The sequence below is a fragment of the Bacillus rossius genome, chromosome 1, assembly GCF_032445375.1.
Source record: "Bacillus rossius redtenbacheri isolate Brsri chromosome 1, Brsri_v3, whole genome shotgun sequence".
Lineage (NCBI taxonomy): Eukaryota > Metazoa > Arthropoda > Insecta > Phasmatodea > Bacillidae > Bacillus > Bacillus rossius.
In genome coordinates, this window is record NC_086330.1 from 13,733,704 (window position 1) to 14,250,016 (window position 516,313).

Genomic DNA, 516,313 nt, shown 5'->3' on the forward strand with positions numbered 1-516,313 from the left:
AATTACCGCGTACTTATTTGAATAACGGAAATACGAAGCTGTCTGATGTGTAAATTTTCTTTTAAAGACTTTTTAAACGGTTCATCTGCGTCGCCACGGTGTATTTTGCTTTCCGTATAGAGCGCACACACGTAGTCGAATATCGATATCTTGCCAATTGCATGCAACGGGCTCTCTCTATCCGGTACCGAGTTAATTTCATTTGATAGCCTGCACTATTTCGTGGTGTTTACTATAGTAGTTACGCGTTCGTTCTGCTTGCATTTGGATCACAGATTTTGATTTTCTATTTAAAGTTGAAGAAAGGTTTTTGTTGCATGACTTATTAAATTAAATTTTTTGGCGTGCTGTTTTATACTTCACTTTGTAAATAAATGTACCTACTTTCCGTGAATTGGTTTTGTTTTTATGAATACTTTATCTAACAAAAAAAAAAAAATTTTCCCGCATGATTGTCGCACCCCTACTTTTCAAACTTGATTTTGGAATAAAATGTGCGACGATTATGCGAGAAAACACAGTAAACATAAACCAGTCAGAGAGAGTGAGAGTGTGGCTATGCAGCAGTGTTAATAGTTCTTCCTCCCTTATCAAACTATTCCACCGTTGTAAATGACCATAACTGGCACCATACACAAAATCTTTACATGTCTGTCACAACAGGTCTTAATGACACAGTTGTGCCCAAACATTATTGTTTTTGTGTGAGATTTACACGCTTTCAACTGTAACACATGACAAAATACTTTTGTGCCAGTTTTTATACAAGGAACTGAAGAAACAGTATTGTGTCACTTTTTTTTTTCTCTTGGGAAAATGGGACTGGTAAAAAAATAATACAATAAGTGAGTAGGGAAACATAAGTATCAATTATAAAACATAGTATTCTTTTTGGTAGGTACCAAGGGGAAAAAGTAAAGGCCACAAAAGATTGAGGGAGGGGGGGGAAAGAATGACCAAGGGTCAACAGCAATGCCACATTTCTTACGCAATAATCTGAAACGAACACACAGACTTACTTGAGACATATATGGTGCAAATTTCAGTTTTTATGCCCCAAATTATAGATGTGACTCTTCTGCAGGTAAATACAGTAAGTTGCACTGTATCATCAAACTTAAACAAAAACAAGGTGCACCTTAGAACAGTAAACTTGGTAAGTGTAGGTCATCTCTTGTTTGTAAAGTCAGGAATTTGATAAGTTTATCCCTCCCAAAAAAATTAAATCGCAGTGACGAAGTCATTAGTATGCCCAAAGTTAATTCTATTGAAAAGTTTGCCTGGGAAAGGGGTAATTGAATCCCATAATACCACTGAAATATTCATTGAGATTTATTTTAGTCACACCTTTCCTCTGTTAAGATCTTATATGAAAGTGTCCATTCCAAAACTTCCAATTATAATAATTGGTGTAACTAAGATAAGTGCAACAGTTACAATAAGGGATATCTACTTTTTGTTCTTTCGTTGGCAATTTACTGTTGGTAGGGTTCAAAACATCTAGCAAGTGAATTATTATTTTATCTTTTTTTGCTGAAAAGCAGTCTAATGCTAATTATTAATTATTTAAGTGGTGCAAACTGTGTAAAGGATGTTTTTGTTTCTTCATAGCAAATTTGTGCAGACATTCATTTATTCATGCAACCAGTAAGGTAAAGAATATAAACAGGTGCACCAGTTACTGTACATAACTTGTTCAGGACTAGCTTCGGTGTATGTGAATAGTAATTTATTACTTTTAGTGTTTTAGTACATAACTTCTGCAAGCTAGCCATTCTGTGTGTGTGTTTATAAATCTCTACTCCAATAACAATTAACCTTAGTTTATTGCTATTAGTTGCATTTAAAATAAATGTTAATTTCATTACTGTAGTAAACTGAAAAACATTTGAGGGAAATGGAATTTATGGACATATATAATTTAAAATTTACAAAACATAACCTTATTTTAAGCGTAATGAAGTTTGTACAACTTCTTGATTTCTTCCGTGTTATTTGTCCACATTTCTTTCCAGCTTTGAATTTTTTCTTCATAAGCAGGCAGCTGGTCTCCCAAGTGCTGAACTGTTTCTTGAAATAGGGTTTGGTATTCCTTGAAAATGAAAGTGAACCATGTTGGACAGGCAACACAAAATGTGGATGGTTAATGCTGTAAAACCTTTTAAAAATTTTAAGGGATTAGCTTGGTAATTTTTTTTTTATCTGAGAAATTAGAAAAGTTGACAAAAGTAATAAAATGCAGCATACTCAAAATTTAATACCTGAAATATGGCTCAATGAAGCTTTATGCCATTGTATCAATTGTTGATATTCATAACATCAAAACCTATCCAAACAATATTCATTTTATACAACTGAATTATACAAAACTTCTATTTTAAATGGTCAGAATCCATAATGGAATTATTTTCCACCATACATGCTGCATTAAAACACAACTTTATTAAAATTCACATAAAACTTTCAAACCGCATGCTGTATAAATGGAAGGAAAATGTTATTTACAACCTTCAAGTACTCACTGCAATGCTTCAAATACAAAAAAATCAAAAGATATTGGACAACAATTGTTGCTTAGTTAAAAATATCCTCGCACGTATAACGCTAATGGATAGTAGTCATTTTGTGTGGAATGTTCCACAATTATCATTCGTAGCTGTGTGTCTGATTCAAAAAATGTTCTGTAAACATTAAACTTCAATGAAAAGCATTTATTTTATCATAGTTTTGTGAATAATGACAGTGCACTTCAAATGTTTTACATGTGAAATGTTGCATTGTAAACTTTATGAGCGAGATGAATATAGGTACATGTGCTCGTATGGTGAAATTCAAGGGAGTGGGAAATAATGAATTTACGTATTTTGCGGGGAAAATTTATTATACTGGATTTGCTTGGGCAGGATTTTCTGTTTACGGTCAGCAAGAGGAAATGTCTTACGTGCATCTTTGCTGCAGAGACGTTCTCGACGGTCAAGTCATCAGCTGACGTTCCCTCGCGGCCAGCAAGTCGGTCGGAGAGTCGTGTGGACTCCTCGTTAATGTCCTCTGCCAGCCGTTTTATGTTGTCCTTATATGAACCTTCACAGTCCTTGGTGAACTCATCACTGGTGTCAAAACATGGTTCTCGTGAACTGGTGGTCTGCTCACCTTCTGTTTGTACAAATTGCACAATCTACTTAACATAGTAAATACCAATATACGTTATTGCAAAAACAAAGACAAGAATGGCATGTACAGTGAAATCTCATTACAGTGAAAATCCCACCTTTTTGGTGTTTAATAATGAAAGTACTTTATACTGAACTGTTACTAAATGTAAAACATTTTGTTGGAACCTAAATATATATCATTTAAAGTGAGAAATCCTTTATAGTAAGGTACTTTGTAATGAGGTTTCAGTGTATTACACTACACAATAACACATGTACACGTGCGCTCAAGACTGTGTGCAGACTGAGTGGTGCCTAGTAACGAGTACCCAAGGTTGGTAAAGAGAGGTTCCTTGATCCCATAAGGACATGTAGACAGCCCAACACTCCACTGCTACACAACACCTGCTAGCTGACTGCTTTCATTTATCAGCTTAGGACGGCTTTCATTTATCAGCTTAGCTCCTTAATTATTTCGGAACAACACAATGCTATCACTTAATCAATTTTAACTCAACCATAGCTAGATAATGATAGTTGTGAGGTGGACCTATTGCCTTGCGTGTTGAGCAGAATGGATACTGCTGTTTAGACAGAATGTGGACAGTTCGGTGCACAATGCACTGTATTTGTGGCACTGAGCTTTAAATTACGTACACACTATGCCTGCAAAAAGCTCTAATAGTAGTTCAGAAAATCCAAAGTCAGCTACATGGTGTAATCAATAGGGATAAGATTACATATATGGTGAATTGAGATTGCACCAAAATGTAACCTCTATCATAAAATCAATAAATATTTTTAATCAAAACTCAACTCAAATCACAAATATGTAACATTTAATACATTAAATTCAATGAATGTAATTTATTCAGCATTAAGTTTTTACAAAAATGTATGTACTATTTATATTTGAAAAATTTGGTTTCCTCTTTTTTGATTTAGAGCTGTTATTAGTAACTCATATTTATATTAACTTGTTGGTTCTTTTTTCCAACATGTACATGCAGATTTAATTTTATTGTTCCAAATACATCATCTATCAGTCAAAATGACACTGTTTTGGTGGTTTAAGTATCATAATAATATATATGTATCTTTAAGAATAAACAGATTCCATAAAAAGATAAAAACAATAACACCAAATCTCATGTTTTAAAAACGAAACAGGCCTGAAAATAAAACCATAAAATCTTGCGTTTGGTAATCAATAGCAAGAGAGTAGACCTTTGCAGCCTATTGCCTCTATTGGTTTTTTGTTTGCGAGACACCCAAACCACCAAGCCAAGGCCCTCACGACCCAGTTTTTTCAACTCTTTAGTTTTCTTGCACAAAGCAATCACTTGTCATTTACCTGTAAGCACGGTTGTGTTACTCGCACCATCAGTACCCTTGCTAGCAGCGTCACTCTCGTCATCATCACCACTCTTCCCTGGCACCAAGTCACTGGCCTGTAGCAGGCTGCACAACTTCTGAGCCTGCGTCGCCACTGACCGAGACAGGCCACTGTACAGCACTTGGTCGAGGACTGACCTCAATGCTTCACTAATTGTAGCCAAGCCATTTTCATATTCATTTAAGGCAAGATTTAATTGCTCCTGCAAATAATTTATGCATCAGTGCATTTCATGTCTCAATCATGTTACAATATACAGAAAATTGTCCAATACTGATAAATTTGTGTTGCATAATAATAATTGTTACCAGCAGTTTTACAAAATTGTCATGGTACATATTTGTGTTAATTTGTATGACTAAATGCTTATTGGGTGTTGTATATTTACACATTTAATAATTTGCACAACAGTCTGTTTTAAAGATATTAAAAAAATGTGTGTAGTTATATGCAATATTACCTAATCATAAAGTGTTCATATTTTAAAAGAACTTTATTAGTTTATATTGCTATTATATAATTCATAAATTTTACAATTTTTGCTTTTTACTTACAATCAGTGGTAGTAGTTGGTTAACTTGCTAAATGTTTCCACCATTGTTCTTACTTCTTATTTAGTATATCAGTATTCTGGGTGTGCTGATTGAACACACACTCAAATTTTCAAAGCTCTTTTTAATTGTGACCTCTAATACTCTACAATTCTTACAGTTGATACTATTATAATTTATAACTGGAGAATTCTTTAAATGGACATACTGTACGATGCTCCTTTATTGCTAACTTTGAAATTAATAAAGTAATAAGTATAAATAGCTAAAAATGTTCTTACCGTGCTCTCTGCAACACGTGTAGCCATCTCACTTAAATGGACAGAAGCCAGTTCCCTCACGTCTCGTGCGAGTGACTCCAGCATGTTACTGCTGCTGGGGGACCCGAGGCGAGCGTCCAGCCGTTCTCGCTGCAAGTCGTGACATCTCTGCACGTCTCCGAGTGCCGACTGGAACGCCCGTCGTTCGTCCAGCAGCTTGCGTGTTTCGTCCTCGAAGAACAGGCAGACGCTTCTCTCCGCGTGCTGGGCCACAACGGAGTCCAGTGTTGCCAGGGCGCGGAGCAATTCTGTCGGAAACATGTAGCTACTTTAAAGAATTAACGTCACGGAAACACCTCAACGGGGGAGATCTAGGAGGGTTCCCGCTCTCTATCGTCAGCCAATTCCCCTGACTTACCCCGTTTTCCTGCTTGAAACAAAAAAAAAACATTCCCCATCTTGTCAATCAATCTCGCAAGTTAACATAAAAATATCGAGTTACAAGTAATTACCGACATTCCAACTACTCATAACATGTCGATTTGACCATAACATTTTCCCGCACAAAAACAGTTTGCATAGGCCTGTGCGAAGCTTTGACAAAAATCAATCAATCAAAGCTCTTTTTAATATCCGATTTGACTTCGGCAGGAAATTCGCTGCATATTTTTTTTTTAATTTGAAGCTTCGTTTATGATGCAAAGCTTCGTATCTGATGTGAAGCTTCACATTTGTTGCAAAGCTTTAAAACATTGGTTGTCATGGAAGTATTAAGTTTTTTTTTGTATTGTGTATGTTTTGCTTGAATGAAGTTGGTTATTTAAAAAATAAAAAGAAGGCAATCTGTTTGGCTTTACGAATGCTCAATATTAATATTATGCATGGTTATTTTATAATTTTATTGAATGAAGTCATATGTATGGGCCCAAATTGGTTAATCACTTACATCAGTTAAAACATTACAAACGTTTAATGATTATTTTGCTACTTCAATCCTGTATGTTATCAAATAAGTGTAATACAGCTTCGTCAAGAACAATGTTTACAATTCAATTCGACTACGTGAATATTTTAAACATTCCAATTCCATTTGATATTCACTTCTCATCAACAAGCTAGCATTTGCCCAGGCCTAGTTTGCATCGTTACTGCCATCAATGCTATTCAAACACTGATGGTAATTTATGATTAAAATACAGATTTATTATAAAGTATTATAAAAACACATTACTAATTCAGCATGGTTACTAAAATTATGTCAATTTCCCTGTGTTTTCCAGATTTTGCCTGTATGTATGTGGGAACCCTATGTTAAATGCTTTACATCACTTGCCAGTTACTCATATTACATAACTACACAAAGTTTCGTAGGATCAGATCACATGCCAGCTTCCTACTGCCTCTGTGATTCAACTGAGAAATAGATTAACGCTCAGGTTTTGGCATGCATTGTAAGCAGAGAGGCGCAACGAAGCAGAAAAGAGACAAGTAAATGACCATAACTTACACTTTACCTAAAATTTGGTGGAGCCAAATTTGCACATACTGCGAATGGTAACATCGCAGAGTCTCCAACATAGCCATCATAAAGCTGTCGTAGTCTGGCTGTACAACATCCAACTTTAAGACAGGTCTTGCTTTTTTCATGGTGTAAAAATTCTGTAAATATTGCAAAAGTTTTATTAGTTTGTACACAAACTTACTCATACATTAAAAAAAAATGGCTTTTCCAAAACCCTGAAAAACACGTTTGCAGGATGTGGTAAAACCAATTTTTTATTGATTAATTAATGATGTACAAAAAATTAAGTAATATATGGCAAAGGCTACACACAAACATTACTAAATGCTCCTAGTTAGGGTTTGTTACGTTGTATGTTTTGGCCCGGCTAAGCACACAGAGAAACGTAACAAAACAAAACAAACAATGTTCCTGAGGAATTTTTCATTACGTTGGTTCTGCGTTATTTGGAAATAAAAGAGTTTATTAAATTATCTTTGTTTATTTCTTTTAAAAAAAATGTTTTTTCTCATTGTTACATGGCCTCAGTACACAATTTTACAAATGAATTTAGTTAGAAAAATTCGTTACTTGCACAGTTTTCTGTCTTTTCTTATAACAATTTTAACGATGTCTAAATACATACCACAGCACCATACATCTTGCCGTTGATGGTCGAGGAGTCTTGTCACTCGCCAAAGAAAAAAAAACTTGGTAATGTCCCTTGGTTAATTAATTACATAACTCAAGGTACCGTCGATCGCGGACCGTAATCCCACGAAGTCGGGCCGATGCCGACGCCTAGGGCCTAAATTTCTAATACATTTGTCCGAAAAAAATGAACTTAAGTTAAAAAAATACGGCCTCGCCCCAGCCCCTAGGCGTTAAATTATCTCTTAGTAATTTTACATTTGTCTTGCAACTTGCCGACGACGCGACCGAGTTCGGCGACGATCGAGCAACAAGTGACTTGGTCGACGAGATTACCTTCCCTTGTAAAGGTGAAAACAAGGGAGGCAACCCCGTGGGCCAACTGACCAATCAGCGCACATAATTCCAAAACATGACCATATAAGGAAATTCGTACGGGCACATCACTTGACGCCAGGGCTCGCCCTGATTGGCTGGCTAGTGGTAGCCTCCAGAGACCCTTCCAGACGGTCGCTACAGCTGTGCGTACAACGTGACGCGTAAATCCCAAACACGCATTTACAAAGTGAAAAATAGCTTTCTGGCGCCAGAGTGTCGCGCCTGTCCGCTCTTCCTTCTGTACCTTCCAGACTATTCTCAAGATATTACACTAGCAATATCCAATAGAATTTAAAATTACCCAACAAATTCAAATACAATGTTCAAAATTTAGTAAACAAAGTTGAAATTCATACCATATTAGAAACTTTTGTTTAAAAATGATGTCCTGTAAAATTATAATCTATACTGCTTTAAACAAAACAATTACTGACATTAATCATCAAATATCATAATTAATTATTATGAACTGGAGTTAACCCTCAAATTAATAATTAAGTATCTCAAGGAAATAAGTATTTTAAGGCTTTCCATGAAATTTAACCAAAGTAATTAATAACAATTCTTAACAGATCTGAACAATCCTTATCTCCATATTAAATAATTATTATCTTTCATATCAAAGTTATTCTTAATATTCTTATGACCCAAAAAAAATATATATATGTATATAACAAATCATCATTGTGCAATGCTACAGGTTGACATAGAAAAGGCCTTTAATAGGTATTAATTTAATTGTTTTTAGAAACTCAAACTACAAAAAACACTTTATAAATAAATAATGATAGTTATATTAATAATTTATGTAAAATAATGAGTAAGAAAACAAAATTATGGAAGCAAAATAGTTTAAGCCACTACCCCCTTAAGACAATGATGCCATCGTTCTTGTTTATGTACTTTCCTACTGTTGAGGGCCTGATCGGCAGATGGTTTCGTAACGAAAGTTAATAGTGGGCTCCACCGTACGTAAAGGGCACACGGACCCGGCTGAGACCCCTCTCAGAGTGTGACGTAGCCCATGTGGGAGCGAGGTTAGGACCCTCTTAGTTTTCCGAACATAACCTGCCAAGACCTGGCTCGCTTTCAGCATCGGGCACGCCTGCACCTGTGTGAGATTCCAGTGTGCTCTTAGGGCGTCCCACACACCCGCTAACGAGAGATGGTCGACACGTGGTCAGAAGAGAACTCAGTTTAACTCACACATTTTGATTTATTAAGAGTTTACACGCCCTCTAATAACAAGCAGAGAAAAGGCCCTGAGGCACGAATCGGTTTAAGGTGTAGCGTGGTCCACACACACGGCCACACAAAGAAGTTACGTAGTTTTGGTGATTAAAGACTCGTTAAAGAGTTAATAAAAATTATTTAAGCAGCCCGCCGGCCGAGGTAAGCCCCGAGGACAAACACAAATGGTGTGAAAGACCTAAATAAATGACCGGAAACTACTTTTCAGTACTGCAAGCGATGAGGTCCCCGGAGTGCTGGTGCGTCTACTCTCGACCGGTGATGACGATGGACTGGGGCGAGAGGCACTCTCTCTGCTTCTTTCGCACCAAACCAGAGTACCGTTATGTTACTGCGATGACGTGCCAAGGGTTAGTGAAGAAAAGACACTTAAAACACTGTTACAATTACTGCACGCCTTCTCGCTGCTTGGTTACTCAACAACATATAGTAATTAATCGGATGTGCTTGGTGCCAGTCTGCTGTAACACAAAAACCTTGGGACAAATTTAATAAAGGTTTACAATATAATTTAAGATTAATTAAGGGAGCAAAGTACTGATGCTAGGGTGCCCTCTTGAGCTCGTTCGTGGCGGCCTGTTTGAACCCAAACGACTACGTACATCGGCGGTGATAATGCCGGGAAGGAGTGGTTAGGTGGGAGATGGGAAGAAAAAGGGAACGGAGTGTGACCAGGCTTAAAGGGGGTGAAGCCCCGGTCGACATCACTGATAAGTTGGTTTCCAGCCACTGCCAGAGTCACCCCTTAGTTACAAACAATTGCTCCAGATTTTTTTTTTCTCAGCCTTCACCAGCAGTTATAATTTATATGCCTGGGTAGATGGCAAAATCCAAGCATTTGGGGATGCGAAGACTATATTTACGAGTTTTAGCTAATGCTTATAATGTTATAACTTATACATGTCAATTTTTTTTTATTTTTTATTATGAAACAAAAATCTTGATCCAAATACCATGTAAGGTGTCAGTACTTGCCTGGGCTGTCTCCTGCAGATTACAGAAATAATCCCACATAAGTCTGTTGGTTGTCACGAGGAATGATTCAATACCGGGCGGCGGTGGTTTAAGAAAAATTGTATAGTCTTTGTAGTAATTCTTGACGCCAGACTTCACTTTCTGTGGAACTTTTGATGGAACTTTTGACACTTCTTCTGTGTGGAAGATGACTAATCCATCTATGGCAGGCTCATCAGTGTCATTTCCTACATAAAATATATACAGATAAAAAAAAATTGGTTGTCTGTAAAGTCGGTATACGGACGATAGTTTAACGTGACAACGTCATAACAAAACATTGATGAAATGATTGCATACTTTTATGAATAAAATTGAATCATTTTTATTGAATTATCACTATTTTGTATGGATACAAAGAAGGAGTGAAATATCTACAATTTAATTGATAAATTTACTTTTATTTGCACTCATTAATTCAAATATGTTTATTACTTTAACGAAGAGATTATTTTAACTATAACTTTTATACATGTTTGCTATTTAACTTCTTCCAATCTGTGTTATTCTGTTAAGGATAGGACGATGATAGGAAAAGTAGGAAACGAATGGGAGTGTTTCAAGTTTAATGTGCCTCGAAAAAGTCAAATTGATGGTTGTTCCAATTGAGTGGGAGAGAGATAGATGCGGTGCAAGAGTACAATGAGCGTAATGGGACAATGTGCGTTACGGGACACTTTTTCGTGCGTGCAGCCGGAGTTCGATTTATTAGACGTTTTCACGTCAAAAAAACCTCTTGGATTAGCTGTTCAGGCACATGCACACCACATTAAACATTGATTATGTAACTTGCTTCAGCACATACTGTTCACGTGTAACTGACGTCAGTGTAACTACTGTTTGGAGTGAAACAAAATATAATAAATGTTAGAAGGCATGGTATTTGTGATCAGATATACATGTAAATAAATGTAAAAATATTTTAAAGGACACACCACTTTTATTACTGACTTTTAATAGCAGAGAAAACATGGTTCTGTAAGGATACAACCGACTACACCATAATAATAAAAAACTCTTCCTGTACCAATATGACAAACATTAACACAAACTAATATAAATGTTAGAACCATATATAGTAACAAGAATGATGCAAACGAAGTCATAATAAATTGTATTGTTTTTAACAATAAACTATTCCATAAAATATGTAAATACTATAAGTAACAAATTACTTTACTATGATAGGTGAGAGAGATAGGAACTGATAATGAACAGAGAATGCTGTGGCATATTGATAAACCAGTAGGAAAATCTTTGTTCTAACCAGCTGGGAGTTAGAAAAGATGGTCTCAGTTTCTGTAGAATTCCTCCATTCCTCTTTTCCCAGCAATGTACTTCGTGCTCTCCACAAGACTTTACCTAATCAGACAAATAAGAACAATGGTTTAAAAATTTTTTTATCCCCCCTCCTTTCCCCTTGTGTACTCAAACCTGTGCAACTTAACAATCAATATAAATAAAAATGTTGATGTTCATTCGTTCAGAATCTTAAATCTCTGAAAGTTCTTCACCAATTGCTATGAAATTTTGACACATCATTGTATTCGAATACACGCATGTTTTTATATACCTGTGTCACACCTGTGACAGGTGGATAGATAGTTAAAAAAACATAGATTTTTAATATTTCTATTGCCTATAGAGTGACATGTGTAGAGAGATATATAGATATATTCAGGATTTATATAGGTATATATAGGAGATATAGAGAGATATAGGTATATAGGGGGAGATATAGATATGTAGCAAGATAGAGAGAGGTAGATATAAATGATGTAGATAGAGGTATAGAGATATACATAGAGAGACAGATGGAGAGATGCTTTGTATATGTGTGTACGTACTTCAAACAAATTACAAAAAAAAAAAAAAAAAAAAAAAAAGAGACATTGCAACGCGTGCTGAGCATTAGCTAGTTTCACATAAAACACTTAATATTTTACAAAAGTGCTAAATAATATCAATTTTTTTTTTTTTTATGAAATAGCAATGTTTGATTTTGCGCACACAAGCACTCGGATGTTCCTTACCGCTGCTGGCAGACGAGAAGAGCAGCTGAGCTCTCGCCGAGACGTCCGCGAGCAGCCGCTGCCACCAGGCGTCGGCAGAGAGCTCGGGCCGCCCGATGGCAGCCGACGCGAAGGTCACGCTCTCGCCCAACTGTTCCCCCTGCAGCCTCGCGCCACGCACCGCCTCCTTCATTCCCGACCGGAGCTTGTCGAGAGCTTTCAGGACGTCTCGGTCGAACTGCAGGTCTTCCACGACGACATCCAGCCTTCGCAAATCGTCATTTTTTTGGCAAAACCATTAATAAAACCATTTTCAATATTTTGAGTAATACCACATTTTACTATCAAATAAAAATGTGAGGTCTGCAATCCGCCATCAGTTGAGCCGCACACATTCATAATTCATATTTTTTTTCAGAATGATTCCGACAGTTGACCTTTACCACGCATTGTCAGCGACTTTAGTTCGCTCAGAGTTTATCGTTATTGTTGTTTTCATTTGAGAACAGTGTTTCCGGTTTTATAGTCAGTTACGTTTCACATTTTATAATATTTGTTGTTCCTGTTGGAGTGTTTTAACTAATTTTTATGATGGGCCACATGCCAATTTTCTTGAATCCGAATCTCAGATTCGAATCCCTAATAGCACCTTGAATATAACCCTCAAATCCGAATCTGGGTCTCAAGGGTCAAAAATGAAATTGCACAAGAAATAAAAACGTTAACTATGGTGTTGAAACATTCAAACCTTTTAAGCATTTGTTTCACAAATTAAGTTTCCGGAACTAATACATATTGTAATTTATTTATGTATTTATTTTAAGTTTGTAACATGTCCACCAACAGCCGAGAGCTTTAGCGGTGAGCACGATACACAGACAGAACACAAAGCGGAAAATAAAACATTACAAAAATAAAATAGCAACAAAAACCAGAACAGAAATGGTCCCTGCAAGTACCTGGACTCTCCCCCCGGTAAACTAAACGTAAACATGGGAATACTGCAAAATCACGGTGAGGTCGAGGAGTAAGGGAACTGAATAAGTTATAGTTATGTGGGTGCAAGATAATGTGCGTAACTGCATAGGACATGTCTGTTCACTTAGGGAAACACAGAGACAGAGACAGAGACAGTACACTTAAAAGCAGTCTCATCGAGATCAAGGAATGAAAAAAACACTACTGTTGCTATTTATTTTAAAAGGTAAATTACTTTGTATCACCAATCTCAATCTGGCAAGACAATCTGAGTGTTTGGGGACCACTACAGCAGACAATTCAGTAGTCAGTATGTATCGACTCGGTTTAAAAAGCACTTCAGAAGAAACAAGACCTTTGAAAGTACACATTAATATTCCAACCTAAAAACCAGTCACTCCAAGGTCAAAAAATTATAAATTTATTTCAGCTAGCTTTCGACATGCACTCACCTGTATTTCAGCTTGTCTAATTTCCTTTGAGCTGTTTGGACTGCCAAGTTATTTCTGCTCGTGAATTTTTTTTTAATGTTAATGTACTCTTGGTCAATTTTTTGACTCAAATCATTTAGTGTCTTTAAGAAATAGTTAGCTTCATCCGAACTGAAGTTGCCATTTTCAGAAAACAACCTGAAACAGAAACGTTTAGAAGTATACAGTGACGTCAACCAGGGCTGCGCCCCTTACGAACTATAGCAAGGGGGTGCAGTCAAATTTTTCCTCTCACGTAAATTGCTAAATGGTTTTGAGGCTTGAATAATGTTGTAAATTTTAGAATGGTTTCATTTTTGAAATCAGTACGTTAATGGCATGATAGAGGACAGTATAACAGTTCATGCCACTTGGCGCCACTAACGCTGTTGAGCTACCTCGGCGGCCACGACTCCCGTCAGTCGCTTCGCATCGTCACTCGAGGTAAGCCGCACCCTGCTTTCCAAGGAATTCATCTTTCACAAAAGTGACACTTTCCACTCCGGCTTGTCTAACCAGTGCTTACCTCAGGGGCGCGACTGCAGAATTAACTACGCAGGAATCCGCTAGCAGAACAATGAAACTACCCGCAGCTAGTCTCCAGTCTGAACAAAACCTAATCAGATCGTGCCGCTAGTTGTTTCATCTGCATGATTGCGTGGTTATTAATGTACGAGATGCCCAGGACGCAGTGATGCATAATAAGTTGATTACCATCCTTCTTGCGTTTTGTCTTCACTCGTCCAGGTGGATACCTCGTACTGCACAACGGCCCAAGAGCCCACCGACGAACTGCCTCGGTGAGGTCAGAGCGTGCCCGCCGCTGAGAGCGGACTGACAGGATAGGCTTCAGTCACGTATGGGGGAATCACGCCTAGCCTCACACGGGCCCTGTCACAGCTCAGGGAGGGACTCTCACGCGGGTCTACGTGGTGGCGCCCAAATCCATGTTCGACCATCTATCTAACGAGAAAATGTAAATTCCCCCAAGGAGCAACATGGCACACGTTCAATTGTTTTTTTGGCTTTTAAAATAAAACTTACCTATGCAAGTATCTAAACTAACTTGTAACAGACATATCTTTTTTAAATTACTAACATTTCTGCTGCTGGATGTAAACAAAAATGTAATATTCCAATTCTAAAACAGAAAGCTGATAACATAACATCAAAAATTGTCTAAGTGTAATAATTTTTATTCTAATCAAAACCTAAAATAAACTTGTTAAAATGCCTCCTAAAAGTGGTCATGCTTGAAACATACAGCATGTATTCCAGGGGCAGATCCAGTGATTTCTTGACAGAGGGGCTGCATTATTAATTTTTAAAAAAATCAATGCTAGAATTTTTCAATGTGAACTACTGTCAACTGTTTGCATACTATGATTAAGTATGCATTGTGTTTGCCAAATAATATTCTACATTTTTCATTAAATTTTTTACCTCAAAATCAGTTTTATATTTACTTATAGAATTAAAATTTCTGTTTGTGAAGAAGTAAGGGTTGATGTTTTGAAGTTAAACACAATGTAATTAGAAACAGTTTAAACAGAAGTGCCCACCCCCCCCCAAACACTATGACTCACCCTCCCCCCCAAACCTAATGATGCCCCCCCCCCCCCCCCCCCGAAATTTTTTATGCCTTTTTCTCAATGATTTACTCAATTATTTTATAATATTATACTTTTTTAGTATTATATTTTATCACATTTTGCGTTAATTAAAACTAATTTTCTAATAATAATTTTGGTCATTTCGGGTAATATTTCCATCCTGAACCGACAGATGCCAAACTGCTTTTGTTGAGGAAAGTGCGGGGTTGCCAATTTGATTTACAAGATTCCTTTCAATTATCAAAGCACCAGAAACGTATTTTCACATTAGAAGCTATAATTATGTAAATAATATATACATTTTTCTCGTCTTTTAACCACCCCCCCCTGAAATTTTAATGGCGCAGTCTGCGTCGTTACCCCCCCCCCCCCCCTTGTGGGCACCCCTGGTTTAAACACCAATTACATAATTCAGTCTCAGTTAATATAAACTTTCTTATCGGCAAATAAACAATTAATTTTAATACACCTAGATACTAATACAAATCATTCATAAAAAAATTCATTGATTTTTTTTTATATAAGTGAAAATGTAATTATTAAGATTTTAAATGTAACATCAATTAATTCTTTACGAATGCTATAAAAGTGTAGGTACAGTAGTTGACAAATCATTTTTAAATGGACACACATTTACAGTACTAATCGACAGAAATAAAGTTCACTTAAAACCAACAAAATCAGCATAGATTAAAGGCTGCATAATCACAATTCCTAACACTAAAGTTCTTGCAAACATTCAATATTTCACTGACATTTCCAACTTATATTAAATTACACAGTTTATTTAAAAAAGTGAAGTAGACTCTTTGTTCACATCTCTGAAAAAACATTTTGCATTAAATATTTTTTTTTAAATTAGAATTATGAATTAAATTGAAGCCTGCTAATCGCACTCACTGCAAATCTATCAAATGCATTGTCAATTTCTTTAATAATGTCACAGTTTGCTTACACTATCACCCCCTACGTACTCAAGCTAGCCTATGAGCCATTATGTTTGTTTGAGGCACGCATAAAAAGTTACATCCATTGTGATGCATTCGTGATTGACACCATGTTTTCCTAAATAATTTCAAAGGAAGTCGAATGAGATATTAAAACTTTTATGTTATTGGTTATATCGACGTATGAAGTTTCCAAACTGGATGGTCTGAGGTGGGGGCCGTGGCCACTGATGTATTCCAACCAAACTGAATGGTTCTAGAATACGTTCTGAAGTTCACCCTCAGCTTGAACAAGTGTACTTGTTCACCTGATGGCTCTCACGAAGTCCAAGTTGCACTGCTGCAGCCAACACGCTCTTCTCTCACAAGACTCCAGGAACTCCACTCGCATGAGCTTCAAATCCCCCGAGAACTGGCTGAATAACTTCTCCGCCTGCACACAAACCACAATTGTAAAACTGCTGCGACTTAAAAAATCGTGTTAATTATTTCGTATCCATGTGCTGCATTCAGTGCATCCCAGCTACTGTAACACTCATAAATTATTGCTGTTTTGTTCAGTCAGGCATTAAGCAGTGAAACCACTTAAGTCAGTTGGGACAGGTGTCAGACAGTCTTTAGTTGAATCTTGTGTAGTTGACAGCAATGAACGACAGACGCTAGGATTAGCTGCAACATGCTATACATGTATAGTTGCAGAGAAACAAAATATTACCAAAGACCTTTTTTTTAAAAAAAAAAATAATAACATGCAAAAACAAGGATAACCAATATGCAAATTATATAGGGAAAACACCTGCATATGTCGAAGATGTTTTCTTGGCTATTCTAATGTTGATTCGCCCTTACTCATGTATTTTGTCTTTAGTTATATCACGTATTCAGGTTATGGTAATGGTGATAATGACTGAGAGGTTTCAGTGTATAAAATATTACCAAACGGAACTTGCATCCAGTGTTACAAAAATATAGGGCGTCAAGTTGCAAGAATAACTGAAAGAGAATTCCGAAGCCTTGAGTATCCGCTCGATGCTCATGAATTAGACCGTGCCGGAGTTTATGACCAGACTTGCCCCCCCTTGTCAAGGGAGTAGAACGTTTACACAAACACGGTGCCGTAATGTTAGTGTCTCAATATTCATAATGAGAAAATTGCATGCACGAACAAAGTATCACTTACTAAAGTATAATATACAGTACAATACAATATACAATGTGAACCTACAATTTAATCTGGAATATACAGAGGAAGAGTTCAAGAGTGCAAAATGATTAAATTAATGAGTATTACAGGAGCTGATATGTATTAAAGACACTTTGAAATATAATTAAATTTTAGCATTTAATTTTATATACCTTCATTTACCCCAGTATGCTAATCTGGGGTTTTAAAACTAAACATAATTGATTCATACCGTTAACAATGCAATACACACTCAAGCTTAACCTAAATTCCACTGCACCGAAGGCAGGTAGCACTTAACCGACTTTGCCATGAACACTGGCTGGCTTACGACTGTAGTAAACTAATGACCAGTGAATCAGTAGTTTAATAATGTTCACTAAAAACTGTTAAGATGTGTAAAGGAGAAGATGGCTACAGACGGGATGGGACAAGTGCAAATTTGGTACATACTTGCGTACCGTACCTCGTAACATAAACAAGCCCACGTTTATGAACTACAAATAACAAAATAGAGAAAGCAATTAGTGTATTACATTATGTACACATGACAGTTACCACAAGCTTTGACAGACTGGAGGTTGTTTCCTAAGTGGTACTGCCATGCTTACATATAAATATTTTAGATCAATATGAATTTTGGAAATTCATGCAATACCTACTTGGTTCTTCAACAGGTAACTAGCATCACTAATAATAGCAACAGCATCAACTTCGGAATCCATTGCACGCTGGGCGAATTCCATATTAGCTCCCAACTCGTCAGCTTTCTTTTCGTGTTCTCTATAGTACTGCTGCATCGTATCCAGATGTTCTTGAATGCCCTTCAGTAACAGAATTTGAGTTAGCAGTTACGTACTGCAATGAATATTTTTATAAATTAATTAAAAAAAAAAAAAAAATACAGAAAAACCTTTTTAAACATTTGATGACAAAACATTTTTAACCCTAACTGAAAAGATATTAAATAATCCCTTTCAGCACAGCCCATGCAGGTGTAGATAGATTTTAAAATACCTATTTCTTCTGGAATATTCGGGAAACTTCTAAAAAATTTTGAAAATTTAATGTACATAACATCCTATATGTTCTCCAATATTCCAAAATGATTGAACACTTTCTCATATTCCATGCAGCAAAAATATTTTGGTAGTTTTTAATTCAATGCATCCAGCACATCCAGGAACAGAAAAAAATTTGGTATTGTAGATATATTAACCTTGTTTTAATCCACAGCTTTATAAATAACGCTTTTAAAACAAACAAAAATTTGGTGTCATGTTTTTCTACCAGTGGCGGAAACAGGAATATTTTATTTTTGGAATGGGATTTCGAAAAAAAAAAATTATAAATTGTGTATTCAAAAAAAATGTACGTAAATAAGAGGTTTAATAGTTACGTTATCAACACTCACTGTGCAGTTTGTGGTTCCAGGAGTTGTAAGACACCTTGCATCGCGGAAAATAATGTAACGTCTTCACTGGGATATAGCCTATTTTTTCATAACTTCAGGAGGGTATACAACCCCACCACCTTCCTCCCCTGTCTGTTTGTCCGTCACTGGGTTCTGCTGTAGTCACCTCTTCACTCGTGAGTGAGCAGAGACGTGACGCTCGCCACACTGCACAGATACGTAACTACGCAACGCCGCGTGCGAGATGCGTCCGGGGGGCTCACCAGCTGATGGACCCGCAGCCTCCGCTGGTGCGTCTCGATCTCGACCAGCCTGACGTCGCGCACCGCCTCTCTGATCCCGTCGAGGCGGGCGCCGTGGACCGCCAGCGTCAGCTCGTGCATCCTGCCCAGCTCGTCCGTGCGGTCGCCGATCCACCCGCCTGCCTCCGCCCTCGCCGCCGCCTCGCAGCCGCCCAGGTACCTGGCCATGGCGTCCTCCAGCCTGCGGGGGTCGCGGGAACCACCTTTGTGGACCGACACTTCTGCACACCGAGCCCCGCTGCACACGGGCGGCGTGCGGCCAGAAGTACTCGCACCACCACGGACGTACACAGGAAGGAAAAAAAATTGTATATTTTGTTATTTATTTAACGCTTCAATTTTTGAAATTGAAAAACAAGATTTTGGGTTCATCGATTCATTATTTCAAATTTTGCTCAAAGGAACATTCTCATCTCTGTTAATTGACATCAAAAAATGATTAAAACAATTTTTTTTAAGATATTTCGGAATGAACAAACACTCATTTGATAAAGTTGATATTTTACGTTCCACACTTCCTTTAAACGTCTGTACTTTTTTCTATCGATTGCTCTGTACCAAAAACCCTCGCCTAATAACTGAACAGTGCCAATATCCGTGTGCATTGCCCCACTGCACACGGTGTACTGACACGCCGCAACGGCAGTCGTGGTGTGTCGGTACCAAAAGGAAATGAAACCCATCGCAGAACCGCACCGCTCGTCTGAACTGCTCGCGACAGTCTCGCGGACTAGCACGCTGGTGTCCGGTCCTACTGCAGCCTCACGGCTTGTGTGCAGCGAGACGAAATACAGACTGTTACTGACGCACGCATAATGTCACATGTACGTAACAACGAAATGCAGGTCAACACACCATTTAGCACCGAAATGTTAACTAAGAACATTAAATCAATCACCAATTTGACAAAACTTAACTAAAACCACAAAAATGTTATCTTTAACTATCGTAAATTTTGTTTAGCATGATTTTTGTAGCAAAACATATATGTACTAAATGGACTGGAAAAAATTCATATAATTTTGTTTGAGCTTGCATCTCTTAATAGTTAAATAACTTACATTAATTACGTTGGCACATTTTTCAAACACTCACAAATATGCCAATTTATTTTTAATTTGCTGAGTTCTTCTTTTTGAGACATGCTTCATGAAATTATTTTATTGTATAAGTGCATCACGTGTCGGTCAAATTGAGACTATTTTGGTGAAATAACTAATAAGAAATGTTTTAGTTTTATTTTTGTTAAATAATACACCATTTTTATGAATAAACAGAATTTATAAAACCAATAATACCGAAATCTGCTTTAAAAATGAAATTGACCTAAAAATACAACCATAAAATCTTGTCCCTATTAATTACTTAATGTTCAGAATTTAATCAAAAATACATGATTTATCTAAACGTGCAAAACTGTATACAAGGAAACTAGTCGCTGTAACTTATCCTATGTCTTGTTCTGACTTGTCTCTAAAAGCAAATGGCAGACCACAATATGTCGGTATCCTGCCTCTGCGGTCTCACGCACTCCGCACATAAAGTCACACAGGCTCCAAGACTCTTCACTGGCTACAGTTTGGACTACTTAGAAGGTTTTCCTCCTCCCTGATTACTGTACTAGTGGCTAGTTCTTTCAAATACAATTTTGAATAGATGAAAACTATCTAGACAAACTTATATGCTCAAGTTCATGACAATACAGCAACAGATTTAGACTGCAAACTTTTGTGGTCATTGTTTACACATACTGCTTGGTTTTCGGGCTCTGCTGCATTCAAGTCATTGAGAACAGTGTCCTACAGTCACACCTGCCAACTTCAGAGCAGTTATAACTTACCACTGCCACTCGGCAGCTACCGATGCAGCTTAATTCAAAATTACTTTCAAAAGATTATTACTATTAAAAATTTTAAGGTGATCTGTGTGACGAGTCATAATGATTCCATTTCTGTGTATAGCAAGATAAAGAACATTTCCAGTATTAAAACAAGGACCCCTAAATATGTACATAAATATTTATGCTCTAAATAGAGCAAGCTTAATTATTACAGAAGAGAAACAATATGGGATAAAACATATACATAAAACAGTATATACATATATATTTTTTTTTAAATAAAGGCAGTAACATTCCACCTGTACAATTTTCCAGTTCCTTCAATATTTTGTCTGTCAGAAGAGGTTGACAAAGCAAAGGAAATAGTACTGCATTTATGCATTTAACCAAACAATGCTGTAAACGCTGTAATCTGTAAGTACCACTTGGATATTGTTTTGATTCCTCGCTGACTTGAGTTAATTTTTGAAAGATGTACATACACCTTTTTGGCATTTAGTTTTAATCTGCAGAATTTGTACGGCAAATTATTCTAAATAAAATCTAGACGAATTGGCGTTTGTACAGCACTAACCTTTCTTTCCATGCTTGAACACCAACCAAACATACATTACACATCTCCATTTCTCGCTGCATTACGCTGGGAATTTCCAGAACGTATTGTTCATCAAACAGTTCTGTGGTGAAAGTTTTTCCATAGTTAGTTGCCAGAAACATCTTGATCTCAGCAATAAAAATCTGTTGTTCAGTATCGGCTACGTCCTGGTATTTGTTGACAATCTCGATTTGCTTCAAATGGTTGCTGGTGTGTCTGTTACAACCATCATGCACACACATACAATGATCTCACTGCTGCTCAAAGGTGTTAATACACAGCTGAAGTTCCATTTACAAACTCTACTTATTGTCTGGTAAAGTTACAAAGGAACAAGTGAAAACTAAAACATACCATATTTATGTACCTTTAGTGAAAGGTGAGTCTTATTTTACCCAGGAATCAAACCCACAACCCTCTTTTATCCATCCCCCATTATTTACCTACTGATAAAAGAAAAATCTATATAAATAAAAATGTAAAGGTTCGTTCTTTCAAAATCTTAAATCTAAGAAAGTTCTTCACAGATTGGCAGATTGCTTTGAAATTTCGACAAAACGTTGCATTCGAATAAGCACATGTTTTATAAACCTATGTCACACCTGTGACAGGTAAAAAGATAGATGAAAATATAGATAGGTAAAAATATATAAAATGAATGTTTGTATGTTAATCTTCTATTTTGTAAAGATAAATATTTAGATAGGAATATATATACATAGAGAGAAGGGGATATATAGAGAGGTATAGAGAGATATAGAGGTATACAGATATGTATATGGAGATATATAGTGAGATAGAGCGAGGGAGAATATATAGAGAGAACTGTAGGGAGACAGACAGGTATAGATAGAAACATAGAAACATAGGTACATAGAGAGATAGAGTAATATGTAGAGATATGTATAAAGATATAGGTACAAACATATAGAGATATAATAGAGAGAAATATTGTGAGATTTATAGAGAAACATATAGAGAGAGACAGAGGGTCTAGAGAGATAGAGAGATATGCTTTGTATATGTATGCCTACTACAAACTAATTACAAAAAATTTGTGTGCTTTCTCTTATCTTTCTTTTCTATTTAACCAGACTGAGCCACAGCAACGCATGACGGGAACATCTAGTAATTAATATAATTGTAAATCCTGCAAATTGAGATAATACATAATTATTATCACAGTAGGAAGAGCTGAACTGTGTCTCACATGAAGAGAGGAAATCAATGATGATAGTTGATAATATACACTGTGTCCTCACGACAAGTCATCACCACAAGAACTGGCAAGCAAAGAGGCATCATCTAAAAACACAGAATGTTGGAGGAGCTCTGGCAACTAAAATTTGTACACAGTTAGTTAAAATCGAACACAACATCAGCAAGTTCAATGAGCGCCACGGGACACAGCATAACGGAACAATGTGCGTAACGGGACACTTTTTTGTGCGTGCAGCCGGCGTTCATCGATTTATTAGACGTTGTCACGTCAAAAGTAGAAGTCAGACGGCTGTGAAATATAGGGACTCTTAGGCCAGTGTTATCTAACATGTATTTATGATTAATTTTGCAACTATAATTATTATTTTGTAAAAAGATTTTCTGTGCAGTCACGATACAGTAGAAGGTGAACCAGGTGTGCGCCAGCACTCACATGCTCTCTATGTCCTCCAGGATGCCAGGTATTTCCGCCAAGGCTTTGTCGAGCGCTTCCTGCTGCCACTCCTGCCTCAGGTCATCGACCGCGATGCTCAGCTCGACTTCTTTGTTCTCGACGGCCCGGACGCCCTCGTCTCGCTGCTGCTCGAGAAGCCTGCTGATGGCGGTCTTCGCCCGGCACACCCGCTGCAGGTGGTCGGCCCATAGCGACGCTCCCTCGGCCAGCAGCTTCTTGGGTTCTCCGAGCCTGCTCTCGATCCTGTCCACCGTGTCACTCCAGCGTGCCTGCAGAACGTGACATTACTTCACGTGCATGCACAATGTTCAGTACTTTGACGACACCTGTCGATGCTCCCTCTGGTCACTTAGGCCGTGGTGTCGACACGTGCAGTGCAGTGCGCCGACCGGCCTGGAACAGCAACGATATATCAATAGACGCAAGACGGCGCTATCGATGCAGGATGAGTGAAAGCTTCGCCGATTTATGGATACAAATTCGGTAACAATTTTACAGTAATACTTTTAAAAACCACGGAAGGCTTGTTTTGTCTGCTAAAAATTGTTCACTGTGCAATTAACGCCAAACTAGTTGGCCTGTCCGGTCTTTCGGTTTTGGCGCGTGGGATTCGCTAGGGGAATGGTCCGGGCAGCTGCGAGCAGCCCGCGGTCTCAGCAGCAGAACTCAGCCCTCCGGGAGGGACGCACGCGCCGGGACACGTGGAGCCTTCGCCAGCAACTCGACGCGCGCCAGACGAGCTTCTCTCATGCACCGGACAGGTCAGCTACTGGGGCAGCACCATGTACGAGGGTGGTTTGTAAAATAAACCCCGCTAGTATACTCCATCATTTATTTCCGTACTTTCCGAACATTTCCGTAGTGACTAATTACTGTGCGTGTGGCGCCTGAGACGGCCAGAAAGGGCTCAAGAAGTCGACTCTGCCGACGTACCGCTGCCTCCAGCCACGTGGCCAACATCCCCCCTGAGATAGTCTCGTGTATCAGTGCACGAAGTCACTGATTGGCGCCGGGCACAACCGCAACCATTCAATACCGATCCACGAGGCAGTGGGTTAGGCGTCAACTTATAAGTTAATACAAAAGAATCAAAACATATTTTCCTGCCATGTACCTTCCCAATTACCATATTTATTACTAGAGACAAGATTTTATGTTGTTTTTTTCAGGTCAAATTCGTTTTTAAAACAGGAGATTTCGGTGTTATTGTTTCAATTTTTTTAATGAAATCTGTTCATTAAAAAAGATAGCTGAATACTGAACAAATATGATACTTAAATATTCCATGATACTAATTTCTCCAAAACAGTATCATTTTGACCAATACGATGCACTTTTTTCAATATAATGATTTGCAATAAACTAATAAGCTGTCTAACTTATCATAACAAATAAAATAAATATGTTAAGTATTTCTGTGTTTTTAAAATGTTCTAAAGTTGTAATGTAAACTTGAAAATGAGTAACTAATAACAGTTGGAAGATTGAAAAAAAGGAAACATCTTCCATTTTAATTTTTTATTACATTGTACTACAAATGTCATGTTAATATTAAATTACTTTCACTGAATTTAATATATTTAAAAGATTAAGAATTTTTCATTAGGGTTACATTTTGGTTGAAAATGCTGATTAGCTTAATGATTTTACCTGCATTTCAGTATTAACTTGAATTTCGGTGTTATATGATGTATACATGCTTTATGGTGTTATTTCAGTTTTATCACAATTTACCATATAATTTTGTTCCTATTTTTACACTTACGTAAAACACTGTTCTGTCGTAAACATTTTTAGTGGCATTATTTTCAAGAAATGTTACTATTTCAGTCACGTATTTTTTGCATACATATTAAGTTATCAACGTTCCATTTGTAAACGTTTTGGGACCTATCCTGTAAGGGGATTAAATAGTACCTATCTCAGAACCCACAACCTCAAAGTAGATAGTCAGAAAGGCTGACCCCACCTCGCCAGCATACATTGAGCCAAACATTATTCTTCTAACATGATGTAAATCCTAATGAAATGTATAGTATAGTATATAATTACTCTTATTTTCTAGAAAACAGTGGAAGGGTTGATTTAAAAAGTGTTCCAATTAGCAGAGGTATTTAAAAAAATTTTAAGCATTTTTTTTTTAATTTGTGAAGTATTATAGTACATATTTATTTTGTCATCAAATGGTACGTGACTCATGAAATCCATTATATCGTGGGCTTACGAGGAAAAGGCACTAAGTCCAAAATGTATGTTTTGAGTAAAATGTATTTAAAAGTTTGAACTCTTCTCAAAAATCTAATTTTGGAAACCAACCAATAAACTTAAATTATTTTAAACATGCATTTATTCAACTCCTTTTAAAATGTTGTTGGAACTTACTAACTCAATCTTAAGTACACAGGAACTGACTTACTAACTGTAACTGTCTCTGTTTGGCTCACTTAAATGCTACTAAATAATAACTTAACACAATATTGCACACATTATTCTTCCTCGTAATACTCATTTTTAAGTTCAACAAAATCGGACCATTCTAATACAGTAAAAAGACACACAGAAAGTAAAAATGACAACTGTCACACTATTGAAAAATGTGTCACTTGATAGGTGTGTTCTTCTCAAATTTTGCACTCACTGCATTCTTAGCATTATTGTACATGTTAGCATAGTCTAGCTATTTTACTACACTTTAAAGACACAAACTAAAAGTGTAACAAAGTGTGGCTTTTTATTACAATTCATAAACACAGGAATAACAAAAATGTTACAAAGACTGGCTCTTTTATAACAATTTAAAGCCACAGGAACAATGAAAACTGTCGCACTGATTGAAAAATGTGTCACTTGACAGTTACTTCACAAAACGTTGCAAATTACTGTATTAATTGGTATTGTGGTAATACACATTTTTACGTTTAACAAAATCTGGCTATTTAACTTCTATTTAAAGACGTAGGATCTGAAAATGACAACTGTCACACTGATTGATAAATGTGTAACTTGATAGTCTCACAAAACATTGCACAAACTTCCCTTTTTAGCAGTTATTGTAATACAAATTTGGAATTTAACAAAGTCTGGCTAAATTACTAAAATTTAAAGACACTGGAACTAACAATTTCAACTGTCCTTTAATTAAAGTACGACAATCACGCTCGAGGCTAACTCGGCAAGTTTATGCACACACTCTGTCTTCCTAGTATAATCACTGTCATTTATAAAGATGAGTTTCTTCATCAGCTTCTTAGTGATCATCTTCTGAATCATCACTTCCACTATCTTCAACAGCAGGTCCTGGAAGTATGTCAGTTATAGTGTCAGATGTTGGTAAATTATTGTACCAACCATGTAGTTCTTCGGGAATAATACCAGATCGGCAGAGTTTTTGGAGATCGTTCTTCTTTGCAACACTGATTGGCAATGGGTTGGAGTATGCTTTTAACAACTGCTTTGGACATGCAGGCCGCCCTTTTCCAAGAACCCTGATTGCTTGATATTCACCAGAATGTTCGTACTTGTACTGTAAAACCCAAGGAGCTTCTTTAGAGTACTTGAAGCACTTTACTTGGAGCCATTTAACAGTAGCACCAGTAACATCTTTTGTTGTGTTTTTCATCAGCAACTGAGTCAGCTGTTGAATGTTGTATAAATCAGAATATTTTAATTCCTTTACGATGTATGGCTCATTTCTCTTATTCCGAAGTCGTTTTGATCGAGCGATTCTGAATATTACCAACCAGTCCTGCATACTGTACACTGGGACGTATTTCTTAGCCTTTTCAATGGCACTGTGCATTGAATCTACTTCCATGTACGTGTGTCCACTCTCCAAGAACTTGTGTTCAATTTCTTGAAGATGCGTAGTTTGTACAGCATACAAAAGGAGTGCTGCAACATGTTTGTTCCTATTTTGGCCTCCACAAGTGTCCGAAAACAATGAGACCTCAGTTACCTGTTCCGGAAGGCCTGTCAAATAATCGAACAAACAAGTACCAATTTCTGTACTGCCCCTTTTGCCATTGATTTCTGTCCATGCAAAACAGTATGCCGAATTTGTGTTCGTGCTACACTCATAAACTGTGAAATTATAGGCACAGAGTTTTCTACTATAGTACAGTTGGCTGACATCTGAAGATGGAATTTGGAGCACTGACTGCAAATCAAATATGGCTGACACAAAGCTTGGATCTGTTGTTGCTCTTTCTTTATCAATGGACTTGGCCGTATTGCATTCTTCTTTCCGTTTCTGATGTGCACAGTATTGTTCTTGAAGTCTTAACTTTTCTTCATGTGTGGCATTATCATATTTTGCACACAAACTGCACCGGTCCTTTTTCGGCTTATAAAATGACATGTTGTACTCGTTACCAAAAATTCTCCTGTATGTTATTTGAGAAGCAGGCATTTTCCCTTCGTTCTTGCATTTATCTGTGTATAAATGGTACATTTGTGCAATGCTAAGTTTGCTATCTAGGTATAAACGCTTTGTGGATTTCCTTGAATAATGTGATTCTACAACAGGAAAACTCTCAATATGGCATTTAACATCTTCTATTACTTCTGGTTTTGTCTTGTTTGCTGGTGGATGTTTTCCTCGCAAATCCTCACCTGAAAAACTGCCACACATGCTTTTGTGCTTAAATGCAGTCAGAATGACCTTGTTGCTAATGCATAGGGTTTTCAGGAAAAAAGCTTGGCAAACTCTAATTCTTTCTCCTTCTTGTTCAAAGAAATACTTTTTGGCATCTGTACGATGTGTGCCACTGTCCTGGCGGAGTCTCCTCCTCTCTGGTGTACTGCTCGTAACACAGTGAAGAATGAAGTCTTTTTGTCTTCGATAATCATCTAGCTTCCAGTAAGTCGAACAGATCTCCTTTCGTTTTTCTTCAGAAAACGTTTGAGCACATTTAAATCTACACATTAAACAGTTTACAGTTTTAGGAACTTTAGCAGCACGTTGCAAATGTTTTATTTTATGAGGCAAACCACCCTTACGTTTTTCCTTTTCTACATTGCGCTTCCATTTGCTAGGGTTCCTTTTTCTCCACCTGCTTCCACTGCTAACATCTGCTCGAGCTGCGCATCTCTTCGGTGTTTTGTCATCTAAAACAAAGCAGAAGGGATTGATGGAATCAAATTTACTTTTAATTTTAATGTATATTACAATAATTTTCATGCGTCTTATGTATTGACATTATAGAGTTACCTTCTGACATGTCAGAGTCAGGCTTGTAATCAGGATCCACATCTGAAAAATCACTTCCGAGAACATCATGACGTAAAGTGTTTGAAACAGCTTCTTGTTCGCTGGTAATTGATGAACTTTCTGGGGAATTTATTTGTGTGCTGCATCCTGGAACATAATTGTTGCAGTAAATTATATTCCAGTAGCCCGAAAACTATTCATTTGCAACACACATTGTCAATGTTGCAATTCAGTACGTAAGAATAGTTTTAATGAATTGATAATGGAAACTATCAATAAAATATTTTATCTACTTTTAATTCAGTGGTTTACTGGCTAAACAGGTAAACTCCAAAGCCATTGGTCTATTTACAAACATTTTTAATACATTGCGTGTTTACATGGGAATTCAATTGAGACTGTATCCAACACGATGCCAAATTTTGATGGATCAGTTAGATTTGATTTCCCATTTACATGAGCTAATTCAAAACAATAATCTCTTTCTAATTGTTTTGAAAATGGTAAAAATGGCAACTGTTTTACAGTTGCCAGTAAGCTTTTTACTACACTATAACCTGAAATCATTAAACTTAATGTTAATTTCACAAATTAATGTTATTAAAAGAATTGCTTACCTGCTACTTCATTAGCTTGCTGCAAAGCTAACTCCACAATAATTCTTCCTCTATTCATTCTAGTAACGCATTATTGTTCATCACCCATGTAAATTAACCTGACCTACATTAAACACTGTTGATCACTGCTTACTAGATCCCTATTGATCTATGTGATCGATTATTGACATAGTATCGATTATTGACTTAATGCATTCTGCTTATACAATTCATTGTAGATTTGAATTAAAGTATACAGACAAAAAGCATTAAGTGCACTTAGTGCTTTTTCTCTGACAATACGAGTCTACATCGGACTTAGTGATTTTATGTTTTTACATTGTTGAGGTGTTGTTATGAGATATGACTTAGTGCTTTTTCCCTGTACATAAAACACATACTTTTGGACTTATTACTATGAAAATATAATTTTCTGCATTTTTGGACTTAGTGCCTTTTCCTTGCAAGCCCACGATATATTTGTTCAACTTTACTGAAAAATAATTTCATTAATTGCCAACAAAAAAAATGATTATAAAATGATAGTGATTTTGTTACCAGTATTCTTAATCACAGAAAATACACTTATAAAATGACTACAGTGTATGATTACCTGAACGCCCTTAACTTCATTATCCAGCAAGGATTCTGTTTGTGTCAGTAATTTCTCATGATTACCCTCCATACACTCAACTTGCTCTGCGTCACAGATACCGTCTGCGAGGAGCTTACGACGTAAATCTTTCAACCAGCTGCGGAACTTGACAATCGATTGTTGAACAGCTAACTGATACGAACTCAAGAGATTTTTTGCTGCACTATCTGAAAAAAAAAATATATATACCAAATTAAAAACGGTCGAGTGAGATCGCATGTACAGTCGCAAAGGAAAGTAAAAAGTACAAATCCAGCATTTGCAAACCTAGAACACAACACAGAGCATATCCGTGAGAAAGCATACCGAGGTTTCCAAGCACCTTCTGGAGCTCTTCGGTGGGACACATGTCCTTGCTCGGAGGATAGTCTATGTGTTCAGGCCACTCTGACACCAGTCTCTCCAGCTGGAGCCGCCTGTCCTTAAACACTTCCAGGAGGTTCCTTCCTTCCCAACTGTTGAAGAATTGGGGCTCGCAGTCTTCCATCTGAGCAGCATAGTCCCTGCAGCAAGTCGGCCGGAAAATCTATCAAGTACGTACGTTTTGGTACAACCTTCACGCTGAATAAATTAATTCGTTGAATTAAATATATTGGACGGTCTCCGGGTAAAAGGTAACAAGTCAAGAATTCAATTTTTTGCAGGAGAAACAAAAAACTCTTAGATAAAAATTGAATTTAAAAACACTTAAATTTTTCTTGCATTATTCTCTTATTTACCAACATATTTATCAACATAGTTGCCAATGATTAAAAATACATTACATAAATTCTAAGTATACTTAAAGAGTTTATTGCTGGAAAAATCTAAAAATCACGAAAATGTGACTTGTTACCTTTTACCTGGAGACCGTCCGTTATTAAAATATTAGGTTTTTTTATTTTAAAAATATTGCCTAATTTTATTATATCAGTTGCATTTTGGTGTTATATACATGCTCTTAGGTGTTATATCGGTTTGATCGCAATTCACCATGTGATATTGTCCCCGCCTACAAGGTGTTTGAGATAGTAAAGGTCTCCATGAACGACAGATCGACGCCCCACTCCGGTCCGGCACCGGCGCCAGCAGTTCCGACGCAGAGTCGCGGCCACTCACGTGACGGCGATGTCGGCCAGCTCCCGCTGCCACTCCGCCCAGGTGCCCCGGAGCAGCTGCAGCTGGCCGCACGCGTCGAGCAGCTGCCCGTGGGCCAGCTGCGTCAGCTGCAGCTTCACGTCCTCGTAGCCTCGCAGGTTGTTCAGGGCGAGCTGGTTCACTTCCTGCCGTGCAAAAGGCCACCGCTGTAACCGCTGTCATAAGCACAAGCGTTGTGCTTACGTGGCGAGACTGGCAGGTTCGATCCCAACACGACATGGCTCAAACTCATGTGTCCACTTGGTTCGGAGCCTTCAGCCCCTATGCATGACTGAGAAACATAAAACCCTATGAAACACCAAGTACCGAGCACGGCTCCAGAGGAGTTTGGGGGGGGGGGAGCATGGGGGGCTATAGATCCTTTTAGCCCAAACTTTTCAGGAGGGTATATTTAAGTGCAGGTATTTAAATAATTGAATTCACGTGTTAAACTTCTGTCTCATAATATGTTGTATGAAACATTAGTGATTCAGTTTTTTTGAGGACATAAATTTGTAAATATTCCAAGGCCACTCTTGACATACTTAATAATATGTTTTGCAACAGCATCTTTTATTTCTACGATAGTCCCTCCAGAGCAGTCTTCCTGGAGCCGTTCCTGCCTAGTACATTCCCGGTTTAGAAGTTTTCTTGCCCAATAAGAATACAGTTAGAGTCTCAATTAACTGAGCTCCAACTACCCAAGGTTCCGTATCGTTCGAACCAACCTGAAGCGCCTTTACAGGTAAAGACTGTTGAATCATTTCTTCAGGACCTAGAAAATTATCTAACTGCTGTAAAAAAAAAAAACATAAAGAAAATTAATCTCAAAGATGACATTTACTCATTGGGCAAATCATAGAGTGAGGTGTAAGAATCTAAACTGAAGAAAAGCTGGAAAAACATTAGCCGAAATAAGGATACCGCCGGGCCAATTGAAAACCAAGACTATTTTCTTATTACATCCAGGTTCACATTAACTTCGTTAATTGAGTCTCTTCTGTAAATTAAAATAATTCGTAATGACTTGCCGTATTGTCAATATCAAGGTCATTTAGAGATGTGAGCGAAGCATTGACGAGATGAACCCAGCGGTTAACGGCAAAGACCGCCACGTTTATCACTTTCGATACACTTATCTGGGTCTGATTCCGCTGGTAATCAAACCCCAACTGTCTAGGCGGGAGCGAATGAGCTGATTTAACAAGTATAAATAATTTTCTACTTACAAAATTGCACACAAGTTGACTCTTTCAAGAAATTTCAGAAACTTTCCACGACAGTTACACTGTAGTTGTGGAATGAAAGATATTGCCCAGAGATGAAGTCAAATTATTTACATCAGCTAAAGTTTTACAATTTGTCACTGCCCATCTACACTCAGGCAGCACACACACCATTTGCGAAGATGAATTAAAATAAGCCAGCAACTTCACACCAGTGAATGGAACTAATAACTCTCACTGGAAGAACAGTTATGATTATATCACACAGTTATGTATATAGAGGCGAAGAGCGATCAAACCTCCAAGCTGAAAACCATGCTCAGAAACATCTGACTGCACCCTAAAGCTTGTAAATTTTTTTTAATCAATTGGAAATGTTTACTCGAACCAGCTTCCTCGTCTCGAGAAAGTCACGCTACAGCTCAAATGCTCACCATCGACTCTTACTCGTGATGGAAGCATTTAATAAAAAATAAACATCACACTGAAAACATAACAAAATGATCTAACCATCAGAACTACAATTTTCTTAATCGGTCGAGCCAACAGTAAATAAATTATACCATAGCTTTTCCCTGCCCCATTTAACTCCTGGTTAAGTACGCCTCGTCAGCGCTATGTGAGCTCTCAGCCATGTATTTATCTCTCACCCATGTATTTACTGTAAGTAGACATGAGACATGTTTAATGTCCTGGTGCCACTGAAGGCTATATTCAAGGAAGACTTGCTAACAGCTCTTTCCATCAGCAACCATGTCCGGTTATATTTATGCTTGTTCCTACTCAACATAAGAAAAAAAAATGAATGTATGAGTCAAGGCCATTTTAAAAAAGAATTTTGTGCATACTTTGACTTTCAGTTTTGGAACTTACGTGATCTGCTTCCCTGCATACTTGGAATGACCACTGCAGCCAACACGACATGCCGGCAGTCTCACAATAGATCACCCTCAGGACCCCACACAAGACACGTAGCAAGTACAGAGAGTGCGCTCATAGCAACAGAGCAGAAACCCACTCCCTGGGCACTTGCGAATGTCTGCGAAACTACCAAATATTTAGATGTTAATAAGATAAGAAACTGACGAATCATTACAAGTATAGCAGAAACGTATCATTAGATAACTCACCATAATTCTATGCTCGAAAAACTTCTGCACATCATACAGCGTTTCGTACTGTATCTCACACATTAGTTCATAGTATTTTTTTAGAATATTCTTCAACTCCTCCAGTCTAATTCTTTCAAACTCAACCACCTTCTCAGTGAACATTGCAACATGCTGCTTTTTGTCTAGAGTGATGTCTCTCGCTGTCTGAATGGTTTCTTCAAATTGATTTTTTCTTGCAGTTGGTACCTTGAGACAAAAAAGTGTAATGTAAACTTTCATGGCCAGTATTTAGACTGAGTACATGTCCTCTGCAGTTGGAATAAATTCAGAGTAACTTACACTTATATATATTGACAAATTTTTCAATACTCACATCAGTATTATTTTATCAAAGTTCCTGTAACAGTAACATATGTGGTTTCAATAAGTTCATCGATTTATAAGACGTTATCACGTCAAAAACTATTAGCTCATAAATGTGGTATTCAGACGTGGCGCTAACCTGTACACGTTCGCATAATCCTTTAATCTTGGCAGTTTGTTCGTCGATGTACCCGTTCAAGGCGTCCACCTGGAACTGCACTTGTTGCTCGGTGCTCGCGCTCACGGCCGCCATCTCTCGCTCCATGTCGCTCAGCGCCTGCGCGTGGCGTGCACGGCGCTTCTCCTTTATGCGCTCGAGCGTCTGCGAGGGCTTAGACACAGCCTCTGGACACACCGGTCCAGGTCTCACGCATACGAGGATGCTGATTGACATGAGTTAAGATTACCTGTGCCTGAATTTCACTTAAATGTCTTGACTGCAAGAAAACACTCAGCAAGAAGTCGGTAGTGTTCAGATTATCTGGAATCTCTAAAGACAAATTACAGGAAACTTGGAATTGCTTTACGCATTAGATATGAATTGATTTTCAAAATTACTTTTTTTTTGTTCAGCAATTGACTGTTACTGCTTTAGCGCGAGGTAGTATTTTTGTGAAAAAATTTCAATGAAATGTCTTTTATGTAATTACTCTATTTAAAATTTTTTTAACATGATAACGTCTTATAAATTGATGAACCCCGGCTGCACGCACGAAAAAACGAAAAAAAGTCTTTGATTTTTATTAAAAGGGGGTTGTCTGTAAAGTCGGTTTACGGACGATAGTTTTACGTGATAACGTCATAAGAAAGCATTGATGAAAAATGGCATATTTTTAATTTTCAAATATTATTTACAGTTTTTGCAAATTTTAATTTAAATAATTTGTTTAAATATAATCACGAACAATTAGTTAAAAAGCCCGCCTTAACCTGTTTGATATCATAGAAGATTTTCTCGCACGGTGGTTGGCCGGTTCCTTGCACGCTCGGCTCAGGCGGAACGTGACAACTTTTCGTGCGTGCAGCCGGCGTTCATCGATTTATAAGACGTTATCACGTCAAAAAAATTTTAAATAGAGTAATTACATAAAAGACATTTCATTGAAATTTTGCCACAAAAACACTACCTCGCGCTAAAGCAGTAACAGTCAATTGCTGAACAAAAAAAAAATTAATTTTGAAAATCAATTCATATCTAATGCATAATGCAATTCCAAGTTTCCTGTAATTTGTCTTTAGAGATTCCAGATAATCTGAACACTACCGACTTCTTGCTGAGTGTTTTCTTGCAGTCAAGAAGGTGTTCAAATACTATGTTGTAAGTTGGAACAAGTGTAAAGAGCAATTTAAATGATTAAATTTTCCTTAATATCACCTTAAATTTTATTGAATTCAATCCCTTAAATGGCAAATGACTTTACTAATAGCATAGGTTACAATTGAGGTCATCTTTGAATGTTCAGATTCCATCAAAAATTGTTTTTGACATGTTCTATTTTTTTTTAATATAATGTTTCAATGAACCATTGAGAGTGGCTTTAGTACTTGTTGTAACAAACTAATTGATATTCTGAAATGTTTTAAAGCTACAACATTAACACATGTAACATTAAAAAAATATTAATACATTTTAATGTAAAAAAAAGTTTTAAAGCATTTTCTTTCCTAAGAAAATTAACTGGATCAGAATCATAAAAGTTTCATTATTTAATATAAAATTTTTAGTAATACATAGTGTGATATAACTTTTGATATACAATTTGCATTGATAAAATCTTTGAAGTGCATTCACAGTTGAACTTCGTACTGCCTTTTGACTTAAAAAGTATCATTTTGTGATTTAAATTTTAGAAACACCTTTTTATAGCAATTTGAGCACCTGTCTTTTTGGGAATTGGAATTCATTAGCACTGTACTGTGTTTTTAAGTTTTTGCATCATTCCATCTTAATTTAGATCTTCTGCTAAAAGTGATAATTATCATTTTGACTAAATACACTACAACATAGTAAGTACATTACATGGTACAACCCACCAATATGTTGTGGTAAATTATTGATGAACGAGTTCATCTTAAAAGTATTGACGTCGTCCGGGCCTGCGGCCCCTTTGAGCCCGATATGCCACCGCCCAACCACCATCTCTGTTCAAACCTCCCGCTTGTGCGTGCGTGTGTGCGTGTGTTGCTAGCCCGGCAAGAGGGCGCTTAGCTGCAGTGCGCCGCACCCCTAATATGTATTAATAATTATTGTAATCCTTTTCTTTTCGCCCCAAAATAGTGTCACGACGGCTATGTATGTGAGTGTCTTTTGTTTAATTAAATTATGATGTTTTGTAATAAAATACGTGCAAGCACGGACAAGGACGCTCCCTAGTGGGCGGCGGAGGAACTAGCACATAACTTGATTTAAACTGTTTTCTATCATAGAAGTAATTATTACAGGCGGTCTGGGTATGGATGTGATGTGCTATTATTGTAAAGAGTTTATGTTATTTTCAATAATAATCCGGGGCACGCAATAGCTAAGTTGTTAACGGTAATTGTGTTCGGCACGAAGGGCGCCATGTTGCCTTCCGCAACCCTTGTCTCTCCCCAGTCTCCTTCTTCAGCCGGCCGAGAGCGGACGTCTCTGCAGACACCCCGAGGACATCACCGTTGTTTCACCGAGAAGTAGTTCTGTTAAGTAATTTATTCAGATCGTTTTCATTTTATCCTCGGGGCCTCTCTCGGTCGGAGAGACTGCTTCATTAATAATTATTTACTCTCCGGAGTTTTTCGGTCATCTGTGTGATAAGTAACGGCTTGAGGCGACCACGTGCGTGGTTCGCCTCCTCATCTAATTCGATTCGTGCCTCGGGCGTTTTCTAACAGTATCAAGGAAGGATTGTATAAGGGCGTGTAACGTGAGTAAATAAAACCACCTTGAGTCACGTGTCTTTGTGTTCGGGGGGGCCACTTGGGTCCTTAACCTGGTCAGTGGCGTGTGGGATGCCCTAAGAGCCCACTGCGGTTAATTAGAAGCGTGCCCGACGCTGAGAGCGGGCTTAGTTAGGGACAGGTGTTGCGTTGAAAATCAGGAGGGCTAATATCTCGCCACACACGGGCCACGTAACGCCCTGAGTTAGAGTTTCACGCCGGGTCCACGTGCCCACTCACGTGGTGGCACCCATTAATTTCCACCAGTATTCAAACCTTAACACCGGTACGCCCTCGGTATTATAAAAATAACTTTTGTTAGCGTTGAAGTGATTTTGAGCGCATTTAATTTTAACCCTTCCGTCCTTTTTGATCGTCTTAACTGCAGTTTGGTTTACAATGGAGAATGCAAAATTATCAACACAAAAATCGACATAAATATACATAGTTACATCTGTCATCCGTGCAACAAAAAATAATATTTGTCACTAATAAGTCATGAAATTTAAATGTAATTTATGTAAAATTAGAACAAAACTAAGCATCTGGGTGGAAAAGTTTACAGGAATTCTTTCTTTTCGTAAACTAACCTATACATTTTTTTTTAAATTTTGTATATGTGCAAATTAACATATTTCGAAGTTATAGCAATTTGCCACTTTAAAGTACCACTAGGTATAATAAAATAGTGAGAATATTATCAACCCAAAAATAATGCAGTGATTTTTTAGTAAAACTGCTGAAACTGAAAGTGGGAGTCGCATCATAATCACAAAATTACATCTTGCTGCTGGAAGAGCACGGATGAACAGAGCTACTAGCAGCACCTAACAATGGCAACAGCTTAGTTGGGAAACTACGCATTCTGCCGGTTACCTGCGACACTTATCCCACTAGTCCAGGGGTCGGCAACCTGCGGCTCGCGAGCCACATGCGGCTCTTTGGATGTGAAGCTGCGGCTCTTTAGTTCCGTACCAGAAATACTGCATCACCAGGTCATTTATACAGAAAATACTTTTTTATTACAAACCAGTAGTAAACCTGGTTTTTTCCCCACGCTTGTTATATTTTACTAAACAATATGTCATCAAGCAGTTAAATTATCAATTTGTCATCCGCCCGAGGTTTTCGTTTCACTAGTACTTACGGGCTGTGCTGTTAGTAAGTGTTTAATTGTTTTAATTTTTTACTAATATAATAAGTAATTATCTAATAAGACCATATATATGATCTAATTTGTTGTGAAAAAACACTACTTATATATGAATAAATTTTTCTTATGAATAAATAGATTAGTTTTTTTTATCAAAAAACTTTATTATGCAAGTACTATTTATTGTTGGCAAGAAAATTTTTTGTGGCTCTTTAAAAACTTTGAAATTTTGTAAATTGTAATTTTTGGCTCTTCCGACTCAAAAGGTTGCCGACCCCTGCACTAGTCTGATCTTATTCACTGCTTCTGGAGCCTTGGTGTGACGGTGCAGAGAGGTGGAAGGGAGGGGGAAGGAAGAGAGAGAGCAGTAATGGAGTCTGTCCTCTTCCGTACGGCTCCCATGTGCCACAACTATGCCTAATGCGGCGTTCTTTGCTTATTGAGGAACACTTTGGAACTGCAGCCATAAAACTCAAATTTATTTTCTACATGCCGCTTGCTGCCATAACAGAGGCGGTGAAAATCAATCCTTCTTTCAGTGAACACCTTATAAAGTTACAAGATTAAATAATTTTCAAAGCATTACGCATTTCCACTCAAAAACGTATTCATCCTCATTTCACAATCACCAAGTTTGAGGCAGCATTACATTCAGGGTCACATTATTTTCAAGTAAATGCAGTAGGTACTTACAAATAGGGAAAGGGTAGGGGGGGAACAAGATCCCAGGGCCGGAACACCTGGAGGGAAGACAGAGAGGCGGAGGGAGTTGTTAAGTTTAAAAATATTTTTTTAATGAGTGTTTTGCATCGAAAGGACAAAAATCAATTACGAATCTAATGCTAATAAAATCCATTGGAAACCTTGCGAGTTATGCGAAACCTCAGATGACCTTCACAGTTAGGGCCACAGTAAAGTTTAGTAATTTGGTTTTTATATTTTGGGGTTTCAAAATTTGTGAAGTAGTGATGGGGAGAGGCCCCAAAATATTTTACTTTCCTTCCGGCCCTTGGTTCCTCTTGATGGTGCTGCTTAGAAAAAAGGCAGTCACCAATATTTCCGTAGCGCCAACGTGCAGCACGCGTAACGAAGTCCACAGTGGTCGGTGCAGCTCACCCATGTACGAGTCCAGATTCCTGACGGCCATCTTGTCGAGCTGCTGCTGAGTGGGGGCGGCGACCGGGGCCGCAGCCCTGCTGCAGGTGTGGTCCTCCCGGGCGGACATGGCGGGACGCGACGACGGCAGGTCCTGAACAACACTACCCCGTCACCGCCGTTCCTCAGGGCCAACTACGTGCTTGCAGTGCCCACGTCATCCTTGCTTGACCGTCTGTCTCCAACCGTCTGTGGCCACGTTGCAAATATTCATAAATAAAGATCTCTAATCATATCACATTTGAGATGTGAATGCCAAATAAAAATAATAATAAATACAACAAAAGTTAGTGCCAAGATTTTATGGTTTTATGTTTTGACCAATTTTGTTACAAAAATTAATGATTTCATTGTTATGATTTTGATTTTTATGAATGTTTTATGTCAATAATGATGTGCATTAATATATAAAATTACACACATTGCGTCAGAACAATAAATGGCGGTAATGGAACTTTAAGCAGTGGGGAAAAATATATTTGGTTTTAATTTCTTTCCGATGCTGTCACAGATCCACATTTTGTGTTTTTCCTTTTGACACCATCTTGTCATTACAATGCTATAAATATTAATAAAAAATACATCAATATGCAACGTTGGAAGCCCAATTTCTTTATGTATTTCTTAATGATGTATCTCTAGCCATCACCTGCAGTTACTGGTGCTGAACTGCTGGAAATGTTCGGGAGGGCGCCAGGCTAGCTCGAAGTCTGACCGAATGCTGTTTGCGTGGGTTGACAGCCCCAGTGTGTCACCAGGCTTGAAGGCTAAGAATCTAATTACAAAAGTACAGTTCCTGGCCAGCATAATGCGCTGATTCCTGACTACTATTAATTAAAACTTGTAATTGACTATAGAGAGTTTTCAAAACACGTAGTTCTATCAATACGTAATTTGCACTACACAGATATGGCTCGTGGCAAAAAAGTTGCGTTGCTGTTCCTTAAAACAAATTACACATTAAGCTTATCACTGATCCGAGCAGCAGTCTTAATGGAGGGTTCGATTGGAGACGGCCAATCCCATAAGTTCAATGATAACTATGATCGGGCTCAGCTGTCAGAGCCGTGAAGCTATGTTTCAAGTTAATGCCGGTAGACATGTGCAGCTCGTTAATCAAAACACATCTCTCCGGAGGCGGCCAGTCCCGTAAGTTGCTAACCTCGCGGCGTGGTCACGTGGCGAAGTGAAATTGAAAAAGTCGAGTTAGGCCCTGCACTGCAAAAAGACCCAGGAATGCGTGGGGAGTGATTAATGGAAGGTTAAGGGGTTCGTTCAATGATACTTACCAGAGTGAAGTAGTCAGTGAGCAAAGTTAAAGACTGCCAAAGTAAAAAGCGCTAAGCACGAGATAGCATCACCTCAAGCCAAAACATACAAAAAAATTGGTAATTAGAAACACCTTTCATTTAAACAGGAGCGGCTCCAGGATTAATTTTTGAGTGGGCCCGGACTGTACCACCGGGGTGTATGAACAGTTCTGGGAGACGGTCTCTACCAGGAGTCTGGCCTCCATATCAGAAGGTGGCCCATAGGATTTTTAAAATTCTGATGAAAAATGGTAGGTTTTGTGGCTTTCTGAGGGTAATTTATTTCTCTCTGAAGTCCAATATGTACAATGTATTAATCATAAGAATTATTATAAACGTATGATTGCATGACAACAAAATACACTAAATACCTATAGAGGTCACCAAATTAACTGTTAGGATTAAACCTGTGTGGATATTACAACATTACTACTTAGTACGTTAATGTATAATGTTTCAAATCTGCAGGTGAATCTATAGTTTCATTTCATTGCCATCTGCCCCTTTCAAAATACTAAACCTAACGTTTGACATGAACTGTGTATTTTTTTATAAAAGGCCTTATTTCAATTTTTTCAATTTTGACAATGTTGAGTAGGCCTGGGGCTACCCTCTGGAGATGCCAATGCGTTTAAATTATATTACATGGCACACTCGCCTTAGTAAAAACAAAGTTAATTTAGTTATGGCCTAAGACACTTTAAAAGGTGTTTTAAATAATAATTAATGCAAATTTTGAAAAATATTGAGTCGGGCTAGTGACTGTTCTTGTCTTGACCCCTGTAGGCGGCCGGTGGGTTTAACCCGCAGGTTGGGACGACTACTGCCGTCCGGGGAGGGAGGGGGGGACTGAGCTTCAGGCCTCTATGGCTAGCCGTTAGTCATGTGTGTATATAATCAGATATTTGATTTCATTTACTAAACAATTGATTTTTCTAAAAACTAAAATGCTTTTATTTTTATATTTACTTTCCCACTATAATTATAAAAAAACAAATTTCTACTAAACCAAATAATTTTTATGCAAAGTTCATCGTTGTTTAACATTTAAGTTCAAACTGAAGATTTATGAAATTAATTTTTTTTAGATTTTTGATAGAAATAAATTAGTAAATTCCATTTTGGTGTTATTTCGATTACATCGCATTCACCACATAATCCTTCCTCCAACCAAAAGTAATCAAGTACAAACTTTATACATATTTTCTTACCTGAATCAATTTTTAAACAGTACCAAAATTACATATTTTTCAGTCAGCAATAAGTACATACTGCAATAGATGCAAACTTATTTTGAGCTCTGGTAATTTCACTGAAGAGCAAAAAGTTATTATACTGTAGTCAATATTTTTTATATTTTGTTTACTGACACTTTATCATAGAGAAAGAAGCAGATGCTGAAATGCCTGTAAAGTAAAAATAAAAATTAAACATGCCTTTATAGTATTATTACAGGTTAAAATTCCTTTTTTCATTTTATCAGATTTCTCTTTGTTGATTAAAACTTTTTAAAGAATTAATGCTAAGCTAATGCTACCATACTGTAATGTATCTTACACCCATTTTAACCCAATACACTGTATCTTGGTACTGTTTTTCCATTGTGCTCTTTTATCTCTTAATGTCAGAAGACTTAAATCACATATAATTAAGTAAATGACCATGTACCTATGTAAAGTATAGCTGATAAGTGTCCACGACAGAACCAAACACATAAAATTTTGAGATAAATATTAGTTATTATTATGGTACTAACTGATACAGTTGCACCTAATTTAAATCACTAAAATGTTTTTTGCTCAGCAATGAGAATATGAAAACACAATCAACTCATTAAAACAGAGAGCACATTCAGCTTCAATGAGAAGGGCCAGAAAATGTTAGCATCTTGCTACGGATGCTATAAAAGCTATTTTCAAAATAAATGCTTCTTTTTAATTAAATTAGTTAAGAAAGTTATTTTGTTTGTAAATCACCTATTTTATAAAGGTGATTTACTAGATGTCTAGAAAGAGACAATCCCATGTAGTTATTCAGTGATCTGATTCACCTCATTTTCGTGTTTTGCAATTTGTCTGGAACATTATGAGCATGTATATTTAAATTATTTTAATGTATGTTTCTCACTTTAAAGACTGATCTACACTTCAGTTAATACACAAACACAACACATCAACCATCTTTGCCACAGATTTTCTCATCTCGCAGACAAGAGGTGTATGTATTTACCAAGATGAAACTAAACAGGCTTCACTCTCTTGCATCTTGCTTTAGCAGGAGAAGGATGTAAACCACAGCGGTACTATGGCGTTCCCTTAAATGTTACTCTTGACCCATGCGATAACTTCCTGATTATTTTCTACACCAGTTTTGTGTGTCTGAGATAACTTCAAAATACTAAAAGCCTAACCCAATTAATCCAGTAGATTTGTGAATTGCTACAATTGAAACCTCAGGACTTAAAAAATTAATGTCTGCTAGCATATTATACAGGCAACTTCTTTTAAGTAAAATCAACATTTAAATTTTTTTTGGTGATATTAATCTAAAAAAGAAAAACTGAAATAAGACAGTTATTTGTAAGTATCTGTAGATATGAACCTTTAGTTTATGAAAATTTAGAATGTAAATATTAAGTTTTAAATGGGTACAAGTTGCATGAAAAAGCTACCTTCATAATAATTGAAGCTAATTTTGTAAAAAAAAAAAAAAAATTAAAAAGAGGTATAGAGGTAGGTAAATGCAAAGAAGTTTTCAAGGAAGCATTGTGAACAACCTCGCTTAAAACATAAAGCACTTGTATTAATAATACTATAATACTGTTACCAGACCAAACTGATATTCGCACAGATGATTGTGGTGTACAATTCACATGTGTAAATCTCTGATACCATTACATTAGGTATGCTGGTATGCAATTTTCATCCAAAATCTTCTACAGATATTATATTATTTATTCTGTAATTTAAATTATTTATACTAAATCCATCACAATTCTGAACATAAGCTAAATACCCATTATGAAAAAGTATTAAATATTACTTTTTGTTTCCAACTGAACAAAAGTAAATAACAGCCAAGAATCTACAGTAAATAATTTTATTAAGTAGAATTTAAAAAACTGTAGTATAATGTTTAGGTTTCATTTATTGCCAATAAGTCTACATACTACATATATATTATTACTACAAAAAATTATATTTTACACATTAAAAAATTCCTTCAGAGTTCATTACAAAAAAAGGCCAAATTTCACTATCCATGCTACATATCATAAATACTGTACTTCTTTTTACAAACAAATTTTGCATTATATTTTTAAAAAAGGCCATGTAAATAGTGTTTGATATATAGCTCAATTATTCTTATGAAAAAGTATTTTTTAAAGCCTAAACATATTTGTAATTAGGTTCAATATAAATTATACTTTACATATGCACTAACACTTACCACTAAACAATAAGTTCATAAATGAGTAAAAAAAAATTAAATACAAAATCATTTTACACAAAATTATATCCATAAGTAACGAAACATTTCGGATTGCAAACACATATAGGTGTTATTCCTTCAACGCTGCTGTTTTTGGCTGGCCACCATCAGCGGTGAAAACTCCCGAGACTTGCAGTACCTCAGTTGCAAACATTCACAGCCTGCAAAAACAGAGAAAACGTAGTTTCGCACAATTAGGAGAAAAACGGATCAGTTAGATGGTTAGGTTAGCAAACCTGTATGTGAATCTACCAACTATCAGTGCACACTATGCGCAATCTCCAAAACACATTTCGACATTTGTATTGTTTCACAGTATGCTGCCTGATATTGCTACACCTTGTTGGGAGTTCACCTTGTTTCAAAAATATCACATACAAAAGACTTTGCAAACCATGCAATGCAATGCAAAACATGACCTCTAACTTTTTTGGCTTACAAACTAGTAATGAATCCAACTTTTCTTTATACAATATACGAGGGGTGTTTTTATCGTAAGTACAGTTTTGAAATTCGGCCACTGCTGGCTGCGTAGCCACTTTGAAATAGTGCTGCGATTCGTTTTCTTAATGCTAAAGACGTGAAAGCGGTCGAAATTCATTGTCAGATCAGTGAAATGTGTAGTGAAAACATTAGGTCCAAGGCAATGGTACGGAAAATGGTTAAGAGCTTATAAAGATTGCCAAACGAATGTTCTTGATTAATTGTTCAGTTGTTAAATCAGGCGGCAGACTTCTTTTAAGATGGGATTCAAAAGCTTGTTGTACGATATGATAAGAGTCTTAACATTGGTGGAAATTATGTATAAAAGTAGATTAAGGTACATGCTTTCATCTAAAAATACAATTGTTAAGAAAGTCAACACATTTTTTTTTTATTTCAAAATGGTACTCGACTTAAAAAAATTGGTTGTCTGTAAAGTCGGTTTACGGACGATAGTTTAATGTGACGTCATAACAAAACATTGATGAAATGATTGCATACTTTTATGAATAAAATTGAATCATTTTTATTGAATTATCACTATTTTGTAAGGATACAAAGAAGGAGTGAAATGAAATCTACAATTTAATTGATAAATTTACTTTTATTTGCACTCATTAAATCAAATATGTTTATTACTTTAACAAAGAGATTATTTTAACTATAACTTTTATACATGTTTGCTATTTAACTTCTTCCAATCTGTGTTATTCTGTTAAGGATAGGATGACGTTGTCACGTCAAAACACACCTTGTACTACAGAAGTGTCTCAACTAACCCGGTTCATGAAAACCTCCAAACTTGCATGTGCAAAATCTAGGATAACACAGATATAATGTGAAAATTGTCTTGGTTTTCAGTTAGCCCAGTTGTATCATTTTTTTGGGGTGATGTTTTTACAGCTTTTCTTCGTTCAAGCCTTGATTTGCCCAATGAGTGAATGGCAGCATTGAGGTTAATTATCTTGAGGCTTTTGTCAGTGGTTAGATCACTTTCTAGATCCTTGAGCAAACGTTTCAACAGTATTTGCTGATAACTGTTGTTCAGGTCAGGTCGGCTCTCATAATACAGAAACTCGGTTATTCTAAGCTCAGTTAATCAAGACTATACTGTAGTTAAAACATATCACAATATAGGTACACACTATTTTTTGCCATGATAATCTAATATTGTGTGCACACATGCACGTGCGTGCACCCTCACCCCCACCCCACCTACTCACACTCCAACCCACTCACACCCATCCACACCCATCCACACCCCCACACACATAACTAAAGCAGTTAAATATGGTTCACAGTTTCAAGATGTTTATTTTAATGGCTTGTGGTACCAAACGAATAATGTTCCTTGCCGATATTTTGCATTACTATGGCCAAACCATTGGACATTAATGTTGTGTATGTATGTATATATAAGTCAAGTAGTGGCAATATAATATGTTGTTTTCAAAATTCACAAAGAAAAACACATTAAATTCACTAAGGTTCTAAATTGCTGTTACTGCTGTAGTAAGTAATAAAAGCAGTTTTCAAATGTATATCTACCAATTTCTTCCACTTAACAACTACAAATGCTTCGCTCAACCACCAACGACTTTATGCACAAAATCATTATTTACTCTAAACATCTAAACTATAAACAGTACTCACAACATCATTCAGTTTTGTCAGTGAGTCATGAATCTTCGACATCAGGCTATCAAATTCTTTAAAACCTACTTTCGGTCTTTCTGTAGGTAAAGAATTTTTCACCCTGTAAAGACATTCAGTGAAATCAACTTTCTCCAGACGAAGCATTTCCATCCCATCACTCTGTTCTTGCTTCACAATCGCCTTGGCTTTCTCCGCGACTACGGGAACAGCTTCCTATGAAAAAATTGAAGGTATCAACAACTTAAACACATAGCACACCGTGAACTCTTATTCTTTATCATGGACTTACAGCCAAACCATTCCACAAGGAAATACATACATTAACCATGATTTTAAAAAAATGAAATATTAAGCTTAATTTAAAATTAGTGATGGGGCAAATCCCTATTTTCTCTAAACCAAATCTCAGAGAGCCACAAATATACCCCTCGAATCTGAATCTACGTCTCACAGGTAAAAAATGAAATAATGCGCAATAAATTAAAAATATTAACTATGAATTGGAAACATTCTACCCTTTAAATAGTTGTTTTACATATTAAGTTTCAAAAATCTACATAGTGTAATTTAATTTACGTAATTACATGTTAAAAAGTACAATAACTTGGAGAACGGTAACAGAATAGGCATAGAAAAAAAAACCTAGAAAACTTCAGATGTTTTCAGAGTTGAATTTTTTAATCTACTTTTTTCGTTTAATATTTTTCTTCAAATCTCTTTCCTCGAATATTGAATGCTTCGAATACTACGGATTTGAAGGTATTTGAGGATTTGAGGATTTTATTGGCCCATCCCTAATTTAAATACAGAGACAAAAAAGAACTTTAAAATTGCAAATACATACTGTATGTATAGTCAACGATATGCATTTTCTTTCCTACTTCTGCCGAGATGCAAGAAAAAAAAGTATTTCAAAATAATGTGTACTCTTACCGTGAACCAATCTATGGGCTCAGTCTTCACCACTTCTGTCTTGGGTGTTTTTAACTCCTCCTTTCCCCCCAAAAGTTGCATTTCAGCCAGATTCACTTGCGTTGTTAACAATTCCTGAAACAACAGAATATAAAGCACTAACTCATATTTTAGTATATGTGCATACAAATGGCATTTTTGAACACCAGAAAAGCATTATGTATATCAAAAATCTAGGTGGAATGTGAGTTCATTTCTAGAATCTTTGTTGGAGAAGAGATACACATTGGGACACACAGACTAAGGAATAATTTTTTTTATTATTAACATACAAATTATAACAAATAAAAATTGGGAAAAATTTAACTTATTAAATAATTAGCAACTGGTAATATACTGCTTACTATTTCAAACTCATTACAGCTACTTATCTCATTACATGTATAAGTCATTAAGGATGCTGCCTGGTTGAAGTTAGTCCGCATGTTCAACATCTATCAGTGCTGTGGTGACAAAGATGAAATTACTGCTGGACTTAATATGCCTACAGCATAATATTAATTTTTTTTTTTAATTCTGCACAGCTTGTAAAACAATGTTCGTATCTCAACATTAGCAACCATGATGTTGCATCTACAAGGTTGCACTTACAAAACTTTTAATGCTCTATACAATCAAAAATATTAGCACTAGTCAACACCATGTGTATAATATTAACACAATGTGTAACTTTAATATTAAAATGTTGGAAATATATTGTATTGATTTTAAGAGCACTTACAAAATTATACAAGTAAGTACCTCAGACGTCATAAATCAGCCAGCCCGAAGCCTGGGGAAAACACTTGATGTCATTTTCAACAGAAGAATATTATAAGTTAAACTGTGGGTAGCAATACATAATTAGTCACCTGAAATTCTGCAGTGAATCTTCTATTAATTATTTTATTACACACAGCATCAATGTCATGCGATTCCATTTTTTCAAAAGTTACAAGTTTCTTGAAAAGGTTCCTCCAGAAAGCAATTTGCTTGTCTTGCGAGCTAGTGCCCTGAATGGGAGAAACAAAACACACATCAATGTGGGTTCATAAACGTACCGCCAGCACAATCCTACTCTCCGCTGGGAATTAACACAAAAACCAGGTACATATTAAAATTCAACTGTAGGTACCACAAATAGAATTCACACAGTAGGTAAGTAATTAAAATCCAGGACCTCCAATTTCTATATTGAGTAAAAGGAAAAACTATCAAAACCTAAACATAGTGCAACTGTGCATGAATACATTCAGTTGCAATTCAGACTGATTCTAATTAAGGGGGTGCCTCCCATTTCAGGTCATGATTTTATATTTATATTAATCACTGATCAACTTTTAGACTTTTTCAATTGTTTAACTTTCACGAAATGAAAATATATACAGCGCATACATTTTGAATAATTAGCTGCCAAAGTTACATTTTTAACATTTTTGGGTTGTACAAATAAGGAGAAATTAATTTATTGCACAACTGAAACTTTTTAGGTTTAACTGCAATGCCACTGGCTACTTCATGATATGGTTTGCATTTATATCACAAAAACTCATTTCATGTATCTCGGCTGTCAAAATCATAACAAATTTGAGAAATTTGAAATGCCAGGTAAAATTAATTAATATTTTCTGAAAGAAATTCAAACCATTTCTTGAAGTAGCCAGTGGCATTGCAGTTAAACCTAAAAGTTTCAGTTCTGCAATAAATTTAATTCTTCTTATTTTTACAACTCAAAAACATTAAAAATGTAATTTTAGCAGCTAACTATGCAAAAAGTATGCACTGTATATATTTTTCATTTTGTGAAAGCTAAACAATTGAAAAAGTCTACAAGTTTATCTGTAATTACTGTAAATATGAAATCTTGACCTAAAATGGGAGGCAACCCCTTAAGTGAAGAAATATTTAAGTTCATTTCTACCAAGTGTGAGCATTCAGAAAACAAACTCTCACACCCTCTTAAATTCACACTGCATAGCAGCAATGTACCAAACAAAAAGTCCCAGGATAGTTACATACTGTTATAAGGCACTAAAATGCATTCAGACAGGATAAGTACTACCACAAGTGAAGACACCAGTTTTGATTTTTTTTAATATTAAATTCTGCTTTGTGTACATAATTATGGCAAGAAATTTTACATTTTAACACCTTCTTATAAATAATGAACTGATAAATTTGTTTGTTGCGGTCAGGTCCGCTACCTTCATACATCGCGCGTCGGTGCACCTCCCCCCTCCTAGTGTGTGTTTGCTTGCTCCTCGCCTCCTGGGGTTGGCGCATGCGCGCTGTGCCGCGCAGATTAAATAAAAGCTGCTGTTAGGGTGTAATTCGTTCTTGTTAGCCTGATTTACTCGTCTCATCTGGTCTAGTCCAGTAGCTTGAGTGGCTACATTGTCTGTTTTGGCATGTAGTCTGTTAATCTTAATATTGTAACGACGTGCGAGAGCGACCTCAGAGGAAATAATGTGTTATTCTTGTTTGCGAGTGAGGCGGTGGCTCTTGCCCTAATGTAACGTAAAATAATAGGTTGTCTTGTTTAAATTCCCTTTCGGCCGCCACCTAGAAAATTATGTTTAGCTTAACTGAATTTACTTAATGAACTTAACTTTTTGTATTTGTTCTCCCCTGAGGCGTCGACGTACGTAAAACGTACGTAAAGTACGTAAAGTAATTTAAGTAATTTTGTAATAGCATGTAACTTCCTAGCACGCATTATGTTGTTGTTCGCGTATTTTTTGCCTTTGAAGTCTCATTTGATGTAACTTTTCTGTATTTGAGGCGTTTGTCTTGTGTGGATATAACGTCCCTTTTGATGGTCCGATTAGGGACCACGCACTGTTAAGCAGGTGTCGCTTGCATTTTTCTTGGCCTTGAGAGATGGCTTGTCCACCTAAATATTTATCATGTATTTTCTTTGTCAATTATTAATGTCACTATTAAAATTGTCTAACTATTTATGTCATTAATGAAGTGAAACTTGTAAACTTACTTGCAAACATAGTCTGTCATGCTGTCTTACTCTTTTACTCTTTAACACGTCAGTATTATTTTGGAAATATTAAATGCAAACGTTAATCGTAATGTATTTCCAGTAATTAAACCTGCTCCCAAACACCTTACCGCAGTCCTAGCCATGCTATGGCCCTCCCTCCTCGCCTTTAAGCCTTTAAGCTTTCATGTTCATTATTTCTTCTTTAGGCTATATCTTCTTCACCTACACCCCGTGAAAACTTCCAAGTACTAAAAACTTGCTACCGGTTTCTCCCATTTGCATCATTTGGCTGTTTGAATATTAATAATTTCTGTTCAAAACATATAATTTTATTGGAAAATGGAAAAAAAATTATGTTTCTTCTGATAATAAAAATATATAAAATGCAGAGCAGATAATTGCTTGCTTGAATTTTTGTAAATGTTTATTTTATTCAGAATCTCACCAGATTATGTAATGTAACTGTTTAAACACACATAATCTCGGTAATTAATAGTTTAATTTTGCAAGAAATATTAAAATAAAAATTTTTTAAAAATCTTAGCGGATATCGAACCTGAGCCCATGGATTATCAGCCCATGCAATCTACCACTGCACCACGCCGCTGACTTAACAATTGAAGAATAACTATTGGTTAAATAGTATCTTTGTTAGATTAAAATTTTACTGACGATTGTGGCAAAGTTACCAGTTAGGTATTGCTATGTATTCAAACCCCACAAAGCTTCCAAATAAATTAAAAACCCTAAACTTTACACAACATAAAACACAACAGGTTTTTTTATACCTACTTTAATATGAAACTCCCATTTAACACAATGTTAACGAATGGAACACCTACTACTAGAACTGTTATTTCGCAGGCCGTCGCGAGCTTCACTAAGTCAATGGAGAATAAAGGTAAGTTGCCAAACATTTTGTTTATGAGCGTGGTGAGAAAATTTTCCCAAATAAAGCCCGCCGCACACGGTACAATATTCCTTACAATATTGTAAGCTAGGAGTTGTACTGGCTCTACTACTAGTTTCTTCACTCGAATTCAAACTGGATACTAGCAGCTGTACGAGCTGGGCTACTGGTTTTGCGTAATAGACAGCGTCCTATTTTCGTTGCTTGGTATGTTCAATATTTAAGAAGTGGCCAATCAGAACTCACAAAAACAGCACGAGGGGTTGTTTACACTTTTAAGCGCGCATCTTGTGATAAAAATGGGCGGAAAGTAGTGAACTAGTTACCAACTCCTCGTTTTAATAAATGCATACAAAGAAGAGCCTTGTTTGTATGCAGTAAAAAATGTGAATTATCATAATAAAAATTTGTTGTGGAGAATATTCTCTTAACAAAACTAGTAAGGCAGCTAGAATCGTGTGCAGCAGAAACTTGTAGCGCACCTAGTGTTTCAGCTTGTAGCCTACACAGTACAGAAACCAGTATGTAAGCATTCTAGTAAGCAAACTAGTAGAAACTATTGTACCGTGTGCGGTGGGCTTAAGAGCTGCCAACAATCCATGATTTTCTCTAAGAGTTTTATATAGATCTTATTTGCTATCTACGTTGTGTTTATGTACGTACTGTATTTACATTACCTTGAAAAAATTCGAAGTAATGATTGAATTGTCTGGACGTGAGTTTTAAGACCAGCAATGTTAATACACAAAACATCGGAACGACCTGATACAAACACCACAGGCCTGTATTCTGGTAACAATTTACTGCAGCTGCCGAAACGATAGATAGAACCCGTCCGTCCGTCAAACATTAAGAGCTTGCCAAGCTTTTGACGGACTGACGGAAAGACGGACAGAATTTTAGAATTTTTTCGGCCATCCGATTGGCTGCACGTCACGTGGCGACGGGCTACTGTAATTCTGCTTTACAACATTCTTCAACAAAGCAAAGATTTTCATTTTCATCTCTTGATGCCTGAAAGAAAAGTGCAATAACTGCCAAGTGCTTGGATTAGTTGCAATGCACAATTACGTGAACCCAGCTGCAAAAAACCGTGCTCACCGTGATCACGTCCTTTTCGTTCTTCGTGCACAGGCCGTACTGCAGGGCAAATTTAAATAGTTCTGAAAAAAAAAAACTTTTAAATGAAATTTAAAAAAAAAATATACTTTCTTAATTCAAGGACATTTGAACAGACAACCAACATACAGAAAATATAAACATTAACATTTACCTACAACTGCAATACGCCATTATTATTAACTACTTCTATTAGAAAACAATACCTCCGTCGACTAAAGTTCTAAAAAATAAACATAGAAACCTGATCACATGCACAGGTATTGCAAGGCTAGTTGAAAGTGTAATTTCTCATTACTTAATACATATTAACACTGTTTTCATGATAAATGCAGGAACGAATCTAGTGTTGGAAAATGGTATTTTCGTAATTTTATTTTAGCTTTGCAGTGAAGTCGCAACGTAAGATGTTTACCTATATGACCACTTTTATTTTTCTTTAGGATATACTCCTCTGCTAGATAACTACCCTATGTCTTTTACAGATAGGCTACAGATTATTTAGATGTCAGTAAGTTAAGACCTTTTTTTCAAATTTCATCTTTTTTTTTTTAATTGGATGCACTCCTCTCCTAGATAATTATCCCTCATTTTAAATACTTTTTGCCTCACAATTAAATACCTGAACTTCAATGCCCTCCCTAGTACCTAGCATTTCTGTATCCAGAGAGAGAAGTACATAACATATGTACTTGCTAATTACGTTCTCATGTAATTTTAATATAATCCTTCCTTTCAAATTAGTTTTAATTATTTGTTTATGCTTAACCGGAACACATAAAAAACTACTACTGTATGTACTAAAATGTAGCATAAAGAAAAAATCAAAATATTTAATCCAATACTAATTCAAGGATGAACCTATAACAAAATTTCTTAAAAACAAACCATTTGACAATGTAATCTTGTCTACATCAAACGAAACAGCTTGTCCGCTCAATTTATTGAAACAAGCCATTATAATATCATTCCTAATTTGACTGGGTTCCAATAATAACTGCAACATATCACTTCCCTCAGTAATATTCAAACCCTGCACATTAAGATTTTGTATAATCAAACTGAAGGACTTCTCTTCACAGGACAACATAATGACCACTTTGTAACACCTCACTAGGCTACCCTTTAACTAATTCTTATATACAACTGTATAGCATTTGGCTATATGTCTCAAACATTATTTTAAAAATAAACATTATCTAATCCCGCCAAAACACCATGATTGCCAAAATAAATAAAATAACTTGACGCCGACCGCCAATGCTCCTCTATGTCGCATAGACCGCTATGCCTCATCAACGTCTCCTAGAAGCGTGTGCACCGAACGCGCCCGTGCGCGCAGCTAAGTGTAGTGCGTGCGTCGAGGCGATCGCCGTGCAACGAGTGCTGCGCCGGCGGAAGGATCCGGCCGGGTGTGGCATATCCTTCCGCCGCACTACAACAAATTATTTTAATTATGTTTTCCACAGGTTTTTATTAAACATTATTTTTCAGTAATTAATAATTCAGTCTTTGCTAAATCATGTTTCACTGTGCGATTTGTCCCGAACCTGGCCGGTTCAGTTTCCCGCGAAATTCACACGTTTCCGCGGGAGGGCTGGCGGGGGAGGGGGATCGCGCGCGGCGACACAGCCTGTGTCCTTCTGGGAGCTCGAGAGGCCGGCAGCCTGCGCGCAACGCAGAACCTTCAACCTTTGCATTCACCGACATGTAGTTTTTCAATAGTGTCGTTTCTCTTAAACCTTTTACGTACAGTTCCGCGGTCGGCCTACATTTACCATGAGGTACTTAACTTAATTCATCAGTGCTCCGAGATGAGTGTTCTACGTCATACGTAAGTACTGTGGGGAGATTATGTGGATTTACATCGGCGCTTCACGCCCAACCTAGCCTACCGGCTACCTAGTTTTGGCCCGCACGGGGCAGCCAGCAGGCGACGCGTGCCATCAAACTTTATAACGAGTCAGTCCCTGGGACACACCTAGTCACCACGTAGAGTCGCCGGAGACACGGGCCTACGTGTTGCTAGCCCAGTTTAATTAGAGTTAGGTCATAGTGTAGTGTATTGTGCGTCAGAAATCATGTGCCATATCAGAGTGTATTTTTTGTAACTATCGCATCACGTGTACAAGTCCGCCCCTCACGCGCATAACAATCGTGAGCCGCCACTGAGGAAGTGAGCTGCGCGTGTGACTAGTCGCGTCGGGCAAACAGTTACGGCCAGAACGGGCAGCACCATGTATTGGGCTGTGTTGTATTAAATTCACCAACTATCTGAAGAAGTATTGTGTTATTATTCAGGCGTCCCGAGTGGCCTCAACAGCTCGGGGGGGCCTACTGCGTTGACCCCTACCTCTAGCCACAAGGCCGAACCCTCCCTGAGAACATGAACCTAACCAAATCACATCTAAATAATCAGAGGTAGCGGGGACGGCGTCAAATTGGCGCCCGACTAGTGTGGCTTTCATTTTCTAAAAAATTAACTTTCAAATTTTTTTTTTCAAATTTTTTCTCAAATTTTTCAAATTTTTTGTGTTTCAAATTAGTGTACCAGTAAGGGCTCGCGTAGGAATAAAGGAATCGCGCGGAAACGGACGCGACGCGCAGACAGCCAAAGGAGCGGGCACCTGGCGATAAGCGCGCGTCGAGCTACGCGCCAGACGCACATCAAGTTACGCGCCAGGCGCGATAACGGCTGTGGGAGCGGAAGTCCGCGCGCCTCACACAGGGATCGGGTGGCGCAGCTGCGCAGCTGCTACGCGCCGAACATGAACATGAGTCGTGACGAAGCGGCGAGCATGCATAGTGGAGCAACGTCACAAGTCACCATTGGTCACTAGAAATGAACGACTTCCAGGAGGTCTACGAGGCATGGGCAAGCGAGGGCTACCCATGCCCAGGGGACAACTGGGAGTACGAAGAACAGGACGAATGGAAGGAGGACGACACCGCAGCGTACACCGAGGGGCCGGACGTAATCCGGACACCGCTACGACAGCACATAACGCAGCCCGCATCGCCGCTGCCACACGCGGCCAACCACCACGCCGCGGTAACAGCCATAACGCCGCCCGCGTCACTGACAACCCAGACGTCCGTCCTGAACAGGACGCCGCCTCCGACGCCGCCCCCGCCATATGGGGTGGTGACGACCTCACCGCAGATGGAAGACATCACACCCGTCCAACCACTGTGGTACGATTGGCACGCGGAGACCCGGTGGACACGTCAGGCCGACGCAGACACGTCGCCACCTCCGCCTCCGCCGCCGCCCGCGCCATATGGGGTGGTGACGACATCACCGCAGATGGAGGAGGCCACACCCATCCAGCCACTGTGGTACAATTGGCACGCGGAGACCGGGTGGACACGTCAGGCCGACCCAAACACACCACCTCCAGCACCACCGACGCCGCCCCCAGCCGCTGAGAAAGCGACAGGCGCGGCCGTGCACACCGACACAGCCACAGGGAGATGCAGCCTGGCAGGCAGCCAGGTCGCCGATCACACGCAGCGTCACTGCGGATCCACCACGCCACCTCCAGCACCACCGATGCCGCCCCCAGCCGCTGAGAAAGCGACAGGCGCGGCCGTGCACACCGACACAGCCACAGGGAGATGCAGCCTGGCAGGCAGCCAGGTCGCCGATCACACGCAGTGTCACTGCGAATCCACTACGCCACCTCCAGCACCACCGACGATGCCGCCTCCAGCCACTGGGAGAGTGACTGGCACGGCCGCACGTCTCAACGCGGCCACATCGCGACCCAGTCCGGGAGACAACCAGGTTGCCGACGACATACCACAATGCACTGGGGGCATGTCACCTCCGCCCGCCGCGCACGTCAAAGTGGTCGTGTAACCTCCGCCCACCACGCATGTCACAGAGGGCGTGTCACTTCCGCCCGCCGCGCACGTCACAGGGGGCGTGTCACCGCCGCCCGCCGTGCACGTCACAGGGGGCGTGTCACATCCGCCCGCCGCGCACGTCACCGGGGGCGCGCCACCGCTATGCGCGCCACTGTGGGTGCGTCACCTGCGCATGTCATGCGTGCCGCTGAAGGCGCCGCGCCGCCTCCGCACGTCAAGCGCGAAGCTGAAGGGGCAGCGCCGCCTCCGCACGTCATGCGCGCCGCTGAAGGCGCCGCGTCGCCGTCGCCTGCCACGTGCGCCGCCATGGGAGCGCCGCCGCCTGCCGCTGAAGGCGCCGCGTCGCCGTCGCCTGCCACGTGCGCCGCCATGGGAGCGCCGCCGCCTGCCGCTGAAGGCGCCGCGCCGCAGCCGCCTGCCACGTGCGCCGCCATGGGAGCGCCGCCGCCTGCCGCTGAAGGCGCCGCGACGCCGCCGCCGCCCACCTCGGCCGCCGATGACGCTGACCCACAGGTATCCGACGCCGCCCAATGGACAGCCGCCCCGGATGTACCAGGTCAGTGTGCCGGCGTATCTTTAAGTGTGTGTGTGTGTGTAGCGAGGCGTTGATGCACATAGCGGTCTCAGAGAAGGGGGGGCATTTGACGCCGACCGCCAATGCTCCTCTATGTCGCATAGACCGCTATGCCTCATCAACGTCTCCTAGAAGCGTGTGCACCGAACGCGCCCGTGCGCGCAGCTAAGTGTAGTGCGTGCGTCGAGGCGATCGCCGTGCAACGAGTGCTGCGCCGGCGGAAGGATCCGGCCGGGTGTGGCATATCCTTCCGCCGCACTACAACAAATTATTTTAATTATGTTTTCCACAGGTTTTTATTAAACATTATTTTTCAGTAATTAATAATTCAGTCTTTGCTAAATCATGTTTCACTGTGCGATTTGTCCCGAACCTGGCCGGTTCAGTTTCCCGCGAAATTCACACGTTTCCGCGGGAGGGCTGGCGGGGGAGGGGGATCGCGCGCGGCGACACAGCCTGTGTCCTTCCGGGAGCTCGAGAGGCCGGCAGCCTGCGCGCAACGCAGAACCTTCAACCTTTGCATTCACCGACATGTAGTTTTTCAATAGTGTCGTTTCTCTTAAACCTTTTACGTACAGTTCCGCGGTCGGCCTACATTTACCATGAGGTACTTAACTTAATTCATCAGTGCTCCGAGATGAGTGTTCTACGTCATACGTAAGTACTGTGGGGAGATTATGTGGATTTACATCGGCGCTTCACGCCCAACCTAGCCTACCGGCTACTTAGTTTTGGCCCGCACGGGGCAGCCAGCAGGCGACGCGTGCCATCAAACTTTATAACGAGTCAGTCCCTGGGACACACCTAGTCACCACGTAGAGTCGCCGGAGACACGGGCCTACGTGTTGCTAGCCCAGTTTAATTAGAGTTAGGTCATAGTGTAGTGTATTGTGCGTCAGAAATCATGTGCCATATCAGAGTGTATTTTTTGTAACTATCGCATCACGTGTACAAGTCCGCCCCTCACGCGCATAACAATCGTGAGCCGCCACTGAGGAAGTGAGCTGCGCGTGTGACTAGTCGCGTCGGGCAAACAGTTACGGCCAGAACGGGCAGCACCATGTATTGGGCTGTGTTGTATTAAATTCACCAACTATCTGAAGAAGTTTTGTGTTATTATTCAGGCGTCCCGAGTGGCCTCAACAGCTCGGGGGGCCCTACTGCGTTGACCCCTACCTCTAGCCACAAGGCCGAACCCTCCCTGAGAACACGAACCTAACCAAATCACGTCTAAATAATTTGAGGTAGCGGGGACGGCGTCAAACTGTTAACAAAAGTGAAAAACAAAATTACCTACTTATGTGAAGGTAGGACACCATAAAACAATACAAAACAAATTTACAATATTACAAAAATATCACTGTCTTTACATTTTAAAGTTACAGACAGATATTTTATTAATTTTTTTTTTACTCAGGCAGTATTGAGATTACAAGGGAAAAATAATTATACTAACTGTCATATAAAAGAATGGTAATCTGTAATTTATTGCTGAAAATAGAAAAATGAATGATGCATTCGATGCACAAAGATTGTTTCCATTATACTGACGGTGGTATTCATATTTATGTCTTCAGTAATTACTTCATCAAGAAATTCCTATCTGCCACAGACATTGCTTGAGATAGCCTCAAGAGAACGCAAACAAGACAGTCTTGATGAAGACCATCTTATAATAGACCCATATTTCTTATTTCCGAGAGGGTATTCTCTTGTATCATGGTCGTTTCTTGAGAACACCATCGCGTAAGCATGTTTCATAGTCGCTGAGACCTTGCTTAAGAACACGAATAAGAATGTCTTTGCCAACTTCACTGCAGACACGTATCAAGTAATTTATTGTTCAGATCGCAATGTATAAAATATCTAATTCTCGTGAACCTCGTATTTTTACACTTATATAAATCCTATATGAAGTACTGAAGTAATTTGATATGTGTTTTAAAAGAGTTTAGTGTTGGTTTGTGACGGGTGTTTACATTTTCAATTGCTAATCATACCCATTTATTTATATATTGGATACAGAACGAGTAAAATGGATGTGGAAGGCGATGAGTTCAATGATGGTTGGTATAGTTAATATCACCATTAGAAAATTAAATCTACATTCGTGAACCCCAGAATCCATTAAAAATATTAAAACAAACTGTGGCATTGGCTGTAATAGTACCTAATATTCCTTAAAGTTGACACCGGTCCAGCTGCCTCCCCGTCAAAGCTATCAAGTTTGCCGCAACCCGTCCCTATGGAATAGTTACGGGTAATGCCTAGCGGGCTAAGGGCGTAGCTTTAGATTCGTTGTCCGGTGGGCGCCAGACTAGCTTGGAAGAACTAGACAGTGAGGAGGTTCGTGGGATCGCTGCCCCAGCGTGCCCCGCTAGGTACGTCGGCTTACGGTGGTGATTGGCTTACTGAGTGGATACAGGATGCGCCCTAGGCAGTGTAGGAGACTGCATACCTATACATGTGACACTGAAATTACACACGAGTTGGACTGAATTATTTTAATAATGCGCCGTTTTGCACGATTGACACACAGCACTGGTACAGGTTTATGACATATCACTACATAGCACTACATGATTACGTTACTCAAACTACTCTAATCTCCGCGGCAGTCTCGCGGGTCGGTATGGTTACCGGAGGCGGCCAGTACCGTGAGTTAACCCGTGACGCGGTTGCGCGGGGTGTTTGTTAAGGCGGTCGGGATAGGCCCGGCTTTGCCGAAAATGTCCCTGGGACACGTGAGCAGCGGTAAAGCGAGGTTGTGATATATTTACTTACTGAACATAATGACTTATCGGTGCACTTAAAATGTAAGCTACTCACAGGACACACGTCCGCCCCGGCCGCGAGTGATCGGAGACTGCCGAAGATGGCCGCCACGCGGGGGTGAGAGGACTCGTCCCCCCCCCCCCTTGCCACCACCCCAGATCAGCATAGAGAACGCGGTAGCAGGACTAGGGCGAGCAACGGTGTTCAGTACCCTCGACCTTAAATCAGGGTACTGGCAGGTGCCCATAAGGACCGAGGACCGCGAGAAGACCGCGTTCACCATCCCCGACGGCCGCAAATTCCAATTTCGAGCGATGCCATTCGGGCTGAAGTGTGCCCCCGCGACGTTCCAGGGGATGATGACGCGCGTACTAGAGGGCTATGTCGATCGCTTCGCACTGGCTTACCTCGACGACGTAATAATATTCTCGGAGACCTGGGAGGAACACATCCGGCACCTTACGTTAGTTCTAGAACGCCACGCTACCCACCACTTGACCATCGCGCACCACAAGTGCCACAACGGGACACAGGAGGTCAAGTTCCTGGGGCATGTCGTGAGCGCCGCGGGTAACCGGCCACAAGCGGGCCACCTCACAAAGATCGCTGAAGCCGAGGTACCACGAACGCGGAAACAGCTACAACGCTTCATCGGCCTGATCAACTGGCTCCGGTGCTACGTCCCTAACTTCTCGAGGACAATAGCCACCCTGATGGACCTCCTGTCACCCCAGTCACGGTACAGATGGAACGACCACGCCCAGCGCACATTCGAAGAGGTTAAACTCGCCTTCACACAGTGTCACAGGCTCACGCGGGTAAACCCGGAACGTCACCTCTACCTACAGACGGACGCAAGTACCCTCGGAGTGGGCGCGGTACTATATCACGTAGGCCCGGACGGCGAGCGTGAGGTAACAGACTACGCTAGTGCAAAGCTCGGCTCGGCAGAGCGCAGATATCATAGTAAGGAGCAGGAGTGCCTAGCCATAGTCTGGGCCATGAAGAAGTACCGGCCACACCTCGAGGGAAAAAACTTCTAACTTAGGACGGATAACCGATGCCTGACGTGGCTGCACACAATGCAGGGCAGGAAGGGCAAGCTGATTCGGTGGGCCTATTTCTCCAATCATTTGATTTTCAGGTGGAGCATGTCCCCGGCACCGAAAATCAGCTGCCCGACCTGTTATCACGAGAACCCGACCAGAACACCGAACTGTGGGACGACGACGACTGTTACCCCATGTTACCACCAGTCACGCCGAACCCACTCGAACACGGCGACACAACCTGTAGCCGCCTCACGGCCGAAGCCAATGACGAGGAGGGACCGCCCAACACTGCTGCCGACTTGTACCGCCGCGTATGCCAAGCCCAGGAGACATCACCCGACGCCGACCGCCGGCATCGAAAGATCCCCGCGGCCGAGCACGGTACCTGGCGCGTGCAGGACGGCGTAGTAATGACATGGACCCCAGGCAACCACGGCGACTGGCGGACCTACGTCCCCACGGAGGCGCGAGAGGCCACGTTACGATTCCATCACGACCACGACCTAGCTGGGCATCCCGGGACAGACCAGACCCGCCGCGAAGTGGGCCGACACTACCACTGGCCAGGCCTAACCCATGACGTATGTGAATATGTACGCGAGTGCGAGGTCTGTCAGAGACGAAAGGCACGTCGACGGGACGGGGAGGAGCAACAACGGCCTAGGGAGCCCACCACTGCGTTCCAGACCATCGCGCTGGACATGATGGGCCCCTACCCCCGCACGCCCCGCGGGAAATGCTTCCTGCTAGTCGTGGCTGACTTGTTCACGCAGTGGACCGAAGCGTACCCGTGCAGCAACATCAGGGCCACCACTCTGCTTCACATCCTGACCAACAAGTTTCTGTCACTTTGGGGCTACCCCTAGTCCATCTTAACAGACAATACCAGTCAGTTCCTGGGCCGTCAGTGGAAGACCTGGTGCGCCGACCACGAGGTCGAACACCACACGACGCCGGCCTACCACCCGAAAGCAAACCCCACCAAACGACGGAACCAGGAACTGAAGGCGCAACTGCGCATACGACTGGGAGCGGACCACACCCAGTGGGACATCCACGTACCAGACGCCCTGTTCTGCGTCCGGAGACGCACCAATGCCGCCACGGGCCGCACACCGGCAGAGATGGTGCAGGGGCACAACCTGTTGCTGCCGGGGGAATGGACCACACACGGACCACCCCACCTGGCCGAAGACGCAGCCGACCGCGACCAGCAATGCACCGTCGAACACGGCGAGGCTCGAAAACGTCAGAGACGATACGCCCAGGAGATAACACCCACGAACGAGCACCCCCCGCCCGCGGTGCGGGTACGTGACCAGGTGTTTATCCGCATGCACCCCCTCTCCAACGCGTCCCGCAATTACTGCGCTGTACTTGCCCCAAGGTGGAGCGGTCTCCACCCCGCACGCCGACGGCTCGGGAGGACCACTTTCCTAGTACGAACCAGCGGAAGATGGGACAGGAAGGTGCACCGCGACGATCTGCGGCTGGCCCACCCCCCCGACGAGAAAGCCACACTCACGCCTGACAACGAGGGAGCACCTGAGAGGGACACGCCCCCCGAGACCACCCCGGTACGAAGATGAACTGGTCAGAGCCGACCACAGAAGACACGACAGGCACACCGGCACCGGAGGTAGTCGGCGAGCCCAGCGGGACACGTACCCTCGAGGACGAGCCCAAGGACCCCTCAACGAGTGGCCCCCCGACACTGACACGGACGAACCCGTGACTACACCGGGACCACCAGAGGATGGCGTCGGGGCACTCTCGATCACCGAGGTCTCCGACCTCCCCGACACCCCGACGGAAGACTGCGATGCTGAGACCATCCCCGTGATGACGGAACCAGACGACGAGGCCACCGACCCGGGGCTGCCTGGCATCCCAGAGCGGGAGAGACGCCCATACCAATCTATGCCGCGCCCGGCCCCGGACGATCTACGCCAGACGCCACCCCATCCCCTCACGGGGCCCCCGGGCCCAGGAGACGCCCCAGGGAACCTTCCCCAGAGGACCCGCCGACCACCCAGGTACCTGGACGACTACGTACGGGAGAAGGCGGTACGGGCCCCCACCAACGTCCCACCACCCGGATATCCGACGCGGGACGACCGAGGTCCAGAGCGCAGGCCCTACCAGCTGCCGGACCACCCCGGACATTCGTTTCGGGACGAACCAGGCCCAGAGCGCAGGCCCTACCAACTGCAGGACCACCCCGGACATTCGACGCGGGACGACCCAGGTCCAGAGCGCAGGCCCTACCAGCTGCCGTGCCACCCCGGACATTCGACGCGGGACGACCCAGGTCCAGAGCGCAGGCCCTACCAGCTGCCGGACCACCCCGGACATTCGATGCGGGACGAGCCAGGTCCAGAGCGCAGGCCCTACCAGCTGCAGGGCCACCCCGGACATTCGACGCGGGACGACCCAGGTCCAGAGCGCAGGCCCTACTAGCTGCCGGATCACCCCTACGAACCGACACCTGGCTGTTCGACGTGAGACGACCTGGGCCCAGTACGCAGGACCTACCAGCTGCGGCCACCACGAGCACCACCGGGACGGAGCTGCTGCCGAAGCTAAGGGCGCCCCCACGTAGCGGGTTCACTAGCGGCGCAAGGTCGGGCTTCTCGAGGCGGGGGCGTTTGACATCGTCCGACCGAAGGCCACCCTAAAGCCCGACCTGCAACCGCCAGCATTCAACCCCGCTAACGGAACGCGCCCCTAGCCATGGCTCACCCGAGTCAGGCGAGCCACCAGCAACCAAGGTAGAACCCGGCCCCCCTAATAAACAGACCGACAGTACAGTGCGACTCGTGGACCGGGGCGGACGCACGTCCCACGGAGAGACATCATCCATTGTCTGCATTGAACTCACTTCTGGTAATTATAGTCACTTCCTCGAAACCTCTTTTTACTTATCTCTCCATGCGTACCCGGTCCAATTTTCGGTCCAGGACTTGCCGTCACCCGACCTCTGTTAAAGGCCCAGGGGGTACCTGACGGGCGCTACGGGCGTCGCGATGCTCTTGTTGTCCGGAGGGGCGCCAGGCTAGCGGGCTGCTTGGCCGTTGGTGTTGGGTCCAGGATACTCTGCCCCCGCGTGCCCCGCCAGGTACATGGCTTGATTCTACCCTGAATGGCTCTCCCTTGACTGTGAAGGCCACTCGGTCGTGTGGAGGACGGGAGACTACGGAAAATTAGTGTACACTAGTTGGTGAGAATTACCTTTAATTTAGTCCCGCTACAAAAGACATTCACCAACACTTGGCGACGTCTAGCCGTTACACTATTAACACAAAAAGACATAACACTACGCGACACTAATGGTTACCGCGGCAGTCTTGCGGGGCGTGGGTCGATGCTCGCTGGAGACGGCCAGCGCCGAAAGTAGACGGGTGCAGGGGGGGCTCTATGAGCGGGCTCCTAAATTCAGTGAAACACTTACGTGTGTGCAGCCGGCAGGCGTATCCACAGCGTCCTACAGTAAAAACACTGACTTGTCCCAGGCAGAGAGGAGGAGCGGTAGCAGTCCCCAAGCAGGGGTCACTGCCCAAGAGCAGGGAGAGAGCGGGAGCGGTCCCCGAGATGGGGTCGCTGCCCAAGAGCAGGGGGAAGATCGGGCAGAGGGGAGGAGCGGGAGAGGTCCCCAAGCAGGGGTCGCTGCCCAAGAGCAGGGAGAGAGCGGGAGCGGTCCCTGAGGTGGGGTCGCTGCCCAAGAGCAGGGAGAGGTAGGAAGGAGGAGCGGTCCTCCTGAGAGGTTGCTGCCTAAATAATACTGCTCAAGTATTCTTGCCACTTATATTTACCCAGAATTACTGGGAAGAGCTTTCTGCCTGGCTTAGCTCAGCCAGAGTAAATATACAATGGATGTACATATAAATCAGGGAGGGCACATCTGTACCCTTCCTGTGCATACATATTCGAATTACAATACTATTTACATTCATTTGTATAATTAACAGGCCTCTTGTAACGACACTGGGTATTTACATATTTGTCCTGAATTAGGTTGGGCAGGTAGACAAAGTTACCTTAATTTACATTCCCCTTTGTCTGCCATCTAGGGGCGGGTGGCGAACTAACTTTCCTCCCCATAGATTGTGTAGGATGGGTGGCGCACTTGGGGCTTGTGATATCATACCAGCCAAGGCCAAAATGGTGGACATGACAACACTTTCGCTGGAGTTGGCCAGTACCGTACGTTCTGTGATACAATATGTAGCGTGGTATCACACTGAAGACGGTCGGGATTGGCCCGGCTCCGCAAAATACGCGCCGAGACGACTTGGGCAGCGGTGAATTAACAAAAGGTTTTAAATTTAAAGATTTAGTACAGAATTAAAATAATTAGTGAAAGAAACTTGGAGGCTGCCCACGGACACACGTCTGTTCCCGGCGCGGAGTGGTTGGAGACTGCCGAACATGGCCGCCTCGCAAGGAAGAGAAACTTTCTCTTCTTTGTGAGTTGGCGTCAAAAAACTTATATTAATTGAATTTACTCTATTACCAGTTAAAACATTTTCCAGGTGCCCAATTAAAATGTAGCACCTGGTAATTCGGTGCTTAAGGCTTAACAATGGTTTTAATGTATTTAATTATTTAAATTGTGACATCAAGTTGGCGACTGTAAATTTACTAACATATTGTCCCACTGCGAATTGTTTTAGAGGTATTTCTCCTATTCTGACTTGATCATAGTCACGGGCATTTTAATTAAGGCCAGTTGCCGCGGTGACTGTTAATGAGGTTTGTTGTCTGCTCCGTGCGTGGTGTACTCGCCCGGAGTGGCTACGACGCACTCATTACATGTCGGGTAGTTAGTAATTTCGTACTAATGGCTTTTCCCTTAATTGAATTATGGGTTCGAGCCTCCGGGGTTCCGTACCTTTAAATTTCATTATGTCTATTGGGGTCACGCCCGGGGCGCTCGCCTGACTCAATCCGGCTGGGCAAGGGGCACGCTCCGAAAACGGGATACGGTACCGGCGGTGTGGAGCATGGGCTTAACGGCCATGGTCGGTACGACGTCAGACTTAATCCGGCCGCATAACTTTTAAAACCCCCTGCATCACACTTGGTCTGCGGGGTTGTTTCAGTATACGGCACGGGCCGCCTCCCGAACCACAGAACTTGAACTAAAACCAGTCGCTCCGGCGCTGACACCACCCCGTAAGGGAACTTGGACGAATTTAGCTGCGGTCCGCGCTCCGCTACAGTGTACGCGAACACCGCCTCGAGACATTAATATATACGGGATTGGCCGCCTCTAATCGCCCTCACCCCTCTTTTGAGTAACCAAGTTCAGAACCGCCTAGTGCCACGCTAATACGTAATAATTCGTTATCTTGTGCGACGCCTTGAACCTGGAATATTTTTTAGTTAACTTGTGCGACGCGCCACCACGTAACATTCAGTAAATTTGTGCAATGCACCATCATGTAACATTTTTTGTAGACTTGTGCCACGCCTTTATTATGTAACTTTTTAAACTAACTTTATGTAATTGTGTAACTTCTGTAATGTGTGACGTCACCCTCTGTACGACGTGGTGTGTAATCAGCGGTATTACACCAAAACCACAGTCGCATGAATAAACGACGCATGTCATTTGTTGCACTACTTCAGCGCCTAATCAATTAACCATACGACTCCCAACCACCGCCAAGTAGGGAACTCCTCATATCCCATGCAACACCGCCGATGATCCTAGTGGGCCACGCAGGGCAATCGACCCCACGACCCACCTATCGACTAGAAACAGAGCTAGTCTGGCGCCCACCAGGAAACACTACATCGACAACAGCCATTCCCGCTAGGAGCCGCACCAGGTCTCGAGCCCGAGACCCCGGACGACGGCAATTAAGAGTGCCACTAGGCTGAGTGTATTAATGTAAAATATACTATGAGCATACACAGAATAGTTTTTATATGAGGGAGGATAGAACTAATTTCCCTCAGATTTCACCCCTTCACTTTATCCTTGACACTCTTTCCTTCATCCTTATTTAAGACTTTAACTCACAACTTTAATCACAACACAGACAAGCTGATTATTAACCACACTAGTCTGACACAGGGGTATGCTCCATTACAGTGGTGCACTATGGTCAGGTCTGGGTCTCGGGCTTCGACTACTGTTGTCCAAATTATTACGAAATCACATATAATGAATATAAATTAGTTGTACTTTTATAATTTTATAACTATAAATGTATGAGAATTCTTTATGTTTGTATCTATAATGTAAGTTTAATTCATGGCCAAAATTACTTTGAGACAGTTAATGAGTTTTTTTTTATTGGAAAAGGGAAGCTGATGTAGTGGAAAACCATAGGCCATAATGAATGATGAATGAGATGTTGTTTGGAAACACTAATAAATTGGAAAGTTTTAGGGATAGAAATGCTGGTGAGTCTGATTAATATGACCTATAAAGAGGGTGATTGGTGGAATCTAGGAGTTAATGTGCGCTGATGTGGGAATAGAGTAAATGACCATTAGTGAAAGATACAGTGGGGGTGATAGCGAACAGAAAGCTGGAAGTCCTCGTAGATAGTGTGGTAGGTGCGAGAGTGGAATGGAGTTGAGGCGATTGTATTAGAAGTGAGAGGTACGAAGTACCTACGGAGAAAGATGAAAGAAATGGGCAAGTGTAGTAATATGTGAACGCCTTGCTATTGGATGAAAGCCAGTTTGCTGGTGTATATTTGATTTGAATTATTTGAATACAAAAATAATATTCTCACATGTGTAAATTATATAGATGTATAGCTGCTTTTAATAGGGTAATATAATTTTTTTTAGCTTTGAAAAAATTCTGTAATTTATACTTTTACTGTATCTATTGGTTTGTGGCAACACTTGTTTTTGTTTATTTATAGTTATTTTGATAATAGTGATAACTAAAACATTTGTTATGTTTGTGAACTTGTCACTATCTTTAACCTCTTTTTTTTTTTTTTTTTTAATATGAGAGTTTGAAATAGTTTCTGTCTGTTTTGTTGTTATTCTATGGTTGTATTGCTGGAAGTTCTAATGTCGGTGTTTTGTTTGTGGCGTACTTGCTCTCTCGAAATAAAATATTTTTGCGTGTTTAATATTTGTGGAATACACTTGATCTGTTTCTGTTGTTAACTTTTATCTTTAATTTGAGTGTGTACGTTTACGCGTTTGACTGCTATAAGCAAGGTCACAATGTTGATTACCGAGAATCACGATGACTCTACGTCAGTTGATGTTTCTAACATAATGATGGCTTCAGTTGAAGATTCTTTAGGTTTTGGTAAGCTGAATTTACTCTTTTTTAAAATTTATCTATAAGTTGAGAGGGACAATGAAACGTCTAACATGAAAGTAAATAATTTTATTGTGTGTGAATCCTAGCAACGTGGCAGGCATGTTTTTTTATATTTGAGGTTAATAATTGAATGCCGGTATAAATTCTCTTCTTTTTTTAAAAAGAGCATAAATACTCTTGAAAGTCACTTTTTATAAAAATTGTACGGAGAGTGAATTAAGTGGAATATCAAAATCAATATACAAAACTACAAAAAATAATATTTATCAACTGCACAATAACACACAGCACAAAAAAAAAACCTTTGGATTTTGTGTTTATTCAGTTCATTATTGTGACTAATTACTTTAAAATCGGAAACGGAAATTCTTGCAACGTAAATACAACTTAAATTTTAATAAAATTGTCATATTGTTTACTAGACTTTCAGATTATAGAAATACCTATAAATAAATGTTCATGGTAAAGTCTATTTTTGCAACATTTATAGACAAAGGACTCATTAATTTTATTTACGGCGCAACAAACTTGAAAGTTGAAGCCCTTTTACTGGCTGTTTATTCTATTTATACCTGATTATATCTCCTTCCCGAATTAACTTATATTCTTCATTATTTAGTCTTTTCCCCATAGTTCTTCACCTGCCTTTTCTATCCTGTCCTACCTTGCAGCGTGCCTCACAAGTTCGAGCTAACAGAACGCAGAATGTTTGTTGTTTGAAGAGATTGCAATATAATGTTTAGGAGATAAGAATCAATATTTGATTTTTTTTTGTTGTGTGCATAATATATAACTTTTCGATTAACATGACTTGAGTAAAAGTTCCGTATCATGTATCCAAGTTGATCCCTTGACATTGAAGGCATGATCCTGTATACATTGATCCTGTGGTACACAATGCTTGCTGGTTTTTTATTGATTGATTGATTGATCGATCGATCGATCATCATGTACTACAGGAATAATGTGTGTATAATCATGCCAGCAGGAACATTGTATAAACTTGAATACTCGATAGATCAATTAGGAGTCTTTTTTTGAGGAAGAGGCTTCATAAATTGGTATTTATAAAAAAAAGGGGGGGGGGGGGAATCCCTGCCTTCAGGCGGAAACCCAAACGTAAGTGTATGTATGAATAAAATTAGAATTTTTTTTATATAATCTCTATTGCAACGGCTGTTGCATTTTTGATTATGCTTTATTCGTCTTCTGGCAACGGCTGTTGCATTATTAATGCTTTCTTCGTCTCTTGGCAACGGCTACTGCATTGTTGATGCCTTACTTTAGGTTCTTAGTCCAATATTTGCCCTTACTAACATGGTGTTCTTGGTTAAATGCAAATTTTAAGACCTTTGTAAACTGTTGAATCGAGGTGTCGTCTTTGTTTTATATTTCATCCCGGTTATATTACTTAACGATTTGTTTCAAAATTTGTAGGTTTTTTTTTTCATTCGAGACGCGGCAGTGGCGTACCCTGGATATACACACACATCCACACACACACACATCCACACACACACATCCACACACACATCCACACACACATCCACACACACATCCACACACACACATACATAAACATGCATATATAATGAGCAGTGCCAGAGAATAAATATTTCTAAATGCAAATATATCCTACAAAGTAACGTACGATTCTACAAGACGGTAACAACTTCCGCCAACAGCAGCTATGTCGTTGCTCGGAAATGTCGACAGGCATGATAACCCCACAGTGCAATGGACGCTGGGAGTGAGATTTTTTGCTTAGTTTCCTCACGCTGCCTGTAATATAGCCTACGCATCAGTATGAAATTATATATATATATATATATATATATATTTATATATATATATATATATATATATATATATATATATATATATATCACGGAACAGTTGTGTTCAATTGAAAGTCAAATAATTTTAACTTTTTCTTATGGAACACCGAAACAGTCATTTGACACTTCCTCTACGAGTACCTTCAGAATTATACTTTCGAAGTGACACTTCTTTTTTTTATTCTTTTTTTATAGACGGGAGGTTCGCAATAGGTGAAATAGCGGTACTAGTTTACTAGTACCATTGAATAAATGCTAGTACCCATCTTTGGGATTTTAAAAATATGGAACCACAACTTGCAGTACAATCAATTCTTGTATAATGCTGGAATAAAAATAACGCGATGGCGTTGACGCGAAGATGTCCAACTATTCACGTTGGACATATTTAGTACGTAAGCGCGATAAAAAATGACGGACGGACGTGACAGTCTTCCCGATTAGGAATATTTATTATTTCCATCGCGCCGCTCGCGTGGCGTTAGAGAAATGCGTTCGTTATCAGAATGTTGTTTTAAAAAGACGGTTAAACTGCGCTGGTAATAATATTATTCGCGTAGGTTTTTTTATTTTTAAGTTTTGTTGGCTAAATTCGTGAAATCTTAAGTGTGTAATTTTCCATCTGGATGTTAAATTAGTATCAAACTTTTTTTTTTTTTTTTGCCTATGTAATGACAAGAAACATTTTGTATTTAACCGTCTGTTTTATTTGTTCTTCACACAGGTAAGCACCGCATGTTTACAATCACATACGATCACACGATAGTTTGCTGTCGCGTCGCGCTACTTTGATTCCAGCATTATACAACGTACTTCACGTCAGCATTCACGTGGGCCGCCTGCTGCAACAGTTGGCTGCGTACGTGTGCAGTCGCCCGGATGTCGATATCAGTTGTTTCTTCCGGCGACTGTTAAGATTAGACCGTAACAATTTAACCGGAGATCTTAAATCGTTATTGAATAACTTTTACAATTAATAACAAAATATAAATTACCACGTGGAAAGTGATATCAATCTCCTCAAGTTGTTCCACCCCCTCTTGTGAAAGGTTGGTTGGATTTCTAACGCAAAGTGTGTTGCTCAAGGTTCAGTAATTTATCGAAACCTGACGTTTTCAACATGCGCCGAACATGAACTGGCACACACGGGAAGAAGACATGTAAATCAGACAAAAGGAGCAGTAGGTGGAATTCAGAGAAATTCAAAGCAAGCAGACGGGAATAATTGGCGTGGTCTGCTGTTTCGACGAGTAGAAATTGCTGCATGACGACCGCCCGCAAATCGTTAAATATATTATTATCCATTACATAATAAAGTTCTGTCTAAAACTTTAGTGCTGTATGGGTATATCTGGCAACAGGGAACACCGAAACAAAGACAGCGATAATGGCAGAAATCGTGCCTTGGAAAGAGACAGTAAATGCCTATTGAAATGGACACTGCAAATTAAGGAGATAAGCTGTAGTAGCTTATATGTATTGATTTAGTACGTCGGCAAAATTAAATTACATATTTAATCTTAGTAAATGCGAGTACGTATGTACAAATTTGTTGGAGTACCGTCTGTTAAACGCAGTGTCATTGAATCCCCTGCTTTCGAAAGTTCCATTAGCAAGTCGTGAGCCAGTGGTGACGTCATGCGCGGAAGCAAAATCTGTCATTCATTTTACATCTTGCGATCTTTAGATGATTCACGCAATGTGGAATTTTGATTTAATGCAGGTTTTTTTGGACATACGCTATTGCAGTTTTGCACTGTTAGTCTAGGAAGAATTATATAAAAAAATATGAAAATAAAACATTTACTGAAAACAAGACAGAATCAGCTGATGTTTGACAAACGGAACCAACGATGAAACAAAACAAGTATTACGGACAACACAACGACGACAGCACGGACAAAAAAATGTTCCAACATATAAATATCACACAGCACATGAATTCCTTAAACATCGAGGGATGATGGGGCGGCCTTATCTGGTGGACCCCCTTCAGCGTGACTGCAGTGAAACAGGGTTGATAAACGTAAACGTCAAAAACTATGTTTTATGGAAAACTTTCTGCATATATATATATACTTTTTTTTAAAAAGTTTTCTTCTGCTTATTGTATGCGTATAGGCCGAAATATATTGGCAGTGTACAGTAAACAAGCACAAGTCTGTGACTTGTCTCACCCCGTCACGTCTTGAAAACCCTTTCCCCGACCTTGGAATCTCCGTGTGCGCCCTCGCGACTCCTACAGACGTGCGCTCCTGACACAGAACAAGGAGGGAAATATAGAAGTGCGACTCTTACATGGAAACTGAAACCATGTTTCACTAGACATGTGTCGCTATCTGTTGGGCGGGCCCATAACTACCAGCAAATAAAAAAATCGGAATAGAGGTTCTCATACAAAGTTTTTTTGGTTATATTAAGTTATCTCCTTGGCGGCGCAAAACTAATCAATGCGAAAATACTTAAATGCTGTTTTGTAATAAACCGCCATGTAATAAATAAAGGAGTAGGAGGTGCAAAAACTCATTGTATTACACACCACAAAATTAGTGGCCACCTAAATAAGAGTGAATTTTCACTGGTTTGTTTGCCTGATAATAGCTTGTACATTACTTCTCCTAATAAATAAATGTAGTTATGTAAGCGATATATTTATTATTATGAAAACTGCTATCTAGCGGACGGGCCCATAACTACTTCAAAAAAAACTAGGTCTCGGTAATTCAGGAGTTTTCTCCCCCGTGGCTCCTGAAGAGGACACTCATGGTAAGCGCGGTGACGTGTGAGGAGTGTGAGGAGTGTGGGGAGTGTGTGGAGGGGGCAGGGGGAGAGGAGGAGAGGGGACCAGGTGACGGCCCAGAGTATCGCCGGCGTGTCGACGCCGGCCGGCGCCACAGTCGCGAGCACGACGCGGCGCGCGCCGGCCATGGCGGACTGCGTGCTGGACCTCGGCTGGCCCGGTCTGGCCCCCGGTGAGTCGCCTGTCGGCCGTGGCCCGGCGACACGCCAGCGATTTTCTTTTTTTTCATAACCTAACTAAAGCCTTTGAATATATATATATATATACTGTATAGAAGTCGCGAGTGGATAGGATTTACTCTACGTTTTTCAGGAGCGTATGATATGATGAGCAGCTTGGGAACTTCACCGCTGCAGTGCGCTGCCGTAACGCCCTGTATCGTCTTAGTTGTTATTTACACGTTAGAGCGCAGCACTGTCGCCCGCTGTCATTCCCCGCACCCCCAATCCAACATTCACTGCAGCTCAAGGTCGTTCAACGGGAGTTTGTGCGTCACACTGCAGGGATGAGAGGTGGAGTAGAGGGTGGGTGGAGGACAACGCATGTTTGTGTGTGAGGGTGGGGAAGAGGGGGTGTTTGAAGTGTTCGACACTTGTCCGCTAGGGACCACCACAAGTCGATGCCCTAGAGATGGTGGCGATTGCGGCGGTGAATTAACCAACTACCTCAAACAGTATTAGAAATTTTAACCTGGGCTGGTGACTTCTATACAGTATATATATTCAAAGCTAAAGCTAAGTGTATTTTGGAGGGGTCCGGGTTAGGGAGGGACCTAGGTGCGTCTCAGGCCGAAGCCTATACGCCTAGTCATGCTGGGATTAGCCGTGCAGGGAGAGGGTCGCATGCATCATGTGCTAGGAGGGGATTGGCCAGCCATGGCAGCGATTGGCGCCATGACTAACTCCTCCCACTCTTAAATCTAGACTATAACTAGAGATAGGTTGGGCCCAGGTAAAACCTGCACAGACACAGGGGAAAACCCTGGGCACATTGATGCGGGATGCAAATTGGCATGCATTACGTGTAGGAATTTACAGGAGACAGAGGATGGTCTGGATGAAGTGTTGGACAGAGAAGAAAAGAGTCTACCATGCGGGGGTTGGACTCGTGGTCCGCTTTGCTTTTTATCCAGGACTGGATTCCTTCATTTCACAGGCGAGAGAGCCACACCCGAAGTTCCCCGAAGTTCATGCTTTTTTTTGAAGTTATACTTCTAATGCGACTTCCAACATGGTTGCTTTAAACGTTTAACGCTACCATGAAGGGGGTATGAAAGCACCGTTGCGTTAAACGTTCGACGCTCCTGGGGAGGGTGAATAGAAAGAGACAGAGCGAGAGTGAATGCGTGGCACTCGAACGCATGCGCGTAGCATATACCTGTTACTGGCCGGCGCGAGCGTTAGCAACGAGTAGCGTCCAATATTCCAAGCACATGCGCGTGGTATTCTTGCTATGCAGCGAAGTAAACAGTGTGAGCGTCGTGAAATTAGCTGAAATACGTACTTGTTGTTCTATTGAAGTTATACTTCTAATGCGACTTCCAACAAGGTTGCGTTAAACGTTTAAAGCTACCATGGAGAATTATTTGCATGCAATTAAAAACTATTTTTTAATGATGCCAAATAAGTATAACTTTTCACGCGCGTACCTAAGTACACGCACCCATTTTTTTTTTCCGTATCTTTGATGTAGCTATCCTAACCAAATCAACCGTCCACAATGTTTTTTAAAGTATTTATAATGTAGGCAATCTAACCTAATTGACCATTAGTATCCTTTTATCAACACCGCCATATTTATTTACAATGAACAAAACCCCCCCCCCCCCTCCCCCCCGAAGATCCACTATCGGGCGTTTGGCTCTCTCGTCTGTGAAAAGAAGGCTTCCCCAATGCGCCATGGTGCAAGCAGGAGTGGATCTAGATTTTTTTTTTGTATTAGGAGCCGGAGGGTCTCGTCACCTTCCATAGTGGATGCTACCACAAACTTTCGCTGGCGTGAATAGATATAACGGATAAATAAGCTACTTCTTATAATTCTTATATACTTTGATCATTAAATTAAAAAAAAATGGGTGCTTTTACTTATGTACGCGCGTTAGAAGTTATACTTAATTGGAGTAATAAAAAAAAAACTTCAATTTTGCATGAAAATAATTAATAGAAGTAAAATAATAAAAGGACTGTAATGATATTATAAATACGGTTGGTAAAGTATAAATGCAAATCTAATTTAAACAAATTACTCTGTATTCATTATTAATATAAGCGTGTATATAAAATTAATTATTTAATTGAGTAATAATTGAGATAAAATTAAATTAATTTTAAAATTAATATTTATTTTGTTGTTTAAATTTATTGATTTTAATTATTCATTAAATAATAATGTTGTAATTTATTATTTATTATTAAAAATAAATTATACATACGGGAACATAACCTCACTTATATAAATAAACTTGAAAAAGTTTATAAACACAATTTATATCACTAATATTCACAATAAATAAATGTTTTTAATTATATAGACCAGTATTCATCGCAATCAAATAAGTATAAGATTTAAAAGCACATATATTAATTTTATTTTTAAGTAGTTTTTTTTATCCTGTGAAAATTTCGTTGCATGGTGCGCGCGAATCGTAAAAATCCACTCGTCAATTTTTTTCATAACGCGCCTAAAGAAGTGCAACTTCAAAAATAAAATTGGCAACGGAGTCAGTTTGGGGATGAAGACGGGCTGGAACTCGACTGATTCGAGTGTGGTTCCCGCTGCTCATCCCCGTTCATACGCATTTTTATGTAGCTCGGCGAGTGTCGACTACATGCGGAAAGTGAAACGTATACCTATCGTTTAATTCCTTCAAGGGTTTTTCAAATATTTTTTCCCTTCTTGTTTAACGGCTTGTTTTAAAAAATTTGTATTAACCATGCAGAATATAACCTTTTTAAAAATAAATCAATCTACGAAATGCGATTGATATAATCTTTGAAAGATTTGTGCAATGGGAGTGCGTGACTTGTTGTAAAGCTTTTGGACATACGCCATTGCTAAGCACTTTTTCTGTTGAAGAAAACTAAAAAAAAAAAAAAAAATACCCAAAAGACAAAAAACACAAATTAAGCAAAAAAATTGCTGTTGTCAACAGGATATAAACATCACATAATATTCCATAACAAGAATATGGTCAACAAACAAAGAAAAATGGACTAAGAGAACGAAAAAAAACCCACAAATGATGACAGAAAAAAATATTGACCCCCCCCCCCACCCCAATTTTTTTTGGGCTAGTTTTCAAGTAGTTTTCATTTACTGTTGACAGAGACTTCAGCGGCCAGTCTGAACACGACGAGCAAGTAGCGAGCGAGGAAACGGTCTCTCAACTCGCCGGACCAAAGTGATCGCACCGTGCGAGTTTTGCAACGAGTGATATCTCTTGCGAGTAGCTAACTCAGTGTAATTGAACTTAAAGAGATATGCAATATAGACCTTAGTGAGTCCCCACAATTCGTTTGGATTGCATGTAGACCATCAGGAGAATAAGTTCCTGGCGACCCTTGCTTTCTAATTAAGTATATGGTATGGATTATACGTGAGTTCATTATATACTTTTGGGATTTAAATTTTAAAAGTCTAGATTCAGAGCATGTAATAGCAAAGATAAGAGTTATATAATGGTCAAAACCGTACATACATAAGTGTGTTTTTGAGTGGTTTGGTTGCCGAAACTTATAAACCCACGCTATTGTTCCTTGACCCAGTTTTAAGACATTACACATAGATATGTTTTGAGCTAGCGCCATAACGTTATGGATTAATGGAGACGTAGTCCTTAGTAAACCTAAGATAAGATTACGTGTAATGTGCACTGGTATGATATATTATACAAATAGTGAACTCTAGCATAATAGATTATCACTATGGCAGTTTGTTTGGTTGGATCATATGCATGTGTTGGTGGCTCCTGAGGAAATTGTATCATCGGTTGCATATTTTATTGTGTGTTAGTTGTGAAGATTAAAGTATAAGGCCTCATTTTGAACTTCCATATTAAGTCCATTGTGTTTGTTAATGTTGACAATTATTGTTGCAGAAGGTTACAAATGCAGATGGTTTCATAATGAAAATAATTTAATTTAACTATCACAATCCTTAAAATGATGCTATCAGGATTTCTGTGTAATAATTTATACTACAAAACACTCGGAAAAAATTATAAACGTCTGCCACTACTACAAAACTAGATATTACATGTCTTAAAACTGTACTAACATAGTTTTAGGATTCAAAACACCTCCTCCACTTCTCAACACTCCGCCACTCACGCATGATCTCACCAATCCTGCACCGCCGAATCTACCTTCGCCTTTTCTCTGTCGTTCTCCAAACACCTAATTTACGTTGTGAGAGAACACAGTACTCAGAGCAGGGTTGGCTGATAGAAACAACAGTTTTAAAACACAGTTCAAACCATGGTTTAAACCAAGTGTTTTTTTTTTTAAAAAAGCACATTTTCTTTTTAAATAGTGGTATTCTTAAATAAAATATCTTTTTTTTTTTAATGAAAAGGTCTAATTCTACTCTAATAAAAGTTTGGTTATTAATGATTCTTGTGATTTGCAGGAATAAATAAATTACATACTATTATGATCATATTATTTAAATTATCAGAATAAGTTGTAAATCATACCCAGCTAAATACTCCCCCAAAATTAAAATTTTTAATTAGTTAATTCCTATTCTGTGGGATACACCCATCTTTATATCTTACTTTTGGCATGCTATGAAAGCCTTAGTTCAAGAGTAGTTCAATCTTACGAATGTAAGGGTCATTTTATCACGTCACAAATTTAGAATACCTAATCTGCCTTTACAATATTTAACTTCCCTTATATAGCTTATAATCGTCGGTGTTTAAAGTAAAATTAACATTGTTTCGACGTCCTTTTGCTGGTGGTTTTTGTTCCTCGCTCTAATGATGTAGTTCAGGAAGAATATTTGTTTAAAAAGTGGCATATCTTGTGGTACAGATATGGACATACAAATAACGGACGATTAGGTGATAAGATAACTGCCAAGCCTAATAGTCCTTGAGTGTTTAAGAAACGAAGGCCTATCACAAACATGTTGAAGATATAATTAAAGAGCGTTATACTAAATCGGGCTGGCTTACCTACACGTTCGTTGCATAATGTATGGTTATGATGTACGAGTTATGGGATGAGCATGGAGAACAAACATGTGGCGTAGGTTCCTTTCCTATTCTCACGGCCGCACAAATTTAATTTACGTTATAATTCAGCGCGCATTATGTGTGTGTGTGTGTACATACAGGTTGTCCTTGATTAGCTGATAGAAAATTGTTAAATGAAAAATGATGCATAAGGCAGGGGTGCCCACAAGGGGGGGGTAACGACGCAGACTGCGTCATTAAAAAAGACGAGAAAATATATATATCATTTACATACTTATAGCTTCTAATGTGAAAATACGTTTCTGGTGCTTTGATAATTGAAAGGGATCTTGTATATCAAATTGGCAACCCCGCACTTTCCTCAACAAAAGCAGTTTGGCATCTGTCGGTTCAGGATGGTCCCTATCCCCGCTTCGACAATAAGTGCACACACGCATATGACCAAAATTATTATTATTAGAAAATTAGTTTTAATTAATGCAAAATTTGACAAAAGATAATACTAAAAAAGTATAATATTATAAAATCATTGAGAAAATGGCACAAAAAATTTCGGGGGGGGGGGGGGGGCATAGTGTTTAGGGAGGGTGGGCACCTCTGCATAAGGCATGAAAGCCTAACACATGAATATGAACACTAGCCTATAGTACTATTCAAGTAAGAGGTTTAATTTTTTTTTTTTTTTAATATATCAGAAAGAATGAAAGACTTGTGCTAGTCCAACGTCTTACCGCTGCGCCGCCTCGCTCGCTAGGATTGTCTCGCTTGTCTTGTGGCCGCGACCCGATTGCAATGGCACTAATGAGATAGCCTCACCAAAAACTTCGTAAGTGTTAAAAGCGGGTTTTCAGAAAACAACAAAAAAAAAGTTTTTTTTTTTCAAAGAAAACCCTGTTTTTTTTGTTTGAACCATATTTAGACAATTTGTTTTATTACGTTAGTTATTTTGGTTCTAACCATGTTCAAATGAAAGCCACGCAACATCCAACTTTCTGCCACTCATGTTGAAACCAGGAAAGTTACAACATCGAAGAGCTGAAGTCCAGCAAATCTGCACATCTGACTGGGACTTAACCACAGAAAGAGTATTTCACCCTACTGGAGGATGATTCTCCACAGAATGGATGTTTCTCACAGAATGGGGATTTACAGTGCAGCCTAGAATTTCCCACGGATTAGGAATCAACTATTTCATAATTTTTAATTTTAGAGGAGTATTTAGCTGGGTATGATTTACAACTTGTTCAGATAATTTAAATAAGATCTTGATTACTATATAATTTTTTTTCTGTAAATCACAAGATTCGTTAATGACCAAACTTTCGTTGTAATTAGAGTGGAGTTAGATCTTCTATTTATTCTATTTAAAAATACTGTATTTGAAAAAAAAACATTTATTTTTTACATAAAAACCTCTTGGTTTAAACCATTCTGCCAACCCTGGTTAAAAGTCACAATAGAAACAATTCTCTGCACAGTGCCATTGAGCAAAACAAAACCAAGTGGCCAAGATTTTGATAATTGGAGGATCCAGTATAAACATTATTTCATTTTTTATTATTAAGTTTTCTTTATAACAGAATTTTTAAGAAAAAAATATTGTAACACTAATATTTCCACTGTTTACACTTAGAAATGTAAGTATGTAATGGTTTGGATTAAGAAAATTAAACTGAAAATTTAATATTTTTGTTTTTATTTATCTGTTTTTAATTCTTTGTTCTTAAGTAAATTGTTTAGTGATTTCGTTCAAACAAATCTTAAATTTAGAATGTCAGTAAATACATGAAACACACATGTCAAGTTTGTATGGATACTTACTTAGAAAATCACGTGTGCAAATTTGCATTGAATATAGACTACTTAGGCATGTTGGGCTATAGTGAGGAGGAAATACGTTATTGTAGCCGACTAATGAATACATCAATACTTCCAAAATAATTTGTTGTAACCTTTATAGCAATTTTCCTAATATGTATTGACTTTTTACATTTTTTTTTTCAATCCTGGAAAAGGGGGGGGGGGGGGGTTATGGAACCCCACGGACATCTCGTGGCTACTTCTCTGCCCTGGGGGAAATAATTTAATCGGGCCCCCTTTATATTAATTAATTTACAACTTTTAAAATCCCTCAATTAAAAAAAATCCCCTAAGCGTGGCCATTGTAAATGTGGTATGTACTTTTCGCATTACTTAATAAGGTTTCGTATGAATTATATTAACTATATACTTGTTATTTTAGTCAAATAATGGTAAACCCAATAATTAAAAAAAATATCGAAACTCAACTGTAAACACAAACAACCCCCCTTCCCCCCCACACACATTTTTCCTCCCTGATTTTCTTTCTTTGTGGTCCTCAAACACTACAGTGTAATTTTTAAGCCACAGTAAAAATGATGAGTGTAAATTACCCCATTCTATACACACCGCAGATATAGTTTTGAGTGGCCATGATGAAACGTTTTTATATTTCCCCAACTTCACCCATAGCTTGATTGAGTTAACAGTATCTTGGCGCCAAATCTCGGAGCAGTTAGTGATAACAGAAGGTGGCTCGTTATCGAACACTCGTGCGGAGAGTTGATGAAGGCAAGGGGGGGGGGGGTCGTCATGGATGGGAGGAGGTCTTTAGGGCGAGGGTCGCGAGTTCGACCCCAACACTTCTCCAGGTCAGGGTGTCTGCATTGAGGAAGTTCAGGCAGATCACTTGAAATATAGGGAAAGTCATGGTAAATTCTATGATAAAATTCTTTAAAAACTATCATTTCTACCAGCGAAAGGAAAAAAAAAAAAGTTTAAAACCAAACAGCGGACAAACTGCCCCCAACCTTTTTTTTCCCTTCCAGAAATGAAATCTTCGTGATTTTAATTTTAGGGGGAAATGTCATGCTTCAGTATGCATTTTCTCAGACTGTTAAAAACTCTTTTTTTTTCCGGATGGTATTTTAGTGCATGGTCATGAATACTATAAAATGGCGTATGCAAAGGTTCTGTTCGAAATATGTCAGGCAAGGGGATGGCGGTGATTGGATTATCTTTATTTCTATCAGAAAATTATTGCGAAATAGGTGAATTAATAAAAAAAAAGGGGGGGGGGAGGAGTTTGTCTGTAAAGTCGGTTTACGGACGATAATTTTACGTGATAAAGTCATAAGAAAACATTGTTGTGTGCTGCCGCTGTCTCTCTTCTACTCGGACGCATCGGCCGATGGAGTGGAAGAGAGAAAGATGCGTCACAAGCCGACCGTGGTTCTCTATCGCTTGTTCCGCGCTCTCGTTTGCACGCTCGGCTCGGGCGGAACGTGACAATGAGTCATGCTTTTTTCGTGCGTGCAGTCGGCGTTCATCGATTTATAAGACGTCATCACGTCAAAAATCAAGAGAATGTTTGTAATTTCGGTGAGGGAAATGTTATTTCTTGTTCGTGTGGACTCCCTACTAGTGGCGTTCCCGTCGGTTCGATCCTTTGCGCCTCGGGGTCAGGGCATCGATCCCCCTGCGGTCCTGGCTGCATGCGACCCACTGCCAGCACGCCTGCTGCTCAGGGGCCGTCCAGTAATTACGTAAGGACGATTTTTGGCAACTTCTTTTTTACCCTCCTCCTCCTAACTGTGTAAGATCACGATAAGATTTCTAGGACCACCCTCGTAGAGTTAAATAGTTCAAGCCGTTAAAAATTGTTCAGTTACATTTAAAAAAAAAATACTTTTTGATATAAATGAAAGAATTAATTTTAAAAAAAATTATTTATTTTGGAAAATGCGTTTTATAATCAAAGGTGAGATTTGAAGCAATCTCAAAGTAAGGAAACTAATCGGTCAAAAACTACAAATGAAGAATGCTTAGCGTAACGTAATGAACGTGCAGGAAAATTTCGACTAGTAGTAAAATAGTACGTTAGAATAGCTTTTACCATCTCCTCCTCCAGCGAGTTAGGGTCATGTAGAGATTTTTTTTAATCCCCTACCTGCTTCTGAGGACCCTTAGGCCCTCCTCACACGGGGATACTGAAGTTGCCTACAAAACGATCGCTGGTAGCCTGGAGACTAGGCAACTGTGTGACTGGGTGACTCTAGTCGCCCGTTATCTTCACACGACGCTACTAAAATATCAGAGACTGGGAGGAAAAAATGCATCGTGAGTACAGCCCGAGTATCTTGTGGAACCGTGAAGTGCCTATATATTGTATGTAATGTCCAGTGATAACAGCAGTGACGATAGTGATATTGTTATCCAATATTATCAACATTATAGAAAACGAAGTAGGAAAAGATTGTGGGTTCATCCATATATAGAAAGGAACATTAATTGTAGATTATTTGTCGCGGCCAAAGAATTGCAAGAGACAGACTCAAAATTCATCGCTTTCTACAGAATGACGAAGGAGACTTACCAAATGTTAACGGAAATTGTTACACCTGCGATGTATTATAGGGATACCACTATGAGGGAATGCGTGAGCCCCGGTGAACGATTGCTGATAACTTTGAGGTAAGTAAGTTAAGAAATACAAATTATTACGAATTTTTGTTAAGGCACTTCTAAATGTTTCCCTTCAACACAAATCTATTTCTTTCCAAGTATTTTAACGTATATACTGATGCTTGGCGAATAAAAACAATGTATGCATTTTAACTTGAGGCCGCAATTACTTATTTTATCTGTGGAAAATGGCTGTTGTATGGATCTTAAGAATGTGCACTTTAACGTTAACAGGTTAAATAATCTAAAGTTATTTATACCCAAGTATTCCAGTCAACTGAAAGGTGAAAGTATAAACATATCTTATGCATAAATTCATTCCAATGTTTAATTCAAATATACCTAAGAAATACACATTCAAATAATGTACTGCAAAAGAAAAAATGTATATATATAAACTATTTAAAGAATACCCATTACACAAACATTCAAATCATGACTGTAAACACAAAAATAAACAACATAATAGAGATAAAAACACGTACACCAAAGTTATATGTTTACACACCCAACAAAACATCACATCACATTATGTTCCTGCTCATATTGTAAAGTCTCTTGGATGACTTCAAAATACTGTTGCGTTTCAGTATCTTGTACTTTCTGTGGAATAGTTTGATTTCCAGGCGACGAACAAATTGAAGCATTATCTGTAGCCAACGATGAATGCGTGGAAACACTGTAGGAGTAAGTTGGGGTCTGTTGGTAAGCTGGTACGTGTTGGTGCATGTCTTTTGGATTCGTGATGTCATCAATAAGCTGCAGAACCCTACGTCGGAATGATTTCATTTGTGCATCTGTCAAAGGTTCGATTTCTGGTAAAAGGCTTAGAAGAAACGACTTTTTTACTTGCCTATCATCGTTTGAATTCGATTCAAGTTTCCTTTTCTTTGCATTCATGTATTCCATAAAGGACTTGTCCACTTCCGTCACTGTTTGCTTTTTACGCTTTGATAAATTATCTTTTGGGTTGGAAAAGGGATCATGAGTCATTTGTTGGGAATGATGAGCATGTTCTTGCGAGAAGTCAGTATTTGGCAGCATAGGTGAAGGAAGGGAAAGTTGTGGTGTTGTAGTTAGTATTGCGTTATCTGAGATATATTCCTCCTCTTCAGCCGCAACGTCTTCCGTATTTTGTGTTGGGTCAGATGAACTGTGTTCCAGGTTTTGTTCATTGATGACTTCTGGCAAATTCCCCGATGGTGTACCAAGCGTTTTTATGAATGGTAGGGTAAATTTCATTGCCTCCGATAGATAATATGGTTTCTTATTTTTGGAACTTGAACCACTTGGAGGTGGCTTTATGTGACGGACAAAAACTGAACGGAGATTTTTCCATTTTTCTTTGCATTCGTTAACTGAAAACAAACAACATTGTTCACATAAATATAAATCGTTGCAATGGATGAATTCCTAACTAATTTACAGTAAACAAAAAACAAATACAAAAGTGAAGTAGTATTAAGTATAATCCAGATATATACAACATATGTTTATTATTTGAAGAAAAAATATATAAATGGTACATGGGGAATGTATTATGAAGTAAAATTTAATTTAACTTTGTTGCAGGTATTTGGCAACAGGAGGTACATTTGTATCGCTGTCGATGTACTTTGCTAGAGGAGAAAGCACAGTTATCAACATCATACGAGAAACTACCAAATTAATTTGGGAATCGTTGAAAGAGTCCTACATGCCTGTCCCAGGAGAAGAAAAGTGGAGAATGATAGCACAGCGTTTCTATTCACTGTGGAATTTACCCAATTGCTTGGGTTCATTGGACGGTAAGCATATTCGAATAGAAAAATTACCTGGAACTGGCTCAAGTAACTTTAATTACAAAATGTATCACTCAATAGTGCTGCTGGCTAGCAGTGATGCAGATGGTTTCTTCACTCTTATTGAAACTGGCTATGCAGGTAGAAACAGCGATGGAGGAGTGTTTCGCGCATCAGCTGTCAAACACTGGATTGCAAATGGAGGACTAGACATACCACCGCCTTCACGATTACCAGATGACGACAATGAGATTGACTTTCCTTTTTACTTTGTTGGAGATGAGGCCTTTCCATTGTCACAATATTTGCTGCGTCCTTACCCTCAGAGAACACTTGATGATGTTAAAAGAATATTCAATTACAGATTGAGCAGAGGACGGAAAACAGTGGAGTGCGCTTTCGGAATGATGGCAGAAAAGTTCCAAGTGTTGAACACTGCTATTCGCTGCCGAACTACGGAAAGAGTGGTTGATGTAATAAAATCTGTCTGCATTCTTCACAACTTCATTCGGAAAAGTGAAGGTATTAAATATTTTGCTGGTGAACCATTTGGCAACTCAGAAACGCCCAACATCAATCCACAGCCACTAGAAGACCTAACGTTACATGATCGGTCTACTGCTCATGAAGTGCGGAATTACTTGGCAAACTATTTTCTAACACCCCGGGCTTCTGTTCCATGGCAGTGGAAATACTGTTACAATAACTAATTAGGTATTAAAGTATTTCATGTGTTTTTGTAGGTTACTGTGAGTATGACAACAACTTTGAACATGTGGTAAGTTTTATCGAAGTTCGTAAAAACCATGCGTAATTCCCTTGGGAACCAAGAAAAGATATCAATAGAAAGTAATTTTTATACGTTACAAACGTTTTAGAATAAGGTATTTCTTCGAAGGACGAATAACCATTGTATAAAAACTATATTTCTTTTACTAATAATGTATTTGTGAGATACTAAATATAAAACATGCTGTTTACATATACATTTTGGTTTTTCACAAGTTAGTTTATTATGATAGATATTTTATATCTAATTATTGTTGTTTAAGATATTGTCAACTTACCTGTGAGTTGCACTTCTTTTGCGACATCATTCCATGCTTTGTCAGTCACATCCTTTTTTGAATACCCTTTCAACTTGTAGTTATAGAGTTCTGGGTGTTTCTCAACTTCGTTTACAAATTTGATATTAAACGCCTGCTCGCCCATTGTTCGCTACAATACAGTATCGCGCCGCGTAGGCTACTGGAGTAGCGTGGAGACCAGCATGCTGAGTCGCCGGGATTTACGTTGCTTACGACTTCCAGTCTCCGCCACTCCAGTATCGCCGTCTGAGTGACGCCATGCCTATCTACATGACGAGTCGCTCGGTCGCCGAGTCTCGCGGTATCTAAGCAACTTCAGTATCCCCGTGTGAGGAGGGCCTTACGTGATTAATAAACGGCCCCTCTGAAGGGGAGGGGGGGGGGGGGGCGAGGACTATTCCCGGCGGGGTTCAGCCTGGATTCTTTGCAAAGTTTGGGGGGGGGGGGGGGGGGGGTTGACGTGCTCCCATGTCCAACCTGGATGTCGCGGGACGGCAAGCTCATTCATGCATTTCCGACGACAGGCATTTCCAAGAACACTAAACACGATTAGGTATTTTTGTGGGTGCTAGTTCTTTGATTTAAAACTCTTTTTTTATGGTTTGCACTGTATGTCATATGCCTCCGTGATATAAACAGTGCTATCCAGCAAGGCGCGTGTCGTCAAAAACGTAGAGTTGTAGGTAAACTCTACCTATTACGATCACTGCGTAAAACAATTAAACTTTAAATTGCTCGTATAAATACATACAAACAAATACTTTTATTTTTATGAATAAAAAAAAGGTACAACTTTCATAACTCGGAAACGGCTTCAACGATTTAAATTAAAATTTATATTAACTTTTTTTCTTTTCAAGATGTCTTCCCTGAAAAAAACCAAAGATTTTACAAAAATAAATAAGACGCCGAGAACAGGTACTGGTTACTTATACGAGTTATGAACAAGTATAGGAGCTGATGAAGTCTAGGAATACCGCTGCGGATCGCGGAGTTGTTATTCTCTCTCCCCCCCCCCCCCCCCCCCCCCCCCCCCCGGAACTGTGACCCGGCTCCGCCGACTCTGACCCTGTGCCTCGGGCTGCCTGGAGCAACGCCGTCATCCCAGACCGCGCTTCGAGCGGCGGGAAAGCGGCGTCTTTTGTTTTTTTTTTGTCAGTTGCGCTTTCGCGAAGCAGGTCGCGCGCGGTACCGTCGCCTACCGCCGCTGCTGTGGATGCGGCGGCTGCTATCCCCGCCCCCGGCGGGGACGCACCACAACGCCGAAATGCCAAATTGACCACAACGCCGACAGCTAGAAAACTGCTGTGTACCACAACGCCGAATTACCACAACGCCGAAATACACTAACGCCGAAAAGTGTCATTGCAGGACTGCCACAAAGGTTAGGTTAGACGAGGTTAGGTTAGACTAGGTTAGGTTAGACTAGGTTAGGTTAGACTAGGTTAGGCTAGACTAGGTTAGGCTAGACTAGGTTAGGCTATATTAGGCTAGGTTAGGTAAGGTTATGTTTGATTGTGGTATTTGGGCGTTAAGGTACATTTAAGAAACACACACAAATTTATTCAGTTGTTATTTCGGCGTTGTGGTACACAGCAGTTTTCTAGCTGTCGGTGTTGTGGTCAATTTGGCATTTCGGCGTTATGGTATTTCGGCGTTGTGGTAACGACCCCTATCCGGTGGGTGAACGAGGCAGTCAATAGGCAGAGCCAGACTGTGTGTGAGACGCAGAGGGGATTAATATTGTGCCCCCCCCCCCTTTTTTTCCCCTCTATCATTCCCACCAACAAATGGAAAGAATATAAACGCAAACAGCGGTAAAAGTAGTTATTTCCCTCCCTTTTTTCCAATTCCGAAATGAAATTCTGTGTACGCTCGTGAAGTGTCCAATGAAACTAACCCTTTTTTTGCGGACGAGGCACACTATATTGGATAAATCTAAGATAGAGTAGGGATGACTTGATGTAAGCTTTTGGACATACACCATTGCTAAGCACATGTATGTGTAGAAGAAAACTACAAAAAACCCAAAAGACAAAAACACAAATTAAGCAAAAAATTGCTGTTGTCAACAGGATATAAATACCACATAATATTCCATAACAGGTATATAGTCAACAAACAAAGAAAAATGGACTAACAGAACGGAAAAAAAAACACAAAATCTGTCCATTTTTCTTTGTTTTTCTTTGTTTGTTGACCATATTCCTGTTATGGAATATTATGTGGTATTTATATCCTGTTGACAACAGCAATTTTTTGCTTAATTTGTGTTATTTGTCTTTTGGGTTTTTTTGTAGTTTTCTTCTACAGACATACATGTGATTAGCAATGCGTATGTCCAAAAAAGCTTACATCAAGTCATGCACTCCCATTGCACAAATCTTTCAAAGATAATAGAGTAGGGATGCATTATATATATATATATATATATATATGTAATAACAGCTATGTTCTTATTCGTCGTGTAATTCCGCGCCTCTGTCGGTATCGGCACCCACGCGTACGTCCACCGCAGCCGAGTGTCGCTGGAGAGGTTCTGTGGTTGAAGTTCCCATCCTCGGACACATTGCATCCAGGAGTTGTGGCATGCTGGGAGGTCTTTTCCCCAATAATGCGCCGTAGAGGGAGGGAGTAGGCCTACTATATGCACTGTGAAGCTATGATAAAATGTCCTTATCTCTGGTGACACCGACTTGATTTTGTCCACTACACGAATGATAAACTCTATTTAAATTTATTTATTTAAAAATATTTAGAGGGAAAAGGACCAATAGTAGTACAATTTTAGAATTCAAACTATATTGCATGACGAAAAAAGAAGTACCTCAAATAAACTGAGGATTATTTTTAAGTAGCTGGGCTTCTGGGTTGTAGCCGCGTCCTTGGCGAATAATAATAATGGTGAATTATTCGCCAAGGACGCGGCTACAACCCAGAAGCCAAGCTACTTCAGACAATGGCCGTGAAAGCCTACGAACATTATTAAGGATTTTTTTTTTTTTTTTTTTTTTAGTTCCAGATAACTATATCTTCATGGAAACTATGCTGTATTCCAATTTCCTAGTTCTGTGTTCTATTGTGAACAGGGTGAACATCTCACGTGGTAGGAAGAAGTGTGTTTTTGTTGTAGACTTTAAGAAGTTGGGATATTTTGTCAAAGCCTCGTGAGTTCATGTTCAGTTTTAAGTCAGAAGCCGTAAATTGACGAAGATACCTGGATAGTGTGTAATCAGTTGAGGCAGTGATTTTTCGCGAAACACCATTGATTACTAACTAGAATGTCTGCGCCAGCGATAAAAAAAAGTTTTACGAAAGCTTACAGTAACGAGTTTCCATCAATACTCGAGCAATTTCGCATTTTGTAGCGTGTGCCGTGCTGATTTTTCTATCTCGCATAGTGGAAGAGGAGACATTGTGAAACATGTCGCTACAAAAAAAAAACACAACGGACATGTGAAGTGTATTGCTTCCAATAAAAAACTAAATTTTGCTGTAAACCGTGATAATAGTGTTACACGATCAGAATGTTATTTTTAATATTTTTTAGTTGAACATAATTTAGCGCTGTCGTGTAGTGATCATGCAGGGCAGCATTTTAGAAAATTGTTTCCCGATAGTGACATTGCCAAAAAATACGGCTGTGCAAGGACCAAATCTGCAGAAATATTGGGACAAATGGATCAAAGCTCGCATGAGAAACTTGTAGCTGTGTTACGTAATACACCATTTTCCATCGCAACCGATGGTAGTAATGAAAGTGATTGCAAACTTTACCCCATTGTGGTTACTTTTCACAGTAAAGACAAGCTCGAAATTCATAATAGGCTCTAGGCAGTAGCAGTTCTCAAAGGCGACTCAACAGGAATAAATATTGGTAATATTTTACTTGATACCTTAAAAGAAAACAATATCCCGTTTTCAAACTGTGTGGCGCTAAAAGCTGACAATGCGCCAGTGATGATGGGTCATAAAAGTGGTGTGGCTGCTGTTATGAAAAGTAAAATCGAAAATTTGATTGCTGTTGGTTGTCCATGCCATTTGATAAACTTATGTGCTGAAAAAGCTGCTGCTTGTCTTCCATCTAAAGTGGATGACATTTTGATTGATATATTTTACTACTTGGAAAAGAGTGTAAATAGGAAAGAAAAGCTAAAAGAATTTCAGGTGCTGCATGACGTAGACACTAGAAAGTCCTCAAACATGTGTGTACACGATGGCTTTCGTTAGGAAAATGCTTGAAAATGTTGGTAGAACAATGGCAGCCATTAACTGGTTCTTTTTGTTAGAATATCGCCCTGAATTTGCAGATGAAAGCAGGAGCACACTTCAGAGCTACAAAATCCCCAAACTAGTTTCAAAAATAGGTGAATGTTCAATTCCATCTCAACCATGCAGTCAAAGTAACCTCACAGTTTTGTCCAGTGCCACAAACACAGAAAGTAGTAGTAGTACAAACAGTAGCCATGCAGTGTCTTCAAATGTTAAAAAAAAATTTCCAAGTTCACTTTTCCCAGTAAAATAGCTTCTAAACCTGACAGTTCAAAGAAGCGCAGTTCTAAAATAAATGTGACCAGCTCAAAGAAAATCAAGTTAACACACAGACCTAAAATGAAAACATCAGTTTCTCAGGTAAGGGCAGAAAAAGGTAGACCTATGTCATCCCAACGCTATTCATGTTTTTATCTAGTGATTTAAACAAGGCATTTTGCATGTTTCTCTTAAATGTAATGCCAATGTTCGACAAGACCAATGTACCACTACAGTCGCAAGAACCTCAGATTCAGAAACTGAAATACACACTTTACGACCTGTTGGTTGCGAAACTTGATGTCAAAATTTGGGTGTGCTGATGTAGTAAAATCATCTACTTCTCTTTTGGAGATTGATTATCACACTCATGATAATCAAAAATAGGATAAAGATTTGGTTATTGGTAGTGCGGCATTCAAAATTGTGGGTGGCTTGAGTGTTGAACAGGGCAAATTGTTTTACAGTTAAATTAGGCAGTATTATGTGGCTGCATGTGACTACATAGTACACAAATTTCCTTTAAAAAGTACATTTCTAGCTCATGCAGAAATAGCGTGCATTGAAACCATAAGCCATGCATCATTCTCTAGTGCAAGATAGTTTGTTTATAAATTTCCAAATTTTATTATAATGGAAGGACATGATATAGATGCTGCAATTGATGATTTGGAGTCACAATTTTCTTCATTTCAAATAGAAAATATTCCTGAGGAAATATTGAAGCAGGAAAGAATTGACTCTAAGTGGTCATTGATTGGACAGATGAAGACTACAGATGGGAGTTTGAAGTATGACAAGTTAGCTGAACTTATGCTAGGTATTTTATCCATTCCTCATAGTAACGCCGAGTGTGAGAGGATCTTCAGCCAGGTAAAGAAGACAGAAACCCAATTCAGATCGTCATTGTCGGAAAAATCGCTTGAAACATTGCCAAAAGTAAAATCTGCACAAGAGGGCGTGTGTTACGAACAACACTTCGATGAAAAATGTTTGAATGCTGCAAAATCTGCAACCTATAATTTGTTGAAATAAATTTTGAAGCTGAGACCATGTAACATGTATGCCTATATTACGTTATACTTAGGTAGCTCATGTGTATAGTATATGCTATTTTTTATTATTTTCATATTTGTATTTATATGTTAATTCAGTTTTTATTTAAATGTATTTGTGACATTTTTTTGGTTTGTGTACCTAGTTAGTAAAGATGTATGTGGTTAAGTGTAAGAAGGCGGTACGCCTTAACTTCGCCACTTAAAATAAGGCAATAAATAAATAAATAAAGATAGGTTCTTGTGGAGGATCGATTACTCGAAAGCTGGACACGATTCGGGAGAATATAAAACGCAGAGAAGACGAGAACTTCCTGGTGTGATTCGTTCGTGAAATGACTCGTGACATCGGGAGTCAAGAGTAACCGGTAATCCGCAGTGTCTTGCGTGTTCACTGGATAACTAATCAAAGAAAAAGGTAGTTGAGTGGGGGTTAGCGACTCAACAAGTATCGCGTTACAATTATTCATGGATATTATATGTTTTTTAATACTAAATTTATCGGTGGGAGCTTTGAAATGTGTTTACGCACTTTTTTTTTAATATATAGCAGTCGTTATACAGCTGGACATCTGGGATTTCAGCAGTCCTAGCCGACCAGATTGTGATAACCAGCCATGTGACAAGACTAGCTGCCTGGGATGCGTGAACGAGTTGGGAATCTAGAGGTGTTAGCGGATCCGGTTGTTGGTGGTCAGAACTAAAAGAACGAAATGAACGAATCATTAGAGACCGGAAAAATTCGCTGGTTCAATGACCTCCAGGATAGACTCCACTATCCTCTACACACACGGGCAAATGCCAACTGTTCATTGGCTGTTGACTTGTGAGTCGTCTCGACTGGGTGGCCTGTGATTCGACACTTCTATGAGTGAGAGGGTCTCTAATTGGCCCTCATTACTCCAGATTAACAGTGAACTAATGACAGGAGCAGCACTAAGGTATACTTATTTTGAACTGTAGCATTTCACGAAATCATATCCGCGAATTTTTCAGGTCTCTACGAATCATTGCTAGAGACCCGGAATTTCGCGGATTCATTTAGTCGCAAGCAAGAATGCAAACCTTCACACTCTCGCACTGTGTTCATGATAGGCTAGCTGTTGTTTGGACACGCCCCTCTACGACCGTGAGCCAATAATGCCCAGCTAGGAGAGAAGTAAGCGAATCAGGTAGTGTCAAATAACAAGGATAAAAATGTTCTCGCTAAGAAATCAACCAATGGGAATGTAAACATGGGTCGAGCACACCTATAACTTTGAATTCTATCCTGAGGCCAGAATAATCCGCGAAATTTCCGGGTCTCTAATCATTGCATGTAACTGGTTCAAATGAAATGGAATCGGCCAATTGAATAGTCCTGCTGTTAGGTGCCGTCTCGAGCATCTGTGGGCAGTTATACGCGACCTTCACTTGCGCAGGAGGAAGTGTACTCGCCGGACACTTCATTCCGGCGTGCTTGCGCGCGGCGCTAACCATCGCCCCCTCCTCTCCCTTGTTCGCACCTGCCGCTCAGGTGAACGACTCCTCGGTCGACAGCCCCGCGTCGTAGCGCGACTTTCGCACCACGTACCGCAACTATCGTACAGCGGATTCCTGCGCGGAGGACATGGACGGCCCCTTGACTAGATTCCTCACAGATGAGCTGACCGGGAGATTTTTTCGAAAAATATTTTCATTTTATTAAAACCACGTGAATTCATTAATGTTTATCTGTTCCCTTGAGGTGTCACAAATTAGCTAGTAATATGGATTGCTTTATAACCTCTTCATTAGACAATGATAATATTTCCAAGATAATAGTTTAAATATTTTTTCGTTGTCTTTTGATGTAAAAATTGTTTTGAGTGCTCTAATACCAATTCTAGAGAGAGAAAATGTACTTTATGAACATGATGCCAACTATTTTTCATTAAAAAAAATGAACATAGTTTTCTTTACCTCCGGAGTATGTTAAAAGGTTCCGAAATTAATACTTCGATTGTCACTGATGTTTGTGAAGTTAAAAATGGTGTATTGAATTGGAGGTTGGATATAAACGATTGGTGGGATGCGGACTGCGCCTCGGCACGTCCTGCCTGTGGACTCGGACAACAGCGGATCTAGACGAGGATGGTGTGTGGTGAGACGAGAACTCGGCTCTAACGGAGTGAATGAATGGGTGGGGAACGCGGGAGTGCCCAGAGAAAGCCCGGGGACGCACCACAACGCCGAAATACCACAACGCCGAACGTACAATAACGCCGAAAACCATAACGCCGAAAACCATAACGCCGAATGCCAAATTGACTACAACGCCGACAGCTAGAAAACTGCTGTGTACCACAACGCCGAATTACCACAACGCCGCAATACATTAACGCCGAAAAATGACATTGCAGGACTGCCACAAAGGTTGGGTTAGGTAAGGTTAGCACACAAATTCATTCAGTTGTTTTTAATTTTGCTCCTGTGCCCCCCCCCCTCCCCGCAGCAACATTTTTCGGCGTTGTGGTACACAGCAGTTTTCTAGCTGTCGGCGTTGCGGTCAATTTGGCATTCGGCGTTATTGTACGTTCGGCGTTGTGGTATTTCGTCGTTGTGGTGACGACCCAGAAAGCCCTGGTGCTCGTCAGCCCGCCGTGTCGCCGGGGAAGCAGGAAGCGCGGCTAACCTGCGCATCCTGTCTCCCGCGCGCTTATCGCCCCAGCGGCAGTGTTGTGTCGAGCCCGGGGACGACGATAGTTCAGGAGGCCGAGCAGACAACTGGAGTGTGATGGAGATCACGGATAGGTAGAGAATACCCGTGAGACACATGGCGAAAAATTAAGAAAGATTTAGAAATAGGATGAGAGAGAAAAAATGAGGGGAGAAAATATGTAAAACAGAGAGAGAGAGCTAGAGCTAGAGCTAGAGAGAGCTAGAGCGAGAGAGCTAGAGCGAGAGAGCTAGAGAGAGAGAGCTAGAGAGAAAGAGAGAGAGATATCGAGAGAGAGAGAGCTAGAGAGAGAGAGCTAGAGAGAGAGAGAGCTAGAGAGAGAGAGGGAGAGCTAGAGAGAGAGAGCTAGAGAGAGAGAGGGAGAGCTAGAGAGAGAGAGCTAGAGAGAGAGAGAGCTAGAGAGAGAGAGCTAGAGAGAGAGAGGGAGAGCTAGAGAGAGAGAGCTAGAGAGAGAGAGGGAGAGCTAGAGAGAGGGAGAGCTAGAGAGAGGGAGAGCTAGAGAGAGAGAGAGCTAGAGAGAGAGAGAGCTAGAGCGAGAGAGCTAGAGCGAGAGAGCTAGAGAGAGAGAGCTAGAGAGAAAGAGAGAGAGATATCGAGAGAGAGAGAGCTAGAGAGAGAGAGCTAGAGAGAGAGAGGGAGAGCTAGAGAGAGAGAGCTAGAGAGAGAGAGCTAGAGAGAGAGAGAGCTAGAGAGAGAGAGCTAGAGAGAGAGAGGGAGAGCTAGAGAGAGAGAGCTAGAGAGAGGGAGAGCTAGAGAGAGGGAGAGCTAGAGAGAGGGAGAGCTAGAGAGAGAGAGAGCTAGAGCGAGAGAGCTAGAGAGAGAGAGCTAGAGAGAGAGAGAGCTAGAGAGAGAGAGGGAGAGCTAGAGAGAGAGAGCTAGAGAGAGAGAGAGCTAGAGAGAGAGAGGGAGAGCTAGAGAGAGAGAGCTAGAGAGAGAGAGGGAGAGCTAGAGAGAGAGAGCTAGAGAGAGAGAGAGCTAGAGAGAGAGAGCTAGAGAGAGAGAGGGAGAGCTAGAGAGAGAGAGCTAGAGAGAGAGAGGGAGAGCTAGAGAGAGGGAGAGCTAGAGAGAGGGAGAGCTAGAGAGAGAGAGAGCTAGAGCGAGAGAGCTAGAGCGAGAGAGCTAGAGAGAGAGAGCTAGAGAGAAAGAGAGAGAGATATCGAGAGAGAGAGAGCTAGAGAGAGAGAGCTAGAGAGAGAGAGGGAGAGCTAGAGAGAGAGAGCTAGAGAGAGAGAGCTAGAGAGAGAGAGAGCTAGAGAGAGAGAGAGCTAGAGAGAGAGAGAGCTAGAGAGAGCTAGAGAGAGAGAGAGCTAGAGAGAGAGAGCTAGAGAGAGAGAGCTAGAGCTAGAGAGAGAGCTAGAGAGAGAGAGGGAGAGCTAGAGAGAGAGAGGGAGAGCTAGAGAGAGGGAGAGCTAGAGAGAGAGAGAGCTAGAGAGAGAGAGAGCTAGAGAGAGAGAGCTAGAGAGAGAGAGGGAGAGCTAGAGAAAGAGAGATAGAGAAAGAGAGATAGAGAGAGAGAGAGCTAGAGAGAGAGAGAGCTAGAGAGAGAGAGAGCTAGAGAGAGAGAGAGCTAGAGAGAGAGAGAGCTAGAGAGAGAGAGAGAGAGAGAGCTAGAGAGAGAGAGAGCTAGAGAGAGAGAGGGAGAGCTAGAGTGAGAGCTAGAGAGAGAGAGCTAGAGAGAGAGCGTGCGTTAGAGAGAGAGAGAGATCTAGAGAGAGGGAGAGCTAGAGAGAGGGAGAGCTAGAGAGAGAGAGAGCGCGTTAGAGAGAGAGCGCGCGCTAGAGAGAGAGCGCTCGCGTTAGAGAGGAGATCGCGCTAGAGAGCGAGCCCGCTAGAGAGCGAGCTAGAGCGCTAGAGAGCTAGAGCGAGAGAGAGCTAGAGAGAAATAAACATAAATGCGTTAATCTGATTAACTCGGTGTAATTCCAAGGGGGCAAAGGTTGGAATGTCTGCTGGATCCTATAGCAACGGTACTTGCAGAGAAAGGAAAATAGGTGACGGTAAACAACGCGGTAATGAATAAATATAATAATAATAAAAACACCATAATTCTTCCTGGGAATACACCAGAACAGTGTAACTTGTACTTTTCCTATAAAAAATTGTCTTTCATTTAATTAATTGCACAGTGTTTTAAAAGTCAGTACAAACAATAATTATTGAGTTTTCGCTAATCCTACTGCCTGCGGATCGTGTGAGCTAGCCTCTCTTAGTAACACTTTGCGCAGTTTTGAAGTAACGTTTCCAATAAATTACGCCATTATTTGAAGTAGCGCTCTTTTTAATTTACGTGAATTGTTATTTTTGTGTAGCATTAAAGCCAAATGCAATGAATTAATAATGCAGTGAATCAACAAACGATAGTTTACTCTTTTTTTAAATAGCTATTTGCTTCTTTCATTGCGTATTTACTTTAGCCCAATTAACATAGATCAATGGTTTATATTACGCAGTAATATCTACGATGCTTGAGTGTTGAACCTATGTTTATATTACGCCATCCCGCAAATCAGCAGCATCTCCGGTGAAAAAACAAGTCAGGAGGCTAGTTATTTCACTCCATCCAGGATGCGCTGGTGCAAGTAATGTAGGTAGCGAAACTTGGTTCGAAAACTAATAATTTTTTAATTTTATTCATAGTTGTAATATGCCTGTCTACCTACGGCAAAAATGTCTTAGATGGTATGCGTAAATAAAATATATAAATACAATCACAATAAAAAAAATAAACAGATCTACTTACGAACAAAAACACAGAACTACAAAAAAAAAACATGAAATACAAACAAAAAACCAAAACAGGACAATAGATAAAGTAAACACACATTGATTTAATCATAGATTGTAAATAATGAACCAATGTAAAGACTTACGGTAATTTATTTCCTTTATATTTAATTTATTATTAAATAAGGAAATTATGCGATTGAAGTTTTTAAAAATACTATTAAAAATGTAATTTTTGTTTAAAGCACATACTCTCTTATGGAAAAAGAAGTATTTGTTTATCGCTCACTTTCCCAGGAACGTTTGTTCCTCTGAGGTAGTGATCGCTAACGAGCCACACCATTTGGTGAGGGTCGTAGCTCTGTCCCAACACCCATCACTGTAGTTTACGAGGGGTCGTTACCACAACGCCGAAATACCACAACGCCGAACGTACAATAACGCCGAATACCATAACGCCGAATGCCAAATTGACCGCAACGCCGACAGCTAGAAAACTGCTGTGTACCACAACGCCGAAATACAGTAACGCCGAAAAATGTTGCTGCGGGGAGGGGGGGGGGGCACAGGAGCAAAATGAAAAACAACTGAATGATTTTGTGTGCTAACCTTACCTAACCTAACCTTTGTGGCAGTCCTGCAATGACATTTTTCGGCGTTGTGGTAATTCGGCGTTGTGGTACCAAACAGTTTTCTAGCTGTGGGCGTTGTGGTCAATTTGGCATTTCGGCGTTATGGTTTTCGGCGTTATTGTACGTTCGGCGTTGTGGTATTTCGGCGTTGTGGTGCGTCCCCGTTTACGAGCACCAGAGCCCTCAGAATTGGAGGCGTCGTCAAAGTGATGACCGTCTAGGGCCGGCTTTAGACGGTCAATCATTTTGATCAAAAGGTTGCGTCAATCGATTGAGTCAAGCGCGACAAAAATGGCGGATGTGACAGGCTTCACGATTATAAATATTTTCTATTTCCATCTCGTCGCTGACGCGGCGTGACTGGAATGCGTGTCAGAATTTTGGTTTTCGTAAGATGTTTAAACTGGTGCGTTGGTAATGTAGTAATTCTTAAATTTTTAAGGTTTTGTTTACAAAATTTATCAGTGACATCTCTGAAATGATTTACGCACTGTGCATTTTACATTATTTAATGTTAAATTAAATTTAAAAAAATTCTCTCAAACATATCGATTTAAGAAACATCCCTTTCGGCACAGCCTACAGGCGTAGGTAGATTTCGAAGTACCTGTTTCGTCTGGAATAATTTTGGAAACTTCTATAAACTCCTGGAACATTTTAAAAACTAAATGTAGCCTACATAATATTTTATATGTTAGCCATTATTTAAAAAAAAAAGAATTTCGAATTAGCATTTTCTCATATTACATGCAGCGAAAATATTTTGAATGTTTTTAACTTGATGCATTCAGCATTAAAAGTCTTAATAAATGTCATATTATACATACTAAGATAGATATGCAATTATTTTTGATCTTCAAACACTATTTTTCATTCTTTGCACTAATACGTGATGGTATAAATGTTTTTGGACAAAGTTTTAAGGTAACATTTAAGATGGTTATTAATAAATTTAATACTAAGAATTTATCAATTTTTTTAATTTTAAACACCTGTTTTTACGGTAATATTCTATTCATCAAAACTTGTTTTTGCCAGAGGTTTTAGGCGTTTTTACAATAAATTATTAATGGATTTGATAGAATATCTATAAAAAAAAGAAATGACATTTTGTCTTTCTACCCTTGTTATTTCCACCCCTTGCAGTAATGCTTTGTATTATCAAAAATTGTTTCAGACAAATGTTTTAGGTATAAATCACAATATTTACAAACAATTTGAACGGATTTGATAGTGTACCTACAAAGGGAGTTACTATTTTTTTTTTAATTCTACCCTTAATTTTTTCAACCCTTAAAAATAATACAAAATTTGTACAAATTTGATGTTGTGCCTATATTTTTTTTTTCTGTCCTCCAGCCTTTGTTTATTCTACAACTTGAAGTAATAGTTGGTCGTATTAAAAAAAATTTGGGCAAAATATGTTTTTATTACTCCTACGAGTTATAATACGTTCATATTGATGTGATATTTCCCATATTATGGGAGTTACAGCAATTTTTCTGTTTTTCAAAAAACCTTCCCCATTTCTACCCCTTTGGTCGAATATGGTCTGTTAACGAACTAAACCGAGATTTTGTACTACTTATTTTATTTATCAGTTTAGATGTGATTTGTGAAAAATTTATTTGTGAAAAATTTGCGACAATTATTGTGTGGGTTAGTGGTCTATTAACCATGAAACGAAAAACTATATAAATTTTTTTCCGCTAGTCGTATCATGGTAAATGCTACAATAGGTAGTATTTCTTGAAATATACTTCTTGAAATCTACCTCAAACCTGCAGGCATTGATTACTATCGTATGTCTAGTGCGTATGTAACAGCAAGATACATTATATTTATAGAATCGTTTATATTTGGCTGTCGCGCGGGTAAAGACCGCTTGTTTACAACAAAGGCGATTATTTGCTGTCGCATCGCGCCGTCTCGCAATTGTGGTTCCAGAATTAAGTTGGTGTCCACAACCAGGGCCGAATTTAGGGGAGGGCAACCGGGGCGAAAGCCCCGGGGCCTCCACAAACGGAGGGCCCCCAAAAACGGACTTATACAAAAAGGACTATGGAAAAGACCAATCTCCGGAACTATTTTACTACCAAATTCTCGCAGATCAAAATTTCAGATCTACATTTCCAAAGCTTGAAATTGCATTGAGAATGTATTTGGTTTTGATGGTTTCAAATTGCACTGGAGAGCCTTCATATTCAAAAATGAAAATTATAAAAAAATAGGCTCCGAACCACGATGGGACAAAACCGTTTATCGAAGCTTTCTCTCCTGAGCATTGAAAGCGATTTACTCCGGGAATTGAATTTCAGCGAAATCATCAACGATTTTTCGGCGAAAAAAGCTCGGAAGGTTCCGTTCATTAACATTAAAATTTAATTTCATATAATTCTTGTCTCCGATTATATTTATGAATGTTTTTTTTAAATACTAAGAGAATCAACTTGATTTCACAATAAATTATTTATTGGAAAACTCGACTGAAAAAAATTGTTCATTTTATTTGTAAAATAATTTGGGGCCCCGAGGTCTCCAGACCTCTAAATCCGGCCCTGTCCACAACTGTGCGACGTAAAATAATGAAAATCGCGTAGTGCGTAGCGCATAGAGGCTATGAGTCACGTGACGCGGAGACCTCGCGCTGCGAGTTGTGACGCCGTTGGGTGCTCGCCAGGCAGCCTGGCCGCGACACTACCACCACGCTGTCTCGCAACGATGGGGGTTTCCGCGGGGCGGACCCGTATAGCATTGCCACTGTGATCACCTGACCTCGATACGTCTGTCCGACGTCACATCGTGTTCACCATACACTTACACACGGGCGACTTTCTGTCTTATCGACCCATGCACACGAGCGACTTTTTTTGTTTCTATCGCCGCGACCAGAGACGCAACTGTTTCCATTCCTGTCGCCGAGTCGCCGCGCCCAAACAGTCGCCGAGCGATCGCCAAGGACAATGAGACACGCGTGTTTATACCCGTCCCTTCACACGGGCGACTTAAATGTAGCAACGACTGCCGCGTCAGTACAACCGACACGCCAGAGCAGGGCGCTCGGGCCTCGTAGTGCATCGACACGGCATACAACGGTGAATGTAGAATCGGAACTGTTTGCGTAGCTGAATGTCCAGCTGTTTAACAAGACTGTACCGAAGCAGCAAATCCCATGGATCAGATGCTAACTTCAAGGTCTTTAAGGGGCCCGCCTCGTCAGGGGTGTATATGCGTTAGTGAGGCGGGATGATAAGTTCGACGCTCGCTGGTATTTCCAGCGCGTTATAGCCTCTAAGCGCAAGGCTCTGAACTGGCGCGCTGTCTTCTCGTCGTCAGAGGATAACTGTGAAATTTGAGCGGTGACCGTAGCATTATATGGCCGAGAAATGAAGATAAAGGTGTAATGCAAGTCCCTTAAGTGCTTTCAAGAATCTGTACTGGTTGTTATACGCCTAAAAATTACTCTGAAAACATGCGTTTTAGCAATTTTAACTCTGCTAAAAATACCGTTTAAAAACTTAATTCGAAATCAAAAGTACTTTTCGGCCCTCAGCGAACTCTTAAATGCTTTTCGTAAGCAGACCCCACTCGGATATCTTGAGTAGTTTTAAAATCGCGTTGTTTTTTCTTAAAGCTCTGCACGCCGTATGTGTGCCCGGGTAGGCGGGGGGCCTTAATGTCAACACATGTTCATTGAGACCAGGTCACTTAAAAGTTCTCTTGATTAATGGAAAAGACTGAACCACTGATAGGTCTGCCTGTGATAGAGCTGAATTCATGTAGTTGAGACGTTCACATCAGACAAACTCTTGTGGTTTATGACCAGAGCTGTGAAAAGGTTGGAGAAGTCCAACCAGGCATTTGGATCTTCTTTAAAGGTAGGCAGCTTTATCTCTGGCAAAACTACTTTCGAGTCCCTTGTTCCAGACATCTGAGAAGAACCTGAAATTGAGTGACTTTCAGAAGTGAGGTTAATGTTAAAATCTTTCTCTCTTAACCCGTTACACATCTGCCATTATACAGTAATACATTTCTTCGGTGTAAACCAGCCACTGGTAATGTATTTCTTGATTGAATGCAGTGTTATTTTTACACGTCACTTCATACCCGAAGTGGTCCGAATCCTAGGCCTGCCATACCAGCGGAAGATCGCGACAGGTAGCCAGGAATAACACATGTTGTGAGGGATCGCTGTCACATTTAAACTTGAGTCTGTGCCTCCTTAATTCTTTGCTCTGCCCTCTCCAGACGCATAATCAAAACTTCGCATTCTACCGTCGACATGATGATAAAATGACAAGCGCCGTATTTTAAACACTTGGAGAAGAGAAATGGAATGGACCATTATTCCGCGGCAGGCTGGGATACGAAAAAGACGGAACGGTACGAACTGTAAGTTATACAAGGTACCAATATGGCTGCCTTGTGATGATGCACATATTTTTAACGGAAAGCCTAAGATGTCCATCAAGTTCAGTCCCTGCCCGAACACGCCCGAATATTCACCTTCGGCCAGCCTCGGGATTTGTTTTATTTTTGCGCAGAAAAAATGAATTCAAATATTAAAAGTGGTCGGTTAGGTTAGCTACATTAAAACACTCTAAAACACTATGGACGATTAGTATAGTTACATTGAAATAAACAGAGAAATATAAATATATATAAATAAACCCGAGGTTGGCCGAAAGTGAATATTCGGGCGTGTTCGGGCAGGGACAGAACTTGATGTACATCTTAGGCTTCCCATTTTTAACAAAGGGCCATTCAGTCGACCGCGGAAAAGCCACAATGCTTATTTTTCTACGAAATGAAGTAATCATCACCGTTTTAGTGCATGTTCTAGACGATTTCTTTGTCCGTAGGGTCGAAATTACGCAACTCCACACGAAATGCCAGATCCGGTCCGGAGGACAAATTGTTTTCGTTTGCAACTTACGATGAGCACGCGCGCGCCTGTGTGTTCCGCTCAACCGCGTTATCCGCTCGACAGTTGTGTCATTTTTTTCCTCTCGAGATAAAACTATTATCTAGCCTTTCGAAAGCCCGCGGCCTGTACCGCAGAACACTACAGCTTCACAGCGGGGACGCACCACAACGCCGAAATACCACAACGCCGAAATACCACAACGCCGAACGTACAATAACGCCGAAAACCATAACGCCGAATGCCAAATTGACTACAACGCCGACAGCTAGAAAACTGCTGTGTACCACAACGCCGAAATACATTAACGCCGAAAAATGTTGTTGCGGGACTGCCACAAAGGTTAGGCTAGGTTAGGCTAGGCTAGGTTAGGCTAGTCTAGGTTAGGTTAGGTTGTGGTATTTCGGCGTTAAGATACATTTAAGAAACACACACAAATTCATTCAGTTGTTTTTCATTTTGCTCCTGTGACCCCCCTCCCCGCAGCAGCATTTTTCGGCGTTACTGTATTTCGGCTTTGTGGTACACAGCAGTTTTCTAGCTGTCGGCGTTGCGGTCAATTTGGCATTCGGCGTTATGGTATTCGGCGCTATTGTACGTTCGGCGTTGTGGTGACGACCCCTTCACGGCACCTCGCGACTGAGCGCCGGAAGGGGATATACAGCGCGGTGGTGTGGAGGCGTCCGGGCCCTACTGGGCGCGCAGATCTTCAGAAAACACAACACACGCGATGTGACAGCTGCTCGAGATACCCGAGTGGGGTCTGTTCACGGAAGAGCATTTAAGAATACCGCTGAGGACGGATGAGTGGTTCTGTTTCCGTGTTTCGTTTCCAGACTGTTCAGAATAATCTTTAGGCACGAAACACCCAGTACAGATTCTTGGAAGCACTCAAGGGGCTTGCATTACACCATCTTAATTTCTCCGCCATATTAAGGGCTCCGCCTACCCGGGCACACATACGGTGTGTAGAGCTACAGGAAAAACCACGCGATTTCAAAACTACTCAAGATATCCGAGTGGGGTCTGCTTACGAAAAGTATTTAAGAGTTCGCTGAGGGCCGAAAAGTACTTTTGATTTCAGATTAAGTTTTTAAACTATAGTTTTAGAAGAGTTTAAATGGCTAAAATGCATGTTTTCAGAGTAATTTTTTTGGCTGAAACAACCAGTACAGGTTCTTGAAAGCACTTAAGGGACTTGCATTACACCTTTATCTTAATTTCCGCACAATATAATGTTACGGTCACCACTCAAATTTAACAGTTATCATGTGACGGCTAGAAGACTGCGCGCCAGTTCAGAGCCTTGCGCTTAGAGGCTATACCGCGCTAGAAATACCAGCGAGCGTCGCGCTTATCTTCCCGCTTAACTAACACACATACACCCCTGACGAGGCGGGTCCCTTAATGTAAGCTGAAGTATTATAGTTGCCCCATGCACGACGAGAAGACTGCGCGCTAGAAGCACCACTTACCATTCATTAACACAAATGCACCTTTGCCTAGGCAGGCCTCTTTTAACCGTAAGACTACCCCTGTATTTATTCAGTGATTGCGGATTCTGTGGCAGTCGTTGCTTGGTCAGCAGTTGCGTAGTATCTATCGTGCGTAAAATTAATTTAAACATAATATAGTCTGCAACGCAACGTGTCTCAAATTTGACAGTTCTGCAGCTCATCGAAAGTGGTGCCAATGGTGGTACGTATTCTTCCGTCGATGTTGTTCTACCAACGGTGTCTGTAGGTTGTCGGGTGTTCGTAAAAAAAACGTCAAGTGTTGCTGGGCAAGTGACGGGAAATGAATATCAATGGCTATATATGAGAACTGTTTGGTCTTGAGAAAAAGTTACTTGATACCAAGGTTCAAAACAGGAAAATCCGTGTCTCGAAAATACCGCGAATTCCCGGTACTGTTGATACAGTAAAATAACCGGTTCTTTCGGGACTCGACAGCGACAAATCTCTTTCTTATTGCGTGCTAAGGTTACTGTATCTGATACTCTCCTCTGGTGAGCGATCATGTTTGACCCGGGGGGGGGGGGGGGGGGGGGGGGGCAGTCGCCAGTCGGTGTGCGGACTGCTGTGTGGAACATTCTTTAAATAAATATATATTTTCTTTTAAGTTTGTTATGAAAATAAATGTTATTTTATGTTATTAATTCTGTGATTTTGCACGTGTTAAAACTATGATTCCCCCCCCCCCCCTAAGTTAAATATTGATAGTAAGGCTGAGAATAAAGTGATTATGTTCACTTTAGTAGATACATTTTTGTAATAAACAAAAAAACAAAACAAACAAATGCCCATATTTTTGTTTTGTTCTGGTCATTAAAACTTAATTTTATCGTTCAAAAATAACTATTACTTCTTCAATCACTGACTGCTGCACAATAAATAAATTTAAAAAAAATCTACCTAGTACCGAAAGTATCGGGATTTATCGGTCCCTTTGAAGACTAGTACCTAAATTCCCGTGTCTGAAAATCGACTACGGTTTCGAATACCCTACTTGATTACAGACTTTATTAGTTCCACGTGAAGTGTATTTGGGGTTATTGCCCGAGTTGTACAGACGTTATCCTGGACTCTACGGCGGGTCGTTACCACAACCTTTACTTACTCTATGACCACAACGCCGAACGTACAATAACGCCGAATACCATAACGCCAAAATTGACCAAAACTGCTGTGTACCACAACGCCGAATTAACTACTGAATGAATTTGTGTGTGTTTCTTAAATGTACGTTAACGCCGAAATACCACAATCAAACCTAACCTTACCTAACCTATCGTACCTAACCTAACCTAACCTAACTTAATCTAGCCTAGCCTAGCCTAGCCATACCTAACCTAGCCTAACCTAACCTAGTCTAACCTAACCTAGTCTAACCTAACCTAGTCTAACCTAAACTAGTCTAACCTAAACTAGTCTAACCTAACCTAGTCTAACCTAACCTAACCTTTGTGGCAGTCCTGCAATAACATTTTTCGGCGTTAGTGTATTTCGGCGTTCAGGTACACAGCAGTTTTCTAGCTGTCGGCGTTGTGGTCAATTTTGACATTCGGCGTTATGGTATTCGGCGTTATTGTACGTTCGGCGTTGTGGTGCGTCCCCTCTACGGCCACTGTGGCTGAGCGGCCAGCCCACTCTCCTCCCACCGAGACCAGAATCGTGGCGGACGTTGCCGTGATCCGATGTGCTATCTCTTACCCATTCCGTCGACGCTCCGTCCTCAGTCATGTCCAGTGACCTTGGACGAGGCGTTCAGTGGCTATTCCGATAAGAACACTGGCCTTTCAAACATTTGCCGCTTGGCCGGCTATCAGCGACGCCAAACGGACACCCGGAAAATAACGCAAGCAATTTGATTATGTAACGATAGTAGATTTTCTGTATGTACAAGTTTTTATCAGTTCGGTTAGTGTTATATTTAAATTCTTTTTTATTATTTGCTTTTACCAAAATTCTGGAAAACTTAAATTTACAGGGTTTTTTTTCTTTCGGAAAACTTAATTTTTAGAGGTTTTCGAATGAGTTTCTAAAACAAAATAAACTTTTGACAAAGGCAGCTGTACAAGTGTTTAAAAACTGCGTATCACATGAAAACATTCTCTTTAATTCAAGAGCTATAGTTTGAAGTGTAACCTTTTTTTAGTTTTTAAAAACTATTATAAACAATCAACCATAGTTATGTTTTTGAATGAAATTGAAAAATTTAGGGAAAATTCACCAAAATATGGAACTCAAATAAATTAAGCAGCTACCCTTAAAATATTCTTATAATTTTCTGAGAGGCTTATGTCTCACGCAAGAACGGTTCAAAAAATTTTTAAGAGTGCCTCACTTATTTACTCAAGTATTTTCTGCCAAAAATATGTGAATTTCTGACATCGTAAATCTGAGTGTTGTATGTCATTATAAAAAGAACGTCACACGGCAGTTAAAAGTTTGCAGTTAAAAGTGCATTTTGTCCAAAAGTGGACGTAGTATGCCTCCGAGGACAGGCAAACACAGGAACCCAACTATGATTCAAAACAGATAATACAGCGACGCACATGCGAACCCAACAATGAAATTAAACAAACATTCTGACAACACAACGAAAACAACACAGATGAACAAAGTATGCTTCTTTAAGTCACAACAGCTGTGACATACGGTGTAACCAGCAACGTTTGTATGTCCACAAAAACATCTTTAATTAATATGTTCGTAGGCTTTCACGGCCATTGTCTGAAGTAGCTTGGCTTCTGGGTTGTAGCCGCGTCCTTGGCGAATGTCGACCGAAACGTCGGTGAATTATTCGCCAAGGACGCGGCAACAACCCAGAAGCCAAAGCTACTTCAAAAACATCTTCAAACAAAAATTTTGTCCTGAAGTTGGATATGCACTTTCGTGTCCTTCAGTTGTTAGTGGGTAGCATGGGTCCTACCTAACTCTCAAATGTTAAAGCAAATACACTAGAGACTAATACCGGACAGCTCTATACTAACAACACAGGCGAGAGTGTGAAAAATAACCTAGCGGCAAGAGGTGTAACTACAAACACACACACACACATTATATATATATGTAGTGTCAAATTATATGTAATATTATCTGGTGTTCAAACATTATTAATTTAATTTATAAAATTTAAGAACTGGAGGTTTATATCTCTCATAAATCTGTACTATGATTTAAAAAAAGGTGTTTTCCAAGAGAAAAGTGTTGCCATAATGTTGGTACCATATGTATTAACAGATACATTGTTCATACTGGGCATACCGTTTGCCATCTATCGGACTGACGTGACAACAACGCAAGGTTTTCACACAAATTTCTTGGAGCTGTCCGGTATTAGTCTCTAGTGTATTGGGTTAAAGTGAGCCATTAGGTGGTAAAGGAAGACAGTGTAAGTTTTGTTGAGTTATGTAATCGGTTGGAAAAATTCCCCGAAAATAGTTTTCCGGAAGATTGCCATCCGCAGCTATAGCCCGTCCCACTCTTAGATTGCAGTACACGGCTTATGGCGCGCGCTGTTGCCAAATCTCTAACACATTACGAATTTCAGGAGATGTGTGTCTTTGTAATTCGGATCGAACAAGAAGCATTTTAAGAAATCATATTGTAATTTATAATATTTTATACTATTACACATATAAATTTGTAATAATGCCACTTTTATGTAAATTTCAAATAAAAACTACCTATTGCAGACGAAAATTTCTTATAGTTTTCTTTTATGTTCTAAAAATCCCATGTATATATATATAATCACATTTTCATGGGCCCGATAAATGCCGTATTTTTGGACAAGTCATGTCCAAAATGATAAATAAAATACGGTAATGGAAATTCTCGGTCGAGTAGTTATGGGAAAAATCCGAACAATTGGGTCTAAATGGGGAAGATTTTTTGAAAAAACAGGAAAATCGCAACAACTCCCATAATATGAATAATATCGCATCCGTTTTAACGTATGATAACTGGGAGTACCTAATGCCAAAAAATGTTTTCTAAATAAATTTTTGATACGACCAGCCATAACTGCATGGGTTCGAAAAATATTTTCACCGGACAAAAAAAAAACGTAATTGCCTTAGTAGACACCTTATCAAATCTGTTTAAATTGTTTGTAAATATCATAATTATTTTCCAAAACTTTGTCAAAAACAATGTTTGATAAGATGCTTGGTGTTGAGAAGGATAGAAAAATAATTCAAAATTTTGTACCATCATCGCTATTAAATTCCTTCGTATTTATTTGATACATTTTACATATTATGTTCAAGATTCGATTAAAATATATTTTGTAACAACCATTACTGCAAGGAGAAGAAAAAAAATGTTTTAAGGATATAAAAATCCCTTTTTGTTCTAATGTAAAGAAATATAATCATCAAAATATTCCTGCGCCTTTAGGCTGTGTAGATAAGGAATTTTTTTTAACTTTAACTTACAACAATAATCTGTTCACACACATTTCATTCATAGGAATTTATACGATAAATGTAACGTTAACTTGATTAAGAAATTAATAACACCACATACTTTTTAAATCACTATCACTATCGCTACCGCTGACCAATGTTGATACCCCTTCCATAAGAGTAGCACAGAGCTGACCAGAAGAATGGTAAGCTTCATATTTTTTGAAAAATACTCAAATACATTCAACACAATCTTGCGCTCCCTCCCGCGTAGCCTACCGATATAATTTCTTTTCGGTGTTCTAACTTCCATATTTTATATGTACGTAATAAAAATAAATGTAGAAAATAAAATCACGTATGTTAATATATAATTTGTTTGTCAAAATTATAACTGTAACGAGTCACCGGACACAACGCGTTGCTTCGTCGCGAGACGCGAAACTAACTGGCAGGCTGGTTTTCAGAAATGCGTGTCTAAGGAAATACATGGTTGACTAAGGAAGCCATGTATTTGAAATTTCTTGCAGGACAGAACCCCACTTATCTAAACACACGACCCTGTTTCCTCTTACGACGGCAGCTTGTGAGAGAAACCTCTTCTATTGCAGCGCGCTCTTGTACTGATAAGACACATCTTTAACAGCTATTTCCACGGAAACTGTAGAAGCAATTGAGATGGAGCTGCTTTAAAAAACTAATTCAATTCATTGTGAACATTTTTCACGCTTTCGTCCCCCATCTATCTTTAATAGAAAAAAAGTTTTCCGCAGGTCAACTTTTTGATGTGTCAGTTTGTGAGAAAATGCATTTCAATATTTTAAAAAATATATTTAAGTGAAACCTGTATAGTTTTTGTCTTAACATTTGTTCTGTGGCGTCCTAAGGCATTAATTTATTAATAAAAAAAAATCTGCATGAAATACACATGTAGGTTATTTTTATTTGATGTGAAACATCTCGGAATACTTCAAAACAGTTCGCAGTGAATAAGTTATGTTTTTTAATTTTTTCGGACACTCAAAATATTGTTAAGAATTAAAAATAAGCATTGACTGATGCGTATTTAGATGCTATACAATATGAAAAACATCTTGGTCCAAAAATTAAAATTTTAATTTCGTTTGATATTTGGCAACAACGCACGAAGAAACAAGGACAGCGCTAACGGCAATCGGCCTGTGTTAGAGAGAGAGAGAATGCGCCCATTTACTTCCACACTGCAATCTAAGAGTGGGATGCTCTATAGACGAGCTGCGCCGACGCGTCATCCTCTCGTATAGCCGCTGCGAGACGCCGTGACTCCGGGATCGACTGTCGACGGCTTCGTGGCCGAGTGCGCAGCGACTGGCTTTCTCCCGCCGCGTGACTCGTGGGAAGCAAGCACAGCGCTCCTTTCCGCGGGCTCCGCCCCCCTCCGGCCAGAGGACAAAGGCGAGCCATCTCCGCGTGGTTCCGCCGGATAGCGCGCGAGCCAGCCTGTTTAGCGCCTCCACTTCCGCCGCCGCCGTCGTCGGTTCGCGTGATAATGCCACCGTTTTACACGCCGCCACCCCCCCCCCCCCCCCCCCGGGACCCCGCCACGTGACTGTGGTGACGCCCGGATGAAACGCGGAACAACTGAATACGTGCTCACGTACGGTTACAATGTTTTTTTTTTTTTTTTTGCTACGTATTCTGTTGAGAAAATAAAGTTTTATCATAGCGTTGAGCTTGTAAATTTCCTTCTTCGTGTTCTCATATCTTTATACAGAACCAAATTTGCCCCCCCCCCCCCCCCTCACCCCCTCATATTTTCTTTCCCGCACTCTTCCTTATTTATACTCCTCCTAATATATAATAATAATAATAATAATAATGGATGAATGTATGGTAATATCAGCGTTTTCACGGAGATTTGTTTTCAATTCGGAAATGTATAATTAATTGTGTGTGTAGTTCATTGGTTTAGTTATCGCGGGCATGGAGCCAGTTAGCATTCCAGAAGGTCCGGCTTCGAGTCCCGTAGCGATCATCCTGATTCTGGTTTAGCATTGGTTTCCCTAAATAACTCCAGGCAAATTCTGGGATGGTGCCTTCATATAGGCCATTCCCGTCCCCTATGTCCCCAATGAAACTATACAATACTTACATAGTTCCATATTTTTGTAATTTTTTTAAAGTTATACTTCTTTAGGCGCGTTATGAAAAAAATGATGAGAGTGAAATTTTAAGATGCGCGTGCATCACTGTAACACAAAATTAACAGGTTGAAGCTGCCCGCTAAACCGGTCATTATGTCTAGAAAAAAAGCTACCAACAAAATAGAAATAGAACCTCTATTAGTCGCGCATGTTGGCACGCTCGTCGCCTCTGATCACTGTTTTCATATTTATTATATTTATACACATGTTTATAGTTTCTACATTCACAACACGTGTTTTAGTTTCATACATGTGCAAATTATATATGTGCTGGAAAATTATATTCAGTGGTGATTTAAATTGAATATTTTGATTAATATTATTTACTATTCGTAAATATTAGTGAAAAAAATTTGTGCTTATATACTTTTTCAAGTGCCCCAATACAATTTAAGTTAACTATCCGTATGTATTATTTATTGATATAAATTAAAATATTATTTAATATAATTAATATTAACTATTAAATTATTAATGTTAAATATTTATTATTGGTTATTTAATATTTACAAAATAGAAGAAATAAATTGAATTAAACATTTAATAAAAAAATTGTGATAAAAATTTAAATCGAACATCAAATTAAAATATTAATTTTAAATATTTTTTATTAAATTGAATAAATAATAAATATTTATAAAAATAAATGAACAAATTTAATGAAAATGTTTAATAGAATTGAAAAGTGAATATTAAATTAAAAAATAATAAATATTTAAAAAATGAATAAACTTAAATTAAATTTTTGAATTTATTGTTAAATTTATTGATTTTCTTTTAACATATTAAATAATCAATAATATATATTTTAATTAATAATCTTATAATATTTAGTACAAATTGTCACGTTTATTATTCTCTAAATTTTATTTATTTAATTTTTCAAATTTAAACTGAACTTTATTGAATGTATTGACTATCTTTTTCCAGCCCTTTTATTATTTTATTGTAATTAATTATTTGCATGCGATTAAAAACTATTTTTTAATGATGCCAAAGAAGTATAACTTCTCACGCGCGTACATAAGTACACGCACCCATTTTTTTTGTTATGTGTTTTTGGTGATTTCCCGCCGAGATCCTACTGTTGGCGTCATTGGACTGTCGTGGTACGAAACATTCTCAGGAATGGTAGTAGTCTGCATGACTTAAATAATGGCGCATTTATAAATAAAAAGTGCATCTAAATTGACACTTTGCTAATTCCTTATTCCTGTACGGGTGTTTCTTGCAACACTGGCTAACCCAGAACGCCAAACAGACCAGCTCGAGCAGGTGAAATATAGTTAATTACATATTATTGTTCATTCCTTGAGCGAGGTCCAAGTAACTCGCCTTTGTGAAATCAATAAATTGATCGCAGATGTCACCGACTGTTTCCCACAGTCACAGTATTTTTTTTTTTTTTTTTTTTCCAGTTGTCATGTTTTCTTTCTCGTTGAAGTCATATTGCCTACCGTGGTGGCTTGAGCGATGCCCCAAATTGGCGGAAAGTGTACCGTGATGAGGGTCCGCCTACCATCCGCGCTGGCGTGACTGTGTGTTGCAAAAGGAAGTCGCCTGTAATAGCGCGCCATGCCGGACGAGTGTCAGATGTGGACGATTTGCGACCTCCTGTGGTGACAAAGCAACATGGCTGCCGTGTAGCCTGTCAGGGCAGCGTCCGAAACAACACATCGTTTCTCCCGGGTTAGTTGCATTGAGCTGGTGTGTTTCCTCGCAGTAAGTACTCCCGATTGTCCACGCCGATGCGTTTCTCCCTCTGCTCCACTCACGTCGCTTCAACCCGCATGTCTCCTCTGGCACTGAATCATGAATTCAGCATTTCGCTTATTACGCTAGAAAGAAATTCTTCAGAAACGTCTTCCTTACCCATACAAGGCTGCGCTGGACCTCAAACAACTGTTCAGGGTATGCACCTTTTTTTTTTTCCTTGGAACGCTGATGGAGATTCCTCGTGAGGAAAATATCCTTTACGTAGTCGTCTGGGCATTGCACGGAAGACTTCTGAAATGCGAGTTAGGTGGGCTACGGGTGCGCCAAATTTTGGTTGTGCTTACGAAACTTTTACTGTCCGACCTGGGACACATTTCACAAAAGTAAAAGTTTGTAACTGACAAGTACAACGTACAAGTTTTTCACAATATAACTCTTGTAAACTTGTAATGACAAGTGAATTTCCAAAAGTTTACAAGTTTTTTACTTAATAGATTATATGCTGCCTAAAAAAATTTTTAGGTGATGAACTTGTAGTTGACACTTATTTCTGATACTAATGTCCTACCGGTTACAATAACAAGTTTACTAATAATTCTCCTGGAAAGATATTCTGGTCTAGTTAAAATAAAAATACAGCAGACTAAAATCATGACAAAATGTATGCTGCAACCAAAATATAACTTGTCATCATATTAATTAAATGAGATTATGTTGCCAAATCGTGGTAGTTACAAGTATATGCCTACAAAGCTACTATCCTTATCACACACAACCAAAACTTTTACTTGTTGGTGACAAGTCTGCCTTGTTAGTGACAACTTTAGACAATCTACATAATGTGAAATGCTTGTTCGTAACAACTTGTGATTGCGATTCGAGTGTTTGTTTTTTCACAGTTGTACGATCAGGCAACATGTGAAACCAACTGCTCCTGCTTGTATGCTACACTGTTTGAAACTACAGTAAATGTACGGACATTTCAACGAAGAATCAAATTCAAATAAACGAAGTAGTTCTTTGTGATTTCAAATAACTTGTGAGTCTTCGTACAGACAACGCCGTATTTTGATCTCCTAGTTGTATGTTGCGTTCTTAACAAAGATAAACAAACACTTGGCAAGAGATAAGTGTCCTTAACAAGGTTTTTGAAAGGTTTGTTAATATGCCAATAATATTGTTTTGGATTAATGTTCAAAGAAAGTGAAGTTAGTGTCCGTAAATTTACGAAGCTCCCTGGATAATGTGAAACCAGCGTTCTTCGTAGATTGAAGGTGAAAATATTTTTAACAGTGTACTGAGAATAACGGATGTATTTGCGCACAGATTTTACACGGTCCACTCTACACCAAAAAAAGAAAGAGTATTATTCATTATTCACAGTTTGTAGGACTTGCAGAGGTCACGGCTTATGTAAACGTGCACGCAATTTATTTTGAAAAGCACTCCACGGCTGGAAATAGAACCCGCGACCTCGTCAGCTAATGGTCGCTTTGTTGCGTCGACACGGCGCCTGCTGCTATTTGCTTTTTAAATTTCGAATATTCCGACACTGCACTCGGTGTGGCCATGTGCGTGTGTGTGGTATCTACGAACATAGTTCAATATTTTATTATATAAATATTGTCAACATCTTTATTAAATTTTCCTTCATTCAATTTTATTACATTCACACAAAAACCAAACGAGTCTTTAAAATTTGTCATATTGAGTTAGTTTAAGATATTTTCGATCGAAATTAAATATTTTGGTAGGGTTTACACAAACTCTTTATTTTGAAAACTTTTGAGGATATTTGTAAATTTTCGCTCGGAGAAATATGGTGTTAAACCAAGCTTTCTTAGATATTTGTTTTGCAATGTTTTATATCTTGATTACCTAATCCATGCAAGTAGGTGTGGAGAAGGCAGGATACAGTGACACACTAAAACACTCCATCTTGGATTCCACGGTTTAAAGCCATAACAGTTTTCTATAGTCTAAACATAGTATATAATTTGGCGGAATGTCTGGAGTTGATAGTGGCTGGCTGATAGATATGGTCTATTCTGTGAAGGCGTTGGCGTTTAGTGTTGAATTTATTTCTGTGAATGACTACAACTACTGTAATAATACTGTCGATAGACACTATTTCATAAGGTTTTTAGAGCTCGCGCGGACATCCCCGCCGGGAATTGAACCTCCGGCCGTCGCAGTCCGCCACGGGGGAGAAACTCTGGCTGACGAGACTTGAGACCTGGTTTTTTGAAGTAGTTTTGGGCCCGCCCACTAGATAGTAGCTTTTATAATCTATTGCTAACATAGCTGTATTGTTTGTGAGAAGTAATGTATCAGGCAAACAAACCAGTGAAGTATATTCAACTCTTATTTTGGTTGCCACATATTTTGTGATGTCGCATACCAGAAATTTGGGGATCTCCTTCTCATTCATATATATAACATGACTGTTTTATTACAAAACAGCATTAATCGTTTTTCTCACTGTTGAAAATAGTTTAACTATTGAAGTAGATGAATTAACATACTTTGTATTAGAACATCTATCCGGAGTTTTTAACCAACAGATAGCGCCACATGTCGCGCGAAAAATGGTTTCGGTTTCCATTGTAAGAGTAACACTTCTATATCTCCCTCCTCGTTCTGTGGTCTGTCACGCGAACCGTTCAGTAAATAAAGTAATGCTATTGAATCTTCGCGTCTTGTCTTCATGATTGTGCTGCAATAGTGCGAACTTGACCAACATGGATGCACTTTCGTCATGCTTTTAATTTACAATAGACTGTTCGCGAGTCAGTAAATTATGAGTATTATTTTATGTAGGTGTACTACAAATAGTCAAAATGTCAATAAAGTCTGTATGACGAAACAAGGGAATTATTTCGTCAGCGATTCCCCCCCCCCCCCCCCCTCCAAAGGCTGGTATAATATCGGGAGTGTGAAGAAAAGCATTATCAGTGTTGTTTAGTTTTCTGTCCTTCAAGTTATGACACACAATACATATCAAATTTACGTATATTTCAAAATAATTCCTGTCACTAAATGAGTTTCCTTGCATCTAGCACGCCGGTCACTTTCACGACGCTATGTTTTTTTTTTTTTTTTCAAGATTCAAAACGTGCAACACACGATAAAAATTATAAAAAAAATTATGTTTCTTATTATTTAAAAGTAGTAACAATGAGGGTTTCATAAAATTGAAACTAACAGACTGAAATACGTAATTTCTTTAATATAAGTAAAATATTATATCGTGGAAGTGCTATTTATTTTTCCATGGTTCATTTAGCGTTGAGCTATTATAAAAACGAACTCACTGCTCCGTACAGTATGTTCACCCCCTGGTGCGAACAAGACTGTCTCGCTTCTGGGACGCCCAAGGAGTATAGAAGTAAATAAAGATTTCACTTCCAGGAACATAAGTAGCATAAAACTAAATTAATTTTTTTTCCCCCGGAAGATATCAGGATCTAGGGTACCTATTTACTGAATTCTGCAGGTTCAGGATCTAGGTATCTTTAATACATTTATACGTTTTAGTAAAATATCGTGGAACTTGTATTTTCGTGTCTTGATATTCATGACATAAAAATTAAGGATTTTCATAAGATTTTATCAGAGACGGAAGGTACTGTTCGTTGATTCTAAAGTAATGTTAGGTTAACCTAGTTGTTTCACAATACATAACCATCTTTGGCTCGTAAAATGGCGAAATTAATGACATGAATGCCCATCTAATGGAACACACAAACGGGATTTCTTGAAAGTGGTAGCTTTAAATACCGCAAATACGCAGTAGTGCCTCAAATAATGAACTGATACATTCACACACACATGCGCACAGAAAAATTAACATAAATGTTGGCATTTAAACATGATATCTACGCACTACACATTATTTAACAGTCGTGCATCCTATGTATTGTTTTAAATACATCAGACAGGCGTATGTAAAACACAACGATCTTTTGACGAGCACGATTTAAAAAATACAAGGACTCCAACCTGACGGTGAATTATTAGTTGATTCGCACCTTTATTTAAAAAAAAAAAAAAATGTTGAATTGTTTTCTCAACATTAAAATATTGTGCGAGTCAAAATTAAAACATTAATAAAGTAGAATTGCAGTTTGCTCACAAGTTACATTATTTAAAAATCACTTATAGTTCAGCTCTCTGTGACTTGACATTCTGATGTTGATTCAGACGAGTCGTTAGTGCACCTCCGGGATATGTCATTCTTAAAATTAGCAAGAAGTAATTTAAAGAATTATTCAGTAGGTTGGCTACATTATAAATACTTAAAAAAATTGTGGATGGTTGGTTATATTAGGTAAGTATAGCTACATAAAAAAATACTGTAAAATCATTTTATGGTTGCTTAGCAAATAACTTTTTAATATGTAGCTATCCAGCGCTAGGAAACCGTTTACATGATTTCACAGTATCTTTAATGTAGCTATCCTAACCAAATCAACCGTCCACAATGTTTTAAAGTATTTATAATGTAGCTAACCTAACCTAATTGACCATTAGTTATCATGAGTTGTCCAAAATAAACATTCACGGACACACGGCAAACGAAAAATATGGCGCTGGCCGCACCAATGTACAGATGTATGTTAATGAATAAACGGCGATTTCTCGTAAACGTGTTGGAATTTCGTATCTCCGCAAGTTGTATTAAAGAGAGGAATTTGTGTAGCTCAAAATAAACGTATTCCCGAATTTTTAATATTATTTACAATGAAAAAAAAAAAAAGATGCACGATCGGACGTTAGGCTCTCTCGTCTGTGAAAAGAAGGCTTCCCTAGTGCACATCCAGCGCATCGTGGTCGGCGTGTAGTGCCAGCCCTGGTGGACGCCCGACTTGCCCGGGCGCGACGCACGCATGCGCGTGCCAATTACCGCGGCGACCGACCCTGGCCTTGACGCGGCCGTTGACTGCGCGGTGCGCGCCGAAACACAGCATTCACCGACCCCGAGTCTCTACAGACCTTCTATTTGCTTTCTTTCCCGTGAGGGCAGGTTCCACACTCTTCATAAAACGTAAAGTAGTTGTTAAAGTTTTTAAATCGTTGCAAAAAATTCGTTCTTTCTTTATTGATGTATCGGCAGGTTTCTCGCACTGGGTTATTGTCACATTAACAATACGTAAAGTAGTTGTTCAAGTTTTTAAATCGTTGCAAGAAATTCGTTCTTTCTTTATTGATGTATCGGCAGGTTTCTCGCACTGGGTTATTGTCACATTAACAATACGTAAAGTAGTTGTTAAAGTTTTAAAATCGTTGCAAGAAATTCGTTCTTTCTTTATTGATGTATCGGCAGGTTTCTCGCACTGGGTTATTGTCACATTAACAATACGTAAAGTAGTTGTTAAAGTTTTAAAATCGTTGCAAGAAATTCGTTCTTTCTTTATTGATGTATCGGCAGGTTTCACGCACTGGGCGATTGTCACATTAACAATACGTAAAGTAGTTGTTAAAGTTTTAAAATCGTTGCAAGAAATTCGTTCTTTCTTTATTGATGTATCGGCAGGTTTCACGCACTGGGCGATTGTCACATTAACAATACGTAAAGTAGTTGTTAAAGTTTTAAAATCGTTGCAAGAAATTCGTTCTTTCTTTATTGATGTATCGGCAGGTTTCTCGCACTGGGTGATTGTTACATTAACAATACGTAAAGTAGTAGTTAAAGTTTTTAAATCGTTGCAAAAAATTCGTTCTTTCTTTATTGATGTATCGGCAGGTTTCACGCACTGGGTGATTGTCACATTTACAATACGAAGGATTGTTTTAAAATCGTTGCAAGAAATTCGTTCTTTCTTTATTGATGTATCGGCAGGTTTCACGCACTGGGCGATTGTCACATTAACAATACGTAAAGTAGTTGTTAAAGTTGTAAAATCGTTGCAAGAAATTCGTTATTTCTTTATTGATGTATCGGCAGGTTTCTCGCACTGGGTGATTGTTACATTAACAATACGTAAAGTAGTAGTTAAAGTTTTTAAATCGTTGCAAGAAATTCGTTCTTTCTTTATTGATGTATCGGCAGGTTTCACGCACTGGGTGATTGTTACATTAACAATACGTAAAGTAGTAGTTAAAGTTTTTAAATCGTTGCAAGAAATTCGTTCTTTCTTTATTGATGTATCGGTATACCGCATTTGGTAGGAGCTATTTCGTGAAAATGGAACGGTAGTGCGGAGCAACAATACTGCGTTTGAGCAGAAGTCTCGGGTACCTCGAAAAGATGGGAGGACGCACGTGTAACGACGTGATCCCGTATATCGTAACTTTGGTAAATATTTGGGTACGTACCAAACGTATGGGTTTTCCAAATGAAACTTTATGATAGTGAAGCTACCCTGGAACATATTTGTAAAACTAAAATAATCGTAGGAAAAAGTAAACAAGTTTTAAATTACCTAAAAAAATTATAAGCTTCAAATCACGCCAATAGAAAAAAAATTGTTTTTACTTTCTATAACATTAGATGTGATATTATTATGTAATAATGTGGAATCAGCTCAATACGATTAAGGCTGGTTTTTAGGAAGTATTTACGGACTGATTTCAGTTGTTTAAGCAAAAACAAACACACACACTTAGGGCCTATACTTAGTGTTACGTGTTTTAAAATGTGACAAGATGGGTAGTATTTTTAATAAAATTCCTTGTCGAAAATCAGTTCCAAAACTGGGATCTATTGGACTGTACTTAACTTTTAGTAGCGCCATGTTCGTAATGCTTTGAAGAACCAACAAAATGTTCAAATATCTTTGACGCCATGTTCGTCCCAACACAATTTGCCTGCCTAATAAATTATAGGCATTGCTGTTATATTTATGACTATTCAAGTTTACAAAAGTAGTCCAGGATAAAATTCACTACCATAAAGTTAACTTTGACACACTAATACACTTAGTACATCCCCCGTGGATCCACCATCTTGACGACTACGGCTCATGGCTATAGCAGTTTCTGCACGCATGCGCATTGGATTTTCAACCTGTCAGATTTCCATTGTGTAATGCCCACTTATTTCATTGCGTTTCTGGTGCATACCGCCGAAATTTCACCCTCAACTCGCCTGAAGAAGTATAACTTTAAAAACAGATAGTACCACCTTGTTAAACAGAATTATAGTTAGATTTAAAAAAAAAAAAGGAAAACTAATTTTTACCATTTTTCCTCCTAAAATGAATTCTTTTCATATATTATTATCACACTCGGCTTTGTTTTAAAGAATTCTACGTTAAATTTCACGTCCGAGTTTCTTATTATACGTTTATTTGCGACATGAGAACACGTGAATTTGCTCGTTAACGAGGTTAGAAATTACACATCTTTGGTGTGTACTGAAAGACAGTGGTGTAGCTAAGGTGACTGGCGCCCCTGGCCAGAATTGAAAATGGCGCCCCCTCTTGGATTTAAAGATAGTTGGGGGAGGGTTCAGTAACGCGAAACCGTCGCGGTGGTGGCCCCCCCCCCCCTTCCCAACGCCTCCTCCGGCGCACCTGGCGGGGGCAATCCCTGTCACCCGCTTGCTACGCCACTGCTGAAAGAGTGAACGTGTATGGATTCTCGCACAATAGTGTTGTTGCTATTCCGACCGTGACCCGGGGTCAGTGGAGGGGAGGCGCGCGGTCTCCGTGACGTCACGCCACGTCACGCCACGTCACGCCGCCGCGCCCCGGGGCGTCATGCAAGGCCTGCCCACAGGATGCTCAGTTCAGGGCCAAATTAAATACAATGTTATTGCATGTGGGATTGAAATATACATCACGTTTTACTTGTTCGCAAAAGTCCTATTATCGTCAGCACAGCAGGTAAATAACACTCTAGTACAGTGGTTCCCAAAACTTTTCAGCTGGCGACCCACCTTTCCTTATAGCAATACCTCCACCGTCTATCGGTCCATGGTGGAGTAAACAACCTTATTTATATCGTATCCCTTCTTTATGTATGTATAATTTACCATCAAATGTAGCATATATATACATATATATATATGTATATGTTTTTTTTAAGATACCTATTGATTATTGATAAACAATTTGTGTTCTGATTCGAAAATGGTTGACAAAATATAGGCACTTTGTAGCAAAACAGTTATTTAGTTAACAATATATATGTGTGTGCACACAATTCGATTTGTTTCGATTTTTCTTATCATTTCTGATGATTTATTCGATGGTCTCTGATAGTTTTAGGATCGAGTCGCGACCCACCTGTAACCCTTCCGCGACCCACCGATTGGGAACCGCTGCTCTAGTAAGTTTGGTAAACTATGATAAAGAATTAGGAGAAAATAATTATTCTGTGTTCGAAAGGGGGGGGGGGGGATCCGCTATGCTCCCCCTCCCCTTTCTAGCTCCGTCAGTGTCCACACTTTTTTTTTGTTTCTAAATACTCTTACGCGCGTTTTTAACAGAAATTCCTCTTTGTTTGGACAGTAGTAGTAGTAGTAGTGTGCGCTGTGACGTCTATTAAATCGGCTAATGCCAGTCATTCCCGCCATCTATTGTTCCCACTGAGGACACATTGAGACTGGTAGTTACATATCAACGCCTTTTCGACTCAAAGAAAACACAGTGTGTTCATTTTCTCGTGCAGCATTAAGAAGAGTGGTTCAGAGTATCTTTTACTTTTAAATATGAAAGAGATGCACCGACACTAAAAAGGGTTGAAAACGCCGATATAATTATTTGGCCATGCGAAGAGAGCTGAGAACATTCAGCCAAAGCATATGACGGAAATGAAAAGTAGAAGGAACGAGACCTCGATGAAAACCAAGAGATATGGATAAACAGATAAGAGGAAGGCACTGGAAGAGAGCGGACAAGGAAAAATCTGTGGAGACACAATATACTGCAGACTCATGTTGTGTTTCAGGAAAACTCTGCAGTAGCCTTGAAACGTCTTAAGAAGTATTGATGTTGCAATCATTGATGGTGAAACTATTGACGAATTAGCATCTATTGAAATACTTGGCCTGGGCTTCAAGAATATGGTGAGGGCGGATGGAGTGGCCCTGTTTCCGGATTTCATTTTTAAAGCTGTATTTTTGGAAGAGTGAAAATGGCTACATTGTGTGTTTGTTGCCCCAATGCAGGGGCGGCTCCAGGATCTATTTTTGGGTTGGCCCGGACTGCACGGCAGGGGCGTACACCCTGCTTTGCGAGCCCGGGCTATACCGGGGGGTCTGGCCCCCATATCAGAGGGTGGTTCGGGGAACTTTAAAAATTAAGATGCAAAATTGTAATTTTTGTGGCTTTCTTAGGGTAATTTATTTTTCTCTGAAGTCTAATATGTATAATAATTAATCATAAGAATTATTTTTAACGTATAATTGTATGTCAACAAAATACACTTTAATATCTATAAAGGTCACAAAATTAATTGTTAGTATTGAACTTGTGTGAATGTTACAGCACAACTCGTACGTTAATGTAAAATGTTACAAATCTGCAGGCGAATGTATAATTTCATTTCATTTCATTGCAAACTGCCCCTCTAAGTTTGTTTTTTGTTGATTTACTTTTTTTATAGTTTTCAAAATAAACCTAACTTTTAATATGATTTGCGTATTTTTTATAAAAAGTATTTATTACCCATGATCAATTTTGAAAATTTTGGGGAGGCTCGGGCCTAGCCGGTCTAGTGGCTGGAGTTGCACGACGAGAAGAATGCGCCAGTCCAGCCTTGCGCTTAGAGGCCATACCGCGCTATAAGCACCAGCGAGCGTCGCACTTACCACCCCGCCTCAGTAACACAACACGCACGAGCTCTGAAAGCATCGGGGACGCCAAGGGCGACAATGGCTCGCGCATCGCACGCCACTTCGCCTCTACGCTCCATTCACAGGACTGGCGTGCAGTCTTCTCGTCGGTAACGCGTCTCTGTGCGATCTTGAGCGGTGACCCCATAATTTTATGCTGTGTTATAAAGATGGTCTCCCTGAACTTCTCCATACCATATACAATACCTTGTGTATAATTTTTCATACCTAAAAACGTCCGTGAGAACATCTGCTCTAGCCTTTTTTTCACTGTACAAAAAAAGAACACGTTATGGACGAGAAAATTGAACGAGACTTGCATAGTAAAGTGCAATGGTTCTTCGATGATATTCTTAATAAGATACTTTTAATAAATCTCAAGCGGTTTGTGAATGGCGTGTTAACGCCTTGAGCTCTACACGGTGTGTGGCGACCCAGCCAGGTCGAAGTTGTTCCAACTATCCTTTTGAGCCGTTTGCCTTTCGTTCTTCCGACGCCCGCCGTGTTGCGCGAACAGAACGCACGTACACGGTGTAGTTTGCTAATGCTCGTGTTTACCCGGGCTCGAGGCCCGCCGAGGAGGCTGCGCAGGCCCGTCCGCCAGCAAGTTGGCACGCGTGACGCAAGATGGCGGGGGTGATCAGCCCTGGGAAGCCTTCATTTCACCTTTGAATATATATACTGTATAGAAGTCGCGAGTGGATAGGATTTACTCTACGTTTTTCAGAAGCGTATGATGAGCAGCTTGGGAACTTCACCGCTGCAATGCGCTGCCGTAACGCCCTGTATCGTCTTAGTTGTTATTTACACGTTAGAGCGCAGCACTGTCGCCCGCTGTCATTCCCCGCACCCCCCACCTATCATTCACTGCAGCTTGAGTTCGTTCAACGGGAGGGGGAAGGGGTGTTTGAAGAGTTGGACACTTGTCCGCTAGGGACCACCACAAGTCGATGCCCTAGAGATGGTGGCGATTGCGGCGGTGAATTAACCAACTACCTCAAAACCGTATTAGAAATTTTAACCTGGGCTGGCGACTTCTATACAGTATATATATTCAAAGATTTCACAGACGAGAGAGCCACACCCAGTGGCGTAGCCAGGATTTGTGTATAAGGGGTGTTAGGAAGCATGCCCCCCCCCCCCCCCCCCCGTATTAAAGCGGGGGTCCGGGGGTCCTCCCCCAGGAAAATTTGGATTTTAAGGTGTAAAATAGTGCTATTTTAGCAGTTTTCGGTTCTTAAATTTAAATATTGTAATGGTCAAATTTTTATTAATTTTAATATGAAATTTGTTTGAGTGATGAATAAGAAATTAATTAAAGATTTGGTGCTAAGGGGGGGGGGGTTAACCCCTAAACCCGCCCCCCCCCCCTTGCCCCTGGCCACACCAGAAGTTTTCCAAAGGTTGCTTAGCAAATAACAGGGCTAGGAAACCGTTTACATGATTTCACAGTATCTTTAATGTAGCTATCCTAACCAAATCAACCGTCCACAATGTTTTAAAGTATTTATAATGTAGCTAACCTAACCTAATTGACCATTAGTTATCATGAGTTGTCCAAAATAAAAAAAACCTGAAGATGCATGATCGGGTGTTTGGCTCTCTCGTCTGTGAAAAGAAGGCTTACCGATCAGCCCCGGATAGGGCAGGCAAGGCACAGGCGCACACTGCAGTATGTTTGTTGCATGCCTCACTTGCCAGTCAGCTGTGGTCAAGTCGACTGGACTGTTTCTTATATCCCATGTCGTGTCGAACACTCACACCATATACATACATGCATTAATGCTTACATAAATTAAAGTTTACGAAAACCACGTATATAAATATCTATAAATATATTTGAACAGTGTTATGTATGAACTGGTCACTTTTAAGAAAGTAAATCTTATTCTACACATGTAAAAAATGGATGTTAGTATATATGATGTTGATAAACTTCGACACTGTGTGACTGATCACAATAAAAGTTGGCACATCATATCAAAGTGTTTTTTTCATGGAGAAGGTTTTTATGCTATCCATTTGTTTTGTAACTCTCCACTAGATGGCGCTGCAGCGTTTCAACTTCTATGTCGTTCAACCGATCGCCATGTGTAAATTCAGTTTTAGAACAGAAAATCATAGGTTATAGACATAACAAACAGCGAATGTGTGTAATTTCACTTTGTTTATCACACAGTATTGTAGTGTCTGGCAACTTGCCATCCTTCTCCTTGACCAGACCCGCCCGCTTATTGAAATTCATCACGGCGGCTAGCTAACAAACGGCACTAATAAAAGTTTAATTTTAAACTTCTTCAATAAATGGCCCGGGCAATGCCGGGTACTTAAGATAGTACATTATACAATTTTGTAATAATTACTATGGTTTAAAATTTAAAAAAAAATTGTCAATTTAACTTTGGTCCTATTCCTGCTTATATGATCAAGAGATACAAAAAAACTTCAAAATGTTCAAAATGTTTTAAAACCATGAAAATATTAATTTGTCATAATTTACTTAAAGATTCAATTGAAAATGTGGTTTTTATCATTTGATACAACCCTTGCACAAGGTTGTTTCAGGAGTGAGAGGCCGGGGCAAAAATAATTGAGGCCTCATTTAGTAGTGTTATCTTTAAAAGATTTGTGCAATTTGAGTCGCACCTGTGTTTCCGTACCATGTGCGTCTCTGCCTGAGGACGGGAGCAGATAGCAGTTCCCGAAACGTCGCTTGTTTCTGTTTAGGTAAAACTATTGTATTTGTTTGTTTTTTCGTTTTGTCATGTTTTTTGTCTCGCTTCAACTGTTGTGCTGAATTATTTTGGGTTTCAATATTTTTGTGTTGTCATCATTTGTGGGGATTTTTTCGTTCTCTTAGTACATTTTTCTTTGTTTTTTCTTTGTTTGCTGACCATATTCCTGTTTCGGAATATTTTGTGGTGTTCATATCCTTGTTGACAACAGCAATTGTTTGCTTGATTTTGTGTGTTTTTTGTATCTTTTTTTGAGTATTTTTATTTTTATTTATTTATTTTATTTATTAGTTTTTCTTCAACAGAAAAAGTTCTTAGCAATGGCGTATGTCCAAAAACTTACATCAAGTCTCATTTAGTAGTGTTATCTAAATATTTTGACTACATACAGTTATAATTCACTTATAAATGCTTATAAAATAAGAAACTTGCACATGAATACAATTTGCTGTTATATAAAAAGTTAGCTTAACTTGTACACAAGTCCTAAGTTTGAATCTTCTAATAGTACATTTGAAATAAAGTTGCTATCTGTGTCTGTCTGTTCACTTCTTCTAAACTATACAATAATATATTTTGATATTTTTTTCATCCTCTGAATTTCTTCTGGAAGTTTTATGTGAATAATACATTCATGCTAAATTGAAAGAATGTAGAGAAATCTCGATATTTTGTCATCAAGACTATTAGGGCACTGACTTATTTAGGATTGATTAATGTACTAAAGAATTGCAGTAGACCAGGAAAGTCAGTGAGTTCTTCTAAGGATTGCTCACAGTAACCATTTTTTTTTTTAATTTTGAAAGATAATATTATTTAGTTATGGGCAGTACGTGTTAGTATGCATATAATTTTTGAAAACACTGAGCACTGCGAGAACTTTATACTTATAAGTTCTTGATTATTAAATCTAAATGATGCCACATTAATGGATCAAATCCATGTGAAGCCAGAGCGGGTCCCTTGTATGAAAACTATACTACATAAATATATACTGTTTATCTATTTCAGGCATATATTTGGCTTTTTTGCCTGTGATTTGTGCCTTGATGAGGGAGGTTCATGTCAACCTAACCATAGCACATTTTATTTTAAAATATTTTCATTGTTAATTACTCTGTACTTAAATTCAGTTTATATTAATTAATTTATATAGAAGAAAATTTAAAATAGTTAATAAGACTTATCAATTTACATAATTAATAATACAATTTTTAATTGTTTTTTGTTGGTAATCTAAAATTAATTAAACACACTGGAGGTAATGATAGCAGTTTAGTTGCAACATTATTATATAATAAGACTGTGTGGTCTTATGATAAATAAGGAAAATAAAGTCTTTACTTTGCCTAGTGCTATAGTTATTAATGCCGTTCTAATATATATATTTTTTGTATTTTATAAAAAATATGTAGCATAACTATAAATACAAAAATCATGGTATAATTATTATTTCCAAGTACATATTGAAATAAATCTTTATGCATTGTAAGTTGTTTTAAATAATAATTGAATTACCTTTTTTATATATAGTAAATATTTTATGAACATTGCATTTAAACCCTACAACTAAGTTGCTCAGCTTTTTATGCATTTGTTCACATCCAAAAAAAAACTAGGAACAATATCTTAGTAAGCAATTCTGTTAAATTTAATGGGATTGTGAAAATACTTTGTATATATGAATGTTACATGTTACATTAAAATAATAATAATTGAAATATAGATGTTATTAAATATAAAATATGGGAATTTATTTATTTTATATACGTACAGTAGTGATTAATTTTTTGGTGACTTATGCATTGCTTAGCTATCCTTTAATATAGTTTTATTCTGAATAGTAAACATTTGTTTTTTAACGTTCCAGACATGGACTACTCATTGCATCACGAAGATGATGTTTTCCATCAACTGTCGCGAGAGCTTGAGGTATGTGCATTTGTTGTGGTTGTCATTTAGTTTAAGTTGAACTTGTCACTGTGCGTGTCAGTACTTCCGATGACGCAGTCTTCGCGAAGAACGTGTCAGCTCAGTCCGAGAGTCCTGTGGGGCTTCGTGCCAGTGCAGTTTCGCCTGCAGGTTGGGCTGACTGATCGGAGACAGGGCTACCTGTTCCAGCCCCCAGGTACACACTCTCTGTTTGGACTGGCATCTTACAGTGAGTGTCGGTCTGATGTGCAGTACAATTGTGCAGGAGCTACTGTCCTTCCCTTTTGCCAAGCAGTTTTGAATATGCTTTTTCCATCAAGTTTAGATTGTGGAATCTAATCTTTACTTTTTATTTTCCAAATGAAGGGTGACTTTCGAACTCGTCTATAAAATGTAATAATAAATCTTTTGACCTCGTCGTCATAGCACATTACTTCAAAAAAACCACACTATTTCACTCTGCAGGCAAACGACGATGTGGTTTGCAGCCCGTTCTCTACACAAGACAGTCCCGCCTGTCAGACGTCACAGCCTGTAGGTCAGCCTCGAGATAGAATTCCCGTAGTCCAAAGAATGGCCGGCCATCCCACGCACCTTACAGACGAGGACTCCATTTGTGTGGGGCTCCTTGCACATCTCTCAGTTTTGTGACATACTGGCGAAACAGCAAGTCCAGCCATTTTGCTGGTTTGTACTTGGGTGCATTGGTTCGAACGGGGATCTTGGAAAGTTTCTGCATCAACGTCACTGCAGGTTTGGTGCTGGGTGCCCGTGGGAGTGTTGGCCTCCCTGTCTGGCTCTGACCCTAACTGTTGGCAGCTGGAGAGGACTGTCGTTCCTAGTGTCTAAAGGTTGGGTTTCTTAGGACTGCTTTAAAAAGCAATGACTTTCACTATGTTCGAGAAACAATTAATTTAATAAAAATAATGAGTAATTTATTAATGAACTTAACAGTTAATATTTTATTTCTGAAGAAAAAAAACTAAAATAAATGTTAACTGATTTTCTGCGCAACCTTTATCGGTGACCTCAAACTAGGTTTAATCAAAATGGTTAGGTACACCCAAAGATTTCTTTGTTTGTGCTGATGATGGTTGTAATGTAAGAGACTATAAAAAGCACTTGGCAGAATGGCTTATTGCTTGACAACTAGAAAACTGAAATGAGTCAAATGAAATCATTACACTCGGTTGCTATTTTTTACAACCTGCATAAACACATTTAATCTGGTCGCAAGTTTTTAAACGTTAATCACTTATAATGCAGCAGCAACAAAAATGCTGGTAGTTCATAAAGTTAATAATTTGATTCAGAGCACATCATAACTCTGGATTGTGCTCGCTCAGAAGCTAGCAGAGAGGCCCGCCTCACTTGTTGTTATTTAATGTTGAGCTCAGTGGTCAAGGCACAGCAGTGTACCGCACCATCACTCTCAGCATCGAGAGCTGATGAGTGGCTTCCAAAACATCGGGAATACATAGTAGTTTTATGCATTGCCTCATAAAATCCAGCAAATTGAAGGTTGGGCTAGTAAGTCCAGTCAATGCTAGTTGTAAGTACCTCACAACATGACAACATTATACTAGAGTAGTGGTTCTCGAAATTTTTGAAGTCGGGGTTACATTTAAAAATCTTACAAATAACTCTAGGCACTCCATATACAAATTTATATGGAAAATGTTGTAATAATTTATAATAATAATACTAATAATGTGTTTCTTAGGGCTGTATATCAGTAATGAAATGGTACAACAGAGTAACTATATTTATTTTTATATCTGGACATATATTTCAGAAGAATACCACAGGGTGCACCCGAAAATTATCTTGGGCACACACATTGAGAAGCACTAAGCTAGAGTATAGCATAATAATTTAATGTTAATTCAGTTATCTCTAGAATTGAAGCTTTATAATTTTTTTCATTAAACTACTTGTAAGGTAGAGTAATGGGAATTTAGAATTATATTGCAAGCTTAAAAAAAATACTTCTTATGGTTAGAAACTAATAGTTACAATAAAAAAAAATAGCAAGGGAGTTAGTTGTCTCTGACTGTAGGTGACTGTTTTCAGAATAATTTTGTTTTCCACATGACTGGTACTTAAAATTTCATAATAAGTTGTATGTGTTATAATAATAACTTGCTTATCATTGTATAACTAGTTTAGGTAGTGACACATGCCCGATGCACCATATAGTTGTCCAGATCTCCGTTTAAAAGCTGCGGCCGTGCTGCAGCTTGTGGGCAGGCATGTTTCGTGCCGGACAGCTGTGAAGAGCGCAGCACATGTTCAGAGGGGCACAGCACTGGGCTATCCTAGCCTGCTCCAGGGGTCGCATACAGCAACTGTGCCTAGTGGGGGTGATAGCTGGGAGAAGGTTTCTTTGATTGCAACTCGCTTAGGATGAGATTACATTTTCTGGGGACTTCGACAAACAAGATCAGGCCCAGCCCAGTCCACGCTAATCTAGTACATATTTGCCTTGTGAGGCTGCTGGCTCAGTTAGGACCTGGCCAATAGATTGCCCAGGCTTGCCTTTAAGATGGTCACATATAAAGTTACGATTTGGAGGCAAATCGCCACTGACAAAAATGATCAAACAATCCTACTGAGCAAGCTACCATAAGCATTTGTAAATGATAAAATGGTGCAAAATAAAATGCTTATCAATGGTGGCCACATTTCCTCGATTCTTGAAAAGCTTTGCGAGCTCCTGGGCTGCGATTTGTTACGATGCTTGTTGTTAGTTAAGAGGTTTTGTACTACCTGCTCCTTGATTTCTGGGTTGATGCCTCGTCCAAAGTAGTTTTGTTGGGGCACGTCGACCGAGAAGCCAAGGAGCGCGTGGTGACCGGCCACGAAAGCCGGCGACATGCGTCATGTGTGTGGTGCTTGTGGTCACCAGCTGCCTCTGCTCATGTCGAGTCCGAGCCACCACAGCTCCGACGAGGAGCTCATGCGGGACCCCTCGCCCCTCCCCAGCAGCCTGCTGGAGCCGTTCTGCTGCCTGGGGGCCCTGGACGTCGACCCCATGAACTGGGAGTCCGACTCCTTCGCCAGGCTCGACGCCCTGTCGGACGATATCGGTACGCCACGTTTACTGTAATCGGTGTGTCAATATGAAGTAGCCTGTATTTTGAATGTAGCTTCACTGTAAACATGTTTATTGAGATGATTATTTTTTTGCAATTAGTTATATCTATTGTCTAGGAAATTCACTACTACTACTAATAGGTAAAACTTTATAATCATATCAATTTTGTTGAAAAAGATATTTGAGTAGCAGGTTGTCAGATTTTAATACTTAATTAATACACAATACTTAAGTGAAGTGCAATGTAAATTTGTAAAGAAATTTTACATTTAATGTTTAATGGCAGTGGTGATGTATTTGTGTGAATTTAAATTAACGTTTTCATTTTCCCAGTAGGAGTTGGCGAAAATCATAAACAATATGACAACATGATTAAATATAACATGCATCACAGGACATAACATTTTGTAATAAATGTCGAATAGGACAGTCCTGAAAAGTGTGATTTTTGGCGACTCATGTTAGGCAATGAAAAAAATTCTATTGAAGTTTGTAAATAAATGTTATGAACTACCTTGCATTGTATATTTTTTTTCTGTGTTTGTTGATGAGTGTAAAATTGCGTTTCCTGATAAAATGAAATGACTGTCATGAATGACCTGCCACTTCTTGTGATCACGTGTTGTTCCAGTGTGCGAGATAAAGGACGAAATCAAGGTGGAGCCGTCGTCGCCGACTCTGTTCCGCTCGTCGCCTTCTCCGTCTCCCTCCAGCTCGAGTTGCGAGAGCTGGTCGGGCGGGGAGAGCTCCTCCGATGTCAAGGTGAGGGGCCCGGGCACATGCTCTTCAGAGCCCTTTATTGGCTCCAATCCTGGTCTCGGATTCGAATCGGAAGAGTGCCGTGAATACACCCCTCGAATCTGAACGTGGGTCTCGAGGATCTGAAATAAAATAATAAACAAAATCTATATAAGTAAATAAAAATTTTAATGTTTGGTTGGTTCAAAATCTTAAATCTTTTAGAGTTCTTCATTGATTGCTTTGAAATTTTGACACAACTTTGCATTCAAATATGTGCATATTTTTATATACCTATGTCACACCTGTGACAGGTAAAAAGATAGAAATATAGATAGGTATTAACATAGATTTTTTATATTATACATATTAATATTATATATACATATATATGTAGATAGAGATATATAGAGAGATAGATGCTTTGTATATGTGTATCTACTTCAAACAAAGTACAGAAAAAATTGTTTGAGGCATTGCAATGCATGCTGGGCATTTGCTAATATGATATAAAAATGTTAACTATTGCATTGGAACACTTACCTATTTGAATGTTTGTTTCACGTAAACTAAGTTTCCCAAATTATTACCATTCATATTTTTTTTAATAATTATATTTGTAAAATATTACTAATTTTGGGGAACAGTAGGTTTTAAGGGAAGAGAGGCCTTGTCAACTTCAGCATTGTCTATGTCTAATTTTTAATTTACTACATTTATCCACAAGTTTTTCCTGGAACCTCAAACCTTTTAAATACTAAAGATTCAATAGTATTCGAGTGTTGGAGGCATGGACTGGGCTATCCCTACTAATTATTCATGTATGCAGTTCACAGTAATATCTGTATTATCCAGTAATGCAAGTTTACTTATTAGCATAAATTGGTTCAAGCCTAACCAAAATTATCATAATTTTTAGTTTTTTAAAAATAAATAGTGTTTGGATAACTGAAATTATTTCAATATTATTTTTACAGGAGGTAGATTTAATACTTAAATATGTCTAAAATAGCTTTTACATTTTAGTTTGTGTGGTGAATGTCTTATTCTGAAATTGATTTATTAAAACTAATATTTATGATTGTTTATTAGAATAAGGTAGTTTAAATTTTCACAAGTTTCATATGATATCTACTTGGAAATCCATATGTGTAAATAAGGTATCAATAAAAATTCCTTCCGTGTAACCATGGCCGTAATTTTATTTGGTTATTATTTTTTCGGATTCATTGCACGAGAGGTTAAAGTTGGCAAATTAAAACCAGTTTAGTTAAGGGTGTAACTGGGAAACTGTGATTGGAGTGTGGAAGTGGTCGGCTGCACGCCACATGTTGTGCAGATGACGCTGGAGACCCCGCCCGTGACCCCGCCCCAGCAGGGCGAGGGCAGCCCCCCCACCTCCCCCGGCCCCGGCAGGACGAGCGAGTCCGTGCTGCTGGTGTCGCCCGTCAAGATCGTGCCCTTCCCCAGCACCGGTGAGTGCCCGTCCGACACCAGCACGCTCGGGGGAAACAAACAAATTACCTGGTCTTTTTTTTTATTACGTTAGTTATTTCGGTTCTCACCATGTTCAGATGAAAGCCACGCAACATCCAACTTTCTGCCCCTCATGTTGAAACCAGGAAAGTTACAACATCAAACAACTAAAGTCCAGCAAATCTGCACATCTGACTGGGACTTAACCACAGAAAGGGTATTTTCCCCACAGAAGGAGGATTCTTCATAGAATAGATACAGTGGCGGATCCAAGGGGGGGCACCAGGGGCAAGTGCCCCCCCCCCCCCCCCCCGAAAAACCAGTTGTCTGCTACATTCACATTGCCGACAAAAATTATTGTTTCTGAAACCAATGAAATATTTTAATATAATTAATGAATTTCTTGTAGAATCATAAAATCTGGTGGTTGGATGTTATGTGTAGTGTGAGTAGATTAAATACAAATTTAGTAATTTTAAGACATTTTTTTCTCTGGCTATTCTGAAATCCTAGAGTGCCCCCCTCCGAGTTGAACCCCTGGGTCCGCCACTGAATGGATGTTCCTCACAGAATGGGGATTTACAGCGCAGTCTGGAATTTCCCACGGATTAGGATTTGACTATTTCTATGTTTTTATTTTATTTTAGAGGAGTATTTAGCTTGGTATGATTTACAACTTTTTCAGATAATTTAAATGATAATATCTTGATTAGTATATAATTTTTTCCCCTGTAAATCACAAGAAACATCAGTGTGCAAACTTTTGTTGTTATTAGAGTGGAAATTTCATTAAAACAATTAAAATATTCTATTTAAAAATACATTATTTAAAAAAAATATTTTTTATTTTTATAAAAAAACCACTTTGTATAAACTGTGTTTGAAACCATTACCTATAGTTTAAATCTGCCAACGTTTGTCACTGGTGATTCAACTTTTCTCCTGCTATCACGAACCAACTCTTATTTTACAGCCAACTTCACAAAAGCATTTGCATCACAGCAAGTATATAATTTTCCATAATTGTTTTTAATACTGAGGGTTATCTTGTTTGTAGTTAACCGTGGCATATTTCACTTCCATAAACCATAAACAATTTTTGACTTTTTAATTTTTTATTTCCGTGCCCGCTCAATGGCAAAACACTCGTGTAACATTAAATACAATGCAATTCATTAGTAATGCAATGCTTAATAATGTGACAAATCTACAAAGAAAAATTGATTTTTTTTCTTAATAGCTATTTTTTCTTCTTTCATTGATAATTTAATGCCGCCGACGCCCGAGCCAACGTTTATATTCCGCATTCCACAATCCGTTATGTCAGCAGTCAGCAGTAGCTCTGGATAGAAATACTAGAAGCTTTCAGGGCTAGTTTACCTCGTCTGTATATTTCACCAAATAAGTTTAAATTTGACTGACACATGATGCACTGATACAATAAAATCATCAGTAATAAGCATGCCAAGAACAGTCTTCAAAATAATTAAAAAGAAATACTGGAAATTTTGTATGTTTGAAAAATATGCATCATTAATGTAAAAACGTGTTTCTAATAAGAAATGCAAGATCAAACAATGTAATATATTTTCCAATCCATTTAGTTAATATATTTTGGTACAAATTCCATGTAAAATAAATTTACATGCAATGAATTTACCGTAGTAACAGATGAATATTTTTTTGAGTTAAAATTTGTCAAATTGTGGATTGATTTCATTTTTTTTGTTACTTTTCGGTGCTAAATTGTGTGTTAACTTGTATTTCAGTGTAATGTATAATATTGACATGCTTTGCGGTGTTTTATGGTTTTATCGCAATTCATGTAATCTCGTCCTTAGATATTCTTCGCATTCAGTAATGGTAAGTAATCATCCTTACTCTGAGTTTTCTCGAAACGAGGAGTCAAGAATCCATAATTTTTCACTTTTTTCCATAATAATTTTTCATTCCTATAGTGAATGCCATCAGAACTGCCCAAGGTATGCCAAATACATTTATGCACGATGCTCGTGTGTGTAAGCTTCCAGATGACGGGTGCTGTGAAAGAGAAGTGTTCACATGTGTGGATACATCAGCTGTTTCAGTTGTAATGGTGGTGCGTTGAGTCGTATCAGATGTAATGGGACAGTCATCTTATATTTTGAACTCTTGTCATTGACTTTTGTTGGTAAGTTGGTAAGTAAAACAGCCTTAGTGTCTCATCGATACTTCTTCACATGTCAAACTAAACTGGTTCTTCGCAAGAACGTGGCTGTGATTGAGATAGTACAAACATTATCACTGTCTGATTTCAAGTGGATGAAAAAAATATGGGAACACTAGTGTAAAATAATATTATGTATCTACATACCATTTTTGACTATGCTTAAGGGTTAAAATTTAGTTCCAGCTTTTGCTCCTCATATTTCCATAAATGACAAATGACAAAAATATTACAGAAAAGTTTTTCACACAGGTCTAGATGGTTATCAGTTTTTTTTTGTATATATACTTACAGATCTAGCTGACAACTTATGCTGATTTTTGCATTTTCCTCAAACGTTGTTACATATTTTTTACAGTTTTTTTTGTGTAGTTTTACTCATCTTTCATTAGAGCATGTGAAGTATGAACCAAAGTTTGCCTTGTGTTATTGCAAAGAAATATTTCTGTATTACATTAAGAACTCTTCAGCTACCTTTAGGGGAAAATTTTACTTAATGAAATGAAATTTAACTATTGAGTATTTTCTTTTGGAGTATTCCTTTCCTTGTGCCTCCCATTTTCTCTCCCTGTTGTTACACTTGGTACAGTGGAGGGGAAGTGTTGTTTTGTTGTGCTTGTGATAATGACAGTGAGTGCTTAGTAAAGCAGTCATTCTGTTGCAGGTGTAACTGTAAAACAAAACAATACACAGAAAATAATAATCACCTCCCAGGGAGTGAACATGAAAAAAAGACCCAACATCCAACCGAAACCCTCTCCAGTTTTAACAACGGCAGTACCTACGGTCTCTGTGCCGAAAAGCACCGAAGGTAAGGCAGAGTGCTTTATTTTATTGTAAATTGTGGCGTGTACATGTGAAGTGTGTGTCTTGCTTGGTTTGCAGTACAGAGAAATTGGTACCCGTTGTTTCCATATTGATATACTTACCCTGCTTGTTAACATTTAAATTCTTATTTTGTTTACCGTCTTTAATTATAATAAGTTTCAATTTGTTTGAATTTTACTGTTTGTTGATTTTTCTAAGACCATAAAATGGTGTCGATTCACAGTATTGTTATAGCTGTAGTCTTTCTGAAATAAAAAAAAATAATTTTACTCCGTGCTAAACCTCAATTATTATTTCACTAGATAAACTATATGCAACAGTTGTAACTATTTATCTTTAATAGCAAGAAATTTCCATTAAAACTAAACAGTCAAAATGTTTAATATTAAATGCTAAAAAAAAATATTTTTTTTGATAGAAATGATTGAAAACAAAATGCCATCTTTCAGGTACAAATTTCATAGTTTTAGATATTAAAAAAAAATTGCATTACATTATAAAGTTCTGTGCTCCGTGGCACAGCAGACTGAAGCAAGGCACAGACACTGCACGCTGTTGCGGGACCTGGTTGCAGAGTCCAGGACGATAGTGCTCTCGGCCCAGGACTTCGCGGCCCTGACCCAGGGCAAGAGGCCCATCAAGCCCGTGCCCAAGGTGAGGATCCAGCCGCTGACGCCCGCCCAGCAGAAGACGGTCCCGGTGAGCGTCAAGTGGGAGCCAGGCGCCAGGATCCCCATCCTGAAGAAGGGCGTTGTTGCTCCCGCGCCCGTCGTGGCAGCCCTGTCCGCTCCGCCGATGGCCGTCAGCCAGGAGTCGGAGGTGGGTGACGTGCAGTGGCGTAGCCAGGATTTGTGTGTGGGGGGTGTTAAGAAGCATGCCCCCCCCCCCCTTCCCCCGTATTAAAGCAGGGGGTTCGGGGGTCCTCCCCCGGGAAAATCTGGATTTTAAGGTGTAAAAGTGTAAAATAGTGCTATTTTAGCAGTTTTCGGTTCTTAAATTTAAATATTGTAATGGTAAAAATGTTATTAATTTTAATGTGAAATTTGCTTGAGTGATGAATAAGAAATTAGTTAAAGATTTCGCGCTAAGGGTTGGGTGGGGAGGGGGTTTGAACCCCTAAACCCCCTCTCCCCTGGCTACGCCCCTGGTTTCGTGGCACCACAGACCAGCACGTTTTGAACTCATTCACCCATTCAGTTAACAAAATATCTACATGTAAAAGTACTTAATAATGAAGTTTGTTATTAATATAAATGAATTTAATTGAAGACAAATTGTAAGGCTGAATTTAATCAGGTATAATTTTTTTCATTCAACCAAAACTGTGTTTTTTTATTATAGATACACTTCAAACCATGCAGAAATTATACATTCATTTTAATAGACCATAAATATTTTGTAAACGGCATAATTGCTTGGAAAAGAGTGGAAATTGTGATGCACTTTTACAAAGCTTCGCACCTGATGGGAAGCTTCACATTTGTTTCAAAGCTTTAAATCATTGGAAGCCTAAGATTCACTCATGAAATTCACCTACCATTTTGTGTAAACATTCCATACTCAGCTTTTTGTTGTTCAGCCACACACAACACATTACTGAACCACATTTTTTTACAAGGACATACAAAAAACGCCTGTGAAATTATCATGACAACAAACTGGTCTCCATTTTGTGATGTCACTCTAAAAACGTTAGTGTGGCAGCATAAACTTAGCTGAGTCTATAGGATGTACTGATTTGGATGGACATTCATTTGAAACGGCTAATATCTCTGTATCAGTACATAATCAGTATTGGCAAAAATTAATAACTAGCCTGTAAATCATCTGTTTCTGCCAACTCGGGTCGATAAAACACTTTTCTGAACTTTTATTCTGTGCAAAGAATTCAAGTAGGTACTGAAATAGGAACATAACTATACAAGTTAATGTATTGTGCTAATATTTAATAAATTTACTTTTTACAGTTTTCACAATAAATTATTTTTACGTGCTTTGTAATGTTGCATGTTGTTAATGTTTAATAATGGCCATGGGTAGCATTTGATCACGTAACAATTGTTTACTGTATTCAGTAAGGATTTTTTTTCTCTTGGTTAATAGTACATCCTTAGTTTATGACTATGATGTTCATGTCATTGGTTTGGTCAGCATTGTGTGCTTTAAGAGTAACTCACTCAACTGGGCTAGGACTCAGGACAAAGTGGACGAAATGTAACCAGACTCGAGAAAGTGGCAAGAGAGACGTGTTGGGTTGTTCGTGGTGAGGGGGGGGGGGGGGGTGTAGGTGCAAGAGACTGGGAAGGTACTCTTTCGCGGACTACATTATCACTTTCTGAAAACATGGGTCATAACTCATTATTTCTTAATGATACAAACAATGTCTTATGTTATTAACTCAAAAATATATTGGTCATGTTACCAAATGTTAGCCATTCAAAAGACTGCAAAGAAATTCTTTTCACTGCACAAATTTTTTTTTTGTAGTTTTCCAATATTTTTAAAATAAAATGCATGTTAAAAATATTATTCTGAGTTTAGTAAACACAATTAAAGTAGGTTTTACAGTTTGTTGTTTGTGGCCAGATTATCGGCAGATATTTTTAAATGCTTATTTTGTTGAATTTTAGGTAAAAGCAATCAAAAGACAACAGCGCATGATCAAAAACAGGGAGTCTGCTTGCTTGTCGAGAAAAAAGAAAAAAGAATATGTAACTGCCCTTGAAACTGAGCTTTTACAAGTGAGACAAGAAAATGTGAATTTAAAGCAGGTAAGTTTGTCTCAATTCACTATTGGTATGTGTGCTACTAATTATCTGATAAAAAATTACTACATATTTATTATTTTTTGATTGGTTCTATTTTAAACTATAGTTCTTACTAGTCTTAAATAAATGATTTTTCTCATACAACAAATGTTCTCGAAAAATAATTTTTTTTTATATTGGTGCACATATTTAAAAAATTTTATTTTTTTATTTTTGTTGCAATTAGCTGGTACCAATAGTTGAATAATAATTCAAAATCTAACTACTATTCACTAACCTGAGATATAGATGAATAAAATTATTTTGATCTGTGTTAGAATACTTTTTCATTGGTGTGGCCCAATAAGAAATGACAATCTCACTAAAAAAAAAATTCTCTGTAGAATACATTGTAAATTATAATTATTGGCTGAAGCTGCAATTTCTGTGGCAGTTGTTATAGTGAAAATAGTATAATGCTTGATACTCAAAAACTGTTGAAATTTTTTATGTCAATCATTTAATGATTTTTTTTTTTTTCATTTAACTAGTGTATTTAGGATTTGTATGTAGGCATTAATATCTTTAATTTAATAGTGAATAAATAATGTATGTGGAATTTTCTGTAATTTTTTTTTCTTTTTTTCATATTTAATTTCAGGAGAATGCTTGTCTAAGGGAGAGACTGGCACAGTATGAAGATGTTCAAACGTGTAAAAAACCAGTTTTCAATATTCCTTCAAACACCAAGAAAACTACGGCTGTGTTGGTGGTCCTCTTCATGGTTTCCTTGAACATTGGGTCCTTTGGGTGTGTTTATTTTTGTGTTCTCATCTATAATTAATGTACCACGTCCGTCAATTCACTAGACGGGTGACTGTCGTAAACAACTTTGTAAATGGTCTGACCATTGATGGTTTGCACAGATGCACAGACTTCAATTCTTTTATAGTGATCTTAATGTCAGGTTGATTCAAAATTTTACATAAATAGATCTGATTAGGTAATTTTGTTGAATAATATACGTATGAAATCTTTTGTTCCTATTTAGGAAGTTGAACTAAAGTGTACTTTTCTTCAAAATATTTTACTGTACTTATAATGCCTGAAGAACCTTAACTAAAATTGGATAGTTACTTTGTGAAATGAATTTTAAATATGTTGTTCTTTGGTAATATTTGTATGATAGATTCAAGATTTTATAGAATCATACAAAACATAATTTCATCATTAGCATAGAAGTATTTCTTTTTTAGCAACATTAAAAATTAAAACCTACGTAATAATAAGTATACATTACGCAAAATTGTGTTGATAACTGCTTTAACAATTCCTGGTAAATCACTTAAAATGTGAACATAAAACAATACTTAAATTCATTAGAGTATACAAAAAACTGCAACTAAAATATTTAATATTCTTTGTTAAATTCCAGGTTGGCTCGGCAACGGAACCAATAAAAATAACGACACTTTAATCACTTGAAAGTTTATGTTTGTATACGGTAATTTTGAAGTTTGTTTTTTTAAGTTTGTATATTTCCCAACATCAAAGATAAATTATTCCCTTAGGATATTTGCATTAATATGAAAGAGTTCAAGGCTGGCTTTTATTATGCCTCAAAAACAAAAACAAAAAAAAAAACAGTAATCATAACTTGCAGTTCCAGACGATTTATCACATATTCAATGTAGCGCACAGTGATTAACAAAAAAAAAAGTAATTCAAGTCCCTTTGTGTTAATTTTTAGTTAAGCCTGACCCTGACCATCAGGCGTGAAATTAGCTTCATTGTTTCCGGCGAGCTCGCGCGCGGCGACGATCGAGCGACAACTAACTTGCACCAAGCAGCTACCTTCCTTTACAAAGCTAGAAACAAAGGGAGGACCAACTGACCAATCAGAACACAATGAACCCAGTACCATGTAGGGGAAAATACGGAAAAAGGGTTTTCTCTCTAAAAGTGTGGGAAGACGCATCACACCACCTCAAGGCTCCCTCTGATTGGCTGGCGAGGCAGCGCCCAGTGAAAGTTCCAGTCTATTGCTGCGCAGTCATGCGTCCACATGCTTGGTTTTTCCAACAAAACACTTAACTTGCTGGTGACGGAGTGTCGCACCTGTCTTTCTTTCTTTTGAAACCTTCTAGAATGTTACAGTCTTTCTGCCCAGAATATGCTGTAAAATTTGACAAAATGTAATTAATACACATATTAATTTTTAAGTGATTAAGTAAATTACAGTGAAACAAATAATAAAAAACACAACACTTAGTTTTATATAAAACCTAACCCAAAATAATAACAATCACTATTAAAGTACAGACAAAATACTTGAAATGCCTATGCATAATAAAAGAAACATGAATACAAAATAATTATGAATCATTAAAAAAACATGAACATAAAACATTCTGTCAAAGTATTATTGATAATAAGGGACAGAAATCCTGCGATGTTACATCTTCAGTAATTATTTTTAGTTCAAGGAAAAGTTATTAATATCAAAATAAAAACTATAGGTAAATTACTTTTAGTTCAGGAAAAAGTTATAAATACCAAATTAAAGATTCTAGGTTAACATTCGTTTTTAAATGCAATGTCTAGTCAAGATTTTATACTTTTATATTTCTACAAGTTTCATTGTTAGCTTTTTTATTATGTATCACTAGTATTGTGTATGTATATATAAAATTACTCAAATTGTGATCTACATTACATTTTAAAGTATCAAAACAAGAAATGCTATTATTATTATTATTATTATTATTATTATTATTATTATTATTATTAATGTTGTTTTTGTTATCATTAATGTGACAACTACACCTGCATAACACTTGTGCAGTGGGGAAAAAATGTTATTGCATGGTGAAATTTATTTCTGTTGCCAACATATTTCAAATTAAAATGTTTTTGGTCACTATTATTATTATTATTATTATTATTATTATTATTATTATTATTATTATTATTAATAATATGAATATGCAATGTTAAAAGACCAAAAGCATTATACTTATACTTTTCCTCATGATGTTTCTCTGTAGGCCTTTAGCTGTTTCTGTATTGTATCAGATAACAGATAGCTTTTATTAATTTTTTTACTTTGAAATAAACTATCATAGTAACTAAATAAATGTTTTTGTGTAGTACATAATTATTTTGGTTCTTTTAAATTAAACTTTATACTAAAAATTATGAATTGAATTTTTCATTGTAATAGACAAAATAGGTTATTCATATACTATTTGCTTCATTTTGGTGTTTCTGTGGGTATTCTCTTTCATTTCGCTGTTAATGTGTGTATGGTCTTTCATTTTGTTGTTAATTTAGTTTTATCGCTATTCATCATATAATTTTGCCTTTATTAGTAAATTAACTTTGTGCAGAGGTGAAAATATAAATTATTTTTATATTGACTAGTTTTTTTTGTGATTGTTTTTTATTGCATATCCATTTGTATTAAAAAAATATTAAAAAAGGAATTTGTTGTTCCTTTGATGCAAAGCTGTAGAATCACCATAATATATTTGACTTTGAAAATATGTAAAAAAACTTTGAGGAACATTGTTTCTGGGAGTAATTGTTCTGTATAACTTATCCAATTTATGTTAATGTAATATATTAAAATAAAGTAAGCAGGTAAATTTGTTTGTGATGCGAAACTGTTTCAGAACCAAAATATATTTGGTTATGAAAATATGAATTATAAAACTTTATTAATATGAACTGGAACAAGCAATAAGGAACAATTACAGTTTTTTTTACACAATATAGGGAGAAACTTCATCAATGCTCTGAGAGGACCTGTATTTTTGTAGTTTTTATTTTGCAAGTTTTTTTTTATGTACGACACAGTGCAATTCTTTAAGGCCCCCGCCTACCTGGACACACATATGGTGTGCCAAGCTTCGGAAGAAACCACGTGGTTTTAAAACTGCTCAATACGACAGAGCGATGCCTGATTAGGAAAAGTATTTAAGAATGTGCTGAGTTCTGTTTTCATATTTAGTTCTAAACTGTAATTTTTAAGTGGGAAAATGGCTAAAAAGTGTGTTTTCTGAGTAATTTTTAGGCATGAAACACCCGGTATTAAATTTCGAAAACACTCAAGGGACTTGCATTGCACCTTTATTTTAATTTATTTACCTTATGGTTACTGCTAAAAATTTCATAGTTGAATGCACAACCAGAAGATTGCATGTCAGTTCCAAGGCAACACCGTGCTACAAGCACCAGCTAGTGTAGCACTCATCATCCTGCCTCACTGACACAGATACACCCCTGACTAGGCGGGCCTCTTAGTTATGGCCACTGTGAACGCGAGTGTTGCCAGCACTTGGCGTTTGCGTTGCAGTAACCTGCTGTACAGCGCCCCCGACTTGCCTGCCGTGCAGTCGAGAGCTCCCTCGTACCAGAGCGCGAGGCACGGCCGCTCGCTGCTGTGGGCCGACGTGGACAAGCGCGGACTGCCAGATATCAGCTCCTCCACCGTCGCGAATCGCTCGGCCCACCCGACTTGCCCCATGTCCATAAACCAGACGGAGTCCATCAGGTGCGGCCATACCACCGACGTATACTTCAAGTGCAGTGCGTTCTGTTGTCCGTCACATTCTGTACATGTTTGGATTCCGACTGTTGACCTTGGCAGGCAGGCAGGCAGCATCACTGCACTGCCAGCATTTTTAGTTTCCTCAGAGTTTATTGATACCATCTGTTGTTTTATTTTTTTTAAGTGAAACTTCATTGGGCGCGATGAAAGTAAAATTTCAAGGCCGAATTTTAATGCAACGCCTTCGTGAAAAAATTGTTGTGAAACGTTTCTGATGCAAAAAAAGGACAAAGAATGGGCACTTGGCCAAAGATATGTTAAGAGAGCACTATGCCAGTTTCTGTGCCTCCCAAGTAATGCTCATAAATGGAGACAAGATTTTATGGTTATAATTTTAGTCCGATTTCTTTTTAAATACGAGATTTTGGTGTTGTTTTTATTTTTATAAAAGTTTTTTTTTAATACTTTCTCAACCAAAATAGCGGTAAAATTTAAATGCTATATTTTTACGATAAAATAATTTGTGTTAAATTGGTATAAAACCGATACGTTAAGAACAGTCTATATAAATTAACAAAAATTTGTGGTTTGAAAAAAGATTCAATATGAGATGCACAATAAAACAAATTAAATTAATTTTTTATGATTGGAATCAAGTTTTGTTTGAATTCTACTTAATTACATGTTATAACTTGCATTTTGGTGTTACGCGCTGTGTGACATGCGTTATTTCAATTCTATCGCAGTTCACAGTATGATCTTGCAGCTAGTCGCGTGCTGTGGCGACACTGGCAGTGTGGTGTGCGATGGTGGCAGGCTGGACAGCGAGCTGCGGCGGTGGATCGGCCTGGACGTGGAGGCGGTGGAGGGCTGGCTGCCGTCGCAGTCGCCCGCCGGCTTCGTGGGCGAGCTGCTGCTGTCCCGGCCCCCAGCCCGCAGCGTCAAGCCCAAGAAGAAGCGGCGCGTGTGAGTGTTCCCTGCTCATTCCCATAGGTCCTGGCCGTTGTGTAGTAGGGGCATCTTGTTAAAACTGCTATTTTCTTTGCTAATTTACTTTTTAGATGATACTTTTTTTCTAATTCCCATCAAAATGATATTTTAACTAATTTATATATATATATATATATACACACACACATACACATATATACACACATGTATATAAAATTAGTTAAAATATGCAAAAAAAATTAATAAAATGTTGCAGTGATACCTCGTTAATATTATCCCGCTTATTACGAACTACTCGTTAATATTACCTATTTCTATTTCCCCGTGAAATATGCCCATTAAACACAATGAAGATTTGTTTGGTTAATACGAAATTCTCGTTATTATGTATAGCGAACAATAACAATTCCCTTCCGTATAAACAAACAGTCGTGTTTACTGTTTAATATGAACCAAAGATTACCACAAAGATACGGCCCCGCCTGAGTGTCCGAAGTGTGTTTTTAACTCTTATGTTTTCAAAATCACTCGTTAGTGTGTTCAATATGTTCAGAAATCACTCGCGTTTGTGCAATATTCGATATATCGAACTTCACGTGGGATTGTATTTACGTTCGATTTTGTACTTCCTTTGTATACATGAATCTGTGCCGGACCAATAAAATCAAAATATATATTACGCCTAACCCGTTTAATATTTGTGTACGTTGTAATGAAAGTTTAAGTGAATTATCTCGTGAGAATTTTATTAAACTTTATAATTTGTACGTACACACATAAAAATGGAGGCAAAACGTAAACGCAAGGAAATTGCATTGAAGACGAAAATTAAGATAATAAATTCAGTTCGTCAGGGTGAAAAAACGAAAACAGAACTTTCTGAAGAGTTTGGTATATCAAAATCAACGTTAAGTACAATTCTAAAGCAAGCAGATAAAATAGAAGCGGTCAGGAAAGGTAGTAATCAAACTAAGAAAAGGATGCGCGTCGGTAAACATTCCGAATTAGAGGCCAAACTGCTGGAGTGGTTTCATCAGATGCGCGCCGCCAGAGTTCCAATTTCCGGGCCTATTATCCAAGAAAAGGCTGATCAGCTGGCACTGCAACTCAGAATTGATGATTTCCATTGCAGCAACGGATGGCTTCAACGCTTCAAAGATAGGCATAATTTGGCCACAAAAACCATTTGTGGCGAATCTGCAGCTGTCGACCAAACAGCAACGAGTGACTGGCTTCAGTCAGTACAGACCATCGTAAGTAAATTTGCACCACAAGATGTGTTTAATATGGATGAAACAGGGCTTTTTTTACAATCTGTTGCCCAATAAAACTCTAACCGTAAAAGGTGAAAACTGCCATGGCGGTAAACACAGTAAAGTTCGTCTTACGGTTTTACTATGTTGTAATGAAGATGGCAGTACTAAACTTCGACCCTTGGTTATTGGCAAGTCTGCCAAGCCAAGATGTTTCAAAGATGTTGCAGCAAAAAATCTGCCAGTAGATTACGAGGCAAACAGTAAGGCTTGGGTCACCACAAAAATTTTCCAGTTGTGGTTGTTAAAATTGGACAGGAAAATGGCGACTCTAAATCGCAAAATTTTGTTATTGTTGGACAACTGTGCTGCACATACTGCTCATGGTATGAAGTTGGAAAACATTACCTTACTCTTCTTGCTACCAAATACAACAAGTGTGACACAGTATAATACAGTGCTTGAAAAGAAACTACAGACAGCGCTTGGTGAAATACCTTATCAGGCAGTGTGAAAAAGGAAAGACTGAGCTTCCTAGATGGTCAGTTTTGGATGCTATCCGCAGTATAGCCATGTCGTGGGACAGCATCAGCCAAAAGACAATTGTGCATTGCTTTGCAAAAAGTGGTTTTGGCCAGCAAACTGTTGAAGAACCTGACTGTGATCAACCTTTAGAGGATTGGCAAGAGTTAAAAGAACATGTGCAAGTTGATAATGACTTCAATGAGTTTGTTCATGTTGATGACAGTGTGTACACCAGTGCAAGATTAATTGCAGAAGATCTTTATGGTTCACGAGGATTACAGGAAACACCAAGGGCTGATGCTGTACAGTCACTTTGTGAGGGTGGTACAAGTCAGGATAATGATGGTGATGACGACAATGGTGAGGTAGTGCATAAACTTCTAAGCAAAAGTGACACAATCAGTGCTTTGCGTACACTGGAAAATGTACTTGCTGCAAGTGATGTGCCAACTGACTTGATTGCAGGATTTGAGAAGATATGTTCTGCTGTAAATTATATTTACAGAGATAAGTGTGTCCAGAAAAAAATTAATGATTTTTTTAAACCTATGTAAATATATCTTGCATACTTTGCATAAGAATTGCTATACACTCAACAGCAATTAACTGTACGGTAAATGTTAATAATTTTTGTCAAAACTTTGGAAACATTAAATAAGAATACATACATACGTATATGTATACTAATTATCAGTCTGTTATAGTATATTTTATTAAAACTATTAAAATTGCTTCTAAGTGTATTTTGTTAGTGTGCATGTCAATATCTGGCTTCTATTGCAATAATAATATTCCACATTTTTAGTGCTCTGACATGTAGGAATTCAATATTTCTTATCGAGTTCTTATTCTACCTATTGGCTCAAGAACCTCATTAATATGAACCTCGTTATTACAAACTGAAATATTTTACTCCCCTTCAGGTTTGTATTAATGAGGTTTCACTGTACATGACTGCTACATACATATAGTAGGTACACATTTCAGAATTGTTATTCAAAATGTATCATCTTACACTTAGAAACAACCATGTCTTGTAGACTTTCAGTGACCTGACACACTCGTATTCATACTTTGCTGCTTGTCTAGGATGCGTGTGCATCTTTAATTACATAATTTATTAAAAAAAATTTTTGTTCCTTATGTCTTAGCAGAACTTAATTCAACACTCAAAAACACCACGCCAGCATCTTAATGTAGCATAGACTGTCTCATTTCACAGACGAAATGTTTGTGATTGGCTAATAAGTAAGATGAAAACAAAACAGGCTGCACTTTCTTGCATTTTGCTTCATCGACAGTGTGAAGTAAGCGACAGCAATACTAAAGGTACTTGGCGTTCCCCCAAATGTTCCACTTGACCCATGTGATGAGTTTCTTTCTGGTTTATCATTTTCTGTACTAAGTTTTGTGATATTGCCATGTCTCAGTGATGCAGCTAAGTTAGATGTGTTACGAGATAACTTCAAAATACATATAACACAACTCAGTTAATCCAGTTAATTTGTGTAGTTTTCTATTAATCAAATCTGCACTACCATTTTTTAAGTAATAATGATTTAATTTTTTTGTTTATATCTAAAAAAGGATTAAATAATTGAGTAGTTTGTACAAAACTGAACTATAGGGTTATTTGTAGGTATTTGCATATACAATGAATATTTAGTTTGCAAATATATGGAACGTAATGTTAAGTTTTAAATAAGTTGCATTTAAAATGTGAATTTCCAAATAATAGATAAGAATTCATGAAATAATAGATGCTAATTTTGGGGGAGGGGGGAATAAATGCTAGTTTTTCTATCCCCTACTGTGTATGTGTGGTCTTGTCTATCTCAAATGACCTCAGTGACGAGATGTTAGACCAAAATAATAATAAATAAAAAATTTTTTTCTTTTTCCATTACTTGTACACTAGATGTATAATATTTGAACTTGCTGTTTAAATGTATGTTTGGAGTACTGCATGATAGCATTTTTATTCACTAGTTAAATTTTCAGCTAAGTGCTAGCCTAGACTCTTTAGTAAGTTAATGTTAGTGGAACTCATAAGAATATACAAAGCCAGTTTTAAGGTGTTCAGACTATGGACTACAATCTCCTCTCTTTTGCATAGACATGGATGAAACAATAGTTTTAAATACTTAAGTTGATGCTAGGTATGTAAGTATGGTTAGTTTTGTGATAAAAATTTGTGTGGAATCACCTCGCAATATATGCTTAGGATTTTTTTTCTAATAATTAAATTTCAAATGGAATATAATTATAGAGGAAATTACAGTATGAATTATTGCGAACTTTATTCTAAATTTGATATTTTTTTTTGTATTCAAAATGGTAGTGAAAATTTTTATAGTATTAAGTTTTTGGGGGATTTTTATAAAATTACAATTACTTTTTCTTTTTTTCTTTCCCCCTAAAAGTAGATTAATAACTGTGGTTAAATATCACCATGCTCTTACCCACTGTGGCATGTATGTTCTAGTTTTGTTCATTCTTTCCAGTGTTGCTTTGTTGAGTAGCGGTATTTAGGGTCTATATTTTAATTTTTTTTTTGCAACATAAATTTGACCGATAAGTAGGGACAGGAAAATATGGTTTTATATTTTGGTTGATTTCGTTTTAAAAATTAACGATTTCGGTGTTTTGTGGTTTTATAAAAAAAAAGCCCATACATGACTAGGTTACTCGCAAAAAAGCCTTTAAAACTTAAATATTTCCCATCATTAATTTCTGTAGTCAATTAAATCAAAAAATATCTATTTTTCAATAAAATACCTTTATGCATTAATTATAAACTACAATAATAATTATTGACGATAACGATAACCTCTAAAATGAACAAAATAATATACATTAATTAAAATCGTAGAACTCCTATATTATCCATACAACTGTTCTGCACTTCACTCATTGAGTCATTGACCATTTATTAAAATTAACCATTGTCAAGATTTCTGCATTTGCTGGCAGAAGATTGCGGCGCCTGTCGCTCACTACAAGTGAGTATTGGGAGAATGATCTCTCACTGTCCACATTACTGTTAGGCAACCATATTGCCTTCAAACATCCTGAAGCATCGCAGTAAAGAAAAACACACTTAATACTACCTCATGCTGTATGAGGTAGTATTGTGTATGTTTGCATGAGTCATGCACAACGACCCAGGAAACAAAACAATGATACAACCTCCACAAATACTACACAGAACACACTATAAGCACCAAAAATAATTGTTTATGAACGTAAACACAAATTTGACGTATCTATTTTATTCCGTGCAGTAAATAGTGGATTGATCACTAAATCGATATATCGAAAAGTGTTACAATTGCGCAAATGTATGGTTAATATTCCAATATCCGTGTCTTTTGGAATCAAACGTTCCACTGCGATTTAAAAATTTTAATTAACTAAATTTCACTGGGGTCTCTGTTTTTAAAAAATTCAGTCTCGTTATTTACGTAACGTTTTTGGTAGTTTAGAACACGTTCTCACTGGAGCATTGCTAGCAACATAATTGTCAAGCAGTCTGGCTATATACCGCTTCACTGGCCATAATCTTGACTGAAGCCATGATGGCCGCCGTATTTACATTTCAATTGCCGGAACAAAATATTATTTTTATGTTCTTAGTATGCCCAACGTTGTATTATTTACTTAACATAAATTATTGGCAATTTTGCATACATCGTTTGTCAGCTTACATAGTTTTTTTTTTTTTAATTTGTTCACTCACGAAACGATCTACCAGGGTAATGTACATAACCAATTTTTGTAGTTTTTCGCGAGAAAGGCCATTTTACGCATTTTGTTGTTGTTCACCACAATATTCGCATAATTTCGCGAAAATTCACGAAATAATCGTTACACCATTTTTTCCCGTCTCTACCGATAAGCTTTATGTTGAGTTGGATGTCTGTATCGTTTTGTTTTGTCCCGTGGTTTAATGATCATTTGTGTAATTTTGTTATTTGTTTTGACTTCAATTTAAATTCCAATGAAACGCGTATATCACCATTCATCTGCTACTTTAAATTTGACGGTAACAGTGTGTAGTTCTCAGTGGCGTAGCAGGCGGGTGGCAGGGATGGCGCCCTGCGAGGGGCGCCGGAGCAGGAGGGGGGTACTGCGACGGTCTTGCGGTTGCTGTTTTAATCCAATTAAGCCATTTTCAAGTCTGGCCAGGGGTGCCAGTCACCTCAGCTACGCCACTGATGGTCCTGCTTCAGTGAAGGTGTTGTGTTGGCCGCAGTGTCCGGAAGCCGCCGGTCCTGACCAACGAGGTGGAGCTGTACGGACTGAGGCCTCACCAGTACAACTACGTGCCCTTCTTCGAGAGGATCCACCGCCGTGACGACACCTTTTACCTCGTCACTTTCTCCGGCGACCACCTCTTGCTGCCCGCGCTGGCGCACAACAAGACTGTCAGGCCGAAAATGTCGTTTGTGTTGCCTGAGCTCGCTCTCAATGGTAAGAAAAAATTATTTTCGGTTGGGTTTTTAGCAAACAGAGGGTTCCAAAAACATATAGTGGTAAATATTTTACTGGCACGCGGGAGTGTACAAAGAATTTCAATTGGTTGGGGAGGTGTAGAACCACTTTGCCTGCTGTTTGCTTTATCATTTTTTTCCATTTGTTGTTGGGAATGATATATTTATTTTTATGTTTGGGGGAGGGAATATATCCCCCCATTCTTCCTTACCCCCAACCCCCTATTTACACGTTGCTGGTATGTGAATTGATTTTAATTTTTTCACCCACATTTGAATTTTATTGATTTAGAAATGTGTAGTGTGCCAAGAGTTAATCTAAGTCACTCATTATTTTATTTACATATTTAGACCGTCCTCCCTCTCTCCCTGTCTCAAGCAAGGTGTTTTTATAATATACATTTTTCAAAATACCTAAACCAAAATAGTATCAAATCTTATTTATTAAAGTTAAAAAATGTGAATGAAAGTAAGGGATGTTACTTGTTAGTGTTAAATGTATAATGTATTGATTTACTGAGTAACATACTTTGTTCATGAGGATGGCAACATTTTTCCACATATCACTATATCAGTCTTTCGATTCATCTTTTAATGATATCATGCCAGTAAAATATTGGCTTTAAAATATTGGTAGCTATATAGTTTTATCAGTATATACTATAGAGATTTTCAACCTCGTTTTGCTCATCATAAAATTAATATTTAATAATTGTAATATAGAGTTCTTGTTACATAGTATAACCTTTTATAATGAAGTTACCTAATACAAGTTTGGCTCCTACTGGCAAAAGTAAATACAAATGAGCATTTAAAAAAAAAATTATTACTCGGTATTTTTTTCTCTAAACATTTTGATGCTTATTTTTTTGCCAAAATTCTGTTAAATTGTTAAGTAATGTTTATGATTTGATAGTTTTTTGCTGAAGATGTTGAGTACTTTTGCTAGTTCTTGCCTATTTTCACAAAAAAAATATATATATATATATTATTTTGAAGCAACTCTTTTGAGACCGAGTCATTATCAGTATTGTTGCCTATTATGATAGAGTATTTTTATGGTAAGGGTGTTGAATTTATGTGAGATTATGTATTCCTTCAATTATTTTTTAAAAAAATAAATGAAAAATAATATTTTATTAAAATTTTATAGTGTCAGGACAAATGGCTGATATTAAGTTGCCCTGAAACACAGATATCTGCAGTATGTTGTGAGTGTCGAGCTGCTGTGATGACGTTAAGTCCCTGAAGCACACGTGAACAGTAGCGGATCCAGAAGGGGGGGGGGGGCGGCTAAGGGGCTCATGCCCCCCTCCAAAAGCAACTGGGTCCGCTATTGTTCTAGCGTGTTTGCCTTGACGAGACCCAGCCTCGGCCGGGTCAGGCCCCTCCCTGGATCTGCGAACGTCCCGTGCAAGGAGGCCGCCGCGGGCTGCTTGCAGGCTCGTCGGCGGAGCACTTCACGATGATGCAGATCGACTGCGAGGTGACCAACACCCAGGTGCTGCAGGTGCGGGAGACTGACATCCCCGCCCACCTGCGGCAGCGCAACCACACGGCCAGGGCCAGGCCGGGCCGCCCGCCCTACCGGCCCTACTTCGTCCGCCCGCCCTTCGGCTCCAACGGGACCGGCGCCCTGTTCCCCGCGGGGCCTGCCGACCCCTGAAGCCCGGGCCTCTCCCTCGCTGTTCCCCAGTCAACGTGCTCACGTCCGTCAAGGGGACTCCAAGCTGACGTCCTGTCGACCGTGCGATGGCACGTGGCTTAAACTCCCGAAGCCGAGAGAGAAAAAAAAAATGGTCTCGCTGACGTGTTTCTGCATCGGTTTGTGAAGAAACCTACGAATTCTGCTCGTTCCACCTCGACCTGCGAAGGTCTACGAAAGTGGGATGTCGTAAAGCGGAAACAGTTCAGTACGATGCATTGCAGATTGGTTCACATAGCCACTCGACATTCGTGCGTTATAAACGTGTGGTGCGGTGATCCATTATCGGAACTGTACAGGAAGTGTTGATTGTTTGGTAGTTTAGCTGACTGTGTAAATGAGAAGTTTTTTTATGTTTTTGATCTCAGATATTTAGTCACGAAATAATTTTAGTATATTAATTTATAATTAATGATTAATGTATAATTTTCACATTCTTCCGCCACTGGCAGCACAGATTTTTTTTTTAAGAAAAAAAATATTCGTACACTTGTAAGTGATGTGACACACTTAATTGCACAAAGTTGTAGCTTTAACACAGTGAATCGTGGGGAAAAATATGTTTTAAAATAAAAATATATTGCTTGGGAAGCAACGCTCCATTAAATTTACTTACGTATGCAAACAACTTGGATGTTTTATTATTTACTATTTTGTGCAATAATAATGTTTCTGCCTGTTAATTGTTAATCTTAGGCTGGAAAACATTTTGTCACCACTGGCAGCACAGATTTGAACTCGAAAACTGCTGGAAAAAAATACCATTATTACAGGCCTTGTGAAATCTTTGTCCAAATCTTTTGTTGTGTATACTTAACTCTGTTTTATGTCAGCATTAATTTGTAAATGTTGAGGTACGCTAAGATTATGGGTATCATATTCCAGTTCAGAAGTTTTTTTCTATCTTAAACTTTTTTGTATGTTTAGCATATTCCATCCAGTAGATATTTTATTGTCAGCACAAAAAGTACAAAGATATTGGACAAGTCATGCTGTACAAAAATTACAATTAGTTTTTAGATATCCGTACAACTTGCAAACCATACAGAGATTACATAAAGAAGTGAAATAGATTAAAATTAATCTGTACTGCGCCATGTTCTGTAGTAAGACACCAACCAATCCAGCCGCTTGCGTCATAATTTTCCCAGGTGTGTTCCGGCTGTTGGCATTTTTATTTTGCTCAAAGTTTATTGTTACTTTCGCTTCATTTCAGCATAGTCTTTCCTGTTTTCTAACTGGTTACTTTTCACATTTGGTTTTCCTGTTAGGGATGGGTTTGGGTCAACCAAATCCTCAAATACCATCAGATCCTTATTATTGAAGAATTTTAAATCCAAAGGAAAAGATAAAAAAAATTAGAGGAAATAAAATAAATAATACCAACACTGATAACCTCCAAATTTTACTAGGTCGGTTTTTTTCTTCTTCTTAATACCTATCCTGTTATCTTTCCCCAAGATATTGTACTTGAACATGTACGAATTTTGAAAGAGTAGTTCATGAATAAAACATTTAATGGGTTAAATCTGGGTTAAATCTTCCAACACCATAATTATTATTTTTAATTTCTTGTACATTATTTAATTTTTTTTGGATTCAATGGATATATTCAAAGTACTCTTTGGGATTCAAATTCGAGAATTTGAATCAATAAAATTGGAATTTGACCCATCACTAGTTAAAATATATCACAGTTTAAATCCAGCAACGTTGCTAATCTAATCCAACATTGGTGTGGTCTCGGACAATCTGGGTAAAGATCTTTCACTGAATGACTTTTTCCAGTTGTGGGCAGCAGTTTTGGAGAATTGGTTTAATTTCAGGGGAGGGACATCACAATTATTTGCTGTTGAATAGAATGATATATTTTTTTAAAAATAGTTTGTGAATATAATATTGGTACTTGTAGTAGGGCGTATAAAACTGGAATAGGTTACGCAAAACTCAATGAAACCAAGAGTATTTTCACGTGTTATTCATGAAGCTCATTGCACATTGAGTGGAAGTGAAGTCATGTGTGTATGTACGTTTATATGGAAGATTGGTCAAATCACAATTGTTTAAAGTGAAGATTATAGTTGGAGTAGATTGTATGTAGTTTTATGCTGATTTTTTTAAAAATCTTATTTGAATGTGTTCACTGTGTTCTGCCACAACTTTTTGGAGAACAATTGTATGTATTTATTATGTCTGTGTTGTTTCTTGGTAAGATGCTATATGCAGGGAAAGCATGTTAGTTGTCAGCAATGTGAGTGCATTTTTGCCATCTCTTGTTACAGAGTACAATATTGTTTATAAAATTATTTAATCATGTTGAAAATAAATATTATGTTCTTATTTTTATGAGCATGCCTGTAATTCTAAAATCATTAATTTTATGTGTTAACTTCTACATATTTTATGCTTGTAATATACATATAACAATTTTAAAGGGTAAACTATTACACAAATAGTGAAATATGTATACAAGTGTGTGAATTATTTTATGTACAGTTTAAATTTTATTTATTATTTTCAATAATTTTTTTGTAGGTGCATTTGTTATAAATGGGTAGGGTCCGGAAAAATTTGCAGGTTCAATGGCCGGTAGGATGAACTCCATAATAGTTCTACGTACACTCTGTCAAATGTCACCCACTCATTGGCTGCTGTCATGTGAGACGTCCCAACGTAGCAGCCTGTGATTCGATAAAGCTTTGGTTGGGTGTTTCTCATTGGCCCAGAGTCATCCAGGTGAGTTGTGAGCCAATAGCAGAGGCAGCACTGAGGTATAACTACGTATTTGTATTTTAGCCTATCGCGAAATGAACTCGCGAATTTTTCCGGTCTCTTTAAATAGGGACAAGATTATATGGTCAATTGCGATGAAACCGAAAAAACACAGAAAAGCATGTCAATACATATTACAACACCGGAAAGTAAGTTAATAGACCATAAAACAACGTAATGAAGGAAAAAAAAAATTAATCAGCATATTTAATCAAAATTACTCTGCTTACAAAAACGTAATCTTTTAATATATTAAAATCATTGAATGTAAGTTATTTAGCATGGGGGTAGTACCAAAATGTATGTACTAAATTTTTTTTATAAATTGCAACTGTTATTAGTAACTGATTTTTACTTAACGGTGTTTGTACATTTTCAAATGCACATACAGTAGAATTCCGCTGATGCGACCCCTCACGTTCCCGGAAAAACGGACTTATAAACGGAATGGTCGCAATTCGGGCCAATTTTTACCCCTCCCCCCCCCCCCCCCCCCCCAAAAAAAAAAAAAAAAATAAATCCAAATACATAAAATTCTGGCGCTAAATAAATTCGCGTCACGCTAGTTCGGCTATGCTGGCCGGCTGGTTGTTATTTTCGTTCAAAACGTGGCGAAGGAACTTATGTGGATCAGGTAGAAAACATTCGGCTATAAACGAAAGATATAAGAATAATGCTATCCCGAAATGCTGTGACATGTTTTTGGAGTAGATAATCACAGCGACCAACTGACAGGATGCCCTGCCGTCAGCGATGTTTATTTTGACAGCTCAAGCAATTATCTTTTCCACGTCCCTTCGCAGCGTAAAAAAAAGACTAAAAAAAAAAAACACGTTCAAATGCAGATGGAAAAGTAACTATGCAGTAAAATAAATATATTTACGGCCCTGCTAAATTTTTCTATTCAATAAAATTCAAGGTATTAGTGATTTTTCAGCAGAAACTGTTGTGTGAGTAATAAACAAATTGTATCATAATAACTTAAACTTATAAAGTATTTATTAACTGCGAAGGACAGTCGTATAAGCCCATAAAAATATTTATTTTACCGAGAATGGACTATACAACCTGGCTTTTGTCGCACGCGGTGTGGGAGGGGAGGAGGATGCTGACAGTTTCTCACGCAGAAGGTTGAAATAAGGGAGGGAATGTGTTGAAATGTTAGTTGTTAAGGAGGGGGGGGGGGGGGGTTTTACATGGTTTGTGGCTCTGGGAGGGATGAGCCTTGAATAATTAGCAGGGTTAGGAGAGGTAAGCGTCACGTCACGTATGACGTCAAGCCGCCGGGCAGGTAAGATAACATCACGACACTTTCATGCATCAGTTAGCCAACTAACTGAGGGGAAAGGGTGACCTCCCCCCGCCTGACATCTACACTATTGAAAATAGAGCCAAGCAACAAGCGACAGCTATTTTACTTCTTTCTGGACCGTGAGCCACCCTTAATCTTAAAATCGCACACTTCGCGCCCCGCCGTCGTTTCCAATGATTCGAACAAAGTGACGGGGTCGCAATATTTATATTGGCAACCACATAGCGAGTTATGGGAACGTAAGAGTTCCTGGTATCGCTGTCACACGCTCCCGGCCGAGCATGAGGAAACGGCGGCGGTGGCGCCGAGCTTGGCTAGACACTGCCGCGTGGACAGTCTAGAGGGGTGGTATCTATTTTTAGCCGTCTTTTGTATGCCTGCCTGCTTACAGTACAGCTCCCGCCAAGATAAACGTGAACACACAGCGCCCAACAAAGTGTAACAGACTTGTTTTTCAGCCGATTTTACTCAAATTTTCGACTTTCTCTGCTCAAATTTTTCACGGTTTCTCAAAAAACGGTCGTATAAACGAAATGGACGCATCAGAGGGGGGTCGCATCGGCGGGATTCTACTGTATACTTGTTGATTTATTTGTGTTGTTTCCAATAGTTTGACATGCTTAAAAGTGCATCATGTATCAGTCATAATGTCACTGTTTTGGTGAAGTAAGTATCATTGAACAAGTAAGTGTCACATTTGTTGCAAATGGTGCGCTCTCTATGAATAAAAAATAAAACCATATAATATTGTCTCTGGTTATAAAAAGTAGTGGGTTGTATGTCATGCAGTTTTGCACTGGGAACATGACCCCTAAGATTACGGTAGACTCCGAGCTGTGTGAAGACTCCGTGCTTCATGAAATGAGTCGTGCCAAAGGTTGAGAACAAACCAATTTAAGCCTTACCTTGCCCAATGAGCATGATTTCTTGGCTGTCGTGAATACCTAAGACTCCTTCCTATCGTTCGTGATCGCAGTACAGTTTCCTAGACCGCTTGTTTCCGTGTCTGGCCAAGAGATTGAGAAGTATTACGTGAGTTGCTGAGGTGGATCTCACGCCTCCCTCAGTTTTACGTTTGAGAATCAGTCATGACCTTAATGACGTGCAGAGAACAGTAGCGTTGTGGGGTTGAGAAACATGCCATTTTATTTACAAACTAGGTATTAAATAGTTTTTCTGGTAAATATATTTTACAATAATAGGTATGTGGCATTTGGTGGGAACTCATGTTGTGCATGTCCAAGATACCACTTTAATGATTCCTCCAACTTACGTTTGAAAAAATAAAAGTACGAACTAAACTTTTGTGCATTTAGTAAGAAGTAATGTATAATTTAGGAATATATAGTGATTGTATACAAATGTATTATCAGTGTGCAGGAATTAAGTTTTGGAGTAAGATTTTGGTAGTCAAGTCACCAAACATGACTTAAAACAAATCCTGCAAAAAAAAATTTTATGTATGTGTGGAATTTGTAAATAAGGAATTGAAGCACATTGTCATTTTTAAGATGTTTATCTTGCATTTTGTAGCTGTGTGTTTCTATGTGAGGTGGTGTTTCAGACAATTTATTGTAGACTGAATCTATGTACCACATTTTCTTACAAGTTTAAATTTTCTGTGGAACAGTTTTATAAGTTTTCTTTTCCGACTTGCATAGTTAAGCAAAATGGCTTAAGCAAGGACATATGCACAGACTTAAGTGTGTTTGTTAACATAGAAATACATTAAATACATTTTAAAAATACAAGTATGTGAAATAATGTATTTGAAAAGAAAGCATTTAGTTAATGAATTTAATTATATTCAGGCACTGGTAAGATATTTTTTAATTTTTTAGCATAAATTGTGTCTTCTTTGTGAACTATCCATTTGTTTGCCTTGCTATGTCCTGTATTAAAAACAGTAAAAAAAAAAAAAAAAGCAATGAAATAGTGTGCCAGATTCCTCCTGCATGGCTGCAGTTTGCTACTTCTTCCCCTCACTAGCAGTCCCAGCATGACTTGCTAATTCCACGCTGGATTGTAGTTTTAAGTAAAACATTTATGTAACAAAAATTAAGTTTCTATTTTCTTTTTTTACGTGTAAACATCTCAGCTCTCGGTATACTGCATTTGGTAGGAGCAATTTCATGAAAATGGAACGGAAATGTGGGACAACATTGCTGCGTTTGCGCAGAAGTATCGGAAATCTCAAAAAGATGCACGTGTAGCAATATTGGGGTGCGTACCAAACTAATTGGTGTTCCAAATGAAACTTTATGATAGTGAAGCTACCCTGGAATATATCTGGTGAACTAAAATAGTCATAAGTTAAAAGTAATTCCAAGTCGTAAAATATACATTGATTATAATAGGTATTCTTACTGTTTCCCAACAGTCTTGGTAGCATGGTTGTAAGGTGTGCAGCTTGTAAGCAAGAGGGACTGTAAAAATTAAAAAAAATTTTTTTTTTTAAGTGAAATGTTTTTGCTGAGTGGGACTACCATTTTTAGCGTGATGAAAATTCCAATTGCATGAGGGGAATAGTTAGGTACATGGTGGGGGAACTGGTAGAGAGGAGAGGAGACTCCACTCCAACGCATGCACTAGCGATCGAATGGGAAGATGCAAGGTGGCGGGGGGGGATAGGTACGTAGCCTATCATGCTATATGCTAGTTTTAATGGCTGGAAGAGAATGCAGCAGGGGAGAAGCAGAAATTACGCAGCAGTGATGCTACAGAATTCTTGTAACACTGCTTGTGTTTGTCTACTCCTGTTTTTGTAATGGCTAACGATTAATGCTACCATTTTTATTTTATTTTAACATTATTTTAAGCATGGAAAAGAGTTATTGATTTGTGCAATTAACTTTATAAGCATCATTTATTTTTATGTGAATAATGTGATTTTAAATATAAGAATAGATGCTTGGACTCAATAAGTTAGCTTTATAGGTGTAATTTATATTTGGTATGTGAACACTGTGATTTGAAATGTTAAAAGGACTTATAGACTTGTCAGATAGACTTTATAAATTTAATTTATGTTGGATTAGTTGTTTTTTGTTCTTTCATTTTATTATTTTATTCCGCTGGGTATCGTGATTTAACATTATTCATAATAATAAGTAATGAGTGATAAGAGGTATTATTGAAGGTAACGTGGAATTAAACCGCTAAGAGGCACCAAAAAGTGCCAGTGAAAGAATGCGAGAGTACAGGGTGCAAAATAAGGCAATTTTTTTTTTCATTTGAGATCATACCCACATCCTTACTATTCTCAATTATTATTGCTTTTTTTTCCTATGCCTAATAAGCAAAGAAGTTTCACTTCTGCCGTGCGTGGGACCATGCACATTTTTAAATAACATTATGATGTCATTATATAATAATAATCATCATCTTGAATCACCACGATAAGGTTAAGGTTAGTTTTAGGAAGTATTTTATTTACCTATAAATTTTAGGCTTTTAAGCAAAAACAAATGCACAAAAATATACATACTTAAGTGTTACATGTTTTGAAATGTTTCATGTTAATATTTTAGTGTGGAAAATTTATAGTATTAACGGTTTAATGAATTTGAGCAAGATGGGCAGTTTTTTAAATTAATTCATTGTCGAAAATTAAGTCTATATCCGAGATCTATATGACTGAAACTTTTTTTTTAAAAAAATACTTCAAAGCTAGTGCCACGTTCACAATGCTTTAAATAACCAACAATATGTTAAATATCTTTGACGCCATGTTTGTCCCAACACAATTATGGCTATTAAATTATAGGTTATTTTTCAGTTTTTTTATTATATTTTACTATCACTGTTAAAGTTTTCAAAATGTATTCCAGGATAGTTTCACTACCATAAAGTTTACTTTGGCATACCAATACACTTAGTACATCCCCTGTGGATCCGCCATCTTGACGACTTCGGCTCGTGACTATAGCAGTTTCTGCATGTATGCGCATTGGACTTTCAACCTGTCAGATTTCCACTTTCATTGCAATTCTGGTGCGTACTGAAATTTCACCCTCGACTCGCCTAAATAAGTATAACCTCAAATACGATAGTACCATTTTGTTAAACAAAATTATAGTTAGGTTTTGAAAAGAGGAATAATTTTTACAGTTTTTCCCCTTAAATTAATACTTATCATGTATTTATCACACTTTGCATTGTTTTAAAAAAAATTTGTTGAAATTGGTGTCCTTAGTTTATATGTTCACACATCACTGGCGGGTACTGAAAAACTCGCTCAACAATTTTCTTCATTCAGTGGAACCTCATTATAAATATTTATTTTTAAAGTAGATATATTTTCATGTCCCTACAATATCTGTTGACTTATCAACAGTGCTGTATAAAATAATACTGCCAATCTTAGGTTACAAATTTGTGTTTTTTTTTTTTTTGTCGGGTCCATTGTAATAGTCTGCCCACTTAGTCTGATTGCTAGCTTGTCTGGTCGGTGGCCATGGGGCCCGGGTTTGATTTCTGGCCAGGGAGGAGGTTTTTACAAACCTTCATCCTGTGGAAGGCATTGGGATACCATCGCAGAATCATTCTGCCTCTGCAAGCACAGGGACACCATGGCTGTCACCGCCGTGGATGTCTGTGCTCGCGAAACCCAGTGAAGGGTGAAAAGACTCATCACATTGTAACGAGATTTTACTGAGTTTGGTACAGGAAGGCTCTTTATCTTTATTACATGGTGCATTTATTTACAACAATGATGCTACTTTAAATTCTTATGAGATGGTACAAAAACAGAAATTAAAGATTGCTTTTTTTTTATTTACTAATTTGTTTCCATGAAACTTGTCTCATAATTATCAACTAAATTTTGAGCAAAATTTCTTCAGACAAAATGTTCTTGGTAATTTCCACTAAACTTGCCTCCAGAATCTTTTGAAATTAAAACAAAAAAGTAAATCTACATAATGAAAGACCTAGTTAAATATATTACTAAATAAGAATGGTACCGTTTCTTCATGAGCAAGTCAATCTTATTGACACTGTTATACCTTGCACCAAAAATTTTGTATTTCACATATGATGCAATTATACCATACAAGAGGGTCACTCACAATAGCTTGGAGCATGTTAGATGTTAGAGTATAAAATATAAAATATAATGGGATTTAATTTTTATGCTGTAAAATGCAGAAGCCACATGTTTGAAACAAAACAAAATGTAAGTTGCTTCCATGTAAAAAAATAATGTTTATCTTAAAATAATTTATACATTAGATACACACACGAGAATAATGAAATAAATATACAATATAACAGTTTTGCTTTCTATAAACTCCGTGACAGTTTTGTAGCTATATTTAGGTAGATATAAAATATATAGAAAATATTTCAATATTAACTTGATCATATAAAACTTTGAACACATTTCTTACTTACAGGAATAACTTGTTCACTTATCAACATGAGAACCATGATTCACAAGAATTATTCACTGTACTGGGTCAGACCAGACAGTTTAAAGCAAGTACAATTAATTATTTTATCATAAATTTTTCCCATAAGCTTTAAAATTATCAGCACTAAATTAGTTCGTCGTCTGTCTGGAATTATAAAAAATTTTCAAACTCACTTTTTCTGTCTCGTACAACTATACTACTGTTTATTTTTTGTATCAGAAACCGGCCTTTAAAACAAATTTATAAATTAACTTCAAAACTAATCACTAAATGTGTGCCCCACGAGAAAATAAAACCTACAAAACTTGTTAGATCTCAGGTCCCTTTAAGCCTCCCAAATATATACGTAACCCACACCAGCTTATAAGCATAGACAAGCTAAATTTCTCAAAGATTAATATGTACAGAAAAACTTCACATTGCATCAATTTGTTAATAATGAGTTAATGACCAAGCAACTTTTAACACTTGGAATGACAAAAGGCACTTTCGGACTATGCCAGTAATTAGTGTGAAACGTCAATGTCATGCAGCCATCCAGTTTTGTTTTGCTTGCACATGGAGACCAAAAACGTTTTTTATACACAACCGTAAATTTTTCAAATAATATTTTAATTACAACCTATGAGATCACAGAATGCCCACTGACAGTCTAGTTGTGCTAAAATGACACTTTTGAAACCAACCACTGAACTTGTAATTTCACATGAACCCAGAACACTCCCCCCCCCCCCACATGTGCGGCTAACTTTGAGCTTGACTTAGAATTCATTTGACCTAAAAACAGGAGTGTACGCAGATTTTCATTTATTTGGCAAAGGGGTAGAACCACTTTGCCCTCTGTTTGCTTTAAAACATGTCGTTGGTGAGCATAGATTTTGGCGGGATATAAACCCCCATCACCCCTTCCCCCATGCATACACACACCCCAACCCTGCCTTGAAAGGCTGAAAATACTGAGAAGCAGATTAAGGGAAGGTGTACGTATATTATTAAAACTTAATTTGTGAACCAGAATCTTATCTTAAAAAAGCATTGATTCCTACCATCTTTCAAAATTCTTATTTTATATATATGTATATATACATAATTTCAAATTACAATTATTAAAATATTGGCATATCAAGGCAAGTAAACCTATCGGTCACCTTTAAAGCTTTCTTCCATTGTTCTAGCTCAGCAGTCAATGCTTTCCACAATGTAACAGATTAGTGTCGTGGATAGAGCCTGAGTGGGGCCGCTACTTGAGGTCGGGCGTGGAGGCTCCCAGGTAGCTCCTGAGGTCCTGGACGGTGGACACCACCAGCTTGGCCTTGATGGTCCGGCGCCCCAGCCTCCGGTGCGCCGTGTAGCGGTGGCAGCCGCCGAACGAGTAGTAGTAGTCGCCGTCCTGCCTGCCTTTGATCCACAGCACGTCGATGGGCGGCACCAGCGCCCGCTTGCTGGGGTCCTGCGACCACAGCCGCATGCCCGCTTACTGCTGACCCTAGCCCATGCCCTCGGCTCAGCAGACAGCAGCATGCTCGCTTACTGCTGACCTTAGCCCATGCCCTCGGCTCGGCTGTAACTGCAGATTGCCCTTCTGCTCGCTTACTGCTGACCCTAGCCCATGCCCTCGGCTCGGCAGACAGCCGCATGCTCGCTTACTGCTGACCCTAGCCCATGCCCTCGGCTCAGCAGACAGCAGCATGCTCGCTTACTGCTGACCTTAGCCCATGCCCTCGGCTCGGCTGTAACTGCAGATTGCCCTTCTGCTCGCTTACTGCTGACCCTAGCCCATGCCCTCGGCTCGGCAGACAGCCGCATGCTCGCTTACTGCTGACCCTAGCCCATGCCCTCAGCTCGGCAGACAGCGGCATGCTCGCTTACTGCTGACCCTATCCCATGCCCTCGGCTCGGCAGACAGCGGCATGCTCGCTTACTGCTGACCCTAGCCCATGCCCTCGGCTCAGCAGACAGCAGCATGCTCACTTACTGCTGACCCTAGCCCATGCCCTCGGCTCAGCAGACAGCAGCATGCTCGCTTACTGCTGACCCTAGCCCATGCCCTCGGCTCAGCAGACAGCAGCATGCTCGCTTACTGCTGACCCTAGCCCATGCCCTCGGCTCAGCAGACAGCAGCATGCTCACTTACTGCTGACCCTAGCCCATGCCCTCGGCTCAGCAGACAGCAGCATGCTCGCTTACTGCTGACCCTAGCCCATGCCCTCGGCTCAGCAGACAGCAGCATGCTCACTTACTGCTGACCCTAGCCCATGCCCTCGGCTCAGCAGACAGCCGCATGCTCGCTTACTGCTGACCCTAGCCCATGCCCTCGGCTCAGCAGACAGCAGCATGCTCACTTACTGCTGACCCTAGCCCATGCCCTCGGCTCGGCTGTGTATATGTTAAAATACTGGCATTACAATTCTAATAATCCTTTGTTAACATTGAAATAAAGAGAAAATGTTTCAGGTATATTTATTTTAATGTATCAACTGGACTGAAAATTTTAGTTACATAAATACTGCATTCATAATGCTTTAGAGAACTAAACAAATGTTAGCTAACTTTGAATCCATGCTTGTTCCGAAACAATTTTCGAGGCTAATAAATTATAGGGATTTTTATATTTACAATTACCTAAGTGTAGTGCAACCAACTGCTGATTGCGCATCATTACATATCCAGCAATGTAAAGTGACACGGCAGTTGATTTCGCCACCTTGTTCAATTAACTTGGGTACATTTTACAACTTACGGACAAGCTCAGTTGAGCCTCGAGGGATTGCTTGTAGTTTATGAACAAAAGATTGATATGTAGGTAACAAAGTGGTTGGACGGCTCACTGTAAACTTGAAGATTGAGTACCTTATTTTAAACCTTAGTGCACCTTAATGTATAACCTAGAATCATGGTTAACTCTTTAAACAGCCCGCCTACCTGGGCACACACACGGTGTGCTGGCCTTCAGAAAGAACCATGTCGATTTGAAAACTGCTGAAGATATTTTGAGTGGTGACTGTTGACATCGGCCGGAGCTTCGCCCTGAGCCTGGACAGGCTCCGCTCCCTTCCTCACTTTTCCCTCCTGGCATTTCACAGCGAACGTGTGTTTGTTTTGAATTGCACGCCAGGACCTCCCTCATGAGGGCGCTGTAGAAGCAGTGCGTCGGCCCCTAATCATGTACCTAATTAATTATTGTAACCTTTTATTTTTAGCCCCAGTGTTTTTATGTTCAAGCCAACGTGCTCTTTTACTTAATTTAATAATACATTCTAGTTTTAAAGACGTTGCGCGGACGAATCCGCACGGACCGGAACTTGACCTCAGTTGTGATTCTTTTAAGTCTCACGTTAAATAATTACAGAAGTGTTAATGGTTTTTAATTAAGAGTATTGTGTTTTGTAATTAAATGATGTGTTTTGTAATTATCTTCACTTTCACCGGGGCACAGGGTCATTAATTAACTTAACGGTTTTTGTACGGCGGAAGTGCGCCATTGCGAGGGTAGCGTCGCCAGTTCCTCTTCAACAGCCATCGAGAGTAGACGCGTCAGCACCCCGGGGGCCGCAATCTTTGTGCATCTGATCAAGTATTTCTGTTTTATAATTTGTTCCTAAATAATTTCAATCTCTAGCCCTCGGGGCCGCTCTCGGTCGGTGGGACGTTTAATTAAATATTTATGTAACTCGTTACGAGCTTCTTTGTCGCAGTCCACAGGAGACTCATAGCGCATGGCCACATGGTTGGCCCACGCTTTAATTAAGCTGATCCGTGCCCAGGCCTTTTACTGTTTTAATGGAGAACGTGTAGGGAGGCGTGAGTTATATTATTAAACCTAAATTTTAACTGAGTCGTGAGTTATATTTTACGTAATGAGAATCCAACCTTTGTACGAATGTGGCGTGCCCGACGCCTAGAGCGGGCCAGGTTTGGTGTAGATCGACATAAGCGAATCAATAAGGCTGGTAACTCGTCCCACATGGGTCACGTCATGCCCTGAGAGAGAGGATCGGCCGGGGTCCACGTGCCCATTTCACGTGGTGGTGCCCATATAAAACAACTTTCCCCGTGAAGCAGTGGAGAAGATAGCCCTCACTGTTTACGAAAAGTGTTTAAGAATGCATTAAAACTTAATTTGTGAACCAGAATGTGGATGGGTAGTTCTGTTTCTATATTTCTTTTTTGATGTGTAAACATCTTAGTTCTAAGTATAGTACTGCATTTGGTAGGAGTAATTTTCTGAATGGAAGTAAATTTCAACACAAAATGGTGCTGCCATCTGTGTACGTCTCAGAAATCTCAAAAAGATGGGGGACCCATGTGATTATATTAACTTTCGCAAACATCTGGGGATGTACTACGCATACTGGTGTGCCAAACTAAACTTTATAAAAGTACAGCTGTCCTTTAATACTTTGTATAAAATATGTTAAAATACTGGCATTACAATTCTGATAATCCTTTGTCAACATTCGTTAACACAGCATCCGGTATACTGTAGTCTAACAAGAAACTGTTAGCCTATATATATTTGATGCCATGTTGAATAATAGAATTGCGTGATTAAATTTTTAAGGTTATATCTCAAATGTTGAATAAGCTCAATACAGTTAAGGTTTGTTTGTAGGAAGTATTTACAGACTGATTTCTGTAGTTTAAGCACAAATAAATATACATTTATATACTTAGTGTTATATGTTTTAAAATTTTTGAGGTATATTTATTTTAATGTATCAATTGGACTACAAATTTTAGTTTCATAAATACTGCTTTGTAATGCTTTAGAGAACTAACAAAAAGTTGAAGAGCATATGATAAAGGTATTTTCGGATTTTTAACATTTATTTTCGCAAATACCGCTCAACTACATATGATGAAATTTAAAAATTCGATATCTCCTAAAGTATTTGGAATTTCTTACCTCCGCCACTTTTAATGAAAAGAGGAAGTTGAAGAGCATAAAATAAAGGTATTTTCGGATTTTTAAAATTTTTTTTCGGAAATACCGCCCAAGTAAATATTTACCGCTAACTTTGAAGCCATACTTGTGCCAAAACAATTTTCCCGACTAATAAATTAAAGGCATTTTTAAATTTGCAACTATATTTTATAATGAATGACTATTCAAGTTTACAAAATGTATTCCAGGATAGTTTCACTACAATAAAGTTTGCTTTGGAACACCAATACGCTATCTCTGATGTTTGCAAAAGTTAAAATACAGGTGCATGTTGCCACATGGTGGTCCTGACTACAGCTCGTGATTATAGCAGTTTCTGCATGCATGCGCACTGGACTTTCAACCTGTTAAAGTTTCCATTGTGTAATGCACACTTATTTCATTGCATTTCTGGTGCATACTAAAATTTCACCCTCAATGCACCTAAAGAGGTATAACTTCAAAAACACAGGTGGTGATAAATCCGGTCTAGGGAATAAATTTCACATGTTCAGCATTGAAAATTGTTACAGTTTTTATTCCCAAAATGAATTATTTTCATATATTTAGTATGCTCTGGATTATTTAAAAGAATTATATGTTAAATTTCATGTCCAAGTTTGGTATTGTAAATTTATTTGCATCATGAGAACACGTGAATTTGCTCATTTCTGAGGTTACATGTTTAATACATAAGTGGTGAGAACTAAAAGACTCTTACATTTTTAGGACACTCAATATGACTAAAATGTGTGTTTTCAGAACAATTTTTAGGCATGAAACATCTGGTAGAGATTTTTGGAAATTCCAATGGCCTTGCATTATACCTTATCTTCATTTCTTTGCCAACTAATGTTAAAATTACTGCTCAAATCTCACAGTTGTCCCATGTATGATAAGAGGATTGTGCACCAGTTTAGAGCCTTCCTCCTAAAAGCGATACCATGCTAGAAGCACAAGCGAGTGTCTCACTTGTCATGCATCATGAATACAGGCAGTGGCGTAGCCAGGATTTGCGTATGGGGGGTGTTAAGAAGCATGGCCCCCCTCCCCCCGTATTAAAGCGGGGGGTCCGGGGGTCCTCCCCCGGAAAAATTTGGATTTTAAGGTGTAAAATAGTGCTATTTTAGCAGTTTTCGGTGCTTAAATTTAAATATTGTAATGGTAAAATTTTTATTAATTTTAATATGAAATTTGTTTGAGTGATGAGTAAGAAATTAATTAAAGATTTGGTGCTAGAACCCCTAAATTCCCCCCCCTGGCTACGCCCCTGAATACAGGTAGGCCTGCCTAAGCAGGTCCCTTACAATCATGTAGCAAAAAGTGCATATACCTCTAATGTCTCCATTATGCTTTTAACTTTCTCTTCATTGACGTCTGGTGGAAACGGTCTAATGAGAACATCCATAGGAATATCGTGCACTTCCGAAATCAGCCCTGCATGGATACTGGTTGTTCCGTCACCACTGGCAGGGAGGGATGCCATTACTGAAAAATAAATTTAATGCAATGTTTAGTAAAAAAAAAAAAGTGAATTAAAAAATTACGATTGCATGCACATGTGAATTTAAATTTGACAACTAACCTGATTTCTGGTGTTTCAGTGCGCAATAATTTATTAGACGGTAGGGAATAAGTTTACTAATATTCATTTCTTCATTTAAGTGTAATTTTGTACATCATGCAAAAAACCAGGCATGCGGAATACTCGCTTCGCTCAAAACAAATAAGACAAATATAAAATTGTTTTGGAGAAGGAAGAAAAAACATGTAGCGCTAGGCTAAATGAGCAAACAACTGGTCTGTTATCGTGTTATTCCGACTACAAAATATGTTGTTTCTACTACACGCACATGACGCGCTGTGGCGAGAACCAACGTCAGCTGAGCGGATGCCGAGTGGTGGTAAATTAGCATAAAGACACGCCCACATTCTTAAGATAAAGTTTCAAGTCACGTCCTGGTTGCTTGTTTACTTTCTGAAGATGTTCCGATGTTGCCAACTCTCGCTATTTTAATGAACTGAATATGCAGCGAAAAATTTGTACAGTATTATGCAGATAAACAATCAGCTATTAATTCTACTCTAAAAACTTGGTTGACGCCAAATATAAGGAATATTTGTCACGGACTGTCACTCGAAAATAATACATTTACGAAGATAGACTATTATGGTACCTGTGCGAAATTTTTTTACAAGTGTAGACAAAAAATTTGCTCTATCCTTCGGTACTGCCAAATTCACTATTTGTTACAAAAACAACCGAGTAGCTTGTATTTGTTAACCGAGTAAAAACAACGGTGTTAAAACAAGCATAAAGGTACTATGTATGCTTGTTCTATTTGCTCTGGGTAACGTGAGTGATATTTTTACTTTTAAAAAAAAGTTATTTAACATTATCAACAAAATCTGACAGCTACCGCCTCACAGTCATATGTTCACGGAAATATGCTGTTACGTAACCAGCAACATTCAACCAAAAAATAGAATTATTCCCTTTCCTTACCTTCTCGCCAAGACGCCATGGCAAACAGCGCGAACAGGTCTAACCAGCTGTGCGCCTGGCTTGACAAAGGCGTGCATAAATGCAAGTTTAACAGCAGCGATGTTTACGTTTAAATGCTTCACTGTTTACATTCTTCAATTCTAAAGGAACGGCTGTTGAATCTTTTTTCTTCTTTGTTTTTATTTGTCACGATAGTGAAATTCGCGCTTTATTTTGAAAATTACGCGCTACTAGCATTAACGAATCCGTGCGTGAAAACCAAGAAGCGCATTGAGGATGAATTTTAATTGGGCGTACACAACAGAATGCTAATGTCCAGTTCCCAAGGTTTTGTAAACTTCCGTCTCTTTTGCGTGTTTACGAAGTTAAAATAATGCTAATGAATTCAGTTCATTTTTTACTAGTCACAAAGCCTATCTGGGAACATGTTGGATGTAGTTTCTTGAGCGCGAAGGTTCAAGCAAGACAAGATGGAAACAAATTAACACTTCAATGAAAAATTACATTTTATATGCTATATACTTTATTCACTTGGGCTGTACATTCTGCACTTTCTGCACCCAAAGGTGTAGTGGTTGTCACGCGTGTATAAAGTAGAAATGGCGTAAATATTTTCACCTGAATGCATAATAATTAATAAAATGAATTTTTTTTTGTAAAGTGTAGAAAATAACCACTGTTAATTTTATTAAATATAAAGTTTCCCTTACATTTAAATTTACTGTACACTACAATTTTATTGAAATATAAATATAACCTTTTCTGATATGCATAAACTATAAAAATATTCTACATTATGAAATCTGCCATTAAAATCCCAAACATGTGTAGAAGTAATAGTTACACCTACCAATAGAGAGAATTAGTTGTAGTTATTTGATAAGTAATTACCGTAAAAAGAACACCTTATTGTAATTTTTGCAGAATTTTTTAATTATATACTCCACATGAACAAAGCCTGTATAGCTTTGAATTAGCAGTGGTGTTAGGCTCTATCTGAAAGCAGTTCCAAATGGCATTTACCATGAAGGGACAAGTTTAAGGAATGTCTATAATTTTCTCTCCAGAGAAAATTTGAGGGTTTGAGTCTCACTATGGGACTCAAACCCTCAAACGGTTATGCCATTTTACATTAGGTTACTAGTTTGGAAAACCATTTTCCAATGAGCTGCTCACTGTCATCAAAACAAAACCCTAGAACATAATCATAAAATAGCAGAAATACTTTTATTTAAGGACCAGTCATCATGTTTACTTAATGTTTCTTACTCAGTTTAGTTTACACATTATCTGTGAACTACGTACAGTGCATAATCAATCGTGATCAAAGATGCTGTAATCAAGCAGGACGGCAGGTGGTCAACCCAAGCTAACGCTCGTCTCGAGTGGGGCAGGACACTGCTAGTCTGTGGTGGTCGTAGCTGACCACAGTGCTCCGTCCAAGCCATTGGCAGAACACGCCCGTAGGCATGGTCTGTACCCCTCACTTCCACGATTTAATAAACAAGCAAAGATAAAAAGAGAAAATATCAACTTAGCTACGTAAGTTTAGAGGGATTTATGTAATCCTAAGTGGGCTACAAAAACATATTTCCTCGTCCTTACACCTCGACATGTCTCATACACAGAGGTGGCAGGAATAGTTTTTCCAAGTATTCTATGTATGTTTAATGTTTGTATGTGTGTTACTGTAAGCATGTTGACACGTGTATTGTGCATTTCATGACAATTTACTTAATGACTCGAGTTAACAAACTAATCATTCAAATGACTAATGAAAAAAAATATTAAAAACCATTAAATAAAAACTTATTTATAAAAAGTTCAGTTTTCCATTCTCAAAAAAATTACTTCAAATTCTTTGTGTAAACATCAGAGTTCTAAAAAGTCTACTATTTACTGAGATAATAATGTAATCATTAATTTTCTTTTGAAATTCAATTACGTATAAGTAAAACTTTCTCATAACTAGTGGTTAGAGACAGTGAATTCATTTCACAATATGCTAAAATACAAATAGTTATACCTCAGTGCTGCCTCTGCTATTGGCTCACAACTCACCTGGATGATTCTGGGCCAATGAGAAACGCCCGACCAAAGCTGTATCGAATCACAGGCTGCTACGTTGGGACGTCTCAAGACAGCAGCCAATGAGTGGGTGACATTTGACCAAGTGTACGTAGAACTATGGAGTTCATCCTACAGGTCATTGAACCCGCGAATTTTTCCGGTCTCTACTAATGGTTGAACTGGAACCCTCCTCCACAGAATCCTGCTTCAGCCCTGGCGGGAGCGCGGCGGTGGGCACGAGGAGTGCTGCAAGTTCACGGACGGAGGCTTCGGAGGCAACGGAGCCCCCAGGATCACAGCGGGCTGCGAGCCACTTGGCACCAACCCCATGCTCTTAAATGAGGTACGTGATGCGGGAGGGGCAAGATCGAAGCCACGACCCCTGTCCCGCAAGCATTATGTTTCCGCTAAACTCAAAAATGCTCACAGGGAGGAGGATGGCTACAAGAGCTCTCTACGCACATCAGATGCCCTGCATCCTGTCCAGGTGTACAGTTTGTGACGAGCAAACTTATATTTCAGCTCTACTGCCATTTGCACAATAAGAAAGTTATAATGGGGGAAAAAAAAAAAACAACTATGTCAAGGATGCGAAAATAGCAGAAAGCAATTATTGCTCAAATACATGGCCTCTTTAGAAAGCCACATATATTAATTAATTACAGATTTAAGTTACAGTTAAGGTGCAGTCTAGACACCTGCGAGTACTCGAAATTCGAGTTTCGAGTCGAGTTTTTTAGTAACACTCGAACTCGAGCTCGTGGCTTTTCAACATCTCGAAATTCGAGCGAGCTTTTCTTGCACTGTACCTTTAGAAAAAAAAGACTCTCATTATATCGGAATAAAAGTCTTACAACACTATTATCCTTTACTTTATAATGTAACATGATCGACCGTATACATGAACACATCATTTTTACGTACCCGGGATTTACGAATTTCCGTGATTAATTTTTTTTTACTTCTATAATATTCCGCATAGCATTAATGTATCACTTTCCCGCTTTATGCGGAAGCGTTTCCCGCATTTTACTGTATAAAGCGTTTAAATTGTCCGGGGTCTCATCATTTACGCCATTAAATGTGTGATATAAAGTCCTGTTTAAAATTTTTATGAAAGTTCCTGCCTTAGTAATGGCTAGAGCTGTAGCAAACCGTATGTATTTGTTACTGAGTAACGGGTGCGCCGTCTACATACGAGTAACGAAGCGTTACACACGGCTGCATTTCGTTACTCGCATTTTTCGTATGTTTCATGCATGCGCGCGCATATTCGATGAATTTACGTTACAAAGAACGATGTTTGTTTATTAAGTAAAGTATAATTTGGAAATTCGTCATCCAAGTTTTTTACTGTTTATTAAAGGTATTGTGTGTGTAGACAAAGTTTGAGATTGGAACAGAAACAATGTAAGAAAGTAATTTTTACAAATTAGAAATATGTATGTTTTTGTTTTTTATTATCGCGAATTTTCACGTTTTTTTTTATTATCTTAAAAGATATAATATAATAAAGCCACTCTAATGAGATTTAAATGTTTCTTGGTTAACAAAAACTGTTAATTATCAAATATTGTTAATTTTATATATTCTATTTAACTGCAGTTGCACCTTTCCTTCCACTCAACCCGGTCATTGACATTAACATATACATACATAACCACATTTGTATGCGTTACATAGAAAAAAAATTACATTATTTTATTTTAGTCACTAGATAAGGTAGAAAAGAAAACTTAAGTATTTTTTGCTAATGTTATTTATTCAATTATCATTTAGTAGTAGTTTATAAAATCAAGGTACAAGAATATTTACAACTGCATCGTAACGAATGGACTTACATCAACAGAATGGGCTAGTTACCATAGAAGTAAGACCTTAAAATCCAATCATTGAAGTAGGTACTGTAGTTTCCATCATGCAAGATGAGAATTTAATGTAGTTTCAAGAGGTTAGGGCTACTACCCATTTTTTTCTTAGAGTACTAACGCCCTTGTTGCATGGAACACACACCTCCAGCAGTATTAATGTTGCTGTTACATGAACAACACAACCCGAGCACGCACAACTTGCAGCCATGCTTACAGCCAGTGTTCGGTGTTCATCTGTCCTGCTTCACTTCATGCTGTGGAATATAAAAGTCTGTAGTTAAATAAGATCTCCCCCTTCCTTGTGTATTAATCTGCTTGTCAAGTTACAGGCAGGGCCGTCGAAGGAAAACTTAGGGTCCTGGGGCAAATGATGACTTTGCTGGGCCCCATTAACAGAGCCCAATATTTAGACTGTTAAAAAATAAAAATAACATGGCTGTAATTTTAAATGCAATCTGTGCATTACTACACCATTTATATTTCCAATGAATTTTAATAAAAATAGGCCTGTAATTTTTACCCTATAAGGGGTAAACCCAAGCATTTAAAAAATCTAGAAACTCAAACCACCCCCCCCCCCCCTCCCCGGCTCATGACGGGCCTTGTCCCAGGCAACGACCAACGCTGACTTCCGGCCTGTTGTAACCACGACTCCATGCGGGGTGAGGAGATCTGCACGACTGCACACAAAAACTGATCCTTTCTATCCTTCCTTCCCGTTCGTCCAGCCAGAGATTGATGAGACTTCGGACTAGTTCTAGGATTACACCAGCAGATACACGCAAATACACACACACGTACAGTGTGACCATCTATCTATACACTAACGTAACAGTTAAAAGTCTTCAATCTAGCACCTTCAGGACCACTGCCATGACACATTATCGATCGTCAACATAGTTTTACAGGGAATGTGAAATGCACCCCCTATAAATAGTATTTAAATTAAAAACAACAGTGATGATAAACTGAGCGCGAGCTAAAAATTCTGGCCATACAGTAATGCAACCTGCCGGCCATAATTATCAGCTGGATTCCTGTACTAAATAGATTGCAAAATGTTTTACACTTTTTATCTTGCAATATTGTTATTAGAAACTCATTTGTACATTACGATGCTGATACATTTTCCAAACACACAAATACTTTCCGATTTATTTTCATTTTCAGAGTAAATAGAAAAGCGTATTACAAATCATTATATTCTAATTATTGTGAAAGTGTATCACATACTATCAGTCAAAATAACACGGTTTTGGTGAAAGAAATATAATGAAACATTTAAGTATGTATCAGGTTTGTTTCATATTATGCTATCTTTATTAATAATCAAAATTCATAAAAAATAAAAACAATAGCGAAATCTTCTGTTGCAAGAACGAAATTGGAATAAAATAAAGCCATAAAATCTTGTCTCTATGCATTACCAATTGTTCATTGGCCACATGGCGAGCAACTTTGCGACACCACAGCTTACCTGTTTATCACCCCCCTTGGTGCTGAAATCAAGATTTTTAGGGATAAAAAAATAAGATTGTATTCAGAAAAATCCTATTCATAGCTTCTACAACACAACATATACAAAATTCTAAAAGTGTAAAAAAAGAAACAGCTTGGAGACTAGTAAATACAGTGTACATTATTACGGTTATTTATTTACATTAATTGATGAATGGTGAACTGTTTTAGCTTCAAACAGAAATCTTTTTTTCTTGTCAAAGGCAAAGCAACAAATTGAAGGCCACTGCAGAGTTAAGGTGCCACAAACACAACTCAGGACACACGAGTCCAGCGTAAAGGGTACTTCTACCAACTGTGTTAGCCAGCAGCAGATAACAAAGTAGAACCAATTATTAAACAAATATCAAAAAATAGGTAGGACCTGACAGTGGCGTATACTAGTCACATATTTCAAACAAACGATCTTTTTTTCCAAGTTAAAAAAAAAAAAGACTGATCAGTTTTAGTTTAAAATTTAACTCTTCATACAAGTAGACAGTATTCATCCTGCAACCAATATTTACCATTTAGGTTTAATCAAGTTAATGTTATTTTGAGTCAGTTAAAAACAAGTCTCTTCAGGCTTAACATACCCGGTTTGTTATCCACAAACTCAAGTTTTCATAAATAATTCAAAGTTATATAAGTCATTTAAATGTTGTAACTTCTCAACTTCAAGTACTTCCAGCAGTAAGTGGCTGTACAACAGAATACGATTAAATCAACTGAAACTAAGTGACTGGCCTTTATAAAGAGTGACATTCATAAATTGCAAATTGGAAGTCACACATTCACTTTATTGGGTTTGCCATTATCGTGTCATAAAGAACTCAAACTTTGCGGATTATCCTATGAAGATTTAAGATAAGGTCTCTTCAATATATTATAGTGGTCTCCAAACTACTGAATTTTAAAAATGAATGAGTACTTATTTTATATAATGTGGAAGGTTGAAGGCTTAAAAATACAATAGCCAAGAAGAAAAGAAATATCTAGGTTATTAATCATCAGTTTTATAGACTTTACAAAAAAAAAGTAGCATCAAACTTACAAAGTACATAGCATCATCTAAATACGTATGTAAAAATAATTGAAAATATAGGTACATATGCATTTTTATCCATTGTTATGTTATCATTATTTTCAAAAACACACAAATTTTGTTGCTTGGTACATATTTACATTGTTTTACAGTTATTACAATATATACTCCGTCATTTGCGTAGAGCAAGACAGTGATTTATTTCCCAATCTTTCTAGTTCCTAGTTCAGAAAATGTCTCTGGAAGTTTACAATGAATTATTTTAAATTTGCAAGTTCAACCAACAGCTTCATCACAACAAACAAAATGAAACAATGCTTAACATAGTTACACGAACGCGGCACAGAGGTGCAGTGTCGCGAACTAGCTGTGGACGGGCGAGGCGAGGCGCGGGGGCGTGGCCATGTTGCGGGCGGCCGTGGCCCGGGCCAGCTGCTCCTTGCGACACTCCTCCACCTGCCTCTCCAGCTGCTCCTTCAGCACCAGCAGCTCCCGGGCCCGCTGGAACACCGGGTCCTGCGCAGCGCGCACCAGTCCGGTCACACCACGTCCAGTCCGGTCACGCCGACCACGTCAAGTCCGGTCACGTCAACCACGTCAATTCCAGTCACGCCGATCACGTCCAGTCACGTCGACCACATCCAGTCCAGTCACGCCAACCACGTCCAGTCACGCCGACCACGTCCAGTCTGGTAGCGTCGACCACTTCAAGTCCAGTCACACCGACCACGTCCAGTCCAGTCACGTCTACCACATCCAGTCACGTCTACCACGTCCAGTCATGTCAACCACATCCAGTCCAGTCACACCGACCACGTCCAGTCCAGTCACGTCTACCACATCCAGTCACGTCTACCACGTCCAGTCACGTCGACCACATCCAGTCCAGTCACGCCAACCACGTCCAGTCACGCCGACCACGTCCAGTCCAGTCACGTCGACCACGTCAAGTCGAGTCACACCGACCACGTCCAGTCCAGTCACGTCTACCACATCCAGTCACGTCTACCACGTCCAGTCCAGTCACGTCGACCACGTCAAGTCCAGTCACACCAACCACGTCCAGTCCAGTCACGTCTACCACATCCAGTCACGTCTACCACGTCCAGTCATGTCAATCACATCCAGTCCAGTCACACCGACCACGTCCAGTCCAGTCACGTCGACCACGTCAAGTCCAGTCACACCGACCACGTCCAGTACAGTCACGTCTACCACATCCAGTCACGTCTACCACGTCCAGTCATGTCAACCACATCCAGTCCAGTCACACCGACCACGTCCAGTCCAGTCAAGTCGACCACGTCCAGTCCGGTCACGTCGACCACGTCCAGTCCAGTCACGTCTACCCCGTCCAGTCACGTCAACCACATCCAGTCCAGTCACATCGACCACGTCCAGTCCAGTCACGTCGACCACGTCAATTCCAGTCACATGGACCACGTCCAGTCCAGTCACACCGACCACGTCCAGTCCAGCCACACCGACCATGGCATGCTCATTTACTAGGGCGTTCATACGAATCAGTAAAAAAAAAATCTCCTGACTTCTCTAGCCTATTTCTTTTTTAATAATTTTAATTTACCCATTTTGGAATTACCTGAAAGAAATAAAGAAAGTCCGGCCTCCACCACCCTCCAGAGTTGATCTAGTTCTCTTTTCCAGTTTATTTATTTCAAACAGAACTTTGCTTACATCATTTTTATATAAAAAGATTGCTTTCAATCTGGGTGATGACATTTTCCCCTTAAACTACTGTCACTGGGGAGTTTCCATTACTTTTCCAAAACTCTAAAGTAAATTCTCTTACTTCCCTGAATGTGTACACCCTGTAACAGCAAGTCGACTGACACTCGCTTTCTCAATTACAGTAAAGGCTCTTCCATCCAGCACGTTTAGGACCATGCCATACAGATAAGCGATTTTCTGAATTACGTACTTACCATTAATACAGTTTTAAAGGAATCCCAAGAAATATTAACACACTGCAATTATGTTTAAAACCAGTTGTAATAAAATTTCTCTATCATAAAGAATACACTGTTTGGAAAAGTTTCTTATACCATGTCAACAAACATCAAACCCACCTGAAAAAATCTGAATTTTAAGCAGTTCAATCAGTGTTGGACTAAGCCAAACCGAAGGATGTTAAGATTTAAAAGTTCCTACTGTAAAACTACAAAGATTTCTCATTAAGCTTTTTTTACTAGATGATACTGTATTCACTCAAATCTTTTGGTCTTCAGTTTATCACGAATAAAAAGTCGTAACGATCGTGCAGCTTAGAATATAGTAAACTTGGCAAATGGAGGATGTCATTGATAAGATGCAGTCCATTTTCAGAAAGCACAAAAGTCACAAAAAATACATATCTTAACACAGAGTAAAATCTGTATTTACAAAGCCTCTATCCTAGAACAATCCTGTAAAAAAACTGGAACTTCCGGCCACATCACAGTGTTTGCTCAAAAGTTAGAAAGTATTTTCTTTTGTGAACGACTGAAAGTGTAAAAAAGTGTTTTTGATCATTTGAAATAATACTAGGTGTCAGCGTGATCTCAATTCCAGCTTTACTTAGTTAATGAGCATGGACTATGTACCCAATATCTTGGTCCCTACTATAATCATGGAGGTTCTATTATATTGAGGATCAGTGCATAACCAAGCAATTTAAAATATAATCTGAACCATCACTTTCATTTTTAGTACATTCTACTTCTTCAGATTCTTGTCTTGGTTCCAATTTTAAAAGATAAAAGTTACTACTCAATAAACATCGATTTAAAAACACACTTCTTCATAATAACATTAAAAAAAAAACCTTTTTGCTTATTTAAATTACTCAGGACATTTTATAAAAAAGTTACATAGTTTCAATTATTTAACTGGTACATTAATTTTCTAGCTGCCCATAAAAAGAAATTAGCTTAAAATATTAAAGCTCTGATTTTACATTTGCAAGGTTGCTTCAAAAGTTTTAAAATAACTTTGACTTTTTCGAGATTAAAACTAAAAGAGATAACTTTTCTCGGATGTTTCACAGTAAGTAATCACTCACTGCATAAGTGTAAGGTAGTTCTTCATATTTATAATTTTTACAGGTTGCTCCCCCCCCCCCCCCCCCCCCCCAAAAAAAAAATCTGGCTCTGGGATTTAGATTATTTTATCCGGTTTTATAATTGTCTGTGAAATCAACAAGAGATTTTTTTTAATACCCCAAGTCTGTGTTTTGAGTTATCCTCTCTAATGGTCTTGCTTCCAAAGAGATGTAAAATCCTAAATTTATAACAACCTCAATGCTGATGATACTGATATGCTATTTCATTCATTTGCATGTTTAAAAATTACAACAAAAAACATGTGTATTGTACTGCCATTTGTAAAAAAACAAGTCATTGTTTACATCTGCTGAATTTTCGACAGAGTTATTTGCATCAGCAGAGGCAAACCCAAATTTCCTAAGGGTACTTCCAATTCTTCCGCTTTGTGCCTAAAATTATCTGCTGAGCCATTTTGAGGACTCATTAAGGATATTTAATGCAATTTCGTACAACTTTTTTTATATCACATTTATGAAATAAACTTACTATTTCCTGGGGCATCTGATTTTAATGTTAGAAAGTTAAAAACCTTTTCAAAGTATTTTTTGGTTGATTCAAAGCGGACAGTCTCGAACTAATTATATTTAATGTGCGACGATGAACTAAAGTGATGCACCTACAAACCAAATGCCAAGTTAGCAAAACTGTATTGTATCAAGTGATTTTGTTTGTTGTATTAGGTTTCAGATTCATTTTGGTACATGTGGATGTATTTCATTTCCATTTAAATTGTTTCAGATTATTTCGGTTATTTCACATTAATATGTACGGTTAGGTAAAAATTTCCACACATTTCAGTTCTTTCCTTTGATTTATTTCGTTACAATTCAAGCATTTAATCACTGAAATTCGATTCAAACAAAATACTCTTTATTTCATTACAAATGGGTTCTTTTGATGCTTTTTCATGAACTTGCTCCCAGAGCATGCAGAACAACAAATTTTTTTTTGCATGACCGATTTACCAAACAGGCCTTAAGTGTTTGCGTCTTTGTAGCCATGTAAACCAAAATATAAGAACAACGATAGACCGTACAATTTAATAAATATGTCTAGGCCTATCTATTTAGTAGGCTAAAAATGAAAATGGTTTCTTTTTTTTCATTTCCATATTTTTCTCGAAAGTTCTCACATTTTATTACTCCATCACAGCCAGTGGCGTAGCCAGGATTTGTGTATGGGGGGTGTTAAGAAGCATGGAACCCCCCCCCCCCCCCCCCCCCCCCCCCCACCATATTAAAGCGGGGGTCCGGGAAAATTTGGATTTTAAGGTGTAAAATAGATATATTTTAGCAGTTTTCGGTACTTAAAATTAAATATTGTAATGGAAATTAATTAAAGATTTGGTACTAAGGGGGAAGGGGGGGTGTCGAACCCCTAAACCCCCCCCCCGGCTAAGCCCCTGATCGCAGTAAAAACTGAGGTTCCGCGACCCCGCAGACCAGTCCTCCCACCTGCAGGCGCATGGCAGGGTTCCAGCGGCAGTAGTGGCCCTTCCACAGCCTGATGTGGCGCAGGCTGGCGACCGGCACCAGCACCAGCTGCTGGGAGCTGGACGCCCAGTACAGCGGGTTGCGGTACTCCTCCACGCTGGAGTTCACGTACGACCACAGCGACACCGTCTTCTGCTTCACCCCCTCCAGCGCCCGCTCGCGATCGCTGCAAGCAAGCACTCCCCCGAGTTGCATCGCAGCAGGCGCTATCACAGAGAAGTCTTTCTTGCAATGCCGAACATCCAATGACTCCATGGCTACCAGATGGTGATTTTCATCCTAGGAATTCCCTACTATGATTTGTTTGGTAAAACAAATAATGAAAGATAAAACTAAGCGGACTGCTTCAATATTAGATACTAGCTAACGTCTGGCATGCTTCTTCCAATTTTTTTTTTTTGTAATTTGTTTGAAGTAGGTACACTTATACAAAGCATCTCTCTCTATCTCTCTATAAATTTCGCTATACGTATTTCTACATCTATGTATGCGCATGTGTATATCCATATATCTCTATGTATCTATTTCTATCTATATGCTATATCTCAATCTATCTCCCTATCTATATATCTCAAATCTGTCTATGTTTCTCTATATATCTCCCTCTCTCTATACCTCTATCTTCATATCTTTTATCTTTACAAAACAGAAGACTAACACACAAACATTTTTTTATATATTTCTATCTATCTTTTTACCTGTAACAGGTGTGACATAGGTATATAAAAACACGTGCATAATCGAATACAATGTTGTGTCAAAATTTCATGGGAATCACTTAAAATTTTTTAAAGATTTAAAATTTTGATTTACATTTTTATTCATATATATATTTTAAGCTACTCACATTTATATTGCATACATTAGCTAAGCATAAGGGATATTTATTTCTATGAAAAGCTACGCCTTCCTGATGCCACAAAATAAACACAAACAGGATAATAACACGTAGCTCGTACCTGTTGAAAAGAAACGTTCCGAAACGACACGAGTACAAATGATCCAGGATTGTGATCAAGAAGTAGTCGTTGAACTCAAACGCGTTGGGGAACTGAGTCGTGATCTGCCAGACACAGTCGATGAACTGCAGGAAGACGGGCGATCTGTCAGCGTCCGAGTGGTGGTCGTCACCGTGGCCAATACGCTGCAAGCAAACGCACGAAAACGAGATTTAATGGTGGAAAAGCTACAAAACTATGGCAATATTCATTACTAAGGACAAGATTTTATGGTTTTATTTTTAGGCTAATTTTGTCTTTAATACAAGAGATTTTGGTGTTATTGTTTTAAATTTTTTATGAACTGTTTATTCATAAATATAGCACATTATTAATTAAATATGATATTTAAATGTTTCACAATACTTAATTCACCAAAACAAATTTATTGAGACTGACATACAATGATCTTTTACGACATAATAAATTGTAATAAGTGTTTCTAACTACTCAGAACAATAAAAATAAATCTGTAAGTAATTGTGCGGTGGGAAAATGTACCAATGCCTTACTGTAAAAATTAGATAATAATAACAGTTAAAATATATATTTTTTTAAAAAAATTCAATCTATTTAATGCATCAATTAGGTACAACCTTTGTGCAAAATATGTTACATTCCTTAAGTTTAATATATTAATATTTTGTGATTTAAGTTAAATTTTTGATTACAATTACTGATTATTATTTAGTGATTTCAGTTACATTTCTGTGCTTTATGGTGTAGTAACTTGCATGTCGTGTTATATGGTTTACTGACATGTATTTCGGCGTTGTTTCAGTTTTACCGCAATTCACCACATAATCTTGTCCTTACTCATTACTTTGACACTGCACGTTGGTCAATGACGACGACAAGGAGTACTCACATGTTGGAATTTATGGCCAAAGCTCAGCCATTCCTTCTCAATAAGAACTTCAAATCCTTTGATCGTACGATAGTACGGATCCAACATTAGCATAGCCAACGCTGTCAGCTGAAATACACAAAATAACACAACTTTCACACTCGTCATCAAGAATAGAAAATTATTAAGTTGCAGTAACAAAAATATTCCCTATGTTTATATTTTATTGCAGCGCGATTTTACATAGAAACTTACAGAAGATTAAAACAACCACGGCAACTTGAAATGCGAGTTGCTCCTGATCTTCAGTTCAATCATTAAGAAACTGTTAGTCATTTTTAACGTTTAAATTTCAAGGTAATTTCTTGCACAATTGCTTCTTAAAAAGACCAATGGGAAAGTGAGAAACAAGGTATATAAACATATAAAGTATTGCTGAAGTTTCTTATAGTGTTTCCATGTAACACCAATAACTTAAATTAATAAATGAGACTTTTGAATTAAATTCCAGAAATGCAACTGCAGATAATGAGATATTTGGTGTCCGAATAAGATAAAACATATTACAACTTGGCACAGCATTTCATGTTTTTTATGAGAAAATGTACTATCTATAACAAGACATCATTTGGTAACAAAGCAATGTTTTACCAGGCGGGCTTGTGTCAATTAGAACTATATCCAAGGCATGAACTAATAATAATAATAATAATAATAATAATAATAATAATAATAATAAATAGTAGCATTAACATAAAAAATTCTGGCCACAGTACAATTCAGTGGCCAATTGGAGAAATAAGAATTTTTACACTAACTAAATTGCATAATTTTAGCAGTTGTAAATCGTCATTTTGAAATCATACCGCATCAATGTGGAAATGTTCACGATATAGCGAAAAACAATCAAAAAACCTGACTTTTGTTATGCCTGTAAATAAACAGTGACTGAAGGCTGCACAGGACATCATCACGATACCAGTGACTCCCACCACTGGGGCACCAACCAGGCGCTCGTGAACTGGGTCACAAGCCAGTGAGCCTCGCCACGAGTGTGATGACTCACCGATCACGGCTCTGAGCTCCCTCCCCACGGATACAACTAGAGCTGGATACAGCTGGAGCGTATGCAGGATTCCATTACAAGGGGAGGGGACCACTTTTCCTGCTGTTTGCTTTCACATTCTTTCTATTTGTTGGTGGGAATTATAGATTTTTTATGATTTGATGGAGGGGGGGAGGCACACACACACACACACACATATATATATATATATATATATATATATATATGTATATATATATCCATCCCCCAAATATCTCCCCTCTGTTTACACATCTGGGAACAAACACAATTTTAAAATATTTGTCTAAGGTAAAATTATTAATGTGCTAAGCTCATTAATTACAATTGGCAAAGAATACCAATGTGAACAAAGCAGGTCAGATAATATCTTAGGTTTTCTCCTGTCCTCATAACCAAGTGTAAATAAAGATCTGTGAATAAAAATCAGTATTACTGCTAAAGAAAAAAAGTGTGGCAATGCAGTATTTTAAACTACATTTACATTATAAATACTAACTACGATAGTTAACTGCGCAAGAAAAGACACAAAAATGGACAGCCGTGTGCAGAAGTAACAAACAAAAAGTCAGGCCAGGTGTTAACGTGCAAGTGCATAATGTATGCACAGATAGTTTTACCTTGCCGCATGTTACATAACACTGTGACCTACTCTACATGTGTAATTTTATTAGTGAAATAACAGACAATAGAATGTATTATAGTAATAAACATATTTAAATAGCAGACACATTGACACCATTTCATGAGCAGAGCGTGTTTTGAAATGTGATAATTTCTGTGTCATATCACAGAGTAAATCACCTCAATTATTAGGAAAACTTTGCCCTGGGGAAAAAAAAAAAAAAAAGAGATGCATAGCTTTGTGATAAAATTGAACTGTAGAGCACTTCACAAACGCTACTCAAAGGTCAGTGCAACAGATTCCTTGGATCCATGATTATGCACAACGAACAATTACCAATCACTTCAAACAGCTGGTTTGTCGACAACTACAGTTGGCAAGGGAAGGGGAGAGGAGGAGTGGGGGTTGGGGGTACTCCCTCCATACTTGAGCTGTCCTGTCCCAGCCATCGGAGCAGTGGACCAAAACCGAAGTCTTGTGGTTTTCCACTTTATCGACGATTCTCACGGCTCCTGCCAGAATACACTTTATGTGCTTCAGCCACAGGGTGGACTCAATCCCAGACAGCCAGCGAGATTCTTCAATGTTCGGGAAACACAGTTCTGTGACAAAAATTTGGAAGTGAGTAGAAGAACTAGCAATAACACTAAACACCCACAGTCTAGTCATTGTAATCTTTTTTTTTAGATAAGAAAGGTTCTTTAAATTAGAGTGATGGATCTTTAAATTACCTTTCAGCTTTCTAAGTGACTCTCTCATCACATGGATATTGTGTATGTCGAGAAACACCAATTCAGCATTCTGATAGGCGTCCTCAGACTCATAACCTCCACCTTTGGCTTTATTTGCTATAGCATTTGCACTGAAAACAAAAATGTCAGTTTTTTTTTTACAAAAAAATAAAAGGGACAAAGAACAAAGCTTTCCAAAAAATTAACACACAAACATGATTTTTTTTTGTGTGATTAAGAATAAAGTACACCAGTCACAGAAGAAACAAACACTAACCAATTAAAGAATACACAATTTAATAACATATAAAATTACCACTAAATAGGTAATCCAGGGAAGTGAGGTCATCTCAACCCAAAAGGACTAAAAAAAAATAAAATTCTAAACAATAAATTTAAAAAAAAGTATCCTAAATGTTGTGTACTTACGTTTGATTTACTAAATTTCATATCTAACAGTACCACATTAACCTGCAGAAGGGTAACCCACTTAATTTAAAAATCGAACATTTTCATGGTAGGGGTTGACCCTGTGTATGGGTCGCAGCTCCCATCTGTCTTCACTAGAGTTCCATGGACACCAGTGAAGTGTTCCTTTGCTTATGGGCGCGGGGTGGCTCTCAGCTCTTCTTTGTTTACTATGGGAGGGTGTGAGGTCGCCCACTCTCCCCCCCCCCCCCCATATTTACGACCCATACAATTCATGCATTTCCCAAACAAGACAGGACCCTTGCTGTCCTTTCCTCCATTGAATTTTATTTTTTTTAATCCATCCCTTTGCCACCGAGAGCAAGGCAAGCTACTCTTTGTCTGTTCCACCTATAAAAACTAGTGCGAGGCTGGAGGATTATAAAAGGTGCTCTTATAAACACCAGGGATGGCTGCAGTTTTGCCACAGTATGTTCAGTTGAAAATGCGCGAAATCTCATTCAAAGACAATAATGATTGGGCACAGTTGCATCAGGAACACCTCTCAAGATACGACACGTTAGTTGTGTGGGTGCCTGTTCACGGGACACTTACAAAGAATACGGGGAGAACCATCAACACTGCCGCATGGCATAACATACACATACTCTTGTGCTCTCTCTATCTCTCTGGCTGGTTTATTTTTTAGATATTCCCCTTATCTCCTTGTCTTAGCAGCGTGCAGCAGACCGGGCGGGCGGCAGACACGGCACTTGTACAATAACTGTGCTGTTCACGGAACTTCACGAGACTAAGATATTTTGATTAAACAATTTACACTTACTCGTGGCAGTATATTAAAAACCAACCAATTCAACCACACAGTACAACCAACCTATTCAACCACACAATACAATGTGATTATTTTTTGACCCAAAATTTGCTTATGGGCCACAGTACAATTTTTTTAAAATGTGACCCATACACGGCTAAATACGTACCTCAGGAGGAAGCCAAATAGTCATATAAAGGCAGGGTAATCAAGTGAGAGATAAAGGAAAGAAAGAAATGGTGAACGACTGCAGAGCGAGAGAATGACAATCTAAAATCGCTTCCCACATTAACCAAAGCTACCTAAATCATAATGCATGCAATGCACTTTATGAGACCTGCTAGTCAACTGATTATAGAGTTACGTAATACATATTGTGAAACCTGTCTTAACATCACTTGAGGGACCAGCAAAAATACATCCAAATGCTAAAGAGGCAAAAAAAGAAAAAAAAAATTGCTTTATGTCCACCACGGGCATTAGAAGTGAAATCTCACACTTTAAAAATTCATTTGAATAATAAAAAAATAGGTGGAAAATTACTTTAACGATAAAACAAAATAATAAAGTGCACAATGGAAGTTCACAATTGTAAAAAAGAAGACGGCAAAAACCTTAAACTTGTCTAACTCTACTTTACTCATTATTACTTTTCCTCCCCCTCTCCAACATCTAGTGCCCCAATTCTGAGTGCTGCACGTTTTTTTTTTTTTTTTTTATGCTCGTATGGATCACCGCACTGATATACCCTTACAGCTGGAAATTTATACCACACAGACCAAACAAAAGTTTTATGAAACAGACTGTAGATTTAAGAATGTAAAACAGGGTTCTGTGTACTGTTTATACAAGTAAAACTAGCAATGCATTCTATAAAATTATTCTACAGTAAATAGTTGATCTCAAATCCAAATGTAATCAAAATTATGAACATTACTCTGAAATATGCATTTACTAGTAGTTAGCGAGTTAGTAGTCAAAACCAGCTTCAAAGGGTAGCGTTAAGAACTGAAAGCTGATTTCAGGCAAATCAATTTTCTACCATTTATTTAAAAATTTGGCTTTGTTAAAAAAAGGGAAAAAAAGAGTATCATTTAATTGGCATCCCTGAAGTAAATATCGGCTGCTACAAATATGTAGTTTCCCCTTGAGAAATCATTAGAATTTAATATAGAATTCATTTTTTGGGAAAGAATACACTGTAAAACTGTCAATAGACACTATGCTTTAGTTTGAACACAATTTTATGTGTGAGTTCTGTCTTAAAAAAATTAAATTTTTAATTATAAACCATACAAAAATTCTTATGGCATTAAGAATGTTGAAACCAAAATGAGGTACAGTAGAGTCCCGCTAATCCGAACTAATTGGGACCGAACCCTGTTCGGATTAGCAAAAATTCGGATTAGGCGGAATTTTCTTATATAATGCCATTTATGGTCTTCATGAGGCGTGGGCTATTTAACATCTGACGCGTCAAATATTAAAGATCAGACACAAAAAAACACCTTTATCATTTAGCGTATTTAGCATAGTATAAATACGTAAATATTTAAGTACTGTGTACGTAATCATATCTTTTTTCCTTTTTAGTTGAAGGAGAAAAAGATAAATCATAATTTTTCTTACGTACATATTAATAAACTTAAGACATTACTTGAAAAAGAACTTGTGTTTCTTTGATTTTCAAGGTTCATAATTGTTATAAAAATATTTATTTTTTTCGTCCCAGCCCTGTGCCGGTTGAGGGGTGCTCTACTGTAGCGTGAAATGAGGCAGGCGGGCCGCACCTGGGCCGGGCGTCCATGATGAACAGCTTGTGGGACTGGGCGTTGGCGTCCATGACCAGCTGCAGGTAGCGCTCGTCCTCGCGGCAGCGCTTGCCGCCCACGCCCACCAGCGGCTGGGAGCAGCGCGTCACCGTCGCCTGGCTCTCCGGGTGGATCCACGACAGCACGGGCGCGCGCCCCCGGCTCCTGAAGCCGGCCACCGCGCGCAGGTCGTCGTCCGACGCCTGGGCCGGCACCGCCCACACCCCGGGGTAGCTGTCGCACACCTCGTAGCCCTCGTTCAGCTTCGAGATCTTCCACATGTCGTTCGGGACACCCTGCAAGTCATTTCATTTCATTTATCCACCGGCTGCAGCACCCGGCGTTGCTTTACTGTCTGCGAGTTAAAGCAAACTGGATAGCGCTGTACGACAGCGCGTTGGACATGGAGAAATGTCACACAATTATAAATTATTAAGACCATTAATCAAAATAGAAACTATCCTATCTCTCAAGTTGGAAAAAAATTACACATAAATGCAGATTTTCATCGAAATCGGTTGACTTGGTGAAGAGTTCACTGGAAACAAACATCAGGACACTGGATTTATATATATATTAAGATTTAGAATTGTAACATGCCCACAGACAGTCGTTAGGACTTGGGCGGTGGGCACGGTAATCATGCACGGACAAACATGTCCCTCCCCGGCGGTACCGTAGCAGGTGAGAACAACACATGGCCAACACACGAAAGAAGAGTACCACATATTGGCGGTGATAACAAATACACAAACACAACAACAGACACGAAAAATACAACAGTACAATAAACACCAATAACTACAGACAACACAAAAATTATACAAAAAAAAAGTTCACTTTTGGATCATCTTACATCATTCTATGGTTCAGCATATTCTGTAATCCATGGGGCAAGATTACATTATGAATTGCAATAAAACCAGAATAACACCAAAAATTGTATCAATACACCATAAAACACCGAACTACAAATAAAATCATTACATTAATCCACATTTATAACCCAAAATCAACTCAAAATCACAAAAATCTAATATATCAATATAGTAAATTCGATAGCGATGCGCAACACTTTCAAACACTCCCCAAGTTTACCAACTTCAAGTTAAATGAACTGTTTCTAATGTAAAAATATGACTGCAACAATAATTTTGAAGTAATTTATAACAGGAGTTATTTTAGGGAAGCCTTTCTTGCAATACTACAAAGATTGGAAAAAAATGTTACTTTGTTTTTATCTTGTAACTGTTATTACTACTCCTCTGGTGGCCATTGTTCTAAACAGCAATCTTCTCCTCAACACAGCTTTCTTCTGCGTCTTCACAGCCAGGGATTTTCTTGACTAGTGGCAGAAGGTCAAAGTCTTTTACTGGTGTAAAAATTGTTTCAACAAATTCCAATGTAGGACAGAGATTTTTCCATGATTTTTGTAATGCACCTTTAATAGTGTTATCCCATGCTCCAGCCACCCAGTAAATCACATCTTTTATTGTAATTTTCTTAAGTTTTTGCAGGATTGTGAGTTCATTTTCATCCTCTTCAAGTAAGGTGCGAAGCAGCATTTTACTGTATTTTTGTTTAATGGTCTGTAACACACCCTGGTCCATAGGCTGAAGAATTGAAGTTACATTGGGTGGCAGAAAAACTGCATTGATGTCTCCACAAACAAGTTTCATTTCTTCTGGGTGGGATTGAATATTGTCTATAAAAAACCGAGCACGATTAGGCAATCCATTTTCTCTATTGAATGCAGTCACTTTAGGGACAAATTGGTGATCGAACCATTCATTGAACAAGTCGTGTTCCATCCAAGCTTTTTTTTTATTCTTATAATACACAGGAAGTGAGTTGATTGTAATGTTTGTGAACGCTGGTGGTTTCGCCAATTTGCCTATTCCCAGACAGTTAAACGTTGGTTGTCCATTTTAAACCCTGAGGCAGATTTCTCTTCTTGTGAAGCAAGACTTTTGGTAGGGAAAGTCTTAAAATTCAGTCTGGTTACATCCACATTGTAAAATTGCTGCGGTGAGCGGTTTTGGTCAAGGTCTTTAAATTCTTTTAGGTAATTGGCAGCTGCTTCATTGTCAGCTGACAGCTTCTCTCCAGCAATCATGAGCTATATAATTCCGTGTCTTTTCTTCCAATGACCCAAAAAACCACAGCTAGCTGAAAATGATGGGTCACCATCAATAAGTTTGTTTAGATGAAGCGCCTTTTCTTTTACCAACGGGACAGAAATGGGGATTCCTTTCTGTCTTTCTTGAGTGAACCACAAGAATACGGCCTCATAAAGTTTTCCATATGAAGACACAGTCAGTTTTAGCAGTTTTTCAAGAGTTTTTTGCACTTGAAGCAGAAAACAACTGCTTAATTTTAACGCAATTTTTTTCCAGTCACTAATCGTTACTTTTCTGACACCATATTTGAGTGATAATTTAGTAGCAGTCTTTTTAACACTTCAAGTTTTTCTTTTAAAGTACATGAAGAACGACTTCGTTTACTTGCCATGTTCAACAGCTGACGTCAAGGACTACGAACATAAATAAAAAAAGGCACATTGACTTGGTAAAGTAACTCCACACTCAAGAAACAAAGTTTTACAATAAATTTGCAATAAGCACGCACAGTTCATCAAACTCCGCTAGAGTAAACACTGAGCTAGATACGACTAGACAGTGCTCAGTGCAGTGAGTCATGTGTTTGGAACGCGGGAGGGAAAGGGATAGGTAGGGCGTTTGCGCTATGAGTCGTCGAAAGTCACTGCCCTTCCCTTCCGACTTTCACTGAACCTGTTCACAAGCCAATCAACGCTGTACACAGCTGACACTAGCAGATGTCTTCGCACTTAATTTATGCCTTAACAAGTCAATATGTTGATATAATTCATCTATCTGCCTATTCCGAATGCCCGCTAAACTGACCGGTGTTCGGTTCCAATTAGTTCGGAAACAGCAGGACTCTACTGTAGTTATGAATAAACAGAATTCATAAAAAATAAAAACTATAACCCCGAAATCTCCTATTTTTAGAAACAAAATTAGCCTAAATATAAAATTATATAATCTTGTCCCTAGTAATCCAGCATTTAAATAATTTTGGGAGGATTCCAGCTGTTAAGCTTGGCCGCAAGGTCGCATTACTGTGCTACCTGCATTTTTTTTTTCACCAGAGTTTAAAGTTCTTGTAGGTTTCATTTATGTAGTATTACATTTTATATTTGGTATTCCCATGGAAAACTATACTGACGTTCTATAATCCGGCCAAATCTTTAATCTGGCATGACTGTGAGCTCAAACGTCACAGATTGTGGATCTTTCACTGTAGTTGGTTAGTTGTAGACTTACATATAGTATCTATATACCTGCTAGAAGATGCTTGTTCCCAAATATAGAGTAATGAAAACATACCAGAGTTTCTAGCACATAAGAGGGCGGGTAAAACAAAAATGGGTTCAGCTTTTCTGCGATGAACTAGAAAAGAAATTTGCACTCTTACATGAGACTAAGTTACTTTGTCTCAGGCAACAACGTAGTACGATTTTTCTTATCCTCGTGCTATCTTAAAATTTTTGGAAGGCATTTCAAAAAAAAAAATCAGTGAAAAAATTGCCATTTTGCGTATACTGCCAAATGTGCTGACTTCACGCAAGGCTGATATAAGTTAAGTACCGTTAAATAAAAGACATGACATACAAGAAAAGTAGTAGCTTGAAGCTTTTAAAGTGCTCATAAAATTTCCTTTTTGTATATCAGAAAATACGGTATGGTTACATGATCAGACCAAATATTTGTTCCTATCTGATATGAAACCATCAATTAAGTCAACATTATCATTGTCACATGCATAATTAATGTCTTATTCCAAGTGTCAATCATGACAAATTGTGACACTGTAAGAAACAAACATCAACTCAACAAACACGCTTAATTAAAAATAACTAACAAGTATGGAAACCAATTTCAAAGGCAAATTATTATAAAATTACAAACGAAACAACATTTTAAAATATGAAAATACTGTGATTGATCTGTACACTAAACAATGCACACCTACAGTGGCAATTTTTACTAAAATGTGCTTTATAAAGTGTTAAGATTGGCCTTATTAACTACGCTGATAATTACCATTCTCTTAAGCTCTGCTATTGGCTCGTGGACTGTCCAGCCATTTTCCGGGAATGTCTCGGTATACTCAAACGCAAACAGTGGGAGTTTGTGAGATAGTGGAAATGCATACTGCTGCAATTTTTCAAACACATTTCGTCTTGAGTGATTTTCCTGAAACAAAAACCAGAATAGTAGTAATGAGCTAAATAAAAGAAAAGAATTTCTACAAATAAGAATTTTAAAAAAACTTGTCTGAAAACAATAATAATATACTTACACATGCAGAATTTTATTTGAACATATGCTAACATTCTTAAAATGATTTAGTGTATTTCTTGGTTTTATGATAGAATTCACTCTGTCTTTTTATTATGATCCGTAACTTACTACTAAGACGTACCTGCTTATGGGCGAACCTGAGATTTCTCATATCCTTGCAAAATACTTCTATCCCATAGGAATTCTCGCCTCTGCTCGAAGCACCACCAACTTTTTCAATGCGGCTCACCTACCAACACATGAACTAACATCATCTAATGGCTCTAATTATTACAATCCATGGTCAAAGCAACATAATTAGAGAACCCAGAACCACCGCAGTTGCTAAGTGGCCAGAAAACTCGCCTCCCACCACGGCGATTCACAACTGAATCTTGGCTGGGTCAAACACACGTGAAGTCACCAGTTGGTGGGTTTTCCAAAGGTACTCCTGTTTTTTCCACCAAATGCAATTCATTCTTGGATCCTACAGGCTGGCCAGAACGACAGGGTCATACCTCGGTCAGGAATTGCTGGCCGGTCATGCAGTTGAGAGCGACCAGTGATGTTGGGAAAGCAGAGTTGCCACTATTTGAAAATTTTGGAATTTACAGACAATTTCCAGTTTTCCCTGACAATTTTTAGGTTACACTGTACGATAACATATCAGTTTCAGGTTGACAGCCCCCCTCGAAAATGCCGAGAGAGCTCTAGACAAAAACAAACTGCAATGTTTGAGGGCAGTAAAACGTAAACTAGAATTTGAAAAAAAAAAAAAGGTACAGAGTATGCTTGTGTTAATATGCATACCTAGCACAATAAGAAAAAGTCAGCTTCAGACTGACCACGCTACAGAACGCTGGTCTGCGATAGTGATGTTTGCGAAACTCATATTCAAAAATCCCTGACCCAAAATGGAAATTCTCGGAAAGTGGCCACCCCGGGAAAGGGATCGGCCTGCGGGGGCACTGACCACTCCAAGAGGCACGGCCACTACGTAGGGCGTGTCCCGGTCCGTGCTGCGGAAGTGCAGCTTGTAGTTGGTGACGGAGAGGACGCCGCGCGACGGCCCGCTGTAGGGGCACAGGTAGGTCACCTCCCGGGCCACCCCGTGGACCTTCTCCCCGGGCAGGAGCGGGGGGTCGTCGGGCCGGCCCGCGGGGAGCTCCGCCGCGCTCGTCTGCAACGCACGCCACACGCGCCTGTAGCTCACGGACACACACTGCTGACGCTCCCCTCGTCGCGAGGACTCCACCACCGCAAGTCTGCAAGGAATACACGTTCACGACACATGAACAGTCTGCAGTTCAGAAAATAACACAACTCAGCTTTCTCAAACATAGTGTTAGAGATGAACGCTGGATCTCCGACAGGCGTGTACAATAGAACTTTAACGTGTACGGGAGCAGAATTCGTGGTGATTTTAACAAACTTCTGCCCATATCGTATGTACTGCATCCAGGGTACGCTAGCTTAGTAACATGAGACACGAGGAAGGAAAAAAACAAAACAAACAGCATGTGAAAATAGTACGTACTAGTTACAAAGAAAAACATTAGCATGAAGAAAGAGTTTCACTCTGCAAGGTCATGCAGAGGTTTAATGTTATCAGACCTCCCATCGCTAACACAGTGTGATCGTGTGGCGAGGATGTGGGTTCACTCCCGATACCCCCAGCGTGACTCAAATTCATAAGCAATGACTTGGTCCCCAAGTGGCTCGGAGAATGTAGTTTTTGAGGTTCCATAGCTTTAAGCCCTTGTGCATAACCGTGCACCTGAGGTTAAGCAATTCCTAAGCATGTACATAAGTACATTACAACATAAATCTGTGGACAGTAGATAAAATTAATAAACATGAAATATTAAACATTATTATAATAAATAATGTAGAGATTTAAAACATAAATCACATGCACCTTATTCTTAATCTTTAACTATGTACATATATGAAAAGGGTTGTACAAATTAAACTAGAATAAAGCATAAAAAAGGTATTTTATTTTGGAAGATTTATGGATGTATAAACATATATTACTCTGGTACAAATAGATTTAAAATCATTTATCAACAGAGGCCTAGTGAAATGTTACAGCTACGCCAACTGATACTTACTTTGTTCTTAACTTTGCTTTCAAGAGCGGAAACTACATTTTCAGTGGACGCTGAGCTGGAAGAGCTGTAGCTCTTTGAAGGAGAGCCTTTGCTTGAACTTACCTGCAGACAAGAAGACATGCATTTCAGTTAGCCTCCGGCCCTGTCCTCATCCAACGACTGACGTCTGGCAAACAGGCCGGGCAGTTAGACGTCAAACTACGAGAATGGTTGCACGAAGCAACAAAGGATTCAGTTTGTTAGGTGATCCCTGTGCAGTTCCAATGCAAGCATGCTTTCCCCCGTTAGCTATTATATTAGCTGTTAGATACCCAGGACCCAGTATGTACATTGTACATTCGTGCTCCCTATTCCATCTTAAAATATAACACTTGTTAGAATAATAAACTTGTTGGTTAAGCAAAGTTTAAATAATAAGGCATTGGTCAGTAAGTACTGGGTACATTTCACTACGCATGGTAACAAGTTAGAAACACGGCAATTGCAGCGACATACAGACTGTGTAACACTAATCGAGTCACGTTGAAGTTGAAACAATTTACAAAGCACCAAAATTGATAACAGGTAGTCCACAATGCCAAACATAAAGTAAACAATTTTTTTTTTCCAAATACAGAACTATACTATCCAGAATTATGAAATTCAAAAAGCTCAAATTTTTGTGACCAGTTTAAATTGAAGTATTTGGCTTTGATACCTGGAATTTTTGTTTATGATCTATCAAAATTCAAAATAATATAATAATATACGAATTTAACCTCACGGGACTTAAGATGGGTCGAGTCCATTCTTTGATACCACCAGTTCTTAAACTATTATAATGAAAATCTAAAAGTTAAAATTTTAACAAATAATTTTGATTCTCAAATAAGTATCACATCCACTTGCACTTGGAGAGCAAGACAAGATCAAATACAAGGATGAACTCATATATGAAACAATACCTACTGAATACACGGTGACCTCAAACATCTGACATTGAATATAAGAACAAAAACCTTTAATACAAGGTGTCAGATATGATTAGTTGTCTTTTAAAATCTGCCCATCAAGTAAATATATTATCTGAGTGATACTGCAACCAACAGCCTTCCCCCACAAAATACTATACATAGAAGAGAAATATCCAAACAGTTATTTTATTTAATGTACTATGAGCGTAACATAAGATTTCCCTCCTCCCCCCGGATGGTATTCAATAGCAGTTTGTGCTGAATTAACAACTGTATAACTGTTCTTAAAAACCTTATTAAGCTACGCAACAAAATGTTACATACCATTAAAAAAATTCTATCACAGGATGAAAGAAACTATTTGTCATTAAACCCATACAAATTTCTTAACAATACGTTGAATATAACTACCTAATTAGAGGCTTTAAGGATAGTATTTTGATTACTTTTCCCAAATTCTCAAAAGAAAATCACACTTTCTACAGCTTGGTACTAAAACTCCTATAAGTGACGTCACTAGTGAATACCCATCAGTGATTTTGTTGATGAGAGCTTAGTGTTAGTTTGTCACCTGTCATCACTTGCCAAGCCGTGCGTTATGAGAGTCGAACAATTGCTTCCCATGCACTGAAACAACTCAACCACACGGCAGGGAGAAAACTGACTTCAACGCGCCAATCAACTGAAATGCTTAAAATATATAAATATTTGTAAAGCTGTTGACCTCTGGTAATTGCCATCAGCAATAATTTTGTGTAACGCTCCCAGCATGCAGTTCATGCTGTCATAATAGCACTTTACAACAAGACAATGAATATCCACACACCACTTGTTAGTAAGGTTACGTACTGTGTTGTCACTCACCATTACAGAGACATTGCAGCAACGTGTCTCATCAGCCGACTAACTGCCCGACATAAATCTATCTGACCGACTAAAAACTACACGTTTACTAGACTAACTGTCATTCCACACAATCAAATAATATACTAACTATATCTACTGAATTTGTGAAATACTTTGATGGCCTTCAAGAACTGGCATCAATGAAAACTGAAAATGTTAACTGAAAGGCAATAATCATGTAGGTATGTGCTTTGACTTTTTCCTTAAATAACATGTAGCAAAAAATTAAACATTTAATTTCTTATTTACAAAGATATTATTTATTTTATACTTATTTAGGTGAGTTATAAAAAAATTATGAGAGTGAATTTTTATAATGTGCACACACCATGCAACAAAATTTTCACAGGTGGAAAAAAGGCCACATACAAATAAAAATAATACATATGTGCTTTTAAATCTTATAATTTAGTGATTTATATTGAATACTAGTCCATATCATTAAAAATATTTATTTATTGTGAATATTAGAGATCAAAAACTGTCTTTATAACCTTTTTCAAGTGTATTTTCAAGTGCATTTATATAAGTAAGATTATGTTTACATATCTATAATTTATTTGCATTATAAATTTTATATTATTATTTAATAAATATTTGAATTAATATTTTAGTTTAAAATTTAGAATGTTTATTGATTTTTTAATTAATTTAAATTTGTTATTTTGGTTGAATTTATACTTTACCAATTTATAATAGCACTCTAGTCCTTTTATTATGTTATTTATATTAATTATTGCATGCAAAATTAAAGTAGTTTTTATTATGTGAAGTATAACTTCTAATGCGCCACGCACCAATTTTTTTTTAAATTTCATTCTACAAGAAGGAAACCATTAAGACAGCTTGTTGGCCATTAAAAATATATAAGTTAAATAATATACCACCTATAATTAACTATATCATTTCAGTACACATTTTGATTAATAAGAAGGCCCAAGAGCAATAGAGGCCTGAGAAAGAGAAGGGGCTATGCCACACAGTCTGTACAGTTCTTGTTAGTGCTGCTATCTGTAAGATATATATGTAACTATTTGGACCTGTGGCACATCCCCTTGTCTGTTAACACACAGTTGAAGATGGAGCAGTCGGAACGGCAGCTGTACTGTTTGACAGAGCAGGGGCCATGCCACTCGGCCAGTGGTGGGGGAACATCGCAGCTGCTTTGTTCTGCTTACACTCGTGCTTGTGAACAAAAATAACTTTACTAGTAGCTAACCTAAAAATGGCGAGTAATGATGGGAAAGAATATGTTGGTGTAGTTAGGCCTATAAAATACATGTACGGAACTGTGATAATCGGAAGAGAAATGTTGATAAAAAGACTGAGCAACAGAGGTGAAAGTTATGTAAGTGAAAACACTAAAAACACGTGACAGCTTAAGTACAGCTTGAAGATTGTGACTGTGTTATGAAAACTCCAAACAAAACTGGCATGAGTTTCATACATTGACAGACACAGACAAGGATAAACTTTAAATAGGATTTTATAAGTTAGGTGACTAAAACTCGCAAAATTCTTTTTTGTGGGGATTTATTAAGCACAGTGCCTGTAAATGTGCATACAAAAACCAATGCACCAATACAAATAAGACTGGGAGAACACAATCATTTAGTTATTTTCTGAAAAATGAAGAAGGGAAAGATGTTAGGGTGTGTTCAAAATCTTTTTTACACCTTTTTTATCTCTAAAACAAGAGTAGCAGTCGTAAGGGCTGGAGATCGGCATACGGAAACTGTGAGTCCTGTAGGCTCAAGTGGCTAAGAAATTGAAGATGAAAATCAGTCGCTCCATCCAAGTAAGCCAATTTTACCTCATACAGATAAACGTGGCAAACATGATATAGTAAATAAATAATTAAATTTTAATAAAAAATTGGTTGTCTGTAAAGTCGGTTTACGGACGATAGTTTAACGCGACGTCATAACAAAACATTGTTGAAATGATTGATTCAGAAGAAAATGAAATATCCAATTTGGCCTGAGACTGAGCCGTAATAGGTTTTTGCAACCAAACCATTTAGGCATTAAAAATATGTTATTCTTTGAGGAAGTATTTTTTTTTTAAATTTTTCTATCTTTTGTATGATCAAATCTACCTCTGCATACTTTTATGAATAAAATTGAATCATTTTTATTGAATTATCACTACTTTGTATGGATACAAAGAAGGAGTGAAATGAAATCTACAAAATGATAAATTTACTTTAATTTGCACTCATTAATTCAAATATGTTTATTACTTTTGTAGTGTCGCGCGCGCCGTATTTATTTTTACAAGTACAAAAATTAAGGTATAACGGCGGCGGGGCTTCGATCCGTCAATCTTTGGATTGGTAGTCAGCGATGCTAACCGCACGGCCACGAGGCCATGTTGGAAATTATTGTTTCAGATGTTGTATATATATTTATAAAAAATTTGTTTTGTGTTGTGGAAGTTTTAAAAACGTATGTAGTCCGCCATGTTTATTTCTTATAGTGGTAGGCGAGAAATTTAAAATATATTGTCGGCTGCTAGTCGGCCGCCATGTTTATACTAACTTCAAGATCGTCGATAATGTTTTACGCTTTTTCGCAATTACACATTTAACGACAAAGTTTGTTCGTCGTGAAATTAAACGTAGAATTTAATAAAAATGCCCCTGCAGTTAATAAAAAAGTATTAGTAAGATTAAGAAAGAATTTCGGCTTTAATCGCCAACCCAGGCACTCGTGGTGCGCTGGGGCCGAGATTAAAATTCGTCGAGAATATTTTACGTTTTTATGTCTTCCGGTGCTCAAAATGATATGCAATTGTGGCCCCGGGCACAAAATTTTATTTATAATTCATTAATAATAACGCCCCTTGCGATAAACAAAGGAAAATATGTATTAAAGAGTGCCTGGTTTCTGCGGAAAACAATGAGCGTAATGGGACACATCGTAGTGGGACAATGTGCGTAACGGGACACTTTTTCGTGCGTGCAGCTGGCGTTCATCGATTTATTAGACGTCACGTCAAAAAAAAAACTTACTGACTCAAACTAATTTTGTAATGAACCACATAAAAATGTTTCCTCAGTATACCGGCCATTACAGCATGAAAAAAAAATCATAACACAAGCTTCATTGTAAGTGTATTGTCAGTAATGGAATGTACAGACTTTACATGAACGAGTTTGAAAACTAATCTGGTAATGTTATAAGACCGCCTGTTAAATATGAAAAATATCTGTCTATTTTAAATCAAATATTTAACATAGGCTTCAAACTCCCCACATCAGACTCTTATTCAGTGTGCGATGAATGAAAATTTAAGGAAAATGACCTTATTCCTTGTGCTGTTCGGCTTCACCAAATCAAGGCAGAACAAGGGTATATGTTGCTTTCAGATGCTTAAAGGGACTTCAAAGTCCTACTTTAACTACTGTGTCATAACTTATGATTTACAACAAGCAATACCACTACTTAAAATTCCTACTGAAAAAGTATTTTATCTAAGGAAACTGTAGGTTTTCATGACTGTAACAATAACAAAGGTTCATGTGTATGTAGCCAGAAAACATAGCTTCTCATGGCACCTGTGAAATTGAGTCTTGTGTGTATAAATCCTATTGAAAACTCAAGTAGTGTAAAATAAAAAGAAGTTTATTTTTCACTCTCTTGCAGTGATTAAAATAAAAATATAGTAGTTTTCACTTTATATTACATTTGGTCCAAATTGGTAAATTTGATGAAATTATTCATTCGTTTCTTGTTCCTGGGCACACTTTCATGCCTAGTGACAGTGACTTTGGTGTTATTGAGAAAAAGGCCCAGAAAGTAATATACAGAATGTCTGGACCAGAATTACACCCTGGGTCCTGGAATGCGAGTTCAGTCTTACAGGGCCGTAGTCAGGATTCTGTGAAGGAGAGAGTCCAGTATAACTATTATACCATTTTTTAGGAGTAAGTGTTCTTTGTAATATAATTTTGGGAATTTTAAAAAAGAAAATTATTTGTCACACTAAAATCTCAGGGAATAGTACACTTTTAGTACTCCAACTTTACTTATATAATTTTTAAGTACATAATGGTTTTGCTTGAGAAAAGAAAACTGGAAAATTTATATATTTTTTATTTTAATTGTTTTAATACTTAGTTCTTAAGTAAATTGTTTGACTTTGTTAGACAAGTCTAAAATACATATATATTAATGTTAATAAATACATGAAACACCTGTCTAGTTTGTATGAAAGACATACTTACACACGTGCAAACTGGCATGAAATATAGACTGTACTTGAAAACACAATTCCAGCTGTTTCTGTGTATGAGGGCTGTAATATGGAGGAAATACACTAATGTTGCCCACTAAAGATTACAATAATATTTTACAAAATGATATCTTTGTAACCTTATGTAGCTAAACAGCCGTTATTTTCCAATTCTGTTTTCACGTGTTGTTTTTTTTTTTTATTTTCTGAAGGGAGGGGTCCGGCCCCCATGACCTGCCCCCGCTACGTCCCAGAGTCTTACCACCGCGACACCTCAATCAGCATGAGCGGCAAACTGGAACCAAGTAGTCTGGGGCTTACCGTAATCTCGGGAGGTCCTGTTGCATACCCAAGTCAAGTAAAACCTTACCTTTACCCTTTGTTCAATCATTATTTATTAAAAAATTATAATGAATAAATTAGTTATTTATTACTAAACTAAATAATTAATTAATATATACTTTCTCGTAACATAACTTTGTCAGTTTCAAAGCTACTTTTGCAATAAATAATTTTTTTTTTTTTGCCTTTGATGAGTCTAAATGACAGTGAATACACATGAGTCATGTTCTTGTCATGAGGACAGTGGGTTCAATTTTTACTCCCAGTAGCCTCACCCAAATTTATAAACACAAGTCAGTATTCCAATGGCTTGGAGCCCATTGCGAACATGGACCTTCCTCTGCCTTGAGTCTCTTCAAATAAAACTGTAAAACGTAATAACTCTACCACTATCTAACCGTGCTATCCTTTGGTAAAAACTGCACGCTATACAACTGAGACATTCTACCAAAGACTGCCTGAATTGAGGTTGCCAAAGTCAGTACATGACAAGCCTTAAAACCTGCACACAAGTGACAAATATCACACCCACAAACCTGTTTTTTTTTTTAATACAAGTAAAAGAAAACAAAATCTTACCGATTCCTGCCCCAACTTTGAATTTAACGAGCTGGACTTGGAGTCTGATGCTAGCGAATCTGAGCTGGCATGTTTTGAATTAATTATTTCGGCATTCAGAAGCTCAGCACTGCCTTTTCTGCTATCCATCTGCGGAGAGAATATAAATGATGAAAAATCAGAAAAATAGACACATGTTTGGAAAGACACTTGGCGGTTCATTGTTTATTTTGGTTCTAAGTCTCATCTACATCATCACTACAGACAAACACACAAAATAATAAATTAGTCACTGGGGACTAGTGCATTTTGGGCGGGGAACTATAAATACACTATTTCTCATGTATTGCTTTCTTTGAATATTATGTTTCATCAGTATCATAACCTACACAATAATACACCCCCCCCCCCCCCCCAGAAAGTCTATTTTGCAAATCCGAAATTTAATAATCAATGACACTATTTGAGCACATGATATAAATTACATTGGTATAGTGAATTACAACATCATGCCCTAATTATTAGAAAACTTCATGATTCTGAAAAATAAAAGTTGCGGGAGATGTGAATTATAAAGAATTAAAACTGGTATTGCAAATTACACTAGAATGGGTGGAACTGTAAACTACTTCTCGATATTTAGAAAATTTTTCATTACCAAACAATCAATGTCTGTAGATGATTTAAATTACTGTGGCATTGTGAAAAATAACGAGAAAACTTCACGATACTGAAAATTAAATGTGTGAACCGTGAATTATATAGTAGCTTGGCTTCTGGGTTGTAGCCGCGTCCTTGGCAAATCATTCACCGACATTTCGGTCGACATTGCAGTCGCCATCATCAGGGAGCAGTTACCTACAGTAGGTAACTGCTCCCCGATGATGGCGACTGCAATGCCGACCGAAACGTCGGTGAATTATTTGCCAAGGACGCTGCTACAACCCAGAAGCCAAGCTACTTTAGACAATGGCCGTGAAAGCCTGCGAACATTATTCGTGAATTATACAGGTTTTAAAACGGTATTGCAAAATACACTAGACCAGGTGGAACTGTAGTCTAATTCATACTGCAAATTTTTTCCTACAAATTCTTACTTTCAATATTTTAATTAACGGTATCGCGAAATACACTTTACCGGGAGAAGCTGTAGTCTACTTCGCGATAATGCAATTCTTTTTCCCATCAAACTCTTACTTTAAAATAATTCTTTCCCGTTTTAGTACATACAATAAACTGGGTGGGAGTACATTCTACTTTTTTAACTGGGAATTATTTTAAAATTTGTTTTCAACAATTTAATCACTAGTATCGCATAACAGACTGTACCGTGCGCAACTGTATTTAACTTCACGATAACCTTAAAACATCTTATTTATAATTAATGAAATACCGGTACCACAAATTACACTCCAGTCTACTTCATGATACCGTGAAGTTTTTTCATATAATATAATTACTTTCCCAAATTTATTTACCGGTATCACAAATTATACTACACAGGGTGAGACTACAGACTGCTTTACTATACCTATACCGCAAAAATTTTATTGGAAAATGTTTGTTTTTCACCATATTAAATACCAGTAGGGCCTATTCCTAAAGAACCTTGTTTGAAATTAAACCTACTTTATGATTACCTAAACAAATATTTCACCTAATTTAAATATTCAACTGTCGCCTAAAACATGACACGACATACACATAAAACAACTACAAATCACAAAAACTTCACATCCATTCAACCCCACTTACTTACCTTTCTTGTTTTTACTGCAGTGACTACAGATTGCGGAGTGAAATTCACTTCCCCACAACATTAAATAATATCTTTAACATACTTCATAAGTTTGTGTATCTTAGTTCTAATTTTTGTTATGTGGATCATGTATTTTCTCCTTTTGTTTTTTGCGTGTGCTTGTGTGTGTGACCTGTCCTGGAAGTCTATGCGTGGGGTGATCATGGTGAGTAGTTGGTTTCATATCGAACTTCTAGTGTCATGTCAGCAGCATTAGATTCACCCGTAACCTTGTCCGCCTGGTCTCGTACCCTTGGTCGCATAGAGCCTCTTTCCCCGGAGACGTCTACTGTCCCTTGGCCGTCCCCTGCTGTGACCCCTGTCCCTACTACCCCTCTGCAGCCCACGCTTTCTACCAGCGGTCAACTCAGGCTCCAAGCGAACCGTTTCCCGCGTGCTTTACACATTAGTCACGTTAACGCACAGTCCCTCCTTGGACACATCGACGAGTTCCGAGATATTTTCTCCTCTTTGTCATTCCACGCTATTCTAGTGTCTGAGACATGGCTAGTCCCATCCCTTGCAGATAGCCTTGTCTCTCTCCATGGATATGAGCTAATTAGAAATGACAGAACTTACAAACGTGGTGGAGGAGTGGCCATATTTGTACGTAACGACATTAAAACTAAAATTGTCTCAACCTCCCTACCCGAGAGTCTGCCTGGGCCCGAGTACCTGTTCCTGGAGGCTATTGTCAACAGCCAGAGAGTGTTGTTAGGAGTAGTTTACAAGCCCCCTAAAATTAACTATGGTGATGAACTTGAAACAGCTATTATATCAGCTGTCTCGAAGTATGAACATGTCATAATATTGGGTGATTTTAACACTAATCTTCTTAATGAAACGAGTCATACGCGCTATCTGAGAAATATGCTCGCTTCTTCTAACCTTAGCATCTGCCAACTTTTGCCTACCCATCATACTGAAACAACTACTTAGCACGTGGATTGATTTAATCATAGCATCTAACTTAGAAAGAGTTCTGAACCATAGACAACTTGCAGCCCCTGGACTCTCCCACCATGACCTCATTTTTGTAACCTATTCCTTAAAAGTCCCCAAGTTCTCCCCCAGGATCGTAACTTACAGGAGCTTAAGAAACATCAATACTGACAAAGTTATAGATGAGGCTGCAAACGCTCCGTGGCATAACATTCTGTTATGCAGTACTATTGACGGAAAAGTTAACACTTTTAATGAGATAGTTACCTATATTTTTGACCAACATGCTCCTGTCGTTCGTAAGCGTATAACGCGCCCCCCCTCTCCGTGGATGACACCTGTCATCCGTAAATTAATGGCAAAACGAGACCATGCGTTTCGAATGTTCAAAACAGAAAGAAAACACAACTCGTCTCTTAAAGGTGAAATGTTTGAAATTTACAGAAAACTCAGGAACCAGTGTACTCAAGCTGTCAGAACAGCCAAACGAAAATATTTGTACGGTCTCTACGAGTTTCGTTCTGAGCCTAAGAAATTGTGGGCTAGTCTTAGAACAGCGGGTATTAACTCATCACAGAAAGATTGTGATCTTAAGTCATAATTTAACAGCAAATCAGTTAAATTCATTTTTCGTTAGTCAGGATACAGATACGTCAATCCCGTCCACAACCAAATCGTCTGACACATTCGTACCTAACAACTCTGAGTATTCTGAAGATAAGTTTTTCTTCTCTCCTGTGTCATGTCTAGATGTCGCGAAAGCCTTGCGTCGCATCAAAAGTAATGCAATTGGTAACAACCAATATCAATTAAAATGCTGGAAATTATTTTACCTTTTGTAGTCCCTGCATTAGAACATATTTTTAACGTATCCCTTACAATAGGTAAATACCCGACAGAATGGAAGTATTCACACATAAAGCCCATACCAAAAATTAAGTCTCCTGAGACAGCTAAAGATTTTCACCCTATAAGCATCTTGCCAACTGTCTCCAAAGCCTTTGAACATCTGGTGCACAAACAAACCTATGCTTACCTTTTACAGAGAAATTTTTTAGATACCTTCCAATCAGGATTTAGACCCGGCCACAGTACCACTACTGCCCTTATTAATGTTATTGATAGCATACGCCATGCTATTGATAGGCGTGAAATAACGATCCTAACGTTGCTTGACTTTAGTAAAGCATTTGATTCAGTAGATCACAATCTTATTGTACGAAAAATGTCAATTCAATATAATTTTTCTCATAGTGTTTGTACATGGTTCAATTCCTACCTAGGTGGTCATTACCAACGTGTCGTTCTCAATACCGAAGTATCCACGTGGCTCCCAATAGTAGCAGGTGTTCCTCAGGGTTCAATTCTTGGGCCACTTTTATTTACTTTATTCATAAATGATCTACCTAAATGCTTAAAACATTGCCAATACCACATGTATGCCGATGATGTGCAAATATATATTCACGCAAAAGCAACCGATATCAATCAGTCAATTTGTTCTGTCAATGATGATCTCGATTCTGTCTCTAAGTGGGCAAAAGTTAATAAACTCAGGCTGACTGCAAATAAAACCCAAGCAATATTAATTGGTTCTCCTCATAAGCTCACTGAATTAATTCCTAACAAATGCTGTAACTTAACGCTCCAAGGAGTTGATATTCAGTTCTCTAACGTCGTAAGAAATCTGGGAGTCCTGATAAACACAACCTTAACCTGGAGGGAGCAGATAATGCTAATATGTAAGAAGGTACATTTTTCCCTTCACTGCTCACAACGGTTAAAAAATTTGCTTCCACTTAGTATTAAAACCATGCTTGTTCAAACATTAATTATGCCCCACTTTGATTACTGCGATGTCCTCTTTCCTGATCTAACTGATAAACTAGCTAAGCGACTACAGAAGCTCCAAAACTGCTGCGTAAGATACATTTTTAACCTTAAATTACGTGATCATCTAACCCAATACTACCAGCAGTTAAAATGGCTCACTCTCGCACAAAGACGCAAAATGCACATACTTATCCTTGCTTATAAGGTGCTGCAGCAGGTATCACCTCATTATATGTCCGCCAGTATTAATTACCTACATAGTTACCATAGCCATGACACGCGATCCACACGCAACCCAATGCTATCTATCCCAGTGCACTCATCCAAATGTCTGTCGGGATCTTTTGCAACCGTGAGTAGCAGGCTCTGGAATAAATTAGACCAAGCGACAAGGCAAACAAAAAATCTAGCATCCTTTAAGTACAGGCTGAAAAAACATATTTGTAACAACTGCTTACCATTACCACTTCGCTGCTACCCTACTGCTTGATTCTGTGTGTGAATGTGCGAGTGACTGGTTTTAATGTAGTAGCACCTAATTTTTTTTTTTTTTTTTTTCGGTTTTGATACTATTTGCTGTATGTTTAATTACTTTCCTTTTTATGTATGTCTATGCTTAGTTTTTAATTACTTTATAATTAGTTATGGTTGAATCTTTTGTAATAGTTAATATTTGAACATTAAGTTGAAATTTTAATTTGTTCTCTTAATATTTAGTCTATATCATGCTTAGTTTTTAATATTCAAATCTTTGATGTAATTGCAGAAAAGTGGTTTACCGCCTTAACTTCGCCACCAATAAAGACGATAAATAAATAAATAAATAAATAAATATACTACCAGTTTTTCTCTTACAGTTCCTTCATTCACTCCAAATCCAAATGCTGTAACTCCATTTCATTTTTCTATCTCGCAAAACGGTAACTGTCGCTTCGTCCTATTACTAATACAATCTCAATCCACACATTCTTTCTCTCCACTGCAACTTTTAAAATATCTGTTACAAATAAACACCACCTTGCTCTTCACTACGTACAAGTACACTTATTTGCACACGTATTCACAATTATTATTATTCAAAATACTTATTACGTAGAACTACTTATTTATTTACTCAATATAAATGTTATTTCCTTATTTTGTCACTCCTTGTACCTCATCCATGCCATAACTATTACTATCACACGACTCTTTTGCTTTTCGATGTTGCCAATAGGTATTTTGTTTTGTATTTTTATCCTGCAATAATAACTTTAAACTACCTTTCATTTTCAATTAAAATGACATCGTTGTCCTTTTCATTTCTTTCAACCATTTGGAATCTGGTATCGTTAAATGCACTTGAACCAAAAAAAATGCTAATGTCTACATGAACAATGTTAAGCGTTGATAGTGTGATTCCAAAAAAAAAGTGTGTTTTTTTTTAATTTCATGCATTGTGTATTTTTATAGTACTTCACATTGCAATTGGTTGTTATTTTTCTGTGAAGGGTATGTTTTTGTACTGATGTTTTATTGAGGCTAGGTGGACTTCTATGTGATCATAATAAAATATTTGGTATGTCTGTAAAATGAAAAATAAAAGTTAAAACTAGCAGCTTCTGGAAAATAAGGATAAAACTAGATCTAACATGTGCAACAGAAATAACTTAAGTCAACTTACCCCTGCTTCTACCAAACTAAACAAAGTATGAAACCTTTCCTTAAAATTATTTGTTATTAACTATAGGTCGTTTGAAGTTCACTCACACCGGCCAAAACATTTCTTACTCAAAACTTAACACATATGAGTTCCCTGACATCGATGATCATCAAGTGTTTATGCAGAATCAGAAAAATAACAAAATACCTTACAATCAAAATGCAAATATTATGCTCCAATTAGATGACATGTAACATATGACATCTTCAGGAAAAAAATACGATTGTTAGTTTCTTACACCACCGCTTAGCAGGGTAGGATTTAAGGATGAACGTCTATTAATGAAATATATATTCGAAATGTAAAGGTGCGTCAATCAAAACTATCAGTATAACATTTATTCAAGAGGGAAGACAATGTTCAATCCTTTTTACACTACAACTTACACTTTTTGAGTAGTTTTAGTTTTGAAATCGACTAATTTTCACGTTTTCATGCAAAGTTATTTCTGTAAACTAGAACGTAAAATCTCAATGTGTGTGTTTACTGAGTGTAAATATATTCCTAACGCGAACACCAGCAACACTAAATTTGTCTGTTTTGGTTGTATCTATGGTTATGAGTAGTCTGCTGTGTTTAGTATTTACATCTCTAATAATAAGTTTGGTAAACAGTGGAGTAGCTTAGAAGCTTAGACATTGATCAGATTAGTAATTTTGTGAATTAAAATTGTTATATAGTATTTTTCAGATATCTTAATAGAGATTATTATTTTATAAGAACCTGGTGATTGTAGACGTCACTTTTTGTCTATGTATGACCTTCCTCTCAAAGGTTTGTGTTAAGGCCATTTTCATTGTATGTTTTTGCATTTAACAATATACGCAATACTTTATTTCACATTTTAGTCGAGTGATGTGAAGTTTTGCATATTTGCGATGGGTCATTATGATAACATAAAATGTAAACTAAACCTCTTAATTGTGGTATAATGCAAAGCTCTTGTGGCTTGAATTGCAGTGTTGCTAAGTCCATTATTGAAATTTGGAACATTTAATTGTAAATATTATTACAATTCTGTCAAAAAATATAATGAACAAAATTGTTTGTACTTAAGCTACTAATGTATAAAAGTGAAGAAAACTCATTAATGTACTGAGGTGACATTTAAAAGAATATTAAAAAGTGTTATTTTAAATTATTTTACATGGTTTCAACCTTCTGTTTTTATTATGGTTTCTTATTTATTGGTTCAAATAATTTTTTTACAACTTAAAATACTTGACGTAGGTATATAATTTTTTATTGTGACTTTTATATGTTATCATGGCAGTTGATACATTATTTACCCAGAAGTACTAACAATTTTTTTTTATACAATAACTATTGTTTGGTAATACCAAAAAAATGCTTGGAAATTATTGACTTGGCAAGTTGCTGTGAAGAAGTGGCAAATTTCATTGTAATTTTAGGTTAAATTATTGGCAGTCAGAAGAATGACATTCTTCTGTATTATTATATTAGTAGTATTATATGTTTTTTTTTATTATACAATTATGGGCAACAGTCTTGTTTACGATTGTATAAAAATACTGACGAGGTCTCCAATATGGCGTTGCTTACGTCATTATCACACCTACATTCTTATGGGAGAAACACATGAATATGGGGGTTTTGGGCGGGGAAAAAATAAACACACTATTTTTCATGTATTTAATTGTTTGAATACTATACTTTTCCAGTATCATAAACTAATAATCCCCCACCAGCTGTAATCTATTTTGCGATACCAATATTTGTTTATCAACAAAATTATGTGTGTAGATGTTACAACTTAAGGCGATATCGAAATTATAACACTAGCTCACAACACCGATAAATTATCATCTGGAAATGTCTGACTTTCTCAAAATAATTTTATTTACCGGTATACATAATTCACTACACTGAGTGTCACTGTATTCTACTTCATTATACCAAGATAATATTATGTCAAAACATCTCACAACATGTCACAAAATAAATTCCGGTATCACATGATTGACTAGCCGGTTGGGACTACTTCTTCATACAGAGAAATATTTATCTCAAAATTTTTCTATTTCACATAATGAAATGCCGGAATCTAAAACCAAACTACACCGGGTAGATTTTCATTCTTCATTATGACACCCTAAACTCATAATATACTACAATTAAAATGCGAAAAATACTGCACCAATAATTCTCTCGCAGTGACCCACATTTCCCTCCGCTTATGTCGTTAGAACGTAACATACCAATAGTGTAACCGACTTCTATCACATGTTACACTTTTCAATCCAGTCCATATATTTAAGTATTTATAATGTAGCTTACCATACCGAACCAAACTATTTTGTTTTCATTACCTGAACAGCCCAACATACTAACTTTCATATAGCACATATTCCTTAGATCAACACCTTCTTCTTCAAACATACACACAATTGTACATATCAGACTTACCTCTTTTTGGACATATTTTAGTCTCTAGTTTTTTCTCTTCAAACCAATTCCTACGTTTTTTTATTAATAATTTACTCACACTTGTTTTCAGTTTTTTTCCTAGACATTTCAAAATCTTCCATTAATCAAACAACAAATTTTACACACCTCATGATCACACATATTTAAACCACCCCTAACATCACAAACAAACAATCCTGCTAACAACAAAACTATAAACTCCAGTTCTACCAACTCAATAAGTTCCATGACCTACATGCTACAATCAAAACATTACACTCCTCTAACAATTTTTTATTTCTTCCAATTTTTTTTTTCCTACCTTTATGCCCTATTAATATGACATCATTGATTTCCTCTCTGTTTTTCTCAAACAGTCAGAAATCCGGAATCGTAAACAAGACTTGACTCCAATTTAGTTATATGTCCTACGAGTCAACAACAACAAAATGCATTGATTTATAACACAGGACTATAAGGTTTGCTGAACTTTACAGTTATTCAAATAATACAATGAAAATTAAAATTAATCCTATTTCATTATTGTGTTCTTGTTCTAGCTTCCTGGAGTCTGTATTTTCCATTAGCGAAGTGTAAGCTCAGGTGAGGATGGGTAGCGTGAGAGCGGGACTGGTTTCTGCCGGGAAGTTGATAGCAAACAGAAGCTGCAGACATCACCATGGTGAGCAAGCCTTCAGATAAGCACATTTTGTTCAGCTGTTCCAGAGACAGTGATATGCATTTTTATGTAGCTTACAATCAGTAGGGGGCTGGAAAAATAAACAGTATCAATTTTTCTAAAATTAGCATCTATGATTTTATAAATTAGCATCTATTATTGTGAAATTTTTTTTTTGTGCAATGTGTTTAAAAATTAATATGTATGTTCGAAATCTTTGAAAACTAAAAAATTAATGTTTACAAATACAAACAAAAAACATTTTATTTCCATTGTTAACGATAAAACACTGCCTTTCTAGATTAAAACCTCAAAAAAATTAAATACTAATTTTACTTAAGAAATCAGTAGGTAGTGGGATATGCTAGTAAATATTAAGTTGTGGATTAATAGTTATAGCCTATATGGTATTTCACAAATCAACTGGATTTATTGTGTTGGGCCTATATTTTTGAGTTATCTTGGATGTGTGTAACTGGGCTGCATCACAGACATCGTAATTGCAGAGAATGGTAACCAGAAAACCACCACATGGTCAACTTTAATATTTGGCGGAAAGCCTGTGGTGACTGCTGTGGTTAACTTTACACCCTCGTTAAAGCAAAATGCAAAAGACATAAAGAAAATTCTGCCAAAGATGGTGGATGTGTTGTGTTCATGTATTAACTCAAGTGCTGATACGTATTAAGTGACAAATATTTGTGAAATAAATTGAATTATACCACCACATGTGTCCCAGACAAACTGCAAAGTACGAAAATAGGATGAGTTGGGTCACTGAAAGTCTACAAGACAGGTTTTTTTTTTTTTTTTTAAGTGTTTAACAATATAATTTTAAGACAATTTTTAAAACTTTCAATAACATTGTAGCAGTTATGTGGCATTTTATAAAAGGTATTCTTTAAATGACTGGCATTTTGAAATAATGTGGCTAAAAGAAAGCATTTATTTATAAAATGAGCTAAAATAGTATCTATAGCAAGATGCCAATTTTTCCGGCCCCTGCAAATCTGTTCTGGATGACTTGTCAGTGTGTGGTAATGTTGATTGTGATAGCAGTTGGTGATAATTGAGTTGTCTGAAGATATTTGTGAATGCACATACTTTAATTACTGATTTGAAGCTGGGCTGAACTTTCGAGTTTGTATTTCGTTATTGATTCTACTGTATTCAAGGGGACACCAGGCCTAAAAAAGGTCACTAACCTTGATCCTTTTTTTGTTGAAGTCATTTGAATGTGTTCTGTATAATTGGAAATTTTCTATCACTTTGTGATTTTTTTTAATGTTAGTGCTTGTTGTTGGTAGCATTGCTTTAAAAAAGATTGAGGAAAATAATTTTTTAGATAAAAAATTTATAAAAAAGGCAGACTATTGCTACGTTTCATTAAGAGAAATTAAAAGGATCAGGGAAGGTTACCAGTTATTATTTCTGTATTATTAATACTTATTGGCACAGTCATTCACTTAAGCAGTTCGGAGCCCATATAATGCGTAACCATGCAACATAAGACTGTAGCTTTGCCAGCCCCACAGTGTTCAAGGGGTTGAGGTGGTCAGACCAATCGCCTAACACCAAGGCGATCAATCAGGGTTCGATTCCAGACGTGGTCAAACCCAGATTTTTCACAAACACGAAACACAACAGATGTTGCAGTGGGCCGGTGGGTTTTTCTCAAGGTGCTCCGGTTGCTGGTTTAATGCTTAGGGCTTGCATTTTTCGCGATAAGATTCCGAGACTAGCCATTGTTGCATCATGTGTTTTTTTTCTCTCATATCATGTCCACAGCAAGTGCACCAATCACAACAACCCGGTGCTAAAGCGAATGCACCGTGAATGACGTGGCCAAGCAAGGCAATGGCTTGTCTCGCGGATGGCCGCCAGTTCAAAGGAGGAAACCATTGGCGCGGCCACTCTTCAACAGTCTGATGAGCTTTTTTTTAGATCGTTTTGCAGAAAACGCTTGTCCCCTGTAATGCTGCATTGCCACGTCGTCACTGTCATAAGTCTTGTATCTCCTCAACCTCTCGACCTAGCCATGCGCTCGCCAGTAACATGCCGCGATTGGAAATGGCGAATATGTTTCCCGGTTCTCGGAACCCGTGTCGGGCACTGGCGACAGTGTTGGGCATGCAAAAGACCCATCTTTCTCCTAACCAGGATAACGCCCAGACGGGAACACATGCCTGGGGGAGTATTGGTGAATTTTATGAGGTGTTACATGTCGCAAGTCTGTGAAGGCCCTGGCGAGAGAGAGGGAGCTGCGAGCGCGGGTGTTGGCAGGCCTGCTGTGCCGCGGCAGAGTGTCGCTGGTGGAGGCGTCAGGGGGCCGGAGCCTCGTGACGGGCGTGCTCTGCCTGAGGCAGGCGGGAGCGGCCGGGACCGGCGTGGGGGGCTCCAAGGGGGACCAGGCGAAGAAGGGCGGGGCGGGCAAGGGCCCGGGCAAGGACGGCCTGAGCCTGGCCTGCCCCCGGTGCGGGGACCCCTGCACGCACGTCGAGACCTTCGTGTGTGAGTCGGCCAGCGTCCGTGTTCAAACAGTGCCTGTCTGTTGGTTTTATGCAAGATATTCTACTTACCGCCTAACACATTGTTAACTACGTATTTATCGTATTTTGAATATATTGGAGACAAACTTTCGTCCCTTCAAGATGAAATACTGATCCTTGGTGAACTCTTTTTAACATTTTCAATTTTTTTTTCAATGTTGCTATGAGTTAAGTTTGTCCAATTTGAACTCTTAAGTAGCCTGGCTTCTGGGTTGTAGCCGTATCCTTGGCAAATAATTCACCAACGTTTCGGTCGACATTGCAGTCGCCATACCTACCTCAGTGATGATGGCGACTGCAATGTCGACCGAAACGTCGGTGAATTATTCGCCAAGGACGCGGCTACAACCCAGAAGCCGAGCTACTTCAGACAATGGCCGTGAAAGCCTGCAAACATTAATTTGAACTCTTTTTTTTTTTCACCTGCACTATCCTATATACTTTATATGTATTTTCCTGTTCTCGTTATAAGTTTAATGCTTTATCCCTTCATGTTCAATAAGTTTTATAAATCATGTACCGAACCAATGCCATAAAAGTTGTAATTTGCACATTGTCAGCCCTTATGTCAGTCATCACAATCATCATATTCATTCATTTGAGTGAAAACACTAAAAGGTTTTTATGAATTAACTACTTAGGTTTAGGAAAAAAATTTCTATCAGAATGGATTATATTTGAATTTGAATATTTTGTTACTTTTTTTAAAGATGTAAGATTGATTTTACAAAATGTGGGCTAATATGTGCTACTTTCGTTGCAGCGTCATCAAGATTTGTCAAGTGTGTAAACTGCCACCATTTTTTTGTTGTTCTGTCTGAACAAGACAGTAAGAAATCATTAAAAGAGAACCGGGATGAACCAAAAACTGGTTTCTTTCACAAACCTCCACCTCCACCCAAAAAGGTAATAGTATATTTTTAAGCTAACGATATATATGAATCACAAAATAGGTTATTATGTACTGTTCATATAAGTGCATAAAAAAAGGGGGGGGGGGGGGGAACAAATTATACCATTTATTTGAAAAGTAAGTATTGTGTCAGATATGATGTTATAGCTTTGCCATAATTTGAGGTTCTTAGAATAACTTGTGCAAGCCATCATTTTGGATTTGAGGATTTTGTTTTATTATTAATAAAGAATGGATCCAAAGTGAAATAACTTTTAAAAAATCCAGATTTACTTATTGTTATTATTGTCATTATTTAATGTTTTCCAGAGATGTAATATATATTTTTTTTTTGGCTTTGAAAGCATTATTTTTGTGATAAGTGAAATATTTTGTTACAGATATTTGAATACCTGAACAAACATGTAATTGGCCAAGATTACGCGAAGAAAGTGCTGTCGGTCGCCGTGTACAACCACTACAAGAAGATCTACCACAACATACCTCAGCAGGCCCAGTCGTCGAACCAGCGGCAAGACGTGGCCGTGATGGAGCAGTCGTCGCAGCACTCCTTCGCACATCGAGGTGACCGCTAAGTGACTCTCTCTCTGCAGCGTCTTGTGATCATACATGGACGTAGTTATGCAAAAAGGAACCAACCCACAATCTTGTTATATTTTATTTGAAAATAAATTAAAATAGTACAAGGTTGATCGTACCGTCGTTGCTATTATTATATCAGTATTTATACTAGACCATTGAAATTATACCCACATTATGTTATCAATACGAGAATTACAATTTATAATTAACTTTAACTGCAAAATACTCAGAATAGGTTTCATGTGGGTTGGTTCCTTTTTGCATAACTACGTCCACATATGAATAATGGTTTTTATTTTAGTATGAACTCATTAAGAAATTAAGATTTACACTAAACTGCAATAAATTATATTTCTTTGTTGCCAGTGAATGAACGAACATGCCACATGTAAGTATAATTAATGTGATTGGACTTAAAATGTGAAACTTTTAGTATTTTTGGAGTGGTAAATAATTTACTTATATGAGACATATATTTTGCCATTATAATTCCGTTTTCATAAAATTAAACGTGGCAATGTATAATACTTAAACACCTATTTAAAACGCACCTGAACTTCATTTTTGACAGATCTACTTTCAGTTTCAAGGAGTGTTAGCTATTGTTGGTAATTTTTTTTTTGTTCTAAAGAAGAATATAATTTAAATTTTTGCTTATTTAATGAGTGTTTAAAAATATGAAAACTTATTTTGTCTTTAGACAAAGTTTACAGTGGTGTAGCGTTCTTGAACTGTGGTGCACACGGGAAAAGGGGGGGGGGGGGGGGGGGGGTTGAGGTAATATATTATGGCCCCCATGGAAATCCAAAGTATCTGTAATTCCCGCCACAAATATGGAAAACGATTTGAAAGAAAGCAGTGGGCAGAGTGGTTCTGTCTTCCCCCTCCCCCTGCATGAGCCTGTGTCCCTCACAGAAGTGTAGGAGTGCTTGTGCATGCGGAGACGGTGGCTTGAACCCGCAGACCTGATGCACATCACGGGGATCGGCCAGGCCGCGAACCTGGGCGTGGGCATGCAGTCCCCTCCCCCCCCGCCCGAGCCCGAGGTGCGCCGGCTGTCCGTCCACGCCGGCAGCGACATCCTGGACTCGGTCAGCCACGAGCTGCGGCTGGACAAGAGCAACATCCTCATGCTGGGGCCGACCGGCTCAGGTGCGTCGCCGGCGCCGCAAATACAAAAAAAAAAAATTTAATGTTTTCAAATTTTTGAAGATATTGTCACGGGGCTCATTGGAACTATACCACTCTGTAGTTCAATATAATAGGTACAAAAAAAATCAATGTAATACATTAAATAATTTTGAACATTTTTGAGTTTCCACCCCCTCTTAAGATATTGTCACGGGGCTCATCGGAACTATACCACTCTGTAGTTCAATTAATAGTCACAAAATAAAATAAAAATCAATGAAATACGCTAAATAATTTTGAAAATTTTTGAGTCTCCCCCCCCCCCCCCCCCCCCCTCCAAGATATTATCATGGTGCTCATTGTAACTATACCACTTTGTAGTTCAATATAATACCTAGTTATAAAATAATAAAAAAATCAATGGAATACATTAAATAGTTTTGAAATGCTGGTCATATTTGAAAAACACGCTTTTTTCCCCACCTTTTTTGATTTTGATTCAAATTCAAAAAGGTAAAAAAAAATTTGGGACGAAATCCGTTTAGCACACTTCTTTTCTCAACTGGTTGTAACTGCTGTAATTTTTTTAAAGCAACTCCGTGATGGTTACCTGACATATTTTCTTGCTAACTGCCTGAATTGAGGTAGACTGGCTCTAGCCTCTCTCTCACACGCCATATTTTCACATTACAATATTCTTTAAGGGCTTTTTCAGATGTCTCCTTTGCATTATTTCTTCTGTGCCAAATGTTTCAACAGATATTTATTAAATGTATTGTAACAGGTGTGAAAAGTCATGAAAGTGTTCGTAATTATTATCAGTTGTGCAACTTTTTACACCCAATGTATTATGCTTAGTGAATTTGTAATGAAAAAACCTCGGGACAGAATTAATAATGCAAGGGAGTCATTGTGTTAGAATTCCAGAAAAAAACCTTAAAGAATATTAGTGACAAGAAAATTAAAAAAATAAACATGGCGTGTGAAACTGATCCTTAAACACTTTAAGGACTATGTACGCATTCAACAAAGAACTTAAAATTGATGAGATGGCTGATTTTATTCATCAACCCAGAGGTTGGGGTCTGTGAGTGTTCAAAAAGTATTCTGTATTCGTGAATAATTTGATATTTAATTCGCCATTGGAATCAGATAATTTTTGTAATTATTCATTACCAATACTAATGGCAAATGGGACTGATGTGAAGCCAAAAAAGATTTCTTGAGAAATTGGTATTTTATTTCTGCAACATATTACATACATGCATTTTATATGTAACAAATAATTTGTGATTTTGATTAAAAATACCCAGTTTTTATTTATATAATCAGTTGATTGATTAACCCTTTCAGTCCATTCATCCACTGAAGTGGACAATGTGTGTCTCGATGATACACGGAGTTTATGAAACTTTAATTTTTGGTTTAAGGTGTACCCACATTCTAGTGCACATAGTACTTTAAGGCTATGAAGTAAACACATTTTTAAAACTTTTATTAACTATTATAAAATAATTATATATTAATATAATAATTATAGTATAAGATTATTACCACGCAAATAAAAAGTTTAATTAAAATAAGAAAAAAATTAAATTAGGTATATCATAGGATTTGACAAAATGTGACTGAAAGGGTTAAACAATTTTCAAACAACTTCAAATTTTCCTGTTTTTAGTACATGCATTGCCAGGTTTTGTTTACGCCCTAGTTCAGAGGGAAAAGTTAATGAACACGAAAATATTTTGCATCGTCACTCGTCACTAAATATTGTTATCACTCCAGCTAATACTTTGCTGTTAACTCTTTGTTGCCAAAACCACTAAAACAGTGCTCCAAAGGGCAATGCAAGTCACTAAAACCATCAACCAGAGTAACGCCCAGTCTCTTCTCACCGGTCGTTCCCACTCGAACCTTAAACTCCCACAGAGTCAAACATGTCAGCACAGTTACTGCGACGTAATTTCTCCGGTAAAATTCCGCATACCATGTAGGAATCTAAATTATCATTTACCACACACACTTTTCTAGTCGTTGTCCAGAATTGTTAAGTACGGTTAAGGGGGTGCCTCCCATTTCAGGTCATGATTTTATATTTATATTAATCACAGATCAACGTTTAGACTTTTTAAATTGTTCAACATTCACAAAATGAAAAATATATACAGCGCATACCTTTTGCATAGTTAGCTGCCAAAGTTACATTTTTTAACATTTTTGGGTTGTACAAATAAGGAAAATTTAATTGATTGCAGAACGGAAACTTTTTAGGTTTAACTGCAATGCCCCTGGCTACTTCAAGAAATGGTTTGAATTTCTTTCAGAAAATATTAATTAATTTTACCAGGCATTTCAAAATTATCAAGTGTTTTTACGATTTTGACAGCCAAGAACATGAAATGAGTTTTTGTGATAGAAATGCAAACCATATCATGAAGTAGCCAGTAGCATTGCAGTTAAACCTAAAAAGTTTCAGTTCTGCAATCAATTAAATTCTCCTTATTTGTACAACCCAAAAACGTTAAAAATGTAACTTTGGTAGATAATTATGCAAAAAGTATGCAATGTATGTATTTTTAATTTCGTGAAAGTTAAACAATTGAAAAATTCTACACGTTTATATGTAATTACTGTAAATATAAAATCTTGACCTAAAATGGGCCTTTGCTACCCATGTCAAACTGGATCAAAACTTGCTGTGCTGCATCGCACTGTGTGTGGTAGTCGGCAGCTAACCCCAACAGTCCCGGTCTCGCGTCGGGCAGCCGAGACAGCACTCCTTCGCCTTGCGTGATGTTTCCAGGTGCCGAGGTGCTATCTCTCGTCCCAGCTGCACCATAGTCGAGTCCCTCTCCCTTCTCCCAGCCATTTGTTCTAAGTTTTGTGTTTCGAAGTTGTATCTAATGGTTCTAAACTAATTGTTCCTAAGGTGTGTTTTCGTATTTGCTTCAAAGTTATTAGCGTTCTAACTTACGTCTACGTCAATACTCAGTTGTGTTTTTGTTCTTCGCCGCAGCGCTCCCAGCCCCTCGAGCAACAAAACAGGGCCACCAACTGTTTGTGTGCCAATTTCCCTTATGTGCACATTTCCTGTTTGTTTTTGACATAACCTTTTACTTCTAAAAAAAATTAACATTAAACTCAATTAAAATAAATAACCAGGTAGGACACGAAACAAAAAAAAATAGGAAAATTAAATAGTTAGCAGAAATTATTAAAAGGCAAGTACTAAATTGACACTAACATACATTTGAACTCCTAAAATGTAACATTTTGAGTTTCGAGATACCTCATGATTTTATCCCAACTTATTTACGAAAAATTTACGGCGCCGACCTGAACTGTGCCTTTCTCTGGATTTTTTTTTGCGACAAAATGGGTAATTTATTGCTCGCATAGCATTGTGATCACGGCTACTCCTGCTCACTTGTTTGGTAGGTATTGCACTCGGATGTGTGCAAGCCACCAACCAACTGTCTGTGAACTGAGACAGTATTCTGTAAGGAGATGTGCGTACGGAAGTGGGAAGGAATTGGGAAGGAGCAGGGTGAAAGTACTGTTGTGATAAGTAGGTAGCATCTTGAAACATTAGTCTTCTCTGCTTTGCATTATTTATAACTAGAGTTAATTACTTTTGTTGTGTTTACTGAATTTTCAATTAAAGGCCCCCACCTACCCGGGCACACACACAGTGTGCAGAGCTTCAGGAAAAACCAACGTGATTTGAATACTACTCAAGATATCCGAGTGGGATTTGTTTGTGAAAAGCATTTAAGATTTCGCTGAGGGCCGATAAGTAGTTTTGTTCCCGGATTAAATTTTTATACTGTATTTTTAAAAGAGTTAAAATTGTTAAAACGTTTTCAGAGTAATTTTTAGGCATAAAACAACCAGTGCAGATCCTTGAAAGCACTCAAGGGACTTGCATTACACATTTATCTTCATTTCTTTGCCATATAATGTTATGGTCACAGCTCAGATTTCATAGTTGCTGTTTGCACGACGAGAAGACTGCGCGCCAGTTCAGCGTATTGCACTTAGAGGTGATACTGCGCTAGAAATATCAGCGAGCGTTGCGCTTATCATCCCGCATCACTAGGCGGGAACCTTAAAGGTTGTACAAAAGTTAGGTATGAAATTTTAACTTGTGAACAAATTGCATTTTCAAATATTCATCACAAGACAACAATATCCATGTAAATATATATATTTTTGTAAAATATAAAACCATTCCATGGATTTGAGAAGTCCAAAATTTTCAAATGTGTAGGTAGAAAGTTGATGAGATTGCATTTTACTATTCTTTTTTTTTTCAAGTACTTAACTGCTGTAGGTTCATATTACATCAAGTAATGTAGAAGATTGTAGTTTTTCTTCAGCTACTGTTTTTAACAGCTCTTATATTCTTTTCTAGCCGTGGCCCGCAAGTTCGTCCGCGTGGGATTTATTCAATCGTTACAAATAGTACTTCATTGTGAAAATTGATTCGCAAAAATTATAGCTGAAACCCGCGACTTTGTCCGCGTCGGAAACACTTAATTTATTGAATATAGCTGCCCGGCCCGGCTTCGCACGGTTGGTGTACCCATTTAAAAAAATAAGAAATTTGTTTCAGTCGTTCAGAGTTATGCACGTATCTACAGTACATATATTTTTGTTATATTTGTAATTTTTTTGTGCTTACCTATAGCTACTATTATATACTTACACCTATTTTCATTCTCTCAGTATATTTTGTATTTTTTTTTTGTTTTATGTATTATTTCGTAGCTTGGTCAGATACTTTATTGATATAGTATTTACAAATGTATTTAATGGCTTGAACCGAGTGGCAGTAATCAATATTTATGTGCGCGTTAAACCTCTGGCTGGATGCTCAGAGCTCGATTCCCTAGCGTGAGCTTGTACATTTCTAATATTTTGTTCTTCAAGCCGCTGCGAACGCTCGATACTCGACTCTCGCGTGAGGACTTGAGACGTTCGCAAATTTTATTCAGCAAGCCGTTGTGAACGCTCAATACTTGACTCTCTTGCATGCGATTGCGACCCGTATTCTCTCTGACTTGCCAGACGATTTTCAGTTTCTGATGGAGATTCTCTATCACGACGTATTTTTATTGCCCTAGCCTGTAAACTATTTATAGAAAGTTGAGATCTTGATCTTTTGGGCATTTTGAAATGATAAAAAAAACTAAATACTACATCAACTAATACTAAATTTTGCTTACATGTTGAACAGGAATTAGCCTGTATATGAAGTGGTGATTGAAAAATTATAAAAAATTCAAAATATTTTCAACTAAAAATATAGGAAATCGCACACAACCGCTGCGTAGGGAGCCGTGCGGCACTTTATTTTGTGACATTGACTCCCCTCCCGCACGGCAGTGATGCTTAGTTCAAATGCTGCTGCCTAGCTAGCCGAGTGGGGTGTGGGCGCGGCGCAGGAGCAGAGGCAGGCGGTGGTGGGAACGCTAGCGTCAAGAGAGACACGACGACGACGGACAGTTGCTAGTTACTGAAGTACAAAGATAGAAAAGTTAAAATATGTTGCTTAAATAATGTGGTTAATAAATAACGTGGTAAAAAGTAGCCTATGTTCATCAGGGATAGAAAAATTAATATGTATATGTTGCTTAAATAATGTGGTTAATAAATAATGCGGTATAAAGTAGCCTATGTTCATCAGGGATAATGTCGGCCTCTAGTGGAAAAAGAATTTTTAAAATCTGTCTAGTAGTTTCGGAGCCTATTCAATATAAACAAACAAACAAACAAACAAACAAATCTTTCCTCTTTATAATATTAGTGTAGATTTAGGGGGAGATGGAGGATTATTTCTTCAAACAGTAGATGTAGACAAGTGATAGAATATGTAAAGAGTTTTAGTGCCATAGTTATGCTGAACAATTTCGTACTGGTATAGTGACTTTTTGACTTCTATGATTGAATCAAAATATTTTTATAACCTGAAGCTGTGTGTTTCAGGTAAAACTCTGATAGCGCAGACAATCGCCCAGTGCCTGGACGTCCCGTTCGCTATCTGCGACTGCACGACTCTGACACAGGCGGGCTATGTGGGAGAAGACATTGAAAGTGTCATCGCAAAACTGTTACAAGACGCAAACTACAACGTCGACAGAGCTCAGATGGGTAAGTGAAGCACGTCTTTCTACCGGCGGATGTTTCAGTCAGTACTTCGTCTACTATGTATTAATTGTAGTGATGGCCCGATATTCGATATCCGATATCGGAGATCGGTAATATCGGCACATTTTTCAATAGCGGACATCGGTAAATACTTGCGATATTTTGATAACCGATGTTTGCTCTCGCCAATAATACTTCTCACATAACCTTAACCGTAATTCCAAGCTTATTTTCCGCGGGCGTAATTTATCTTTCTTCACGCACCATATTACCTATTAATTGCAAGCATATTTTCCACAGAATCAATTTCAAGATTTCAAGCCTATTTCTTCTTTCTGATACTGCAATGCATCCCGACGGTACAATTCTTCCATGTGTACACAAATCCCAGTCATTAGTGCATATTTATTCGTTTCAGATATTCACAAAATGTTTTCGCTTGATGAATTTTCGAAGTTCACTATGTGTACATAAATTGAAAACATAAACGAAAATAATTACAATATTTAATTTAATAAGTGGTGTAGCCGTAAGTAAACATGAAGAAGAATAAAGTTGCTGCTTGATATAACAGACATTTTCTTTCCGTGTCGTTCCATGAATCCATGGTCGCCAACTGCTGTTCTATACAAAAACATTACGTAAGTTTTTACAAAAGCTAAAATATGAAACGTGTTTACGTAGGGCAAGTTGCAGCAAAGGTATTATGTTGGCTATATTGAGTGCATTGAAAACAACATAAATAAAGATGTGTGGTTTTATAAACTCTGCAGTACGTTTCAAAGTTGTATTGAAATTACTTTCACGTATTTTTAACGTGTTTTCGCACCAATAAATGGAGTGATACACTTTAACAATGGTCACAAAATTTACTACTTGAAGACCTTCCTTTCTAGCGTGTCGTTTACCGTAATGAAATTTTACAAAGGGTACAAAAGTTTGATGTTTTTCGGCGGTAGCCTACAACTCACGTAGTTTAGGTTCCCTACCACGTTCGTGCAACTTCGGATTTCTCTCAAAAATTGAAATTAAAAAAAAAATCGAAGTGTTAGGTTAGGTTAGGTCAGTCACAACATGCTTGAACTTCTGATTTAGCGGCTAAAGTGGCGTTAATAAACTTTGGAAATCTTCGGAAATTCTTGCAGGGAACCGAAACTACGTGAGTTGTGGGCTTCCCGTTTTTCGGACGGTATTTTTCGTAGATTACAGTTGAGACACTGGACTCAGTACATGCAGTGGCTTGTAATTAATACATTATAAGCAAATACACTAGAGACTAATACCGGACAGCTACAATATTTCTCAACATTTCTCCACAAAAATCTGAAATTTGTTTCCTTGTAGTTACAATATGTTTTTTGCATACTGTAGGTAATACCTACACCAGAATATTGCTTTATCTGGCCTTGAAAAACAATTTACATTTTTAAGACCTTGAATTTAGAGAGCTTATTTGTAGGCCATTATGATAAATTCATTATTAGCTTTCATTTAATGTGAATTTACTATATTTTACAATTAATAAAAATAATATACATTCACATATGTATGTTTTATTAATATTTAACATTTTTCATTATTGTCTCTAACAATACTCCAGAACCACAATTTTATAGAATCAGTGTTAGAAATGAGATAGGCCTATTATCGGAATATTGGGTATCGGTTATCGGATCGGTAAATTTGGAAATATCGGAATCAGTATCGGTATCGGGTTTTTGGATATCCGGCCATCACTAATTAATTGTAATTATAAAAGTATTGAATTGAAATAATTTTTTTTTGAGTGGTTGTTGAAATCTTGCAAAACTTCACGATTCCATTAATAAATAAAACTTGATTTGTTTGTGGATTTTGTAACCCTGCAAATATTTTACAGAATTGTTGATTGCTATTCAGGTTTGGTGCAATGCCTTCAACGTTGTATGACATGTCGAAGTCAAATACATATCATGTGGCTTTAGAGATGCTTCGTACATACAAGCAGTTATTTTACTATTTAGTAGCTCCTGCAAGACAGGAACTTATTAGATCATAGTGACATTGTGTTTGTAGGGTTTTCCTGATGTGAGATACTTATCACGTCTTAACCTTGTTATGTTTATATTGCGACAGTGTCCTTCCTCTCTGCCCTTTTATTTTTCTACCCCACATCTGGTACTCTCTGTAGCTGGCTGAAACCAGCTCTCTGTTAAGTCAGTGCCTCACGTTCCGACTGTTCACTGTGGTTTTCCTACACCGTAGGGGCGAGTTAGACAAGTGTATGTTGGCTTCGCTTTTATAAGCTCATTCAAAAGTTGTCTGGCTGGGTTTGATTGCTAGCCCAGTCAGGAATTTTCAAGGTTAAACATTTTCTTTCTACGGCTTAGGATTGAGTTTTCTGTTGTCTGTTCATCTTGATAGTTACTTCGGAAGATAACTTGAAACCACTGCAGTATTGCTGTAAAAAGAGAATACCTGAACTTTTTTTATATTTCATCTGTGTGGCATGCTTGTGGTTACAATTTTTAGTTAATAACTATCACAAATCAATACATATTTAATGCTACTGATTATTTTATTTTAATTTTAGTATGTCTTTCCTGCAGAAACAGGGTTCGTACGTCTCCTTGAAATCCTTAAAAATATCTTAATTTGTCTTTAATTGAATAATGGCATTTAAAAGTCTTAAATTTCACTAAGAAACCTTGAAAACTCCTCAATAAAGACTGATTGCAAGTAATGAATAAATTCTGGCATTTTAATGTTCTTTTGTTTCCAACTTGGCAGCAAACAATATTTGTGCATGCGCAGTACAATTGGCAAATTTCGGTTCACAAGATTAGAAGTTATATTTTAAAAAAAATATTTTGAATTCATTTTGAGTATTTATTTTTTATCTCATCTTTAAACTAAAAAAAATGAGTATTTTTACTGCCTTACTTTGAACTTTTAAAGTAAATGTAATTAGTAATCAAATTAAATGTTAGGGCCGCAAATTTCAGAGATTTACAGAGATAATTCTGGACAACAGTGGCTTATCTGTAAGAATTGAACTAACCGACAAAATTATTTTTTTGTGTGCATGGATATTCAACAGTGTTGTTTTCTTGTGGATTTTTATGATGCACAAATACCGTATTTACTCGCATATAGGTCACGGCAATTTTACCAGATTTGATGGGGATAAAATGAAGTGTGACCTATATGTGAAGAAAAAATATTTAAAAAATTTTGAGGAATTTTTTTTGCAATATTTTGCTTTAAAATGCGAAAAAGAAGTTTATATAGATATAGGAAAATTTATTTACAATGTACATATACAGCAAAACCCCTATTTACGTTTTCCCGTTATTTGCACTATATTCTTCAGGTCCCGTTTAGTTCCCATTTAGTCCAATACAATACTTTCACGCAAATTACGACTCAAAAATAGAATCCATACCGCTATTTACGTCACGTAACAACCATAAACAACCAGAAAATACAGTGGGTACTTAAAGAGTAGATAAGATTAGCTAGTAGGCCTAAAAACATCGTGAGAAACGTAACGTTTATAGTCGGCAATGAACATTTTAAATCGCAAAATATACATATTTTATAACATGAAAAGTTGCTTTTATTTCTAAACATTGAATAATTTAAGCCTAGGCGTGTAAAAGCCCGAGTAATTATAGCAGGAGACAATCTAAAATGCATGAGGGAAAAACGTAAACTCACGAATGTATGAACGTGGCTGATTGTTAATTTCTGATACTGTATTTATGTCACAACTTAGCCGAAATACTGGTACGAGACAAACTTCACAAGATAAAATGAGCGGAGTCTTGGTAACGGTTTTATACGTATTTTATAATTTCGGAAGTATTGTACAGTTGATGCATATTTTTTAAACTAACAATTTATTTCTGGGGATCGTAATTAATTAATTATTGGTATCAAGACATCAAGATGGACATAAACTTGAACATGTCACGGCAGCGAGAAAACTGGTGCGTATACCAACAAACTGGTATTAGAACTGGATAAAACTGGTACACGGGAGGTGGAGCTTATTTTTTTTTCCCGCTAAGCTCGCATCTATTGGCTGGCTGCTGATGCAAGGTCACGAGTCTGGGCGGAGCGTTGAGTGAGTTATACTGCACATGCGCAGCTCAGTGAACAAAGAGAGCCAGCAGGCGTGCCGTAACAGCAGTTGATCGAGTACAATGACCTTTCTCCGCGCACGGCGCACGGCGCGGTAATGAATTACCGGTGCGACCTATATGGGGGGAATCTTAAATACCAAATTCAAGACCTCAAATTATGGGTGCGACCTATCTGCGATGGCGACCTATGTGCGAGTAAATACGGTAGTTTCCTACCTCCCGATGGTGGTGAAGGCAGTGAGGCAGTGATTGCACAATGGGGCACGAACCACGAGATAGGTTTATGATTGTGTTTGTGCGCAGGGATCGTGTTCCTGGACGAGGTGGACAAAATCGGAGCCGTGCCGGGAATCCACCAGCTAAGGGATGTCGGAGGTGAGGGTGTTCAACAAGGGATGCTGAGGGTGAGTGTGACGTGTTCGCTAATCCGTACATTGTTAAAATTAAACCTTTCAGGGAAACCCTTGCTTGCAACTTGGCATATTATCCAGAAAAACAACAGACCGATTTGGCTATTTAAAAAATGCATCTCTGTGCAAGCACATTTTTTTCAGAATATAATAACTGTATTGGGCACTATGGGACATCTTAGATCTTAAAAGTCAGGGAAGTTGGAATTGGCCGGAGAAAGTCAGGGGAAATACTTGTAATCCTGGAAAATTCATAGAAATTCCCCAATGGTTGTAATTTTAAGGGAAAATGTGGTGTTCCAGTTACTAATACCCAAACACAGTATGCAGTGTTATGGAAACTTGATTTTTATTGTATAATTCTAGAGTAGTTTTGTTGGAATTGTGGAGGCTGTATTTTCTATATTTCTTTTAGGAATTTTTCAAAATAGGTAAATTATTTTAAAAAACATTGTCTGGGAAATTTGAAAATTTTGTAAGGGAAAAGTCAGTTATTTTATCAAAAATTGTTTGAAAAATCCTGGATCTTTCGGATGTACTTGTCATAACTTAAGTTAAAAAAATTTTTTATCAAACCATTGTTTGAATATAACTTTAGGTGCATCAAGGTATATAGGTATGTAGGTATTCTTAATGGTATATTGAGGGATGTTTCCTTGTTGTGCAGATGCTGGAAGGTACGATTGTAAACGTGCCGGAACGTAACTCATCTCGCAAATTGAGAGGCGACATTATCCAAGTGGACACAACAAACATTCTTTTTGTAGCTTCTGGCGCCTACAACGGACTGGACAGGCTTATAAGTCGCCGCAAAAACGAGAAGGTAGCAACTTTCGATAATGTTTATTATTTCATAGTTCGTTATTGCTAGAAAGAAAATATCTGCTTAAAATGGCCTGATGGAATTGTAGTAATTCAAATTAGTTATATAACTGTATTGAATTCATTAATGCAGTTCTCAAAGTGTGCACTGCCGCTCCGAGAGGAGACACCTGACCCTGTGTGGGGCATCACACCAAAGAAGCCTTCACTGTTATTGAGACAGTGTTAGTTTTATTTTTCATTGGTTAACTTATTTTTATTATTAGGAATCATAATAGTTAATGTTAACAAACGTAAAGTGTATTTGTGCTCAAGCTTTTCCACACACGACATTATGGTTTGTTCTCGCTCCTTGGAAGATCGTTGCTGTAATTAAGAGATGTTAATCTCACCATATGGTGCACTGATTGTACCTTAGTCATGATGCAATAGTAATCCCTTATCATGTTGGAATTGATAATTTTTTATACGTGATGATAATTTCAAGTGTCATAAGTTTTGAGAAGAATGTAAGGTATCCACTTTCAGTTTTTTATGTCCAATGTCCATCACCTTAATCCTTTTCTTTCATAACGATGCATTACAAAACCCTACCTTTCAGAGTGAATTGAAGAAGTACTGGTAATTTTTACAGTCTTGGTTTTTATTATATTTGTGAATTATAACTTCAATTTATTCTTGAACATAAATGAAAATTATAACGAAATATTTTTATTTTACTTAAAGAAATTTGTGTTGAAGATTTTTGTAGTAAATTTAATATGATGCGTAAAAGTGAAATTAATTTTCCAATCTTATTTTATTACATTATTGAAATAATTGATGTTTCTCCATCGGTCGTAGTTCTATTTTGTTTGCGTCACCTAATGCAAATTTTGCGAATTATCAGAGCTTTTATTCAGCAGTGTTGTAAAAATAAAACTACTGACATGTGAGTAACAATATTGATAATTATTTTAAAAGGACCACAGTGGGTAAATGGTCCAATCCGGTATTGTCAACCCTCGCCTCTTCTTTGGGCCGGCCAAAAGACAGGTCTGCCCCTGCTACGGAAGGCCGTCGGCTCCTACGAGCGCCGCGGCAGGAAACACTAGGATTTTTATTCTGATTCATGCTTGACAGCTCTCATCGCACATCTCAGTACTCTGTCTCATGTTCTCCTCCTTGTACGGGTGTCAGACCTGTGTGCTGTGCCGCTGCTGTGAGTGTCTGTGGGGATGTGCCAGTACCTGGGCTTCGGCGTGCCCGTGTCGGAGAACGCCGGGCGCCGCGCGGCCACGCAGGCCGACCAGGCCAACATCAGCGCGTCCGTGTCGTCCGAGGAGGACAACGTGGAGAGGGACATGTTCCTGAGACAAGTGGAGGCTCGGGACCTCATAGAGTTCGGCATGATACCGGTGAGTCATCGCGGTCGGACGCTTTTCCTGGTGGGTGCGTACGGGGGTTGTCCTGAAAAGTTTTCCGACCTCGACGTGAAGATGGCAGCGCTCGTCGACGAAAATTGGGTAATGTGTTTAGTTCATGTTTTGGAATACAGTAGAATCTCGTTATAAAGTACATCAATAAAGCCTCAACTTTTATACTTAGTAATGAAAGTACTTTATTCTGAAAGTTACCTTTAAAACGTGGTATTTTTGAATTTTTAAAAATAAAGTAGTAGGGGATCAAATGTTACATTAGCTTGGAAGCAAATATATGTAAAACAACAAGAATTTAAAAAAAAATTACTGAACTTAATACAGTAGCCTAAATTCTAGGCCTACATATACAAAATGACTTAAACTATTTTGCAGATATGTACATTTATTGGGATAGAATTCCCTCGTCATCTCCTAGGCGAAGTCTCGTGCGACCAGCAGATAAAGATGACTGTTCATACAGTTTTATAATTTTTTAGCGATCTTTTATTATTGTTGACAGTGTAGTGGGAACCAAACCAAACGACCGTGCCACATCTGCATTTTTCCTGCCTTTGTCAACTTCTTTTAAAATTTCCACATTTTCCTTCAAAGTAAACTGCTTGCGTTTCTTTTTATCTTTTTGGCCGTCCATTCTGATTAAAATATTCAATCAACAATATTGTTTTCTTCGTGCCACATCAAACGTAAACAAACCTCTCATCCATAGATAACCATAGCTCCGCACTAGTAGCGTGCGTCGAGAGCATGGCTGTGCCAGGCAACATTCCGACCTTTGTGGCAGAACAAAGCGTGTCAGCCATGTTGTGACACCAAACAGTTTAAAAATTAACCTGCATAAATTAACATTATTGGATTTTATATTTTGTATGTATATAATTTAAAATATAATTTTTATTTAACGTTTGTATCTGCGGTAATTGAAACTTTTAAAACGTGCTCTATAAATAACCAAAAGATGGCGCAGCTAAAAACAATTGTCTTGAAGAAGGGCGAGACAGCAATCGATTGTTTAGATCGTCTCGTGCACTAAGTGTGTGATCCATGGAGGACGAATGGCGCGTTATACTGTACTATGATTCTATGAATCGTTGATACAAAGTTTGTTTACGATTTATACTTGTTAACGATTCTTGAAAGTGATAAAAATTAATCGTCATGTACATTTATATTAAAGAACCCCTGCGCAAAATCAGTAACTATCATGTAAAATTTTCCTGCTAACTGGAAAAGAATGGTCGTTGTATTGAAAGGTAGGATACGTTTTTAACGTTAAAGTGAAATATTTTTACATTGTTTACATTGGTGTTTTGAGCGGGAATTTAAAACCATACGTTGAACTGAAAGATACGTTATTCTGAAGTACGTTGTAACGGAATTTCACTGTATACTGTCTGAAATTTCAGTCATTTTGGACGAGCAGTTGTTTTTTAACCATAGTTTTCGTGAGTCGATGCACATATTTTTATGAAAATGACCATGTGGTTCGTTTCATCAGGAGTATTTAACCTTTATAAGACTACCTGGTATAATAATGAACCAATTACGAGGGGAAGACATGTTATAGCAGGGTAGAAGGGAATCAAGAGTTATAAACATCCACCTGGTTTAGGGACAACACATACATGCTCAATATTTGTAATATCACAGTATTTGTTAGATAATTCTTTACTTCATATATTTATTTCACTGCTTTGACTTTTTTCTAAATTATTTTATGCCTTAATAGTCGTATGGTTCTGTTGACCATAAAAATTTAGAACTATTTAATTGGAATGATTAATAGTTCCTGGATGAAAACATTTTTTTTTGCGGTGTGGAGGTTGAATTTTTTGCTAGTTTATTGCTTGTGGAGTACCTAATGTTCTGTTGCATTTTCAGGAATTTGTAGGCAGGTTTCCAGTGCTGGTGCCGTTCCATTCCCTGGACCAGAGCATGCTGGTCAGAATCCTGACGGAGCCCCAGAATGCTGTTGTGCCACAGTACCAGATGCTGTTTGCGATGGACAAGGTAACCTTCGACCTCAGTCCGTGCTCAGATTGTTTGGAATCACGGCCGGTGCTTGATGCGGTGTCTTCCTCTTGTGTCTCAGGTCGACCTTTCCTTCTCGCCGGAAGCTCTGAATGCTATCGCTCGCCTGGCGATAGAGAGGAAAACTGGCGCTCGTGGTCTTAGAGCTATCATGGTGAGCAATTGCGTACTCTTCTTTTGTTAGTTTGTAACATTTGCAAAGGATCAGAATGGTTGTAAGTTTGCATCAGCTTAGGATTATTCAGCTGGATTGGTTTCTTGAGGGGAGTTTTGAAGCTTAAAGAGAAAATGGTCAAATTTAAATGTTTGGACTAGACTTTAGACAGTTAAATTAATATAAATTATTTATCTTGAATCTCTTATTCATAACTCATTGTTTCATAAATGACAGTACATTCTTCAAAAAATAGAATCGCTTGCCCTTTTATTTTTAGTGATGCAAGTAATTCTGCCGTAGATCATGCTTATTATAAATAATTGTACTGTAGCATTGCATCATGTGTCAGTCAAAATAGAGCGCTATTTTTGTGGACTGAGTGTTTAGAAACATTTTAGTACCACATTCATTGTCACTCATTACACTGACTTTAAATATTGGAGAGAAAAAAAGAATTGTCAGAATAAAAACTGAAACACAGAAATGTCCTGAAGTACCCAGCTTGGCTTCTGGGTTGTAGCCGTGTCCTTGGCGGATAATTCACCGGCGTTTCGGTTCGACATTGCCGTCGCCATCATCAGGGAGCAGGTTACCTAGTGACGATGACGACTGCAGTTGTTGGCCGAAATGACAGTGAATTATTCGCCAAGGACGCGGCTACAACCCAGGAGTCAAGCTACTTCAGACAATGGCTCGATAAAGCCCGCGCACGTCGTTACCGGAATGTCCTGTTTCGAAGACGAAACTGGTGTATGAATGAAAGTAGTGTTGAAGGAGATGCGATGTTGAAGGAGATGCAGTGTTGAATGAGATGCAGTGTTGAAGGAGATGCGGTGTTGAATGAGATGCAGTGTTGAAGGAGATGCGGTGTCGAAGGAGGTGCAGTGTTGAAGGAGATGCAGTGTTGAAGGAGATGCGGTGTCGAAGGAGATGCGGTGTCGAATGAGATGCAGTGTTGAAGGAGATGCGGTGTCGAAGGAGGTGCAGTGTTGAAGGAGATGCAGTGTTGAAGGAGATGCGGTGTGCCTCGCAGGAGAGCCTGCTCCTGGAGCCGATGTTCGAGGTGCCCGGCTCGACGGCCGTCAGCGTGCACGTGACGGAGGACGTGGTGGCGGGCAAGAGCGCGCCCGTCTACATCCACGGCAAGCCCGTGCCCGAGAGCGAGGACCAGGCCGTGGAGCTGCAGGCGCGCGCCAACGCCAAGTGATGGCCCGGCGCCGACGTCTAGATCCTGTTCCGCGTCACAACTACCGCAACTTCATTCAATTTCAGTCTAAAAAAAAAATTATTTTATCTACGGTTCTAGGTCTTGCGAACATATCGTACTGTCAAAGTAATACGGCCACATGTCGAAAGTAGAAACTTTTAACACAATATTAAACAAGAGGCTATATTATTGCAATAACATGGTTAAATTTCTCAGACTTGCGTCCATCATAACATCGTGTTTTGACCGTCATTTTTCAAAATTCAGGTATGGCCTTATTACATTGGTAAGATTGGCAGATGTTGTTTCCATTGGCGATCTTAACTCAATTTTAACATTTTTTGAGATATGGCTCTATTACTTTGACAGTGCGATATGATGCATGATTTTATATCAACAGTAGCAAAATAATTGTTGTGCTATAAATGACTCAAACCTGCGTATTTGATGAATTTGAATTATTATCTATTATAACTAAATCACAGTTTTATACGAAAAGTTGAAGTGATTCATCATTATGATTTGTTTTTTTTTTTTTTTTGCTCAAAGTTTTGGAATTTTATCTTTTTGAATATATGGTGAATAGCGCTTTTCGTAGTACATAGCCTGCAATCTGTAAATAGGACATCATATTATGAAATTTTATGTAAACATCTTTTTGATTGGTTTTGTAAACACTTTGATGATATTAAATTGAAACTAGTATTTGCAAAGCCAATTATATTTTTTATCACTTACTACTAGGATAAAGCTTATTTCTTTGGACAGAGAGGATAATTTTCCATGTGACTAGATAACCAGCTTTACTTACAGTAAATCCCTGATAACAATTTTCTCAAAGTACTTAGAAATTTAGAATTATTATCTGGGAAGTTTTATCAAAAGGGTAAAATTATGAGTATTTTTAGGTGCAGTGATACACTTTTTAAACTAATTATAAAGGAAATTTTCTTAAGCAGAGTTTTCTATAAAAGGGTTTAACTATATTTCTTTCTTGTTACTTAAGGATATTGAAACTTTACAGATGCTGATAAAGAAGAGTTACTTAATACTGTATTTACCTGAATTTTTTGCAAAAAAAAACTGTGGAAACTAAAAAGTGGGAGTCACAAACCTGTGTCTTGCGTTGGGGAACAGTGTAATTGAAAAACTGCTGGCTCTGTCTCTCAAATGTGTCACTTACGCCACTTTAGCGCGGGGCTTCCTGAACCTCTGCACAGGCACGACAGATGAGAGATGCAGGGTGAAGGGGAGGGTGCACATGGGGTTTGTAACGGGGTCCCGTCTGCTTCTCTCTGCTGTGGCTGCTGGGGAAGTAACCCGTCCCCACATCACCGCGATCTCTGCTTGCTGAAGACCCACTGCTTTTCAACTACAGTCGTAAAAAAACAATCAATTCTCTAACTGCGGCACGGTGTTTCAAACGAGACAGTGTAAGTCACTCTACTGACAAAAGTGGCACCAGAAAGGTCTAGTAAATATGGAATAAATTAAAAAAATTTAAATAATTTTCAAATGCTTTGTACTTGAATTGCGATGTCCAATAAATAAAGAGTTTTTTTTTTTCATAAATTCATAAGCAAAAAGTTTGGGGTTGCATAATTTTTTGGGTAAATACGATACTGGTCGTGTTTATATTTCGCTTGTCCGGAAGGATTGTGTTTTTCGGATATGTGTGCATTCCACGGGTTTTTGCAGATGCTGTCTACTGGACATGTTTAAATAATGTATAGACTGAGGGACTGTCTTACTTCTTTTGATTACAAATAAATTGTGTAGGCAGTTTATCAGTTTGCATTTTCAAAATCCAACAAAAATTCATAGTAGTTTGGTGTTTTGATATGACTCATACGTAGTGTATAAAAACTGCTCGTGGTTTTTTCATATGTATTAGACACTAAGATTATGATTAAAATAAAATTCCCTCCTTTCAAGTTCTGATAAATTTTGTTTTAATACTGAGAATTACCGTACTTGTTAGAAGTATTTTGGCAAAACTCTGTTTTGTCTTTGTATGCATAGGTGATAAACCTAACATTGATGTACAGTGATGATGATACATGAATAGGAAGTCCAATGCATATAACTAATATACATATTTTTAAGTTGCCTATTTATAATAATAATAGACAAAATTACTAAGTTGATGAAAGTGTTGGTATAATAAGTATTATTGTTCAATATGTTTCATGTATGCAATTAATAGTACTTTAGCTGACAAACATTGTGAAAAATTTAATTTTGTTAAATGTTTTCTGCTATTTATAGGGGTTTGGAGACAAAAAAAAAGTTAAATTTTGGTATGTTATTTTCATTTAGCATAGTATTAAACTTATTATTCATTGCCTTATAATGCACAGTATACGCAATTGCGTGATAATGTCTTATAAATCAATGAATGCCAGCTGCACACTCAAAAAATTGTCACGTTCCGCCTGAGCCGAGCGTGCAAGAACCGGCCAACCATCGTGCGAGAAAATCTTCTATAATTTCAAACAGGTTAAGGCGGGCTTTTTAACTAATTGTTCTTGATTATATTCAAACAAATTATTTAAATTAAATTTGCAAAAACTGTAAATAATATTTGAAAATTAAAAAGTGAGCAATTTTTCATCAATGTTTTCTTATGACGCTATCACTTAAAATTATCGTCCGTAAACAGACTTTACAGACAACCCCCTTTTTTATTTATAATTTTCAGAAATTTTCACCAGTATCAATAACATGTTTTTTGCATTAATATGTTTCTTAATTATTTACAAAATTTCCATGAATGCTCTTGTTACTGAGTACTTTAGAGTACAGAGGTGAGTGCGAAACAACCCGTGGTCCACGGGGCATAGTTACCCACCAAGCGTGGGCAGGAACTCACCACTAAGCGGGAAATCACTGGAATATCTGAGGACTTCAGTCACTAGAATAAACAATATCGGGTGTAACTAAAGTACATGTCAAAACTATGGGTACGTAGAGGAGGCAGAAATCTTGCTGTATAGAAGGAAAAACACTGATTCTCTTCCATATCGCCATATCAGTGATGAAATTAAGCAAATTGCAAAATCAAAAAGTATAAATTTTCAATATTTTATATTTCAGTTGCTGTGGATGAGAGCCTTTTTAAATGGTTTAATGCTCACTTGCTTGAACTTAAGCTCTATCGCAAGCCAAAATGGCATGCAACTAGAGAAAATGGTGAGCATGGGGTATTTTTTGTAGATCAAAAAAAAAGGGCCTTGAAAATACAAATTGCCTGGCTAGATTCCTAAATTTTTGAATTTGGTTCATCATCATATAAAGTTTGGTCACCCTTGACCTGTATTTCGGAGAGAGTATTGCACTTTGATTGTTGGCCCGTTGGTTCCGTCACCTCCGTCATTGTATTAGTTTTTCAATTCTTCCGACAGTGTGAAAGTGTATATACTGAAAAAAAAATAATAATAACTATCCAGGGTAGTGCAGGTGTGGTGAAAGGAATTTTCGGGATATAACACAATGTTTTTGACTCCTTTTAACCTTCTCTCTGGTTTTCAGTTTGCTGACTGGTTAGTCACTGGTTAGTCTGTCATCTGCACAGAACTTTCTAGAAGTCAACTTAACAATTGCAACGTGATTTACTTTACCAATATTTAGACAAACGGGCAGATGTGTGGCACTAGCTGGCTGCATTGTGTTGCATGGTCCTCCAGCAAGTATGTGCAGACTCAGGCGCATGTGTGAACCATGCCAAATTGACAACACCCTGCAGATCCAGATGACTTTTTGGGTTATTGGCTTACGCAAGGATAAAATATTTTGTTTCCATCGTGCCGAGTTTATACATGTAACCTCAAAATAATTAAATTTCAGTTTTAAAGCATGAAGTAGCAAAAGTTACTGGTTGAAAGTAAGATTTTTTTTTAAGCTTTAATGAAAACAACTTTATTGGGTTTAGCTTGTCCGACATTTCTGGATTTAATCACAGGTCATTACGTGGAAGATAAAAAGTATCCGAATGCTACTGTAGTTTTATTTACAGGGTTGGTAGTACAGTAAATCCCATTTTCTTCAGGCTCTGAAATGTTGAACAGTCTTATTATAATTAGATACGTAATAATATGTGCGTTGTTCATTCCACAATATTGGTATGATACTGTAGCTTGTTAATCATTCAGGTGATGTTGGTTGTTTGTAATTTCCTGTTGGAGGGAGGGGGAATGCTAGATTCTGAATAGTCAGTTAATTGAGGCTGGGTTTAAAATGTTTCTCATGTGACACAGATAGCTATTCCAGTTTTATTATTTTGCAGTTTTTTTGTAGCCAACTCCATGAGTATTTGTCTGAACTGAAAATTTAATTTTGCAACCAAGCTTCTGTGGATTTTTTTTAGCTGCGGTAGTATCGGTTATCATTGCTGCAGAGAAAAAATATTTGTTATCTGTTTTGTGGTCAGTTTGCTGGTTGAAAGTTTGTTGTTTGGAAAATTACAGTTTATTGTGATTAGTGTGTGTTCCTAAATTATGAAAATGTTTTATTTTTATGGTTATTATGTTCTCTATTGAAAGATAAGACTTACTGTATTTACTATATAAGTAATTTTTTCATTAGATTTGTTTCTATTTGGGGTTCATATATTTACTAAACTATCTTAATTTAAATAATTTTCAAACCTCTACAAAGTTTTAAAATGAAAATACTAAATTATAGGTTTGTAGAATAGCTTTCATAATGTTTGGAAACTATTTATGTTTATAAGATGTGGTTAGTTTATTTGCTTTTAATATTTGGTTATCTTTATGCTAATGAATATTCAGGTGTGACATTTGTATATAACTGTAAATAAAAGTATTTTTAAATGTTACAAATTTTTTTTTTTCCTCCCAGACTTATTAATTAAAATTAATAATATACACCCTTTGGTCCCTATTGTGTATTTTCTGTGATAGCTGTCTAATTGAAGAATATATACATTAAAGTTGAACTATCACTGCATTTTGATATTTATCCTTTAGACTGAATTAATTTGTGATTTGTTTTTTCTGAGTACCTGTTACTATATCTGAGGAAGGTTGTAGTTGTATTTTTGCTTGATAAACTATGTGCTTTTAAAGCAAACTTTCCCTGTCAATGTGCTTAGCAACAATGTTCAAGATAATTTTACACATCCCTGATGATAAATGAAAGCCAATTAATTATCGATCAAAATAGAAACAGTAAAAAGCACCTTGAGTTCTTTAACAGTTTGTCATAAAATTATGTACTCCACTAACATGATTGTGCTAAAAGAAGTAGATTATGTCTTCATACATTCATGTATAACTTCAAAGGTATTTTGAATCATAGATTTGTTCCCTCATAGCAATAACTTGGAATGCTATGAATTGCTATACAGTCATTTGATGTGAATTTGAGAGCTATTGTTTTGTTCATGCTCCCGGCTTGATGGGCAGTAGTTCATTTGACATTTGGAGAAAGTTTTTTTTTTTCATAAGGTTTGATGTCTTGTGGACGAGGTCATTATCGATTGGCCGCGAATCCACACCATTCACAACACTGGGGAAGGAATCGCCATGGCCGGTAGCTGAACTATCCCAGCATTTTCCCGGAGTGGTATCGAGAAATCATTGAAAATCGAAATCACGATAGATTGACTGGGGGGTCGAACCCAAGTCCTCTTGAATGTGACTCCAATGTTGTGCCACCTCGCTCAGTGAGTTAGGTCTGGAAACACCACTTCATGTGTCTTGGAACCTTGCACAAAAATGTTGTCTTGATCAAAATATACATCAAAAATTTGTTTGTAGGTAAGGAACCAGAATGGCATTTTGCACATCAATTAACTGAAAGTGAACTCTAGTTAGAAATTGGTGTCTGATTGTTTGGGTACTCAAACTCAGGCTGAGTACCTATAAAAGCAAAAGGAAAAAGCTTGTGATGATTCAAACAGTTTTTTAAGTTTGCCACAGACATTAATTTTAAGAACATGATTGGAAAGAAAAAAAAAAAACATAATTTTTATGTTAGTACAGTTATATGGAATAAATAATTTGGGTGTAAGTCATTATAAATTTTGCCCTTTTGTCCCAGAGGAGGTAAAAAATCTCTGGTATTTTAAGGTTAAGTGTTTTTTTTAAATTGACTTTGATAATTGCCTTGTTGCTGACACTATTTTCTTTTGTTGGCACAAACCATATGTAATCTACCCTAACAAAAAAAAGAGAATATAAAACTTTGTAAACGTTTCACCCTCAAGGGGGTGAAGGCAGAGAATTTTGGTCTCAAGGTGGTCGTGGTTGTGTATATAGTTCACTCGCATGACACCAAGGTGATGCAATGGGGTCAAACCCAAATTGTTTTCGCAAGTAGGGAAATGGGGACATCACTGAGAGGCAGTGAGTTTTCTTGGGTTGCCCATTAGGGCCCTTCAAGATGGGGGGAGGCAGGGGTGTGAGTTTTGAGATTATTTTTAATGCATGGGTTTACCCTTACCCAATGAAAATTATACATCTATTTTTAATATAATTCACAAGAAACCTTACCAGTAATTCAATATGCACAGATTATATTTATAGTTGTGACCATAGAAACAATTACAGTCTTTAGATACTGTGGTATTTGAAAAGTTGTAATTAAGTAATGGGGAGTAAGCTTGGTAAAATGATTTGTACCCAGGTCATTGGTTTGTCTCGACGGCCCTGCTCATCACCCATGATCCCAGCCAATGAATTCCTTCTCCAGCGACCTTGATGCAGATCCAGACATATGCATCTATTTTTATATCTTTTAAGTTTAGCGTATTTACTAGCGATGGGCCGGATCCAACATTTCTCGAATCCAAATCACAAATTAGAATTTAAAGAGTACCTCGAATACACCCCTCAAATCTGAATCTAGGTGTCAAGGGTTGAAAATAAAATAATATAAAATAAATTTAAAATATTAATTATGGTGTTAACACATTCAACCCTTTAAATGTTTTTTTCACCAAATAAATTTTTAGAATCAATACATATTAAAATTTTATTTATATATTGCATGTTAAAAGTACGTTATCTTGGGGAATTGTAATGAGGATATGTATGAAAGAAAATTGACGTAGTAAACTTCAGAGGTATTCTGTGTTGAATTGTTTTAGTTTAATTCCTCTAATGTTTTCTTTGAATCTTTTTCCTGACCCATCCCTAGTATTACAGTTGATATTCCACGTGAAAATACTTCCACTGTTACTCACTTGACTAACTTAAAAATACTGATGCAGCAAATGTCACCACACGTCCAAGCGAGATTTACACTCTTTCATTCATTGTTAAGGGAGCTGATAAACTCTTGGAATATACTTGGTGTATTTTGAACAAGTCAGGACTTTGATGAAGTCTGTCTCATGCAACTTGACTCCTACTAGACAGTTCACCATAGTAGTACCAACTGTCACGTATGTTTCTGCCTCTGTTCTGTCAGGGTTTGCAAACAACTTCATGTTGCGGTCAGGGCTCATAAACAAACATGCTTTGCTTTGCAAGCAACAGTTGAGACATGGGTACCCCACTAGTACTATTTTTTGTGAATTCTCAAAACAGACACGGTATGTGACAGACTATAGCCGTGCTGTGCTGAAAGTCGGAAACCTTCAGCGTGCACCATAGACTAATGGTGGATAACACCATAGGTACACTACACGTTTCACACTAAACGCATTTCTACTATACAATCATTTATAATATGTCTATATTTCAAACTAACCAGTACACAAAGCCTATTAAACATTATATTATATAAAACAAAAACAATTCCTCTATCAGTTTATTGTCTTGTTACGTGTAGCCTAGTTGGAATTTGTAGCGGAGTCGATGATCGAAGAACCACTGTGGGTAGGATATCTTCTCAGATGTTAGATGGACATATGAGAAGATAAATACGGGCAGAAGCTCTAGTAACTCTCCACGTGCGCAACTAGCGGGGTGTTTGTTTGAAATGAGGGTGGAAGAGGACGCAACAGTGAACGAGCAGACCGAACAGCACCAGCGCGAGGAAGACGTAGGCGAAGCTGAGCCTGATGGAGTCGCGCGCCACGACCTGGGACAGCTCCTCCAGCTCCCAGGGCGCCGCGCAGTGGGGCGGCAGGTTCAGCCGGACCCTGTGGAGGAGGCGGCTGGTCCGACGCGCGCGCCACGCGACGAGCAGGCAGGGCCCGTACACGAGCGCGAGCACCGGCGCGCACTGGAGCGCCACCGCCGCGTGGAGGGCGTCGCGACGCGCGTCGCCGGCCCCGGACAGTCGGTCGGCGAGGTGTCGGCCCGCGGAGAAGACCCCCAGCAGCGCCGCTGAGACCACCAGCGCCGTCTGGTTCCCCAGCGCGGAGCCGGCCTCCTTCGCCATGCGGCACAGCGCCAGGTAGCTCATCTTCGCGACCCGCAGCTTGGCGTTCTGGTCGGCGCAGAACAGCTGGCGCCGCCGCTCCGTGAAGCCGAACACCTCCGGCGCCTGGCGCGCGTTGTGCACGATGAACTTCCTCCTGCCCCCGGAGCTGTCCACCAGGCGGGACAGCTCGCGGAAGCTGGTCGCCACGTCGTCCACCTGGCCGTTGACCCGCGCCAGCCGGTCGCCCAAGGTGAGCACCAGCGCCGCGAACCTGCACGCCAGCGCGCCGTTCGCGAGGTTGCCGGCGAACACGAAGCAGTCTGCGTGCGTCGCGCGCGCGGGGTCGAGCAGCAGGAACCACGTGAGCGCCTCGTACGCCAGCAAGCACGCGATGCCCGCCAGCGACGCCTTGTGCGCGGAGTTGTAAACTCCCGCTCTGTCGACGACGACGAGCTGGTCGGTTTCCTTCAACTGGTTCAGGAATGATCGTATCTTCATATTGAAGTCTGCCGTTACCGACACTCCGATTGACGCTACAACCTCCACATTCAGGAAAATGAAGTAGATAAAGAAAATATGATTAAATATCTCATGTACGTTAGGATATAGGTCATCCACCACCTGCATTTCTGCCAAAAGAGCCAGCGAAATCATGCAGCACAGAATCCACGCCGAATGAAGGGCGGAAATAAAAGAGATCTCGAAAGTTTTTCCTTTCCGGGATGCAAAATTCCTCACGGAACCTATCCCCGCCAGATGCGACATTAACAACACCGCTGACATAGCTTTGTGTATGTCATCGTCGACTGAGTTGTCGCCCTCGTTATCGGACCCGATGTCGCCGGGTTCAACACAAAAAATTAAGTTTTTTAGAATCCCAAACACTTTAGTAATCATTGTGTCTGTAGGCTTGTGAAGTCATTCTTCTGATTGCGGTAATTCGTAAATATTTATTCACGAGGTGAGATGCCTACATTCCGCGGCTGTTCATAACACACGCCGTAATATTGCTGCTCTTGTCCATTTTACGCGCTTTGTTTATGAATCCAGCTCGTCGACCAAAGACAAATGTAACATTGATTCGATTGTATGAAATCCGTAGAAGAATAACCAAAACATAAATTTGCACTTTAGTGTAAAATAATGTGATTTCAACACAACGCTTCTTAAACAAAGAGCAGTTTTCGTGGGTGTTTGGTTGACAAAAAAAAAACAGTTTGTGAGGTGGGATGATAAGTGTGACGCTCACTGGTACTTCTAGAGCGGTATCACATCCAAGCCCAAGGCTGTGGACTCGTCGTGCATAGGGTGTGTAGTAGGTACCATAACATTATGAGGCGGATATATGAACATAAAATTGTGATTAAAGACCCTTGAGTGATTTCAAAAATCTGTACCAAATGTTTCATGCCTAAAAATTGTGCTGAAAACACGTGTTTTATCCCTTTTAACTCTCATAAAAAATACAGTTTAAAAACAAATGCGGAAATAAAATTCTTACATGCTTTTCGAAGACTGATACCAATCTGATATCTTGAGCAGGAGTGCTGTCACAACTTAGAAACACACAACTTAGAAACACATAACTTATTAATACACAAGATAGAATCTTCTAGGTTATGTCATTTCTAAGTTGTGTGTTTCTAAGTTATGATAGTTCTAAGTTATGTGGTTAGGCGTTGTGTGTTTCTAAGTTATGATAGTTATAACTTATGACAGTTCTAGGTTACGTGGATTTTTCGAGGTTTCTAAGTTATGACTGTTCTAAGTTGTGTGTTTCTAAGTTATGTGTGGTTTCCTCTTGAGCAGTTTTCAAATCGCATGTGCTGTTTCTTCTGAAGCTCTGCGTGCCGTGTATGTGCCCGGATAGGCACAGTGTCGGTTGTGATACCTTTGATGTAGGTAACTATTGGCACGCTTTGGACGACAATGGTTGTGTACTCAAAAGAGTTTCATTGTATGAAATAAAACATTTAAGTATGCTCCTGTTAAACTCTGATTTATGCTCCTGCTTAAGCCTGAGGTAAGCTATTACCAAGAATTCTGTACTCAGGAGTGCTGCAAGGTCTAATAAAATATAATTGTCTTCAAACAATATGAATTTTTCTAAATAAATCTCATAAAACTAGTCATCTAAATTCTTATTCTTTACAAACGGATCGATTTAAGGTCAGTACATCACTATCTGAAATTCCGGCGATGTCAGTATGAAAATGTATCTTTTAATTTGACATCTCCAACACTATCATATATTTCGTAAGTAATATAAGATTTTGAAAACGCCTATTTGCAAACAGTAGTTTGAATAGCTTTCCAGTATTATAGCTGCGCATATTAAGCACGGTAAAACAAACGAAAGCCAAAATGGACATAAAAAAAAAAACTTTTCTGTGGCTTTTAAACCAAATAAATAAAATGTTTATGCAATAACTGCATGGTTGTAAGCACACCTTTTATTATATAACATTTATTTCAAAATACTTTACCATAGACAGTGCAAACTCTTACATATTTTTTTACTAGTCTATATTTCTATATAATTATTGTACAGCGGGACTGTAAGTTTGTTTGCAGGAAATCAACTAAAAATTTCCAGACTAGTTATACAAATTATATTTCACTGTTATGAAATAACATAATTCAACATAAGAACACATAAATTTGTTCGTTACCGAGGTTAGATGTTACTGCACGTGCATAATGCACGTGTTAAGGACACATGAAACTACAATAAACTCGTGGAATAACATCATGTCAGTGTTAAGAAGACTGCAAGTATTCGCTCTACCACTCTGGTTCTGGGGTAGAGCGCCTGCCTTGTGACTTGTAGGACCCGGGTTCGCGCCCCGGCTCCTCCAAGGTGGATTTCCCAGACAAAATGGTGGCATTTTCTCTGGTAGGAATACAATCCCTTGTAACAAGTCAGGCTACCAAAGAAACGGTGGGTGGAACAGAAAAAAACCTTCCAGGTGGTTTCCAAATGGGGAGCCCGTTTCTTTTCTTGGGCTCCCCATGCGGTGGCCATTTCGGGGGTTTCTCCGGGGGAACGGAGTTTTGCAAAAATATTTTTTTTTGTAGTTTTGTAGCGTTTTAGTTTTTAGGAACTGTAGCATTATCATTCCAACATGTTATAAATTAAACTCAAACAAATATTTAAAACATTAATTAAATTTTTTCTTTTGTACAAACATATTTTAATTAAGTGTGCATCAGTCAGTGAGTATATCGATGTATATATTTTCTTGAAGTATTATTGACAGTTAAATCTGAGTCACAAACTATTGACCAATATATTTGTTATTTAGTATTTTAGAAGTTTTTGACGAAAAAAAATATTTATAGGCACATGAATTGTATTCCTAAAAATCTTATTTCTGAAAAACCACAGTTTTCAATAAGGAAGATCGTCTTTAACACACACACGTGAGCTGTTACAACACCTGAAATTAAAAATCACAAAGGCAGTGATGTGAGAATGATCATGTAACTGCTTGTCAAAACCCCACGTTGTTGACGTTTTATGACTATATGAATTATTATTTTATATTTTTTTGTGTAAAATCTTAGCTCTCAGTATACGACATTTGGTGGGAGTAATTTCGTAATGCAACGGAAGTAAAGGAACGGAAATTTGTAACCATTGTGCTGCCATCTGTGGCGGACAAAAGGAAACTTTATATAATTAAACTAGCTGGGTGCAATGCTGATACTAAATATACTACAGAATGTCTTTATATACCGGCCCCCCGGCTAAATGTCCCTGTATTTTAAATCTGTAATATCTTCGAAAATATTCATTTAAATTACATGCTGTAAAGGGCCATAATTCACAATGTATTTAAGGGACTTAATTGGATAAGGATTAATGCTGTATTGTTAAAAATCGCTTTGTAAATAAGCCATTATTTCTCGTAAAGAATAAAAAATGGTTATTGTGGGTTATCCCTTAGAGATAGACATATACCATCGCGGACTTTTTTGTAGACCTTTTTAAGGTGTACAATACTGTAGTACATTATTTTGATCTATCTCGTGGGGTTCAGCCAGCGTTTGCAATGTAAGCGCAAAAAAAAGTGTTTATTTACGACATTACATTAGAAACCTCTAAAATTTTCAGCGTTTCTCTACTATATTATGCATATGATATACATATAAACATTCCTCTTGAATCACTCTATCCATTAATAAAAACCGTATCAAAACCTGTTGCGTAGTTTTAAATATCTAAGCATACATAGGGACAGACAGCGGGAAGCGACTTTGTTTTATACTAAATGTATTGATGTTTAATGATTTTTTTTTAACAAGATGGGAAGTATTTTAATACAATTTATTGTCGAAAATCAGGCCCAAAGCTGGTTTTTTTTTATTTTTTATTTTTTTTAATCTTTGTCCCTTTTATCTGATGAAATAATTGGATGGTCGACGTAGGTGTTCCGGCAGCGAATTTTAGCGGCGGGTGCGGGAACTACGCGTGATTCGCGTTCATAATGTACTTAGTAAACACAATTGTCGTATATTTATCAAGCTAGGCATTACTTTAAAGAATTATACGTTAAATTTGGTATCCTAGTATCGTATTATAAGTGTATTGACAACATGAAAACACATGAATTTTCTCGGTTCGGCGGTTAGATGTCATAAATTCCCGTACTCGTCACAGTTATTCGAAGCAACACGATAAATGTCCCATCATTTCGCCACGGAAACACATTAGCCGACACAGAGGAAGAGGAGAGGGAAAATGGCGAAATATCTTAACCTCCACCTATCCCCGAAGTTATGAAAAAAATTTGTTGTCTGTAAAGTCGGTTTACGGACGATAGTTTAACAAAACATTGATGAAATGATTTCATACTTTTATGAATAAAAGTGAATCATTTTTATTGAATTATCTTTATTTTGTATGGATACAAAGAAGGAGTGAAATGAAATCTACAATTTAATTGATAAATTTACATTCATTTGCACTCATTAATTCAAATATCTTTATTACTTTAAGGAAGAGATTTTTTTTAACTATAGCTTTTATACATGTTTGCTATTTAAATTCTTCCAATCTGTGTTATTCTGTTAAGGATAGGACGATGATAGGAAAAACGAATGGGAGTGTTTCAAATTTAATGTGCCTCGAAAAAGTCAAATCGCTGGTTGTTCCAATCGAGTGGACGAGAGATAGATGCGGCGAAAGCGTACAATGAGCGTAACGGTACAATGAGTCATCCTTTTTCGTGCGTGCAGCCGGCGTTCATCGATTTATTAGACGTTGTCACGTCAAAAAATCTTTCATTATATCATTGAAGATAGTATGTTAATGTGTGAGAAACCATGTCACCTACGCATAGGCGTGCCTACAGGGGGGGCCAGGTGGGCCATGGCCCCCCCCTAATGTAATCACTCAAATCGGCATTTTCTCTAATGCGTTCGCTAATATTCATATATTCCTGGCACTGTGGCACTCAAACTGTGTTTCAGTGTTGCAGCGTGCTAATTAACAATATTTTTTAACATTTTATCGTTCTGGAAATACAGCCGCCTTAGTTTATTTAAAACATGAGGTCCCTTAAAATGGCCTGTAGCTTATACTTGAATTCGGTCAGACAGTTTACACGCGGGAATGTTTATTGCTCTCCTGCATCTGTGACACAAATAGGGGAAGTTATCAACATGTATAAATAGCCTCCAATATCGCTGTCATAAATACGTGCAGAAATACGTGCCTATGAAAAGTTAGAATGCGATTGTAGCCAGTAAACACAAGATAATCTTTCGTCTCTCTTTTTTTAAATATTTTTTCTTCCTGGATTTGAAAACTATCTACGGGATTTCTACCCGATATCCGTGAGAAAACTCATCCAACCTGTCACGATTGTTGTCTCCGACTTCGCCAGATCAGGTCAAGCACAGCAGAAAAAGATTGTGTGGTGTGCCTTTAAAATGTTAATATGAAAGAGTGCTTCATTCTGTTATTTTAGCGATGGATAGGTATGTATGTTTGAATTTTCTAGTTTAGATTAAACAACTATGTATTTGTTAGTTTTCAACTACTTAACAAAAATATGCACCCAAGAAAATAAATTATAAAAAAGTGCATTTAGTTTCATTCTTGTGTCGTGTGAGGATCATTTTAAAAAGTACGAAATAATGCTAGAAAAGTATGTAATTTTCTACCAAACAGGTACATAGCATAAACACCAAGATGCTCCGAGTTCGATTTCCGGCGGAATCACTCCCAGCTTTTCGTAAGTGATAGGAATCGCGCTAGGGTGATGCCACAAGTAGGCGTGTTTTCTCGGGGTTCTCCTATCCCTCTCAAAAATTATTTATTTTAGTAGCAAAAACTGAATACTAGTAGTATAGGAAAGTATTTCCGGGGACACGGGTTCTGGGTGTGGATTGTGATTGTCGGTCCGCCATATTGGATTGTGACGTCACGGCGGCCATCTTGGATGACCTTGACCTTGACCTTTGACCTTGACCTGGAATTTTATCCTCAAAAATCGCCAAAAATGACCAAAATTGGGCAAAAATTGCCCAAAATTCCTCAAAAATCACCAAAATTTCAATTTTTTTGAAAAAAATTTCCGCCAAAAAATCTCAAATAATTCCACAGTTCAAAAATTAGGATTTCGAAAATCCTCAAAAGTCGCGTTGCCCTAGAAAAAACGAAAACTCCTAAAAGCGGCTTAAAACTCCTAAGAGCTAGCCGCTTATAAGCCGCCGACCTTGAAAATAAGGATGTCATGGCAGCCATATTGGATGATGACGTCACCGTTGCAATTTCCGTTACGGCCGCCATCTTTAACTTTTTTATTTATTATCCGATTTTAATGAATTTTTTTTAAAAAATATAAAAAAATTCAAATAATAAAATTTTTAATAAAACATATTTAAAAAATATACTTTTACGACACGGAGTTTGGAGTCCTCGGTTCGAACCTGGTGAGGGCAAAAAAAAAATTAAAAATGGCGACAGGCTCCTTCCTCAATGGTGGGTGCTAGCAGACTGACTCCCACCACTTTTTTCAAAGCATATATATCGTCATCTAGTATGACGTCATGTCCGCCATCTTGTCTTCGATGCTGGAAGCCATCATCATAATTGTATCGTCGGCTAGAGTGTGCTGATGCCATGTTAGTTTAATTCTTACCCGCTAGAGTGCAGTAAACATTTATTACCGAGGTGCCCCCGCCATCTTGAAATTTGGCCGCCATCTTGAAAATCCGTAATTATTTAGCTACAAATTCGGGAAAAGTTCCAAAATTCATTAAAAAAAATCACTCATTAATTTACATATTGATTCGATCGATTCCCGTCCTCGGTTCGATACCCGATCGATGCAATAATGTTTAATTTTATGTAAAAAATAATAATTTCAATAAACCATGTTCAACATTCGTAAAGAGACTCTAAATCCTCTACTACCATCATCCTATCAGACGTCAAGACCACCATATTGGAAATTCGTAATTTTAATGCTAGAGAGGCGGGAAAAAGTTTCAAATTCATTAAATAAATTTTTAATATATATACTGATTGATTGGATCGACTAAGGTCCTTGGTTCGATCCCTGACCGATACAAAACAACTTTAATTTAAAAAAAATACTAAAAAAGTGTTAGGTTTGAGAAAATAAAAACAACACAAGTCCTTTTAAAAAATTTTTTATTACATACATACTACACTACTACAGGTACAAAAAAACACTGACAAATTACTAAAGCCTTTTGGATTCCTCGATTCAAACAGTCTTCTTATTGTACGGACTAAGACTTTTACATGACTTTAAATGTCTATCCGATCCGTTCATCACCACAGCCAGAGACGGACTGAAGTTCATATCACTCATATAGTCTCATTAGCCGGTACAACACATGAGTCAAATCAATAACCATGTTCATTATACGTCTCGGAGCATTTTTTATAATGACGATGTAAGCTATCGAGACGTGAAATTAGTTTATTGCACTTATTGCACTGAAATTGTATTCTTTGAACATTATTAGAACAACCGCTTCTTTCATGTCTGCGAGCATTTGAGGTGATAGTAAATGACGCACCACAGTATTTGCACTGATGCGAAGTACGCTCTTCATTAATTGAAGTATTCAATGATGATGAAACTTCAGTTGATGGTGGAACAGCACATATCGAAGTCTCCTCCAGTGTTGTCAGAGGCGTTGCCAACGGGATCTGCTCCAACATCGTCGACGCCGACGTCAAGGTTCCCGCAGTCGATGGTACAACCTCCATCGAGTTCGTCGTTAAAGTCGGTAAAGATGCCATCGAGTTCGCAAGAACAGGCAATTACGCGACTTATGCACCAGAAGAAAAAACTAGGTGATCCGTACACCGTCGACGGCAGTAACAAACTAAGCGTCCTGCTGTCTAGGACTCGTTTATATACATTAACCGGTTTGAATAATACGCTAGTCAAATCAAGAACAATTTACTAAAATACTAGAGTCAAAACAACATTTAAAAAAATAGAAGCACCGACAACGAAAAGGCAGCACATTTGGAAGCACCGACAACGAAAAGGCAGCACATTTGGAAGCACCATCATCGAAAAGGTGGCACATTTGTCATTGGCTCCAATATTCATTGGCTCCAATATTCATTGGTTCCATCAGTCTATTGATTCTATCAGTCTAGTGACTCCAACAGTCATTGACACCAACAGCCTTTTTCTTCATCAGCTCCAATGATATTTGGCTAGAATGCTACGAGTCTAAGAGACTATGAGGCTACAATTCCACGAGTGTACAAGACTCCTCCAACTACCTTCAAGTGTATAAAGCTCCAAATGCTCCATCAGCTCCAACACGTAATGTACGCAATGTACGCGCAATACATGCAATTTACACACAATAAATGTAAATGATTACACAGTACACACAGGAAACGGAATGTACACACAGCACACACACAGGAAACGGAACGTACACACAGTACACACAGGAAACGGAACGTACACACAGTACACACAGGAAACTAAACGTACACACAGTACACACAGAAAACTGAACGTACACACAGTACACACAGGAAACTGAACGTACACACAGTACACACAGGAAACGGAACGTACACACAGTACACACAGGAAACTGAACGTACACACAGTACACACAGGAAACGGAACGTACACACAGTACACACAGGAAACGGAACGTACACACAGTACACACAGGAAACGGAACGTACACACAGTACACACAGGAAACGGAACGTACACACAGTACACACAGAAAACGGAACGTACACACAGTACACACAGGAAACGGAACGTACACACAGTACACACAGGAAACGGAACGTACACACAGTACACACAGGAAACGGAACGTACACACAGTACACACAGGAAACGTAATGATCACACATACAGTAGCGGAAACACACACAGGCTTAGTTGGAAATCAGAATACAAGAAATAAAAACATTAAATTTTTACTTTCAATATTTTATTACTTCTCAACATTACACAAATACAAGTAAAACAAGCCATTATTGTATGTAGCCAGCATTCCTCAGTTCCTTGAGTATGAAGGATATTTCTTTGATGCAGGAATAGTTTCCTGCACAAAGCGAACCATGTAGAAGTCTTAGCCGGTCAACCAATATGTTTGGATCTTTCCATGATGTGTAATCATTCTCTTCTACCACCATCTTCCTTGCACCTTTATAATAAATATTATGATCTCTGGTGTCTTCCGTTTTACCACCAACCTCAGGGTAACTTTCATGTTTGAGACGGTGATCATCACAAGCTTGATCAGATTTATTTAATATATCACGTCGTTTCCACCGTTTCGGTCTCAGGACATCGCCACATTCTTCGATCTTGACAGCTCTAGGTGCTTCATCACAGTCTATGCCTTTGTCAACAGCCTCAGAGTCACTGTAACAATCACTGTAGAAGACATCCTCTTCACCCAGATTACCGTATGAATTCGCTATCGATGATGTCGAAGTGTCTTCATCGTCTTCATGCTTCCTTTTTAGGAGTCCATCATTTTTACAAAGAATGGAGGATCTACTGAATATAGGCTTGAATGTATTCTCACTTTTCACGGTGTTGATACTTCCATTAGTTTCAGTCTTCCCGAAGCCATTAGCATCCTTCAATTTATGTTCTTCCTCACGATCGGGTGAGCTAATACCATCACGCTCAGGACAAGGAAAATTATTGTCATAATGCAGATCACTCTTCTTTAGCCTAGTGGATCCATCGGTGTCCTCTATGCCGTAAGTAGTCTTGACTTTACATGTTTTACCATGTCTTTTTAAGCTGTCAATTCGTGTTAACAACCTGCTACAACGATTACAGCTTAACATGTTGCGTAGTGGGTTTCTAGCACAATCATTCTTCTCATGACGTCTAGCATTCCTTCTCATGGCAAAATCCTTGTCACAGTATCTACAGCGGCTTCCTTCCGATTCAGCTATAGATATCAAACCACGATCCATGATAGCTTCTGTGACTAATGTTAGATACAAACTGTCAGTTTTCTCCAATTAAAAAAAAATAAAAAAAAACGAAAAAAAAAAATTCAAACATTCTGCTAGCTTGTGAACTTCTCATTGTTGAGCAAAGATAGAGTTCTAGTACAAGCCAGATTGTTTGAATTTTTTTTTTTCGTTTTTTTTATTTTTTTAAAATTTTTTTTTAATGATATCAAAGAAAACTTGTGGCAGTTTTCTCCGTGTGCTCCTGATTATTCTTGCCAATATTATGATGGTTTTCTCCGTGTGCTCCTGATTATTCTTATCAATATTTTGATGGTAAATCCGTGTGCTTGCGATCATTCCTGCGGTTTCGTTCAAAGGTCAAGGTCACACCCATCCAAGATGGCCGTCGTGACGACGTAATCCAAGATGGCGGACCGTGAGAAATCTGAGAAGCACTAGCAGGAAGGACGAACTTTTTTCTCCTTGGATACTATCGAAGCCAACCTCCCTTTGCGATCGATAGTGAGCGTTCCGCATCCTACATTAATGAAATATATATTATTTACCTGCAAGCAACACGTGGCGCCATCTGTTGACGACAGCCGGAACTACTTGCATCAATTTGCTTTGCATTAGATAACTTAACTCTCGCTGATGAAATATTTCAAAAACTCTATTTAAGAAATGGTTCCAATTGGAGAAAACTGACAGTTTGTATCTAACATTAGTCACAGAAGCTATCATGGATCGTGGTTTGATATCTATAGCTGAATCGGAAGGAAGCCGCTGTAGATACTGTGACAAGGATTTTGCCATGAGAAGGAATGCTAGACGTCATGAGAAGAATGATTGTGCTAGAAACCCACTACGCAACATGTTAAGCTGTAATCGTTGTAGCAGGTTGTTAACACGAATTGACAGCTTAAAAAGACATGGTAAAACATGTAAAGTCAAGACTACTTACGGCATAGAGGACACCGATGGATCCACTAGGCTAAAGAAGAGTGATCTGCATTATGACAATAATTTTCCTTGTCCTGAGCGTGATGGTATTAGCTCACCCGATCGTGAGGAAGAACATAAATTGAAGGATGCTAATGGCTTCGGGAAGACTGAAACTAATGGAAGTATCAACACCGTGAAAAGTGAGAATACATTCAAGCCTATATTCAGTAGATCCTCCATTCTTTGTAAAAATGATGGACTCCTAAAAAGGAAGCATGAAGACGATGAAGACACTTCGACATCATCGATAGCGAATTCATACGGTAATCTGGGTGAAGAGGATGTCTTCTACAGTGATTGTTACAGTGACTCTGAGGCTGTTGACAAAGGCATAGACTGTGATGAAGCACCTAGAGCTGTCAAGATCGAAGAATGTGGCGATGTCCTGAGACCGAAACGGTGGAAACGACGTGATATATTAAATAAATCTGATCAAGCTTGTGATGATCACCGTCTCAAACATGAAAGTTACCCTGAGGTTGGTGGTAAAACGGAAGACACCAGAGATCATAATATTTATTATAAAGGTGCAAGGAAGATGGTGGTAGAAGAGAATGATTACACATCATGGAAAGATCCAAACATATTGGTTGACCGGCTAAGACTTCTACATGGTTCGCTTTGTGCAGGAAACTATTCCTGCATCAAAGAAATATCCTTCATACTCAAGGAACTGAGGAATGCTGGCTACATACAATAATGGCTTGTTTTACTTGTATTTGTGTAATGTTGAGAAGTAATAAAATATTGAAAGTAAAAATTTAATGTTTTTATTTCTTGTATTCTGATTTCCAACTAAGCCTGTGTGTGTTTCCGCTACTGTATGTGTGATCATTACGTTTCCTGTGTGTACTGTGTGTACGTTCCGTTTCCTGTGTGTACTGTGTGTACGTTCCGTTTCCTGTGTGTACTGTGTGTACGTTCCGTTTCCTGTGTGTACTGTGTGTACGTTCCGTTTTCTGTGTGTACTGTGTGTACGTTCCGTTTCCTGTGTGTACTGTGTGTACGTTCCGTTTCCTGTGTGTACTGTGTGTACGTTCCGTTTCCTGTGTGTACTGTGTGTACGTTCCGTTTCCTGTGTGTACTGTGTGTACGTTCAGTTTCCTGTGTGTACTGTGTGTACGTTCCGTTTCCTGTGTGTACTGTGTGTACGTTCCGTTTCCTGTGTGTACTGTGTGTACGTTCAGTTTCCTGTGTGTACTGTGTGTACGTTCAGTTTTCTGTGTGTACTGTGTGTACGTTTAGTTTCCTGTGTGTACTGTGTGTACGTTCCGTTTCCTGTGTGTACTGTGTGTACGTTCCGTTTCCTGTGTGTGTGCTGTGTGTACATTCCGTTTCCTGTGTGTACTGTGTAATCATTTACATTTATTGTGTGTAAATTGCATGTATTGCGCGTACATTGCGTACATTACGTGTTGGAGCTGATGGAGCATTTGGAGCTTTATACACTTGAAGGTAGTTGGAGGAGTCTTGTACACTCGTGGAATTGTAGCCTCATAGTCTCTTAGACTCGTAGCATTCTAGCCAAATATCATTGGAGCTGATGAAGAAAAAGGCTGTTGGTGTCAATGACTGTTGGAGTCACTAGACTGATAGAATCAATAGACTGATGGAACCAATGAATATTGGAGCCAATGAATATTGGAGCCAATGACAAATGTGCCACCTTTTCGATGATGGTGCTTCCAAATGTGCTGCCTTTTCGTTGTCGGTGCTTCCAAATGTGCTGCCTTTTCGTTGTCGGTGCTTCTATTTTTTTAAATGTTGTTTTGACTCTAGTATTTTAGTAAATTGTTCTTGATTTGACTAGCGTATTATTCAAACCGGTTAATGTATATAAACGAGTCCTAGACAGCAGGACGCTTAGTTTGTTACTGCCGTCGACGGTGTACGGATCACCTAGTTTTTTCTTCTGGTGCATAAGTCGCGTAATTGCCTGTTCTTGCGAACTCGATGGCATCTTTACCGACTTTAACGACGAACTCGATGGAGGTTGTACCATCGACTGCGGGAACCTTGACGTCGGCGTCGACGATGTTGGAGCAGATCCCGTTGGCAACGCCTCTGACAACACTGGAGGAGACTTCGATATGTGCTGTTCCACCATCAACTGAAGTTTCATCATCATTGAATACTTCAATTAATGAAGAGCGTACTTCGCATCAGTGCAAATACTGTGGTGCGTCATTTACTATCACCTCAAATGCTCGCAGACATGAAAGAAGCGGTTGTTCTAATAATGTTCAAAGAATACAATTTCAGTGCAATAAGTGCAATAAACTAATTTCACGTCTCGATAGCTTACATCGTCATTATAAAAAATGCTCCGAGACGTATAATGAACATGGTTATTGATTTGACTCATGTGTTGTACCGGCTAATGAGACTATATGAGTGATATGAACTTCAGTCCGTCTCTGGCTGTGGTGATGAACGGATCGGATAGACATTTAAAGTCATGTAAAAGTCTTAGTCCGTACAATAAGAAGACTGTTTGAATCGAGGAATCCAAAAGGCTTTAGTAATTTGTCAGTGTTTTTTTGTACCTGTAGTAGTGTAGTATGTATGTAATAAAAATTTTTTTAAAAGGACTTGTGTTGTTTTTATTTTCTCAAACCTAACACTTTTTTAGTATTTTTTTAAATTAAAGTTGTTTTGTATCGGTCAGGGATCGAACCAAGGACCTTAGTCGATCCAATCAATCAGTATATATATTACAAATTTATTTAATGAATTTGGAACTTTTTCCCGCCTCTCTAGCATTAAAATTACGAATTTCCAATATGGTGGTCTTGACGTCTGATAGGATGATGGTAGTAGAGGATTTAGAGTCTCTTTACGAATGTTGAACATGGTTTATTGAAATTATTATTTTTTACATAAAATTAAACATTATTGCATCGATCGGGTATCGAACCGAGGACGGGAATCGATCGAATCAATATGTAAATTAATGAGTGATTTTTTTTAATGAATTTTGGAACTTTTCCCGAATTTGTAGCTAAATAATTACGGATTTTCAAGATGGCGGCCAAATTTCAAGATGGCGGGGGCACCTCGGTAATAAATGTTTACTGCACTCTAGCGGGTAAGAATTAAACTAACATGGCATCAGCACACTCTAGCCGACGATACAATTATGATGATGGCTTCCAGCATCGAAGACAAGATGGCGGACATGACGTCATACTAGATGACGATATATATGCTTTGAAAAAAGTGGTGGGAGTCAGTCTGCTAGCACCCACCATTGAGGAAGGAGCCTGTCGCCATTTTTAATTTTTTTTTTGCCCTCACCAGGTTCAAACCGAGGACTCCAAACTCCGTGTCGTAAAAGTATATTTTTTAAATATTTTTTATTAAAAATTTTATTATTAGAATTTTTTTATATTTTTTAAAAAAATTTCATTAAAATCGGATAGTAAATAAAAAAGTTAAAGATGGCGGCCGTAACGGAAATTGCAACGGTGACGTCATCATCCAATATGGCTGCCATGACATCCTTATTTTCAAGGTCGGCGGCTTATAAGCGGCTAGCTCTTAGGAGTTTTAAGCCGCTTTTAGGAGTTTTCGTTTTTTCTAGGGCAACGCGACTTTTGAGGATTTTCGAAATCCTAATTTTTGAACTGTGGAATTATTTGAGATTTTTTGGCGGAAATTTTTTTCAAAAAAATTGAAATTTTGGCGATTTTTGAGGAATTTTGGGCAATTTTTGCCCAATTTTGGTCATTTTTGGCGATTTTTAAGGATCAAATTCCAGGTCAAGGTCAAAGGTCAAGGTCATCCAAGATGGCCGCCGTGACGTCACAATCCAATATGGCGGACCGACAATCACAATCCACACCCAGAACCCGTGTCCCCGGAAATACTTTCCTATACTACTAATACTTGTCAAAACTTAAAACTAAACGGAATCAGACTTCGTTGAAAATGGAAACAGTTTGATTTTTGTGCGTCATTTTGTTATTACATAGTACATAAAAATAGGTACAACATGACTTAAATTCCCCCCCCCCCCCCCCAATTATTTTGTAATCACGTAAGGGACATTCCTAATAATATATTTCTGTAAATCAGTGTTCGCCTGTAGCCTATACCTGTTTATCTGTAACCGGCCCCCATAGTGTAATCGTTTAGGCGCTGGTCTGCGGTGTGAGGGGTCCGGGCTTCAAATCCTAGTTTGGACATAGTGTCCTTCACTTAATATCACACTTATCGGCTCGTAAGATGTTGCTGTTAAAGGGCCGTAAAACACTCTCAACTAAACCCTCGATACATAATACATAATACTTAATTAATTTAAAGGAGAAATGTACATCCTGGAATCTGTAATTCTTTATTTTGGCTTTCATTTTGTCTTATAAAATCATACAGTCACATAACGAACTGATTTTCGATTTCCAAGATATTAGGCTAAGGGAAGGCTAGCCACAACTTTTCCTTATGGCTGGTTGTAAACTTGAGGCGCGGTATGAATTATGACATACAAACGTTCGATATGACTGTACATAATTTTGATATTTTAATGCAGTCTGTAGTTACGTGCTGACTGTGCTTAAATTAGCAGCAGGTATTGCCAGATAAATAAAAATGCTTGCCGGTTTGTTTAACCTACAATTGCCTGGATATCATTATATTTATGTTCATTGGAAAACTACTTAAATTATGATAGATAGTTCCAAGCTGTTGAGAGAAAGTTACCTTGACTTTTTTGCGTGTTCGTACCATAACTTTGGGTTAACTTGAACTTAATTAAATACAGTAGAATGTTTCTAAAAATTTATTTTTGTAATCAAAACTGTTCTCAATTTCTTGAGTCTATTAAATTTAGTAATTGATTGAAAAAAAGAGGATGCTTTGCAGGTTTTTAATATTTGTGTTTGTGATTGTAATCAGAACTTTGAGATAACGTTTGCGTTAACGTAATTTCGTAGAATTTATTACCATGTAAATTAAAATCTTTTGCAGGTTTGTTAAAATGTGTGTTTTTAATAAGAACGTTATGTTAATTTGAACATAATTAAGTAGAATGTATTACCATGTAAATAAGAATATTTTGCAGGTTTGTTAAAATTTGTGTTGGTAATCAGTGCTTTGAGTTAACTTGAAAATACTTGAGTAAAATATATCACCACATAAATCAAAATATTTTTTAATGTTTTTAAAATTTGATGGATTGAACAATCATTCATTGTAAAACAATGATGTATGTATTTCAAAGCAAAAAAAAAATATTTTAAGAGGTTTGTTAAAGTTCTTTTGTCTGAATTGCTGTGTTTGCATTCACTAAAAAGTAGTTCATTTCAAGGTAGATCTGGACCAAGCTATTGGAAAATTCGAGGGGAGGGGGGGGGGGGGGGGGGGGAAATGTGTAAGTACCCTTTAAACATTGTCTAACGAAAAAAAAAAACATATTTTCAAGATTGTTAAAATTATACGGATATAAATATTACCTAGTAAACATATCTCGTTGATACTGCACAAAAATATAAACAAGTCAATGAGTGAATGTATTTAGGCTATTTAACATTCTAAATTCAGCTTCTGATTTAAAAATTTAGCAAGGCCCCCCCTAATGGAAATGTCTGGGCACGCCTATGCACCTACGGCTACGACTGTAGCCCCTTGTGTCAGTGTGTGTTAGTTTCTGAATAGAATTGTATTTTTTTATACTTATGGCAAAATTTTAATTTTTGAAGTTAAACTTCTTTAGGCACATTATGAAAAAAAAATTATTAGAGTGAATAAAGTGAAACAAAGATTTCATACAAAAAGAAAGTTTCATACAAATAAAAATTATATAATGTGCTTTTTAAATCTTATACTTTAATGATTGATATTGATACCCGGTCCACGTCATTAAAAAAATATATTTATTATGGATATTAGTATTAGAAATTATGTTTATAAACTTTTTCAAGTGTGGTTATGTTCCCGTATCATTTTTGGATTATAAAGTATTACATTATTATTTAATAATTAAACAATATTAATAATTTAGAACAAATATTTAATATGTATATATACTATATCATTATTAATTAAAATTTATCTTGTTTATTTTTCTAAATTAATTAATGTTATCTTGCGTTTATATTAAATTTGAAAATTATTAATTTATATTATTTTTTGCTTGATTTAATTTATATACTTTACCAACAGTACGTATTTATAATATCACTCCAGTATTTTTATTATTTTATTTCTATTAATCATTTGCATGCAAAATCAAAGTTAGTGTTTATTTACGGCACGTAAGTATAACTTCTAACGCGCTTGCATGCATAGGTACAAGTCTTTTATTTTAATTTTTTCCGTCTGAAAAAAAAATTCGTTCCTCCGCGACTGCTTCCCACGGACTTGGGCAACATTGGAAAGTGAAGCTTCGTTTTGTGGTGGGGGGGGGGGGGGATGCGGCGCGCGGGCCCGGGGCGGGCCCTGTTTGGCCGCGCCGGGCGAGCGCCGCGCGCGCAGCGTAGCGGCGGGCAGACGCAGTCAGTCGCGCGCCAACCGCCGAGCATCGCCGCTCGCCTCCTGCCGGCCGCCGTCGCAACTATCTGTCGCCGCTGCCGCCGAGCCGAGCGCGCGAAACCCACTGCCAGGTAACCTGCAGCCAGCCTACATTGTTGCCAGACGTGCACGTGCCCGGATCACTATGTATCCGCTCGCGTACGCAAATGTACCCGAATTTAGGAACACGAAAAAATTAATAAAAAAAAAACAAAACATATTGAACAATGTTCACTTGTAATGGAAAACCAATTAAGGTGAAAAACAGTCATTTCCCTGGCCATAACGCACTGACAAACATCCTACCTTTTTGATAACAGCCTCGGCTACGCTATACCCAAGTATCTCTGGAGAACAACATGATTAAGTTGCAGCTAGTACCAAGTAAACAGTAAGGCGGCGACATCAGGATCAGGGGCATCTATCACTGATAACAGTCTCGGCTACACTGTTAAATCACAACACAAATTTACATGTAATATTTACAATAATTTTACACCAAACTTAACCTGAAAATAAACTTTTTTCACGTGTGGCTGAAATAGTAGTATTCAACGTTTACATTAAGCCTCTCGACGCATTTTAAAACCTGTGCAGTAAAACCCAAGATTGCATTTAAACTACAAAATATCATGTTGTTACGCTGTTATGAAATTTGACAGAACAATGTACACGATATTTGTACCAAAGAAGACATCAATATTTTGTTTTCATACTTTCATTGTGTATGTAGGTACCTGAATGACACCCCAACTGATAACTTCTTGTACCCGAAAGTACTCAACTGTGTACCAAAATTGCGTGTGCTATGGCTGACAACACTATCCAGTTAAGGCCAATCTCTCACTAGACATTCACCCGGTGCTGACACGTGCAGAGAGGAGCTTCACATCCAAGGCCCGTTCTACAATGATCTTCCGGAACATTTCACCATCGCGTCCGCTGCTTCAACAATGCACGGAAACGTAAACAAATTACAACCAATGAGATTGCATTTCAACGAAATATTAATTCAGTTGAATATATATATATATAATCTTTAAAAGATTTGTGCAATGGGAGTGCATGACTTGATGTAAGTTTTTGGACATACGCCATTGCTAAGAACTTTTTCTGTTGAAGAAAAACTAAAAACTAAAATAAATAAATAAATAAATAAAAATACCCAAAAAGACAAAACACAAAATTAAGCAAACAATTGCTGTTGTCAACAAGGATATGAACACCACAAAATATTCCGTAACAGGAATATGGTCAACAAACAAAGAAAAACAATAAAAAATGTACTAAGAGAACGAAAAAAAAAAAAAAACCACAAATGATGACAACACAAAAATATTGAACCCAAAATAATTCAGCACAACAGTTGAAATGAGACAAAAACACGACAAAACGAAAAGACAAACGAACACAATAGTTTTACCAAAACAGAAACAAGCGACGTTTCGGGAACTGCTATCTGCTCCCGTCCTCAGGCAGAGACGCACAAGGTACGGAAACACAGGTGCGAGAGCTTTGAGATCATAGCACGTGCAGAATTTACATATATGTTATAAAAATCAACAACAAAGTAATAGCTAATAGAACACTAGATATTTTTGTACTTGAAACTTTTTTTAACGTATTTTTGAACATAACCAAACATAGCTACCACCGCAGCCGAAAACTCGACATCTGAGCAACGTAAACGGAAGAGTTCATTCAGCATTGCCGAAGCTAATCCGTCTGCATGCCATTGTAGAAACTCTATTCTTTGAGTTCCGTCTCAGTTTAAGTGAACCACCTTCGTTTCCGTGTCAGTGCAGAACGGGCCTAAACCGACAGCAACACGTCCACAAGAACACACAAAGAAGGGACTACATACTGCAGACGAGATGTGACGGCTAGATGAGTTCTCCGATACCTCGCCTGCTACTTTCGCCTCACCGATAGATAGCAGGGCAATCGTTTACCCGACCACCACATTTCTCGGCCAAGTATGAAATGTCTCGTTCGCTTCTGTTCCCCGCAATCGTTTACCCGGCTGTCAGGCAGGTGTGAAAATAGACCTAGCAGCTCTGTACCACGGGCAGTGATTTTGCCGTATAACCGAACATCAATCAATAATGTTAGGACGGAAATGCTAACAAAAAATTCATATAGAGTACAATACTACTATTTAAAACAAGTTATAATATGACTGCATGCTGTAAACGCACAGTTTTATTAATGTGCTCAAGTGATGTGTAACCGCTAAGGGGAAAAAAAAATCTGAATGCGAAGGTTCGATCGGTGCTGGATTACAGACTGTGCCTATTCGAAAAAAAAATTGCCTAATTAAAAAAGCCCCGACTGTATTGGGTTACACAGAGCGACTACAAGTGACATCAAGAGTTTTGACAGGTTCTTTCGTTGTCAGGCTGAAATTCATTGACAACTCTACATGGACGGACGTTTACGTAAATGTTTGCGCAAAAAAAAAATCTCATTTCTAAGGAAAAAGATTCTAAACATCAGTTTTTAATACGTTAGTTTTTTTTTTCTGTTATCGTGGTAACATACCTTATAATCCAACACGAATGTGTAACTTTCCAAAAACATAATTCAAAATAGGCATGGAGTAATAAAATAATACCTATATTATTTATCTATGTGCAGCACTTAGTGAACTTTGCGTGCTCTGCTCTTAAAACGATATTAATTTATGTTGGGATAATTTCTGTGCATTGATTTCTGGGGAGGGGGGAGATGCGAGGGCGAAATGTAGTTTCTGCCCCCGCTCACACGGATCGATGCGGGGGCAGTCGCCCCCAGTCGCCCCCAGTCGCCTCCGCTGCCCCCAGCCCGCCCCCGGTGTGCTGGTCCGACGTCCCTTGACAGTACGGTGTACCAACACTCGAGTCTGCATTGGCTGATTTCACCGTGAGAAACTGGACGTGGTAGCGGACTACTTTAGTGATGGTAACAGGTAGTTACTGCTTGCGGATGAAGGGGCTCAATCATTAGTTCACTGCAACAATAAACATTTTTTGCCAGGGGGCAAACGCACCACTATCACCGACCATCAGTAATGTAAAATGTTTGTCATTCACCACTTTTCATTACACAGTATGTTCATGAAAGATTGTTCCAGTTATAAAAATTTTTAAAAGTATCAACGGTAGCGTTGTCGAGTTTTGGTTCAAGGTCACAGTAAAAGAGTAACTAGCACGGGCGAGTAGCCTACTGCTTTGTTGTTTTCTCGCTTGGAGCGCTACCTTCGCAAAATGGCGACTTCTGAGCGTAAAGCTTTTTGTGTCCTGCAAATGGCTAAGAGTGAATATAGAGTCCCTCCCTATTGAAATCTCTTTGTACGAGAGTGGTTGAACGTCGAAGTCTCTGACCGTTGGATTGGTCGTAATGGTCAAGACGACAGGACTCTTTTTTCTCTGGCCTCCACGTTCACCTGACATATAGCCATGCGATTTTCTTCCTTTGGGGTTTTATAAAATATCGTGTCTACGTTCCGGCACTACCTAATGATTTTCCAGAGTTGAGACACAGAACTGAAGAGTCTATTGCTTCAGTTACTTCGGACGTGTTGACAAAAGTGTGAGAAAAATTGGACTTTATATTGGGTGTGCGCCGTTTAACCAAAGGTGCACACATTGAACAATTGTATGAAAAACTAGGTTAGTTTTCCTTCAATTAGATGTAAGATTTTTGTAAATAGTCTAAATTAAACTGTTTTAATACCTATGCCATTGAAAGCGGGATATTATTTTATGGAAAACTTTAATAATGAAAAAAAGAAATTTATTTGAATATTAATATGCATATAATTTTTTTTAACATTAATTAGTCAAAATAACTTCGAAACAAGTTTCAGGTTTGTTTAAAAACGTTTTTATAAATTCAATTTTTGAAATATATTCTGGGGGAACTATTTCATAACCACATCCCCCCCCCCCCCCCCCGGCTAATCATGGGTCGGCGGCATTGATTTTTACAATTTAGCATGCGGCTAAATGAATCTGCGAAATAAGTCGCTAGCGGTCACTCTCTTGGGCCGGGTTTGTATACCACGCAACGAATGCTACGACGCAATAACACAAAACGCAATCAGTGCAAAAATATTCAGGGTCGTTCATAAGCACGCAAGCCGCAAAACGTCACCATCTCGACAACTTGAAAGTGTAAAACAGTTGAAAACGAATTTGTTCTCAGGGCTTCTTTTGTTCGTTAAATTTCCTCATGAAAACATATGAAATTTTCAATTTTTTGTTTTTAAAATGTTATTTTCATTAACTGTACGAAATTTTAACAAGTAAAAACAAGTATAGATATAAATTACAAAAAAAGTGGTCTTCTATGCATATAACATCTGATCTTTGAAAGTTTTTGGAAAACTTAACTTCAAATAAGGTGTCGTAAACGTAAGCTAAAACGCAAGAAAGTAAAAGTTAAACAATACTTGCGTTGCGTTATTGCGCCTTGTGTAGTTTATAAACCGGTAGCTACTCTAAAATATGTGGTTGCTGAACTTTTTTCATGTTTACTTTTTTTGCTTAGTCTATGAACCCTGCCTTAAGGCCCTATCACATTGTCAAATACTTGCCTCCAACTACATTTGACAACAGAGTTGCAGGTGTAGTATTGGACGGGAAATGGCTTTCAATTTTCTCCATTAAATAAATTTTGACAAATAACCTCATATATGTTTTGAATCACGCCACACTTATCAAACCTTATTTTTCGTCTGATCTATCTGAAACTTTACAATTTTAATCTCTTTTTGAAATTAAATAACGCATCACAATAGTGTTGGAAGGAAATTTTGAACTTGTTAATACTATTTGAGGATTTATAAATTTTTTTAAACATGTGTAAATTTAACACACATTAATATTCGTTATATAATAAAAATAAATTTTCAGTGATTTTTTAAAGATATGGAAACATGATTTCCTTTGTACACATAAAATGTTTGGGCATACGACATTCATACTATCATTACTTTAGTTATTTTACTTTTATTTTTTTTATCGTCCATATTGAAAATTCGTTGTTACGGAAACGGATGTCATTTCCTTTTTCGATAGGCAAGATTTTGATTGGCTGATTGCTAGAGACCGGAAAAATTCGCGGATTCAATTCCTGACATGTTAAAATTCAAATAATTATACCTTAGTGCTGCTTCTGCCGTTGGTTTACTGTTAATCTGGAGTGATAAGGGCCAATAGATACCCTCACTCATGGAAGTGTCGAATCACAGGCTACCCAGTCGAGATGACTCACAAGTCAGCAGCCAATGAACAGTTGGCATTTTCCCGAGTGTGTAGAGGATAGTGGAGTCTATCCTGGAGGTCATTGAACCCGTGAATTTTTCCGGTCTCTACTGATTGCATCCAACGTATCCTAGAACCCGTCCTAAATGCAAAAATATTTGATGGCAACTCAAGTCATCCAACTCGTCAAACAAACATGGCTACGCCAGTGACGTTTCCGGTGACGCCATAACTAGGAACACCTGTATTTTTCGAATACATTTCGTGTCAAGGCATGTCACAAAACACTTTAGCTTTTAATTAGAGTAATGGCGAATCGTTTGCGTGCAGCAGTACGGTATCCACATTCCCATTGGCCTTGTCAAGTGCGGGAAAACACCTCTCGCCGACCACAGCCAATAACTACAAGGAAAAAACTACGGTGTTTTGCGATGTACCTAGACACGAAATGTATTCGCGAAATACAGGTGTCTCTAGCCATAACCCTCCAACTCTATTTGAGACCGCGTATTGAAAGGTGCTGGAAGCCAAAGTTTGACAGTTACAGTCTAGCTGCACGTGGTCGTTCAGGTGCCAGCAAGTATCAGTAGCAGGGTGTCCACAGTTAGTACTTTCCTACTAGATCTAGTACTTTTATAAGTGTTTTAGTGGTCTAGTACATTTACGCTCAGATCTAGTACTTTTTTTCTTTAATATAATAATATTACAGTAACTCCAATATGTAGAGACCTGCAAAATTCGCGGATTCATTCGGTGATAGGCTAGAATTCAAACACATATACCTCTTAGATAATTTTGCTATTGGCTTACTGTTCATCTGGACGAATCTCAACCAGTTATAAACCCTCAACCAAAGAAGGATCGAATCACAGACAAACCAGCTGAGACGACTTACAAGTTGGCAGCCAATGAACTTGCGTTATTTGCCCGAGTGTACAGGGGTATGTGCAGTCTATCATGAAGGCCATCGAAACCGCGAATTTTGCAGGTCTCTACCAATATGTTTTATTATTAGAGACCTGTAAAATTCGCGGATTCATTTCGTGATAGGATAGAGTCCAAATACTTTTGACATTATTTTACTTCAGTGATTGGGCCACAGTTTATCAGAAGGAATCTGGGCCAATGAAACATCTTTAACAGAAGAATTAGCGAATCACGATCATTCCAGTCAACAGGTGTTACGAGTCGGTAACCAATCAGCAGATGTAATTTGCACGAGTGCATAGAGGATCATGGAGTCTATCCTTTAGGGATTTGAAATCGCGAATTGTACAGGTCTCTATTTATTATTAAGCGTATTATTTTTAAAAACTATGGAATGTATGTGTGTGTCGTGTGATATTTAAGTTAGAGCATTGCAATTTCATTTTAACTTCCTAAATTGTTAAAACCATAACAAATTATAATTTAGTACTTTTTTTTTCAAATCTAGTACTTTTTTCTCGCCTAAGTTGGTACGAAATATTTTTTCCTTGTGGACACCCTGATCAGTAGCCCACCGAGTCTGTTGCAGAGTGGTCCGCAGCCCACTCAGCTGTTAGCAAGGACGTCTCGTTTCCAGTCTGCCTCTGCTCAGCTGTATGGCGTCGCCGTTTTCGAGGCCCGCAAACCCCCCTCACTGAGGGGCCCCGCTTGCTCTTGCAAAACTATGGCTATGAAAAAGGGTTGATAAACATAACAATGTCATAACTTTTTTTTGAAAACTTTCTGAATATTTTTATTTTTGAAGCGGAACTTCTTTACTGAGGGGACATAAATTTTCGAGCGTTACGAAAATTCCGATCGCATGAGGGGAATTGTTAGGTACGTGGTGGGGGAACCGGTAGAGGAAGAGGGGTCGTTACCACAACGCCGAAATACCACAACGCCGAACGTACAATAACGCAGAAATACCATAACGCCGAATGCTAAATTGACCGCAACGCCGACAGCTAGAAAACTGCTGTGCTTGTCCATGGGTTTAAAAAAATTATGCTTGAATGATACATCAATAAAAATATAAAATTATGCGCCAATTTTCGTAAGAAATACTGTTATCTCGAAAAAAACGTATTCCATATATGATAAAAAAAAAAAACCTTAGCCACCTGTTGTACAAAGTTACACAATGTATCTCGTAATATTACAAACCGTTTCGTGGCAACTGGTTTCCGAAGGAACCTTTTTGTAAAAGTACAGAAAATGTTTTTTTTTTGTGTGTGCATGCCTGTAGGAAATTGACGGATTAAAAAAAGCCGCAGTTTTTAACCGACTTGCAAACGGAGCGATGTGCGCTGTCTCAGACGAAAAGCCTAAGATGTCCATCAAGCTCTGTCCCTGCCCGAACACGCTCGAATATTCACCTTCGGCCAATCTCGGGATTTTTTTTTTATTTTTGCGCAGGAAAAATGAATTCAAATATTAAAAGTGGTCGGTCAGGTTAGGTACATTAAAACACTTTAAAACACCATGGACGGTTAGTCAGGTTAGTAAAGCTACATTAAAATAAACAGAGAAATATAAATATACATATAGGCTATAAATAAGCCCGAGGTTGGCCGAAGGTGAATATTCGGGCGTGTTCGGGCAGGGACAGAACCTGATGTTCATCTTAGGCCTCCCGTCTCAGACACGTGGCCGTACAGGCGACGCACCGCGCTGTAGACTTGCAGCTGGCTCCCGGGATGGACTGTGCCTTATGAGACAGCTGCATCGCCACTTCCTGCCCACCTGTCGAGTTCCTGGCACCGCGCCGACTCGGCAGCAAGGCGCGGGCGGGATCATACATACGTGACGAGAACAGCGACGAAACCGGAATGGAAGTACACACCGCGCGGCACTGGAATGCAAGCCGACACGGAATCACCTATTTTCGTCCATTAAATTGCAAAAAATAAATTCAAACACCTTTAGTTTAGACTTTCATTTGAAGATTTAGGTAATTATGTAAAAAAAAAAAAAAAAGGCCAGGTGGCCTCTGATTGGCCAAACAGACCAGCCAATCAGAAGAGAAGAGGCCACTGATTTGCCAGCACACCCACCATATAATCACAGAAGCCCAGCTCCGATTAGCTAAACCAACAGGCCAACCAGACGAAAGGAAGGCTGTGATTGGCCCACGGCTGCAGCCAATCGGGAAACATTCCCAACTCAGGGCGAGAGTATTGAAAAAGGCAGGAGAACTTGTGATAACCTCGGTAGGTATCTTTACACTGATGATGGCGACTGCAAAGTCGACTGAAACGTCGGTGGTATATTCGCCTCGCGGCTACAACCCGGAAGCGAAGCTACTTCAGACAATGGCCGCGAAAGCCTGTGATTAGAGACCGGAAAAATTCGCGGATTCATTTCGTGATAGGCTAAAATTCAAACATGTGAACAATTCTGCTGGTTCTGCTATTGGCTCGCAGTTTAACTGGATCTCTCTGGGCAAATGACAGACTATTGACCAAAGAATTCTCGAATCACAAGCTACCCAGTGGAGACGCCTCACAAGTTAGCACCCAATGAACACGCGTGTTTGCTTGAGAAATGCAGAGGATAATGGAGGCTATCCTAGAGGTCATTTAATCCGCGAATTTTTCAGGTCTCTAAGTATAAGATTTAAAACCACATACCTATATAATATTTATTTGTATGTAGCCGTTTTCATCCTGTGAAAATTTCGTTGCATGGTGCTCGCGCATCGTAAAAAATTAACTCTCGTCATTTTTTTTTCATAACGCGCCTGAAGAAACCGTTAGAAAAGAAATTGTTTATTACAAAAATACTTTTATAATAATTTAAATGTTGTTATATCACGCATTTATTCAAGAACAAGAGCGAAAACACGAAACAAAAGAAGCGGAGTATTGCAGGAAGCACTCGGACTCGTGCCGTGGGAGGAGGAGCTGGCAACGCCGCGCTGCTCTCGTCCAGTGAGACGTTGCCGCTCAGTCGCACACGGGTAATCCCAGCTCAGCGCCTGGACCCAGACCACGCGTGACGCGATAAGAGACCAGTCGCGGCTTCTCTCACTCGCTCGTGCTTGTGACGGGGGTCTCCCCACACTGTTAGAAATCGGGGACGCACCACAACGCCGAAATACCACAACGCCGAACGTTTAATAACGCCGAAAACCATAACGCCGAATGCCAAATTGACTACAACGCCGACAGCTAGAAAACTGCTGTGTACCACAACGCCGAATTACCACAACGCCGAAATACATTAACCCCGAAAAATGTCATTGCAGGACTGCCACAAAGGTTAGGTTAGGTAAGGTTAGCACACAAATTAATTCAGTTGTTTTTCATTTTGCTCCTGTGGCCCTCCCCTCCCCGCATCAACATTTTTCGGCGTTACTGTATTTCGGCGTTGTAGTACACAGCAGTTTTCTAGCTGTCGGCGTTGCGGTCAATTTGGCATTCGGCGTTATGGTATTCGGCGTTATTGTACGTTCGGCGTTGTGGTATTTCGGCGTTGTGGTAACGACCCTTAGAAATCACAGTAAATGTACGGACTGCTCAACGAAGAATCAACGTAGTTAAGGCGGTGAAATATTCGCGGTTTCAATGACCTCTTAGAATAGACTCCAAGACACTCTATTATGCACTCGGTCAGATCCCACCTGCTCGTTGGCCACTGACTCGTGACACCTGTTAGCTGCAGTATACCTGTGAGTCGATACTCTTTTGTTGAGGGTTTTCCATCGGCTCAGAGTTAGTTACTCAGGTAAACTGTAGTCCAATCACTGAAGCAAAATGGGGGCGAACGAGTTTGGATTCTTAGCCTGTCGCGAAATGAATCCGCGATTTTTTTCCCCGGTGTTTAAACATAATAAATAAACGAAGAGCTCTTCGTAATTTCAAATAAATGAATCTTATTAATAGAAACTACGCCGTATTTTGATTTCCGAGTTGCATGTTAAGTCCAAAAAAAATGTAAACATATAAGTGGTAGAGACCGGAAAAATTCGCGGATTGAATTCGTGACATGTTAAAATTCAAATAATTATACCTCAGTGCTGCTTCTGCCATTGGTTCACTGTTAAACTGGAGTAATGAGGGCCAATTAGAGACCCTCACTCGTGGAAGTGTCGAATCACAGACCACCCAATCGAGACGACTCACAAGTCAGCAGCCAACGAACAGTTGGCATTTGCCAAAGTGTGCAGAGGATAGTGGAGTCTATCCTGGAGGCCCTTGAACCCGCGAATTTTTCCGGTCTCTACATATAAGTGGACAAAAGAAGAGTGTTCTTAACAAGTTTTTCGAATGTTTGTTAATATACGAATAATATTCTTTTGGATTAATGTTCAAAGAAAGTGAACTCAGTTTCCGTAAGTTCACGAAGCTCTCTGGATAATTTGGAACCAGCGTTCTTCGTAAACTGAATAGCAGTATAGCGAAGTAGACTTGAAGAATGCATCGTGGGGTTATAAGAGAGAGTTATGTCAAATGCAGTTTCTGAATATACTGATGTTTTGTGATAACTAAGGCGAAGTGAACAGTGTGTCCAGGAGAATTCGGGAAGTGTGAAAGCATATTTATCATGGATGTTTCTTACATTGAAAAAGAAATCTTGGCAAGAAAACTTTCGACTCATTGTCGACAGAAAAACACTTGAAACTGTTTCATTTGGTCGTCCAGGTTTTTACCTGTAACCCCATGTTTACTAAAATTATCAGAGACCGGTAAATCCGCATATACATTTCACAATATGCTGATTCAAATACTTATCTTTGAACTGCTTCTACTATTGGCTAACAGTACCAGTTAATATGGAGGTGTCTGGGCCATCATTCAACGAATGATGTATTGATTCAAAACATGATTATGGATTTTATCCTGGAGTTAATTGAACCAGCTAGTTTTTACTGTCCTTAGCCATTGCCTTTTATGAGAATCATTGCAGCATTTTCTTGTAGTAATTTCGTGAAAATACGGAAAATAAATTCAAGATGTACGAGTCGGAATTCGAAGACGGATTCTTTTAATTGCATGGTCATTTTCCTTACACATTCACCACGTCACTCTATATCATTTCACAAACTTTTGACATGTATTTTTGATGTGGCATGCAGGTATGAACATAATACGTTCCGTAATTGTTATAAATATGAAGAAAACGTAAAACAGTGACGAAGCAAAGTAATTCTGAAGCATTGTGTGATAAAACAAGTGGCGTAACTTGGAGAAAATACGCAATCGCAGTTTTCTTTTTTTTCGTCAGTGACACAAGCTGCCATCAAAACGTATTCATAGTGTCATAAACGAGGTACTTAACAATGCAATTCCAGCTATTGTTGTGCCGACTGAATACCACGTCCCAAACAAAGACTGAAATACATCTACTTAGAAATTCAAAATTAGTTCCTATGACTACTCACGCATTACCAGTTTAGACTCTGTATACATAGTGCTGTTGGTTCTTAGCTTTTCTTGCCATTTATAGAGACAATATAATAAAAATATTTTATAGATTCAAAACTCGACATTTAAGGGTATTTATTATAAACACATATATTGTACTTGAGGAATGATTCGTTTAATGTACACGTCTTTTCTTCAAACTCACTACAATATTTCTTTTCTTTGTATACTCTCTTGTTGTGTTACTATTTACATGCCATTTACGCAATTAGAAGGGACACCTGTATTTCGCGAATACATTTCGTGTCAAGGTATTTCACAAAATACTGTAGCTTTACTCCTGTGGTTATTGGCTGAGGTCGGTGAGAGGTGTCGTCCCGCTCTTGACGGGGCAATAATAATGTGGTCACCGTACTGCTGCACCCTCACAATTTGCCATGACTCTTAGAAAAAGCTACAGTGTTTTGTGAAATACCTTGACACAAAATGAAATTGCGAAATACAGGTGTCCCTAACATCTTCACTTCCCTAATCTCGGAATAAGCGAGGAGATTATTCTAACTACAATTTATCTGACTAGTGACTACAGGAGATTGACCAATATTTTTTTTTGTTTAGAGCTTTCAGTAGAGACCGACAACCTCCAACTGTTTTTCAGTTACCTGGAAGCCAAACTCATAAGAAAATTTTGGATTATTTTTAGATTATATATAATATTTTGCTGTTGGTCTTGGAACAATTTATAGTATCTAACAAACGTCATGTGTACGATAAAACCATCGTCACTTTATTGACTTGTTATTTTGACATAAATATATATGTATATATTATGAATTGACGTTTAGTTGGCGCTGAAGTATTTGAGACCAGTTTTAGACGACACGCATCAGCACTAACGTCTCATCCGGGACTCGAACCCGGGACCCCTCGCACCGAGAGACAACGTGCATCCGTGTGCGTTACGCAGATCGGCAAGTGATATTCTGCTCCACGCTCTAAACTTTTTTTTTTGACGTGAAAAGTCTAATAAATCGATGAACGCCGGCTGCACGCACAAAAAAGTGTTCCGTATCGCACATTGTCCCGTTACGCTGTGTTCCGTTACGCTCTTTGTAAGCTTGCGCCGCATCTATCTCTCTTCCACTCGATTGGAACAACCATCGATTTTACTTTTTCGAGGCACATTAAACTTGAAACACTCCCATTCGTTTCCTACTTTTCCTATCATCGTCCTATCCTTAACAGAATAACACAGATTGGAAGAAGTTAAATAGCAAACATGTATAAAAGTTATAGTTAAAATAATCTGTTCGTTAAAGTAATAAACATATTTGAATTAATGAGTGCAAATAAAAGTAAATTTATCAATTGAATTGTAGATTTCATTTCACTCATTCTTTGTATTCATACAAAATAGTGATAATTCAATAAAAATGATTCAAATTTATCCATAAAAGTATGCAATAATTTCATCAATTTTTTTTATGACGTTGTCACGTTAAACTATCGTCCGTAAACCGACTTTACAGACAACCAATTTTTGTTATAAACATTCCAGAGTTTTAAAGTAACAGAACTGTGAGGGATCGTTCCCTGTTGTTGATCGGGAGGGTGTTAGAGCCTCGGCACCGACCAGCGGCTGGGACCACCAACCCAGCATAGTCGCCGCCTCAGCCCCTCTACCGCACTCAGCTGACCAGACAGTTGGCTGTGTCCTGAGCCCTGAGACTTTATCAGCACTGCTGGCGCCTTCACTAACGAGACAATGCTCGTCATCGCGGCTTGTTTGTAGAAGCAAGGGGGGGGGGGGGGGCACGACTGCTGCGACGACCTCGGGCGGGCTTCATCGTAAACAAACAACCCGCGCGCGACCGGCTTCGCTGCTCTGAGCGCGTCTCTGCTAGCGCCGCGGCGTGGCACTGCTTGTCACTGCTTTTGGTTTTATACACTCTTTTATCGAGCGGATAGAGAGTTCGGACGGCATAACTGCAGAGACCTGAAAAATTCGCGGATTCAATTCGTGAAGTGCTACAATTCAAATAATTATACCTTAGTTCTGCTTCTGCCAATTGGTTCACTGTTAATCTGGAGGACTGAGGGCCAGTTAGAGACCCTCACTCGTGGAAGTGTCGAATATAACAGGCCACCCAGTCGAGACGACTCACAAGTCAACAGCCAATTAACAGTTGGCATTTGCCCGAGTGTGTAGAGGATAGTGGAGTCTATCCTGGAGGTAATTGAACCCGCGGATTTTTCCGGTCTCTAGGCATAACTTATGCCTATAGACCTGTAAAATTCGCGATTTCAAATCCCTAAAGGATAGACTCCATGATCCTCTATGCACTCGTGCAAATTACATATGCTGATTGGTTACCGACTCGTAACACCTGTTGACTGGAATGATCGTGATTCGCTAATTCTTCTGTTAAAGATTTTTCATTGTCCCAGAGTCCTTCAGATAAACTGTGGCCCAATCACTGAAGCAAAATAATGTCAAAAGTATTTGGACTCTATCCTATCGCGAAATAAATCCGCGAATTTTACAGGTCTCTAGAAATTTGTTATTTATAGAGACCGGAAAAATTTGCGGATACATTTCGCGACAGGCTAGAATCAAAACTCTATTACCTTCGTGCTGCTTCATCGATTGGGCCACAGTTTATCTGTAGGACTCTGAGCCAATGAAAAACTTTAAGCAGAACAAGTATGTAATCACGAGCAAACCCAGTTAAAAGGTGTCACGAGTCAGCAGCCAATGAGCAGGCGTAATTTGACCGAGTGCATAGAGGATCGTGGAGTCTATCCTAGAGGTAATTGAAACCGCGAATTTTTCCAGTCTCTAGAACCATATTTTCTGTTTCATGTTTTTTTTTCTCATTTTTTGGAGGGAGAGATGGGCCACTCCCCCCCCCCCCTCCCCCTGGAGGAAGGAAACACCGACAGGCAAAGGAACAGGGTTGGCCTCGGATCTGCGACAAACACACCCAGGCATTGCACACTCGTGGCACGGTCCATATCTCCCCCCCCCCCACCATCCCGCACACTGGGTGTCATGTCGCGGTGCACCGACACTACACAGCAGTTCCTTCCGGAGGGTCAACAATCTCAACTAGCTGTTAATTTCAAAATTTGTCTTCAATAATATTACCATTCAAAAATTATTGTAAACCATCTAATATATAGAGACTGGAAAAATTCGCGGGTTAAATGACCTGCAGGATATACTCCACTATCCTCTACACACTCGGAAAAATTCCAATTGTTCATTGGCTGTTGACTTGTGAGTCGTCTCGACTGGGCAGCCTGTTATATTCGACACTTCCACGAGTGAGGGTCTCTAACTGGCCCTCAGTCCTCCAGATTAACAGTGAACCAACGGCAGAAGCAGCACTAAGGTATAATTATTTGAATTGTAGCATTTCACGAAATGAATCCGCGAATTTTTCATAGCATAGCTTAAAATATACTATTTGAATTAGATTACAAAGAATTACCTTTATTATAATAATTTTAATTGTTAAATGCACTTCAAATCAGAAAAGTTTGATAGCTATTTTGTTAAAAAAATGTTTTACCTGAATCAATGGATTCTTCAGTTTACATTAGTGTAGTGACCGAAACTCACTGTTTGACCAGGAGTTATCATTATTCTCCAGTGAACTATACTATTTGAAGCACAGATTGACATTGAAGCTCACTGGTTTACTCACTAATAACTCATACACAGAATTTTCAGATACTTTCATTTAACTTATTTCAAAAGGAGCCGCTGGGGCTCAAATTTTACTTCCCCCCAACCACCGCGGAAAACTAGGAATAATAGACATTAACGATAAAATAACTGTCATATTTACTGAAAAATTGGTTGTCTGTAAAGTCGGTTTACGGACGATAGTTTAATGTGACAACGTCATAACAAAACATTGATGAAATTATTGCATACTTTTATGAATAAAATTGAATCATTTTTATTGTATTATCACTATTTTGTATGGATACAAAGAAGGAGTGAAATGAAATCTACAATTTAATTGATAAATTTACTTTTATTTGCACTCATTAATTCAAATATGTTTATTACTTTAACGAACAGGTTATTTTAACTATAAATTTTATACATGTTTGCTATTTAACTTCTTCCAATCTGTGTTATTCTGTTAAGGATAGGACGATGATAGGAAAAGTAGGAAACGAATGGGAGTGTTTAAAGTTTAATGTGCCTCGAAAAAGTCCAATCGATGGTTGTTCCAATCGAGTGGAAGAGAGATAGATGCGGCGCAGGCGTACAATGAGAGTAACGGGACACAGCGTAACGGGACAATGTGAGTAACGTGACCCTTTTTCGTGCGTGCAGTCGGCGTTCATCGATTTATTAGACGTCAAAAAATGTAATCAAGGTCCGCTAACTTGACGAAGAGCCATTTAAATTACTGCAGCGACAAGTTTTAATATTATTTTTATGAGTGGGGAAAAAGTGTTCATTTTCTCCTTGTTACTATACATTTTATTCTTAATTTTCTTCAAATCATTTTTCAACTCGGCCGAGTTAGCCATTACAGTTTTTGAGTTTGTCGGTAGCCACCTTCCTTTTTCACATACACTATTTATTCATCAGTAACACTACTGTCCTATTGCTTCACTACAATTTTATCTGTGAGCTAACCTAAACTTCTACTCAAAACCAACACAAAGTTCACTACATTTGCAAATAACTACAGTTCTTAACACAAATTTTAATCTCGAAAATCTAATTTGTAGTGTTTTTTTCTTTTTGATTTTTTATTATTCTTAAATCATTTACTTAGGGAGCGTTCAAGTATTACGTAACGCAATTTTTTGATATTTTTGACCCCCCCCCCTCCCCCCCATGTAACGCGCCGTAACGTTTTTCTGTACCCCCTCCCCCCCTAGTAAAACGTTACCTAACACCAAGTGACCATTTTTACCTAAAAGTCACAATTATGTGGCGTAACGTACCGGAATAAGTCACTAAAATACCTTTGTTATTGTTTTAATAGCGTTAATGTTATTTATTAACATTTGAAATTTCTTGTTTTTAAAAGCAAGAGCTTTCTAATGTTTTTTGTCCTAATAAATTTTTACTATTCAATCATACATTTAGCAATCATACATTTAGCAATCATACATTTAATTACGTCGTTTTCCTGACTTGGCTCTGTCATTACACACTTTTTGCTTTATCCGCCATTGTTCTTCTCATGCATTCTCCTATTTTAGCGTTTTACTAATAAAGCTATTAAAATCAAATAACAAATTTTATTTCTAATAATTATTTTTACCTTTGGCAATACAATTACAAACATAAAACTAACTGCAATAAAATATATTTGTCAAAATATAATCGTATTTAAGAATACGATTGAACGAAAACGAAAACGAAAAACATTTAAAATAAAATTAGTCATAATTAAAATAAGTAGATTGTAAAAAAACAATTCAATTGGAGTTTTACTGCTCCTCTGTCCATGGGTTTGCCAGCCACTCAGATTATTTCATTACTGGCATCCGGAGAGCAGACGAAGAGGGTTCCGTAATTGTTAACCCGCTTGCATCAACTTCGTCTTCGTCGAGCCAATCGGCATCCTCAGACGATGTTTCACAGCGACGCACAATGCAGAGAAGCTCATTTGCCCTTCTTGCAGCAAGTCGCTGTGGCCGTACTCAACTTTCACGAAGGTCTTGGGCAGTCTTGCCATGCATGTAACGATTGTGCATTTGCACACTCTTGTGGGATGTAAAATAAACCTCACAGGTTGAACATATTCGGTTATTTAGGTCGGATTGTACTGATGGGCAAAATAAATCGTAAGGCATCTGCTTGAACCCTTCTAGAGCAGGCGACAGATCAACAGACAACCTCACAAGAAGTGGCGAAAACTTGCATGATCCTCTATCTATCTGACTAGGTACCGCGAACTTGTTTGCGGATTGAAGGATTGGGCAGGGTGGCAGCAGGAAAGTTTCTGGAAAGACAGATTTTAATGCACTCTTCAAGTGGGAACAGCAGGATTCATCCACGCATTTAATAATTTGCAAGAAATATTGTGATTCACGTACGTGAGCGCTATACCACGCCATATTAGGTTCTGCTGAATCCTGCAAGCTATCTTCAGGGTTTCTATATTCCGCCGAAACATCGTAGTTGTCAATTTTCATACAGTCGGTCGAGTGCTTGGATCACATAAACGAAAAGGGTTGCCATCTTGGGAGAACAAAATAAGAACAATTCAATCGGGAATCCCCCGTAAAAAATAAACGAAATGGGTTGCCAACTTGGGAGATTTTAATTCACTAGATTTTTTTTATTAACCTTTCAGACCAATCGTCTTTCGTACCACAACTTTACTGTTTTGATGAGAGAAAATCTCACACATAGAAAACAGTGTATTTTGAATATCAATACCTATATAATTTCTAATATGGCGATTGGAGTCTAGGTTGACAACCGAAGCATAACGAAGCCATCCGAATAGCGGTATGTTTTTGTTTTAACTACTTTACTGGAGTGACGAGAAAAACTATCACAGCTGTTGATATATATATATGTTGATATATATATATATATATGTATGTGTGTGTGTATGTATATATATATATATACATTTGGTGTTAAAAAAACAATATTCATTAATCCTGTAAAGCAAGCAGAAGCAATTTTGTGAAGGTAAAAAAAAATTAAGTTATTATGCCATTTGAAATTTTGAAAAAAAAAAAAAAGTTTTAAAAAATGCTTGAAAGAATCTGTCTCTACGCGACCGTTCTGAAGGGTTAAAAAAAAAAAAAAAATACAATGTGACGTAACGCGTAGGTCAAACCCCCCTCCCTCCCCCGTAACGCATCGTAACGTTTTACAAGACCCCCCCCCCCTCCCCCCCAAATTCGTTACGTAATACTTGAACGCTCCCTTAGGTCTATTTCACTTCTGACACCAAATTTTATGAGTGGGGAAAACGAGTTCGTAAGGATAGCCCAAATAATTTATATGCAGTTTCATTTGCTACTGCTACTGACATCACTCGGGACCGGAAAAATTCGCGGGTTCAATGACCTCCAGGATGAACTACATAGTTCTACGTACACTTTGTCTAATGCCACCCACTCATTGGCTGCTGTCTTGTGAGACGTTCCAGCGTAGCAGCCTGTGATTCGATACAGCTTTGGTTGGGTGTTTCTCATTGGCCCAGAGTCATCCAGGTGAGTTGTGAGCCAATGGCAGAGGCAGCACTGAGGTATAATTATTTGTATTTTAGCCTATCGCGAAGTTAATTCGCGAATTTTTCCGGTCTCTACACATCGCTAATTTAATCACCACACGTTATGTCTGTTCACAAATCACAAGGAATGGTCGGCCCACTCGCCTCCCACCACATGACGCTGAGGGTTTGACTCCTGACGAGGTCACACCCGGGTTTACACAAGCAGGAAACGTGGTTGATGTTGCCGTTAGTCTGTGGTTTCCCGGTGAACCGCCGTGTCCTTCACCCGTTCATTCCCTCATCGCTCTGTCATAACCTCAGAACCTCATAGGTAGAGACCTGCAAAACTCGCGGGTTCATTGACCTCTAGGATAGACTCCACTATCCTCTACACACTCGGGCAAATGCCAACTGTTCATTGGCTGCTGATTCGTGAGACGTCTTAACCAATTTTTCCATGATTCGGCACTTTCTTGGTTTAAGATTTTCCATTGGCCCGAATTCTCCAGATAAAATGTGGGCCAATCGCAGAAGCTGTACGAAGGTATACTTTTTTGTATGTCAGTCCATCGCGAAATGAACTCGCGAATTTTTCAGGTCTCTACTCATAGGTTCACATTCACAGCAGAAACATCCACACCCCAACCGTGGCTACTGGTTCCACGAACCTTTCTTATTCTTCCACACCACCCACAGTATTCGATACAATACTTTAAATTTAACTTAGTTAAATAATGGTTTTATTTTCTAAAGGCGCTTGGAAAAAAAATCCAGGTTAACTTGATTTTCAACCTTTTGAAAGAATTTTTTTTTAAAAATAATATTTAATTCTTTCATTTAAAGTAGGCTATGTTTCAAGATTTCGCGGCCAATGTCTAATAAACTGTGTTTGCTTTCTAGTTCGAGTCACGTCCAAGTGTTGGGTTGTGCCGACGTTTCGCTCTGCATTGCCCCAGGCATTATCAAGATTTATAGAAAAAAAATATTTTCTGTGCTTTTATAAAAGATTCCTTTGGAAAGCAGGTGCTGAGAAATAGATTTTAATACTACACGAAATATATTGTATTGTAACTTTGTCAAATTTATTGCATAAGTGAAATACGTTTTTCGAGATAATACTGAAAATTTCTTACGGAAATTGGCGCTTAATTTAATATTTTAATTTATGTTTCATTCAAGCATATTTCTTTTCAAACCAAAAACAATAAAATCGAATATTCAATAACCTGACTCTGTTTTGTGTTATTATGCTTGCTAATGTGCGCAGTTAGTACTTGAAAGTTATTAAGGGAACGGTTTAGTTATGATTGGTACTGAGACACCATGAAGCATAAATGTCCGGGTAAGAATCCGAACCCAGTATTACTGCGAAAACTAGTTTGTAGTGATAAAGTGGTGTTCATTAACCGTGTTGGGAAATAAACCAAATCGATGAAACGTTGTTAAAACCCAACATTTGGACGCGGCACAACCTCGAAAGCCAATATACTTGATGTTGTTTGTTTAGTAATTTTTTTTGATTGCAAGGCACCGTGGGCGTGGACCATCCTCCCCATGAAAGAGGTTGAATCCCTCATCTTCAGTTGGGAGCTGGATACGCCCTTGCCCTGCATGTAGTCGGCGCAGGTGGTTGCTGTCATAACTCAGAAACACACAACTGTGAACACATAACTTAGAAACACACAAGAGAGAATTTTCTTAAGTCATACCAGTTCTAAGTTGCGTGTTTCTATATTGTGACGATCTTAAGTTGTGAAGTTCGGTGTTGTGTGATTTTAAGTTACGTGTTTTCTAAGTTGAGTTCTAAGTTACGTATTTCTAAGTTATAGTAGTTCTAAGTTGCGTTTTTCTAAGTTACGTGTTTCTAAGCTATGGAAGTTCTAAGTTGAGTGTTCTTAGTTATGATTTCTAAGTGGTGTGTTTCTAAAATATGATTTCTAATTTTCTAAGTTGTGTATTTCTGCGTTATGTGTTTATAACTTATGGCTAGAGACCGGAAAAATTCGCGAATTCATTTCGCGATAGGCTAAAATACAAATAGTTATACTTCAGTGCTGCCTCTGCCATTGGCTCAAAACTCACCTGGATGACTCTGGGCCAATAAGAAACACCCGACCAAAGCTTTATACGAATCACAGGCTTTTACGTTGGGACGTCTCACAAGACAGCAACCAATGAGTGGGTGACATTCGACCGAGTGTACGTAGAACTATGGAGTTCATCCTGCAGGTCATTGAACCCGCGAATTTTTCCGGTCCCTACTTATGACAGTTCTATGTTATGTGCAGGGCCGGCGCGTCCATACAGGCGAATAAGGCAACCGCCTAGGGCGCTAAGTAGCTGGGCGCAGCGCAGCACGACACATAACAGCTGATATAATATGTTTAACGATTATTGAAACTAGATGAAAATTGATTTTTTTAACAGTTTGGAATGTTTATATTGATATAAGTAATTATCTAAAGTCCACGGTGACCTATTTATGATTTGTAATAAGTAAAAAAGTAAAAAAAAAAACAAAAAAAAAAGTCTGCTTACATTTGATTGTTGACAAAATCTTAGGTTTACGTGATTTATTTTGAGGCAAGGAAAATTTTTTTTTGGGGTGTCCGGCCCGGAAGGGGGGGGGGGGGTATAAAGGTTTTTCGCCTAGGGCGCCAATTTACCTTGCACCGGCCCTGGTTATGTGGATATTTTTTCGAGAATTCTACGTTATGATTAGAGACCCGTGAAATTCGCGGATTCAATGACCTCCAGGATAGACTCCAATATACTCTACACACTCGGGAAAATGCCAACTGTTCATTGGCTGTTGACTTGCGAGTCGTCTCAACTGGGTGGCCTGTGAATCGACATTTCTATGAGTGAGGGTCTCTAATTGGCCCTCAGTTCTCCAGATTAACAGAGAACCAATGACAGAAGCAGCACTAAGGTGTAATTATTTGAATTTTAGCATAACACTAAATGAATCCGCGAAATTCACGGGTCTCCTGTTATGATTGTTCTGAGTGACGCGTGTGTGTGTGGTGGCGCAGGCATGGTGGAGGCCCCGGGCAGCAGACTGCGGCTGGAGCTGGAAGGCTCGCCGCTGGAGCGCTGGATCGCCGACAGCAACCGGCACCGAGTCCTGGAGGACGAATACATCCTGGGAGACGTCATCGGCCGGTGAGTCCCCCCCCCCCCCCCCCCCACGCCACGGCGCGGACGCACTCCAGATCCCTTTCCCAAATCCCCGCTACAAAACCAAGGATCGAAGCACTTGTTTATACCGGCGATTGCAAACTCTCTCGGCGACCAGAAGGTTGTAAGGCGCCCGTTGAAAAAAAAAAGATAAATATAATATAAACACTTCAATCCACGCTATTAACCGATGATTTTTGGCAGCAAGAAATTGAGTGACCACAAAAGAAGAATTTCATATAAAATTTCAAAAGGGCGTAATTTTTTAAAAAAAAAAAAAAACTTCCAAAAAATCTTTCTGGCATGCCAAAGAAAAAAAATACCAACTTTTTTTTTTTAATAAAGCTATAAACCCCAAAGATAGCAGCATGTTCAAAATTAAAAAAATATATATATATTAGCTAAGGGAATAGGTACAAAATTCAAAATAAGATCAAAATATTCCCAGTGAAGCAAACTTGGATTTTCTAAAATGGAACCATTTTTCACAGTTTTTCGTTTACAGTAAAAATTTATGAGATATAAGCCTTTTTAATATGTATAAACATAGTTGATATTAAAAGCGCCTAAAACGGCCATTAAGTCTCGTCTTCTGCGCTGTTGGGAACACTTCGCCTTCAGCCAAAGATCTTGACGTCTTCGTTAAATTTCCGTGCCTTGAGTTGCGTTTTCTTTGAACACGGAGTATACTGACAAAACCAAACAAATGGTTCGGCAAAGACTGTTTGTTCCTTCTTCCACTCGCATGTTTGCCCTGCTTGTAACGACTCACAAAACTTTGCAGTTTCCACTGATATCTTGTTGATGGAAACTCTTGATTTATTTGAGGCGCCTTCTCCGTTGAAAAGTCCGTTGGTTAACTACAATTTTTAAGTATACGCGTGACTTCATCATTGGCGTTCGATGTTCCTTCATAACTGCTATATTCAATTATTATTATTATTATCTTTAAACAACAACACCATCACAGTAAGTTTTTCAGGAAATTTAACGTCCACGAAATGAAGCTTGTGTGTAAGTGATAATAGTTTCTTTATGCTACGTGATGTATTATTCACTAAATTATCCAGATAATCAAAACGAAACTATAACAAACAATAAAAATAAATAACTGAAAAATTACAAACAAAAAACCAAACAAAAAAAATTGGTTGTCTGTAAAGTCCATTTACGGACGATAGTTTAACGTGACGTCATAACAAAACATTGATGAAATGATTGCATACTTTTATGAATAAAATTGAGTAATTTTTATTGAATTATCACTATTTTGTATGGATATAAAGGAGTGAAATGAAATCTACAATTTAATTGATAAATTTACTTTTATTTGCACTCATTAATTCAAAAATGTTTATTACTTTAACGAAGAGATTATTTTAACTATAACTTTTATACATGTTTGCTATTTAACTCCTTCCAATCTGTGTTATTCTGTTAAGGATAGGACGATGATAGGAAAAGTAGGAAACGAATGGGAGTGTTTCAAGTTTAATGTGCCTCGAAAAAGTCAAATCGATGGTTGTTCCAATCGAGTGGAAGAGAGATAGATGCGGCGCAAGCGTACAATGAGCGTAACGGGACACAGCGTAACGGGACACTTTTTCGTGCGTGCAGCCAGCGTTCATCGATTTATTAGACGTTGTCACGTCAAAATGTAATCTTTTTAAAGAGCAAATAATTTTTAAGTTGGATAAAATATTTTGATTAAAAAATAATTAACCTGCAAAATTCGCGGTTTCGATGGCACATACCCCTGTACACTCGGGCAAATAACGCAAGTTTTTTGGCTGCTGACCTTTAAGTCGTCTTAGCTGGTTTGTCTGTGATTCGATCCTTCTATGGCTGAGGGTTTATAACTGGTTGATATTCGTCCAGATGAACAGTAAGTCAATAACAAAATTATCTAAGAGGTATATGTGTTTGAATTCTAGCCTATCACCGAATGAATCCGCGAATTTTGCAGGTCTCTACATATAGGCTACATATGCTACCAAACACAAAACAATGCCACGTGCGTTTGTTCACAAATTGTATCTCACAGACAGACTCATCCATTTGTTAAAACTGTCCAATGCAAAGTGATATTTTGATGCAGAGCATGTTTATATAATTCACTAGTAATAAATAGGACCGGAAAAATTCGCGGGTTCAATGACCTTCAGGATAGACTCCAATATCTTCTAGACTCTCGGTCAAATGCCAACTGTTCATTGGCTGCTGACTTGTGAGACGTCTCGATTGGGTGGTCTGTGATTCGACACTTCTATGAGTGAGGGTCTCTAATTGGCCCTCAGTTCTCTAGATTAACAGTAAACCAATTGCAGAAGCAGCACTAAAGTATAATTATTAGATTTGAGCAAAACACGAAATGAACCCGCGAATTTTTCAGGTCTCTAGTAATAAAATGTCAAACAGTTACTGCATTGCTGTGAGATTCTATAACCTCGTCAACGCAACGGACGTAGCGCAAGTTTCTGACGACTCAAGTGAGGAGTTCAGAGCTTACATGATCTACTACTACTGTATAGTCCGTGGTCGGCGCTTCTGATCCGAGACAAGAAGTGAGTTTGGGCAGCATTCTGTATATGTAGAGACCGGAAAAATTAACGGATTAATTTCGTGATAGGCTGAAATTCAAACTTGTGTACATTTCTGCTGGTTCTGCTATTGGCTCGCAGTTTAACTGGAACTCTCTGGGCCAATGAGAGACTATCGACCAAAGAAGCGTCGAATCACAAGCTACCCAGTGGAGACGTTTCACAATTTAGTACCCAGTGAACACGCGTGTTTACTTGAGAAATGCAGAGGATAATGGAGGCTATCGTAGAGGTCATTGAATCCGCGAATTTTTCCGGTCCCTATGTATATGTAAACCTTGGAGACAAGCGTATCATCCTATCACGAAGCACAGATACTAGTCTACTCCATAAGATGTGTGTATATAATAGAATAATGGAAGTGTAACAATAGAGTAACAATTGAAATACAGATACATAAGTGGTCACGCCTTAGTTATTAAATTAAAGTGTTTGTTATATTCATCTTTTTCAATGGGCGTTTTAGGCGCTTTACGATTAACTATGCTTATACATACTAAAAAGGCTAATATTTCATAAATGTTTACTGTAAACGAAAAACGGTGAAATTTTTTCCCTGTTTGGAAATCTAAGTTTGCTTCACTGGGAATTTTTTAATCATATATTAAATTTTGTACTTATGCCCTTTCCCAATTTTTTTTTTTTAGTTTTTGAATATACTTATATATTTGATGTTTAAAGTTTTATTAAAACCCCGCTGGTATTTTTGTCTTTTATGTATATATGTTGATGTTTCCGAAAGTTTTTTAACAATTTTTTTTGTTGTAATTACGCACTTTTGAATTTTTATATTATATTCTTCTTTTGTGGTCACTCAATTTCTTGCTGCTAAAATTATCTGTTAATAGCACAGATTAAAGTGTTTATTATATTTATCATTTTTTCAACGGGCGCCTTACAACCTCATAGTTACAGAGAGTTTGCAATCGCCGGAAATCAAATGCTTTGATCCGTTAGAGGATTTGAATCCCAGCGCTTGGTAGTATCAGACAAGCCTTCAGAACGACGAACGTGAAAACAAGTTTGTGATTCAACGTCCTCGAATGATGGCTCGTAGGAAAATATGGGGACGCACCACAACGCCGAAATACCACAACGCCGAACGTACAATAACTATAACGCCGAATGTCAAATTGACTACAACGCCGACAGCCAGAAAACTGCTGTGTACCACAACGCCGAATCACCACAACGCCGAAATACATTAACGCCGAAAAATGTTATTACAGGACTGCCACAAAGGTGGTTAGGTTAGGTTAGGTTAGGCTAGGTTAAGCTAGCCTAGGTTAGGTTGTGGTATTTCGGCGTTAAAATACATTTAAGAAACACACACAAATTCATTCTGTTGTTTTTCATTATGCTCCTGTGGCCGCCCCCCCCCCCCCCCCCCTCTAACCCCGCAGCAACATTTTTCGGAGTTACTGTATTTCAGCGTTGTGGTACACAGAAGTTTTCTAGCTATCGGCGTTGCGGTCAATTTGGCATTCGGCGTTATGGTATTCGGCATTATTGTACGTTCGGCGTTGCGGTAACGACCCAAAATATGTTGTAAGTATTAAATTGTTCTTAGCAGGCAGCTTAAAGGAAAGTTGACGGCGGAAGATGAACACGTTAAATAATTTGACCATACTTTTCCCGGAGTTCTGACGACTGGAACCGAAGCCACAGACTGCCCAGTGCTGGTCGGACAGTCGCCGCGAGACCATTGACGCCAGGCGGGTAGACTGGTCCTCGTCCGCTGCGCATGATCCCGTCATTGGCCTACCACTTGCCGAAGTGAACGGCCGTACCGGTGAAACGTGCTTTTGCGCGCTATTAAAAAGGAAACACGTATTTTGACACAGCACATCACGACACGCGAAACACTTGACACCGAGACGTATGTATAAAGCCGTACAACCTCAAGATAGTGCGAGCCGTGTTTGCCTGAACACACGTTCCGGGCAGTTCTTTGTTTGGTGTTGGGACCGCAGATTTGTAACAGCGCATCTTGCTTCTCGTGTGCAACTTTACTTTACGACCCGCTCGCAGATATGCCTACAGTGCATAGTCTATACGAAGTATACGCATTACTTGTCCTTATACGGTTGAAATTTTACTTTCAAATAAATGTCCGGTCAAAGTATAAAAGAACGAAAAGATTAGATTTGATTTTTGTAGATAATTTAATACGGACAAGAAAAAAAACCACTCTAAGCAAAACATATATATATATATATATATATATATATAAACATACATTAACTGGATACAACGATAAAAAATGGAAAAAAAAGTGTTAATACATAAGTCTTCTTTAAAAGATAAGCTTGAAAAGTAATAGGCCAATGTTCAATTTATTGCAACTTTATATTCTAGTGCGGCGTTTCGAATATGCTGCATAATCGTATTTAAATGCATGAAAAAATAAATTATTTTATTGTAATGTGTAGAAGTGTTTTTTTAAATACATTGTCTTATTCTTCAAATTGAATTATTCTACATCAAAGCAAAAAAAAAAAAAAAACCTACAGTAAGCTCAAAGATAAAATCGGCAAAAGTGATGTAATTAATCCGATACATGATGTTTAGTGATGGCTTTCCCGTGACCGAACACTTAAGATTTGATCTTGCCTAGTTGGAAATAATCGAGTTTAACTGTTCCACCCTGCAGTCGTGTTTAAGTGCAATTACGCACGCACTAATCGAGATCATATCGCTCGACTTGGAGGTTGAAAGCGGCGCTTCCCCCCCTACCCCCCGCGTGTAGCGACGTGTGAGATGCTGTGCAGGATTATGGTATTAATACCGCACCTGAATGACATCAGCCAACCTGTTCAGTATATCTCCCGAACAGACCGCTACTTTCAACATCGGCTCAGTAGCTCAAGGTCACGGAGAGACAGATCTAGAGAGAGTGAGAGAAGAGAGAGAGAGAGAAAGAGAAGAGAGAGAAGTGAGAGAGAAGACGGAGAGGCTTCTTCAGTATGTCCATTCCTACTGTTCTGCCTGGAATCTCGTGAGATGCAGGGGTTTGTCGTGTTACCTGGAATCTAGTGAGATGCTGGGGTTTGTCTGTGACCTGGAATCTCGTGAGATGCTGGGGTTTGTCGTGTGACCTGGAATCTCGTGAGATGCTGGGGTTTGTCGTGTGACCTGGAATCTCGTGAGATGCTGGGGTTTGCCGTGTGACCTGGAATCTCGTGAGATGCTGAGGTTTTCCGTGTGACGCCTGCCTCATGTTGACCTCGAGCTCCGAAGGGCAGTCTGACGCACGCCGGCTCACGACAGAGGTCTCGTATGAGGCGTGAGGCATGGCTGTGCGTTTGCAGTGTCTGAATTCATCCCGAAAAAGCAAAGCCTGTGAAACTGCTTAATTATACCAAATATTGGAACAGGGACAATGTGGGAAACTAGTAAGAAATACTTTTCTGGTTCAAAATGATTGGCAGAAAGCAGAATGTTGCGTGGCTTTCATCTGAACATTCTGAGGACTAAAGTAACTAGAATAATAAAAATTTAGCTGTTTCTTTTCCAACCCTGGGTTCGCCGCCACTCACGGGAAGGCAGCGGCAAGCCACTGCGGTTTCACCGCGCCTATAGTCACGCCGTGGTCACCTCCTCTGTGACGAGGCCAGGGGACAATCCAGCAGCAAAAAAAGACTACTTCATCGCCTCGCCGACTCTCTGAAACGTTTACGCTGGGACGCATAAATACACAGATACACAGGTCAAAATAAGTAGGAGATTCGACACACATAGTTAGGGTCTCAGACAAGATGAACTACAAGCAGCGTCTAATCCAACTGAGCACACCTGGTGTGCTGGTGTGTACCAGGACGGGCGCATTGTGGCTGTACCAGTGCCCCCCACAACCCGCGCGGAGAGGGCAAATGCCTTGGAGCAGAGCGTCAACTTGTCTCCCAACAACCCATCGATAGAGACCGAAAAAATTCGTGATAGGCTAAAATACAAATAGTTATACCCCAGTGCTGCCTCTGCTATTGGCTCTCAACTCACCTGGATGACTCTGGGCCAATGAGAAACACTCAACCAAAGCTGTATCGAATCACAGGCTGCTACGTTGGGACGTCTCACAAGACAGCAACCAATGAGTGGGTGACATTTGACCGAGTGTACGTAGAACTATGGAGTTCATCCTGCCGGTCATTGAACCCGCGAAACTTTCCGGTCCCTACTCTTCGAGTCCACGCCATGAAGGTGTATGGCAGCACCTGCTGTTCGGAGAGACCTCACACCGTACCGTAGGACCGTTGTAGTGCTCGTGCTTGTTTTGTGTGTTGTCCCGCTGACACCGTGTCCCGTCTCGTGTCCTTCTGTACCTGTCAGCACATCTTACTGCAACCAGTCGCTGTTAAAGGATCTGGTATAACTATACGTAGAGACCTAAAAAATTCGCGGATTCAATGACCTCTGGGATAGCCTCCATTAACCTTTGCATTTCTCAAGCAAACATGCGTGTTCATTGGGTGCTAACTTGTGAGGCGTCTCCGCTGGGTAGCTTGTGATTCGAGGCTTCTTTGGTCAATAGTCTGTCATTTGCCCAGAGAGATCCAGTTAAACTGCGAGCCAAGAGCAGAACCAGCAGAATTGTTCACATGTTTGAATTTTAGCCTATCACGAAATGAATCCGCGAATTTTTCTGGTCTCTAACCATACGCTCTTTAAACGTATATACGTTCTTCCTCATTGGAAATCTTCTGTGTTAGTCAGTGCTATCTTCGTTGTATTGCCCATTTTATACCTTGTGAGTTAGTTTTCTGTAAGGAAGTTTTCTTGACCGGTGTGTATATCTGTTCGTGTACTTGCAGTTTTGTTAGTCTCTGCTTGTTGGTTGCAATTTCTGTCAATTCCCTTATAAGTATCCGTGTACCATGAGTTTCGACACAGATATAGTTTAAATATATACATACAACTTTGCAACACTACTTATTTCAAATAAAAAAAAAAATAACATAAAACTAATAAACGATCAAATTTATTCAATAATAGAAAATAAGAATTATGGGTTGTGCGGGAACAAATGATTACAATTTCAATAGTGAGCATCCCATATTTATGCATCCATATGACAATATAGTTTAGCAATGAACTCCTCTTTAGGGACAATAAAATTAAGAAACAACAGGAATTAGGTTGCGCACAAGTTTACTCAACGGTCCATTCAGTTCATGTTCGTTCTCTCACGCAAATTCACACGCATGACCTAATGTCGAAATTATTTTATATATAAAATAATTACTAGATGTAAAATTACAACTTATTTTCTGATTTTTAATTATGCCTCTGCTTCGCTCAGTCAAAAAAAAAAAGATAGTCTTTAGCACGAAAGTCCCCTCCCAGTTAACGTCTGGGTGTAATATATTTACCTTGGAGAATTAATTTTTAAGCCCAATAGTCATTTGAATTCAACCAATAGATAACGTTTTCAGTCTATTTATTTTGCTACGGGGTGGTGGACTAATTACACAGTCCAATTTATTTTGGAGTCAGGGCTTAAAAAAATTTTGTTAGTACGCGTACAGGACTGTAACACATACCTTTTTGCACTCCTAATTGCTTTATCCGTCAGAATAAGCCCTTCCTTATTTACATATATTTATACTACGTCGTTAAAACACCATCTCTTAGACTTGGATGGTCTAATGCAGCTAATATAAGTTAATTTCTTGGATTAGTCTAGATCGCGTCTCCCAAGGGACGCCGTCAAAAACGTTCCTATTTTTACTCTCATTTACGCCCGTAAGCGTCTGGGTCCTAAAAAAAAATGGCCTCTGATTGGCTGATACTTCAAACTTACAACAACGGTTAATTTCACAACAGACAAACAGGACTGTTAACAAAAACAATTATTGTGCAAATATTCATTAGATTAATAATAACTATTTATAAATATAAAAGTTAACATAAATGTGATATATTACAGAAGCTGAAAATTCACGCTAATATTATGGTTTTACAATGGACATGCCAGCAGCATTGTTGACCTAGCAAGGCCTGCCTTAACCTAGAGGTTACATGAGATAGATACGGCTTTCTCTAAGCATAGAACATAATAGTATTATTAAATAAACGGTCAAAACAGTGTAAATATTGAAAATAACGAATATAATAATTATGTGCTGGAAAATTGAACGATGTAACAGTACAACCTACTTGTTTATCTTCATCGCTGTGTTTATATGTTTACTGCATTGTCCAGGTTTTGTTGTCTGCCTGCATTTAATCTGTCTGGTCGTTGTTAGCCCACTGTGTTTCGTCCGTGTTGTTATATTATTTTTTCCAAGACTAAGTTCCTTCAACGGAATTATTGTGCTGTATGATATTTATATGTTGAACATTTTTTTTGTCCATACTGTCGTCGTTGTTATATCCATAATACATGTTTAGTATTTATCATTGGTTCTGTTTGTCCGACATCAGCCGATTCATTCTTGTTTTCTGTGAATTTTATTCTCGTCATATTTTTTATTTTAAGAATTTTTCCATGACAAACAATGCAAAACTGCAATGGCAAATGTCCAAAAAATCTGCATTAAATCTGATATAATCATCTAACTATTTTTTGTCTCATCCTCTAATGATTTTGACCAGTGTATAACATCAACGCAATTTCCGTATTAGAGGTGGAATAAATTCACAGTTCTAGGTTAAAATTATGTTTTGACATTTCATTTTTCTTCTATGAAGAACGTGGTTTTTACAATATGGGTACGAATACATCACAGTAAGATTAATTCCTTTGGTTCAAAAAATACCGGCGGTAAACAAGAAAGTCTGGTTCTGCAGTCTTGCCTTGAAGCCGCGATAAAACACGAAGATAACAATAATGGCACAGCTTAATTATTAACCGCTTTCTTGCAAGCAATTACTGCACAGCCGCTTTGATGCTACCTGGTATATCTTGTTTCTAGCGAAGAAAATCGCCAGCAAATAAAACCAGTTTGTCAAGTTATGCTCGCAGTAAATAAGTTTAATAAAGGGAACCAGATAAAAAGGCAATGTAGGTTCCCCCTCCCCCCCATGAGAACAATTATAATTGAAATTATCATTCTTTATACATATTTCATACTTAAGTATCATAGGAAAATTGCGAGAAGATTTTACTGTTAAACTTCAATGCACATTGTTTAAGCTACCGGGATGTTTTTCCTTACTGCTCTTTTCGGAGAGAGAAGCTCTTTACGCACTTTACTAAGCCAATGCGAGCTGACCTGTTGTGTTATAGACAGTCTAAGATTCGCCCGAAAACAACTACGTAATAGGTATATAGAGAATGCAGTATGTCCGCAATAGTATGTACCAGTTGTAAATTTAAATAGTATTTACTGTAAGTGTTGTAGAGTTCAGAGTTGGTTCAAAGTCACAATTAAAGAGTTAACTCAAACAGTTTTTGTTGTTTTTTCGCTTGCAGCGCCACCTACGCAAAATGATGACTCCTGAATGGATCTTTCCCCAATAAGTAGAGGGCGAACCTGTAAACTTTATTTGGCAACAAGATGGAGCCCCTTCTCACTGGAATCTCTTTGCACGAGTGTGGTAGAACGTCGAAGTCCCGGATTGGTCGTAACAGTCGAGACGACAGGACTCTTTTTTGCTGGCCTCCACATTCAACTGACATAACGCCATGCGATTATTTTTCCTTTGAGGATTTATAAAATATCGTTTCTACGTTCCGCCACTACCTGATGATTTTCCAGAGTTGAGACACAGAATTGAAGAGGCTATTGCTTCCATTACATATATTTAACATTTATAAGAAAAACTAGGTTAGTTTTCTTTTGATTAGATTTAAGATTTATTGTAAATAGTCTAAATTAAACTGTTGTAATATAGGTACCATTGAAAGTAGGACATTGTTTTATGGACATGCTGTATTTCTTCCAACCATGAATGTGGAAAGAAAATACATTGTTTCGCATTCTATCTGGGAACCAAATAAACTATCTCTTACGGGTAAATTGTAAGGGCAGGCATTTTTCGCGGAAAAACCTGAACGTCTACTAGACTGCAACAAGGTATACCCGCACCAGTTGTTAATTTCCTTCTGATTGGGGGCCGTCTGCGAGAGAAGTCGTCGCCTTGTTTGACCGAGCCACTCAGGACGCGTTTGATTCCGTACTGACTTCATGTGATTGGTGCTGTAACAGTCGACATGTATCTGAAAGAAACTCACCCAATCACGGAACACAGACGGTGCTACATTGTTTTGACTTTCAGCTAGTCTTGGAATCTTTCCGCGAAATATGCATGCCCCTAGTAAATAGTCTGATGCAAGAGTCATCAAAATCGGCCTGCGCCAGTAAATACATACCTCGGCACGTAGGTCGTGTTCCGTTACTCACACGAACCTGTCGTTCCGCCACTCCACGCATGAGATTTCGACAAAGTAACAGCTGCACACTCGTTTGACTATTTGTTTTAGAAGTGTGGAGGCCGCACACGCTTCAAAATACCTCACTCTATGCTATATCTGCAATGTTAACTCTATGATGTTCTTTTATTCATTTCGGGAGTCTTCTAAAAAGTATATTTGCTCTTCCGTTTCAACTAGCTCTTCTGTATCAACTAGTGTTCGGCATACATTTGTTCATCTGTTAAGGTGGGGACTCATGCGTAGAGACCTGAAAAATTCGCGGATTCAATGACCTCTAGGATATCCTCCATTATCCTCTGCATTTCTCAAGAAAAACACGCGTGTTCATTGGGTGCTAACGTGTGAGGCGTCTCCACTGGGTAGCTTGTGATTCGAGGCTTCTTTGGTCAATAGTCTGTCATTTGCCCAGAGAGATCCAGTTAAACTGCGAGCCAATAGCAGAACCAGCAGAATTGTTCACATGTTTGAATTTTAGCCTATCACGAAATGAATCCGCGAATTTTTTCGGTCTCTACTAATAACTAGAGACCTGCAAAATTCGCGGTTTCGATGACCTTCAGGATAGACTGCACATACCCCTCCCTGTACACTCGGGCAAATAACGAAAGTTCATTGGCTGCCGACTTGTAAGTCGTCTCAGCTGGTTTGTCTGTGATTCGATCCTTCTTTGGTTGAGGGTTTATAACTGGTTGAGATTCGTCCAGATGAACAGTAAGCTAATAGCAAAAATATCTAAGAGGTATATGTGTTTGAATTCTAGCGTATCACCGAATGAATCCGCGAATTTTGCAGGTCTGTACCTACTAGACTGCAACAAGGTATACCCTCACCACGGGTTTTTCCATTTTAATGGCGACCGTCTAGCGAGAGAAGTCGTTGCCTTTTTTTTTTTTTTGACCGAGCCACCCAGGAACGCGTTTGCTTCCGCAACCGAACTGCTGTGAATGGTGTTGTAACGCGCCTGATAGAAATTCACCCAATCACGAAACACAGGACGATGCTACAGTGTTTTAACTTATAAGCTAGAGACCTGAAAAATTCGCGGATTCATTTCGTGTCATGCTACAATTCAAATAATTATACCTTAGTGCTGCTTCTGCCGTTGGTCCACTGTTAATCTGGAGTAATGAGGTCCAATTAGAGACCCTCACTCGTAGAAGTGTCGAATCACAGGCTGCCCAGTCGAGACCACTCGCAAGTCAGCAGCCAATGAACAGTTGGTATTTGCCCGAGTGTGTAGAGGATAGTGGATTCTATCCTGGAGGTCATTGAACCCGCGAAGTTTTCTGGTCTCTACTTATAACTAATCTCGGAATCTTTTCGCGAAATATGCATGGCCCTACAGATAGGTTACGGGTAGGATACCAAAATCCGTTCCCTAAGAAGAAAGAAAGTGACCGGTTGTGTCCTATGGTTAGAGACCGGAAAAATGCGCGGATTCGTTATGCGTTATGCTGGGATCCAAACAGCTGTAGGCTACCTTCATATTACTTCTGTGATTGGCTCACAGTTTATGTTAAGGGCTTTGAGCCAGTGAAAAACCTTCAACCAAAGAAGTATCGAATCGGAAGCATTCTCGTTGACAGGTCTCAGGAGTAATTAGCCTATGAGCATGTGGCATTTGCCCGAATATGTAGGGAATCGTGGAGTCTAACCTAGAGGTCATTGAACTCGCTAATTTTTCCGGTCCCTACCTATGGTGCTGGTTGCACTGGGAACGAGGTCGGGGCACATGCCGGTGTGCTGGGACGGCGGGCCCAGGCGGCAGCCCGTGGACAGCTCGTCTCCGCCGAGTGCAGGCTGGCCGGCGGAAGGCCCGGGTAACCGTGCCAAGGTCGTCCCGGCTAGTGTAACCGCTCCGCCGTTGCGGCAGGGAATGAACTCCCGTCTGGAGAGCGGACAGGCGCGCGCCGCGACCAGCACCGGAGACCCCGGGGAGCGAACCTGCTGATGGCTAGAGAGCGGAAAAATTCGCGGGTTCAGTGACCTCCAGGATAGACTCCACAATCCTCTACACTCTCGGGCAAATGTCAACTGTTCATTGACTGTTGACTTGTGAGTCGTCTCGATTGGGCAGCCTGTGATTCGACACTTCTACGTGTGAGGGTCTCTAATTGGCCCTCATTACTCCAGATTAACAGTAAACCAATAGCAGAGCAGCACTAAGGTATAATTATTTGAATTGTAACATGGCACGAATTGAATCCGCGAATTATTCAGGTCTCTAGTGATAGGTAGGGGCAGGCAATTTTCGCGAAAAGATCTAAACACTTATTAGACTCCAACAAGGTATACCCGCACCTGTGGTGTCTTCCTTGTGATTGGCGGCCGTCTGCGAGAGAAGTCGTTGCCTTATTTGGCCGAGCCACTCAGGAAGCTTTTGCTTCCGCACTGACTCACTGTGATTGATGTTGTAACACTCGATATGTACCTGGGAGAAACTCACCCAATCACGAAACATAGACGATGCTATAGTGTTTTGACTTTCATCTAGTCTCGAAATCTTTTCGCAATATTGCATGCCCCTAGTGATAGGCTGAAATTCAAACATGTGAACAATTCTGCTGGTTCTGCTATTGGCTCGCAGGTTTAACTGGATCTCTCCGGGAAAATGACAGACTATATTGACCAAAGAAGCCTCGAATCACAAGCTACCCAGTGGAGACGCCTCACAAGTTAGCACCCAATGAACACGCGTGTTTGCTTGAGAAATGCAGATGATAATGGAGGCTATCATAGAGGTCATTGAATCCGTGAATTTTTCAGGTCTCTACTTATGGCCGATTTGTAAGGACCGGAAAAATTCACGGGTTGAATGACCTGTAGGATGAACTCCATAGTTCTACGTACACTCGGTCAATGCAGTCATCAAATAGATTGATAGAAACTCAAAAATACAATTGTTAGAATTTTATATAATTTTTATAAGAACACATACTCTTTAAAAATGCCACTTAAAATTTTAAAAAAATGCTTTAAAAACATTATTATATATAAAAAGAATAAACATTTAAAAGCATGAAATGTTGCAGATGTATAGCTTTTTTTTTTACTTCAAATTCATTGAGATTTGTTTCCATTAATGTAGACACACTTTTTTTCCATTATTAGATAAATACAGTAATATTCCTCTTATTTTAAACGGCAGTTGTGCAAAATTTCACCATGAAATACTAAAATTCCACTGTAATGGGTAGGAAAGGGTAATGGAGGTGGTTTTTAGGAATCTTATGTAGATAGCGACATTTTAATTATTTTTAGGTCAAGTGTGTAAAATTTCAACAAGCTCGGAATAAAAACTTTATATTTGTATTAAAAACTTATAAACAAACACACTCTTCTTTACATTTATGAACATACACACATTTACGTATACTCAATAAATCATTGCGGTTATGTTTATAATATTTACTTTTATTGTAAGTAAAAAATAAATGTCATACACTTATATCTGGGTTGTACATTTAAAGTTATTATCATAACACTTACTTAAACAAAAACAATTATCAATTAATAATATGATTTTTTAACAATGGTATTAAAATGTAATAATGAATCAAATAAGAAAATTTAAATATAAAATGAAACGGACGGTACTGTTCGTCACTAGCGACGCATAATACCGCAATGCTAAATACATTTAAGTCATTGTTGTAAAATATTGTGTTATCAATGTTGCAATTCCAAAATTATACGCATTTTTAAAGTTGCGACTTTTAAAGTTTATAAAATACATTCCAGAACATATTTTGCTATCACAAAGATTTATTTGGCTCATCGATAAACTTGGTCTTCCCCCGGGTGTTCATATTAGCGAATATCTATCTATAGGATAGGTTATTGCCGCCACACGCAGACTATTTAGGCACCAACGAACCCAAGGAATTTAAACTTCAAAAACGGTTTCGAGCAGTTAGCAAAATCGTAATTGTTACAAACAAACATTGCACGAACTGTTTCAGCCATAATAAATAACCACAATCGCAGAAAATGTGGAAAAAAGTACATTCTAAAAAGGCCAAAATGCGCTAACGGTGTAGGACCAGGTCCTGCCGTTAGAATACGCTGCATAATTATGACTTTCCTATACTATTTTACTAAAATATTTGTATCAGGTAAATATCAGAAACTTGATATAAATTAAAATTAACATTAATAATTATTGCATCTTAGATCCTATTATTTTGTTCTTAATGTTACATTTGTCAATATTTTTATTGGCTCCCAAAGGAACGCTCAAAAATTGCCTATTCTGATGGTATTTCACATCAGAACGGCGGGGTATTGGTTAAAAGTTTTCAACTAGCAATAATCGCACCTCAGATTAACTTCATTGGTTACGATATTGCCACTGCGCAAAGTTATACACTATTCATTATGGTGAGAATATATACACGTAGGAAACCTTTTCAGTTGTGAGTTTAATAACTGTATAATGATTTATATGTCCTTTTTAAATGCATATTTTCTACTAAACCCTTATTCATAAATTTATACATATTCCATTATACGTTTTATCTTAAATTATTTTTATTTAGTTACAAAATTTAACAAAACGCGTTAACTTAAAAGTATTTACGATAGATGCTACCTACCGGCAATATTAGCAACTAATTTCAAATTATTAGTTACTGTTCACAAATATTTACTGTATTACAAGTAATTTGTCTACCGTTGGCAAGTAATAAAGAGTAAGTAAAGACAAGTAAAAGTAATTTAAAAAATTCTATGTTTACATTACACTTTTTCTTCCTTTCAATTCCATAAAAATCTAACTAAAATTCTGAAGTAAAAAAATTGAGAAACCAGTTGATATATTCACACACGTATATACACACAGGTACTCATATACATATTTAGGTAACAATAATTGTCACCTTTTCACAAGACGTCTTAACTGGGTGGCCTAAAAATCGACACTTCTTAATCATCAGGAGGATAATTTTTTTTATTTGATGTTAACATCCATCGTATCGTCTGTCGGCAATGCGCATGGTTCGACGTAATGAATCCAGTAATTTGGTTTATTGTCTTCTAAGTTTTACAAGGCATGCCAAATTACTCGCGATCCAAAAGCGAAGGTCACTCACTCAAAGTGTATAATAATGTCGACTACAATCTAACCTGATGCAACTTACAGGTTAGGGACCCTCATATTTAACCCGGTTTCTGAACCATAGCGCCACTTTGATGAGAAATCCCACTACTAATTTTCTTGCGTGTGAAATTTGTTATCGGCAAAGACCTGTAAAATTCGCGATTTCAAATCCATAAAGGATAGACTCCATGATCCTCTATGCACTCGTGCAAATTACATATGCTGATTGGTTACCGACTCGTAACACCTGTTGACTGGAATGATCGTGATTCGCTAATTCTTCTGTTAAAGATTTTTCATTGGCCCAGGTTCCTTCAGATAAACTGTGGCCCAATCACTGAAGCAAAATAATGTCAAAAGTATTTGGACTCTATCCTATCGCGAAATGATTCCGCGGATTTTACAGGTCTCTAGTTATCGGTGGTCTAAGGATAACAACGCGGACGACTTTGCTAGTGAGAAGCCTAAGATGTCCATCAAGCTCTGTCCCTGCCCGAACACGCCCGAATATTCATTCACCTTCGGCCAACCTCGGGATTTGTTTTATTTTTGCGCAGGAAAAATGAATTCAAATATTAAAAGCGGTCGGTTAGGTTAGCTACATTAAAACACTTTAAAACACTATGGACGGTTAGTTAAGTTAGTATAGCTACATTAAAATAAACAGAGAAATATAAATATATATATATATATATATATATATATATATATATATATATATATATATATATATATATAAATAAAGCCGAGGTTGGCCGAAGGTGAATATTCGGGCGTGTTCGGGCAGGGACAGAACTTGATGTACATCTTAGGCTTCCCTTTGCTAGTCGGGCGAGAACTGAGCTGCTAACTAACCCTTGATGGCAGAGGGGAATGAAGCGTTCACTCGATTAAAGCTGACCCGACCGTTAGAAGCTCCTGTGTCTCGGCGGACCGCCTCTGGCTAACAAGCCTGCTCCCGGGCCATGGGCAGGGGGGGAAGAAGGAGTGGAGGGTGTTGAAGACGCACGGCGACGACTATCGATCCCTCTCGACCAGGTCGCCACGGGCGACTCTGGCCCGCCGCCGCGTCGCGTGTATTAGGAGCGCAGAACACTCGCGGAGGTGTGCGGAGCCGATAGCTATGCGTAGAGACCGGAAAAATTCGCGGATTCGTATCGCGTCGTGCTGGGATCCAAACACCTGTACCTTCATATTACTTCTGTTATTGGCTCACAGTTTATGTTAAGGACTTTGAGCCAGTGAAAAACCCTTCAAACAAAGAAGTATCGAATCGGAAGCATTCTCGTTGACAGGTCTCGGAAGTAATTAGCCAATGAGCATGGGCATTTGCCCGAATATGTAGGGAATCGTGGAGTCTGTCCTAGAGGTCATTGAACTCGCGAATATTTCCGGTCCCTAGCTATGCGGGAAGCCTTCTTTTCACATACGAGAGAGCCACACTCGAAGTTCCCCGAAGTTCATGCTCGCTTTTTTATTTTTTTCCGTTCTATCCCATTGTATAAACCGGTGTGGCATTAAATTTTGCGGTCGATTAGGATAGGTTAGCTACATATTAAAAACTTTATAACATTTTGGATGATTGGTTACATTAGGTAAGTATAGCTACATTAAAAATACTGTAAAATCATTTTATGTTAGCTTAGCAAATAACTTTTTAATATGCATCTATCCAGGGCTAGGAAACCGTTTACATCATTGCACAGTATCTTTAATGTAGCTATCCTAACCAAATCAGCCGTCCACAATTTTTTAAAGTAATTTAAATGTAGCTAACCTAACCTTTTACAATGAACAAAAAAAAAAAAAAACCGAAAATGCACGATCGGGCGTTTGGCACTCTCGTCTGTGAAAAAAGGCCACGACGCCGCGTGAAGGGAGAGCGCAGTGACGTCACAGCAATGGCGGCCAAGAACGAGGCCCCGCCACCGCGGAGCGGACACCAGGCGTACACCGGCTGTGACGAGTGACATGTTCCCGGTCATCAAGTCAGGACTTGTCAGGAGACGGCGTGCTGTCACCTAGTTCGAGTCACTTTTGACGTGACGTCTAATAAATCGATGAACTCCGGCTGCACGCACGAAAAAGTTCCCGTAACGCACATTGTCCCGTTACTCTGTGTCCCGTTACGCTCATTGTACGCTTGCACCGCATCTATCTCTCTTCCACTCGATTGGAACAACCATCGATTTGACTTTTTCGAGGCACATTAAACTTGAAACACTCCCATTCGTTTCCTACTTTTCCTATCATCGTCCTATCCTTAACAGAATAACACAGATTGGAAGAAGTTAAAAAGCAAACATGTATAAAAGTTATAGTTATAATAATCTCTTCGTTAGAGTAATAAACATATTTGAATTAATGAGTGCAAATAAAAGTAAATTTATCAATTAAATTGTAGATTTGATTTCACTCCTTCTTTTTATCCATACAAAATAGTGATAATTCAATAAAAATGATTCAATTTTATTCATAAAAGTATGCAATCATTTCATCAATGTTTTGTTATGACGTTGTCACGTTAAACTATCGTCCGTAAACCGATTTTCCAGACAACCAATTTTTTTTGGATGAGCAACATCTTAGCACTCGGTATACGGCATTTGGCAGGAGTTATTTCGCGAATGGAAACGGAAGCCGAGTGAACCGAAATGTGCCGAAGTCGTCAATATGGCAGACCCCCAAGTGTAGCAACATAAACCCGTATATAGTCACTTTCGCGAACATTTGGGGGATTATCCAAACGTATTGGTGAGCCAGATTTAACTGTATGATTGTGAAACGAGCCTGGAATATATTTGGCAAACTAAAAAAGCCTTAGTAAATATTAATTACAAGTTTTAAAATACTTAAGAAAATTGGCATTACCACGTAATAATACCTATGCTCCTTCTAAGGTCCTAATAGGCTCGGTAGCACAGCTTATAAAGCTCAAGGGTGAATATTTGACATGATTTAAACGTCGTCATAGAAAAAAAAACCATTTTTTTAAAAAACTTTTATAGTAATATCATATGATATTGTTGAATCAGCTCAAAGGGATTAAAGTTTTTTCTGTAGGAAAAATTTACAGACAGTTTTTAGTCGTTTAAGCAAAACCAAAAATATACATATACTTAGCGTTAAGTTGAAAATGTTTAGGGTTTATAATATTTTAGTAATGCCACAGAAGTATAACTAATAACGTGTGAGATAACTAAAGTATTAACTGTTTAATGAATTTTAATAAGATGGTCAGTATTTTAACATAATTCATTGTGAAAAATCAGGTCCAAAACCAGGGTTTATGATTTTTTCAAGTCTTTTTTCGTTTTTAGCGGAGTCGTTTCTAATAGTTAAAAATTTCCATCTGTTTGGGTCTGCTATCTGCGCGTGATGGCGGCAAGCAACGTTTACGATTCAGGCAGCGAATTCTAGCGGCGGGCGCAGAAATAACGTGTGTGATCGCGTCCAGAAATTTTGATACTTTAAAGCAAATATTTTATTTATCAGCATATTTTTCACTCTCGAAATTATTTAAATGAATCTTTGTTACATTCTGTGTCCGATTTTTGTATTATCAGTGTATGTGCAACATTAACAACATGAAAACACACGAATTCGCTCGTTACAGAGGTTAAATGTTTGCACATCACTGGCGGGAAATAAAAACCTCTCTCACGTTTTTTTCCCCTCGCCATCGCCATATTGTCACGACGAGAACATTGCGGAAATGGTGCTTGACCACGTCTGGTGGAGGGCGCGTCGTTTTGCCTAAAATCGTTTTGCCTAATCGTGTTTCCCCACATTCGTTTTGCCTAAAATTCGTTTTGCCTAAAGTCTATTTGCCTAAAGTCTATTTACCTAAAGTTGTTTGGCCTAAATTCGTTTTGCCTAAAGTCGTTTTGCCTAAAAGTCATTTTGCCTAAAAGTCATTTTGCCTAAAGTCATTTCGCCTAAAGTCGTTTTGCCTAAAGTCATTTGGCCTAAAGAACATTTTAGGCTAAATGACTTTAGGCAAAACGACGTGTACCTACTCGCCTGGTGTTGGTTGCTAAGTATGAATTAGATTAGAATCTCCGTCGTTAAAAATTTAAAAACTGTTTCCACGATGCAAACACTACACTTCAGCCAATGCTTAGGGCGTCTAACCAACCATGAGCTGATTAAAAAAAACCGGCTTTACCCGGTTAACGTGTAATCATGCAGACGTGGCCACTCTCCAGGAAAATGCTTATTTTCTACTTCCACGGCTGTGTTTAACTTGTTTGCTACGGAACACTCGACTCGTATACGCGGTACACGGCGCAGTTTCTACGAAGAACCAACCGTCTGAGATTACGAAGAAACCTCGTTTTATTTCAGGTGAATTTTTCTTTGGAAAGTTCGTCCATTTATAATGTCACCATTCATTCCAAGACGTTCGGGTAAGGTAGCGATTAATAGAGACCTGAAAAATTCGCGGATTCAATGACCTCTAGGATAGCCTCCATTATCCTCTGCACTTCTCAAGCAAACATGCGTGTTCATTGTGGGTGGTAACTTGTGAGGCGTCTCCACTGGGTAGCTTGTGATTCGAGGCTTCTTTGGTCAATAGTCTGTCATTTGCCCAGAGAGCTCCAGTTAACCTGCGAGCCAATAGCAGAACCAGCAGAATTGTTCACATGTTTGAATTTTAGCCTATCACAAAATGAATCCGCGAATTTTTCCGGTCTCTAGCGATTAAGAACTGCCTTATTGGGATACGACCGTAACCTAACTCGCGCCCGTATTTCAGAACGTGTCCAGACCGAATCCCAGTAATGAAACAATTAGATAACCGTTTTAAATAAACGGTGCTATGCGCGAGCCTAGAAACTTGTTTTCATCGCATTCTAGCGGACATTTGGCAACCATCGATACAATTGTTACGGCAAAAACAATAGAGATAGCAGCACTATCACACAAACATAGAAACCGCCTGTCTAAATTTCTCACGTACTTTTTAAGTCGCGATTATATCTTGTAATGACCATTTAAGTGTACAACATGTATGGGCAAGGAATTTTTCGCGAAAAGATTCCGATAGTAGATGAAAGTTAAAACACTGTAGCATTGGGTGAGTTTCCCTCAGTGACATGTCTACTGTTACGACACCAATAACAGTACTTCAGTGCGGAAGCGAACGCGTCCTGAGTGGCTGAGTTAAACAAGGCAATTTAGTTTCTTGCAGGTGGCCCTCCAATCGCAAAGAAGGGACCGCTGGTACGGGGTTTAACTTATTGTGGTCTAATAGGCGTTCAGATTGTTTCGCAAAAATGGATAGTTTCGCTGTCATAAAGTTCTATTTGGCACACCAACACGCTTGGTAGGTACGTCCCCAGACGATCGCAAAAATAATACGTACGGGTTAATGGCAGTCAGACGAGGGTCCGCCATCTTGACGAAATCAAAACGAAAAACTGGGCTCTGCGCATGCGCAGAATTCAGGCAGTAGACTGGCCGTGTCCTATCGTTAGAGACCTGAAAAATTCGCGGGTTCAATGTCCTGTAGAATGGACTCCATAGTTCATCGTACACTCGGTCAAATGCCACCCACTCATTGGCTGCAGTCTTGTAAGACGTCCCAGCGTAGTAGCCTGTGATTCGATAAAGCTTTTGGTCGGGCGTTTCTCATTGGTCCAGAGTCATCCAGGTGAGTTGTGAGCCAATAGCAGAGGCAGCACTGAGGTATAACTATATTTGTATTTTAGCCTATCGAGAAATGAATTCGCGAATTTTTCCGGTCTCTACCAAATTAGAGACCCTTCACTCGTGGAAGTGTCGAATCACAGGCCGCCCAGTCGAGACGACTCACAAGTCAACAGAACAGTTGGCATTTTCCCGAGTGTGTAGAGGATCGTGGAGTCTATCCTGGAGGTCATTCAACCCGCGAATTTTTCCGGTCTGTACCTATCTTGCACTAGGAACACGGCTAGGGTACAGCTGTAAACTCCCACGGCCGGGGTCTGCGGAGGCGAGGCCACGAAGGCTGGGTGTTGGCCGTCGAGAGTCGCGATGTACCTACACCCGGAGCCCGAGGCGCCGTCGTAAAACTGAGCGGGCAAGGCTGTCCTCGTTCGCAACCCCGCCTTCTCGAAGGGGGAAAAAAAAGAACAGAAAATGGCCATATTTATTGTGCTGCTCCGGGCCGTGTGCTCGTTCTGTCGTTGAGCAACGTCCAGCGAGCCCGCGGCATTCAGGAGCGATGGCTGCTTTACGACCGCGCGCGACACGACGTGTCGAGACCGGGTCCCGTCGCCCGCGCGACTGCACCGGGGCCTGTGTTGCCGGCCGCAGCACATACACACACACAGCATAGCACACACACAGCATAGCACACTCACGCCATAGCACACACACACCATAGCACACACACGCAGCATAGTACACACACACAGAATAGCACACACGCACCCCATAGCACAAACACCATAGCACACACACCATAGCACACACACGCAGCATAGTACACACTCACGCCATAGCACACACACACAATAGCACACACGCACCCCATAACACAAACACCATAGCACACACACACCAATAGTACACACACCATAACACACACACCAATACACTCGGGCACAAGAACTTCTCAGGTGTCATTTAGGTACATATGTACACAAAAAAAACCATTAAAATAAAATATTTCTGTTTTCTTTATTTCAAATATCACTTACGCTGATCTCTTAAATCTCCTAACAGCGTCAAAACATAAACTATAATATTCATTTAAACTATAAAAGTTAAAATGTACGATTGGCTCTACTGTTGAGGCACGCGCGTGGGATTTTAAACTGTACCGTTGGGAAGGGGGTGAGAGGGAGGTAAATAATGTTAAAAATTCTGTAAATTTACTGTAATTTCCAGAAGTGTTTCAGCGAACACGTTTGTGTCGAGACGGGACGGCTCTTGTTTGATCGAGTGTCTTCCGACCTCGCACGGTTATACACAGAGGCGTCGAACGGCGAAACCCTCCAAGTTGTTTGGATTCCTTCTAAAGCCCTGCCTGCTGTCCATCAGTCGGGTGTGCCATCCTTTTACTGTGATGATCTTCGGGTTTTTAAGGTAACCCGAATTAGCTGTAGCCGTGCACTTTCGTCGGCGATTTGTTCGGATTAGGTATTTCATAGTCCTATTCCGAGTGAGAAAACAACAATAAATACTTACAGGAAACTAGCATTCTTTTCACTGAAGTTTCAGTTAAATGAAAAAAAATTGCAGATTTGACGAAAGTTTTCTTTAAAAAAAAGTCAAAACGGTTACGATCACAGCAAGGAATTTTGTACAATATACAAAAAAAATTGGTTGTCTGTAAAGTCGGTTTACGGACGATAGTTTAACGTGACAACGTCATAAAAAACATTGATGAAATGATTGCATACTTTTATGAATAAAATTGAATCATTTTTATTTTAATAATAAAAGAATAATTACTTTAAATTATACTAGTAATCAGATTTTTAAAATGCAAGAATAATTAACCTTTATTGCCGAAATTGTTGTTGTAATAAGCAATGAAAACCACATTAACTTTTCACTTCACTTTATAAACAGTCGACGAAACAGTTCACGTGTAGATGTAAGTTGTGTGCTGCCGCTATCTTTCTTCTCCTCGGACGCATAGGCCAATCGAGTGGAAGAGAGATAGATGCGGCGCAAGCGTACAATGAGCGTAACGGGACACAGCGTAACAGAACAATGTGCGTAACGGGACACATTTCGTGCGTGCATCCGGCGTTCATCGATTTATTAGACGTTATCACGTCAAAAAACTATTGGTAAATTTCGTGCGGTACACTGTCCAGCCAAAGCGTCATTAAGTACGTTTAGCTCTAAACCACATTGACTGTTGAGCGGACCGCTTAGTAATTAAAGTTGTAATGTATTCCTCTCAAAAACCTAAAACACCCTCCATGCTTCACGCGGGCTCCAAACTCAGAAGCTCTCGAACCGTACTTGGACGAGGTAACACAAACTGTGACATGGAAGGTGCCTGTCTGTGGGCTGGGGGCAGTCCATTCTCCTACCATTTAACATTATAATATAAATATACGAGCATATGTAGTCTGATCTGATATGGTCCTATACCGGTTTTAACGAGACTTGTACTTACTACTCATAGACATTACTTTAAATTATTACCTTCAAGCGCATGTGGTCTAAATCGCATTCCGTGTGATTTGCACTTTAAATTTATGTAGTGACCATTTTGCTTTCAACATTCATTTAGGCTATATTCTACTTCTCTCTCTCTCTCTCTCTCTCTCTCTATGTGACATTTAGTATTAAGGTGGGTGAAAGTAATGGCAATAATACGTTTCCATGTGTGACCTTTCGAAAATCTGTGATCTAGTTCGTGGTATCAAGACGTTAAGACAGTTACGACTTAATGATAACTGTTGGTTTTGAACACACACCGCTGGCCTCTTTATGGCTGTGCCCTGCAGACGTGTGTTGTAACAAGACCACGTGCCCACACGCCACTGAGCTCGTCTTGTCGCATGTTGCAGAAAACCTGAGCACGGAATTCATTCACTTTCAGAAGCGAAACTGTCCTACTTCTCGCCAACTATGCAGCCACACGCGCCAGCAGAATGGCCGAATAAAATAAAAAAGAGCACGTGAAACTCAGTACATGTGATAGAAGTGCAACTTATTTCGCAATTCAAACCTCAACTCGAAAGTATATCGAAAGGGGTAAAACCGCACACACACACACACACACACACACACACACACACACACACACACACACATACACACACATTTATAAAGAATAAAATTTTATAAATCAACATTAATTAAAATTATTTCTCACTTCAAAATAACTTCTCAGGATATCAATAAGTATTGATAAAATAATTATTAACTAACAAAAAAATTACTCACTGTTGAAATACACAATAAACAAAAACTGTGCGTGTTATTGTTTATTCAAACAATTCTGCTATTTGGAACATGCCAAATCACTGAAAGAAATATGAATGTCATAACAGGTAGCGCTATCTGTGCGGGTAATTCAGGGACTGTCTCCACAGCGCTCTCTACGCTGCTGGTTGAACAAGGAGGAACGTGAGCTCGCTGATAGCAAATATAAAATTCAATGCACTCACAGCTGACTGTATAGGGTACCTATATCTATTTTCTGAAACAAGCGCATGCGCACTCTCTCCCTGTCTTAGTCTTTCGTTCATCTATCTCTCTCGGTTCTATTTTTTTTTCGTGTAGGTGGGGTGGGGGAGGGAAGATGGGGGACGAATCGTGCAACAAAGAGGAGAACGAAAACGTGCTCAGGAATGTATACTGCAACTTGGATATCTGGATCAGTTCCGAATCGCGTGTGTTGTTTGTCCTGAAGCAATGCGAACCGTGTGTGTGCCCGGGAACGGTTGGGGGGGGCGGGGGGGGGGGGGGGGGAGACGTCGCATATTCTCCCTTCACCGGGATTTTTTTTTGTGTGTGCGGCTGGAGTTGGCAACGCGCGAGCGAGAATTCCCGCTTCTTTGTATTTACAGCTGAGCGCACGCTTGAAAAAAAAAAAAAACAGCAAGTCGTGCGCACAAGATTAGACCGCCATGTTTTCCAACCTACTGATTCACAACAGCTCACAGGATGGTCGCGTGTTTGGGAGAGGTTTTGTGCGCAGGAGGGAAATGAATGTATTTTATTTCTGTTACGGACACATGGCTCAACAGCCAATAAGAGTAGAGCAGGAAGCCATTTTGGCGGGACGAGAGAACTGTTTATAACTATCAATTAAATTGTGGCACGAAATACTTGAGATATTACAATGTTCAGGTGCATGTAATTTCCGCTTTAAAAATGATGAATTGTTATTACTTCTTGCAATTAATGTAAATAAAATAAATATAAATGTTTAGCGAGTAGAATTGTGAACCAAAAATTGTACAGAACCCAAATGAATTTATACGTTGGAAAACTGTGTTCACGAAATGCTGGTCAGATGTCGTGGGTTAATCATTTGGTTGTTAATGTAGTCATTTACTAACACTGCCAGCAGAGGTCAGACACATCGTGAAATTTCATTGGCTGATACTAACAGCAAGATATGAATTGTGAACCGATTTCGCACAGGTCGTGTGCTGGGCCTCATGTTTTTTTTAATTGTGAACCCGACTGTTTGGACTTGTAAATATTGTGTGTAATTTAGTGTGTATTTTTTCAAACATTTGAATTTTGAACTTCCCGCGCTGCTTGATAGCAGCGCCAAGTTTTTCAAGTTGGCTGCCTGCCGAGGTGGGTAGCCCTGCAGCTTCCGGCAAACGAAGCAACAGTTGTTGTTGAACCATCATGGCGGTAAGTTGTGCTATCGTGCACGCTTGCGGCCAATCGAGTTGTTAAAATTCGCGGATTCAATGACCTCTAGGATAACCTCCATTATCCTCTGCATTTCTCAAGCAAACACGCGTGTTCATTGGGTGCTAACTTGTGAGGCGTCTCCACTGGGTAGCTTGTGATTCGAGGCTTCTTTGGTCAATAGTCTGTCATTTGCCCAGATAGCTCCAGTTAACCTGCGAGCCAATAGCAGAACCAGCAGAATTGTTCACGTTTCAATTTTAGCCTATCACCTAATGAATCCGCGAATTTTACCGGTCTCTAATCATCATTAATTGTGTCGTTTTATCTGGATTTTACAGTCACGTACGTCTCTAGACAAAACACCGACCTTAGGCAGGCCTACTCTGTGCCTGAATGCCTCCTTCTGACTCGCAACCACGAAGGCGTCGCCATGTTTACGACAGCTGCGTACTGGCACGCGCCCTTTCCTCTGCCTTGACTTAGTTCGCTGTCCGACCTCACTCTCTCTCTCCATCCAAGATGGCGCCGGTGTTCCCTCACCTCCGATAGCCATCTGCTGCTGATGATTGAAACGAACCCCCCGCAGCGGCAACATTGTCCCGCTAAGTGTGGACGAAAAAACCTGTTTCTCTCATTGTGCGCCCGCTCTGCTTTGTGGCCGCCCCGTCAGCCTTCTCAGCTGCCTCACATCTCATTTCTCAACCGGTCGAACCATTGTTCCGCTCCTTGTTACGAAACTTTCGGACCTTCAGCTGCCTCGCCTGACACAATTTTAAATCAGCCGGTCTTTGTACAAGTTAAAGATTAAATTTCTTTTGCTTGCAAACCTCTCAGCGAAACCAAATTTTTTTTCCCCATTTCGTCTACCTACAATTAAATAGATTTCTCTTCAAGACTAAACCTGAAACTTCTCATTTATGTTGTGTCCGGGATTTATGGAAAGGACACACATGTTTGGCACGCTTATTTTTATGTTCTAGTACCTATTTTATTTAAGCTTAATTTTCAGAAAATTATCATTCTTTGGGTTACTTAAGACGTACTTAGTTACTATGATGAATTGGAGAGGGCACATGCGCATTTCGCCTGCTGATGCGCAGAAAATGTTTGTACTCCGTTAACGTCAGCGGACATGTACATAGAACTATTTACATTACTCTGTGTGCTGTGCAAACCGAGGATGGATCTGCGTTTGCGCCTCTGCGATTTCTGGGAACCCCATGTGCCTCGTGACCCAGCGAATGACGAGATGGACTTTGTGTTAGGGGCGTGCCTGGCGAGGAACATATGACTATCAGCGAGTGCATCGCTCGGCACTCGAACCCACATACGCCCGGCTGCGGAGAACTTACAGCTACGCGGTGGCCGGGTCACTACATTTATGTAAGTTCGATTACTCGGCATACGTTTTGACGTGAATACGTCTTTATAATTGCTTCCATAGTGGGAGGCAATTAAAAAAAAAAAACGAATGATAGCAAAATCGGGGGATACAATTTGATGTTGCAGCTACATATCTATTACCACCATCCAAAATTTAATTACACCACTGGATAGCTAAAGGATCAAAGGATTCGTTACGCTAAGTGAGGACTGTGACGCATCGCGCGCCGTGGAAGGGGAAGCGCCGCCATTTTGAGGTCATTTTGCTGCGTTTCGAGATTTCCATTTAGTATAACTTTTGACTCGGAGAAGCTACGACGTTCGTTTAGTTTCAATCAATAACTCTCGTCAAAATCTATCAATTTCATTTATAAAACATTAGTGTAAAATAGTTACAGTGAATATATATGGTGTTAAAATAAAAAATAGCTTATTTTATATTTTGTATAGAAAATAATACCGGTTACGTACACGTATTCACGTACAACACACGGCCGTGTCCATGACACAGCCACACCCCATTTTTTATTACTCTCTATGCCTATCTGGACACGGTGTGCGGAGCTATAGACGAAAACAGGTGGTTTGAAACACTGTTTAAGATATCAGAGTGCTGTCTGTTAGAGAAAAAAAAAACATTGAAGTATACGCTGAGAGAGAGGATGAATAGATCTGTTTGCGTATTTCGTTTTTATACTTTACTCTTTGGGTCGTGATACTAGGTAAAACGCTTGTTTGCGGACTAATGTTTAGGCATAAAACTCAATTTACATATTCTTGAAAGCACTTAAGGGACTTGCATTATGCCTTCATCCACATTTATCCGCCATATAATGTTACGGTCACCGCTCAGATCTCACAGTTGTCCTGTGCACGACGAGAAGACTGCGCGCCAGTCCAGAGGCGACATCGCGCTAGAAGCACCAGCGAGCGTCGCGCTTATAATCCTGCCTAGCTGACACAGATACACACACCCCTGATTAGGCGCACCTCTTAACAAAAAGGCGTTGCAACCGTATCATGAGGACTATGAGTCGATGGTCGCTAGAATGCTCGATATAATTTCAGGATGCTTAAAAACGTTCCTCCTCTGTTGTAAAACTGGTCGACCAAACTACACTAGCTAATTCAATTTTACTCGCTCATCATGAAAGCGATCAGGCGGTAACACATTATCGTGGAAAAACCCCCCACATTCAAAAAATAAAAATAAAATTACATTACGTGATTATATTCAATATCTTTACTAACACGTATTATTATTATTTAATACTTAACATTTAGTTCCGTAATAAACATTTCAATTTATGCGTTATCATCATTACTAACGCTTTCTATGTATTTATTAAAGAACTAGTTCGCTATTGTAGCGCTATATATGGAGCTGCTATCCATGGGCGTCGCAACCGGGGGGGACGGGGGAGACACTCCCTCCCCCCCCCCAATAATAAAAGTCTTCAATTTCGTCCCCTCCAATAATATATTTAGTTTCGTAGTTATATTAAAAATATTATTTCTGTGATACAACCCATATGTTGCGCATGGTGCATTTAGTCCAATCGTGATAATGTGAGCACTGTGTTTTTACAAATTTGTTCTCTGAAAATATTTTTTTATAAAAAATAAATTATATATTGCAATCAACTATAATTATAATATTTAGGAAAGAAAAATGCCTAAAAACCACCTTTTTGCACCTTCAAACCCCAAATTTTCCCGGGGGTCCCCCGCTTTTTTTATTCTTCCAGGGGATGGATATTCCTATATAACTAAATCAATTGCAGTTCCCCCCCCCCCCAAATATATCCTTGCGACGCCCATGCTGCCATCTATGGAGCGTGGGTACATGACGGGTTCCCAGAGTCGCGCGGGAACATCCCACAGGTTCGCATGGCCGGGCGAATGGGCCCGCGGGAAAGGGGGGGGGGGGGATGGTGACGGGGCTGGATGAGGGGGAGGGGGCAGCGGCTCGATAGAGGCCGCTCCCAGCTCCCGGCGCGGCGCAGCGGCTGACGTCACGAGCCTCACGCCGGCTCCACTTCATTCAACACGACGCGACGCGCCGCCAGCACTCGAAACCCCTCCGAGTAAACAAACACTTGTAGCCTACATAGTCCACACTCGCTGCCGCGGAATCTCCGCAGTCTTATTTCCTTCACACTTGTGCTGCAAGATCGCAGACGTGACAAAACATGAATGCGGAAAAATGTCACGCTTTTTAATTCACCGTAAAAAAGGTGTCGCAAGTTGATAAACGACGCGTGTTGTTCATAAACTATATAGTTACGAGTGGTGAAAAAGTTTCGAAAGGACAGTTTTATTTACTATAGGGACAGGCATTTTTCGCGAAAAGATCTGTACACTTATTAGACTGCAACAAGTTACACCCGTGCCTTTGGTTTCTTCCTTGTGATTGGTGGCCGTCTGCGAGAGAAGTCGTTGCCTTATTTGACCGGGCCACTCAGGACGCGTTTACTTCCGCACTGAGTCACTGTGATTTGTGTTGTTACAATCGATGTGTACCTGGGAGAAACTCACCCAACCACGAAACACAGACGATGCTATAGTGTTTTAACATTCATCTAGTCTCAAAATCTTTTCGCGAAGTATGCATGTCCCTATAACTATTGTCTGCACTATTAATTTAATTGCAACACTTCAAATGTCTGACCACTAATCAATCACTCCTTCGTTCATTGCACAGTTCACTCCCCCCACTGGGGCTCGGCTCGACAGTGGCTCTCTCTACTGCTCGTCTCTTACCGCGCACTTCTGACCAGACTCACTGCCTCGCACCACTCACACAGTTTTCCGATGCCCCAGTCTACGCACACGAGGCCCGTTCCTCGTCGCCCGCTATCGCTCGCCGAGTAGCCACTCTCCACTCCCCTGGCTCGGAGGCTGGCCTCATCGCTTTTATACCCCTCAGCCCCCTTTTCTGGAATGGTCTTGCACCCCTTTGACGTGTCGCGTCGTCAGGTTCGATTTGGCGCCTCGAAGCTCACAGAACAACGGCGTGCTAGTTACGCCGCTCCACGCGGTGGCTTCTGGGAGTCCGCTGAATTCTCCAGAGGGGAATGATGACAAAGGAAGGAGGAAGCGGGGGAAGAAGGCGGCCTAGAGGACCCTACTAATCCTGCAAGGAATGCGCCGCGTCAATGGGTCGCGACCCACAAAGGGCCCAACGGGTCGGCTGACCTCTAAGATGCCAACAGGCCTGTCTCGCGAGGCTCTGCCTCCAGAGTGCTCGTAACAGTATGTTCAGATGCTGTTGTTAAATGTATATTATTATAACTATATTATTCATTATAATTTTTATATTTATTATTTTATATATTATATATTAATTATAAATAACATGTTATATTAATTGATATGTAATATTATATATAATTATATTTATATAATTTTATGTTAGATCGTCTGTATGACGAATCTAAGACCAGCAGGTCGGACGAAAAAAATTAATAATTATTATTTTTTCTAATAAAAGTAGCTTTGCTACATCAATTGAATATTCATGTAATTTATCGTAAAAATCTAGCCTACTTACTATCACCAGCATTGAGATGTCAGGTCTGCTGCATTAAACGACACATCGTTGCGATGCTAAATAATTAAACTGCTAGAAAATAAATTATATTTAAATCTACCTAATAAAATCCTAAAAAAATTAGGACTTGCTGTAATTATTCTTTTAATCAAAAAACAAAAAAAAAACAAAAAAACTAAACACAATAAACTGAACCGTATTTCATGCAACACGGAGACTCGCTATATTCAGTGACAATGAGTAGGCCTACATGATGTTTGTTGGCTTGCTCTCCCAAACAACACCACTACACCTGCAGACGCTGGTGGGCAGTTAGCGAGAATGGACTGTGGAGTTCCTGTCCCAGTTGGTGCGATCGTTCCAGAAATAGCTGCACGGGATATTCACTCCCCCCCCCCCCCCCCCCCCCCCCCCGGGCGGTGGTCACTCTCTCACGCACTCGCTTCAAGCGGTGGCCTCGAGGGGCGTTACGGCCGTTTATCCAATGACTGGCCGACGCACGGGCTCCCAGTGTCGGCGCGCTGTTCCGAGCCGGCGACGGGGATGACGCACCGCAACGCCGAAGTGCCAAATTGACCACAACGCCGCGACAGCTAGAAAACTGCTGTGTACCACAACGCCCGAATTACCACAACGCCGAAATACACTAACGCCGAAAAATGTCATTGCAGGACTGCCACAAAGGTTAGGTTAGGTTAGACTAGGTTAGGCTAGGCTAGGATAGGCTAGGTTAAGTTAGGTTAGGTTATATCACGCTAGGTTAGGTTAGGTTAGGTAAGGTTAGGTTTGATTGTGGTATTTAGGCGTTAAGGTACATTTAAGAAACACACACAAATTCATTCAGTTGTTATTTCGGCATTGTGGTAAACAGCAGTTCTCTAGCTGTCAGCGCTGTGGTCAATTTTGACATTCGGCGTTGTGGTATTTCGGCGTTGTGGTCAATTTTGACATTCGGTGCTATGGAATTTCGGCGTTATGGTATTTCGGCGTTGTGGTAACGACCCGCCGGTGACCACCTGTCACGTGACCGCAGCCGCGACGCAAGATCGTTACTTTGGTCTTGGAGCGCACCGCGTACTGCCATAGTTGCCAGATTGACAACAACCACCCTGTTCAAAATTAAAAGTTTTATTTTGTTCCAGCTAATGCCCGGCACGTGTTGCAATGCTTCAATCATTTTTTTTTGTAATTTGTTTGAAGTAGATACTTACATACAAAATCTCTCTATCTCTATAATTCTCTATCTCTCTATGTTTATCTATCTCCATTTGCCTCTCTTTATCTGTGTCTACACATGTCTACCTCTCTATCACTATTTTTCTCTATCTATCGCTCTATATATATCTATATTTCCTCTATATATATCTCCTTTATATACCTATACATCTCTCGATATGTCAATATAGCAATGAAAATATCAAAATTTTAAGTTCTTACATATATAGATATTTATCTATCTTTTTAGCTGCCACAGATGTGACATAGGTACATATATAGAAACGCGTATTCGAATGTAACGTTGTGTCAAAATTTCAAAGCAACCGGCGAAGAGCTTTCGGAGATTTAATATTTTGAACGAACGAACATTTACTTGTTTATTTATATAGATGCCATCGTTAATCATAATAAATCCTTATATATTTTTCAATCATGCTATTTCGTGATTTTTTAAGACCATAAAATTGTTTCTACTGACAGTATTATTAAAGTTGTAGTCATTATGGCAAAAAAAATTAAATGCTAAACATCATCAACCATCATTTCACAGAAGAAACTGTAACAGTCAGTCACTGTTAATAACAAGGCATTCCATGAAAGTATGTGCTTTGCTAAAAAAAAAAAATGAGCCAAATTTTGAAAATTAAACTTTGACAAAAATGGTTGAAACCAAGATTATGTATTTCAACTATATCTCCTAAGAAATATATTAAAAAAAAAATTTGAATTATCAGTTGATTAAATAAACCAGGAAAATATATTTCCACAATTCTCATTACAAACTTCACCTTGCAAAATACAATTTTTTCCGGTACCTACATTAAACAAATTTTCATTACATTACAATATTGTTGTGTCTGAATCTTTTGCCTCTGGTGTGCATCTGGCAACACAGCACATCGGAACAAGGACAGCGGTAATGGCAAAAATCGTGCATCGGAAAGATAAAGTAAATGCCCATTTAAATGCACACTGCAATCTAAGGATGAGAGCGCTATACCTGGGCACACATAGGCCTACGGTGTGCAGAGATTCAGAAGGAAAAAAAAAACACGCGATTTAAAAACTGCTCTAAATGTCAGAGTAGTATCTGTTCACGAAGAGCGTGAAAGAGTTCGCTGAGGGCCGATACGTAGTTTGGTTTCCGGATTAAGTAGGTAATGTGTAGAGAACTGGAAAAATTCGCGGATTCATTCGGTGATAGGCTAGAATTCAAACACATATACCTGTTAGATAATTTTGCTATTGGCTTACTGTTCATCTGGTCGAATCTCAACCAGTTATAAACCCTCAACCAAAGAAGGATCGAATCACAGACAAACCAGCTGAGACGACTTACAAGTCGGCAGCCAATGAACTTGCGTTATTTGCCCGAGTATACAGGGGTATGTGTAGTCTATCCTGAAGGCCATCGAAACCGAGAATTTTGCAGGTCTCTAGTAATGTGTATTTTTAGAAGACTTAAAATGGCTAAAAGACGTGTTTTCAGAATGATATTTAGGCATACAGAAACTGATACAGATTATTGAAAGCACTTAAAGAAAATTTCTTTACACCTTTATCTTCATTTCTCCGCCTTGTAATGTTACGGTCGCCGTTTAAATGTCATAGTTGTCCTATTCACGACGAGAAGACAGCGCTAGAAGCACCAGCGATCGCAGTGCTTATCATCCCGCCTCAATGACACAAACACACCCCTGGCTATCAACCATGAGCGAATAACTCAAACTGCGAGGGAACACGGGAGCACCCAGACAAAACCCCTCTGCTACCAGCAGTCTGTAGCGGCTCCAGGAAAGAGCGAGTCGGGCAATCGCCCAGGGTTTCGCAGAGCTATTTTTTTTTTTTTTTTTTTTAAATTTTGGTTTGACTAGTTTTCTGTTCAAAAAAATATGTACGTTAGTGTAAAGTTGAAAATTTTCACCTTAAATTTTTAAGAAGAACGCTGGTTAAAAATTATCCAGAGATGTTCGTAAAATTTATGGTTACTCTGGTCACTTACTTCGAAAATGAATCCACGTGAATAATCTTGGAATATAAGAAGAAAAAAAACATTTTAAAAAATTGTTTTAAGATTAATATAAAAACATACTTATTTCTTCCACTTGTTCGTTTACCCTTCTCATACCGGAAAAAAAAAATATTTCAGGAAGATGATATACAAAGTAATTTCTAAGAAGGTAAAGTTATCTGAAATTACGAAGTATTCTTTGTTTATCTGAGAAAAAGTCTTCGTCGGAAAGTCCGTAAAATTAATGAAATTTCTAACATTGCGGGGAAAAAAAGAAAATTAAATTTTTTATTATCTTTTAGCTTGATGTGCCTGTTTCGATTCCTTATTTCGTATTAGAAAAACAATCTTCAAAGGATATTATCTTAATGTGCCTGTTTCGATTCATTATTTCGTATTAGAAAAACAAACTTCCAAGGATGTTATCTTAATGTGCCTGTTTCGATTCATTATTTCGTATTAGAAAAACAATCTTCCAAGGATGTTATCTTAATGTGGCTATTTCAATTCATCATTTCGTATTATAAAAAAAAACTTCCAAAGATGTTATTGCCACGTGTAGAAAGGAGATTGGCTAGAGACCGGAAAAATTCGCGGGTTCAATGACCTCTAGGATAGACTCCACTATCCTCTACACACTCGGTCAAATGCCAACTGTTCATTGGCTGTTGACTTGTGAGTCGTCTCGACTGGGTAGCCTGTGATTCGACACTTCTACGAGTGAGGGTCTCTAATTGGCCCTCATTACTCCAGATTAACAGTGAACCAATTGCAGAAGCAGCGCTAAGGTATAATTATTTGAATTGTAGCATTTCACGAAATGAATCCGCGAAAAATGCCTGCCCCATAGTGATTGCTAGAGACCTGCAAAATTCGCGGTTTCGATGGCCTTCAGGATAGACTGCTTATACCCCTGTACACTCGGGCAAATAACGCAAGTTCATTGGCTGCCGACTTGAAAGTCTTCTCAGCTGGTTTGTCTGTGATTCGATCCTTCTTTGGTTGATTGTTTATAACTGGTTGAGATTCGTCCAGATGAACAGTAAGCCAGTAGCAAAATAATCTAAGAGGTATATGTGTTTGAATTCTAGCCTATCACCGAATGAATCTGCGAATTTGGCAGGTCTCTAGCTGATTGCTGATGCGAGCGGGAAGGGGGAGGGGACAGGGGAACTCGCCAGCTAGGACAGATGCTGTCTGCGCAGCGGACCGCGACCTGCAGCGCTGCTGGCGGCCGGGGAGAGCAACAGCCCGTGTCCGCGGCACAGGAGCGCCTTTGCTTGTCGCCCTCGTGCCCGCAAGCATCTGGGTCCCGCGCCGGTGCTTTCAGGGGAAGCCTAAGATGTACATCAAGTTCTGTCCCTGCCCGAACACGCCCGGATATTCACCTTCGGCCAACCTCGGGTTTATTTATTTATATTTATATTTCTCTGTTTATTTTAATGTAGCTATACTAACCTAACTAACCGTCCATAGTGTTTTAAAGTGTTTTAATGTAGCTAAACTAACCGACCACTTTTAATATTTGAATTAATTTTTCCTGCGCAAAAATAAAAAAAAGCCCGAGGTTGGCCGAAGGTGAATATTCGGGCGTGTTCGGGCAGGGACAGAGCTTGATGTACATATTACGCTTCTCGTGCTTTCAGCTTGTTGTTTGTCCAGGACATGTGGACATTGACGGTTAAAAGGAAAAAAATCAAAAAATCAAATGGTGCTGGCAAATGTCTATTTCAATTCATGATTTCGCACCAGAGAGAAAGAAAAAAAACTTTCAAACATATAATTGACACGTATAACGATGCGATTGTACAGCAAATTTTATCTGAAGCAGTTATAAAACCGATCAGAGGATAATGTTCAAGTAAAAGCATCAACATTTCCTAGAATAAATTAGCGAAACCACCGTCCAGGGTGGGTTAAAATGTTTGAAAGAGTTTATATTTACGTGGGAAAAACACCGTAGCATTGTCTGTCTCTCGTGATTGGGCGAGTTTCTTTCAGGTTAATATCGATTGTTACGACACCAATCACAGTGAGTCAGTGCGGAAGCAAACACGTCCTGAGTGGCTCGGTCAAACATGGCAACGACTTCTCTCGCAGACGTCCGCCTATCGCAAGGAAGAAACCGCTGGTGTGAACATAACTTGTTGCAGTCTAGTAGGCGTTCAGATTTATTCGCGAAAAATGCCTGCCCCTACTTATGCCACAGTCTGAGCTTAAAAATTCCAGTAATTTCTGTTTGTAGAATCTCTGACGCCACGTTAAAAAAAAAAAAAATATCATTCTTTAATTAAAATAAATTTATTTGTTTGGGAACTGAACGAGTAAATTTCTTCAAGTGCTCATATTAGTGTGTATTTTATTATCATGGTTGTTTATAAAAACCTCTTTCATTGATTAGTCGAACTGACCAGTTTAAAATAATTTGTTTTAAAAAAAACTTTGTCACCAGAATTTAACATAAATCTAAGTATAAAATTATGCGTCCATTTTTGTAAGAAATGCCCAGTATTATCTCGAAAAAAAATAGTATTTGATATATGCAAAATAACCATAGCCATGTTTTGTACAAAGTTACAATATATTAATTGTAATATTACAAACTCTTTCTGGACAACTGGTTTCCGATGGAATCTTTTGTAAAAGAACAGAAAAAATTTCTTCTCCGTGGACGCGCAGTTCACCGGACGTCACTGTGACGTCACTGTGACGTCACCGGCGCCGAGGCCGGCATGCCATCACGCCCGCGGACAGCGCCAGTTGGAGGAACGAGAGCTCTTATTGGACACGGCGCCGCTCGGTCACGCGGGCTGTAGCTCAAGCTGTGTGGTTGGCAATCATTCAGATCACATTCAGTCTGCGCTATGCAGCGTGTTCCCCATCAACGTTGACAACGAGAAAAAATTATTTGTCTGTAAAGTCGGTTTACGGACGATAGTCTAACGTGACAACGTCATAACAAAACATTGATGAAATGATTGCATACTTTTATGAATAAAATTGAATCATTTTTATTTTAAAAATAAAAGAATAAATACTTGAAATTATACTAGTAATCAGATTTTTAAAATGCAAGAATAATTAACCTTTATTGCCGAAATTGTTGTTGTAATAAGCAATGAAAACCACATTAACTTTTCACTTCACTTTATAAACAGTCGACGAAACAGTTCACGTGTAGATGTCTTGTAATTAATTTTAAAAACTGGCGTTTAGCTATAAAGTTTAAATGTAATTATGAACAAGTTTTCATATAAATAAACTGTAATCAAATATCTATCATCAATTACATGAATCGCCATAAGTTTTTAGTCAATTGTAATATAACCTATTATTACTGCACTCGCCGACAGCGTAACAGAACACAGAGTAACGGAACAATGATCGTAACGGGACAAAGCGTAACGGAACATTGAGCATAACGGGACACATCGTAACGGGACACTTTTTCGTGCGTGCAGCCGTCGTTCATCGATTTATTAGACGTCACGTCAAAAAAGACGAAAACGTATTCAGCGAGTTACACGCCCTTAAAAATAAAATTGTTCAACAATTTTGTTTATAAAAAGGACTGTCGAAAACTACTTGCAGGTTAGCACAAATTAGAGAATGATGTTTATAAAATAAAAATATATTTGTCTTTTTCTCTAGTTGTAACTGAACTGTGTAGCAAACTGCCTTTTCGGTTGTCACACACTACATACGTTACGTAACTTAAAGTTACTCATACACCATCTTCCAGTACAAAATTCACTCTCAACATTTTTCCATAACACGCCTTATGAAGTATAGACCCGAACTTCAATATAATTTCAAATTTCAGGCCTCAGGTCGCGTGCAGACTCGTGCTGAGCACTGTTACTGTCCTTGTGTAGTTAAAGAGAGCTTTGATTTGACTTGTTTATAAAAGCCCTAGAAGCTGCTTTGAGTGGGCGAATGACACTTCGGTATACTCAAAGGTACACAAGGGCGAAACATTAAAAAAAAGGGAAGGAAACTTACTTATCACAAGAGGAAGTAGAAAATGGATCGTATTTGAAGAAATTAAAAACGAAGATGTTTGCTTAAAACTTACCCTTGATTTGAAATGTTTTTAAAATTTGCGACACAGCAGAGACCTCGACGCGCGTGCTACCACGCCCAGGACCGGGGGGGGGGGGGGGGGAGGTGGCGGCAGGCACTAGGCAGGGACTACGATGCGCTTATTCTACACTAAAGGCCGGTCCACACGCAACGTTTTCAGCAACGATTTACCTGCGCAGGTCACATCGTTGTAGACAAGACGTAGCGTGTAGACAGAAAAACTGCGCAGTTTTGTGAACTGCGCGGAGACGGAACACGAAGAAGGAAAACTGTGGCCAAGAGCATTTATGTCCGCGCAGTTTAGTCGACCTGCACAGACTTGTCGTAGCGTGTGGACACTTCTTCCGTCTTCTCCGTACACGGGGCTCAGTTCTCCCTCGGTATTTGTGCCGGAACAGTGTAATATATTCAACGATGACAGTGTTCACGTGAATTTCTAACAGAGTTCATTGGTCTGTACAAGTCCTTTCCGTGTTTGTGGCGGGTCAAATCAAAAGAATATAGCGATAGGGACAAAAAAAGTCAAGCGTATGAAGCACTTGTGCAAAAATACAAAGAGGTTGACATCGCGGCTAACAGAGATAAAATCACACAAAAAAATTATTCTTTGAGGTCGGTATACCTGAAAGAATTGGCCAAAGTAAGGAGTTCTCGCAACTGATAGGATAAAACTAGGCTGCAAACTGTGTTGTGTGGACACGGCTAAACTGCAACCTTTTGTTTGCACAATTTTGCCTGCGCAGTCAAAACTGTGTACAAAACTGTTGCGTGTGGGCTAGCCTTAACGACTCGTCTCTACCAACATCGGAATGTCGGTCACATTCAGAGAGCTAAACTATAAGTGATTTTTAACAATGAGACTTGTGAACAAACTGTGATTTTACTTTCTTAATATGATTATTTTGACTCGTACAACATTTTAGTGTCGAGGAAACCATTTTATAAATGTTTTTAAATAAAGATGAGAATCAAAAATGGTTACACCTTCAGGTTGGGGTTCTTGTTTTTTTTTCCAAATCGCGCTCGTCAAAAGATCGTTGTGTTTTGCATATGCCTGTTTGATGTATTAAAAATAATGTGTAGCGCCTCAAATGTGTAGGAATCGACTTACCTCATTAAACGTTTATGTTATTATATCAACATTTAAGTTAATTTTTGTGCGCCCATGTGTGTTTAATGGTAAAAGTTGATTCTATGATGATACTAAATTGTATATTCCTAGTTGCGTATTTGCGGTATTTATAGATACCACATTAAATAAAGCCAACAAGTGTGTATTGCATTAGATGGGCATTTATGTAAATTAATATAGCGATTTGAGGAGTCAAAGAAGGTTATGAATTGTAAAACAACTAGGTTAACCTAACAAAGAACACAACCTTTAGTCTCTAATAAATTCTTATGAAAATATTTTTTATGTAATGAATATCAAAATGCGGAAACACAAATTAGGCGATATTTTATTAAAACGCATAAATGTATTAAAGGGACCTAGATTCTGAACCCTAGATATTCTGAAAGAGCCATGTATAGTAATATAATTCGGTACAAAACTAAATTTCTTTGGTTTTATGCTGTGTGGTTGGCAGTGTCAGGATCGTTTTTGACCGATTTCAGAGAGAGCGAGAGAGAAAAAAAGGAATCATGTTTAACATGGGAGTGAAATCTCCGTGTACTTCAATAATCCTTGATCGCACCCGAGTGACACTGTTCCAAGAACGGGAAGCCTTATTTCACAGACGAGAGAGCCAAACGCCCGATAGTGCATCTTCGTTTTTTTTTTGTTCATTGTAAATAAATATGGCGGTGTTGATAAAAGGATACTAATTTTCAATTAGGTTAGGTTAGCTACATTATAAATACTTTAAAACATTGTGGACGTTTGATTTGGTTAGGATAGCTACATTAAAGATACGAAAAAAAAGCATGAACTTCGGGGAACTTCGGGTTTTGGCCCTCTCGTCTGTGAAAAGAAGGCTTCCCATGTTCCAAGAACAGCTACCGGGCACTGGGTCCAATTTAGTGGGAGAAATCCAGTATGCGCAGTTGGCAGCCGTGACACGGCGCTTGATCGCGGTCAAGTAAGGTCAACTGCGGGTCAGGCGTGGCTCCGTGCCACGAGGCCCCATCGCGCCTGCACTGCTGCAGTTAAGCCCTGCATGCGGGCTGTTGCATCGTTTCCTTGGGACGCGTACCGCCCGGACGACTGTCGAACAGAAGAGATACAATGTTATATATATATATTCCCTGACGAACCCTTAAAGGGCCCATCTCGTCAGGGGTGTGTGTGTGTGTGTGTGTCGGTGAGGCGGGATGATAAGCGCAACGCTCGCTGGTGCTTCTAGCGCGGTGTCTCCTCCGGACTGGCGCGCTGTCTTCTCGTCGTCGCAGGATAACTGTGATATTTGAGCGGTGACCGTAACATTATATGGCCGAGAAATGAAGATAAAAGTGTAATGCAAGTCCCTTAAGTGCTTTCAAGGATCTGTACTGATTGTTTTACGCTTAACAATTACTTTGAAAACACGCTTTTTAGCCATTTTAAATCTTCAAAAAATAGAGTTTAAAAACTTAAACCGAAATCAAAAGTACACTTCGGCCTTCAGCGAACTCTTGAATGCTTTCCGTTAGCAGACCCCACTCGGATATCTTGAGTAGTTTTGGAGTCGCGTTGTTTTTCCTGGAGCTCTGCGCACCGTGTGTGTGCCCGGGCGGGCGGGGGCCTTAAGGCGGGACGCTCGAGCGGCAAGTGTCGTGTCGCGGGTTCGATCCCAGCGCGCAGGCTTGCCACACGTTCACGAGCACCCGGGTGGTTTCCGGGTCGGCAATAAGTCCCCTTAAGGCCCCCGCCCACCCGGGCACACACGCGGTTTGCAGAGCTTCAGGAGAAACAACGCGACTCCAAAACTACTCCAGATATCCGAGTGGGGTCTGCTTACGAAAAGCATTCAAGAGTTCGCTGAAGGCCGAAGAGTACTTTTGATTCTGGATTAAGTTTTTAAACTCTATTTTTAGACGAGTTAAAATGGCTAAAACGCATGTTTTCAGAGTAATTTTTAGGTTTAAAAAAAACCAGTACATATTCTTGAAAGCACTTAAGGGACTTGCATTACACCTTTATCTTCATTTCTCAGCCATATAGCGTTACGGTCACCGCTTAAATTTCACAGACGACGAGAAGACTGCGCGCCAGTCCAGAGGAGACACCGCGCTAGAAGCACTAGCGAGCGTCGCGCACATCATCCCGCCTCACCGACACACACGACCCCTGACGAGGCGGACCCCTTAAGCCTCCAGACGCAACCAAAAGTCGCAACAGCCCGCATACAAATTTAAGGCTGATTCTCGCGCGCCATGTAATTTATTGACGTGTAAACATCTCAGCCCTTGTTGTACGGCATTTGACACGAGCGATTCCGCGAAAATGGAACGGAAGTCGATGAACGGAAATGGGACACAAAGATGGCGGACCCACGCGCAACAAACATAAACCCGCTTATTGTCCGCTTTCGTAAACATTTTGGCACTTACCAAACGTATTGGTGCGTGCCAAATGAAACTTCATGGTGGTGAAACTATCCTGGAATATATTTGGCAAACTAAATTATTCATAGTAAAACGTAATCTTAAGTTTTAAAATACCTAATAAAACGGACATTACATTCGACACGATATATATTCTCCTTATAACATGATAAGGGCTGGGTATCACAGTGGTAGAGCGCGCGAGTGATAACCTCAACGGTCGTAGATCAAATCTTATCGCTGGAAAATTCTTTTACTTTTTTTAAACATTCTAATATAAGAATCAGATATAATTATGTTGAATCAGCTCAATTAAAGTTATGGTTTATTTGTAGTAATCATTTACAGGCTGAGATCAGTTGTTTGAACAAGAAACAAATCTACAAATATTTACTTAGTGTTATAATATGTGTTTTAAAATGTCATAGAAGTATAACTTATAATGTGTGCGGAAACTTTATGGCATTAACAGTTTAGTGAATTTTAACACGATGGACAGTATTTTAATAAAATTGCTTGTCGAAAATCAAGTCTAAAACCGGGGTTTAGGATTTTTTTTTTTGACGTTACAACGTCTAATAAATCGATGAACGCCAGCTGAACGCACCAAAAAGTGTTCCGTTACGCACATTGTCCCGTTACGCTATGTCCCGTTACGCTGTGTCCCGTTACGCTCATTTTACGCTTGCGCCGCATCTATCTCTCTTCCACTCGATTGGAACAACCATCGATTTGACTTTTTCGAGGCACATTAAACTTGAAACACTCCCATTCGTTTCCTACTTTTCCTATCATCGTCCTATCCTTAACAGAATAACACAGATTGGAAGAAGTTAAATACCAAACCTGTATAAAAGTTATAGTTAAAATAATCTCTTCGTTAAAGTAATAAACAATATTTGAAATAATGAGTGCAAATAAAAGTAAATTTTATCAATTAAATTGTCGATTTCATTTCACTCCTTCTTTGTTTCGTACAAAATAGTGATAATTCAATAAAAATTATTCAATTTTATTTATAAAAGTATGCAATCATTTCATCAATGTTTAGTTATGACGTTGTCACGTTAAACTATCGTCCGTAAACCGACTTTACAGACAACCATTTTTTTTTTTTTTGCTTTAATTGGAGCCTTTTCAAATAGTTTAAAATTTCCGTTTGTTTCGTGCTGTCATATGCATGTGATGGTGGCAAACAACGTTTACGATTGAGGCAGCGAATTCTAGCGGCGAGCGCAGAAAGTATGTTATTCACGTTTAGAAATTGCTGTATGTAGCTACTTGCAAAGCGAGTATTTTATTCATCAGTATATTTAGAACGCTCGACGTAATTTAAAACTTTCCTGCTTTAAATTTCGGCCTTGTATCTCAGTAACTATTCGGAATTTTCCAACATATTAAGCATAAAAATTACAGGAAATTTAATGGTATTTAAAATTGATAATTGTATCTATATCTATTTGCTTAAAATGCACAGGCAGCGAATTATCGAGAAAAACTGCAAAAAAAAGTTTATTTTGTGTTTTTTTTTTTTTAATATAGCGAAGGTTGAACACTGGTAATTTATTTTACGAGGCGGTTAATACATGCAATATATCTGGAAATCAAAATTACTCCACCGTTTGCAACCCAACTCCCCCCCCCCCCCCTTCTTTTCTTAAAGCAATCTCTACTGGGCTACAAAATTTGTAGCTGACAGGTATTAGTCTCGAATGTATTTGGTTAGGAGGCCCATCTAGCGAGTGGTGTATCTGTGTCATAAGTGCGACACTCGATGGTGCTGAACTGGCGCGCAGTCTTCTCGTCGTGCACAGGACGACCGTGAGATTTGAGCGGTAACCATAACATTACGTATATGGTCCAGTAATGTATATGAAGCCTTTAATGCAAGTCCCTTGAGTGCTTTCAAGAATTATTGGTTACTGGTGTTTCATTCCCAAAAAAAATTATTCTGAAAATACGCGTTTCCGAAAAATACAGTTCAGAACATGAAACACGGGATCAGAACTATTCACCCGCCATCGGCGTACTCTAGAGACGCTCTCCGCGAACAGTCACCGCTCGGACGTGTTGAGCCGTCGGCCTTGCACAGCTCCGCAGATGAAGCGCGCACAGCTCGCCGCAGCGCGATGGGAAACACCGTGGCCTCCACATTCGATTATGGGCCCTGGACCCGGGACCGGAGACGACCCCCCCCCCCCCCCCCCCCCCCTTAATTCTACAGTCAAGTGCTACATCATAATTGCATGGTTATTTCTTACCTACACTCTTTTTAGAATGTTATTTAACCTGAAAATACAGGGTGGTATAATTATGGTTATTTATTCATTTATTAAGTTTTTGATCTGTAGATACCAAATGGAAGTAAGGACTCCGGGATATAGAACAAGTCAATTAATACAAATATATCCATATATACAAACATACATATATACAAACATATTTTACAACCACAAAAACTAAATATTACAAAGTTACTTTTACATTTCAATAGTAAGAAAGAGAGAAGAAAAAAAAACATAGGTAGATAAGAAATGGTATAAACTCAAGTCTAAGGCTCAGAGCGAAGACTTAGTTTACACAACACTCAATATTTACTATTTCATAAGTCCAAACGAAGCTTTATTTATAAAATTATTTTACTTTAAGATAACCACAGCGAGTATGTATATTTATTTCACACACTGAGGTATAAAATAAGCAGGGCTGGGCCCACAGGGGTCCACCCAGCCTCACCCTGGCGGGGGCCACGGGAAACACGCCCGCAGGAGCCGACAGCTTCGGGGCCCGTCCACGCGGAGCGCGCCAGATCAAGCGGCGATAACCGCGCCAGCCGGGTGCCGAGACTATCAGGTCTCTGGGATCAGCAAAGTCGCTCGGAGTTCGGCTTCAAGTCCCTTCGCGCCGCGCGCGTTGGCGGCATTCTTTATGTAGGCACCTGGGGGGGGGGGGGGGGGGGGAATAACGCACTATGTCACAAACACCACACGTTTACCTAAAGAGTAGTTTACAGAACTATAAATTGTGCCTCACAAATTTGCTCAACTATTTTTGACGTGACAACGTCTAATAAATCGATGAACGCTGGCTGCACGCACGGAAAAGTGTCTCGTTGCGCACATTGTTCCGTTACGATGTGTCCCGTTACGCTCATTGTTCCGTTACGCTGTGTCCCGTTACGCTCATTGTACGCTTGCGCCGCTCCGACAGAAGTGAAAACTTACAACTTTGTTTATAAATGTGTAATATGAAATAATTTCTACGTCAAATGTACGTAATAAAATGAATCTGATTACTAGTATAATTTCAAGTATTTATTATTTTATTATTAAAATAAAAATGATTTAGTTTTATTCATAAAAGTATGCAATCATTTCATCAATGTTTTGTTATGACGTCACGTTAAACTATCGTCCGTAAACCGACTTTACAGACAACCAATTTTTTACCCAAAATATGTGATTTTTTGACATACCGTAAATCTTAGTGACGTATATGCCAACAGAAGGATCGTCAAACTGTGGTTAAGTTCGGGGCAGACGTAACTTGTGCCCCCAGGCGCCGCATTTAGGGGGAACGCTAAACTGGCAGAGTGATTATTACTATAGATACTTACTTGGATATCGTAGGGTTATAAAACACAAAAAAAGGTTGAAGGGCAGATTGACTGAATTATTTGTATTGAAAGATACATATACCTATGCATATCGTCAAATATAAAAAAAAAAAACTGGTATGTTTCGCGTACTATCCAACTTGCGAAGTATTAAAAATGAAATGACTGCAAATAAATATATTTACTTCACGTCTAAGCTGAATAAAAAATATTTGGAATATTGGTGGCGATATGAGATGTTCTCGAGAAAGGTTTTTTTTTCATTGGTTTGATTAAAAAAAGTTCTAAGAAGAGTTTTTGCCCCGGGTGGAAACTAGTGTAGTTATGCCCCTGGTCAAGTTTATGGTTTAAAAGTTCAATTAGCTCAAAAGTGGACATAGTGACTTATGCCTCCCTGGCATATATTTGTATTCTCACAGGACTTACTAGCGACGGTAGCCGCCTACGTCAGCCACGAAGCTCCGAGCAATACCAACACCGTGTGACTGTCCACACAAGCATACACATTCCCACTACTGGGACTGTTTATGTCGGGAGTTGATCTTCCCAACTAATGTGCACATCTAATATATGCCTATATTCATGAATAAAATAACTTAGATCTTTCTAAAAATAATGAAAGTCATAACAAATAATTATTACACCACGATTGATTGAGCTTTAGAAAGAATAAAACACTCCTAAGTTCAGTAATGAAACAGCTATGAAATTAGAGTAGAGCAAAGTAACATAAAAAAATTAAAAAAAATTATTAAAACTATAATGCATTTACTTTATTCAAGGACATAAACTATTTTTTTTAGATATGACTTAAGTTAGAATGTTTGATTATATTTTATATCATAGAATTTTTTGTTATATTTATATAATTATGAATAAAGTAACATTTCTCAAACGTTAATTAAAGGTATTTTGAAATTAATCTGAATTTGTAAGTATTTTCGTTCGTCTACTTTCTAGTACCACATAATGAGAGTTGAAAGAGGTACATTTTAAGTAAACGTTTTTTCTCTGCATTACAAGTTTAAAAAAATTAGTGTGAGTTTAAACCGTTGTATATCTCACATGTGTAAATTAAATGAAAGCAAATACGTAAAACTAGCTAATGCCCTGCATGCATTGCAATGCCTCAATCAATTTTTTTTTTGTAATTTGTTTAAAGCATCTCTCTAACTCTATCTCATTCTATCTCTCTATTTCAATCTCTATATATTTCACTTTATATCTCTATATCTCCTCTACATACCTATATATGTACATCTCTCTATATCTCTATAGCAATAAATATTTAAAAAAAAGAATCTACGTTCTTACCTATCTATATATGTTATCTATCTTTTAAACTGTTACAGGTGTGACATAGGTGTATAAAAACACGTACGTATTCGAATGCAACGATGCGTCAGTATTTCAAAGCAGTCGGCGGCTAACTGTCTGATGGTAAAGAGCTTGAACGAACGAGCACTGACATCTGAAGCAGGGAGCGCGCGGGAGCCGGGCGCCGGGCGGTGACGCGTGAACCCCGCTCGGGCGCGCGGCGCGTGTCCCGGTGAAGCGCGCTCCGGGGACCGCAGACAGCCCGTCTCACGCCGTGAGTCACGCCTCGGCGGCCCGGCGTCTGCCGCCGGCTCTTTTCCCTGGCCCCGATTCCTCCCCAAGGCCGCGGCTGTGTCGCTCCCTTAGCGCCCCGCCATCTTGGATTACCACATCGCCCACCGGCGCGATTCATTCCGCGGGGATTGGGTCCATGTTGCCAAATGTGCGGACGCCCGCTGCAGGCGGAGAGAGGAGAGGAGACGAGAGTAGAGGAGTGAAGAGGAGAAGAGTGAATAGTAGAGAAGTGTAGAGGAGTGTAGAGGAGAGGAGAGGAGTGGATTTTTTTTTTTTTTTTCCTAACCTAACTAAAACTAAGTGTATTTTGGAGGGGTCCGGGTTAGGGAGGGACCTAGGTGCGTCTCAGGCCGAAGCCTATACGCCTAGTCATGCTGGGATTAGCCATGCAGGGAGATGGTCGCATGCATCATGTGCTAGGAGGGGATTGGCCAGCCATGGCAGCGATTGGCGCCATCACTAACTCCCCTCACTCTTAAATCTAGACTATAACTAGAGATAGGTTGGGCCCAGGTAAAACCTGCATAGACACAGGGAAAACCCTGGGCACATTCATGCGGGATGCAAATTGGCATGCATTACGTGTAGGAGTTTACAGGAGACAGAGGATGGTCTGGATGAAGTGTTGGACAGAGTAGAGAAGAGTCTACCATGCGGGGGTTGGGAACTTGGACTCGTAATCCGCTTTGCTTTTTATCCAGGACTGGATTTAGTGACCAGGGACGCAAGCGCCCCTGGTGGTGAGTGGTTGCACTGACCACTCACTCCGCCGCCAGTCAGCACCTAAAAAACTAAGAAACTAAAACAGAAAAAAGATAAATGACTTACAAACTAGGCATTTCGTTACGAAATATGCAAACACCCAACTCAGGGATGGACGTGCAGTGCTTAAGATAAAACTAAAATAAGAACTAAAAATATATATATATTTTTTTTAATTTTTATTTTTTATTTTTTATTTTTTTTTTAGATTTTTTATTATTATTTTAGAAATATATATTTTTGATGACTATTACTTAGTATCTAGGGCTTATTACTAATTTACAAATCTCTAATATCTACTACTATACTACTAGTTATATATAGAGGAACTGTCGGTGTATAAAGTTACAGGTGAATTAAGTCAAGACCTATTCGCATTCTGGCATGGTTGCAAGCTTGTAATTCAAAATCCCATGTCTTTCAGAAACACAACCGGCACTGGAGGTGAAGCCTGCCAGGCGGGCCATGCCCATCGTACATAGGGAGTCAGCCCTAACACAACAGGCAGTGAACTCCCGGGAGCCGAACCTACACCTGCGTGCTTCGGACCATTTTGAATAAGCAAATTATTCGTTAATGTCTATAATTTAAGTTTCAACTCGCGGGAGACTGATTGGCCGATCGCTCAGCCAGCCACAGCACACTACGGAGGTCTGTGAGCCAAGATTGAATTTGGCATTTTATATTTTCCATGCAACTCTGGATCTTGTTCGCCCAGTGATGAAATATATGGGTTTCTGCTTATGGCACATTTATCATAGAATTTTTGCGCAGTTCGGAAATAATAATGTTTTAAAAGTTCGAGTTTGAGCTCTCTGTGCATAGCCCTTACGGGGCAATACACAGGCGCATCTGTCGCAATACGAATACTCTTATTCTGAATTCTCTGTAGCTTGATTAAGTGAGATTCCGCTGCTGTTGCCCACACCGGCGCTGCATACGTGATTATTGGTTTTATTAGTGCGTTATAAATTATTATTCCGTTTTTAACAGAGCTACCTAAACGTCTGCTCATGACGGGGTAGAGGGTCATGAGCCTAGTGAAAGCTGTTTTTCTTTTCGCCTCTATGTGATCGCGCCATAGTAGTTTCCTATCCATGTGTACGCCTAAATATTTAACCACATTTTTGTGAGGAATTTGCTCATTGAAAAGTGTTAGTCGTGGTCTATCTTCAAGTGGCGGGAGATGTTTACGCGTAAAAACTATAGCTTCTGATTTAGTAGGGTTTACCTTAATTCGCCATTTTGTGCACCACTGCTCTATTGAATTTAACGTGGTTTGTAATCTGTCTGCTGCGAGTTCTAGAATACTAGATCTGCTAAACAATACCGTATCGTCCGCGTAGCAGCCAAACTGAACTGATCGGTGTGCGGGCTTAGGCATATCGTGGATATAAATATTGAATAAAACCGGCCCCAAGATGCTGCCTTGTGGGACTCCTGTTTTAATTATTTTTAAATCGGACTGTGCTCCTTCTGTCGTGACTCTAAACGATCTATTTTCTAAATACGAGGCCAGTAATTTAATATAACAATCGGGGAAGCCAGTTTTATATAATTTATAAATTAAGCCTTCATGAAGTACTCTATCAAAGGCTTTTTCTATGTCCAAAAACGCTGCGAGATTATAGCTATTCTGATTGAACGCAGTTATTATTTGTTCTGTCATACGGACCAGTTGATGCGTTGTTGAATGCGCGCTGCGAAAACCAAATTGTTCGTCCGGCAGTACGTCATTTTCTTTAATGTGAGTATTTAGTCGCTGTAGAATTATGCATTCAGCTACTTTTGACAATGTACTCAGCAGACTAATGGGCCTATAATTTTGGGGCAGTGTCTTATCTTTTCCGGATTTATGAAAAACTATCACATTCGCTTCTTTCCACTGCGATGGAAAATACTGTAGTTTAAGTATTCCATTTATTAATTGAGCTAGGTATTCCAAAATTTCATCGGGCAGTTTCTTAAGGACTACTGCCTGAATGCCATCGTTTCCCGGTGCCTTACGTGGTTTCATACGCCTGATAGCCTGTCTAACTTCCTGATATTGAGTTAAGTAAGGTTTTGAGGTTAAAGGCTGATTAAGTTTAATTGTAAGGTCTCTGTATATTCTGGCATTAAATTGCGGGTCACAGGGTTCGATATTAGGTTGAAAGGCTAATTCAAGGGTATTCGCGAAGGCTTGTGCTTTGTCTGTCGGTGTAAAAGCGAACCCAGTGCGTGTTTTTAGCGGAGGTATTTTATCTATCTTATGAAGGAATCGCTTTGTCATACTCCAGGTGCTACCATCTTGCACCTGTAGCTGAGAGACTTTCGTCTCCCATTGGCTGCTCCTCCATAGAGTTATTTCATCGGAAATTATTTTCTGTAATTCATTAATTCTCGCTTTAATGTCGCGCTGCCTACGTCGAGTATATTCGCGCCTTAATCTATTTTTCTGAGAAATTAAATCCCTAATATACACCGGCAGTTCATCTTGCTTAAATCTAACCACCTTTTCTGGGATGCACGAGTTAATTGCAGTTTGAATTTTAACTGTAAGTTCAGTGACTGCTGATTCGATGTTATCTTTTGTTTTGAAGTTGGCAGCATCGGCTGCAGGCAAATTATCGACTAAATACGTCTGAAAGCCTCTCCAGTCGGCTTTCTTGTAGTCTTTAATTTTTCTCGGAGGACTGAAGTCAGTGTCCACGTCATCGAATAGTAGATGTACTGGAAAGTGGTCAGACGACATTTCGTGAAAGACTCTGAGTTCGAATCCCGTTTGAACTCTCTTATTTAATGCAATATCTAAAATATCGGGGTTGTGCCTTAGTACTCCGCTATCGTGAGTGGGCTCTGAGGGAGCATGTACTTGATAATTTTTGTTAGACTCGTGTCTTTGCAGCAGTAGGCCATTGGCTGTATTGCTCCGACAGTTCCAGTCTTTATGTTTGGCATTAATATCGCCGACTGCTAGGAATGTGGGAGCTGAGCCATATAAGATGTCCAGCTCGTTTTCAGTTAGTGACCTGCCCGGTGGTGCATACATCGAAATAAGCACAATTTGTTGTTTATTGACTTTAAAGGTAATTGCCACAGCTTCTAATTTATTAAATTCAGGTAAATGAAATTCACTATGTTGTATACTTCTGTGGATTAGTAGGGCAACCCCTCCACTTCTGGTATCGCGGTCGCGCCTATAAATAGTGTAATTTAAGATAGTTAGACGATCTGTTGGAATTAAGTGTGTTTCGTTTATCGCCGCGATTCTAATATTATGTTTAATTAAATGATCGGTAAATTCGATTATTTTATTTCTAATTCCTCGTGCATTCCAGTAAAGGATGGTACTTAATCTACTGTCTACGGGGGTAGTATTAATGGCAGAACCTAAATTAAGTGTGTGCGGCATTAAAGCTGGCCGCTAATGCTGTCACGAAGCCCGTGGTGGCTTTTATTTTGTCCTCTATTGACTTGGACGGATTACACCAAATAGCCATTAAAATGCACATTGGTTCCAGGACGTGTGCAAGGTTAGGGTCCTGTGTAATGGCATCCGATTGGCCTACGAGCTTCAGAAAGTCGCTCGCGTCCATCGCTGGCTTCTCCGCGGGATTTAGCTGCGGTGAAGCAGTTGGCATTACTGTTGGTGAGTCAGTCTGCAATGGGCTGGCTTGTTGTTGCCCAGGCGCGACTTTCTTGGAATCACTGGGGGGAGTGGTGGAGTTGGGTGGCGCCTTAGTACCTGGCTGATCCATCACTTGACCTTGCGCCCGGCCTTTACCGTTTTTGTGCCCCGAATGGTGTTTCTTCGGGGGCCTCTGGGGCAGGGGCTGGCCTCTAGACCTGGGTGGGTTTGCCAAGACCAGGGGGGGGACACTTCATAGGGCAAGGCAATCACATTTTTTCAGTTGCTATACAGGTTTATCCAACATCTGAGCACGAAAATTATAATCAAAATTTCCACGTTGATTAAATAAATATTACATTTGTTTTAACATTTTATCAAATTTATGGCATAAATTGGTATTGTTGAAATGAAAATAATATATTTACTTAAAAGAAAATAAACAAATTTTCGTTGGCATGTTGAACCACTTGTTTATCCAACAACACCATAATTAATGGCGTCGGCGTTGAAATAAGTAATATTAGGTTTAATAAAAAACTTTCTAAGGAAATTTTGTTTCAATCATGTTGAAATAGTAATCTCGTTTAATAATATCAATGATTTCATGAACTACTTTATAAATCACTGTTGACTGTTATGAAACATGCCTGATTCGGCTACGTGATGTGTTAACTACTGCTACAACAAGAGAAGAGATAATAATAATTAATTTTACTTTAAGTTTCCGCTTGACGAAACTAGGTATGTGTAAATTATTAAAACGATACAAAATAAAAGTTTTGTGTAATTAAAATAGTGATGAGTATTTTGTTTTCATGCCCTACAGAATTTCCTCTTTTTAGGCTGTGTGTAGTCGCACGTTGAGGAAAAGCACACAATACATTAATACCTAGGTACTGTTCTAAATGTCAATGAGTCTCAAATTCTGCTCAAACTTGCTACTTATATACTTTAATTAGTCTAAATGTTTTGTATGAATTTTATTTTTTGGTCGAGAGGGAGGTGTGGGTAAAAATTTTGTTTTGCGTATCCAAGTCTATCCCTTGATACTAATGGCATTATCCTGTGGTAATGATTCTTGCTGTTTTAACATTAATTAAAACAGCAAGCATCATGTGCCACCGGATAAATCATACATGATCATGCCAACAGTATCAAGGGATAAACTTGGATATGTGATACGGAACAATTACCGAGGTGAGGGTTGCGATAAAATGAAGTGTCTTTTAAATTTTTATGTTGAAATTAAGGTTTTTTTTCCGTAACAATTGCTATACACCTGTCTTCAAGAAGTGAAGATACGAGAATGATTTGTACTTTCACCTAATCCATAAAGAATTGATGCCATTGGTAACAGCTTCATTTCAGTTTTTGTGGGAAAATTGTACAACTTAGGCAGTTAAATTTGCCAGAAATACACATTGCCTGTGTTAATGATTAAATACTTCTGCACGTTTTTTTATGCATTAGTTTTGTTTGCGATTTGTAATGCAATTCGGTAGGTACCTACGAAAATCCTAACCTTAACTTCAATCAACGTGATTCTACTAGAACAGAAATTGTTTCTTGGACATTAAAAAATGCAGCAATTTAATATAATCCAAAAATATGTTACATGTTATGCATTTTAACAAATGTTATTATACGTAAACAAAACATTTTTAACAGAAATGAGGTTAAGGCAAACACTGTCCCGAAGGTAAGAAATTTACTTATTGTTTTAAAAATATTGCTCTCCTAAATCATTTTATGTTACGTTTACCGATATTTAGTTAAATGATTTGCTTATAAGGAAAAAAAAAAATAAAATCCATATTTTTATAAATATTAATGCATGCACGAAAAAAGTCACAAGCTCGCCAACATTCAGTTGAAGCTACAAATTTCCCTACTATTCAAATTAGTGTTTTAAGCATATTAACTGCAAATTGTACTTTCTACGAACAATGTTGTATTTAAATTAAAATTTACTTATAATTTGAAACGTAAGTCTTACTCCAGAAGGTATTTTATCTCGGTTTTAAGCCATTGCAACTTCATTTTAATGTTTGTCAAGTTTGCGTTTTTGTATAGCAACTAGAGCATTTCTGAATAAAAAAAACGTAGAACTGCAATAGCATTGAGTGTCCACTCTGTACTAGTACTTTATTTACTCTATGGCCAAGACAGGGTACTCCAGTTCATGTCTATCGCTCAACACTGAATATTGATTAGGGCTCTGCCATTGCGGGGGGGCGGGGTAGCTCGGGGCTCGCCACGGCTGCCTTGGGGGCTGGGGGCAGTAGCCTGAGGGGCCGGCTTGTTGTGGGGGCGGGCGGACTTGAGCCGCGGCTGTTGCTCGCTTGTTTTCGCGCACTGCGCGTTTGGACTGCAGCTCTCTGTCTTTCCGCTCCTGTTGCGGGAGGTGACGCCAGTTCTCCCTCTTGTAGGCCATGCAGCCTCTGTAATTGGCGCAATGCGGGCCTTCACATCGCGCGCACTTTGCCTTCGTCCTGTCACCTCCCTGGGGGCAAACCTCGGTTTTGTGCCCTTGGCTGCACCATCGACACACAGGGGAGGCTCTGCAGCCTTTTGCGGGGTGGCCAAACCTCTGACAGTTGCCACATTGGAGGGGGCCTTTGGGGTGTCGATAGTCCTCAGCACGAATGCTGAGGCCTCCGAATGACTTCAGGCCGTAAATCCTTTCTGGATTTACGGCCTTCGGGAGCTCTACGACTAACTTATTTATAGGCTGCCTTGTCTGCCTGTTGTACAGAAACCAGAAGTTCTGCACTGGAAGACCCATTGCGGCGAACTCGGCCTGAATGAATTGTTTGTCGGTGCTGCTATGCACTCGACAAAACACAAACTTGTTCGGGATCTCGTCCCGTTGCAGCAGCACAGAGTGTTGCACTCCGGCCTGCTCCAGTGCACGCACTGCCCTGTGGTACTCCTCCTCGGTGGCTGTGTGAATCATGAGCTGGTCATGGCCGCGACTGACGCACGACCAGCGCTCCTGCAGTGCTGCATCCAGCACTGTTTTAATGGCCGGGTAGCTGTGGCCAGAATCAACAAATACATACAGGGGTTTCACCTGCATTTTCTTTGCCTGAGGGGCAGGGTTTGGCGGGGCAGGGCTCGAACCTGCGGGCGTGTTGGCGGCCGTTTGATTGGCCGAGTTGTTTGCCCTTCTGACGGGCTGCTTGCGAAGTCGCTCGGCCTGCTGCCTGGCGATCGCGGGGTTCGTCTGTGGGGGGCGCAGTCTTTCGTCCTTTCCTCCCGTTTTTTGTTTTTTTGAGACGACTGTTGTAAAGCCGTCGTCGCTAGACATTTCTTGTTCGTCGTCGCTCGGCAGGGGCACATCGATGCACTCCTGCATCGCCTGCTCGTCACTTAACTGGTCAGTCATGTCGCTAGTTACACCCTACAACGCACTAACACCCACTGACCACGCACCCGGTATTAAGCCGGGTTGTGGCTAGGCTGTAGGGTTAGTTACAACCCGGGTTGTTTTGCACGCTTACACTTCTTAGAAAAAACCTGGGAATACCACCTGGCCTGTGCGCGAGTAAACAGGCTGTTCCTGGAATCTCGCAGCTCCGCTTGACGCGTCCGTCCTCGGCCAAGGCTCGAAGCGAACTCGAGAGGAGTGGAGAGAAGAGAAAAGGAGACGAGAGAAGACGAGAGGAGACGATAGGAGACGAGAGGAGACGAGAGGAGTGGAGAGAAGAGAAAAGGGGAGGAGAGGAGACGAGAGGCGAGGAGACGAGAAGAGGCGCGCGCCTCACGAACAGTCTGGAGGGCGAACGAGCGTCGAGTCGCCCGACTGTCCTCCTCGGGTCCCTTCGGCCACTTCCGGGGCTGTTCGGGCCTTGGCTGTTACACAGTGCACCCCACGTGTTCTGTCATCATATCGAATACCTTAGTAACTACCATTCATGATTTATACATTGTGCATAAAAAAAACTGTGTTCCGGAAACTACCACCAGGAGAAATATAAAAAATGTTAAAACGAAGTGAGGATAGTAGATATTTGAGGAGAAACCACAAATTCGGTGAAGTAAAAAAAGAAACATTTGGAAAAAAAAACAGTGGAAATTTTTTAATTTCATCAGGGAATTATTTTGATGCACCAGGAAATTTTTTCACTGCTCTTATCTAGTGCAGACCTTTTTTTTTTAGAAGGCAGTGGCAGTTCAATAGTACCAATGTTACCGAATCCATCAAGAAGTATGGAAGATCACGCAGCTTTTTTCCAACCCGATTTTTATAAAATTTCTATAAAAATTAATTATTTCACCAGAGCTAAAATATGAAATTATTACTACAAACGATTCTAAAAAGAAGAAAATATCAATCTCAGATTCTAAAAGCAACACTAAACAAAGCGAGGAAAAAACTAAAAATAAGATATTAAGGGCTCAGTTAAGTGTAGGAGCTTTGTAAAAAAAAAAGGTTTTCCAATATCAAGGCCCTAACTTCTTAAATCTCTAAGCCCAATTGAATACTTGTTATTTATTCAAACCCTAATCCAAAATCTAAAGAAAATGTAACTACTCGTAATATGTATATAATTGCCAAATATTCCCTTTACCATTGGTTTAGGATTTTTTTTTAAAAGTGCGTATACTTAGGTACACGCGTTAGAAGTGGCATGATTAAGAAACTGAGTGTTAACGGACATATTAAAAGTTTATTAAAGTAAAACGATAAAAGGAGTGAAGTGAGATGATAAAAATAAATAATACATTGTTAGGTAAATGCGAAGGACGTTTACAGCGATGACGTCAGCCCGCGGGAGTTGATTGCCAGGTCTGCCAACCATCGTCGGTGTCAGTGTTATTTAAAAAGGGGGGGGGGGGGGTAAGGGCAGTCGTGCACCTGGTCGTATGCTGTATCTCTTGGAGCAGGCTCCAAGGGTTCGCTAGCCCGATGCGGAGTCGACGTGTTGAGCGACGACACAGCTCCGGTACTAGCCTGGACAGCTAGGAGAGGCATAGGCGTGCCCGGATATTTCCATTAGGGGGGGCCCTGCTAAATTTTTAAATCAGAAGCTGAATTTATAATGTTAAATAGCCGAAATACATTCACTCATTGACTTGTTTATATTTTTGCAGTATGAACGAGATATGTTTACTAGTTAATATTTATATCCGTATGATTTTAACTATTTTCAAAATATGTTTTTTTTCCCCATAGACAATGTTTAAAGGGTACTTATACATTTTTCCCCCTCGAATTTTCCAATAGCTTGGTCCAGATCTACCTTGAAATGAACTTCTTTTTAGTGAATGCAAACACAGCAATTCAGACAACAGAACTTTAACAAACCTCTTAAAATATTTTTTTTTTTCCTTTGAAATACATACATTATCATAACAAAAATTATATCGAAATTCTAGATGACACAGACGACACTCAAAAGGTACATGTTTTTTAAACCACAATAGCTTGAATTTTCAAATGACATTGTTTTACAATGAATGATTGTTCAATCCATCAAAATTTAAAAAAACATTAAAAAATATTTTGATTTATGTAGTGATATGTTAACTCAAAGCACTTATTACCAACACAAATTTTAACAAATCTGCAAAATATTCTTATTTACATGGTAATACATTCTACTTAATTATGTTCCAATTAACATAAAGGTCTTATTAAAATCACACATTTTAACAAACCTGCATAAGATTTTCATTTACATGGTAATAAATTCTACGAAATTACGTTAACGCAAACATTATCTCAAAGTTCAAATATTAAAAACCTGCAAAGCATCCTATTTTTTTCAATCAATTACTAAATTTAATAGACTCAACAAATTGAGAACAGTTTTGATTACAAAAATAAATTTTTAGAAACATTCTACTGTATTTAATTACGTTCGAGTTAACCCAAAGTTATGGTAACGAACACGCAAAAAAGGCAAGGTAACTTTCTCTCAACAGCTTGGAACCATCTATCATAATTTTAAGTTGTTTTCCAATGAACAGAAATATAATGATATCCAGGCAATTGTAAGTTAAACAAACTGGCAAGCTTTTTTATTTATCTGGCAATACTTGCACAGTTTGAGTGTCACAGTGCCAGGAATATACGAATATTGACGAACGCATTAGAGAAAATGCCGATCTGAGTGATTACATTAGGGGGGGCCATGGCCCACCTGGCCCCCCCTGTAGGCACGCCTATGAGCAGGGGTTGGATAGGCCTCCACCGGACCACGGGTTCACTGGGTCCCAGCGTGATGTGGGAGATCGGGGAAGGTGCCAGTAGTGCTGATAGTCTTAGGGCTCAGACACAGCCAACTGTCTGGTTAGCTGAGCAAGGTACGGGGCTGAGGCGGTGACCATGCTGGGTTGATGGCCCCAGCCGCTGGTCATTGCCGGAGCCCTAATACCCTCCCGATTAACAATCAGGGAGCGATCCCAATCAGTTCTATTTTTCTTATAGCTCTGGAATGTTTATCAAAAGCGAACTGGAACGCTACTCCCACTCCACCCTATCAGGGCGCATATGTGGGAGGGGAACGTGATAATTCCGGCCGTAAGGTCGAAACAATCTGGTCGTATGCTGTGTACTAGCTTACCCAAAAACATGTCCTAGTAATCAGGGTAACCGAGTCGTTCTTCCTTATGTTTGTGGCGAAATGTTTTCTACTTGAAGGTTCCTTCACCACGTTTTGAACGAGCCTGAGCACCGGACGGGCACTGCGTTGTGCGTGTGATGTTTCACATTACACGTATTTGTAACTGCTCGACTGGTTCACTCCTTGGTAAACCACGGCTAGCTGATAACGCGAGTGTTAGTTTGCTGGAGTCCAGGATCTGAACAACCATCTAAGCAACCTTTTCATGGTTTTGTATGTTTTAGTTTGTAATAGCTAGAGACCGGAAAAATTCGCGAATTCATTTCGCGATAGGCTAAAATACAAATAGATATACCTCAGTGCTGCCTCTGCTATTGTCTCACAACTCACCTGGATGTCTCTGGGCCAATGAGAAACACCCAACCTAAGGCTTTATCGAATCACAGGCTGCTACGTTGGGACGTCGCACAAGACAGCAGCCAATGAGTGGGTGACATTTGACCGAGTGTACGTAGAACAATGGAGTTCATCCTGCAGGTCATTGAATCCGCGAATTTTTCCGGTCCCTAGTAATAGCTAACAAATAATGTGCCCTAAGCCCATAACTGTGCAAAACTGCAATGGCGTACGTACCCGAAGAATGGTATTGGATCACGCACCTGGATGCGGGGAACGCGCGAGTAAAAGGTGACCTGTCCTTGACAGCGGCTCGGCGGGCGCATGGTTTGGTGAACCAGGAGGAGGGGGAGGAAGGGGGGCACACGCGGCCCACCTGCGTCTGCCGAGGGCCAATCAGAGCCGCGCGTCGCACGGACTTGTGGGTCACGCCGTCGCCCCGGGCCGGGCGGGGACGACGCGCCCACGCACCGCGGGATGGAGGGGGGGGGGGTGTTCCCCTTCGCTGACGTCACCCCTCGTGCGGCCGGCTCGGGCGTAGCGGGAACCACACGTAACTTAGAACTGTCATAACTTAGAAACACGTAACTTAGAAACACGCAACGCAGAACCACACAACTTAGAAACGTCATAACGTAGAAAGTCACAACTTAGAACCATCACAACTTAGAAACGCGCAACTTATAACTGTCATAACTTAGAAACACGTAACCCAGAAACACGCAACGCAGAACCACACAACTTAGAAACGTCATAACTTAGAAATTCATAACTTAGAAAGTTCTAAGTTATGTGTTTCTAAGTTGTGAGTTTCTAAGTTTGGTGTTTCTAAGTTGTGTGTTTCTAAGTTATGACAGCACCCCGGGCGTAGCCAGTATACTTTGGAAGGAGGGTTAGAAAAAGGGGGGTGGGTAGTTACTATTAATAGGGACTGGAAAAATTCGTGTTTTCGATGACCTTCAGGATAGACTGCACAGTCCTCATTATACTCGGGAAAATAAAGCCTGTTCGTTGGCTCCTGACTTGTGAGTCGTCTCAGCGTTACAATACTTCTTTGGTTGAGTATTTCCCATTGGCCCAGAGTTGTCCAGATGAACTGTGAGCCAATAACAAAAGCAGCTTAAAGGTATATGCATTTTAATTTTAGCCCAAGGATAAATGAATTCGCGAATTTTTCCGGTCTCTAACTATTGCTAGTGTGTGTGTGTCCGTGCGAGACATCTTAGCTCTCGGGATACAGGCATTTGTGGTTGGTGTAATTTCGTGAATGGAACGGAAATGTGTAACCACGGTGCTGCCAACTGTGGCGAATGACAAGGAAAATAAAAAAAAGTTTTATAGAATTTAACTGTTTAATGAATTTTATCAATATGGGGCAGTGTTCTAAAAAAAATTCCTTTTCGTAAATAAAGTTCATAGCAGGGAGTTTAGTATTTTTTTTCCTCCAGATTTTTTACTCTTATCGGAGAAATTTATTCTCATCGCTTAAAATTTCGCTCTGCAAAAGGAATTATTTGAATTTTGACGTAGCTCCTCCCGCAGAGAATTCTAGTGGCGGGTGCGGAAAATTTGTGAGAAATTTAGTTGAGAACACATTTTGATTGGCATTATTTTAAAGAATTCTGCGTCGAATTTCGTGTCCGAGTTTTGTATTGTGAGTGTATTTGCAACAGGAAAACACATTTATTTGCTCGTTACCGAGCACACCACTGGTGATTGCAAAAACACGTGTTCACGTGTGTTTTTCTTTAATTATCACATCATGTAATTAAAAAGTTATCATTAATCGAGAAATAGTTATTTATTGTGAAATAATACAAGATTAGATCATTTATGTGGTACATCCTAGTAGAGAGAAAGGTACTGGTAGAATTGGGTGTTGGTAGAAATTGTAGCTCACCTTATATTGGTTGCACTTGGTTGTGAAAAAGTGTGGGTTTATTGTTATATCTCCGGCTCCCTTCATCGTAGCGAGATAAAAAATACACCAGTTTTTAATTAGAATCATAAGCTTGGATAAAAAAAAAAGCTTCTCAAAATCGATACAGTAGTTTTTGAACGAAACTCGAACAAACAAACTTACAGACAAATATTAAATAATAATATAGAAATTCAATAAATTATAATCCAATAATAAACTATTTGTATTCAAATTATTTTTAACTCAATAATAAAAATAATATACCTAATTTATATGGATTAACTGTGTGGGTTTTGCTAAAAAGAGATATGTAAATAAATTTACGATCTAATTGTTTTTAATATATATGATAGCATTATCTGAGGATCTGGGTGGAGAGGTGGGAGGGGAGTGTAAAAAAAGGGGGGGGGGTTGGAAGTGGTATGAATTCCTCCCCACCCCTTCCTAGAAAAGCCGTGGGTCCTCCGCCAGGAAATTATTTAAAAAATACGATGTCTTAAAACATATTTTCAGGCTGTCTAAGGACCTGTAGGTGCTTTTTTAAAGCCTGAAATTATTAACTGAAAAGGTAATCCTTACGATTCCACTGCTATGGCCATGCCCTAAGTAATTAAAGAGAAGACTCTTCTCTAACTATGCATATTCAGTGGCCATGAATTGAGCCATACTTTAGTTACTGGTTAATGAGGTGCTTTAAAAAAGGAGAAGGGGAATGATGGCTCCTTCCTGCCCCGCTCTAATTACGTCCTTGGTGGCTGGAGTAAAGGGTTCGATGCTTGCACCCTTACATGCAAGACCACAGAGTCGATAGCCAAGTAGTTCGCAGCTCAACACTTCTCCATTGAACCTGGTTACTGCTTGCATTTTAGAATCCTCACGAGGTCGCATGCTTGATCTCCCTTTGGTTCTAAACTTCAAAATTTTCTCATAAGTAGAGACCGGAAAAATTCGCGGATTCATTTCGTGTTAGGCTAAAATTCAAACATGTGAAAAATTATGCTGGTTCTGCTATTGGCTCGCAGTTTAACTGGATCTCTCTGGGCAAATGACAGACTATTGACCAAAGAATCCTCGAATCACAAGCTACCCAGTGGAGACGCCTCACAAGGTAGCACCCAATGAACACGCGTGTTTGCTTGAGAAATGCAGAGGATAATGGAGGCTATCCTAGAGGTCATTGAATCCGCGAATTTTTCAGGTCTCTACTCATTAGTAGACACCGGAAAATGTCACGGATTCCTTTCCTGAATTGCTTATATTCCAATAACTTTACTTTCCTGCTGCTTCTGATACTGGATCGTTGTTAAACTGGAGGCCTCTGTACCAATTAGAGACCCTCCATCAAAGAACTATCGAATCACAAGTTACCCAGACGTGAGACGCCTCACATGTCAGCAGCCAATGAACGGGCGACGTTTACTCGAGTACGCATAGGGCTGTGGAGTCTATCCTGGAGGCCATTGAACCCGCGTTTGTTTCCAGTCACTATTCAAGTGTGGTTATCTTTTGGGTATTTCATCATGGAATCCATTCATCATTGTTTATATTAGGTACGTAATGGACAACCTCGAAGTTTCGAAATATGAATCGTGGCATGAAAACAATTTCGTCCACAAAAATCTGCGGAGTCGAAACGCGGCTCAAAGCTGATTGTATCTCGAAGATCTCGTTACGCAAGGAATACATGTCAAGTCAAGCAGACCCTCCAGAACTCTGCGTGGTGGCTGTGAATTAATGGCACTCCCGGCTAGACTTCGCCGTCAGGAAAAAAAAGTTAAATGAAATATATTTAATTAAAGCGGACATTCCGTTCGCGGGAGCGAGAAAAAAAATATATACGGCTGTGCTGTAAATCTTCCCAGCAACGATTCGGATGACAGCGGCGAGGGTGAAATATTGCGTAATTTCGCGAGCAGCGCGCGGAATGTTTTCAGAAACACAGCAACTTTGGAAGTCGTCAGACCCGTGGGGTGGTTCCAACCAGCCGTCTGGCGATGTTCCAACAGCCATCCACCGGAAACCAACAGCGGGTGTACACACGTGCAATTTCACTCCGGCCATGAAATGTCGATTATAGAGTCATTTTGTTTTCTTACTAGCTATTGCCCGGGCATGCGTAGGGACCGGAAAAATTCGCGGTGTCGATGGCCTTCAGGATGGACTGCACATTCCTCTGTACACTTGGGCAAATAACGCAAGTTCGTTGGCTGCCAAATTGTAAGTCATATCAGCTGGTTTGTCTGTGAATCGATAATTCTTTGGCTGAGGGTTTATAACTGGTTGAGATTCGCCCAGATGAACAGTAACGCCAGTAGAAAAAACATTTAAAAGGTATATGTATTTGAATTCGAGCCTATCGCCAAATGAATCCGCGAATTTTTCCGGTCTCTAGACATGCGTTAGTGCCTCAATGATTTTTTTTTTGTAATTTTTTTGAAGTAGCTACACGAATACAAAGCATAGCTATCTCTCTATAACTCTCTAAGTATATCTCTAAACCTCCCTATATCTTTCTATGTCTTTATATATACACATATTTATTTCTCTTTTAGCACTATATCTCTCTATATATTCCTCTATGTCTATATATCTCTCTATATGTCTCTATAACTCTCTCTATCTCTATATATACCTCTTTATATCTCTCTTTATCACTATATCTCTATATATTTCTCTCTATGACTAAATCTCCCTCTGTACCACTCTTTATTTCTCCTTTATGTACATATATATATGACTTTATATCTCTATGAACGTCGCTCTATAGCAAAATGGTTTCACTAAACATCTATATAATTTGTCGTGGCCTTGAAAATGATACTGAAATTCTCTCTTGAGCGGGACAGCTCCATATCACCGAGTCGGGGGTTCAGGATTTATGAAGTGGCTGGAGCTACCCATCTCTCGCGTGGACGTGCCGGGTTCGACCCCGGCGGTGTCGACGACGGCTCTTTGGCCGCGTGAGGCTTGTTTTGGAAGTTGTCGTTATACGATGAGGTTCCTCGGGATATTCATGCTTACTCGCACTCATCGCTTTATCGTTGGGCCGCAACTCACGCAGCCCTACCTTCTGAAAGATTCTTTCTATTTCATTATACAAAAAAAAACATCTCGTCAGCACAGATCCCATCATATATTTTGCGGTGAAAGACGATAATTTTGTGGTGTTAACAAAATTATGAAATCTTTGTTGTCACTTTCGTGGAAACTGTTAACTTATTTAGTTGTCAAAACAACATATTTGGTAGGGCCTATAAAACTGGTTTTATTTCAGTGAGTTTTATTAAGTAATTTTAAGTTTCACTTTACGCGAGGAGGCTTAGTTGGTGAGGTATTGAGGGGGAAGGGGGTGGAATGAGAGTGTTTGTCTACCAAAGGCTCGAAATGTAATTTCAACTCATGCGACCTAACACGTCTACGACCGACTCGTGCACGCCCAAGGCTAGGCTGAGTAGGTCCCAGACGTACGCGAGTGTTTCTAACAAACCGACGACTAGTGAGCCTCGCTTGCAGCCAGTCCGCTAATGCCTAGAGACCTGAAAAATTCGCGGATTCGATTCGTGAAATCCTACAATTCAAATAATTATACCTCCGTGCTGCTTCTGCCGTTGGTTCACTGTTAATCTGGGGTAATGAGGGTCAATTAGAGACCCTCACACGTAGAAGTGTCGAATCACAGGCCACCCAGTCGAGACGACTCACAAGTCAACAGCCAATGAACAGTTTGAATTTGCCCGAGTGTGTAGATGATAGTGGAGTCTATCCTGGATGTCGTTGAACCCGCGAATTGTTCCGGTCTCTACATTGCCACAGGCGCTTCGACTCTGAAACCACCCGTGCCCGAGACGAGACGAGACCCTCCATCTCGAGGTCAGAGGTCAGCACGCAGGCCACTACACCGAGGCCGGCCGCTGGAGTGAAGCTCCCCGAACCATGCTACGTACGGCCGTGCGCTGTCCGCGAAAAAAAAAAAAAATTCCATACTAGCTGTGGTGCTGGAACTTTGTAGCTCTCGTCTTGTGTTTCGAGGTTGGCCGGGTTTTGTTTCAGATGCACGTATACTGTCAGCACACCAATCGTAGCCATGCAGTGCGAGCGTCTAACGCGTTCTGAACGGCCCTGTCAAATGGGGCATCGGATTCTCTTGCAGACGTCCGCCAGTTTCAAGGGAACAATCGCTAGCGTGGACGTACCTAATGAGTAGAGACCTGAAAAATTCGCGGATTCCATGACCTCTAGGATAGCCTCCATTATCCTCTGCATTTCTCAAGCAAACACGCGTGTTCATTGGGTGCTAACTTGTGAGGCGTCTCCTCTGGGTAGCTTGTGATTCGAGGCTTCTTTGGTCAATAGTCTGTCATTTGCCCAGAGAGCTCCAGTTAACCTGCGAGCCAATAGCAGAACCAGCAGAATTGTTCACATGTTTGAATTTTAGCCTATCACGAAATTAATCCGCGAATTTTTCCGGTCCCTACTAATGAGCGGCGGGATTATTTCACAGAAAAAAAAAAATATTTGCCTCTAATGATACTATCCGAGGATACACTGTTGAAACATTTGCACTTTGATGTGGTCAAAAACGAGCCAAGGATTTTCATAAATGTTTCTATGTCTTCGTAAACTTACAGGAACTGTGTTCATTTCCTTTGAAAACAAACCCACTAAAATCATCAAGGAGGACAAAAAAAAAACCTTCAAAAACTCGTCTGAAGGTATACTACCTACCACTTCTTTATTCCACGTGCAAGTTCATCCTGTTTAAAAGTGTAACAAGAAATCAGGAAGAAGGATGAGGTAATCACATATTTTGTACCAAGATCTAGCTATCTGGAACTGAGAAGAATTATATGTTTATTTGAAGTACATTTTTCGTTGAAAAATCAGTTTTTTCCAACGGCGTACAGACCCAGAACTGACGCCAATTCATGTAACAACTTTAACTTAAATCTTAAGTCGCGAGTCCTCTAAGACGACAACAAACCAATGAAAATGAACTTTCTCATCACACACAAACCTATCACCAATAAGAATGGTTTTAGACTAGGACAGCCAATAAAGACATGACTCATAAATAAGTGAACACAGCACTACCGGTTCTGTAGCCACGGTGAATAACTAATCGTTAGAACGAGAATGAATTTGTGAAGTTTACAAATGGAACAATTTGAGTAAAGTGACAAAAAAAAACTCACAAATTCTCCTTATTTTTTTTATCTCAAGTGTATAATTTGCGTGAACCTTCTTCGTTCAAAAAAATATTTCGATAAGGGGGAAACGATATAAATAGAGTTATGGAATTTGTGTAGCGTTTGAAAGCGTGCATAATAAAAATGGGAACGTCTATTTGTACTTCAATTTCAAACATTCTGAAGAGCAAGAGGTTATCAGCGTTGCTGACGTGCCTTATCTGCTTCTGAAGAAACAGCACACAGAAACATCATTCGAACAGAGATGGAGTTACAAGAGTTTACTGAGTGAGATTTGGTAGTACGTACTAATAAACATATGCCAATATATACATATATATGAAAACCAGTAAATTATTGCTTCAATTAAATTTAAATTTTTTCTTCACAGAGCACTGAATTTTTTTTTTCAATATGGACTTTACAAAATTTATTTGATCGTGGTAATTGTTTTTGGTTATAACTGTAAAATTGTTTTCAGTTAACTCTATATATGCTGTCTCATGCAACTTATCTCAAACTTCAGTTTCCAAAAGAAGTACGAATGGTATGTTCACCCTTCTGCCATCCATCGCTGTTCTGTCAACATTGTGTTTGAACTTCTTCATAAGCAAACATCACGTGATGCCTGGCAAGAGACAATTGGGAAATGGATATCACTAAAACAGCATGTCCAGAACAGAATTTCCCAGTTTCAAAGGTATATTATAAGATTTAATTTAGACTATTTACAACAAATCATACATCAAATTGAAGATAATCTAACATAGAATTTCTTACAAATGTTCTATTTGCGCACTTTTAGTTATACGGCACACATCCAACCTGAAGTTCAATTCTTCCCATACTTTGGTTAACACGTCCGGATTAATGGAAGCAATGGCCTTTCCAATTCTGTGTCTCAACCCTGGCAAATTTTAGGTAGCGGTGGAACGTGGACACGATCTTTTATAAAGCCCCCAAGGAAAAAAAAAATCGCATGTCAGGTAAACGTGGCGGCCAGTTAAAAAGAGCTCTTGTCGTCTCGACCATTACGACCAATCCAACGGCCGTTGAACTGAAACTACAGATTCGCTATTAGCACATTGCAGAACACAAAACGCTTTACGCTCAGGAGTCGCCATTTTGCGCAGGTGGCGCTGCAAGCGAGGAAACAACGAAGCAGTACTCGCGCATGCGCTTATCTAAAACTGTTTGAGTTGCTACTTTGTGACCTTTGAAAAAACACTCTACAACAGCTTTCAGTCGATATAACTGGGACATTCTTTTATGTACGTACTACTTTTGAGAACTGACAAATTTTTGACAAGTATTTTAATGACGAAAAAGGGGGGGGGGGGGGGGGGGGAGGAGGATCTGTTTGTGTAATGTCTAGAGACTGGAAAAATTCGCGAATTCATTTCGCGATAGGCTAAAATACAAATAGTCATACCTCAGTGCTGCCTCTGCTATTGGCTCACAACTCACCTGGATGTCTCTGGGCCAATGAGAAACACCCAACCTAAGGCTTTATCGAATCACAGGCTGATACGTTGGGACGTCTCACAAGACAGCAGCCAATGATAGGGTGACATTTTACCGAGTGTACGTATAACTATGGAGTTCATCCTAGAGGTCATTGAATACGCAAATTTTTCCGGTCCCTAGTAATGTATATACCGAACAAATATTTACTGCCACTATGCCACTATAATTTTTTTAGCGCAGTGAAGCGTTAGCGGTTTTTTTTGCATCCAGTTGCGCGTCGCGTGGTGTGAAGTGTGTGTGTGTGTGAATATGTAAACGGTCCCTGGCTCGAAGACGGAAGCACAGACGATGTTTGCACAGCGTGTGTTTGTGTACTGCCGGCACGGTTGCTGACGTCGACCGCAGATGGCTCGTCGCTGGCGACAGTCGCCGGGCGCTAACGAGAAACGAGTGTGTCGCCGCGAGGCCCGAGTGACGCGATGTCAGCCACGCACGTCTCCCGTCAGCAGCTGCCGGCAATCATCTAGCGTTAACCTCCGTGGAGTTGCAGGTATCGGCTGCAACGTCTGGCCGGTAACGAAACCACGCGGTACACAAGACAACATCAACCGAGTCAGGGAATGGAAAACGAGAAGCCCTAAGATGTACATCAAGTTCTGTCCCTGTCCGAACACGCCCGAATATTCACCTTCGGCCAACCTCGGGATTCGTTTTATTTTTTGCGCGGGAAAAAAAATGAATTCAAATATTAAAAGTGGTCGGTTAGGTTAGCTTCATTAAAACACTTTAAAACACTACGGACGGTTAGTTAGGTTAGTATAGCTACGTTAAAATAAACAGAGATATATAAATATATATATAAATAAACCCGAGGTCGGCCGAAGGTGAATATTCGGGCGTGTTCGGGCAGGGACAGAACTTGATGTACATCTTAGGCTTCTCTGTGGAAAAGGTCGCGGACCTGCCCGACACTTGCCTCTGGTGATCTCCGGGAGATCCAGGCAGAGACGGAGATCAGGGCGGATGGCCCGAGGTCCGGACCAGGCTACTCCAGAACGAGAGTCCAACTTTTGGACGGTCGAGACAGCTGTCAGGACTGTCTTGTTTGTCACAATTATCAGCTGGTAGAGGTTGGAAAGACCTCCACCGGACCACGGGTTCACTGGGTGATTGAGGGGTCCCAGTGAGATGTGGGAGATCGGGGTAGGCGCCAGCAATGCTGAATTCGTCTAAGAGCTTAGGACGCAGCCACTTGTCTGGTTAGCTGAGTGTGGCAGGGGGTGAAGGTGGTGTCTATGCTAAGATGGGTAGCCTCAGCCCCTGGACATAGCTGGACCTCTAACATCTCTCCTGTTATGCTTATACGGTGTATCCGTACCCACGCCCGTGGGGGCCCCAGGCCGTTAGGACCTAATGGCTAAGAGGGCTGGGTTATCAAACAAAAATACCTTTATGGTGTCACAATTGTCACAACTTCAGAGCCGTCGGAACTGTCAGCAACGTAAAAGAAAAATTAGAACCTTCAGAAATTTTAGAACTGTCAGAACTGACAAACCTTTTATAATTATTGTCCGAACTGTTACAACTGTCCAAACTGTCAAAACGTTTCAGAATTGTTTGAAAAGTTACAGCTATCAGAAATCTGAATACTTTCAGAACTGTCAGAACTGTTACAAGTGTCAGAACTTTCAAGACGTTTAGTGTTGTCAGAACTGTTAAAACTCAGAACTATCAACACGTCTGGAACTGTCAGAACTGTTAGAAGTCGATATTAAATTTCACACGTTAGCTGTGGTGTTATTGTACGTGAGCCTGCGTGAAGATTTTATGAAAGAACCCTAACAAACGATGACTTACACTTATCAGGCCCGTTAAGGGGGGCGAGCCTCCACCATTTCGAGAAATTATGTTTTTGTGTTATAGTTTTAATTTTTTTGTGGACGACAAGTAGTAAAAAAATGTTTATATTTTTCAAGCTGTTACACCTAGTTGCAATCTGATTTCCACCAACCTTCGTCCGCGGGAAAGAAATATACGGCTCGCTTTCCCGTTACGTTTATGGCGTGCAAGTTTATTCCAATACCGGAGTCGGCGTGTTTGATTCTGCAGGCCGCTATGTTGCAACGAAGATAGAGTGCTCCTTAAATCCTCGCTCCGTCGTGATACGACACTTTTGCGCGCAGGCGCACGCCAACACGACGACGTCTGAGGCGGCAGTTGTTAACACCGACCAGCTAAAATTACAACCCTCTTTCTCATTTTTATTTTCTTTTTGCGAACATTCGGAAAGAAAAAAAAGTTGGTTGTCTGTAAAGTCGGTTTACGGACGATAGTTTAACGTGACAACGTCATAACAAAACATTGATGAAAGATTGCATACTTTTATGAATAAAATCGAATCATTTTTATTGAAGGAGTGAAATGAAATCTACAATTTAATTGATAAATTTACTTTTATTTGCATTAATTCAAATATGTTTATTACTTTAACGAAGAGCTTATTTTAACTATAAATTTTATACATGTTTGCTATTTAACTTCTTCCAATCTGTGCTATTCTGTTAAGGATAGGACGATGATAGGAAAAGTAGGAAAGGAATGGGAGTGTTTCAAGTTTAATGTTCCTCGAAAAAGTCAAATCGATGGTTGTTCCAATCGAGAGGAAGAGAGATAGATGCGGCGCAAGCGTACAATGAGCGTAACGGGACAAAGCGTAACGGGTTAATGTGCGTAATAGGACAATGAGTCATCCTTTTTCATACGTGCAGCCGGCGTCCATCGATTTATTAGACATTGTCACGTCAAAAAAAAAAAGGTCCTCGCGCGAAACAGGTTTCAACTTCGCGCTCCGGTTGGCAGCGAGCGGACTGAAGTATATTTCGCGCCAGCGCTCACGTATGTTGGCACCGCTGTCGGGGCGTGGCTACGTCGCTAATCCCCGTGTCAAGTGCACTCGCACGCGACTTGACAGCTGGGGATGACGTAAATTGTACGCGCGCATTTTTTATCTCTAGCAGGTCCCTGTACCAGAACTCTGCACAAGAATTCTGCGTCGCCTTCAGCTACAATACATCTGACCAAAATATCTAAAACTTAATATTTAAACCCATTGGTTTACCTTTAAATTTGTTTCAAGTTTCCTCAAAAGTATAAAGTTTAAATTTTTGTTATCTAAACCTTAATTACTGGCGTGAGCATAAAAGTATTTCACTATTACAAACAAGAATATATCTAGTTGGAACTAATTATGCTTTAAGTTTAAAATCCGCATACACTGCAAATATTATTTTCTCTATTTATAATGAGATAAAATATCGTAATACGATAATAAGGGAAAATATGGCCAAATAGCATTGGCGAAGTGCGAGACACTTTACTGCATTGCTTTCTAACTATTTTCCACTTCACGCCTCTAGATGCCACTACTGAAAATGGTTTTACGCACACAAAAAAAAAGTAGGTACACTCCACACCGCTAGGTATTTCTTACCAGTTCCTCATATTTTCCCTGTTATGATATTTGATGAGATCCAAACATAATTCAAATCATATATGAAGTTTGACGTATAGTATCCTATAAAAAATTGGTTGTCTGTAAAGTCGGTTTACGGACGATAGTTTAACGTTACAACGTCATAACAAAACATTGATGAAATGATTGCATACTTTTATGAATAAAATTGAATCATTTTTATTGAATTATCACTATTTTGTATGGATACAAAGGAGTGAAATGAAATCTACAATTTAATTGATAAATTTACTTTTATTTGCATTCATTAATTCAAATATGTTTATTACTTTAACGAAGATATTATTTTAACTATAACTTTTATACATGTATGCTATTTAACTTCTTCCAATCTGTGTTATTCTGTTAAGGATAGGACGATGATAGGAAAAGTAGGAAACGAATGGGAGTGTTTCAAGTTTAATGTGCCTCGAAAAAGTCAAATCGATGGTTGTTCCAATCGAGTGGAAGAGAGATATATGCGGCGCAAGCGTACAATGAGCGTAACGGGACACAGAGTAACGGGACAATGTTCGTTACGGGACACTTTTTCGTGTGTGCAGCCGGCGTTCATCGATTTTTTAGACGTTGTCACGTCAAAAAATCCCAGGAGTGTAAAAACTTTAATGCGGTCTTTGAATTATTGATGCAACGAGAAAGATTGAATTAAAATTCTTTTTATGTACATCCGCCATTGCTGGTTTACACCGTATGTAATAGAGAAACCTTAAGCACGGACTACCCTCCCCCCCCCCCCCCTTTTCCCATGAACATTCATTCACACAGGAAACAAGCCGAAATCAGCTGATGTCAGATGTTAAATGCACAGACAGCACAGAGTGGTCAGAAAAATATCACTGCACAGACGAACACAATAGGCTGGAAACGAAGAGACGGTTGCAACAAGAACAGTAAATACAGACACAAGACAACCTTGAACAACACAGCGACCCAACGATGATGCTAAACAGATTTTCTAGACACCACGATAAGAACACAGACGAACACAATATATCTCCTAAGAGAAAAATACAGCTGCGGCGTTTCGGGAACTTGACATCTGCACCCGTCATTATGTTACAAAAACCTCTTCCGAAAAATGCAATGCGTTTTTGCGTTAACGGCCTTAATCACAGATATTGTTTATGATAGATTTCCACGCTTAAAAATACGTACCAACACGCATTGTGTTTAAGTAGCTACTATAATTATTTATTAAATTTTACAAAAAAAATATGCCCCTAAACTGTTCGGCGGGTATGTCACCTGCAAAAAAATATTCCCTGGCAACTAAAGTTGTCTGCTCAGCTGACAAATCCACAGCATTTTGCTTGCAGATATTTTTACATAGAAGTAGGAGGCTTTTTCGCGAAATTCATTCAACATTAAAATTGTATAAACATTTTATTTTTATTTTATTTTTAGACTGTATACTATTTTTGTTGCTTTGTTAAACACATTAATTTAAATACTAAATCAAGGGAATGTTTTTGTTAAGCAGCATAATTCCACTTAAAATATGGATTTAATAGGAAATAAAAATTAATAGGCTAGCAATTAAAATTTTAAAAAATTGATCTACTTGGAAACCATTTAGACTTTTTTAAGTCATAGACAAAGGTGGTGTTAACCAGAAGGAAGATGTGTATTTAATAGGTTTAAAATTAACATCTCTTGAATTACTCTGAAGACAATTATTGAAAACTAAATATTTATTTATTTTTAAATTTATTTAGTTTTCCGTTAGACAAGAAGTTTTTTAATGTGGCGATAATTTTCAGTTTTTATTTTACCGCCATAATATCTCAAACAGGATTTCCTGTTAAAAGCGTTTATTAAATTTGTGATGGGTGTACCTCAGGCTAATGGCTAACAGAAAAGGTTAAAGGTTATTTCCTTAGAATACAGGAAAATTTTTTTTCTGTTTTGTCACTATAAATAAATACATAAGAGATAAAAACAGCGGCGGTAGTTAAAAAAAGTTACACGTTCTTTAGAGAAATATCTACAACGTAGTTGGTTGCTTCCACTCTACGTACTAATGTGCCAACTGTGAGAAAATTAAAAATTCAACGGCGAGCAAACAGGTTTCAGCGAACAAGAAGCATGCGTATTTAAGTGCGCACAACAGGTGTGCCAACACGCCTGGTCTCACTATCCCCGCCATGATGTAAAGAAGAGGAGGTGAAACCGTCCGGCCGCCCAAACGCGTCCTCCACTGCGCACTACGTCACCTTGGTCGCACCGCCCGGTCTACACGCAGCGCGCTTACGGGAATACCACGCAGAAAGATCATTTGCAATCGTTTGAATAGCAAGAGTTACCACGAAGCCTAAAAATACTTTGCTATGTACATTGTATAGCATGCATTTAGAACATACAGTTTAAATAAATGTATTAGCATCCAAACGCGGGGTTTATATTAATAATTAAATCAACGAAGCAATATTTTTCTGCTGTTTCATCACTTCAAAAAGTTGATTGGGTCTTGTAAACACAGAATGGTAATGGGAATTGGAATAAATATACTTCGAAAATATTTATTATGAATATTAATAAAATAGATATAAAACATTCAGGATGCAGGCGACAAAGAATAATACAAACATATTACCAAAAAAAGCATCTGACACAAAGTAAAGTTTCTATAAATTGTGGCGCGCTGATAGCGCCACGATGGAGAAATGTTTGTTTGCCGTAGCCAGCTGTTGGTAGGGCTAGGGAAGTATTTTTTTTTGTGAGGTTTGTGTCGGTATGGCGAGTTGTAATTGAAATTGTTGCGGTTTTTGGGGCGGTCTGTCGAGGATGTAACTTCAACCAGTGCAGTTGAGCCACTGTATACTATGGCAGTATTAAGCAATACGATTTACGAGTGGTTTTTGCGACGAGTGCATGCTAATAGATATTGCTGAGAATACTATGGCAATATTAAGCATGACAGTTTACGAATAGTGTTTGCGACGAGTTCGTGCTGCTAGCTATTGCAGTGAAACGGGTTGGTGCCTGGTTGTACTTCATTTACGATTACAGCAAACGTGACGAGTTTAATGTAATTCATCGTGGTGGACGGTTACCGCATTTAACCAGGAAGTTCCACTTGGTCTGACACTGCTGCGTTTTTCGGCCAGGTTGCCCTTTTTTGAAGCATGTTTTGGAGACCTGCTTTATGTAAGCGTTTTCGTTTACTGTCGACGAGGATTTGAGCTGTTTTCCTTTGCTCATGATGAGCGATGTTGGGCAGCAAAGTAAGTTTTTGGCACTTAGTTTTAGCACCTCCCCGATTTTGGAGTACAATATGTGAGTGAACTTACTAAGACTACCCACAAGTTAAATGAAAAGTGTCACAGTCAGCCATTTATATTTTTAGTACAATTTATTATCATTTTCAAGTTTGGCTGTTAGTGAGCTTTGACTATATGGTGCAAGATACAGATATATACTTTAATTTGAGAGTGCTACTAGAGAGAAAGTTAATTTTTTTTTATTGAGGAAAAGTAAATAATCAGAGTGAAATATTGTTGATGGGTTTTTCGATGGTGCATATGGTAGGCATTTGGATGTGTTCCTATTTTTTTTTTTTTGGTAGAGAAAAGGAAGTTATATCATGAGGCAGGTATGCGTGTATTTTAAAGTGCCTTACCTTGTATTATTAACATTTAACCGTTCGTTATAACATGTACCTGAAGCAATTTTTTTTAAAAAAAAGTTAATTAATATTCTATTATGTATACACGCTAAAGATTTGCTTATCTGAAGGAAGTAATGTTAAAATTAGTTCTGTTAAGATACATGCTGGTACATGATCTTATTTGTGGTAATAGTGATTTTTATTTGATGTTTTACTAATATTGTGAAGTATTTATTATTGCAAGTATTTTATACAGCCTGTACTGTTTATGTATGCATCTTATTATATTTGTATTCTTGGGGGGAGTGCAAAGTTATGCTGGCATAACCTGTACTTTATTTGGAGTCTGGTTATTAATAACTGAGAGTTGGCATTGACTCAGTCTGAGGCATGTGGTGTGGCCTGCGACTACCATCTCCAACCCCTCCATACTTTCACTTAATATTTTTGTGCATTATTATTTTTGGTAAAAGTAATGGAAGTATTAAAGTTAATAATTGATTACTATTATAAATGTTCCAACTAATATTTAGTGATCAGTGTAAATTTGCTGTGGAAGCGGTCAATGTAATTGTTGATGAGTACAGTATTAATTTTGTGGACCAGTACAGGTAATAAATTCACTTTACTTCGACCTAGGATTCTTTCTTTCCATCAGACTGCCCTACTACCTCCCTTTCCGCTTAACGCTGTGGTTAGTGGAGATAACGGTGGTCTCAGGCTGCGCCACTCTGCTTCCTAGGTTAAGTTTGGTGAATGTTAGAGTGTACTTGGTGGGATAGGATAACCATCTAAAATGCCTACAGCGTGGGTTAACGAATTGTCTAAGGAACAGCTGAAAGTTAACCTAACAGCCGCGGCCATTGAATTTGACGACAGTGACACTCTAGATGTTTTGAGAAAAAAATTTGTAGGTTTCATAAAGGGAAATAAGAGGATGGCTGGGGATATTGAAGCAAGTCAGGCTAGACAGGTAGCTGTTGCTGAATACAAGATTCCCCTGATTATGTCATCATTACAGAGTGTTCCGCAGTTGAATTCGTATGAGCCTAGGGCATTGCTTAAGTTCATCGTTGCAGTCGATAAGATAAAACGTAGTTATCTGTTGCGCTCTGAAGTAGAATTAATTCAGGGGTTGTTGCCCAAATGCACTGGGGTAGTTCTTGAAGCGTTACTGGATGGTTTAGCCCGGGGTGATAATTGGGAAATTATCAAAGAGAAGTTATGGGTGTTGTTGTGCCCTGCAAGAGAAAAGGAGGATTTTGAAGCAGCTTGCCTAAAACGTTTTCAGCGCCGTGGGGAGCGCATGGTTGAGTTTATTCAAAATTTACAGGAATGTGCTTCCGCATTGGGAAAAAAATATTCCGATGGTCAGTTTATTAAGTTGGTGCTGGACAACATGGCACCTGAGATTAGGCAGCAATGTTCTTTCCTGCAGTGTCCCAAGTGCCTGGAGGAGTTGAACACATGGGCCATAGAGGTAGATAACCTTGTGTATACCTGCCGGGTTTATCATGCACAGTTAGCAGATCAGGTGAATATTGTAGGGGGGGGGGGGGGGCAGCATAAAAATACCCATAAAGAAGTTAGAGGTGATAAACATCTGGGTGCGAGCAACCTTTTAAAAGAAAAGAAAAAGACAGTAACTTGTTTCAAGTGTCACAAGCAGGGGCATTTTGCCTCAAATTGTTGGAGCCAGTTCTCCGAGGGTAGTCGGTGTTTCAAGTGTGGAAATGTTGGTCATATTTCCAGTCAGTGTAAGAAGGTGGGTTCGGGGGGGACTGAGATCATGAATAAGGGATCAGACGAAACCAATGTCAATCAAGGAGGGCAAATAGCGACTATCAAATACAGGGGTCCCGGAAAAAATAATAGCAGTTTTTGGGTTGATACCCTGGTAGCGGGGAAAATCAGACAAGCTTTGGTGGACACAGGTGCCAATTCTAGCTTCATCAGTCAGAAGTTTGCAAATCAGTTGGTGTCTGAGGATCCTGAACTCAAGAACCGGTTGAAGGTAAAGGAGGGTTTTAGGTTGCAGGTGGCTAATGGCATCAGTATTCAGGTTAAGGTTTCTATGAGGTTACATTTAAAAATTTGTAAGTTTGCGTGGACCAGACAGTTTTGGGTCCTGCCTGATTTAATCTGCGATATGGTGTTAGGGTTAGATTTTTTAGAGGAGACCCGAGCGGTTGTGAATTGTGGTGACCGAGAGTTAACGTTTGGTTTTCAAAAAGAGTATGTGGTGCCTTTGGAGCGGAAGTCAAAAAGGGAAATGGAGGTTTGTTCTGGCATACAGGGGGAGACGAATCATTTATCGGGTGAGCAACAGGAGAAGTTGAAAGCAGTGATGAAGGAATTTGGGGACGTTTTGAATGATAAGTTAGGAAGATGTGAGATGATGCCGTATCAGATTAAAGTGAGTGATGAAGAACCAGTGAGATGCGTCCCATATCAGTGTTCACCCCCGAAGCTTCAAGCATTTAGGGAAATAGTGAAGGAGTTAGAAAAGCAAGGGATTATTCAGCGTACGCTTTCTCCTTATGCGTCGCCTGCCTTCCTCGTAAAAAAGAAGGAACCTGGGAAGTACCGCTTAGTTCTCGATTATCGCCTGCTGAATCGTAAGATAAAAGTGGACCCTTTTCCTATGCCAAATATAGAGGTGTTATTCCAATATCTGAGTGGTGGAAAATACTTTACTGTATTTGATCTTAATTCGGCCTTCCATCAGTGTGTTCTAGAGGAGAGTAGCAAGAAGTACACAGGATTTGTAACGCCATGGGGCCATTTTCAGTGGGAACGCGTACCCTTTGGGGTCAATTTTGGGGGACAATGCCTGTCAAGGATTTTGCATGTATTGTTAGAGGAGTACCAGTTCGAGTTCGTAGTTTCTTTTCTTGATGATATTTTGATATTTTCAAATTCTTTTGAGGAGCATTTGGTACACGTGCGCAAAGTTTTGGAGAAATTGCGCAGCGCAGGATTTACTGTTAATCCTAAAAAAATTGTGTGGGCTAGTGAACAGGTCAAATTTCTTGGATTCCTGGTTTCCAATGGGAATTTAATCATGGATCCGGAAAAAATTGGGCCCATAGTTAATTTTCCCCAACCCAAAAACTTAAAAGGGGTTATGAGGTTCATAGGCATGTTGGGTTATTTTGCCAAATTTATTCCTAACTATGCAGAAAGATGCGCCCCGTTGAATATGTTGAAAAGAAAGAATGTTACTTTCAAATGGGGTAGTGAGCAGGAACGGGCCTTTCAGGACTTGAAATATGCTATTTCACACCCACCGGTTCTCCAGTTGCCCAACTTCAATGAACGATTTGTATTGCAGGTAGATGCCAGTAGTCTAGCAGTGGGAGCTGTGTTGTTGCAGGGTCAGGAAGGGCAGATGAGGCCGATTGCATATGCGAGTCGCGCTCTAAATCATCAGGAGCAGATGTACAGTATGTACGAGAAGGAGGCCCTGGGGTGTATTTTTGGTGTAGAACGTTTTGCTAGTTATCTGGAGCACGCAGAGTTCGACTTAATGACAGATAACCAGGCGTTGACTTGGTTATTCTCTCATCCTCGCCAACTTGGTAAATTAGGGCGATGGATCATGCGTCTTACACGGTTCCGTTTCAAGATTATACATGTGAAAGGGAAGGAAAACTATATCGCGGACACACTTTCACGTATGTTCGACCCAACTGAATTTCATTTAGAAGGAAAAGAGGAAAGAGAAGAAACAGAGGTGGGCGATGAACCATTGGCTATTATCCAACACATTCCTGAGTCCTTTGTTGACATTGGTAAATGGCAGAGTGAAGATGAGGAAGGTGACGAGATCCGTGAGAAGATCCAGTCTGGGATGTGCAAGAACTTCGTCATTTCTAAGGGGATCATCTATCACGTCGATAAGAAGGGGAACAAACGAGTTTGGGTACCTCAACGTGTACGTAGGATGATTCTTAGATATTTTCATGATTCGGCTGTTGGTGCCCACATGGGAGCTAGGAAAACTGAGATGAAGATCCGCCAGGAATTTTTCTGGGAAGGGTTAGGAAAGGAGGTCCAGGAGTATGTAAGGAGGTGTTCCGATTGTCAATTTGTAAAACAACCTCATAATTCCAAGCTGGGAATGTATTCCGTACAGACACCCAAAAGAGTTTGGGAAAGGGTATACATCGATGTGTTTGGTCCTCTGCCACGATCTAGTAAGGGACACAACTGTTTGTTAATTCTTGTGGATGGTTTTTCTAGATTTGTGATTTTAATACCTCTCAGAGATATGAAAGCCAGCTCCATTTGTGGGAAGCTTGAAAATGAAGTGTGGAGAATATTTGGTAGCCCTGAGTTGCTAATTTCCGATAACGCGACATATTTCACTTCAGTAAATCTTAAGAATTTGTGTTTTCGGTGGGGAACAAAACAAGTCCATACCAGCCCGTACTACCCATGCCCAAATTTGGTGGAGCGTGTGAACAAGTCGATCAAGGCAGCTCTTACCATCTTTCACCATGAGAAGCAAAGGGGTTGGGACACTGAGCTGTCATCTCTGAATGTCGCGCTGAACTCCGTGGCTCATGGGGTAACTGGAAGGACGCCCAGTATGATTATGTTTGGTAGGGAGCTCCCCCATCCCCTGCTAAGTCTATGGGGTATTTCTCCTGGTTGTTTTGAAGAATCTGGTGTAAAGCTGGAAGAAGTTTGGAGTAAGACTCAACAAGCGTTGGACAAAGCGCATGCCATCATGGGAAAGAAGTACAATCAAGGGAGGTCGGTGTCGGATATTATTCCTGGTGACTTGGTGGTGTGTCGAAAAGTAAATCTTAGTAAGAAGGTGGATTTATTTTCGAGCAAGCTGTGCCCTGCCTTTGATGGTCCTTATCGCGTTTTATCTTTCCTGACCCCTGTCACAGTTAATTTGGGAGATCCTGATAAAGGGTTTGTCATAAAGAAGGCTCACATATCAGCAGTAAAAAAGTTCTTTCCACCTTAGAACAGCCCAGTTGGTGGTTTGACCCTAGTTGCATGCGTTCTGGTGTCCTTGGAGTTTCTTATTTCGTGTGGGTGTAATGAGTTAGGGGTTTTTGTAGCTTGTATTCGTTTATGTGATTGGTGAGTATGCTTAGCTTTGGTCTCCCTTTTGTTTGAGCTGTTATCCCTTGCGTTGTCCGAGGGGGAGTGGGTTTTAGGCGGGGAGGCTGTGACGTTAGCTTCGCTCGTCACATATTTATTTTCTTTGTGGCCGCGCTGGTTATGTGAATGATTACGCATTCTGGTGAGGTGGTTTTAAACTAGCCTTGCCTCGTAGTTCTCCGATTTGTCGTAGGAGGTCTCTGTATGTGGCGCGCTGATAGCGCCACGATGGAGAAATGTTTGTTTGCCGTAGCCAGCTGTTGGTAGGGCTAGGGAAGTATTTTTTTTTGTGAGGTTTGTGTCGGTATGGCGAGTTGTAATTGAAATTGTTGCGGTTTTTGGGGCGGTCTGTCGAGGATGTAACTTCAACCAGTGCAGTTGAGCCACTGTATACTATGGCAGTATTAAGCAATACGATTTACGAGTGGTTTTTGCGACGAGTGCATGCTAATAGATATTGCTGAGAATACTATGGCAATATTAAGCATGACAGTTTACGAATAGTGTTTGCGACGAGTTCGTGCTGCTAGCTATTGCAGTGAAACGGGTTGGTGCCTGGTTGTACTTCATTTACGATTACAGCAAACGTGACGAGTTTAATGTAATTCATCGTGGTGGACGGTTACCGCATTTAACCAGGAAGTTCCACTTGGTCTGACACTGCTGCGTTTTTCGGCCAGGTTGCCCTTTTTTGAAGCATGTTTTGGAGACCTGCTTTATGTAAGCGTTTTCGTTTACTGTCGACGAGGATTTGAGCTGTTTTCCTTTGCTCATGATGAGCGATGTTGGGCAGCAAAGTAAGTTTTTGGCACTTAGTTTTAGCACCTCCCCGATTTTGGAGTACAATATGTGAGTGAACTTACTAAGACTACCCACAAGTTAAATGAAAAGTGTCACAGTCAGCCATTTATATTTTTAGTACAATTTATTATCATTTTCAAGTTTGGCTGTTAGTGAGCTTTGACTATATGGTGCAAGATACAGATATATACTTTAATTTGAGAGTGCTACTAGAGAGAAAGTTAATTTTTTTTTATTGAGGAAAAGTAAATAATCAGAGTGAAATATTGTTGATGGGTTTTTCGATGGTGCATATGGTAGGCATTTGGATGTGTTCCTATTTTTTTTTTTTTTGGTAGAGAAAAGGAAGTTATATCATGAGGCAGGTATGCGTGTATTTTAAAGTGCCTTACCTTGTATTATTAACATTTAACCGTTCGTTATAACATGTACCTGAAGCAATTTTTTTTAAAAAAAAGTTAATTAATATTCTATTATGTATACACGCTAAAGATTTGCTTATCTGAAGGAAGTAATGTTAAAATTAGTTTTGTTAAGATACATGCTGGTACATGATCTTATTTGTGGTAATAGTGATTTTTATTTGATGTTTTACTAATATTGTGAAGTATTTATTATTGCAAGTATTTTATACAGCCTGTACTGTTTATGTATGCATCTTATTATATTTGTATTCTTGGGGGGAGTGCAAAGTTATGCTGGCATAACCTGTACTTTATTTGGAGTCTGGTTATTAATAACTGAGAGTTGGCATTGACTCAGTCTGAGGCATGTGGTGTGGCCTGCGACTACCATCTCCAACCCCTCCATACTTTCACTTAATATTTTTGTGCATTATTATTTTTGGTAAAAGTAATGGAAGTATTAAAGTTAATAATTGATTACTATTATAAATGTTCCAACTAATATTTAGTGATCAGTGTAAATTTGCTGTGGAAGCGGTCAATGTAATTGTTGATGAGTACAGTATTAATTTTGTGGACCAGTACAGGTAATAAATTCACTTTACTTCGACCTAGGATTCTTTCTTTCCATCAGACTGCCCTACTACCTCCCTTTCCGCTTAACGCTGTGGTTAGTGGAGATAACGGTGGTCTCAAAATACGTATTTGTAATTTACATAAACATAAGCGCTTTTGATTTATTTACTAATTTAAATTTTATTTAGTTATAAACAATAAACAAAAGGATAAATAATGATAGAAAGTATATTTAAAAACTATATTTAAAACATATTATTAAACCAAATAGCTCTACAATCTTCAGCAAAAAACAGCTTGCAGGCATTACAAAATTTTTAGGTACAAATATATTAGTAAAATGTTATTAACTAACTAATTTCAACATAACATATTATATAATGTGATAGTAATGTATGCCTTCTACACTACATTTTATTAAAGCCAAAATCGATTCAAATGGCTTGAAGAACTCCCGTCCCTCATAGGTATTTGAATGTAATTTTAACGCGTGTATCTTGGCTGTAGGTGTTTCTTTCTCCATTTTTATAACGTTAACTTCCGAAAACTCAAAAATGTTGCTTGCTATAATTTTTTTTACTGAGAATATAACAAAATGTTATAACAAATTAAGTATTACTTGATGTAAGTTTTTGGACATACGCCATTGCTAAGAACTTTTTCTGTTGAAGAAAAACTAATAAATAAAATAAATAAATAAAAATACTCAAAAAAAGACAAAAAACACACAAAACTAAGCAAACAATTGCTGTTGTCAACAAGGATATGAACACCACAAAATATTCCGAAACAGGAATATGGTCAGCAAACAAAGAAAAACAAAGAAAAATGTACTAAGAGAACGCACCTGTGTTTCCGTACCATGTGCGTCTCTGCCTGAGGACGGGAGCAGATAGCAGTTCCCGAAACGTCGTTTGTTTCTGTTTAGGTAAAACTATTGTATTTGTTTGTCTTTTCGTTTTGTCATGTTTTTTGTCTCGCTTCAACTGTTGTGCTGAATTATTTTGGGTTTCAATATTTTTGTGTTGTCATCATTTATGGGGATTTTTTCGTTCTCTTAGTACATTTTTCTTTGTTTTTCTTTGTTTGCTGACCATATTCCTGTTTCGGAATATTTTGTGGTGTTCATATCCTTGTTGACAACAGCAATTGTTTGCTTAGTTTTGTGTGTTTTTTGTCTTTTTTTGAGTATTTTTATTTATTTATTTTATTTATTAGTTTTTCTTCAACAGAAAAAGTTCTTAGCAATGGCGTATGTCCAAAAACTTACATCAAGTCATGCACTCCCATTGCACAAATCTTTTAAAAAAATTAAGTATTGTTTTACCTCCTTTACATTGTGCATTTGCAGGCACTCGCATAATTTGATAAGACAATTGAAGAGAGTCACGGCCTTTCCATGGAAAAAAATTACAAAATAAATATCTAAGTTCATTTCATTCCCCTTAAAATATAAAAATTTGCGTTTCAAAATTCCTCCTGGATTCTGTAATACTAAAATTATTTGAAGGCAATGAATTCAAGGGAAATGGTGTGGTAAAAACATTAAAAATATAAAAATATTGAAATATAATAAAATCATTGTACCTAATCGTTGAAACATTAAAATCGGAAATACCATTTTTTTCACTTATATCTAGTTTTACGGAAAAGCCGCTTCCCTTTATAATTACTATTCCAAGGCCGCGCTGCAAATGGCCACATGTACAATTTTCACTACATAGCTGTGTTTTTATATATCTCATGCGCTTTATAGTTATAGAATCTAGAAAAATGAATACCTACAAACATGCAAACTTATGTGCTACACTGTTTTTAGTTATAGCCGAGTTGTGTTAGTGTTAGGATTGTAGACACAGTAGGGGCGGATCTAGGAATTACTGGGGGAGGGGGGGACCGTGAGTCTGGGCCTAGTATGATACCTGTTTATTACTGCAAAAGTCGTTATTAATCTATGTATATTTTACCTTTAGATGGGTGGGAGGGCACGTGCCCCTGTGTCCCCTTCCCCCTTCCTGGATTCACCTATGGAGCACACACGCACGTGCACTGAGAATGTACTGAGCTATGGTCCCTGCAAACCTTATTTTTAAGTATTTAAAACGTCAGTTTTTTAACGCGTTAAATGCTATTTAAGGCATAAACTCTTACATGGAGAGACGAAACAAAATTGTACCATTATCTAAACGCTTGAATGGGAAAATTGGCAAAGACAACATTAGATAACAATGAATTCATTTACGTTAATTATCATTATTGTGTGTAAACCAACAACATAACACAAGCAGATTGTAATGCCGAAATCTTAAAATACCTTTAGGTAACTAACATATTATTAAAATCAGTATCATCACATGTAACTAGAAAAGTAATTCACTTTCACGCACCGCATTTTGAGCGGTATTTTGCATTAACATTATTAAGTTAAATACATATCGTAATGAAATGAAAATTAACTTCTTCCAAAGCCTAAACGAATTAATTTAAAACAAACATATTAGACCTCGAATTTCAAAAGTGGTTGTATGTAAGCCTGTTTCTTTTTTGTATATTTTATAATTCTTATCTCACGGTTTTGCGTGTATACTTAAATATATTTAAAAGTAATGATATCATATGTCCTCCCCACTCCATTAAAGAGAACATTTTGAATAGAAAAAATGCGTATGTTTCTTTTTAATGTATAGGGGGTTCACATTCCTACTTTTATTCTATTTGTTTACATGCATTGATGAAATATTTTCCCCTCTTTATTAATACTACACAAGTGTTTAGGTTAGTTCTATAACAAACAAAAAAAAGTTAAATTGAAATAAATTTTGTAGTTCTCGCTGATGCCCGAACACACAAACATTTTAAAAACAATTGATTTGAGTTTTTATTAATACGTTGAAATTTTATTTTTAATAAAATAATTCAATAAATAACCTTTTTACCGCGAAATACTTTATTATTATAGATAATAACTCAATATTTTGCACGAAATATATTCCTTAATCTAATATTAATCATATTAAAAAATTAAAAATAAATACTCGTATTATAAAACGTGACATTTCTACTTAAAATCACGTTTGTTTAAACTTACCTCTGCTAACACAGAATGTGTCCTTCCTTTTGCATACGTTCACCCACTTATTGCAAAGATCTTGATTTTTTGGAAAAGAAAAATATTTTATGCAAGAATCTCGAGTCTTTTTGAAATGATTGTGACATCCGAACACTGCACAATTTGGCATTTCAACTACATAAAACTACGTTCGCACGAGACGCAGATGAGATGGATGGGAAGCGCCTGGAAGAAGAGCGCTGGCTACAACCAAGGTGACGTAGCAAGGGAGCGCGTGGAGGGGGAAAACCTGCGCACGGTTTCACCTCCTCTTCTTTACATCATGATCCCCGCCGTGTTTGGAAACCCGGCCTATCAGAGCACCCGCTCGCAGCCGGAAGGAATTATGGCGAATGAAACCTGTTCCCAGAAAAAAGGTGTTGGCTGTTTTCTTATTCGATCCGGTTTAGTGTGCGAATCAACTTTGGACGCCTTCCCACGTGTTCGGCGCACAAACTAATGATAATGATTGACGCACAGAGATTCTTATCTAATTCTGATGGTTTCCACACAGGACTAGCAAAATCTACCGATGTTAACTGTAGTGTAACATGTGCGCATTTAAAAATAATGTGTGCGTGTACTTTTGTACGCACGTTAGAAGTCACACTTACTTGGCGTAATAGAAAACTAACTTTTATTTTGCATGCAATTAAGTAATTAATAGAAATAAAATAATAATAGGGCTGAAGTGATATTATAAATACGGTTGGTAAAGTATAAATGCAATAAAATAAAAAAAATTGTTTTCTGTAAAGTCGGTTTACGGACGATAGTTTATCGTGACAACGTCATAACAAAACATTGATGAAATGATTGCATACTTTTATGAATAAAATTGAATAATTTTTATTGAATTAACACTATTTTGTATGGGTACAAAGAAGGAGTTAAATGAAATCTACAATTTAACTGATCAATTTACTTTTATTTGCACTCATTAATTCAAATATGTTTATTAGTTTAACGAAGAGATAATTTTAACTATAAATTTTATACATGTTTGCTATTTAATTCTTCCAATCTGTGTCACTCTGTTAAGGATAGGACGATGATAGGAAAAGTAGGAAACGAATGGGAGTGTTTCTAGTTTAATGTGCCTCGAAAAAGTCAAATCGATGGTTGTTCCAATCGAGTGGAAGAGAGATAGATGCGGCGCAAGCGTACAATGAGCGTAACGGGAACACAGCGTAACGGGACAATTTTCGTAACGGGAAATTTTGCGTAACGGGACAATTTGCGCAACGGGACAATGAGTCATCCTTTTTCGTGCGTGCAGCCGGCGTTCATTGATTTATTAGACGTCACGTCAATAAATAAATACCTATTCAATAGCTATTGATGTTAACATAACCATTTATAAATTTTATTATTTAGTTAAGAAAAATAATCGAGATAATTTTTAATCAATAATGAAAATAACAATATATTATATGACGGCAAAATAACCTCACTTATATAAATACATTTGGAATAGTTTTATTCTCAGTTTCTATAACTAATATTCACAATAAATAAATATTTTTAATGATGTGGACCAGAGTGCAATATCAATACCTGAAGTATAAGATTTAAAAGAATAAATATGATTTTTAATTGTATTAGCTTTTTTTTTTTCATTCTGCAAAAATTTTGTTGCATTCTGCGCGCGCATTTTTTCAAAACGCACCTAAATAAGTATCACTTTAGAAAAGAGAGAAATAGAGAGAAAAGAGAGCTTTAAGAGGTTTTATGACACTATAAAATTGTATATATTGACAGTATTTTTACAACTGAGTTGTAGTAATCTATACTAATATTATAAAGCTGAAGAGTTTCTTTGTTTGTTTGTTTGAACGCGCTAATCTCAGGAACCACTGGTCCGATTTGAAAAATTCTTTCAGTGATGGATAGTACATTTATCGAGGAAGGCTATAGTATATTATCAATAACATTAGGGATCCTTACTAAAAGTCCAATTTAGAATCAAATGCGTTGGAGGGGTTAGATACAACATGCAGTACACGTACGAAGTGTGTGTTGACAATGCCGCAGGCGCTAGAACTTTATTAAGCGAAATACCACTCACTGACTCACTCATCACGAGATCTCTAAAACTATACACCCGATTGACTTGAAATTTTGCATAGTTACTCATTTTGTGATTTAGACGCTCACTAAGAACGGATTCTGCGGAAATCGGATGCCAAGGGGAGTTTCGGGGGCGTAATATATCAAAATTTCCAGTTTTTGGTAGAAAATCACTATGGCAACGGCTGTTGCTTTGTTGATGGTTCATTCGTCTCTAAAGCAACGACTATTTCATTGTTAGTGCAGTCCTCATCACCTTTGAAATTTTGCGGGTACTTTAAATATAAAAAATTGCCCTTTTTTTTCAAGTATATATATTTTACGGACTTGAAACTTCACAGTAATGTTCCTTATGTTACGCAGGATGACATTTTCCGAAAATTAGATCCCATGGGTGGTTAAAACCAGGAAACAGTGGGTACTTTGTCTGCATGAGAACAGGATTTTGCATTGTTCATGCCTTCTGCGTCTCCATGACAACGGGCATCACGCGGCAGTGGCGTACCCACAAGGAGGGGCATGTATAATGAGCGGCGCAAGAGTGATCTGCCTGTAGACTGCCGTAGCGAAGTACGGGTACATCAGTTGTACGTTGCGTGCACGAGTCGGGAAACCATCGGTGCTATTCATTTTCTCTCCGGTACATTATACAGCATTGTAATAAATACTCACTGATTTTTTTTATTTACCATTACTGTAAATGGGAGATGTGGCTTAGTTTTTTTCCCATTAGTATAGCCGTGCGAAGCCGGGTTGGGCAGCTAGTTATTAAAAATAAATTCAAAACTCAATGACAGTGACTCAACAGGGAAAACCTTTAGTAGCAGCCAGTCACTATTAAAGTCACGCACTACATCAAAATAATTTAAATATTATTATTTATGAAGCCGAATATCCGATAGTAAACTATGAAAAATAAAGTCATTACTTAAAAATGTTTGAAACAGTGATGATGGTGTAATTCCATTCCCATCTCTTTCCTCTTTGCCGAAATAAAAACAATGTGTTCAAGCTAAATATGTCCACGATGAGCGGATGTCAGCAGGCGTAACGGAAAATGCAACACTGTAGCGTCGCTTCACTATCGCTTGCCCGAGAGCGAGGAGTGGGGCGCTCCATATTCCCCCCCTCCCCCCCTTTATCATGTTCCTTGAAGCGCCGGTCTCCTGAGAGTGGCACTTGTAGTTATGCAGCGATGTGTACGTGCGTGTGTCACGGGTTGCGTTCTCGTGTCCGCAGGGGCAGCTCGTCCACGGTGTACCGCTGCCTACACAAGGGCAAGACGGAGTGGGCGTGCAAGGTGTTCAGCAAGGTAAGCACCGGGTCCACGTTGCAAGGTGTTCAGCAAGGTAAGCACCGGCTCCGCGCTGCAAGGTGTAAAGGCACAATCACACGATCAGTCCAGCTCCCGGGTTGGACTGCTCAGCCCGAACTGAGGCCCCCTGCACACAAGATCAGTCTTGTGGTTGCTGTTGCTGTTGCATGCATCGTTCCATCGTAGAACACGGAAGAAACTTCGAATTTTGCAATTGCAGTTGCACTTTTAGTTTGGAAAAGGGGTCTGATGTATGGATAGACTGTTATCTTTGAAAGATTTGTGCAATGGGAGTGCATGACTTGATGTAAGTTTTTGTACATACGCCATTGATTTTCGTTTTGTCGTGTTTTTTTGTTGTCTCGTTTCAACTGTTGTGCTGAATTTTTGTGGGTTCAATATTTTTGTGCTTCATCATTTATGGTTTTTTTTTTTCGTTATGTTAGTCCATTTTTCTTTGTTTTTCTTTATTTGTTGACCATATTCCTGTTATGGAATATTATGTGGTGTTTATATCATGTTGGCAACAGCAATTTTTTGCTTAATTTGTGTTTTTGTAATTGTCTTTTGGGTTTTTTTTATAGTTTTCTTCTGCAGACATACATGAGCTTAGAAATGGCGTATGTCCAAAAACTTACATCAAGTTATGGATAGACTGATTGTGCGGACTGCCTTAGAGCCTACAGTACGACAGTGCTTCAGTCACGACTCATCGGTCCACCGTCCTTGCTCGCACACGGCAGGCAGTTCCAACTGCTCAGCTCGGACTGGTCGTGTGTGCGGGCCTTGAGTCCACACTCAGCACCAGCCCTGTCCTTGGCGGGTTTCCAAGAACTTGACTTAGCGGCGCCTTCCTCACTCCACACAGCACACTTACGTAATAAATGACCTTCAGGACTTGTATTTTGTATATAACAAAAAAAATGTGTTTCCATTTGCGTGGAATATTTATGCTGTATTAAATTATAAAATACGTTTTAAAACTCACGTATGTATGTACACTGTTAGAAGTTACAGTAAATTTATGGACATTTCAACGAATAACGCACCTGAAATAAACGAAAATTTCTTCGTGATCTCAAACATTTGGATCTTCGTAGAAACTGCGCCGTATTCCATCTTTTGAGTTTAGTATTTCATTGTAAACAATTTATACACAACCGTGGAAGTAATAACACAGAATGATTTTGCTGGAGATTCAACAAGATTGCGAATGTTTCTTTGATATTGTTACGAACGCGAGAGGCAAGAACGCGACGCGCACCAGGTTTGGAGCGGGCTGGCGGTCACATGACGTCACGCGCCGTCCACTGACGTAAGGCATGTCACGCGTGCCTGGCCGGATTACAAGGGTCCTCGCTACCCCCCCCCCTTCCTCCTCCGCTCCCCGCGCACCGCCCTGCCTCGGAGCTTTTGTCACCTTTAGCGGCCTGGGAGTTCCGGGCTCACATATGCCGCCGCGTGGAGTGGCGTGAATGAGAGTCGCTGTTCTGGGTGTTTCGGGCGTCGGGTCGGCCCCGGGATGACGCAACACGTCACAGCCGCTATCGACCCTTCGAGAAGGAAGCCACGGGTATATAAGTGACGATGCCTGCCTCCGTGGGAGTTCTGAGGGTTTGGAGAGTTCTACAAGTAGGGGAGAGAGTCTCCCCCTCGGGGAGTGATACTGGCGATACCCGTGCGATCAGCGAGAGGTGAAGAGGGCAAGTGGGCCTTGCTGAGAGAACCGGACCTATCGGGAGGCGATACCCGCGAGTGAAGGCCTGGCGAGCCAGTCGGGTGCGACGAGCGATAGTCAAGGACTGTACTGCGGCGCGGTGTGGGAGAGTGTGCGAAGGAAGAGGACAAAGGCGGACAGAAGAGCGAGCCACTGTCGAGTCAAGCTCCAGTGGAAAGTGTTATATTTCAATGACCAGTGTAAGACTAATTGTTGTGGAGTGAGATCTTGAGTGCAGTAATTAAATTTATAGTATAGACATTATAAATAAATAAAACTGTACTAATTAATTGGTGTATCCCTTACTAACCCGGTTTTTCTCCACACACAAATCGTAAGAATATAATAAAATTATTATTGATGATTCATGTTCCAAAATAAGTTAACTCAGTACTTGAATTGATGAAGATCCCTGGATGATTTAACCAGCGTTCTTCGTATTTCAAAGTGAACATTTTTAACAGCGTACAACTTTATTGTAGCGCAAACGAACTTAACGTAGAGGCTTAGGGTACAAGCATGTAATGAGCGTATCTCAATAAAATAAAAGAAAAAAATATTTTTGAGGTTCATACATTGTCAATAACAAGAAAATTGAAACTCTGTGTGCTTATTAAACACGAGTTAGCTGAGGAAAAGGGAATATCTCGACGTAAACTTGACAACTTGATTATGCTACGAATAGCTAGATGTTTAATTTACCGTTGAAAAAAAAAGAGTATTATCTTAGCAAACGGAAACACTTTCGAATTGTGTCAATGAATGCAACACATTTATTACAAAAAATAAAAATAAAAAATAGTACGTGGAGTCCCTCCGCGCGGAAGAAGTAAAACTTCGTAATGTGGAAATGAAAATAGGAAGGGGTAGAAATTGATTTTTAGTGAAATCATATTGTGTCAAATCAAACTAAAATAAATCATGAAATCATTCAACGATAAAAGCTGTTTATTTAATTAAGCGGACGGGTTCGCCCTAAGGAGAAAATTAACGCGGCGAGACCTCGTGGACATAGAGAAATGACACACACTCACTATTTATGTATCTATGAAACATGATTTTTTCTGCAATTTAAATTGTAATATACAAAAAGGGTATTGAAAATTGAAACAAATATGGCGACACTACAAACTGTCAGGATCTTTATTTTTTTCTTACTCTCTACTTAGTTCGCTGGAATATTGGACGCTACTCGTTGCTAACGCTCGCACATGCGTTCGAGTGCCACGCATTCACTCTCGCTCTGTCTCTTTCTATTCCCCCTCCCCAGGAGCGTTGAACGTTTAACGCGACCTTGTTGGAAGTCGCATTAGAAGTTTCACTTCAACAAATAATTTATGTGAACTTAAATCTTGTCACGATTATAGGATTAGATTATTTAATCACTATTTGGTTTGGCGTCGTGACGTGACATTTATCAAACAAATTATTTGAAATATATGCATTTGTTTCACTTTAGTTAATGAGGAGTCATTAAAAAATGTTGTAATTCTTTTGAAATTTCATAATTATTTTAAGTAATTTCAACATAATACTTAATGACTCTGCACATACTTGCTACAACAATAATATTCTCAAGCCCCGCCGTGTTGAATGTCAGCAGAGGCGAGACCCGCTCCAGGGACGGGTGTGCTCGCCGGGGCAGGACAAAGAGCGCACACTCGGTGTCTCCTCGCGCACTTGAGCACGCTCTCTTCTCTCTCTCTCTCCGTACTCGAGGGCAGACCAGGCCACAAGCCAGGGTCGGAGCCCGCGCCGGACAAAGGGAACCCTCCAGGAGACGATAACTTTCCGGAGAGCACCTCGCGGCTCTTTAAAACAACGAGTCCATCGTGTGCACGCTCAGCCAGTTGAGGTCCGGGGGGTGTCTGGTGAGCGCACAAGGGCGATACTGGCCCGTGCAACACGTGCCTCGCTCGCCTCTACGTGCGATCTCTTCCCGTCGGCGACGCGCCTCCTTGGGACTTCCAGAGGTCTTCGGCCTTCCAGCGCACTTGCACTTCGAACCCGCTTGTCTGGTAGCCATACCAAGTGCATTCGTAAAACCACTAGTTTTAGCATTAGTTCACTGAAAAAAAAATTGGTTGTCTGTAAAGTCGGTTTACGGACGATAGTTTAACGTGACAACGTCATAACAAAACATTGATGAAATGATTGCATACTTTTATGAATAAAATTGAATAATTTTTATTGAATTATAACTATGTATTTTGTATGGATACAAAGAAGGAATGAAATTAAATCTACAATTTAATTGAAAAATTTACTTTTATTTGCACTCATTAATTCAAATATGTTTATTACTCTAACGAAGAGAATATTTTAACTATAACTTTTATACATGTTTGCTATTTAACTTCTTCCAATCTGTGTTATTCTGTTAAGGATAGTACGATGATAGGAAAAGTAGGAAACGAATGGGAGTGTTTCAAGTTTAATGTGCCTCGAAAAAGTCAAATCGATGGTTGTTCCAACCGAGTGGAATAGAGATAGATGCGGCGCAAGCGTACATTGAGCGTAACGGGACAATGTGTGTAACGGGACACTTTTTCGTGCGTGCAGCCGGCGTTCATCGATTTATTTGACGTTGTCACGTCAAAATAAAATTAAAATTAAAATTAAAATTAGTAATTGTAATATGGCTCGTGGATGCCACATATGATTTATTTATTTATTCATTTTTTAACTGAGATTTTTATAATGACATATCAACACCAGAATATTTGCAAGTTTTTTTTGTGGCCATTCACTAGCCTGGTAGCCACTTGGAATAATCACCGAGTCCTCCATTTTGGATTCATCTAGCTTGTTGCTGCCATTTATGTTTTCCATCAGTGACTTGAATAACTGCTCTGATGTATAATATATTTCCAAAAAATGTTTGCTATTTTTTTAATCCGGGCATTGACTGACATGCAGCCAACGGGAGGAAATTTAGGCACAGTTTCAAGCTCGTGACTTCAGATGACGTTACAGTTGTACAACACGCCTCGAGTGTTGACTTGAAAAGACTAATTCAAAGCTAGCACCTGCATTTTATCGAGCAAATAAAAAAAAAATATTGTAGTTAGTACCTTAAAAATTAAAGATATTGCAGGCAAAGGTGAATCTACATTTATCGCCACAGCAACACATTTTTAATTTACAGGCCTTACTGATTCTTCCACTTTTTTATGCTGTTAAGCAAATCGAAAGGTGGCTTAAAATCTTAACCTAGCCTAATCTTACCACCAAAAACGTCACACACACTTTCACGACTCATTCGGGATTCAAACAAAGAACTCGTATCTTGCGCTCAACCAACCTTTTTTGATGTGTATTCTCATAGCTCTAGGTATACGGCATTTTTTGGTGGGAGTAATTTCGTGCTTACGACGGAAGTCGCATAAAATGGAAATTTTGTAGTAACGGTGCTGCCATCTGTGGCAGATGGCGCTAACATAAGTTCTTGACAAACGTAAACCATATAGTTTTAACTGTTTAATGAATTTGAACAAGATGGGCAGTATTTTCATATAATTCCTTGTCCAAAGCCGGTGTTTAGTATTGTTTCCTGCCTTTTTCGCTTTTATCGGACCTGTTATGTAGTTTAAAATTTCCGTCTCCTAATAAAATGATTCAATAGTTTACGCAGCTGCTCCGCTAGCGAATTCTAGCGGCGAGTGCGGAAACTACGTGCGATTCGCATCCAGAAATGTAGTTGAAAACACAGTTTGCGTATATTTATCACGCTCGGCATTAATTTGAAGAATTATTACGTTAAATTATTACGTGTCTGAGTTTTCGTAATGCAAGTATATTTCCAATGTCCAAGCCCCCAACACCCCCGCATGGTAGACTCTTTTCTACTCTGTCCAACTCTTCTTTCAGATCCATCATTCTGTTTTCCCGTAAGCCTCCTGCTTGATATTAATACATGAAATTTTGCATCCCGCAGGTCAGTGCCCAGGGTTTACCCTGTGTCTGCAGGTTTTACCTGGGCCCAACTTATCTAGTTTTAGTCTAGAATAGTCAGTGAGGGAAGTTAGTCGTGGCGCCAATTGCTGCCATGGCTGGCCAATCCCCCTCCTAGCACATGATGCATGCTTCCTCTCTCGCATGGCTTAAACTCAGCATGAGTAGATCTTCGGCCTGAGACGCACTTAGTCTCCCTCCCTAACCCGGAACCCTCCCCAACACACTTAGTTTTAATTTAGGTTAGGAAAAAAAAAAGAAATTTCTCCTTACCGAGGTTAGGTGTTACACAATTCTGGCGATTACTGAAGGACTCGCTCTCATTATTGACTGTTGTTTTAACGGACGTGTTGACAATTGACATATTCTGTGATTTGTGACGCATGTCGCGACGAAACTCGGACTCCACAAACGTCCCTGTGTACCTTGCCCGTGACCAGAGAGCAAGAGACCACCTCTGACCCTGAGGAGAGGAGGTCAGCTCGCATCTGCACAGACTGTAGTCGCGAGTGAGGGCGCGTTAGATATAATTGTTTCTAAACATTCGTTTATCGACCTGGGTTTGTTCACATCGCGCGTGCTCAAGGGATTGCAGAATACCAGGGGATAACACAGAAAACACTTAAGTAGCTTTGCTTCTGGGTTGTAGCCGTGTCCTTGGTGAATAAATTCACCCGACGTTTCGGTCGACATTGCAGTCGCCATCATCAGGGAACAGTTACCTACTGTAGGACTGCAATGTCGAACCGAAACGTCGGTGAATTATTCGCCCAAGGACGCGGCTACAACCCAGAAGACAAGCTACTTCAGACAATGGCCGTGAAAGCCTGCGAACATTATTAAATAATAAACACTGTCCCATACCTTCAGTCCATTGCAAATGTAGCGGTACATTGAGTCTTTTGGATACCGTCTCCATTAAAATATAATAAGGTGTGTACATGCAAGGGGAAAATTGAGTTTAATAATAAACCCTAAAATGATGTAACAAGACATGAATTTAGAGAATTAAATGACAATAAAATGTGGAAGAATGACATAGTGTGTACTTGCGGTAAGAAGCACACAAAATTAATGGAATATGCGCTAATTCTAATCACTGCACTGTCACTCGATGTTTCACTGTTTGAAGGAGGGGAGAATGCACGGAAATGTGCCATTGGAGGGAGTGGTGGAGTCAGGAGGGGGGGGGGGGGTAGTGTGGGCAGGGAACAGGGTGTCCACTAGGAAAAAATATTTCGTACCAATTTAGGCCAGAAAAAAGTACTAGATTCGAAAAAAAAAGTACTAAATTATAATTTGTTATAGTTTTAACAATTTAGGAAGTTATTATGACATTGCAACGCTCTAACTTAAATATCACACCACACTCACATACATTCCATAGTTTTTAAAAATAATCACGCTTAATAATAAAACATATTGGAGTTACTGTAATATTATTATATTAAAGAAAAAAGTACTAGATCTGAGCGTAAACGTACTTGATCACTAAAAAACCTTATAAAAGTACTAGATCTAGTACGAAAGTACTAACTGAGGACACCCTGGCAGGGAATGGTAGCGTCAACATGAGCTATGGGCTGGACTACAGAGATAGAGAATGTCCGTTCTGTCACGTGGGTCGGCGGGGGCGTGGCGCTAGATAAACGAGGAATGCTCTCGCCTCTACGAGGAGATAAGCGACGGCCCTGCGCTATAGCGCGTCTCACCCGTAGTCTGCAGTGAGCTTGAACTCTCATTTCCTGTACTCGTTTCGAGAAGCCTAAGATGTACATCAAGTTCTGTCCCTGCCCGAACACGCCCGAATATTCACCTTCGGCCAACCTCGGGATGTGTTTTATTTTTGCGCAGGAAAAAAATGAATTCAAATATTAAAAGCGGTCGGTTTGGTTAGCTACATTAAAACACTTTAAAACACCATGGACGGTTAGTTAGGTTAGTATAGCTACATTAAAATAAACAGAGAAATATAAATATATATAAATAAACCCGAAGTTGGCCGAAGGTGAATATTCGGGCGTGTTCGGGCAGGGACAGAACTTGATGTACATCTTAGGCTTCCCACTCGTTTATGTGTGCTCTGTTGCCTTATACACGTCATATAGCACAGACGCCTTTACATTTATTTATAATGTAATATAATTTTTTTTAAAAATCTATTTGAAAAAAAAATGTATTTTGTGAAAGAAAATTTTGGAAATACATTTTCTTGTATTTCATCAAGGTCATAGTCTGATAGTATTAAATTTTTACTTTTGAGGAAATGTATCTGAAAGACGCCATATTGGTTTCAGCATATTTTTTCAACAATTGTTTTATAACATTAATTGTTTTGGCTTTGTGTTAGCATAATAGTGACTGACTGATAAAAATAGTTTCTCATGTAATATAATTAATTGGTGTTTTGTGTTAAATTATTAATTTTTTTCTTCAATTGATCACGAGTGTAATAATAGCGTAAATAGACACTCTCATTTTTTAAATAAATAAATTTAAATAAAATATAAAAAATGTAATTATTATAATTAACGATAATATACCACATAAGATTTTTAATGCTAACAAACCAGTATAAAACTATTAAAATTGTCACTGTACTGCAAACTAAGCGTGAGACACTCTATATACATGTGTGAAGCCACCCACGATCCAGCCAAAGGCTAAACGTTACCATGGTCATAACTTACGTAATCCGCGTGTATCGCATAACTTGTAAGGTTTCCAATAATTTCTATTAGCAATATACTTGTAATTTTTGTCCTATAATCAGGATAAAGTCAGGCATACAAATATTGTCGTAATTCATCCGGGGATTTGGTACACCCCATCCACGTTTCCAATCTCAGCGTCCCTACATACTGACTACTTGTGCACGTGGTTACATTGCAGTCACGTGAGCTGACAAGCTGCTGTTGTAGTTCCAGACATCAACACAATCAATCACGGAAGGATTATAAACATATGCAACTACATGTACTTAAACTGCAAGAGAATAAATGTCGGTACTGGAAACTGATAAGAAATATCGTAATTAAAGAATTTAAAAAAAATTTGTCTATGTACGTTGCATGTCTACTTACTGGGGGTTAAATAGCGCGATCGTTTCGACGACATAAATTTTAATTGTTATCTTAAAACTGTTAATTACCTCACATGAGCCTCACACAAGCCTCTCACGAGCCTCACATTAGCCTCCCAAGACCCTCACATGAGTCTCACATTAGCCTCCCACGACCCTCACACGAGCCTCTCACGAGCCTCACACGAGCCTAACACTCACACGAGCCTCACACCAGCCTCACCCTCACACGAGCCTCACATGAGCTTCACACGAGCTTCACCCGCACACGAACCTCTCACGAGCCTCACACGAGCCCCACATGAGCCTCACACAAGCCTATCATGAGCCTCACACGCGAGCCTCACCCTCACACGAGCTTCTCAAGAGCCTCACACGAGCCTCAAGAGCCTCACTATTACACGAGCCTCACACGAGCTTCACCCTCACACGAACCACTCACGAGCCCCACACGAGCCCCACATGAGCCTCACACAAGCATCTCATGAGCCTCACACGCGAGCCTCACCCTCACACGAGTTTCTCAAGAGCCTCACACGAGCCTCACGAGCCTCACCCTCACACGAGCCTCACCCTCACACGAGCCTCACACGAGCTTCACACGAGCCTGCCACTCTCTCTGACGCTCCGTGCTCGCGCTACAAAGGGTCGCGGGTTCGATCCCAACTGCCTCACCCTTGTTGTCGCTCAGTTAGACCACCGAGCCGCCTGGTTCGGAACCCGCTGTAATCTTGGAGGTCCGCCTCGTGAGGGGCGTATCTGTGTCAGTGAGGCTCGCTGGTGCTTCTAGCGCGTTGTTGTCTCTACTCGTCGTGCATAGGGACACCATGAGATTTCAACGTAACCATGATCTCATATGGTGGAGAAACTAAGATAAAGGAGTAACGCAATTTCTTAAGAGTGCTTTCTGTAACATGCGTCTTACAATTTTTCTGGAAACACGCGTTTCAGAAATGCGGAAACAGACCTACTCACATTCTTACATGCTTTCCGTAAATACACACGCGGTTGTTTTTCTGAAGCTCTTCGGTACCGTGTGAAGGCAGGCACTTTCTTCGCCTCTCGTTGAAACATGCGCGTGCCCGGGGCCGAAAAAGCGGTTTGAGGTCAATGCGTTCTTGTTTACACTCTGTCTCGCTGACGTTCCCGAACAAGCCCGCCCCGCTCTCTCTTTCTCTCGTTGTCGCAACACTTCCATTGTCAGTCGAATGGCGAGGTCGCGAGGTCCCTCCCCCTCGTCTTATTCCCTTCTTTCAATTCATCATACTGGCACCTACTTAAATCCTACCACGCAGTTTTGCACATGGTGTGAGATAAGCTCGTTTCCATGTTGCCTTAGCTGCCACGTTGTGATTTATTCCCGTTACTTGAAAAGGTAAAAGTAGGTTCACACTCCGTACATACATACAACAGCGATCGAAATACTAGCCTAGTTGACAAGAAAGTGATTCGTACCATCTTAAAGGCGTGATACTTAGAGACCTGAAATATTCGCGGATTCATTTCGTGACATGCTACAATTCAAATAATTATTCCTTAGTACTGCTTCTGCCGTTGGTCCACTGTTAATCTGGAGTAATGAGGGCCAATTAGAGGCCCTCACTCGTAGAAGTGTCGAATCACAGGCCACCCAGTCGATACGACTCGCAAGTCAACAGCCAATGAACAGTTGGCATTTGCCCGAGTGTGTAGAGGATAGTGGAGTCTATCCTGAAGGTCATTGAACCCGCGAATTTTTCCGGTCTCTAAATACTTATTATTTACGTATTTGCTTTAACTGTAGATTTTAAAGTGATTTTATTTAAATTAACTGAACGGAAAATAAAAGTTATCAGTTGAAGATTTTTCGTATGAATGCTGTTGAAGTACAACTTTTCGTTAACGTTCTGGCTGCCTGTCTGAAACAAGCACAACCTTGATTACCGAACATAAACTTCCTGGGTTAAAAGTAAGACAATCATAATTTATCTCAGATAGATTTATTAAAACTTAATTTTCGCTTCAAAATAAAGAAACAGATTTAATTTTTACAGAGAGAAACTTAAATTTTCATAAAGTAGCCACCAGAATTTACTTTTAATCCGGAAGGTTTCAATTACGTAACCATGGAATGAATTCAGTTCCGTCTTGGGTAGGAACCCAGATTTTTAAATTTGGGATTTTCGCAGCTAATTATTGAGCAAAAATATCTACCAGATATTTAATTTAAAATTTATTTAACAAGTGTATACAAAGAGTAACGCTTAACGTAAATATTAAATAAAGGACTGCTAAATGCCAAACACATTTAAGGCGGTAGTATACTATATTATTTTGCGTCCATAATGCGTGATTTAAAATAAGTTTATACTATAAGTAACGTTAAGTGTTAAAAATGTTTATATTTAAATGTTTTATATAAATTATTAAATTCCAATCATTTTATAAAATTATGTAACAACGTGGTAAAATGTTTTCAATTAAAAATTCGTCTGTAGCCTGTGTAGTAAAACTCGCTTTTTTTATAAATACTATTTTAAAAGACTTATTTTTCGTTACTTCTTCTTATAATGGTAGGTACATACTGTTTGTATTATCTTTGAAAGATTTGTGGAATGGGAGTGCATGACTTGATGCAAGCTTTTGAATATACGCCATTGCTAAGCATATCATGCTTAGCAATGGCGTATGTCCAAAAGCTTACATCAAGTCACTGTTTGTATTGGTGATGACTGAACAGAAAATATAAGACCTTAAAATTTTGTCGTAGGAACTGAAATGTGTGTGGCTCTCAGAGAGCGTGAAGTTGCGCAGCGCTCACGTGCGATAAATAGCCGAGTGTGAACTCGGCGTGTGACGTCACGTCTCAGCGCAGGCAGCTGTCAGATGTTTGTCCGGCACGAGGTAGCGCAGCTCTTCAAACACGTCCGAGGCGCGCGTGGTTAGTAATGGCTGTGCGGTGGCCCGCCTTGGAAACCGCTGCTTAGAGTCGTGTGTACTGCTCTGTTCTGTTTTATACTTACTAATCCCTACTTATAATATTATAAATGTGAATGTAAGTTTGTTTGTTACGCTTTCACGCGAAAACTACTTAACCGACTTGATGTAAGCTTTTGGACATACGCCATTGCTAAAGCAAATGTATGTCTGTAGAAGAAAACTACAAAAAACATAAATGACAAAAACACAAATAAAGCAAAAAAATTGCTATTGTCAGGATATAAACACCACACAATACTCCACAACAGGAATATGGTCAACAAAACAAAGAAAAAACTAAGAAAAATGGACTAACAGCACGAAAAAGAATCCACAAATGATGACAGCACAAAAATACCGAAACCAAAAAATTCAGCACAACAGTTGAAAGGAGACAAAAACACAGCAAAACGAAAAGACGAAACAAATACAATAGTTATCCAAAAAGGTTTTGTTGACCATATTCCTGTTGTGGAGTATTGTGTGGTGTTTATATCCTGACAACAGCAATTTTTTGCTTTATTTGTGTTTTTGTCATTTGTGTTTTTTGTAGTTTTCTTCTACAGTCATACATGTGCTTAGCAATGGCGTATTTCCAAAAGCTTACATCAAGTCATGCACTCCCATTGCACATCTTTCACAGATACTACTTAACCGATCATCATGAAACTTTGTACACATTTTCTTGGAGGTATTAGAAGTAACATAGGATACTTTTTATTTAAAAAAAATATTTTTTACGGAAGATAAAAAAATGCTTGTCAAAAGATCTCAAAATCTAGCTACTTTAACGCCATCTAGCATTCCAGTTATGAAGTTCCAACCCTGAGTACTGTAATACCGTTGCACTGTATTATCGACGGTAAAAATTATTTTTGTTACAGAGAAATATATTTTATTGATTCATTTCTATTGTAATGATCTCTGACAATTATTTAATGGCTTCAATGCGAGCGAAGCCGTGGGTTAAAGCTAGTAAGAAATGTTATAAATGCGAAAGTAACTCTGTCTGTCTATCTGTCGCGCTTTCACGTCAAAACTACTGAACCGATTTAAATGAAATTTGGTGCACAGATAGTCTAGAGCCTGAGAAAGGACATAGGCTTCTTTTTAATGCGGAACAAGGGATGTAAGGGGTTGAAAGAGGGGGATGAAAAGTTGTATGGCAGTAACGTCATTTTTAGAGCTAGAAGCTTGAAACTTATTTTTTTAGGCTGTTGATTCGATATAAATAAATATGACATTCAAAGTTTGTAAAAGTTTTACCCATAAGGGTGTAAAATAACAATAGGGAATAGAGAATTAAAGTTGCAGGAGTTCATTTAGAAAACTTTTTTTCCCCATGGGAAACTCTATGTGGCATGCTCACGTGTATCAAATCCCCAAAATCGTTAAGTTTTGGCAAAAGATGGGAAAACAAAAACGTAGTTTATAAAAATGTACTTAAATAAACTCATATTAATACTTTATACCTTATGTACCTGCTTAAATAATTTAATAAGCTCTTTGCAGTGAAACACTGCAAATAGCTCATTAAAGTATTTATACGTATATGTCTTATTTGTAAAATAATTAGCCTAAATAATTAAAAATGCTCCCCAAAGACACTATCCCACGCGGACGAAGTCGTGGGCACAGCTAGTTTACTAATAAAGACCGCAGGCTTTCACGGCCATTGTCTGAATTTTCTCGGCTTCTGGGTGTAGGCAGAGTCAGATAATTGTCTTTCGACGTTTTGGCAGTCATTGCAGCTGCCATCATCAGGTAGACTATGTCAGACTTAGTCTACCTGATGATGGCAGCTGCAACGACTGCCGAAACGTCGCAAGACAATTTACTTGACACGGCCCACACCCAGAAGCCAATAAATACTTTTATTTACTGTTGACAGTTGAAAATCATATCGATACAACATTTAGTCGTCTGTTGCAGTAAGTGAGAATAAATTTATTTTAGATACAATGAAGCAAGCGTAATAAATTGTTCAAGGCACACTACAAATGTGAAAGTGTGCCCAAACGTAAAAAAAAAATATACATATATATTTTTCATAATAAAGATTTACAAAATAGGTAAATAATTTTGATCTTTAGTTCTGTGATGTTTCCGTTTTGCTGTTACAGTGGAGACGTTGGTTTATGAATAATGTGACATCTGGTCCGATTCTCTTAAACTTCATTCCATTCCCCAGTTCTTGTTTTCAGTTTACACACTGCAGAGTTCCGCTAATCTGGATTAGATGGAACTGGACCCTGTCCGGTTTTCTGAAAATCCGCATTAAATGGAATCTGCCTTAAAATGTACGTAGTGCAAGTTTTAGATGGTTAAAACTATAAAAACTTAATTTTTTCCCTTAAATTCCATTTTTTCGAGAGCTTAATTTTAATTATAAAACGTAAACATAAGTTTTTAATCTAAGATTAATCTAATTAAACTTTTTGCGTCCTGATTAACCGGATATCCAAACGAGCAGGTCTCTAATATCTTTTTTTTTGTATAAATGGTCCTAAATACAGGTAATGTGGCTAACTTTAATAATCATAACTTTTGCTAAGCCTTATTCAGTTATCCATAAAGTATCGCCGTACATAATTATATGGTAAGTACTACTGAATATTTATCTGGCCACTAAACGATAATAGTATAATATGTAGGTTCAGATTGATGTGTTTATTCTGTCGAATACTCGTGCGCAGAATCGCCTCAGATGTTTATGCGGAAGAAACAAGTGGCTCCCCATGTCGTGAAATCCAAACAACTATTACGCAAAGTGCTGTTTGTTGTTCCCGGGTCTCTGTTATGCAAAGTGCAGAGGCGCCGCGTCTATATTTGTTTGTTCTTTTGTTCTCTCTCCATGCAGGCGCGGCTTAACAAGAAGATGGTCCAGTCTGAGATTGGAGCCTTGTTGAAACTGAAGCATCCTAATATAGTAAGTACACATGCATGTCGTTGTTACTCTGCAGGAGGTAAAACTATAGTTTAGAGGCTTCTGCAAAAAAAATAACAAAGACGTTTAAACTTTGTTTTTGTTCCACTTAGACAATTGTGCTGGCTAGTTGGAGACAGGAGACCAATTTAATTTACATTTAAATGATTTGAAAAATTATTCTGGGTGAAGTGGTGTATTCACGTCACGTATATAATTAGTGCCATGTTAAGAATGTGTGCGCTTCTGTTTTTTTTTTTTTGGTATGTGTCGTGTCGAATTTTATTAATAACGAAAATACCTAGTTTCGCACGTACTTAAATGGGTATTTATGCGATTGCTACTATAAAAACTGGATAATTTTCCAATTAACCGTTATAAAGTTTGTCTGTTCAGTAACACGGGAGCCCTGCGGTGCTTGCAAACTGCTTGCTTCAGCAGCGACAGAGACCTCAAATTCAGACTCAAGTTACTTAAGAAAGATACTTCTGCATAACCAAATTTTTTTTTCTTGTTTTTAATGAATTCTACTTCACCAATGTCCTCGAACTTAACGTCCTGCCCACTAGACAGTGTCTTAGCATTCATTCTATTGAAGAAAAATCGAGAAAAATAATAATTTGAAAACGTGATTGGAAAAATTCTGATTGTAAGGCCCCCTGTCCCGGCCGAGGCAAGCTGTTTGCAAGCACAGGCGAACGTTATAACAGTTAATTGGAAAATTATCCCGTCTTTATAGTAGCAATCACGAAAAAAAAACATTAAATTACGTGCGAACCCAATTATTTTCATTATTAATGAAATACGACACTTGACACCAACCAAACACACACACACACACACACACACACACACACACACACAATTTACGTGGCGCTTATGATATACTGACGTGAATACACCACTTTACCCATAAACGTGTTCCAAATAATTGAAACGTAATAAACCTGCTCTCCTGCCTCAAAATAACCACCGCAAAGGCCAGTAGACCTATTTTTTTTGTTGGTAATTCTGTTTAATTTTCTTGTAGAAATCAGTGAACTGGAAACTTGCCCAGCGCGGAAGTATCTCGTTTTAATAAGCTCTCCGTCTCCATCAGTGATGTCTTGCTAACTAATATTGAAGTAAAATATCTGCTTAAAATGCACGTAAATAACTATATTTCGTTTAAATAATACCTTAATTCTCGTAGGAATTTTAATTGATAACCCATATGAACAAACTAAACTGTCTGAATAATCCAATAAACAACAAAGTGATAGGAATCATTAGAGATTTGCGTTGTAAGAAGCGCATACGTGAACATAAAAACATAAAAAACACGTACATCTCCTGTAAACACATAAACGGATAATTTATCTTTGCACTGAGTAAAGAAGATTAATTTTTAGTGACATATTTAAGTAATAAACAAGAAATACAAACCACAAATTGCCTAACTAATGAATATCTGAAACAAAAAAAATCGCCAAAGTATTAAAAAACAGAAAAATTAAAACCTACCAACAGTGGTACATAGCAATTAAAAAGGCTTAGGACATAGCAGACAACACAAAAGTTCACAAACGTCTACTCATTCATATTCCCACGATAGATGTACATCGCTGATGCTATAAAACTATAGATAAGCTGTGTCTTATAATAATTCATATAACTAGGCATCGCCTCTAAGCACGTGGCTATGGAATAGCGCTCACTGCTGTAAGTCCACAATACTTAGTAGCGACGCTGACATTTAATGGAGTATTACTATAGAAGATAAATGTGATATGCAATTTCCCTAAAACATTTCTTATGAAATAAAACTTTTCAGTAATACTTATGGTGTTCTTGAAAAAAATCGGAAGTGTATTAAATGACAGAATCTCTTTGACGGCACGCTGTACTAAATTGTTAGGAAATTTATCATACTATGATAAATCATATCATGAGTAGTAAAGTTATTCCCCATGTATTCATGGTTTCTTCCCTAAATATATTTTTAGGGTAAATTATTAAGTCATAGAAAACTTACGAGATTTAAATGATTAATTTCCTATAGAAAACAAAAATGTGAAATTTTGAAATTTGATGTTGTTGTTACTCAATCACGTCTTTAATACTGGACGATTTTGGATGACATTTTAAACACAGGTAGCTGCGATCGCGCAGTCTCTCAGCCAATCGACACACGCAAAATTCCAATTGGCGCACTACTCTTCAGGCCTGTAACTTTGCTGCAAGGTTGTGTATTTCGGCGTTATCTGGATTTATGCCCCGCAATATCCCAACAACGTCATATTCAACCCCCACATGCGACTCTCTCACGGATCAGTATAAATTCTAACCCACTTCGAGATGCGCTAGAATCTCGAAATTTTGCGGGCTCGTCGATCTTTGCAAGTCAACGACGGAAACAATTCTAAAATGTTGAAAATTTTAAATTTCTGTTTATAACAAAATAAAACTTGCAACACAACTTTAAGGGGGATTAGACTACGCCAACTTGGATTTTTCCATCTTTTTGGTACAATTCCAATATTTTACTATTTATCACGATTTTTAGTATGTCAGGTCATGAATAATATCTCCTAGACCTTCTACACCTTGTCGCTATCACATATTTACTAACAGGTTCTAGTCTGTAAGCGCCGCAAGGGAACAACTTATTACTTAACTCGGGCGACTACAACTGTCATGATGACATCACCAGTTCTCAAGTGTTGACCTCAACCACATAGCCAGAGCCAAGTCCTGTGCAATGTCAAACCAAAGCAATTCGCACGGAAGATTTATCGCAAGCGGTATCGAAATATTTGAAATTGCAATATGGCAAGGCCTAATCCACTCTTCCTTGGAAGGTCCTATGACTTATCAAAATATTGGATAAACCATCATATTGCATTTCTCTGGGTGTGGGATGTAGGCCCCCAAAACGTTTTTGTCATTGCTCCAAAGAGAGCCACATTGTTAGGTCAAGAAAATCTTGTGCTTTTATAGCTCAAAGTTGAGATTATTTGTCACGCTTAAAGGGGAGCAGAAGTCTCTAAAACTCGACAGGCCTTTCCACGTTCGCAAGATGTACAGAGTGAGTCAGAATTCGACCGCGAATTTAAGCTGCAGATTCAACACGTAAAAATAAGTTGAAAACACTCAATACGACAAATGGTCTATATTGCTTCCCAGTAGTTAAAAAAGAGAAACTTTTCATGATGGAACTCCAAGCGTCTGTGTAAATGTCTAATCGAGCAACGTTATACAAACACCGCAAATCTTGTCGTTGAAGTAAAATTATTTAATGGAAATAATTTTGAAGTAACCCCCTTATTTCCCATAAATTTTGGTGACGCGAATATATAAAGTGGATTTTACAGGCAAAGTATTAATCTTCACGTAAAATTGAATGAAAAAAGGTTGGACTCAATACCCCACCGTTTCGCGGGAAAAAAAACTTATCATTGAAATACTACGACACCTGGTAGGTATACAATACTCACAACCCTCTGTTTGAAACAGCTGCCTAAAATCCACCAAGAACTTTTGCGGGACTGATGCTCGAGCACGTATGATGATGCTTAGAATGTATTAATTAGAATCTCCGTCGTTTAAAAACAAGTCACTTTTAAAAAAAAATGTATGTGAAGTCCACGCTCGACAGAAGTGAAACTTCTTGAGGAAGAGGGAAACATAATTCCCTTTTGGTTGAGGTCGCAGTACAACAAAAAATAAATGCAAGTATGCGAGCGGTAAATTATGCTATTGCGCAAATATGCGAGAGTGAAAGGATGAAAGTATGTGAGTGTGCAAGTATGCGATTGTAGTGCAATTTCTGCCGTTTCTTTCTCTAGCCGTTCCCCCACCACGTACCTAACTATTCTCCTCATGCGACCGCAATTCTCGTAAAGCTCGAAAATTGTAGCACCCTCAGTTAAGAAGTTTCCACACTGCAGACACCGCACTATAGCCCATATGGCGATACGGCGCCACAGTGACCAGATGCCGTGACCTCGCGCAGATCCAGCTGCGGGAGGTGTTCGAGACGGACTGCGAGATCCAGCTGATCCTGGAGCTGGTGACGGGCGGAGAGCTGTTCGAGCGCATCGTGGAGCGAGGCCACTACAGCGAGCTGGACGCCGCCGCGGCCGTCAGGCAGCTGCTGGGAGCCCTCGAGGTGCGCGTCCCCGCGTCCCCGCACCACCGAGTCCCCGAGTCCCCGCGTCCCCGCACCCCCGAGTCCCCGAGTCCCCGCGCCTCCGAGTCCCCGAGTCCCCGCGTCCCCGAGTCCCCGCGTCCCCGTCTCCCCGAGTCCCCGTCTCCCCGAGTCCCCGAGTCCCCGCGCCCCCGAGTCCCCGAGTCCCCGTCTCCCCGAGTCCCCGTCTCCCCGAGTCCCCGTCTCCCCGAGTCCCCGCGCCCCCGAGTCCCCGAGTCCCCGTCTCCCCGAGTCCCCGTCTCCCCGAGTCCCCGTCTCCCCGAGTCCCCGAGTCCCCGAGTCCCCGCGCCCCCGAGTCCCCGCGCCCCCGAGTCCCCGAGTCCCCGTCTCCCCGAGTCCCCGTCTCCCCGAGTCCCCGAGTCCCCGAGTCCCCGTCTCCCCGTGTCCCCGTCTCCCCGAGTCCCCGTCTCCCCGAGTCCCCGCGTCCCCGCGCCCCCGAGTCCCCGTCTCCCCGAGTCCCCGTCTCCCCGAGTCCCCGTCTCCCCGAGTCCCCGTCTCCCCGAGTCCCCGCGTCCCCGCGCCCCCGAGTCCCCGTCTCCCCGAGTCCCCGTCTCCCCGAGTCCCCGTCTCCCCGAGTCCCCGTCTCCCCGAGTCCCCGTCTCCCCGAGTCCCCGCGTCCCCGCGCCCCCGAGTCCCCGTCTCCCCGAGTCCCCGTCTCCCCGAGTCCCCGTCTCCCCGAGTCCCCGTCTCCCCGAGTCCCCGCGTCCCCGCGCCCCCGAGTCCCCGTCTCCCCGAGTCCCCGCGTCCCCGCGCCCCCGAGTCCCCGAGTCCCCGAGTCCCCGAGTCCCCGAGTCCCCGAGTCCCCGTCTCCCCGAGTCCCCGTCTCCCCGAGTCCCCGAGTCCCCGAGTCCCCGTCTCCCCGAGTCCCCGTCTCCCCGAGTCCCCGTCTCCCCGAGTCCCCGAGTCCCCGTCTCCCCGAGTCCCCGTCTCCCCGAGTCCCCGAGTCCCCGCGTCCCCGTCTCCCCGAGTCCCCGCGCCCCCGAGTCCCCGTCTCCCCGAGTCCCCGAGTCCCCGCGTCCCCGTCTCCCCGAGTCCCCGCGCCCCCGAGTCCCCGTCTCCCCGAGTCCCCGTCTCCCCGAGTCCCCGAGTCCCCGCGTCCCCGTCTCCCCGAGTCCCCGTCTCCCCGAGTCCCCGTGTCCCCAAGTCCCCGTCTCCCCGAGTCCCCGCGTCCCCGCGCACCCGAGTCCCCGTCTCCCCGAGTCCCCGCGTCCCCGTCTCCCCGAGTCCCCGAGTCCCCGTCTCCCCGAGTCCCCGAGTCCCCGTCTCCCCGAGTCCCCGTCTCCCCGCGTCCCCGTCTCCCCGAGTCCCCGCGTCCCCGTCTCCCCGAGTCCCCGAGTCCCCGTCTCCCCGAGTCCCCGAGTCCCCGTCTCCCCGAGTCCCCGTGTCCCCGCGTCCCCGTCTCCCCGAGTCCCCGCGTCCCCGCGCCCCCGAGTCCCCGTCTCCCCGAGTCCCCGCGTCCCCGTCTCCCCGAGTCCCCGAGTCCCCGTCTCCCCGAGTCCCCGAGTCCCCGTCTCCCCGAGTCCCCGTCTCCCCGCGTCCCCGTCTCCCCGAGTCCCCGCGTCCCCGTCTCCCCGAGTCCCCGCGTCCCCGCGCCCCCGAGTCCCCGTCTCCCCGAGTCCCCGTCTCCCCGAGTCCCCGAGTCCCCGAGTCCCCGAGTCCCCGAGTCCCCGCGTCCCCGTCTCCCCGAGTCCCCGTCTCCCCGAGTCCCCGTCTCCCCGAGTCCCCGAGTCCCCGAGTCCCCGTCTCCCCGAGTCCCCGTCTCCCCGAGTCCCCGAGTCCCCGAGTCCCCGCGCCCCCGAGTCCCCGTCTCCCCGAGTCCCCGTCTCCCCGAGTCCCCGAGTCCCCGTCTCCCCGAGTCCCCGTCTCCCCGAGTCCCCGTGTCCCCGCGTCCCCGTCTCCCCGAGTCCCCGCGCCCCCGAGTCCCCGTCTCCCCGAGTCCCCGAGTCCCCGCGTCCCCGTCTCCCCGAGTCCCCGCGCCCCCGAGTCCCCGTCTCCCCGAGTCCCCGTCTCCCCGAGTCCCCGAGTCCCCGCGTCCCCGTCTCCCCGAGTCCCCGCGCCCCCGAGTCCCCGTCTCCCCGTCTCCCCGAGTCCCCGCGTCCCCGTCTCCCCGAGTCCCCGCGCCCCCGAGTCCCCGTCTCCCCGAGTCCCCGTCTCCCCGAGTCCCCGAGTCCCCGCGTCCCCGTCTCCCCGAGTCCCCGCGCCCCCGAGTCCCCGTCTCCCCGAGTCCCCGAGTCCCCGCGCCCCCGAGTCCCCGTCTCCCCGAGTCCCCGTCTCCCCGAGTCCCCGTCTCCCCGTGTCCCCGAGTCCCCGCGCCCCCGAGTCCCCGTCTCCCCGAGTCCCCGAGTCCCCGCGCCCCCGAGTCCCCGTCTCCCCGAGTCCCCGCGCCACCGAGTCCCCGTCTCCCCGAGTCCCCGAGTCCCCGCGCCCCCGAGTCCCCGTCTCCCCGAGTCCCCGTCTCCCCGAGTCCCCGAGTCCCCGCGTCCCCGTCTCCCCGAGTCCCCGCGCCCCCGAGTCCCCGTCTCCCCGAGTCCCCGAGTCCCCGCGTCCCCGTCTCCCCGAGTCCCCGCGCCCCCGAGTCCCCGTCTCCCCGAGTCCCCGTCTCCCCGAGTCCCCGAGTCCCCGCGTCCCCGTCTCCCCGAGTCCCCGCGCCCCCGAGTCCCCGTCTCCCCGAGTCCCCGAGTCCCCGCGTCCCCGTCTCCCCGAGTCCCCGCGCCCCCGAGTCCCCGTCTCCCCGAGTCCCCGTCTCCCCGAGTCCCCGTCTCCCCGAGTCCCCGTGTCCCCGCGTCCCCGTCTCCCCGAGTCCCCGCGTCCCCGCGCCCCCGAGTCCCCGAGTCCCCGCGTCCCCGTCTCCCCGAGTCCCCGCGCCCCCGCGTCCCCGTCTCCCCGAGTCCCCGTCTCACCGAGTCCCCGTCTCCCCGAGTCCCCGAGTCCCCGAGTCCCCGAGTCCCCGAGTCCCCGCGTCCCCGTCTCCCCGAGTCCCCGTCTCCCCGAGTCCCCGTCTCCCCGAGTCCCCGAGTCCCCGCGTCCCCGTCTCCCCGAGTCCCCGCGTCCCCGCGCCCCCGAGTCCCCGTCTCCCCGAGTCCCCGCGTCCCCGTCTCCCCGAGTCCCCATCTCCCCGAGTCCCCGTGTCCCCGCGTCCCCGTCTCCCCGAGTCCCCGAGTCCCCGCGTCCCCGAGTTCCCGAGTCTCCGAGTCCCCGTGTCCACGCGCCACCGAGTCACCTAGTCCCCGAGTCCCCGAGTCCCCGAGTCCCCGAGATCACGCGTCCCCGAGTCCCCTAGTCCCCGCGTCCCCGAGTCCCCGAGTCCCCGAGTCCACGCATCCCCGAGTCCCCGAGTCCCCGCGTCCCCGAGTCCCCGAGTCCCCGAGTCCACGAGTCCACGCGTCCCCAAGTCCCCGAGTCCCCGAGTCCCCGAGTCCCCGAGTCCCCGAGTCCTCGTGTCCCCTTGTCCCCGAGTCCACGAGTGTCCGAGTCCCCTAGTCCCCGTCTCCCCGAGTCCCCGAGTCCCCGAGTCCCCGAGTCCACGAGTGTCCGAGTCCCCGAGTCCACGTCTCCCCGAGTCCCCGAGTCCCCGAGTCTTCGAGTCCCCGAATACCCGAGTCCCCGAGTCCCCGCGTCCCCGAGTCCCCGCGCCCCCGCACCCCCGAGTCCCCGAGTCCCCCGGGGACGCGTGAACTCGAGGACTCGGGGACTCGGGGACGCGGGGACTCGGGGACGCGGGGACGCGGGGACGCGGGGACTCGGGGACGCGGGGACTCGGGGACGCGGGGACTCGGGGACGCGGGGACTCGGGGACGCGGGGACTCGGGGACGCGGGGAGTCGGGGACGCGGGGACTCGGGGACTCGGGGACTCGGGGAGACGGGGACTCGGGGACTCGGGGACTCGGGGACTTGGGGACTCGGGGAGACGGGGACACGGGGACGCGGGGACGCGGGGACGCGGGGACGCGGGGACTCGGGGACGCGGGGACTCGGGGACGCGGGGACTCGGGGACTCTGGGACTCGGGGAGACGGGGACTCGGGGACTCGGGGACTCGGGGACTTGGGGACTCGGGAACGCGGGGACTCGGGGACACGAGGACTCGGGGACTCGGGGACTCGGGGACTCGGGGACTTGGGGACTCGGGGAGACGGGGACAAGGGGACGCGGGGACTCGGGGACTCGGGGACTTGGGTACTCGGGGAGACGGGGACACGGGGACGCGGGGACGCGGGGACGCGGGGACGCGGGGACTCGGGGACGCGGGGACTCGGGGACTCGGGGACTTGGGGACTCGGGGAGACGGGGACACGGGGACGCGGGGACTCGGGGACTCGGGGACTTGGGGACTCGGGGAGACGGGGACACGGGGACGCGGGGACGCGGGGACGCGGGGACGCGGGGACTCGGGGACGATGGGACTCGGGGACGCGGGGACTCGGGGACTCGGGGAGACGGGGACTCGGGGACTCGGGGACTCGGGGACTCGGGGAGACGGGGACTCGGGGACTCGGGGACTCGGGGACTCGGGGAGACGGGGACTCGGGGAGACGGGGACTCGGGGAGACGGGGACTCGGGGAGACGGGGACGCGGGGACTCGGGGACTCGGGGACTCGGGGGCGCGGGGACTCGGGGACTCGGGGACTCGGGGGCGCGGGGACTCGGGGACTCGGGGAGACGGGGACTCGGGGAGACGGAGACGCGGGGACTCGGGGAGACGGGGACGCGGGGACTCGGGGACTCGGGGAGACGGGGACGCGGGGACACGGGGACTCGGGGAGACGGGGACTCGGGGAGACGGGGACTCGGGGAGACGGGGACTCGGGGACTCGGGGACTCGGGGACTCGGGGACTCGGGGAGACGGGGACTCAGGGACTCGGGGAGACGGGGACTCGGGGACTCGGGGACTCGGGGACTCGGGGACACGGGGACTCGGGGACTCGGGGACTCGGGGACTCGGGGACTCGGGGACTCGGGGACACGGGGACTCGGGGACTCGGGGACTCGGGGACTCGGGGACACGGGGACTCGGGGACTCGGGGACTCGGGGAGACGGGGACTCGGGGACTCGGGGACTCGGGGACTCGGGGACTCGGGGACACGGGGACTCGGGGACTCGGGGACACGGGGACTCGGGGACTCGGGGACTCGGGGAGACGGGGACTCGGGGACTCGGGGACTCGGGGACTCGGGAACTCGGGGACTCGGGGACACGGGGACTCGGGGACTCGGGGACTCGGGGACTCGGGGAGACGGGGACTCGGGGAGACGGGGACACGGGGACTCGGGGACTCAGGGACTCGGGGAGACGGGGACTCGGGGAGACGGGGACACGGGGACTCGGGGTCTCGGGGACTCGGGGACTCGGGGACTCGGGGACTCGGGGACTCGGGGACTCGATGACTCGGGGACACGGGGACTCGGGGACTCGGGGACTCGGGGACTCGGGGAGACGGGGACTCGGGGACTCGGGGACTCGGGGACTCGGGGACACGGGGACTCGGGGAGATGGGGACTCGGGGAGACGGGGACTCGGGGACTCGGGGACTCGGGGACTCGGGGACTCGGGGACTCGGGGACTCGGGGACTCGGGGACTCGGGGACACGGGGACTCGGGGAGACGGGGACTCGGGGACACGGGGACTCGGGGACACGGGGACTCGGGGAGATGGGGACTCGGGGACTCGGGGAGACGGGGACTCGGGGACTCGGGGTGACGGTGACTCGGGGAGACGGGGACACGGGGACTCGGGGACACGGGGACTCGGGGACTCGGGGACTCGGGGACTCGGGGACTCGGGGACTCGGGGAGACGGGGACTCGGGGACTCGGGGAGACGGGGACTCGGGGAGACGGGGACTCGGGGACTCGGGGACACGGGGACTCGGGGACTCGGGGACTCGGGGACTCGGGGACTCGGGGACTCGGGGACACGGGGACTCGGGGACTCGGGGACTCGGGGACTCGGGGACACTGGGACTCGGGGACTCGGGGACTCGGGGAGACGGGGACTCGGGGACTCGGGGACTCGGGGACTCGGGGACTCGGGGACACGGGGACTCGGGGACACGAGGACACGGGGACTCGGGGACTCGGGGACACGGGGACTCGGGGACTCGGGGACTCGGGGACACGGGGACTCGGGGACTCGGGGACTCGGGGACTCGGGGACTCGGGGACTCGGGGACACGGGGACTCGGGGACTCGGGGACTCGGGGACTCGGGGACACGGGGACTCGGGGACTCGGGGACTCGGGGAGACGGGGACTCGGGGACTAGGGGACTCGGGGACTCGGGGACTCGGGGACACGGGGACTCGGGGACTCGGGGACTCGGGGACTCGGGGACTCGGGGACTCGGGGACACAGGGACTCGGGGAGACGGGGACTCGGGGACTCGGGGACTCGGGGACACGGGGACTCGGGGAGACGGGGACTCGGGGACTCGGGGAGACGGGGACTCGGGGAGACGGGGACTCGGGGACTCGGGGACACAGGGACTCGGGGACTAGGGGCCACGGGGACTCGGGGACTCGGGGACTCGGGGACACGGGGACTCGGGGACTCGGGGACTCGGGGACTCGGGGACACGGGGACTCGGGGACTCGGGGACTCGGGGAGACGGGGACTCGGGGAGACGGGGACTCGGGGACTCGGGGAATCGGGGAGACGGGGACTCGGGGACTCGGGGACTCGGGGAGACGGGGACTCGGGGAGACGGGGACTCGGGGACTCGGGGACTCGGGGAGACGGGGACTCGGGGAGACGGGGACACGGGGACTCGGGGACTCGGGGAGACGGGGACTCAGGGACTCGGGGAGACGGGGACTCGGGGACTCGGGGACACGGGGACTCGGGGACTCGGGAACTCGGGGACTCGGGGACACGGGGACTCGGGGACTCGGGGACTCGGGAAGACGGGGACTCGGGGAGACGGGGACTCGGGGACTCGGGGACTCGGGGAGACGGAGACCCAAGTCCCCGAGTCCCCGAGTCCCCGCGTCCCTGTGTCCCCGTCTCCCCGAGTCCCCAAGTCCCCGAGTCCCCGAGTCCCCGAGTCCCCGAGTCCTCGTGTCCCCGAGTCCCCGCGTTCCCGAGTCCCCAAGTCCCCGAGTCCCCGAGTCCCCGAGTCCCCGTCTCCCCGAGTCCCAGAGTCCCCGAGTCCCCGCGTCCCAGAGTCCCCGCGTCCCCGAGTCCCCGCGTCCCCGCGTCCCCGCGTCCCCGCGTCCCCGTGTCCCCGTCTCCCCGAGTCCCCAAGTCCCCGAGTCCCCGAGTCCCCGAGTCCCCGTCTCCCCGAGTCCCCGAGTCCCCGAGTCCCCGCGTCCCCGAGTCCCCGCGTCCCCGAGTCCCCGCGTCCCCGAGTCCCCGAGTCCCCGAGTCCCCGAGTCCCCGAGTCCCCGCGTCCCCGTCTCCCCGAGTCCCCGTCTCCCCGAGTCCCCGTCTCCCCGAGTCCCCGAGTCCCCGAGTCCCCGTCTCCCCGAGTCCCCGTCTCTCCGAGTCCCCGAGTCCCCGAGTCCCCGCGCCCCCGAGTCCCCGTCTCCCCGAGTCCCCGTCTCCCCGAGTCCCCGAGTCCCCGTCTCCCCGAGTCCCCGTCTCCCCGAGTCCCCGTGTCCCCGCATCCCCGTCTCCCCGAGTCCCCGCGCCCCCGAGTCCCCGTCTCCCCGAGTCCCCGAGTCCCCGCGTCCCCGTCTCCCCGAGTCCCCGCACCCCCGAGTCCCCGTCTCCCCGAGTCCCCGTCTCCCCGAGTCCCCGAGTCCCCGCGTCCCCGTCTCCCCGAGTCCCCGCGCCCCCGAGTCCCCGTCTCCCCGTCTCCCCGAGTCCCCGCGTCCCCGTCTCCCCGAGTCCCCGCGCCCCCGAGTCCCCGTCTCCCCGAGTCCCCGTCTCCCCGAGTCCCCGAGTCCCCGCGTCACCGTCTCCCCGAGTCCCCGCGCCCCCGAGTCCCCGTCTCCCCGAGTCCCCGAGTCCCCGCGCCCCCGAGTCCCCGTCTCCCCGAGTCCCCGTCTCCCCGAGTCCCCGTCTCCCCGAGTCCCCGAGTCCCCGCGCCCCCGAGTCCCCGTCTCCCCGAGTCCCCGAGTCCCCGCGCCCCCGAGTCCCCGTCTCCCCGAGTCCCCGCGCCCCCGAGTCCCCGTCTCCCCGAGTCCCCGAGTCCCCGCGCCCCCGAGTCCCCGTCTCCCCGAGTCCCCGTCTCCCCGAGTCCCCGCGTCCCCGCGTCCCCGCGTCCCCGCGTCCCCGTGTCCCCGTCTCCCCGAGTCCCCAAGTCCCCGAGTCCCCGAGTCCCCGAGTCCCCGTCTCCCCGAGTCCCCGAGTCCCCGAGTCCCCGCGTCCCCGAGTCCCCGCGTCCCCGAGTCCCCGCGTCCCCGAGTCCCCGAGTCCCCGAGTCCCCGAGTCCCCGAGTCCCCGCGTCCCCGTCTCCCCGAGTCCCCGTCTCCCCGAGTCCCCGTCTCCCCGAGTCCCCGAGTCCCCGAGTCCCCGTCTCCCCGAGTCCCCGTCTCCCCAAGTCCCCGAGTCCCCGAGTCCCCGCGCCCCCGAGTCCCCGTCTCCCCGAGTCCCCGTCTCCCCGAGTCCCCGAGTCCCCGTCTCCCCGAGTCCCCGTCTCCCCGAGTCCCCGTGTCCCCGCATCCCCGTCTCCCCGAGTCCCCGCGCCCCCGAGTCCCCGTCTCCCCGAGTCCCCGAGTCCCCGCGTCCCCGTCTCCCCGAGTCCCCGCACCCCCGAGTCCCCGTCTCCCCGAGTCCCCGTCTCCCCGAGTCCCCGAGTCCCCGCGTCCCCGTCTCCCCGAGTCCCCGCGCCCCCGAGTCCCCGTCTCCGCGTCTCCCCGAGTCCCCGCGTCCCCGTCTCCCCGAGTCCCCGCGCCCCCGAGTCCCCGTCTCCCCGAGTCCCCGTCTCCCCGAGTCCCCGAGTCCCCGTCTCCCCGAGTCCCCGAGTCCCCGCGTCCCCGTCTCCCCGAGTCCCCGCACCCCCGAGTCCCCGTCTCCCCGAGTCCCCGTCTCCCCGAGTCCCCGAGTCCCCGCGTCCCCGTCTCCCCGAGTCCCCGCGCCCCCGAGTCCCCGTCTCCCCGTCTCCCCGAGTCCCCGCGTCCCCGTCTCCCCGAGTCCCCGCGCCCCCGAGTCCCCGTCTCCCCGAGTCCCCGTCTCCCCGAGTCCCCGAGTCCCCGCGTCCCCGTCTCCCCGAGTCCCCGCGCCCCCGAGTCCCCGTCTCCCCGAGTCCCCGAGTCCCCGCGCCCCCGAGTCCCCGTCTCCCCGAGTCCCCGTCTCCCCGAGTCCCCGTCTCCCCGAGTCCCCGCGCCCCCGAGTCCCCGTCTCCCCGAGTCCCCGAGTCCCCGCGCCCCCGAGTCCCCGTCTCCCCGAGTCCCCGCGCCCCCGAGTCCCCGTCTCCCCGAGTCCCCGAGTCCCCGCGCCCCCGAGTCCCCGTCTCCCCGAGTCCCCGTCTCCCCGAGTCCCCGCGTCCCCGCGTCCCCGCGTCCCCGCGTCCCCGTGTCCCCGTCTCCCCGAGTCCCCAAGTCCCCGAGTCCCCGAGTCCCCGAGTCCCCGTCTCCCCGAGTCCCCGAGTCCCCGAGTCCCCGCGTCCCCGAGTCCCCGCGTCCCCGAGTCCCCGCGTCCCCGAGTCCCCGAGTCCCCGAGTCCCCGAGTCCCCGAGTCCCCGCGTCCCCGTCTCCCCGAGTCCCCGTCTCCCCGAGTCCCCGTCTCCCCGAGTCCCCGAGTCCCCGAGTCCCCGTCTCCCCGAGTCCCCGTCTCCCCGAGTCCCCGAGTCCCCGAGTCCCCGCGCCCCCGAGTCCCCGTCTCCCCGAGTCCCCGTCTCCCCGAGTCCCCGAGTCCCCGTCTCCCCGAGTCCCCGTCTCCCCGAGTCCCCGTGTCCCCGCATCCCCGTCTCCCCGAGTCCCCGCGCCCCCGAGTCCCCGTCTCCCCGAGTCCCCGAGTCACCGCGTCCCCGTCTCCCCGAGTCCCCGCACCCCCGAGTCCCCGTCTCCCCGAGTCCCCGTCTCCCCGAGTCCCCGAGTCCCCGCGTCCCCGTCTCCCCGAGTCCCCGCGCCCCCGAGTCCCCGTCTCCCCGTCTCCCCGAGTCCCCGCGTCCCCGTCTCCCCGAGTCCCCGCGCCCCCGAGTCCCCGTCTCCCCGAGTCCCCGTCTCCCCGAGTCCCCGAGTCCCCGCGTCCCCGTCTCCCCGAGTCCCCGCGCCCCCGAGTCCCCGTCTCCCCGAGTCCCCGAGTCCCCGCGCCCCCGAGTCCCCGTCTCCCCGAGTCCCCGTCTCCCCGAGTCCCCGTCTCCCCGAGTCCCCGAGTCCCCGCGCCCCTGAGTCCCCGTCTCCCCGAGTCCCCGAGTCCCCGCGCCCCCGAGTCCCCGTCTCCCCGAGTCCCCGCGCCCCCGAGTCCCCGTCTCCCCGAGTCCCCGAGTCCCCGCGCCCCCGAGTCCCCGTCTCCCCGAGTCCCCGTCTCCCCGAGTCCCCGAGTCCCCGCGTCCCCGTCTCCCCGAGTCCCCGCGCCCCCCAAATCCCCGTCTCCCCGAGTCCCCGAGTCCCCGCGTCCCCGTCTCCCCGAGTCCCCGCACCCCCGAGTCCCCGTCTCCCCGAGTCCCCGTCTCCCCGAGTCCCCGAGTCCCCGCGTCCCCGTCTCCCCGAGTCCCCGCGCCCCCGAGTCCCCGTCTCCCCGAGTCCCCGAGTCCCCGAGTCCCCGTCTCCCCGAGTCCCCGCGCCCCCGAGTCCCCGTCTCCCCGAGTCCCCGTCTCCCCGAGTCCCCGTCTCCCCGAGTCCCCGTGTCCCCGCGTCCCCGTCTCCCCGAGTCCCCGCGTCCCCGCGCCCCCGAGTCCCCGAGTCCCCGCGTCCCCGTCTCCCCGAGTCCCCGCGCCCCCGCGTCCCCGTCTCCCCGAGTCCCCGTCTCCCCGAGTCCCCGTCTCCCCGAGTCCCCGAGTCCCCGAGTCCCCGAGTCCCCGAGTCCCCGCGTCCCCGTCTCCCCGAGTCCCCGTCTCCCCGAGTCCCCGTCTCCCCGAGTCCCCGAGTCCCCGCGTCCCCGTCTCCCCGAGTCCCCGCGTCCCCGCGCCCCCGAGTCCCCGTCTCCCCGAGTCCCCGCGTCCCCGTCTCCCCGAGTCCCCATCTCCCCGAGTCCCCGTGTCCCCGCGTCCCCGTCTCCCCGAGTCCCCGAGTCCCCGCGTCCCCGTCTCCCCGAGTCCCCGCGTCCCCGTCTCCCCGAGTCCCCGTCTCCCCGAGTCCCCGAGTCCCCGCGCCCCCGAGTCCCCGAGTCCCCGAGTCCCCGCGCCCCCGAGTCCCCGTCTCCCCGAGTCCCCGTCTCCCCGAGTCCCCGAGTCCCCGAGTCCCCGTCTCCTCGAGTCCCCGAGTCCCCGAGTCCCCGAGTCCCCGTCTCCCCGAGTCCCCGAGTCCCCGCGTCCCCGAGTCCCCACGTCCCCGAGTCCCCGCGTCCCCGCGTCCCCGCGTCCCCGCGTCCCCGTGTCCCCGTCTCCCCGAGTCCCCAAGTCCCCGAGTCCCCGAGTCCCCGCGTCCCCGTGTCCCCGTCTCCCCGAGTCCCCAAGTCCCCGAGTCCCCGAGTCCCCGCGTCCCCGAGTCCCCGCGTCCCCGCGTCCCCGCGTCCCCGCGTCCCCGTGTCCCCGTCTCCCCGAGTCCCCAAGTCCCCGAGTCCCCGAGTCCCCGCGTCCCCGTGTCCCCGTCTCCCCGAGTCCCCAAGTCCCCGAGTCCCCGAGTCCCCGAGTCCTCGTGTCCCCGAGTCCCCGCGTTCCCGAGTCCCCAAGTCCCCGAGTCCCCGAGTCCCCGAGTCCCCGTCTCCCCGAGTCCCAGAGTCCCCGAGTCCCCGCGTCCCCGAGTCCCCGCGTCCCCGAGTCCCCGCGTCCCCGCGTCCCCGCGTCCCCGCGTCCCCGTGTCCCCGTCTCCCCGAGTCCCCAAGTCCCCGAGTCCCCGAGTCCCCGAGTCCCCGTCTCCCCGAGTCCCCGAGTCCCCGAGTCCCCGCGTCCCCGCGTCCCCGAGTCCCCGCGTCCCCGAGTCCCCGCGTCCCCGAGTCCCCGCGTCCCCGAGTCCCCGCGTCCCCGAGTCCCCGCGTCCCCGAGTCCCCGCGTCCCCGAGTCCCCGAGTCCCCGAGTCCACGCGTCCCCGAGTCCCCGAGTCCCCGCGTCCCCGAGTTCCCGAGTCTCCGAGTCCCCGTGTCCACGCGCCACCGAGTCACCTAGTCCCCGAGTCCCCGAGTCCCCGAGTCCCCGAGATCACGCGTCCCCGAGTCCCCTAGTCCCCGCGTCCCCGAGTCCCCGAGTCCCCGAGTCCACGCATCCCCGAGTCCCCGAGTCCCCGCGTCCCCGAGTCCCCGAGTCCCCGAGTCCACGAGTCCACGCGTCCCCAAGTCCCCGAGTCCCCGAGTCCCCGAGTCCCCGAGTCCCCGAGTCCTCGTGTCCCCTTGTCCCCGAGTCCACGAGTGTCCGAGTCCCCTAGTCCCCGTCTCCCCGAGTCCCCGAGTCCCCGAGTCCCCGAGTCCACGAGTGTCCGAGTCCCCGAGTCCACGTCTCCCCGAGTCCCCGAGTCCCCGAGTCTTCGAGTCCCCGAATACCCGAGTCCCCGAGTCCCCGCGTCCCCGAGTCCCCGCGCCCCCGAACCCCCGAGTCCCCGAGTCCCCCGGGGACGCGTGGACTCGGGGACTCGGGGACTCGGGGACGCGGGGACTCGGGGACGCGGGGACGCGGGGACGCGGGGACTCGGGGACGCGGGGACTCGGGGACTCGGGGACTCGGGGAGACGGGGACTCGGGGACTCGGGGACTCGGGGACTCGGGGACTTGGGGACTCGGGGAGACGGGGACACGGGGACGCGGGGACGCGGGGACGCGGGGACGCGGGGACTCGGGGACGCGGGGACTCGGGGACGCGGGGACTCGGGGACTCTGGGACTCGGGGAGACGGGGACTCGGGGACTCGGGGACTCGGGGACTTGGGGACTCGGGAACGCGGGGACTCGGGGACACGAGGACTCGGGGACTCGGGGACTCGGGGACTCGGGGACTTGGGGACTCGGGGAGACGGGGACACGGGGACGCGGGGACTCGGGGACTCGGGGACTTGGGGACTCGGGGAGACGGGGACACGGGGACGCGGGGACGCGGGGACGCGGGGACGCGGGGACTCGGGGACGCGGGGACTCGGGGACTCGGGGACTTGGGGACTCGGGGAGACGGGGACACGGGGACGCGGGGACTCGGGGACTCGGGGAGACGGGGACTCGGGGACTCGGGGACTCGGGGACTCGGGGAGACGGGGACTCGGGGAGACGGGGACTCGGGGAGACGGGGACTCGGGGAGACGGGGACGCGGGGACTCGGGGACTCGGGGACTCGGGGGCGCGGGGACTCGGGGACTCGGGGACTCGGGGGCGCGGGGACTCGGGGACTCGGGGAGACGGGGACTCGGGGAGACGGGGACGCGGGGACTCGGGGAGACGGGGACGCGGGGACTCGGGGACTCGGGGAGACGGGGACGCGGGGACACGGGGTCTCGGGGAGACGGGGACTCGGGGAGACGGGGACTCGGGGAGACGGGGACTCGGGGACTCGGGGACTCGGGGACTCGGGGACTCGGGGAGACGGGGACTCAGGGACTCGGGGAGACGGGGACTCGGGGACTCGGGGACTCGGGGACTCGGGGACACGGGGACTCGGGGACTCGGGGACTCGGGGACTCGGGGACTCGGGGACTCGGGGACACGGGGACTCGGGGACTCGGGGACTCGGGGACTCGGGGACACGGGGACTCGGGGACTCGGGGACTCGGGGAGACGGGGACTCGGGGACTCGGGGACTCGGGGACTCGGGGACTCGGGGACACGGGGACTCGGGGACTCGGGGACACGGGGACTCGGGGACTCGGGGACTCGGGGAGACGGGGACTCGGGGACTCGGGGACTCGGGGACTCGGGAACTCGGGGACTCGGGGACACGGGGACTCGGGGACTCGGGGACTCGGGGACTCGGGGAGACGGGGACTCGGGGAGACGGGGACACGGGGACTCGGGGACTCAGGGACTCGCGGAGACGGGGACTCGGGGAGACGGGGACACGGGGACTCGGGGTCTCGGGGACTCGGGGACTCGGGGACTCGGGGACTCGGGGACTCGGGGACTCGATGACTCGGGGACACGGGGACTCGGGGACTCGGGGACTCGGGGAGACGGGGACTCGGGGACTCGGGGACTCGGGGACTCGGGGACTCGGGGACACGGGGACTCGGGGAGACGGGGACTCGGGGACTCGGGGACACGGGGACTCGGGGACGCGGGGACTCGGGGAGACGGGGACTCGGGGACTCGGGGACTCGGGGACTCGGGGACACGGGGACTCGGGGAGATGGGGACTCGGGGAGACGGGGACTCGGGGACTCGGGGACTCGGGGACTCGGGGACTCGGGGACTCGGGGACTCGGGGACTCGGGGACTCGGGGACACGGGGACTCGGGGAGACGGGGACTCGGGGACACGGGGACTCGGGGACACGGGGACTCGGGGAGATGGGGACTCGGGGACTCGGGGAGACGGGGACTCGGGGACTCGGGGAGACGGTGACTCGGGGAGACGGGGACTCGGGGACTCGGGGACACGGGGACTCGGGGACTCGGGGACTCGGGGACTCGGGGACTCGGGGACTCGGGGAGACGGGGACTCGGGGACTCGGGGAGACGGGGACTCGGGGAGACGGGGACTCGGGGACTCGGGGACACGGGGACTCGGGGACTCGGGGACTCGGGGACTCGGGGACTCGGGGACTCGGGGACACGGGGACTCGGGGACTCGGGGACTCAGGGACTCGGGGACACGGGGACTCGGGGACTCGGGGACTCGGGGAGACGGGGACTCGGGGACTCGGGGACTCGGGGACTCGGGGACTCGGGGACACGGGGACTCGGGGACTCGGGGACACGGGGACTCGGGGACTCGGGGACTCGGGGACACGGGGACTCGGGGACTCGGGGACTCGGGGACACGGGGACTCGGGGACTCGGGGACTCGGGGACTCGGGGACTCGGGGACTCGGGGACACGGGGACTCGGGGACTCGGGGACTCGGGGACTCGGGGACACGGGGACTCGGGGACTCGGGGACTCGGGGAGACGGGGACTCGGGGACTAGGGGACTCGGGGACTCGGGGACTCGGGGACACGGGGACTCGGGGACTCGGGGACTCGGGGACTCGGGGACTCGGGGACTCGGGGACACGGGGACTCGGGGAGACGGGGACTCGGGGACTCGGGGACTCGGGGACACGGGGACTCGGGGAGACGGGGACTCGGGGACTCGGGGAGACGGGGACTCGGGGAGACGGGGACTCGGGGACTCGGGGACACGGGGACTCGGGGACTAGGGGCCACGGGGACTCGGGGACTCGGGGACTCGGGGACACGGGGACTCGGGGACTCGGGGACTCGGGGACTCGGGGACACGGGGACTCGGGGACTCGGGGACTCGGGGAGACGGGGACTCGGGGAGACGGGGACTCGGGGACTCGGGGACTCGGGGAGACGGGGACTCGGGGACTCGGGGACTCGGGGAGACGGGGACTCGGGGAGACGGGGACTCGGGGACTCGGGGACTCGGGGAGACGGGGACTCGGGGAGACGGGGACACGGGGACTCGGGGACTCGGGGAGACGGGGACTCAGGGACTCGGGGAGACGGGGACTCGGGGACTCGGGGACACGGGGACTCGGGGACTCGGGAACTCGGGGACTCGGGGACACGGGGACTCGGGGACTCGGGGACTCGGGAAGACGGGGACTCGGGGAGACGGGGACTCGGGGACTCGGGGACTCGGGGAGACGGGGACCCAAGTCCCCGAGTCCCCGAGTCCCCGCGTCCCCGTGTCCCCGTCTCCCCGAGTCCCCAAGTCCCCGAGTCCCCGAGTCCCCGAGTCCCCGAGTCCTCGTGTCTCCGAGTCCCCGCGTTCCCGAGTCCCCAAGTCCCCGAGTCCCCGAGTCCCCGAGTCCCCGTCTCCCCGAGTCCCAGAGTCCCCGAGTCCCCGCGTCCCAGAGTCCCCGCGTCCCCGAGTCCCCGCGTCCCCGCGTCCCCGCGTCCCCGCGTCCCCGTGTCCCCGTCTCCCCGAGTCCCCAAGTCCCCGAGTCCCCGAGTCCCCGAGTCCCCGTCTCCCCGAGTCCCCGAGTCCCCGAGTCCCCGCGTCCCCGAGTCCCCGCGTCCCCGAGTCCCCGCGTCCCCGAGTCCCCGAGTCCCCGAGTCCCCGAGTCCCCGAGTCCCCGAGTCCCCGCGTCCCCGAGTCCCCGCGTCCCCGAGTCCCCGCGTCCCCGAGTCCCCGAGTCCCCGCGTCCCCGAGTCCCCGAGTCCCCGAGTCCCCGCGTCCCCGCGTCTCCGTGTCCCCGTCTCCCCGAGTCCCCGCGTCCCCGAGTCCCCGCGTCCCCGAGTCCCCGCGTCCCCGAGTCCCCGAGTCCCCGCGTCCCCGAGTCCCCGAGTCCCCGAGTCCCCGCGCCCCCGAGTCCCCGAATCCCCGAGTCCCCGCGCCCCCGAGTCCCCGTCTCCCCGAGTCCCCGTCTCCCCGAGTCCCCGAGTCCCCGAGTCCCCGTCTCCTCGAGTCCCCGAGTCCCCGAGTCCCCGAGTCCCCGTCTCCCCGAGTCCCCGAGTCCCCGCGTCCCCGAGTCCCCACGTCCCCGAGTCCCCGCGTTCCCGAGTCCCCAAGTCCCCGAGTCCCCGAGTCCCCGAGTCCCCGTCTCCCCGAGTCCCCGAGTCCCCGAGTCCCCGTCTCCCCGAGTCCCCGAGTCCCCGAGTCCCCGAGTTCCCGAGTCCCCGAGTCCCCGAGTCCCCGCGTCCCCGAGTCCCCGAGTCACCGAGTCCCCGAGTCCCTGAGTCCCCGAGTCCCCGAGTCCCCGTCTCCCCGAGTCCCCGAGTCCCCGAGTCCACGAGTCCCCGTGTCCCCGAGTCCCCTAGCCCCCGAGTCCCCGAGTCCCCGAGTCCCCGAGTCCCCGAGCCCCCGAGTCCCCGTGTCCCCGAGTCCCCGAGTCCCCGTGTCCCCGAGTCCCCGAGTCCCCGAGTCCCCGAGTCCCCGAGTTCCCGAGTCCCCGTGTCCCCGAGTCCCCGAGTCCCCGAGTCCCCGAGTCCCCGAGTTCCCGAGTCCCCGAGTCCCCGAGTCCCCGAGTCCCCGAGTCCCCGAGTCCCCTTGTCCCCGAGTCCCCGTCTCCCCGAGTCCCCGTGTCCCCGAGTCCCCGAGTCCCCGAGTCCCCGAAACCCCGAGTCCCCGAGTCCCCGAGTCCCCGAGTCCCCGAGTCCCCGTGTCCCCGAGTCCCCGAGTCCCCGAGTCCCCGTCTCCCCGAGTCCCCGAGTCCCCGAGTCCCCGAGTCCCCGAGTCCCCTAGTCCCCGAGTCCCCGTGTCCCCGAGTCCCCGAGTCCCCGAGTCCCCGTCTCCCCGAGTCCCCGAGTCCCCGAGTCCCCGAGTCCCCGAGTCCCCGAGTCCCCGAGTCCCCGAGTCCCCGAGTCCCCGAGTCCCCGAGTCCCCGAGTCCCCGAGTCCCCGTGTCCCCGAGTCCCCGAGTCCCCGAGTCCCCGTCTCCCCGAGTCCCCGAGTCCCCGAGTCCCCGAGTCCCCGTGTCCCCGAGTCCCCGAGTCCCCGAGTCCCCGAGTCCCCGTGTCCCCGAGTCCCCGAGTCCCCGAGTCCCCGAGTTCCCGTGTCCCCGAGTCCCCGAGTCCCCGAGTCCCCGAGTCCCCGAGTCCCCGAGTCCCCGAGTCCCCGAGTCCCCGAGTCCCCGAGTCCCCGAGTCCCCGAGTCCCCTAGTCCCCGAGTCCCCGTGTCCCCGAGTCCCCGAGTCCCCGTGTCCCCGAGTTCCCGAGTCCCCGAGTCCCCGAGTCCCCGAGTCCCCGAATCCCCGAGTCCCAAAGTCCCCGAGTCCCCGAGTCCCCGAGTCCCCGAGTCCCCGAGTCCCCGAGTCCCCGTTTCCCCGAGTCCCCGAGTCCCCGAGTCCCCGTGTCCCCGAGTCCCCGAGTCCCCGAGTCCCCGTGTCCCCGAGTCCCCGAGTCCCCGAGTCCCCGTGTCCCCGAGTCCCCGAGTCCCCGTGTCCCCGAGTCCCCGAGTCCCCGAGTCCCCGTCTCCCCGAGTCCCCGAGTCCCCGAGTCCCCGTGTCCCCGAGTCCCCGAGTCCCCGAGTCCCCGAGTCCCCGTGTCCCCGAGTCCCCGAGTCCCCGAGTCCCCGAGTCCCCGAGTCCCCGAGTCCCCGTGTCCCCGAGTCCCCGAGTCCCCGTCTCCCCGAGTCCCCGTCTCCCCGAGTCCCCGAGTCCCCGTCTCCCCGAGTCCCCGAGTCCCCGAGTCCCCGAGTCCCCGAGTCCCCGAGTCCCCGTGTCCCCGAGTCCCCGAGTCACCGTCTCCCCGAGTCCCCGTCTCCCCGAGTCCCCGAGTCCCCGTCTCCCCGAGTCCCCGAGTCCCCGTCTCCCCGAGTCCCCGTGTCCCCGAGTCCCCGTGTCCCCGAGTCCCCGAGTCCCCGTCTCCCCGAGTCCCCGTGTCCCCGAGTCCCCGAGTCCCCGAGTCCCCGAGTCCCCGAGTCCCCGAGTCCCCGAGTCCCCGAGTCCCCGAGTCCCCGTCTCCCCGAGTCCCCGTCTCCCCGAGTCCCCGTGTCCCCGAGTCCCCGAGTCCCCGAGTCCCCGAGTCCCCGTCTCCCCGAGTCCCCGTGTCCCCGAGTCCCCGTGTCCCCGAGTCCCCGTGTCCCCGTGTCCCCGAGTCCCCGAGTCCTCGTCTCCCCGAGTCCCCGTCTCCCCGAGTCCCCGAGTCCCCGTGTCCCCGAGTCCCCGTGTCCCCGAGTCCCCGTCTCCCCGAGTCCCCGTCTCCCCGAGTCCCCGAGTCCCCGTGTCGCCGAGTCCCCGTCTCCCCGAGTCCCCGTGTCCCCGAGTCCCCGAGTTCCCGAGTCCCCGAGTCCCCGTGTCCCCGAGTCCCCGAGTCCCCGAGTCCCCGTCTCCCCGAGTCCCCGTGTCCCCGAGTCCCCGAGTCCCCGAGTCCCCGAGTCCCCGAGTCCCCGAGTCCCCGTCTCCCCGTGTCCCCGAGTCCCCGAGTCCCCGTGTCCCCGAGTCCCCGAGTCCCCGTCTCCCCGAGTCCCCGTCTCCCCGAGTCCCCGAGTCCCCGTCTCCCCGAGTCCCCGAGTCCCCGAGTCCCCGTCTCCCCGAGTCCCCGAGTCCCCGTCTCCCCGAGTCCCCGAGTCCCCGAGTCCCCGTCTCCCCGAGTCCCCGAGTCCCCGAGTCCCCGAGTTCCCGAGTCCCCGAGTCCCCATATCCCCGCGTCCCCGAGAACTGTCATTACTTAGAAACACGTAATTTTGAAATACACAATGTCGAACCTCATAACTTAAAAACACACAACTTAGAACTATCATAAGTTATAACCACACACCTTAGAGAATGGTCGTCTGCCCGCAGTACGTGCACGCGCGCGGCGTGGTGCACCGCGACCTCAAGCCGGAGAACCTGCTGTTCGAGTCGGAGCAGGAGGACGCTCGCCTCAAGCTGGCCGACTTCGGCCTCAGCAAGGTGCTGAGCAAGGGCCGCCTCGCCATGAGCACGCTGTGCGGCACCGTGGGCTACTGCGGTGAGCCGCCGGCTTCCCGCTCTCTACAGCACCTTCTTACACTTTCATTCAAGCTCACGTTTTATAAACCACGGAAATGATCATTTGACTTCATCTTGTTTTATCATGCTCAAATGAAAATCTATTCAGAGAAGGGTTTAGGTACAAATGACTTTAACTATTGGAACTACTGGGACAATACTCAGGGTAAATGCCCGGGTAAAAACTCTCACCCAGTATTTCTAATTTGTAGTGATGTAGTTTGTTGTATTCATGTAAATTTATAAGAAAAAAATTACAGTGTAGAAACTGCATCCTTGACTGTTGCGAGTTAAGCAGTGTCAGCTGGTTCAGAGACAGTTGTAGCTACAACTGTAACACGTTAACTACTAAGTGAGTAACGTAAAAAAGTTACAATTGTTTTTGTCAAAAACAGTGAGTGCCTTACAGTTTTGTCCGTAGTAAGTACCACTGCAGTAGAAGTCTGCATGCATGCACTTCGCAAAAATAGCTAATGACACATACAATTTTACAAAATGTTAAACATAAACACGTAATAATTTTTATAATAATTATAATATGTAATTAAATATATAAATCAATAGTATTTGTTAGTTCTACAAAAAATGACCTAAATAAATATAAGACAGCAAACAAAATCAAAATATTATACTGAATATGGATTGGGTTTGGTTTTTTAAGCTCGAGTCCCTCTTGTAGGCAATTTGTTAGCAAAACAAACCATAGCTACATTAAGTTTAATCCAATCCTGAAGTCAATGTTTTATTATATAATGCAAAATAATGTGCACATATTTAAAACGCATAGCCGAAAGTTGTAAGCTGTAACCTTGTGAAAATTGTGTTCATGGCACGTTCAATATCCCAGAGTACGATGTGTACTAATTAAGTGGTATAGATAACAATACATGAATAAAATTTAAAAAAAAACTTGAATGTGTTTTTTTCAGCTCCAGAGATACTTCTGCACAAAAAATATGACTCTGCGGTAGACTTGTGGAGTCTTGGAGTCGTCATGTACATAATGTGAGTGTCAACTCTAATAAAAAATGTATATTTTACGAATTTGCACTGAAATAACAGTGGCGATGTGAACCACAATGTGTAATAACAGCCATATCCAAAGTACTTGACATAACATATTTAATTCTAAATTTTGTGGCTTGATTTTGTAGGGGATTACTGAAAGTAAAGATTATTCAGCTATTGTTAATATGATTTATCAAAAACACCTCTTAACTGAGTGATTTATATTTATAACATGAATAAAACTATTGCGTACTTTTGCATGCATGAGTTTTCTTTGCGGCCTGTATTACAATTCTGAGCTGAAACTGTCTGTGTGGTGATGTCTGACAAGTGTTTTGATTAATTTCCTCACTCTCTCAATGACCGTACACAAAGCTGTTAATTGACGAGGTAGGTCGCTCTATGCGCAACCACGCTACGCAAGTTGTCTAACTGCCTGGCGTATACCGGTCTCATTTAGACTTCAATTTTCAAGGCTTACCTCGTTTTCTAATCGAGCTAGAACAACATATCATAAATTTTTGATGAATAATCCTACCCTAAGTTCTGGAATAAATGTACCGATAAAGAAAAATGGAAAAAAAAACTACCCAACAAAAACGATGCGGACGATCACAGCAGAGGGAATAAAATAGACGTAAACATTCGAACGTCACTTTGAGTTTTATGGTGTCTATTCGACATAAAACAAAGATCTGTCTTAGCCGTATAGCCGTGTTTCATTTTATTACGTGACAGTTACAATATTAGTTTTAAGTTCAGACGCAGAGGCATTGTAATTTATTAAAATAATTTATTAGAAAGTTCGAAGCCGATAAAAGTGAACAATAATAAAAAAAAATTTCCTGGATTTAGAACTGAATTTTGATAATGAATTTTATTAAAATATGGCTATATTGTTAAAACTCACTAAACAGTTAATATATTCACGAAATACGTTATACCGAGAGCTAAGATCTTGCACATGATTATAATTGTATTTCGAAAGTTTTAGATCCACAGCAATCAATATTACAAAAATACATATGTTACTGGTAATGTATGAAGAAGACCTAAAGTTAAATTTATCCAGGTTTACTTAGCAGTATTCAGGTTTTTTTCCGTTAAAATCCGAATAATCACTCAAATCAATTTGATTTCGGCATTTACCTGTGTACACCTAGGTATAGCCATCGCTGACAGGGTAATGTTAGGTGTTGCGTCATTTTGGAGCACGTGGCACAAGACGCGAGGACTCCGGCGTCTGCCACGCCGCTCAGTGACAGAATGGCGGCCGATCAGAGTGCACGCACGGAGTTCCGTGATAGTTTTCATAAAAAAATTGGTTGTCTGTAAAGTCGGTTTACGGACGATAGTTTAACGTGACAACGTCATAACAAAACATTGATGAAATGATTGCATACTTTTATGAATAAAATTGAATCATTTGTATTGAATTATCACTATTTTGTATGGATACAAAGAAGGAGTGAAATGAAATCTACAATTTAATTGATAAATTTACTTTTATTTGCACTCATTAATTCAAATATGTTCATTACTTCAACGAAGATATTATTATAACTATAACTTTTATACATGTTTGCTATTTAACTTCTTCCAATCTGTGTTATTCTGTTAAGGATAGGACGATGATAGGAAAAGTAGGAAACGAATGGGAGTGTTTCAAGTTTAATGTGCCTCGAAAAAGTCAAATCGATGGTTATGCCAATCGAGTGGAAGAGAGATAGATGCGGCGCAAGCGTACAATGAGCGTAACGGGACAAAGCGTAACAGGACAATGAGTCATCCTTTTTCGTGCGTGCAGCCGGCGTTCATCGATTTATTAGACTTTGTCACGTCAAAAATATTCAAGAGGTATTGTCTGTGAAGAGATCGAATCGCTTTTACCTAAAAACGAACAATATTTGCAATTTACATTAACGAACTTGGAACTATCGAGGAAATGTTCTCAAGGACCGAGCCGCTGTAATTTAATGACATTATATGGTATAAATAGTATCTTCCGAAGATTTTATACCTCGTAACATTCAGATACTATTTTATAAACTGATCATATTAGGAGCACAACTGTGTACAACTCTCACAATTATTACAACGGTACACGAAGTTTAACATCAATAAGTAATTATTGGTAGGTAAAATGCCATGCCGAGCAATAATATAAAATATTGAGCTTTACTGCAAGTTCTGGCTTGGTATTTAAAAGAAAACTTATGGTGGGCCCTAAAATCGTTTATGTTCTTAATAATTCATTTTGGTATAACATTGCGATATATTTCGCTCGAAGAACCACAAGTTTCGTGTTCTGTAGTCCTACATTCAGTAACACTATCGTGACGAAATGATTTTTTGAACTGTTAGAAGTATTGTTCTCGGAACTATTGTTTCTTATATTTTTTTACTGAATAGTTAATTATTTTTAAAAATGACGAGAACACCAAGATTTGTGTATTATTTTCAGTTAGTTGAAAAAATAACTATTTGAAGATGAAACCATGAAAAAACGGGCGAGGTCACAGCACTGAGGTCAGTTCAGTCGACGGAAAGCTATTGGTAGGCCTGGGAGGACGTGCTTTTCTGGGGATCCTCTCATAACTTAGAAAGTCGAAACTTGGACGAGTCATTACTTTAACTCTTGGAAAAAAAAAACTCACACTACTAAGAATTGTCATAAGTATGAAGGACCATAGCTTTTAAACACGCAACGCCGAACCACACAGCTTATAAACACCGAAACTTGGAACGATCACAACTTAAACACACACACATAACTTAGAACTGTCAATATTTAGAAACACGTAACGCAGAAACACGCAACTTAGAACCATCGTAACTTGGAATGTCATAACTTAGGACTATCACAACTTCGAAACACAGAACTAATAATTGTCATAACTTAGAAACACACAACTTATAACAGTCATAGCTTAGAAACACACAATTTTTAAATTTAATAACTTAGAAACACACAACTTATAACTGCCATAACTTAGAAACAAAAAACTTATAACTGTCATAACTTAGAAGCACGCATCTTATAACTGTCATAACTTAGAAACACATAACATATAACTGCCATATCTTAGAAATACACAACTTATAACTGTCATAACTTAGAAACACGTTACTTATAACTGTCATAACTTAGAAACACGTGACTTATAACTGTCATAACTTAGAAACACACCATCTATAACTTATAAACACACCATTTATAACTTAGAAACACACATGGCTGAAACACACAACTAAGAAACTTCACGACTTAGACAGTTATATCGTGTGTGTGTGCAGGCTGTGCGGCTTCGAGCCGTTCTGGGACGACGCGGGCGAGGTGGCCATGTGCCAGAGGGTGGTGGACGGCGACTTCAGCTTCCTGTCGCCGTGGTGGGACGACGTCTCCGCCAGCGCCAAGGACCTCATCTCGCAGGTAGTGTCCTGCTCCTCCCAGCCTCCGCACTCGTCTCTCCGTCCCTCTGTCGTGTCGCGGGCGCTCTGAAGCAGTGGTTCCTTACTGGAGACCCGAATAATCCGCGGATTCATTTTGTGAAATGCTACAATTCAAATGATTACACCTTAGTGCTGCTTCTTCCGTTGGTTCACTGTTAATCTGGAGGACTGAGGGCCAATTAGAGACCCTCACTCGTAGAAGTGTCGAATCACAGGCTGCCCAGTAGAAACGACTCGCAAGTCAACAGCCAATAAACAGTTGGCATTTTCCCGAGTGTGTAGAGGATAGTGGAATCTATCCTGGAGGTCATTGACCCCCGCGAATTTTTCCGGTCTCTATTCATTACTAGGGACCGGAAAAATTCGCGGGTTCAATGACCTGTAGGATGAACTCCATAGTTCTACGTGCACTCGGTCAAATGTCACCCACTCATTGGCTGCTGTCTTGTGAGACGTCCCAACGTAGCAGCCTGTGATTCGATACAGCTTTGGTTGGGTGTTTCTCATTGGCCCAGAGTCATCCAGGTGAGCTGTGAGCCAATAGCAGAGGCAGCACTGAGGTATAACTATTTGTAATTTAGCCTATCGCGAAATGAATTCGCGAATTTTTCCTGTCTCTATTCATTACTTACTACTGAAAGGAGTGAGATTGCCCTCGAAACTTCAAACAGTTTCTGGAGTGATTCACGTTCATCTTCTCGTGAAAACACTCGGGGCCACCCAGTTTCAATGACATAGTGACATTTTATTTTCAACTCCCAGGTGCTCAAAGGGCGAGTCAAAACAGTCTACGTACGTGCATCGTATCTTATTATAGGTTTTAAAAAAAATTCCGTGTTCAGCCAGCTCAAATTACGTTTAGACTCATTGAAAACTAACAAGTTTTACAAGATCCTGCAGGATTTTGGGACAAGCTGAGCTTAGTTATTGTCAATTTAATTTTGAAAAAATATATATAAAAAAATAAACAATGAATTAACCGCTGTTGCCTTTCAAGAAGTCACCGGCGAATATATTTGTTACGAAATCTATATTAAACTCTAACCCCTCATCCTGCGAACTTGTCCCTAAAACTTCTATAACAGGTCAGAACAGTGGCTTCACCTGCGTTCCTCGCAGTAACTGCTGTCAGTTAAACCCAGTTGTTTGCTATCACACGAACAAACAAGACAGCAGAAAGCAAGTGAAACGTTTTCTTTGTCATAACGTATTCTTGAAAGTGCTATGTTTTTAAGTGGGCTGTGTTAAGCAAAGCAGGGCCTGAACCGACTCCGCCCTAGTCAATGAAAGAAACAAGGACGGGAAAGTTAAAGCATCGGTAACCAAACGTTACACGTCGAAAGGTTGACAAGGGTTTACTACTTGGAATACCAATAAGTTACCAGAAAAGATCTCATTCAGCTGATGATAAAAAAAACCAATGGGTGCGTGTACTTATAGTTATAATTACTTGTCGTAATAAAAAACTAACATTAATTTTGCATGTAAATATTTAATTAAAATAAAATAATAAGGGGGCTGGAGTGATATTATTAATACGGTGGGTAAAGTATAAATCCAATAAAATTAAAAATAATAATAATTACTCAGTATTATCAATTAATACAAACATGCACATAAAATAAATTATTTAATTTAGTAAAATAATCGAAATTTGTTTAATCAATAAAAAAAATAAATAAATATGATGAATATTTACTCTAGTTTACTAATTTTAAATATTTATTAAATAATAATGTAGTTATTTATATGTAATGCAAATAAATTATACATACGGAAACATAACCTCAGTTGTATAAATACGCTTGAAAACGTTTATGAACACAATTTATATCACTAGAATTCACAATGAATAAATGTTTGTAGTGAATTGGACCTCGCGCATAGTACAAATTTAAGTCTAATCATTTTTAATAACGCGCCTAAAGTAGTATAACTTCAAAAACTTTGATGCCACTTTTAAATTAACTGAATGATATTAATCTAAACTATTTCCCAAATCATTTCACTTGAAACAAATAAAAATATTATAAAAGCATCACATTTTATTTGAGCAATAAATTCAAATTCAAAACTAAAAGAAAAAAACACTATATGTTTGCACCAAAAAAAATGAAAACTCAACCTATGAGTCAAAACGGTCTTCTACGATGGAATAACACGAGCGTTAGGATTGAACTGTTCAGTTACTGAGGTCAGGTCCTAGGTACCCGGTTAGGAACTTCAGACGCAATTGCAGCACCAAGAACTTGCACAAAGAAGTATCCTGTGTTTCAGAAGAATAAGTCACCAGATCGGGAGTGTTTTCGAGCGACTTGGTGTTTCTTCCCCCTCGCTGCGTGCAGACAAACAGAGAGACTCCGAGAGGGAAGTGCAGCACACACACACTTGTATTATCTTTGAAAGATTTGTGCAATGGGAGTGCATGACTTGATGTAAGCTTTTTGACATACGCCATTACTAAGCACATGTATATCTGTAGAAGAAAACTAAAAATACCCAAAAGACCAAAACACAAATTAAGCAAAAAATGGCTGTTGTCAACAGGATATAAACACCACATAATATTCCATAACAGGAATATGGTAAAAAAAAACAAAGAAAAACAAAGAAAATTGGACTAAGAGAACGAAAAAAAAAAAAACCCCACCACAAATGATGACAGCACAAAAATATTGAACCCAAAAAAATTCAGCACAACAGTTGAGACGAGACAAAAACACGAATAAACGAAAAGACAAAACAAACACAATAGTTTTCCAAAACAGAAACAAGCGACGTTTCGGGAACTGCTATCTGCTCCCGTCCTCAGGCAGAGACGCACATGGTACGAAAACACTTGTGCTTCTTGCCCTGGCTGCACTCCCCTCTCCTCCCTCCTCCCTTCTCGACTTCTCTTTGAGCTCGACAGGGTGTTTATTCAGCAAGACCCACCAGCGCCGAAGAGATGCTAGAACCGCTGTAGTTAGCGAGACCCCCTTCCCCACTCTACTAGACCGCACCAAGCGCCTGGGGGTGCAGCGACCCGCAATACACGCCGGCGTGGCTGGTGGCTGGCTGCAGGCGGAATACGACCCGCTGTTCTGCTTCGCCAGGTCGGAAGGAAATAGCGGTGTAGGAACCCACGCGATTGCTATCGAGGATAAAGGACAGAACGATAAGCAAATAACAATAAAAACTAAAAATATTTAATGATTATAACCTACAATTATATGCCTGAAATTTAAATGTCTTAAAAATTTTGTGCGCGTAGTGGAACTGTGGCATTGCTACCGCTAGTCGCTTGGTTTGTTAGTCTGCTGGTTGGTATTGGGGCCCTTGTAGACCTATTTAGCACCCCGCGCAAGTCACTTAAAAGTTTGTATTGCTAAGCGGACTATTAAAAGTTGATTTTATGAAGAAAACAGCCGGAGTTCATCGATTTATTAGACGTTGAAACGTCAAAAATTGGTTGTCTGTAATGTCGGGTTACGGACGTTAGTTTAACGTAACGTCATAACAAAACAATGATGAAATAATTGCATACTTTTATGAATAAATTTGAATCATTTTTATTATATTATCACTATTTTGTATGGATAAAAAGAATGAGTGAAATGAAATCTACAATTTAATTGATAAATTTACTTTTATTTGTAATCATTAATTCAATTATGTTTATTACTTTAACGAAGAGATTATTTTAACTATAACCCTTATACATGTTTGCTATTTAACTTCTTCCAATCTGTGTTATTCTGTTAAGGATAGGACGATGATAGGAAAAGTAGGAAACGAATGGGAGTGTTTCAAGTTTAATGTGCCTCGCAAAAGTCAAATCGATGGTTGTTCCAATCGATTGGAAGAGAGATAGATGCGGCGCAAGCGTACAATGAGCGTAACGGGACACAGCGTAACGGGACAATGTGCGTAACGGGACACTTTTTCGTGCGTGCAGCCGGGGTTCATACTTTTATTAGACGTTGTCACGTCAAAATAAATGTTTTGTCACAGATGTATAAAATTGCAAACGTACCTACCTCACAGTAATAGTTTTTTTAATTTATTGTGCTTGTACCGTGGAAGGAACACAAGGCTTAGTCGTGGCTATGTCTCATATCAACGACGCATCAGTTCCCATATATATATATATATATATATATATATATATATATATATACTCCCCCCTGGATTGAAGCTGTGAGGGGAAATGGATTGCATGGAATACTTCCAGGGATGCATATTGTACAGTGTAAATGTTTGGCGGCAGCGTGGAGTAGCGAGTGCTGTACGTGGGTCCTCATGGCCAGAGTAGCGACTGCGCGATTGAGTAGCGACTGCGCGCAGCGGGTGGCCCAGCTAGTAGGGCAAGGTGTTATGGCGACCGAACAGAGCGGTGTTGTTGTGAGTCGAAGCTGCAAAACATGTTAACTAGTGGCGTTTTTTTTAAAGTGTTGTTCCAAGAGTGTCTGTCTTAAATATGAATAGAAAAACGGTATACAAAACTTTCGTGTCATGTCGACCATGTTTTTTTTTCTTTTTTTTTTTTTTCCAGTTTCGTACGTGTGGCAGAGGGCGTAACTGTCCAAACTGTAAATGGAACAGAAATTGTCATGTAAAAATTTCAGATATTTGTAAATTTGCACATGTTCGTGAAAATAACTGTTTCGCCACAAAATAATGTTCGCAGTAATAATGGGTTCGGGTTCTCACCCGGGCATTTATGCTTTTGTGTTGTCCCAGTTTTGTCTAATTTATTTATTTTTCTCGTGTAGGGTACTTTGTTGAAATTTACCGAGCATGCTGTGTGTGTGGTGTGAAATGTAAACATGCTGCCTGAACAGCTTCCCAGGATTCTTGCGCACATTAAATAATCATGACAAAACAAAATATAGTCAAGTTATTTAATATTATAATTTTTTTTTATGAAATACTCTGCGAAAATAAGTAATAGATTAAAATAATACCTATATTAATAAATAGATCCACAAGCCAAAAATTATTAAATTACAATTTGAATTTATTGAAGCAGGTATCTGATTTTCATAAGCAAGTTAAAAACTTTAAATGATGTTTTTAACACTTGTCTGAAAAAAACCAAGTATTCCCCGAGTGCAGGGATGACCGTGCAGGGGAGCGTGTGTGGTTGCAGCTGCTGCAGGCGGAGCCGGGCCGGCGCCCCACGGCGACGCAGGCCCTGGCCCACCCCTGGGTGCGCGGCGAGACCCCCGCCAGCACGCACATGGCCGCCGCCGTCAAGCGCCTGCGCGAGTTCAACGCCCGGAGGAAGTTCCGCGTGAGCACCTCCCCCCCCCCCCCTCCACCGACTCATCCAACATTATGTTGGCAATATTTAATTCAAGATAGAAGCCCCCTTGGGGGTGTACTTGAAGAATTAATTTCTGTATTTTTTTTCTTTATATATATATATATATATATATATATATACAATTCTTTCCTAGATTCTAAAATAATTTTCCGGGGTTATTTCTAGGTCTTCTTAATTCCAATTTTTTTAATAAGTATATTTTATATAATAAATATATATAATTGTAATTATATAGTATATTTCAATAAATCTTCTAGAAAGTGGAATATAGAGCTCCCCAGGATTAATACATGTTATATAAATATGGATTAAAATTAAATGATTATACAATATAAAATAAAAGAGAAATTCCACAATGAATGATATATACAGAGTTAATATCCCTCCTCTTCCTCATCCTCTTCAACTTCATCTTCTGTATCTTCACTGTCTTCTTCTTCGTTGCCACACAGACACAAACAGTTTAGATATATTATAGCTAGGGACCGGAAAAATTCGCGGGTATAGTTCTACGTACACTACGTACACTCATTGGCTGCTGTCTTGTGAGACGTCCCAGCGTAGCAGCTTGTGATTCGATAAAGCTTTGGTTGGGTGTTTCTCATTGGCCCAGAGTCATCCAGGTGAGTTGTGAGCCAATAGCAGAGGCAGCACTGAGGTATAAATATTTGTAATTTAGCCTGTCGCTAAATGAATCCGCGAAATTTTCCGGTCCCTGATTACTAATTAGGGACCGGAAAAATTCGCGGATTCATTATCCTCTGCATTCCTCAAGCAAACACGCGTGTTCATTGGGTGCTAACTTGTGAGGCGTCTCCACTGGGTAGCTTGTAATTCGAGGCTTGTTTGGTAAATAGTCTGTCATTTGCCCAGAGAGGTGCAGTTAAACCGCGAGCCAATAGCAGAACGAGCAGAATTGTTCACATGTTTGAATTATAGCCTGTCGCTAAATGAATCCGCGAATTTTTCCGGTGTCTACTAGCAATACATTTTCTTACAGAAAGTCCGTACATGTACACGTGCACTCAAGCATGTGAACGTCGAGGAGGGGGTGACTGGGGCGCTGGTTCCAGGCGGCGACCCACGTGGTGCTGGCGACACAGAGGGCCAGGTACCTCATCTCGCCCGAGCGGCGGTCGCAGGAGAACTCGCCCAGCCCGCCGGGCCAGTAGCGACCGCCACGTCTGCTACTTCCACCGCTCGCTACCGCGCTACCTGCTGCATCACTCTTCAGCACGGGCGCGCGAGCCGAGCCAACGCAGCGCAGGATGTCCACGAAAGAATGGCGTATATCACAACAGTTTAATTTAGACCATTTCAAAACAAATCATACATCAAATTGAAACTAACTTAGTATTTTTTTCTTACAAATGTTCATTTTGAATACGTGCACCTTCAGTTATACCCACACTTTGGTCACCACGTCCAGAGTAACGGACGCAGTAGCATCTTGAAATAATTTTGGTAGCGGCGGATGCGGACACAATATTTTATAAAGCCACGTGGCTTTATGCCAGGTGAACGTGGAGGCCAGCGAAAAAATATCTCTGTCGTCTCGACCATTACGACCAATCCAACGGTCAGCGACTTCGACGTTCAACCACTCTCGTACAGACATTCCAATGGGTAGGGCTGAAATTAAAGATGCACCCTTTAGCAAATTGCAGAACACAAAACGCTTTACGCTCAGGAGTCGCCATCTTGAGCAGGTGGCGCTGCAGGCGAGAAAACAACAAAGCAGTACTCGCGCATGCGCTTATATGACACTGTTTGAGTTACTCTTTAACTGTGACCTTGAAGCAAAACTCTACAACGCTCACAGTTGATACTATTTAAAATTTTATATCTGTGACATTCTTTCATGCACATTCTGTGATTGTTTATTTGCAGTTTTCACAAACTATTTCTTGACTTCTGAGATGAGGACAAATCCGTGGAAATCGCCCGACGTTCCAGGCACACCTTCAAGAGCGTAAGGCTAACCACAATCGAACATCATGTTGTTAATCGTCTTTGAAGATGGCTGCAAAATGGCATGCCGAAACGTCGGGAACTCTTTCATTTCCACGGATATGGCCTCAAACCCGGAAGCCAAATATTATTTTGAAAGTGGCCAATAGAGACTACGATATAATCTAGAGTTTTATTAAAGCGACGAGTCTAATACACCGTTAGAAATAACAGTAAATTTACTGAGTTTTTAACCTCATATAAACGAAACGTTTTACATAATTTCAAATAACTGGATCTTTGTAGAAACTAAACCGTATATCAACTTCAGAATTATGTGTTTTGATGTAAACAAGACAAGCACATGCGCGGAACAAAAAAAGAAGGTTTTTGCTGTAGACTCAACAAGTTTTTGAATTTTTTTTAAATGTAATTAAAATTACTATTGTTGATTCATGTTTTAAAGTAAGTGAACTCAAACCCCGTAAACTTACAAATATCCCTGGATAAATTGTAAACTTATTTGTTCGTAAATTCAAGGTGAACATTTCTAACAGTGTACTAAACTTGTAAACGGTTTGGGTATATTAATGACTTGAATATGTGTGAAAAATACAGCTACATTCGTACTCTCCATGTCTTTCACAATTGTAGTTTACAAATTTTGATAACTTGAAATAAATGGGGCGGGTCCTTTCTGCTATTGCTCGCCCCAGACCACAATATAACTTTATACTATTAGTAATTATATTAAATTTAGTAACTTTTCAAAGAAGAATTGAACTCAAAAAAACGAATAGTTTTTCGTAAATTAAAATAACTGAATTTTTGTAGAAATTACGCCATTTTTCGTCTTCCCAGTTGTATTTTATATTCTAAACAAAAATATACACACGCGTGGACCATAGAAGTTTGTTATTACCACTGTAAAGGACCATGATTTTTGAATGTTTTGCGATATTTTAAGAACATTCTTTTGGATTAATATCCAAAGTAAGTGAACTCAGTGTCCGTACATTTACAAAGATCCCTGCATAAATTGTAATACCAGCGTTATTGTTAGTTAAAGGTAATCATTTTCAACAGTGCAGGTGAGCATGAAGGTTTGCTTATAGAACTATACAAATAAACGGCTTCAAACAAAGATGCTTGCTTTAGTTAGAAATTTCTAAACGTAAAGCAGAATTTATTTTAGGATACTATACTTTCTGCATATAAACTCTGGTGCACCAACCGCCACACGATGATACAATCAAATGCACTAAAGACTAATACCGGACAGCTCCAAGAAATCAAGAAATTTGTGTGAAAACCTGTGTTGTCACGTCAGTCGGGAAGCCTACGAAACACTCGTCCTTCTGGACATACCCGAATACTCACGTTGGCAAGCCTTCTTTCAACAGACGAGAGAGCCAAACGCTCGATCGTGCATCTTCGGTTTTTTTTATTCATTGTAAATAAATATACAACTCATGATAACTAATGGTCAATTAGGTTAGGTTAGCTACATTATAAATACTTTAAAACATTGTGGACGGTTGATTTGGTTAGGATAGCTACATTAAAGATGCTGTGAAATCATGTAAACGGTTTCCCCCAAATAAATACACGGTTGTGGTACGGAAAAAAAAAGCGAGCATGAACTTCGGGGAACTTCGGGTTTGGTTCTCTCGTCTGTGAAAAGAAGGCTTGCCAACGTGAGTATTCGGGTATGACCAGAAGGACGAGTGAATCGTAGGCTTCCCACGTCAGTCCGCTAGATGGCAGAAGGTATGCCCAGAATGATCTGTGTATATATTTAATACATGTGGTACCAACGTTATGACAGCAAATATAACTTTCTTTTTACTTGGAAAAACGTTTTTTTATCATTATACAGATTTATGGGAGATATAAACCTCAAGTTATTAAAGTATTTAATAGAATTTAATAATGTTTGACACCAGATACGAGTATATATAAATTTGCTGTTTATCTATAAAATATTGTTAGGTCTCACCTCTTGCCGCTAGGTTATGTTTCACGGGAAGCCTATATTTCACAGAAGAGAGAGCCACACCCGAAGTTCCCCGAAGGTTATGCTCTTTTTTTTTCGTTCGATCTCATTCTATAAACCAATGTGGCATTAAATTTTGCGTTCGATTAGGATAGGTTAGCTACATTATAAATACTTTAAAACATTGTGGATGGTTGGTTATATTAGGTAAGTAAAGCTACATTAAAAATACTGTAAAATCATTTTATGGTTGCTTAGCAAATAACTTTTTAATATTTAGCTATCCAGGGCTAGGAAACAGTTTACATGATTTCACAGTATCTTTAATGTATCTATCCTAACCAAATCAACCGTCCACAATGTTTTAAAGTATTAATAATGTAGCTAACCTAACCTAATTGACAATTAGTTATCATGAGTTACAATGAACAAAAAAAACCGAAGATGCACGATCGGGCGTTTGGCTCTCTCGTCTGTGAAAAGAAGGCTTCCCACATAGCTTATTGGTATTAGTCTCTAGTGTGTGTGATGTAACCACAACAATGTGCCAACTACGTCAGCAGGGACGCGTTTATTCGACTGATCTGTAGGCAAATAAGACAGTGATCGTTGAGGCCATAAAACAGCTTAAATGCGCAGTAGGTTTGTGGGCTGGTATCGCCAAAAAGATTTTTAATACGTTCCCCAGAACAGCACGTACAAGACAGGTGTGTGTGACTTAACAGACACCCGACGCTTCTGTGTAACTTTTCACAGACTTTACTGAAGTTCATACTCACGGTAACAATGTTGTACGGAGAACTAAAACACCCGTAGTTTTATATACTGGTCCAGGAGATGGTTTGGAACATATCAGATTTGTTGCTGGGAACGAACTGGGGAACTAGCCTGACAAAGATTTAGTGGGAGTGTGCAGTGAGGGAAAAAGTTTAAAGTTTAGGTACAATATTACTGCTAAAATAATAATTAACAAATAAAATAACAAAAAGGGTATATATATCCTGGATAGTATTTCACAGCTCACTCCAGATATTAGTACATTTATATAAACGTATTTTGGAGACAAGAACTATTTTAAAGAAACACAATATTATTATTGAATATAATTATTTTGATGAACATGTAGAAAAAATAATGTTTTCAAGAAGACATATATCTGTTGAGTTTCAAAGAATTATATAATGAGAAATTCCTGACTTAAATAATTTAAATATTATTTTATTTATAAGTTTGGTTCCTTGTTACGTAATTACATGACATCGTTGAAAAAAAAGTTTTTTTTTTTCGATGCTTTCGGCACAAAGTACCAAAACTTTGGACATCATGAGCTGGGAAACATATGCTGTATGTTATAGTTTTAACGATTTTTTTAAAGGGACCACCTAGTTAGGGCCATATTTGCGTGAGAGGCGAAGTGATAAGGTTGACTTTTCTTGACGTTTAACATGGACGCTCAGCCTTAATACTCGACAACGCAAACTTCCAGGCAAGTACACTTCTAATTGCAACTACTGTTTATGTAATTAATTTTGACTGTTAAATACATATATAACATACACTGGTGTTCAACTGCTATCAGTTAAAAAGATAGCATAAAAAAGACGGTACGTTGTCTCCGAGAAAAAGGTTTTCAAATGAAACTAATAAACATAATGAGCCATCGTATCGGACTTTTTAAGAGAACGTTGTACATCAGTACACATTACACTTGTTTATTACATTTCTGGAGGAATTACGACGGAAAAATTTTCATTAAAAATAAAATAACTACACATATTCTTTGTAGACTTATTTTTGAAGCCATTGTACCATAATGACCTATAGTGTGTATACCAGAATAAAGTACTCCCAAAAAAAGAGCTGTAACATTAATGTTTGTACAATTATTCTGTACAACTGCCATTTTCAAGAGTTCCCAAAACGCACTGCTATTGACAACTAGTAAGAATATACTGGCGGTATCAATATATGTATCATGGTCTTATGATTAAAAATAATCCCAGGATATTAAATGAAACCACTATTATGGAATATCGTTACTATATAATTAAGTATTTGAGATTAATTATTTGTGAAAAAAATGTATTTTGAGATATGTATTACGCTTCAGTATTTTTTTTTTCCATAAGCGCAATCTTTAAAATTGGTGATTTAAATCTCTTAAGTACTTTTAACGGATAATTTAAAACGTAAATATATAACATCTATTACCCCTCACTTGCAAATGAAACCTGTCCATGATTCATGGTAAAAATGGGTTTTCTTGATTGTACCTTTATGCTACCATATTTTTATATAAAAGTTCATTATTTTGTATGTTACTCTATTGTGAGAATGAAATATAAAGCTGAAAGAATTAAATACAGTGTACTTAGTTAAATTCAGTAAAGATGTTTGTAATTTGATAGATTTTAAAAATATTTTTTCTACATAGTATATATCTTTTTTTAAAAGTACTGTATAGTTTAATGTAAATGTGTTTGTATGATTACAATTTTTGTAAATAAATAGTTTATACTAGCATTTAGTTCAAGGTTTGTACAAAGTCATAATAAAATTATTTTTTATGTCGGTGTTCTTTGATTTCCTTCTGTTTACATATATTTTCATTGAAAAGGGTCACTAAGTGTTTCCTATCACTCAAAACGTCGTAGGTAAAGAGTCATCCAAGGTAACACCCTCTATAGAGGCTTCAAGCAACCAAAAACCCGCCACCAGCCGTCTTGTACCTTTATGAACTGAACTCAAGCCCAAATGTTAATTTTAAACCCTCGCGACAAAATATTTTTACGTATGGAAGCAATTGTATTCAAATAATATAAATATATTTAATTTTAAATTTGATTATTGCAAAATTGATCACTGAGCAAGATATAAATTAGATACTCAAATTTTTTTTAAATTCTAAATTTTATTGGTACGGATTTGTTTACGATCATGCACGCCATAAATAGCCATTAAAATGGTAAATATTTAATACAATAATAGCAACAGTAAAAAAAAAGGCCTCTAACTGAAAAAAACCCCTAACTATTAGGCTAGCAGTGTGTCTAAGAATATTGAAAAAAAAAATTAAAGTATTTTAAAACAAGAAACAAATTTTTCTGGCTTTTATAAAGCACTGTACCGACAAACACGCACTAACTCCAAGTGCGGTGGAAGAAAGTTGCACTTTCTGTCGCACCCGCTGCTAAACCAACGGCTATGGTGAAAGGGCAGCCTACCTACCAGGCAATCTTGCCACTCCGGCTCCGGGATAGCTACCACCCCGTGAACTGAGACGTCAAGAGAGTGGCCTGCCTACCAGGCGCTACCAGCTAGCTGGCAAAATCACTCGAGTCCATTGAAAGTGTTTATTCATTGCTCAGCTGTCTAGCTAACTTCAGATATATTTTATTTTTCAGGGATGCAAGTTTGACCCTTTCAAGTGACAAAAAAATGTGCAGTGTAAAAAAAAAAAGCAAAATCAAAGAAAAAGCTTATAAAGTGAAAAAATCTAGACCAATTTGTTTATAAACCCAAATCATGAAATGAAAATTAAATCAGCAAATATGTGATTGCAAATTCGCCTTTAAAGTTTTATAAATCGATTCTCAGTGACAGTACATATTGCTTGTATGCGTTAGCTTCCTGGTACACGCAAGACAACGAGAATACGTCTGTCCATTTTCAATCATGTTATTCTTCAGACAGGCAATAAATATTTTAAGGAGAAATAGACACTAATTTCAGTCACAATAAAAATATTTATTATTGAAAATTTTTTTATCGTTTAAGCACACATCTTACTGAGCTTTCTGAAAGAATGAGACTATTTATAAATGCTTAACAGTTGCAATGTCCTTTAAATTGAATGTAATATTTAGAGACAGGAAAAATTCGTAATTTAAATGACCTATAGGATCGACTCCATGATTCTCTATATATTCGTGCAAAATATATCTGCTCATTGGGTACTGACTCGTGAGACCTGCTAACTGAACCAGCGCCTGGACCTCCCTCTTCCTCACGACGTCGCTGTGAGGCGGGTAGACTAATCGCGCGGCGCACTGGTTCCCGCGACAAGACGTATCGCAAGATTTACGTACGAATAGTAGGGCGGAATGCGCCGCACTATTAGTCCACCCGCCTCACAGCGGCGTCGTGAGAAATAGGGAGATCCAGGCGCTGGCCCTGTATCTCTACTCACTGGACGCTTACTTCATCGAAGAAGGCATCGAGAAGCTTCTGTTACGATATGAAAAATGCCTAAACCATTTTGGCGATTATTTAAAAAAAAATCACAAAGATTCTGCTGAACGTTGGTGATAAAATTATTATTTTATTTAGATTTGTCTTTTTTATTGTCCATCGGAGCTTGAAAATAAAGCCCTCGTATTAATCAAACTAAAAGTTGCAGTCCAATATGAACATTATAAAAAATAAACATGAAACATTAAGTAACATTAATTAACCTGAAACACTAAGTATATATGTTTATTTGTTTTTTGCTTAACCTACACGAAATCAGTCTATAAATACTTCATACAAACGTTAACAGTACAATTTACGAAATTCTTTTATTCGTCATGGCATCGAATATATTTCTGCTTACAAATTTTTGTGTCTCTACAGTACGACCAATACTGCGCTTCTCTACATTTTAATGTTAATTAAGGATTGTCAAAATTGTAATGCCAGTACTTTGGCCAATTTAAAGTTTTCATTATTTATTATTAGTACAATCAAATATAACATAATTTACTAAAGTATTATTATTTTCTATTATAAACTTTAGTTTGTCACACCAATATGCTTAGTACGTCTCCCAATGTTCGCAAAAGTTAACATAAACGGATGAATCACATGGGTCTGCTATATTTTTTTAGTGTTCTGAGACTTATACATATATCAGCGCCATGTTTACACATTTCCGTTTCATTCACGAATTTACTCCAACCAAATGTCGTATACCGAGGGATAAGTTGTTTACACATCAAGAAATGGATATCATAGGGTTTACGTAATTATTGTAAATAAAATGTTACAGTCACTACAGTTACAGTATATCATCAGGAACCCACAAATGGCACAATGATAAAAATCCTTCTTCAATTTCAATGTCACTGCATTTGATCGGTTTTGAGTTTGCCACATAACATAATATGTATACTTTTGTGCTGTATTGAACTGACAGGCACTTTTTTTTTACAAAAAATAATTTTTTTTATTCCCTGGCACTCATTAAATATATGCTCCGCATTTTCCAAACTGTTTATATACTATAGGATTAATGATTCCGAGTCCAAATACCATTCCTTTTTTTACTGAAGAATTGAGACCTGTAAAAGTTTTGTTTTTGTAAAACGATTTCTTCTTCCTACTGGAAGTAATATTTATTTTAATTTATTTTGGGGTCACCATTTTTTTTAATTCCAAAGCCATGTCTGTTTGTTTCATAAACGGACTCCCATTCTATAAAATAATTTAAAATAGGAAACAATTTCACCTGTATAAACGTGATTTCAGAATTCATAACTGTTCACTGATTTGCCCGAATTGAATCAGTCTGTTCTAAAGGGCCATATTTCTTTCAAGTGATTTTTTGCCAGCATATGCAAAGAAGGCGAATCCTCCAGAAATGTGTCCGTTCCAAACTAACTGTGATCTGATCAATGCATAGTGGAGTGATTCGAGAAGGGATACAGAAACGATATTTCTACAAGGAACACGATTCGACGTCACTCAAGTGCACTTATTCATATAAATTTAGTTATTATAAAATAAATGGGATTTGCGGACTTCTCCCACGTATGTACCAATTCAATTTACTCTGCCTACTGTTAACAACGAAATATCAAAAAGGGCGTGTGTGTTTTCACTCGGACGTGATGACAGTGCTGCGAGGTTTGACAACGTCAGCGATGTTCCGCCTGCGACCACTTCTTCCAAGATCGCCGACCCTGAGGTTGGTCGTACCTTCATGATTGATTTCATGACACAAGGGTTTCCCCCCCCCTTTTCTTTTATTATCCGGCGCTCTTAGCCTAATGGCCCTGCCGCCCCGGTGCCCCCACGGGCGTGGATGCGGATCACGCCGCATACGCAACCAGGAAGAGCGTTAGAGCTTTGGCTATACACAGGGGCTGAGGCTACCCATCCCAGCATGTGTACCACCATCGGCCCCCTACCCCACTCGGCCGACCAGAAAGTTGTATGCTACCTTTGCCCTCCGGAGTTGTCATCACTTCTGGCGCCTGCCCCAGTCTCCCGCCTCACACTGGGACTCCTCAAAACACATAGCGAACCCGCGGTCCGGTGGAGGCCTACCCAACCTCTCCCGGCTATCCAGGCCGGAGCTGTCTCCGTCGCTCGCTACGTCAGCATGTCTCAGGGCTAGGGAACCCTCGTGCTTGCCCCCAAAGGTCGTGCCTTCAGCAGCCGACTGTGAGACCGCACGAGCTACAGAAGTCACGAAAGCGTGGAGCGGCGATGGACCGGCAGAACGTAGGCGAAAACGGCGCCGACGTCTGGACCAAGACGGCGCTACGACGATTGGCCAGACAAGCTCGAAGACGACTTCGTGGCGTGGCACACACACACACACACACACCAGTCGCCAAAAGGCGTAGACCACCCAACGTCGATGATGAAGCAGACAACAATGCGCCTAGCGATGACGAACTAGCGCCGGGCAAAGTGCCACATGAGTCAGCTTTGACAAGTCATTCTGGGCAAAAGCCCGGCCAAGCCTCACCACCTCCTCCACCTGGAACTAAACCCCAGTAGGGGTGTACCAAGTGCACTACTTTAATTTTCCAATTTTTGGCCTATATTCCCATGTTTCCATTGAGTGACTTAATTTTCGTCACTCGAGGGCCATTAACCAGAATAACTCATCCAACCTGTTTTCACCGCCGGCGCTGCAGCCAGGTTATAGCTTTGTCAAATTTTCAAATATATATGCATTTCTTGTGTCCACAATTATATAAACCGGCGGTGGATATATAAAACTTTTACCTCATCAATCCACGTGGAATCACCCCGCATGTCCCCGGTGACAGGACAATTACTAGTACCCGGCACCGAACCCATGCAGGGGCGCCGATTCCACAGCCAGCAAGTATTTCTCTTCTTTTCCTTCCAGTCAGCTTTGACAACCGGCAGAGCATATCGCAAACGGGCTACACCACAAATTGGACGATGTCGTGATCTCTAAGCAAAATAACGGTAAAGCTCCACCTGCCGTTCTAGACCCCGAGGTTACGACGAGAGCTCGAGTCCAACGTAGAAATCGCGAAGACACTTCGAGGAACTGAAGAAGATCCGTGAAGACTTCCGACGACTCCGGCCGAAGTCCATTTGGTACAAGCGAACGAGCGAAATGAGTTCGTGAGAAACTATTTTTTTTGGGCGCCCGGTGATGCGGAGAACGACGCACACTTTGAGAAACCCACTGACGCAATCGGTACACCGGCTGCTCGCGAACGAAGCAAAATGATCTCTGAGCAAGGGTACTGCCACATGATGCGCAGCGTTGCTCCTCGAAGCGTTACATCGGATGCACATGTCCGATTCGACCCCAGCTCGGATCGGGACCAACAATTCTAACTCCAACCAGTAAAGCGAGTAACTCGTTCACTCGTACACCGAGTCCATGCTCGCCGAGCGACACTCCTTCACTCGTGTAGCGATTCATACTCTCTACCTTCAGCTCATTCTACCGAAACGTCCTCCACAGCTGACGAATCGTTTAAGTCCAACTTCTACGTGAACGTCTTGAAGGGCTTGCCAGCGGCAGAGTCCAAGTCCGGAGAGTGACGTGTGGTTCTCTCTCTTTCCGCTGAGCTGAGGGGGCTTTACATACCCCTTCCTCCAACGAACATTTGTTTCGAGACTGTTCGGTAACAGCGTGGTGACCACGTGGCTCGGACTTCAAGCCACGTGTCGGTCAATCACCCGAGACTTTTGGCGGTGCCCTGGGTATAACTGTGCGGGCAGTCTAGATACAGGCGGCACAGATACAAGGCAGGCAGGCCATGCTGGTTTATTTCTGTTGGTGCATTGCGGGTGGTCTCCCGTCGAAGATTAGGCGTAAAGAGGAGAAAACATTACCGGATAAAACGATCAACCGGTAACACGCATGTAAAAGGTCACGCAAAAGATCATACGTTAATTTTGACCACTATTTAGGAGCATGTTTTCTTTTTGGTGGGGGGAGATTGAACTACTTTTCCTACTATTTGTTTTCAAAATCTTTCCATTTATTGGTGGGAATAACACATATTATTTTTAATATTTATGGGAGGGAATATATCCTCGCCCCTTGAGTACGCCAATTGAGGCTCTATTGTGTAATATCAACTAGATATACTTATGTTTAAAAAAAATTAGGGACGAAACACAATATAAAAGTTCGCTATTGTGATAATTTTCAAGAGAGACACTAAAATAATGGTAATTACATGGCAATGAAACAACCAACATTGAGAGTGAGAACGGGACGTAAGTGATTGGTTCAAGGTCACGGATGTGATTCAATCCCGCTAGAGTTCGCTGGCTTTGTGGTAGGAATACAGAAAAAGAAATCATATCGCGAGAATAATAATATGTACGATTTAAAGCTGGGTTCACAATGCCACGACCAACACAACACGACAGACCCCGACACATCTTCGTACAGCTCCTGCACGACATATTAATAGCGTAGGGTCACGAATACCACGACAACATTAACCCGACGATTTATCATTTGGCTGTCGGCAAATTTTTCCAAGCCAAATATTTCCATAAAATGGAGTATAGAATGCGCTTAAAACAGTGTAGAATTGGGTAGGGGGCGGGGGGGAAAAATGCTATCTCAACCAATGCTTTTTTTTGGCTGATTTCTATAGTCCTTCACCCCAATGTCATACAGATTACCATGAGCCTAAACTTTGTTAGTTAAAAAAGTTTTTTTTCGGTGAATTCGGCAATTCTCAAACTAATATTCACCAATCTACAACAATTACATTGACCATAAACACGATTTATGTAAACAAATGAAGGAAAACTACTAATATTAAAGTGTAATCACATATAAACAAGATTTTTTTTAAAATTAATTATTTTGGCATTAAAAACATTTTATCAACTACCGAGGAATTGCACAACCTTAATCCAACTGATTGAGTACTTCAATCAATTTGAAAATCTTTAAAATAGAGGGAATGTTGCCAGTTGCCACAGTAATGACTTTCGAGCGCCATACAAAGAACTTCTTTGGCCCACATACCTTCTCTACTTCAGTACTGAGCTAACTCTGTTAAATCTATACCTTATTCAATGTGTTTCATATCGGTTGAAATTTTGCATATACACTCAACAGTACTTTTAAGCGTATGGCCTTGTGAAGAGGGGTCTAACATGCATGCAGCCAAATGGATAGTTTTCAAAGGAAATTCTCTCCTGGTTTCCATTTTCATTGGTGCAATTTTCTCGTCGTTGTTTGAAAGTGGGGATTCTGAAAGTGTCACTTTTAAAGCATCTTCAATTTCAGCTAAAGCTCCATGTGTGTTATGAATATTGAGTTTATCTGATTCTAAACTTGAACATCAATGGTTGTGCAAGTAACACACTGTCACAGTGGCGTGCGCTCCAGGAGACTAGGAGCTGCGCTGTTTGCAGAGGCCTGCCACTATTGGCGGAGCGGGCTCCAATCAGATTAGCTTAACAGGACTTGAGTCCGACCAACAACATTGACCGAACGCACGACAGTTGATAAGAGAACAGCCCGTCACTGAGGAACAGGCCCGAGTCCACGGTAGACTCTGCTGTTTCTGCGACGGCGCCTCTGTCAACATCCCCGAGTGTAGGTCGCGCGCGAATCTACTTGCGACCTGCCGTGTGGTAGGCCAGGCCCTTGAAACAGCTGTAGTGTCCAGTTTTAAGGTTTCGTAATTTTCACAGATCTGAGCGTAGCTGCGTCATGTAAAACTATTACTTTACTTCAATACCCAAGATTAAATTATGGGGTCTCTATGTCACGGTCTTCAAAAAAAAATTAGTTGTCTGTAAATTCGGTTTGCGGACGATAGTTTAACTTGACAACGTCATTAAAAAACATTAATGAAATGATTGCATACTTTATGAATAAAATTGAACCATTTTTATTTTAATAATAAAAGAATAAATACTTGAATTTATACTAGTAATCAGATTTTTAAAATGCAAGAATAATTAATCTTTATTGCCGAAATTGTTGTTGTAATAAGCAATGAAAACCACATTAACTTTTCACTTCACTTTATAAACAGTCGAGTGGAAGAGAGATAAATGCGGCGCAAGCGTACAATGAGCGTAACGGGACACAGCGTAACGGAACAATGTGCGTGCAGCCGGCGTTCATCGATTTATTAGACGTTGTCACGTCAATATAATTCCTTAACCAATATTCTACAACCAGTCCCTATACCCATACCCTAGATACTATACCTAGGACTCTTTAATAATGAATTCATACCACGCACTCTTCAATCGGGACCTTATATCGACGACCTTAATTTTTTACGAAGCCTCTATATATATTTGTTTTACCATAGACTGTATACCAAACTATACATAGAAGATTCTTTACCAAGGACTCTTGATCAACGACGTTATACAGAGGAACATTTTCAAACTACTCAATAACGAGGACAATAATACACTGACGACTCTATAGTGAGGTACCTTTACTTTATAATGAGTAGTACCGTGTTATTACGAGGACATCCACTCGAGACTCTTTATCGAGGGACTCATCGATAAATCTGTTACGGAGACTCTAGGTCGAGTATCTTATAGGACTCTATATCGATGTCAATGTAATGGAAAATCTAAACCAAGGTTTCTCTACCAAACACTCTATATCGAGAACGTATAGCGAGGACTTTAAATTAAGACCACTATACAGATGTTTTCAATGGGTAAGACTGATTAAAATTTATTATTTTTGGACATCCGCTATTTTGGTGATAGTGCATTTTATCAAGACGAATACCTAGACACATTGATCTCTTTTGTCCGTTATTGAGGTAACTCCATGACAAAATGGTATAACCAGCAATCGTGTATGTACAAAAAAAATGCGGTGTTGCTGTGTCATGAACACAGCCGTGTGATGTACGTGAATACGTGTACGTAACAGGTGATATTTTCAATACAAAATATAAAATACGCTTTTTTATTTTAACGTCGTATATATTCACTGTAACTATTTTGCACTAATCTTATATAAATACAATCGCCAGATTTTGACGAGAGCTGACGATTGAAACTCGAACGAACGTCGTAGCTTCTCCGAGTCAAAAGGTATACTAACTGGAAATCTCGAAATGCAGCAAAATTACCTCAAAATGGCGGCGCTTCCCCCTCCACCGCGCGCGATGCGTTACAGTCTTCACTTAAGCGTAACGAATTCTTTGATTCTTTAGCTATCCAAAAACTGTATCCCCCAATTATGTTATCATTCTTTTTTTTTAAATTGCCTCACACTATGGAAGCAATTTTAAAGACGTGTTCACGTCAAAAAACTGGACAGATGACTTTATATCGAGGAACTTAGTCCGAGGAGTCTATACGGCGAACAAAGGGTGCCTGACAATTTGGCAGATAAAAAGTGAAGCAAGATGAAATCGATACTACTATATTCTAGCAGACAACCATAATGGCGGTCAATATGGCTACAATGAGTCTGGAGGAAGTGGTGTGGACATTGTATGAAGAAAGGTTGTACATCGAAAATAATAAAAGCCAAGTTTTAATATATTATTTAAAAACTTTTAGGGTTCAGTTATTAAGGGGCTGGAATCTTGAATGCCACATAACAGTGAAACATGAGATTAACTTGATAATTACAAGGTACAGTCCTGCCTGTTGAGATATTTGTCTCCCAAGGCCAGTAAAACATAGTCAACAATAGTCCTCTATAAGAGGACTGCAGGACCGCACTCCTCGGCCTGTATGCACGCGGGCGTCCCGGATAAACGACGCGGCGGGAAGGGCCGCCCACCAGGAAGACCTTGGGGGGCGGTGCCTCTCGGTCGGGACAATGGCGTGGGGCGCAGCGCCGGGCAGCAAGGCGGCGCGGGCGTCCGTAATGTCGCGTCTGCACGCGGCGCACGGGCGTGTGCAGGCTGTCCAGGTCTCGCGCCGGCCAACAATCCCGTCCCGACACGGACAACAACAACATCGCTTAAGAAAAAACACCGCCTATGTGACAAAAAAGTAATTTTTTTCAGGGGAGCTGAAAAAGAAACCTCCCTTGGCCAATTGTAAACAATAATAACAAAAAGAAAATATTGTGGCCTCGTCCTTGGCGAATAATTGGGGCGACGGAAGACTACCATAATAGCAGTATTCCGCCTGGCCTCTTCGAAAAACGCGGAAAAGTACCATAACGGAAATCTGCCTTAAGTTAAATGGACGATATTTTCTTACACCCTCCATGGAATGAGTACACCAGCATTGCTCTCGAAGTAGTGTATAGAATACTCGGTAGGTAGCGCTGTCAACCCTCTAGCTGTTTCTCAGGTTAACTTTAAAGCGTACAGATAGCGCTTCAGACGGTAACAGTTACAATAACAATTATAATCCATGGCTGTATCCGAATACATAGGGATGCGTCCTTAGCACACACATCCCTACATCCCTTAGCAAATGCAGCCACAATGTAGAGGACGCATTTCTAATGGATGGATAGTATCCGAATACTTTTACTGCTAGCACCACCTGTTGACTGTCAGTCGTACTAATGTTCACGCAGCCATTTTGTGTAGGGATATCTACGAATATTCAGCAAAACGTAAATAATAAATACCTACCAATTAAAAAAATAATGTAACGTGTATGTTATACATGTTAGCGATCCAAATAAAATACATTTTATAAATTGTAAACTTTAAAAATACTTATAAGTTTTGAATTATCCTTTAAGTTAAAATTAGAATTTTGATTATATTTATTAACGTCTTCATTTGTCTCTGTTTAAGTTATCACTTTCGCTTATAATGTTTTAAACAAATCTTATGCTGACAATCTGAAGTAATATTATACACAAACAAAATAAAACCCGATTCCGAAGCTAATGGATGTAGGGACGCGTTAGTGGATGCGAGTGTCGCATCCCTAGAAATCTCGAATTAGTGGATGCGTGAAGGAATGCATCGGCATCATTTGTGATAATTCGGATTCAACACAAAGATGGCCGCGTCCACTACGATCAGGGCCGTTTTATGAGAATGCGAGGCCTGGGGCAACAATATTCGGAGGCCCCCCCTTTTTTTTATTGTAGTGATAATTTTTAGATATGAAAAACTCATATTTGCATTGACGTGTATGTATGTAATAACTAACATAAAAAAGGACAAGAAGTACCATAATGAAATGCAGCCTCTATACGCAGAAATATGAAACATATTTATGCAGGGAAAACAAAATAATGTATAACAACAAATTTTCTAGTTGAAATGGAGTAATATTTCATAGCCAACACCCACCCTCAATATTTCTCTGCTTCATTTACGAAAGTCTTTAATCGTTCTCAAATATTTACACAATTTTATGAGTTGCAGATCCCGACCAATCAAAATTACATATTCATTAACTCACTTTGCAATAAACTTCTTCCTTGCCTTTTCAGCAGCAAACAAGTTAATGAGTCCATCAAATGAAATGTTGTTCACAATATCATATTCTGTAGAAATCACCGCTAACGTGTTTCATCTCTCTTGTGACATGGTAGATCGGAATTGATTCTTCAGAACTGACAGTATTGAAAATGATCTTTCATTTTCACAGTTTGTGATTGGTAGTGTCAAATACAAGCGCAGTGCTATTGATACATTTGGAAATACATCAATTATATCACTGTTATATAAGTGCTGCAAAACCTTTTGTGGAGTGAATGATGTAACACTGTCTTCAACTTGTTGCTCTCTGAGAAATGATGATAAGTGTAATAATTCATTTGTAATAACAGGCTGCAGATCCTTTCTGTATTTTCTGACCAACTCGGTAGCACTAGATTTGAGTTCATCTTCACTTGCTGTAGTTAAGTTACAAAGAAACCCAAATGTTGAGGCAATATCTTTGTAGGAAGCAGCTCTCTTCTCCAGATCCATGCGGAGCTTATCAGCGATGCATAGAAATGTGGAAATTCTGACATTCTCGCGGGATGTTACAACAGTTGAAAGTTCGTCTTTTCCATCCAAAAACTTTTTATTTTTGGAAGATCTAGTATCTACAAAAGTTTGTAACAGATGGTTGCTTAGTTGTGTTGCTTTAACTTCAATTTCATCAAAATTATTTCGCATATCGGAAACAAAATCTTTCAAAGAATTCATCAGTTGATGACCAGTTATGACATCGAGTCCAGGCTTCTGTAGATGCTTGGTTACTGCACCGAATCTTTCCATACTGTCGTACAAAAATACGGCCATAAAAGCAAATTCTAAATATTGCATTTTCTTCATGAGGGAGTTCACTTCCATCCTTGTGACTTGCGTTTCATTTTTGTCGTTGAACATATCATTAAATGCACAGAAAATCTCATCACAATGAATGACGAGAGTTTTCAATGCATCTTCTCTGCATGACCACCTTGTTTCCGACAAGCTCTTGACAGTGATTTTTGGCTTTCCGCTATTTCCTGTGCTTTCCGAAATAACTCTTTCAAGAACTGATCACCTGTGAGTGGAAGCAGCGAAAAATGAGTACAGCTTTTCTAAACACAGAAACAGTTTTGTTGCATGAATATATTCACCAACGCTGTTTTTTTTCCTACTAAGTTTACTGAATGTGTTGCACATGAAACATACAGCACAGAGCTGTTTATTGATTTAATGTGCGCTTGTAGGCCCTCGTATTTTCCTGACATGTTGGCTGCATTATCATAGCTCTCACCTCGGAAATCCTGGATATCAATGGTGTTGTCTTTTAGAGTACAGGTTACAACTTCACTTAAATTTCTTCCTGTGTGGCTGTAAAATGGAATGAAACACAAAAACTTTTCCAAAATGTTACAGTTAAGGCAGTATCTAAATACAAAAGATAATTGATCTGTATGGGTAACATCAGGTGTAGAATCAACTATCAGTGAATAATATTTAGCCTGTCTAATCTGATTTAGCATGTTTCCAAACATCGTTGCCCATTAGCTCAATGAATTCTTTACATATATCAGAAGAAAGATACGATACATGACCTTTTCCTTTGTTCCCATGTATCCTTAAATGTTCCTGTAAAAAAGGATCAAACTGAGCAAGGAGTTCCGAAATTCCTAGGTAATTAACATTACGAGGTGATCCAAGCATCTGATTATCACAACGAAAAGGAAGACCACGACTGCACAAACATTTTACAACTGCCACTACTCTAACAAGAACATTCTTCCAGTAATTTGTCTCAGTCACTTGTGCATCTAAATGTGATGAATTTGACCTTTTCTTATTTTTTTTCTTGAAACCCATTTTAAAGAACATGCTTTGTGTTCAATACTGTTTTCATGCTCCCTCAATTTTTCTTCTGTTTTCTTCCAATTAGAAAAACCATTTACAAATTTTGATAGTTTACAATTACTGAAAAGTTTGCACGCAAAGCAAAACACATTTCCCAGACATTTAGAGTACAATAACCATTTTCTCTTCTGTCGCTCTCCATTTTCAAGAACTCTCACAAATGCAGATGATGTTAGTTTACGAGTACATTTTGGATGTTGCCTAGCAGAAGCTGTGTTGTCTCCATCATTATTACTAAAAAAAAGTCCGGCCCCTTATCAACACAATAACTAATCATTTCGTCAGTGATATTTCCAGGCCATGCAGCAGGATCTTGCTGGATTTCTTCTATTAACACTGCACTATCAAACTACACTTCTTTCAGTCCTAGCACAGTTTATAGAAGTTATGGTAATTTCTGGAGTTGTGTTAATGAGATTACAATTATCTATTTTAGTTACTTTCGTGTTTTATTTAACTTTATCAGAGCTTGAAAGTGGTAAAGTCAAAGGCAACTTACCATCACAATCACATGGTTCTAGTGTTTGAGAAGGTTCATGGACCGGCATCGATGTCGGTGACTTACTCAGTAGTTATAAATAAAACCATACAAATTACAGCACGGTGTGGTTTTATTGTGGAATCATGCTTTACAAAACTAAATAAATAGGTATCTAAATTTAAAGACAAGTTATTATTACGCCAGATATAAAATGGGAATTCACTTTAAATAATGATATATTTTTTTGATAAAATTTGAGGCCCCCTTGAATGTGAGGCCCGGGGCAAATGCCCCTTTTGCCCCCCCCCCCCCCCCGACTACGATGCACTTTTAGTGGATCCCTTAGCTAAGGAATCCATTAGGCCAGTATTCGGATGCAGCCCATATCACGGACTAGAATATATATATATATATATATATATATATATATATATATATATATATATATATGGTACCTAGTATTTCATTCTGCCAAAAAATATTATACATTCTACAGAATGATGAAAACGGTCTTACTCGTAAAATTGTAATTGAGTAGCTTCATAGAATTGACATTTTTGCACACTGGAATAATTGAAGTTATTGTAGATCATTATTTAATGAGTGCAATTCCAACGCAAATATTCAAGGATTTTCATATGTAATGTTTTCAGATGTTAAGGTATTTAATGTTCATTGTAATTACTTAAGTCTACAAAATGTGTTTTTAAGATGCTGAAATGCGAGGGATATATTTTTTTGTAGTTTCGTTTGTTGGCATAGGGCAAGCAACACAGGCGCTCTAGGGGAGACATAGTCTCGTACATTTCGAATGTTGATGGGCTTTGCACAGGCTTGCAGTCTTTCGAAAATAAACTGTGCTGAAATTTAAGTACATTTTATATTAACGTAGCATATTATCATGCTTCATTAAAACAGTCAGATCTAATTGAAATTCAGTTTTTGTGCCTAACAGCACCTATAAAATAACAACCAAAACACATTATACAAGATATACACATCAATGCGACAAAACACGAAACAACACAACACACAGATAGATGAAGAATGATAAAGTTCAGTTAACCAATTGGTTACTTTGGTTTTCACAAAAATCTTAAACCGAAATAAAAATGTTGTATACGAAATAAATATGAAGTTTACAAAATTTTACCAATGAATATTTGTAGATTATTCAATATGAGTTATAATTTTTTACACATTTTATAGTTTATAATGGTTTAAAAGTGTAACTAATTCTGTAATTGCAAGTTGGAATTCTTAATCCAAACCGAGTCATTATGTCTGAATAAAAAAATAGCAATAAAATGTTTATAATAAAAAGTGCTCGTCTAATAAATATAAAATGCAAATAGGTTATATAGGAATGTAGCATATTCAAAATAATTTAAAGGCCTGAAATTTTTAAATAATAATTTAAGAACTTTTTCTGCATACTTTATATTCTTTTCTAACTAAAATCTTTTGATGCAGAGAAAGTTTCATACTTAATAAGACCTAAAGATCTTCATGTGTTGCTAATAGTATTATCTACATGTTGGTGAAAAAAAGCTTGGCATCCAATATAACTCGAAAGTCTTAAAAGAGGACACCACGAATAATGTCATTACTTACTATGTGATAATTCAATAAGTTTTTTTTGACTAAAGGTTATACAATAAATGCTATCGTAATCCCGAGACGTTTGTTAACTTGAAAATCATGTCCGGAAAGCTGAAATAACTTGCTGAATAGTTCCACAAACATATTTCCTAATTAAATTTTTTTTCATCAGCATCTTTTCTTTATCAATTCCGATTACAGTTGAAATATCATTTATTAAAGAGTAGTTTAGATAAACTACTACTTTACGGAACACCTAATACAATGAAATTGAATTTGCAAATTTGACTGCAAAGCATCTATTTGTACGATAATTAAATCATATATACCACGCATTTCTTGACGAGGCCTAAAATTAACAATTTTTTATTCATAAGATTATGTTGGAAAGTATCAAAGGATTTGCTCATGATGAAATAAATAGAATATTTAATTTATATCTGGATTTATACTGGCACACACACAAGTTTAAAAAAGCGCGTTTTAAAGACGATATTTCTGATTGAAAACTATGTGGTTTTACAGAATAATATTTTTAGGAATAAAAATAATGTGCCTATAAATACTTTTTCGTCAAAAACTGCTAAAATACAACAAAACAAAGGTTTCTGACTAGAATTTAACCGTCAATAATACTTCAAGAAAATATATACCGATAAACGGTTGAACACACAACCAATTACTGACTGATGCAAACTAAATTAAAATATTTCGTACAAAAGCAAAATTTTTAAAAATGTTTGTTTGAGCTTTATTTATGACATTTTGAATGATAATGCTACAGTTACTAAAAACTAAAACTACAAAAATATTTTTGCAAAACTCCGTTCCCCCGGAGAAACCCCCGGAATGGCCACCGCATGGGGAGCCCAAGAAAAGAAACGGGCTCCCCATTTGGAAGCCACCTGGAAGGTTTTTTTCTGTTCCACCCACCGTTTCTTTGGTAGCCTGACTTGTTACAAGGGATTGTATTCCTACCAGAGAAAATGCCGCCATTTTGTCTGGGCAATCCGCCTTGGAGGAGCCGGGGCGCGAACCCGGGTCCTACAAGTCACAAGGCAGGCGCTCTACCCCAGAACCAGAGTGGTAGCGCGGATACTCGCGGTCTTCTTAACACTGACATGGTGTTATTCCACGAGTTTACTGTAGTTTAGTGTGTCATTAACACGTGCAGTAACATCTAACCTCGGTAACGAACAAATATATGTGTTCTTATGTTGTTCGTTCAGCATGAAATATGTAATTTCATAACAGTGAAATAAAATTTGTATAACTAGTCTAGCAATTTTTTAGTAACTTTCCTGGAAACAAACGTACAATCCCGCTGTACAATAATTATATAGAAATATAGACAAGTAAAAACATATGTAAGATCTTGCACTGTCGATGGTAAAGTTATTTTGAAATAAATGTTAGATATTGAAAGAGTGTGTTTAGTTAAAATATACGTGTGCTTACAAACATAAAGTTATTGTATAAACATTTAATTTATTTGGTTTTAAAGCCACAGAAACGTTAACTTGTTTATATTACTTTTGGCTTTCTTTTGTTTTACCGTGCTTAATATAAGCAGCTAATCCCTGGAACGCTATTCAAACAACTGTTTGCAAATAACTAAATATTGGAGGTACTGGGGCAACACGAAGCATAAATGGTAACACTATTTTGTAGTGATACAGTTATTTTCATGTAAATGAACAAATAGTTAAGGTTACATGAATATTTCTATTCCATTTACAAAGAATTTTTTCGGTGCACAACGGCAAACAGAATAAATCAACGATGAAACTTAACAGATAAAAATTTAATAAACAACGGTTATACAGAGATGCCCAGCAGAACCCAGCGATGTGAATAAACACTGATGACAGCACAGACTAACACCGTAAGTAACAGCTGAGCGAAAAAACAGATATTTTGAAAACCTCAACGATGATAGCGCAGACTAACACAGTATATGATTCCTAAGAGAACAGTTGCGAAGTTTCGGGAAAGAGATCTTAAGGCAAAAACAGACTGATGTTTGTCATGACATACAGTTTAAATAGTAATGGCGTTTATCTAAAACTACATCTTGAATTAATTTACCTATTATTAAAAATGTTGTTTGTCAGTTGAATTTTATTTAATGAACTAAACTGAATTTGTTGATATTCACATACTTACTGACTTTCTTTAAACAAATTTGTGTTTTTTTTATGTGTATATTTGTTTACACTTCTGTTAACAAGGCACAGGCATTAGTGCAGAGAAGCTTATTCAAAAGAGGAACATGTTTCTGCAACAATAAGTGTCAAGATCGTGAAAAAAAAGGGAGAAAGTAGGTTTGCCAGAAATATTCAGACAAATAATTTTATTTTACAAAAATTACAATGGCAGGAATTTCAAAAGTACTTAAGGGATCGTAAACTAACCTAAAATTGTATTTTCAAGCATTATCTCTGTAAAAGATATTCCGGAGGAGGGACTGGATTCTGCCCTCCCCTTCCACTCATGGTAAATGTTTAAACAAAATTACATGTAGTAACACGCACTAGTACAGGATATACTCAAAAGACGTGAATTAAAATTTAGGAGACCGTAATATTTGATAGTTGCACTTATAATATTAGATGTCAATAATTTTTCAAGACATGTGATGATAGCCTACATGGAGTACTATAGTCTGAAACTATGTATTTGTACTGTTATGTAATAATCGTACACTCATGCCTGTAGCATAAGGAATCACTACAAGGCAATCTGATGGTGAGAAAGGATACACTATCGAAGTTTATGGACCGAGTCGTAAGACACTATATTCTCATTCCAGAGAACATAAGTTCAAATCCCGACTGGTAATTGTCATATCATTTTGACGTAAAACGTTTAAAAAATCACAGCGAAACATATGGGTACCAGAAAAAGTCTGACGAAAAGGTGTGTATCATTTTGCTTTAACATTTTAATAACTATATAGGCTTCGGCCTGAGACGCACTTAAGTCTTCCTTACCTTGACCTCCCAAATACACTTAGTTTTAATTTAGTTTCGGAAAAAATTTCTGTTCAGTGTAGCTCACGACTCAGATGTGATAGCGCGGTGATTCGTGTGATTGTGTATAGAGAACTGACAACATTGGGCAATACAGATTGTAGATTCACCAAAAAAACATTAATTTTGATATTATGCCTTCGGTATCTCATTTATCATATCACAGGACAATGTTAAACAGAATTTTCGTCGTAAGCTACCATTTAGTGTCGGTTTTGAATTAAAATTTTTATTACGTAGTCAATGTCTCGTTTTTATTGTTTTTATTTTAAAAAATTACACTAAAAGTGACTCGCTAACATAGAAGTTTCACTTGAAACCAACAGCCGTGAGTCTCGATACAGCCCAACCGATTTTTTTTTATTGAAAATTGGTAGGATGGTTCCTTACCGTAGGTCATGGCTAATTCATTTGACATTGTCGCTCTACTGTGGCGTTGTGTTTTGCCTTCTATTAATCTGTTTACGGACAGGCAATCAATTCAGAATAAGAAGAAAAATGATATCTGAAATAGACTATTCCCCTGGTAAACATACATAAAAATGATTTCATGGCTTTCATAAATTAATATTCTGAAATGTTTTCACTTAACCAGCTCATTACAGTATTTCTAAATGATTTATTAGTCATTGAGGCAGTTATAATATAGGTATAATTTCACAACTACTTAATCAGTAAAACTTAAGATGCCACTCCAGTGTTTCAGGGGCACTACGCAACCCGCGTTAACCTCATAAGATTCAATGCTATTTTAATTTTGCTTATAACTTATTAACTAATATATATTTCGAAATGACGCTTGCTTGACAACGATGCTCTTATCAAAGCCCCTTTCTTCAAAAATGTGCATAAATTATGGTTCAAACCTAGACAATACACTTATGCATATTAGAAAAGATTAGTATAAAATCATAATTTATGCACGTTTTTGAAGAAAGGGGCTTTGATAAGAGTTTCGTTGTCTTACATATCAAGCAAGCATCATTTCTAAATCTATATTAGTTAATAAGTTATAAGCAAAATGAAAATAGCATTGCATCTTATGAGGTTAACGCGGGTTGCGTAGTGCCCCTGAAACACTGTAGGGGCCTCTTAAACAGCAAACGTAAATCGTTTCAAGTAACGTATAACAAATATTCCGTATTCGCATTTCACAGGTTAGAAATGGTGTGATTTTTTTTATCTATTCTTAATGGCAATAGTTTTATTTCTGTACATCTATATGTTAAAATAAACTTCTAATGGTTTTCACAGCACATGCTAAAAACATAATGCTATAATCTTAATACCCTGTAACATCCCCAACATGACAAAAACAACACCACGGCCATTAAGAAGTAACAGCCATTAAGTAGTGAAGTCAGCCTACGAAAAGTGTACCCTAACACCACCATCAGAAACATAATGTGGGTATTATTAATGATGTAGTACCTAACGTAAAATATATATATTTTTTGGGAAATCATTAACGCTTAAGTTTATTTTATTGTTCTTTTGATAGACATTACATAAAATAAAATCAAAAGAATTACCACCTCAGTAGTATGACTATACACCTGATGGTGATAGCTGTCGTGGCATTTTAAACATATGATATAAACTAGGTAAACCCGTCCACGCTTCGCTGTGGATCAGTATTAAATGAAATGGATAGGAAAATAAAGTGGGTAAGTATTGTAATAAAATTGAATTGAAAATAATAATAGTTTACAAAATTAAATTATCATTATAGCTAACCATAAATAAAAATTCATTAAATGTATAGATTATTAATTGCTTAACAAATCAAATTTAAAAAAAAGTGTCTGGCATGTACTACCTTATATCCATAATTCGACAAATACGTGGCGTGTATGTTGTGTCAAATGGTACGCTGAGAGACACTAGAAAGACTTCCGTTGTTTACTAATTTAAAAAAAAAAATACTTCTAAAATTTTCTACACAACTCATAAAAAACGGTTGCGCTGGCTTTAGTAGATACGTGCACACTACTTGTAACATCGTAAGAAGTACTCTATTTTGTTTGCATTAGAATTTCTTACTAAGGGAAAGTTTAAGTATCGAGAGAAGACCTACTTCCTTTCAACTGTAAAAAGTAATTGTCAGAAGTGGGATTCGAACCCACGCCCTCAGATGAGGACCAGAAAGCCCGGCTCCCGCTGAGCGGGTAAGGATGATCCTTGAGTCTGGCGCCTTAGACCGCTCGGCCATCCTGACAACTTGTAAATTAGTTAGGAATCACATTTATATAAATAGTATTTTAAATGTTGAGTCTAATAAAAGATATTATACATTCTGGTGATTTTAAACTCTGTGAAACATTATTAGAAGGGACTTTCCCATTTTATGAATCAGCTCTTAAATTATATTTTCTAATTTTATTTAGCCTAATTTGCTATATATAAATTTACTTTAGCCAAATATTCACTTTAGCTCTGATGTTACTCACAAAGCTTAGGGAAGCCTGATTTTCACAGACGAGAGAGCCAAACGCCCGATCGTGCATCTTCGGTTTTTTTTTGGTTCATTATAAATAAATATAGCGGTGTTGATAAAAGGAAAGACCATACACAAGGCAACGGTATTTATTTGTACGCCACCAAATTTTTCGTTTGCTGTGTGTCCGTAATGTATATTTTGACAACTCATGATAACTAATGGTCAAAGGAGGTTAGGTTAGCTACATGTAAATACTTTAAAGATACTGTGAAATCATATAAACGGTTTCCTAGTGCTGGATAGCTACATATTAAAAAAAAAATTGGTTGTCTGTAAAGTCGGTTTATGGACGATAGTTTAACGTGACATCATCATAACAAAACACCGATGAAATGATTGCATACTTTTATGTATAAAATTGAATCATTTTTATTGAATTATCACTATTTTGTATGGATACAAAGAAGGAGTGAAATGAAATCTACAATTTAATTGATAAATTTACTTTTATTTGCACTCATTAAGTGAAATATGTTTATTACTTTAACGAAGAGATTATTTTCACTATAACTTTTATATATGTTTGCTATTTAACTTCTTCCAATATGTGTTATTCTGTTAAGGATAGAACGATGATAGGAAAAGCAGGAAACTAATGGGAGTGTTTCAAGTTTAATGTGCCTCGAAAAGTCAAATCGATGGTTGTTCCAATCGGGTGGAAGAGAGATATATGCGGCGCAAGCGTACAATGAGCGCAACGGGACAATGTGCATAGCGGGACACTTTTTTGTGCGTGCAGCCGGCGTTCATAGATTTATTAGACGTCACGTAAAAAAATTATTCTGGCTTTTATAAAGCACTGTACCGACAAACATGCACTAACTCCAAGTGTAGTGGAAGAAGGTTGCACTTCCTGTCGCACCCGCTGCTAAACCAACTATTATAGTGAAAGGGCAGCCTACCTACCAGGCACTCCGGCTCCCGGATAGCTACCACCCCGCGAACTGAGATGTCAAGAGAGTGGCCTGCCTACCAGGCACTACCAGCTAGCTTCAAACATATTCTGGCAAAATTACTCGAGTCCATTGGAAGTGTTTATTCATTGCTCAGCTGTCTAGCTAACTTCAGATATATTTTATTTTTCAGGGATGCAAGTTAGACCCTTTCACGTGGTAAAAAAATGTGCACTGTAAAATAATCGCAAAATCAAAGAAAAAGCTTATAATGTGAAAAAAATCTAGACAAATTTGTTTAAAAACCCAAATCATGAAATTAAAATTAAATCAGCAAATATGTTATTGAAAATCCGGCTTTAAAGTACTATAAATCGAATCTCAGTGACAGTATTGCTTGTATGCGTTAGCTGCCTGGTACACGCAAGACAACGAGAATACGTCTGTCCATTTTCAATTATGTTGTTATTCTTCAGAAAGGCAATAAATATTTTAAGGAGAAATAGACACCATTTTCAGTTTTAATAAATTTATCTATAATTGAACATTTTACATCGTTTTAGCACACACCTCTCTGAGCTTTCTGAAAGAATGAGACCATTGATAAATGCTTAAAAGTTGAAATGACATTTAAATTAAATAAAATATTTAGAGACAGGAATAATTCTTTATTTAAATGACATATAGGATAGACTTCATAATCATCTATGCATTCGGGCAAAATAGATCTGCTCGTTGGGTACTGACTCGTGACACCTGTTAACTGAAACAGCGCCTGGATCTCCCTCTCTCACTCACGACGCCACTGTAAGGCGGGTGGACTAATCGCACGGCGCACTGGCTCCCGCGACAAGATGTATCGCAAGATTTACGAATAGTGGGGCGGAATGCGCCGCACTATTAGTCCACCCGCCTCACAGCGGCGTCCTGAGGGAGAGGAAGAACCAGGCGCTGGCCCTGTATCTCTATTCACTGGCGGCTAATTTCTTCGAAGAAGGCATCGAGAAGCTTGTGTTACGATATGACAAATACATAAACCATTTTGGCGATTATGTAAAAAAAAAAAAAAAATCTCAAAGATTCTGCTGAACATTGGTGATAAAATTATTATTTTATGTAGATTTGTCTTTTTTATAGTCCATCGGAGGTAGAAAAAAAAGCCCTCGTATTAATCAAACTAAAAGTTGCAGTCCAATATGAACATTAAAAAAAATTAACATAAAACATTAAGTAACTTTAATTAACCTGAAACACTAAGTATATATGTTTATTTGTTTTTTTTATAACAGACAGAAATCAGTCTATAAATACTTCCTACAAACGTTAACAGTACAACTTAAGAAATTTTTTTATTCGTCATGGCATCGAATATATTTCTGCTTAGAAATTTTTGTGTCTCCACGGTACGACGAATACTGCGCTTCTCTACATTTTAATGTTAATTAAGGATTGTCAAAATTGTAATGCCAGTACTTTGGCCTATTTTAAGTTTTCATTATTTATTATTATTGCTATCATATATAACATAAATTACTAAAGGATTATTTTTATCTATTATAAACTTTAGTTTGTCACACCAATACGCTTAGTACGTCTCCCAATGTTCGCAAAAGTTAACATAAACGGATGAATCACATGGGTCTGCTATATTTTTCAGTGTTCTGAGACTTATACAGATAGCAGCGCCATGTTTACACATTTCCGTTTCATTCACGAAATTACTCCTACCAAATGCCGTATACCGAGGGATAATTTGTTTACACATCAAGAAATCGACATCTTAGGGTTTAATTATGGTAAATAAAATGTTACAGGCACTACAGTTATAGTATATCATCAGGAACCCACAAATGGCACAATGATTAACATCCATCTTCAATTTCAGTGTCACTGCATTTGATCGGTTTTGCGTTAGCAAGTAATATTATATGTGTACTTTTGTGTTGTATTTAACTGACGAACACGTTTTTTAAAAACAAATATTTTTTTTATTCCCTGCCACTCATTAAATATATGCCCCGCATTTTCCAAACTGTCTATATATTAATGATTCTGAGTCCAAATACCATTCCTATTTTTTACTGAAGAATTGAGACCTGTAAAAGTTTTGTTTTTGTAAAAAGAGTTCTTCTTCTTACTGGAAGTAATACTTATTTTAATTTATTTTGGGGGCACAATTTTTTTAAAATTCCAAAGCAATGTTAGTTTGTTTCATAAACGGACTCCCATTCTATAAAATAATTTAAAATAGGAAAAAATTTCACTTGTATAAACGTGATTTCAGAATTCATAACTGTCCACTGATTTACCCGAATTGAATCAGTCTGTTCGAAAAGGCCATATTTCTTTCAAGTGATATTTTCCAGCATATACAAAGAAAGCTATCTCTCCAGAAATGTGTCCGTTCCAAACTAACTGTGATCTGATCAATGCATAGTGGAGCGATTCGAGAAGGGATACAGAAACGGTATTTCTACAAGGAACACGATTCGACGTCACTCAAGTGCCCTTATTCATATAAATTGAGTTATTATAAATGAAATGGGATTTGCGGACTTCTCCCACGTATGTACCAATTCAATTTACTCTGCCTACTGGTAACAACGAAATATCAAAAAGGGCGTGTGTGTTTTCACTCGGACGTGATGAAAGTGCTGCGAGGTTTGACAACGTCAGCGATGTTCCGCCTGCGACCACTTCTTCCAAGATCGCCGACCCTGAGGTTGGTCGTGCCTTCATGATTGATTTCATGACACAAGGGTTTCCCCCCCCCCTTTTCTTTTATTATCCGGCGCTCTTAGCCTAATGGCCCTGCCGCCCCGGTGCCCCCACGGGCGTGGATGCGGATCACGCCGCATACGCAACCAGGAAGAGCGTTAGAGCTTTGGCTATACACAGGGGCTGAGGCTACCCATCCCAGCATGTGTACCACCATCGGCCCCCTACCCCACTCGGCCGACCAGAAAGTTGTATGCTACCTTTGCCCTCCGGAGTTGTCATCACTTCTGGCGCCTGCCCCAGTCTCCCGCCTCACACTGGGACTCCTCAAAACACATAGCGAACCCGCGGTCCGGTGGAGGCCTACCCAACCTCTCCCGGCTATCCAGGCCGGAGCTGTCTCCGTCGCTCGCTACGTCAGCATGTCTCAGGGCTAGGGAACCCTCGTGCTTGCCCCCAAAGGTCGTGCCTTCAGCAGCCGACTGTGAGACCGCACGAGCTACAGAAGTCACGAAAGCGTGGAGCGGCGATGGACCGGCAGAACGTAGGTGAAAACGGCGCCGACGTCTGGACCAAGACGGCGCTACGACGATTGGCCAGACGAGCTCGAAGACGAGTATCTCGCCGACTTCGCGGCGTGGCACACACACACACACACACACACACCAGTCGCCGAAAGGCGTAGACCACCCAACGTCGATGATGAAGCAGACAACAATGCATCTAGCGATGACGAACCAGCGCCGGGCAATGTGCCACATGAGTAGAGACCTGAAAAATTCGCGGATTCAATGACCTCTAGGATAGCTTCCATTATCCTCTGCATTTCTCAAGCAAACACGCGTGTTCATTAGGTGCTAACTTGTGAGGCGTCTCCACTGGGTAGCTTGTGATTCGAGGCTTTTTTGGTCAATAGTCTGTCAGTTGCCCAGAGAGATCCAGTTAAACTGCGAGCCAATAGAAGAACCAGCATAATTGTTCACGTGTTTGAATTTTAGCCTATCACGAAATGAATCCGCGAATTTTTCCGGTCTCTACACATGAGTCAGCTTCGACAACCAGCAGAGCATATCGCAAACGGGCTACACCGCAAATTGGACCATGTCGTGATCTCTAAGCAAAACAACGGTAAAGCTCCACCTGCCGTTCAAGACCCCGAGGTTTCTGAAATTTTGGACCGCAACGCGTTCCTCGCGACTTACGATGAGAGCTCGAGTCCAACGCAGACATCGCGAAGGCACTTCGAGGAACTGAAGAAGATCCGTGAAGACTTCCGACGACTCCGGCCGAAGTCCATTTGGTACAAGCGAACGAGCGAAATGAGTTCGTGAGAAACTATTTTTTTTGGGCGCCCGGTGATGCGGAGAACGACGCACACTTTGAGAAACCCACTGACGCAATCGGTACACCGGCTGCTCGCGAACGAAGCAAAATGATCTCTAAGCAAGGGTACTGCCACATGATGCAAAGCGTTGCTCCTCGAAGCGATACATGCCCCGATTCGACCCAGCACGGCTCGGGACCAACAATTATAACTCCCAACTAGTCAAGCGAGTAACTCGTTCACTCGTACACCGAGTCCATGCTCGCCGAGCGACGCTCCTTCACTCGTGTAGCGATTCCTACTCGCTATACCTTCAACTCATTCTACCGAAACGTCCTCCACAGCTGACGAATCGTTTAAAGTCCAACTTCTACGTGAACGTCTTGAAGGGCTTGCCAGCGGCAGAGTCCAAGTCCGGATAGTGGCAAGGCAGGGGAGTGACGTGTGGTTCTCTCTCTTTCCGCTGAGCTGAGGGGGCTGTACATACCCCTTCCTTGTTTCGAGACTGTTCGGTAACAGCGTGGCGACCACGTGTCCCGGACTTCACTCGGTCAAAACGCCAGAGACTGTTCGACGGTGCGTTGGCTATAACTGTGCGGGCAGTCTAAATACAGGACGCACAGGTACAAGGCAGGCCATGCTTGTTTTATTTCTGTTGATGCGTTGCGGGTGGTCTCCCGTCGAAGATTAGGCGTAAAAAGGAGAAAACATTACCGGAGAAAACAATCACCCGGTAACACACATGTAAAAGGTCACGCAAAAGACACGCGTAAATTTTGACCGCTATTTAGGAGCATGTTTTTTTTTTTCTTTTTTTGTTGGCGGGGGGTGGGAAAGGGGGGGGGGGGGGGCAATTGAACTACTTTTTTCTACAGTTTGTTTTCAAAATCTTTCCATTTATTGGTGGGAATAATATATATTGTTTTTAATATTTATGGGAGGGAATATATCCTCGACCCTTGAGTGCGCCAATTGATGCTCTATGATGTAATATTAACTAGATATCTGTTTTAAAAATTTAGGGACGAAACACAATATAAAAGTTCGCTATTGAGATAATTTTCAAGAGAGACACTAAAATAATGGTAATTACATGGCAATGAAACAACCAACATTGCGAGTGAGAACGGGACGTAAGTGATTGGTTCAAAGGTCACGAGTGTGATTCATCCCTGCTGGAGAGCGCTGGCTCAGTGGTAGGAATACAGAAAAAGAGATCATATCGCGAGAACCATAATATGTACGATTCAAAGCTGGGTTCACAATGCCACGACGAACACGACACGACAGACACGACACATCGTCGTACAGCTCCTGCACGACAGATTTAATAGCGTAGGGTCACGAATACCACGACAACATTAACCCAAATATTTATCATTTGGCTGTCGGAAAAATTTTTCCAAGCCAAATATTTCCATGAAATCGAGTATAGAATGTGCTTAAAACAATGTAGAAGGGAAAAAAAACATACTTTTTCAACCCATGATTTTTTTTTTTAGCCGATTCCTATAGTCGTTCACCCCAATGTCATACAGATTACCATGAGCCTAAACTTTGTTAATTAAAAAAGTTCTTCGCTGAATTCGGCCATTCTCAAATTAAATCTTCACCAATCTAAAACAATTACATTGACCATAAACACGATTTATGTAAACAAATGAAGGAAAACTACTAATATTAAAGTGTAACCACACATAAACAATATTTTTTTAAAAAAATAATTATTGTGGCATTAAAAACATTTTATCAACTACCGAGAAATTGCACAAACTTAATCAAACTGGCTGAGGACTTCCATAAATTTGAAAATCTTCAAAATAAGGGGCATGTTGCCAGTTGCCACAGTAATGAGCTCAGGGTAGAATTCAAAGTCATAGGTGTGTTAAACTGATGTTTGCTTATCCATTGGTTGATTTCTTAGTGAGAACAGTTTTATCCTTCTTAATTGGCACTACCTGATTCGCTTACTTCTCTTCTAGCTGGACATCGTTGGCTCACGGTCGTAGAGGGGCGTGTCCAAATAACTGCGGTCCAATCATGAACACAGTGCGAGAGTGTGAAGGTTTGGATTCTAACTTGCGACTAAATGAATGCGCGCAATTTCTTTATCTCTAGTAATGACCAACGTGTCACATCGACGGTTGTGCAAGTAACACACTGTCACAGTGGCGTGCGCTCCAGGAGACTAGGAGCAGGCGCTGTTTGCAGAGGCCTGCCGCTATTGGCGGGAGCGGGCTCCAATCAGATTAGCTTAACAGGACTTGAGTCCGACCAACAACATTGACCGAACGCACGACAGTTGATAAGAGAACAGCCCGTCACTGAGGAACAGGCCCGAGTCCACGGTAGACTCTGCTGTTTCTGCGACGGCGCCTCTGTCAACATCCCCGAGTGTAGGTCGCGCGCGAATCTACTTGCGACCTGCCGTGTGGTAGGCCAGGCCCTTGAAACAACTGTAGTGTCCAGTTTCTAAGATTCGGTCCTTTTCACAGCTTTGAGCGTAACTGCGTCATGTAAAACTATTACTTTACTTCAATACCCAAGATTAAATTATGGGGTCTCTATGTCACGGTCTTCAAAAAAAAATTAGTTGTCTGTAAATTCGGTTTGCGGACGATAGTTTAACGTGACAACGTCATAAAAAACATTAATGAAATGATTGCATACTTTATGAATAAAATTGAACCATTTTTATTTTAATAATAAAAGAATAAATACTTGAATTTATACTAGTAATCAGATTTTTAAAATGCAAGAATAATTAATCTTTATTGCCGAAATTGTTGTTGTAATAAGCAATGAAAACCACATTAACTTTTCACTTCACTTTATAAACAGTCGAGTGGAAGAGAGATAAATGCGGCGCAAGCGTACAATGAGCGTAACGGGACACAGCGTAACGGAACAATGTGCGTGCAGCCGGCGTTCATCGATTTATTAGACGTTGTCACGTCAATATAATTCCTTAACCAATATTCTACAACCAGTCCCTATACCCATACCCTAGATACTATACCTAGGACTCTTTAATAATGAATTCATACCACGCACTCTTCAATCGGGACCTTATATCGACGACCTTAATTTTTTACGAAGCCTCTATATACATTTTTGTTTTACCATAGACTGTATACCAAACTATACATAGAAGATTCTTTACCAAGGACTCTTGATCAACGACGTTATACAGAGGAACATTTTCAAACTACTCAATAACGAGGACAATAATACACTGACGACTCTATAGTGAGGTACCTTTACTTTATAATGAGTAGTACCGTGTTATTACGAGGACATCCACTCGAGACTCTTTATCGAGGGACTCATCGATAAATCTGTTACGGAGACTCTAGGTCGAGTATCTTATAGGACTCTATATCGATGTCAATGTAATGGAAAATCTAAACCAAGGTTTCTCTACCAAACACTCTATATCGAGAACGTATAGCGAGGACTTTAAATTAAGACCACTATACAGATGTTTTCAATGGGTAAGACTGATTAAAATTTATTATTTTTGGACATCCGCTATTTTGGTGATAGTGCATTTTATCAAGACGAATACCTAGACACATTGATCTCTTTTGTCCGTTATTGAGGTAACTCCATGACAAAATGGTATAACCAGCAATCGTGTATGTACAAAAAAAATGCGGTGTTGCTGTGTCATGAACACAGCCGTGTGATGTACGTGAATACGTGTACGTAACAGGTGATATTTTCAATACAAAATATAAAATACGCTTTTTTATTTTAACGTCGTATATATTCACTGTAACTATTTTGCACTAATCTTATATAAATACAATCGCCAGATTTTGACGAGAGCTGACGATTGAAACTCGAACGAACGTCGTAGCTTCTCCGAGTCAAAAGGTATACTAACTGGAAATCTCGAAATGCAGCAAAATTACCTCAAAATGGCGGCGCTTCCCCCTCCACCGCGCGCGATGCGTTACAGTCTTCACTTAAGCGTAACGAATTCTTTGATTCTTTAGCTATCCAAAAACTGTATCCCCCAATTATGTTATCATTCTTTTTTTTTAAATTGCCTCACACTATGGAAGCAATTTTAAAGACGTGTTCACGTCAAAAAACTGGACAGATGACTTTATATCGAGGAACTTAGTCCGAGGAGTCTATACGGCGAACAAAGGGTGCCTGACAATTTGGCAGATAAAAAGTGAAGCAAGATGAAATCGATACTACTATATTCTAGCAGACAACCATAATGGCGGTCAATATGGCTACAATGAGTCTGGAGGAAGTGGTGTGGACATTGTATGAAGAAAGGTTGTACATCGAAAATAATAAAAGCCAAGTTTTAATATATTATTTAAAAACTTTTAGGGTTCAGTTATTAAGGGGCTGGAATCTTGAATGCCACATAACAGTGAAACATGAGATTAACTTGATAATTACAAGGTACAGTCCTGCCTGTTGAGATATTTGTCTCCCAAGGCCAGTAAAACATAGTCAACAATAGTCCTCTATAAGAGGACTGCAGGACCGCACTCCTCGGCCTGTATGCACGCGGGCGTCCCGGATAAACGACGCGGCGGGAAGGGCCGCCCACCAGGAAGACCTTGGGGGGCGGTGCCTCTCGGTCGGGACAATGGCGTGGGGCGCAGCGCCGGGCAGCAAGGCGGCGCGGGCGTCCGTAATGTCGCGTCTGCACGCGGCGCACGGGCGTGTGCAGGCTGTCCAGGTCTCGCGCCGGCCAACAATCCCGTCCCGACACGGACAACAACAACATCGCTTAAGAAAAAACACCGCCTATGTGACAAAAAAGTAATTTTTTTCAGGGGAGCTGAAAAAGAAACCTCCCTTGGCCAATTGTAAACAATAATAACAAAAAGAAAATATTGTGGCCTCGTCCTTGGCGAATAATTGGGGCGACGGAAGACTACCATAATAGCAGTATTCCGCCTGGCCTCTTCGAAAAACGCGGAAAAGTACCATAACGGAAATCTGCCTTAAGTTAAATGGACGATATTTTCTTACACCCTCCATGGAATGAGTACACCAGCATTGCTCTCGAAGTAGTGTATAGAATACTCGGTAGGTAGCGCTGTCAACCCTCTAGCTGTTTCTCAGGTTAACTTTAAAGCGTACAGATAGCGCTTCAGACGGTAACAGTTACAATAACAATTATAATCCATGGCTGTATCCGAATACATAGGGATGCGTCCTTAGCACACACATCCCTACATCCCTTAGCAAATGCAGCCACAATGTAGAGGACGCATTTCTAATGGATGGATAGTATCCGAATACTTTTACTGCTAGCACCACCTGTTGACTGTCAGTCGTACTAATGTTCACGCAGCCATTTTGTGTAGGGATATCTACGAATATTCAGCAAAACGTAAATAATAAATACCTACCAATTAAAAAAATAATGTAACGTGTATGTTATACATGTTAGCGATCCAAATAAAATACATTTTATAAATTGTAAACTTTAAAAATACTTATAAGTTTTGAATTATCCTTTAAGTTAAAATTAGAATTTTGATTATATTTATTAACGTCTTCATTTGTCTCTGTTTAAGTTATCACTTTCGCTTATAATGTTTTAAACAAATCTTATGCTGACAATCTGAAGTAATATTATACACAAACAAAATAAAACCCGATTCCGAAGCTAATGGATGTAGGGACGCGTTAGTGGATGCGAGTGTCGCATCCCTAGAAATCTCGAATTAGTGGATGCGTGAAGGAATGCATCGGCATCATTTGTGATAATTCGGATTCAACACAAAGATGGCCGCGTCCACTACGATCAGGGCCGTTTTATGAGAATGCGAGGCCTGGGGCAACAATATTCGGAGGCCCCCCCTTTTTTTTATTGTAGTGATAATTTTTAGATATGAAAAACTCATATTTGCATTGACGTGTATGTATGTAATAACTAACATAAAAAAGGACAAGAAGTACCATAATGAAATGCAGCCTCTATACGCAGAAATATGAAACATATTTATGCAGGGAAAACAAAATAATGTATAACAACAAATTTTCTAGTTGAAATGGAGTAATATTTCATAGCCAACACCCACCCTCAATATTTCTCTGCTTCATTTACGAAAGTCTTTAATCGTTCTCAAATATTTACACAATTTTATGAGTTGCAGATCCCGACCAATCAAAATTACATATTCATTAACTCACTTTGCAATAAACTTCTTCCTTGCCTTTTCAGCAGCAAACAAGTTAATGAGTCCATCAAATGAAATGTTGTTCACAATATCATATTCTGTAGAAATCACCGCTAACGTGTTTCATCTCTCTTGTGACATGGTAGATCGGAATTGATTCTTCAGAACTGACAGTATTGAAAATGATCTTTCATTTTCACAGTTTGTGATTGGTAGTGTCAAATACAAGCGCAGTGCTATTGATACATTTGGAAATACATCAATTATATCACTGTTATATAAGTGCTGCAAAACCTTTTGTGGAGTGAATGATGTAACACTGTCTTCAACTTGTTGCTCTCTGAGAAATGATGATAAGTGTAATAATTCATTTGTAATAACAGGCTGCAGATCCTTTCTGTATTTTCTGACCAACTCGGTAGCACTAGATTTGAGTTCATCTTCACTTGCTGTAGTTAAGTTACAAAGAAACCCAAATGTTGAGGCAATATCTTTGTAGGAAGCAGCTCTCTTCTCCAGATCCATGCGGAGCTTATCAGCGATGCATAGAAATGTGGAAATTCTGACATTCTCGCGGGATGTTACAACAGTTGAAAGTTCGTCTTTTCCATCCAAAAACTTTTTATTTTTGGAAGATCTAGTATCTACAAAAGTTTGTAACAGATGGTTGCTTAGTTGTGTTGCTTTAACTTCAATTTCATCAAAATTATTTCGCATATCGGAAACAAAATCTTTCAAAGAATTCATCAGTTGATGACCAGTTATGACATCGAGTCCAGGCTTCTGTAGATGCTTGGTTACTGCACCGAATCTTTCCATACTGTCGTACAAAAATACGGCCATAAAAGCAAATTCTAAATATTGCATTTTCTTCATGAGGGAGTTCACTTCCATCCTTGTGACTTGCGTTTCATTTTTGTCGTTGAACATATCATTAAATGCACAGAAAATCTCATCACAATGAATGACGAGAGTTTTCAATGCATCTTCTCTGCATGACCACCTTGTTTCCGACAAGCTCTTGACAGTGATTTTTGGCTTTCCGCTATTTCCTGTGCTTTCCGAAATAACTCTTTCAAGAACTGATCACCTGTGAGTGGAAGCAGCGAAAAATGAGTACAGCTTTTCTAAACACAGAAACAGTTTTGTTGCATGAATATATTCACCAACGCTGTTTTTTTTCCTACTAAGTTTACTGAATGTGTTGCACATGAAACATACAGCACAGAGCTGTTTATTGATTTAATGTGCGCTTGTAGGCCCTCGTATTTTCCTGACATGTTGGCTGCATTATCATAGCTCTCACCTCGGAAATCCTGGATATCAATGGTGTTGTCTTTTAGAGTACAGGTTACAACTTCACTTAAATTTCTTCCTGTGTGGCTGTAAAATGGAATGAAACACAAAAACTTTTCCAAAATGTTACAGTTAAGGCAGTATCTAAATACAAAAGATAATTGATCTGTATGGGTAACATCAGGTGTAGAATCAACTATCAGTGAATAATATTTAGCCTGTCTAATCTGATTTAGCATGTTTCCAAACATCGTTGCCCATTAGCTCAATGAATTCTTTACATATATCAGAAGAAAGATACGATACATGACCTTTTCCTTTGTTCCCATGTATCCTTAAATGTTCCTGTAAAAAAGGATCAAACTGAGCAAGGAGTTCCGAAATTCCTAGGTAATTAACATTACGAGGTGATCCAAGCATCTGATTATCACAACGAAAAGGAAGACCACGACTGCACAAACATTTTACAACTGCCACTACTCTAACAAGAACATTCTTCCAGTAATTTGTCTCAGTCACTTGTGCATCTAAATGTGATGAATTTGACCTTTTCTTATTTTTTTTCTTGAAACCCATTTTAAAGAACATGCTTTGTGTTCAATACTGTTTTCATGCTCCCTCAATTTTTCTTCTGTTTTCTTCCAATTAGAAAAACCATTTACAAATTTTGATAGTTTACAATTACTGAAAAGTTTGCACGCAAAGCAAAACACATTTCCCAGACATTTAGAGTACAATAACCATTTTCTCTTCTGTCGCTCTCCATTTTCAAGAACTCTCACAAATGCAGATGATGTTAGTTTACGAGTACATTTTGGATGTTGCCTAGCAGAAGCTGTGTTGTCTCCATCATTATTACTAAAAAAAAGTCCGGCCCCTTATCAACACAATAACTAATCATTTCGTCAGTGATATTTCCAGGCCATGCAGCAGGATCTTGCTGGATTTCTTCTATTAACACTGCACTATCAAACTACACTTCTTTCAGTCCTAGCACAGTTTATAGAAGTTATGGTAATTTCTGGAGTTGTGTTAATGAGATTACAATTATCTATTTTAGTTACTTTCGTGTTTTATTTAACTTTATCAGAGCTTGAAAGTGGTAAAGTCAAAGGCAACTTACCATCACAATCACATGGTTCTAGTGTTTGAGAAGGTTCATGGACCGGCATCGATGTCGGTGACTTACTCAGTAGTTATAAATAAAACCATACAAATTACAGCACGGTGTGGTTTTATTGTGGAATCATGCTTTACAAAACTAAATAAATAGGTATCTAAATTTAAAGACAAGTTATTATTACGCCAGATATAAAATGGGAATTCACTTTAAATAATGATATATTTTTTTGATAAAATTTGAGGCCCCCTTGAATGTGAGGCCCGGGGCAAATGCCCCTTTTGCCCCCCCCCCCCCCCCGACTACGATGCACTTTTAGTGGATCCCTTAGCTAAGGAATCCATTAGGCCAGTATTCGGATGCAGCCCATATCACGGACTAGAATATATATATATATATATATATATATATATATATATATATATATATGGTACCTAGTATTTCATTCTGCCAAAAAATATTATACATTCTACAGAATGATGAAAACGGTCTTACTCGTAAAATTGTAATTGAGTAGCTTCATAGAATTGACATTTTTGCACACTGGAATAATTGAAGTTATTGTAGATCATTATTTAATGAGTGCAATTCCAACGCAAATATTCAAGGATTTTCATATGTAATGTTTTCAGATGTTAAGGTATTTAATGTTCATTGTAATTACTTAAGTCTACAAAATGTGTTTTTAAGATGCTGAAATGCGAGGGATATATTTTTTTGTAGTTTCGTTTGTTGGCATAGGGCAAGCAACACAGGCGCTCTAGGGGAGACATAGTCTCGTACATTTCGAATGTTGATGGGCTTTGCACAGGCTTGCAGTCTTTCGAAAATAAACTGTGCTGAAATTTAAGTACATTTTATATTAACGTAGCATATTATCATGCTTCATTAAAACAGTCAGATCTAATTGAAATTCAGTTTTTGTGCCTAACAGCACCTATAAAATAACAACCAAAACACATTATACAAGATATACACATCAATGCGACAAAACACGAAACAACACAACACACAGATAGATGAAGAATGATAAAGTTCAGTTAACCAATTGGTTACTTTGGTTTTCACAAAAATCTTAAACCGAAATAAAAATGTTGTATACGAAATAAATATGAAGTTTACAAAATTTTACCAATGAATATTTGTAGATTATTCAATATGAGTTATAATTTTTTACACATTTTATAGTTTATAATGGTTTAAAAGTGTAACTAATTCTGTAATTGCAAGTTGGAATTCTTAATCCAAACCGAGTCATTATGTCTGAATAAAAAAATAGCAATAAAATGTTTATAATAAAAAGTGCTCGTCTAATAAATATAAAATGCAAATAGGTTATATAGGAATGTAGCATATTCAAAATAATTTAAAGGCCTGAAATTTTTAAATAATAATTTAAGAACTTTTTCTGCATACTTTATATTCTTTTCTAACTAAAATCTTTTGATGCAGAGAAAGTTTCATACTTAATAAGACCTAAAGATCTTCATGTGTTGCTAATAGTATTATCTACATGTTGGTGAAAAAAAGCTTGGCATCCAATATAACTCGAAAGTCTTAAAAGAGGACACCACGAATAATGTCATTACTTACTATGTGATAATTCAATAAGTTTTTTTTGACTAAAGGTTATACAATAAATGCTATCGTAATCCCGAGACGTTTGTTAACTTGAAAATCATGTCCGGAAAGCTGAAATAACTTGCTGAATAGTTCCACAAACATATTTCCTAATTAAATTTTTTTTCATCAGCATCTTTTCTTTATCAATTCCGATTACAGTTGAAATATCATTTATTAAAGAGTAGTTTAGATAAACTACTACTTTACGGAACACCTAATACAATGAAATTGAATTTGCAAATTTGACTGCAAAGCATCTATTTGTACGATAATTAAATCATATATACCACGCATTTCTTGACGAGGCCTAAAATTAACAATTTTTTATTCATAAGATTATGTTGGAAAGTATCAAAGGATTTGCTCATGATGAAATAAATAGAATATTTAATTTATATCTGGATTTATACTGGCACACACACAAGTTTAAAAAAGCGCGTTTTAAAGACGATATTTCTGATTGAAAACTATGTGGTTTTACAGAATAATATTTTTAGGAATAAAAATAATGTGCCTATAAATACTTTTTCGTCAAAAACTGCTAAAATACAACAAAACAAAGGTTTCTGACTAGAATTTAACCGTCAATAATACTTCAAGAAAATATATACCGATAAACGGTTGAACACACAACCAATTACTGACTGATGCAAACTAAATTAAAATATTTCGTACAAAAGCAAAATTTTTAAAAATGTTTGTTTGAGCTTTATTTATGACATTTTGAATGATAATGCTACAGTTACTAAAAACTAAAACTACAAAAATATTTTTGCAAAACTCCGTTCCCCCGGAGAAACCCCCGGAATGGCCACCGCATGGGGAGCCCAAGAAAAGAAACGGGCTCCCCATTTGGAAGCCACCTGGAAGGTTTTTTTCTGTTCCACCCACCGTTTCTTTGGTAGCCTGACTTGTTACAAGGGATTGTATTCCTACCAGAGAAAATGCCGCCATTTTGTCTGGGCAATCCGCCTTGGAGGAGCCGGGGCGCGAACCCGGGTCCTACAAGTCACAAGGCAGGCGCTCTACCCCAGAACCAGAGTGGTAGCGCGGATACTCGCGGTCTTCTTAACACTGACATGGTGTTATTCCACGAGTTTACTGTAGTTTAGTGTGTCATTAACACGTGCAGTAACATCTAACCTCGGTAACGAACAAATATATGTGTTCTTATGTTGTTCGTTCAGCATGAAATATGTAATTTCATAACAGTGAAATAAAATTTGTATAACTAGTCTAGCAATTTTTTAGTAACTTTCCTGGAAACAAACGTACAATCCCGCTGTACAATAATTATATAGAAATATAGACAAGTAAAAACATATGTAAGATCTTGCACTGTCGATGGTAAAGTTATTTTGAAATAAATGTTAGATATTGAAAGAGTGTGTTTAGTTAAAATATACGTGTGCTTACAAACATAAAGTTATTGTATAAACATTTAATTTATTTGGTTTTAAAGCCACAGAAACGTTAACTTGTTTATATTACTTTTGGCTTTCTTTTGTTTTACCGTGCTTAATATAAGCAGCTAATCCCTGGAACGCTATTCAAACAACTGTTTGCAAATAACTAAATATTGGAGGTACTGGGGCAACACGAAGCATAAATGGTAACACTATTTTGTAGTGATACAGTTATTTTCATGTAAATGAACAAATAGTTAAGGTTACATGAATATTTCTATTCCATTTACAAAGAATTTTTTCGGTGCACAACGGCAAACAGAATAAATCAACGATGAAACTTAACAGATAAAAATTTAATAAACAACGGTTATACAGAGATGCCCAGCAGAACCCAGCGATGTGAATAAACACTGATGACAGCACAGACTAACACCGTAAGTAACAGCTGAGCGAAAAAACAGATATTTTGAAAACCTCAACGATGATAGCGCAGACTAACACAGTATATGATTCCTAAGAGAACAGTTGCGAAGTTTCGGGAAAGAGATCTTAAGGCAAAAACAGACTGATGTTTGTCATGACATACAGTTTAAATAGTAATGGCGTTTATCTAAAACTACATCTTGAATTAATTTACCTATTATTAAAAATGTTGTTTGTCAGTTGAATTTTATTTAATGAACTAAACTGAATTTGTTGATATTCACATACTTACTGACTTTCTTTAAACAAATTTGTGTTTTTTTTATGTGTATATTTGTTTACACTTCTGTTAACAAGGCACAGGCATTAGTGCAGAGAAGCTTATTCAAAAGAGGAACATGTTTCTGCAACAATAAGTGTCAAGATCGTGAAAAAAAAGGGAGAAAGTAGGTTTGCCAGAAATATTCAGACAAATAATTTTATTTTACAAAAATTACAATGGCAGGAATTTCAAAAGTACTTAAGGGATCGTAAACTAACCTAAAATTGTATTTTCAAGCATTATCTCTGTAAAAGATATTCCGGAGGAGGGACTGGATTCTGCCCTCCCCTTCCACTCATGGTAAATGTTTAAACAAAATTACATGTAGTAACACGCACTAGTACAGGATATACTCAAAAGACGTGAATTAAAATTTAGGAGACCGTAATATTTGATAGTTGCACTTATAATATTAGATGTCAATAATTTTTCAAGACATGTGATGATAGCCTACATGGAGTACTATAGTCTGAAACTATGTATTTGTACTGTTATGTAATAATCGTACACTCATGCCTGTAGCATAAGGAATCACTACAAGGCAATCTGATGGTGAGAAAGGATACACTATCGAAGTTTATGGACCGAGTCGTAAGACACTATATTCTCATTCCAGAGAACATAAGTTCAAATCCCGACTGGTAATTGTCATATCATTTTGACGTAAAACGTTTAAAAAATCACAGCGAAACATATGGGTACCAGAAAAAGTCTGACGAAAAGGTGTGTATCATTTTGCTTTAACATTTTAATAACTATATAGGCTTCGGCCTGAGACGCACTTAAGTCTTCCTTACCTTGACCTCCCAAATACACTTAGTTTTAATTTAGTTTCGGAAAAAATTTCTGTTCAGTGTAGCTCACGACTCAGATGTGATAGCGCGGTGATTCGTGTGATTGTGTATAGAGAACTGACAACATTGGGCAATACAGATTGTAGATTCACCAAAAAAACATTAATTTTGATATTATGCCTTCGGTATCTCATTTATCATATCACAGGACAATGTTAAACAGAATTTTCGTCGTAAGCTACCATTTAGTGTCGGTTTTGAATTAAAATTTTTATTACGTAGTCAATGTCTCGTTTTTATTGTTTTTATTTTAAAAAATTACACTAAAAGTGACTCGCTAACATAGAAGTTTCACTTGAAACCAACAGCCGTGAGTCTCGATACAGCCCAACCGATTTTTTTTTATTGAAAATTGGTAGGATGGTTCCTTACCGTAGGTCATGGCTAATTCATTTGACATTGTCGCTCTACTGTGGCGTTGTGTTTTGCCTTCTATTAATCTGTTTACGGACAGGCAATCAATTCAGAATAAGAAGAAAAATGATATCTGAAATAGACTATTCCCCTGGTAAACATACATAAAAATGATTTCATGGCTTTCATAAATTAATATTCTGAAATGTTTTCACTTAACCAGCTCATTACAGTATTTCTAAATGATTTATTAGTCATTGAGGCAGTTATAATATAGGTATAATTTCACAACTACTTAATCAGTAAAACTTAAGATGCCACTCCAGTGTTTCAGGGGCACTACGCAACCCGCGTTAACCTCATAAGATTCAATGCTATTTTAATTTTGCTTATAACTTATTAACTAATATATATTTCGAAATGACGCTTGCTTGACAACGATGCTCTTATCAAAGCCCCTTTCTTCAAAAATGTGCATAAATTATGGTTCAAACCTAGACAATACACTTATGCATATTAGAAAAGATTAGTATAAAATCATAATTTATGCACGTTTTTGAAGAAAGGGGCTTTGATAAGAGTTTCGTTGTCTTACATATCAAGCAAGCATCATTTCTAAATCTATATTAGTTAATAAGTTATAAGCAAAATGAAAATAGCATTGCATCTTATGAGGTTAACGCGGGTTGCGTAGTGCCCCTGAAACACTGTAGGGGCCTCTTAAACAGCAAACGTAAATCGTTTCAAGTAACGTATAACAAATATTCCGTATTCGCATTTCACAGGTTAGAAATGGTGTGATTTTTTTTATCTATTCTTAATGGCAATAGTTTTATTTCTGTACATCTATATGTTAAAATAAACTTCTAATGGTTTTCACAGCACATGCTAAAAACATAATGCTATAATCTTAATACCCTGTAACATCCCCAACATGACAAAAACAACACCACGGCCATTAAGAAGTAACAGCCATTAAGTAGTGAAGTCAGCCTACGAAAAGTGTACCCTAACACCACCATCAGAAACATAATGTGGGTATTATTAATGATGTAGTACCTAACGTAAAATATATATATTTTTTGGGAAATCATTAACGCTTAAGTTTATTTTATTGTTCTTTTGATAGACATTACATAAAATAAAATCAAAAGAATTACCACCTCAGTAGTATGACTATACACCTGATGGTGATAGCTGTCGTGGCATTTTAAACATATGATATAAACTAGGTAAACCCGTCCACGCTTCGCTGTGGATCAGTATTAAATGAAATGGATAGGAAAATAAAGTGGGTAAGTATTGTAATAAAATTGAATTGAAAATAATAATAGTTTACAAAATTAAATTATCATTATAGCTAACCATAAATAAAAATTCATTAAATGTATAGATTATTAATTGCTTAACAAATCAAATTTAAAAAAAAGTGTCTGGCATGTACTACCTTATATCCATAATTCGACAAATACGTGGCGTGTATGTTGTGTCAAATGGTACGCTGAGAGACACTAGAAAGACTTCCGTTGTTTACTAATTTAAAAAAAAAAATACTTCTAAAATTTTCTACACAACTCATAAAAAACGGTTGCGCTGGCTTTAGTAGATACGTGCACACTACTTGTAACATCGTAAGAAGTACTCTATTTTGTTTGCATTAGAATTTCTTACTAAGGGAAAGTTTAAGTATCGAGAGAAGACCTACTTCCTTTCAACTGTAAAAAGTAATTGTCAGAAGTGGGATTCGAACCCACGCCCTCAGATGAGGACCAGAAAGCCCGGCTCCCGCTGAGCGGGTAAGGATGATCCTTGAGTCTGGCGCCTTAGACCGCTCGGCCATCCTGACAACTTGTAAATTAGTTAGGAATCACATTTATATAAATAGTATTTTAAATGTTGAGTCTAATAAAAGATATTATACATTCTGGTGATTTTAAACTCTGTGAAACATTATTAGAAGGGACTTTCCCATTTTATGAATCAGCTCTTAAATTATATTTTCTAATTTTATTTAGCCTAATTTGCTATATATAAATTTACTTTAGCCAAATATTCACTTTAGCTCTGATGTTACTCACAAAGCTTAGGGAAGCCTGATTTTCACAGACGAGAGAGCCAAACGCCCGATCGTGCATCTTCGGTTTTTTTTTGGTTCATTATAAATAAATATAGCGGTGTTGATAAAAGGAAAGACCATACACAAGGCAACGGTATTTATTTGTACGCCACCAAATTTTTCGTTTGCTGTGTGTCCGTAATGTATATTTTGACAACTCATGATAACTAATGGTCAAAGGAGGTTAGGTTAGCTACATGTAAATACTTTAAAGATACTGTGAAATCATATAAACGGTTTCCTAGTGCTGGATAGCTACATATTAAAAAAAAAATTGGTTGTCTGTAAAGTCGGTTTATGGACGATAGTTTAACGTGACATCATCATAACAAAACACCGATGAAATGATTGCATACTTTTATGTATAAAATTGAATCATTTTTATTGAATTATCACTATTTTGTATGGATACAAAGAAGGAGTGAAATGAAATCTACAATTTAATTGATAAATTTACTTTTATTTGCACTCATTAAGTGAAATATGTTTATTACTTTAACGAAGAGATTATTTTCACTATAACTTTTATATATGTTTGCTATTTAACTTCTTCCAATATGTGTTATTCTGTTAAGGATAGAACGATGATAGGAAAAGCAGGAAACTAATGGGAGTGTTTCAAGTTTAATGTGCCTCGAAAAGTCAAATCGATGGTTGTTCCAATCGGGTGGAAGAGAGATATATGCGGCGCAAGCGTACAATGAGCGCAACGGGACAATGTGCATAGCGGGACACTTTTTTGTGCGTGCAGCCGGCGTTCATAGATTTATTAGACGTCACGTAAAAAAATTATTCTGGCTTTTATAAAGCACTGTACCGACAAACATGCACTAACTCCAAGTGTAGTGGAAGAAGGTTGCACTTCCTGTCGCACCCGCTGCTAAACCAACTATTATAGTGAAAGGGCAGCCTACCTACCAGGCACTCCGGCTCCCGGATAGCTACCACCCCGCGAACTGAGATGTCAAGAGAGTGGCCTGCCTACCAGGCACTACCAGCTAGCTTCAAACATATTCTGGCAAAATTACTCGAGTCCATTGGAAGTGTTTATTCATTGCTCAGCTGTCTAGCTAACTTCAGATATATTTTATTTTTCAGGGATGCAAGTTAGACCCTTTCACGTGGTAAAAAAATGTGCACTGTAAAATAATCGCAAAATCAAAGAAAAAGCTTATAATGTGAAAAAAATCTAGACAAATTTGTTTAAAAACCCAAATCATGAAATTAAAATTAAATCAGCAAATATGTTATTGAAAATCCGGCTTTAAAGTACTATAAATCGAATCTCAGTGACAGTATTGCTTGTATGCGTTAGCTGCCTGGTACACGCAAGACAACGAGAATACGTCTGTCCATTTTCAATTATGTTGTTATTCTTCAGAAAGGCAATAAATATTTTAAGGAGAAATAGACACCATTTTCAGTTTTAATAAATTTATCTATAATTGAACATTTTACATCGTTTTAGCACACACCTCTCTGAGCTTTCTGAAAGAATGAGACCATTGATAAATGCTTAAAAGTTGAAATGACATTTAAATTAAATAAAATATTTAGAGACAGGAATAATTCTTTATTTAAATGACATATAGGATAGACTTCATAATCATCTATGCATTCGGGCAAAATAGATCTGCTCGTTGGGTACTGACTCGTGACACCTGTTAACTGAAACAGCGCCTGGATCTCCCTCTCTCACTCACGACGCCACTGTAAGGCGGGTGGACTAATCGCACGGCGCACTGGCTCCCGCGACAAGATGTATCGCAAGATTTACGAATAGTGGGGCGGAATGCGCCGCACTATTAGTCCACCCGCCTCACAGCGGCGTCCTGAGGGAGAGGAAGAACCAGGCGCTGGCCCTGTATCTCTATTCACTGGCGGCTAATTTCTTCGAAGAAGGCATCGAGAAGCTTGTGTTACGATATGACAAATACATAAACCATTTTGGCGATTATGTAAAAAAAAAAAAAAAATCTCAAAGATTCTGCTGAACATTGGTGATAAAATTATTATTTTATGTAGATTTGTCTTTTTTATAGTCCATCGGAGGTAGAAAAAAAAGCCCTCGTATTAATCAAACTAAAAGTTGCAGTCCAATATGAACATTAAAAAAAATTAACATAAAACATTAAGTAACTTTAATTAACCTGAAACACTAAGTATATATGTTTATTTGTTTTTTTTATAACAGACAGAAATCAGTCTATAAATACTTCCTACAAACGTTAACAGTACAACTTAAGAAATTTTTTTATTCGTCATGGCATCGAATATATTTCTGCTTAGAAATTTTTGTGTCTCCACGGTACGACGAATACTGCGCTTCTCTACATTTTAATGTTAATTAAGGATTGTCAAAATTGTAATGCCAGTACTTTGGCCTATTTTAAGTTTTCATTATTTATTATTATTGCTATCATATATAACATAAATTACTAAAGGATTATTTTTATCTATTATAAACTTTAGTTTGTCACACCAATACGCTTAGTACGTCTCCCAATGTTCGCAAAAGTTAACATAAACGGATGAATCACATGGGTCTGCTATATTTTTCAGTGTTCTGAGACTTATACAGATAGCAGCGCCATGTTTACACATTTCCGTTTCATTCACGAAATTACTCCTACCAAATGCCGTATACCGAGGGATAATTTGTTTACACATCAAGAAATCGACATCTTAGGGTTTAATTATGGTAAATAAAATGTTACAGGCACTACAGTTATAGTATATCATCAGGAACCCACAAATGGCACAATGATTAACATCCATCTTCAATTTCAGTGTCACTGCATTTGATCGGTTTTGCGTTAGCAAGTAATATTATATGTGTACTTTTGTGTTGTATTTAACTGACGAACACGTTTTTTAAAAACAAATATTTTTTTTATTCCCTGCCACTCATTAAATATATGCCCCGCATTTTCCAAACTGTCTATATATTAATGATTCTGAGTCCAAATACCATTCCTATTTTTTACTGAAGAATTGAGACCTGTAAAAGTTTTGTTTTTGTAAAAAGAGTTCTTCTTCTTACTGGAAGTAATACTTATTTTAATTTATTTTGGGGGCACAATTTTTTTAAAATTCCAAAGCAATGTTAGTTTGTTTCATAAACGGACTCCCATTCTATAAAATAATTTAAAATAGGAAAAAATTTCACTTGTATAAACGTGATTTCAGAATTCATAACTGTCCACTGATTTACCCGAATTGAATCAGTCTGTTCGAAAAGGCCATATTTCTTTCAAGTGATATTTTCCAGCATATACAAAGAAAGCTATCTCTCCAGAAATGTGTCCGTTCCAAACTAACTGTGATCTGATCAATGCATAGTGGAGCGATTCGAGAAGGGATACAGAAACGGTATTTCTACAAGGAACACGATTCGACGTCACTCAAGTGCCCTTATTCATATAAATTGAGTTATTATAAATGAAATGGGATTTGCGGACTTCTCCCACGTATGTACCAATTCAATTTACTCTGCCTACTGGTAACAACGAAATATCAAAAAGGGCGTGTGTGTTTTCACTCGGACGTGATGAAAGTGCTGCGAGGTTTGACAACGTCAGCGATGTTCCGCCTGCGACCACTTCTTCCAAGATCGCCGACCCTGAGGTTGGTCGTGCCTTCATGATTGATTTCATGACACAAGGGTTTCCCCCCCCCCTTTTCTTTTATTATCCGGCGCTCTTAGCCTAATGGCCCTGCCGCCCCGGTGCCCCCACGGGCGTGGATGCGGATCACGCCGCATACGCAACCAGGAAGAGCGTTAGAGCTTTGGCTATACACAGGGGCTGAGGCTACCCATCCCAGCATGTGTACCACCATCGGCCCCCTACCCCACTCGGCCGACCAGAAAGTTGTATGCTACCTTTGCCCTCCGGAGTTGTCATCACTTCTGGCGCCTGCCCCAGTCTCCCGCCTCACACTGGGACTCCTCAAAACACATAGCGAACCCGCGGTCCGGTGGAGGCCTACCCAACCTCTCCCGGCTATCCAGGCCGGAGCTGTCTCCGTCGCTCGCTACGTCAGCATGTCTCAGGGCTAGGGAACCCTCGTGCTTGCCCCCAAAGGTCGTGCCTTCAGCAGCCGACTGTGAGACCGCACGAGCTACAGAAGTCACGAAAGCGTGGAGCGGCGATGGACCGGCAGAACGTAGGTGAAAACGGCGCCGACGTCTGGACCAAGACGGCGCTACGACGATTGGCCAGACGAGCTCGAAGACGAGTATCTCGCCGACTTCGCGGCGTGGCACACACACACACACACACACACACCAGTCGCCGAAAGGCGTAGACCACCCAACGTCGATGATGAAGCAGACAACAATGCATCTAGCGATGACGAACCAGCGCCGGGCAATGTGCCACATGAGTAGAGACCTGAAAAATTCGCGGATTCAATGACCTCTAGGATAGCTTCCATTATCCTCTGCATTTCTCAAGCAAACACGCGTGTTCATTAGGTGCTAACTTGTGAGGCGTCTCCACTGGGTAGCTTGTGATTCGAGGCTTTTTTGGTCAATAGTCTGTCAGTTGCCCAGAGAGATCCAGTTAAACTGCGAGCCAATAGAAGAACCAGCATAATTGTTCACGTGTTTGAATTTTAGCCTATCACGAAATGAATCCGCGAATTTTTCCGGTCTCTACACATGAGTCAGCTTCGACAACCAGCAGAGCATATCGCAAACGGGCTACACCGCAAATTGGACCATGTCGTGATCTCTAAGCAAAACAACGGTAAAGCTCCACCTGCCGTTCAAGACCCCGAGGTTTCTGAAATTTTGGACCGCAACGCGTTCCTCGCGACTTACGATGAGAGCTCGAGTCCAACGCAGACATCGCGAAGGCACTTCGAGGAACTGAAGAAGATCCGTGAAGACTTCCGACGACTCCGGCCGAAGTCCATTTGGTACAAGCGAACGAGCGAAATGAGTTCGTGAGAAACTATTTTTTTTGGGCGCCCGGTGATGCGGAGAACGACGCACACTTTGAGAAACCCACTGACGCAATCGGTACACCGGCTGCTCGCGAACGAAGCAAAATGATCTCTAAGCAAGGGTACTGCCACATGATGCAAAGCGTTGCTCCTCGAAGCGATACATGCCCCGATTCGACCCAGCACGGCTCGGGACCAACAATTATAACTCCCAACTAGTCAAGCGAGTAACTCGTTCACTCGTACACCGAGTCCATGCTCGCCGAGCGACGCTCCTTCACTCGTGTAGCGATTCCTACTCGCTATACCTTCAACTCATTCTACCGAAACGTCCTCCACAGCTGACGAATCGTTTAAAGTCCAACTTCTACGTGAACGTCTTGAAGGGCTTGCCAGCGGCAGAGTCCAAGTCCGGATAGTGGCAAGGCAGGGGAGTGACGTGTGGTTCTCTCTCTTTCCGCTGAGCTGAGGGGGCTGTACATACCCCTTCCTTGTTTCGAGACTGTTCGGTAACAGCGTGGCGACCACGTGTCCCGGACTTCACTCGGTCAAAACGCCAGAGACTGTTCGACGGTGCGTTGGCTATAACTGTGCGGGCAGTCTAAATACAGGACGCACAGGTACAAGGCAGGCCATGCTTGTTTTATTTCTGTTGATGCGTTGCGGGTGGTCTCCCGTCGAAGATTAGGCGTAAAAAGGAGAAAACATTACCGGAGAAAACAATCACCCGGTAACACACATGTAAAAGGTCACGCAAAAGACACGCGTAAATTTTGACCGCTATTTAGGAGCATGTTTTTTTTTTTCTTTTTTTGTTGGCGGGGGGTGGGAAAGGGGGGGGGGGGGGGGCAATTGAACTACTTTTTTCTACAGTTTGTTTTCAAAATCTTTCCATTTATTGGTGGGAATAATATATATTGTTTTTAATATTTATGGGAGGGAATATATCCTCGACCCTTGAGTGCGCCAATTGATGCTCTATGATGTAATATTAACTAGATATCTGTTTTAAAAATTTAGGGACGAAACACAATATAAAAGTTCGCTATTGAGATAATTTTCAAGAGAGACACTAAAATAATGGTAATTACATGGCAATGAAACAACCAACATTGCGAGTGAGAACGGGACGTAAGTGATTGGTTCAAAGGTCACGAGTGTGATTCATCCCTGCTGGAGAGCGCTGGCTCAGTGGTAGGAATACAGAAAAAGAGATCATATCGCGAGAACCATAATATGTACGATTCAAAGCTGGGTTCACAATGCCACGACGAACACGACACGACAGACACGACACATCGTCGTACAGCTCCTGCACGACAGATTTAATAGCGTAGGGTCACGAATACCACGACAACATTAACCCAAATATTTATCATTTGGCTGTCGGAAAAATTTTTCCAAGCCAAATATTTCCATGAAATCGAGTATAGAATGTGCTTAAAACAATGTAGAAGGGAAAAAAAACATACTTTTTCAACCCATGATTTTTTTTTTTAGCCGATTCCTATAGTCGTTCACCCCAATGTCATACAGATTACCATGAGCCTAAACTTTGTTAATTAAAAAAGTTCTTCGCTGAATTCGGCCATTCTCAAATTAAATCTTCACCAATCTAAAACAATTACATTGACCATAAACACGATTTATGTAAACAAATGAAGGAAAACTACTAATATTAAAGTGTAACCACACATAAACAATATTTTTTTAAAAAAATAATTATTGTGGCATTAAAAACATTTTATCAACTACCGAGAAATTGCACAAACTTAATCAAACTGGCTGAGGACTTCCATAAATTTGAAAATCTTCAAAATAAGGGGCATGTTGCCAGTTGCCACAGTAATGAGCTCAGGGTAGAATTCAAAGTCATAGGTGTGTTAAACTGATGTTTGCTTATCCATTGGTTGATTTCTTAGTGAGAACAGTTTTATCCTTCTTAATTGGCACTACCTGATTCGCTTACTTCTCTTCTAGCTGGACATCGTTGGCTCACGGTCGTAGAGGGGCGTGTCCAAATAACTGCGGTCCAATCATGAACACAGTGCGAGAGTGTGAAGGTTTGGATTCTAACTTGCGACTAAATGAATGCGCGCAATTTCTTTATCTCTAGTAATGACCAACGTGTCACATCGACGGTTGTGCAAGTAACACACTGTCACAGTGGCGTGCGCTCCAGGAGACTAGGAGCAGGCGCTGTTTGCAGAGGCCTGCCGCTATTGGCGGGAGCGGGCTCCAATCAGATTAGCTTAACAGGACTTGAGTCCGACCAACAACATTGACCGAACGCACGACAGTTGATAAGAGAACAGCCCGTCACTGAGGAACAGGCCCGAGTCCACGGTAGACTCTGCTGTTTCTGCGACGGCGCCTCTGTCAACATCCCCGAGTGTAGGTCGCGCGCGAATCTACTTGCGACCTGCCGTGTGGTAGGCCAGGCCCTTGAAACAACTGTAGTGTCCAGTTTCTAAGATTCGGTCCTTTTCACAGCTTTGAGCGTAACTGCGTCATGTAAAACTATTACTTTACTTCAATACCCAAGATTAAATTATGGGGTCTCTATGTCACGGTCTTCAAAAAAAAATTAGTTGTCTGTAAATTCGGTTTGCGGACGATAGTTTAACGTGACAACGTCATAAAAAACATTAATGAAATGATTGCATACTTTATGAATAAAATTGAACCATTTTTATTTTAATAATAAAAGAATAAATACTTGAATTTATACTAGTAATCAGATTTTTAAAATGCAAGAATAATTAATCTTTATTGCCGAAATTGTTGTTGTAATAAGCAATGAAAACCACATTAACTTTTCACTTCACTTTATAAACAGTCGAGTGGAAGAGAGATAAATGCGGCGCAAGCGTACAATGAGCGTAACGGGACACAGCGTAACGGAACAATGTGCGTGCAGCCGGCGTTCATCGATTTATTAGACGTTGTCACGTCAATATAATTCCTTAACCAATATTCTACAACCAGTCCCTATACCCATACCCTAGATACTATACCTAGGACTCTTTAATAATGAATTCATACCACGCACTCTTCAATCGGGACCTTATATCGACGACCTTAATTTTTTACGAAGCCTCTATATACATTTTTGTTTTACCATAGACTGTATACCAAACTATACATAGAAGATTCTTTACCAAGGACTCTTGATCAACGACGTTATACAGAGGAACATTTTCAAACTACTCAATAACGAGGACAATAATACACTGACGACTCTATAGTGAGGTACCTTTACTTTATAATGAGTAGTACCGTGTTATTACGAGGACATCCACTCGAGACTCTTTATCGAGGGACTCATCGATAAATCTGTTACGGAGACTCTAGGTCGAGTATCTTATAGGACTCTATATCGATGTCAATGTAATGGAAAATCTAAACCAAGGTTTCTATACCAAACACTCTATATCGAGAACGTATAGCGAGGACTCTAAATTAAGACCACTATACAGATGTTTTCAATGGGTAAGATTGATTAAAATTTATTATTTTTGGACATCCGCTATTTTGGTGATAGTGCATTTTATCAAGACGAATACCTAAACACATTGATCTCTTTTGTCCGTTATTGAGGTAACTCCATGACAAAATGGTATAACCAGCAATCGTGTATGTACAAAAAAAATGCGGTGTTGCTGTGTCATGAACACGGCTGTGTGATGTACGTGAATACGTGTACGTAACAGGTGATATTTTCAATACAAAATATAAAATACGCTTTTTTATTTTAACGTCGTATATATTCACTGTAACTATTTTGCACTAATCTTCTATAAATACAATCGCCAGATTTTGACGAGAGCTGACGATTGAAACTCGAACGAACGTCGTAGCTTCTCCGAGTCAAAAGTTAACTAACTGTAAATCTCGAAATGCAGCAAAATTACCTCAAAATGGCGGCGCTTCCCCCTCCACCGCGCGCGTTGCGTTACAGTCTTCACTTAAGCGTAACGAATTCTTTGATTCTTTAGCTATCCAAAAACTGTATCCCCCAATTTTGTTATCATTCTTTTTTTTTAAATTGCCTCACACTATGGAAGCAATTTTAAAGACGTGTTCACGTCAAAAAACTGGACAGATGACTTTATATCGAGGAACTTAGTCCGAGGAGTCTATACGGCGAACAAAGGGTGCCTGACGATTTGGCAGATAAAAAGTGAAGCAAGATGAAATCGATACTACTATATTCTAGCAGACAACCATAATGGCGGTCAATATGGCTACAATGAGTCTGGAGGAAGTGGTGTGGACATTGTATGAAGAAAGGTTGTACATCGAAAATAATAAAAGCCAAGTTTTAATATATTATTTAAAAACTTTTAGGGTTCAGTTATTAAGGGGCTGGAATCTTGAATGCCACATAACAGTGAAACATGAGATTAACTTGATAATTACAAGGTACAGTCCTGCCTGTTGAGATATTTGTCTCCCAAGGCCAGTAAAACATAGTCAACAATAGTCCTCCATAAGAGGACTGCAGGACCGCACTCCTCGGCCTGTATGCACGCGGGCGTCCCGGATAAACGACAAGGCGGGAAGGGCCGCCCACCAGGAAGACCTTGGGGGGCGGTGCCTCGCGGTCGGGACAATGGCGTGGGGCGTAGCGCCGGGCAGCAAGGCGGCGTGGGCGTCCGTAATGTCGCGTCTGCACGCGGCGCACAGGCGTGTGCAGGCTGTCCAGGTCTCGCGCCGGCCAACAATCCCGTCCCGACACGGACAACAACAACATCGCTTAAGAAAAAACACCGCCTATGTGACAAAAAAGTAATTTTTTTCAGGGGAGCTGAAAAAGAAACCTCCCTTGGCCAATTGTAAACAATAATAACAAAAAGAAAATATTGTGGCCTCGTCCTTGGCGAATAATTGGGGCGACGGAAGACTACCATAATAGCAGTATTCCGCCTGGCCTCTTCGAAAAACGCGGAAAAGTACCATAACGGAAATCTGCCTTAAGTTAAATGGACGATATTTTCTTACACCCTCCATGGAATGAGTACAGCAGCATTGCTCTCGAAGTAGTGTATAGAATACTCGGTAGGTAGCGCTGTCAACCCTCTAGCTGTTTCTCAGGTTAACTTTAAAGCGTACAGATAGCGCTTCAGACGGTAACAGTTACATAGGGATGCGTCCTTAGCACACACATCCCTACATCCCTTAGCAAATGCAGCCACAATGTAGAGAACGCATTTCTAATGGATGGATAGTATCCGAATACTTTTACTGCTAGCACCACCTGTTGACTGTCAGTCGTACTAATGTTCACGCAGCCATTTTGTGTAGGGATATCTCCGAATATTCAGCAAAACGTAAATAATAAATACCTACCAATTAAAAAATAATGTAACGTGTATGTTATACATGATAGCGATCCAAATAAAATAAATTTTATAAATTGTAAACTTAAAAATACTTATAAGTTTTGAATTATCCTTTAAGTTAAAATTCGTATTTTGATTATATTTATTAACGTCTTCATTTTTCTCTGTTTAAGTTATCACTTTCGCTTATAATGTTTTAAACAAATCTTATGCTGAAAATCTGAAGTAATATTATACACACACAAAATAAAACCCGATTCCGAAGCTAATGGATGTAGGGACGCGTTAGTGGATGCGAGTGTCGCATCCCTAGAAATCTCGAATTAGTGGATGCGTGAAGGGATGCATCGGCATCCCTTGTGATAATTCGGATTCAACACAAAGATGGCCGCGTCCACTACGATGCACTTTTAGCTAAGGGATCCATTAGGCCAGTATTCGGATGCAGCCCATATCGCGGATGTGTATGTGTGTGGTACCTAGTATTTCATTCTGCCAAAAAATATTATACATTCTACAGAATGAGGAAAACGGTCTTACTCGTAAAATTTTAATTGAGTAGCTTCATAGAATTGACATTTTTGCACACTGGAATAATTGAAGTAATTGTAGATCATTATTTAATGAGTGCAATTCCAACGCAAATATTCAAGGATTTTCTTATGTAATATTTTCAGATGTTAAGGTATTTAATGTCCATTGTAATTACTTAAGTCTACAAAATGTGTTTTTAAGATGCTGAAATGCGAGGGATATATTTTTTTGTAGTTTCGTTTGTTGGCATAGGGCAAGCAACACAGGCACTCTAGGGGAGACATAGTCTCGTACATTTCGAATGTTGATGAGCTTTGCACAGGCTTGCAGTCTTTCGAAAATAAACTCTGCTGAAAATTAAGTATATTTTATATTAACGTAGCATATTATCATGCTTCATTAAAACAGTCAGATCTAATTGAAATTCAGTTTTGTGCCTAACAGCACCTATAAAATAACAACCAAAACACATTATACAAGATATACACATCAATGCGACAAAACACGAAACAACACAACAGACAGATAGATGGATGATAAAGTTCAGTTAACCAATTGGTTACTTTGGTTTTCACAAAAATCTTAAACCGAAATTAAAATGGTGTATACGAAATAAATATGAAGTTTACAAAATTTTACCAATGAATATTTGTAGATTATTCAAAATGAGTTATAATTTTTTACACATTTTATAGTTTATAATGGTTTAAAAGTGTCACTAATTCTGTAATTGCAAGTTGGAATTCTTAATCCAAACCGAGTCATTATGTCTGAATAAAAAAATAGCAATAAAATGTTTATAATAAAAAGTGCTCGTCTAATAAATATAAAATGCAAATAGGTTATATAGGAATGTAGCATATTCAAAATAATTTAAAGGCCTGAAATTTTTAAATAATAATTTAAGAACTTTTTCTGCATACTTTCTATTCTTTTGATGCAGAGAAAGTTTTAAATTTAATAAGACCTAAAGATCTTCATGTGTTGCTAATAGTATTATCTACATGTTGGTGAAAAAAAGCTTGGCATCCAATATAACTCGAAAGTCTTAAAAGAGGACACCACGATTAATGTCATTACTTACTATGTGATAATTCAATAAGTTTTTTTGACTAAAGGTTATACAATAAATGCTATCGTAATTCAGAGACGTTTGTTAACTTGAAACTCATGTCCGGAAAGCTGAAATAACTTGCTGAATAGTTCCAAAAACATATTTCCTAATTAAATTTTTTTTCATCAGCATATTTTCTTTATCAATTCCTATTACAGTTGGAGTATCATTTATTAAAGAGTAGTTTAGATAAACTACTACTTTACGGAACACCTAATACCATGAAATTGAATTTGCAAATTTGACTGCAAAGCATCTATTTGTACGATAATTAAATCATATATACCACGCATTTCTTGACGAGGCCGAAAATTAACAATTTTTCATTCATAAGATTATGTTGGAAAGTATCAAAGGATTTGCTCTTGATGAAATAAATAGAAAATTTATTTATATCTGGATTAATACTGGCACACACACACGTTTAAAAAAGCGCGTTTTAAAGACGATATTTCTGATTGAAAACTATGTGGTTTTACAGAATAATATTTTTAGAAATAAAAATAATGTGCCTATAAATACTTTTTCGTCAAAAACTGCTAAAATACAACAAAACAAAGTTTTCTGACTAGGATTTAACCGTCAATAATACTTCAAGAAAATATATACCGATAAACGGTTGAACACACAACCACTCACTGACTGATGCAAACTAAATTAAAATATTTCGTACAAAAGAAAATTTTTTTTAAATGTTTTAAATGTTTGTTTGAGCTTTATTAAGACATTTTGGAATGATAATGCTACAGTTACTAATAACTAAAACTACAAAAAAATATTTTTGCAAAACTCCGTTCCCCCGGAGAAACCCCCGGAATGGCCACCGCATGGGGAGCCCAAGAAAAGAAACGGGCTCCCCATTTGGAAGCCACCTGGAAGGTTTTTTTCTGTTCCACCCACCGTTTCTTTGGTAGCCTGACTTGTTACAAGGGATTGTATTCCTACCAGAGAAAATGCCACCATTTTGTCTGGGCAATCCGCCTTGGAGGAGCCGGGGCGCGAACCCGGGTCCTACAAGTCACAAGGCAGGCGCTCTACCCCAGAACCAGAGTGGTAGAGCGGATACTTGCAGTCTTCTTAACACTGACATGATGTTTTTCCACAAGTTTACTTTAGTTTAGTGTGTCATTAACACGTGCAGTAACATCTAACCTCGGTAACGAGCAAATATATGTGTTCTTATGTTGTTCGTTCAGCATGAATTATGTAATTTCATAACAGTGAAATAAAATTTGTATAACTAGTCTAGCAATTTTTTAGTAACTTTCCTGGAAACAAACGTACAATCCCGCTGTACAATAATTATATAGAAATATAGACAAGTAAAAACATTTGTAAGATCTTGCACTGTCGATGGTAAAGTTATTTTGAAATAAATGTTAGATATTGAAAGAGTGTGTTTAGTTAAAATATGCGTGTGCTTACAAGCATAAAGTTATTGTATAAACATTTAATTTATTTGGTTTTAAAGCCACAGAAACGTTAACTTGTTTATATTACTTTTGGCTTTCTTTTGTTTTACCGTGCTTAATATAAGCAGCTAATCCCTGGAACGCTATTCAAACAACTGTTTGCAAATAACTAAATATTGGAGGTACTGGGGCAACACGAAGCATAAATGGTAACACTATTTTGTAGTGATACAGTTATTTTCATGTAAATGAACAAATAGTTAAGGTTACATGAATATTCTATTCCATTTACAAAGAATATTTACGGTGCACAACGGCAAACAGAATAAATCAACGATGAAACTTAACAGATAAAAATTTAATAAACAACTGCTATACAGAGATGCACAGTTGAACCCAGCGATGTGAATGAACAGTGATGACAGCACAGACTAACACCGTAAGTAACAGCTGAGCGAAAAAACAGATATTTTGAAAACCTCAACGATGATAGCGCAGACTAACACAGTATATGATTCCTAAGAGAATAGTTGCGACGTTTCGGGAAAGAGATCTTAAGGCACAAACAGACTGATGTTTGTCATGACATACAGTTTAAATAGTAATGGCGTTTGTCTAAAACTACATCTTGAATTAATTTACCTATTATTAAAAATGTTGTTTGTCAGTTGAATTTTATTTAATGAACTAAACTGAATTTGTTGATATTCACATACTTACTGACTTTCTTTAAACAAATTTGTGTTTTTTTATGTGTATATTTGTTTACACTTCTGTTAACAAGGCACAGGCATTAGTGCAGAGAAGCTTATTCAAAAGAGGAACATGTTTCTGTAACAATAAGTGTCAAGATCGTGAAAAAAAAGGGTGAAAGTAGGTTTGCCAGAAATATTTAGACAAATAATTTTATTTTACAAAAATACAATGGCAAAAATTTCAAAAGTACTTAAGGGATCGTAAACTAACCTAAAAATGTATTTTCAAGCATTATCTCTGTAAAAGAGTTTCCGGAGGAGGGACTGGATTCTGCCCTCCCCTTCCACAAATACTGTATACACTCATGGTAAATGTTTAAACAAAATTACATGTAGTAACACGCACTAGTACAGGATATACTCAAAAGACGTGAATTAAAATTTAGGAGACCGTAATATTTGATAGTTGCACTTATAATATTAGATGTCAATAATTTTTCAAGACATGTGATGATAGCCTACATGGAGTACTATAGTCTGAAACTATGTATTTGTACTGTTATGTAATAATCGTACACTCATGCCTGTAGCATAAGGAATCACTACAAGGCAATCTGATGGTGAGAAAGGATACACTATCGAAGTTTATGGACCGAGTCGTAAGACACTATATTCGCATTCCAGAGAACATAGGTTCAAATCCCGACTGGTAATTGTCATATCATTTTGACGTAAAACGTTTAAAAAATCACAGCGAAACATATGGGTACCAGAAAAAGTCTGACGAAAAGGTGTGTATCATTTTGCTTTAACATTTTAATAACTATATAGGCTTCGGCCTGAGACGCATTTAAGTATTCCTTACCTTGACCTCCCAAATACACTTAGTTTTAATTTAGTTTCGGAAAAAATTTCTGTTCAGTGTAGCTCACGACTCAGATGTGATATAGCGGTGATTCGTGTGATTGTGTATAGAGAACTGACAACATTGGGCAATACAGATTGTAGATTCACCAAAAAAACATTAATTTTGATATTATGCCTTCGGTATCTCATTTATCATATCACAGGACAATGTTAAACAGAATTTTCGTCGTAAGCTACCATTTAGTGTCTGTTTTGAATTAAAATTTTTATTACGTAGTCAATGTCTCGTTTTTATTGTTTTTATTTTAAACAATTACACTAAAAGTGACTCGCTAACATAGAAGTTTCACTTGAAACCAACAGCCGTGAGTCTCGATACAGCCCCACCGATTTTTTTTATTGAAAATTGGTAGGATGGTTCCTTACCGTAGGTCATGGCTAATTCATTTGACATTGTCGCTCTACTGTGGCGTTGTGTTTTGCCTTCTATTAATCTGTTTACGGACAGGCAATCATTTCAGAATAAGAAGAAAAATTATATCTGAAATAGACTATTCCCCTGGTAAACATACATAAAAATGATCATGGCTTTCATAAATTAATATTCTGAAATGTTTTCATTTAACCAGCTCATTACAGTATTTCTAAATGATTTATTAGTCATTGAGACAGTTATAATATAGGTATAATTTCACAACTACTTAATCAGTAAAACTTAAGAGGCCACTCCAGTGTTTCAGGGGCACTACGCAACCCGCGTTAACCTCATAAGATTCAATGCTATTTTCATTTTGCTTATAACTTATTAACTAATATACATTTCGAAATGATGCTTGCTTGATATGTAAGACAACGATGCTCTTATCAAAGCCCCTTTCTTCAAAAATGTGCATAAATTATGGTTCAAACCTAGACAATACACTTATGCATATTAGTAAAGATTAGTATAAAACCATAATTTATGCACGTTTTTGAAGAAAGGGGCTTTGATAAGAGTTTCGTTATCTTACATATCAAGCAAGCATCATTTCGAAATCTATATTAGTTAATAAGTTATAAGCAAAATGAAAATAGCATTGAATCTTATGAGGTTAACGCGGGTTGCGTAGTGCCCCTGAAACACTGGAGTGGCCTCTTAAACAGCAAACGTAAATCGTTTCAAGTAACGTATAACAAATATTCCGTATTCGCAGTTCACAGGTTAGAAAGGGTGTGATTTTTTTTATCTATTCTTAATGGCAATAGTTTTATTTCTGTACATCTATATGTTAAAATAAACTTCTAATGGTTTTCACAGCACATGCTAAAAACATAATGCTATAATATTAATACCCTGTAACATCCCCAACATGACAAAAACAACACCACGGCCATTAAGAAGTAACAGCCATTAAGTAGTGAAGTCAGCCTACGAAAAGTGTACCCCAACACCACCATCAGAAACATAATGTGGGTATTATTAATGATGTAGTACCTAACGTAAAATATATATTTTTTTTGGGAAATCATTAACGCTTAAGTTTATTTTATTGTTCTTTTGATAGACATTACATAAAATAAACTCAATTGAATTACCACCTCAGTAGTATGACTATACACCTGATGGTGATAGCTGTCGTGGCATTTTAAACATATGATATAAACTAGGTAAACCCGTCCACGCTTCGCTGTGGATCAGTATTAAATGAAATGGATAGGAAAATAAAGTGGGTAAGTATTGTAATAAAATTGAATTGAAAATAATAATAGTTTACAAAATTAAATTATCATTATAGCTAACCATAAATAAAATTTCATTAAATGCATAGATTATTAATTGCTTAACAAATCAAATTTTTAAAAAAAAAGTGTCTGGCATGTACTACCTTAAATCCATAATTCGACAAATACGTGGCGTGTATGTTGTGTAAAATGGTACGCTGAGAGACACTAGAAAGACTTCCGTTGTTTACTAATTTAAAAAGAAAAAATACTTCTAAAATTTTCTACACAACTCATAAAAAACGGTTGCGCTGGCTTTAGTAGATACGTGCACACTACTTGTAACATCGTAAGAAGTACTCTATTTTGTTTGCATTAGAATTTCTTACTAAGGGTAAGTTTAAGTATTTATCGAAAGAAGACCTACTTTCTTTCACCTGTAAAAAGTACTTGTCAGAAGTGGGATTCGAACCCACGCCCTGAGATGAGGACCAGAAAGCCCGGCTCCCGCTGAGCGGGTAAGGATGATCCTTGAGTCTGGCGCCTTAGACCGCTCGGCCATCCTGACAACTTGTAAATTAGTTAGGAATCACATTTATATAAATAGTATTTTAAATGTTGAGTCTAATAAAAGATATTATACATCCTGGTGATTTTAAACTCTGTGAAACATTATTAGAAGGGACTTTCCCATTTTATGAATCAGCTCTTAAATTATATTTTCTAATTTTATTTAGCCTAATTTGCTATATATAAATTTACTTTAGCCAAATATTCACTTTAGCTCTGATGTTACTCACAAAGCTTAGGGAAGCATGATGTTCACAGACGAGAGAGCCAAACGCCCGATCGTGCATCTTCGGTTTTTTTTTTGTTCATTGTAAATAAATATGGCGGTGTTGATAAAAGGAAAGACCATAAACAATGCAACGGTATTTATTTGTACGCCACCATATTTTTCGTTAGCCGTGTGTCCGTGAATGTTTATATTGGACAACTCGATAAATATGTAGTTTAGTGGTATTTCTGAAAAATAATGTTAAAAATCCGAAAATACTTTTATTCTATGCTCTTTAACTTCCTTTTTTCATTAAACCCGGCGGAGATAAGAAATTCCAAATACTTTAGGAATATTTCTGTCAACATCAGCAATATAAATTGAACCCGTATAGAATCCGACATATTAATTTTATATTTCATTAGGGAGCGTTTAAGTATTACGTAACGCAATTTTTTGATATTTTTGACCCCCCTCCCCCCCCCCCATGTAACGCGCCGTAACGTTTTTCTGTACCCCCCCCCCCTCCCCCCTAGTAAAACGTTACGTAACCCCAAGTGACCATTTTTACCTAAAGTTACAATTATGTGGCGTAACGTACCGGAATATGTCACTAAAATACCTTTGTTATTGTTTTAATCGCTTTAATGTTATTTATTAACATTTGAAATGTCTTGTTTTTAAAAGCAAGAGCTTTCTAATGTTTTTTTTTGTCCTAATAAATTTTTACTACTTAATCATACATTTAGCAATCATACATTTAATTACGTCGTTTTCCTGACTTGGCCCTGTCCTTACACACTTTTTGCTTTATCTGCCATTTTTCTTCTCACGCATTCTCCTATTTTAGCGTTTTACTAATAAAGCTATTAAAATCAAATAACAAATTTTATTTATAATAATTATTTTTACCTTTGGCAATGCAATTATAAACATAAAACTAACTGAAATAAAACATTTTTGTCAAAATATAATCGTATTTAAGAATACGATCGAACGAAAACGAAAAACATTTAAAATAAAATTAGCCATAATTAAAATAAGAAGATTGTAAAAAAAAACAATTCAATTGGAGTTTTACTGCTCCTCTGTCCATGGGCTTGCCAGCCACTCAGTTTCTTTCATTACTGGCATCCGGAGAGCAGACGAAGAGGGTTCCGGAATTGTTAACCCGCTTGCATCAACTTCGTCTTCGTCGAGCCAATCGGCATCCTCAGACGATGTTTCACAGCGACGCACAATGCAGAGAAGCTCATTTGCCCTTCTTGCAGCAAGTCGCTGTGGCCGTACTCGACTTTCATGACGGTCTTGGGCAGTCTTGCCATGCATGAAACGATTGTGCATTTGCACACTCTTGTGGGATGTAAAATAAATCCCACAGGTTGAACATACTCGGTTCTTTAGGTCAGAGTGTACTGATGGGCAAAATAAATCGTAAGGCATCTGCTAAACCCTTCTAGAGGAGGCGACAGATCAACAGACAACCTCAAAAGAAGTGGCGAAAACTTGCATAATCCTTTGTCTATCTGACTAGGTACCACGAGCTTGTTTGTGGTTTGAAGGATTGGGCAGGGTGGCGGCAGGAAAGTTTCTGGAAAGACAGATTTTAATGCACTCCTCAAGCGGGAACAGCAGGATTCATCCGCGCATTTAATAACTTGCAAGGAATATTCCGATTCACGGACGTGAGCGCTATACCACGACATATTAGGTTATGCTGGATCCTGCAAGCTATCTTCAGGATTTCTATATTCCGCCGAAACATCGTAGTTGTCAATTTTCATACAGTCGGCCAAGTGACTGAGCACATAAACGAAAAGGGTTGCCATCTTGGGAGAACAAAATACGAACAATTCAATCGGGAATCCCCCGTAAAAAATAAACGAAGAGGGTTGCAAACTTGGGAGATTTTAATTCTGTAGTAGTTTTATAACCCTTCAGACCAATCGTCTTTCGTACCACAACATTACTGTTGTGATGAGAGAAAATCTCACACATAGAAAACCGTGTATTGTGAATATCAATACCTACATAATTTCTAATATGGCGGTTGGAGTCTACGTTGACAACCGAAGTATAACGAAACCATCCGAATAGCGGCATTTTTTGTTTTAACTAATTTACTGGAGTGACGAGAAAAACTATCACAGCTGTTGATATATATATATATGTGTATATATATATATATATATATATATATATATATATATATATATATATATATATATATACTTTACGTTTGGAGTTAAAAAAAAACATTCTCTAATCCTGTAAAGCAAGCAGAAGCAATTTTGTGAAGGTAAAAAAAAATTAAGTTATCATGCCATTTGAAATTTTGAGAAAAAAAAAAGGTTTAAAAAATGCGTGAAAGAATCTGTCTCTACGCGACCGTTCTGAAGGGTTAAAAAAAAAAAAAAAAAAAACAATGTGACGTAACGCGTAGGTCAAAACCCCCCCCCCCCCTGTAACGCATAGTAACGTTTTACAAGACCCCCCTCCCCCCTCCAAATTCGTTACGTAATACTTGAACGCTCCCTTATAGCCCGAACTGTAATTCATATTTTTTTTTTTTACTTTCATTATAACGCCCTTGCAATCCCATTCGTGGATGGAATTTCGTAAAATTCTTTTTCAGTTGAACTCAAGATGACAAAGATAATAATTTCGCAAAATTTAAATCTGTAGGAGCTCTAGATTTAAATTTAATTTTTTTTTTAACGCCCCCACACGGCCCCTTGTGGGTAGAATTTGATTAAATTCGTTTTTGGTAAATTTTAACATGCCAAAAAGGATATTCTGGCCAATTTTATACTTATAAGAGCTGAAGTTTAAAATTGTGGATTTTTTTAATTAACGCCCCCGCAACCCCTCTTGCAGGTGGAATTTTGTAAAATCCGTTCTTAGCTGACCTCTACTCGGCGAAAGGAATATTCCTACAAAATTTCAAGTCTCTAGGCCTTATGGTACCAGAGATATCGTGATTAGTCAGTACATAGGTGGAAATCTCTTTATATATATTTATATATATATATATATATATATATATATATATATATAAATTCAATATTTTACTTACTTAACCGTCGGTTGTCAGGGAATTGTGATTTTCGGTCACTAGATTGCATTTCATTTCAACTAGTGACCTGGCGTTAAAACATTAACTAGAATCACAAGACTTAATATGCTGCTTATTTATTCAAATTCTTTTTAAGATAATAGACATAATTTACTCATGTCGTTCGAGTATTAGGACTGTATGGTCGCGTTTTAACTTATGGTAGTTTTCCGTCACCCCCAGACGGAATTTTTCGATTATGGTAGTCTTCCAATATGGCAGTCTTCCAGTATGGTAGTCTTCCAGTATGGTAGTCTTCCAGTATGGCAGTCTTCCGTCGCCCCACCTCCCCCGGCAAAACAGGAGGAAAAGTACAATATTTTTATTTTTACAGATCGCGGCTATAAGTATACAGTGCTGCTTCCTATAACCCATTTTTGGAAAAAAATTGTTTCTATTAGTGCGCGATCTGTTTTGTTGATTTATGACTGGAACTACAGAAAGTAACCATCAGAAGCGCAATCTGTAGCCTTTTAAGTTAACCTAAGAAACAGCTAGGGGGTTAACAGTGCTACCTAACGATGTATTCTATACACTACTTCGAGAGCAAAGCAGCTGTACTGATTCCATGGAGTGTATAAGGAATAATGGTAGAATTCCGCCTCGTCCTTTGAACTTATGGCAGAATTCCGTTATGGTACTTTTCCGCCTTTTTCGAAGAGGCCAGGTGGAATACTGTCATTATGGTAGATTTCCGATATGGTAGTCTTCCGCGCCCCCGAATAATTCACCGACGTTTCAGTCAACATTGCAGTCGCCATCATCAGGGAACAGTTACCTACTGTAGGACTGCAATATCGACCGAAACGTCGGTGAATTATTTGACAAGGACGCGGCTACAACCCGGAAGCCAAAGCTACTTGAGACAATGGCCGTGAAAGTCTGCGAACATTATTAACAAAAAATATTGTTTTGTTTTAGATTTACGTATTTAAAAACGTCGTGAGAAGACACTAAATGCATACTTTTACATGGGGAAACAAAATTAAAATTAAAAAAATCCCTTTAGACACAGCCTATGTTCTGCAATATTACAAAATGATCGATTTTTTTTTCTCATTTTCCTTGCAGCGGAAATATTATCAATTTTTTTAACTCAATGCATCCAGCATTTAATAGCTTAGAACAAATTACATACTATGCCAACTAAGGTAATTATTCAATTTTTGGACCTTAAAATACTGTATTTTATCCCTTGCACTAATAACGTGGTCGTATAGGAGTTTGCTTTCAACAAAATTTAAGATTATAATAAGATGTTTTTAAAAAATTTCCACGGATTTGATTCTAAGAAGGTTTTTATTCTTTTAGTTTCAACTCCTGTTTTTACGGTAATAATTCGTTTTAACAAAAATTGTTTCAGCCAAAGTTTTAGATAAAGTTTAGAATTTATACAATAAATTATAATGGATTTGATAATTTACTGTCAAACCTTATTTCCACTTCTTGCAGTAATGGTTGGTTAGATAAAAATCTATTTTAACAAAAGTTTCAGACAATATTTAAAAAGCTAAACAAAATTGATTCGATGGTGTATATGGTAGGGAAGATTTATTTATTTTCTTATTCCAACCCCAGGATTTTTCAACCCTTTGCAATAATTGTACTATAAAAAATTTGTTTCACACAAAAGTTTTAGATAACAATTATAATATTTACAAACAATTTGAACGGTTTTGGTAGTGTGCCTACTAAAGGAGTTAGTATTTTTTTTTTTGTTATTTAACCCATGTTTATTTTACCACTTGCAGTCATGGAAGGTCGTATAAAAATTATTTCAGACAACATTTTTACATAATAATTCAAGATTTTACAATAAATTAGAACGAATTTAATAGTGTACATGTTACTGAATTATGATTTTTTTTTTAAAATTCTACCATTGTTTTTTTAACCCCCTGTAACCATGACTCATCTTGTCAGAAAATGTTTTGGATAAAAATCATAAGACTAATATATTACTTGTACGAATTCGATGTTATGCCTACGAACAGAGTTATGAATTTTTTTTCCGCCGCCATCCCTTGCAGTTATAGTTGATCACATCAAAAAAATTATTCAGACAAAATATTTTGGCATTATTCCTGCGAGTTTTAATACGTTCGAACGGATTGATATTGTCCGTATTACGGGAGTTGGAACGATTTTTTTTATCCATCCCCATACTACCCCCTTTGTTCGGATATTACCCATTAACGAACGCGACCGAGATATTCCACTAATAGAATTTATATATCAGTTTGGAAGTGACTTCAGAAAAATTGCTACAGATGTCGTGTCTACATACACACCAATATAAACTTTTGAGTTGACCTTTTTTTTTTTTGGAGTATATGGACCATGAAACTAAACACTATATAAAAATTTTCTGGAAGTCGAGCCATAGTAAAGCTACAATAGGTATTTCGAAGAAATACTACCCAAATCAACCTAAAACGAAATTATATGCTTCACGCAGTTAGAAACGCATAGCCTATTAGAAATAACTACGGAAAGCGGATTGGATTCGCATATTAAAATAAAATATCTTGCTGCGTTTCTAAATCGAGTGAATAAATTATACATTTCCTAAACCACAAAAAAACGATAAAATAACAGACAATCTTTGGAAATTTTCATAAATTAACAATTAAGTAGATTTTGAAGAAAGACTATATGTTACAGTCGTTAGCATTATGCGACTTCCGGAAAATATCCATATATATATATATATATATATATATTGATTCCTAGACCTCAATACTATCGTCTACACACCTAACAATACACAACAATTACCTCCAGACTGATACATAAAGTACAGATTTGAAAAAACTCGGTCGAGTTCGTTACTTAATAATGTTCGCAGGATTTCACGAACATTGTCTGAAGTAGTTTGGCTTCTGGGTTGTAGTCGTGTCGGTCGACATTGCAGTCGCCATCATCAGGGAGCAGCTACCTACTGAGTAGGTAACTGCTCTCTGATGATGGCGACTGCAATGTCGACCGAAACGTCGGTGAATTATTCGCCAAGGACACGACTACAACCCAGAAGCCAAGCTGCTTGAGTTGGTTACTTGCCGAAGTTGGACTAAAGGGGTGGAAATAGGGAAGGTTTGTTTGGTATGTAATAAGCATTCCGAGAAACTTGACTCTTCTTTTCGTAAATGCCAGTGACAGCATGCGCGCAGACCAGGAGTGACCACTGCCCGCTGCGCAGTGGAAGGTCTCTCCGCCTGGAGCTCTTTGAGGCGGCTTGTCAATTACAGCTAACGCCGCTTCCCGCGTCCTACGTGACCCGAATGCCCTAGCCATTAGGCGTTAGTGTTGGGGGGAGGTGGGATATAAGTGGCACTGTTCCCATTCACGTCGCGTTCCTGCTGTGGCCAGGCATTCCCTGTTCCGACGGCCGCTGCGGACATGTGGCATTTTGGTTTCTCTCAAGCTTACAGATCTTCACGAATAACTACAGCGATACAAGAGTGTCCCAGTTATTGCTTTTAACGGAATCATCTGTAAGAGTTATAGAGTTTGATGTTTTCTCGCTTGCAGCGCCACCTACGCAAAATGGCGACTCCTGAGCGTAATTAGTAGGAGGTGATATCTTTGAAAATCCTACGATTCACGCCGAGTATTCGACATGCCCGAAGATTACCGAATACCTACCTGCCTTCGGGTGACTTCGGAATTCTTTTGTTTAGGTGAATAAAAGAATATTTTATTTTGCCGTGTGTGCGTGAATGCCTAATTAATTAAAAAGGTCGATTAGGTCAGCTCAGTTACATTATAAATACTTACAAACTAAGCGGACATTAAAAATAATATGAATTATTTTTAATGGTTATTTAGTTTTAAAGTATTTATAATGTAACTGACCTGACCTAACAAAACAAAGGATGAACATTAGGAACTCACGTAATTTTTTTTTACTTATTACCTTCGCAACAATATCCAAACAACAAATGAATCTTAAGTTAATTACATCGCATTTTAATTTGATGACATTGCAAGACGAATGTAAATTATAAGAATGTTCGTATATTTACTCAAATATTAGTCTTGGTTTTATTGGTTTAATTTGTATTATTGTTATGAAACATCCTACCTATATTTGTTTATGTCGTTTTTCACCTAAACAAAATAATTCCGAAGACACCCGAAGGCAACTATACGGTAATGTTCGGACATGTCGAATACTCGGCGTGAATCGTAGGCTTCCCGATATCTTTGTACGAGAGTGGTTGAACGTCGAAAACCCTGACAGTTGGATTGGTCGTAATGGTCGAGACGAATAGAGCTCCTTTTTTTTAACTGGTCTCCACGTTCACCCGACGTAACGCCATGCGATTTTTCTTCCTTTGGGGCTTTATAAAATATCGTGTCTACGTTCTGCCTCTACCTAATGATTCGCCAGAGTTGAGACACAGAATTGAATCAGCTATTGCTCCCATAACTTCGAACTTGTTAATCAAATTGTGGGAATAATTGGACTTTTAGGTTGGATGTGTGCCGCACAACTAAAAGTGCACATATTAGACATGTGTAAGAAAAAACTAGGCTATTTCACCTTCAATATAAGTATGATATTTTGTAAATAGTCTAAACTAAACTGTCATAATATAACATTAATCTGGAACATTCTTTTATGGACATCCTATATTTAAAATATGGTACTATAAAAGTACACTTGTATGCACTATACAGTTAATACTATAAAGTTTCCTTTTGTTTTTTAAACTTTGGTTCGCACCATCCGCCAAAGATGGCAGCACAGTGGTCACACATTTCCGTTTCATGCGTCTTTCGTCGCATTCACGAAATTACTCCAACCAAAAGCCGCATACTGAGAGCTAGAATGTTTATACAAAAAATAAGTGATATAGAACGCTATGTATCGAGACATACGCGGTGATATACAACGTCATGTAGTGCGAACGCGATGTAGTGAGACATACGTGGTAATATACAACGCCATGTAGTGAGACATACGTGGTAATATACAACGTTATGCAGTGAGATATACGAGCTTATATACAACGTTATGCAGTGAGACATACGTGGAAATATACAACGCTATGTAGTGATATATTCGTATGGTAATATACAATGTTATGCAGTGAGATATACGAGCTTATATACAACGTTATGCAGTGAGACATACGTGGAAATATACAACGCTATGTAGTGATATATTCGTATGGTAATATACAACGTTATGCAGTGAGATATACGAGCTTATATACAACGTTATGCAGTGAGACATACGTGTAAATATACAACGCTATGTAGTGATATATTCGTATGGTAATATACAACGCTATGCAGTGAGACATACGTGGTAATATACAACGTCATGTAGTGAGACTTACGTGGTAATATACAACGCCATGTAGTGAGACATACGTGGTAATATACAACGTTATGCAGTGAGATATACGAGCTTATATACAACGTTATGCAGTGAGACATACGTGGTAATATACAACGCCATGTAGTGAGACATGAAGCGAGGGTAGCTACTGGTCCAGGCGAGAGGAACGAGGCAGCGGAATACCGCGCGGCTGTGTGGGCGAGAGCCGAGAACCAGACACTCCTTCCTGCCGGAGTCACGCGCGCAGCAGAGCAGTCGAGTGTCGGACAGCAGCTGTATTCTGGAGTGCCAACTGCAGCACTGAAGTACGATCATCTCAAATCAACATTCGGTCAACGAAATGTTATTTATGAGAATTAGAACGTCTAATAAATCGTTGAACGCCGGCTGCACGCACGAAAAAGTGTCCTGTTACGCTGTGTCCCATTACGCTAATTTTACGCTTGCGCCGCATCTATCTTTCTTCCACTCGATTGGAACAACCATCGATTTGACTTTTGCGAGGCACATTAAACTTGAAACACTCCCATTCGTTTCCTACTTTTCCTATCATCGTCCTATCCTTAACAGAATAACACAGATTGGAATAAGTTAAATAGCAAACATGTATAAAAGTTATAGTTAAAATAATCTCTTTGTTAAAGTACCTAATAAACATATTTGAATTAATGAGTTCAAATAAAAGTAAATTTATCAATTAAATTGTATATTTCATTTCACTCCTTCTTTGATCCATACAAAATAGTGATAAATCAATAAAAATGATTCAATTTTATTCATAAAAGTATGCAACCATTTCATCAATGTTTTGTTATGACGTTGTCACGTTAAACTATCGTCCGTAAACCGACTTTACAGACAACCAATTTTTTTCTTAAATGTTTGAACGGTGCAAACATTGGTTCGTAAGCTCAATTTTTTTCAATTACTATGTAAAAATCATTGGTTCCTCAGTCCTTTCTTTTCAATGACTAAAGATTCAAACCACATTGGTTTACCAACTATTTTTAATGATTAACAATGCAAACACTTTTGGTTAGTCAGTTTTTCCAATGATTAATGATGCAATCAACATTGGCTCGTCAGTTTCTCAGTGATTAACGATGCAAACAATATTGGTTCGTCAGCTCTATTTTTTTTCTCCAGCGATTAACGATGTAAACAACACCGGTTCGTCAGTTAGGGCAGATCCCATCGCTGTTACTGTTTGTTTGTCGTAGACAGAGAACAGAGCAGGAATATCGAGAATGCAATTCGGTTGTGGTTTGTAGTGAAGAACAATCACGGAATTCGCTTGGAGTGGTTTTGAGAAACCGGAAACCGAAATCAGTGATTCAAACCCGTGTCCTCCTCGTAATGCGAATCCGATGTCTGGCCGCGGCGTGGCGCCACGCCTACCCGTGATTGGTCGGTTGGTTCACGGCGCGGTCGATTACGCGAGCCGGCCGTTACGTTACTATTGCAACTACGTGCGTGGCGCGCGTGTCCCGTTAGCATTTGGCAACAGCGCCTTGCAAGGGAGGCGCAGCTCGGAGAACTGGCCTGGCCGGGCGCTTCGTTCACTCAGCGACTTCTCAGGCTGTTGAGACACAATCATGGGCATTCAGAAGTGAAGTGAAATGAAGTGGCGACTCTGCGATAAACAGGGATGTGTTACCTCTGATCGGTGATCAGTATTCCTAGTGGTGAGCCAAAGGTGCAGGGTTCGTCTTTCGGCTGAATTGGAGTTTCTACATTTGTGGGGAAATTACCTTCTCGAGTCAAATATTTACAATGATAATTCTGGAAAGAAAATAAAATTGGTTGTCTGTAAAGTTGGTTTACGGACGATAGTTTAAAGTGACAACGTCATAGCAAAACATTGATTAAATGATTGCATACTTTTATGAATAAAATTGAATCATTTTTATTTATCAATATTTTGAATGGATGCAAAGAAGGAGTTAAATGAAATCTACAATTTAATTGATAAATTTACTTTTATTTGCACTCATTAATTCAAATATGTTTATTACTTTAACGAAAAGATTATTTTAACTATAATTTTTATACATGTTTGCTATTTAACTTCTTCCAATCTGTGTTATTCTGTTAAGGATAGGACGATGATAGTAAAAGTAGGAAACGAATGGGAGTGTTTCAAATTTAATGTGCCTCGAAAAAGTCAAATCGATGGTTGTTCCAATCGAGTGGATGAGAGATAGATGCGGCGCAAGCGTACAATGAGCGTAACGGGACACAACGTAAAGGGACAATGTGCGTAAAGGGACAGTTTTTCGTGCGTGCAGCCGGCGTTCATCGATGTATTAGACGTTGTCACGTCAAAAGACAAATTTACATAACATTATAATTTTGCTACCAAACTTTCACTGGGGTATTAGTTATTTTTATACATAAACACCAAAACGGTTGAATAGTTTGTCATATCGTGACACAAGCTTCTCGATGCCTTCTTCGAAGAAGTTAGCCGCCACTGAAGAGAGATACATGGCCAGCGCCTGGCCCTCCCTCTTCCTCACAACGCCCCTGTGAGGCGGGTGGACTAATCACACGGCGCACGCGTCAAGACGTATCGCCAAATTTTCGAATAGTGCGACACAATAATTATTAGAGGGTGAACCTGTAGACTTGATTCAGAAACAGGATGGAATCTTTGGAAATTTTTACGAGAGCGGTCGAACGTTGAATTCCCTGACCGTTGGATTGGTCTTAACGGTCGAGACGACAGATCTCTTCTTCGCTGGCCTCCACGTTCTCCTGACATAACGCCATGCGATTTTCATTTTCCTTTGGTGCTTTATAAAATATCCGTCGCTACCTAATATATGATTTGCCAGATCTGAGACACAGAATTTAAGAGGCTATCGCTTCCGTTACTCCGAACATGTTAACCAAAGCGTGGGAAGAATTGGACTTTAGGTTGGTGCATATAATGAATGTTTGTGAGAGAAACTAGGTTTGTTTACCTTAAATTTGATGTATGTTTTGTTGTAAATAGTCTAAATTGAACTAAATTTAAACTGTGACTTTCTTTTATTGGATTATGTGTATTTGAGGAGCATGCGTGTCTTAGGTAGCTAATAGGTAATCTTTAGAGACCTGAAAAATTCGCGGATTCAATGACCTCTAGGATAGCCTCCATTATCCTCTGCATTTCTCAAGCAAACACGCGTGTTCATTGGGTGCTAACTTGTGAGGCGTCTCTACTGGGTAGCTTGTGATTCGAGGCTTCTTTGGTCAATAGTCTGTCATTTGCCCAGAGAGATCCAGTTAAACTGCGAGCCAATAGCAGAAGCAGCAGAATTGTTCACGTGTTTGAATTTCAGCCTATCACGAAATGAATCCGCGAGTTTTTTCCGATCTCTGGTAATCTTTTTTTTTTTTTCAGGGTCGTTCCCGTGGTCACCTGCAGGGGTGAGACGGCGTCCCAGACCTCGGTTATTGTCCCGGCGATGCTCGCAGTTGGGTCGTTACCACAACGCCGAAATACCACACCGCCGAATGTCAAAACTGACCACAACCCCGACTGCTTCACAACGCCGAATTACCACAACGCCGAAATACCATACCGCCGAATGTCAAAACTGACCACAACCCCGACTGCTTCACAACGCCGAATTACCACAACGCCGAAATACCATACCGCCGAATGTCAAAACTGACCACAACCCCGACTGCTTCACAACGCCGAATTACCACAACGCCGAAATACCATACCGCCGAATGTCAAAACTGACCACAACCCCGACTGCTTCACAACGCCGAATTACCACAACGCCGAAATACCACACCGCCGAATGTCAAAACTGACCACAACCCCGACTGCTTCACAACGCCGAATTACCACAACGCCGAAATACCATACCGCAGAATGTCAAAACTGACCACAACCCCGACTGCTTCACAACGCCGAATTACCACAACGCCGAAATACCACACCGCCGAATGTCAAAACTGACCACAACCCCGACTGCTTCACAACGCCGAATTACCACAACGCCGAAATACCATACCGCCGAATGTCAAAACTGACCACAACCCCGACTGCTTCACAACGCCGAATTACCACAACGCCGAAATACCATACCGCCGAATGTCAAAACTGACCACAACCCCGACTGCTTCACAACGCCGAATTACCACAACGCCGAAATACCACACCGCCGAATGTCAAAACTGACCACAACCCCGACTGCTTCACAACGCCGAATTACCACAACGCCGAAATACCATACCGCCGAATGTCAAAACTGACCACAACCCCGACTGCTTCACAACGCCGAATTACCACAACGCCGAAATACCACACCGCCGAATGTCAAAATTGACCACAACGCCGACAGCTCCACAACGCCGAATTACCACAACGCCGAAATACCATACCGCCGAATGTCAAAATTGACCACAACGCCGACAGCTCCACAACGCCGAATTACCACAACGCCGAAATACCACACCGCCGAATGTCAAAATTGACCACAACGCCGACAGCTCCACAACGCCGAATTACCACAACGCCGAAATACCACACCGCCGAATGTCAAAATTGACCACAACGCCGACAGCTCCACAACGCCGAATTACCACAACGCCGAAATACCATACCGCCGAATGTCAAAATTGACCACAACGCCGACAGCTCCACAACGCCGAATTACCACAACGCCGAAATACCACACCGCCGAATGTCAAAATTGACCACAACGCCGACAGCTCCACAACGCCGAATTACCACAACGCCGAAATACCACACCGCCGAATGTCAAAATTGACCACAACGCCGACAGCTCCACAACGCCGAATTACCACAACGCCGAAATACCATACCGCCGAATGTCAAAATTGACCACAACGCCGACAGCTCCACAACGCCGAATTACCACAACGCCGAAATACCACACCGCCGAATGTCAAAATTGACCACAACGCCGACAGCTCCACAACGCCGAATTACCACAACGCCGAAAGACCACACCGCCGAATGTCAAAATTGACCACAACCCCGACAGCTCCACAACGCCGAATTACGACAACGCCGAAATACCACACCGCCGAATGTCAAAATTGACCACAACGCCGACAGCTCCACAACGCCGAATTACCACAACGCCGAAATACCACACCGCCGAATGTCAAAATTGACCACAACGCCGACAGCTCCACAACGCCGAATTACCACAACGCCGAAATACCATACCGCCGAATGTCAAAATTGACCACAACGCCGACAGCTCCACAACACCGAATTACCACAACGCCGAAATACCATACCGCCGAATGTCAAAATTGACCACAATGCCGACAGCTCCACAACGCCGAATTACCACAACGCCGAAATACCATAACGCCGAATGTCAAAATTGACCACAAAGCCGACAGCTAGAAAACTTCTGTGTACCACAACGCCGAAGTAACAACTGAATGAATTTGTGTGTGTTTCTTAAATGTACCTTAAGGCCGAAATACCACAATCAAACCTAACCTTACCTGACCTAACATAACCTAGCGTAATATAACCTAACCTAACTTAACCTAGCCTATCCTAGCCTAGCCTAACATAGCCTATCTTAACCTAACCTAGTCTAACCTAACCTAACCTTTGTGGCAGTCCTGCAATGACATTTTTCGGCGTTGTGGTAATTCTGCGTTGTGGTACACAGCAGTTTTCTAGCTGTCGGCGTTGTGGTATTTCGGCGTTGTGGCATTTCGGCGTCGTGGTGCGTCCCCCTCGCAGTCGTCCCTCGCGCGAGCCGCGGCCGGAAGCGGCGCTGATGTCTCCCCGGAGTCACGTCGGCTCGCCCGGCGGGGAGGACGGCGGGTCCGTGACCTTGGAGCGGGCTCCGTGCCTGCGATTGTCGCGCGGATACGGCGCCGAGGCCATTCGGCCCCCCGCGCATGCGCGGCGGTGGTCGCCCGCAACCCCGGGGAGAAGCCTGAGATGTACAAGTTCTGTGCCTGCCCGAACACGCCCGAATATTCACCTTCGGCCAACCTCGGGAACTGTCAGAATTACGGACACCCCGCACATAAATGTAAAAGCAAAACTATCTGCTCTATATGTGGACTTGATGGGCATAAGTATACAGAATGTAGTAAGAAAAATGAAGGAAATAAGTGTGCAAATTGCAGACGAGAGAATAAACCACACGAGCATAGGGTAGATAGCACTGATTGCCCTGCCTATAAGAGAGCTTACGAAAGAGAAATAGAAAGAACTAATTATGGTGAAATATGAAAATAACATAAAAATAGGGCAACTAAACGCACAACGTTCAGCTGTTGTCAGTGCTGAATTAAATAAGATTGCAGAAAAAATGAAGCTTGATGTGATCTTATTACAAGAACCCTATGTATTACGTGGGCAAGTTGCAGTAATCCATGGTTTAATAAATGCAATAGGAGATAATCCGAAATCGGCAATTTGGATTAGAAATGAAACTCTAACTACGATGTTACTCTCCGGCATTTCTAATGAACATCATGTTTGCATGATCATGCAGATGAGGATGATGAAAATATACGTTATCTCATCCTATTTTCAATTCTCAGATCCTATTGAAGTACATATTGATAAGCTTAATTCAATATTGGATACAATTGGACATGAAAATATAATAATTGGTGCAGACACAAATGCAAAATCTTCTTTTTGGAATTCACCAGTGAATGACGAAAAAGGTGAGATCATGAACGATTTTATCATGGAAAGAGATCTATATGTTATTAATGATGATCCATTAACAGGAACATATCTATCACCAGCAACTAATACTGAGACTTTCATTGATGTGACATTGACTGATAACAACATGAAAGAAAGAGTCAATGAATGGAAGATTCATCTGGACAGTTCAAGTGACCACAGATTGATGACTTATGAAATCCAATTGCAAAGAACTGAGATGCCTCCCATAATAATAAGTCCACGGTACATACATAAGAACGCGGATTGGAAGAAGTTTGATGAATTAATAACAAGCAAAATAAATGAATTATCACATGAAGAAGATGTATATAACTCCGCAGAAGCACTCGCCATGAGATTAACAATTATATTACAGAATATCTGTGAGAAATGCTTTAGGAAACAAACGAAAATTATTCCTGGAAATCCCTGGTGGGATGTTGAATTAGAAGAAACTAGAAGAGATCTGGAAAGACTAAGAAGAATCATGAAGAGAGCGGCAAATGGATTTTATAAACTTTTAATTTTACAACAGTACAGAATAAGGAGAAAGAAATATAAGAAAGATATTTTATTAAAGAATAAGGTATACTGGGAAAAACTTGTCCTTAACAAGGGGAATATGGACCCTTGGGGATATGTGTACAAGGTGATGGCTGGCAAAGTACGAAGTTCTTTTGAAATCCCTGGGATGATGATGGCAAATAGACAAATTACTGACATTACAGAAAATTTGGAAACTATTCTACATGATTTACTACCTAATGACAACCCAGATGAAGATACGAATATTCAAAAGATGAAGAGAGAAGCGATGAAAGAACTGCCTGATACAGAAGACACAGTTTCTTTCACCATCCAAGAGCTTGACAAGATCATTAAAGAGTTAAAACCACGAAAAGCACCAGGTAAAGATAATATAACAACTGAGTTAATTTGGCGAGCTTACCCTCGAATCAAGGAAGTACTGTTACACCTGTATAATTTATGCTTATCTTCAGGAACATTTCCAAAAATATGGAAGGAAGGAGTTCTCAAAATCATATACAAGGGAAATGCTAAGGACCCGAAATTAACTAAGTCATACCGGCCTTTAACTATGCTGCCTAACATGGGAAAAATTTATGAGCGGCTCATTAATGCAAGACTAACAGCTTATTTGGAAGTAATACAGGGAATAGATAAACAGCAGTATGGCTTCAGAAGAGGGTATAGTACAGAAAAAGCGCTATACGATGTAAATCAATATATTAAAAACCTACAAGAAAAATATGTGCTTGGAGTGACGATAGATATAGCAGGAGCATTCGACCACGCTTGGTGGCCTCAAGTATTATGGCGCTTAAAGAATCTTAACACACCTAAGAACCTGTATGCCGCCATAAGGGGCTTTCTGCAAGATAGAAAGTGTGAATGTCGATTGGGCCACATAGTTGTGGAAAAGAAGCTCTCCATGGGCTGTCCTCAGGGTTCAGTCCTTGGTCCGCTACTATGGAATATAATATTTGATGAGCTTCTGAAAATTGAGTTACCAGTAAATAACATTATATATGGCTATGCAGATGATGGCTTGCTCATTATACCCGCTACTTCACGCTACGAATTAGAGCAGACAGCAGAAATTATTCTACGCTCTATCAACACCTGGGCAAGCAGTGTCCGACTTCTTATATCATCTGAAAAAACTGAAGGCGTATTACTAAAGGGAAAATTACATAAAGACAGACCACCTTTAATAAGATTTCAAGAACGAATAGTGAAGATAAAACAAAAAGTTAAGTATCTAGGGGTACAAATCACAACGGGAACAGGATACCAAGAACACATACAAGAAGCATCACAAAAGGCCCTACTGTTAATGCAAAAAATAAGGAGTCATAAACCTACAAATGTAGGATTGAGCACTAATACTATGACAACACTGTACAATGGAGTATACCTGGGCATACTTACCTATGCTTGCTCAGTCTGGTATGAACTACTACGCAATTCACATGTAAGAAGAAGGTTAAACTCATCCCAACGAACAGCTCTAATTGCTGTAACAAAAAGCTACAGAACTACGTCTTTAGAAGCACTGCAGGTTATCGCTGGAGCCTTACCTATAGACCTACTAATACAAGAAAGAGCAAAAGTTGTGATATTAAAGATGAACAAGGAATACACTGCTTCAAAATATCGCAGAATTCACATAGAAAATATTGAAATCTGGCAAGAAAGGTGGCGAAACTCTGACAAGGGAAGGCATACACACAATATATTCCCTTCAATAGAAGAACGGATGAAATTTTCATGGATAAGTACTGACCACTACACTTCACAATTCCTAACAGGTCACGGGAATTTTAAACACAAATTAAACTCTTTTAACTTAGTGGAAAGCCCTATGTGCCCTGTGTGCATGGAAGAAGACACAGTAGAGCATGTTCTAAATGATTGCGTTAAAATAGAAGACATACGAAACAAGTACACAAGGAAGATGGCTATGGAGGATGTTGATATTAAGGATATTAATCAAATTGTGAGAGATAAGAAGACTTATGACATATGGAGAAATTACACCTTTGAAGTATCCAAGAGACTGGAGCGTTTCGATAGTTGGATGCACGAACAATCTCTGATGGAAGATCTGCTTTCCGATACGGAATAACTTACTACAGAAAAATAAAATAACTCTTTGAATCTCCTACACAAGTTTCTTTGGCTGTTCTTCTTGTGTATAGTGTAATCGAACAGCCGGAATATTATATCAAATTAGATAAATGAACTGAAAAGAATTAATTAAGAATAAGAGAATTAAAAATATACACCAGATCTCTCTTTGAAAATAAGAATAAGAATTATGACAGAATAACGCCCTGGAAACCTGTATAAGCAAGCTAAAAGGATATGAATTATTATATAATATAAACTGTATTATATAATATAATATATATATATATATATGTGTGTTAAAAATATAATCATGTGTGCAATAAATATAAATAAACTACTCTTGCAAACCTTATAAAAAGGATTATATCCAGAGTAGTCTTTAAGTAAACATACATAATCTATAATATGATTATTTTCTATAAAACCTCGGGAGTTGTTTTATTTTTTCCGCAGGAAAAATGAATTCAAATATTAAAAGTGGTCGGTTAGGTTAGCTGCATTAAAACACTTTAAAACACTATGGACGGTTAGTTAGGTTAGTAGAGCTACATTAAAATAAACAGAGAAATATAAATATATGTAAATAAAGCCGAGGTTGGCCGAAGGTGAATATTCGGGCGTGTTCGGGCAGGGACGGAACTTGATGTACATCTTAGGCTTCCGCACCCCGGCGCTGCACTCTCAGCCGTCCTTCGCTCAGCCAGGAGTCCACACCGCGACTCGTCAAACAAGTACGAGTGGCTAGGGGGTTGTCTGTAAAGTCGGTTTACGGACTATAATTTTACGTGATAACGTCTTAAGAAAACATTGATGAAAAATTGCATACTTTTTTTAATTTTAAAATATAATTTACATTTTTTTACAAATTTAATTTAAATAATTTGTTTAAACATATTCACGAACAATTAGTTAAAAAGCCCGCCTTAACCTGTTTGATATTATAGAAGATTTTCTCGCAAGGTGGTTGGGCGGTTCATACACGCTCGGCTCAGGTGGAACGTGACAATTTTTCGTGCGTGCAGCCGGCGTTCGTCGATTTATAAGACTTTATAACGTCATAAAACAAAGGGTTGCGTGTACTTAGTTACGCGGGCTGGAACTTATACTTACTTGCCGTAGTAAAAAAAACTAACTTTTATTTTGCATGGAAATGTGATTAAAATAAATAAAAGAATTAAAAGAACTAACGGTTGGGAAAGTATAAACTCAATCGAATAAATAAATTGAATAAATACACACATGTTTAATATTAGTTATTTAGTTTAGTAAAATAATCGAGATTAATTAATATTAGTAATGAAAATCAACAACTATGTATGCTTAATTTATTCCCTAATTTATTAATTTAATTATTAAATTAATAATAATATAACAGATTATAATTTGTAATGGAAATAAATTATACATAGTGAAATAACCTTACTTAAACAAATCCGCTTGAAAATACAATTGTAAAAGTTTTATAAACACAATCCTATCAGTAACTAGCCTAAACCTGCGGCTTCGCTTCTGCAATTTAAGAGTATTTATATAATCTCACCATTTAAAGAAAAGTATGTGATTAATTACAAACATTTTTACTAAATAAACAGACACAATCAATTTCTAATGTGCATATCTAAACCGTTTATAATTTTTTTTTAAAGTGGGTATGCGTAGATGCGTAGGCCCTTTAATTTTTTAGTAAGTATAGATAAAGTATCTGATTTTAAAACTTCATTTTAAAAGTGTTAGAGTATGTATATATTTTACCTAGATGAAATCTCACTTACCTTCTTTTCGTTTCATGTGGTAGACAATTTAAAAAATTGTTAAACACGCACCTATTTTTTTGTCTTAACCATGTTTATGCTACAGTTTACACTAACACTTTAATTTACCATGGTTAAAGCTATACTTGGAATAAATAAATAAATTATTTCACCTTATTACAAATACCTACCTTTATTTAAGGATATTTTATACAATCACATCTTCATTTGAAATAAAGAGTACAGATATCAAATTTATTATCCAACGTATTAGTTGAATCTCAGTTTGTTTGTTATTACTTAAGTAAAATCCCCAAATCTTTTACCTCTCTCCTCTTTTCTCTCAGGGATGCCAATGTAAAAATTCAGATATGGCAATATCCGCTAACCAAACAAAAACCAAACCCACACCATTTTTTTTACCGCAGATTGAATTCCAAAATAATAATAAAAATATATATTTAGTTTCAATTTATCTTGCCAATAATGTTTTAAACAAAACTAATTTCTGTTAAAAATAAGAGGTGTTATTCCAGAGAACGTTGAATAAATGACGGTAGCTGAAAGTATGTCTATTTATTATTTCCACAATCTTAAATAAAGATTGATTTGATCAGAAGACATTATTTTAATTTTAAAACCATATTCACCTTTAAAAAAGTAGAACTTCTGCTAGTTGCAAAAAAGAGTTGCTAGATTTTGTATGTTTATATATCATACCACATAACTTAGAGCCTGCTAGATTAGCATCAGGGATACGACTTTAATACTAAAAAAATAACCGCTTTTTCACACCTTTTGCGTTCAAATATGGAAAAAATGGTAAAAGTTCAATCATGATAATAAATCATAATTTTGTACGTAATTTTTTTTCAGCTTCTAGCCTTGATCTTAATTTGCTTGAATATATGATTTATTACTATAAAATCTAACGTGCCTCCATTTCACAGCTTTTGGTGTCGAATATCAAAAAAGGACAAAGTACTCTATGTAAATAATTAGTTACATCCAGCTTTGTTTTCTATGGCGATATTAATTTTTTATGATAAAACATTACTTACTCATTTTTCACACCTTAAAAAATAAGAAATCAGAAAAACTTTAAAAATTAGGTTTTTTTTAACTCTATGAGCTTAACGTTCCTTCTTAATTATGTCCCTAGCTCTAGTAGATTCGGAATCATGCATTTTTTTCTTTAATTCAAAATTAAGCTCATTTACACCCCATAGGGGCGGAATCTGACAAATAAGTAAAATAATTTAACATTTTATAATTTCTATCATTAGTTTACGTCTTCATACATTACTTAATTAGTTTTGGATATAATTTTTTTATATATATAAACGAAGATAACCCGTTTTCACCACCTTAGAAGCCGAATTTTAATAAATAAAAAAAAGCAATACATAACTCTACATGCAATTTTTTTTTTTTAGATTCTAATTTCTTATTTTATTCGAATTTGAAGTGTTAGTTTTTTTTGTTTTAAAAACACACCTAATTACTCCCACCTTACGTAGTATACCGAGAGCTAAGATGTTACACATTAAGAAAAAAAACCTCTAACACGACAATGAAACACCAAGGATGCTTTAACAATCTAAACGTACAAAGATGAGCTCTTTACTAGGGCACAGGCAATAACTGGTCTTTATTGTAGGGTCTTAAATTCTTAAGTTGATAAATATATATACTATACACATAGTTGTTCTATATAAAACCATCTATTTTTACATTAAAATATTACTGTACCCATATACAACTCGAACATGTCCCAAACTCCACCAAAAACTTTTATATTACTTTTGCACTGGAGTGATGCACTGATTCGTTGATATACTTGATTACTTGATTGTACTTGTACCCTTTTTGCTTATGGGTAAACTTGGGAGAAGGAGTTATTTTAAAATCTTATAATGGCTGTAACTTTTAAAATATTCATTTTAAGGGGGGAAAATGTAAACGATTTTACCCTCTGTTAAACCTAACTATTATTCTCTTTAACAAGCTGTTAATATTGATTGCACTCGTTAAAAGTTATACTTCTATGAAATTACTAAAATATTTACCTGAAACATTTCAGAACACATATTTAAACACTAAGTATATGTTTCTATTTTTGTTTTTTGCTAAACGACGGAAAAATGTCTATAAATACTTCCTAAAAACAAACATTAACCTTATAGAGCCGGTTCGACATTTAATATTTAACACTAATCACTTTATCACGAAATTCTTTTATTTTTCATGGCGTCGAATATATGCAGGCTAACAATTGGTCGCGTGTCTACAGCATGATGTGCGCTACGCTATCTCTACATTTCAATGTTAATTAAGGGTTGTTAAAATTTTTAATGACAAGATTCTAACGTATTTAAGCTGTCATTATTTATTTTTATGACTATAAAGTATAACATAAAAAATAAAAAGGATAGTTTAACTATTATAAAGTTTTATATGTAAGTTTAAATTATGCGATGTTCACAAAAGCAAAATTATACGGATTTTCAAGATTTCTGTGCCCTTCGCCACAGATGGCAGCACCGTGCTTACACGTTTCCGTTCCGTGCCACTTCCGTTCCATTCGTGAAATTACTTCTAACGAATTCTGTACACCGAGAGCTATAGGCCGGTCCACACGCAACGTTTTCAGCAACGATTTACGTGCACAGGTCACATCGTTGTAGACAAGACGTAGCGTGTAAACAGGAAAACTGCGCAGTTTTGTGAACTGCGCGGAGATGGAACACGGAGAAGAAAAACTGTGGCCAAGAGCATCTATGTCCGCGCAGTTTAATCGACCTGCACAGACTTGTCGTAGCATGTGGACACTTCTTCCGTCTTCTCCGTACACGGGGCTCAGTTCTCCCTCGGTATTTGTGCCGGAACAGTGTAATATATTCAACGATGACAGTGTTCACGTGAATTTCTAACAGAGTTCATTGGTCTGTACAAGTCCTTTCCGTGTTTGTGGCGGGTCAAATCAAAAGAATATAGCGATAGGGACAAAAAAAATCAATCCTATGAAGCACTTGTGCAAACATACAAAGAGGTTGACATCGCGGCTAACAGTATTAGTAAAGATTAGTATAAAACCATAATTTATGCAAGTTTTTGAAGAAAGGGCCTTTGATAAGAGCATCGTTGTCTTACATATCAAGCAAGCATCATTTAGAAATCTATATTAGTTAATTAGTTATAAGCAAAATGAAAATAGCATTGAATCTTATGATGGTAACGCGGGTTGCGTAGTGCCCCTGAAACACTGGAGTGGCCTCTTAAGACATTACACGTTGAACCCCGGCCAGACTAGGCTGCGCCACTCACTCGTGCGAGCGGCTCTCTCAGACTCGGGGCCGAGATGTGTCGTGGCTGACGGCGTGACGCGCACGCGGCAGTCGCGACAGCCGCGACGTGACTTCCGCCCGCGCCGCGTCGGGAGGACACGAGGACCTCGTGTCGGCGAAGGACGGGCGCGGAGTGCGTCGTTGAAGCAGCGACATCGCACAATCTGCGCGCGATACAACTCTCCAGGCGACCAGCACTCGCACTTAAGGGGCCCACCTACCTGGTTACACAGACGGTGCGCAGAGCTTCAGGAAAAACAACGCGATTTCAAAACTACTCAAGATATCCTAGGGGGGTATGTTTACGAAAAGCATCTAAGAGTTCGCCGAGGACCTAAAAGTACTTTTGATTTCGGATTAAAGTTTTAAACTGTATTTTTAGAAGAGTTAAAATGGATAAAACGCGTGTTTTCAGAGTAATTTTTAGGCATAAAACAATCAGTACAGATTCTTGAAAGCACTTAAGGGGCTTGCATAACACCTTTATCTTAATTTCTCCGCAATATAATGTTACGGTCACCGCTCAAATTTCACAGTTATCCTGTGACAACGAGAAGACTGCGCGCCATTTCAGAGCCTTATGCTTAGAGGCGACACCGCGCTAGAAATACCAGCGAGTGTCGCGCTTATCATCCCGCCTCACTAACACACATACACCCCTGACGAGGCGGGCCCCTTTTAAGGCGCCCGACTCGTCAGGGGTGTGTGTGTGTTAGTGAGGCGGGATGATAACCCCGACGCTCGCTGGTATTTCTAGCGTGGTATAGACTCTAAGCGCAAGGCTCTGAACTGGCGCGCAGTCTTCTCGTCGTGCACATGAGCGGTGACCGTAACAATATATGGCTGAGAAATGAAGATAAAGGTGTAATGAAAGTCTCTTAAGTGATTTTAAGAATCTGTACCGGCTGTTTTACGCCTAAAAACCTACTCTGAAAACACGCCTATTAACCATTTTAACTCTTCTAAAAAACACAGTTTAAAAACTTAATCCAAAATCAAAAGTATATTTCGGCCCTCAGCGAACTCGTAAATGCTTCTCGTAAAAAGACCCCACTCGGATATCTCGAGTAGTTTGGAAATCACGTTGTTTTTCCCTGAAGCTCTGCGCACCGTGTGCGCGCCCGGGTAGGCGGGGGCCTTAACACGCCGCCGGCAGTTTCCGTGAAGACAACATGCACGGGCGCTTAGCATCGTTTCGTCGAGGTCAATAGTTTCAGCATTCTTCAGCGATAAAGTCGCGTGCCGTGGCTTGGTTTTGCCAAGTTTAGTATAATTCAAGTTGTTGGCCTCCGCTTGCAAATATGAATTTACCAATCACTGTAGTGTCAATTTTCCAGCGCTAATGATAGGATTTCATGGTTCGTGAATAGATCTTAAGGCACATTTGAAATGTAGCATGCTAATGTTATTGTCAACTATACACAATTGAGCACCCCTATACTAATCGCACTGCTAATATGGTAGCCATCCTGGTGTATTTTAAATTGAATTTACAGCAACGAAGGTTATTGAATGACAAGAAAAAATTAACACGTAGTATAGTTTAACAAGCGGTTCTTCATTAAAAACTATTTTTTTTTTGTCAAATATCTTTTAACATTTCATGTGTATAAAATAATTTTCATTTACACAATATTAAAGAAATTGAATTTTTAGTAAATATTTCGTGTATATTAAATTAAAGTGTTGGTTTTAGTCATCTTTTTTTTTTTTAACGGGCGTTTTAGGAACCTTACAAGTAACTAGTTTTATAAATATATGTTTGCGTACGGTGCTCAATACATACAGTCTTCTTTATCTTTATGTTTTATTTGGTTCTTTATCTACGTGTTGTTTTTAACTCTATACGAAATAGTTTAATCAATTACAAAAAAATTACCAAAATGAGATATTATAATTTTTAAAAAATAAAAACAGTATTAAATAATAAACTAAATTTGTTTTTCCGATGATGTAAGGTAACGATACGAGACACATCTTAGAATTTTTCTCCTTCATTTAAAAGTTTCCGTATCAACGAAACATTGCCAATAATCTCATATTTAAAGAAAACAAACAATTTTGTTTTAAAATCTAAATGCGACATTTTTTATCTTGCTTATAATATAAAAACCAGCAAATAATTTTTCAGGAAATTCTGAAACTACAGACGAAATTTAAGTAGCAAAGTTTTTACATGACATATTGTTACGTTTTGAAAGAGAGAAAAAACAGGCTCAGAGAGGAGAGCCCAATTAATTTATGACTCTTTTTATGACCAGCTACTATATATACTATCGATTATGTTTGACATGTTAACCATCTGTCCATAAAGTAATAACATCTTTAATACGTCCACTATTAATTCTTCCACTGGAGCTCGGCTCGACAGTGGCTGTCTGAGTTTTTCGTCTCTGACCCCGCACCTAAGATCCCGATACTGCTCACTCTCCTCTCACACACGAAGCCCGCTCGTCTCCCGCTATCGCTCGCCAAAGGTATCACTCGCTCTCTTCACTTCGCTGCTCTCAGAGGTCTCGCACTCGCCCACCGGTGTCGCCACCAGCACCTCGTTGTTTCACATACCCGGGAAGCCTCGCTCTGGAAAGGTCTCGAAGCCGTCAGAAGTGTCGAGAACAAAGGCGTCCTAGTTACGCCGAGGTTCTGGAAACGTGTCGAACCCTCGAGAGACATGCTTATGCTTATGCCGTGCAAGGGGTTTCCCCCCTTTTCTTTTTTGACCCAGCGCTCTTAGCCTAGGCCCTTCCGCCCTGAGGCTCCCATGGGCATGGATGCGGATACGCCGCATACGCAACCGGGAAGGGCGTTAGAGCTTTGGCTATACACAGAGGCTGAGGCTACACATCCCAGCTTATGTACCACCTTCGGCCCCCTACCCCACTCGGCTGACCAGAAAGTTGGATGCTTCCTTAGCCCTCCGGAGTTGTCATCACTTCTGGTGCCTACCCCAGTCTCCCGCCTCACACTGGGACCCCTCAATCACCCAGCGAACCCGCGGTCCGGTGGCCGGCTATCCAGGCTGGTAACCGGAGCTGTCCTCGTCGCTCACTACATCAGCACGTCATAGGGCTAGGGAACCCTAATGCTTGCCCCTAAAGCTACCCAGCAAGAATCCTGGGCCTTAGAGTGAACCTAAGCGGGGCACCATTCAAACATGATGGATTCTTCCCGTACTACTACCAACTTTTGGTCGGCTCGGCAGAGTGTTCGCCGGTAGCTAGACCAGACCGCCACTTTTCAGAGTAAAGCCACAGGGTGTCCTCGTCGCCTCGGAAAACCCTCCGACCCGCCGTACCTCGGCCCGACGGGTTTACAGCCGATTAAGGCCCGGATGCGCCTAAACTCGTCGAGCGACGACCGCCGTCAGCCCCAGCTAGAAATGGCTGCCACAGCGCCCAGGCTGGAGGGATCTCGGGGTTGTCTCGGTACCTCCCCCGACTGCTGGAACGACACCGTAACAACCATAGCCAGTCCTTTCTTTACCATGGGGCCTGATCCATTCACTATGGGGCCCTTTGGGGACCGATGCACCGAGGCTCGGCAGTCGAACCCCCCAGAAAGGTTTCTATCGCACCTGCTGTTGCCCGCAGATTCAGTCCTTTCACCATTTATGGTCTCATACATGCAATTGAGGATGCACTGCGGCAGAGTTTGACCCGGCATTGCCCTCTTTAGTTAACGAGGTGCTATGACCAGAGGTTGAGGCTACCCATCTCAACAATAGTCACCACGATCCTCCTCCGACAGCGGTGCCAACGTGGAGGCAGAGGGTTTGCCACTTGGTGTGGAGAGGCTATATAATCGCATCACAACACCCTTTCCGCGGACCTGTTGGGTCATGTCTCGGATACTAGAACCGGCAACAGTTCCGACACCTCAAAAGAGCAATCACCTTCCTAATCGTATAATGATAGCTGTAGAGCAGGCAGAGGGAACCTCGGGGTTACCTTGGTCACCTCACCGACTGCTAGACAAAGGGGGCTCCTTGTCGAGCAGTTTACAGCCCTTTTTTAAACCCGGGTGCCTGACCTGCAACGCCACTCCCAGATAGGGCAGGTCCACTCCCGCCCCCTCGAGTGACTGGGAGAGAGGCGCCGCTCGCAGCTGGATCACCGCAGAGGGACGGACGCTACCTGACTCCCCCCCCTCCCTCCCCGATGTGGCGACCGCCTTGCGTCCAGTTTCCTCACAGGCTTGTGAACCATATTGAACAAAATCATCAATACATTCTTTCAAATCATCACCTAATATTTTTGAAGAACATTGGTAAAAATTAATAAGTTTTTGAAGAAGTTATACTTCTAATGCGACTTCCAACAAGGTTGCGTTAAACGTTTAACGCTCCTGGGGAGGGGGAATAGAAAGAGAGAGAGAGAGAGCGAGAGTGAATGCTATTGTAAGGAACTAAGTAGAGAGTAGGAAAAAAATAAAGATCCTGGCAGTTTGTAGTGTCGCTATATTTGTTTCAATTTTCAATACCCTTTTTGTATATTACAATTTAAATTGCAGAAAAAAAATCATGTTTCATAGCCACACAAATAGTGAGTGTGTGTCATTTCTCTATATCCACGAGGTCTCGCCACGTCAATTTTCTCCTTGGGGCGAACCCGTTCGCTTGATTAAATAAACAGCTTTTATCGTTGAATGATTTCATGATTAATTTTATTAAAATCTTCTCTCATAAAAAAGTTAGTTTTATAGACATTCAATAGGTCTCTCTCTCTCTCTCTCTCTCTCTCTCTCTCTCTCAAAATCAATCTATGAATCGTTACAAATTTATTTCCTTTATTTTTTTAGTTTGATTTGATACAATATGATTTCACTAAAAATCAATTTCTACCCCTTCCTATTTTCATTTCCACATTACGAAGTTTCACATCTTCCGCGCGGAGGGACTCCACGCACTATTTTTGTATGCAATTAAAAACTATTTTTTAATCATGCCAAAGAAGTATAACTTCTCACACGCGTACCTAAGTACACGCACCCATTTTTTTTTAAATTTTGTTGATATAATTTTGTAAATTTCAGGAACTTTATTTATTGCTTTGAACAAAAAACATACTATAAACATCTTCGTGTATTAACACAACGTACAAAAAACTATTTAAATCTCCATCAAACACACTTCTTCTCTACGTGCATGCTGATCATGTTTACAACGGGAACACGGCTCTACGCGTGGTTTCCAACGAATATCCAGATCTCTAGAACCACAGGAAAAAAAAACTTCTTCGTTAAGGGGATTAGGCCCGGCCATCTTTTGCTATAATTATAGTTTTGAACTATTTATCTCAATGTTTGGCATGTCAAGGGATGAATCGTATCTCCCGGGCCTTCTGTACCTTGTCGCGACCACGTATTTGCTGACAGGCTCTAGTATGTAAGCGCCGCGCCGCGAGGAAATAACTCACTACTTCACTCGGGCGACTACAACTATCATGATGACATCACCAGTTCTCGAGTGTTGACCTCAAACACAGAGCCAGAGCCAAGTCCTGTGCCATGTCAAACAGAAATATTTAGCACGGAAAAAAAATTTAATTCCATGATGGCGAGGCCTAAATCCCCTTCGTTTGAGGTGCACTCTTCAGTGAAAAAATAACCGTAGTTTTACTGTGATTTATAACAGTTGACTGAACCTCTACATATATATGTGAGTGTGGGGCAGTCTTCTTTTCACAGACGAGTGAGCCAAAACCCGAAGTTCCCCGAAGTTCATGATTTTTTCCAGTATCTTTAATGTAGCTATCCTAACCAAATCAACCGTCCACAATGTTTTAAAGTATTTATAATGTATCTAACCTAAAATAATTGACCATTAGTATCCTTTTATCAACACCGCCGTATTTATTTACAATGAACAAAAAAAAGAACCGAAGATGCACGATCGGTAGTTTTGCTCTCTCGTCTGTGAAACGAAGGCTGCCCATGTGAGTGATTGTATGTACATATATGTGCATATGAATATGTGTTTGTATATATGAATATGTGTACGTGCATGTGAATATGTATACGTGAATATGAATACGTGTATGTGTACAGCAAGTTCCGTGAACGGCGGCCACCAGTCGCAGTACTCTCGCCGGAGAATCGCGCGACGCATCCTGGTGCAGGTCAGCTGGAGCGGGTGGAGCGAGTGGAGGGGGAAGGTGTCCGGGACGGAAACTCAGGGGCGGGGCCACGGGTTTCACTTTCGTCCCGCGCCGCCTCGCGGAAGTAGCAGCCGTCACCGCGGCCCGTCACAGCTCGCTTGGCATCCTGGTGCGCCGCGTCCGCTTCTTCGACTCCCGGCATCGAGGTTCCTGGTTCGACCCCCACACACGCAACAGTGGCGTACATAACCCCCCCATCTCCCTCGCAGCGAAGTTATCCCGGCGAAGGCAGCACATGCAAATACACTAGTGAATAAAGCTTGTTTTACATGCGTTTGCGTACGGTGCTCGATACATGCAGTCTTTTGACGTGACAACGTCTAATAAATCGATGAACGCCGGCTGCACGCACGAAAAACGATTACTCATTGGCCCGTTACGCTCATTGTCCCGTTACGCTGTGTCCCGTTACGCTCATTGTACGCTTGCGCCGCATCTATCTCTCTTCCACTCGATTGGAACAACCATCGATTTGACTTTTTCGAGGCACATTAAACATGAAACACTCCCATTTGTTTCCTACTTTTCTTATCATCGTCCTATCCCTAACATAATAGCACAGATTGGAAGAAGTTAAATAGCAATCATGTATAAAAGTTATAGTTAAAATAATCTCTTCGTTAAAGTAATAAACATATTTGAATTAATGAATGCAAATAAAAGTAAATTTATCAATTAAATTGCAGATTTAATTTCACTCGTTCTTTGTATCCATACAAAATAGTGATAATTCAATAAAAATGATTCAATTTTATTCATAAAAGTATGCAATCATTTCATCAATGTTTTGTTATGACGTTGTCACGTTAAACTATCGTCCGTAAACCTACTTTACAGACAACCAATTTTTTTTCCATCTTTATGTTTTATCTTGTTCTTTATCTACGTGTTGTTGTTTTTAACTATATACGAAATAGTTTAATCAATTACAAAAACAAAACAAAAATAAAAAAATGAGAGATTGCATAATTTTTACAAAATACAAACAGCGTTAAACAACAAACTAAATTTGGTTTTACGGTTATTTAGGATAAATTCTGAGAAATTTTTCCCCCTTCATTTAAATGTTTCCGTATCTACGAATATTTGCGAACGATTTCTTATTTCAGGAAAACAAACAATTTTGTTTTAAATTCTAAATGCGACATTTTTATCTTGCTTATAATATTAAAACCAGCAAAAAATTTGTCGGTAATTTCCGAAACTACAGACGAAATTTATGTAGCAAAGTTTTACATGACGTATTTTTACGTTTTGGAAAAAAAAAACATGCTCAGAGAGGATGATGAACCTTCGCGATGTAACCGACATCAGTTGGTAGTGTTAGTAAATAACTATATTAACCACCAAATGATTATCCCACGACATCTGACCAGCAATTTGTGATCACATTTTTCCAGTGTATAAAATAATTGGGATTCTGTAAAATTATTATTTTACTTTTCTATCCACGAATTTTTTTTAAATATTTAATTAACTGCTAGTGACTTTTTTGTGTAATAGACATAATTAATTTTTAAAGCAGAAATTACGCACACATGAGTATTCTAATACCTCGTCAGTTTATCGGCACAGTATTATTTATTATACATAGTTCTCAAGTCCCGCCAAAATTGCAACCTACTCTACTCTCATTGGCCGTCTCGCCATGCGTCCGTAACATAAATGAAATTAATTTTTTCCCCTCTATGCACACGACCAACCTGTGTGTTGTCATGAATCATTAGGTTGGAAAAAAATGGCGGTAAAATCTTGTGCGTGCGACTTACTGTTACTGTTATTTTTTTCAATTGTGCATCCAGTTTAATACCGGACAGCTACAAGATTTTGGTGTGAAAACCTTATCGTTGTTTTCACGTCAGTCCGATATATGGCAGAATGTATGCTCAGTATGAACAATATAGCTCTTTAATATATATGGTACCACATCATGACAACGAAAAAAAGTTTCTTATCTCTTAGAAAAAAGTATTAAAAAAGGCTAAACAATCACGCAAAAAGGCAGAAATAAGTCCAATTATTTTCCGTATACTTTACAAACTTACGAATTTTTTTTATACTTCAAGATGATTTTTTGTGAGTCAATGTCTGTTCTTATCTTTGAAGGGGCAATGGCCCCCATTTACTTTGGTTGCGGGGCCCTTATATTTTGGTGGGTGGCCTGATCGTGGAGAAGGAGGAGAGTAGGACTAATGAAACAACCCCCAGAGAAAAATAGTAGTTTGGGAGCCATTATTTGGAAGTTAAAAAAAAGATAAAAACTCTTTAAAACAACGTTTTTAAGCCAGTCTGGAACTTAAATTTTGCCAAACGTTATGCTAATTTTTCTTCTGAAATTTTTATATTCTAATTAAAATTTGAATAAATTATGTTCATGCTATAATTGATGATAAAAAATTGCGTCGATAGTAAAGGCTTACTACCCGTAAAATATTACGAAGGTCTGTGGGTAATTTGTGACCAGTGTTTTCCGTAAAATTAAGGTGAAAAATTGTTGACTGTGTGGTTACGGTTTCAGTCTGAGATGAAGCTTACGTTGCACGGTTATAAAAGAGAGGCTTGAATTGATCGCACATGTAGGTTATAGGAGACTTAGAACCACCAGACACCCCCCCCCCCCTCCTTTTTTTCCATGAGAGTGTGACGTCACAGCGATGTCGACAACCGAGAACCATACATAGCAAGGAGGAAAAGCAAAGTTCGTGGAACGCATCGAGGAATAAAGCTGCCGTTCGCAACCTTATTCTCACAGCGTGACCTCTTTTTCGTCAAATGGTGGCCTCGTCTGCCAATTTTGGACTTATTTTTTCTAGCGTCAGACTTACGAAGATAAATAATGTAGAAACAAAAAAAAAGCAAAATTAACTTCTATTGATTGACTACAATGCAATTAGTCAAACAAGAAGTGTTTGTTATGAATGCTTGCGAACTTACAAAACTTCTTTCAGATAACAGAACAAAGTGTAAACTGTTTCAAACTACCAAATTTACAAAAAATAAAAAAATACTTAGGAAAAAAATTGAGAGAGTTTTTAAGTACTCGCCAGTGATGTGTAACATCTAACCTCGGTAACGAGCAAATTCATGTGTTCTCATGTTGCAAATGCACTTATAATACGAAATTTGGACACGAAATTTAACGCAGAATTCTTTAAAATAATTCCGTCGCGATACATTTATTCTCAACTACATTTCTGGACATAAATATCGCAGGATTTCGCGGCCATTGCCTGAAGTTGCCTGGCTTCTGGGTTGTAGTCGCGTCCGAGGCGAATATATCAACGACGTTTCGGTCAACATAGCAGTCGCCATCATCAGGGTAGAGTTACCTACAGAGGTTATTAGAAGTTCTTTTGCCTTTAATACTGAATTACCGCGCAGTCTTCTCGTCGTGCACAGGGAAACCATGAAATTTGAGCTGTAACCGTAACATTATATGGCGGATAAATTATGATAATGGTGTAATGAAAGTCCCTTAAGTGTTTCCAAGAATCTGTATCGATTGTATTGTGCTTAAAAACTACTCTGAAAACACGCATTTTTGGCTATTTTAACTTTTCTAAAAAATAAAGTTAAAAAACTAAATCCGGAAATAAAACTACAGAGAATTCTTAAATGTTTTTTGTAAAGAAACCCCACTCTGATATCTTGAGTAGTTTTCAAACCGCGTTGTTTTCCCTGAAGCTCTGCGCACCGCGTGTGTGCCCGGGTAGGCGGGGGCCTTAACAATTTTCCGAATTTGATACGCACTTCCAGTCACAGTTTTAGAGAAGCGAGTGTCTTGTACGGTTATTTTAATTGTAATTTAACCTAAGTGGACTGCGTATGGCTACAATCTCTTCTGAAACATTTATAATTTTTATGACAACTTATCTCACTCCACCCATTTCATAATCCATCAGCCTAAAAAGTTAATTCCAACTTTATAATTTCACTAATGACTTAATTATAATTTTAAAGGTAGCTGTTATAACTAACAAGTTCAAAAAATATTGCGTTTTGCTGCATATTAAATTATTGTAAAAATTTTTGCGGTAGCAAAAAGTAAAAGAAAATAGGAAAACAAATGAATGTATTTTCCAACATGACCTTCCTGGACTTTATGACTGCATGCGATTATAGTTTCGTTTTCAAGTTATTTTTTATTTAAAAAAATACTGGTAGTTAAGTGACATTTGTGTTTTATTTTCCTTCACTTACCGTGATATTTTTTTTTCAAAAGAAAATTTTAATAATTTCTTCCATGAACAATGATTTTTTTTTGTGTCAAGACATGGAATCAATCGATTCAGTTAATATTTATTTGCCAAAAAAAAATCCCCTTCAAATTGACCGTCAGCAAAATATTAATATAAAGAATATATTATAACACTTTTATTTTTTGTTTTGTTTCTAGAGCTCTACTTTACGACATCGTCAGTTTAAATTTTCTTGTTTCCATTGTTTACTTGTTTTGAGGTATAATTCACATCCGTCTCCGGCCTGATTTCACTTTCTCCTGACTTCGCCTGCTTTGACATCCTGCCACCGTGAAATCCACTTCCCTTCGTGAAGTCGCCCGTGGAACGTTTTCTTTGCTCGCTGACTCCCGTCACGTCTATTGGTCAGACGAGCCGTCTTAACATATTCTCAATTCTTCCCCAAATTTACGTTTCAAACATCATTAACTGAAACTTTTTTTAACGCGTTATATAGACAGAAAAAAAAAATCCTTTCTCTCAGTGAGTTTACGGAAATGGCTAGTGTCATAAAGGGTTAAATGTCAAATGTTGTAATGTATACACTGAGGATAAACGCGACGCTCGCTGGTGCTTTAAGCGCGGTGTCGCCTCTGGACTGGCGCGCAGTCTTCTCCCAGTGCGTATGAGCGGTGACCGTAACATTATATGGCGGAGAAATGAAGTGTAATGCAAGTCCTTTGAGTGCTTTCAAGAATCTGTACCGCGGGCGCTTCTTAAAAATACAGTTTAAGAACGAAGTACGGAAACAGCAGAACCACCCATCCGCTCTCAGGGTGTTCTTAAATGCGTTTTGTAAACACACCCCACTTGGATATCTCGAGAAGTTTTAAAAATTGCGTGTTTTTTGACGTGAAAACGTCTAATAAATCGATGAATGCCGGCTGCACGCACGAAAAAGTGTCCCGTAACGCACATTGTCCCGTTACGCTCATTGTACGCTTGCGCCGCATCTATCTCACTTCCAATCGATTGGAACAACCATGGTTTAGACTTTTTCGAGGCACATTAAACTTGAAACACTCCCATTCGTTTCCTACTTTTCCTATCATCGTCCTATCCTTAACAGAATAACACAGATTGGAAGAAGTTAAATAGCAAACATGTATAAAATTTATAGTTAAAATAATCTGTTCGTTAAAGTGATAAACATATTTGATTTAATGAGTGCAAAGAAAAGTAAATTTATCAATTAAATTGTAGATTTCATTTCACTCCTTCTTTGTATCCATACAAAATAGTGATAATTCAATAAAAATGATTCAATTTTATTCATAAAAGTATGCAATAATTTCATGTATGTTTTTTATGACGTCACGTTAAACTATCGTCCGTAAACCGACTTTACAGACAAACAATTTTTTTTCTTCTTCCTGAAGCTCCGCACGCCGCATGTGTGCCCGGTTCACCAAACTGCGCCATTTACAAACGGTTCAGGAATATATTCAAGTAGTGTGATTACAAATACCAATAATGAGCCACTCACTGGATTATCTGGCCACCATAATGTAAAGAATATCACTACCGAGTTTCAAGTGAATGTCGATTTTTAAAGTCCCACTGATTGCACAATCTCGGGGCATCAAAGCTACGCATCAGCAAAACCGGGACCCCAAATTTTCAGCTTCAATTTGTGGGAACACATGTAACCCTTAGTCAAGACGTGACGGATACACCAAACGATAGCGCGTTAAAAATTCAAAGGCAAATCCATCTATTGGTGAAGTTCTAAACTAAACTGTTAGTTCGCCAGCAGCCGTAAGCTTCATTAAGCGGATTTGTTTCGCCAAGGATAGGAAGTTGCCAGACCTTACTTACCGTGTGGCGGATTGTTTTCTATTTTAAATTGAATTTACTCCTTACCTTACCTTAGGGATGGAATTTCACTCTCCGTCCCATAAAATATTTATATACAAAAAATCATGTCGATCCGTCGCTACTATCCAGCATGAAAGAAGGAAGTGGGTATAACACTATCCTGTGGTAGTTTCGTTGAAAACCTTTCGGAAAGCGAAAAAGACACATGGATAACTTCACGTACCCTTTTAAGACCTTTAAGTTATATAGGGATTTGCAAGGGGAGCACTTGTCTCTAATATTCCACCGTGACATTACAGGGTCGTTGTTGATATTGCCATAGAGGCGAAGACTGCGCGCCACTTCGGCGCCCTACGCCCTTAAGGCTTACAGAGCTCGTGCGCCCTGCCTGGTGCCTCCACGAAAGTGTCTTTAACACGCTCTTATTAGCTTCACTTGTAACTAACCGTGTAATCAAATCTTATGAGTCGATTTTAACCTACTTCTAACTGGCCTAACGATTTGAAACTTTTCAAGTATATCGTAGAGACCGGAAAAATTCGCGGATTCATTTCGTGATAGGCAAAAAATTCAAACATGTGAACAATTCTGCTGATTCTGCTATTGGCTCGCAGTTTAACTGGAGCTCTCTGGGAAAATGACAGACTATTGATCAAAGAAGCCTCGAATCACAAGATACCCAGTGGAGACGCCTCACAAGTGTTTACTTGAGAAATGCAGAGGATAATGGAGGCTACCCCAGAGGTCATGGAATCCGCGAATTTTTCAAGTCTCTAAGTATATGTAATCCAAACGACAATACAGTAATTTGGTACCATCGAACTGATCTGATGATGGATCCAGGAGGTGGTTAGTGGAGTTCTTCAATGGCTTCTAGCTAACCCCTCGAGTTTGAGCTCCTTTGGTTTGTTTTAACGAACTTGGTAACGATGGTCTGAAGATGGAGCCGGAACGTGGATAGTGGAAACCTTACTTTTTAGTCAGTCACAGCCGACGAAAGCGCGTATTTTAAAACTATAATTGATGAACTTTTTAGTGTATAACTGATAACACTTTTTTTAAGTTTTTTATGCCACAGTTGTGGAGGACATAGATACATGGGTAGGGACACCTGTATTTCGCGAATACATTTCGTGTCAAGGTATTTTACAAAACACTGTAGATTTTTCTTGTAATTATTGGCTGTGGTCGGTGAAGGCTGTTTTCCCGCACTCGACGGGGCCAATGAGGACGTAGTTACCGTACTGCTGCACGCCCGCAATTCGCCAAACCTCTAAGAAAAAAGCTACAGTTATGTGTGAAATAGCCTGACACGAGATGTATTCGCGGAATACAGGTGTCCTTATACATGGGATACGTGTCGATTACACTGGAAACCAATACAATAAAATACAACTTCAGGATTTGCGTGCGACACAGCTCCCGTAGTCACACGAGCACAACAGAAGGCAGACGAAGTCTAAATTATAATACACATACACTATAATTCCCAAAAACAAGCTATCGTGAAATTCTGGATGAAAGTGAAAACGTTTGTCGTCAGATAATAAAGTATATTATAGACATATATATTTTTTATAAACATTAACTAATAAATTATTACTGTAATGTGACTCGCTTGACTGTGTTGGTAGGAAAGAGCTGTCCGGTGTTGGTATCAGATGCATTTGATACGTCACTACCTGTAAGTTTTTTGAAGTGAAATCTTCTTTAGGAAGGTTTGGATAGGGAGTAAATTCATGTAAGTCGTCATCGACATGGTCACGTGACGTGTAAACGATAACAATAAGTCTGTTGAAATTGTGTTTTTGTTCAATTTTTATTTTAAATCTTAAGTATACGATTACTGTGCAGTAAAAAGTGAGTATAAAATATATTAATACCTATTCTCATATAGATATATAGTTTGAATAACGAAGAAAACGGAGTCTTTGTAGCAATATAACCTAAAAATAAAGATCATCATTATTAATTTTTTTAATTCCTACAATTACTATACAATGCGTATTTTATAGTAATTTAGGAGTTATTTTATTAACGTGATAAAACAAATTTGTTGTGTGATAATCTTTTTTCGTAAAAATTGGGAAAACGTCTTTGATTTTTATCAAAAATATTTTATTTTGTTCCACAATTATATTTTCCAAAGTTAGTATTTTTTATTTCATATTTTATTTGTATTTTGTTAATTATATTATTAATATTAATAAACAACAACTGTTTGTTTATAATTTTAAGTTTTCAGTTCTGTCGGCAGTCTTCATGACTGTTTTTTTTTAATTTTATTGACGTGATAACGTCTTATAAATCGATGAACGCTGGCTGCACGCACGAAAAATGGTTACGTTCCGCCTGAGCCGAGCGTGCAAGAACCGGCCAACCACC

General features: G+C 40.0%; 9 protein-coding genes and 4 non-coding genes across 19 annotated transcripts; 4 read left to right on the forward strand and 9 right to left on the reverse strand.

Annotated features, from left to right (window-relative positions):
* Nucleotides 1-1,031: 1,031 nt before the first annotated feature.
* LOC134532287 (uncharacterized) lies at nt 1,032-41,364 on the reverse strand. Its single transcript, XM_063368709.1, has 20 exons — nt 41,206-41,364; nt 38,646-38,778; nt 33,600-33,805; nt 33,116-33,343; nt 30,742-30,905; nt 29,950-30,146; nt 29,602-29,810; nt 23,163-23,452; nt 21,488-21,724; nt 19,035-19,254; nt 18,020-18,181; nt 16,483-16,607; nt 13,597-13,773; nt 12,188-12,432; nt 10,116-10,342; nt 6,874-7,018; nt 5,381-5,667; nt 4,507-4,750; nt 2,942-3,153; nt 1,032-2,092 (listed from the first exon to the last, which is right to left on the reverse strand). Exons 2-20 carry the CDS (start codon nt 38,752-38,754, stop codon nt 1,949-1,951), a joined length of 3,828 nt encoding a protein of 1,275 aa, XP_063224779.1. The 5' UTR covers nt 38,755-38,778; nt 41,206-41,364; the 3' UTR covers nt 1,032-1,948.
* A 1,715-nt stretch (nt 41,365-43,079) lies between these two features.
* Nucleotides 43,080-52,904, reverse strand: LOC134543097 (uncharacterized). Its single transcript, XM_063387933.1, has 6 exons — nt 52,489-52,904; nt 51,583-51,644; nt 47,449-47,589; nt 46,559-46,672; nt 45,623-45,838; nt 43,080-43,647 (listed from the first exon to the last, which is right to left on the reverse strand). The coding sequence occupies exons 1-6, from the start codon at nt 52,688-52,690 to the stop codon at nt 43,627-43,629; spliced, it is 756 nt and encodes a 251-aa protein (XP_063244003.1). The 5' UTR covers nt 52,691-52,904; the 3' UTR covers nt 43,080-43,626.
* Nucleotides 52,905-60,995: 8,091 nt separating this feature from the next.
* LOC134528638 (basic proline-rich protein-like) lies at nt 60,996-62,331 on the forward strand. The gene is made up of 2 exons (XM_063362436.1): nt 60,996-61,181; nt 61,528-62,331. The coding sequence occupies exons 1-2, from the start codon at nt 60,996-60,998 to the stop codon at nt 62,329-62,331; spliced, it is 990 nt and encodes a 329-aa protein (XP_063218506.1).
* Nucleotides 62,332-66,279: 3,948 nt separating this feature from the next.
* Nucleotides 66,280-155,766, forward strand: LOC134528639 (cyclic AMP-dependent transcription factor ATF-6 alpha). The gene is made up of 14 exons (XM_063362437.1): nt 66,280-66,285; nt 71,837-71,984; nt 125,126-125,187; nt 128,096-128,276; nt 128,916-129,046; nt 130,362-130,497; nt 133,369-133,515; nt 134,107-134,351; nt 136,163-136,303; nt 136,941-137,089; nt 140,637-140,834; nt 141,648-141,797; nt 147,816-148,033; nt 149,496-155,766. The coding sequence occupies exons 1-14, from the start codon at nt 66,280-66,282 to the stop codon at nt 149,717-149,719; spliced, it is 2,136 nt and encodes a 711-aa protein (XP_063218507.1). The 3' UTR covers nt 149,720-155,766.
* Nucleotides 81,004-84,697, reverse strand: LOC134532453 (uncharacterized). Its single transcript, XM_063368864.1, has 2 exons — nt 84,343-84,697; nt 81,004-82,852 (listed from the first exon to the last, which is right to left on the reverse strand). Exons 1-2 carry the CDS (start codon nt 84,485-84,487, stop codon nt 82,014-82,016), a joined length of 984 nt encoding a protein of 327 aa, XP_063224934.1. The 5' UTR covers nt 84,488-84,697; the 3' UTR covers nt 81,004-82,013.
* A 4,540-nt stretch (nt 155,767-160,306) lies between the features above and the next one.
* Nucleotides 160,307-166,834, reverse strand: LOC134532460 (sulfiredoxin-1). Of its 2 annotated transcripts, none has more exons than XM_063368882.1 (3): nt 166,687-166,834; nt 165,514-165,668; nt 160,307-160,706 (listed from the first exon to the last, which is right to left on the reverse strand). In XM_063368882.1, the coding sequence occupies exons 1-3, from the start codon at nt 166,703-166,705 to the stop codon at nt 160,497-160,499; spliced, it is 384 nt and encodes a 127-aa protein (XP_063224952.1). In that variant the 5' UTR covers nt 166,706-166,834; the 3' UTR covers nt 160,307-160,496. The 2 variants fall into 2 exon arrangements, with proteins under 2 accessions (XP_063224952.1, XP_063224946.1); XM_063368876.1 differs by lacking the exon at nt 166,687-166,834 and adding an exon at nt 165,766-166,503.
* A 6,392-nt stretch (nt 166,835-173,226) lies between these two features.
* LOC134532473 (myotubularin-related protein 2) lies at nt 173,227-205,385 on the reverse strand. 6 transcript variants are annotated; one of them, XM_063368921.1, is made up of 13 exons: nt 205,237-205,299; nt 198,597-198,725; nt 191,581-191,682; nt 190,440-190,646; nt 189,609-189,716; nt 189,227-189,379; nt 185,079-185,395; nt 182,049-182,179; nt 181,744-181,919; nt 179,630-179,737; nt 178,723-178,907; nt 177,725-177,929; nt 173,227-173,685 (listed from the first exon to the last, which is right to left on the reverse strand). In XM_063368921.1, exons 2-13 carry the CDS (start codon nt 198,723-198,725, stop codon nt 173,533-173,535), a joined length of 1,974 nt encoding a protein of 657 aa, XP_063224991.1. In that variant the 5' UTR covers nt 205,237-205,299; the 3' UTR covers nt 173,227-173,532. The 6 variants fall into 6 exon arrangements, with proteins under 6 accessions (XP_063224991.1, XP_063224973.1, XP_063224964.1 ...); XM_063368903.1 differs by lacking the exon at nt 205,237-205,299 and adding an exon at nt 204,812-205,236; XM_063368894.1 differs by lacking the exon at nt 205,237-205,299 and adding an exon at nt 205,003-205,194.
* LOC134532500 (ATP-dependent Clp protease ATP-binding subunit clpX-like, mitochondrial) lies at nt 205,383-234,294 on the forward strand. The gene is made up of 13 exons (XM_063368953.1): nt 205,383-205,624; nt 207,838-207,959; nt 210,240-210,467; nt 211,269-211,411; nt 211,799-211,982; nt 212,964-213,152; nt 219,120-219,284; nt 223,712-223,812; nt 224,486-224,641; nt 225,867-226,037; nt 227,940-228,068; nt 228,151-228,243; nt 229,280-234,294. The coding sequence occupies exons 2-13, from the start codon at nt 207,887-207,889 to the stop codon at nt 229,451-229,453; spliced, it is 1,806 nt and encodes a 601-aa protein (XP_063225023.1). The 5' UTR covers nt 205,383-205,624; nt 207,838-207,886; the 3' UTR covers nt 229,454-234,294.
* A 21,449-nt stretch (nt 234,295-255,743) lies between these two features.
* On the forward strand, nt 255,744-420,243 carry LOC134532506 (calcium/calmodulin-dependent protein kinase type IV-like). The gene is made up of 10 exons (XM_063368967.1): nt 255,744-255,850; nt 277,592-277,721; nt 365,520-365,592; nt 380,167-380,235; nt 384,227-384,382; nt 403,769-403,937; nt 404,887-404,962; nt 408,263-408,398; nt 413,550-413,693; nt 414,800-420,243. Exons 2-10 carry the CDS (start codon nt 277,594-277,596, stop codon nt 414,896-414,898), a joined length of 1,050 nt encoding a protein of 349 aa, XP_063225037.1. The 5' UTR covers nt 255,744-255,850; nt 277,592-277,593; the 3' UTR covers nt 414,899-420,243.
* On the reverse strand, nt 292,935-293,076 carry LOC134528656 (U4 spliceosomal RNA). Its single transcript, XR_010074411.1, has one exon. It is a non-coding gene; the product is annotated as a U4 spliceosomal RNA (small nuclear RNA).
* Nucleotides 420,244-440,403: 20,160 nt separating the features above from the next.
* On the reverse strand, nt 440,404-440,520 carry Trnal-caa (transfer RNA leucine (anticodon CAA)). The gene is made up of 2 exons: nt 440,483-440,520; nt 440,404-440,449 (listed from the first exon to the last, which is right to left on the reverse strand). It is a non-coding gene; the product is annotated as a tRNA-Leu (tRNA).
* A 20,511-nt stretch (nt 440,521-461,031) lies between these two features.
* Trnal-caa (transfer RNA leucine (anticodon CAA)) lies at nt 461,032-461,148 on the reverse strand. Its single transcript has 2 exons — nt 461,111-461,148; nt 461,032-461,077 (listed from the first exon to the last, which is right to left on the reverse strand). It is a non-coding gene; the product is annotated as a tRNA-Leu (tRNA).
* Nucleotides 461,149-478,487: 17,339 nt separating this feature from the next.
* On the reverse strand, nt 478,488-478,604 carry Trnal-caa (transfer RNA leucine (anticodon CAA)). The gene is made up of 2 exons: nt 478,567-478,604; nt 478,488-478,533 (listed from the first exon to the last, which is right to left on the reverse strand). It is a non-coding gene; the product is annotated as a tRNA-Leu (tRNA).
* Between the last annotated feature and the right edge of the window lie 37,709 nt (nt 478,605-516,313).

What these genes read in the sequence shown, in the direction of transcription:
- LOC134532287 (XM_063368709.1), bottom strand. Translation starts at nt 38,754, where the DNA reads ATGTCCGCCCGGGAGGACCACACCTGCAGCAGGGCTGCGGCCCCGGTC. An exon ending in GAAGGTGCTTGGAAACCTCG is followed by an intron (nt 29,811 to 29,949) that starts GTATGCTTTCTC and finishes TTTTTTTTTCAG; the next exon opens with ATAGTGCAGCAAAAAATCTC. An exon ending in CACGTGTTGCAGAGAGCACG is followed by an intron (nt 4,751 to 5,380) that starts GTAAGAACATTT and finishes AATTATTTGCAG; the next exon opens with GAGCAATTAAATCTTGCCTT.
- LOC134543097 (XM_063387933.1), bottom strand. Translation starts at nt 52,690, where the DNA reads ATGTTGTCCTGTGAAGAGAAGTCCTTCAGTTTGATTATACAAAATCTT. An exon ending in GATTCACTGCAGAATTTCAG is followed by an intron (nt 46,673 to 47,448) that starts GTGACTAATTAT and finishes CTGTTGTTTCAG; the next exon opens with GAATTGTTAACAACGCAAGT. An exon ending in AGCCCATAGATTGGTTCACG is followed by an intron (nt 45,839 to 46,558) that starts GTAAGAGTACAC and finishes ATTTTTTCATAG; the next exon opens with GAAGCTGTTCCCGTAGTCGC.
- LOC134528638 (XM_063362436.1), top strand. Translation starts at nt 60,996, where the DNA reads ATGGTGCAGGGGCACAACCTGTTGCTGCCGGGGGAATGGACCACACAC. An exon ending in ACCCCCCGCCCGCGGTGCGG is followed by an intron (nt 61,182 to 61,527) that starts GTACGTGACCAG and finishes CGGCGAGCCCAG; the next exon opens with CGGGACACGTACCCTCGAGG.
- LOC134528639 (XM_063362437.1), top strand. An exon ending in CGTGCCCTTCCCCAGCACCG is followed by an intron (nt 130,498 to 133,368) that starts GTGAGTGCCCGT and finishes ATTCTGTTGCAG; the next exon opens with GTGTAACTGTAAAACAAAAC. An exon ending in CCGTCAGCCAGGAGTCGGAG is followed by an intron (nt 134,352 to 136,162) that starts GTGGGTGACGTG and finishes GTTGAATTTTAG; the next exon opens with GTAAAAGCAATCAAAAGACA.
- LOC134532453 (XM_063368864.1), bottom strand. Translation starts at nt 84,487, where the DNA reads ATGGGCGAGCAGGCGTTTAATATCAAATTTGTAAACGAAGTTGAGAAA. An exon ending in AAAAGAAGTGCAACTCACAG is followed by an intron (nt 82,853 to 84,342) that starts GTAAGTTGACAA and finishes GTTTGTTTTCAG; the next exon opens with TTAACGAATGCAAAGAAAAA.
- LOC134532460 (XM_063368876.1), bottom strand. Translation starts at nt 165,832, where the DNA reads ATGAATATTAGTAAACTTATTCCCTACCGTCTAATAAATTATTGCGCA. An exon ending in ACTGAAACACCAGAAATCAG is followed by an intron (nt 165,669 to 165,765) that starts GTTAGTTGTCAA and finishes TTTATTTTTCAG; the next exon opens with TAATGGCATCCCTCCCTGCC. An exon ending in GCATAATGGAGACATTAGAG is followed by an intron (nt 160,707 to 165,513) that starts GTATATGCACTT and finishes CTGTGGTCGCAG; the next exon opens with GACCCCAGCAAGCGGGCGCT.
- LOC134532473 (XM_063368921.1), bottom strand. Translation starts at nt 198,725, where the DNA reads ATGGATAGCAGAAAAGGCAGTGCTGAGCTTCTGAATGCCGAAATAATT. An exon ending in GCTGGGACAGGACAGCTCAA is followed by an intron (nt 179,738 to 181,743) that starts GTATGGAGGGAG and finishes TGTGTATTTCAG; the next exon opens with CTGACAGCGTTGGCTATGCT. An exon ending in TTGGCCATAAATTCCAACAT is followed by an intron (nt 178,908 to 179,629) that starts GTGAGTACTCCT and finishes GTTTGCTTGCAG; the next exon opens with CGTATTGGCCACGGTGACGA.
- LOC134532500 (XM_063368953.1), top strand. Translation starts at nt 207,887, where the DNA reads ATGGGTAGCGTGAGAGCGGGACTGGTTTCTGCCGGGAAGTTGATAGCA. An exon ending in GTCGCCGCAAAAACGAGAAG is followed by an intron (nt 224,642 to 225,866) that starts GTAGCAACTTTC and finishes GGGATGTGCCAG; the next exon opens with TACCTGGGCTTCGGCGTGCC. An exon ending in GTGGTCTTAGAGCTATCATG is followed by an intron (nt 228,244 to 229,279) that starts GTGAGCAATTGC and finishes TGTGCCTCGCAG; the next exon opens with GAGAGCCTGCTCCTGGAGCC.
- LOC134532506 (XM_063368967.1), top strand. Translation starts at nt 277,594, where the DNA reads ATGGTGGAGGCCCCGGGCAGCAGACTGCGGCTGGAGCTGGAAGGCTCG. An exon ending in CTGGGAGACGTCATCGGCCG is followed by an intron (nt 277,722 to 365,519) that starts GTGAGTCCCCCC and finishes TCGTGTCCGCAG; the next exon opens with GGGCAGCTCGTCCACGGTGT. An exon ending in ACGCCCGGAGGAAGTTCCGC is followed by an intron (nt 413,694 to 414,799) that starts GTGAGCACCTCC and finishes CGCTGGTTCCAG; the next exon opens with GCGGCGACCCACGTGGTGCT.